Source organism: Canis lupus, chromosome 9 (assembly GCF_003254725.2).
Source record: "Canis lupus dingo isolate Sandy chromosome 9, ASM325472v2, whole genome shotgun sequence".
In the NCBI taxonomy this organism is placed as follows: Eukaryota; Metazoa; Chordata; class Mammalia; order Carnivora; family Canidae; genus Canis; species Canis lupus.
The window spans coordinates 60,803,159-61,369,875 of record NC_064251.1 but is presented as its reverse complement, the minus strand read 5'-3'; the positions used below and the strand labels follow the sequence as shown (position 1 = coordinate 61,369,875).

Genomic DNA, 566,717 nt, shown 5'->3' with positions numbered 1-566,717 from the left:
TCTGCCAATCCATGAGCATGGAATATTTTTCCATCTCTTTGTGTCTTCCTCAATTTCTTTCAGAAGTGTTCTATAGTTTTTAGGGTATAGATCCTTTACCTCTTTGGTGAGATTTATTCCTAGGTATCTTATGCTTTTGGGTGCAATTGTAAATGGGATTGACTCCTTAATTTCTCTTTCTTCAGTCTCATTGTTAGTGTATAGAAATGCCACTGACTTCTGGGCATTGAATTTGTATCCTGCCATGCTACCAAATTGCTGTATGAGTTCTAGCAATCTTGGGGGGGGAGGCTTTTGGGTTTTCTATGTAGAGTATCATGTCATCGGTGAAGAGGGAGAGTGTGACTTCTTCTTTGCCAATTTGAATGCCTTTAATACCTTTTGTTGTCTGATTGCTGAGGCTAGGACTTCCAGTACTGTGTTGAATAGCAGTGGTGAGAGTGGACATCCCTGTCTTGTTCCTGATCTTAGGGGAAAGGCTCCCAGTGCTTCCCCATTGAGAATGATATTTGCTGTGGGCTTTTCGTAGATGGCTTTTAAGATGTTGAGGAATGTTCCCTCTATCCCTACACTCTGAAGAGTTTTGATCAGGAATGGATGCTCTATTTTGTCAAATGCTTTCTCTGCATCTAATGAGAGGATCCTATGGTTCTTGGTTTTTCTCTTGGTGATATGATGAATCACATTGATTGTTTTACAAGTGTTGAACCAGCCTTGTGTCCCGGGAATAAAACCTACTTGGTCGTGGTGAATAATTTTCTTAATGTGCTGTTGGATCCTATTGGCTAGTATCTTGTTGAGAATTTTTGCATCCATGTTCATCAGGGATATTGGTCTATAATTCTCCTTTTTGGTGGGGTCTTTGTCTGGTTTTATAATTAAGGTGATGCTGGCCTCATAGAACGATTTTGGAAGTACTCCATCTCTTTCTATCTTTCCAAACAGCTTTAGTAGAATAGGTATGATTTCTTCTTTAAACGTTTGATAGAATTCCCCTGGGAAGCCATCTGGCTCTGGACTCTTGTGTCTTGGGAGGTTTTTGATGACTGCTTCAATTTCCTCCCTGGTTATTGGCGTGTTCAGGTTTTCTATTTCTTCCTGTTCCAGTTTTGGTAGTTTGTGGATTTCCAGAAATACGTCCATTTCTTCTAGATTGCCTAATTTATTGGCGTATAGGTGTTCATAATATGTTTTTTAAATCGTTTGTATTTCCTTGGTGTTGGTAGTGATCTCTCCTTTCTCATTCATGATTTTATTAATTTGAGTCTTCTCTCTCTTCTTTTTAATAAGGTTGGCTAATGGTTTATCTATCTTATTAATTCTTTCAAAGAACCAACTCCTGGTTCTGTTGATCTGTTCCACAGTTCTTCTGGTCTTGATTTCGTTGAGTTCTGCTCGAATTTTAATTAAATCTCTTCTGCTCGGCGTGGGGTCAATCTGCTGTTTTTTCTCTAGCTCCTTTATGTGTAAGATTAGCTTTTGTATTTGAGTTCTTTCCAGTTTTTGAATGGATGCTTGTATTGCGATGTATTTCCCCCTCAGGACGGCTTTTGCTGCATCCCAAAGAGTTTGAACGGTTGTATCTTCATTCTCATTAGTTTCCATGAATCTTTTTAATTCTTCCTTAATTTCCTGGTTGACCCTTTCATCTTTTAGCAGGATGGTCCTTAACCTCCACGTGTTTGAGGTCCTTCCAAACTTCTTGTTGTGATTTAGTTCTAATTTCAAGGCATTATGGTCTGAGAATATACATGGGATGATCCCAATCTTTTGGTATCAGTTCAGACCCGATTTGTGACCCAGTATGTGGTCTATTCTGGAGAAAGTTCCATGTGCACTTGAGAAGAATGTGTATTCAGTTGAGTTTGGATGCAAAGTTCTGTAGATATGTGTGAAATCCATCTGGTCCAGTGTATCATTTAAAGCTCTCATTTCTTTGGCGATGTTGTGCTTAGAAGACCTATCGAGTATAGAAAGAGCTAGATTGACGTCACCAAGTATAAGTGTATTATTATCTAAGTATTTCTTCACTTTGGTTATTAATTGGTTTAAATATTTGGCAGCTCCCACATTCGGGGCATATATATTGAGGATTGTTAAGTCCTCTTGTTGGATAGATCCTTTAAGTATGAGATAGTGTCCTCTTCATCTCTCACTACAGTCTTCGGGGTAAATTTTAGTTTATCTGATATAAGGATGGCTACCCCTGCTTTCTTTTGAGGACCATTCGAATGGCAAATGCTTCTGCAACCTTTTATTTTCAGGCTGTAAGTGTCCTTGTGTCTAAAATGAGTCTATTGTAGACAGCAAATAGATGGGTCCTACTTTTTTATCCAGTCTGAAACTCTGCGCCTTTTGATGGGGTCATTAAGCCCATTCTCGTTCAGAGTTACTGTCGAAAGATATGAGTTTAGTGTCATCATGATATCTATTCAGTCCTTATTTTTGTGGATTGTTGCACTGAACTTCTTCTTAAAGGGGAATTTTAAGAGTCCCCTTAAAATTTCTTGCAGAGCTGGTTTGGAGGTCACATATTCTTTCAGTTCCTGCCTTCTTGGAAGCTCTTTATCTCTCCTTCCATTTTGAATGAGAGCCTTGCTGGATAAAGTATTCTTGGTTGCATGTTCTTCTCATTTAGGTCCCTGAATATATCCTGCCAGCCCTTTCTGGCCTGCCAGGTCTCTGTGGAGAGGTCTGCTGTTACCCTAGTAGTCCTCCCCATAAAACTCAGGGATTTCTTGTCTCTTGCTGCTTTAAGGATCTTCTCTTTATCTTTGGAATTTGCTAGCTTCACTATTAGATGTCGAGGTGTTGAACGGTTTTTATTGATTTTAGGGGGGAATCTCTCTATTTCCTGGATCTGAATGCCTGTTTCCCTTCCCAGATTAGGAAAGTTTTCAGCTAGGATTTGTTCAAATACATATTCTGGCCTTCTGTCCCTTTCGGCGTCCTCGGGAACCCCAATTTAACGTAGGTTTTTCTTCCTCAGGCCGTCGTTTATTTCCCTTAATCTCTCTCCTGTCCTGGGTACACTCGCCCCGGCCTTAGCCCGGCTCCTCGGTGGTCCCCTCCCCCTTGGAGGCCTTTTGTTTCTTTATTTCTTTTCCCCCGTCTTCCTACCTTGATAGAAGCACGAACTCTTCTCACTGTAGTGTTCCAGCTGTTCTCTCTTTAAATCTCAGGCCGAATTCGTAGATTTTCAGCATAATTTGAAGGTTATCTAGGTAATTTGGTGGGGACAGGTTACTTGGGGACCCTGCTCTTCCGCCATCTTACCCCTCCCTCCTCCTCATACAACCTTGATTTCCTTTGTTCATAGAGATGGAGCAATACTCCTTACTTGTTGCTGATCTATCTTCCCCTAGCAACTCCATCTCTTTAGTTCTTCACAGGTGAGGATTTCTCCACTGGCACTCTGACCTCACCACCTGTAATGGTTAATTTTCTGTGTCAAGTTGGCTGGGCTACAGTACCTGGTTATTTAATCAAATTATAATTTAGATGTTGCCATGAAGCCATTTTGTACATGTGATTGACATTCAATCAGCTGACTTTAAATAAAAGAATATAATTTAAGTAAATAAAATATTTCACAAAGTAAAAATATGTAAGTAAAGTAGAATAGTGTTAAGCAAAGGAGATGACTCTTATTTAATCAGTCGAAGACCCAAGAATACAAGCAAAAACTGAGGTTTCCAGGAGAAAAGACTCTGCCTCAAGACTGCCTGAGTCTTCAGCTTGCTGGTCTGTCTGCCCAGTGATTTTGGACTTGCCAGATCCCACAATTGCATAAGCCAATTCTTTTTTTTTACTTTATTTTTAAAAATAGTTTCAAAGGTAGAAATTAGTGATTCATCAGTTGCATATAACATGCAATGCTCATTACATCAAGTGCCCTCCTTAATGCTCATTACCCAATTATCCTTTCCCCCACTCACCTCCTCTGCAGCAACCATCAGTTTCTTCCCTAGAGTTCAGCATCTCTTATGGTTTGTCTCCTCAATTTTCATCTTCTTTTATTTTTCCTTCCTTTCCCCTATGTTCATCTGTTTTGTTTCTTAAATTCTACATATGAGGGATCCCTGGGTGGCGCAGGGGTTTGGTGCCTGCCTTTGGCCCAGGGCGCGATCCTGGAGACCCGGGATCGAATCCCATGTCGGTCTCCCGGTGCATGGAGCCTGCTTTTCCCTCTGCCTGTGTTTCTGCCTCTCTCTTTCTCTCTCTGTGACTATCATAAATAAATAAACATTTAAAAAAAATTCTACATATGAGTGAAATCATCTGGTATTTGTCTTTCTTTGACTGACTTACTTAGCATAATACTCTAGTTCCACCCACATCATTGCAAATGATGATATTTCATTCTGAAATGAAATGATGGCTGAGGAATATTCCATTGTATATATACACCACATATTTTTTATCCTTTCATCTATCAATGGACATCTAAGCTCCTTCCATATTTTGGCTATTGTGGCTGCTATAAACATTGGAGGTGCCTTTGTCCCTTTGAATCACTCTATTTGTATCCTTTGGATAAATAACTAGTAGTGCAATTTCTGGGTCTAAAGGTATCTCTCTTTTTAACTTGTTGAAGAATGTCCATACTGTTTTCCAGAATGGCTGTACCAGCTTGCATTATCACCAACAGTGTAAGAGCATTCCCCTTTCCACATCATTGCCAACATCTGTAATTTTCTGACTTGTCCATTTTAGCCATTCTGATCAGTGTGAAGTAGTATCTTATTGTGGTTTTGATTTGCATTTCCCTGATGCTAACTGATATGGAGCATTTTTTCATGTCTAATTAGCCATTTGTATGTACTCTTTGGAAAAATGTCTGTTCATGTCTTCTGCCCATTTATTGACTGGATTGTTTTTTGGGAGTTGAGTTTGATAAGTTTTTTTTTAAGATCTTGGATACTAGGGATCCCTGGGTGGTGCAGGGGTTTAGCGCCTGCCTTTGGCCCAGGGCGCGATCCTGGAGACCTGGGATCGAATCCCACGTCGGGCTCCCGGTGCATGGAGCCTGCTTCTCCCTCTGCCTATGTCTCTGCCTCTCTCTCTCTCTCTCTCTCTATGTCTATCATAAATAAATAAATAAAATCTTTAAAAAAAAAAAAAGATCTTGGATACTAACCTTTTATCTGATATGTCATTTGCAAATGTCTTCTCCCATTCCATAGGTTGCCTTTTAGTTTTGTTGATTGTTTCCTTTGCTGTGCAGAATATTTGTACCTTGATGAAGCCCCAATAGTTCATTTTTTATTTTGTTTCCTTTGCCTTTGGAGACATGTCTAGCAAGAACTTCCTGTGGCCAAGGTTGAAGAGGCTATTGCCTGAGTGCTCCTCTAGGATTTTGATGGATTACTGTATTGCATTTAGGACTTTCATCCATTTTGAGTTTATCTCTGTGTGTGGTGTAGGAAAATGATCCAGATTCATTCTTCTGCATGTGGCTGTCCAATTTTCACAGCACCATTTATTGAAGAAATTGTCTTTGTTTTCCTTGCATATTCTTTCATGCTTTGTGGAAGATTAGTTGACCATAGAGTTGAGGGTCCATTTCTGGGTTCTCTATTCTGTTTCATGTGTCTATTTTTGTGCCAGTACTGTCTTGATGATTACAGCTTTGTTAATATAGCTTGAAGTCCAGCATTGTGATGGCTCTAGCTTTGGTTTTCTTTTTCAACAGTCATTTGGCTATTTGGGGTTCTGATTCTTTACAAATTTTAGGATTGTTTGTTCCAGCTCTGTGAAAAATGTTGATGGTACTTTCATAGGGATTGCATTGAATGTGTAGATTTCTCTGGGTACATAGGTATTGTAACAATATTAATTATTCCAATCCATGGGCATGGAATAGTTTTCCATTTCTTTGTGTCTTCCTCAATTTCTTTTATAAGCGTTCTGTATTTTTTTGAGTATAGATCCTTTACCTCTTTGTTTTTTTTTCTTTTTTAAAAAAGATTTTATTTATTTATTCATGAGATACACAGAGAGAGAGAGAGAGAGAGAGAGAGAGAGAGAGAGGGGTGGGGGCAGAGACACAGGCAGAGGGAGAAGCAGGCTCCATGAAGGAAGCTCGACGCGGGACTCGATCCCGGGTCTCCAGGATCAGGCCCTGGGCTGAAGGCAGCACTAAACCGCTGAGCCACCTGGGCTGCCCCCTTTACCTCTTTGGTTAAGTTTATTCCTAGATATCTTATGGTTTTGGGTGCAATTGTAAATGGGATTGACTCCTTAATTTCTCTTTCTTCAATCTCATTGTTAGTGTATAGAAATGCAACTGACTTCTGTGCATTGATTTTATATCCTGCCATTTTGCTGAATTCCAGTATCAGTTCTAACAATTTTTTTGCTACAGTCTTTGGGTTTTCTACAGAGTATCACATCATCTGTGAAGAGTGAAAGTTTGACCTCTTCTTTGCTAATTTGGATGCACTTTATTACTTTTTGTTGTCTGATTGCTGAGGCTAGGACTTCCAGTACTATGTTGAACAGCAATGGTGAGAGTGGACATCCCTGCTGTATTCCTGACCTTATGGGAGAAGCTCTCAGTTTTTCACCAGTGAGAATGATATTTGCTGTGGGCTTTTTGTATATGGCTTTTATGATATTGAGGTATGTTCCTTCTATCCCTACAGTGCAGAGAGTTTTTTCTTCAAGAAGAAATGTTTTTTTTTCTGCATCTATTGAGAGGATCATATGGTTCTTGCCCTGTCTTTTATTAATATGGTATATTATATCGATTGTTTTGTGGATGTTGAACCACCTTGAAGCTCAGGAATAAATTCCACTTGGCCGCGGCAAATAACAATTTGAACATACTGTTGGATCCTATTAGCTATTATCTTGGTGAGAATTTTGGCATCCATGTTCATCAGAGATATTGGTCTGTAATTCTCATTTTTGGTGGGATCTTTGGTTTTAGGATGAAGGTAATGCTGGCCTCATAGAATGAGTTTGGAAGTTATTCCTTCCATTTCTATTTTTTGAAACCGTTTCAGAAAAATAGGTATTAAATCTTCTTTACAAGAAGTTACTATGGCCGAGTTCAAAAAGGGTGTTGCCTGTGTTCTTCTCTAGGATTTTGATGGAATCTTGTCTCACATTTAGATCTTTCATCCATTTTGAGTTTATCTTTGTGTATGGTGAAAGAGAGTGGCCATAGTAACTTCTTGCAAGATACATCCACAAAGGCAAAAGAAACAAAAGCAAAAATGAACTATTGGGACTTCATCAAGATAAGAAGCTTTTGCACAGCAAAGGATACAGTCAACAAAACTCAAAGACAACCTACAGAATGGGAGAAGATATTTGCAAATGACATATCAGATAAAGGGCTAGTTTCCAAGATCTATAAAGAACTTATTAAACTCAACACCAAAGAAACAAACAATCCAATCATGAAATGGGCAAAAGACATGAACAGAAATCTCACAGAAGAAGACATAGACATGGCCAACATGCATATGAGAAAATGCTCTGCATCACTTGCCATCAGGGAAATACAAATCAAAACTACAATGAGATACCACCTCACACCAGTGAGAATGGGGAAAATTAACAAGGCAGGAAACAACAAATGTTGGAGAGGATGCGGAGAAAAGGGAACCCTCTTACACTGTTGGTGGGACTGTGAACTGGTGCAGCCACTCTGGAAAACTGTGTGGAGGTTCCTCAAACAGTTAAAAATAGACCTGCCCTACGACCCAGCAATTGCACTGTTGGGGATTTACCCCAAAGATACAAATGCAATGAAACGCCGGGACACCTGCACCCCGATGTTTCTAGCAGCAATGGCCACTATAGCCAAACTGTGGAAGGAGCCTCGGTGTCCAACGAAAGATGAATGGATAAAGAAGATGTGGTTTATGTATACAATGGAATATTACTCAGCTATTAGAAATGACAAATACCCACCATTTGCTTCAACGTGGATGGAACTGGAGGGTATTATGCTGAGTGAAGTAAGTCAGTCGGAGAAGGACAAACATTATATGGTCTCATTCATTTGGGGAATATAAATAATAGTGAAAGGGAAAATAAGGGAAGGGAGAAGAAATGTGTGGGAAATATCAGAAAGGGAGACAGAACGTAAAGACTGCTAACTCTGGGAAACGAACTAGGGGTGGTAGAAGGGGAGGAGGGCGGGGGGTGGGAGTGAATGGGTGACGGGCACTGGGTATTATTCTGTATGTTAGTAAATTGAACACCAATAAAAAAAATGAAAAAAAAAATAAATAAATAAAATAAACTTAAAAGAAAAAAAAATCTTCTTTAAATATTTAGTAGAATTCCCTTGGGAGGCCATCCAGCCAGAGACTCTTGTTTGTTGGAAGGTTTGATTATTTATTCAATTTTGCAGTGGTTATGGGCCTGTTCAGGCTTTCTATTTTTTCCTATTTCAGTTTTTGTAGTTTTTTTTGGGGGGGGGGCGTTGTAGTTTGTATGTTTCTAGGAATGCATCCATTTCTTCCAGATTGCCTAATTTGTTGGTTATAATTGCTCATAATATTCTCTTATAATTGTTTGTATTTCTTTGGTGTTGGCATAATCTCTCCTCTTCATTCATGATTCTATTAACTTGGGTCCTTTCTCTTTCCTTTTTGATAAGTCTGGCTAAGTGTTTATTAATCTTATTATTTCAAAGAACTGGCTCCGAGTTTCATTGATCTGTTCTATGTTTTTTTTATTTCTATATCATTGATTTCTGTTCTAATCTTTATTCTTTATCTTCTCTTGCTGGATTTAGGCTTTATTTATTGTTATTTTTCCAGCTTCTTTAGGTAAGGTTAGTTTGTGTATTTGAGACTTTTCTTGCTCCTTGAGAAAAGCCTATGTTGCTAAATACTTCCCTCTTAGGATCAACTTTGCTGCATCCCAAAGGTTCTGAACTATTGTGTTTTCATTTTCATTTGTTTCCATGAATTTCTAAAATTCCTTCTTTAATTTTCTGGTTGGCCCATTCATTCTTTAGTAAGATGCTATTTAACCTCCAAGTACTTGAGTTCCTTCCAAATATCCTCTTGTGATTGAGTTCAAATTTCAAAGCATTGTGGTCTGAAAGTATGCAGGGAATAATCCCAATGTTTTGATATTGGTGGAGACATGATTTGTGACCCAGTATGAGAGATGGGGGAGTCTCACTCACCACACTTCTGCCTCTTCCTGGGCCTCTGCTTGGAGAGCGGTTTCATGACCGCACAGCAATTCACAGTTTATGGCAACACAGAGCAGAAAGCCAGTGTCTAGACTCACTGTTTTGAGCCAGCTTCCCTGCTCTGATGCCTGGGAACTCTGCCACATTCAGGCACCCCTGTTCTTGTGACCCCGGGGATCCTGAGACCATGCCGTCCCACCTGGGATTCTACTCCACTTTGCCCCATGAGCACCTTTAAGCCAGGGACGTCCCCCACTGTAGCAAACTTCTAGAAGTTCTGATTTTGCACTTTGTTGTTTTTAATACTTTGCACTAGCCTCCTTAAGCCTGGCCTCTCCCCACTGCCCTATCCTCTGATATATCACACCAGATTCAAGGCTCCGCACCTCCTACCTTCCAAAAAGTGGTTGCTTTTCTATTTGTAGAATTGTAGCATTTGTTTTCTCAGATCTTTTATTCATTTCACAGGTGTTCAGAATGATTTGATAATTATTTAGCTGAATTCCAGGAATCAGAAGAACTTAAGGTCCCCTACTCTTCCACCATCTTAATTCCTCCTCCTTGCATCAGCCAATTCTTTGTTTGTTTTTGTATGGTAACAGTTGCAGACTGTATTTTAAATGAAGTGCTTGTGTTTAATTTCCTTTTTTGTATATTTTTTATTGGAGTTTGATTTGCCAACATAGTATAGCACTCAGTGCTCATCCTGTCAAGTGCTCCCCTCAATGCCCATCACCCAGTCACCCCATCCCCCCACCCACCTCCCCTTCTACTGTCCCTTGTTCCTTTCCCAGAGTTCGAAGTCTCTCATATTCTGTTACCATCTCTGATATTTCCCACTCATTTTTTCTCCTTTCCCCCTTTATTCCCTTTCACTATTTTTTATATTCTCCAAATGAATGAAACCATATAATGTTTGTCCTTCTCCAATTGACTTACTTCACTCAGCATAATACCCTCCAGTTGAAGCAAATGGTGGGTATTCATCGTTTCTAATGGCTGAGTAATATTCCATTGTATATATAGACCACAACTTCTTTATCCATTCATCTTTCAATGGACACTGAAGCTCCTTCCACAGTTTGGCTATTGTGGACATTGCTGCTAGAAACATCGGGGTGCGGGTGTCTCGGTTTTTCACTGCATCTGTATCTTTGGGGTAAATCTCCAGTAGTGCAATTGGCATCAACCAATTCTTAAAACCTCTCCTCTCTGTCTCTCTCTGTCATATATATATTTCTGTGGTGGCATATCTTACCATTAGTCTGACTTAGTGAGGAGAGAAGATGTATTATCAAAAGTACAAAATGAAAAGTAGTCTGTGTTCCTGTTTCCCACTAACAGTCTGCTTTTAATGATTACTCTCATAATTTAAAATTAAATGAAGCCTTGGGTTAGTGTGTTCACACTGGAACAGTTATTAAACCAAATGTTTCATTTGGCAAATTCATTAGGATATTAATCTCTTAGGCCTGGTCTTTAGGAAACTGGCTGGGTTTGGTGCATTAGCACACAGTATTTCATTTAATTCTCACAATAACCTCACAGGCTAGGTACTATTACCACTTACCATATATCTAAAGGAGAAGAACTTAAGTCCCTTTGTTAGGGCACTCAGTGGCAGAGCTGGTACTGATCTCAGGTCAGTCTGTGTCTTATGCCCTGGGATTAATCTTACCACTTGACTGCTTCTTGAACAAGCCTCAGGCACTGCACTGCAGAGTACCTCAAAGGAGTGGGGGGGCGGTCCTGCAAGTCTTGGGGGGGCAGTAGAACATTTGCTGTAATGGAAGCTAGGTCCGAGATGTGGGAGTCTGTAAGAGCCAGGCCTTACCCTGTCTTGGCCATTCTGTGAGGTATAGGAAGGCTGACCCTGTGCCATAACTATCTCAGAAGCCAAGGTGGCTATGGTGACTTCTGCTTTTCATGTCATCAATATCAACATCAAGGACACCTTCTCCTGGGACCTGTGGCTCAGATCTTTTAGTTCCTTCATAGGTTACATCTCATGAGGATGGCAGGAAATTGGGCAACTAGCCCACATGCACTCCTTGTCTCATCAGAAGCTCACACTGTCTTCCTGGGTATTAATCTTGTTGGTGAATGGGGATCCTCTTGCCCATTCTTCTGCCACTCAAAAACAGGGATGAAATATTCAAAAGGTCCCTGGGTCATGAGATCTTGTTCTATAGATATCAGGTCTCCTGAACAGAAAACGAAGGCTTAGGAAACAACCTTGACCAGAGTGTCTGAGCTCACCAAGGAGTGTCTCAGGTCAGAGAAAGATGGAGACTCAAATACCTGGCACTGGATGTGTATGTTTATGCAAGAATGTGTATGCCTGTGTGTGTTTTGTTTTGTTTGTATAACCCACTGTACTTAGTGGTTAACTGACTTGCATTCCAACTCTGCTCATGTAGGAAGGGCTTCAAGAGATTATGGAGGAAAAACTTGTTGGTAGTGTATATGAGTATGTGTGTGTATGCACATATGTTTAGGTTCATGTTTGTGTGTGGTATGTTTGCATGTCTGCATGTAAACCTGTATGTATGTAGTATGTACTTTTTGGGTGGGTTGTGCTTTGTCTGGATGACTGTGATGTTTATATATTATATTGTGTTTGATAATGTTCTATTTATCAGTTGTGTGTAAATTCATATAAAAGTAACACAAACCCTGACTGTTTTTTACCTAGAATGAGTATAGGTCATAAAAAGAATATGTCAGAAGTATATGATGGTGTATATGTGTGAGTGTGGCTGCATGTGTGTTTTTATGTATAAAACACTCATACTCTATTTTAACCTAGAATGGGTATAGAAGGAAGAGAATTACAGCCATGCTAAGGCTGTGCGTGTGTATGTACATGCATGAGTGTGTGTTTTGGATAAACAGCCTCATAGCTACATTCTCCTCTTATGTCTCATCTCCTTTTATTTCATTTTTTAAAAAGATTTTATTTATTTATTCATGAGAGACACAAAAAGAGAGAGAGAGAGAGAGAGAGAGGCAGAGACACAGGCAGAGGGAGAAGCAGGCTCCATTTAGGGAGCCCGACGTGAGACTCGATCCCCAGTCTCCAGGATCAGGCCCCGGGCTGCAGGTGGCACCAAACCGCTGCACCACTGGGTCTGCCCACATCTTTTATTTCAGACAGAGACAGGCAGCTCCTAGTAAAATCATCCTTAAGACATTTATCCATGTGTTTTGAAGACCCCACAGTCCTCCAAGTGTGCCTTTCTTCATTGGCCTTCCATAATGCTGTGTTTCTACTCTTCAGAACATGGTAGTGGTTAAATTCTTAGGTTCTGGTGTGATACACATTTGATTCAAATATCCTATTTTTGAGACTTCATTTTGGACCTTGGGCTCCATCTCTGTGAGGCTAAGAAGTCTGAGCTGTAAAATGTGTTGGGAGTATTCAGTACACTATGAGACCTGAAATAAGCATGTACTAAACAGGTGCTAGCATCATGATTATTCCCTAAATGCATGAGGTTTTAAACTCGCCAGTCATTTCTTGACTATTTAGAGCATTTTGTGCAAAGGCAGAGGAAACATCTAAAGAGCCAGCTGACGGCTTCCCTTCCTCCTTCCTGAGCATGTTGCCACTGTTTATTTCACATGGGGGCGGCTTGCATCAGGTTCTATTCTTCCCGATCCGATCGCTGAATGTGGAAATCCTACCAGACGCAAAGCTTTTAATTTCACTCCCATGCTTGAGTTCCAAAGAGAAGTCTTATCCAATAAATGTCACTGGGAAGCCGTGTATCAGCAAAAGGTTTAAGCCACTGCATTCCTTCTGGTCCCCCTGACTAAGATGAGCTCAGAGATGGCTAAGCTCATCTCTGCTCTTCGAAAAAGCTCTTCTATCAGATCCCTGTGCCTTAGAATGATGCTGTCTCCCTGGGTTCCATTCTAGAGCTTGTGTGTGGCCTCTAACTCTGATTTAACTCCCAGTGAATGAGTTGCCTGGCCTTAGGGTGAAGTCCTGTGCTTAATTAAGATCAGGGTCCATCAACTAGTACATACTCTGGAGTAGGTGAGTTCACACTTGTTTCCACAATAGTAACATGAAGGAATTTTAACTGTTGGAACGCCTGCTTTACAGGCACTCAATAAATGTTTACTAATTAATGTGAGTGCATGTGGAAGTCCTTTGCAAATTGGAAAGTGCGATATAAGTAGGAGGTCATACATTCTGATTTGCCCAGGAAAGTCTTGGTGTAGACCTGCTGTTCTGGTATAATTATTATGTAACTTCTCTTTTCACTCTTAAAGTGTCCTTGCTTGGATAATAAAATATAGGATCATCATATGTGTATGAGTATAGGTAGATAATCAAGCGGGTGGCTGGGGTAATTTTGAAGCCCCAAAACAATTCCAAACATGGCCCAGGATTTTCTGCCAAATGAGTAAAGGGAGGCAGAGACAGTAGAATGGTGAAGAGGAGGATCTCTAACCACAGTGACACAGAGAAAGTGCCCAAGGGGATCCAGATAGTAAACAGTTGAGGCTGGAATCCAATTCAAGATTTTTGGCTGCAGAGCCCTAGCTCTTGATCAGTACTCTATAATGTACTCAATAATTGTGAGCTCCAAGGAGGAAGAGGGTTGGATGTTTTATTTTATGTTCTATTCCCAGGGCCAGGAAAGCATCTTGAACATGGTTGAATAAGTGAAGAAATTTATGATGGTCTCCTTTGAAGGAAATTTTCTTTGCTGTTGGAAATCTGAAGCACTCTATGACCAGAAGGGGGCAGACAGAAGATTCAGACAGCAAAATGTGTGGTTTGTCTCAATTTTGAGTCTCCAGGGGAAAAAAGCATATGACTGTAATGTACACACAGTTAGGATAACCATCATATCTCAGTCCCTGATATTTCCTACTCCTTTTTTCCCAGCAGAGAATGAGGAGGGAGAACCAGAGCAGCGTGTTAGAGTTTCTCCTCCTGGGGCTCCCCATCCAGCCAGAGCAGCAGCGCATGTTCTTTGCCCTGTTCCTGGGCATGTACCTGACCACGGTGCTTGGAATCTGCTCACCATCCTACTCATCAGGCTGGACTCTCACCTCCACACCCCATGTACTTCTTCCTTAGCCACTTGGCCCTCTCTGATGTCTCTTTCTCATCTGTCACTGTCCCAACGATGCTGATGAACATGCAGACTCGGCACTTAACCGTCTCCTATGTGGGGTGCATTTCCCAGATGTATTTTTTCATACTTTTTGTTTGTCTTGACAATTTTCTTCTTGCAGCGACAGCATATGACAGGTATGTGGCCATCTGTCAGCCACTCCACTACACCACTGTCATGAAGGAGGAGCTGTGTATCTTACTGGTGGCTGGATCCTGGTTCTTCTCGTGTGCCCATGCCCTGTTGCATACTCTCCTTCTGTCATGCCTGTCCTTCTGTGCTGACAATACCATCCCTCATTTCTTTTGTGATCTCACTGCCCTCTTGAAGTTAGCCTGCTCAGATACTTCCCTCAATGAGCTAGTTATCTTCACTGAGAGGGGAGTGTTTGCCTTCCTGTCATTTTGTGCTATTTTGGCCTCCTATATCTATGTTGGGGCCACCATCCTGAGAGTCCCTCCATCAAGAGGATCTGCAAAGCCTTGTCTACCTGTGGCTCCCACCTCCTTGTGGTGTTGTACTATGGGACTCTTGCAATGATTTACTTCATTCCTTCATCAAACAGTTCCAAGGTCAAAGACATTATTGCTTCAGTTTTGTATACAGTGGTGATACCCATGTTAAACCCTTTTATGTATGGCCTGAGGAACAGGGACATGAAATAAGCTCTGAGGACACTTTACAGGAGGAAAATTTTTTCTTACCAAGTGAATTTTACTCATGTTCTTAATTTTCCTAGTGATGTTTCCAGAGACATCTTGAAAATTTGTAGCAGTAACTGTGGTAGATTGCAAAAATGGCCAAGTTACTTTGCAGCCCCTCCTTGCAAGTGTGGTTTGTTTCCCTATCCACTGAATCTGGGCAGGACTCAAGACTGACTAAAAGAGTCATTAAAAGAGTCAGTGAAAGTGGTGTGAGATTTCCAAGCCTAGGTAAACTCTGTTGCTGCTGCTCTGGGAACCTTCAGACCACCATGTGAACTAGTCCAAGCTAGGCTGTATGAAGATGGGGGCCACATGGGGGAGAACCAAGATGCTCCAGCTAACAATCAACCAGCTCCCAGGTGACCTGGTACATGATAGTAGAGGCATGAGTGGGCCCTTGTTGAGATCAACTGAACCAAACCCAGACAAGAAGCCTCATCCAGCTGAGCACATTCTCAGCCCAAATTGTCAGCCCATGGAATTGTCGTATAAAGAAGTGGTTGTTGTTTAAGCCACTGAGTTTTGGGATGGGTTGTTATGCAGCAGAAGCCAACTGATACAGTGGCTGCCCTTGTTTCTGGGGCCCTCCAAATTTTCCTTAATTTCAGTGGTCTCTTCCCATTTATTGGACCCCTGCTTGGATTGTAGTCCCTGTCTATTTTTCTAGAACCCACTGAAATAAAAACAGTCAGATTATGATCTCTGTAACATATTGCCTTAGCTTTAGGTATATCTCTTCTTGTCCTCATTATTCTGACATAATCCTTGATATGTAGCATTTACCAGCAACTCTCATTTTTGCAAAGTCACCATCTTAAGGTACTGCCTTATCTATCTGAAGAGATAAGAATGACTTGCCATTATATCAAAAATACATAAACTTCTTTTTTTGAGGGAAGAATACACATTATGTGTTTCTTCTTGAAGAAGAGAAACGATCTTAGACTAAGATTAGAGGTCTGAATAACATTGCATTTTGTCTAAGTTATACCTTCTTACCCCTTAAGTCAGTGATATTGAGTCAAAAAGGTAAGAATTCTCAAATGTGATCTGCTATTTGTCTTTAGTACAAAATTAACATCTGGACCATTACAGTCAAATTGGTGTGAAGCTTGTGGAGCATGGTTTTAGATAAGCAAAATAATTAAAATGGCTAAACAATACTGAGTAATACATAGAATTGTTGAATCACTATATTGTACACCTGAAACTAATATAACACTATTTTAACTATACCAGAATTAAAATAAAAATAGCAAAAATGAATAGAAGATGGCTAATATGAAATTTAATGATAATTCATAGTATGTATCAATTTCTATAAATGAGATAATGATAAAAATTTTAGTTTCTTTGTCCTTTGATCTATCATGTCCTATAATTATAAAAAGTATGTGTTACTCCAAGTGCTTAAAGTAATAAAGTTGAGAATGTTTGCATTTGTAATGTAGTTGCTAGTTATGTATTGTGTCTGGTTGTTTCCTAAAATCTAAACATTTTGCAAAGATTTTGGCTTTATTATCCTTAAGTCAGTTTTTGCCTGTGACAAAAACTCAGCAGAGGAGCACAGTGCATTAAATCTCATTTCCAAATTCTCTAAACCAATGTAGGCTGTTTTTTTTTTTTTTTTAACTAGAACTTCCTTTGTGAGGACAGCTTACTTACTTGGGCCTTCCTAATTCTAGGTTATGAAAATGAGTTATCTTTTACTTCACAAAAAGCATGACTTGATCTCTAGAAAAGGGTAAATATATATAAAAGTGATTGATTTTTGACACGTATTTATTATGTATTCAGTGTGCTTATGGAAATTTCTAGAAGTGGACAAATCAGACAAAAATATTTTCCTTTTGTAGAGCTTATACTCTAATGGGAAAGAGAATGAAAATAAGCTCAATATGCAAGTTTCATGGTTTTTAACTGCTATAAAATGTAGCATTGTGGGGAAATCAGGAATGCAAGGGATAGGCTGCAATTTTAAGGAGTGTGATGAGAACTGGTCTCACCCAGAAGGTGATATTTGAACAAAGAATTAAAGCAGCAGGGAATACAGCCACAGGGATATTTGCAGGAAAAACACCTCAGGGAGCAGGTATAGCAAGTGCAACATTTTGAGGTGTGAAAATGTCAGCTATGTTCCAGGATCTGGGAAAATTGGACAGCTACATGCAGAAGAATGAAACTAGACCATTCCCTTCCACCATACACAAAAATAAACTAAAAATGGATGAAGGTCCTAAATGTGAGACAGGAATCCATCAAAATCCTAGAGGAGAACACAGGCAGCAACTTCTTGCAAGACATGTCTCTAAAGGCAAGGGAAACAAAAGCGGAAGTGAAGATAAAAAGCTTCTGCACAGAAAAGGAAACAGTTAACAAAACTAAAAGGCAATCTATAGAATGGGAGAAGACATTTACAACTGACATACAAATAAAGGGCTAGTATCCAAGATCTATAAAGAATGTATCAAATTCAACACCCCAAAATCAAATAATCCCATCAAGAAATGGGCAGAAGACATGAACAGATATTTTTCCAAAGATATTTCTCCATACAAATGGCCATCAGACACATGAAAAATACTCCACATCACCTGGCATCAGGGACATGCAAATCAAAAGAAACCACAATGAGATACCACCCCGTACCTGTCAGAATGGCTAAAATTAACAAGACAGGAAACAACAAATGTTGGAGAGGATGTGGAGAAAGGGGAACCCTCTTGCACTGTTGGTGGGAATGCAAGCTGGTACAGCCACTCTAGAAAACAGTATGAAGGTTCCCCAAGAAGTTAAAAATAGAGCTACCCTATAACCCAGCAATTGCAGTACCAGGTATTTACCCCAAAGATACACATGTGGTGAAATGTTAGGACACCTGCACACCGGTGTTCATAGCATCAATGTCCACAATAGCCAAACTGTGGAAGAGCTGAGATGTCCTTCTACAGATGCATAGATAAATAAGATGTGATATATATATGAATGTTACTGTATATTATATATATTATATATGTATATATATACACACACACAGTGGAATATTACTCAGCCATCAGAAATGATAAATACCTATCATTTACATCAATGTGGATGGATCTGGAGGGTATTATGCTAAGTGAAATAAGTCAATTAGAGAAAGACAATTATATGGTTTAACTCTTATGCAGAATATAAGAAATAGTGCAGGGGACCATAGGTAAGGGAGGGAACACTGAATGGGAAAAAAATCAGAGAGGGACACAAACCATGAAAGACTCAACTCTGGGAAACAAACTGAGGGTTGCTGAAGAGGAGATGGGTGAGGAACAGGGTAACTAGGTAATGGGCATTAAGTAGGGCACGTGATCAGTTGAGCAGTAGATGTGATAGGCAACTGATGAATTATTAAAAACTACATCTGAAAATAATGATGTAGTATATGTTATATAATTGAATTTAAATTTTAAAAATGAATTCAGGGCAGCCCCAGTGGCTCAGCGGTTTGGCGCTGCCTTTGGCTTGGGGTGTGATCCTGGAGACCCGGATCGAGTCCCACGTCAGGCTCCCTGCATGGAGCCTGCTTCTCCCTCTGCCTGTCTCTCTACCTCTCTCTCTCTCTACCTCTCTCTCTCTCTGTCATGAATGAATAAATAAAATCTTTAAAAAAATGAATTCATCCCTGAAGGGGAGTGAGCATGCTGAAAAGCAGGAGGATATATATTTATGTATGTTTTATTTTTGAGGGGATAACTTCAAAGCTAACAGGGGCTAGGTACTTTAGGCTTTGTAATTTGATTTTTACTGTAAATTATTTGTGTAGCCCTTGGAAGCTTTCCAGAAGAAGAATAACATGATTCATCTTTTAAAAGGATCACTCTGGCTAGAGAAGGGGTCTGTGTGGAAGTCAGGGGTACCACCTAGGAGCTACCGCAACAGTACAGTTAAGAAATGATAAGCTGGATTGAACACCAATTAAAAATAAATTTATAAAAAAAGAGAAAGAAATGATAAGCTGGGATGGTAACAGAGAAAGTAGTAAAATTTTGATGAATACTGTATTTATTTGTAAGTTGGAACCAACTAGAGTTGCTGATGAATTGAGAGGAGGGTGAGAGAAAGGAATCAAAGCTTCCTTAAAATATGTGCAGGGGGGCAACCCGGGTGGCTTAGCAGTTTCGCGCCGCCTTCCGCCCAGGGTGTGATCCTGAAGTCCCGGGATTGAGTCCCACGTCAGGATCCCTGCGTGGAGCCTGCTTCTCCCTCTGCCTGTGCCTCTGCCCCGCCCCACCATTATAAATAAAAAATCTTTTTAAAATATTTTATTTATTTATTCATGAGAGAGAGAGAGAGAGAGGCAGAGGCAGGGGAGAAGCAGGCTCCATGTCAGGAGACCTATATGGGACTCGATCCTGGGACCCCAGGACAGTGCCCTGGTCCAGCTCCTTTATGTGTAAGGTTAGCTTTTGTATTTGAGTTCTTTCCAGTTTTTGGATGGATGCTTGTATTGCCATGTATTTCCCCCTCAAGACTGCCTTTGCTGTATCCCAAAGACTTTGAAAGGTTGTATCTTCATTCTCATTAGTTTCCATGATTCTTTTTAATTCTTACTTAATTTCCTGGTTGACCCTTTCATCTCTGAGCAGGATGGTCCTTAACCTCCACGTGTTTGAAGTCCTTCCAAACTTCTTGTTGTGATTTAGTTCTAATTTCAAGGCATTATGGTCTGAGAATACGCAGGGGACGATCCCAATCTTTTGTTATCGGTTCAGACCCGATTTGTGACCCAGTATGTGGTCTATTCTGGAGAAAGTTCCATGTGCACTTGAGAAGAATGTGTATTCAGTTGCGTTTGGCTGTAAAGTTCTGTAGATATCTGTGAAATCCATCTGGTCCAGTGTATCATTTAAAGCTCTTGTTTCTTTGGAGATGTTGTGTTTAGAAGACCTATTGAGGGTAGAAAGCACTAGATTGAAGTCAATAAGTATAAGAGTATTATTATGTATGTCTTAATTTTGGTTATTAATTGATATATTTGGCAGCTTCCACATTTGGGGCATATATATTGATGATTGTTAAGTCTTCTTCTTGGATAGATCCTTTAAGTATGATATAGTGTCCCTCTTCATCTCTCACTACAGTCTTTGGGGTAAGTTTTAGTTTATCTGATATAAGGATGGATACCCCTGCTTTCTTTTGAGGACCATTCGAATGGTAAATGGTTCTCCAACCTTTTAGTTTCAGGCTGTAGGTGTCCTTCTGTCGAAAATGAGTCTCTTGTAGACAACAAATATATGGGTCCTGCTGGTTTATCCAGTCTGATACCCTGCCCCTTTTGATGGGGTCATCAAGCCCATTCAGGTTCAGAGTTACTATTGAAAGATATGAGTTTAGTGTCATCATGATACCTATTCAGTCCCTGTTTTTGTGGATCGTTCCATTGGACTTCTTATTAAAGGGGAATTTTAAGAGTCCCCCTTACAATTTCTTGCAGAGCTGGTTTGGAGGTCACATATTCTTTCAGTTCCTGCCTGTCTTGGAAGCTCTTTATCTCTCCTTCCATTCTGAATGAGAGCCTTACTGGATAAAGTATTCTTGGTTGCATGTTCTCCTCATTTAGGACCCTGAATATATCCTTTCAGCCCTTTCTGGCCTGCCAGGTCTCTGTGGAGAGGTCTGCTGTTACCCTAATACTCCTCCCCATAAAAGTCAGGGATTTCTTGTCTCTTGCTGCTTTAAGGATCTTCTCTTTATCTTTGGAATTTGCAAGATTAACTATTAAATGTCAAGGTGTTGAACGGTTTTTATTGATTTTAGGGGGGGGGGTTCTCTCTATTTCCTGGATTTGAATGCCTGTTTCCCTTCCCAGATTAGGAAAGTTTTCAGCTATGATTTGTTCAAATACATATTCTGGCCCTCTGGCCCTTTTGGCGCCCTCGGGAACCCCAATTAAACGTAGGTTTTTCTTCCTCAGGCTGTCACTTATTTCCCTTAATCTATCCTTATGATATTTTAATTGTTTGTCTCTTTTTTCCTCAGTTTCCCTCTTTGCCATCAACTTGTCTTCTATGTCACTCACTCATTCTTCCACCTGGTTAACCCTCGTCGTTAGGACTTCTAGTTTGGATTGCATCTCATTCAATTGATTTTTAATTTCTGCCTGATTAGATCTAAATCCTGCAGTCATGAAGTCTCTTGAGTCCTTTATGCTTTTTTCTAGAGGCACCAGTAGCTGTATAATAGTGCTTCTGAATTGGCTTTCTGACATTGAATTGTAATCCAAATTTTGTAACTCTGTGGGAGAGAGGACTGTTTCTGATTCTTTCTTTTGAGATGAGGTTTTCCTTCTAGTCATTTTGCTCAGTGCAGAAGTTATATTGGGAAAAGGAGAAAAAGAAGAGAAAGAAGGAAAGAAAAAGAAAAAAGAGAAGAAAAAGAGGGAAAAAAGGAAAAGAAAAAAGGGGGGAAGCAAACAAATAAAAAAGCAAAACAAAACAACACACGGGGGAGTATCCTCTGATTCTGTATAGTGTAAGTCCCTTGACTTCCCCTGGAACTTTCCAGTGGTGCTTGGTCAATAATTTGTGTTTCTCCAGTCCATCTAGCTGGGGAAGGGGCCTGTTGTGCTGATTTTCAGGTGTTAGCACTTGGGGAGCTGCTCAGCCCCCTGCCTGGTGCAGGGCTCAGTGAGTGATGTTTAAGCTGCTTATCCTGTGAGGCCACTGTGAGGCTCAGTGGGGGTTGTTTACCCCGTGAGGCCCCAGGAGGAACAACCGCAGTGGCGGGGCCAGCTCTGCAGCCCTGGAGTCAGCTCCCGCAGTAACCACAGAGCTCTCTGTCTGCAGGGCCTGGAGGCTCCGGGGTGGGGCCGCTGCTCTGCTCAGCTCGGGGCTGGAGCCTCCTTGCTGTCCTGGGCCCTCCCGGCCTCTGCCTGTCCCGGGGGAGGCGGGATCCTGGGCTGTGTCCCGGCGCCCTGTGCTCCGGGGCCTGCGCTGTTGGATTCGCGCTCACGCCCCGCAGCCCCCTCCGCGGAGCTGCCGCCCGAGCCCCTCCGAGCTGCTCCTGGAACCGCGCAGCCCCCTCTGCACGGAGCCTCTTCCTCTGCCCGAGCCCCCCCCCCCGAGCTGTTCCCGCCCCGCAGCCCCCTCCGCGGAGCCGCCCCCGAGCCCCCCGAGCTGCTCCCGCCCCGCAGCCCCCTCCGCGGAGCCGCCCCCGAGCCCCCCCGAGCTGCTCCGGGTCCCCCGTGCGCGCTGCAGCCCTTAGGGAGCTCGGCGCGCTCTCCCGGGGCGCAGGTGTCTGTTAGTGTCCCCGGGAGCCCGAGGGCATCCCCACCCTCCTGGGTCCTGCTCCAGCTCCCTGCGAGCCCCTTTCCGCCCGGGAAGGTTGGTGCAGCTCCTGCCTCTCCGGGACGGGGCTCTCCTGTGCTGGGGACACTCGCCCCGGCCTCAGCCCGGCTCCTCGCGGGGCCCCTCCCCCTCGGAGGCCTTTGTTTCTTTACTTCTTTTTCCCCGTCTTCCTACCTTGATAGACGCGCGAACTCTTCTCACTGGAGCATTCCAGCTGGTCTCTCTTTCAATCTCAGGCTGAATTCGTAGATTTTCAGGATGATTTCAAGGTTATGTAGGTAATTTGGTGGGGACAGGTGACTTGGGGACCCTACTCTTCAGCCATCTTGCCCCGCCTCCAGAAAGATAAAAGTTCATGAATTTGTGACTCACAGTCTGTCTTTTGACCAACTTAATGAAGCCTTTGACCTGTTGCATGCAGGAAAGAGCATTCCAACTGTTGTAAAGCTTTAAATTCAACAGAGAAAACATGTCCATCCTTGTACTGAAGTCTTGTGGTCCAACTGGAACAGCCAGACAAGCAGGGAGATGCTCTTCTAAGTTCACAGTCTCTTAGACCTTTTCTACTACTACTTTTAGAGTAACCTTCTCTAGGGAATAATATTTTTTGTATAATTCATAAATCTCTAATCAAGGACAAGGCTAATACAGTCATAAATGTGTTTTCTGAACTCTCCTTCACATGAATAATTGCCAACCCATTAAGGAATATTCTAACATAATAAAAGTAATTTCTGCATAAAAAAAAGAACAGCAACACTAAGGAGAGCATGTGATGTGATGACCACTGGGTGTTATATGCAACTGATGAATTACTGAACTCTACATCTGAAACCAATGCTGTACTGTATGCCGACTAACTGAATTTAAATTTAAGAAGTATATATAAAAAAGAAAAAACAGTGACATAGTGAGATTCTCTTTCCAGATGTTTGCATTCTAGAGATGAAAATGTTTAAGTCAATCAAATTAATCTTTCATGGTATTTCAGACAAAAAATAAATGAACAATTTAATGTTTTAAATAACAGAATACAGAGTCTTTATATCCCTTTGATTTTGCCTCAGTCATGCCTAACCTAGGGCAAGGCAGATACTATACTAGGTGAGGATATATTCCTCAATTTCATTCCTTTGTTCCATGTATGGCAAATTAGTTCAACTTCCATGCCAACGTTCATCAATTGATAAGGACATCCTGTCTTGCTGTAGTGAAAAACTTATGCCAAACTCTGTGCTAAATACAGAAGGATGAATAAAGATTCATTACGGTGTCTGCTATGACTGCGGATGCAAGAAGTACTGGTACATATATAACAAGTAAATTTTCATAGTCATTATAAGCATCAAGACTTAAGCATCTAAATATGGAATTTTATTTCTATGGTTTCATTTCTTTTTTTCTATAGCTTCGTTTCTAATTTTTTTCATTTGTTTTTATTGAAGTTTGGTTTTCCAACATATAGTATAGCTTCATTTCTATAGTTCAATTTAGTTTTGGTTTTAAGCCTTCAGTATATCTCATTGTATCCCAGTTCTGACTTTTCTTAACCCAATGTGATATTTTCTCAGTGAATTTTTATTTATAATTGAGCCCCATTCATTCATTTTTCACCTCTCATGGATATCATTGCTCCTTCCAAGTCCCATTTCTAAACTCTCAATTTCCCCTCAAACAATAAGGTTTTTCTTCCTTGTTTTTTTTTATTAGTTTGAACTTTGATGCTATGTTGATTCAGTTGCTGATATATGGCTTTTTCATTTATTTGTCATCATGGTTGATGGCTAGGCCTTGCTTATGTGATTGATGACTGGCTCACATAACTTCCTATGCCTGCAAATATAATCCAATGGTGATACCAGCCTTGGCCAACATGAAAGGGTTCTTTCCACAGCCCTTGGATGTTAGTCTCTCCACCAACCTGCCTTCTGTTTCACTCACTCATCTATTTGAATGAGCCACTCTAGGCCCCTGAAAAATGTTTAAATAACCTCCAGGAAAATACTTACAACAATGTCCAGGACTCCGCTATATGCAAATAAAATACTACCATTTTCTATTGCTCTTTTTAGTTTTGAGAACAAAAGAAGCCCCAGTCCAGCCCCCATATTGGGATCAGGGCACCTGTCCAATCTACTGTCAGATTGACAGACTCAAAGAACCTTGCAGGAGACTCTCTAGAGTTATCCAAATGTGTTCCATTGCTTTGATGTCTCCTTCAACTCTTCCTTGGGATACATGTGGGTCCCAAGTGCTGATTCTTAAGAGTTAAGAATTTGGAGTTTAACACATTGGGGTTTTAGATGGAATTAGTTTCCCCATAATTTCATAAGTTGACATCCTAACCCCCTGATCTCAGAATGTGACTTCTTTGGGAATAGGGTTGAAACACAGACACACACAGATGCAAGACCTTGTGAAGATACAGATAGAAGACTGCAAGCCAAAAAGAACATCCTTAGGAGAAACCAAGCCTACCAATACCTTGGCTTCAGACCTCCAGTCTCCAGAATTGTGAGAAAATAAATTTCCATTGCTTAAGTCACCTAATATATGGCACTTTGTTATGACAAGCCCAGACAACTAATACAAGATCTTTGATAATTCTGCTATGGAGAACTGAAAAGTACTGGGATGTCAGTTAAGCATCCAATTCTTTCTTTCGACTCAGGTCATGATCTCATGGCTGCGGAATCAAGCCCTGTATCAGATTCCATGCTCATCATGGGGTATGTAAAGATTCTCTTCTTCTCCCTCTGCCCATCCCCCTGCTCACACACACTCTCTCTAAAAGAAATAAATAAATTATTTAAAAAAAACTGAAAAGCAAGTGGTACTTAATCCCCAAATTCTTTTTTTAATAAATTAATTTTTTATTGGTGCTCAATTTGCTAACATACAGAATAACACCCAGTGCTCATCCCGTCAAGTGCCCCCCTCAGTGCCCGTCACCCATTCACCCCTACCCCCCGCCCTCCTCCCCTCCCACCACCCCTAGTTCGTTTCCCAGGAATTAGGAGTCTTTATGTTCTGTCTCCCTTTCTGATATTTCCCACACATTTCTTCTCCCTTCCCTTATATTCCCTTTCACTATTATTTATATTCCCCAAATGAATGAGAACATACACTGTTTGTCCTTCTCCAATTGACTTACTTCACTCAGCATAATACCCTCCAGTTCCATCCACGTTGAAGCAAATGGAGGGTATTTGTCATTTCTAATGGCTGAGGAATATTCCATTGTGTACATAAACCACATCTTCTTTTTTTTTTTTTTTTTTTTTTTTTTTATTTTATTTTATTTTATTTTTTTTTTTTATTGGTGTTCAATTTACTAACATACAGAATAACACCCAGTGCCCGTCACCCATTCACTCCCACCCCCCGCCCTCCTCCCCTTCTACCACCCCTAGTTCGTTTCCCAGAGTTAGCAGTCTTTATGTTCTGTCTCCCTTTCTGATATTTCCCACACATTTCTTCTCCCTTCCCTTATTTTCCCTTTCACTATTATTTATATTCCCCAAATGAATGAGAACATATAATGTTTGTCCTTCTCCGACTGACTTACTTCACTCAGCATAATACCCTCCAGTTCCATCCACGTTGAAGCAAATGGTGGGTATTTGTCATTTCTAATAGCTGAGTAATATTCCATTGTATACATAAACCACATCTTCTTTATCCATTCATCTTTCGTTGGACACCGAGGCTCCTTCCACAGTTTGGCTATCGTGGCCATTGCTGCTAGAAACATCGGGGTGCAGGTGTCCCAGCGTTTCATTGCATTTGTATCTTTGGGGTAAATCCCCAACAGTGCAATTGCTGGGTCGTAGGGCAGGTATATTTTTAACTGTTTGAGGAACCTCCACACAGTTTTCCACAGTGGCTGCACCAGTTCACATTCCCACCAACAGTGTAAGAGGGTTCCCTTTTCTCCACATCCTCTCCAACATTTGTTGTTTCCTGCCTTGTTAATTTTTCCCATTCTCACTGGTGTGAGGTGGTATCTCATTGTGGTTTTGATTTGTATTTCCCTGATGGCAAGTGATGCAGAGCATTTTCTCATGTGCATGTTGGCCATGTCTATGTCTTCTTCTGTGAGATTTCTGTTCATGTCTTTTGCCCATTTCATGATTGGATTGTTTGTTTCTTTGGTGTTGAGTTTAATAAGTTCTTTATAGATCTTGGAAACTAGCCCTTTATCTGATATGTCATTTGCAAATATCTTCTCCCATTCTGTAGGTTGTCTTTGAGTTTTGTTGACTGTATCCTTTGCTGTGCAAAAGCTTCTTATCTTGATGAAGTCCCAATAGTTCATTTTTGCTTTTGTTTCTTTTGCCTTCGTGGATGTATCTTGCAAGAAGTTACTATGGCCGAGTTCAAAAAGGGTGTTGCCTGTGTTCTTCTCTAGGATTTTGATGGAATCTTGTCTCACATTTAGATCTTTCATCCATTTTGAGTTTATCTTTGTGTATGGTGAAAGAGAGTGGTCTAGTTTCATTCTTCTGCATGTGGATGTCCAATTTTCCCAGCACCATTTATTGAAGAGACTGTCTTTCTTCCAATGGATAGTCTTTCCTCCTTTATCGAATATTAGTTGCCCATAAAGTTCAGGGTCCACTTCTGGATTCTCTATTCTGTTCCACTGATCTATGTGTCTGTTTTTGTGCCAGTACCACACTGTCTTGATGACCACAGCTTTGTAGTACAACCTGAAATCTGGCATTGTGATGCCCCCAGATATGGTTTTCTTTTTTAAAATTCCCCTGGCTATTCGGGGTCTTTTCTGATTCCACACAAATCTTAAAATAATTTGTTCTAACTCTCTGAAGAAAGTCCATGGTATTTTGATAGGGATTGCATTAAACGTGTATATTGCCCTGGGTAACATTGACATTTTCACAATATTAATTCTGCCAATCCATGAGCATGGAATATTTTTCCATCTCTTTGTGTCTTCCTCAATTTCTTTCAGAAGTGTTCTATAGTTTTGAGGGTATAGATCCTTTACATCTTTGGTGAGGTTTATTCCTAGGTATCTTATGCTTTTGGGTGCAATTGTAAATGGGATTGACTCCTTAATTTCTCTTTCTTCAGTCTCATTGTTAGTGTATAGAAATGCCACTGACTTCTGGGCATTGATTTTGTATCCTGCCACGCTACCGAATTGCTGTATGAGTTCTAGCAATCTTGGGGTGGAGACTTTTGGGTTTTCTATGTAGAGTATCATGTCATCGGCGAAGAGGGAGAGTTTGACTTCTTCTTTGCCAATTTGAATGCCTTTAATGTCTTTTTGTTGTCTGATTGCTGAGGCTAGGACTTCCAGTACTATGTTGAATAGCAGTGGTGAGAGTGGACATCCCTGTCTTGTTCCTGATCTTAGGGGAAAGGCTCCCAGTGCTTCCCCATTGAGAATGATATTTGCTGTGGGCTTTTCATAGATGGCTTTTAAGATGTCGAGGAATGTTCCCTCTATCCCTACACTCTGAAGAGTTTTGATCAGGAATGGATGCTGTATTTTGTCAAATGCTTTCTCTGCATCCAATGAGAGGATCATATGGTTCTTGGTTTTTCTCTTGCTGATATGATGAATCACATTGATTGTTTTACGGGTGTTGAACCAGCCTTGTGTCCCAGGGATAAATCCTACTTGGTCAGGGTGAATAATTTTCTTAATGTACTGTTGGATCCTATTGGCCAGTATCTTGTTGAGAATTTTTGCATCCATGTTCATCAGGGATATTGGTCTGTAATTCTCCTTTTTGGCGGGGTCTTTGTCTGGCTTTGGAATTAAGGTGATGCTGGCTTCATAGAACGAATTTGGAAGTACTCCATCTCTTTCTATCTTTCCAAACAGCTTTAGGAGAATAGGTATGGTTTCTTCTTTAAACGTTTGATAAAATTCTCCTGGGAAGCCATCTGGCCCTGGACTCTTGTGTCTTGGGAGGTTTTTGATGACTGCTTCAATTTCCTCCCTGGTTATTGGCCTGTTCAGGTTTTCTATTTCTTCCTGTTCCAGTTTTGGTAGTTTGTGGCTTTCCAGGAATGCGTCCATTTCTTCTAGATTGCCTAATTTATTGGCGTATAGCTGTTCATAATAGGTTTTTAAAATCGTTTGTATTTCCTTGGTGTTGGTAGTGATCTCTCCTTTCTCATTCATGATTTTATTAATTTGAGTCTTCTCTCTCTTCTTTTTAATAAGGCTGGCTAATGGTTTATCTATCTTATTAATTCTTTCAAAGAACCAACTCCTGGTTCTGTTGATCTGTTCCACAGTTCTTCTGGTCTCAATTTCGTTGAGTTCTGCTCGAATCTTTATTAGCTCCCTTCTTCTCTTGGGTGTAGGATCTATTTGCTGTTTTTTCTCTAGCTCCTTTATGTGTAAGGTTAGCTTTTGTATTTGAGTTCTTTCCAGTTTTTGAATGGATGCTTGTATTGCGATGTATTTCCCCCTTAGGACTGCTTTTGCTGCATCCCAAAGATTTTGAACGGTTGTATCTTCATTCTCATTAGTTTCCATGAATCTTTTTAATTCTTCCTTAATTTCCTGGTTGACCCTTTTATCTTTTAGCAGGATGGTCCTTAACCTCCATGTAAACCACATCTTCTTTATCCATTCATCTTTCGATGGACACCGAGGCTCCTTTCACAGTTTGGCTATTGTGGACATTGCTGCTAGAAACATTGGGGTGCAGGTGTCCCGGCGTTTCATTGCATCTGTATCTTTGGGGTAAATCCCCAACAGTGCAATTGCTGGGTCATAGGGCAGGTCTATTTTTAACTCTTTGAGGAACCTCCACACAGTTTTCCAGAGTGGCTGCACCAGTTCACATTCCCACCAACAGTGTAAGAAGGTTCCCTTTTCTCTGCATCTTCTGCAACATTTGTTGTTTCCTGCCTTGTGAATGTTCCCCATTCTCACTGGTGTGAGGTGGTATCTCATTGTGGTTTTGATTTGTATTTCCCTGATGGCAAGTGATGCAGAGCATTTTCTCATGTGCATGTTGGCCATGTCTATGTCTTCCTCTGTGAGATTTCTGTTCATGTCTTTTGCCCATTTAAGGATTGGATTGTTTGTTTCTTTGCTGTTGAGTTTAATAAGTTCTTTATAGATCTTGGAAACTAGCCCTTTATCTGATATGTCATTTGCAAATATCTTCTCCCATTCTGTAGGCTGTCTTTTAGTTTTGTTGACTGTATCCTTTGCTGTGCAAAAGCTTCTTATCTTGATGAAGTCCCAATAGTTCATTTTTGCTTTTGTTTCTTTTGCCTTCGTGGATGTATCTTGCAAGAAGTTACTGTGGCCGAGTTCAATATAAAAAGAATTGACTAACTCTGCATCCCAAGTGCCTACCCAAACAGCATGGGGGAGAAATTGGAGATATCTATAACCCCGCCTTAACTTGTATGAAGATATCACCAAGAGCAGCCATAACTTTTCCCAGAATCCTTTCTTGGATCCTATTACAGAAGAATTCCAAACCAAATGATTTATGTTCTGACCAGAACATCAACACTTTTGTTCTCAATGTACATGTTTCTCTGACTACACAATGAGATAGGTGTACCTCCATAGAGTGTTTCTTTGACTAGGAATAGTGTTGGGATCAGTTGTGGCCATAGTTACATTGAGAATAACTTGATGTGCTGAGAGGCTCCAGGCTTAATTCCCAAACAACCATTCCATAAGGAGAATATAAACTTTTACCCCAGAACTTGATTAATTGGGTTGTTAGGAGCTACCCCCAGTGGTTAATTATCATCAAAGTAAAGGATCCTGGAGGTTCACTAGCAAGATCTCCCCAGAGCCTCATTAAGAAAACTGAGATTGAGCCTCATCCCTCTGAGGGAGCTTCTATCATGATAGTTGTTCAGAAACTTTTCTGATACAATATCATTAATGAGTTCTCCTGCTTTCCCTTGGGTTCCTCTCAAGGGGCCACATTCTTCTCTGATTCTAGAAAGGGAATTGAGAATGCCATAACTCTACGGCTTTGCCTCCTCCCATTTGAGTCCATTCCTGCAAGGGCAGCATTGGAGGGGACTACTGAGTAGCCAGTTTTAGAGGGAAACAATGTTTAACCAATTCTAGCCAGAATCTTTTCCCTTATATGCTTTGAAGAACATTATCCTTGAGACATATAAATCAACTCCCCTATTCCCTTTGGTCTCCTAGTTAAAAACATTTGCCAAGTGTCTACTTTATCTACAGCAGTGTTTCTCAGCCTCCTCTGTATGTGTAGCATCACCTGGGGCACTTCTAAAAAGATCCTCATGCCCAGGACCCCAGACCAATTAAATCAAAATCTCTAAGATGTAACCGAGGTATCAGTAGTTTTAAAGCTCCCAGGTGATTCCAGTGAACAGCCAAAGTTGTGTACCACTGATCTCTTTAGGGGACCCAGCTCGTTTGTGAAATTTTTTAGAGCCACTGTTGTGATTTTAAGATTTAACAAATTAATGACTTTCTTCCCCTGTCTCCTAGATATGTTTTTATATATCATAAAGTACTTATTTAAGGTTTTTATGTCAATATTTGAGGCTAAGAGAGGACATAAAGGAGACACTGTATTAAAAATATTTTAATCCTATTTTTCTCACTTTCCATGATTTCTTTCCATTTTTTTATTTTCTGAGGATACAGGTAATACATGAATACAGTCTAGTTATGAAATTCAAACAGAAGTTATCATGTACAAAGTGAAAATCCCTCCTGAGTTTCACCCAAAAATCTGTTACATAAAAAGATATCTTTATATATGCAAATATAAAGATTAAGAGCACTTTTAATAAGGGTGTTCTATGGGAGTGTTGAATCACTATGTCGTACACCCAAAACTAATATTACACTAACATTAACTAACTGAGGGGGGCACTTGATGGGATGAGCATTGGGTGTTATACTATATGTTGGCAAATCAAACTCCAAAAAATATATATATAAATATATATATACCTAAATAAGTAAATAAATAAATAAGATAAAAATAGAATAAAATCTTTAAATATATATATATATAAATAAAGGAATTTAAATTAAATATTTAAAAAATTAAAAATACTCTTTAAGTAGAAAAAATATATATATATATATTTTAAAGATCTTATTTATTAATTCATGAGAGATACACAGAGAGAGAGAGGCAGAGACACAGGCAGAGGGAGAAGCAGGCTCCATGCAGGGAGCCCGATGTGGGAATCGATCTTGGGTCTCCAGGATCATGCCCTGGGCTGAAGGCGGCACTAAACCACCGAGCCACCGGGGCTGCCCCTAAATAGAAAAATATATTAAGAGGACTAAAATCTGTTCCATTGATCTATGTGTCTGTTTTTGTGCCAGTACCACACTGTCTTGATGACCACAGCTTTGTAGTACAACCTGAAATCTGGCATTGTGATGCCCCCCAGTTATGGTTTTCTTTTTTAAAATTCCCCTGGCTATTCGGGGTCTTTTCTGATTCCACACAAGTCTTAAAATAATTTGTTCTAACTCTCTGAAGAAAGTCCATGGTATTTTGATAAGGATTGCATTAAACGTGTAAATTGCCTTCGGTAACATTGACATTTTCAATGACAATATTAATTCTGCCAATCCATGAGCATGGAATATTTTTCCATCTCTTTGTGTCTTCTTCAATTTCTTTCAGAAGTGTTCTATAGTTTTGAGGGTATAGATCCTTTACCTGTTTGGTTAGGTTTATTCCTAGGTATCTTATGCTTTTGGGTGCAATTGTAAATGAGATTGACTCCTTAATTTCTCTTTCTTCAGTCTCATTGTTAGTGTATAGTAGTATCCAAGATCTATAAAGAACTTATTAAGGTTAACACCCAAGAAACAAACAATCCAATCATAAAATGGGCAAAAGACATGAACAGAAATTTCACAGAGGAAGACATAGACATGGCCAACATACACATGAGAAAATGCTCCGCATCCCTGGCCATCAGGGAAATACAAATCAAACCACTATGAGATACCACCTCACACCAGTGAGGTGAACTGTGAAAATTAACAAGACAGGAAACAAATGTTGTAGAGGATGTGGAGAAAGGGGAACCCTCTTGCACTGTTGGTGGGAATATGAACTGGTGCAGCCACTCTGGAAAACTGTGTGGAGGTTCCTCAAAGAGTTAAAAATAGACCTGCCCTACGACCCAGCAACTGCACTGTTGGGGATTTACCCCAAAGATACAGATGCAGTGAAAAACCGAGACACCTGCACCCCAATGTTTATAGCAGCAATGTCCCCAGTAGCCAACTGCGGAAGGAGCCTCGGTGTCCATCGAAAGATGAACGGATAAAGAAGATGTGGAATATGTATACAATGGAATATTACTCAGCCATTAGAAACGACGAATACCCACCATTTGCTTTGACGTGGATGGAACTGGAGGGTACTATGCTGAATGAGGTAGGTCAATCAGAGAAAAACAAACATTATATGGTTTCATTCATTTGAGGAATATAAAAAATAGTGAAAGGGATTAAAGGGGAAAGGAGAGAAAATGAGTGGGAAATATCAGAGAAGGTGACAAAACATGAGATACTCCTAACTCTGGGAAATAAACAAGGGGTGGTGGAAGGGGAGGTGGGCAGGGGGTTGGGGTACTGGGTGATGGGCACTGAGGGGGGGCATCGGTGGGATGAGCACTGGGTGTTATGCTGTATGTTGGCAAATTGAACTCCAATAAAAAAATTTTTAATAAAAAAAGAGGATTAAAATCACACATAAATATATTACCTTTGAAACTTGATGTTTCATCTAACATGATATCTTCAGGATGGTTCCAAGTCACTACTATCTACAATATACTATTGTTTTTAACTTGTTCATATTATTTAATAATAGTTTATAACATGAAGCCACCATAATTTAACCTTTTCTTTATTCCTGAGCATTTTAACAGTTTCTATTTTCTCATATCTATTACACACAATACTTCTATGAACACTTTGTATACACACATTGTTCTTTGTTCAAATGTGTACACATACATTTTTCAAATGTCTTATATACATAAAAGTGGAATTTGAGAGATACTGACATGTTATTCTCCAAAATGGTTTTGTGCATTTCTGTGCCAATCTGTAGTACGTGAAGTACCTTTCTCCTCACGTGAAGCACGTAGTATCAGCATCTTCTTTGTTTGCTAATGCATTGGTCAAAACAAATAATACTTTACTATCCTTTATATGTTTATTGGTCCTTTCTATTTTTTCCACTGTGAATTGCCTGTTTATATCCTTTTGTCATTTTTCTATTGAGCTATTAGGCAGAATGGATTTATATACTGCAACAGTAAATTAATTCCCACAAACCCAATAGCTTCACACAACAAAGTTTATTTCTTGCTTACACAATACATCCATCAAGGTCATCAGGGCTTGGGACACCTGGGTGGCTCAGCGGTTTAAGCGTCTGCCTTTGGCTCAGGGCATGATCCCAGGGTCCTGGAATCGAGTCCCACATCGGGCTCCCTGCATGGAGCCTGCTTCTCCCTCTGCCTGTGTCTCTGCCTCTCTCTGTGTGTCTCTCATGAATAAATAAATAAAATCTTTTTAAAAAGAAAAAAATGGCCACCAGGGCTGTCCTATGAATAGTGATTCAAAGAAAACCACACTGATAGAGATCCACCATAGCTTATTAAAATCTATGGACTCCTTCGCAGATAAATACAGACTGGAGAATTTCATGTGGTCTTAATCCAGAAATAACACACATTACTTAAACTCTTATTTCTTTGGACAGAAGTTTTCATGTGTTCATATCAAACTACAAGGGTGGGAAATGTTAAGTTTTTGTATGGAATATTTATTTGGTAAACATCATTGTTCCTGTCACAATTGGAATATTTGTCATTTTCTTGTTGATTTTTTGAAATCCTTTCTATTACATGAATACTAATCTTGTCTGATACATATACACATCATTATTTTCTCCAAATCCTTTGACTCTCATTGAACTTTGTTCATGACATTGGCCACACACACACTTTCGCTTTTATATAGTCAAATCTGCCCATCTTTTCCTTTACAGCTTCAATTTATATCTTGCTGAGTAAGGGTTATTCCACCCACAAAATTATAAAAATATTCTCATGTATTTCCATGTTACAGTTTTAGAGATTTTTACCTTTTCAATCTTCAAATCCATCTGGAATTTATTTACATACCTGGCATAATGTCAAGATCTAAATTTATTCAATTTATCTTTTAATTAAATGTACATTTGTCCCACAATTTTCTTTCCTGCCACATCCATAAGGGCTAAGTGCCTTTTTATTTAGGCCTATTTCTGGATTCTACTCTGCTGCATCAGCGGGATTTTACATTCCTATGCCAACACTATGCTATTTTAACTAGCAAAGCTTTGTTGTATTTTTTTTTCTGACTGGGAAGACAAACCTACCATCATCGTTCTGCTTTGTTTTCGAAATTATATGGTTACTTTTGGACATTGTCTCTCATTAACAAGTTTTAGAGTAGACTTGATACATCCTATATACAGAACCCTTTTAAAATTTTGTGAGTCTATTGAACATATGTATTAATTTGGGGAAATTGGCATTTTTACAATATTACCTTCCCATCCAGAAATATGGATTATGTGATCAGTTGGTCACCCTCTACTACCTACTACTAATGGGTCTTTGCCATCAGTTTTCTTTGGGGAGAGATCATTCCTAGTGAGATTTTTTTATATCACAATACTGTAAATAGACTATCTCTTCACTGTTCTGGAGGAGGCCCTGAGCCAGGATATTATCATTTCAGAGCTTTAAATTGAGACAGCATGCATTTTATTACAAGTGTAAGTGACTGTCTTCGTCAGACATATCATCTCTGGGGAGATTATTGATATTAGTTCCTCATAGAGTTGCTAAGTCTGTCAACCCCACAGTCCCGTGGTGAGTCCAGAAATATGTTGTTAGGGACTTGAATTTGGGAAAATGAGAAGATGGAAAAGGGGACTTTCCTCTGGGAGAGACAAATGTGCCATAAGATGATGCTGCCAGGATAAGGCAAGAAAAGATCAGAAGGAGAGCCCCTTAAAAAAGAGTACACAGCCAGCAGCATCTAGGGACAGTGAGACTGGTGATCTACTTTTACAGTTTTCTCCATTGTTATCCTTTTGTGTTACCTTCAAGTCCTGGTAAATACAGCCTTGGGCATTGTGTGTTTTGAGAAATAATGGGAGAAGACCTAATCACATTTTGCAGTGAAACAAATCAGAGTGAACAGCAGCAGCAAAGATAAGCTCATAGGAGGACAAGCAGACATTCCCTCTTGAGCATGGGGGCATGGCTCAGAACAGCTAACTTTTCTTCTTTTTTTAGTGTTGTAATTTATACAGATCACTCTGGTAGCCAGATGGGGTTGTGATGGAAAGCTTCTATTTGTCCATTTACCCTTCTCTCCATCCTTCTCACCCTGCTCTGTGCTCCCTGAGACTGAGATCTGTATCAAAAGATTCCTTTTTCAAAAACTCCATAATAAGAAAATAAATAGCCCTAATAAAATAGTCCAAAGACTTTAAAGGTACCTCACCAAAGAAGATATACAGATAGAAAATAAGCATAGGAAACAATGCTCAGCATCACATGTCATCAGGGAAATGCAAAATAAAACCACAGTATGATACCACAACAGATCCGTTAGAATGGCCGGAATTCAAAACATTGACAACACCAAATGCTGACAAAAACGTGGAGTAACAAGAATTCTCATTCATTACTGGTGGAAGTTCAAAAGGTACAGACAATCTGGCAATTTCTTACAGAACTAAACATACTTTTACTATATCATCCAGCAATCACATTCCTTGGTATTAACCTAAAGGACTTGAAAACATATCCACACAAAACCCTACATATGAATGTTTATGGTATCTTTATTCATAATTACCAAACTTGGAAGCACCAAATACGTTGCTACTGTTCTTCAGTAGATGAGTAGATAAATAAATAGTGATATGCCCAAACAATGAAATGGTATTCAGTAAAAAAAAAAAAAAAAAAAAAAAAAAAAGTAAGCTATTAAGTCTGGAAAACACATGGAGAAAACTTAAATGCACATTACTAGATGAAAAAAGTCAATCTGAAAAAGCTACATACTATATGATTCCATTATATGGCATTCTGGAAAAGGTAAAACTGTGGAGACAGTAAAAAGATCAGTGGTTGCCAGGGCATAGGTGGGAGAGAGGAATGATCAGGTGGAACACAAAAGATGTTAGGGACATTAAAATTACTCTCTATGATACTATAGTGGTGTCAATAGACATTTGTCAAAACTCATAGAATGTACAACACCAAGAGTGAACCTTAATGTAAACTATGGATTTGAGTGATGATGATGTGTCAATGGAGTTCATCAATTATGACAACTGTAACATTCTTGTAGGGATGTGGATAATTGGGGAAGTTCAGTGTGTGTATGGGGCCTGCAGGCATGTGGGAACTCTGTACCACGTGGTCAATTTTGCTATAAATTTATAACTGCTCTAAAAAAATTAAGGCTATTAAGGGAAAAAATAGAAAAAAGAAAATATCTAAAGTTGAGATTGCTATGCATTTATAGATGAGGACAATGTGGTTTAGAGAAGCGAAACAATTTGCCCAAATTCCCCCATTTAATAATTAATGTAACTGGGATATCTGCCTTAAGAAACTGAAGTAATAAAATGTTTAAGAAAGGCAAACAAAAACCACACACACACACACACACACACACACATACAAAATGAGGCTCAAAGAAGTTAAATATTATAAAAACTCACACAGCATATAAACGGCAGAGCCAGCATCTGAATCTATTCCAAATGGCTCCAGAGCCTGTATTTTAATCCCTTCCTCGTAGCACTATTCCTGCGCCTAGATACAGTCACGCATGGAGACAGAACTTCAGAAGCCATCACCTCTCCTTCCAGGTAGGCACACATAAGCCCACCTACAGACATGCAAGGAGCACATGCATGAACAGAGAACATGTGTGTGTGCAAGAACACACATGTTCGTGTACATGCTTCACATATATGTGCACAAAATACCACCACCCCTGTTGCTGCATGGCCCTAATTCCCTTTCCAGGAATATGGGGCTACACCTCTAGAGCCCAGGTTCCCCAAGGCTCAGAGTTCAGTGAGGACAATGTTCTTCTCTCTTGGGAAGATCACAGGGACAAGGCCCTCAGGGCTCTAAGATTCACGGAAGACAGGCCCCTGGGTCTCCTCTTCCATCACCAACATCCACTGTACATAGAGAGAAGAGATTGCACTTTTCTGAAAGTAGATCGGCACTTGCCCTGCCCTGCTTCCTCACAGATTCAGAGCCTGATCTCAACTCCCTGGCAGGCCCTGACACTGGTCAGGACCCTGACTCTCCTCTGTCAAGCCCACAGGTAGGCAGGCTGAGGGGTCTTTGGGAACAGAGACTGGGGGTCAACCTCTTCATATGATCTTCCTCCCTTTTCCTCATCCTAGTTTCTCTCCGCCGTCTCAAAGACAGGAAACAAGTGAATGAGAAAGCTAGCATAATGCAGGGGATAAGCCACACGTTCTCAAGCTGGACTCCACCACCTTAGCTGTGTGGACTTATGCAAGTCACTTCAATTCCTTGTACCTCACTTTCATTATCTGTAAAATGGGGTGTTGTGAAGACTAATTGATTTAATGTATGTAAAATTCCTGTCTGGTACACATAAGCACTGTGTCATTACTAGCTATTATATTACGATGATGGAGAATATCCATGGGAAGTGGCTGGAATGAAGTGGGTGTCTCTGGTAGGAGACATCTGGATGAGGCACTGACAGCTCAACAAAGGGACACAAGCGACTGGGTTTCAGCACAAGTCCCACTTTAAGCACTTCTGGTCCATCAGAGGGATTCCAAACATATGTTGAGACAGAAGACAATAATTCACACAAATTAATCCAGGAGGCATATTTCCAATGTCCACTTGTTTTAGAATCTACAATTTAACAGCTGGGAATGGCTGGGCCAAGCTCCAATCTGATATAGGAGTGAATACTAGGCATAAAGCAGAGATTTTGGAGAGCTGAACAGAGAAGGACCATCCCTGGAAAAAGCCCTGAAAGACTCTATGTCCCTAAGCAGGACATATCTGTATATAAAGTTAAATATGGAAGGAATTCCTTACTCCATACCTATAATCTGGCTTCAGACAGGCAACCACACACACAAAAAAACAGACACACACCACAACAAACACAAATATAAAGGAGATATATTCCTTTACAGAAGATGGAATTGTTATTTATGCATTGCTCTGCAACTTACTTTTATCATTTAACAAAATATCATGGACAATAGTATAACCTTGATAATATAGCTTAGCAATGACTAGCTCTGCCATCAGACTGCCTGAATTAAAATCCCAGTTCTACCACTTACTAACTGTGGTATCTGGTAAATTACTTTGCTAAATTCTATTTTTTTAATTGCAAATAAGGATAATAATGGTGCCTATTTAGGATTTGGGGAAAATAAAATCATAAAAGATGTGAAAAGCATTTACCTCAGGGTGGAATATGCTAAGTACTAATAAATGTTGACTATCATTAGCCGTCTTATTTCTTTAAAGACTGGGTGCACCGAGTAATGAGAATGCACTATTAACTATTTTGATAATTTGTGGTTATTTAGGTTGTTTCCTCTGTTGGTTTTTTTGTTTGTTTGTTTGTTTCTTTGTTCTTTTTTTATCTGGTATTGTAAGTAATGCTACAAAAATTTGTGTATGTATCTTTGTGCTATGCATATATGAGTATTTTTAAAGGATAGATTTTTATGAGTGGAATTATTGGACAAAGAGATGTAGATTTTCGATTCTGATAGACACTACCAAAAAGCCTATGCAGATTATCCTCTCAATGCCAATGTATGTGAGGGTCTTTTTCCCTTTGAATATTGCCAAAAAAAATTATTGACAATGTGATGAGTGAAAATTGTGTTTCAGTCTAATTTACATTTTCTGATTACCAACTAGGTTGATATGTTTTCAACACATTTCTACAGATGTGTTGTAGATATTTTCTTGAGTCAATAGTTAATATTTTAGTTGTACTTATGATCTCTTTTGGTGTAAGTTTCACATTTTTGAGTACAGTGTTTTGGCATTCTTGCCTCTACATTTTTTTCCTCAATTGGAATGGCATCCACATCCTGAGACTATATAAATATGTCCTTTATTTTTGGCTGCTGCTTTATGACTTTGATTTTTTACTTCTAGTTTGTTCACTTATATGGGTTTTCTTTCTGTGTGGGTTAGATAGAAATATAGCCTTATTATTTCTTTTTTTTTTACTTTGAATTCATTTTGCCAACATATAGTACATCATTAGTTTCAGAAGTAGCTTTCAATAATTAATCGGTTGCATATAAAAACCAGTGTTCATCACATCATGTGCCTTATTTTTACAACACTTTAGCATGTCTATTGATTCAGATCTATATACATATATAAATATAGGCATACAGAATTCTTTATGTTGGTTCATTGATTGGTTTTTCTTTCTGTGTATCATTATCATATTCTTTTTCATTATTACATACTTTCATTTTTGGTTAGAAAAACTCTCTGTTGAGGTGCCTGAGTGGTTCAGTCATTTGAGCATCCAACTTTTTATTTCAGCTCAGGTCATGGTTTCAGAGTTCTGAGATTGAACCCTGCATCAGGCTTGGCACTGGGCATGGAGCCTGCTTAAGGTTCTTTCTCTCTTTCTCCCTCTGCCCTTCTCACACACGCACACACACACACAAACTCTCTCTCTTTCTCTCTCTCAGAAAAGAGAAGAAAAGAAAGTAAAAGAAAAGCTCTGTCATTATACTAATTTTTCAAAATTGTCTTTCCTGGGCCATTTATTTCTCTAAATGAATTTTATAATGACCTTCTCAGTTCTATTAAAAATGCTCTTGTGGGGATGCCTGGGTGGCTCAGCGGTTGAGCGTCTGCCTTCAGCTCAGGGCATGATCCTGGGTCCTGGGATCGAGTCCCACACCAGTCTCCCCTCTAGGAACCTACTTTTCCCTCTGCCTGTGTCTCTGCCTCTCTCTCTCTCTCTCTGTGTGTGTGTGTGTGTGTGTGTGTGTGTGTGTCTCATGAATAAATAAATAAGATCTTTTAAAAAAGATCCCTGAACTACAGGATCACATCCTGAGCCAAAAGCAGAGCTTAACCGCTGAGCCATCCAGGCATCCCAATAAATAAAATCTTTTAAAAAAATACTCTTGGGGAAAAAGATGCTCTTGGAGTCTTATTGTGGTGCACTAAATTTTATTAATTCTTGAAGAATTTTTTTCCAGCTGTATTGAGATATAATTCACATATAACATTGCGTAAGTTAAAAGTGTACATGATGATTTGATATTCTTACACATTGTGCGATGATTCCCACAATATGGTTACTTAATATCTCTCTCACTTCACATAATTACTATCTCTAGTTCTTTTACAAGAACATTTAAGAACTACGCTCTCAAAGTGAATGGTGGTTAGGAGGAGCTGGGAGAGTGAGGGAATCGGGGAGATGTTGTTTAAGGGTACAAACTCACAACCAGTAGATGAATAAATCCTGTAGATGTAGCACACAGCATAGCGATTATAGACAACAATAATGAATTATATATAAACTTCATAGTTTCTAAGAGAAATTGCTCTTCCCATCACAAAAAAAGAAATGATAATTATGTGGTGTGATAGGGGTGTTAGCCAATGCTATGCTGGTAATCATACTGCAATTTAAATGCATCAAATCAACACATTTCACGACTTAAGATTACACAGTGTTATATGTCAGTTATAGCTCAATGAAAGTAAATAATAAATATCTACTCTCCTAGCAAATATCAAGTATATACTACAATATTATTAACTTTTGTCAGCATGCTTTACATTAGATTTCCAGAACTTACTGACCTTACAACTGGAAATTTGTACCTTTTGTTTGACATGTCCCCATTTCTCCCATCTCACATTCTCTGGTAACCACAATCCTACTCTCTGTTTCTATGAATTTATCTTTTTTTAGACTCAGCAATAGAAAAGAAGGAAATCCTGCCAGTTGCAATAACATGGGTGGAACTTGTGGGCATCATGCTAAAAAGATGAAGACAGCTACTGTATAATATCACATGTGTAATCACAGAATTGGCATTTTAAAATATTGAATCTTCTTTTTGTAGAAATATAGTACCTCTATAGTATCTCCATTTATTTAGATATCCCTTTGTGTTCTGTTACACTTTCTTCAGACAGATCTTTCTCATTTCTTTTTACTTTTTTCTATCAGATTTATTCCCAAATATTTTTTAGACTTTTTTTTTTTGGAAGAAAAAACAATTTTTTAAAAAAGATTTTATTTATTCACTTGACAGAAAGAGAGGGAGCATGCAAGAGAGCACAGCAGGGGGAGGAGCAGAGAGAGAAGGAGCAGCAGACCCCCCCCCCCCACACACACACCCCAAGCAGGGACCCTCACAGGTAGGGCTATTCTGGGATTACGACCTGAGAGGACCAGACGCTTAACCAAAAGAGCCACCCAGGTACCTCTAGTTTATTATTTTTTTAAGATTATTTATTTATTTATTTGAGAGTGGGCTGGGAAGGGACAAAAAATCTGAAGCAGAATCTCTACTGAGCGCAGAGCCCAATGTGGAGCTCAATCCCATGACTAAGTGTGAACTCATGACTTGAACCATAACCAAGAGTCAGATGCTTAATCACCTGAGCCACCCAAGTACCACAAAACAATGATTTATTTTTTTAATGAAGTTACCAAGCTGCTGAATCTTAAGGCCTCAACAAATGTTGCACCTTAGTATTTTCATTGAACAATAAGACCTTCTATCTTGATTTCCTGGGAAATAGCAATTTTGTTTCTTTAGTTGTTTCCATATCCTGAACAGCCATGGCAAATGGTTTAACATGGTGGCTACTGCTTTGAGGGGATTTTAAGCAGATGAATTCTCTTTTCCCTCATAACAGCTGCTGGAATTCATCAAAAGTTCATCCATCCATCAAGACTTCTCTATCCTGGTGGGCCAGAATCCTGCTTTGGCTGCCAGGGCTTCAATCAGCTAAATATGCTATTCCTGAAATCTCATGGATATACTTTGTGTCATTTTTAAATATTTCCATAAGCAATGTTCTGAACAGATGATCTCCTCAGGTTTTACTTCTCTTGTTATGAAGTCTTTAACAAAGTCCAAAAAGTAGATTGCTATAAGTTTATTGTAGGTTTCAAGAAAATCATTTAACTGTTTGGTCTGATCAGATTCTGGTAATTGTGCTGCCATATGCTTTTGGTATGTTTATACCTTTTCTAATGCATGAATTTCCTTATTTTTTTTGGAAAATTAGTTCTCCAAACTTTGTTTGAATGTCTCCAATGAGGCCTGATTTCTTACTGGAGCATAGGCTCTCATATCCTATACCCATGAGAGGCTGGGAGGCTTCCTGACAATCCAAGTACAGACAGAGAGTCTGGGTCAGGATAAGTGCTACAGTGGCTAGATGGTTAGACTTTCTTGCCATGGCCAAAGGAAATTTTTTACTCCACTATATTTTTCTACTGCAGGGTAAATATTAATATTTGTATTAGGTATCTTATACCTAGCCACTTTGATACATCTTCATAGTTTAAACGCTCTCAGATGAGTACCTTGGATTTTCCTAGATAGCCAAACAAGTCAACTAAAAAATAATCGCAAGTGAAATATTATGCCTCTTTCATTATTTTTGCTTTTTCACCGGCTTTCACTACCATCTGAGTACTATAGCTTAATAGTGGTAACAGAGGCCGTCCTTGACGTGTCTTTGGCCTAATTGGTGGAATGGGATGCTTATATTCAAAGTTTTCTAGACAGGTATTATTTAAAAGTGTAGAATGAAGGCTCCACAGGTATTTAGTCAAAAATTTCATTTATATAAAGACATTCCATGGGCAAAGAAGAGAAAAAAACCTAAGGAGTTGCTGAAGATACAAATGAAAAAGAATCTCTAGAAAGAGAAATTGAGAAACTCAGACAAATTAGACTAGCAGAATTTCCTTTAAAAAAATTATGCTGAGTAAAATAAGTCAATCGGAAAAGGACAAACATTATATGGTCTCATTCATTTGGGGAATATAAATATTAGTGAAAGGGAATAAGGGGAAAGGAGAGAAAATGAGTGAACATATCAGTGAGGGTGACAAAACATGAGAGACACCTAACTCTGGGAAATGAACAAGGGGTAGTGGAAGGGGAAGTGGGCGGGGGGTTGGGGTGACTGGGTGATGGGCACTGAGGGGAGCACTTGGCGGGATGAGCACTGGGTGTTATGCTATATGCTGGCAAATTGAACTCCAATAAAAAATTTTTTTTAATTTACCTAAGGACACATGGAAAAATATTAGTGTCTCATGTAGAAAGCAACTTGGAATTTTCTTATTTTTGTCTTATTGGATTTTACTCCCTCTTTCTAGATTTTCTTGAAATAAATACTCTTTAAAATCAGAACAAATATTAATGAGCATTTTTATGACCTGGAAACTAGGGAAGAATCTGACTTGATGAAGTTGCCCTTCACATCTCTCCAACTGCTTCTCCACACCCCGTCCACAGAGGCACAGAGATGGAAACAAAGAACTATAGCAGCGAATCAGGCTTTGTCCTCCTGGGCATCTCTTCCAGTCCTCAGCTACAGAAACCACTCTTTGCCATCTTCCTCATCATGTACCTGGTCACTGTCGTGGGCAATGTACTCATCATCTTGGTTATCCAGTCTGACTCCCGGCTCCATACTCCTATGTACTTTTTCCTCAGCAACTTGTCCTTCACAGATATCTGCTTCACAACAGTGATTGTGCCCAACATGCTGGCAAACCTACTATCAGAGACCAAGGTTATCTCCTTTGTGGGTTGCCTGATCCAGATGTATTTCTTCATGGCCTTTGCAAACACTGACAGTTACCTTCTGGCCTCTATGGCCATAGATAGGCTGGTGGCCATCTGCAACCCCTTCCACTATGAAAGGGTCATGAACCCACGGCGTTGTCTCCTCATGCTGCTGGGCTCTTGCACCATCTCCCACCTGCACTCCCTGCTCCGAGTGCTACTCATGTCCCGCCTGTCCTTCTGTGCCTCTCATGTCATTAAGCACTTTTTTTGTGATACCCAACCTGTACTAAAGCTATCCTGCTCTGACACATCCTCCAACCAGATTGTGGTCATGACTGAGACCCTGGCCGTCATCACAACCCCCTTCCTGTGCATCCTCTTCTCCTACCTGCGAATCATCATCACTGTGCTCAGAATTCCCTCTGCAGCTGGGAAGTGGAAGGCCTTCTCTACCTGTGGCTCCCACCTCACTGTAGTGGCTTTGTTCTATGGGAGTGTCATCTATGTCTACTTTAGGCCCCTGTCCATGTACTCAGTGGTGAAGGACCGGGTAGCCACAGTTATGTACACAGTAGTGACACCCATGCTGAACCCCTTCATCTATAGCCTGAGGAACAAAGATATGAAGAGGGGTTTGATTAAATTAAGGGACAGAATTCACTCATAGAAAGAGCAAATAGAGAGTGCTTGGGTGGCTCAGTCAGTTAAATGCCTGCCTTCGACTCAAGTAATAATCCCAAGGTCCTGGGATCATGCCCTGCATTGGGCTCCCTGCTCTGAGGGGAGCCTGCTTTTCCCTCTTCCTCTGCCTGCCACTCCCCCTCCCTGCCTATGCGTTTTCTCTTGCTCTGTCAAAATAAATAAATAAAATATTTTTAAATAGAAAGAGAAAATAAATGGAACACTATCATTAGGAGGTGACCTAAGGGATGATCACATTATCTTTCCCATCTACCCATTTGTCACATGGCACCCAAAGAGATCATAAAAGATATTGTGGAAAGCAATAAGAGCCTTGACTGGAAGCTAGAACAGTTAGTTTCTATCAACAACATTGACCAATTACATGTGCAATCCCAGGCCAAGTACTGACTGAATCCACATTTCAGGGAAAACATTTCTGCCAGCTATATAAATAAAGTATCTTGAAGTGGAATAAAGCTAAGCCTCTTCTATGGGTTTGACTTTCTCTATTACTCAAGAAAGTACAAAGTCTTTCTAGTCTTTGAGAATAAGAATTCTCAAAGTTTTGAGAATAAGAAACACAGGAATTTGGTAGGAAATTGGGAAAGATTTCTTGGAATAATGACCTAAGATTGTCTTTAAGGATGGATTGATTTTGAAAGATAAAAGTTCAATAGGAAAGGGGCAGATCACTGCAAATAGTTTAAACCACACAAGGGGAAGAGACATAAACACTACAATGTGTTTGAGGGACAGTAGAAAGCCCTGTGAGGCTTGTTCAGTTTAAGAACAGAGAGAATAAGGCTAGAGAGATGAAAGAATCTACAAAGCAGATTTAGTGCCCACTCCAACACTAAGAAGTCCTCACAAAGAAATCTCAGCCCTTGACTACTTTTTTTTCCCTTCCCCCTTGCTTCTGCCTTTGGCCACATGGCCATGATCCTCACTGAAATGCCCTTTTTATCCTGGGGCAAAAAAGCAATGTGTGTCAGTCAGGATAAGCTAGGTTGTGCTGAGGAAACAAACAATGTCAAAATCCTTGGACCTTGATTATGAAAGATGTATTTCTTATTGACACTGCATGTTCACCACTGAAAAGCATGAGGGTGCTGCTCATCTTAAACAGGCACCAAAGCTGATGGAGTAGACACCATTTTAAACACTAATCATGACTCCATCAGAAGTTGAGGAAAACTTGAAGATTTTGCACTGGCGTCTAAATACTCTGGTCTAGATGTGATTCATGTCACTGTGGCCACCACTCATTTTCAACAACTAATCTCACAACCCATCCCAAACACAAGGATCCCAACAGGCACAATTCAACAGTGCATCTGTCTTTTTGTTTTTTTGTTTTTGTTTTTGTTTTTGTTTTTGTTTTTTTTATTGGAGTTCAATTTGCCAACATATAGCATAACACCCAGGGCTCATCCCATCTTTCAAATGGGGACCCAAAATGATTGAATAAATGGATTTAATGACTTCTACACAACACTAATAGCACACGAATACACAAGTGTGAATTTGTTGCTTAATCAATTGTAGCTGATTATCAATTTCAATAATACAAATAACACAAGACTCTATACTGTCTGTGGAGTCCTGCCTAATATATCCTCAAGTTTGAACAACCTTTAGCTTGTATTAATCATAAGTTTGCTGAAGACAGGAACTTAACTTGAATATCAGACTTTTGGCCTTAACGATATAACCAGAGGTGTATGGTTGCCTAATGGAACACAGAGATACGTAGGGCCCCACATTAAGACCCCTGCCATTACTGCTACTGTGAACTGTCTAGTGGTCAGGAAGCAACCAGCAATCCAGGAAACAAACTCAAGTTGCACTTGCCTTCATATTGTACAAGCATGCCTGGCTTTTACCACTATCTCTCACCAGTCACTCAACTTTTGGGATGCTGGCCTACAAGGTCTGTACTCTTTCTACTTCCTCTATTCCTGTGCCATAGTTTTACCCAAGTATATGCAACCACCTTAAAAAGTGAATAATGCCTGGCATATAGGGAATACACAAATTCATTAATTATACCTTCAGTAAATTCTAAACATAAGTCAGTCATTCGGTTCCAGGAAACAAAACATATTTTTTTCTGGGTCCCCTCTGCCTTCAGTCCCAGACTCCTTTTTCTCAACAAGACATAATCACTAAGAAATCAAGGTCTTTGGGGTGCCTGGGTGACTCAGTTGGTTAAGTGTCTGGCATTGTGGGATTGAGTTCACATCGAGCTCCCTCCTCAGTGTGGATCTGCTTGTCCCTCTCCCCCTGCCCCTCTCTTATGCTCCTGCTCTTTCTCTTTCTCCCAAATAAATAAAGTCTTTTTTTAAAAAAAGAAATTAAGATATTTTAGGTATAATCCTACAGGTATTCCATAAAATACATGACAAGTGACTGTGAGATAACATGTTGGCATAAGTTACCAATCTGGCCCCCAGGTTAGTACCCGCATTCTCAGTCACAGCCAGAGTGCTGCTTCTGTCAGAATAGGAAGCATTTTCCACAGGATCTCATGCTATCCTTCAAAAGGGTAGGGTGATGTTGGCAGGTAGTATTGAAAAATTTAATCAAAGCTTTGCTATCCAAAGGAGCCTCGATGAATGTGGAAATTTGCTAATAAATATTGGTAAGAATGAAATAAATCCCTTCTGAAAGTACATAGTATCAGAGCAAAGGTCTAAGGAGGCTTTCTGAACACCTTGCCAGGTCAGGTGAGATACTTCTATCTGGCCCTTGGGGGTAGACCTGGAAATCCCTTCACAGCTGCTCCTCCCACCTTATAGATAGATACCTGCAAGGCTGGTGAATGGTGAATACAATAGTGCAATAATACTAGAATCATGTTCTTTAATGAGGAAACTGTGAAAGGAAATATGCTGGGTCCTTCTACTGCAAGCTCATTACATATATGTAAATATTGGAAATTTCACTCTACTGAGTTAAGAACAATTATTTCTTTGGACAAGTTCTGCCTACTTATCATAATGAGTGACATAAATAAGGAGAGGTATCAATCATGAATACTGAAGAGGACCTAGATAAGAGTGGAGTATTTTTGACATTGAAGAGTCTGATAGAGAAGGTATTAGCTAAGAAGACAGAAAAGGAGTAGTCAGATAATCCAAGAGTAGAATTCTCAAGAGATGAGGATATGGATATATAAGCACACACACACAGAGCAGAATAATCTCCTCCCAGCCAAGCAATCTCCAGGAAATTTCCATCAGAACTTACACATGAAAGAAAGAAATGAGCTAGTTAGGATGAACTTGGTTTGCAATGTTAAATACAAACACTTGTCCAGAACCATTGCATTCCCTGAATAGAAAATGTGTTCTGAAGGTCATTGTTTCTGGATATAACAGGAATTTCAGACACATGCCATAAGGTAGTTCTTAGGGGCATACCCAGAAACTCAGATCATCTGAGCCAGAGTCCTACTGATCTGCATCATAGGTAACCCTAGGCTTGCTGCACAAGACATAAATAATCAGAGTTTAATGGAACTGAGGATGTTCAAAAGATGAAGGTGAAACAAGCCAGTTCCCCATTGGCATAAAGAATTTGAGGACCTGGTAAAACTACTTTGACCATCATCAGCTCTCAGATTCCTGCCAGAATACCTTAGGGTTTTTAGATCCCCTTATCCAATCCATCCACCACCAAGCCCTGCCCTAACCCAACAAACACCTGCCCCTTGTTAGGGAGGTGGGATAACTGTTACTTAAATCAGAGGCAGCCTAGCAGTCAGAAACCAGGTAAGGAACCATAAGAAGGGCTCCCACTCCAGCACCAACCTAACAGTCACTCTGGTAAGTCAGAGGACTACTCTGCCTCACTTTGAAGTTGAGGACAGTTACCCATACACAGGGCCACCCTGGAGCCGCTGTAAACTGAGAACCTGAGATCAGGTGGAGCTTGTGAACTGAAGCACTGTACACAACAGAAAAGACTGGATCAGGTGATGGAATAACATCTTTGCATCCACCCCCCCCCTTGTAACAATAAAATCATGTCTAGCTATTTTTAAATATATATCTTTCAGTATGTGAGTGAATAAATGAACAACGTTATATCCAGACAATGACATTTAGTACAAACAATAAATGAGCTTAAAGTCTGGAAAACACATGGAGAAAACTTAAATGGATATTACTTAATGAATGAAGTCAGTCTGAAAAGGCTCAATGCTATATGATTCCATTATATGAAATTCTGGAAAAGGTAAACCGTGGAGATAGTAAAACATCTCTGGTCACCAGGGCATAGGTGGAAGGGAGAAACGAATAGGCAAAACACCAAGGACTTTAAGGACTGGGAAACTATATATATATGAGAAACTATCATATTCTTTTTTTTCTTTTTTTTTATTGGAGTTCTATGTGTCAACATATAGCATAACACCCAGTGCTCATCCCGCCAAGTGCCCCCCCTCAGTGCCCATCACCCAGTCACCCCAACCCCCCACCCACTTCCCCTTCCACTACCCCCTGTTCACTTCCCAGAGTTAGTGTCTCTCATGTTTTGTCACCCTTACTGATATTTTCACTCATTTTCTCTCCTTTCCCTTTATTCCCTTTCACTATTTTTTATATTCCCCAAATGAATGAGAACATATAATGTTTGTCCTTCTCTGATTGACTTATTTCACTCAGCATAATACGCTCCAGGTCCATCCACGTCGAAGTAAATAGTGGGTATTTGTCGTTTCTAATGACTGAGTAATATTCCATTGTATACATAGACCACATCTTCTTTATCCATTCATCTTTTGATGGATACCGAGGCTCCTTCCACAGTTTGGCTATTGGGGACATTGCTGCTAGAAACATCGGGGTGCAGGTGTCTCGGTTTTTCACTGCATCTGTATCTTTGGGGTAAATCCCCAGCAGTGCAATTGCTGGGTCGTAGGGCAGGTCTATTTTTAACTCTTTGAGGAACCTCCACACAGTTTTCCAGAGTGGCTGCACCAGTTCACAGTCCCACCAACAGTGTATGAGGGTTCCCTTTTCTCCACATCCTCTCCAACATTTGTTGTTTCCTGCCTTGTTAATGTTCCCCATTCTCACTGGTGTGAGGTGGGATCTCATTGTGGTTTTGATTTGTATTTCCCTGATGGCAAGTGATGCAGAGCATTTTCTCATGTGCATGTTGGCCATGTCTACGTCTTCCTCTGTGAGATTTCTCTTCATGTCTTTTGCCCATTTCATGATTGGATTGTTTGTTTCTTTGCTGTTGAGTTTAAGAAGTTCTTTATAGATCTTGGAAACTAGCCCTTTATCTGATACGTCATTTGCAAGTATCTTCTCCCATTCTGTAGGTTGTCTTTGAGTTTTGTTGACTGTATCCTTTGCTGTGCAAAAGCTTCTTATCTTGATGAAGTCCCAATAGTTCATTTTTGCTTTTGTTTCTTTTGCCTTCGTGGATGTATCTTGCAAGAAGTTACTGTGGCCGAGTTCAAAAAGGGTGTTGCCTGTGTTCTCCTCTAGGATTTTGATGGAATCTTGTCTCACATTTAGATCTTTCATCCATTTTGAGTTTATCTTTGTGTATGGTGAAAGAGAGTGGTCCACTTTCATTCTTCTGCATGTGGATGTCCAATTTTCCCAGCACCATTTATTGAAGAGACTGTCTTTTTTCCAGTGGATAGTCTTTCTAAACTATGGATTTGAGTGATGATGATGTGTCAGTGGAGTTAATCAATTACGCCAACTGTAGCATTCTTGTAGGGGTATTGATAATTAGGGGATTTGGTGCATGTGTAGGGACTGCAAGTATGTAGGAACTCTATGTATGTAATAATTTTGCTGTGGTCCTGTACCTGCTCTGAATACCTTAAGTCCGCCAAAGGAAAAAAAATTTAAATATCAGGGAACAATCAACAAAACCCCCCAAAAAAGAATGATCCTTTTTAGGAAATGGGCAGAAAACACCATTTGCTTCGATGTAAATGGAACTGGAGGGTATCATGCTGCGTGAAATAGGTCAGTCGGAGAAGGACAATCATTATATGGTTTCACTCATGTGTGGAATATAAGACAGAGTGACGGGGATTATAAGGGAAAGGAAGGGAACCGAGTGGGAAAAATTAGAGAGGGAGACGAACCATGAGAGACTCCTAACTGGGAAACAAAGAAAGGATTGAGGAAGGGGAGGTGGGTGAGAGGATGGGGTAACTGGGTGATGGGCACTGAGGAGGGGACTTGATGGGAAGAGCACTGGGTGTTATACTATATGTTGGCACATTGAATTTAAATTAATCTCATAAGATTTTAATAAATCTTTTAAAAATTTTAAGATTATTTATTTATTTATTTATTCATGAGAGACACACCGAGAGAGGCAGAGACATAGGCAGAGGGAAAAGCAGGCTCCCCACGGGGATCCTGATGTGGGACTTGATCCCAGGACCCCAGGATCATGACCTGAGTCAAAGGCAGATGCTCAACCACTGAGCCACCCAGGCTTCCCCCCCAAATTTTTTTTAAATTTTAAAAAAATATAAAATAGGCAGAAGACATAAAGAGATGTTTCCAAAGATGAAATACAGATGGCCAACAGACACATGAAAAGATGCTTAACATCATTGATCTGGGAAATGCAAATCAAAATTACAATAAGATATCACCTCAAACATGTCAGAATGGTTATAAACAACAACACAAGAAACAACAGGTGTTGGTGATGATGTGGAGAATGGGAATCCTGTTGCACTATGGGTAGGAATGCAAACTGGTACAACCAGCATGGAGGTACCGCAAAAGGTTAATAATAGAGCTGCCCTATGATCCAGCTTTGTACTAGTAGGTATTTATCCAAAGAAAACTAATTCCAAGGGAAACATATACCCTGATTTCTATAGCAGCATTATCAGCAATAGCCAAAATATGAAAACACTCCAAGTAACTTCCACTGATGAATGGTATATATGTATATACCACCTCATATATATATATGATTTTATATATATAATTTTATTTTACATATATATAAAAGAGATTATATATATTATATATATAATGGATTACTACTCAGTCATCAAAGAGAATGAGATGTTTCCATTTACAACAACATGGATGGTGCTAGAGAGTGTTATGCTTAGGGAAGTAAGTCTGTCAGAGAATCACAAATACCATATGATTTCACTCACATGTGGAATTTAACAAACCAAACAATCGAGCAGAGGAAAAAGAGAGAGAGAGGCAAACCAAGAAACAGACACTTAACTATAGAGAACAAACTGATGGTTACTAGAGAAGAGGGATGGGATGGGTTAAATAGGTGATGAGATTAAGGAGTATGCCTGTGGTGATGAGCACCAGGGGCTGTATGGAAGTGTTGAATCACTGAAACTAATATTACACTATATGTTTATTACCAGAATTAAAATAGAATATTTTTTCTATTCTATTAGAATAGATTTTATTATCTAAACCTGTGCAACGATGCAAAAGCTCACACACCCTGGAGGAGGTAGAGCCAGTGTCTGAATCTATTCATTCTGGTTCCAGAGCCTGTATCTTAATTTAATCCCTTTCCCATAATACTACACCTGCGCCTAGATACAGTCATGCATGCAGACAGAACTTCAGAGATGTCAGAGGCCATCTTCCTTCCAGGTAGGCACACATAAGCCTATGCACAGACACGCACGGGAACACATACATGAACAGAGAGCATGCATGTGTGCATGAAAACACATGTTCATGTACATAGTTCACATACATGTGAATCGAACACCTGCACCCTTGTTGCTACATTGCCCTAATTACCTTCCCCAAATATAAGACTATACCTCTAGAGCCCAGGTTCCCCAAGGCTCAGAGCTCAGTGAGGACATCAGATGTTCTTCTCTCTTGGGAAGACCACAGGGCCAATGCCCCCAGGGCTCTGGCATTAATGGAGGACAGGTCTCTGGGTCTCCCCTTCCATCACCAATATCCACTGTATTTAGAAGAGACAGCACTGTTCTGGAACTAGATCTGCACTTGCCCTGCCCTGCTTCCTCACAGATTCAGAGTCTGACCTCAACTCCCTGGCAGGCCCTGAGACTGGTCAGGACCCGGACTCTTCTCTGTCAAGCCCACAGGTAGGCAGGCTGAGGGGTCTTTGGGAACAGAGACTGGGGGTCAACCTCTTCATATGATCTTCCTCCCTTTTCTTCATCCTAGCTTCTCTCCGCCATCCCAAAAGCCAATAGATTTCACCTCTCTCTTTCTCTTCGTTCATATGTCACATATTTCCGGAGAACACACTCTGTGCAAGGCACTGGTCCCTGTCTTTAAAGGCTACAGCCCACATCATACCAACCAAGAGACTCAGAGTTATCTCTCCAAGAAACCAGGCCAGCAGGAAAACAAGTGAATGAGAAAGCTAGCATAATGCAGAGGATAAGAGCACGCTCTCTCAAGCTGGACTCCACCATCCTCTAGCTGTGTGGACTTATGTAAGTCACTTGGATTCCTTGTGCCTCACTTTCCTCATCTGTGAAAAGGAGTATTATAAAAACTAAATGACTTAATATATGTCAACTTCTTAAAGCAGTGTCTAGCACATGTAAGCACGATGTCACTGCTAACTATTCCATTACCCTCACGGAGAATACCTACAGGAAGGGGCTGCAATGAAGTGGATATCTCTGGTAGGAGACATCTGGATGAGGCACTGACAGCTCAGCAGAAAGACTCAAGAGACTGTGTTTCAGCAAAAGTCCCACTTTCCCACTCTAAGCACTTCTGGTCCATCAGAGGGATCCCAAGTGTATGTTGAGACAGATAGAAGACAATAATTCACACAAATGAATTGAGGAGGCATATTTCCAATGTCCACTTGCCTTGAAATCTATAATTTACCAACTGGGAATGGCTGACTTAAGTTCTAATATCATATAGGAGTGAAAACTAGGCATAAAGAAGAGATTTCAGAGAATCAAAAAGAGAAGGACCACACCAGGAAAGGGATCCCCAAGCAGGATGTCATCCATTCAAAGAGCTCATATTTGTTTGCCCCTCTGTTGGAGTGGGAAGAGGGTAATCAGGGAGAAGCTGGGTTCTAAAAACCTGGCCCAGGGCAGTCTAAGTTCAGGTATTGATGCTACAAAGGGAGAGAAGGGCTATTTTCTCATAATCTGACAGAGCTGAGGTCCAAAATCCCCTGCAACCATTCCTCTCTGAGGGGGAAGAAGATAGCTGAGTATAAGGCTTTATGGAATGGGAGGCAGTAAGAAAGAAGGAAAGTAAAAGATCCCAATGCATGGGGGCAAAGAAGGGAGTATGAGGACTGAGTCAGCAGAAGGTGTAAGTCCCTGGGAAGTAAGAGGACTTCTGTTGTAGAGGACACGCCAGCTTCATTCTCAACCACATGTTTATGGTTTGGGGAACAGCCATGATACTGCATCCTTTAGCATAGATAAAACACAATTTGAAACCAAACCTACCTGGGTTTGAGTCTCCGCTATGCCACTTAGCAGCTATGTGGCTCTCTGATCTTCAGTCCCTTTTTTTTAAAAGGGGGAAAGCAATGCTTCCAACAACACAGGGGTAGTATGAGGATTCAATGGACAAGGGCTAAGCCTAGAACCTTCCCAAGAAACTGTAGCTGAATTTTTCTCCAGCTGTCTTTGCTCATTCACAGGAGCAGGTGGGTGAATGGATGATGGGCATCTCTCATCAGTGCATCACATGCCAAGCACTTTGACTTCCTGTTTAGGAAAAGCATGCTTTGCTCCAAGTTTGTAGTCCCCTGTTTGATGTGGTTTGCAGCTAGAAGTACCCTGCATCGGTGGTGAGGAAGCAAGGGAGAGAATGAGATGACAAATGCCCACAAAGTAGAGAATTCCAGTAGAAAAGTTAAGAAATATAGAAATAGTTTCTACTTCCCATCTAACAAGGGAGTAAATACCATTGAAGGTGGGATAGCATAATTTAAAAGTCTTAGGAAGACCCTAGTCCCTCCTGGTCCTTCCTACCACTAACTGAGGACCAGTGCTATCATTAAACTGTCATTTCTCTAGCAGTCATGCTCACTATCTGTAGAAAGCTTCACCAGACCCTTTCATTTAACTCTCTTTTTTCAGCCAGGAACATAAAATGTTTTATTACTGAGCATCATAACTTTCAGTTACATGGTGTCCATCATATCAAAATGTGTTTGCTAATATTACCTCACTTACATAACAGGAAGGTAGAGAAATAATGTCTGTAAATACAAACTTAAGAAGGTACAGAAGCCATTGACGTTATGATGATTGCACTTTTGACAGAAATTAAAAAGCCATCCATATTTACTCTTAAATTGACTGTGAATCAAACTCCCCATGCTGCCTCTTATTCATCACAAGAGCCCTGATAAAGCCTCATTCTACCACCCCTTAGCTGGGTCAGGCAAAACCAGCATTCATGGGATACAGAGGCTAAGCTTTTTTTTTTTTTTTGGAATATAAAGATGAATTTATCTGGCAACAAAGATTTAAAAGATTTAAAATTACATTATATACTGATGTCACAAAGGGTTTATTTTATTATTATTTTTATGTATATTTTTAATTGGAGTTCAATTTGCCAACATATAGCATAACACCCAGTGCTCATCCCATCAAGTGCCCCGCTCAGTGCCCATCACCCAGTCACGCCATCCCCACTCACCCACCTCCCCTTCCACTACCCTTTGTTCGTTTCCCAGAGTTAGGAGTCTCTCATGCTTTATCACCCTCTCTGATTTTTCCCACTCATTTTCTCCTCTTTCCCCTATAATCCCTTTCACTATTTTTTATATTCACTGTATGAAAGGAGGCACAGGCACCTCATTTCTGATTTCTACTAATCTTTTTTATTAATACCGCATTTTCACATCAAAATCTCAGGATAAGCAAGATGTGTAGTTATCTGGCACTGGATAGCATGAGGATCCCTAACTCCACTAACTCTGGGGGCAGAAAACAAGTATGGCAAGTAAGTGGAGCTGACTTTCATCCATGAGACTCACAGACATAAAACACGGACTGCTCAACCAACTACAGTCAAAATCACTGACTTCTTTTCAGGTCTGCTTTTGAAAGTTTTCAGGGACCACCAGATGGGCAGGGTTCTTTTTTTAAAGTTTTTTTTAAATTTTTTTATTTTTTTATAAATTTATTTTTTATTGGTGTTCAATTTGCCAACATATAGAATAACACCCAATGCTCATCCCAGGGTTCTTTATCATTAGCTCTGTAGGTAAGTCTGCAGAGATTCCAGGGTCTGTGGTGCTTCTGCTGCTGCTGCTTTTTTTTAAACAGCAATTTTGGGGTATGACTGATATAAAAAAAGCCCTGCACATTATTTTTTAACTTTATTTATTTATTTATTTATTTATTTATTTATTTATTTATTTATTCATGAGAGATACACAGAGAGAGAGGCAGAGACATAGGTAGAGAGAGAGGCAGGCTCCATGCAGGGAGCCCAATGCGGGACTCAATCCTGGGACTCCCTTGGGACGAAGGCAGGCACTCAACTACTGAGCTACCTAGGCTTCCCAATCCTGCACATTATTAATGCAATTTAATGTGGTGATGGTATCACAGCTATATGCATATTGTCAAGGGACATTTGAGTGTCCAGATGATAGGAGGAGGCAGGACGGAAGGTAGAACCAGCACATCTTATTGATGGCTCTAAGGAGATGAAATGACTTGCCCAAGGCATAAGGAAACATACAATGTTATCCTATTCAGCTCAGTGGGAAAGAGGTTAACCACTGCCCCCTGAGAAATTTCTCCTAGATCTGGCAAATTCCAGGTACAAGCCCAAAGAGGATGAAATGGCTCCTCACGACCAGGGAAAATGATGTCCCAGCAGTGAGGCTGAAAGACATGGCGAAGGAGCTGGAGAAACAGTCCAGAGACTCAAATGAATACATGGCCCAACAGTGGGATGAAGAGTATGGGTCTCAGATTGGGGGTATCTATTAAAATGTTCAATGTTCACAAACTCCAACTCAGCATTCCACATTGCAGGATGTATTCCATACCTTAGAAACTGTCTCATGAGTGCACCACACAACCATACACACAAATATCCATTATAACACCAACTGTGGGGGCAAAGAATTATGGCTACACTGACCCCATTATTGTATATAGTATTTGTTGAAATCTATGGGGGTTAAAAAGCAACTTTGAAATATGCACACAACTCTAGCCCTCTGAAAACTGGAATCATAAGGAACTTTCACCTTTTTAATTATATAATTAATATAAAAAATATATGTCTAAAAAATGTATGTCTAGTATTTTTAAATATGAACAATAAAATAAAAACTGAAATACAGAAGGGTCTTCCCACTGCATCTCTTCAGTATCACTTCAGAAGGAAGTCACATACAGGCAACACACAAACCACAATAAACACAACATATTAAGAAATAATTTTTCCTTTACAAAAATGGGATTGTTATATATATATTATTCTGCAACCTGATTTGTCACTTAAAATATCATGGGTAGTAGTGTAACCTTGATAAATATAGCTTAGCAATAAACAGCTTCTGCTCTACCATCAGACTGCCGAATTAAAATCCCAGCTCTATGGGACGCTGGGTGGCTCAGTTGGTTTAGCATTTGACTTGATCTTTTTTTTTTTTTATTGGAGTTCAATTTGCCAACATATAGCATAACACCCAGTGCTCATCCCATCAAGTGCCCCCCTCAGTACCCGTGACCCAGTCACCCCAATCCTCCGCCCACCTCCCTTTCCACCACCCCTTGTTCGTTTCCCAGAGTTGGGAGTCTCTCATGTTCTGTCTCCCTTTCTGATATTTCCCACTCATTTTCTCTCCTTTCCCCTTTATTCCCTTTCACTATTTTTTATATTCCCCCAAACGAATGAGACCATATAATGCTTGTCCTTCTCCGATTGACTTATTTCACTCAGCATAATACCCTCCAGTTCTATCCACATCAAAGCAAATGGTGGGTATTTGTCATTTCTAATGGCTGAGTAATATTTCATTGTATACCTGACTCTTGATTTCAGCTCAGGTCATGATTTCAGGGTCACGGAATTGAACCCCAAGTCAGGCTAGTGCTCAGCAGCTAGTCTGCTTGAAATTCTCTCTCTTTCCTTAGCGCCTCTCCCCCCACACTCACATGCAAACACTCTCTCTCAAATAAATAAATAAATAAATAAATAAATAAATAAATAAATAAATAATTTTTTAAAAAGGCCAGATCTACTACTTACTAACTGTGGGATCTGGTCAGTTACTTAACTTTGCTAAGTTCTATTTTTATCTGATAAATTAAGGATAATAATAGGGCCTATCTCAGGACTTGGTGAAAATAAAATGATGAAAGACATGCTAAGCACTTAGCTCAGTGTGTGATGAAATGGCATGCTAATAAATGTTGGCTGCATGAGCCATATTATTTCTTTATTGAGTAAAGAGAATGCACTATAAATCGCTTTAATAATTCACCTATTGTGGATACTTACGATGCTTCTCCAAGGAGTGGTTAGTTGGTTTGTTTATATTCTTTTGTTTGGCATTAAAGCAATGATAAAATGAAAAGGTGCACATAATTTTGTGTACACACATATGACTCTTTCTAAAGGACAGATTTCTGTGAGTGAAATCATTCAATAAATAAATGTATATTTGATTCTGAGAAAGAGTACCACAAAGCATATAGTGATTACTCTCTCATTATCAGTATAGGTGAGGATCTTTTTCCTCACATATTGGATATTGTAAAAAAAAAAAACAAACTGTATTAACAACGAACTAGGGGAGGGGAGGGGGGGGGTGAATGGGTGATGGGCACTGAGGGGGACACTTAATGGGATGAGCACTGGGTGTTATTCTGTATGTTGGCAAATTGAACACCAATAAAAAATAAATTTATTATTAAAAAAATAAAAATAATAAAAAATTATGAACCCCCCCAAAAAAAATCTGATGGGTAAAAATTGTATTTTATTCTAATGTATATACATTATACATACATACACATTACATATACATACATATACACACACATTACATATACACATACATATACATTATACATTATACATCTTGGTTACTGAAGAATGAACATTTTCCCTGTTGCTTTTGGTACAGGCATTGAAGATACTTTTTTGAGTCATCAGTGTAAATTTAGCTTTACATATTATCTCTTTTTGGTGTAATTTTCAGTTTTGAGTACAATATTTTGTCATTATGCTTCTGCATCTTTTCTCCTTGGAATGGCATCCCTATCCTGAGACCAGAAATACATACTGCTTTTTGGATAATAACTTATGGTTTGGATATTTTTACTTTTTAGTTTGTTCATTTATGTGGGATTTATTTCTATGTGTGTTAGATTGAAATCTAGCCTTAACTTTTCTAAAGTTAAGTTAAGTTAAAAATCAAATATCTTATTTAATAGTTCATCCAGAGCACTGGGTATTGTTCTGTATGTTGGTAAATTGAACACTAATAAAAAATTAATTTATAAAAAAAATAATAGTTCATCCATTTTTCATTGTTATGAAACAAATAGCATATACGAAGTTCCTCATAGTTCAAGATCTATATACATTTGTAAATACACGTATATGGGATTCTTTACATTGACCCTTTACTTGTTTTTTTCTGTGTGTACCATTATCTTATTGTTTTTCATTATTGTGTGCTTTGAGTTTTGGTTAGAAAACTTCTCAGTCATTATTCTAAGCTTTTCAAAATTATCTTGTTTCCCTGTAGCAATGTATGCCTCCAGATGAATTCTAGAATGATCTCAACTCCCATTAAAAATGCCCTTGGCACACTGAATGGTATTAATTGAGAAAATTGACTTCTTCAAGCTTTACCAAGATATAATGGATATGTAACATTGTGTAACTTTAAGGTGTACAAAATGATGACTTGATACACTTACATACTGTAAAATGATTGCCATACTACGGTTACCTAACACCTCCATCACCTCACAAAATGACCGTATCTTTTTGTGTGTGTTTCTTATACATCATATTGGTAAGGGACTTACATTGAAGGCTTTCTCTTCCAATATTTGAATGTTGAGAATGAGGACTTTGTAGTTTTTTAATCAGAAAAACTAATATATATTTTTAAAATTAACCACAGTAATGTAGGCCATTCATGGTAGTATTTCTATTTTGACTGGCATCCCTGAACCAAAAACATTAAACATCCAGATCATCTTAGCCAAACAAAAATGATTAAATAGACATGAAGCAGGTTTTGCTCTGAAGATTTAAGCAAGTCTCATTTGACTTCTGTGGATACCAAAGAGCACTAATGACATATGATGCTCACTTTTATCCTATCCCTATTACCACAGCTGCCACCTCTGCCCCTAAGAGTAGGACAGAATCCTTAGAATAGGATATCATTCATGGAGACCCCTTGTATGAAAGCATCCAGACTCAAGATGAGACCCAATAGCCTTTCCTCCTGAGACATGAAGGGGAAAAAAAGAGGATACAAAGTTGGTGAGGAAACAACCTAAGAATATTTAAAAGAGAATTGAGAAGAACTCATACACATTAGACTACCTAGAAGTTCCTCAAACACTTAGGATAGACCTTTACTTTCTTATTGAGAAAGCAGCTTGGAATTTTCTTCATTTATTCTATGTTGGATTTTGCTCTCCTTTCAGTAGTTTCTTTTTTTAGTAGTTTCTTTTTTATTATTATTTTTAAGATTTTATTTATTTATTCATGAGAAACACAGAGAGAGACAGAGACACAGGCAGAGGGAGAAGCAGGCTCCCTGCTGGAAGCCTGATGTGGGACCGGATCACAGGACCGCAGGGTCATGACCAGAGCCAAAGGCAGATGCTCAACCACTGAGCCACCCAGGTGCCCTCTTTTTTTTTTTTAATTTAAATTCAGTTATCCAACAAATAGTTGTTTCTTAAAGTAAATGTTCTTTAAAATTCTAGCAAAGCAGAGGGATTCTTTTCATAGGCTAGAGTTTGAAGAAGAATCTGACTTGATGAAGTTGCCCTTCACATCTCTCCAACTGCTTCTCCACACCCCGTCCACAGAGGCACAGACATGGAAACAAAGAACTATAGCAGCGAATCAGGCTTTGTCCTCCTGGGCATCTCTTCCAGTCCTCAGCTACAGAAACCACTCTTTGCCATCTTCCTCATCATGTACCTGGTCACTGTCGTGGGCAATGTACTCATCATCTTGGCTATCCAGTCTGACTCCCGACTCCATACTCCTATGTACTTTTTCCTCAGCAACTTGTCCTTCACAGATATCTGCTTCACAACAGTGATTGTGCCCAACATGCTGGCAAACCTACTATCAGAGACCAAGGTTATCTCCTTTGTGGGTTGCCTTATCCAGATGTAATTCTTCATGGCCTTTGCGAATACTGACAGTTACCTTCTGGCCTCTATGGCCATAGATAGGCTGGTGGCCATCTGCAACCCCTTCCACTATGAAAGGGTCGTGAACCCACGGCGTTGTCTCCTCATGCTGCTGGGCTCTTGCACCATCTCCCACCTGCACTCCCTGCTCCGAGTGCTACTCATGTCCCGCCTGTCCTTCTGTGCCTCTCATGTCATTAAGCACTTTTTTTGTGATACCCAACCTGTACTAAAGCTATCCTGCTCTGACACATCCTCCAACCAGATTGTGGTCATGACTGAGACCCTGGCCGTCATCACAACGCCCTTCCTGTGCATCCTCTTTTCCTACCTGCGAATCATCATCACTGTGCTCAGAATTCCCTCTGCAGCTGGGAAGTGGAAGGCCTTCTCTACCTGTGGCTCCCACCTCACTGTAGTGGCTTTGTTCTATGGGAGTGTCATCTATGTCTACTTTAGGCCCCTGTCCATGTACTCAGTGGTGAAGGACCGGGTAGCCACAGTTATGTACACAGTAGTGACACCCATGCTGAACCCTTTCATCTATAGCCTGAGGAACAAAGATATGAAGAGGGGTTTGATTAAATTAAGGGACAGAATTCACTCATAGAAAGAGCAAATAGGTGGAACACCTTAATTGGGAGGTGACCTAAAAAATGATCACATAGATTATCTTTCCCTCTTACCTATTTGTAACAGGGCACCCAAAGAGGCCATAGAAGATAGTATTTAAAAGCAATAAGAGCCTTGACCTAGAAGCTAGAACAGTTAGTTTCTCTTTTTTTACAGTGTAAAATGTTTTTATATAGCTATTTTATACAAAGTACTTTCAACCAAATATAAAAATAATTTTATAAATAAGTTATATTTCTATGATGAAGCTTAAAGAGGCTGGGGATGCTGTGAAAACAAATGACTTTTGGGGGTACATCAAATACTAAAATAAGCAATAAGCTCAAAGACAAAAGTATTAGCAACTTTCTCTCCTAACTTCTGTTTTATATAGCATAAAACATGAGTTGCTAAACATGAAGGAAACGGGGTATTGAGGATTTAAATACATTTAAATATATTTCAACTTCATTTGCTATGTTCCAACATGTTCTATGTACCCTATTTGGCTTTAGTTTGGTGACAGGGGTGATTTGAAGTGGTGAGATCTAGAAGAATTCCAATAGACCAGCTGTACCCAGGAAAAAGAATTACTAATGTTCCCAAGTAGCTGACTTAGGGGAGATTGGGGGAAAGGGTTCGGGTTTCTATCAATGACCTTGACCAATTACATGTGCAAACACAGGCCAAGTGCTGCCTGGAATCCACGTTTCAGAAAAACCATTTACCACCCATATAAATGAAGCTATCTTGAAGTTGAATAAAGCTATCTCCAAATACCTCTTTTATGAGTTTGACTTTCCCTAGTACTCAAGAAAGTCTTCTTGGTTTTGAGAATAAGAAGATACAGGAACTTGTAGGGAATTGGGAAAGACCTCTTGGAATAATGATCTAAGATTATCCTTAAGGATGGATTGATTTGGACAGACGAAATTTCAATACAGCAGGTAATGGGCAGAACATTGCAAATAATCTGAACCACATAAATAGGAAGAGGCATAAAGACTACAATGTGTTGAGGGATAGTGGAAAGCCCTGTGAGGCTTGTTCAGTTTGAGAACAGAGAGAATAAGACTGAAAAGACAGAAGAATCTTCAAAGCAGATTTACAAAGAGTCCTCACAGAGAAATCTCAACACTTGACTCCTTTTCTCTTCCCCCTTGCTTCTCCCCTTAGCCACATGGCCATGATCCTCACTGAAATTCCCTTTATATCCTGGAAAAAAGCAATGTGTCAGGATAAGCTAGGTTGTATGAGGAAACGATGTCAAAATCCTTGAACCTTGATACCAAAGATTTCATATTGACATTGCATGTTCACCACTGAAAAGCATGAGAGTGCTGCTTATTTTAAACACTTAGGACCAAAGCTGATAGAGCAGATACAATTGTAAATATTAATCATCACTCTCTCAGAAGCTGAGCAAAACTTGAAGATTTTGCACTGGCATCTAAATTCTTTGGTCTAGATGTCACTCACCACTTGTGACCACAACCCCTTGTCAACAAGTAATCTCCTAAATTCCCTAAAGTTCACACTAAAGGGAATACTAGATAACAAGAGACATGAGATATATGTTGTGCTGAAAGTGTTACAGATCTGTCCCCAAGGGGCACATGGATGGCTCAGTCGGTTAAGCATCTGCCTTCAGCTCAGGTCATGATCCCAAGATTCTGGTTTTTTTTTTGTGTGTGTGTGTGGTTTAGATTTTATTTCATCATCATAAACTGAACTCTGCAATCCAGCTAGACCTGGGGAAAGGAACCACGGAGCCCCCAGAACTGCAGTGAGAGTGCGGAGACTGGGCTATTCCAAGCAGGTGAGGGTGGAGGGGCGCTCTCCTGAGCTAAAGGAATGGTCTGGAAGTTCAGATAAAACAGGAGTTAGATTCATCAGATCTGTCCACAGTCAGCGATGGTGATCTTCTTGCTGGTCTTGCCATTCCTGGACCCGAAGCGCTCCATGGCTTCCACGATGTTCATGCCCTCCTTGACCTTGCCAAAGACCACATGCTTGCCGTCCAACACTCAGTCTTGGCGGTGCAGATGAAAAACTGGGAACTGTTTGTGTTGGGTCCAGCGTTGGCCATGGACAAGATGCCAGGCCCTGTGTGCTTCAGGATGAAGTTCTTGTCATCAAATTTCTCCCCGTAGATGGACTTGCTGCCAGTGCCATTGTGATGTGTGAAGTCCCCACCCTGGCACATAAATCCCGGGATAATCCTGTGAAAGCAGGAACCTTTGTAACCGAATCCCTTCTCTCCAGTACTCAGAGCCTTGATCCCAGAATCTTGGGATCAAGCCACATGTGGGGCTCTCTGCTCAGCAAGGGGCCTACTTCTCCTTCACCCCACCCCCTGCTTGTGCTCTCTCTCAAATAAATAAATATTAAAGAAAAAAATCTGTCCCCCAGTTGACTCCTAACTTTTTCAAGTCACAGCTAGAGTATTGTCTATCAAAAGAGGAGGCACTTTCTTTTTTTTTTTATTGGAGTTCAATTTGCCAACATATAGAATAACACCCACTGCTCATCCCATCAAGTGCCCCCCTCAGTGCCCATCACCCAGTCACCCCCACCCCCCGCCCACCACCCTTTCTACCACCACTTGTTTGTTTCCCAGAGTTAGGAGTCTCTCATGTTCTGTCTCCCTTTCTGATATTTCCCACTCATTTTTCAGGAGGCACTTTCCATAAGATATCCTACCACCCTTCAGAAGAAGTGAGCTGATGGGCAGATAATATCAAAGGACTTTAATCAAAGTTTTGCTCTCCAAACAAAAGATCCTAGGGTGAACTTGGAAATTTGCCAATAAATATTGGTAAGAATGAAATAAATCCCTTCTGAAAGTACGTATACTCAGAGCAAGGTCTAAGCAGCCCTTCTGCACATCCTGCCTAAATATGCTTCTCCATGGCCCTTGGGAGTGGCCCAGGAAACCTCTTGACAGCTCCTCCTCTCACCATATAGATAGATGTCTACAAGGCTAGTGAATACAATAGTGGAATAATAGTAGAAGCATGTTCTTTAATGAAGAAACTATGCAAGGAAATGTACTGGGTCCTTCTACTGCAACCTCATTACATATATGTAAATGCTGGAGATTTTGCTCAGTGTGAAACTAACAAAAATTTAGTTCTTTGAGCAAATTTTGCCTGTTAATCAGAGTGATATAAACTAGGAGGGGCATGAAATATGAATGCCAAGGAGGACCTAGGGAAGACTGCTGAGTATTTCTGACATTGAAAAGTCTGATAGAGAAGGTATTAGCAAAGAAGACAAAAAAAGAGTAGTCATATAATTCAAGAATATAAGAAGCTTCAAGAGGCTGTAATTGCTAACATAAAATATGAAGAGAGTTTAAGCAAAATAAGCCTGGAAGATTGTCCATTGACTTTAATGACATGAAGGTCATTAGTGACATTGTTAATGAAGCTGCAATGGAGGAATAGAAAGGAGACTGATGGGGATTAAGGACTCAGTTGTGGTTCTGTATACTTAGGATGAACAGTTTAAAAGGAAATAGGTAAAGTACCTCACTAGTAACATCAGAAAGAATAAGTTACTTATGAATAAACTCAACCAACAAGATGAAAGACTTAAATATTGGAAACAAAAACGTTTAATGAAACAAACTAAAGAAGGTCCCAAATAAATGGAAAAATCACCTGTTTATGGATTGGAAGACTAAGTATTGTTAAAATACCATTCTAACCAAAGTGATCTACAGATTCAATCCAATCCCTATTAAAGTCCTAAAGTTTCAGTGACATATACAGCAATAAATAAAGGAAATCTAAAATTCATATGAAAGTACAAAGAATCCCAAATAGCAAAACAGTCTTAGAATATAAAACAAAGTAGAATGCTTACATTTCATTTCAAAATATATTACAAAGCAACAATATCAAAATAGTATGGTCCTGGCGTAAAGACTAATGGAACAGAACAGAAAGCCAGATATAGACTCAAATCTATACAATCAACCAATTTTAAACAAAGGCATCAAAAATATACAATGAGGAAAGGACAGTCTCTTCAACAAGTGTTGTTACAAAAACTAGGTATCCACATGCAAAAGAATGAAATTGGACCCTTTTCTTATACTACTCACTCAAACCAACTTGAAATTGATTAAAGACTTAAATGTAGGTCCTGAAAACATAAAACTCTTAGAATAAAACTACAGGAAAAGCTCCTTGACATTGATGTTGGCAGTGATTTCTTGGATATGATACCAAAAGCACAGGCAACAAAAGCAAATCTGGACAAGTTGAAATATATCACACTAAAAAAATTCTACAAAGCAAACAAAACAATCAGAGCAGAAAAAGGCAACCTGTGGAATAGAAGAAAAGATTTTCAAAACATATCTGATAATCTATTAGATTAAGAGATTAACCCATTTTAAGATATATTGTAGGGAAATTGTATTTTTCTATAATTCGGTAGTAAAAAAAAAAACAAGTTATCAGACTTTAAAATGGGCTATGAATTTGAATAGCATTTCTCCAAAGAAGACATACAAATGGCCAACAAATATATGAAAAGATGCTCAAGATTTTTAGCCATTATGGAAGAAATTGAAGATGACACAAAAGGAAACACCTCCTACGTTTATGGGTCAGAATAAAAAATGTTGTTAAAATGCCCATACTACCCAAAGTGTTCTATAGATTCAATGCAGTCCTTGTCAAAATACCAAAAGCATTTTTCACAGAACTAGAACAAACATTACTAAAATTTGAATGGAACCACAAAAGTCCCCAAATAGCCAAAGCAACTTTGAAAAAGAAAAACAGAACTGAAGGTATCACAATCGCAGCTTTCAAGATGTTCTACAAAGCCATAGTAATAAAAACAGTATGGTACAAAAGAAAACCCAGTATGGTACTGACACAAAAGCAGACACATATCAATGGAACAGAATAGAGAGCCCAGAAAGAAACCCATGATTATATGGTCAATTTATCTACAACAAAGGAGGCAAGTATATACAATGGAGAAAAGATAATCTCTTTAACAAATGGTGTTGGGAAAACTGGACAGCAATATGCAAAGGAATGAAGCTGGATCACTTTCTTTCACCATATGCAAAAACAAACTCAAAATGGATTACAGACCTAAATGTAGACAGGAATCCATCAAAATCCTAGAAGAGAGCATAGGTAGTAATTTCCCTGACATTAGTTATAGCAACATTTTTCTAGGTTTGTCTCCTGAAGCAAGCAAAATAAAAGCAAAAATAAAATATTGGGATTACATCAAAATAAAAAGCTTCTGCACAGCAAAGGAAACAATCAACAAAACTAAAAGACAATCTACAAAATGGGAGAATATATTCGCAAATGACATATCTGTTATTATCTAAAATCTGTTCAGAACTTATAAAACTCAACACCCAAAAAACAAATAATCTAGTCAGGAAGTGGGCAGAAGACATGAATAGACATTTCTCTGAGGAAGATATCCATAGGCCAACAAACACATGAAAAGATGCTCAACATCACTGATAATCGGGAAAATGCAAATCAAAACCACAATGAAATATCACCTTACACCTGTAAGAATGGCTACAATCAACAGCACAAGAAACAACAAATTTTGGCAAGGATGTAGAGAAAAAGTAGCCCTCTTGCACTGTTGGTAGAAAGGCAAACTGGTGGGGATCCCTGGATGGTGCAGCAGTTTAGCACCTGCCTTCAGCCTGGGGAGTGATCCTGGAGTCCCAGGATCGAGTCCCACATCAGGCTCCCTGCATGGAGACTGCTTTTCTCTCTCTCTCTCTCTCTCTCTCTCTCTCTCTCTCTGCCTTCCATGAATAAATAAATAAAATCTTTTAAAAAATGCAAACTTGTGCAACCACTGTGGAAAACAGTATGGAAGTTCCTCAAAAATTTTAAAATAAAAGCACCATATGATCAAGTAATTCCACTACTGGGTATTTATCCAAAGGATGCAAAAACACTAATTTGAAAAGATATATGAACCTCCATGTTAACTGCAGCATTGTTTACAATAGCCAAATTATGGAAACAGCCCAAGTGTTTAACAATAAATAAATATACAAAGATGATGTGGAATGTGTGGATAGATGATAGATAGATAGATAGATAGATAGATAGATAGATAGATGATAGATAGATTCAGCCACAAAATCGAATGAAATCTTGCCAGTTGCAACAACATGGATGGATCTAGAGGATATAATGCTAAGTGAAATAAGTCAGCCAGAGAAGGACAAATTACCACATGATTTCCCTTATATGTGGAATTTAAGAAACAAAACAAACAAGGAAAAAAGAGACAAACAAAAAACCCCACAGATTCTTGGGGTTCCTATGTGGCTCAGTTGGTTAAGTGACCAACTACTTGGTTTCTGCTCAAGTCATGATTTCCCTCGATTGGAAGATGGAGCTCCATGTCTCACTCTGAGTTCAGCAGGGAATCTACTTCCACTCTGCCCTTGCCCCCATCTACACTCTTCCTCTCTGTGTCTTTCAAATAAATAAAATAAATCTTTTTAAAAGGCAGGGGACACCTGAGTAGCTCGTTCAGTTTGACATCAAACTCTTGGTTTTGTCTCAGGTCATGATCTCAGGATCATGGGATCCAGCCTCACATCCGACTCTGTGTTCAGCACAGAGTCTGCTGAAAATTCTCTCCCCCTGTTTACACTCTCTTCTGTCTCTCTAAAATAAATAAATAAAATCTTAAAAAAAAAAAACAGACTCTTAAATACAGAGAACAAACTGGTGGTTGCCAGAGGGGAGGTGAGTGGAGGGATGGGTGAAGTAGGTAAAAGGGATTAAGAGCACACTTATGATGGGCTGTGAGTCATATATAGAGGTGTTGAATCACTATATTGTACACCTGAAACTAATATAACACTGCATGGTTGTTGTACTGGAATTTTCTAAAAATTACATTAAAAAAAAAACAGCATCAGGGATAGGTAAACGGGACAGGGACAGGTCAATGAAAGCCACAATTAAACAATACCTCACACCTGTTAGGAAGGCCAAAAAAAAAGAAAAGAAAAGAAAATAACAAGCAATGGTGAGGATGTGGAGAAGGTGGACCCTGTGCACTATCGATAAGAATGTCAAATGCTTGGGGGACCAGAATGACTCAGTTGGTTAGGCAACTGACTCTTTTCTTTTTTTTTTTTTTAAGATTTATTTATTTATTTATTTATTTATTTATTTATTTATTTATTTATTTATGATAGAGAGACAGAGAGAGGCAGAGACACAGGCAGAGGGAGAAGCAGACTCCATGCAGGGAGCCTGATGTGGGACTCAATCCCGGGACTCCAGGATTGTGCCCTGGACCAAAGGCAGGCTCTAAACTGCTGAGCCACCCAGGGATCCCCCTGGCAACTGACTCTTGATTCCAGCCCAGGTTGTGACTTGGGGCCAAGAAATCAAGCCCTACATGGAGCTCAGCAGGGAGTCTGCTCCCCCTCTGCTCCTCCCTCCACTCATGCTCTAAAAAGTAAAGATATATATATATATACATATATAATAATAATAATATAATATATAATTAATTATATATCATATAATATATTAAAATATATAAATAATATATATAATATAAATATTATATATAATATTTATATTTTAAAATAGATATTTTAAAAATATTTTAAAATATTTTATATATTTTAAATAAAATATATTTAAAATATATAAAATATAGGTAAGATTATATATATATAAATATATATATATATAATCTTTATTTTTTTAAAGGAATGTAAAGTGGTGCAGCCACCATAGAAAACAGTATGAATATTTCTCAGGGAATACATTTCTCATTTGATTTTCTTTTCCATTGAGGCTAGAGTAGAGCTGAGAATGTAGATTAGTCAATATGTGCTGAGATAAAGTTAATTTTGCTCACATTTTCTTATGCTGAACAATGGATCATTGGTTTAAAAGAAAGAGATACAAAGCTTCACTTTCTCACCCCACTGGCTGCACTATCTACACTTAATGTCACTAAAACAAACGAAACTGGCATATTACCTAGTTCTCTGAATCATGAGAAAACTTTATTCCAAAGAAATTGGGCAAACCTATAAATAAATGAAAAAATGATGAAGCCATCTTTTCCTTGGCTTTATAAATGTTAATAACAGCCTCCTGTGGCATATGAAACAGTGTTTTCAAGCAGTATATTAGTGCCAGTTACGTTGTAACATCATTTTGAGTCTCAACTGTTCTGAGTTCATAGAAAAAGAAAGTGAATAGTTTAAACATGGGCATTAGGAGCACCCCATGAGCCAAAAATGGTGCTGTGTATATTTTATGACATAAAAAAAGTCAAAAATTGCTTTTGCCAGTGTTTCAAACTAGAAATTGAAAAGACACAAAAGCACCTTACAGGGTAACTAATCATATTGCAATGGCTGGAGAGGTATACATAGTAGCTGAGAGACAAATACATAGTAGCTGAGAGACAAATAAAGCCTGTTTCAGTTGATACTGCTGAATGCCAACAGGATGAAAAGTTAGTAAAATGAATAATGGCACTGCCATTTTCTGGTACAGCAACTCATTGAATTAAGGATTTGGCTAAAACATTAAGAATGAGTTAACACCTGGACTGCAGAACTGCACTTTAACCTTAAAAATGGATGAATCCAAGATGCTCCAGCATGGATGAGGCTCAAAGATAGGAGCCAGATATGAAAGGACAAACCTGTATGAGTCCAATTATATGGGGTACTTAGAATAGTGGAATTCATAGAGACAGAAAGGAGAACAGTGGTTTCCAAGTGACTAATTATTTGCAGATCTAAGAAAAACACTGCTATGGCAGCCTGAGTTTCCTTGGTCTCTACTGAGAGATCTCTACTTCTCTCCCAGACATGGTGTTTAATGAGTTCCCTAGGGTTGGTGTCTGGGGAGGCTGTCTACCTCCTTGTGGTGAGGTCAGGTACAGGACAGATAGTTCAAAGCACACATCCTATCCCTTAATATCTGATGGAACCTGAAGCAGAAAGGTGGTGGATAGTTGGGGATGAAAGAAAGGCTCCATTTGGAGGAGGTGGTGGTGGTGCTAGAAGTAATCTCAACATGAGTGCTGCTGGTAACCGAAATAGAGAAATTTTACAAAAAGAAAAGTCAGCCAAATCTGAGGGCAAACACGAAGGTGTCTATAGAGAACTAGTTGATGAGAAGACTCTGAAACACATAACAGAAATGGGCTTCAGTAAAGAAGCATCCAGGCAAGCTCTAATGGATAATGGCAACAACTTAGAAGCAGCACTGAATGTACTTCTTAACAGCAATAAACACAAACCTGTTACAGGACCACCTCTGAGAGGTAAAGGAAAAGGCAGGGGGAGAATAAGATCTGAAGAAGAGGAGGTGGGGATTTACCCCAAAGATACAAATGCAATGAAACGCCGGGACACCTGCACCCCGATGTTTCTAGCAGCAATGGCTACGATAGCCAAACTGTGGAAGGAGCCTTGGTGTCCAACGAAAGATGAATGGATAAAGAAGATGTGGTTTATGTATACAATGGAATATTACTCAGCTATTAGAAATGACAAATACCCACCATTTGCTTCAACGTGGATGGAACTGGAGGGTATTATGCTGAGTGAAGTAAGTCAGTCGGAGAAGGACAAACATTATATGTTCTCATTCATTTGGGGAATATAAATAATAGTGAAAGGGAATAGAAGGGAAGGGAGAGGAAATGTGTGGGAAATATCAGAAAGGGAGACAGAACGTAAAGACTGCTAACTCTGGGAAACGAACTAAGGGTGGTAGAAGGGGAGAAGGGCGGGGGGTGGGAGTGAATGGGTGACGGGCACTGGGGTTTATTCTGTATGTTAGTAAATTGAACACCAATAAAAAATAAATTTAAAAAAAATGAAGAAGAGGAGGAACTGGGAAATGCAAGGCCATCAGCACCAAGCACATTATTTGATTTCTTGGAGTCTAAAATGGGGACATTGAGTGTGGCAGAACCTAAATCACAGCCACAGCAGCTTCATCAGGGACAACACAGATTGTCAAATACTGAGCAAAATGGAGTAAAAGATAACAATCAACCAAGACATCTTCCTCGAAATGATACCAGACAGCCAAGAAATGAGAAACCTCCTCGTTTTCAGAGACACCCAAAATTCAAAGTCAGTTTTAGAAGGCAGTGGATTACCTAGAAACAGAGGTTCCAAAAGACCCAGTACTTCTTCAGGGTCTGAAGCATGGGCTGAAGAGAGAATCAAGTGTGATAGACCCTACTCTAGATACGACAGAACTAAAGAGCCTTCATACCCTTTCAGTTCTCAGCACGACGGTGCTTTTAAAAAAAAGGGATAACTCTACGCAAAGCAGATCAGGCAAAGGTCCATCCTATGCAGAGGCAAAGGAAAATCCACTTGCTCAAGAATCCACTGATTATAATAACCAGAAACGTGGGAAAAGAGAAAACCAAACAGCAAATCCTGATCATTTTTATGACAGGAAACCACAAACAAGTAACGAAACTTTCAGTGGTGTAAAAATTGAAAAACATTTTAATGTAAATACCGATTTCCAGAATCCTGTCCGAACTAATAGTTTCCTTGGTGTTCCAAATGGAGAGACAGACATGCCACTGAGGGGCAGGCGAGTGGGACCGATTAAGCCGGCAGGACCCATCACAGCTACACCTTACGATGATAAAGTATTTTACAACAGTGGGCCCAAAAGAAGATCTGGGCCCATTAAACCAGAAAAAGTACTAGAATCATCTATTCCTATGGAGTATGCAAAATTGTGGAAACCTGGAGATGAATGTTTTGCACTTTATTGGGAAGACAACAAGTTTTACCGAGCAGAAGTTGAAGCTCTCCATTCTTCAGGTATGACAGCAGTTGTTAAATTCATTGACTATGGAAACTATGAAGAGGTGCTACTAAGCAACATCAGGCCCATTCAGACAGAGGCATGGGAAGAAGAAGGCACCTATGACCAAACGCTTGAGTTCCGTAGAGGAGGTGATGGCCAGCCAAGAAGATCCACTCGGCCCACCCAGCAGTTTTACCAACCTCCCCGGGCCCGGAACTAATATGAGAAGAGTCTTTGTGAAGAAAGGAGCCATTGACTGGTCAAAACCTGTTTATAGACTTCCCACTTTCCCTCCGGAATAAGGTGCAGCCGTGATGAATATTACTATTGGAGAATCAAAAAGCAGATTTTAGAGGGGAGAAAAATCCAGCTAACGCAAGGAATGGGGAAAAAAATACTAAGTTAAGTAAAGCAAGTACCTTTTACCAGTGAAAGAGAATTTTTTCTTCTGCCATCAATAAAACCAATGTGCTGTTATATAAAAAAAAGGAAAGAAAAAAAGAAAGAAGGAAAGAAAGAAAGAAAGAAAGAAAGAAAGAAAAGAAAAGAAAAGAAAGAAGAAAGAAAGAAAAAGAAAGAAAGAAAGAAAGAAAGAAAGAAAGAAAGAAAGAAAGAAAGAAAGAAAGACTCATGATTCCAGTGCCTGGGACTACAATGAGGGGTCACCTCTCTAAAGGAAACAGAAAAGTGGCCACCTCAGTTGCTGATAATCTTATCTCTAGACTGAAACAACAACTGCACATGCCCCACATACCCAACATTGCAGGTCTTGACACCTCTCACCAGAAGGTGGGTTTTTTTTTTCCTTTTCATGGCCTGATATGAACATTCTTTCTATATTCCAAGGACATCAAGACTGAGGAAAAGGTACTTGGATCCTCCAAAGGCCGCTTGAAGTCATCATCCCTTACCTGAGTAAGTAACTGGTATCCCCAACCATACCCAGCCTAGATGTTTCTAACCTAGAGTGTCAGCAACTTACACATACATTCATTTTTACAGAGAAGGAAAATGAGTTGCCCAATTACATGCAACATGTTAATGTCATAGGTAAGACTGCAAGCCAGGTCATGTGACTCTTACCACTGCCTCCATGATTTCTTTTTGTCTCAGACTCCTCCACGTGCCTCTGTTTTCCTTCTCCATTAGAAGAAGAAGAAGAAGAAGAAGAAGAAGAAGAAGAAGAAGAAGAAGAAGAAGAAGAAGAAGAAGAAGAAGGAGGAGGAGGAGGATTTGCTATGAATGTGTGAGATTCCAAGCAAAGAGATCAATGCTTTCAAAGAAATGGTGTGGCTGCATGGATGCTGAGGGGTAAAACTCCAGCCTCTGTTATCCCAGCCTGGCTTCACAGTGTCCCCAGAGCCAGTCCTGCTCTAAAGACAACCCACATCAGTGGCCTTACTCCAACTTCAGAGCAGCATGGGACACAGGATGCAGGAATGGCTGAAAGAAGAGAAGCGTAAGGGAGGAAAATTCTGAAGAACTGGGCATTCACACCATCTCTGCTGTGAACTCACAGTGCAGTATTAAATGGCCAATTTCCATGTGGTATCTATACACAATGAAATATTACTTAACCACAAAAATGAATGAGCTCTTGCCATTTGGGACATGGATGGACCTATAGGGTATTATAGTAAGTGAAATACATCAGAAAGAGAAAGACAAAAAAAAAAGACAAAAAAAAATAAAAAAGAAAAGAAAGAGAAAGACAGATACTATGTGATTTCACTTACATGTGGAATCCAAAGCAAAACAAACAAGCAGAGAAATAAAGAGAACAAATGAGGGGATCCCTGGGTGGTGTAGCGGTTTGGCGCCTGCCTTTGGCCCAGGGCGCGATCCTGGAGACCCGGGATCGAATCCCACGTCGGGCTCCCGGTGCATGGAGCCTGCTTCTCTCTCTGCCTGTGTCTCTGCCTCTCTCTCTCTCTCTGTGACTATCGTAAATAAATAAATAAAAATTAAAAAAAAAAGAGAACAAATGATTACCAGAGGGGAGAGGAGTAGGGGGAAGAGCAAAATGGGTGAAAGGGAGTGGGAGATAAAGGTTTCCATTATGGAATGAATAAGTCAGGAGAATGAAAGGTACAGCATAGGGATCATAGTCAATGGTATTGTAGTGACAATGTAACTGGTGACATATGGCACCTATACTGTGAGCATAGCACCCACCAGTGTATAGAGTTTGTGAATCACTATGTTCTGTGCTTGAAACTATTGTAACATTGTGTGTCAACTATACTTCAATATAATAAATACATAAATGACCAACTTCCTTCTTTGTGCTTTATTTGGCCCTGGGAAAATTGATCATGTAGCTTAGAATTTCAGTTTTAATATTTTTATCTTCAAAATTATCTTTTTTAAATCTGCAAAGCACATGAAAGCAGAATCTTTATGGCTGAATATTATTCCATGGTGTATATATATCACTTTTTCTTTATTCATCTATAGATGAATACTTGGTTGTTTCCATATCCTGACTGCTGTAAATAATGTTGCAATAAACATAGGTGCACATATCTTTTCAAATTGGTGTTTTGTTTTCTTTGGGTATATACCCAGCAGTACATTACTGTATCATATGGTAATTCTATTATTAATTTTTTGTTTATAGGGAGATATGAGAAACTTACTTGAAATATGTTCATTATCTTGACCTTGATGAGGGTTTCAAAGCCATATACATACTAATGGTCAAAACATGCCTACCTATATAATCTCAATGTGAACAGTTTATTGAATGTCAAATACAAAACTGTTAGAAAACCACAGTAAAACTGGAGGGTATTATGCTGAGTGAAGTAAGTCAATCGCAGAAGGACAATATGGTTTCACTCATATGGGAATAAAAGAAATAGTGAAAGGGACTATAGAGGAAAGGAGGGGAACTGAGTGGGGGGAAAAATTAGAGAGGGAGACAAACCATGAGAGACTCCTAACTCTGGGAAATGAACAAAGGGTTGTGGAAGGGGAGGTAGGTGGGGAGATGGAGTAACTGGGTGATGGGCACTGAGGATGGCACTTGATGGGATGAACACTGGGTGTTATACTGTATGTTGGCAAATTGAATTTAAATTTTAAGAATGTAAAAAATAAAAGAAAGCAGAATTTTTCTGGGTTAAGAGGAAGATCCTGAGACTTCAGAGTCCCCATTCACACTCTGACTCGCTGGTGACATGTCTGTCACATGGGAGTATCAGTCATGGGCTGGAGGAAGAGGGTGACTAGAGATGGGAAGAACTTGAGGCTGTGTCCTGGGGGGCAGGCTAGAGGAGGCTAGAGATAGTTGATATGGAAAAGTGAAGATCAGGAAGACATGGTCACTCTCTTCAAACGTCTATAGGGTGACTTGGTATCTGTCCACCTCTGTGTCCCCAGGACCTACCATGACTGCTGGCACTCAGAGAGTACTTACTGAATGCTTAACAAATCAATAATTCCATAAGTAAAAGAAAAGCAAAATTGTGATCACTTGTTATAACTGAAATCAGTTAAGAAAGGATATTGGGAGTGTGAGGTTTAGAATTCTTGACTTGGTTTTAATACCAAAAATGTAACTATAGCTCATTATAACTCTAAGGTAAAAATTGGAAGGCAGTGAGTTCACTGTACTAGGTGTATTCAAGCTGGATGACCACCATCAGGGCAACTGGAAATTCCCTCTCCTGGCTGGTGGTTTGGAAGGGATGATCTCTGAGTTTTCTTCTGGCTCTGAGATTATTTAGATTGCTGTATATTTCTTTTGGCACTTATTGAATATTGGTTATGTGCCAGTTTCCTAAGGCTTACATACAGAAATCCATTAAATAGTGTTAAAGAACAGCTGGAATAATTAATTACTGCTGGAAATAATTACAGCTGGAATTTATCAGGAGTTTATTCTGTCCGGAGAACACAGGCAACACCCTTTTTGAACTCGGCCACAGTAACTTCTTGCAAGATACATCTACGAAGGCAAAAGAAACAAAAGCAAAAATGAACTATTGGGACTTCATCAAGATAAGAAGCTTTTGCACAGCAAAGGATACAGTCAACAAAACTCAAAGACAACCTACAGAATGGGAGAAGATACTTGCAAATGATGTATCAGATAAAGGACTAGTTTCCAGGATCTAAACTCAACAGCAAAGAAACAAACAATCCAATCATGAAATGGGCAAAAGACATGAACAGAAATCTCACAGACGAAGACATAGACATGGCCAACACGCACATCAGAAAATGCTCCACATCACTTGCCATCAGGAAAATACAAATCAAAACCACAATGAGATACCACTTCACACCAGTGAGAATGGGGCAAATTAACAAGACAGGAAACCACAAATGTTGGAGAGGATGTGGAGAAAGGGGAACCCTCTTACACTGTTGGTGGGAATCTGAACTGGTGCAGCCACTCTGGAAAACTGTGTGGAGGTTCCTCAAAGAGTTAAAAATAGACCTGCCCTACGACCCAGCAATTGCACTGCTGGGGATTTACCCCAAAGATTCAGATGCAATGAAACGCCGGGACACCTGCACCCCGATGTTTCTAGCAGCAATGTCCACAATAGCCAAACTGTGGAAGGAGCCTCGGTGTCCATCGAAAGATGAATGGATAAAGAAGATGTGGTCTATGTCTAAAATGGAATATTCCTCAGCCATGAGAAACGACAAATACCCACCATTTGCTTTGACGTGGATGGAACTGGAGGGTATTATGCTGAGTGAAGTAAGTCAATCGGAGAAGGACAAACAGTGTATGTTCTCATTCATTTGGGGAATATAAATAATAGTGAAAGGGAATAGAAGGGAAGGGGGAAGAAATGTGTGGGAAATATCAGAAAGGGAGGCAGAACATGGAAGACTCCTAACTCTGGGAAACGAACTAGGGGTGGTGGAAGGGGAGGAGGGCGGGGGCTGGGGGTGACTGGGTGATGGGCACTGAGGGGGGCACTTGACGGGATGAGCACTGGGTGTTATTCTGTATGTTGGTAAACTGAACACCAATAAAAAATAAATTTATTATAAAAAAAGGAGTTTAATCTGTCCCACTTAAATTACTGATTTATATGCATATTATGAGAATCCTCATAACTGTCTAGAGGCAGATCCTATTACATAATTCTTGTTTTCAGGATGCCCAGGTGGCTCGGCTGTTGAGCGTCTGCCTTTGGCTCAGGGTGTGATCCTAGGGGCCTGAGATTGATTTCGGTATCAGGCTCCCCACGGGGAGCCTGCTTCTCCCTCTGCCTATGTCTCTGCCTCTCTGTGTCTCTCATGAATAAATAAAATCTTTAAAAATAAAAATAATAATTCTTGTTTTCTAAATCAGAAAACTAAGGTAGCAGCTTGCCCAAATCACTCTGCCAAAATCTAGTATGGTTAGGACTTGAACCCAGGACTGTCTGATCTCAGAGCCCTCAATCCTAGGCTAGACTCAGTAGAGTTTGCAGTTGAACCCAACCCAGTCACCCCCCACATGACCCTGAGATTGAGAGGGCCTGTAATACTCTCCTCAATCCCCTCTCTGCTGTCATTATTTTGCTTCCTTTTAAAAAAGTTTTTATTTTATTGTGGTAAAAACACTTAATATGAGATCTACCCTCAACAAATATTTAAGTGAACAATATTATTACTGACTATAAAACCCATGTTGTATAACAGATATCTAGAGCTTATTCATCTTGCTTACCTGAAACTTGATGCTCTTTGATTAGTAACTCCCCACTGCCCCCAGCTGCCTCTGGAAACCACCATTCCACTTTCTGATTCTATGTATTTGACTATTTTAGATATATCATATAAGTGGAATCATGAAGTATTTGTTTTTCTGTGGCTGCCTTAATTTGCTTAGCATAATGTCCTTAAAATTCATCCACATTGTCACATCTGGCAGAATTTCCTCCCATTTTAAGGTTGACTAGCATGTAATTGTAGATCTATAATACATTCCACTCATCTGTCAGTAGACAGTTATTTCCACACCTTGACCACTATGAATAATGCTGTAATGAACATAAAAGTGCTAATATCTCTTCAAAATAGTTATTTCATTTTCTTTGGATATGTACTCAGAAGTGGTCCATATGGTAATCTTATTTTTTATTTCTTGAACAACCTCCACACAGGTTTTCCATAAAGGCTGTACTAATTCACATTCCCACCAACAGCGCAGAAGGATTCCTTTCCTCTACATCCTTGTCAACATTCGTTGTTTTTGTTTCTTTGATAACAGTCATGATAACAGATGTGAGATGATCCTCAATTCTGGTTCTGGTTTCCCTGATGGTGAATGATGTCGGACATCTTTTCACATACTTGTTGGCCATTTGTATGCCTTCTTTGGAGGAACACCTATTCAAGTCCTTAATCCATTTTTAACTGGGTTATTAGATTTCTTACTACTGTGCTATAGGAATTCAATCATTTGCTTTGTAGTTGGAAACCTCTTGGGCAAGGCCCTTGACACTACATGACACACACAACTACCTCATCATCGTGCCCCCTTGCCTCTTGCTGTCCTCATTTCTCCCACTGTCTCAGCATGGAATGAGCCTGCCTGGAACCAAGGATGCACAGATATAATCATAGGAATGAGGGTGCTATAACAAACCAGCCTCTTGTCCACATCAAAAGACTTGAGTAAGTCCAAAATATTGGCTGAAGAAAAGTCATCTGGCTTTGCTGAGCTATTTGAAACTGTAAGCAAAATAAGTCAATCAGAGAAAGACAAATACCAGATGACTTCAATCATATGTAGAATTTAAGAAAAAAAAAACAGGATTATAGGGGAAGGGAGGAAAAATAAAATAAGATGAAATCAGAGAGGGAGACAAACCATAAGAGACTCTTAACTATAGGAAACAAACTGAGGGCTGTTGGATGGGAGGTGGGTGGGGAATGGGATAACTGGGTGATGGGCATTAAGGAGGGCATGTGATGTAATGAGCACCAGGTGTTGTATGCAACTGATGAATCACTGAATTCTACCTCTGAAACTAAGAATACACTATATGTTAATTAATTTAATTTAAGTAACATTTTTTAAAAAAGAATATTAACTTAAAAAAACACACTCTTAGTGACCTGGTTATGGGAAGACTGTCAGCATTGGACCCCTTAACTTACCCATCACTACTGCAGAAAAGACCCTATAAATCAGGAAACCCACTGGAATCTTTGTTCCTTCCCCTTCTCTGACCAGGAAATTCTAATACTACCTGTTCTACACCTTGCTCTCATTTCAGTGATCACCTCAACCATTCCACACACACACATACACACTTACTTCTTCACTTTATTTTGTCTTAACCAACTAAACCAGGTTCTATATATCAAATATGTGGATTATTATTTTCCATCTTCATATGTTACTTTATGGTATATGTTATCTATACCATTACCACTTACATAGCACCTGCTCATTTACAAACCACTCTTCAGATATGTTCCTTCATTTGATGCCCACAATATTCTGATGGAAATGGTGTTGTACTTCTCTCTCATTTTTCCATGACAAAAATAAACAAGGCACAAAGATTTTCCAAGGGAAACAACTGGTTTCCCTACACCAGGGACTAAAACCAAGCCTGTACTATTTCCACTGATTCTCCTGATCCAAAGAATCTAATTCTGGCCACTAATGCAACATACTCCTGCCATTCAAGATGCTGTCAAAGTTATCCATTCTGAGTTTATTCTGCTTGCAAATATATAACAGATAGAGAAGTAATAATTATAAAATAATGGCCAAGAACAAGACCCTAAGGCTAAACTGCTTAGGTTGGAAATATAACCACTTACTAATACTGTGATCTTGAGCAAACTATTGAGCAATCTCTAATAAATCTACTATTCAGTTTTCTCATCTATACACTGCCAGAGTTCTTAAAGAGATTAAATCATCATACAGAGCCCAACACATGTAAATATTCTTGATGTGTTCAACATTTGCATTTGGCACCTGCTACAAGGATATGGTGGTGAGCTGAGGATACAATGTTTAACAGCCAGACAGGTCCCTGCTCACACTGAAGTGATATCCTGGACCTCCCCATGTCCATGGTGTATCATTGTCCCCTTCCCAGTAGAAGAAATCACTTTGGTTCAAAGTTCCAAGAACTTGGGAGAAAAAGAGATGCTTCAGAAGCCCATGTTTCTGTATCTTAGAAAAATGCCTAAGATGCAGACAGAATGGGCCCTTTCCAACATTGCAAATGATTTTAATATCAGAAAAAAATATCATTGGTACTTAGTGTCCTTGAGGGTAGACTTCCTCTCACTTATCTTCCCTTACCTGTTTCTCCCTTTACCAGGAGTCACTGACAGACATCTGCAAATCTCTCCCTGAGTTCTGCTCTGGAACTAATCCTGACCCTAGGCAAGGTGGACATTAGGAGCCCAAGGCCAGGAATGTACTGACTCAGGATCAAGTCATTCTGACCAATAGCCAGGGTTTGATCCTGGGCATGAGGGAAGGTAATTGATTTCTGATGGAAAAGCAGGGAAAAGTGGAAAAAGCTCAAAAGAAGGACAAGACATAATAGAATCAGAGACTTCCAGCAGGAAAAACAACCTTGGTGCTCCCCCGTCTACAGTGTCTAGCAAAATAAAAGTGCCAGTCGCTCAGCCCATAGTGAAGAAAGAGAAGCAGCAAAAGTCCTCCAGGTTTAACACCAGCAATAACAGAGAGCTTCAAAAACTGCCGTCTCTAAAAGGTCCCAGCACACGGGCCCTCAAGACTTACCGAGCGTGGCCTTCATTGACTGTCCCTGCTGCAACTCTGGGCCAGACATCACATGCGAAGAGCCCAGAATTCATCCTAAGACTGCTTGTGTCCAGAAAGAACCACTCTTTTCCGAGACACTGAGAAAATAAGTAGAGAATATAAAATCAAAGCTGAAAAAAATACGTACGCGTTCTCACTATATCCTTCTCACAGCTCTACTCTGTTCTGCCAGTAAACATATTAAGAGTTCTGGAATCTTCCTTTGGCAATCTCATATATGTTTTTGCTATGGCTGTAAAGGTGTTTTCCTTTTGCCCCACTCCTTCCCATGCCTTTTCTCTGGGATCCTATTTTGGGCCTGGGGTGCAGGCACCTGGGGCTGGTCTTAGGAGGGTGCTAGGCTGAAGACTGCCTTGTACTCCCTGGACACCCTCACATGGTTTTTCTGTGTTATTTCATAAGACTCTTTGAAATCCAATAAAGCATGTAGGAGATTTTTAAAAATATTTTTTTCATCACCATGTGGATTTATTACAAGGGTCTGAGAGGAGGGCTGAGGGCACCACCGGGGCCAGGGCTCCGGTCCTCACACACCCGAGCCTGGCGACTGCAGCTGCTCACACAGTGTCCCTTTTCCAGAGAGTGGAGCATGGGGCACCGTCCTGAAGTCAGGGGCTCACTCTGCCAAGTTCCAACAGCAAGCTGTGGGTTTGCTCATAAGCACCAAGAAAGATGAAACCTCCCAGACTGATGGCTGCTGTTCGAGGGAAGACACGTGCAAATAATCCTGACAGCCCCTGAGTCCACCAGACCCCGTGCAGAGCAGATCCCGTGCAGTGTCCCATTGCAGCTGAGTTTCTGCCCTTGTAACTGCTGAGTAGAGCCACAACTCCTCCCAAACTAGGATCTTGCTTTGTTCCTTCTGGATCTTGTTTCTCTGCATCTATTTCATGGGTAAGAATCCAGTTCCTGAAGCCCGGAACTTTGCTATCTAGTCCTCTCAGTATTATCTGCACCTTTCATATAATTCTCATGATCAGACAAGCACCTATGACTCTACTCCACTCTAACCTATTGTCATGATATGCACCTGTTAATCCCATTATGATTTAATGCTACCTACCTGAACGAAGTAAAAAGTTTAAACCAGACAGAAGCCATCCCACTGCCAGAAAGTGATTTGCCCCATATCATATAGTTTCACCTTCTGGGTGGATGGTAGCCTTTCCAGTTTTATGACACTCCTGATATGTTATTCCAACCCAAAACCCATTCTGCAACCTTCCCCTAAAGAGGTTGGAGCTAAGAATATCACCTCTAGGATTTATATCTGTCTTTTCTTCCAGGAGAAGTTAAGATCTACTGATATCCATTTTTAGGTAGCCAAACAGGGAGAAATCCTGGCCAAAACAAAATCGTCTGAGGAATTAATTTCATAATTTCTGCCTTCACAGATGAAGGAAATGAAAGTTCAGGAGATGACTTTGTGCACAAAAAAATCAGTGACAGAGGCAGAATGGAAAGCCAGAAAGCTGTGACACCAAAATGCATACTCCTCTCAATTGTACCAACCATTCATAGGAAGTTATAACAACTGGAGACTCCAAGTCAGGACACATGCCTAACATTCCTTTATATTTTCTGCTGGCAGGATAATAATGTCAAGAGTCATGTGACTGAATTCCTCTTTCTGGGACTGACCAGTGACCCCAAACAGCAGGGGTGGCTCTTTGCCAGCTTCCTAGCCATGTATCTGGTCAATGTGGCTGGCAACTCAGTCATCATTGCAGCCATCCAGAGGGATGCCTGCCTCCACACCCCCATGTACTTCTTGTTTTCCAGTCTGGCCCTGGTGGACATCTGCTTTACAAATGTCATTGTGCCAAGGATGCTGGCAAACACCTAAGGACACCTCCAGCCTGAAAATGAAAGGCTGGAGAACCATTTACCATTCAAATGGCCCTCAAAAGAAAGCTGGGATAGCAATCCTCATATCAGGCAAATTAAAGTTTATCCTAAAGACTATAGTAAGAGATGAAGAGGGACACTATATCATATTTAAAGGATCTATCCAACAAGAGGACCTAATAACCATGAATATATTAACCCCCTGTTTGTGGGAACTGCCAAGTATGTCAATCAATTAATAACCAAAGTTAAGACATACTTAGATAATAATACACTAATACTAGGAGATTTCAACATGGTGCTTTCTGTAAATGACAGATCTTCTAAGCACAAATTTCCAATGAAACAAGAGCTTTAAATGATACACTGGACCAGATGGATTTCACAGATATTTACAGAACTTTAATCCAAACACAACTGAATACACATTCTTCTCAAGTACACATGGAACTCTCTCCAGAATAGACCACATACTGGGTCACAAATCAGTATCAACTGATACCCAAAGATGGGGATTGTCCCATGCATATTTTCAGACCATAAGGCTTTGAAACTTGAACTCAATCACAAGAAGAAATTTGGAAGAAACAGAAACACGTGGAGGTTAAAGACCATCCTGCTCAAAGATGAAAGGTCAATCAGGAAATTAGAGAAGAATCAAAAAGATTCATGGAAACTAATGAAAATGAAGATACAACTGTTCAAATTCTTTGAGATACAGCAAAAGTAGTCCTAAGAGGGAAATACATCGCAATACAAGCATCCCTCAAAAATTGGAAAAAAATCAAATACACAAGTTAAACTTGCACCTAAAGGAACTGGAGAAAGAACAGCAAATAAAACCTACACCAAGCAGAAGAAGAGAGTTAATAAAGACTTGAACAGAACTCAATGAAATAGAGACCAGAAGAACTGTGGAACAGATCAACAAAACCAGGAGTTGGTTGTTTGAAAGAATTAATAAGATAGATAAACCATTAGCCAGCCTTATTAAACACAAAAGAGAAAAGATTCTAATTAATAAAATCATGAATGAAAAAGGGGATATCACCACCAATACCAAGGAAATACAAACGGTTTTTAAAATTATTGTGAGCAGCTATATGCCAATAAATTAGGCAATCTAGAAGAATTGGACGCATTTCTGGAAAACCACAAACTACCGAAAAAAGAACAGGAAGAAATAGAAAACCTGAATAGGCCAATAACCAGGGAGGAAATTGAAGCAGTCATCAAAAACCTCCCAACACAAAAGCTAACCTTACACATAAAGGAGCTAGAGAAAAAAACAGCAAATAGATCCTACACACAGCAGAAGAAGAGAGTTAATAAAGATTCAAGCAAAACTCAACAAAATCGAGACCAGAAGAACTGTGGAACAAATCAACAAAACCAGGAGTTGGTTCTTTGAAAGAATTAATAAGATACATAAACCATAAGCCAACCTTATAAAAGAAGAGAGAGAAGACTCAAATTAATAAAATCATGAATGAGAAAGGAGAGATCACTACCAACACCAAGGAAATACAAATGATTTTAAAAACATATTATGAACACCTATACGCCAATAAATTAGGCAATCTAGAAGAAATGGACGTATTTCTGGAAAGCCACAAACTACCAAAACTGGAACAGGAAGAAATAGAAAACCTGAACAGGCCAATAACCAGGGAGGACATTGAAGCAGTCATCAAAAACTTCCCAAGACACAAAAGTCCAGGGCCAGATGGCTTCCCAGGGGAATTCTATCAAACGTTTAAAGAAGAAACCACACCTATTCTACTAAAGCTGTTTGGAAAGATAGAAAGAGATGGAGTACTTCCAAACTCGTTCTATGAGGCCAGCATCACCTTAATTCCAAAACCAGACAAAGACCCCACCAAAAAGGAGAATTACAGACCAATATCCCTGATGAACATGGATGCAAAAATTCTCAACAAGATACTAGCCAATAGGATCCAACAGTACATTAAGAAAATTATTCACCATGACCAAGTAGGATTTATCCCCGGGACACAAGGCAGGTTCAACACTCGTAAAACAATCAATGTGATTCATCATATCAGCAAGAGAAAAACCAAGAACCATATGATCCTCTCATTAGATGCAGAGAAAGCATTTCACAAAATACAGCATCCATTGGTGATCAAAACTCTTCAGAGTGTAGGGATAGAGGGAACATTCCTCAACATCTTAAAAGCCATCTATGAAAAGCCCACAGCAAATATTATTCTCAGTGGAGAAGCACTGGGAGCCTTTCCCCTAAGATCAGGAACAAGACAGGGATGTCCACTCTCACCACTGCTATTCAACATAGTACTGGAAGTCCTAGCCTCAGCAATCAGCCAACAAAAAGACATTAAAGGCATTCAAATTGGCAAAGAAGAAGTCAAACTCTCCCTTTTCGCCGATGACATGATACTCTACATAGAAAACCCAAAAGCCTCCACCCCAAGATTGCTAGAACTCACACAGCAATTTGGCAGTGTGGCAGGATACAAAATCAATGCCCAGAAGTCATTGGCATTTCTATACACTAACAATGAGACTGAAGAAAGAGAAATTAAGGAGTCAATCCCCTTTACAATTGTACCCAAAAGCATAAGATACCTAGGAATAAACCTAACCAAACAGGTAAAGGATCTATACCCTAAAAACTATAGAACACTTCTGAAAGAAATTGAGGAAGACACAAAGAGATGGAAAAATATTCCATGCTCATGGATTGGCAGAATTAATATTGTGAAAATGTCAATGTGACTCAGGGCAATTTACACATTTATTGCAATCCCTATCAAAATACCATGGACTAAAAAAAAAAAAAAAATACCATGGACTTTCTTCAGAGGGTTGGAACAAATCATCTTAAGATTTGTGTGGATTCGGGGATCCCTGGGTGGCACAGCGGTTTGGCGCCTGCCTTTGGCCCAGGGCGTGATCCTGGAGACTCGGGATCGAGTCCCACATCGGGCTCCCGGTGCATGGAGCCTGCTTCTCCCTCTGCCTGTGTCTCTGCCTCTCTCTCTCTCTCTCTCTCTCTCTCTCTCTCTCTCTCTGTGTGACTATCATGAATAAATAAATTAAAAAAAAAAGATTTGTGTGGATTCGGAAAAGACCCCAAATAGCCAGGGGACTATTAAAAACGAAAACCATAGCTGGGGGCATCACAATGCCAGATTTCAGGTTGTACTACAAAGCTGTGGTCATCAAGACAGTGTGGTTCTGGCACAAAAACAGACACATAGATCAATGGAACAGAATAGAGAACCCAGAAGTGGACCCTGAACTTTATGGTCAACTAATATTCGATAAAGGAGGAAAGACTATCCACTGGAAGAAAGAACAGTCTCTTCAATAAATGGTGCTGGGAAAATGGGACATCCACATGCAGAAGAATGAAACTAGACCACTCTCTTTCACCATACACAAAGATAAACTCCAAATGGATGAAAGATCTAAATGTGAGACAAGATTCCATCAAAATCCTAGAGGAGAACACAGGCAACACCCTTTTTGAACTCGGCCACGGTAGCTTCTTGCAAGATACATCCACGAAGGCACGAAGGCAAAGAAACAAAAGCAAAAATGAACTATTGAAAATGAACTGGTGCAGCCACTCTGGAAAACTGTGTGGAGGTTCCTCAAAGAGTTAAAAATAGACCTGCCCCATGACCCAGCAATTGCACTGCTGGGGATTTACCCCAAAGATTCAGATGCAATGAAATGCCGGGACACCTGCACCCCGATGTTTCTAGCAGCAATGTCCACAATAGCCAAACTGTGGAAGGAGCCTCGGTGTCCATCGAAAGATGATGGATAAAGAAGATGTGGTCTATGTCTACAATGGAATATTCCTCAGCCATTAGAAACGACAAATACCCACCATTTGCTTCAACGTGGATGGAACTGGAGGGTATTATGCTGAGTGAAGTGAGTCAATCAGAGAAGGACAAACATTATATGGTCTTATTCATTTGGGGAATATAAATAATAGTGAAAGGAATAGAAGGGAAGGGAGAAGAAATGTGTGGGAAATATCAGAAAGGGAGACAGAACATAAAGACTCCTAACTCTGGGAAACGAACTAGGGGTGGTGGAAGGGGAGGAGGGCGGGGGGTGGGGGTGACTGGGTGACAGGCACTGAGGGGGGCACTTGACGGGATGAGCACTGGGTGTTATTCTGTACGTTGGCAAATTGAACACCAATAAAAAATAAATTTATTAATTAAAAAATAATAAATAAATAAAATTATTTTTTGGTAGCATAGCAATAAGAACTTATTCTGGTTTAGAATTACTTTTTAAACTCCTCACAAAAATTTTAAAAAGAAATAATGTGCCTGGTATATTATTTCGTAGTTTAACTAATAGTTTTGAAAGTACACTATGAGCCAGGCCCTGAGCTAGATGTTTAGGGGATGCATCAGTGAACTGAAAAGAAGACATGGCCCTACATTCAATGAGCCATTTCACCAATGGAGAAAGAGTTTAGGATTACCAGAAAAGGAGGAAAAGTAGATAAATTTGTAGAACATCTGAAGATGGCCTAGCACCTTGGAGGAAAAAATGAGAGGGAGCCATCAAAGACTTCCTAGGTATAATCTCCAATAACAAATTCGATGAAGTGTGGAATATAGACCAAGATAAACCTGAATTTAAACTTAGCTTGCAGGCACTTCCTAGTTATGGGACTTTGGGAAGTTATTTCGAACGATGGAGCCTCATTTTCCTCACCTGCAAAAACTAGAATACTGCACTTGAAGAGCTACATATTAAAAAAAGAAGACATGTAAAATGTCACACAGGCATTTGGTGACATTTATTAAAATTTATTATTATTAATGAATATATTTTAAAGTTTATTTAAGTCTCCAGGGAACCCACTCTGCCATACAGGTACTAAAATCTAGGTGACAAATCCAAAAATCAGAGAGGCTGAGTTTTCTCCAAATCACAACTACTCACTGGCTTACTAGAACCCAAGCATCTTATCTTCACTCTTAGAATCCTTTTCATGGCACCACACATATCACTTCCCAGCACCCCAGGGATGGCCCCAGGTCCAAGTCTTCTCTATTTACCGACCTCAATCTCCTTCAGAATCACAATGACAACAAGCCACTAATTATCTGAGATTCAAAGAAACTTACCACCCTGGAATGCAGAGATTCCTCAGTCTCTACTGTTTTCCCCAAGGCTTCCTTCTTAATGAGCTCCCCAGAGGCAGTGGATGGAAAGACATCTCCTTGGGATGACTACCATGAAGGGCAATCATCTCCTTCCAGGTATTCACCCTTCCTAATCATTATTGAGTAAATTGGCAGAGACTAGTGATGGTAACTGGGGAGGGGAGAAAGCCTTGCGTTCCAGATGCCTGAGGCTACAATGAAAGATCAGTTCTCTAAAGGAAGAGATGTCTGAGATGACAATTACACACACAACATTCAGGGTATAGTGAGTCCTGTCAGCTTTCACACCAAGCCAGGATCTTTTCCTTCCTCGTTTGATATGAAAGCTCTATCTCCCCAGCCTGCATGTCTCTATTAATCACCAAGACCAGTGAGGCTGAGGAGAAGATGCCTGGACTCTTGAATGGCTACCCTGGAGGTCACCAGCCCTTTTCTGAGTAAGTAGCTATCTTCCACCCCATTGCTATGCCCAAGTTCTACAAATTCTGAAGCATTAGAAACTTAGAAATCATGTTGTATGACATCCTACATCTTTTTATAAGAACAAAATCTGAGGCTCAGCGATAGCTGAAACCACAAATCAAGTCCTATACCTAAGCTTCCAGTGCCATGGTCTCCACATTCCTCTGTTTCTCCTTCTCCATTTATATAACACAGGAAGGATTTCTTTCTGGTGGGTAAGACCCTAAAGAAAGAAGTTCTGCCCTTGGAGTGAAACAGATGCAGCCTGCCCTGATGCTGTCAGGGAAACCCAGCCTGGCCCATTGTTGTACCCAAAGCCAGGCCTGCTGAGGAAGGCTCAAGATTCTATGGCTTCACTCTGACCTCTGAACATCTTCAGAACAGCATGGGACATGAGCTGACCCATGGAGAATGGTAAGGGGAGACCATTGTATTGGGTAAATCACTTGCTCTCTGGGCATCAAGTTTTCCCTATATAAAATGAGTATGTTGTTTTCAACTACAGTTGCAGTAATTCAGTCATAAAACAGGCTGATAGCAGAATTGCTCTGATGAGAGAAAGAGACCCAGAATACCTCCCATTGAGCCTTCCCCTCAGCTTCCCGACCCCTCTTGGGGCGGCCCCTGAGTCTCCAGGGAAGCAGTTTGGAAACTTACAAAATGAATAAATTCTAAGATCACTTCCATCTTCAACAACCCAGAATTTTACAAATGTCCTCCAGGGAGTTATATTATAAGAGGAAATAGCTTGACCACCACACAGAGAGCTTTAGCCATGCCAGCCAAAAACTTTAAAAGGTGACTGTAGATGATAGAATGACTTAATATCAAGTCCTATTGGCTAAAGACTGGAAAGAACTGGGGGAATTTCACCCAGAGAAGAAACCTGGGGACATGGTCATCATTTTCGAACATCAGAAGTGCTATTCTCAGGTGGTGCAAGATTTGTGAAAATTGTCAAGTGACAATTGGTGAAAAATTTGTCAAGTGAATTATAAATCAATCCATTGGTGAAAATTTGTCAAGTGAATTATAAATCAATCCATTAATCCATAAAAGAAAAAGCATACCTAAAATCATTAACAAAGAGAAAAGTCAACTAACAGGATGCTGGTACTGCCAGGCTTAGTAGAATGCCTGGACCCTGCATTTCAATCCAAGATGTATGGACTTATCCAACTTTGATTGCAAAGGGATAAGAGGCACAATTTGGAAGACAGCACTTACTGGCAGTTATAGCGAGATGACCTGGCATCTGTGTTCCTGATGGGTTCACACTCTGATAAGTAGAAAGGAAGAGAAATCCCTGAGTTTTTTTTAAATACTTGATATTCTTTTACTTATTCATAGACTTCAGAAGCAAAGGGTTGGGTTAACTGCATATCCCAGTTCATGGCATATTGCCAACACTGGGTCCTCTTTTTCTTTTATTTGCTTCCTCACTCAGTCATGAACATTTATACCCACTCCCCACTGCTGCCCATCTCCATTCTAATATGCTTAGTGTTCAAACTTGTGTACAGATATCCTTGTTATTTCACTGCATTTCTAAATTATTCTTGAGGTGTACAATGCGATATATTGATACATGTATACGTCATGAAATGATGACCGTTTCTATTGCATTTTTAATTTATATAAAATATCTCGTTATTGATCTCATTTGTTTTCTTTTCACTCAGATTATGTTTTTAAAATCTATATTTCTGGCTATGAGTAATTCTAATAAGTTGTTTCTAGACAGTAGCTCTGTACCCATGGTGTGCTCCTATCACATTTACCAGCCTAATGATGGACATCCAGGTTGCTGCAAATTCCCGTCACTGCAATTGACGCTGCAGACACATGCTCATCCATAAGCCTTTATTTGCCTATGTACCAATCTCTCTGGGAAATCCGTCTAACAGCAGGATTGTAGGGTCATAGGATATTCATTGACTAAATTATGCCAGTTTGTTCTTTGAGTATTGTTTGACAAGTTTATTGTTTTACATTCCAACCAGCAGTGCCCAGGGATCCCTCCATTGTCACATCCCTTTGGAAGAGTTGTCTTTATTCTCCTTTCTAATGTTTGCCAGGCTAACAAATGTAAAATGAAATCTTATTTTTTATTTTATAATTTCTCTGATAACCAACAGATTTGAGCATTCCTTTTTTTTTTTTTAAGATTTTATTTCTTGGGATCCCTGGGTGGCGCAGCGGTTTGGTAAGATTTTATTTCTTCATGAAAGACACACATACAGAGAGGCAGAGACAGAGGCAGAGGGAGAAGTAGGCTCCACGCAGGGAGCCTGAGGTGGGACTTGATCCTGGGACTCCAGTATCACACCCTGAGCCAAAGGCAGATGCTCAGCCACCGAGCCTCCCAGGCAACCCTTGAGCATTTCTTCATAGGCTTAATAGCCTTTTGTCTTCCTTGCTCATTTTTCTATTGGGATTCATATTTTTCTCTTTCTGATGTAAAAATGATCATTGCGTATCCCACCTATTACTACCTCACCTGTTATATATTGCAAATATCACCTCTCAGATTTTCATATGTCTAATAGCTTTATTCATAATTATGCTATAATCGATTTATTTTGCCTTTTTAAGGTTAAGTGTCCTATTTAAGTTCTTTCCCTGCTAGCTCATAGATATTCCCCTACAGTTTTTTCTATTAACTTTATAGATTCATGTGTTACCACAGATAAGACTATATCCATCAGAGTTCACCTTTATACATGATACTAGATAGCAATTTTTTTTATAATCTTCAAGATAATGAGCCAATTTTTCCAATACTTCCAAACACTCTATCCTTTCTTCCACTGGTCTTCGGTACCACCATTTTCCTGCATTAAGTTATTATATAAATGTAGGTCTTTCTCTGAGCTGCCTAGTTCTTCCCATTGGTCTTTTATCTGTTCTTGCATGAAACCACACTGTTTTTTTATTATTATGAATGTTTGTTATTCTTAATCTCTTCAAAGAAAATACCCTCTTTTCACTCTATTTTCAAGTCTGACTTAGCTATTTCCAGATCTTTAATGTAATATGTAAATTTGAGACTAAATTTATCTATGACTTCAAAAAATTCAACAGATATTTTTATTGAGATTGAAATAAATTTACTGATCAATGTGGGAAATAACATCTTTATATTATTATTCATTCCACCCAAGAAGATGGATTTCTCTGCATTCATTCTAATCATCTATATCCCTGTATTGGACTTTGCACCCACATGGTAACTTTGTGTATTCTTAGATAAATTAATTCCTAGAGCCTTAGAGTTTGTGTTTCAACAGTGAATAACATCTATTTATTACTACATATTCTGATTGGTTACATCTAGTCTATTCTATTGGTTATTTATATTCCATTCCAGGAAAGGTACCATTGATTTTTTAAGTTGATCATGTATCCAGCTACTCTGCTGAACTCACTTATTGGTTCTAATAGCTTGTCAATTGATTCTATTCCTTTTACCAAGATGATCCTACTTCCTTAAATAATAGAAGTTTATCTTTTTTCCTTCCATTCCTTCACCACCTTTTTCTTTTCTTATAGTGTTAGGCAGAATTTCCAATACTATGTTTAATATTTGTGGTGATAACGAATGTCCTAATCTTGCTTCTCACACTAAAAGGAATGCATCTAAGATTTATCCATTTAATGTAGGGTTTGGGTATAGATAGCTTTTACCAAATTTAGAATGTACCCTGTTCCTAGTTTTCTAACAGATATCATGGTAGACAGATGTTGAACTTTGCAAAATGATTGCTCTGTTTCAATGAAGATCATCATGTAATATTATTCTCCTTTCTTTTTTTTAATTTTTTTTATTTATTTATTTATGAGAGAGAGAGAGAGAGAGAGAGAGGCAGAGGGAGAAGCAGGCTCCATGCACCGGGAGCCTGATGTGGGATTCGATCCCAGGTCTCCAGGATCGCGCCCTGGGCCAAAGGCAGGCGCCAAAGCGCTGCGCCACCCAGGGATCCCTATTCTCCTTTCTTTTATAAAGTGGAGAAGGATATTGATGGAGTTTTGTGAAATCTGCATTACTGGGACAAATCCCACTTGTTCATGATGTAATATTTTTAGTGCTATATTGGCTTCATTTAACTATTGCTTTATTTAAGATTTTACATCTATGTACATAAACAAAATGGACTCATAATTTTCTTTTCTTCTCTTATTTTTATTCTGGCTATGGACTCAATGTTACACTAATCTTGTAAAATGGATGGAAGGTCATCCCTTTCCCTCTGTTTACTAGTTTCTGGAACTACTTGCATAAAATAGAATTACCTATTTTTTGAAAGTTTGGTAGAATTTAACTTAAAGCCATTTGAGCCAGAGATTTTTTGAAAGGAAAGGTTTCTGACTACCATTTATAATTTTTAATAATTGATTGGTCTACTCAAATAATTCTTGTACATTTAGTGTGTTTCTAGAAGAATGTATCCATTTCATTTAAATTTTTTATAAAATTTTCAGTTTCATAAGACTTATTTTATCTCTAATGCCTGAAATAATTTCTCCTTTCTTGATGATTTTTTTATGCGTTCTTTTTTTTTTTTTTTTGTATGATTAGTCTTGCCAAGGGGTCTATTTCATTGATATCTCTCTTTAGGATTTTTATTTATTTATTCATGACAGACACACAGAGAGAGGCAGAGACATAGAGGAAGAAGCAGGCTCCCTGCAGGAGGCCCGATGAGGGACTTGATCCCTGGACCCAGGATCACGCTCTGAGCCAAAGGTAGACGCTCAACCACTGAGCCACACAGGCATCCCTCATTGATGTTTCATAGGACTTCTCTGTTAGTTTCCTAGGGCTGCTATAACAAATTATCACAAACTTGGTGGCTTTAAACAACAGAAATTTATTCCTTCACAGTTCTGAAAACCAGAAGTCTAAAACCTTAAAAAGATTATCCTGAATTATCCCAATGAGCCCAGTGCAATCATGGGGCTCTTAAATGTGGAAGAAGGAGGCAAAAGAGAACAGAGGTGTGGCAACATAAGAAGGACTCACCTATTATTGCTGGCATTGAAGACAGAGGGAGGGAGCCACTCACCAAGGAATGTGCAGTTTCTAGAATCTGGAAAAGGCAAGGAACTGGATTATTCTGTGGAGTCTCCAGAATGAAACACAGCCTTGTCAACATCTTGATTTTTCAGCCTTCTGACTACAGAACTGTGAAATAAAATTTTGCGTGGTTTTAAGCTACTAAGTTAATGGTAATTTGTTATAGCAACCATAGAAAAGTAATACACACTCCAAAAAGAATTATCCTAAAGAACAGAAAATCCTCTCTTCCCAAGAAAAGCCAATTTGTCCTAGGTCTGCACCCTGTCACTCTATTGTCCCCTCCAACTTAGCACTTATACTCCTCCCAGTGGCCACTCCAGTCCCCTCCCCCAAATAGACTACCCTGGCTTACCAACCCCCTTACCCTCTGCCTGGCTTCCTCTAGATTATACCTACTATTCTTTAGCCATACACAATTAGGTACAGTATACTAATATCATTAGTAGTATAAGCAACATTTACATAGAATATTGTAGATCTCAAACACTCTGCAGACATGTTGTCTTATTTGAACTTAACAATAAACTTCAGGAGATGACATTTTGTTTTCCCCATTTCCAAGGAGAAATAGCCAATATCTGAACCAGAATTAATTTCCAAATCATGAATTTTTTCCATCAACTCTCCTAATTTTAGGATTCGAGTCTTTCAGTTTCAGTTTTACATAAAACCCACAGTCTTACAAGGGGTGTTCAGGGATGACATTTCTGGTTCAATCTGTTGGCCCATATTTATTACACAACTACTATGAGTCAGGTGGAAAACACTGGGGGGCAAAACAGACTTGGACCCTGTCCTTGGTAGCACTTCCAACATGGACCTATCCAGATGCTGTCCATGCTTAGTGGCCTCTTGCCTAGTCGAAGAATCCAGGTCAGGCTGTCTGAATACCAAGTATCTCAGAGAAGGAAACACTTCAGAAAACAATGCTGCAATATGCATGCACTTGTTCAGATGTTAAAAGAGAAACAAAAAGTCCTGAGTCTTCCGAAGCAGGGCCACCAATTTCATTCAAGATCACTAAGCATTTAAAACATATCATTAGGGCAGCCCGGGTGGCTCAGCAGTTTGGCGCTACCTTCGGTCCAGGGCGTGATCCAGAGACCCGGGATTGGGTCCCACGTGGGGCTCCCTGCGAGGAGCCTGCTTCTCCCACTGCCTGTGTCTCTGCCTCTCTCTCTCTCTCTCTGTCTCTCTCATGAGTAAATAAATAAAAATCTTTTTTTAAAAAAAGAAAAAGATAAGTTCAAAATGGATGAAAGATCTAAATGTGAGACAAGATTCCATCAAAATCCTAGAGGAGAACACAGAACACTTTTTGAACTTGGTCACAGTAACTTCTTGCAAGATACATCCACGAAGGCAAAAGAAACAAAAGCAAAAATGAACTATTGGGACTTCATCAAGATAAGAAGCTTTTGCACAGCAAAGGATACAGTCAACAAAATTCAAAGACAACTTACAGAATGGGAGAAGATATTTGCAAATGACGTATCAGATAAAGGGCTAGTTTCCAAGATCTATAAAGAATTTATTAAACTCAACAGCAAAGAAACAAACAATCCAATCATGAAATGGGCAAAAGACATGAACAGAAATCTCACAGAGGAAGACATAGACATGGCCAACAAGTACATGAGAAAATGCTCCGCATCACTTGCCATCAGGGAAATACAAATCAAAACCACAATGAGATACCACCTCACACCAGTGAGAATGGGGAACATTAACAAGGCAGGAAACCACAAATGTTGGAGAGGATGCGGAGAAAAGGGAACCTCTTGCACTGTTGGTGGGAATGTGAACTGGTGCAGCCACTCTGGAAAACTGTGTGGAGGTTCCTCAAAGAGTTAAAAATAGACCTGCCCTACGACCCAGCAATTGCACTGCTGGGGATTTACCCCAAAGATACAGATGCAATGAAGAGCCAGGACACCTGCACCCCGATGTTCATAGCAGCAATGTCCACAATAGCCAAACTGTGGAAGGAGCCTCGGTGTCCATCGAAAGATGAATGGATAAAGAAGATGTGGTTTATGTATACAATGGAATATTCCTCAGCCATTAGAAATGACAAATACCCACCATTTGCTTCAACATGGATGGAACTGGAAGGTATTATGCTGAGTGAAGTAAGTCAATCGGAGAAGGACCAACGTTATATGGTCTCATTCATTTGGGGAATATAAAAAATAGTGAAAGGGAATAAAGGGGAAAGGAGAAAAAAAAAGTGGGAAATATCAGAAAGGGAGACAGAACATGAGAGACTCCTAACTCTGGGAAACGAACTAGGGGCGGTGTAAGGGGAGGTGGGCGGGGGGTGGGGGTGACTGGGTGATGGGCACTGAGGTAGGCACTTGACGGGATGAGCACTGGGTGTTATTCTATATGTTGGCAAATTGAACACCAATAAAAAATTTTAAAAATATCAGAAAGATGATGATTCACAAAGGAGTACAGGATGTGGACTTCTCCAATTTCAAAGTGCATCCCTAACTCTACCCCTCCTTTACCTAGGATTATTCTTTCCACTTCTTCAAGCCTCTCTTTTCTGCTGTTTTCTCTGAAGCCAAACCTATCCTCAGGCAGGGGGACATATGGAGTGTATGTCCTGTGACTCAGCATCTCATTATCAACCGCGGTGGTTGCTGGCTGATTCTAATTCTATGTCCAAATGGTTTCTCATCTTTCCCACTTCAAGTGAGTCCCTACTTTGGTATATAGATGACTAGTGCCTCAGTTTCTGCCAGGCTGGAGCCTTGGCTTGTTATCCTTGGCTTTTGCCTTTTGGGTGAACTAAGAACCCTTTCCTGAACCTCAGCACAGTGTGTTTTGCGAGAATACTGCATCTTACCACAGTTCCATTGCCCACATTACCACCCCTTAGATTCTTCTTGCCTATAAGAGCACTTATCATTTAGTTCCTCTGTGTCTTCCTTGATGCTACCCACCTCCCTTAACTACCAAGCTCAATGTTAGGTAACTAACACTTCCTCTATTAGATACAGTTCTCTAACTTCTCACTCACCCTTGACAGTTCCACACCTTGTCAAGGTGGAATTTGACATGTTCCAACCACTCCTAGTCTGACATTCTCACCCATAATTAAATTCTCAAATACATTCCAAAAATACTTTTTTTTCCAAGAAATGTGGAATCCAAGAATACAATCTCTATAGCATTTATGTGACCTTTATAGGGAGAACTTAGGTTACCCTACCTTCCTTACACAGAGGGAGCAAAAGGTGAGAAATCCCAACCAGTGGCACCAGGTGGAAGCAGCTAGAGATTAGCAGGCTAATCAGAAACTGGGGCCAAGAGCACCTGGGTGGCTCAGTTAGTTAAGTATCCGACTCTTGATTTTGGCTCAGGTCATAATCTCAGGGTTGTGAAATCGAGCCCTGTGTCTCTCTCTCCCTCTCCTTCTCCCTCTGCTCTCACCTTCTTCCTCTCCCTCTCAAAACAAAACAAAAGAACAAAAAAACACCAAAAAACCTGAGGTCAGACAGAGCAAAAAGATACATCTTAGATACAACTTAGAAAATGAAGCAAAATGATTACCTTATGAACATTTTTTCAAAGATCTTTATCACATATCATCAGAATAGCTAATATGGGTGTAACAAGTTTTATCTTTTGAATAAAAAAACAAGATATGAAGTACCGTTGGCAGCCCAGGTGGCTCAGTGGCTTAGCACCGCCTTTGCCTCACAGCGTGATCCTGGGGACCCAGAATCAAGTCCCACATCAGGCTCCCTGCATCAAGCCTGCTTCTCTCTCTGCCTGTATCTGTGCGCCTCTGTGTGTGTGTGTGTGTGTGTGTGTCTCATGAATAAATAAAATCTTTTTTAAAAAAGATATGAAGTACTTTGTTGAAGTTCACAAAATTAGTCAAATGCAAAGTTGGAATTAAAATCAAGGTAGCCAATACCAATTCTATGAAGTTATATCATAAAATATATGGTGAGCCACGTGATGACTCCCCTTCTGCTGGGCACAAGCTGGAATGAATTATAAGATATTTCTTCTACCAGGTTGAAGATTTCAAGTCAGGACACACATCTAACATTCCTTCATATTTTTACTTACAGGAAATCAATGCTGAGGGAAAACCAGAGCCATATGCCTGAATTCCTCCTTCTGGGACTGACCAGTGACCCCAAACAGCAGGGGTGGCTCTTTGCCAGCTTCCTAGCCACGTATCTGGTCAATGTGGCTGGTAACTCAGTCATCATTGCAGCCATCCAGAGGGATGCCCGCCTCCACACCCCCATGTACTTCTTGCTTTCCAGTCTGTCCCTGGTGGACATCTGCTTTACAAGTGCCATTGTGCCAAGGATGCTGGCAAACATGCTGAGCAAAAGCAAGAAGGTCCCCTTTGCCCAATGCCTCACACAGATGTGTTTCTTTGTGGCCTTTGGGATCACTGACAGCTTCCTCCTGGCTGTCATGGCTGTTGACCGCTACACGGCCATCTGCAACCCGCTGCTTTACAGCATGACCATGAGCCCCAGGCGCTATCTCCTGCTGGTGATGGTGTCCTGGGTGCTGTCCCATCTCCACTCACTCACCCACATGATTCTCATGGCCCGCCTCTCCTTCTGTGGGCCCAATGTCATCCATCACTTCTTCTGTGATGTCCAGCCACTGCTGACACTCTCCTGCTCGGACACCTCTATCAATGAGCTTTTGGCTTTCACAGAAGGCTCCTTTGTGATCATGAGTCCCTTCGCCTTGATCACTGTCTCTTATATTTTTATCACCCATGCTGTTCTGAGGGTCCGTTCTGAGAGAGGCAGGTACAAGGTCTTCTCCACCTGTCGGTCCTACCTCATAGTTGTGGCACTATTCTATGGGACCATAATATTTGTGTACATTCACCCCTCATCCACCTACTCAGTGACAAAGGACCATGTGGTCACTGTCATCTATACAGTAGTTACCCCCATGCTGAACCCTTTTATCTATAGTCTTAGGAACAAGGACATGAAGCAGGCCTTGAAAAAGCTCCTCAGAAGGGTAGAATAGCAAATTTCATATATGGTTATTCTTAACATTCATTCATTCATTCAAAAGAACCCATGGAATACCTGCTCTGTGCCAAGAACTATACTCACTTATGAAAATATTACAAAGATGTATCAACCATAGCTCTGTCTTCAAAATTAAATACAGTCCAATAAATGGAGATGAGACAATTGCAATAGAAGGTTATTTTACCTTTTGATAAAAATAAATATAATGAGACACAGACATTGATGTCTTACTGTATCAGACACATACTTTCCTTCTTTTTCTTTTGCAGTCTCTGGTTCATGTGTGTCACAGACATGATCAGGGTTGTATAATAAGTACGCTGACAAAAAAGCAAGAAAAACTCCGATAGTAATGTTTTTTAATCTATTGGGAAATGGGTCAGCTCATACAAAGCCTCAGCAAGTCAATGTTCTCATCATATGGGTTATTCATCTTATGCACAAACTCCTTGGGTCTGGCTAGTGGATTTTCTCGTTACCTTTAGAACAGCTCATAACATCTCCAAAGCAGTTCTCCTATTTGTCAGAGAAGGCAGCTTCACTGGCATAGCAATAAGATCCTGAGATTCTGAGTGAAAACTTAAGTTACAACTTGGTCTCACAAACTGTGTGACCATAATCAAGCCACTAAGTCTCCCGAATTCTCATTTTCCTTATCTACATAATGCATTTAATGAATAACCTCACCACATGTTGTGGGTGTCAAAGGAAAAATTCTGAATTCAGTGACTTTGAATCATTTACTTAACCCGTCTGAGCTTCCTAGTTCTGAAATTATACTGCTTGGACTGGAAGCCCAAGTCCACCATTACCAACCCCATGATCTTGGGCAAGTACATTAACCTCTCTGTGCCTTGGTTTTCATATGAAAAGTGGATTGTTATGGAAATTAACAAGTGATATAACAAGTGTCCTAAGACATATAGTATTTATGTTTTAAGTATTTGTAAGTGTCTTGCATATAGCAGGCCCCAGATAAATTTCAGGCACTATATCAAAATTACATGAAAATGTGTCTATAGACCCTTCCCAGATAACATTCAAAGATTTGTAATGAGGTGGGAAATAGTCTTATTATCATACATCCTTGAAGTGAGTTCACTACAAGTATCTCCTGAAATTATTTCAGTGTCTCCAAATGTTTCACTATAAATGATTCTGTCTTTAGCACCTTCTCACTACATTGTCAACTTTCATAGGAATTCCAGTTGGTACAGAGAAGGCTTCCCCAATATCCATAATAACAAAATGCTCCCCAGCCTCTTTATCTATCCCTCCTCTTTATATCCCACCTTCATTTCCAATAACATTCAAAGAATTTCACTCTCAAACAGAATCTTCATGAGGAATGCTGTTCAGCATTTCAAACTTCTAAAACACAATCTAAAGCTGTGGGATGTGAAGAAGACAAGTGAAGAAAAATTGGAGGGGATATACAACTTTACCCAAGAGAAAGTAAGGGGATTGGATATAAAAGAGGGAGGAGGGAGAAATGAAGGCACCTTCCTGGAAAGAAAAAGACAAGAAATGGAAGATGATTAAATGAATCTTTAAAGAGTTTAAGCTGGGATCCCTGGGTGGCGCAGCGGTTTGGCGCCTGCCTTTGGCCCAGGGCGCGATCCTGGAGACCCGGGATCGAATCCCACGTCGGGCTCCCGGTGCATGGAGCCTGCTTCTCCCTCTGCCTGTGTCTCTGCCTCTATCTCTCTCTCTGTGACTATCATAAATAAATAAAAAAAAATAAAATAAAATAAAAAATAAAGAGTATAAGCTTCCAGCTATAAGATGAATAAGTTCTGGGATCTAATGTACAGCATAGTGATGACAGTGAACAATACTTATTATTGTTCTTATATAATAAGTATATATAATATATATTATATAATATAATATATATTACAATACAATAGTATTACATACTTATTATTATTATTATACACTTGCAATTTGCTGGGAGAGTAAATAATCTTAAGAATTCTCACCACAGGGATCCCTGGGTGGCGCAGCTGTTTGGCGCCTGCCTTTGGCCCAGGGCACAATCCTGGAGACCCGGGATCGAATCCCACGTCGGGCTCCCGGTGCATGGAGCCTGCTTCTCCCTCTGCCTGTGTCTCTGCGCCTCTCTCTCTCTGTGACTATCATAAATAAATAAAAATTAAAAAAAAAAGAATTCTCACCACAAAACAAAAACAGTAATTCTGTGAGGTGATGGATGTGATGGATGTGTTTACTGTGGTCATCACTCCACAAAGTATATGCATATCAAATCATCATGGAACACCTGGGTGGCTCAGTGGTTGAGCATCTGCCTTTGGCTCAGGTCACAATCCCAAGGTTCTGGGATCGACTACCGCATCAGGCTCCCTGTGGAGAGCCTGCTTCTCCCTCTGCCTATGTCTCTGCCTCTTTCTCTGTGTCTCTCATGAATAAATAAATAAAATATTTTTTAAAAATCATCATAGGGACGCCTTGGTGGCTCAGCGATTGGGGGTCTGCCTTCAATTCAGGGTGTGATCCTGGAGTCCTGGGATCAAGTGCCACATCGGGCTCCCCGCATGGAGCCTGCTTCTCCCTCTGCCTATGTCTCTGTCTCTCTCTCTCTCTCTCTCTCTCTGTCTCTCTCTGTGTATCTCTCATGGATAAATAAATAAAATCTTTTTAAAAATAAAAATCATCATAAATATGTACAATCTTATATGTCTAAAATTAGAAAGATTGTGAATTCCAAAATGAAAAGCCCAACAGTGTGAACCTTTCTTATGCATCAGTGAAAAAGAATGACCTGTAGCTACAAGTATCAATACGAATGAATGTCAAAAACAAAATTGAACATGGATAGACCTTGAGGGTATTATGCTAAGTGAAATAAGCCAGACAGAGAAAGACAAATACCATATGATTTCACTTACATGTGGAATCTAAAAAACAAACCAAATGAATAAACAAACAAAAAAGCAGAATCAGACTATAAATACAGAGAACAAACTGATGGTTGCCAGAAGAGAGGAGGGTAGGGATCAGGCAAAATGGGGGAAGGGGAGTGGGAAGTACAGGCTCGAAAAAAATCACAGGAATAAAAGGCACAGCATAGGGAATGTAGTAAAAGTATTGTAATAGTGTTGTATGGTGAGAGACGGTAGCTGCACTTGTGGTGAGCACAGCATGACATATAGAGTTGTTGAATCACTACACTGCACACTTGAAACTAACGTAACACTGTGTGTCAACTATACTCAAATTTTTAAACATTTTTCTTTAATTTCAACTCAATTAACATTAGTGTATTAATAGTTTCAGAGATAGAATTCAGTGATGCATCAGTTATGTATGACACCCAATGCTCACTACATCAAGTGCCCTCCTTAATGCCCATCACCCAATTACCCCATTCCCCACCCACCACCCCTCCAGCAACCCTCAGGTTGTTCCCTAGAGTTGACAGTCTCTTATGGTTTATCTCCCTCTCTGAATTTTTTAAAGGCTTTATTAATTTATATGAGAGAGAGTGTGTGTGTGAGAGAGCACAATCAGTGAAGAGGGAGGAGCAGGCTGCCCATTGACAGGGAGCCCAATGTGGGGCTCAATTCGAGGACCCCTGGGATCATGACATGAGCTGAAGGCAGTTGCTTAACCAACTGAGACACCCAGGCACCCCTCCCTCTCTGATTTAATCTTATTTTATTTTTCCTGCCCTTCCCTTATGTTCTCTGTTTTGTTTCTTAAATTCCACATGCATGAAATTATATGGTATTTATCTTTCTCTAACTGATTTATTTCCCTTAGCATAATACCCTCTATTTCCATCCACATCATTTCCAATGGCAAGAGTCTTTCTGATGGCTGAATAATATTCCATTATATATATATATATATATATATATATATATATATATATATATATACATACACACAACCTCTTCTTTATCCATTCATCTGTTGATGGACATCTTGGCTCCTTCCATAATTTGGCTATTGTAGACATTGCTGCTATAAACATTGGGGTGCAGGTACCCCTTCAGATCACTATGTTTGTATTTTTTGGATAAATACCTAGAAGTGCAATTGCTGGGTCATAGGGTAGTTCCATTTTTAATTTTTGGAGGAATTTACATACTGTTTACAGAGTGGCTGCACAAGCTTGCATTCCAACCAACAGTGTAAGAGGGTTACCCTTTTCCACATCCTTGCCAACACTTGTTGTTTCCTGTCTAGTTAATTTTAGCCTTTCTGGCCAGTGTGAGGTGGTATCTCATTATGTTTTTTATTTGTATTTCCCAATATATGTGATGTGGAGACGTTTTTCATGTGTCTAATTAGCCATTTGTATGTCTTCTTTGGAGAAATGTCTGTTCATGTCTTCTGCTCATTTCTTGACTGGATTTCTTTTTGTTTTATGGATGTTGAGTTTGATAAATTCTTTATAGATTTTGGATACTATCCCTTTATTGATAAGATAATTGCAAATATATTCTCCCATTCTGTATGTTGCCTTTTAGTTTTGTCGACTGTTTCCTTTGCTGTGCAAAAGCTTTTTATCTTGATGAAGTCTCAATGGTTCATTTTTGCTTTTGTTTCCTTTGCCTTTGGAGATGTGTCTAGCAAGAAGTTGCTGTGACCGAGGTCAAAGACACTGCTGTCTGTGTTCTCCTCTAGGATTTTGATGGATTCCTGTCTCACATTTAGGTTTCTCATCCATTTTGAATTTATTTTTGTGCATGGTGTAAGAAAGTGGTCCGTTTTCATTCTTATGCATGAGGCTCTCTAGTTTTTCTAACATGATTTGTCGATGAAACTGTCTTTTTTTTCCATTGAATATTCTTTCCTCCTTCATTGAAGATTAGTTGACCATAGAAAAATTTTTAAAATTAATAACACAAAATTGAGTGACAGAAACTAAATGATTCCATTTATGTAAAAGACAAAAATAGACAAATATAAAAATACATGATTCACACAGACACAGTTAGTACAACTGTAAGAAAACTGTCCTATGTGTTTTTATACACTGTTTTTTTAATATATGATGGATTTCACAATTTAAGAAATTTAAAGTAATCTTGCGTGCAGAAGCCTCTATTACTTCAGCAGATATTTATAGATGACCCATGTCTCTACCTTCAGGAGTCACAGGGAACAAGTCTGTTCACTTTTTCTATGTACAGAGAAATAGGAATTTGAAGACAATGATTGTGTAGCCCACCCTACCTGAAACCTATCTAATTCATTTGTTATTATGATTTTCTGAGAAATTATGGTTTTCCTTAAGAGGATTAGAATCTGATTAGAGTGTGTAGACTCCATGGCAGGTTGGGGCAGGGGGAGATGGAGCTTTCCCCTACCTGTGCCCAAAGCAAGGGTACCAGGTGCAGTGCTCTGGAGAGTCACAGACCTGGTCAGTCTGAGACAAAGGTGCTCCTGGCACTGCTGGGACTCACAAAGCCAGGGTCCAGAAGGGCCAGCTGGGAGATTGGACATTTGCCCCATCTTGTCTCTAATTAGGAGATTGGGGATTAGGTCCCAGAGGATACTCCATGTGAAAAGCCCACAGCTCCTCCTGGTTCCTGTTCCTAAAGACAGGTTGCTCTAGCCCCAACTCTTTAGTCCATGCTGCTGTTACAGGGGAGAAAGAAAACTGAGGTTATAGTGAGTCCTCTTTTTTTAAAGATTTATTTGCTTTAGAGGTGGTTGAGAGGGACACAGGGAGAGAGAGAGTCCCAAGCAGACTCTGCACTGAGCTCAGAGCCTGACACAGGTCTCAATCCCATGACCCCAAGATCACAACCTGAGCCAACACCAAGAGTCAGATGTTTAACTGACTGTGTCACACAGGTGCCCTGTAGCAAGTCCTCTTGAGGAGAAGAAGGGAATTCAACCCAGAAAGACAAGACAGACCCAATACCTAGTGATGGTGACAAAATCTGAGGATGGTCAGAATTTCCAGGTAAGACCTCAGGGGGTAGAGATGTGCTTTGTTCACACACACACACACACACACACACACACACATCTTTCCCCATCCTCCTCCTCTATTGCTTCCTCCTTTCCTGTCCCTTCCTCACTCTCACCCCAATACAACCTGACTCTCTTAGCTACCACAAGGAGAGCCTCGACTTGACAACCATGAATACCTGAGAGTCTAGCCTGAAATCAGTGCAGATCAGAGGTCCTCAAGCCTCTAGCAGTGGCCAAAACATTTTAGCTGTACTATAACAGCACTCAGGACCCCTGAACTATGCATGGACAATTCACTCTCAGCCCACTGGATCACAAGTGACTTCCAGAATCAGTCTATACCACCACCTAAAGAGCAAAGCAATCTCCACAACCATTAATAGGTCAACATGCCCTATCTCTCTCTTTTTTTTTTAAGTACAAGCAGAAGTATTTGCAATAAGATTTATTTCAGCTCATTTTCCAATGGAGGTTCTTAGAAGGTACACAATTTAACCAAGAGGGTATACCTGGGACTCAACCCTGCACCTGCACATGTCACATGTCCGAGTGAAAGCTCTGTCATGGTATTACTAGGTCAGAGCCATTACCACCCAAGAGCATAATGGTAATATTGGTGACAACAGAACTTACAACTCTATATATGAAACTTTACAGTTTTCAAAGCTCAACTTCCCACAGACAGGGACCAAGAAAAAGTCCAATTTGCTCAGGACCAACAGTCTTCCTGGAAGTAAGATGTTCAGTTTTGAAAGCAGAGAAGTCTTGGGCAACCTTGGAAAACGAGTTGGTCGCTCTAGTAGGCACCCTCCTTTTGTTGTTTCTCTCTGTCAAGAGAAAACAATAATATTAGGAAAAACTACTATTTGATGTGCATTTGATATAAGCCAATCACTGTTCTAGTTCTGTACAATCCTTATCTGATTTAATCCTCAACAACCTTCTGGTTTTGGCATTATTATCATCTTTAAGCAGATGCAGAAACTGAGGCCAGAAAAACTGAGCAGACAAGTTCAACATCACAGCCCACAGGAAGCTGAGGTCCAATGAAGGTTTCTCAGACCCAGAGGGAAAATACTTTATCATCACATCAAAGAGCAAGACTTTAGCAAAGGCTGGCACTGCCATCCTTCCATACCATCCAAATGCATGAGATAAAATCTCTGATTTTGGATTTTACATTATAGGTCCTGAAAAACTTTAAGTGATTCTGGTATTTTATTTATTTTTAAAGAATTTATTTATTTGCTCATGAGAGACACAGAGAGATAGCAGCAGAGAGAGAGGCAAAGGGAGAAGCAGGCTCCATAAAGGGAGCCTGATGGGGGACTCGATCCCAGGACCCCAGAATCATGCCCTGAGCCAAAGGCAAATGCTCAATCATTGAGCCACCTAGGCATCCCGATTCTGATATTTTAATGCATTCAACAGTCCTATATAGTAGGGGTTTTTTTCTCACATTATTACTTTATACTTTATTATTTAAAAAAAAATATGTTGTTTAGTTTCCCTGATTTTCCCAGGATCCAAAACAAGATGTTTTGGTTGACATCTTTTAGATTCTTTTTATTTATTTATTTTTTATTGGAGTTCAATTTGCCAACATATAGCATAAGACCCAGTGCTCATCCCATCAAGTGCCCACCTCAGTGCCCGTCACCCAGTCACCCCCATCCCCCACCCACTTCTCTTTCTACCACCTCTTGTTCGTTTCCCAGAGTTAGGAGTCTCTCATGTTCTGTCACCCTCTCTGGTATTTCCCACTCATTTTCTCTCCTTTCCTCTTTAATCCCTTTCACTATTTTTTATATTCTTTTTTTATAATAAATTTATTTTTTATTGGTGTTCAATTTGCCAACATACAGAATAACCCCCAGTGCTCAACCCGTCAAGTGCCCCCCTCAGTGCCCATCACCCAGTCACCCCCACCCCCCGCCCTCCTCCCCTTCCACCACCCCTAGTTCGTTTCCCAGAGTTAGGAGTCTTTATGTTCTGTCTCCCTTTCTGATATTTCCCACACTTTTCTTCCCCCTTCCCTTATATTCCCTTTCACTATTATTTACATTCCCCAAATGAATGAGAACATACAATGTTTGTCCTTCTCCAATTGACTTACTTCACTCAACATAATACCCTCCAGTTCCATCCATGTTGAAGCAAATGGTGGGTATTTGTCGTTTCTAATGGCTGAGTAATATTCCATTGTATACATAGACCACATCTTCTTTATCCACTCATCTTTCGATGGACACCGAGGCTCCTTCCACAGTTTGGCTATTATGGACATCGCTGCTATAAACATTGGGGTGCATGTGTCCCAGCGTTTCATTGCATCTGTATCTTTGGGGTAAATCCCCAGCAGTGCAACAAAACCAGGAGTTGGTTCTTTGAAAGAATTAATAAGATAGATAAACCATTAGCCAGCCTTATTAAAAAGAAGAGAAAGAAGACTCAAATTAATAAAATCATGAATGAGAAAGGAGAGATCACTACCAACACCAAGGATACAAACGATTTTAAAAACATATTGTGAACAGCTATACGCCAATAAATTAGGCAATCTAGAAGAAATGGATGCATTTCTGGAAAACCACAAACTACCAAAACTGGAACTGGAAGAAATAGAAAACCTGATCAGGCCAATAACCGGGGAGGAAATTGAAGCAGTCATCAAAAACCTCACAAGACACAAGAGTCCAGGGCCAGATGGCCTCCCTGGGGAATTCTATCAAACGTTTAAAGAAGAAACCATACCTATTCTACTAAAGCTGTTTGGAAAGATAGAAAGAGATGGAGTACTTCCAAACTCGTTCTATGAGGCCAGCATCACCTTAATTACAAAACCAGACAAAGACCCCACCAAAAAGGAGAATTATAGACCAATATCCCTGATGAACATGGATGCAAAAATTCTCAACAAGATACTAGCCATTAGGATACAACAATACATTAAGAAGATTATTCACCATGACCAAGTAGGATTTATCCCCGGGATGCAAAGCTGGTTCAACACTTGTAAAGTAATCATTGTGATTGATTGTATCAACAAGAGAAAAAACAAGAACCATATGATCCTCTCATTAGATGCAGAGAAAGCATTTGAAAAAATACAGCATCCACTCCTGATCAAAACCCTTCAGAGTGTAGGGATAGAGGGAACATTCCTCAGCATCTTATTAGCCATCTATGAAAAGCCCACAGCAAATATCATTCTCAATGGGGAAGCACTGGGAGCCTTTCCCCTAAGATCAGGAACAATACAGGGATGTCCACTCTCACCACTGCTATTCAACATAGTACTGGAAGTCCTAGCCTCAGCAATCAGACAACAAAAAGACATTAAAGGCATTCAAATTGGCAAAGAAGAAGTCAAACTCTCCCTCTTCGCCGATGACATGATACTCTACATAAAAAACCCAAAAGACTCCACCCCAAGATTGCTGTCTTGTTAATTTTCACCATTCCCACTGGTGTAAGGTGGTATCTCATTGTGGTTTTGATTTGTATTTCCCTGATGGCAAGTGATTCAGAGCATTTTCTCATGTGCTTGTTGGCCATGTCTATGTCTTCCTCTGTGAAATTTCTGTTGATGTCTTTTGCCCATTTCATGATTGTATTGTTTGCTTCTTTGCTGTTGAGTTTCATAAGTTCTTTATAGATCTTGGATACTAGCCCTTTATCTGATATGTCATTTGCAAATATCTTCTCCCATTATGTAGGTTGTCTTTTAGGGGTTTTTTAAATTATTATTTTATTGGAGTTCAATTTGTTAACATATACCATAGCACCCAGTGCTCATCCCATCAAGTGCCTCCACAGTGCCTGTCACCCAGTTACCCCCTCCCCCACCCACCTCCCCTTCCACTACCCCTTGTTCATTTCCCAGAGTTAGGTGTCTCTCATGTTTTGTCACCCTCGCTGATATTTTCACTCATTTTCTCTCCTTTCCCTTTTTTTCCCTTTCACTAATTTTTATATTCCCCAAATGAATGAGACCATATAATGTTTGTCCTTCTCCGATTGACTTATTTCACTCAGCATAATACCCTCCAGGTCCCTCCAAGTCGAAGCAAATAGTAGGTATTTGGGGTGGTCACCCCTATGCAGAGCCACCAGTTGACAGAAAGAGCAGGTCAGCTGCGGTGGGGGAGAGAGACAGGATCTCTGTCTCCTGGGTCACAAACTGGCCTTGCCTACTTGGAGGACAGAAGTGACCATGGAGGGAAATAGGCCACTCCGACTGGCAGATGGCAGTGTTAATACTCAAGGGAACTTACACTCAGGGCATGGCTTGTCTTGGGCGCCACAAGAGGGGTAGATAGCCACACTCACCTGCCAGAATCGTAGAAATTTGTATATAGAGAGGCCTCCTAGGGGTTCGGTCACTTTGCCATCCAGAGTGTCTCAGCACCTTGCTCTCTCAAGGCTGTGACCTTGAAAATGGTTCCCACTGTGGGAGCAGTGGGCAGAGCTATGTGCAGTGGGCAGGGTCAACCAGAGGTCCTCTCGGTGACCTCCTTCACCACGACAGCCCTGGGCCCCATCTTACCATCTACAGGTAAGATTCCACAATGTGCCCTGAGCAGTCTGCAAGCGGGTGAGCTAGCATGGAAGTGGCTCGTTTGGTGGCTATCCGGCTGCATCAGATACCATAGCAACAGTACAGGCACATACAAAAGAAAATACAGATGAAGGTAATGATTGCTGAAAAAGTAACATATTTTTCCACTAAGAACCCCATGATCCAAACCACTGATTTATTAAGTCTCCTAGGCTTGGGCTCAGTTCACTTATGTCTTCCTGTGATTTAATAAAGATGATACATAAGGATCTTGTAAATAGTGTTGCATGGTGACAGAGGGTGGCTACACTTGTGAGCATTGCATAACATGATTGTATCACTATAATGTACCCCTGAAACTAATGTAACATTGTGTGTCAACTATACCCAAATTTTAAAAAAAAAAGAAAAAAAGGGGAAAAAAGAGGATACATTAGCAGATTTATCAGATATAAACACACAACATACTGTTTACATAATGGCACAGTAAGACAGTAATAATGCAAGACAGTAGTAATGTCCAAATCCATCCTATTTTGCAGGACAGCTTTTCTCATTAAAGACATTTCAGTGTTCAGGAAAGGCAGGCTTTACCAACTGTCATTGAAGGCTGTTTACCAACTATCATTAAAGCTTATAAATTTAGTAAGGGCTTTTACGTGTGTTATAGTGTCCTCCAGGCAAAATGATCATACCAGTAAGGGGAAAAAATGCAGGTCCATCTGGCCTTGAGGAGAGGGAAATTGACAATTTTTGTTACCAAGGGGTGGGTTCTCCCCTGCGCCCAGGGAAAACCTGGGATGCATTGACCCAACAACCATCCAGGTGGAAACCATGACCAAAATTTTTGCCATACAAGCAGTGGGTCCCCTTTGGGGCTACCCAATAAATATCTGGCCAGGGCATGCAGTCTGTACCAATATAGCTGCTACACTTTAGTGTGACAGAATGACTACATAGTTCCAGTGATATCCATCCCGTACCCCTGGTGTGACTGGGTTGGTTCTGCTCTGAGTGGCTTTTCTGTTCTGTGCCTGAGTGTTCTGTGTCTAACCTGGAATAGGCTACGTGAACACATACCAAATCTGAGTGCACTCACCCTTGTCTCTGCAGGTGGTATTTTTAGAACCCTCTCAGTCACCAATTTGACGGGCTGCCTGTATAGTTTGACTGACAGAAAAAGAATATCCATGCCCAGTGTTATTGATGGAATGTGCCAAGGCCCAGGTTTCTGGATCAGCATTGATAATATCAGATGTATTAGGAGTACTAGTCCTAGCTTGTTCTTCCTTTATGTGCTGATTGAGCACCTTCCAATCCCCTCCCTGGAGTGCTGATGCGTACCACGGCAATCCTGATGAGCCAGAGACAGGCAGCTGCCCACATACCCAACAGTTGGATTAATGCTTTTTCAGGGCATACAAGGGAGCCCACTGTAGAAAGGCACTTCTATCAAGTGCCCATCCTGTGACTAGACACTGCAGGAGCAGCAGAAATCTAAAGTAAAAAAGATCTGTAGTAGGAATATGTATGAGGTTTTCCCCTTTACAAGGATTATACTTGTGGCCTGATCCTTAGATGTCCTCAACGTGGCTGCAGCTTTAAGAATTCTACCTGGTTGTCCATACCATACATGTTGCCTCGGAAAGGTAGCATTGTTCCTAAGGATGGCAGCCTGGCTTGCATAGTGACAGGGGAAAGGTAGGGTTAGATCGGACAGGGTCCATACAAGGCATACTTAGAACACTCACTTGGATGGAGGGGGATAATGTATATTTTCACCAAGCCTCACCACTTGGGATCTTGGCCCCAGACTTGTTTGGCCATTGTCTTGGTTTGTGTTGTTTAGAACACACAGGACATGCTGTCAGTGCACTGCCCAAGTCACTGTACTTCATAAACAATCTGACATCCTGGACAATATGCCATCCTACCCAAGCACTATAGTATGGTGGCTGCTCTTTCTATGCACCCAATCTGCTGTATCTACTGAAGGGCCACTTGCTATGGGCATCAGCTAGGGCATCAGCTTCTTGATTGCCAAAGGGGATCAGTGTCTTGTGAGCTGGGACATGGGAGACAGTGAGTACTGCCTCGGGCTTTTGCTGGTGAACCCAAATGGCTTTCCACGTGTCCTGACCACACACAGGTCATGATCATCCATCCTTTGGCTTCCCATTGTCCAAACCATAGAATTAATCCCTTTAGAACAATCCAACTGTTAGTGCAAAGGGTTAATGCCCAGGGCTTATGGGTGATCACCAGCCAAACTGCTCTGAGTTCAGCCCACTGGCTGTTATAGAGCATTCCTGTTTCCATCCGGATGGTTGTCAATGTTGAGCTGAATAGTGACTGCAGTCCATGTGGGCCGGTTGCTCTGTCTAGATCCACCTGTATAGCAGGTATTGGTGGAAATTTCACCTACTGTCTCTGTAGGCTGCAGGCACCACCACAGGAATAGTGACAGGGCATTTGCAGGATCTACATCTTCTATAGGGCCTAGTGGCACCTGCATTTCTAGAAACAGTAAGCCAACAAACAGGGTGCTCCTCTGGTACAAATAGGCATGCCACTTAGTCAGCCTAAGAGTTTGAGCCATGGTAGAGGTGAGTCAATGGAACATACTTCCAATCCCTTGATAGGAAGGGAAGTTCTCACCACAATATACTCTTCTTTCATGAGCAACTCTGCCTAGAGGAGAATGTGCACACTCCTAGGAGCTATTGCTCTATGGGAGGTCATCGAGCTGAGACCAAAATCCTAGGAGCACTCTCCTGTTGTCAGCCACATACCTTCCTTGTGCCCAACCCATACCTTCCAGAGTCATAGACACATCTACATCAAATGGCACCCTGTGGGGCACCTGGGTGGCTCAGGTTGAGCATCTGCCTTTGGCTCAGGTCATGATCCTGGGGTCCTAGGATCGAGTCCCCCATCGGGCTCCTCGCAGGGAAACTGCTTCTCCCTCTGCCTATGTCTCTACCTCTCTCTGTGTGTCTCTCATGAATTAATAAATAAAATCTTTTAATAAAAACAAAACAAAACAAAACATATGGCACCCTTGCTGGGGAAATGCCTAGAGCTTTGATTAGCTTCACTTGAATTTTGCCTTCCCATGTCCCTTCCCACATGCCCTGCCTTCACCAGATCACCACCCTTTTGAACCTGGACTGTGACCAGGCTCCTGACTAGTTTCCCCCAACCCTTCCTGCTCACATCAATCAGAGTGATCTTTTGAAAATGTAAATCTCACCATGTCTCTGCCCTCCCTTCAACCTCTCAGGAGCAACTCATCACTTTGGGGATAAAATACATAAATACGTATTTAGCATGGCCTGAAATGCTCTGTTGTTTGGCCTCTACTTAATTCTCTGGGCTTGTCACACCTCACTCCCCATTATTCTCTGAGCTCCAGCCCCACGTGCTTCACTTCTTCAGATGTCCCATTTACTTTCCCGCCTCCAGGCCTTGTACATGATACTACTCCCATTTGAAACACTCTCCCCTGCATTTTTATTTAGTTAATTTCTCCCTGTAAGCCCCATGGAAAAAAAAAGAACCATGGCTACTGAGCTTATCATTAAGATCTTAAGCCCAGAAAATAGTAGAGCACAATAAATTTTAGCTCTGTGAACTAATAGACATTCTGCTAACAAGAATGACAGGTTAGCTGTAAGACACACCATAGAAATAGGGTGATTCCAGGCTGCAGCTTCCCACCCCATAACCATCAATCCACACAGGGCTGGGCCACTCAGCCCTAACTTCAGGCTCAGCCCATTCCAATCTCTTGGGGAGAGGTTCTCAACCCTAGAAGGACATTCCAAGTGGTTTTCAATCCTGAGAGCTTTTAAAAATCACCTGTGCCTGGGCCCACTGTAAGAACATTTATCTAATTTCCTGAGTGCTGACTCTATGGCTGGCGCTAGCCTCTGGTTACTTCCAGTCTGCTGCTTCATCAAACACAATCACATTTCTTTATCAGTCTTAGAATCATGCTCTTGCATATGCATCTCTAAGATGCACAAAGGGCATCAGTGTCTCTGCGACAGATGCTGGAAGGCTTCTTGCAGAAGGTGATATTGAGCTCATTCTGCAACAAGAAGAGATTTTCAGGTAGACAAGGAAGAGGTTGAACATTTCAGGCAAGAGGAACAATGTGAAGTGTTAGGAGAACCACAAAAAGAATTTGTGTATTGTCCACAATAGCCAATAATAAAATATTGAGCCCTAAGAATAATGGGGAAAGCAAGCCAAGGGAATCCCTCTCCCCAAGTAGCATGATTGTCTTCATCACACAGAACCTGGGACCCACTTAACCAAACTTTTCCATCCTCCCCAGGTACCAAAGAATGAGTCATCCCTGGCATTCCCCTGCCACCAGCTATCATGGAGTGCCCAAAGGAGATGGAGAGGGAGTCTCCATGGAGTCTAGTACAGCAGAGAGGGAAGGATTCAGGACAAAAACAGAGAGAGGCCATTCTCCCAGGGCCCAAGAAGAGTATAAGTCCTCCTGTTCCTATGTTGGAGTGGGGACATCCCTGCTACCTGCCCCTACCATTCTCACCCCAAGGGCTGAATTGAAGGTGCTCTGCCAGAAGATCTCCCCACCCACCTCCACCTTCTAGGTATATCCTAACAACCCAGTAACTACACACCATCATAGGGAGAGTATCTGGACTAAGACATATCAAATGCCTGTGTCAAAGAGGAATGGGCTAGGAACTCAAGCTTGCTTGGAACTAGTCAAGCCACATATTGAGAAATGCCAAGAGGCCAACCTCACCAAACTTAAATGCGTTTATGAGTATACTAGGGCCTGGAGAGAGAGGATGGGTCAAAACAGTCAAAACAGCCAACAAAACTGAGTGAAGTAAGTCAATCGGAGAAGGACAAACAGTGTATGTTCTTATTCATTTGGGGAATATAAATAATAGTGAAAGGGAATATAAGGGAAGGGAGAAGAAATGTGTGGGAAATATCAGAAAGGGAGACAGAACATAAAGACTCCTAACTCTGGGAAACGAACTAGGGGTGACGGAAGGGGAGGAGGGCAGGGGGTGGGGGTGACTGGGTGACGGGCACTGAGGGGGACACTTGACAGGATGAGTACTGGGTGTTATTCTGTATGTTGGTAAATTGAACACCAATAAAAAATTAATTTATTAAAAAAAAACAGCCAACAGAGAGCAAGGAGCTAGCAGGAAAAGAATCCTCCAGAAAGTTAGAATTTTAAGATGTCAGAGCTGAAAATGCTCTCCAATATGACCTAGGGTCTTACTACTTAAAGCATGGTGCCCAAACCAGCAGCATCAGCAGCATCTGGGGGTTTGCTAGAAATGAACGCAGAATCTCAGCCCCAGTTTGCATTCCCACCGATAGTGCAAGAGGGTCCCCCCTTCTCCACATCTTCTCCAACATTTGTTGTTTTCTGTCTTGTTAATTTTCACCATTCTAACTGGTACAAGGTGGTATCTCACAATGTCCACAATAGCCAAACTGTGGAAGGAGCCATGATGTCCTTCAACTCACTAATTAATGGATAAAGAAGATATGGTCTATATATACAATGGAATATTACTCAGCCATCAGAAAGGACAAATACCCACCATTTGCTGCGATGTGGATGGAACTGGAAAATATTATGCTGAGTGAAGTAAGTCAATCGGAGAAGGACAATCATCATATGGTTTCACTCCTATGGGGAATATAAGAAATAGTGAAAGGGACTAGAAGGGAAAGGAGGGGAACTGAGTGGGAAAAATCAGAGAGGGAGACAAACCATAAGAGACTCCTAACTCTCAGAAATGAACAAAGTGTTGTGGAAGAGGAGGTGGGTGGAGCATTGGGGTAACTGGGTGATGGGCACTGAGGAGGGCACTTGATGGGATGAGCATTGGGTGTTATACTATATGTTGGCAAATTGAACTTCAATAAAAACAAATTTAAAAAGAAGAATCTCAGCCCCTTCCCAGTCTTTCTGAGGCAGAATCTGCATTTAACAAGATATCTGGTTGATTCCTATGCGCACTCAAGATTAAGAAACTCTGCTGCCCAGGAGTCCCAAATCATGTAGCATACCACAATTACCTGGAAATTTCTTTCAAGTACCTATTTCTGAGGCCTGCTCTAGATCAACTGAATCAGAATTTCTAGACACCATGCACAGCCATATATTTTTACACAAAGCTTCACCAGTAATTCTAATGACGGAAGTCCATAGCGTACACTGAAAACCACTGATCTAGCCCATCTGCTCAATCTAAAGATCACAGAACAGAAACAAGACAGTGGCAACCATCAGGCTTGGGTGAGCCATTAAGCGATCTAGTTAGAGTCTCTGCCTAGAGACAAAGAAATTGCCTTTGGACCCTGACGTGAGTTTAAGCCCCAACTTTATTCCTTCATGGCTATGCATCTTGGAACAACTCCCCATTCTTTGGAACTCAATTTTCTGACCTTCAAGGAAAGATATGCTAGAATATTCTCATGGGAGAGAAATTAATGGAGAATTAACTGTGTTTTGTGCATGTGTACACATGTGCACACACACTACTCCATAATTGAAGTTTGGGGATCCTTGCACTGAAAAATTTCAAGGCAATTTAAAAGCTGTGAAGTGTCACTGTCCCCATTTACAGATGGAGAAATGGAAAGGCACTTGAAGCAGCTCTGCTCCTCACATTGTGAAGGTGAGTAGTGCTTGTTTTCCAGACAGGACACTGAAACACACAAGGGGTTGACTAATGGGTTCTGAATGCAGAACTTCAGCCATCCAGTTGATTAGTTCACAGAGAACAAGTAGTTTCTCTATCCCTAGAGGCTTTCCTGAACTCCACCAGTGACCCCACTAAGGAGGAGGGGAAGATCCTTAAAATTCTGTATCCCCAAGGATAGAGGGAAGAATTAGGCAGAGTCCCAAATGCTTGATTAGGTGAGAGAGACAAACACTTAGGTAATTATAAAACGATGGAGGAGGTCTATAGTACAGAGTCTAGTGACTGGGGCTCCAACATGAGAGGTTGGACAGTTGGGTGTTGAGATGAAGCTTCCTAGGAAAAAGTGACCCTGAATCATAATAGAAAAGAAAGGTTAGTTCTGGATGTGTGTATGGGGCAAAAGTGATACAACTTCCTGAAGTGCCCTGAGGTTCTTTAGCTGGGATCCCATCTTTGGTCAGAGCACCCGGCAGAATGGGTCATATACATATACATAAAAATCATTTTGTGCTTTTTCATCAATTTGTATATTTTTCTGAAAATCATGCTTTCATCTCAATATGTTTTTGAGATTTCTCAACATTAATATATATATAAGTTGAACCCATACCTGTTTAACTCCCATGAGCCTACTGATAAACATTTAGGCTTGGCTGATGTTTGGCCATTACAAACAGTCCAGGAGTGAATGTACTCTTGTGCATGTCTCCTTGTATACACATGTGAGAGTTTTCAAAAGTAAACACCAAGAAGCAGAATTACTAGGTGTTATGGACTGATTGTGTCCTCCCCAGTTCATATGTTGAAGCCCTACCCCTCAGTGTGATGTAATTTGGAAGCGGAGCCTTTGGACAATAATCAGATTTTGAAGAGGTCGTGAGGGTGGGGTCCTCATGATGGCATTTGTGCCCTTATAAGAAAAGATCAAACAGCTTGCTATCTATCTCTGCCATTTGAGGATACAGCAAGGAAGCAACCATCAGCAAGTCAAAAAGAGGGCTCTCACCAGTAGCCAACCATGCTGGCATCCTCATCTCAGATTTCCTAGCCTCCAGAACCACCAGAAATAAACGTCTGTTATTAAAGTCACACAGTCTATGGTGCTTTGTTAGAGCAGTCTACAGCAGGCTAAGACACACGGGTATGCACAGTTTTGGGTCTTTAACTAACAGATTCCTTTCAAATGTCCCAATTTACATTTCCATCAGCACAACCTCACCAGCATGTGACACCATGAAATTTTTTCATCCAAGCTATGCTTTGTAGGAAGACCTTCATCATCCTCACCAGGCACCAGTAGATGCCAAACACCTAAACTTCCCTCTAAGGAAGAGGAAAGAGCATTTACTCAGCTCCAGGCCCTATGCTGCACACCTAAACCCTCATAGAACCCTCCAACAGAAACAGTCTGATTCTTAAAATACAAGGAGAAAACAGGTTGAGAGAAGGGAAGTAACTTGCCCAAATTTACACACCAGAAAGTAGTGGAACCCGAACTCAAAACCAAGTCTGCATGCTGCTTATGTTCATATTCTTTTCACTGTTTTATACATTCTATTTATTGAATTATTACTTATACACTGGAAGTAAATGAATTGCAGGGCAATTCTCAGTGTGTAGTAGTATTCAATAAATGTTGGTTGAATGAATATTGAATCAAGGAGCTCCAAGCCCCCTCATGCAACAGGATGATGATGTGTCCATGATAGATATAAGCCCCATTGCAGCAGGGTACAAGCAAGTTTTATTTACTTTGGGTGCATTAATTAAGCCTTTATATTAGAGATAAATTTTGCCAAATACAAAAAGAGGAAATGGGTTCTAGGCAGAAGGAGCAAGTGCAAAGGCACAGGAATGTGAAATAATGTTACATTTTCTGGAAATTACACTGTTTGGTTGCCTGTAAGTTTGCTTTCTTCCAGTAGTGAGTGAGGCAAGGCATTAGCTCAATTCAGCTCATTGATCCTACCAGGCCCTATGTGAGACAGATGCTTTACATGCATTATCTTATTTAATCCTTGTACCATTTTTGCTCATTACACAGATGAGAAAATTGAGGCTCAGAGAGGTGGAGAATGTGGCCCTAGAATACATCCAAATATTCTGTTGTCCACTCATTGTTATCACCCCAAGATACTAGACCACTTCTGCGCTCTCTTCACCCAGGTCTTATTCCAATGGAAAGAGTTTCTCCCAGAACCTCAAGATTCATTACTAGTTACCTTTTGGGTCAGAAGACTCTCCATTTCATTGTCTCTTTTCCTCCTTGGGAAACTGGAGAGCAGAATGCATCTAGAGTCATGGAGTGTTCCATCATTGGCCAGATGCTATCATCTTGCTCATCATTCAGTCATTTAGCAAAAATTTGTTGAGCACCTACTATGTGCCAGGCAATGTTCTCAGTACTGTGGATACAAAACTGAGTAAGATAGACAAGATTCCTGCCCTCAGTAAGTTTAAGTTGCAGCAACTCCTTAGAGATAGAAAGGAAGGTTTGGAGAGGTTATGTGGCTTGTCCAGGGACATAGAGCAATCTTGTTACACAAGTAAGATGGAAGCCCAAGTCTTCCTGCCTCCCAGTGCTTTCTCCTCCATGATGAGCATAACCTATTTCTTATACCTGGCTTTCAGTGCCTCTCCTTAGTCTCTGTCCAGCAGGATGACTACAGAGAACTTCACCTGGACCAGGGTTACTCCTACTGAATTCATCCTCCTGGGCATCACGGATCGCTGGGACCTACGAGTGACCCTCTTCCTGATTTTCCTGCCAGTCTACCTGGTCAGCCTGCTGGGAAATGTGGGCATGGTGCTGCTGATCCGTATGGATGCCCGGCTCCAAACACCTATGTACTTTTTCCTGGCCAACCTCTCCCTGCTGGATGCCTGCTATTCCTCAGCCATCGGCCCCAAGATGCTAGTGGACTTGCTGCTGCCCCACGCCACTATTCCTTACATAGCCTGTGCCCTCCAGATGTTTGTGTTTGCAGGGCTGGCTGATGCTGAGTGTTGCCTGTTGGCAGCCATGGCCTATGACCGCTATGTGGCCATCAGAAACCCTCTCCTCTACACAACAGCCATGTCTCGGTGTGTATGCCTGGCCTTGCTGGGAGCATCAGGTCTGAGTGGGGCAGTGAGTGCCTTTGTCCACACAACCCTCACCTTCCGCCTGAACTTCTGCCAGTCTCGGGAGGTCAACAGCTTCTTCTGTGATATCCCTCCACTGCTGGCCATCTCTTGCAATGACACCAGTCTCAATGAGCTCCTCCTCTTCACTGTCTGTGGCTTCATCCAGACAGCCACTGTGTTGGTCATTGCCGTGTCATATGGTTTCATTGCTGGGGCTGTGATTCGCATGCATTCGGCAGAAGGCCGTCAGCGAGCAGCCTCTACCTGTGGCTCTCACCTCACAGCTGTGGCCATGCTGTACGGGACACTTACTTTCATGTACCTGCGTCCCAGCTCCAGCTATGCCCTGGATACCGACAAGATGGCATCTGTGTTCTACACTCTTGTCATCCCAGCTCTCAACCCGCTCATCTACAGCCTCCGCAACAAGGAGGTCAAGGAGGCAGTCAGAAAGACTTGGAGCCGATTCTGCTGCCCTGGTCCAGAGCACTAATAAGAGGTCCAAGGAGCTTGGTTGGAATTATGACAAGATAAGAGGTCGTTTTCTGGCCCCTGTCACTGTGGGTAAAGATAGATGAACCTCTGGCTTGGGTGTCTCTTGTCATTGTTGAAGAGACTGTAAAGGGGGAGAAGCTTACAGGAGAGAGGCAAGAATCTCTATAGGGGGTTACTCTAGACCTAGAGCCAGAACCAAGATCAGGTTAATGTGGCTGTTGACCTGCCTTAGGTTCCTCAGTGTTCAAAACTTGAGTCCCTAGATGTTACCAGGTGCAATGTATATATCACTTATAGTTCTAGAAGACTGATTCCCAGAAATACCAGGTAAGAAACATGTTGGCTCCCAGTGTTCCTGGATTCTTGCCCTTGTAAGGTTCTTTACAATCAGTGAGTTGGCTCCTGCTCTCTTGACCCCAAGAGAGCATCTTCAGAATGTACTTATGCCACAGAATGGGACTGAATCTGATAAAGCAAATACCCCTTCCTATTAGCCAGTATATTCCATCTCTCAGGGAAATGGCTGAATAACATGGGAAGATACAAAATTCATTCCTAAAATTCCAACAGTTAGGTTAGAATCTGGCCCCAGCTACATTAGTTCAGGCATATGATGACGTTAGGAAAGGGTCAGAATTATGGGAGTGGTTAGAATAGAGTTTGGATTAAGGTTCTGGTTATGCTTAAGACTACAGTTAGGGTAAGGATAGAGCCAGGGTTAGGTTGGAATTAAAAGCAATCAGATAAATTTAGGATTGAATTGAAGTCACATACATTATAGGATGTGAGTTGATTTTAATTAATAGTAGGTTTGGGACAAATTTAAGAGTCAGAGTTTGGATAAACTTGAGCTCTTATTAGAGATAATTGAGGGTACAGGACTTTTAGGGTTTGGGGTACAGGACTAATTTAAGACTGGAGTTCAGGTTTCACTTTTATTGCTAGATTACATTTGGGTTAGAGTGTAGTCCATATCAGAAATCTGTTAGATAAGTTAAATTGATGTGTTGGATAAGGTTTGTGATAAGTTTAGGTCACAGTCAGAAGTTATTATCGCAGTTAATCTAGGTTCAGAACCAGGTGAGAGTGGGACATAAGAAAGTGTTTTAACTATCAAATTGACATGTCTTGGGTCTTAATTTAAGATTTGTTTTGGGTTATAGATAATGATTCATGTATCCTCATTAGAAATGACAAATACCCACCATTTGCTTTGATGTGGATGGAACTGGAGGGTATTATGCTGAGTGAAGTGAGTCAGTCGGAGAAGGACAAACATTATATGTTCTCATTCACTTGGGGAATATAAAAAATAGTGAAAGGGAATAAAGGGGAAAGGAGAAAAAATGAGTGGGAAATATCAGAAAGGGAGACAGAACATGAGAGATTCCTAACTCTGGGAAACGAACTAGGGGTGGTGGAAGGGGAGGTGCGGGGGGTGGTGACTGGGTGTCAGGCACTGAGGTGGGCACTTGATGGGATAAGCACTGGGTGTTATTCTATATGTTGGCAAATTGAACACCAATAAAAAATAAATTTATAAAAAATATGTTAAAAAAAAGAAAAATAAGAAAAATAAAAATTCAAAATCTTAAATACAAAAAAAAAAAAGATTCATGTATCCTAAAGCTTAGGGGTACCAGATGGTTATTGATGCATTTAAATTTCATTCAGAGTTATGAGCATACTCATATTAGCATATGGTCCAGTATGGTAGACTGCTTTGTGTTTAGATTACAACATCTAGAGGGAGAATTGGGATTAGATGAGGGAATACCATAACCCTGACCTCTTGGGTAACCAGAGTGCTCTCAGCCTGGGGCAACTCTGAACGCTTCTGACCCAATACTTTTGGAATTTTCATCTACCCAGAGCTCACAATATTGATAGATTTTCTTTGTCTCCTTGACTCTGTCACACCTGGGCAGGGTTAAGGCACTGCATTCTGCCTGAGAAGCCCTTCCATGCAGAGGAGCAGGAGAGGAATGGACCCCAAGAGTTATAGCAGGAGCTATAACTGGAGCTCCTGGCTTATCCCCCCTCCAGTTCCCTTGATTTGACTGTGACGAGACCAGAGGCGAAGAGGTATGGGGCTCAAACTCTAAATTAAAACTCCTTCTCCCATCACAGAGTTTTATAATCCTTTCCCACTTCTCACTTCCTATCACTGTAACAATTCACATGCCATAACAATGGTTGGAGGCATTATCAGAAAAGTTGGCAACCTCCAGATCGAGAATATGAACTTTGCCCTCAGTTCAATAATGTTTATATTTAAAAACACCCCCGACCCCCAAGTGGTCTTTTCTCCTCTATGTAGGTTCTTGGGCTCTCATGACATGTACAGGCTCCCACCACGATCAGGGAAGTTTCTGGAGGCATCTGGCCCCTTCTTCAGTCTTAGCCCTACAAGACATCCATGGATAGCATCAGTGGAGCAGCCACATGGGATAACTACATAAATCCTACATATTAACATGAGGTTGCAGGCTACTATGCTGGGTCTGTCTGGTTGATAAACAAACAAAAGAGAAGAGGAAGGATCAGAAGGCAGTAACAGCCCAGTCTTGAGGAAAAGGGAAAAGAAACAGATCCTCGACCCCAAAGTGAAATGTCCAGTAAGCTCCCCAATTCTGATCCAGTATTTCCCTTTTAAACCTCCTTCATGGGACACCTGGGTGGTTCAGAGGTTGAGCATCTGCCTTTGGCTCAGGGTGTGATCCCACCGTTCTGGGATCGAGTCCCACATCGGGCTCCCTGCATGGAGCCTGCTTCTCCCTCTGCCTACATCTCTGCCTCTCTCTGTCTCTCAAATAAATAAATAAATAAATAAATAAATAAATAAATAAATAATCTTTTTTTAAAAATAAAAAAATAAATTTCCTTCAATACCATTTACCAAGATAATCAATCAGGACAGGAGCAGGCTTGAGGTGGGGGAAATTGAGGGTCTGATTTAGGGCACTTACTACACAAAGTGAGGTGGGCTTTACAGACCCAATCCCCAACTGAAAACATCCATGCACGAAGAAACACTCTCATAGGCACAATCCCTCTTTCCACAGATACAGATGCAGCTATGCACTCAGACAGGCACTCAAGCTCATGACACATTTGGCTGCACAGAGACACAAATACGCTCTCCACATCCAGGCATCCAATCCTACACACTCATACACGCAGCCACACAGCCATACAGATTGCCAATGATTAGGGGCACACTCTCACCCACACTCCTCCACTTCCTATGATAAGCCACCAACAACAGCTGAGGGGACAGGAGGGTTGGCCTCAGAAGCTCCTGCTGTAAACCCTGAGCTCCCCTACCCCCAACCCCGGTCACTCTGCTTGGGGTTACGGAGGAGTTAACCAGACCCTTCATTCTGGCCTTCACATGACAGGGGCTGAGAGGCAGCTCCTTCGCTATGCATGAGCTCCTGAATGGCCCTCAAGCTGGAGGCGGCACCCACCACCCCTTCTCCCATCAAATTGGGCCCTAGAGAAGAGGAATAATGAGCCCCAGAGTTGAGCTGCCTCCTGCCCCAGGGATAAGGCCCAGGGGAAGGGGCAGTGTGGCCTCTGGAGGGGAGCTAACGTGTTCCCCAAACCCCATAGGTTGTGGCCAATAACTCCGTCCTCAGATGCTCCAGTGACAAAACACACCTGGTCCCTGCTGCTGTTCCCTCCTGTGGTGCAGAGGCCAGAGGGTACACTTGAGCCAAAGGGCCAGGCTGGAGAGTGTGCAGATTCTTCCCACGTATGACTGTGAGCATGAGACACATGTATAAGTGTGAGAGTGCCTGCTGTCGCTGTGAGGCTATGGTCATGCTTTATCGTCACTGTGCAATGGTGTCATTGGGGGGTGGGGCAGCATGCATCTGGACACGACGCTCCAGGGTGATACATCTCTGCAGTGACCCATCATAAGCCGATGTGGTGAGCCATTGTGAGCCTATGTGGTGACCCATCATGAGCCTACATGAGCGGCACCATGTACATGAAAGTGCGAGGCTGTGCGTGATGAGAATGTGATCAGTGAAGGGGTCAGGTGTGACTAACATGTGCACGAACACCCATTGTTAGGGTGATTCCACAGAGTACGTGGTCGGAGAAAGCACAAATGTGCATGGCGGGTCCCAGTAGCTCTACAAGGTGCTATGAGTGTCTCGTGTGTGAATGACCATCACTTTCTGGCCTCAGTGCTATTTCATGATTGTATTTGACCGTTTGTTTATGTGTATGATGATCTGAGTCCATGAGTCTTGTGGTTTCATTTGTCCACTTACATGTGATAGATGTGCTGTGTCCACATTTCTTTTTTTTTAAGATTTTTTATTTATGAGACTGTGCACACGCGCACGCGCGCGAGACAGAGAGAGAGAGAGGCACAGACACAGGCAGAGGGAGAGGCAGGCTCCATGCAAGGAGACTGACATGGGACTCGATTCCCGGTCCCCAGGATCAGGCCCTGGACTGAAGACGGCGCTAAACCGCTGAGCCACCCGGGCTATCCAGGTCCAGGTTTTATTTTATTTTTTTTTTAATAAATTAATTTCTTATTGGTGTTCAATTTACCAACATACAGAATAACACCCAGTGCTCATCCCGTCAAGTGCCCCCATCAGTGCCCGTCACCCATTCACCCCCACCACCCCCTCCTCCCCTTCCATCACCCCTAGTTCGTTTCCCAGAGTTAGGAGTCTTTATGTTCTGTCTCCCTTCCTGATATTTCCCACACATTTCTTCTCCCTTCCCTTCTATTCCCTTTCACTATTATTTATATTCCCCAAATGAATGAGAACATACACTGTTTGTCCTTCTCCGATTGACTTATTTCACTCAGCATAATACCCTCCAGTTCCATCCACGTTGAAGCAAATGGTGGGTATTTGTCGTTTCTAATGCCTGAGGAATATTCCATTGTATACATAGACCACATCTTCTTTATCCACTCATCTTTCGATGGACACCGAGGCTCCTTCCACAGTTTGGCTATTGGGGACATTCCTGCTAGAAACATCGGGGTGCAGGTGTCCCGGCGTTTCATTGCATCTGTATCTTTGGGGTAAATCCCCAGCAGTGCAATTGCTGGGTCGTAGGGCAGGTCTATTTTTAACTCTTTAGGGAACCTCCACACAGTTTTCCAGAGTGGCTGCACCAGTTCACATTCCCACCAACAGTGCAAAAGGGTTCCCTTTTCTCTACATCCTCTCCAACATTTGTGGTTTCCTGCCTTGTTAATTTTCCCCATTCTCACTGGTGTGAGGTGGGATCTCATCGTGTTTTGATTTCTATTTCCCTGATGGCCAGTGATGCGGAGCATTTTCTCATGTGCATGTTGGCCATGTCTATGTCTTCCTCTGTGAGATTTCTGTGCATGTCTTTTGCCCATTTCATAATTAGATTGTTTGTTTCTTTGGTGTTGAGTTTAATAAGTTCTTTATAGATCTTGGAAACTAGCCCTTTATCTGATACGTCAGTTGCAAATATCTTCTCCCATTCTGTAGGTTTTCTTTGAGTTTTGTTGACTGTATCCTTTGCTGTGCAGAAGCTTCTTATCTTGATGAAGTCCCAATAGTTCATTTTTGCTTTTGTTTCTTTTGCCTTCGTGCCTTCGTGGATGTATCTTGCAAGAAGTTACCGTGGCCGAGTTCAAAAAGGGTGTTGCCTGTGTTCTCCTCTAGGATTTTGATGGAATCTTGTCTCACATTTAGATCTTTCATCCATTTTGAGTTTATCTTTGTGTATGGTGCAAGAGAGAGGTCTAGTTTCATTCTTCTGCATGTGGATGTCCAATTTTCCCAGCACCATTTATTGAAGAGACTGTCTTTCTTCCAATGGATAGTCTTTCCTCCTTTATCGAATATTAGTTGACCATAAAGTTCAGGGTCCACTTCTGGGTTCTCTATTCTGTTCCATTGATCTATGTGTCTGTTTTTGTGCCAGTAGCACACTGTCTTGGTGACCACAGCTTTGTAGTACAACCTGAAATCTGGCATTGTGATGCCCCCAGATATGGTTTTCTTTTTTAAAATTCTCCTGGCTATTCGGGGTCTTTTCTGATTCCACACAAATTTTAAAATAATTTGTTCTAACTCTATGAAGAAAATCCATGGTATTTTGATAGGGATTGCATTAAACGTGTAAATTGCCCTGGGTAACATTGACATTTTCACAATATTAATTCTGCCAATCCATGAGCATGGAATATTTTTCCATCTCTTTGTGTCTTCCTCAATTTCTTTCAGAAGTGTTCTATAGTTTTTAGGGTATAGATCCTTTACCTCTTTGGTTAGGTTTATTCCTAGGTATCTTATGGTTTTGGGTGCAATTGTAAATGGGATTGACTCCTTAATTTCTCTCTTTCTTCAGTCTCATTGTTAGTGTATAGAAATGCCACTGATTTCTAGGCATTGATTTTGTATCCTGCAATGCTACCAAATTGCTATATGAGTTCTAGCAATCTTGGGGTGGAGACTTTTGGGTTTTCTATGTAGAGTATCATGTCATTGGCGAAGAGGGAGAGTTTGACTTCTTCTTTGCCAATTTGAATGCCTTTAATGTATTTTTGTTGTCTGATTGCTGAGGCTAGGACTTCCAGTACTATGTTGAATAGCAGTGGTGAGAGTGGACATCCCTGTCTTGTTCCTGATGTTAGGGGAAAGGCTCCCAGTGCTTCCCCATTGAGAATGATATTTGCTGTGGGCTTTTCGTAGATGGCTTTTAAGATGTTGAGGAATGTTCCCTCTATCCCTACACTCTAAAGAGTTTTGATCACCAATGGATGCTGTATTTTCTCAAATGCTTTCTCTGCATCTAATGAGAGGATCCTATGGTTCTTGGTTTTTCTCTTGCTGATATGATGGATCACATTGATTGTTTTACAAGTGTTGAACCTGCCTTGTGTCCCGGGGATAAATCCTACTTGGTCATGGTGAATAATTTTCTTAATGTGTTGTTGGATCCTATTGGCTAGTATCTTGTTGAGAATTTTTGCATCCATGTTCATCAGGGATATTGGTCTGTAATTCCCCTTTTTGGTGGGGTCTTTGTTTGGTTTTGTAATTAAGGTGATGTTGGCCTCATAGAACGAATTTGGAAGTACTCCATCTCTTTCTATCTTTCCAAAAAGCTTTAGGAGAATAGGTATGGTTTCTTCTTTAAACGTTTTATTTATTTATTTATTTATTTATTTATTTATTTATTTATTTATTTATTATTTATGATAGTCACAGAGAGAGAGAGAGAGAGAGAGAGAGGCAGAGACATAGGCAGAGGGAGAAGCAGGCTCCATGCACCGGGAGCCCGATGTGGGATTCGATCCTGGATCTCCAGGATCGCGCCCTGGGCCAAACGCAGGCGCTAAACCTGCTGCGCCACCCAGGGTTCCCTCTTCTTTAAACGTTTTATAGAATTCCCTTGGGAAGCCATCTGGCCCTGGACTCTTGTGTCTTGGGAGGTTTTAGATGACTGCTTCAATTTCCTCCCTGGTTATTGGCCTGTTCAGGTTTTCTATTTCTTCCTGTTCCAGTTTTGGTAGTTTGTGGCTTTCCAGGAATGCGTCCATTTCTTCTAGATTGCCTAACTTATTGGCGTATAGCTGTTCATAATATGTTTTTAAAATCGTTTGTATTTCCTTGGTGTTGGTAGTGATCTCTCCTTTCTCATTCATGATTTTATTAATTTGAGTCTTCTCTCTCTTCTTTTTAATAAGGCTGGCTAATGGTTTATCTATCTTATTAATTCCTTCAAAGAACCAACTCCTGGTTCTGTTGATCTGTTCCACAGTTCTTCTGGTCTCGATTTTGTTGAGTTCTGCTCAAATTTAATTAACTCTCGTCTTCTGCTGGGTGTAGGGTCCATCTGCTGTTTTTTCTCTAGCTCCTTTATGTGTAAGATTAGCTTTTGTATTTGAGTTCTCTCCAGTTTTTGAATGGATGCTTGTATTTCCCCCTTAGGACTGCTTTTGCTGCATCCCAAAGATTTTGAACGGTTGTGTCTACATTCTCATTAGTTTCCATGAATCTTTTTAATTCTTCCTTAATTTCCTGTTGACCCTTTCATCTTTTAGCAGAATGGTCCTTAACCTCCACGTGTTTGAGGTCCTTCCAAACTTCTTGTTGTGATTTAGTTCTAATTTCAAGGCATTATGGTCTGAGAATATGCAGGGGATGATCCCAATCTTTTGATATTGGTTCAGACCCAATTTGTGACCCAGTATGTGGTCTATTCTGGAGAAAGTTCCATGTGCACTTGAGAATAATGTGTATTGAGTTGCATTTGGATGTAAAGTTCTGTAGATATCTGTGAAATCCATCTGGTCCAGTGTATCATTTAAAGCTCTCGTTTCTTTGGAGGTGTTGTGCTTAGAAGACCTATCGAGTATAGAAAGAGCTAGATTGAAGTCACCAAGTATAAGTGTATTATTATCTAAGTATTTCTTCACTTTGGTTATTAATTGGTTTAAATATTTGGCAGCTCCCACATTTGGGGCATATATATTGAGGATTGCTAAGTCCTCTTGTTGGATAGATCCTTTAAGTATGAGATAGTGTCCCTCTTCATCTCTTACTACAGTCTTCGGGGTAAATTTTAGTTTATCTGATAAAGGATGGCTACCCCTGCTTTCCTTTGAGGACCATTCGAATGGCAAATGGTTCTCCAACCTTTTATTTTCAGGCTGTAGGTGTCCTTCTGTCTAAGATGAGTCTCTTGTAGACAGCAAATAGTTGGGTCCTGCTTTTTTATCCAGTCTGAAACCATGCGCCTTTTGATGGGGTCATTAAGCCCGTTCATGTTCAGAGTTACTATCGAAAGGTATGAGTTTAGTGTCATCATGATATCTATTCAGTCCTTGTTTTTGTGGACTGTTCCACTGAACATCTTTTTTTTTTATTTTTTTATTTTTTTTAATTTATTTTTTATTGGTGTTCAATTTACTAACATACAGAATAACACCCAGTGCCCGTCACCCATTCACTCCCACCCCCCGCCCTCCTCCCCTTCTACCGCCCCTAGTTCGTTTCCCAGAGTTAGCAGTCTTTACGTTCTGTCTCCCTTTCTGATATTTCCCACACATTTCTTCTCCCTTCCCTTATTTTCCCTTTCACTATTATTTATATTCCCCAAATGAATGAGAACATATAATGTTTGTCCTTCTCCGACTGACTTACTTCACTCAGCATAATACCCTCCAGTTCCATCCACGTTGAAGCAAATGGTGGGTATTTGTCATTTCTAATAGCTGAGTAATATTCCATTGTATACATAAACCACATCTTCTTTATCCATTCATCTTTCGTTGGACACCGAGGCTCCTTCCACAGTTTGGCTATCGTGGCCATTGCTGCTAGAAACATCGGGGTGCAGGTGTCCCGGCGTTTCATTGCATTTGTATCTTTGGGGTAAATCCCCAACAGTGCAATTGCTGGGTCGTAGGGCAGGTCTATTTTTAACTCTTTGAGGAACCTCCACACAGTTTTCCAGAGTGGCTGCACCAGTTCACATTCCCACCAACAGTGCAAGAGGGTTCCCTTTTCTCCGCATCCTCTCCAACATTTGTTGTTTCCTGCCTTGTTAATTTTCCCCATTCTCACTGGTGTGAGGTAGTATCTCATTGTAGTTTTGATTTGTATTTCCCTGATGGCAAGTGATGCAGAGCATTTTCTCATATGCATGTTGGCCATGTCTACGTCTTCCTCTGTGAGATTTCTGTTCATGTCTTTTGCCCATTTCATGATTGGATTGTTTGTTTCTTTGGTGTTGAGTTTCATAAGTTCTTTATAGATCTTGGAAACTAGCCCTTTATCTGATATGTCATTTGCAAATATCTTCTCCCATTCTGTAGGTTGTCTTTGAGTTTTGTTGACTGTATCCTTTGCTGTGCAAAAGCTTCTTATCTTGATGAAGTCCCAATAGTTCATTTTTGCTTTTGTTTCTTTTGCCTTCGTGGATGTATCTTGCAAGAAGTTACTATGGCCGAGTTCAAAAAGGGTGTTGCCTGTGTTCTTCTCTAGGATTTTGATGGAATCTTGTCTCACATTTAGATCTTTCATCCATTTTGAGTTTATCTTTGTTCTATTTTCTCCTGTTCTTACTTTGCTGAAATAAATGCTTAGCCACCAGAGCTCTTCCCTGCTGTAGTGATCTTCTCTCTGTTTTCTTCCACACCTTCTTCCCACTCCTGTCTCCATCCTGGACGATATCTTTGTTCTGTTGCTGCTTAAAATCACAGTGTCAAAGTTGGAAGCGGCCTGGAAGGTCACCTAGTTCAGCTCCCTTATCTTACAGATGGGGAACCTGAGGCCAGAAGAGAAGAAGGTTCAGGGCAATAACATGATCTGCCCACAGTCACACACATGTATAATACCAGGGCTGTCTGATTCTAAACCCACAATTTTCCCCATTTCCAGGAAGCCTTGAGAAATGTAGTTGCTTTCCGCCTTTTTCCTTAGACACTGGGGAGGTGACCAAGCAGTAGAAAGGAACCCCTGTGGTTCTAGGTAAAGAACCAGCCCAGCCATGGATGCTGCCAATGAGTCCTCAGAGGGAGCCCCGTTCATCCTATTGGGATTGACAACAAGTCCTGGACAGCAGCAGCCTCTCTTTGTGCTATTCTTGGCCCTGTATGTGGCAGGTATCCTGGGTAATGGACTCATTGTGGCTGCCATCCAGGCCAGCCCAGCCCTTCATGCACCCATGTACTTCCTGCTGGCCCATCTGTCCTTTGCCGACCTCTGCTTTACCTCTGTCACTGTGCCCAAAATGTTGGCCAACTTGTTGGCCCACGACCGCTCCATCTCCCTGGCGGGCTGCCTGACCCAGATGTACTTCTTCTTTGCCCTGGGTGTAACTGACAGCTGTCTCCTGGCCGCCATGGCCTATGACCGCTATGTGGCCATCCGGCACCCCCTCCACTATGCCACAAGAATGTCCCGGGCTATGTGCACAGTCCTGGTGGGGACTGCATGGCTGGTGTCCCACCTCCACTCCCTCCTGCATATCCTGTTTATGGCCCGCCTGTCCTTCTGTGCCTCCCACCAAGTGCCGCACTTCTTCTGTGATCACCAGCCTATTCTTAGGCTCTCTTGCTCTGACATCCGCCACATCCAGCTGCTCATCTTCACTGAGGGCGCCGCAGTGGTGGTCACTCCCTTCCTGCTAATTCTTGCCTCCTATGGGGCCATCGCAGCTGCAGTGCTCCGGCTGCCCTCAGCCTCTGGGAGGCTCCGCGCTGTGTCCACTTGTGGCTCCCACCTGGCAGTGGTGGGCCTCTTCTATGGGACAGTCATTGCGGTCTACTTCCAGCCCACATCCCGGTATGAGGCAGAGCGGGGCCGTGTGGCCACTGTCATGTACACTGTAGTCACCCCTATGCTAAACCCTGTTATCTACAGCTTCCGGAACCGCGACATGCAGGGGGCGCTCCGATCACTTTTCACTGGAAGAAGGATCTCCTCTAGTGACTCCTAAGCCTTGGACCCCACCGAGGACAAACTACATCGCCCACAGGGACAATTCATGGATGTGAATCATCTGCTCTGTGCTTTTTCCAAAATCATCATGATAGTTATCACTCTCCAGGCACCTGTTATGAAGTAGAACCTTGCCTGATTTCATGTTATTCTCACAAAAACCAGGGAAGTGGATATTACAATCCAGTTTCATAGATGAGGAAACTGGATTCAAAGACGAGAAAAGACTTTTCCAAGCTTCCATAATTTTTAGGTGGCAAAACTTGGCCCTTTCTGCCACATCATTTCTTCTGCCAACATTCAATCCCAGGCATGCTACCATTTTTGATGTCCTAAAGCTACAAAGGACGGTGCATATCCTCTGGTCTTGCTTTGGGGAGATTGGCACCTTGTTTTCCATCACATCATCATATATTTCTAAATAATTGACTTCTTAATTGTCTGGAACACGAATAAAAGTTCACAAACCCATGTGTCAAGGGGTTGACCTCTCCCAGTGAACCCCGTCTGGTATGTAGGAAGCACTCTGGACATCTGAGATGAATAAATGACCGTATTTTTATGCTAATAAGCTGCTCATATTTTGAAATCTTTGTTCTTATACTTGTTTACTATGCCACCGGCTGGGCTACACCAGGAATGCTATAGAAGGAGCATGCCATGGACACGCATTATAATTAATGAAATCAAGCAACACAGAGAAGAAGGGATGGGCTACAGGCATTAGGGACAGATAAAAACAGATGGAAGTCTTTATCATGTGCCAATAATGCTTCATTTGCTTTTACCTGTGCAAAGCATGGGTATTCTTTTTAAGATTTTATTTATTTAAGAGAGAGCGAGCACAAGCCATGGGGAGAGATGGAGGGAGAAGGAGAAGCAGACTCCCCACTGAGCAGGGAGCCCAACACATGATCCCAGGACCCTGGGATCATGACCTGAGCTGAAGGCAGACACTCAACCAATTGAGCCACCCAGGTGCCCCAAAGCATGGGTATTCTTATGGCCACTTTGTGAATGAGGACTCTGAGGCTCCAAGATGGCAGCTAGTCAGTAGCAGAACCAGAACAAGCCCTTCCGCTACTGAGAGTTGCTCAGGTATATATATATATATATATATTTAAGATTTTACTTATTTATTCATGAGAGACAGAGAGAGGCAGAGACATAGGCAGAGGGAGAAGCAGGCTCCCTGCAGGAGCCTGATGTGGGACTCAATCCCAGAACCCCAGGACCATGACCTGAGCTGAAGGCAGATGGTCAACGGCTGACCCATCCAGGTGTCCCGCTCAGATGTATTTTAGCTGGTCCCCACAGAATCCAGACCCCAGGTCTGGCGGCCTCGGTGGAAGAACTTGGAAGAAGAAATCCCAGACTGGAGCAGGTACACTGGCTCAAGTGAGGACATATCTGGGGCCTGAAAGGCTTCATGGTATGCTCAATTTTTTTCCCAAATAGGTTTATTTTTTTATGCCTATGTCTCTCCAACATATCCACATCCCCTCCCCAACACCCCCCATCCTCTCCTTTGGTGCTCTTCCCCTTCCAGGCAGGAGGAGGAAGGCTGTAGCAGTCCTGGCTTACAGCCTGGGCCTTTCCAGCCCCTACTCACAAGCCTGCCACCACCTGGTGCTGGACGTGCTACACTATGCTGTTTAGATCGAAAAGGGAGCTTAAAGATCTTTATCAGTTTTAGCAAAATGAAACAAAACAAAAAAATTTTTTTTAAAAAAAACACTCTTTTTTTCTAATGAAATCTTACTCAGAAGCATCATATAGAAAACTCAAAGGGGAGGGACGCCTAGGTGGCTCAGCCACTGAGCACCTGCCTTTGGCCCAGGGCATGACCCTGGAGTCCTGGGATGGAGTCCCACATCGGGCTCCCTTCAGGGAGCCTGCTTCTCCCTCTGCCTACATCTCTGCCTCTCTCTCTATGTCTCTCATGAATAAATAAATGAAGTCTTTTAAAAAAAACTGAAGGGAAAAAAAGCAGCACAGCAGAGCTGAGGTAAGAGTCAAAGTGTCACCTTCTCCACCTCCTTGATGCCTCTCTTTCACCTCCTTGAGGGGCCCTCAATCTAATCCAATCCCTGCATTTGATAAACTGGGGGAATGAGGCCCTGAGCGGTCAAGAAACCTGCCCAGGTTCACATACACTTAGCGGCCACCTTCAGCCTCCCTGCTCAGCCTGCCAAACCCCATAGCCCAGCCCTGCAATGACACTGAGGTCGCTCTTTCCTGATCCCCCTTCCTCTGCCACTCCCCAGATTATCTTCCCATGCTGCGATGCCAGGTCTTTGCTACTCCATTGATAGCCTGTACTTTGCTTCACAGCCCACTTCCTCCCTCTGCCTTCTCTAAAGTTGCACAGACATACTGGTCATGATGCTCATCAACCATTCCACACCTGCCCCATCAGTCCCATCCTAGGGAATAGGGTGTGTCGTGAGGTGTGTCTGAGTTCTCTCGGTGTCTCTAGGAACCTGACACAGAGAATATGTATGTGATATGCTGTTGCTTTGTCTGTCTTCTGATCTTCCAAGCAATGTTTCTGTATAAGGGGAGAGGGGCACAGTGGGGTTTGGGAAATTACCAATACTCCCTTCTTCTGGGCCACTGGCCATGCCCTGGTCATCCTGTCAGGCATCATCTCAAAGGGCTGGCCACACCCTGGATGGGTGTTCTACTTCCAGACCCCCAGAAGGATAGGCAAGAGAAGAGAATGGTGGGCATGTAAATAGCCTCAGTCACCAGGCATGTGGGTCCCAGGGCCCCATTCCCAGCCTACTCCTCCTAGATCTGGCTTTTTACTTTACTTCAGGTAGACCCAGCAGCTGACATTGACCTGAAGACAAGAAGATAAATACTTCCCCGATCTCCAGAAAGACTGCAAAGGAGTTTTTAAATCCATCAAAGAATATTTCCCTGGACCTTTCCCCCCATGAAATATAAAGAGACCAATTTTAAACACCTCAAGCAAAATAAGCACATGCAAATGATATTATTTTGTGTTCCTAGGCTGTTCCCTTAGAAGTTTACGCTTATTCCAGTGAGGCTGCTGCAGCTCAAGAGGGTTTGCAGTCCCTCTTCTGAGAGTCTTTATGCAACACGATGGAAGCCTGCTTCTTCCCCACCATATTCCTGAGTTCGTCCTGAAATGACTTCTGGTCATTTCGAAAGCAGTCTAGCCCACCCTCCCACCATCAATATTTTCAACTTTTCAGTTTATTCAAAATAACATGGAGCACTATGACCCACCTCACCCAAAAATAAATAAATAAATAAATAATTGCCTTTCAAAACAATGTGAGTCTCCCTCTACACCCTTATTTCTAATGTAATCTTCACACATTATAAAGTAACTCAGCACTCGTTTCAAAGGTACAGCAATTGGAGAGATCTCAGGAGTGAAAGAGGCTCTGATCAGAAATGGTACATTGACTACTCCTTTTATGGGTACAAAGGAAATTTCTATAAGCTTATATAACCATTCATGCAAAGGCTGCCACAGCGAAAATGCAACCAGAACACACAAAAAATAAAAACACAAGACTCTTTCTCAATGCAGATTTGGCTGCTTTAAGATACTTGGGATAGATCAATATTCCAAGAAACTGATAGAGCTGGCAGCTTAGTTCAGATGACTCCCTAACACACCTTATTCATATCTCTTTCTGTTTGCTTCCTCCACTCCCTGTACTTTTACGTGCTTCTTTTGTTTTCTCTTTTCTGTCCCTGGTTCTTACTTTCTCCCTTGTTTACTATCTTCTCTCTTTCTCACTATTACTTGCTGGGTGCCAGGACCATGCACACAGTTCTTACACTCACATACATTATGGCAGTACAGATTATGATCCAAGCCAGAAGATAGAAAAGTGCTAAAGCAGCATCATAGAGGGAGCAATGACTTGAGATCAGGAGTAAAGGGAGAAAAGTTGACGGAAATCATGGAGGAATCTGGCTAATTACATCAATGGCCCCAGTTCACCCATCCCTGAACCCAGGCCCTTGACCACATAATTTTGCCCTCCATGACTCTGGGGTCAACCACACAACTTGCTTTGTCAATAGAACATCAGGAGGCAAGACACAGGTATGAAAAGTAGCTGTGATATTGACTTTGTTCTCTTGTGATTCTTTCATTTTTATGAGGACAGGCTCAGTTAGCCCACAGGCCACCAAAGGAGGATAAAAGACACATGGAGCAGAGTTGCTCCAGTCAAGGTGACCCAGGTAAGACAAGCATAGAGCAGAACCTCCCCCTAAACTGTAGATGCAAGAGCAGCACAGCCAAGATCAACCAGGATCCAGCTGTCCCAGAGACACAGGTGTGAAAATAAATGATGCAGGGACACCTGGGTGCCTCAGTGGTTGAGCGTCTACCTTTAGCTCAGGGCATGATCCCGGGTTCAGGGATCAATCAAGTCTCATAGCCGGCTCCCCATGAGGAGCCTCCTTCTCCCTCTGTTTAGGTCTCTGTCTCTCTCTGTGTTTCTCTCATGAATAAATAAATAAAAATCTTTAAAAAAGAAAAGAAATGATGCATGTTTTAAGCAACTGAGTTTTTGGGGTGATGTGTTACATAGTAATCGCAAGCTGATGAAGCTCCCAGAGCTATTTCTGATAGCTGCCTTCTTCTCCAGCACAGCATGCCCCAGTCCCTTCAATGTCTCAAGGATTCATCTACCAAGGCATACTTGCTTTCTCTGTTTGCTTTTGGGAACTGATACTCTTGTCCTGAGCATGAATCTACTGAGGATTCTTTGAGAGTATAAGTTATGCTTTTCTACTGGGCTAGGAGTGCCTGGAAGTAGGAGTCATGGCTCTCCCTTTCAGTTCTCATAATCACTTTCTCTTTGCAGAAAGTCAGGTTCATCTCTTGGCCGCTTTCTTTGGAGACTTCATACTCATTCCGACACTCAAAATACAAACCACACTAGAACGCAGCGGGAAGGGAAACTGGAATTGACAAAGTCTGGAAAAATAAGATGAGCAAAATTAGCCAAGTAACCCTCTGTTTGGCAAGTATGCAGACACCTCCCCACACCCACACTCACACCCAGACACCATCTCTACCCCTTCCTCTCTCCAAGGATCACACAACAATTGACATTTGGTCAAACTATGACCAAGACCATCACCACACACCCCATGAAATCTAGTAACCCCAGACCTCAAAAACCACAGTGACAAGGTAGGAAGCTACCTAATGATATGCCAGATTTGGTGCAGTGGCTTTGCATTCATCCTACCACTTAATCCTAATAAAAATACCGTGCAGCACACATCATTACCAGAAAAGGAAATTGCAGCTCAGGGAGATAACTTGCCCACGGCTCCAAGCTACACAGTGGTAGAATCAGTATTTGAATGAAGAGCTTGCTCTGGGATGAAATGAAGAACAATAAAAGCCCTCCCCTCACCTTGTTCTTACTCCAAATCTATTTGCCATGCATCAGAATCACCCAGCATATATATGTAAAATGAATATTCTACCCTCCCCCCCAGACATCCTGCATTGGCAGGTCAGGAATGAGGGCTGGGACTGCATTTTTAATAAGCACCTTAGGTGATTTTGATGCAGATGGTCTCCAAGGCACACTCACAGAATCTTTGTCCTAAATCCTATAAAACTTGAGATTGCCAAAAGGGAGAATGCATCCTTGCCTTTAGAAAAGCTGTACTTGAAAGGGAGACAGAACATAGAGACTCCTAACTCTGGGAAACGAACTAGGGGTGGTAGAAGGGGAGGAGGGCGGGGGGGTGGGGGGAAATGGGTGACGGGCACTGAGGGGGGCACTTGAGGGGATGAGCACTGGGTGTTATTCTGTATGTTGGCAAATTGAACACCAATAAAAAATAAATTTATTATTAAAAATAAATAAATAGGGGATCCCTGGGTGGTGCAGCAGTTTAGCGCCTGCCTTTGGCCCAGGGCACGATCCTGGAGACCCAGGATCGAATCCCACGTCAGGCTCCCGGTGCATGGAGCCTGCTTCTCCCTCTGCCTATATCTCTGCCTCTCTCTCTCTCTCTCTCTCTCTGACTATCATAAATAAATAAAAATAAAAAAAAAAGATTTTAAAAATAAATAAATAAATAAATTTTGGTCATTTAAAAAAAAAAAGAAAGAAAGAAAAAGAAAAGCTGTGCTTAGCCACTCTGGAAAACAGTATGGAGGTTTCTCAAGAAGTTAAAAATAGGAAGACATAAAGAGATGGGAAAATATTCCAAGCTCATGGGTTGGAAGAATTAAGAATTAATATTGTGAAAATGTCAATGCTACCCAGGGCAATTTACACATGTTATGCAATCCCTATCAAAATACCATGGACTTTCTTCAGAGAGTTGGAACAAATCATCCTAAGATTTGTGTGGAATCAGAAAAGACCCCGAATAGCCAGGGGAATATTGAAAAAGAAAACCAGAGCCGGGGGCATCACAATGCCAGATTTCAGGTTGTACTACAAAGCTGTGGTCACCAAGACAGTGTGGTCCTGGCACAAAAACAGACACATAGATCAATGGAACAGAATAGAGAACCCAGAAGTGGACCCTCAGCTCTGTGGTCAACTAATATTCAACAAAGCAGGAAAGACTATCCACTGGAAAAAGGACAGTCTCTTCAATAAATGGTGCTGGGAAACTTGGACAGCCACGTGCAGGAGAATGAAACTAGACCACTCTCTTTCACCAGACACAAAGATAAACTCAAAATGGATGAAAGATCTAAATGTGACACAAGAATCCATCAAAACATGAGAGACTCCTAACTCTGGGAAATGAACAAAGGGTGGTGGAAAGGGAGGTGTGCGGGTGGTGGGGGTGACTGGGTGACGGGCACTGAGGGGGGCACTTGATGGGATGAGCACTGGGTGTTATGCTAAATGTTGGCAAATTGAACTCCAAAAAAAAAAAAAAATCCTAGAGGAGAACACAGGCAACAGCCTTTTTAAACTTGGCCACAGCAACTTCTTGCAAGATACATCTAGGAAGGCAAGGGAGACAAAAGCAAAAATGAATTACTGGCACTTGACGGGATGAGCACTGGGTGTTATTCTGTATGTTGGTTAATTTTACACCAATAAAAAATAAATTTATTATTAAAAAATTAATTACTGGGACTTCATCATGATAAAAAGTTTCTGCACAGCAAAAGAAACAGTGAATAAAACTAAAAGACAACCTACAGAATGGGAGAAGATATTTGCAAATGACGTATCAGATAAAGGGCTAGTTTCCAAGATCTATAAAGAACTTATGAAACTGGGGATCCCTGGGTGGCTCAGCGGTTTAGCGCCTGCCTTTGGCCCAGGGCATGATCCTGGAGTCCCGAGATGGAGTCCCATGTCGGGGTTCTGCATGAAGCCTGCTTCTCCCTCTTCCTGTGTCTCTGCTTTTTTCTCTCTCTCTGTGTCTCTCATGAATAAATAAAATATTTTTAAAAAAACTTATGAAACTCAACAGCAAAGAAACAAACAATCCAATCATGAAATGGACAAAAGACATGAAGAGAAATCTCACAGAGGAAGACAGAGACATGGCCAACAAGCACATGAGAAAATGCTCCGCGTCACTTGCCATCAGGGAAATACAAATCAAAACCACAATGAGATACCACCTCACACCAGTGAGAATGGGGCACATTAACAAGGCAGGAAACCACAAAAGTTGGAGAGGATGCAGAGAAAAGGGAACCCTCTTGCACTGTTGGTGGGAATGTGAACTGGTGCAGCCACTCTGGAAAACTGTGTGGAGGTTCCTCAAAGAGTTAAAAATAGATCCAGCTGCCCTACGACCCAGCAATTGCACTGCTGGGGATTTACCCCAAAGATACAGATGCAATGAAGAGCCAAGACACCTGCACCCCGATGTTTCTAGCAGCAATGTCCACAATAGCCAAACTGTGGAAGGAGCCTCGGTGTCCATCGAAAGATGATGGATAAAGAAGATGTGGTCTATACATACAATGGAATATTACTCAGCTATTAGAAAGGAAGAATACCCACCATTTACAGACATGTAAATGGTTGACGTGGATGGAACTGGAGGGTATTATGCATTATTCTGAGTGAAATAAGTCAACCGGAGAAAGACAATTATTCTATACTTTCACTCATACGGGGAATATAAGAAATAGGGAAAGGGACCATAAAGGAAGGTGGGGTGGGAAACTGAGTGGGGAAAAATTAGAAGGAAGACAAACCATGAGAGACTCCTAACTCTGGGAAACAAACACAGGGTTGCAGATGGGGAGGAGAGTTGGGGGATGGGGTAACTGGGTGACAGGCACTAAGGAGGGCACGTGATGGGATGAGCACTGGGTGTTATAGGTTGGCAAATTGAATTTTAAAAAACTTTTAAATTAAAAAAAAAGAAAGGCTGTAGTTAGTGAGAAGTGTTCAGAGGTAACACGAAGGCTATAGGAAATACACAACCCTGGACGAGACGGACAATAAGGTCTACCATGAACTCCAGAGGGCAGAGGATTCTGGGATTATTTACCAACTCTCCTTAGAAATAAGTTTGAGGTATCCTATTCCCCTCTCCTCTCTTAAATGTATGGAAATTACTAGGAATCAGTGTCTTAGCTAGCTCAGTCCATAACACCAACCACGGGAAAATCACCCCTCCTCTCTTCCCAGCAGCTTTTTTGGGTGGACATCGTCATAGCCTGTGCGTAGGTAAGGCTGCGAGCAGTACTGACTTCTGAACTTTGAGTTCCTGGGATGAAGTCTTGACATCATTCTTCACTGGCTGGTTGACCTCAGGCAAACTGTTTAACTATAAATGAGGATAATAATATCTCTCTGGGGTTGTTATGAGAATTATCCAAGAAAATACATATAAAGTGCTTAGAATTAGGGGTGCCTGGCTGGCTCAGTCAGTGTAGCATGTGACTGTGGATCATGAGTTCAAGCCCCATGTTGGCAGTAGAGTTTACTTAAAAAAAAATGAAATTAAAATAAAAAAAATAAAAAATAAAGTGCTTAGACCTGGCACCTAGTAAGTCTCAATCTATGTTTGTCACGTGCACCATCACAGGTTAGGAACAACAAAAAAAAATCATTGGGGATAAATGATAGGATTACAATTTGAACACAAATCCTGTGCTCTGAACTAGGGAGCTTGGGACTCTCCATTTGGGACTTGTGGGTGCCCCTGCCTTCCTCTTCTCTTCTTGGGCCAGTTTATCTCTAAGCTTTGACCATAATTTGAAGTTCAAGAGTACACACATTGTATTTATCAAATAATATTTTGTTTGCTCTGTTACTCATTAACAAAGGGTGTGCAGGTACTATTTTCTGGTTCTCTTTTCTAAAAGCAAGGTCTCTAAAATGACTAGTACATGCCGGTAGGTATCACCTTCAGCCCCTAAACCCAAAGTTTGTGGGCTGGGTTTAGCAGCAGTAAAACTATTCTTTCCCTCTCCTCTGCTGCCGCCATGTGGCCAAACTCCAAGTTACAACTGGCATTTCCTCTTCTGCAGCGCTGAGGGTTTAATTTCAATTTGTAATCTGGTTCTCAGGGAACACAGGTAGTACACCTCTAACCAAAAAATATGCAGCATTTCTGGAAAAGCGATATAACAGTCCTCTACCCTCCTATGAATCCCAGCCTATGTCAGCCTTGAGAATTTTCCCCCACTTAAGCAGCCAACATGCACTTCCATCAACTTCGATCAGAAACCAGAAATGATAAGACACAGTCCCTGACTCCAAATACTTCATAGTAAAAAAAAAACAAAAACAAAAAAAACAAAAACAAAAACAAAACAAAACAAAACAAAACAAAACAAACAAACAAACAAAAAAAATATATATATATATATACTTCATAGTATTTTGTGTCAACAAATCCTTACAATTCAACGCGGGCAGCCACACATGCTGAAGATGGGGCCACGCTACAGGAAAGAGAGACAAGGTCATTCAAGCCACCAGGACTTCCACGTCTCACACTTAAGGAAATCCTTAAATTTTTCATTAAACTAAAAACAGAATAATAGCACGAAAACAACAGTAGATAACTTACTAAGACATTTCTATGTGCTAACCAAAGTGCTAAGAACGGTACTGGTATTAATTCATGGGCCTGTCATGCAAACTACTGTTATCACACTAGACGGGTGGGAAAACCAAAGCCATGGCCAATTTTTGCTGAAGTTAGGCATCAAGTCCTCAAGATTTTTCAAGATTTATTTTAGGAAAAAAGTGTGTGAATTGGAGGAGGGGTAGAGAGAAAGGGAGAGAATCGCCAGATAACTCCTCACTGAGTGAGAAGCCCTACATGGGTCTCAACCCTGAGATCATGACCTGAGCCGAAATCACGAGTTGGACACTTAACTGACTGAGCCATCAGGTGCCCCCCTCAAAATTTTTTTTCTTTTTTTTAAGATTTTATTTATTTATTCATGAGAGACACAGAAAAAGGCAGAGACACAGGCAGAGCCCCATGTGGGACTCAATCCCAGGACCCCAGGATCACGCCCTGAGCCAAAGGCAGACGCTCAACCACTGAGCCACCCAGGTGCCCCTCCTCTCAAAACTTTATTAACCAATTTTGCCATAACCCATTGAAGCACATGCAGTGGTATGACTGCTCCTTCCTGAAGACACAGGAAAGACTTACCAAGGTTCTACAACAAACAGAGATATAGCAAGTGTAGCAAAATGCTAGCAGTAAAATGTTATTGGTAAAACTAAGTGAAGGAAAAAAATATAAATAAATAAAAAATAAAATAAAATAAAACTAAGTGAAGGGCATATAGGTATTAACTATAATACTCTTTTGATTTTCCTGTAGTTTTTAAAGTTTTCAAAATAAAAGGTGATTTTTAAAAATGCATTAATTCATAAAAGTTGAGAGCCCAACAGGTCTTAAAGGAGCATATAATTTACCTCTTATTTTACAAATGGTGAACTAAGGCCTGGGGAGAGGAAGAAGTTTGTCTAAGGGAACACAGAGGTGCTAAGAGAGCTAGAGCTCACGTCCACGGTTCCCTGGATCACTGCCACCTGCAGTGGACATGGACTGGCAGTATGGTTCTGGGGGGACACACCAGACAGACTTTGGGGGTGAAGGACTCTGTGGAGTCCTGGCAGGAAGGGGAGGACCCCTCAGCAGGGGCTCCTGGTAAGTCCCAGCCACAGCCCAGATGGGTGGAGGTTCTGATGAGAAACACAGGCTGGACCAGGGAACCGGGCTCCACCAAGCTTAACTCCTTTTTCTCTTTAAATTCTCTCCCCAGGGGCACCAGGGTGGCTCAGTGGGTGAGCATCTGCCTCTGGCTCATGGCATGATCCTTGGATCTGGGGATCGAGTCCCACATCAGGCTCCCTGCGTGGAGCCTGCTTCTCCCTCTGCCTGTGTCTCTGCCTGTGTGTGTGTGTGTGTGTGTGTGTCTCATGAATAAATAAATATATTTTTAAAAAATTCTCTAATTTTCTTCCTCCAAACTATTCTCTCCATGTTCTCTTTTTTGTTTTTAAGATTCATGCACCTTGAGAGAGCTCATTTGAGAGAGCAGTAGTGAGAGGCAGAGGGAGAGAGAGAATCCCCAAGCAGACTCCCCACTGAGCACACAGCTGAAAGCTGGGCTTAAACTCACGACCGTGACATCATGACCTGAACCGAAATCAAGAGTCGGATGCTTAACCAACTGAGCCACCCAGGTGCCCCTACTTTTTCTTTTTAAAACTGATCTGTTTTGTTGTCACTTGATCATTTGCTTTCTCCACCCAGAACTGACATGACATTGTGGAAATGATGCAAATTTTGGAACTACATAGACCAGATTTTAAACCCTGCCCTGCCCACAAGCTGGTGTAGTCCCTTACACCCTACTAAATCTTGGTTTCTTCATGTCTGAAGAAATAAATAGTAACTACTATTTATTTCCTACCTTGAAAGGCTACTGGTATTCAGTGGACCAAAGCATTATTTTTTTTTAAAGATTTATTTATTTATTCATGATAGAGAGAGGCAGAGACACAAGCAGAGGGAGAAGCAGGCTCCATGCAGGGAGCCCGATGCAGGACCCAATCCCAGGTCTCCAGGGTCACACCCTGGGCCAAAGGCAGCGCCAAACCGCTGGGCCACCGGGGCTGCCCTATTTTGGGTTTTTTAAGATTTTTATTTACTTATTCATGAGAGACAGAGGCAGAGACATAAGCAGAGGGAAGGGAGAAGCAGGCTCCCTGCAGGAAGCCTGCTAAAGGACTTGATCCCAGGATCCTGGGATCACAACCTGAGCCAAAGGCAGATGCTCAACCACTGAGCCCCCCAGGCATCCCTGTGTTCTAAATATTTTATATGAAGTGACTTATACTCCTCATCCCCATTTCACAGATGAGGACAGCAAGGCAGAGGGGTTCAGCATCTTGCCCACAAAGCTAGTAAATGTGAGCCTGTTATTCCTGGAGGGACTGTGATTATACCACAGGCAGGGAGGAAAATAGTCTGTGCCTTCAGGGACTCCCGTTCTGGAGGAAAGGGAAATCTGGAATACTACAGGGACATGGTTTGGGAGAGACAAGTAGCAGTTTCTTTCCTCAGTCCCATGGCTAAAAAAGAGAATCATAAAGAGGAAGAGAAGAGCTCTGAGCGTTTGGTTTTAACTTCTTCCCTCCCTGACTCAAATAAGGAAGCGCTTCTGTCATCACCACTGTCACTCACCTGAATCCAGAGATCAGTGAGTCCCACACTTGAGCAGCCTCAGAGCCACCTGGGGGGCTTATAGTGTACTGGGCCACTCCCAGAATTCCTGAGATGGTTGGTCCAGGGTGATGCCTGAGAATCTGCATTTCAAACAAGTTGCCCAGTGAAGCTGATGCCTGTGCTGTGGGACCACAGTTTCAGAATCACCAGCACAGAAGAGGTGAAGCAGCTGTTGTTTCCGTTGCAGAGGTGAAACAGCTTCAAGAGGCCTAGGGACCTGAGCACTGGGTGTTATACTGTACGTTGGCAAACTGAAATTTAAAAAGAAAAAAAAAAAATCCTAGGTACATCCCTAGGAGCTACACCAATGAGTGACAGGCTTCAAATTTGGATCTTTTTTTTTTTTTCTGTATATTTTTTTATTGGAGTTCGATTTGCCAACATATAGTATAACACCCAGGGCTCATCTTTCTTGTCCATGCTGTTTCCACTATACCTGAGTAAGAGATTGAATGCTCAAGGATTTCCCCCATTCCATATGTTCCTTTTATTCTAGAGTCTCTGTTCTTGAAAGGTAAAGTTAAGGTTCTGCAACTGACTATTTCCATTTACAACAGGAACAGATGCTTTCTAAAAACTATTTTGTGGGACACCTAGATAGATCAGTCAGGTGACTGGCTCTTGGTTTCAGCTTGGGTTGTGATCTTGGTGTCCTATCAGGCCCCAATTTGGGCTCCACGGTCTGTGAGGAATCTGCTTGGGATTCTCTCTCCCTATGACCCTTACTTACCCTGCTTGGGCAGTCTCTCTCTCTCAAATAAATAAACCAATATTAAAAAAAAAAAAAAAAGACCTATTTTGCAAATATTCTTTTCTATCTACCCAAGAATTCTTCTTCTAGAAATCTATACTAAAGAACAATCCAAAATACAGCCCAAAATGCAAAGATGTTAAATATTTTAAAGAAAAACTGGAATCTAAATACCCAATATTGGGGTGCCTGGGTAGCTTAGTCAGTTAAGCATCCAATTCTTGGTTTCAGTTCAAGTCATGATCTCAGGGTCATTGGATCAGACCCACATTGGGCTCTGTGCTGGGCATGGAGCCTTCTTAAGATTCTCTCTCAAAAAAAAAAAAAAAAAAAGATTCTCTCTCTCTCTCTCTCTCTCTCTCCCCACTTCTCCCACCACTCACACATGTGTGCTCTCTTTCAAAAAAACAATAAATAAATAAATACCCAATATTAAGGAACTGGTTAAATAAATCATGGTATATCCACGTGATGGGGTATTTGAAGCCATTAAAAATTATTTATTTAGAATTTTTATAACATGTCAAAGTATTTATATTAAATAAAATAGAAATCCAGTAAGCTCTCAATGTTATTAAAAATACTGAAAAAAAGAGGGAAATAAGAACATTGACAACAGTTGTCTGCTTCTTCTACACTTTCTACAGTGAGCGTCTGAAAGCAGAAAAATCATGCACTTTCTTCCTACTGATGAAGAAGTGAAGCAGGTGTTGTTCCCGTTGCAGAGGTGAGGAAATAGCTTCAAGACAGATATTTTTGAGACCCTTCTACATTAGTCCACTCCTGAATAACCAGGAAAAGCAAAACTGAATTTTAAAGTTAATCTTTTAATTCCACATTACATTTTCCCTGACCTTAGAATGTACACCATTTTAAGTAAAAAAAAAAAAAAAAAAGCTAAAAATATCAAATGACAATCATTATTATAAATATGAATACAAATTGAAAAGACTAGAAAAAAACAAATAGAAAAGACAAGGATATCTGTAAAAATGATAATGCGGATAATTTTTGGTTGGTGGAATTACAGGACTTTATTTATTTATTATTTTAATTATAGGACTTTTATTTTTTTTTTTTTTTTTTTTTTTTTAATTTTTATTTATTTATGATAGTCACACAGAGAGAGAGAGAGAGAGAGAGAGAGAGAGGCAGAGACATAGGCAGAAGGAGAAGCAGGCTCCATGCACCGGGAGCCCGACGTGGGATTCGATCCCGGGTCTCCAGGATCGCGCCCTGGGCCAAAGGCAGGCGCCAAACCGCTGCGCCACCCAGGGATCCCTAATTATAGGACTTTTAAAATCTCTTTTTAGCTTAACAATTTGTGTTACATTTTCTACAATGGACATCTATTACTTTTGTAGTAAAAAGTCATTGTTTTTTTTTTTAAGACATAACCACCAAGTAACTCAGCATTATCTACATGGTGGACTGTCGATGGCCATTTTTACAGTGTTGCAGATTATTTAATAACATGAAAAAAAAGTTTGATCTATAATAGCTGACCATACTATAAAACAGTATGTTCAGAATGATCCCATTGTTTTGTTTACAAACAACCAAAATGTCTACGTCTACAAAGAAAATACGATGGAGGGAAATATGCCAAAATATTAATAGTGTTTTCTTCTGGGCAACATTAGATATTATTCTTTCTTCTTTTCACTTCTGTTGTTTGGCAAATGTTCCTCTGTTAAATATTACTTTTCTAATATGCAAAAAGAGAGAGAGACAGAGAGAGAGGGAGGGAGAGATTGAGAGGAAGATTTTTAAAAAGCTACATGAAAACAAAAAGTCACATTGTTAAATAAAAGACAGACAGACAAAAAATGAGCAGGAGTATCTTATTGAGAAACCCTCCTTTAAAAAAGGCTTCCCAACTTCAAATCAGCTCTGATTCTTAAATCAAGCTGGCCTTCCAGCATCAGGAGGGCAGGCAGCATCAATCTTTCCTCCTCTTCAAGACTTAATAATGCTTGAGCAGGGCACTGGCTCCAGCATCAAGCTGCCCTCTTGATGGGACAAACATACATTGTCTGGAACCTTTAAACAAGACCCTGGTGGAGAACGGTCTCAGGTAAAAATTTAAAAATTTAGTCCTGCCTTCCAGGACTATGGATCTGATTACAAGTAAATACAATTTATAATCTTGATGAAGGAGACACACTATTTATGTTGCAAATAACACACTAACTACAGAATTATACTCCCAGGCCTGGCAGAGAGCTCTGAGGTCTGAAGACAATTTCCAGGACACTGTCTTTAGGATGTTATGTAAATATTGACTAGAAACAATAACAGAGATGTCATGCTAGAGAATCTTAAGTAAACAGTTCAAAAGCCCGGCTTCCTGTTTATACAATTTTAAGTCACTTTACTGCTAGCCACAAGGTGATGCAACATTCCCATTTAATCTAAGAATTTCTTGCCTTTACATATAATAAAAGGGACTACAAAGAACAGCTGAAAAACCACATGACACAGGAAGGAACAGAAATAAATACCCAGACATGTGTCTTCCAGCCCAAACAATGAGAAATCTATGCAATTAGACTGGCAGTTCAATCTATTTCCAAATCGCTATCCTCACTGTGACAGGTGGCAGAGTTACGCACGGACGTCAGCACCAAGACTTCCTTTTCTGGGAGCAATCCAAATTCCTGTAGAAAAGCTTCAAGGTCCACAGCGAAGAAATCTTCCCCCAGCTGGTCAGTGACACGAACAAAATTGCCAATCAATTCACCACCTTTGTAGATCAGCAGGGCAGGAAGGGCATTCCTGGTGAAGCGACTGCTGGCCCCAATAACTGAGCTCTTGACTCGGCAAAATTTGACAGCTGGGTACTCGGCAGCAAGGCAAATCATGCAGCCATTCATGGCTTCGGTCCCCGGAATGCCATCCTCATAAATATGGACCATGATGAGGGTGCTTTTCTGTTCTTTATCAATCATGTCCAAAAACCCTTCTCCACTAGGGATCTCAAAAACCTTCTTGAACTGGGGCCCCTTATGAAGCTGCTGCCGCATCTCTTCCATTCTCTGCTTCCTATACTTTTGGAGAAACTCTTCGTCATCTTGGTCCTCATTCATCACGGCAAACTCCTTCAGAGTCATCTGCAGGATGACCAGCAAGTGAGCAGAAAAAAACACAAACCCGCCTCTGTGATGAATATGTAAGTGAGGTGTCATGCTAAGTGCTCTGTATGTATTAAAGCTCATGGAAATCTTACGATACCCCATCAGGAGGGAACTTCTATTTCCCCCATTTTACAAATGAGATTCGAAGACTTGAGGTTATTTGCATCACTTCACGTAGGTACAAGTCCAGAATTCAAACTAGATTTTCTAAAAACCCAGTCTTCTAACTACTGCATTATAATGCCCTTCTATCCAAAAAGGCAGTTAACATCACTTCATGAGTTTGTTTCTTATAGTCATTGGATTAATTCTTTTATCCACTGTTTCATTTTTGGTAAAAAAAAAAAAAAAAGACAATAGGATATTAAGGAATTTCAAAAACAATACAATTCTTGCTCTGCACCCCCACACATACACAAAAAAACAATTACATAAACTGAAACTGTATTTTGCTTTTTATTACCAGTCAGATGCTGAAATCATTTTGCTTTTTTTTTTTTTTTTTGAAATATGTATTTATTCAGAGAGAGTGAGAGAGAGGCAGAGACACAGGCAGAGGGAGAAGCAGGCTCCATGCAGGGAGCCCGACGTGGGACCCGACCCCGGGTCTCCAGGATCACACCCTGGGCTGAAGGCAGCACTAAACCGCTGCGCCACCGGGGCTGCCCATTTTTGCTTTTTTAACAGCAGTTGTGGGTGTACCAGTTAGGCTGCACTGCTTTTGCCACTTGGCATTATTGCATCTAAATATTTCCTCATGTTTCTAAATATTTTTTTTAGGATTACACAGTTTGCCCTATTTTGCTTCACTTCCCTGTTTCTGGCATTGAGCTGGTTTCCAGCACTATTCTACGGCACACAATCTAACAGGACAGGGACAGCTTCTCTCAACTGCCCTGTGTGCTCATGTGATGTGTTGCTTCATCTGCTCTAATCTCAGTATAAGGAGGCCCTGTGAGCAGTGGGCACACTGCCCTGCAGCCAGTTTATGTTACAAAAGTATCTTCCGGGCAGCCCGGGTGGCTCCGCGGTTTAGCGCCGCCTTCAGCCCAGGTTGTGATCCTGGAGACATGGGATCAAGTCCCACATCAGGCTCCCTGCATGGAGCCTGCTTCTCCCTCTGCCTGTCTCTGCCTTTCTCTCTCTCTCTCTCTCTCTCTTTCTCTCTCTCTCTCTCTTCTCCCTCTGCCTGTCTCTGCCTCTCTCTCTCTGTCTCTCATGAATAAATAAATAAAATCTTAAAAAAAAAAAAAAAAAGTATCTTCCTTCTCCTGACCTGGTGCAGCAAGACACTATGGCTGGAACAAAGCTTCCCTCTGCCTTGTACGGCACAGATTAGAGGGTGGAGGCCGGGGGACAACAGTAGATCAGGATGGACATTTCTGCATCACAGATGGCCAGCACCATCCTTCCCTGGAGCTCCCAACTCTCCAGTCTATCTCAGCCTACAAGAGTGGCTCTTTCTGACCCATTATGGTCAGAAAGTCTAATGCCCTCAAATCCTCCTCTTGCTCCAGACAAATGGCTGCTCACCTAATCCTCTTATCTGCTGCCTGATCCTGGCTTGTATATCCAGCTAAGAGCCGCTTTGGGCCATAACCAAATGATCTCAGGCACTCCTAGAAATTCATTCATGTTCAGAGGGCAGAATAGATGGTGGGTGGGGGGAATAGATGATCCTTTTGATACAGGGAAAATAAGAGAGTCGGGTCCTAATTCCAAACATCTTTCAGAGAGTTCATTTGCTTCTACTGTGTTGCCTTGTACACTAATTCTCATGAATAGGCTTCAGGTGAAACAGAGCAGCACCACGGAAAGAGCAAAAAAAAATCTGGGTGAGAATCCTGCTTCCTGTCAGCATTTACTAGTTGCATGTCTTGAGCCAAGTCCCCTCTCATCTCAAAGCATCAATTTCATCATCAGTAAAACAGGGATAATGCCACCAACCTCAGAAGACTATTTTTGACCCAAAGTAAGGTTTCAATAAAGGACAGAAAACTCACATTTACTGAGCGCTTTCAAAGGGCCAGGACCTGCACTAGGCTTTGTACTCAGAGAGCACTGTCAAGTAGAGATATTGACCTCACCAAACCTGTGACAAACTGAACTCACGACGAAAGACACATCCCCAGTGACCAGTGGCAGCCTGAGGTTCAAACCCCAGTGTGTCTGAGTTATGACACAACTCTACCGCTCCCCACCCCATGGCCCCACATGGCACAGCTTCTTGGAGGCCAAATCAAACACCTTGCACCTCTTGAATCTCTGACCCCCATTCCAGCAGCCAGGAGCACTTGTAAGAAAATCCCGGGGGCTGCCAATTACCTTCCCGCTGATCTTCTCCTGGAGGTCCTTCTGCCTGTGTTGGTCCTCCTCTTCATCCAGATGGGACCTGCATGTCATTGACAGCTTCTTGACCAGCCTTTCCATTTCCTGACACTGCTCCTCCCTTTGCTCTGTCTCCAACTGTTTGAAGCGGCGCCAGTCATTTATCACCCCTTTTGGACCTGAGATAGGGGTGAATGTGAAGGAGGTGACCAAGAAGAGTGGGTAAAGAAGCATGGACCAGCTCATATCCGCCTAGAGCTTGCTGCATCGACTGCACGGTGATGCTCACACAAAGGAGCGTGGTCTCCACACAGTGACGTCCACTGTGGCATGGCTTGCCATAATTAAATGGACAAGCTAGGGCCCAGCATCAGGAAGTGCACTAAATAAATTATGATTCATCTACTCAAAGGAAAATAAGAGAACTTGTGGAAAGAATGAAGTAACTATAGGTTTCTTGCCATGAAAGATGTTCAAAGGTAGGGAGGTTTGCTCCTCCCTCATGGGAGCGGGTGGGGGGGGGGGTCCAAAAAAAAAAAAGGATGTTCAAATATCTTAGGTCAAAAAAAGAAAAAAGAGCAAAATACAGAACAATATCATGGTAGGATCATCCCATTTTTAGAAAAGGAAATGCATGTGAGTATATAAATACTGACAGATATTTATTTATGCACATGTACCTTTGTACATTCGTAGAAAAAGGACTAGAAGGACATGCGAACAGTTAACAGAGACTGCCTCTAGGTAGTGGGATCTAAGGGGACTAGTGAGATGGAACTTACACTTTTTTCTTTCTACATTAATACATTTTGTATTATCTGGATTTTTATAACAAGATTGTGGCAGGTTGCTCTGTTATTCGAGTTACCCCCAAGCCTCTCTGCCTCCATGCTATACATCCTTGCCCACTGCCATGTGATTTGTAGGACCTTTCATGGGATGAGTGTAGCATCCCCAGCCCATTGATATTGGATTTGGCCATGTGACTTGCTTTGACCAATGGATTCTGAGCAAAAGATTTATGAGCCATTACATGTTTCCTTGCTGCTATACTTGGTCATGAAAAGGCAAGTCCCAGTCAGGGGCTGCTCCTTCAATCCTGTTGTTAGAATGACAGGCTATATGATGCAGAAGCAGGGCCTGCAGCATGTAACACATCTGAGAAACACATCTTTACTGTCACAAGCCACTGAGGTTTGGAGGTGACTTGTTACCACAGAAAAAAATATAAAAATCTATATGAAGAAAACTTTAAAATTCTACTTAAAAACACAAAGAAAGATCTGCGTTAGTGGAAAAGCAATACCATATTCCTGACCAGGAAGACCCAACTTCACAAGGGTGCCAATTATCACTAAATTAATCTATATAATCTATATATTTAATGCATTCCCATGTGTGCACACTCCTAAATTTGTTTTGGAAAAGTAAGAAAGTAAAAGTTGAAGGGCACCTGGCTAGCTCAGTCAGTAGAGCATGTGACTCTTGATATTAGGGTTGTTGAGTTCTAGCCCCCATGCTAGGCATAGAGCCTATTAAAAAAAAAAAAAAAAGTTGGGAAAATGACATCATAGAAGAATACTGAGGGGGATCCAGCCCCATCAGATACTGAAACCTGTAACACAATAATTAAAAACAGTGTGATAGGGCAGCCCCGGTGGCGCAGCGGTTTAGCACCACCTGCAGCCCAGGGTGTGATCCTGGAGACCTGGATCGAGTCCCACGTCAGGCTCCTTGCATGGAGCCTGCTTCTCCCTCTGCCTGTGTCTCTGCCTCTCTCTCTCTCTCTCTCTCTCTCTGTGTTTCTCATGAATAAATTAAAAAATCTTTAAAAAATAAAAAAATTTAAAAAATAAAAACAGTGTGATATAGCACTGTAAAAAAAGACAAATCAATGCAAGAGACTACAAAGTGCACCTAAAAACACAAACATAGACAGCAATTCAGTACATAATAAAACTGATATTTCAAAGCAACAGAAAAAAGATAGTTTACTAAATGGTGTTGAAACCACTGGGTGGCAATATGGAGAAGACAAAAGTGAAGCCCTACGGGACGCCTGGGTGACTCAACTGTTGAACATCTGCCTTTGGCTCGGGGCATGATCCTGGAGTCCCACTTGAGATGTGGGATCAAGTCCCATATCAGGCTTCCTGCATGTAGCCTGCTTCTCCCTCTGCCTATGTCTCTGCCTCTCTGTGTGTGTCTCTCATGAATAAATAAATAAATAAAATATTTAAAACAAAACAAAACAAAACATTTATACTTTGAAGCCTCTGCGTTTATTTTTATTTTTTTTAAAGATTTATTTATTTATTTATTCATGATAGAGATATATATAGAGAGAGAGAGGCAGAGACACAGGAGGAGGGAGAAGCAGGCTCCATGCCGGGAGCCCAACACGGTACTCGATCCAGGGTCTCCAGGATTGCGCCCTTGGCCAAAGGCAGGTGCCAAACCCTGAGCCACCCAGGGACCCCGAAGTCTCTGGGTTTAAAAAAAAAAAATGTGAAGCCCTACCACATACCTTGCACCAAAATGAATTCCAGATGAATCAATATTTAAATGTATAAAAAAAAGAAAAAGAAATCATAATCATACTAAGAAAAAGCATGGGAGAATCTTTTTATAATCCTAGAGTGAAGAATGACCTTTTCAGTAAGAAACAAAAATAAGAAACTATAAAATAATGCTTTCAGGTACATAAAATAAAAATCTTCTGCCAGGAAAAGATAAAATCTAAAGACAACATAATTGGTAAAAACAGATGCATCTCCTTATTTATAAAGGTCCCTTAAAAAAAAAAAAAAGGCCACCAAATTTTAAAAATGAAGAAAGGGTATGAAAATCTCTCTTAGAGAGGCTCAACATCCCTCTTGAAAAGATAGAAACTAAAACTACAATCAGTTACCTTTTGTCATCCCTCAGGACAGCAGAGATCACAAATTCTGAGAACACAGTTAGGAGGGCAAGTGTATGGGGCAAGTGTATGGGGAAAACCATACTGCTGGCTACATATAAAACAGTGCCACCTCAATTGCCACAATTTGGAAATATTAAAATGTAAAAGTATAAATATGCCATTTCAAGGAGTTTATACTATCAATATATGCATACCTATGACTTATGTGATATCAAACAACATTAATTCGAGAAGCTAATTCCAAAGCAATTCTGTCTACGTGCACTCTGTGCGTGTTCATAGTCTGTGTATGCTGTGTATACACATCTGCACTGTGCACTGAAATGGCTGATGCACACACAGGAAAATGATGACACGAGGCTAACTCTGGAAGTGAGAGTGGAATTAAAGAGAAGTGATCGGAGACTTCTGATACATATTTCATGTACATCTGTTAAACCTGATCCCAGAGCCCAGGGGTTTCCAGTACCTGTGTTGACTGAGATGCCTTCGCCTGCCAACTCAGCATCTGCTGGCATCGAAGTGCCAGCCAGCGCACCCCTGCCCCCATCCTTGTCTTCATGGTCGCTGTCCTCATCCTCACTGCTGCTGTAATAGTATTGCAGCTTCTCCCCCAGCAACTTATCATCCAGGGTCGTCATGGTGCCTGAGAGAGGCAACATATCAGGCTCTTTGTTGGTGTGAATCAGACAGATATGAATTGGAAGACTGAGGGCTCACTTATGCTGAGCTTCCACTATTTACAAGACCCTAAAAGTGATTTTTTTTCATAAGCAGGATCTCAGCAAATCCGTATCGTAACCTGAGTGGCAGGGTTAATCATGCTCTTTTTGTGGAAGGTAAAACTGAAGCTCAGATAAGGGAAGTTTTTTTGCCAAGCTTTACAGCAAATGGTGGAGCTGGGATCAGACCCCAGAGTACCAGACTCTGAGAGACTGGAGGTGTGAGTCACCGTCTCCCCTGTCCTGGTGTGCTGGCTTGGAGGAATCTGCTTACTGACTGGAGGTTTTACCTACACATACTTTTAGGTTTTCCTATCAACTAAGACTGCGGGGTAATTAAAAATTGGGTATTATCTTCAGGAAAAAGTCCAAAAAGCAGCATCAAGAATATGATGCTGAATCACTAAGTCAATCACTCACCTGTCTCTTGCCTCCAACTTCCTGCAGAGCACACTGTGGTGGACCCATGAGCTGTGGGAGTCACTACCAACTTTGGTTAAAAGGGCCCATGACAAGATTTTACTAATTCCCAAGAATTTAAGGGACAGTGGTTGGGGCCAAGATTCCGCATCAGCAGAAGCCAACGGCACTTGGGGAAAAGGCCAGCCTGCCCTTCCAGCAAGGGGGGGACAACTCTAGTCCCGCCTCTTAGCATCGCAATACTATGCTTCCTTCATTAAACACTTATCACCAGGCCTCTAAACTCCTTACTACTGGCTCTCTCATGGGGCGAGGGCCTCTCGAAAGCAGGGACCTCCGAGGTCCACCACCATCCGGCCGCCGCACTATTCACTAAGCACATGCGGGGAGAAGGCTGGGTCGGTGCGGGAGAAGCAGGGTTGATGGAAAGAACATGCAGGTACAGGGGAGTTGTGGGGGACCGCGGGAGGCCAGAACAAGCTTAGAGAGGCATGAAGGGGCCCAGACGGTGCAGGTCAGGGAGGCAGAGCAGGGGCGTGCTCGATGAGGGCGGGGCCTCCGGGGAGGAAGCGGCTAGGGCGGACCGGTGGAGAGCCTCGGGGAGGAGGGGGCGGGGGAGAGGGCGGGGCCTGCGGGGAGGGCGGGGCCTGCGGGGAGGGCGGGGCCTCCAAGGGGAGGAGTCGGAGGGGCGGGAGAAGCGGAAGGGCTCGCGAAGGAGGCGGGGGGGGGGGCGGCGGAGAGGGCGGGGCCTACGGGGAGGGCGGGGCCTATGGGGAGGGCGGGGCCTGCGGAGAGGGCGGGGCCTCCAAGGGGAGGAGTCGGAGGGGCGGGAGAAGCGGAAGGGCTCGCGAAGGAGGCGGGGGGGGGGGCGGTGGAGAGGGCGGGGCCGGCAGAGAGGGCGGGGCCTCCAGGGGGCGGAGTCGGAGGAGCGGGAGAAGCGGAAGGGCTCGCGAAGGAGGCGGGGTCGTGGAGGGGCGGAGAGGGCGGGGCCTACGGGGAGGGCGGGGGCCTACGGGAGGGCGGGGCCTCCAAGGGGAGGAGTCGGAGGGGCGGGAGAAGCGGAAGGGCGGGTCGTGGAGGTGCGGAGAGGGCGGGGCCTGCGGAGAGGGCGGGGCCTCCAAGGGGAGGAGTCGGAGGGGCGGGAGAAGCGGAAGGGCGGGGTCGTGGAGGTGCGGAGAGGGCGGGGCCTGCGGAGAGGGCGGGGCCTCCAAGGGGAGGAGTCGGAGGGGCGGGAGAAGCGGAAGGGCTCGCGAAGGAGGCGGGGGGGGGGCGGCGGAGAGGGCGGGGCCGGCAGAGAGGGCGGGGCCTCCAGGGGGCGGAGTCGGAGGAGCGGGAGAAGCGGAAGGGCTCGCGAAGGAGGCGGGGTCGTGGAGGGGCGGAGAGGGCGGGGCCGCGGAAGGGCGGCGGAGGGGCGCGCCGAACCTTGGGGGGAACCTGATGGAGGCGGGGCCAGCGGAGGCAACGGGGCGGGGTGATCGCGGCCGCCGTGGGGGTCAAGGGGGCGCGCAGACATCGCCTCCCAGCCGTATTCCACCACCTCCGCCCGTAGCCCATGCCCGCCGCTTCTTCCCGACGGACCTCAGGGCAGTTACCCGGCCTAGCGCAGTCCGGATCCTTCGGGCTGGCGGCTCCAGGGACTTCGGAAGGAAGGGAGCACACTCCGGTGGACGAAGAGAAGTGAGTGTATCGGCGCCTCGAGCGCTAAGAAAAGCCGCCGCGGTCCCGACTGTGCGGGCCAATGAGGCTGCGCCCCTGCGGCCGGGCGGACGCACGCTGCCCAATTAGGGCGAGCCTCTTCCGGCGGCTGAGGGAGACGCTACGGGTCCTACTTTGGGACAAACCACCTCGAGGACAGTAGTACGCTTCAGTCGGCTTTGTGTCCATTTAAAGGAAAAGCGACGCCGCACGTGTTTCGTTGTCAATAGTAAGAGAAGTTTGTTTAGTGATCTTTGAAGCTTCTGGAACCATTCCACGTGTGTTTTTTATTCGATCTGAATCACATCGCGGCTCTTAGGATAGACTCAGAGACGTTAAATATTTTGCCCCCAAACACACAGACCTTGCATTAAAAAAAAAAAAAAAAAGAAAAAAAGGCACGTTCATGACAACATTGTGAATTTCTGAATTGGATCCTGAAACAGAAAAAGATATGGACGGGACAACTGACAAAATGAAGTCTATTAGCAAAACTTGTGTATCAGCAGTTCTGATCATTGCACTATGGTCATGTGTAAGACGTTAACTGGGCAACTCTGGGTGAAGAATGTAGGGGAACTCTAAGCTACTTATGCAACTTTTTTTTTTTTAAGATTTTATTTATTTATTCATGAGAGACACAGATAGAGAGAGAGAGAGGCAGAGGGAGAAGCAGGCTCCATGCAGGGAGCCCAATATGGGATTCGATCCCAGGACTCCAGGATCACGCCCTGGGCCAAAGGCAGGCGCCAAACCGCTGAGCCAAACAGGGATCCCCAACTTTGCAACTTAAAAAAAAAAAAATGGTTTCTATTGGGACTTCATCAAGATAAGAAGCTTTTGCACAGCAAAGGATACAGTCAACAAAACTCAAAGACAACCTACACGGGCAGCCCCGGTGGCGCAGCGGTTTAGAGCCGCCTACAGCCCAGGGCATGATCCTGGAGGCCTGGGATCAAGTCCCACGTCAGGCTCCCTGCATAGAGCCTGCTTCTCCCTCTGCCTGTGTCTCTGCCTCTCTCTCTCTCTCTCTCTCTCTCTCTGTATCTCTATGAATAAATAAATAAAATCTTAAAAAAAAAAAAAAGACAACCTACAGAATGGGAGAAGATATTTGCAAATGACGTATCAGATAAAGGGCTAGTTTCCAAGATCTATAAAGAACTTATTAAACTCAACACCAAAGAAACAAACAATCCAATTATGGGCAAAAGACATGAACAGAAATCTCACAGAGGAAGACATAGACATGGCCAACATGCACATGAGAAAATGCTCCGCATCACTGGCCATCAGGGAAATACAAATCCAAAGCACAATGAGATCCCACGTCACACCAATGAGAATGGGGAACATTAACAAGGCAGGAAACCACAAATGTTGGAGAGGATGCGGAGAAAGGGGAACCCTCCTGCACTGTTGGTGGGAATGTGACCTGGTGCAGCCACTCTGGAAAACTGTGTGGAGGTTCCTCAAAGAGTTAAAAATAGATCCAGCTGCCCTATGACCCAGCAATTGCACTGTTGGGGATTTACCCCAAAGATTCAGATGCAATGAAACGCCGGGACACCTGCACCCCGATGTTTCTAGCAGCAATGGCCACGATAGCCAAACTGTGGAAGGAGCCTCGGTGTCCATCGAAAGATGAATGGATAAAGAAGATGTGGTCTATGTATACAATGGAATATTCCTCAGCCATTAGAAACGACAAATACCCACCATTTGCTTCGACGTGGATGGAACTGGAGGGTATTATGCTGAGTGAAGTAAGTCAATCGGAAAAGGACAAACATATGGTCTCATTCATTTGGGGAATATAAAAAATAGTGAAAGGGAATAAAGGGGAAAGGAGAAAAAAATGAGTGGGAAATATCAGAAAGGGAGACAGAACATGAGAGACTCCTAACTCTGGGAAACGAACAAGGGGTGGTGGAAAGGGAGGTGGGGATGACTGGGTGACGGGCACTGGGTGTTATGCTATATGTTGGCAAATTGATCTCCAATAAAAAAAATGATTTCAGATTCTGAGTCCTTATTAAGGTGTCAAATACAGACATAAAGTGATTCATAGAAAGCTTTGTCCAAATTGAATCATTAAAAATATCCTAAAACAATACCCTCTAAAATGGGGCTCCTAATTTAAAGGAGAGATTCTCAGCTTGTGGTTCTTCAACCACCTAAAATTGTCTGCAAATTGGTATATGTGCCCATCTTCCTAAGAAGCTGTTTGTTCAGGCTATCAAGAGTGAGAGCTCCCTTCCCCAAATTTAAGAACAGTTCATCCATGGAGATCCTATGGTGACTGTATGCATTTTTGTTTGCAGAGTGAATAGTCGTACCTTAATCAGATTTCTGAAAAGCCAGCCAACTGGCGGATGGATGCCTGTGATCCGCTTTAAATGACAAGCTAGCACCCAGCAATAGAGCCTCTGCATGAGTCTCCGTAAATATCTGTTAAATGAATGCTTTGCTTTTAATTTTGTTTTTCTGACATCTCCCTGAGGCAGGGATCTTCTTCATCCCTGGTGGTACTTTGTCCTTCAAAATTCACTTTAGGAGCACCTGGGTGGCTCAGTAAAGCATCTGCCTTCCGCTCAGGTCATGATCTGGGAGTCCTGGGATCCAGCCCCTTGTTGAGCTCCCTGCTCAGCAGGGAGCATGCTTCTCCCTCTGCAGCTCTCCCTGCTTCTGCTCTCTCACTCTCACTTTCTCTCTCTCAAATAAATAAATAAATACAATTTATTTATTTACTTTTTTAAATTTTCACTTTACATCGAAGGCTGTAATCCTCGGTGCTGCTCAAAGATCCTTGTTTCCCTGAGCAGGTTACCTTCATTTGCTAAGAGGAACAATTCACATCTCTTTTCTCAAATCTTCAATGCTCTCCCCTCTCCTTGGCTCAGTTTTGACCTTGGTTCTTATTTTGCCTGAAAAACAGAAGCAGTTTGGGAGCTGAAGACTCCTCAAAACAAACAAACAAAGCAAAACAAGTAAAAGCAATCAAAAGAGACTTGCACTTGTGTCCCTCAAAATATACCAACTCCTGCATCTGTATCAATTAAGAATCACTGATGCACTGGATCCTGCTCCTCCAGCCTGGTAAAGGACTCTGCCTGCAATGTCGTCCTCTCTCTCTCTCCTGCATATTCAAGCTTGCTTTCTACAGCGTGCTAATATGCTCAACTCATCTCCCTGAAGCAGGGAGGGGCAGAAGGGACAACTACAGGTAATATTAACTACAAATTTTTTTTTCTCATCTCCAAAAAAAAAATCCTCTCAAATATCATTTTCCACCGTTCAGATTGTTAAAAATCAGAAAGTTTGGTAACAGTAAGGCTGTGGGGAACGCATAGCTGGTGAGATGTAAATTGATACAACTCTTATAAATGAGAAATATTAGTCAATAATGCAAAAATACATACTGTTAGCTCAACAATTCCACAGCTGGAAGTTCATCCTATTGATACACTTGCATGAACATAGTATTTAGTTTAAAAAAAAAAAAAAAAAAAGCAAGATGGAGAACATTATGTATTAGTTTCTTACCTTTTGCATAAAAAATATAAATAATGTTATTTGCTTATATTTGCATAAAGACAAGCACTGAAGGATTTGTAAGAAATAGAATGGTTATCTTTGAGGGATAGAGGTGAGTTCGGAGTGGGAAGGAGGCTTTTTATATATAACTTTATATGTATGTATTCTAGAGTTTAAGAATAATTTGGGCGGGCACCTGGGTGGCTCAGTTGTTTAATTGCCCAACTGATTATGGCTCGGGTCATAATCTCAGGGTCCTGGGATCAGCCCCGTGTCTGGCTCTGTGCTAGGCATGGAGCCTGCTTGGGAGTCTCTTTCCCTCTCTCTGCCACCCCACCACTCTGCTCACACTCGCTCTCTCTCAAAAAAAAAAAAAGATTTTTTTTTTGTGGTTAATACTACCTGAAATTGTCCCTTCTGGTAGTTTTTTTTTTTAAAGATTTTATTTATTTATTTATTTATTTATTTATTTATTTATTTATGAGAGACAGAGAGAGAGAAAGAGGCAGAGACACAGGCAGAGGGAGAAGCAGGTTCCATGCAGGGAGCCCGACATGGGACTTGAATCCAGGTCTCCAGGATCAGGCCCTGGGCTGAAGGCGGCACTAAACTGCTGAGACACCCTAGGCTGCCCCTCTTCTGGTACAGTTTAGGCTGATTTTCATTGCTGTCTCTCTTAATATATTTACTCTCCTGATATGATGGAGAGGTCTATCTAGTGGTATCCTTGTTGGGAATATAGTTTGCATCTGTCAGGAGTATGACTGTATATATGAGTTAGTTACCTAACAATACTCAACAGGACTGCTCAACTTAGAATTTGGGGATGGTGTGGATAATGACATTTCTGCCTAATGGAAGTACCATATGTTATTTATAGTTCTTAAAGTATTTTACTTGTGAGGTTTTTGTTTCTTTATTCATAGAGCATACTGAAAAGTATTTCTTAGCTGGAAAACCGAAATCCATAAGTGGTTTTGTGACTATTAAAGCATTTGCCTTCTATCAAGGAAAATCTTGGTCCAACCAAAAGATTTACAAACTGTTATTAAACATATTTGAAGTTTTGAAGTAATTGAATGAAATTCATGTAAAAATGCATAAATACGGGCCGCCCAGGTGGCTCAGCAGTTTAGCAGCACCTTCAGTCCAGTCCCATGTCAGGCTCCCTGCATCGAGCCTGCTTCTCCCTCTGCCTGTGTCTCTGCCTCTCTCTCTCTCTGTCTCTGTGACTATCAAAAAAAAAAAAAAAAAGCATAAATGCCCTTGAGGCATATATTTCTAGGCTTGGAGTTTTTCCAGATTATGATAGACATAAAACAGGATTTGGTCTTCCACTGAGTTTCCACCAATATTTTTGTAAATTTAGAACAAATTTGTCCTTGTCATTTTTTTTTTTTTTTAAGATTTATTTACTTTAGAGGGAGGGAGAGAGAGTGCGAGCAAGTGCAAGGGTGGGGAGAGGAAGGAGAGGGAGAGAGAAACTTAAGGAGATTCCATGCTGATTTCAGAGTCCGAGGCCGACTCAGGGGCAAGCTCAATCTCAGGACCTTGGGATCAAAACTCATTTTTTCTTTCTGAAGATTTTATTTATTTATTCATGAGAGAGAGAGAGAGAGAGAGAGGGAGAGGCAGAGACACAGGCAGAGGGAGAAGCAGGTTCCGTCCAGGGAGCCCGATGTGGGACTCGAATCCAGGTCTCCAGGATCAGGCCCTGGGCTGAAGGCACCAGTAAACCGCTGAGTGCCCGAGATCACAACTCACATCACAACCTGAGCGGAAACCAGGAGTTGGATGCTTAATTGACTCTGCCACCCAGGCACCCCACTCAGATGTTAGTTAGTTAGTTAGTTAGTTAGTTAGTTAGTTAGTTAGTTAGTTAGTGAGGATGCATGGAGGGAGGAATAGAGGGGGAGGGACAAGCAAACTCCCTGCAGAGTGTGGAGCCCTAGGCAGGGGTCCAGGCAGGGCTCCAGGCAGAGCTCATTCCCTAGATCCTGAGATCATGACCTGATCAAAGTCAGACACTTAAATAACAGCCATCCAGGAAACCCTGAATTTTTTCTTATTGAAGTATTAAAGGTCTAGAGACAGTTTGGGGTGACATGAAGCAGTATGAAGACTGGAACAGCCAGTCTTTTTCTTTCCTTTCTTTCTTTTCTCTCTCCTCCCTGCCTCCGTTCCTTCTTTCCCTCTTTTTTAGGGGTATGGAGCCAGTTTGTGGCAATTGAATGTCTTTCTTATTTAGAAATTAAACAGCTTTTTCTTCTTGTATTAAATATAAAATCAGGAACGCCTGGGTAGCTCAGTGGTTGAGCATCTGCCTTCGGCTCAGGGCATGATCCTGGGATCCAGGATCGAGTCCCACATCAAGCTCCCTGCATGGAGCCTGCTTCTCCCTCTGCCTGTGTCTCTGCTTCTCTCTATGTGTGTGTCTCTCATGAATGAATAAATAAAATTAAAATAAATAAAATTTTAAAAAATATATATAAGTTTTAAAAGTGTTATCCTTGTTGGCAAATTGAATTTAAATTAAAAAATGTAATGTAAAAAAATAAAAATAAAAGTGTTCTCTTTGGTGAGGGATTGAATTTTGTTAACTGAACTTTTCTTTAGATGTTGGATTGTCTTTAAGGAGCAGTTAAATTTCTTTTGAAAGTTTTGATTAAGGCATTGGAGAAATTCAGGAAACCTCTTTGCTTTTGTGGCTTTAGTTGTATTTTTCTTTAAATAGCTTGCACACTTAAAATGTAAGGAACAAGATTTCCTCTTTTTTAGAAGTATTTGAGTTTCTCTTATTTTGTATAGATTTTTAATTTCTAGAAGCCAATCAGAATGGAGCTCCGTTAATTTTTGAGATCTTATAACAGAATTTTTCTTCTGTTAATATGGTGGATGACTCTGATTGATTTTCATATGCTAAACAAACTTTACATTCCTGAGATAAACCCAATTTGGATATGATGTATTGTACTTTGTGTAGGTATGCAACCTTGGTTGGTCTAGCAATATTTTTCCCATGGCCTTCTGAACATGAAAATTGGTAGCCTCAAGACCTTCTACCTGCGTTGTCACACAAAGGCTTCCTGTCTGCACTGGTGCCATGTACCCACACAGATTCCTGTGTAGCTCACCTGTGGTCCAGAGACATACTTTCTGCTGGCCAGCAACCAGTTTCAGCCTGGGCACATCAGCAAACTTCTCTGCTGTGCAGTAGGCTGAACTTCACCTTCTGTAGTGAGGTCTGCACCACAGTCTTGGGAAGGGGAGCTCTTTCCAAGTATGTCCTTCCTCAAGTAGGACATACCAGATGGAATTTCTCTAAGCCGTAGGATATGGAATTCCATAGCCCTATGGAATTTCCTTTTTTCTTACAGTCATTAATTTATTAGATTGTAAGAATTCTTTGTATGAAACTTCCCCCTGTGCAGTTTCTGTCTCCTGACTGGAGATAAAAAGGTCCCTAAGTCAAGTCTACACTCAGGGGAAGGGGTTTACACAGAAGATGAATAACAGGTGATGGGAGGGGTGGCTTTGGGAGCTATATCAGTTCCTGACTGTGGTCTGGACCAAATGACTTGCTTCTAAGTAATAATGACAAAAGAGATGGGATCTGTTTCCAAGATCACAGGTTATAAAAGATTGTGACTTCTTTACAGCTACTCTCCACTAGCTCTCTACCTGCTCCCCATCCTCCCCCTCACACCCCCTACCCCCGTCTCAGACTCTTCTTGTTTGCTGCTTGGATGAGCCAAACCACCATATTGATTTTGAGGGGCTCAAGTGGCAATGAACTGAGGGTAGCCTTCAACGAGAAACTGAGGCCCTCATTCCAACAGCTCGAGAGGTACTGAATCCTGCCAGCAATCCAGGGAATAGGCTGGGGAGCAGACACTTCCCCAGGTGAGCAGGCACCATTCAACCCCTGTGAGACCTGAGGCACATGACCCCACCAAAGTCACACGCAGATTCCGGACTCACAGATACCACAGGATGATGGGTGTTGTGACATTAAGCCACTGGGTCCTTGGGGTAATTTGTTTTGTGACAATAGATAACTAATACAAGACTTAGTACAGTTTTCCTTTTGATTTTTTCTTTAAAGATTTTATTTATTTACTCATGAGAGACACACACACAGAGGCAGAGACATAGGCAGAGGGAGAAGCAGGCTCCCTGTGGGGAGCCTGATGTGGGACTCAGGATCATGACCTGAGCTGAAGGCAGATGCTTTAACCACTGAGTCACCCAGGTGCCCCTCCTTTTGATTTTGTATCTCTTTTGGTAAATCGTTCTTTGAAGGAATTTGTCCATTTTTAAGACTCCTTAAGTCCAATTTATCCATTCCTTTCAGGGGTAGCCCAACACCACCAGTGTATTTGCTCAATAAATACGAGAACAAAAAATGTTACGTCCACACAAAAATATGTGTTCATAAATGTTCAAAGCAGCTTTATTTGTAATAGTCAAAGATTTGAAGCAACCCACATGTTTTTCAACAGGTGAATGCTTAAACAAAATGGTATATTTACAGCTCAGCAGTAAAAAGGAGCAAAGTATTAGTACATGTGACAATTTGGATGGATCTCAAGGGAATTAGGCTGAGTGTAAAAAGCCAGTCTCAAAAGGTTACATCCTGTACAATTTCATTTATATAATATGCTCAAAATGACAAAGTTATAGCAATAGAGACTAGATCAGTTGTTGCCAGGGGTTAGGGATGAATGAGGATAAGGGAGGGGAATGGATATGAATGTAAAGGTAGCATGAAGGGTCACTGAGGTGAGCAAACATTGTTACTTTTTTTTTTTTTTCCAGTTCTGTTATCCTGGGAGTAGTGGTAGTTCCACAAATCACATGTGATAAAGAGCTACACATACACACGCAAATGAGTGCATGTGAAGCAGATGACATCTGAACAAGGTGTGTGGATTGTCACCAATGTCACTTCCCTGGTTTTGCTATTTTGCTATAGTTACAAAAGATGCTATCCGTGGGGAAACTGTGTGAAGGGTGCATTGGTCCTCTAGTATTTTTGCAACTTCCTGTGAATCAATTATTACTTCAGAATATAAAGTTGAACTCATCCAGTCTCTTGGGTTAAAATATCTATTTTAAGTAGGAACCCCCACTCCTACCCCACCATGACTTTCCATCCAGGTTTCACATAGGTTGACTTTTGAGTAAAGACCTTAAGAAAAAGGGACTAGTTCATCATGAAGCTACCTGGTAAGGCTGGGGGGAGCCTTTATCTTTTAGAGAATAACAAGCATAAAAGCCCTATGCTGGAAGCATGCCTGGCATGGTGAACACCTAAGTGGCCAGTGCAGCTGGAGCCTAGTGAGCAAAAGAAACCAGGGGCTTTGGCTTTCATTTTGATGATTTCACTCTGACACATTTGAAAGGTTTTGAGTACAGGAGTGAAATGATCAGACTTCACAGTTTAAAGGGATCACTGCTGAAGAGGGAGACAAGGGCCGAAGCCAGGAGAACAGAAGGCTATTCAGGCTAATTCAGGTGAAAGATGATTGTGGCTCAGACCTAGGTGGTGAGAAGTGGTCAAATTCTGAATATATTTTGAAGGTAGAGCTGACAGGATTTGCTGCTGGACTAAGTGTGAGGGACAGTGATCCAGGGGGAAGTAACTGAAATGGGTGGCAGGGCTGGGAGGGGACAGGGAGGGAACAACTGGAGGTGTAGTTTGGAGAGCTGAGGAATCCCAGAAACTCCGTCTTTGACATGTTAAGTTTGAGATGGGATCCAGACCACCCTATCTAAAACTGCCCACAGTCCTGAGACTTACCACTCCCACCTTGCAAAATCTCATCAGCTGGTTATATTCTAGTCATTCCGCTTGTAGTCCTCCTCATGATCTAAATTCACCTTCTGTGTCTTGTCTATCCCTTCAACTCTGTTTCACAAAGGAAGGGACTATTTCACACCTATATCCTTCAGGCCTGGTACATAGTAGATTGTCATAAAGATATTTGTTGCAAGGTGCCGGTGCCTGGGTGGCTCAGTGGGTTGTCTTTCAGTTCAGGTCATGACCCCAGGGTCCTGGGATCAAGCCCAGCCTCAGGCTCGCTGCCCAGCGGGGATCCGGTTTCTCCCTCTCTGCCTGCTGTTTCTACCTACTTGTACATGTGCATTCTCACTCTGTCAAATAAAATCTTAAAAAAAAAAAAAAAAAAAAAGCAGGTATTTGTTGAATGTTGTCTCTGTGAACCAAATGGGCCTGAACATTTGGCAATGGGTGTTTTTTTATACCTTGGCTAAGATAGGTCCCAAATCTATCTTAATTCATTATAGCATTACAGCAGTGATTCCCAAACTTCTTTTGCACTGGACGCATTCAGGTGGGGAGCTTTAAAAGTAGGGATACCTTGTCCCATCCCCAGAGATTGTGATTTAAAGGGTCTGAGGTGTGTTCTGGACTTTGGGATTTTTCAAAGATCCCTAGGTCATTGCAGTGTGCATGTAGGTTTGAACTACTGCACTGTGGGGTTTTTCCATTAAGGTTTTTACTGCAAGTCTTTGTTAAAGTGCATGCTAATTACTCCGACAGGTACAATAAAGGAGAGAAAATTTTCCTAGACTTTCATTTAAATTTCCTCTCCTTCACTTGGACCCACTATCTTCTTCTCTTCTTCTTCATGATCTGAATTGTCACTCCAGGCTTACACAAGATTACATGTCTCACAAATACGGCTCTGTTCTCAGCAGTGAGGTCTGGGACTCTAAGCCAAACCTAATCCACTGTAACGTGTAGATGTCTAGTGTCTTCTCTCTACAACAAATCCCATCAGTTGCTCTCTGCTGCTTCTCAGAGTCACCCCTCTTCCCTCCTGGTTGGCCATGCTCTGAACACTTCTTACCTAGATTGCTGACCTGGCTTCCCTAGTCTGTCTCCAGATTCACCTCACACTACCAACCCCAGATTGTTCAGATCATCTAACTTCCAAGACTCCCTAACGGTCTTTTTATTATGGTATTCAATGCCCTTCATAGAGATCCCTACCTACCTCATCTAGCCATGTGAATTCAGGCAAATTCGCTTGGTTTTCTCCTCTATAAAATGGTGACAGTGATGGTCCTAGACTTTAATATAACTATAGCATTTAGAACTGTGTCTGGAGGGCAGCCCGGGTGGCGCAGCGGTTTAGCGCCGCCTTCAGTCCAGGGCGTGTGATCCTGGAGACCCGAGATCGAGTCCCACGTCAGGCTCCCTGCATGGAGCCTGCTTCTCCCTCTGCCTGTGTCTCTGCTGCTCTATCTGTGTCTCTCATGAGTGAATAAATAAAATCTTAAAAAAAAAAAAAAAAAAGAACTGTGTCTGGAACATGTTAGTTAAGCTATTCCTCAAACATATTTTCCACTGTAACACAACCCCCATCATCAATCCCTACCCTTTGGGAGGTAGAACAGACTTGGGTTCTGAATTCTGACTCCACTAACTTCCTAGGAGGTCTTGAGCAAGTTACTTATCATCTCAGGTACAAAACAGGAGTCATAAGATCTACAATGAAGGACGTTAAGATAGAGTGGGTTGTCGTGAAGGTAGACTAGGTGTGCGGGGTGTTTTCTCCCCTCTCTGTACCTGGTGACATATTATTCAGCCTACAAAGTCTAGCATAGGATAATTTCTCACAGAAACCTCTCCCCCCGCTCACCACCACTACCATCTGCCCCATAGTTTCCCTTCTGAAATTTCCATACACCCTACATTAGAACATAGCTCAATAAGCTGCTTGTTCAGATTTGTCTTTCCCATTTTCCACACCATGAGCTTCTGGAGGAAGAGTTCGTGTTTTATTGACCTTTAACCTTAATGACCAGTACAGACTGGGGCCTAAAATATATCAGCTGACTAAATGAGTAAAACTACTCAAGGCCCAGTGGCAATGGTGTTTCCATCCACTCAGGCCATTATCTGTTCATATTGAGGTTCCACAGAAGTGTCTTTGTACTTCTATGACACATTAGTTATTTATGAACTCCCCTAGATTGTGAACTGCTAGTATTATCTATGCCCTCATCTCCCATATAGAAAGTAATTTGTTTGTATCTGAATGATTGAATTGACTGATTGGATTACAAAATATTTCAACCTCCCTGGGTCTATTCATTCTTTCAGATTCTTCCCAGGCATGTAGGCATGAGGCAGGGGATTATATTTATTTATTTTAAAGATCTTTAATTTTAAGGGTGCCTGGGTGGCTCAGTTGGTTAAGTATCTGACTCTTGGTTTTGACTCAGGTTGATCTCATGGGTTGTCACAGATCAAGCCTCTCATGGGACTCCACGCTCAGTGAAGGAGACTGCTGGAGAGTCTCTCCCTCCCCCTCCCCCTGCCGACTCATGTGCTCCTTCTCATATAATAAATCTAAAAAAAAGGGGGGGGGGTGGGGAGGGGTCCCTGGGTGGCTCAGTAGTTTGGTGCCTGCCTCCTGGGTCCTAGGATAGAGTCCCACATCAGGCTCCCTGCATGGAGCCTGCTTCTCCCTCTCCCTGTGTCTCTGCCTCTCTCTCTCTTTCTCTCATGAATAGATAAAATCTTAAAAAAAAAAAAAAAAAGATTCTTAGTACAATCTACCCCCCATATGGGGCTTGAACTCACAACCAAGATCAAGAGTCCCATGCTCTACCAACGAAGCCAGCCAGATGCCCTGAAGCAGGTGATTAAATCGCAAGGAGTATCCTGGTAGCTTAATAGAGCCAAAAAAGTATACCAAGGATATCAATATAACTAAAATGCACCATGAACTTAATATTGACACTAAAACAACTTTTAAGGTGGACAAATAATTTTATTTTGTGCATGCAAATACATGTCAAGTACTGCAAACTTTTTCCATCAATTTTCTCTCAAACACTGAAAATCATGATGCTCTATTCTGTGAACAGCCAAAGCTAATATCTCTTCACTTCAGTGCTACAGCAAAAACACACAGAATTCACTCTTTGCTATTCACTATCATCACAACCCTCATTGTTCCATCTCTGCCCTCCCCCCATATACAGGCCTTATAAATCCTAGCCTTCCCCCATTTAACCCTATTCCTATAGCACAAAGGGAAACATTACAATTTGGAAATTCAAATTGAAATAAATGGAATAGAATTTATTCCCATATATATTCCCCATTTCATTGTACAGAATTATTTTAAATTATAGTTTTAAATAGAAGCTGAGTATATGCCTTAAAAATGAGCATTAAATCCATCTTAGAGATGGTGCCTGCTTTTTACATGATGGGTGTACACCATCTTTAATTTCATTTACATTTCAATCGAACAATAGATTTGCAAAGAAAATGTCTAATACAGACGTAAAAATATTCACACTAGAGCTTCACAATCGGTTGTACAATTGACAAACAGGCCTCTTTTCCCAAACTTTCCAGCTAAGCAAATTTATAAAATGTAATCAATGCAACAAGAAAAACATCTCTCTTTCACTTCCAGGGAAAAGAATATGCAATAAACAGTATTAAATGCAGACAGCAGTTGCTGCAAGCTAACCACGATACTCCCAAGTGGCTGTACAGTGGATATGTGCAGTACAAATAAAAGCCACATGTGTTGTATCACAACTACAGTATAATTGTTTGCCCAGCTAAGAGAATGCATGCACTTCCATGCCTTGGGTTATAAAGTGAGGCCTAATTCTCGACAGATAGATGGAATATATGCAAATGACCTTGGCTTTTGGCAGTACTAAGTGCAGCCAGTGTCTATGTTCCACTGGTTTGAGGATATTTTTAAATTTTTATTTAAAAAAAGAAAAAAAATGCCAGTTTTGGAATTGGGGGAATAACTGCTCTTGGAGTAGAAATAAGACTCCACTCAAATGTGGGGTGTTCTGATCAGTGGCCTTGACTCCCTGTATTCCCTTGCCAGCAAAGGGATACAAAGAAACTGCTAGTATAAAGGAGTAACTAGCAAATGTTTTCAATTTATCCAGAAAATGGGATACTCCTGGAGCATGTTCATTTGTGTTCTGCTTGCAGAAGGGGTTCTTGTGAAGGAGTTACAGTAAGTGATCCCATGGACACTCTTCATCACTAAAACACAAGAAAAGTTCTTCCAGGAAACTAATACATAGTTGCAATGCAACCTTTCCCTTTAACTACTCAGTTACCAATACTGGTGACAGTCTGCTCAGAAGACTACATGAAGAAGGTAGGGAAGAAATATTCAGATTCAAAGTTGATATCACATACTGAATCTGATCATTACAATTCCACCCCTATCAATGAGACAACATGGGCTTTAACATCAAAAATGCAAGAGTTAGCTAGATGGGTTTTAAAACAATGTTTTCAAATGTTTAAATGATCCCATTTTAAATTCCTAGAGTATGCTGTGCATCCTATAATTTTCTCAAGGCAGCATATAAAATTGGGATGTGCTTTATATACTTAGAATCAACTCGAAATTTGAGTGAAAATGACTAGATCCATATAAATGGTATATTTCAGTTCTCGTACAGAAGGGGAGGTTTCTCTTACTATTGTCTTGTGAGAGTAAATTACTAGGAAAAAAAAAATCAGTGCCACCGACCCAGTGAAGCACTACCTTCTCTTGAAAACTATGATGCACCAACTTCATGCATGACACTGGCTTACCAGACGCTACTGAAAGGAAGTCATGGCAGGAAAGGCAAGGGAATCTGCTCTGCTCAGGTAAGGTGGAATACATACGTCACTTTCTCAGGTTTTAGAAAATGTACTGACGCTAACAAAGGAAAACTACTGAGGCTCTATTCACAGAATCTGAACAAGGCATACAGCCTTCAGAGTGGGATTTAGAAATGGAAAAACAAAACCACAAAAAGTAAAACAAACACCCTACCATTTTCCCACTTTCCAGACATTAGACGACTTTTTCATAATTACACCACAGGCACCATATGCAGTTTAATTACCAACATCACACCTTTCCTCTCCTATTGTCTTTTGTACTGATTTCAAACATACATACATCACAACATGTTGGTAAAAGGGTCAAATGATGGGGAATGTACCCAATTTTAAAAAGTCACATCCTCGATCTGATTTATAATTTTTTTCCTCCATGACATCAGGGAGTTAACTTTCTGAAGAAGGATCAGAAAAACTGCTCTTTCTTCTGAAGTGGCAGAGAACCAATGTCTTTCCTTCACATGAAACCCACCAAGAGAAACAGAAGATGGTCACTACACATAAAGGATGCAATACAGAAAAATCCCAACACAAAAACAATTCCTATGTTGTTAGTGAGAACAAGAGTAAGTTTTTAAGAACAGGGAGTTATTGTTTTATGGGATCACCTGCTGCAAGACAAGCATTATTTTAATATAAATGTTCTGAGACATACCAGTAAGGTTGGCAGGTATATACATACACTGATGCAAATGTAATTTCACTGGACAAGTAGGCAAACACCTAAGCAGTTTATCCCAAACCCCTCCAGCAGAGCACAACCAAGTTTCAAAATTTCAGTTTTAAAATTAAAAAGATAAGGTTAAATACACAAGATCAATTTATGTAGTATATATTCACCCTCAGAACGTGCTGAAGATGTTTTGCGTAGTTCTGTTGCACAGAGGGTTCTTTCCCTGAGGGCACATAAGGAGCTCTCAAACTGTTAATAGGTCTCTATTTTGTAACAAAATAGTAATTTTAAAATCTTAAAAAAAAATACATTACCTTCAACATGGAAGATCTCACTATTTAAATATCCATGAAATAGACATACTAGTTTGCATACCCTTTTTTGGAAATACAAACAGTAAATAAAGTACATTGGAAGCATTTTAAATGTAATAAGCACATATTTATAGAAGGGTTCTGATATAAATTATATAACAATCATGTTCCTGTAATATCCTAGGCTAATTTATAATGTCAGAAATAAGTTAATGTAACATGGTTTAAAACTCTTGTTCCTATTCATTTCAGGTTACAGAATGAAATAAATAAAATGTCTTTGTAGGGATAGGGAGCACTGGCCATGGCATAAAGGTACAGTACTAACCCAAGGAAACAAAGTCAAAGCTACTGTGCTGTTATGCTACAAACATCTTCATACATTTGAATATTAAATAAATGTGTAAGATCTTCCATACTGACACCAGAATATCAAAACTACCCCCTTTGTTTCTCAGGTATATTTACAACTTATCAGTCACCTTATGAGCATGTTCATTAAGACAGGTATCAAACACCAGTATTTACTCATTCTGATCAAGAAATTTCAGGGAAATGTCAACCCTCCCACCCCTGGAAATGTGCACAAAACTTTTTATCAAAATCTTATCTGATACAATGCTGTGGTTTTGTAAAACAACTAAATAGCTCAGACGACCAATAACATGATCCTGTTTAAGCATCTTGCTAGCAGGAAAAGCCCTTACATACAGTACACCTGGTGAAAGATCAGCTTGGCTTAAAATATTCCAGTACAATTTTCAGAGTAAACAACTTCACAGAAGTTAATTAAAAAAATAATAATAAAAGTCAAACTAATCTCAAAGAAACCGAGGGAAAACAAAGAGACAAACTATAGGTAAGATCACCAGGAAGGAATGCCCGGCTTTTGTTTCCAAATGTTGACTGAAATTTAGGTTTCAGTAAAATACCTCCCACAAATCTGGGGCATGGATGGTTGAACATACTGCATACTTCCAGATGCCAGGTCCACTTTTCAGTCACATTTAGCAGGGCAGAAATTATTCGTGTTTTTAAGTATGAATAAAGGTTAGCCAATGTCCTATTATTACATGGTTCATAGTCTTATCAACCTAACAGTCAGAAAACAAGGAAAATTAAACCCCAACGTGAAGTAACAACAAACAATATTTAACCAAGATATTGCAATGAACATCCAAATTAATTAGTTAAAAAAAAAGAAAACACAACCCAGCAATACCATCTTGTTAGTCAGTGCAAACACTACATACAGGGTTTTCTCAAGAAAGCTGAAAGCACCTGATTCTTTTGCCAAGTCATCAGATTCAATAACGTACAGGCTTAAATCTGCATTTTAAAAAACTGCCATTACATTAGTGCATAATTTATCAAAATTTTAAAAACGATTCTGCATAACTTAGGAGAATTTAATATCTAGTACATCAGCTGAAAGACTTAGGCACTTGGTTATATATTTAATTACTTACTTCAACAAGTAGCCTGTGTATAAATATTAACAAAGCAGAAACTATTCTTGAAAAATGGAAAACTAAAAAAATTTCAATGCTACAGATAAAAGCACTGCACCACACTCCTACATATAATGCAGTAAAGAAAGCTAGTATATAACCCTGTAAAATTCTATGGTAAGAACGTCTAACTCCACTCTTCAAGGTAAAAAAAAAAAAAAAAAAAAAAAGAGAAAGAAAGAAAAAGGAAAAAAAAAGAAAAAAAGGGAAAAGAAAGAAAAAATTTTAAAAATCCATGCAAAGTTCCATGAAAAAGATAAATAAAGCAGCTGGAATGAGATGGAAATTTCTCTCAGCAAAACATAAAAATAGAAATAAATAAGTTAATTAAAGTCTACTTTCACTAGATGTATCATTGTAGGATCCTGCTAGTTTAATAACTGAGTTGTTAATTTTCTATAGAAGCCATTTAAAATAGGAAATGGCTCAGTTACTGCACCGGATTGCTACAAACTCATAAAAAGCTGCTTGAAGCTTAAGTTAAATGTCCAAATTCCAATCACCTCTGGAAAGTGAACGTGTTACCCTAGTAAAGTAAATTTTCTTTTTTTTTCATAATGCTAATGCAAGAGGGCTTGAAGTATCAAAGAGTCCACAGGAAATGGATGCCCCCAGTAATATCTTTTTTAAAAAAAATATACATTATATAATATATATTATATATATAAAAAGCTAGTGTAAATGCTTCCATGGTATGGTCACAAATTTGAAGGATGAACCTCCTTTCAGCTGTTAACCATCTTCCCATTTGCAACAGGTTTTAAAAAGTCGTTTTTATCTTCAGACATAACATGAGTTTTCAGAATGAGGTTGCCAACACTGACGGATGTGGTGATGGGGAGACAACTTGCATTGCCAATGGACACTGGGAGTGGCTGGCTAAAGCAAGAAGTTACCGGCAGAATTGTTTTTTGCTCCTCCCTGGGAGAAAATAAATGACGTTGAAAACAAATTAGCTTTAAGTGAAAACTTTAAAGAATAACCATATACGCTTAATTAATACAAGTCGTAACAAACCTGAAGAGCCCCTCACAAAGACATGTCTTTATCACTAAAAAGTATCAGCGTTCACTAAAAAAAAGTCCCATTTTCCAAAAATATTAAAAAAATTAAAATATTGATTAAGGCCAACAAACTATCAACTTCAAGCGTAACCCATATTTTTGACAGTAATTATATAAAATGGCAATATTAAATCCAAGAATACCTTAATATGATTTTTAAAAAGGGAAACCCTACATCTCGTCTTAATTCTCCATTGTGCCATCTAGAAGTCAGCCTACCAGACTGAGGAAGTATAACTTGATGCTGGAGCATGAGGACAAACTTTTATCCCAACAAAAAGCAAGTTTCAGGCAACTTAAATGGGCTACTCTGTTCGTTCAAATTTCCCTCTTCTCTCCTACAAATCCAGACTGACCTAATTATTGTCCTATTACACAGGGTCTTCCCCTCACAGAATAAAGCCAAAAACGCACTGGACACTGCATCTATTTCTCTTTAAATATTCACAGCCTATGTCCACTGGTTAAGAATTATCTGTCTAACACTCACAGAATCACATGGTCTTCACCTAAACTCTGTCTCTTCTGCTCCAGCGGCTCCTTTTGGTGCTGCTGGACTGGGTGCCCATTTTCCACTGCTGTTCCATTCAGCAACTGATCATTTTGAGAACTGATACCAAGCTGTATGTCCAGGATCTCCTACGAAAATAAAATGTTGATCTTTCACTATGAAAGTATTTTATACTTTAATTTCCAACGGAAGAAAGCCTCCTAAATATCTAATTGTGGTACTTACTTCAATTTGTTCCCCTTGTCCATCAGGTTCATCAGTATCAAGTGCCGAAAGCTCTAACTCAATATCCCTATCAGGCTTAGTATCGCTTGCATCTTCTGTGTAATCACTCTGTAATTAAGAAAAATGCTAATTTATACCTGTGGAAGCTGGGGCTTCCCATTTAGATGAAACTGGGAAGCCCAAAGATTGAAATAATTATATAAGAAATCTGGTACTACAATGTTATTTCTATCCTGAGGTAGGTTGGTTGGTTGGTTGGTTGGTTGATTTATTTATTCATTCATTCATTCATGACAGACACAGAGAAAGAGAGAGAGGCAGAGACACGGGCAGAGGGATAAGCAGGCTCCACGCAGGGAGCCCAATGCAGGACTCGATCCCGGGTCTCCAGGACCATACCCCAGGCCAAAGGCGAGGCCAAACTGCTGGGCCATCGGGGCTGCCCTCTATCCTGAGTTTTAAAAGCAATCATCCACTAGAAAAAGGCACACTTACATGCACTAAGTAGTGGCATAAACCAACATAATCGCAAACATCAAATGCATTAAGCATGAAGCTGGGAGGTTGTTTCTTTACCTCTCCATTTCTCAGTTCAATTTCTTTGCTTAGAAGATTTAAGGAAAGGTGACGGCCTTCATCCAGGGAATTCCACTTCTGCTGCATGGCCAGAGCATTGGCCTCCCTTTGAAGAAGCAATGAGTTACTCTTGGCCTATAGGAAAAACAAAACAAAACAAAACAAAACGAAAGTTAGCTTCCAACCACAGCTTCAACTGTCATTTTATTTTTTAAGCTTTCAAAGCTGAGCAACAGTCTACCTGCTGAAGTTCAATGCTCAAGAGGTCTCCAGTACTGGAATGCTTTCGATGACCAGATATATCGGTAACAATGAATCTGTCCCTTTAAAGAGAAACAGGTTTACAGTTATAAAAGTGAAATCGATGAAGTAACTGAAGCATTAATGGCCACACACCATACATGTTTTCTGTAATGGATCAACCCTGTAAATTTCAGTCATCATTCCAAAGGTAATTTTTTTTTCCAGAAATCTGTTATATAGCTAAAATCATCAAAACATACTTCACAAATAACAGGGGGGTAGGATCTATACTCTGAGGATACATACAAGTCTGAGAATAGAGAATCCAAGAGAATTAAGAGTAACATTACCGTTCAATATAGTGTGCTGATGATGTGGCCTCGTTACCATATGCACTCCACCTTGAATCAACAGCATTGACATAAGGAACATAATCTACAGACATGCAGAAAAAATAATGATCAGAAAAGTGAAAAATCAGTATATAAATGTGAACATATACTTTTAAGAAAAGATCCCTATCTTTATCCAATCAGCCATGCTCTCCTAGCTAAGCCATTTAATTCGGAGCTTCCTGTGGTTGTTAAATGGAGGTAAATATTCTGTACCTCACAAAATGAGGATTAAAAAGCACAGTGTTAAGGATGCCTGGGTGGCTCAGCAGTTGAGGGTCTGCATTTGGCTCAGGGCATGATCCCAGGGTCTTGGGATTAAGTTCCGCATCGGGCTCCCCATGGGGAGCCTGCTTATCCCTCTGCCGATATCTCTGCCCCTGTGCGTCTCTTGTGAATCAATAAATAAAATCTTAAAAAAAAAAATAAAACAAAAAGCAGACAGTGGTAGGACATATCAGATGAGGTATTAGTAAGCAGAATTACCTGATACACTGATAGGCTTAGTGGCACTTCCTTGGGAAGCAGTGGCCTGGACAGGATCCGTGGTATGGTAACCTGTACGTGAAGATCTGGAAATTGCACCCCATTTTGAGATGATAGGTCCATCACTAAATGGAATTATTGGGTCTTCTTCTTTTGTCCTTCTCTGAGTTTCAAATAAATGCACTCTTCTCTTAACATCTCCACTGTCCAGATCCTGCATAAACCAAAGAAAATCAATAAAGGGATTGTCAGCTATTACCTCAGCTAGTAATATACAGATAGATGCTTTCAAAAGACATGTAATTAAGTTTTCTGATAAATTTAACTCTATCTATAGGTCTCAACGGTAATCCAACACCTAAACCAACATCTATTTTAAACTACTGAACTATGCTCAAATAATTTAAATTTTTTTATTGGAGTTCAATTTGCCAACATATAGCCTAACACCCAGTGCTAATCCTGCCAAGTGCCCCCTCAGTGCCCATCACCCAGTCACCCCAACCCCCTGCCCACTTCCCCTTCCACTACCCCTTGTTCATTTCCCAGAGTTAGGTGTCTCTCATGTTTTGTCACCCTCACTGATATGTTCACTCATTTTCTCTCCTTTCCCTTTATTCCCTTTCACTAATTTTTATATTCCCCAAATGAATGAGACCATATGTTTGTCCTTTTCCGATTGACTTATTTCACTCTATGCTTAAATAATTTAAACATCAAATGCAATTTATTTCAAACTTAAATATAACTCTGCTGCTTTACAGAGGACTTATATAGCAACAGTGTGAAAAGAAAGCATTGAATCACTCTAAAACTTGAGTCAATATGCATGATATCCCCCTGCCCCCCTAAATCATACCATTAATACAGCATTTGAATTAGCAATTACATCTCTGGGCTCTGAATCGATGGCATTTATACAGGAGCCTATGGTGCCACAAGACCAGGGAGAATAATGAGAAAGATGATCTTCTTCAAATTTTGTACCACTCACACTCTCAGAGAACTGATAAAAACAAAACAAAAAAATAGCAAAGCCAATTAGTACAAATCTTAAACTTACAAATTTGTAACTAATACAAAGTAACAACTATAGAATATACAGGACTTCATAGAGAACAACTAAATCTTCAGTAATTAATAAAAATAATCATCATAAGTATTTTTTGGGTTTATTACATTACTATTTGGGTTTACATTATTAATAGAAAATTTTTTATTTATTTTAATTTTAATTTTTTTTTTATGATAGTCACACACACACACAGAGAGAGAGAGGCAGAGACACAGGCAGAGGGAGAAGCAGGCTCCATGCACTGGGAGCCCAATATGGGATTCGATCCCGGGTCTCCAGGATCCCGCTCTGGGCCAAAGGCAGGCACTAAACCACTGCGCCACCCAGGGATCCCTAGAAAATAGAATGATTTCTTTTTGTCCTTTCAAGTACTCATAAGAAACCTGATACTATCAAAACCAATCAATAAATACTTACAGCATGCCTCTAACATCTCTAACATGAATGAGGTACTCCAAAAAAAAAAACAAAAAAACAAAAAAACACCACATACACACACCACAGTCGGTACTGAGGTTTATAATTCTCCTGAAAAAATACCAACATGTAAATATGGGAGTATAACTGATAAACCATGTAGAATTAAAAAAAAAAAAACTCAAAAGCAGCTCTCTTGAACTAGAAGAAAAAAATTGGACAAATTTTAAAGGGACTGTGAAAATTATTACTGGATCAGAATATTAAAGTTTAATAATCATTAAATCTAGTTTAATGATTGTACAGATATAGAAAGCCAAGGTCAAAAAGATTAAATTACTTAACCAAAGTCATATTACTAGCAAATGGCAGAACTGAGTGTCAGGAAAAAAAAAATTTTTTTTTAAAGTAATCTCTATACCAATGTGGGGCTTGAACTCATAACTCCAAGATCAAGAGTTGTATGCTCTATGCACTGAGCCAACCAGGCTCCCCAGGGAAATACTAATTTCTTAAAGCACAGAATGAAAAAAAAATAGTAAATGCATCTTTGTATCAAGCAAGTGGCAACTCTATTACTCTGTTGTTAAGATATTTAGCTGCTTTGAAGAAGTCTAAGTTAAAAAAAAAATTTTTTTTTCTTTTAAATTTAGTTGAGAGAATGAGTAGGGGGAAGGACAAAGGGAGAAGCTGACTCCTCACTGAGCAGGGAGCCCAACGAGAGGCTTGACCCCAGGACCCTGACATCATGACCTGAGCCAAAAGCCACCGTTTAACCAACCAAGCCACCCAGGAGCCCTAAAGAAGTCTAAGTTTGATGAGAAATTTGGATTTAGTTAAAAAATTCAATGGTTTATTGAAATATTTATGGATGAAAAAATATGATGTCTAGGATTACTTCAAATTAATCCAGAGGCAAGAGAGGGTACAAATGAAACAAGACTAAGTAGATAATTGGGGATGAGGGGACAGGGGGTTTATTATACTACCGGGTCTACTTTTGTATGTGTTTTAAATTTTTCATTACAAGATTTTAAAAAGTTTTTTTTTTTTCCTATTAGAGCCTGTAGGAATAGAAAATAAACCAAGCTAGAGGTATTTAAAAAATAATAATGTTTTGTTCAACATATAAAAATACTGAAAAAGGGCACCCTGAAATGATCCTGGTACAAAAACTTGTTTTGTAACAAGAACAACCATTAACAGTGATGTAAAACTGCACAAATAAAACAGTAGGCATTTCTGCACCACTTGTAAAAAGTAGGGAAGAGATGCCTCTGCTAGACCAAGATTCAAATCTCAGCTACTTACAGGCTGAATTTACTTCTTGGGCAAATTACTTAATTTCTCTGAGTAGGATTCCTAAAAAAAATACAGACCTAATACCTGCCCCCTAAGATTTTTGTGAGAATTAAATAAAATAACATTATGTAAATACTTAGTACAGTGCCTGGCACAAGTAGGTGCTCAATAAATGGTAGATATAAATCTGATTAATTAAAATCAAAAAAACAATGAGAACTACACTGCTGGAAAGATTTTCAATTCTTGGTGGGAAAAAGACTGACTTCATGGTCTTCAGAGTCTTACAATGCCTAACTGTAGTGCTCATTACATGCTCAGTGTTCAAAGAACAAAGCAGACTCGACTGTATACCAAATCACTGCAAAACAGCCCACATAGCTAAGCCTGGTTTGAAGGAGTATTCTGAGGTCAGGTGTCTGACCTGTCCTTGCAACATCAAGTGATTAAGACCTTTCTTACATCAGTGCGAAAGTCTACACTGAATAGAGGAGAAGGTGGTGTTGGCGACTGTGTTGCCACAGGAAGAGTTGAAGAGACAAGAGGTGTTTTCTGAGTGTGGTACTGTGCCCACTGCTCTGGCTTTCTTCTTATCTGCTCCTCGCAACTGGTCTTCAAATGACCACAAGGTTCCTAAGGGGGGATAAAAGAAACAATCTTAATCATCTAGGGAGCAGTAAATAAATTTAACTATGCTCTGTGGAAATAATGTAAACAGTTCATTATTGTGGGGGCAAAAAAAAAAAAAAAAAAACAGTAAAGAAGTCACCTTAGCCTGTTCTCCACGCATTTAAATGGAAGGGTTAATATTTCATCCAGCGATGTTAAAAGTAGTATCTGAGCACTCAGTTTTCTGGTTTAGGGAAGTCATTTCTATATACATGGAATACTGAAAATAGGCCCTGTCTTTGTATTTTGGAGATTTCTTTTTACTTTCCCATCAGTTTCCTATCCAAGCATTAACATTTATTGAGCATTAATATGTATCAGGTCCAGTTCTAAAGGCTTTGTTTTTCTAATTTAATCCTCACAACAGCCTTATGAGGTAGGTACTACTATTACTGCCACTAAACATGAAAAACCTGACACAGAGAAGTCAAGTAACTTCTGTAAGTCACACAATTCATAAGTGGAGGAGCCAGAAACCTATACCTGGGTGGTATGACAAGTTTGACGGCAGGCTCTTACCCACTATACTACCGTAGCACTCTCCTATTTCCACCATTACTTACCCTTGGTAAAGGCACACTTGTCCTTGGCTCACTTGGTGGCTGACAAGCCACTGAATAATACCCATCTAATGAGTTATATCTTTCCCGCAAAGACGTCTGATAAACAGACGAGTGCATCACATCCATTGGAGGTAAAGAATTGCTTCTAATAATGTCATCTCGTTGGTACATAGGTGGGCGCCAGATGCGCCTGCTGTCGTACACAGGAGCATACATTCCAGAAGGTACTGGAGGAACTGGTCCATACGGCTGCGGAGGAGGAGGTTGGTAAGGAGAAGAATTCATTCGATCTCGAGGGGAAAATGTACTGTAATGATCAGCATATGGCATAGAAGCAGGTGGGAGGGAGGACTCTGGAACATTATTGGACCTCACAAAGCGAGGAACACAGGGAGCCACACCAGCTGGTACCGTTGGAGGTGGTGGGTAGTATCCTTGAAAATTAGAAAGAGGAATATTTAATGTAATCTCAGCAAAATCCAACATCTTATAAAAGTTTAAGTCTAAAGTAGCCTTTAATGTGGGAAAAGAAAGTAAGCTTTGAACTTTAATCACTCTTGCTTTAGAAAGAAATTACTTTCAGAATCCTACTCTATGAAAATCATTAAAGTTCACTATTTTGTTAAACTGTTTCTCAAAAACACAAGACAGAACTATTAACAGATGGCTGGCAAATTTCCTTCTAGGGCATCTATTGCCACAGGTTTTGGATTAAGTAATTAGCTACATTACCAACTCATAACTTTTGAGGAGCAGAGGTTAAAGACCTTTCAGAATCTATATTAGTTGTACATTGTCTTGCCAAAATTATACAGAAGCATATATAAACCAAATATTCTGCAAATTATTTCAAGGGATAGACAAAATTCCCTGAAGTTCATCCATGGACCCCATATTTCATGCGTAAGAAGGAGAATCTTAAAACTACTGGCATGTAGAATCGATTTTTAGGGCAGAAAGAAAGCTTAGTCCAAAGGATTAATTTTTTTTTCTTCTTTTTTCTTTCTATTTTTTTTAGTAGGCTCCATATCCAGCATGGAGCCCAATGCAGGACTTGAACTCATGACCCTGAGATCCAGACCTGAGCTGAGATCGAAAGCTGGACACTTAACCGACTGAGCCACCCAGGTGCCCCCAATTAATTTAATGTAGCGGGGCACCTGGGTGGCTCGGTTAGTTAAGTGTCTTCTTCGGCTCAGGTCATAATCCGAAAGTCCTAGGATGGAGCCCCACTCTGGGTTCCCTGCTCAGTGCTGAGTCTGCTTCTCCCATTCTCTCTCTCATTTCTCTCTCTCTCAAAATAAAGAAATAAAATCTTTTAAAAAAATTTCTTAATGTAGATACTCTAGATAAGGGATTCACTTATCTAAGGATAAGAAATGTTATATTACAGTTTCTTTTTTTTCTTAGAATTGTCTAAAATTACTTACCTGTCTGTGGGTACTGTGGAACTTCAAAGGGTATCTGAGTCCTTGGATCTTGAAAATACTGAATATTTTCAGAATGCTGAGGATATACTGGTACTCTAGTTATAAATGGGCTGGATTTTGGAGGCACAGAATTCAGCTCTGTTCCAACATTAGAAGGCCCAGCTGAGGTAGCCACTACATTACTTACAGGAGTCTTGGGTGGAGAGCCAATTTTACTGGAGAGATAATTTATCAAGAACAAAGAATAAATCACTGTCTGTAACTGTTTTCTTCCTCAGTAGGAATTTTTCATAAAATTATACAGTGAAACCACTAATAGGAGAAACTTCCATAGTGACAAATAAGGCAATGAATTTCACTGCCAACTTTCCACTGCTAAGTCACAGAATCATAGTAACAGATCTCATATTCTAGTGAAGGCAAAAAGAAATGCAAACAAATCCCAGGTACCAATGTAACCCTCCAATCCCCTTTTACTCATTCTTTAAACAAAGATTTTTTTCCTAGAGAAAAATTTTTTTTTCCTAGAGAAAATTTTTAAAAAGATTATTGTTCAAGAAGTTCTCAACAGAAATATATAGCTAACCCTTGAACAATGCCAGTTTGAACTGTACAGATTCACTTATATGCAGATTTTTTCAATGAATACAGTACTATAAATGTATTTTATGCTTTCTTTTTAAAAAATACTTTTTAGTTATTTTTTTAAAGTAAACCCTCAATGTGAGGCTCAAACTCATGACCCTGAGATCAAGACTTGCATGTTTTCCCAACTGAGCCAGCCCCTCCTTATGTTATCTTAATGACATTTTCTTTTCTCTAACTTTATGGCAAGAATACAGTAATATAGTACATATAATCTACAAAATCTGTGTTGACAATATGGTATTGGTAAGGCTTCTGGTCAACAGTAGGCTATTAATAGTTATTTTTTTGGGGAGTCAAAACTTACACTCAGACTTCAGACTGCACAGGGGTTGGATGCCCTCAACCCCTGTGTTTTCAAGGGCCAACTGTAGTCCACCAGAATTCTTTGGGACAAAGAAGATGAACATGTAAAAGAAGGGTTGTTCTATTAAGAGATACATGGACTGAAATGTAAACTCCTTGAAGAAAGGCCATTTTTGTCCTTTGGGGGTGAGGGGCAAAGGAAGAAGAGAGATAATCTTAAGCAGGCTCCAAACCCAGCCAAGAGAATGTATGAGGCTCAATCTCACAATCCTGAGATTGAGACCGGAGTCAAAAATAAGAAGTTAGATGCCTAAACAGCTGAGCCAGCCAGGTACCATTTTTTGTCCATTTTGTTAACTGCTGTCTCTCCAGAGTTTTGGTAACTGTTGTATTTAGAATTCCTGGCACACAGTAGTCACTCAGTAAATATCTGTTGAATAAATGAAATAGTTTCTGCCACACAGTAGATAATTAATAACTAATGGCAAAATGCCAATTATAGTTACTTATTAAATTGGTGTAAAATACACAATCTTTATTATTTTTTTTAAACAAAGGATTTTCTTTGTGGAGTCATCAAGCAATCAGTGTTAGAGGATCTCATCATGGCTTTCTTATGTCCTATTAAGAAGTACAACATTAGCAGACCTTAGATATATGGTGGCTACAGAAAATAAACAAGTTAATGATGCGGAACTCAGTATGTTGCATCCCAAGTAGATTAGAGAGTTTTTCTCAAACTAGAGAAGCCCTTTTAAAGCTAGAATATAAATAAGGAGTATGGGTTGCTTTTAAGCCTAGCACAGCAGATTAGTCTAGCAGATGTTTACTCCTATGTGTAAAATGGAAATAACTAAAGAACTGTGGGTAACAATAGTAGATACAAATTCACTGACTTACAGTTTAAAGATATTTTAGGACTATGCTTATTCTTTACAGTTAAATAAAGGCATCAAGAAAAATGATTAGGATTTCCTTATAACAGTAATGTACTCTTACTGAGCAATTACCGAGCACATTCCAGGCACTATAAATCGTGCTTTATATAGGTTATCTGGTCTTTCCATATCAAAATGTTATATACTATAAAATTTGGATAAGTACTTTGAGAAAAGGCAAATTTTTAGACTTGTCAGCAAAAAGGTATCAAAATCCATGAGAAGATTCACAGCCTCATTAGATCATGCAAGCTATCTGTAAAAATCAGATGTAAGGAAAATGCTAGCCACTAGTCAAATTCCAGTCACAGAGCTAGATTCCTACCCCTGTAGCCTACAGGATTTTCAGGATTCTAGGCTCTCCCGCAGCATGCCCCTCCTGTCTATGTGATTTTGCCTGTGCTGCTTACTGTACTGAGGAGTCCTTCCTATCCATATTTTTGGAACTAGCTCAGGTGTTCCTGAGCTCACCTTATCTCTAAGAAGCCTCCTGCAATAACTCCCTGCAGAATGTATTCTTCTTCTGTGTTCTAATAATACCTGGAACACAACTCCATTACAGTACCTCTCAGAATACAGTATATGGTATCTCTTTATGTCTGCCTCCCAAACCATACTGTAAGATCCTCAGAAGCAGGGAGTAGTATTATCTAGTTCATTTTTGTTACATTTCCACCAATTGGCTGGTAGAAGATCCATAATTTTTGAATAAATGATTTATTTAGATTATTTTTTTAAGTTTTTCATTTTAAAAAACTGAGATATAAAAACCAAAACAAAACAAAACAAAACAAAAACCTGAGATATAAATATACCTACTGAAGGTGTACAATTCAGTGATTTCTGGTATATTTCCAGGGCTATACAACAACTATCATCACTATCTAATCCTGAGACCGGGCAGCCCTGGTGGCTCAGTGGTTTAGCGCCGCCTTCGGCCTGGAGTGTGATCCTGGAGGCCAAGGATCGAGTCCCAAGTTGGGCTCCCTGCATGGAGCCTGCTTCTCCCTCTGCCTATGTCTATGCCCCACCCTCCATCTCATGAATAAATAAATATAAAATCTTTAAAAAAGAAAAAAATCCTTAGACATCTTCATCGGCCCTGAGAGAAATCTCTATAGCATTCACTCCCCAGCCTCCAGCAACCACTCACCAACTTTCCATCTCTATGGATTTGCCTATTCTGGACACAGACATAAATGACATTCTATCTTATATGGGCTTTTGTATCTAGCTTGTTTCACTTAACATAGTTTTTAAGGTTCATCATATTGTAGTATATACTAGTACTTCACTCCTTTTTTAAGACTGAATACATTCCATTGTATGGTCATAAAACAGTTCCACATTATTTTGCCAAAACCCTTCAAAAGCTCATTTTCTAAACGTATATATAACACAAGGTCTCCATAATCTGGTGCCAACCTATCTGTCTAATCTTATTTTAACCAGTCCCTAACAGAACTGTAAATTCTAATAGGTTGGTTTCTTTAATATTCCATATAATTAGCTATATTACATATTTTGTTACATATAATTTTCCAGAAGGCAGACTGACAGATTATTTAGGGGCAACAAAATCTGAACACGTTAAAACTCAGATTATAAGACCCTAAAACAAAACCAAAGCATGAGATTTTAGAGGTGGAAGTAACCCTTCTGATTGTCAGAAAGTTGTAAAAGTTTTTCTTAAAGTACCAAACCCCTTTCTTATGCTGAAACCCAACAATATTGGTAATAACAACAACAACAGGTATTTACTGAGTGCTATCTGACAGGCACTGTTCAAAACACACTGCACTTACAATTCACAAATCCGCACAACCAACATATGTAGTAGTTGCTATCATTGTACCAATTTTATGGATGAGTACACTGAGGAAGACAGATTAACTGGCCTAAGATCAAACAGCTAGAAAACAGTGAATCTGAATTTGAACCCAAAGAGTTCAACTCCCAAGAGTCCTCTCTTAACTACCACATATCATTAGAGTACAAAGAGGAATTGTTCAGACTGAAGCAGAGGCTGGAGGCTCAGCATCTCACCTTGCTTAGATTTCTATTTAGTTTCTTTCTGGCACTTCTATGGACTCAATCCTAAAGTTCCAAGAAGTAAGTGTGCGGGGGGGAAAAAAAAACAAGAAACAATTCTGGTACACCTCTTCAGTTTATAGTTAGGGAAAATAAAACCCACAGCTGAAGTGACTTTCTAAGATCATAGAGCTATATTTAACTGCACAGCCAGGACTACAACTCAAATTTTTTGGTATTTAAGGCTTTTTCTACTATGTGAAGCATTCTGCATAAAAATTCTGACTAACTCTTCTTCCTTAGGATAAATAAAAATATTCAGGCATTTTTAAAAAACTCACAATAACAATTTTTACGTAATACTTACTTTTCAGTGACAGACTCTGCAGAAGGCCCAGTAGCATTCTGACCATTAGTGCCAACCTTCCCCACTTTCTTCACAGTCTCCAGAGCTCTTAACGTACTGTCAGTACTACGTGGGATTAGCTGGGAAACATTGTTTTCTGCATTTGAAATTCCGTTTGTACTTGGAACAATTTTCCCCGTTGTTTCAGTACTTCCTATGACAGAAATGACATTTCCGGCTGTGGTTGTGACAGTGTTGTTTACACCAACTTTATTTAGAAGAGGAAATGTTCTTACAGTTGCATTGATCTTTTTGTTCCTTAATCGATACCTGTTTCAAAAACAATCAACATATCGGTGAATACTTCACTAAATTTACCCTGAAGGGGGAAAAAAAGACAATGGGAAAAGATTTAAATAAGTGGAAACAGCCATGAAGAAAAGTTTCTTCAGCTAAATATCAATTACAGTCTATATTAAAACCTGCTGTGACAGGTGCCACATGAAAATAAATATGCCAGGGCTATCTGGGTGGCTCAGTCAGTTAAGCATCTGCCTTCAGTTCAGGTCATGATCACAGGGTCCTAGGATGGAGCCCCTCTCAGGCTCCCTGCTTAGCAGGGAGTCTGCTTCTCCCTCTCCTTTTGCCCCTCTCTCACACTCACGCTCTTTCTCTCTCTCAAATAAATAAAATTTGTATATAAAAATAAAATATATATGGCATACACAGACACACACGTAGGCATGTAATTAATATAGCAAGCAAAATACACATGTACTCAAAGACGCCTTTTGCGGGAATGGGAAGAGATCCTTTTGAAAGTTTTATATAACTGGAATATAAAGTACACTTTATAAAAATGAAAACAACCATACCAAATTTATTTAGCAATGCAGAATGAAAAGATATGCAAGAGCTGACAAAATTCTATTATCAAATTGTTAGAGCATTATATAAATTTTAAAAATTATGAAATCAAAACTCATTCTTAAACAGTATACCAAAATATAGAAATTTAGTATTACCATTTTTCAGATTAGTTTATGCCTAAAGTAAAAACTATTTGGATTAAAGACTTTTCTGATATTAATTTAAGGATTTTATTTATAGTGGTCAGATATAACACTAATATATACGGCAATTTGATCTTGGGAGTCCATTTAAGAAAATCTGTTTCCATTTGTACAATTCAAAAACTTCAGTATAATGTGGTTCTGATCAATGTTTCCTCTAATACTTTCAAGTACTGATCAACTGTTACATGAATAGACAATTCTACACATTTGAAGTCATAATTACATTTGCCTAAATTAATCTGCTATTGTTATACACAAACATATGATAAATATAAATAGCAGTGATGAGCAATGCCTTCACAACAGCGTCCCTTTTCATCCCTCAGTATCTATAAACAGCCTCATTATACAATGCTGTACTTCTCCCCCCCCCCACACACACACACACACGACAGAGGCATGTGGAGGTCAGTAAAAGACAGGTGTCCCCAGAGTAGACTGGCTGAGGATGCAGTGACAATAGGTTATGGCCAGTCTCCATATGTCATCTCAGAGATTCTGGGGAGCCACTGATGAGGAGTAGGGTACCAGCAAACCACTATATTAGAAAGGCAGTTTGGTGGCATGAAGGAGCCTTCTCTTTCCTCAACACACTCTCTGAAACCTATTTATTCTTCACCTCAAAGGTTCCTGCACAAAACACTCTGTTGCTCCTTGCTTTCCATCCTCAAAGGACAAATTTCAGCTATCCTTAAGATTACTCTGGCAGGCAAAAAACAAAGTTTCAATTGTGCATACCTTTAAGGAGAAGTGTTCTAAGAAGTAAAACCTTAAATAAGGGAAGTAAAACAAGTGACAAAGTGGGATACATATTGGACTCCTAGCAACTAGGCAGCTAAAGACTCGGACTTACGGATCTGGACCTCAAGCTTAAAAAAGCCAATTACTTCCTATTTTAAAATCATCTTTGAGCTCCCACAAGTGCTCACTCTCTGTCTTATGCAGCTTTGAATCCCCTTCAGCTCCCTTGGCTCACTCCCCCTGTTGAACTCACCTGGTAAAAACCATCAGATTCTTCACTTATTCTCTCATTCTGTGCCTGCTACCAGGCAGCTGAACGTTGGTAGAGAAAAACCATGCCATCATGCTCTCTAGACTCCCTTCAAAATTATGATCAATTATTTAAAATGGGCCAACCAATAATAATTCTCTACTAAGTTCACTTTCCCATCTTGAACATCCTTTCCGCCTCCACAGCTCCTCCACCACTGATAATACTGCCTCCCACTTCACAGAGAAAACAGATGAAATCAGAGGAGAATTACTTCTCTCACCACCAATTTTAGGAACCTTCCTGCATCTGTAACTACATGCTCCTCCAAAAAATAGGATGAAGAGTTCCTGCTCCTAACTCAGGCTAATCTTGCCACTTGGGTTCTACCAAGGGCCTCATCTCTCCACTTGAGCCACAGGTCCTAAGCCCATCATCTGCCTTTGCAAAGACTTCACTCCTGCAATGATCTGTTGTTCTAGTGCACCATTGTTTCATTTGGGTGTCTCCTTATATGTCATATCCTCTGAGATGTCTTCCCAGACAACTTATCTAAAATATCTCCCCTTCCCCAATTGTTCTCTTTCCCCATACCTTGTGTTATTTTTCTTCGATAGCATGGATCTGTATCAGATATTATGCTTTCTATTTATTTGCTTTATGTTAATCTTTTCTGCTACAATGTAAGCCCCACAAGAGCAAGGATTTTTGCCTTTTTTACTCACTCTCTATGTTCAGCACATCATACAGTGCCTGGTACATAGATTAGATATCCAATAAATATTTGCTGCATGAATGCAGAATAAGCCTCTAACTTCATATGGCCAAGAGAATTACTGATTTTTCCACCCCAAAAGCATTTTCCATCTCAGTAAAAGACATTACTTGGTTATGCAGGTCCCAAACCTTGGGAGTCATTCCTGATTCTTCTATTTTTTTTTTTTTTTGGATTTTTAAAATTTATATATGAGAGAGAGAGAGAGAGAGACAGGCAGAGGGAGAAGCAGACTCCGTGCCAGGAGCCTGATGCCAGACTCGGTGTGGGGACTCCAGGATCACGCCCTGGGCCAAAGGCAGGCGCTAAACCGCTGAGCAATCCAGGAATCCCCCTTCTTTTTTTTTTAAAGTGCATATTTAATCTATCAGCTCTATCAGCCTCAATTCTGAAATATATCCCAAATCTGACCACTTTTCATCATTTCCACTACTATAGTCCTAGGACACCAAGGTATCAATCTTGTGCCTGAACCACTGTAGTAGTTTAACTAGTCTCCAGCCATGCAGACACTAGTTACATTCCTAAGACAAAATTAAACTCTCATTGTTGCAGGTTGGCTGGCTGGCTCAGTTGGTAGAGTATGCAACTCTTGATCTGCTCAGGGTCCTGAGTTCAAGCCCCATGTTGGGCGTAGAGCTTACTTATAAAATATATAGGACAGCCCCGGTGGCACAGCGGTTTAGCGCCGCCTGCAGCCCGGGGTGTGATCCTGGAGACCGGGGATCGAGTCCCACATCAGGCTCCCTGCATGGAGCCTGCTTCTCCCTCTGCCTCTCTCTCTCTCTATGAATAAATAAATACAATCTTTAAAAAATAAATAAATAAAAATAAAATATATAAAAGAGAAAAAAAAATCTCGTTGTATTTGAATAAAACCCACAGTGGCTTCCACATTACTCACCGTGGTCCATAAGGCCAGTATGATCTGGTCCTTGCCTACCTCTCCAATCTTATCTTTTGTCATTCTCATTCTCCATCTTCCAGACACAGTGGTCTTGTTTCTAGTTCCCAAGCATGCCACACTTGCTTCCACCTCAGACTTTCTTAAAGTATTTTATCAGTAACTGAAATTGTTTTACATGTTTACAGTTCCTCTTCCTCTACTAGAAGCACCTCAAATAGTATCTAGCACCTAACAATCATTTTTATAAATATTTGTTGAGCTGGTTGATCCCAGGGTTTTGATACTCTCCAGAATGCAACTCTTGGAAACAGGATTCTAATATTCTACATTCTAAGATATATTCATATAAATATTTATTTTTAGGAGAGACTGATGAGCATTTACATTTAGTTTGGTTAGAGAGATGCATAGTAGAGCAAGCAGGCCGGAGTAAAATTAATTTAAGTAAAACAAATGTTTGCTGAGCTCCCGGTGTATTATTTGAAATAAGACAAAGGTTCTACCCTCAAAAACTCAGAGATGGGTAACAATGTGTATTTTTTAGCTAATAGGATAGTGACATCTTCCACTTCTTTAATCCTTTGTATCATCTTAATTTTTTCTTCTTTTTTCAAACAGCAACGGAGAATGTGAAGCTGGCTGGAAATATGAATTGTAGATTATATGCTCTTTCAACATAAATATACTGAATTTACATATCAGATACTTGCTAAGTGCAAAAAATATCAAGATGAGTTACCCATAGGATAAATGAAGTCCAGTGAAAATACGCACATGCAAATAAATAATTGCAACATGACAAGAGAACTGTGTGTTATAAAGTTACCAAGTATAAAAGCACAACACCAGCACAGTGAGGGAAGCAACTAACACTGCCTGGGACATTAGGGAAGTGCTTAGAAGTAAGTTAACATCTGTGTAGGACTAGGAACAGGAGCTCTCCAAATAGAGAAGAAAAAAGCATATGATATAGAGAAACAACATGTGCAAGGGAAAGAATGAAAGAATTTATGTAGTAAATGGTGATTAACTAGGTGTACCTTAAAAAAAAAAAAAAAAAAAGACTGCAAAAGCCTTTCCAGTAAGGCTGGAAACCTAGATTAGGACCAGATCCTATGATACACTGAGGAACCAATTTAGAATGTAAAGCAGAGGGGATCCCTGGGTGGCTCAGCGGTTTAGCGCCTGCCTTTGGTCCAGGGCGCGATCCTGGAGACCCGGGATCGAATCTCACGTCGGGCTCCCGGTGCATGGAGCCTGCTTCTCCCTCTGTCTATGTCTCTGCCTCTCTCTCTCTCTCTCTCTGTGACTATCATAAATAAAAATTAAAAAAAAAAAAAAAGAATGTAAAGCAGAAGATGGATATGATTAGATGTTTACTGGCAAAAGAAAATCTTGGTAACAATGAAATAGGCTGAACATAAGATGCCAGATAAAAGTACTACTACATTGATAAATTAGACAAACACATGTGAAACACTAAAAATAGTACCAGACATAAAAAGTGACCAATTAATTTGGCTATAATTATTATTTTTATATTACTATTATAATCTCAGATAAGACACAATAAAATTCTGAAGTAGGTACTAGAGATGAAGAGTAGAAAGGCAGCTTGAAGACAGAAGAGGTGAAATGGGCTGTCAGCTGAGGCACCAGTTATGGGTGGAATGGCAATGAAATCAGTTTCTCCTCTGACTTTATCCTTCCTAAGCAAGGTCCCCTAAAAAGTTCACTTTAGCTAAGAAACTCTATTTTAGCTAGGGGGCAAGCTCAATAGATCTCCTAGAGTCTCAAAAATCACCCTGATGTAAACCCCTGTATACAGAGCTGCTTAAGACTGGGTGCAAAGAGCATCTTTTTGTTGGGAGGACTCCTGCAGCCTCTCTAGGCTCTTCCAACTGGGGGAAAAACAGAGAAGAGAAGCAAGTTTCTAGTCTTTTTTTTTTTTAACCTCACACACACTTATCCTCTATCTCATTGTGGCTGATGCAGAGCTCAGGGCCCAGTGTTAACAACTGAGGAGAGAAGACCATAATCAACAAGAAAGATACAGTCCATTGAGCTTACACTGCAATAAGGCAGCCAGTCAGGAAGGCAGAGGTCAGCAAGCTACCTCTTGTGGGCCAAAGTTGTTATAAGTATACAGCTATGCCTGTTTTATGCACTCTGGTAGCTTTTCTGCTACAATGGCAGAATTGAGTGCTTGTGACAGAGTTCACCATATGTTCCACCAAACTGAAAATATTTACTACCTGGACCTTTACATAAAAGTTTGCCAACCACTAAAATCTACCATAGGTTAATCATAATTTTGATAAGCATGACAAAGAGGAACCTGGTTTAGTATGTAATATTAGGAGGACCCCCCTGAAAAAGTAAAGGATAAGCTAGAAAAAAAGAAAATGCTCTCGAAGGCAAGTCCCAAGGTACAGCATGATGTAGAAGCTCTAAGATGGGAAGGAGCATGGTGTGTTCCAGGCACTGACAGAAGGTAAGCGTGGCCTGAGTATAGAATACAATTTGGGAGCACTGTGAGATGAGATCAGAAAGGTAGGCACGTAGATGGTGCAGGGCCCACAACCTAGATTTTATAACTTATCCACAGGGTAATGAGAAATTGTTTTGCATGATCTGCAATGAGCCTAATGTATAAAGTTCTCCCTGTTTTGTGGGGAATAATGGGTTTGTTGCAGAGCAACAATAGCTGTAAGACTAGTTAGGGGACAATGGCAGATTGGGAAAAGGGGATGAGAGCTTGGACTGTAAAACTAGAAAGAAAAATTGAGAAACAAACATACAGGCAGGAAGCTGAAATGATGTGGTGACTAAGACAAGCAGGTGAAAGAAAGATGACAGGTGATTCCTTTAACATGGCATGTATAACTCGCTGGACAGGGTACACTGGGGGAGAGCAGAACGAAAGGAAGGAGTAGAAAACTAGCTCAACTTGAGTTTAAAGTGTCTAAAAACAAAAGGGAGATGTTCATTAAGAGTTGATACACAACCCAGTTATACACTAGAAAGGCTGGAATCAGTTTTTGGGCAAGATCTCAATGATGAATGTTTTGGTTAAAAAAACAAGAGTGGCACTTGAGTGGCTCGGTCCATTAAGTGTCTGCCTTCGGGTCAGACCATGATCTCAGGGTCCTGGGATCTGGCCTGAATTGGGCTCCCTCCCCTTCTCCTTTTGCCCCTCTCCCCTACTTGTGTGCTTTCTCTCAAATAAATAAAATCTTAAAAAAATAAAAATAAAAATAAAAAAAGGAAACTTAGACAATACGTAATATAGTTAGTTTATATCCATTTATTTCTGTGTGTGAGGTAAATGGACAGTGCAAGAGGGATTACCCAGAGGACAAGAGAAAAGAAGATGCAGAGAAAAGAATGTTAAAAAGACCAAAAGTCATTAAAAAAAAAAAACTTTATCTGCTATACTTTTTTACCTGGGACTTTGCTGTTATCTTCAATTGAACCTGAGCAAATAAGATTGCATGGAAGGGTGTTTTTGTTCTGCCCAAGTGCTTAGCAAAAACATGGATTCCAGCTATATAATGGTCTAAAATATGACCTCTGAATAAGATTCTAAGTCAATTATTATGTTAATCTTGCTTTGAGAAGTGAGAAGGTACAGTTTAAAAGAAAAGATTATCTTGCAATCTAAAGAATTCTACAATGTGAACTTCATCACCACAAACTTTAAGACTACAGAGGACACTTCATAATGATACCAAATTAAACCCATATGAAAAAGAATTCTCATAACTTACTTTTCAAGCTCTTCCTGAGAATGGGCAAAAGTACAGTTTGTTCCTCGGGGACATCCTCCTTGTTGACGCAGGTCTCGGCACATGCTAGTCTTGTATTTGCTGTTAGGCTGAGGCTATGAGAAAGAAAATTGGTGTGTGGAAAAGTGAAGACTCTTGAGATTTCAGAATTTTATGATTTACCCTTTAGTTCTTTTTCACATTAGAGAAGTAATTCTTGTGCTGAAGCAACTGCCATTCCACCATTTCCCGTTAGGCATTACCCACGGTAACTCTGAACTGCTGTTTCAAATATTTCTTCTGAGGATTATCTGAAACTGGTTTAAATGTTGTTTATTTATTTGTCAGGCAACACAATGCCCACAAAACTAAAAGATTTTCTCATCAATTCACTGCTGTCTTAAAATTATGATACCAAAACAAATGATTTAAAAAGCATTTAAAAAGCCATAAGCTTTGTCCACTTAAACTTTCCCAGGAGAGAAAGAATACAATTTCCCCTGAAAGAAAATTTATAAAACCAACTTATTTGTCAGCTTGAGGGTACAACTCTCTTCTTAGGCTTGGAGCTGTTTAAGTTCACATAACAATGAGGCAAAATATAAAAACCTCCTGTAACTGGCATAACTGCATCAAAATTTAAGATGTCATTGTTATTTTTGTGACCTTAACAAAGATGAAACATTTATCTGTCAATGTTTGAATATCATAATGTTTTCTAACAGAATAAAGGCAGAAGAGCAGAAAGATCACTTTCAGAGTAAATCTGATCCCAGTTCTATCACTTATTGCCACCAGGACCTTAGATTTGTTATTTAACCTCTTTAAACTTCAGTTTGGAAAAAGCAATTACCTTGCAGGTGGCGGGGAGGATTAGAAATTATCTAAATAAAACACTGAACATAGGAACTTGGCTCACAGTGACATAATAAATGGGAATCATTATTAGAATAAAAGATTACACCTTAGACAACGCTTTCTGAAGTACATTGCAAATATTTTAAAAATTCAAACTCCACACATTTACAAACAGATATTCATTTGTATGAGAGCAATGGAGAAAAAGCTGACAATTTCCCTACATGAGAAAAGAATTAGACAAAATGTCTGGAAGGAATCACTGATCTATATTTGGTCAAAAACATGTGCAGTGAACTCTATATTCAAAATACTCTCCCAATGGTTACTGTGCTATGAATTATTTATCAGGCATACTAAAACTTGAGTTTCTCCCAAAAGAACAGATAATAGAAAACTAAAAGAGCAGAGTCATGTAAGAAGTCCATTAACCAAAAAAGCTTGTTCAAGTTGTTCAGGATGAACCTCTGTCAGAGGTAACAGTGGTCAGAAGTGAACATGCTTACCTGAGGTGTCTCATGGCCTTTTCTACTATAATTTTGTATGAAGTCCACAAGGCCATGAACCACTGTTTTAACAGCTACCATTGCATTTTCTAGCTGCTCCCAAGTTGGTGAAACAGCATCTAATAAAATAAGCCATCAAGGAGATGGGGGAAGAATTTGTTAGCAGTAATTCTCTTGTGTTATCTACCTCAAAGGTAGAAAAACTATAAGCAACAGAGTATTTTTCCACATACCTGGATTAGGGTCTATGTTTGCAAGAAGTTCTAAATGAGGCCTCAGTCTATTTAAGTTAGCTGGGTCACCTGTTCGTTGCAAAACAATTGTCAATTCCTGGACACTCTTTGCAAATGATTCTGGAGACTGCAGCTAACAAACAGAAAACAGAATGGCTTTTACTCTGGTTCTTATGACACATCTATATTCAGATGCTTCATTTAGCCAACATTCTAAACCGGTTTCCAAGTGTCTTCAGATTCCATAATAGGACTATCAATGATGAATACAATTTTCACCTCAGAATCTGCCCTATGAAATTCATCATCAGACACTTAGAAAATTTACTTATAAGCTGTATTAGCTCTCTGGGGTCAGAACCCAGACAGATTCTGTAAGCCAGACTGCTTTTATGCTACTATCCTACATTTGCTTCCCTGTTGCCTCCATTAGTTTATTTTGAAGATTAAAAAAATAATAAAGGGATGCCTGGGAGGCTCAATGGTTGAGCTTCTGCCTTCTGCTTAGGGTGTGATCCCAGGATCCTGGGATCGAGTACCATATTGGGTTCCCTGCAGGGAGCCTGCTATTCCCTCTGCCTGTGTCTCTGCCTCTCTCTCTGGGTCTCTCATGAATGAGTAAATAAAATCTTAAAAAAATAAAAAATAATAAAAAGAAATAAAGATAAAATAATACAGCGTCTGATATTTAAAAACATAGGAATCTCCAACTAATTGTCTCTTTAGTCCCTTCTGAAGATTGCAATGCTCTTCAATGTAACAGCAATGATATAAAACAAGCATCACTAATTTCACAAACCTTATCAATGATAGACTGCATGTGTGATTTATGTGCCAAGTCACCATACAGAAGTGAGGACCACTGCTCAGGTGAAATGCGGAGTCCTGCTTCCATTGCAATATGAACAATTTGGGCATCATGTTCTCTGCGTAATGCTTCGTAACTCCTAAATTCCTCCTTTAGCTGCATCAAGGAAGAGTCTTCATCCCTTTTGGTAACCTAAAAGATAGAAAGGAGAAAAAAAAAATCAAAATTGGTCTGCTCTCTCCCCTCCTTCAATCAATTCTTTTGTGGGGAGCATAGAGGTGTCAGATACTAGACAAAAAAGGTGCAAGGAAAAGAAAGGTCTTTTCACAAATTTTTTGGAACAAGGCAGAACTTACATAACCCAGTACATAGTTTTGCCTTCCTTCAGTGAGCTCAGCAACTGATAAGAAGACGCTTGTAAACAGAAAATTATAGTATGTGTGCTATTATAATGCTCCACAGCAACATAAAGGAAAGGCAGTTAAATCTGACTGGTGGGAGAAAGGGGTTACAGAGAAGGCTTCCCCCACTTGAAAGCTGCATAAACTAAGTCTTGAAGAATAAATAGTTTTCATGTAAGAAAGAAAATCCTAACAAGAGTAGTAAGTAGCAAAACAGAAAAATGAAAGAGCAGGGATCCCTGGGTGGCGCAGCGGTTTAGCGCCTGCCTTTGGCCCAGGGCGCGACCTTGGAGACCCGGGATCGAATCCCATGTCGGGCTCCCGGTGCATGGAGCCTGCCTCTCCCTCTGCCTGTGTCTCTGCCTCTCTCTCTCTCTCTCTCTCTGTGTGACTATCATAAATAAATAAAAAAAAAAAAATTAAAAAGAAAAATGAAAGAGCACAGCATATAGAATTAAAGGCTGAGATACAGGCTAGAAAAAAAAAATCACAGAGAGCCTTACAAACTATGGTGAGAAATTTGTATTATCCTGAAAGGCATGGGAAGCTAATAAGGACTTTTAAGCAGAGGAATGACAAATCAGTCCAGCCAACAGGTAGACATAGATATTAGCACTATCATGTGATAATTAAGAAATTTTCTATTACCATAAAAACGATCATTAGGATATTTATACAGCAGATACCTGACTTAAGTTATTTAAAAAATATAAATTCAAAAGTTTACAGAGCTTCACATATCCTACTGAAACTGTCTTATTTGCCAACATGCAGGTAGATGACTAGAAAATTTCCAAAATAGATGGTACATATTTATCTAAAACTTGTACACTGACATTTGAAACTTGGCTAGGATTCAGAATACCCAGGACTAGCACAAACTCTGAAACTCAGACTGAACAAATCATTCAAACTGTTCAAAATCATGATTTCTTCATTAGTAAAATGAAAATATCTCCAGACCACCTCACTGGTTGTTTCTACTGCTATTGTTGGCACATGAGACAACAATAGTATGACCCGCCCAGAACATGAAGATGGGAAAATCAAGTTACCAACTGAGAATTAATAGTATCAGTTCACAATTCTCTTTGGGAATAGGTAATTACATTATAGAAAAGTGTGGGACACCCGAAATTCTAATCAACACAAGTTTAGGTATAATTTAAGAGACAGCAGAGTATATAACTTAGAAATCACAAAAATCTTTTTTTTTTTTTTTAAAGATTTTATTTATTTATTTATGAGAGACCCAGAGAGAGCGGCAGAGACACAGGCAGAAAGAGAAGCAGTTCCATGCAAGGAACACAATGTAGGATTTGATCTCGACACTCCAGTATCATGCCCTGGGTGGAAGGGAGGCGCTCAACAGCTGAGCCACCCAGGCGTCCCTAGAAGTCACAAAAATCTATATTCTATGCTAACCTATTTAAAGAAACACCAAGAAAACAAAAAAGTTAGCAACCTAAAATATAGAAGAAACCCAAGAACCAGATGACAGTAGCACTGATTCAAATACCAAGTAGGCTACAGGGTGCCTTGTAGGCAGCATAAGCATCTATTCACCTGAGTGGTAAAGACAAGACACAGGTAGCTAACAGAGCCTGGTCATATTAAAGTTCTCACTACCACACATCAAAATCATCCACGAAGCATTAGAAACTACAATTTCAGGTAATCACAATTCCTGGCTTTGAAGACCACACAATTTAAAAAGTATATATGAATGCTCAAGTCCTATATCAGATACACCAAATCAGAATATCTGGGGATGGGACCCAGGAATGTATACTTTTAAAAACCCCACAGATAAATAATTCTGATGCAGATCATTAGTTGGGAATCACTGCATCAAACGTTAGAATCATTAACTCCCCTTGTGCTGATTCCATGCTAAACAAGCAAAGGTCTGATACTCTTCTGCAGGAAAATATCTACAATATGATGATTTAAGTCATGTAAGAGTTGCACTTCTCATTACAAATTAATAAAATTGATCATCGATTGTGTGTGACCTTGGTAAGGGTGCATCCGTTCCTGAAGAACTGTATGCACCCACAAAGTTCACATCTCTGAGCCTATAAAATCAAGGCAAGACCTTTGATAACAATGATTTTATCAGAGTAAACGATACCCAAGAGAGGTCTTTTGGCAGTTAAGTCAGCATGATATCCTTTTATTAATCTAAACACTGCTTTAGGGATCCCTGGGTGGCGCAGCGGTTCAGCGCCTGCCTTTGGCCCAAGGCACGATCCTGGAGACCCGGGATCAAGTCCCACGTCGGGCTCCTGGTGCATGGAGCCTACTTCTCCCTCTGCCTGTGTCTCTGCCTCTCTGTCTCTCTCTCTGTGTGACTATCATAAATAAATAAAAATTAAAAATAAATAAATAAATAAATAAATAAACACTGCTTTAATGTTTTAAGCTAGAGGCCAGTAAGGATGAAATGAGAGCATAAAATTGAAATCTTTTTCTATACTGTTATTCAAAGGTCAGATAGTAGTAACTGTAGATGTATGATCATAAACCACAAAGCAGTATGATGCCTATAAGAAAAAATACACATTAAGTCAGGAATACACAGTGTGAGAACCTAGTCTGTCACTTCAGGATGATAAATGATCTCTGTAATTTGGCTGCTTAGCCAAAAACATAATGTTTGAGGAATCAGGGATTCATTTCTATTGTTGCCCTAAGGGTACAAAATCAAGCACTATAACTATCAGGGAGATAGTGTCCAAGCCTCATTAGTGGAGATAAATGAGTTCATTTGAACAGATTTCCATCAGCAATTACCTGTTATTTCAAACTATGCAGTCTGCCGAAAAAATTTTTTTCTGTCTGTACTATTTTCACTCTTGGGCTTATATATAAAACCAGCAAAATAGCTTAAATAAGCTTTGGCTTTCAAATTTTGATGTTTTATAGAAGCCAAAGGACCTTTACAGTTCCAAGTCTTTGGGCCTTTCTCAAGATCCAGCTAGCAACCCCTACTTTTTTTTTTTTTTAAGTAGCAACCCCTACTCTTGAAATATGAAGAAACTTAAGGATATGGCCTACTTTCCACCTCCTTCAGTACCTATAATCACCCACAATTCTAAAAGACAATGAAACTACATTTCTAAATATCTTGGGGTTTTTCTGTCTTCTCCACCAAAACAAAACGCACACACAAAAATCACACTACCTAAATGCAGAGTGGGGCAAGTACCTCAACTTTTCACTCTTGTTCTGAGGCAACATTATAAGCCATCTTCAGATTAAAGGTTGTAATCTAATCACAACACGGAATAAGATAAAAATAACAGGAAGTTGAAACATTTACCAACTTTAAATACTTTTACCCTTTTAAGATGGTAAATTCATTTGAATTAGGCTGCTTTAGTCTACATTCATTATCCCAAGAATCAAGTTTACCAAATTATTTCCTTATGCTCCGTTTTGTGTTATGCACATCTTCACATGTTTATTCCCAAGAGGTAGCATCACAGATGCAAACAATGCAGAAGGAAAACAAAGTTTCCTTTCAACTCTTGAAAGCATTCTGTATTCCTGGAGCCTCTAGACCAGGTAACACTGATTCTAGAAAGCCTCTGTCTCACATACAAGCAACTAACATCTAGATGGTTGCTTGCTACTTACCTTAAAACATGAAGCTCGATACAGTAGTTGCACAACATGACCAATACTTGTTTTTGATGCCTGAGGAAATCTTGGTTCTAGTCTTTGCACAACAAAAAGTACCAGTACTTTCCTTGAGAGAGCAGAACCATCTTCTAATGCTAGCAACACCAGCTTTAAGGCCTCTTCTTGCATAGCTAGAAGTAAGGAACATGAATTCACAATTAATGAGAAACCTTGCAGATCATGTCTGCCAAACTTCTTTGGGTTTTAGTTCATGGCGGTCCATCATCCAGTCTATTTCATTAGCACAAAAAGAAGACCTCACAAATACAAAAATACAGTTTACTTAAAAATCAAACAAAATATAATTTCTATTAAATAACCATTTAGAACACAAGTCAACAGAATTTAAAATGTATCTTCTGAAGGTATTTAACGATCAACTAAATAATGTTAATGTTACAGTGCGAAGAAAAAAATCCTCATTTACAAAATACATGAAATTACTCTAACATATTGAATAACATATAAGGGACATATAGTAGTCTCATGATAAATGATCATTTTTCTTTAATGCGTGAGACTATTAGACAATTTGCCTGACAGAACAATTTTGCACATAATTTTAAAGTGATATTAGCCTCTGGGAGCAACACCTAAAGAAGGTATTAATTTATGTTGTTTTCCGGCCAGGGGTGTATATAGTATAATCTGAATCTAATCATGAGGGAATATCAGGCAAACCCAAATTAAGGAATTGTTTATAAAATAACTGCCTGTATTCTTCAAGAATACCAATATCATACAGAAAGGCTGAAGAATGGTTCCAGTCTCTTTAAGAAGATGAAAAGAGATGACAAACAGAATAAGTGATCTTGGCCTGAATTATATTCTGAAAGAAAATAAATTGCATTAAAGACATTTCTGGGGTAATTGACAAAAACAAAATACAAATTAGATTTTAGTATGGTATAGAAGTTAAATTTTTTTGAGTCTGATGAATAAACTGTTGTTACATAAAATGGTATCCTTGTTTTAAGGAAACATTGGAAGTATAAAGGGATACAAGGGCACTAAAATATGCAACATGTTCTCAAATGGTTCAGGAAAAAGAGCAAATAATATGACAAATATAACAAATTATTAAAAACTAACAAATGTAGATAAAAAGTACACAAGAATTCTCTGCATTATTCTTGCAAAGTTAAAATTTTAAAGTGCACTGGTTCTCAATTAAAATGGGAACTTCAGAGCTGAGAGGTCATCTATAATCTGGATTACAAATCAAATCCTTTTTTAAATGAGGTATTGAGGTCAAGGTTCACAACTAGTTAGCAGCAAAACTGTACTTGCACCAATGACTTTTTAAAAAAATTGAGGTAAACTTTATATAAAATTAACCATTTTAAAGTATACAATTCACATGAACAACCATAAGATCTATCTAGGAAACCTACAGCATAATGGTTTATGTCACTCCCCAATAGCCTCTACCCACTGCCTTTGGCAATCACTAGCCTGCAGTCTGAATCTATGAATTTACCTTTGTGGATGCTTCAAATACATGGAATCACAGAATGTGTGACCTTTTTACTGGCGTCTTTCACTTAACATAATATTGAAGTTTACCTACATGTATCATTTCCAATCCTTTTTAAATTTTTATGCTGACTTTACATAGAAATGAAAATATTTTATGTATTTTGAATTCTTTTCTGTGGCTGAATAATATTCTATTTATGGACAAAGCACATCTGGTTATCCACTCATCAGCTGATGGACATGAGGACTGCTTCCACTTTTGGACCACTGTGACAAATATTGCTGTGAAATTGGTGTACAAGTTTTAGTTTGAATCTGTTCTCAGTTCTTTGGGGTAGACAGACGAGTGGGACTGCTGGGTCATATGGTAACTCTAACTCTCTGAGGAACCACCAAATCATTTTCCACAGAGGCTGCACCGTTCTACTTCCCAAGTTTCACACATATCCTCACCAACAATCTTTTTCCATTTTTTTACATTATGGCAAACCTAGCTGGTATGAAGTGGTATCTCATTGTGATTTTGATTTGCATTTCTTTAATGACTACTGATGCTAAGCATCTTTTCATGTGCTTTTTGGCCATCTGTGTACCTTTTTTGGAGAGATGTCTACTCACCCTCTTTGCTCATTTTTTTTTTACATTGTGTTGTCTTTTCGCTGTTGAACAGTAGAACAAAAGATATTTGATACTCAGTCTAGTGCTTCTTAGGTCAGGTAAATAAATATGAGGAAATATCCAAAGACAACATTCTTAAATTATATATAAATGTGGATTTTTAAAAATATTTTTCAATTTAACTTTGTATTATGGAAAATTTTCAACATACAAAAGTAGAGATAACATGATCCCATAAGATAGCTGTTGCCAGTTCTACCCACTTTTCTAGTTTGCTTTGTTTTGAAGTTTGAGTGTTTTGAAGGTAATCCCAGACAACATAGCATTTCACCCTTAAATAATTCATTATTTATTTCTAACATGTAAAGACTTCAAAAACATTTTTATAACTTTATCACATTTTTAGAAAGTAATATATATCCCTATTATCATATAATATTCAATCCGAAGTTGAATTTTTTCCCACTGTCTCAAAAATTTCTTCTTATAGTTGGCTTGAGTAAGTATTCAAATAAAGTCCATACATTGCTTTTGGTTAATATGCCTTTAGGCTTAAAATACACACACACACACACACACACACACACACACACACAAGCTTCCCACTACCTTCCACCCTCTCATTAAAGAGAAAATTCAGTTTTTCTCTGAATTTTTTTAAGAAACAATCATTTTTCTTTTTTTCTTTTTCTTTTTTTTTTAAATTTTTTATTTATGATAGGCACACAGTGAGAGAGAGAGAGGCATAGACACAGGCAGGGGGAGAAGCAGGCTCCATGCACTGGGAGCCTGATGTGGGATTCGATCCCGGGTCTCCAGGATCGCGCCCTGGGCCAAAGGCAGGCGCCAAACCGCTGCGCCACCCAGGGATCCCAAAACAATCATTTTTCTAAACACTTCCCCACATTCTTGGTTTGGCTTATTTTATGCTTGTAGTATTCCTAAGTATGTTCATTTATCTTCTTTATTTCATGTAAACTACAGGCTTGATTAGATTCAGAATGAGCTTTTGTTTTTTGAGATTTTCTTTTTCTGCCAAGCATACTTGTTATTCCATATATTAAAAGTGGAGATAATTAAGGCCTAGTTGTCTCACTTTTAGTAATGTTAAGATTGATATTAGGTTCAGGTCTCACCCATCTATAGTAAATTTTCCCAGCAACCTCACATCTAATGGTTTTAACAGCTACTAACAATTCTTGTGTAGACCCATTAATTGACTTGAGATTGTAAATGTGTGATTTTTCTAATTTTGACACATTTTTTTCTAAATTTATTAGCTGGAATTTTGCTAAAAGAGGTACCTACATTCAACGTCCTGAGAAACTGTCCTTAAAAACAGTTTGTAAAGGAAGGACAGAAAAAATATGCTTGACTTTTATTCTACTCTTTCATAATTTCTAGAATAATGTGTTGGCATTATTAAGCAACTGCCAAAGAAAACCATTTAATTTTTCTTGTACCGTCATTACAAAATCTTGGATTTTCATATATTTTATCTTTCAATCCATTAATCATTATTCATTTTGATTTTCAAACCGTGGCACTCACGTCCAGCGGGAGACCCTTCAAATTTACTTATTTTGATGTGATGCCAATGATCTTTGATAGCTTTTGTGCTTTCTACCCCAAGAATTCCCAGGCTCAACTTGTACTTCCCCACCCTAGAATTGGAATATGGCATTTATCCAAAGAGCCCGGTTTCTTTTTAATGGGCAATGGTATTTATTAAGGGTCATAATCTGAGTGTTATGGCTACTCACTGCTTCTAAGCCCAGTGGGCAGACCTAGAGAATAGGCATTTTTAGAGGAAGAAAAGTAAATGAGCCTGTACTTACAGTGACAATTCAAATTTAAGATCAAAGGGTTTTTATATAAATTCTTTGACTTCATACTTGTATCTTTTTTTTTTTTTTTGTAATGCTGAAAATCTTAGTTCCTGATGACATTAACACCATAGCTACTTAAATTTCAAATAGGTCATAAATAATTATTAAAAAATAAATCATACAACTGTAAAAAATACCAAGCATGGACAGCCTGGGTGGCTTAACAGTTTAGCGCTGCCTTCAGCCCGGGGTGTGATCCTGGGTACGCGGGATTGAGTCCCATGTCGGGTTCCCTGCATGGAGCCTGCTTCTCCCTCTGCCTGTGTCTGTGCCTCTCTCTCTCTGTCTCTCATGAATAAATAAATAAAATCTTAAAAAAAAAATACAAGCATGAATTCCTCTGTAACTTAGTATAGGAAACGTTTTGTTTTTTTTTTTTTTTTTACTCCAAATCCAGAAGTAGTAACTGAAAAGACTGATATTTGACTATATTTTTTAATTGCATCACGGAAAACATCAACAGCCCTGAAAACAAATATTGTCAACCTTTTGAATTCTGTCAATCTGATATGTGAGAAATGGTTAATATAATTTTCATGTATATTTCTCTTGTTAGAGAAACACTGAGTATATTTTAGATGTTTGAGGGCCTTTTACATTACTTTTTCTTGTGCATTTTCTGTTTACGTCTTTTGCCAATCTTCAGTTGGGTGGTTGGTGTCTTTTTCTGAGTTTTTAGAAGTACCTTACGTATTAGTTTTATTAGTCCTTTGTGATATAATAAAAACATTTTCTAAGTTTGTCATTTATTTTTACTTTGATGTTTAAGTAGCTATGGTGTATGAGAAATAGATCTAATTTTGTCTTTTTCCACATGTCTATTCAGTTGTCTCAATGCACTTGTTTAAAAAGTTTCCTTTACACACAGTCACACACAAAATTCTACCTGACTGTAGCTCTAAATCAGAAAGGTAAAACAATAAAGCTTCTAAAAGGTAACAGAAAAGTGTACTTCATTCATAACCTTGGTATAGGTAAAGATTTTTTAAGTGGAATGTAGGTGGAAATAACTATGAAGGCATTATCCCTGGTGATTTGTATGTTTGTGTGTATAATTTGTCTTCCAAGTTTTAAAGACAATTAAAATTTTTTCATTAAAAAACTTTATTTTTCCTTTACTTACTACCTGTATAATAATATCAGGCCTCTCTAACTCGATTTTTTAAATTATAAAATTGGATCTGTGTCACTTCTTTCAAAAGCTGCTAAAGATTAAATGAGAAATTTATTCTAAAATGCTACAGTACTGTCACATAGATTATGATTACGAAAACTGGTTTAATTATGTCTATATTTATATGTATAAATAAAGACGGGTTAAGTCTCAGGATTCTCAACTAACTCTAGAAATTGGCATCCTCTAACCCTGATAGCCAGTAAGAGAAAAGACGGTGATCTATCCTACCTGGTCCTAGAAACTGGCATCCTCGAGCCCTGACAGCAGCCCACAGGTTGGCAGACAATTGCTGGGGATTCTGGTGCTGTAATATTAGTTCTGTTACAGTTCTTTCTCCAAGTGAACGGGCTGCTCGCATGGCTCTTACACGACCTTCTTCCTCCACCAGTTGACAGTTTACAAGCGTCACCAGTTTCCTTTGCATTGGACGGCTCAGTGCACTCTGATTCAAACTAGCTACACCTTTAAGAGGAAGGAAACAAAGTTTTTCAATTAAATAAAACAAGTCAATTTTCATTATCCATACTTAACTACGAAGCCATAATTTGTAATGAGTCCTCTGTAAGGTACTTTCACTGTTTTAACAAGAGTATTACTATTCTGTGGTAACAGGAGTCTAATTTTTAGTTACTTCAAATTTTATCTAGGTATCCTGTTTTCTGGGTTGCATGTGTCCCTCAAGAGACTATTCTGGGGGCAGCCCCGGTGGCGCAGCGGTTTAGCGCTGCCTGCAGCCTGGGGTGTGATCCTGGAGACCCGGGATCGAGTCCCACGTCGCACTTCCTGCGTGGAGCCTGCTTCTCCCTCTGCCTGTGTCTCTGCCTCTCTGTGTGTGTCTCTCATGAGTAAATAAATAAATCTTAAATAAAAAAAAAAAAAAAAAGGCTATTCTGGGTTTATTTAGCCTGTTTTCCATCCAGTTAATGAAAAGTTTAATAACAGCTCTAATTTTATTACATACATGACGTTTGGAATAGAATTTAATGGCAAACTCTAAGATCACAATCCATTTTCCTAACTCAAGGATATGCTCCAGCAATTCTTTCCTCTCTCTGACATCATTACTTCTTCCCTTTCTATTTGACTACTTCCATCAGCAAGACAAAAAAAGAAAGCATGCTGTTATTTCATCCATCTTCAAAATAAATCTTTTTATTCATTGCTTTTCACCTACCAGTTCTGCCCCATTTCTTTCTTCTCTTTTGTAGCAAATCTCTAGTATTGTCTATATTCACTATCTCCAAATTCCTTTTTTTTAAAATAAATTTATTTTTTACTGGTGTTCAATTTACCAACATACAGAATAACACCCAGTGCTCATCCCGTCAAGTGCCCCCCTCAGTGCCCGTCACCCATTTACCCCCACCCTCCTCCCCTTCCACCACCCCTAGTTTGTTTCCCAGAGTTAGGAGTCTTTATGTTCTGTCTCCCTTTCTGATATTTCCCACACATTTCTTCTCCCTTCCCTTCTATTCCCTTTCACTATTATTTATATTCCCCAAATGAATGAGACCATACAATGTTTGTCCTTCTCCGACTGACTTACTTCACTCAGCATAATACCCTCCAGTTCCATCCACGTTGAAGCAAATGGTGGGTATCTGTCGTTTCTAATGGCTGTATCTCCAAATTCCTTGCATCACAATCTTTAAAACCTATTCCAATCAATCTGTTGCTCCTATCACTTTATCAAAACTGCCTGTCACGACAATTACCTCTACTTTGCTAAGTCAACGGTCAATTCGCAGTCCTTCCCTTACCTGACCTTTCAACAGCCCTCAACATACAACCACTCCTAATTCCTTTAAACACTTTCTTTACTTAGCTTCCAGAATACTCCATCTCTCGCTTTTCTTCTTTCCTTTTATTTCAGGTCTTTTTTTTTTATCTGATTTCATCTTTTCTTCCTGACTTCTTAATGTTAAAATGCCTCAGAACTCAGTTTTTGTTTTATCTACATTCACTGTGTGCATGATCTTAGCCAATCTTATTAGTTGCTGTAAATTATATTCATATGTTAATGACGCCCAAACATACAGTTTCTATACCTCATTCCTTAACATATATCCACTGGTTACTCAATAGCATCCAAATGAAGATCTGACATCTCCAACATAACATGATGAAAACTGAACTCCTGATCTTCCCATCTAAACTTGATCTACCTACAGTATTCCTTATCTAGGTTGATGGCAATCTCTTTCTATGTGGTCAGACCCCAAAACCCAGGAATCCTCTTTGATTCTGCTTTTTCTCACAGCCCACACGCAATAATTTAGGAGATGCCCTGGACTCTACTTTCAAAGTATTTCCAGGCCATTCACTTCTCACTACCTCCACTGCTACTATGTTGGCCCATTAGCCTATTAACCAATACCCTGCTCCTATCCTTTCCCTTCTACACTGAATTCTCAACAGAAAAGCTTGAGAGATCCTTTAAACATTAGTCAGATTGTGTCACTCCTCTGCTTAAAACCCTAGAGTGACTCCCCAATTTCACTTGGAGTAAAAGTTCGAATCTTTAAAATGGCTTGCAAGTCTGCACATTATCTGGTCTTACCACTTCCTTTCATCTATATCCTACTGGTCTCCCCTTCACTCCCACTGCTCCAGGCACACTCTCCTATTATTGTTCTTTGAAGATACTAGGCATGCACTAGGGACTTTGCTATTGCCTTTCGAGAACAGTCTTCTTCTTTTTTTCTTTTTTCTTTAAGATTTATTTATTTATTTGAGAGAGAGAGAGAGCACAAGAGGGAGGGACAAAGAGAGAGAGACAGAGAATCCCAAGTGGATTCCATGCTGAGCATAGAGTCTGACTCGGGGCTTGATCTCAGGACCCAGAGATCACAACCTGAGCCGACAACAGTCAGATGCTTAACTGATTGTACCATCTACGTGCTCCATCCTTATTGCCCCTCTGGAACAGTCTTTTCCCAGGAACCTACATGGTTAACTACCTCACCTCTTTCATTTCAAGTTTAGAAGCTACCTTCTTAATGAAGCCTACATTAACCACCTTCTATAAAATTGCAATCTGCCCTTGTCCTCTCACCCTGACCTTTCTAATCCCTTTAACTGTATTATTTTACATCCATAACAATTATCAATTATACTATATAATTTTTATTATGTTTATCGTTTATTATACTTTCTCTCTTTTCTGAAACATAAGTTCTCTGAGGGCAAGCATTTTACTCATGTATGCCAAGAACCAAAATACGGCCTGGCACTTAGTACATGCTTGTCAGTATTTGCTCAATGAATGAATGAATGAATGAATGAATGGAGGTGGATAGGCTAAGTTTCTCAAGGAAATCACTGTGTCCTAAATATTCAATAGTGCAAAGCATAGAGCAGGTATAAAATAATACTTGATTGATTCATCTAAGATGTGTGGGTCACCAGGTATGCAGTGATAATCAAATAGAATTCTGTAAAAAAAATAAATAAATAAAAATAAAAATAGAATTCTGTTTCTGTCAAACACTTAAAAGTAATTTATTGTACTTATATGCCTATCTCCCCTGATAGACTGTGGGCTCTGTGAGGGAGGGTTAGGCAGGGACCCTAACCATGATAAATGCTCAATAAAATTGAATGATTGAATATATGAAATTCTTAGCAGGACTTATTAAAATTGATATTCTGCTACAGCAGTATTATTTTAATGAATACAAATACTGTAGAAATCTCAATATGTAGTATCTGATGAATTCTTAAAATAGTAACAATATTAGTTATTTTCAGAAGAAAATATAATGCTCTCCAACAAAACGTTTTCCAAAAGTTGTCCAAACTCATTTTTTAAGAGTCAAAATTATTTGATAGAGTATTAAGTCTTTCAAAGGAAATGTTACCAAATCCTGCTCACCAGTAAAAACACTTTTTATGAACCTACCTTTACCTCCACTTAGTGGTTTCAAGTAGAGTGCCAAATCCTCAACACATTTCTTTGCAACCTCATAGTGTTTGTTCTCACCTAGATTACTTAACTTTATTGACTGATGATCTGGTACCTAAAAAAAAAAAAGAAAAATTGAGGAAATACATTCATCCAGCTCATGGAACTATTACTTACATATTTGATAATAATCTTGGTGAGTATAAAATTATAATACAGAGACAATACATCAAAGTACTTTAAATAAAATTAAAACCGAACACCTAGCCAAACTGCTTTCCAAGAACCAAGTTTATCATACTTAATAGCAGGGGCTCAATGTAGTAATAAATGGAAAAAGCAGCAGGTAGTTAATAATATTCTATAATGTTAATGTCTTAAGATTGATAACTATGCTACAATTTTGACAGATGTTAACATTAAGGGAAGCTACAGAAAATTATACAGGTTCTCTGTGCACTACTTTTTACAAGTTAAAGTATTTTAAAATAAACAGGAAAAAAAGTACTTAGCACCTTCTCACTATGTAATTCATTTACTGTATTTATCGATAACGGTTTGTCTCCTTTTGGTAGAACAAGACAGTATTTTTTATTTAAGTAGGCTCCATGCTGGGCTTCCAATGTGGGCCTTGAACTCACAACTATGAGATTAGGACCTGCGCTGAGATCAAAAGTCCTATGCTCAACTGACTGAGCGACCCAGGTACCCCAAGATGTACTAGTATTAATGAAAGGTCAACATTTGGGCATAAACTATAGCTCTGCCACTTCTATGAGTGACCTTGAGTAAATCATTTAACTGCTCCAGCTCATGGTTTTCCTCCCTGAAAAATGGAGACGAAAATCCCTATTTCATATTGCCATTATGAGAATTCAATTTAATTCAACAAATATTTGTATTTATGGAGTGCTTAACATGTTCCAAACACAGTTTTGGGTATTGGGCATCTATCAGTGCACAAAACAGGCACAACTGCTTGCCCCTTGTAGAGCTTACAATCTCGTGAAGAGAGAATGGAGCTAATATATTAAAAAACATAATAAATAAATAGGTAGTATGATAGACACAGCAAGGATGGGGGCGGTATTGGGAAAGTCGAGAGTAGTTAACAGTTTTAGCAGGGGGTCATCAGGACAGGCTACCTTGGGAATCATGACATTTGAATAAAGACTTGAGAGAGGAGAGGTAATAAACATTCTACACAGAGATAAGAGTCGCAACAAAATCCCTCAGGTGAGAACATGTATGGCATATTTAACAACTGGCTATGAAGCAATATAGCTTAAGCAGAAAGTCTGCAGGTGGGGTTTTAAAGGTAATAGAAGGGACGCCTGGGTGGCTCTGCAGTTGAGCGTCTGCCTTCTGCTCAGGTCATGATCCTGGGGTCCTGGGATCCGGTCCCGCATCGGGCTCCATGGATGGAGCCTGCTTCTCCCTTTGCCTGTGTCTCTGCCTCTCTCTCTCTGTGTGTCTCTCATGAATAAATAAAATATTAAAAATAAATAAATAAAGGTAATAGAAATCTCACTGTATGGGCCTGCAGGCTATTAAGGACCAATTGAGAGGACATTTATAAACCACAAAACATAATACCTGGCCTATATAGCAGATGCTAAATAAACGGCAGATAGCTAGTATTATTAGAGTCTACCATATTTTATTGTATCTAAGATGCCACTGTCTGTAAAAGGCACTGTTATTTTATGTGCCATTAAGAAAAACTCCTGCCAATTATGACATACTATTGATTATAGATGCACCTTGATTTCAGAGTGTCTAACTGGATTATGAGCATTGAAAATAAATTTTTTTTTTTTAAGATTTTATTTATTCATGACAGAGAGGGAGAGAGAGGCAGAGACACAGGCAGAGGGAGAAGCAAGCGCCATGCAGGGAACCTGACGCAGGACTCGATCCAGGGTCTCCAGGATCCGGCCCCGGGGTGAAGGCCGCACTGAACCGCTGAGCCACCGGGGTTGCTCAGAAATGTGTTTTAAAAGAAAAACTTGGGGCAGCCCCAGTGGCACAGCGGTTTAGTGCCGCCTGCAGCCAAGGGTATGATCCTGGAGACCCGGGATCGAGTCCCACATCGGGCTCCCCACATGGAGCCTGCTTCTCCCTCTGCCTGTCTGTGTCTCTGCCTCTCTCTCTCTCTATGAATAAATAAATAAATAAATAAATATTTTTAAAAAAATAAATAAAAAACTTGAAATAACAAGATACTAAAAGAATGTAATATTTTTAATTTGTTGAATTTTCTAAGAAATGATTAATCAGAAAAGTCCTTGTTTTCTTACTTTAATATATAGGACATGATGTACAGAATTTCATCTTCTTTCTCACTTGTAAAATGTGGATAATAACTATCTAAAGAGCTACAGTAAGAATTAGTACTAATAGATCTTGAATACTATCATACCTAACATAAAGCAAACTCTCATTGAATGGAAATTATTCTAAGTATAGAGTTTTGGCCTGATCCAGTAAAATGATTATAAACAAGAAATATTAATTTTATAACACGTGAACATAAAAAAACGGTGTAGGGGATCCCTGGGTGGAGCAGTGGTTTGGTGCCTGCCTTTGGCCCAAGGCGCGATCCTGGAGACCCGGGATCGAGTCCCACATCGGGCTCCCAGTGCATGGAGCCTGCTTCTCCCTCTGCCTGTGTCTCTGCCTCTCTCTCTCTCTCTCTCTCTGTGGCTATCATAAATAGATTAAAAAAATTAAAAAAAAAAAACGGTGTAGAATTTATTATTGATACTCTGGAAATTGGTTTTCTATATATATGCCCCTAAATAGACCTTATGTTCTTTTTTTTTTTTTTTTTAAAGATTTTATTTATTTATTCACGAGAGACACAGAGAGAGAGAGAGGCAGAGACACAGGCAGAGGGAGAAGCAGGCTCCATGCAGGGAGCCCGACATGGGACTTGATCTCGGGTCTCCAGGATCACACCCCGGGCTGCAGGCGGCGCCAAACCACTGCGCCACCGGGGCTGCTCTAGACTTTATGTTCTTATTTGTAATATTATCCTAAAAGTCAAGTGAAGTTAAAAACCTGCATTTGGTCCTAGCTGGTTGATATCTAGCCAAAGCTTAGATTATATTTCTTTTCATATCACCTAATGAATAAATGCTTATACATGCTTATTTTAAAATGCTCCTTATCCACCAAGTCACTTATATATGTTGACCAGTGCACTGAACACAAAGAAATACATAACTATAATGGGATTTATGGTTTTGCATAAGGATTTATAACATTATCTAGAGAAAATCTTTTGCAGAATACAATCATGGTATCAGGGACACTGACTATTTTTGATGTTTCAAGTATCACTAGACACATTTGTACCCCTTAATAAACAAAGTTCCATAATTATTAAATATACCAAATTAGTACAATCTTGAAAGCTTACCTGGGCTCCCACTAACTGGAGGAGTGCAAAGTTGACAGGAAGGACATCAATGTCTGTGTTGATGGCAGTCTGGTCAAAAGGACAAGCTTTTCGGTGAAGTTTATTCAAGCAGGTCTTGCAAACAGTGTGTGAACAACCTAAACTGATGGGTTTGTGCACATTCTCATCAAATTCATTATAGCAGATTGGACAGGACAGAAATTCTGTCCATTGAGCTGCCTGCACAGGCATTGTAGAAGCTGGATGCTCGGGTTAGCAGTCTAGCAGATCATTATTTTGCTGTGTAGTGTTTTGTAAGCTGGAAACGGACAAAAGTAAGAATTAACCACATATTCATCATTCACCTTTTAAGAGTTAACTGCTTAAGTCAACCATCACAGTTTCAAAATCTAAAACACCCTGAATAATTTCATATGCTTTGGATGTCCTTTTCTTTAAATCTATTTGCTGAATTTGTTAAATTTCTAAAATTTTCTCCAGAAACAACATCTGCATAGTGTCCTTTTTTAAAAAAATATTTTATTTTATTTATTTATTCATGAGCGACAGAGAGAGAGACAGAGGGAGAGAGGCAGAGACACAGGCCTAGGGAGAAGCAGGCTCCATGCAAGGGAGCCTGATGTGGGACTTGATCCCCCGTCTCCAGGATCACTCCCTGGGCTGAAGGTGGCGCTAAACCGCTGCGCCACCCGGGCTGCCCCATAGTGTCCTTTTCAACTAAACATATTTATATTGGTTGGTCAAATAATAGCTACCAAAGCTTTTATATATTTTTCTTGATGACCACATCAAATATGTAGATTAACTTTCCATGTTTCATTTTTAGGAATAGAAATTACTTTGGATTCTGAGTTTTTGGATAGCTACCACCCTTAAACACATTAAGAAATGGCCTAAGAGTTATTGGACTTTGAAAACTATTAATCCAAAGAATATCATAGTGAGTAAAGCATGAAGAAACAGCCACTTGAATGACCAAGTTAGTCAAGGATATGTTCAGCTTGGCAGCTTCACAGAAGAGGAAATCTCTGGTGAAGATCTGACTAAATGGCTAACAAAGGTACTGAAAACCAAAGTATGTGAGATGATGGTAGAGCAGTTTGTCCAAAAATGGAAAAAAAAAATGCTAACCTTAAAATACAGAAATACGGTGCCAAAATTAAAAAAAAATTGTCTTACAAATCACATATATCTTAGTGAGATAGATATATAGATACACAACCCAAAACTGTCAGGTCCAATGAGCAAGATATAGAAGAATAAAGCAATATTCTCATCTAATAATTCTAAGCAGGAAAAAAAGCAAAATATAAATTTTTATCTTTATATATGATTAAAAGGCATATGAGAAAAATGATAGAATTCTTTTTCCTAGGATTAAAATGTTCATTCTATGATTTTTAATAAAATAAAAATTTTAGTGCCAAAACTGTTCTGTACACTAATTTAAAATCTTGATACCTAACTTTAACACTCTACATTTCACAAATTTTTCATATCTTCCCTTTCAAAGCTTACATAAGTCTGACAAAGGCTCTCTGGTGAACAGAAATCTAGGTATTTAGGGCAATTAAACAGCCAATATTTTATTTCATAAGAATGTTTACCAACCCAAATATCTTAATTCTACAGAAATAAGATGTTTAAAACTATAGTCAGATTAAGACAGAAAAGTATATAACTGATTCTCCAATATCTCTACATCCAAATGAAGAATTATGTTAGCCTTTATTTTGCTTTTATGTTCACAAAAACTAAGGTTTCAAAAAATGTCTTGGTAAATGAATCACAGGGCTTGTTATATAAAAAACACCCTGTACAAATTTCTCCTCAGCTATAATGTAAAGTATCTAATATCTTTCTTTAAGTATTTAATATCTTTATTTTTAAACTAGCCAAAACTTGCAAATTATACTTATTTTATACCTTTTACCTGTACATTGCCACATCTATTAATGCCATCAATCTTTTAAACCTGGTTAGTCTGCTTTCAACTTTAGAGATAAACACTAAACAGGTGATCATTTCTTGAAACTATTTCACATTTAAAAATTTTCAGTTTTCTAGGCTGTAGAATAATACAAAGTAAAGGCCTTTGAGGAAGAAGGCAGCATTTTATCTTAAATCTACTGAGAGTCCTAATTTAGTTAATAACCGGAACCAAAAAAGTATTTATCAAAACAAGGCACTGCATCTATTTTTTCATAATGGCCACCTGTTTGGAAATGCTAATTTTGTGGGTTAGGGTATCACAGCCACCAGGTAAGAGGAAACTAGTTGCAAATACTCTTTCCTTATTTCTTTTTCCAAGATCACCCTCAAATGCTTTGCATTAGTAAATGAGTTGGGAGTGGGGGAAACTGTTTAAGTTTGAACTAAACATAAAAATGCTATCTTTCCTATTTTCTTTCACCTGTTTTCTTTTTTTCCTTCTTCTAAAGATTTTATTTAGGTATTTATGAGAGACACAGAGAGGCAGAGACATATGCAGAGGGAGAAGCAGGCTCCCCACGGGGAGCCCGATGTAGGACTCGATCCCAGGACCCCGGGATCATGACCCAAGCCAAAGGCAGACGCTCAACCACTAAGCCACCCAGGTGCCCCTCATCTGTTAGTTTTCAAGTATTTCAAACTACTCCAGAATATACTTGACAGTTTTTTTATGCAGGGAGCCCGACGTGGGACTCGATCCCGGGTCTCCAAGATCAGGCCCTGGGCTGAAGGTGGCGCTAAACCGCTGAGCCACCTGGGCTGCCCAGAATATACTTGACAGTTTAATGTTATAATATCCCACATGTGTTTTTAGGTTTGCAAACATCAGATACTGTAATATAATTAATATCGAGAAGTTTGATTTCTAATAGAAACTGAATCAATACCTTTTAAAAAAAGAAAAATTCTGCCAAAATTCGTAATTCTGCCAAATTCTCCTGTTATGTGTCAGAGTCTAATTTTCTGACAAGAAACGTATATACTAAATTTTCCTTATTTAATAAGACATAAGGAAAAATTTGATTTTTTAAATTTTTTTTTCAGTACCATTATCAATAAATTCTAGATTCCTCAGTTAAGACAAAATAAAATTTCATCTAAGACACAGAAGCAGCTTACATAGTCCACCGAAATGTTTAGTTCGTGATGGCAAAAGTGACTTTCATTTCTTCCTTTTTTAAAAATTTCTTCCTTTAAAAAAAAACAAAACCAAAAACTTTCATTTCTTTAAAAAAAGCATTTTGTAAATATTTACGCAGGAAGTATTTTTATAACCAAAAATGATAAATAACCTATTATCTTTATAATTTAACAAGCATCTAAATGAGCCATCACAAGCTAAGAATATATACTGATGTGTAAAACTTCTAGATTTACACTAATAATTCCATAATGACTTACTTGACGCTATGGAAGCCTAAATTGCTAATAACACTTATAGTTAATTAAGTATCCAACCTGAAGATACTCCCCAAAGCATCTCAAACTGAGATAAAGTGGATTAAAAAGCCAAAACTTGGGGCACCTGGGTGGCTCAGTGGTTGAGCATCTGCCTTTGGCTCAGGTCGTGATCCCGGGATCCTGGATCCTGGGAATCTGTCCTGCGCATCCGGCTCCTCCTCACAGGGAGCCTGCTTCTCTCTCTGTGTCTCTCATGAATAAATAAAATCTTAAAATAAATAAATAAATAAATAAAAATAAAAAGCCAAAACTCAAACAAAAAGCCCACAACTCTAAGTACATAAAAGACTATTTAAGAAATACATTCCAATTAAATTACTTGTATTACCTAAGTAACTTTCAGTTACTAGTTAGTAAAATTGAAGGAGGATAACAAGATAAAGCAAAGAAGAAACTCTATATTAGATGTGGGACTTTAAATACTTTTTTCCTCAAGTAATTTTTCAAGCTCCAACACATTCCCTTGTTATGAATACTAACTTGTAAAATAGGAAGAGTAATTAATAGACATCTCTCATATGATGCAAATTACACACTGTTTTATTAAGAGCAAACTGTACACCAGCTAAGCAGTTCCATTTTTTGTTATTAGTCCACCATGACATCACACAGCCAATTCTGGACTACATCACCTGATTTTAAAGTGCCAGAATAAAGTCTATGCTCCTTTCACTATAATCAAAGTGTATAATGTATAACTTCAAAAAAATCGAGTATTTTACAACTCTCTTCAGAAAAATGTAAACATTAAGGCTCAAGTCTATTAATTAAGGCATTGTTTTCATTTTAGTTCATCCATGTGAAGAATTTAAGCTACTGAAATGAAAAGTACTGAAAAGTACTTCTCAATTCAGAAACCTTACAAATAATTAGCTTTGGACTTCAAAAATGACAGTTAAAACATCAGTAAAATTGAGACCTTAACCTATAAAAGCAAGCAAACAAAACCAATGGAAATAATCTGCAAACTCTAATACTCAGCATTCAAACATACTAAAGGGATTGAAGGAAAAGAAACTGAGGTACAATTTTAAAGACTATTACAAGTGATTTTAGTATAAGTTAGGAAAGATATAGGACTTAAAGTCTTTTTCTTAAATCCACTCTGAGGCTGAACTCAGTTTTTAAATCAGTGTAAGATTTAACTTCCTGTGTCTTCTAGTATAACACTAATGGGATAATTTTCTATTTTAATTAGCATATCCAATAAAATTTTGCTTTAGTTATGACAAGACACGAACAATACTTATTGTTGAGACAGAACTTAAATGACTCACTTCTGCCTATCAAATAATGGCCACTGGATAATCAAAGTCCCTAGCCTTTTGATTATTCTGATTGCAAGATGATATACTGTCAGGAAATTTTTGGCTTTCATGTGTGTACTTTTATTCAGTGCTGTTTTAAACAGTGCTGTCTAATAGAAACACAATGTAAACCACAAGTAATTTAAAGTTTTCTAGTAGTAATATTAAAGAAGGAAAAGACAGATGAAATTAATTTTACCATAATTTAACCTAATTTACCCAAAATATCACTTCAACACGTTATCAATATAAAAAAATTATTATGATAGCTTAAATTCTTTTTTTTTTTTTGTACTACATCTCTGAAACCTGGTGTGTATTTTATTTTACATTTATACCACATCTCAATTCACACTAGCCACATTTCAAGTGCTCAATTGCCACATATGGCTATTGGCTTGTATTGAACAGTGCAACTCCAAAGTACTTAACATTACAAAGTAATAGCCAAAACTAATTTTTTTTTTTTTAAGAATTTGAGGTGAAAGTCACAAATACAGTTAAGAACTTTTCATAAAACTAGAAAACTTGAAAAACATAAAGATGTAACTCAAAACTTACTAGACTGGATGCAAAACATTACTTTTAATTTTCAGCTAGCTTTATTTTACCACATGCTTCCTTTTTCCATAACTAGAAAGTGAAACTTCAATGCAGTCCAACCAAAACAATAAGTGCTTATCATAATAAGGCCTTGTTATAAGTTTATTTAGCATTCTAAGGTACTGCATACAACACTGAAGTTCTATTTCTGAACACACACTTTTGCGTTAAAGAATACATTCCCCCCCAAAAAGAATTTTTGTTAGCTTTTTCAGACTGGAAGATATAGGAAATTACAAAAGCAGAGAGTGAATTAATGGTAACGTATGAACAAAGGATATAAGTCGTATATCAGGTCAATACAACGGTAATAACAGATCAGGAGTAACTCAAAGGATCCACTAATGAACATGATTGGAATGAAAATCTTCAAAGAATAGGAGGCAATTTGAATTCTAACATCTGCTTTTCCTGAACATGTTTGGAATATATGCCCAACATTTTGTCCTTCTAGCAATTTTCCAAGCTCTAAAATTTGGAAAACGCCAATCTCCAAATCAACAAAAAACAGCAACATTAAAAATTTGACAGCATCTAACGGCCTCTATTCCTTCAAAAATTAAATGTGGAAGTAAACACAAGAAAGGGACGTCGTACCAGTGGTGTAGCATCTTAGATAACTAAAAGGTTAATAATGACACAATCCATGAACTTGTCTTAACGTCTGAACAAGCCTTAACTAAATTTGTGTATTTGACTAAAAAAGACGGCACAGGCTAACCAAGACATTTGTTTCTTTGCTTTTGGATGAAATTCTAGCAGACTAGTGAGTAATGTGTGCATTCTCAGGTTAATCAAAAGTTCCTATTGGAACTTAGGATTCGGCTAACGCAAAAACGGAAAAAGGATTACTCAAGCACTTTATTTGGAATAAAAAGTCATTTTAATCACAGCAGTTTGGGCCAATTAAAAGGAATCAAAATAAAAAAAAAAAAAAAGAAGGGGCCCCGGTGAGGAGAGAGCAGGAATGGGAAGGAAGGTCCTAGGTGGTCATTTAAAAATAAAACAGGCTGGGGAATCACGAGATTAGATCTACTTTATGTCAGTGATGACTTGTGGACTATTTTGGTGTCAAGGTTCTATCTACCGGTATCTTCAACTCCTCCGTGATTAGAGTGGACGTGACAGCTCCTCTCCGGTTCTCCCTTCCTGAAAGCTAAGGGCAGAGAAAAAAGTAGAGCTGCTTCTAAGAAACAAAGATGCTTTCCACCGTTCCTCTAAGATGGTGGAAGAGTCTCCTCAAGAGGCTTCCCCAAGAAGGAAGGATGAAAGGGGGGGAAGAAGAAAGCCATCGCAGAATTCGCTGGCCGCGTTTCAGGCCGCCGCTCCGTCCCAGCCACTGGGCGACCGACCACTCTGCTCGGGCCGCCTCCGTCCCGGGAGGTTGAGCCCTCCCAGGGCATTGTTCGGCCGCGCTCCCTATTTACCACTCGGGTCGCCTCCACCATCCCTGCGCAGCGAGCTCGGGAAGCCCCAGCACCGAGAGCCCAACAGCTCGCAGCGGGCCGGCGTGGTTTCGGGAGCTCCTCCAAACCCCTCTCGCCAAGCTGGGGTAGAGAAGGGAGAGGGAACGTGGCCTTCGCTGGGGTGGGCTCCTGGGGGTCAGAGGCTTCCCCTGGGCGGGCGTCGAAGGGAGGTGGCCATTTGCGCCGGGCGCTCCGTGTTGATAAAGCCCTACCCGAGAGGGGCCTCCGCAGGCCCCGGGCTGCGGGCTCGTCCGAGTGTCAGGTGCGGCCCTCAGTGCCCAACCCTCGGGCCACCGGCAACAGCACACAGGCCCCGGGCTGAGCCCGGCCTCCCGCCCGACCGCCGGGGGCTTGGGGACCCGAGCTAGGGCCCGAGCCGCATCGTGCCCGCCCCCGCCCTACCTGTGGGGGCCCGGGCGGGGTCGCTAAGGGCCGCTCCCGGGAGCCCCGCGACGGCGCGGCTCGGCGACGGAGGCGCCTCGTCTCGCCGGGGCAGAGCTCGGCGGCGGTTTCACGACCTCAAACTCCATCGGGAGCTATAGGGACAGCCCCGTTGGCGGCGGCGGAGGCCGCGACGGGGCCTCCTCCTCCTCCTCCTCCCTCCGCCTCCGCCTCCTCCTCCTCCTCCTCCTCTCCACGGAGGCGGTCCTGGAGGGAGCCCGACCTAGCTCTCGCGAGAAGATATTCCTCGTTTCACGCGAGATCACGCAGGACTGGGCGTTAGGGAGGTGGGAAGAAAGAGTCGTAGCCCCCGCCGCCTGGACTGCGCATCAGCTTCCCTCTGGTCGAGCCTAACCACCCGCGTCACGTGACTGGGGAGCCCCGGAGCACTCTGGGAGGTGCTGTTAGGAGGCCTGAGCAAGCCGAAGGGGCTGATGGGAAACTCCCTGCACCTTCATCAGCGCCTTGAGCCAGCCTCCTAGACACCGGTGAGGGGGGTCTGAATCCCCTCGGGAAAAAGTGGTCTCCATTGGGCATAATCTGATACATCTGTATTACATCCTACGGACTCTCCCGTAATCAGATACTGACCTGTTCCCTCAATCCCTTCACGTACTTGCCAAGCAATTTCTATCTTTTTTTTTTTTTTTTTTTTTTTTTAAATAAAGAAGCATTTGCTCGTCAGGCACTAGCACATAATCTCTATTGAAAACTGAACTCGGGCAGCCCCGATGACCCAGCGGTTTGGCGCCGCCTTCGGCCCGGGGTATGATCCTGGGGACCCCGGTATCGAGTCCCGCGTCGGGCTCCCTGCGTGGAGCCTGCTTCTCCCTCCGCCTCTCTCTCCCTGTGCCTGTCAGGAGTAAATAAATGAGTAAAATCTTTAAAAGAAAAATTGAACTCCTCAGAAGCTGGCAGGGATCAAAATTCAATTAGTATCAGTAAATATTTGTTGAAGGATTTTTCACAGCAAACTGTAAGGCAGAAATTATGTTTTTATATATGACGAGACAGACTGGTAATAGAAATAAGGGAATCAGCACTTATGAACTACTTACCATGTGCGAGGGCCTCTGTTAGGTGACAAAAATTTCATTTTTTCCATTTATTTTAGTTTTATAGTTCACTCCTCAAAATAATCCTAAAAGGCCAATATTACTGACTCTGTTACTGAGAAACTGAAAAACACAGATTAAGAGAATAGCCATGAGTTGTAATTAAACTCAAGGCACTTTCCAATGTGACGCCAGATGCCCAACAAAGGCCTGTATGAAAGTAAATCGACTATGCATTAAAAGACATATGAACAAGTAGTTTATAAGCTGTAATGACCTATATATATATACATATATGTATGTTTCATTGCACTGGGAAGTGTGTATGACAGTCTAAGACTTTTCAAAGGTGGCCTGACCATGACAGTTAAAATTATAATCCCAATTTCCATTCCCTGACATTCTCTATGCCTGCTTTATTTTCTCCAACTTTGTTTCCAAAATCTGATATACGCTAATTTTACGTTACTGTTTTTCTCCCCCCTCCCCCAATAGAATACAAGTTTCATGACAGCAGGGATTGCTGTCTGCATATCTAATTTCCAGTACTACTGTACATATACTGTATATATATTGGAAAGACTCAGTATATATTTGTTGAATGAATGAACAGCCAGAAGAAATAGTTTCCTTCTTTAAAATTCACGGATGTAGACAAAACACAAAAGTTCTCCATTCTCATCTCCAGTTTATTTTTTCTTATGTAAACATATAGAACATTACATCCATGGAAAAACAGCAAGGATTGTTTTATACCAAAGCAACAACTACCTTTCCAAGATTCTTTATACATAAATGCAGTAAACGAAGAGGCTGAACTCAAACATGTTGCATTTCCCCCCATCATATCAGAAACACAAACAACTAAAAGTGAATGTTTTAAATGAATAAATTCAACACTTCACTTTGCCATACCTGCATTTTTAAAAAGATTCCATTTTCTTGGAATTGTTTATACACATCATGCAAACAGACACTGTCCTAGTCCTAGGAATGTTCTGAGATCACTCTGTGCTACTGGGCAGGAATAAATAAGAATAAATAACAACCATCACTTTCACAAAAAAAACCGTTCCCCCCAAGCAAATATCTCAAAGTGCTTACAAAAAAAGGTCACAAGAATCTTACAAGGCACACATAAAACTTAAACATAGTTCAACCATAATTTCTTTTAAACATCAAGGATAGTAGATACCAATTCCTAAAAAACCAGTTTATTACTATTCTTTTACCCTTCCCTCCCATCTCCATCCCTCCTCCACAAAATTTCATCCTAGGAAGCAGAAATAAGAAACGTACTTCAATCACAAACTATTTCTGAAAGGGAAATGTTTTTATACCTACCAGTGGCCAATGAGAGGTCAAATGGGGAAAAAAATTAAACGCTGCAGTATCATCTTCTCCAGTGGAAGAAAAGCATTATTTACTTTAGAAGAATTCTGTCTCCAAAGTAGTACTCAAAGAGCAACATTCATAAAGACACAAAACTCTCCTTTCTTGCTTTCCCCTCTTCTCTGTTCTTAGAAACTCAGGAAGATTTAAGTATAAAATCATTGAATTTTGGACCTAGAAATTATCTTACAAATTGCCAAGTTCAAAGTTATTGTTTTACATATAAATTTAAGAAAAATTGATAGAGAGGTGACCTATCCAATGTCATTAACAAGTGACATGGGGTGGAGGAGGGAGTTAGGAAGTTGGTTTTCTTATCAAAGACAAGAGATGAATTCTTTAGTCTCTCCCAGAGTTAAAATTTTATGGAGAATATATTTTTCACAAAAGTATCACAAAAAGCATATTTGACATTTATAACTATCAACATGTGACCAATCACAAAATTCTTACAAATGGTACAAAGTATATTACAGTCTAAAACGTGGAAGGGCTTTAGAACCTAAATATAGCAGAAATTCTACACAAAGCTGAGGTGAGTAGAGAAGGAATACAACATCTTGAAAGTAAGATGCATCCAGTCAGGCTTCTTTAACTAAAAGTAGTTCCTGCATTTTAGAGAATATGATTTGCCCTGCAATAGATTCTAACCTTTACTTTGACAACAAGTTTTGTGTTATTTGTACATAGGGATAGTAGAGAGCAATGGCTCATAACACAATCAGAAATAGCACTTTCACTAAAATAACCATACAGTCGTAGTTTTGCTTTTGGCACATTTCTGGAAATAGACTAAAACTCTAGGGATGGTTAGGATTTTTGTCAACATGTGGTAAATGAAAAAAGTTATTAACAATCGAAAACACTAATAACTCACCATATTTAAACTGTTCATCTAGTGACAGCAAGATAACATATATTGTCAATTCAAATAAAAAAGGGAATGACTATTGATACACACAACATGGATGAATCCAGTGGCATTTTGTGTGGTGAAAAAATAATCTCACAAGGGAACAAACTACAAAATGAATACTGTGTCATTCCAGAAAAGGCAAAATTATAGCCATAGCAACTGTTGCCAGGATTTAAAGAAAGGTGGAGGAGTGGACTACAAAGCAGCATCATAAGGGGGTTTTTAGGGATGATGGAATGTTCTATTATCCTGATTGCAATGGTGGTTGAACAAATCTACATGTGTTAAAATTCATGGAAATGTAGACCAAAAACAAAGGTCAGTTCTACTACATGTTAACTAAAAAATAAAATACATTTGAAAAAGGAAACAGTAGAGTATCTTTGGTAAAGTTGGGATTTCTAAGAGAAATTTTTCAGAGCTTCATGTCAATGGCATAATTTCACTGGTCATAAAATTATTAAATACAACTTCATTAAATAAAATCAAGAAACTTGGGCCTGATTAATCATTTCTAAACTATGTATACTAACAAATCATGGAAACATTATTTTAAGGAATATTAGCCCACATACAAGGAAATTCTACTACTCCCAAGTGAACTTGAGGTGTGTTCCCTTACAGTTTAAAACAAGTACCTTCGTGCTTAGATTTAGAATCCAACTGCAATTTGCCTTAAAAAAAGAAAAAATTCACTAGTCCTACAAAGAACTAATAATGGATTACGGCATGTTCTTAAGTCTATTTTTGCTGTTATCCTAATTCCTTAAGACTATTATATGGTTATGACTTTACATGTACCTCATTTATCTAGAGTCAAAATCAGAATCTAGAAATATTGTGGGATCCTCTGTCACTAGAACCAAGAATATTTAAGAGAGGAACATTATTTCTCTAGATGTACCACCGAGACTTACACATACTGTATGAGATAAGGCAGCATCCCATTAGCTTTATCATGTCTCCCACACATTGGAACTGATAGTAGAAGTTCAGAAAGAATAACATGTGTAGGCCGACCAAAATGAAGACCAAAAGATGGGGTGTGTGTGTGTGTGTGGGGGGGGGGAGATGCAATATAACAGATGCTGCATTTCTGTAGTAAAACTTGCCTAACAGAATGATATAAGGCTTACATTGCAAGGTGTGGTTCTAATTACAGTAGATTTTGCCTTTTGAGATCATGCCTGGGTAGCTTTTCACTACTGCTTCTGCCATGGACAGAGGTTAAGTGCTTTTTGAGGGCTGATTTGTGCTTGAAATCCATGTCACAACAATGGCATTTGTATGGGCGATCTCCACTGTGTATGTTCAAGTGGTCCTGAAGCGTGCTCTTAGCAGTAAATGTTTTCAAGCACACGGTACACTGAAAGGGCCGTATGCCCATGTGCCCTCGAATATGCCGGTTGAGATTTTTCTTCTGTGTAAATGTTTTCCCACACTGTAAGCACAGGAAAAGCTTATGCATCTTGAGGTGGCGCAGATAGTTTTCAACATGAAGAAATCCTCGAGGACACCTGGGACACTGGTGCCTCAGTGAATAAGCATCATCCAGGTTCTGCATCTCATTCACTGTCCCATGACTTCCTTCAGTATTCTCACCAAATAAGCTCTGATCTTGATTTCCAGGAACTTCTGCCACTCTGCTCTCAACAGTAGAATTGATCAGGGAGTGCTGTGTTTCGGAGAAATACATGCTTGCTTTTGAAGAGGTACAAGGCTGTGAAAACTGCCCATTTTCTACACCAGCGGTACTGATAGACTCCACATGGAGGATACAAATTTCATTATCTTTAAAACCAATATCTACTGAAGACAGCTCTGGTGACTTCATCTCCTTTCTCTCCGATGTCAACTCTACTGTAGACTGCAAGACATTGCTTTCTTCTTCTTTTACGTGAAAATCGATATTTATAGGACTATCTTCTGAAATTTCGATGATCTCACAGTCTTTATCCGAATTTTCTTCTTCATTCTTAACATCTGGATCAGAGGATTGACACAGGTCGGTATGCTGATTGTTATTTTTCATAGAAAGATCAATTTCCAGATACTTCGACAAAGCTTCTGTGCACTTTTCCACAATGTGAACCATCTGCAGGTAACTAGCAGCAGTCAAATATTTCAAAAGCTCTTTCCTTTTAACTTCAAGTGCTCCAGTATAGCAAGAGAGCAACAGTTTTCTACCAACTTCTGCACTCTGCAAGATGGTGATTCTGACATGTTTTGACTGTGTGAGTAAAAACTGATCTCGCATGAAAGTGGAGCAAGCAGCTAAAATCACCTTGTGCCCCTGGAACTCGGTGTCATTAATATAAATGGACACATCACAAAATAAATTCTGCTGTCTCAAGAGATTCATTTTCTGCAAGACTACATCTCCTTGCTGTTCAAACTGGAAGTGCAGAACATCGGATTCAGCAGCCATGGTCACAATCTAAGCAAAATAAAACACAAACGTTGATGTAAAGGTAGAGAATGCTTTCCTACACTTTGATGGTAAAAACAAACAAAAAAATTCCCAAATCCAAGTTGGGCAAAAGAAGGCTCTAATTCTAATCTAGGTGCAAAGAGTAAACTCCTATGCCACCATCTCAAAACCAAGAAAATGAAAACGCATTTCTCTATGATCTCACGGCACTTACTACACTGAGTTGTACTTGACAGTTTCTGTTTCTCTCCTTGTCTAAGCTTGATCTGTTCTGTGGTCCAAGACACTGCTAATGACCACTACTAAGAGGACTTAACAGAGTTTCCCACACTACAAACTTTAACATCATCTCCAAACTTCCTATTCCCCGTCACTAATGCAGGTCCCTCTTCTTTGCCCTTGGGACCACCGCAAGGTCTTCCAACAGGTCTCCCTGACACCACATCCTCCCATATTCCAAACTTCCCTCCCGAGTGCCACCAGAACGAACATATTCTAAAACTTCATTTTCTTAAAAAACAAAACAAAAAAAATTCTCTCTTCTACTTTAAATCCTCCTCTATCTCCAGGACAGCCTAGCCTTCTTAGCAAATACAAGACCCCCTCATTATTTGAGGTACTAACCATCTTTAAGGTCTTATCTTTCCTCTCTTCTCTTTTTCATCTAAGCTCCTTAAATATTGATATTTTCACCACTGCCCAGACAAGATCAGAATACACTTTGGCACGTTACATTCCAACTTCCAGTTCCTCTTTTCCAGCTAGTGATCTGGCTCCTTTAAGACCCAAATCAATGAATCCTGCTGAGACTCCTCCTGTCTCCCCAACGGAGTCCGTAGCTCCCAGAGCATCGTAAAAGGGTGCTTGGGTCATCTGAGTTCCTGCAGCGAGCCCAGGGGCCAGCACAGAGCAGGTGCAGCGGAGGAAGCATCTGTTGAACCGATCCCGACCCCAGGTGGCCCGAAGATGCCGTAGTTCGCCACAGACAGGTGCTCCCGAGCTAAGGCTGGCAGGACCGCGCGCCTTCTTGGCCGGGTGGTTGCAGCACCAGCCTAGCCCTTCCCGTTCGCGCCTAGCGTCTCTCCTCTCCTCCTCCTCCTCCTCCTCGCCCACGGCGCTCACTCACCGATTCAGGGAGCCGGAGCCCAGCTTTGCGCGGCAGCTGCGGCCCAGGCCGGAAGGTGGACTTGGCCTGGGAGGAAACACATCCGGTGTCAGCGGCGGCGCGGCGCGCCAGGGTGGGCTGGGCGTCCCGGAAGGACATCCCGAGAGCGTGCCCCGCGCTCCCCGCCCCCCACTCCCGGAGCGGCGCAGCGGCGCGGCGGCGCCCGAATCCCGCGAAATCCAGCTCTCGGCACGCGAGCCGCGCCCCTTCGTGAGTTCTGTCCAGCGTCCGAGGCGCGACGGGCTGTGAGGCCGGAGCCCGGCGCGCCTGTCGGAACGCCCGGCAGCGGGGCCGCTGGGAGGCCCGCGGGTGTTTGGGGCCGGGCTCTCGTCCCGCCGCGCCACCTACCACTTAAAGCGGCGGAGGGGAGGGGACTGCCAGCTGCTGACCACCGGGGTCTGGCGCCGGCCTCTGGGTCTCACTCCCCTCCTCGGCCGCGTCGCCGTCCCTCAAGCCCCTCCCCGCAGCTGCCAGTTCTGGGCAAACCCAGGCCTTCCAGCCGAACGAGCCCTTGGGGCCGCCTCTTCCCACTTACCCTTCAGAATCTCGCTCATAAGTCACATCATCCCTGAAGCCATCCTGATTGCCCTTGAATTAGTTGGCTCACAGTTGGGAACCTGTGAGCCCTTTGGCTGCCTTCATTATTGCAATTATCATACCTGTATTGAAATCTGTGGCCCACCCGGGCAGAGGTATTTAGGACAGTAATTTATGATCTTTCCACTCCTGAACTCTAGCAATGAGAAGGCATCAAGTACTTACTAAATGAAGGAATGTCTGAGCCAGTTCTTAAAAGCGGTAGCTCTACCCCCTCAGTTAACAGGTTCTCCTGGAAGTGGTTGATCCTACGAACCATTTCAAGTTAACCAGATCTGTTACAGAAGCCAGGCTGAGCATGCTTAATATGTGTCTTAGACAACAGGAGTGAAGAAAGCATTCCTTATTCAGATTCAGGCAATATAAATTAGAGAAGTAGGAGGGAGAGAGAAAAGAAACCACTGACACCAGAGATATAATTTTCACACTTTTATTAAGGAAACTTCCCCGTAATAAGTGAAGAGGTAGTTCATAGTATGTCTAACATACAACAGATTTAGAACAGCTATTCGCCAGCTGAAATAAAATATTCTGGTTTGTTTAGGACAATATTTTAGAAGTGGTGACACTGGTCACCCTCCGTTTATAGAAGATCTTCTAATAAAGTAAAACAAAACCACATCTGATTTACCTCAGAGCCACTTCGGTTAGGAGTTTGTCTTTAAAATTAAATAATAAATAAATAACGGTGACAAGGTAATTTAAAAAACAAACTATGGTAAAGAGAGTCCTTTTTAGTTATCCTGGGGATCCATAAAATATAAATGCAGAATGACTAAAGTTTTAAAAAATCTTCCTCCTCTGTAAGAATATGACTAATTTTGAAAGTCATCTTCCCTTATAAAATGTATTTGATACCAGTTATTTTGACCACTTTGCAACACAATCTAAGAAACATATGTAAACAAGGGGAAAAAAGTCAAGTCCCACCAAAACTAAGAAAATGTCTCACAGAAACAGAACACCTCTCCAGCCAAGAAATGGAGGAGACTGTAAATCACTTCAGTGGTTTGCAGTTGCAAATGGTGAGAACTAGAAGTTTACTGATGAAAAACCATCAAGATACTGATTTTAAGTGAAAGGAGGCAGGGCATTTTCTTTATTATTCCTAGTTTAAATCACCTTCTCTAAGACCACATAAGACTGTATGAAACCATATGAGACCATAAGCTCTGTGAGGGCAGGAACTGCAGGAATCTTACCTTCATATCCTCAGTATCTAGCATAATGCCTGGTAATGAAGGTGCCCAATGTTTCTCAACTGATTGAATGAACCCAGAGATAGTCTCCAACCAAAGAGACCAATCTTATTTGAACCCATGCCTTACAGTCTTGAAACAAGTAACAAAAACAGGACATGAATGTAAGCAAAGGAAGCACTCCAACTTGAAATTTCCCTTTGATGAAATGATGTTCAGAGAAACATTGGTTAATGTTTACTAACATTAATGTTTACTAATGTATACTAACATCTGTTGCATAGATTGGTACTCTTTGGCTGGATCATATAAAAATCAGAATGCTAGGTAGCATCATTAGAACATAAAAATGAGTGACTTTAGGCATAAGATACCTATTAGTCTTATCACTCAGTTTTATTCTCATTTAAGTGTTTTAACAAAAGGTAGAAATTATACCCCAAATCAGGTTCACATGTAAATGCATCAAATTATAACAACTTTAAGAATTCCCTGTGACTACTCAAGTTAAACTTCAGTTTTGGTTTACCTGTACATGCATTCTTGTAGCTCAAAGATAAAAACAGAAAAAATCCTGATGGAAAATAAACACTGCTTCCAGACAACATCAGTTTCACATTTGGATCCTTCTCACATTGTTCTTACTTGTCCTTTCCCTCCCTGACCAGTCACTTCCTTGAGAAGAATGGTATATTCATTCCAACCAAAAAATAATTAATAAAAATACATCCTTCCTGCAATGTTTTGTTTGCAAAATCTGGGCTCTTTCAAAAAGCCAACAGTGTTCCCAAAAGTGAAGCACAAACTGGGAGCTTTTTGCTTGATCATGTAACTAAATCTTTTTAAGCCAAGAGATAGTGAGAAATAAGGAGACATTAGCTCATTCTTAGTCACTTCTCTACTATGGCCAACTTTGGCCAGGCCACCTCTTTGAGCTTTGGATACCCCAATACCCCAACTTAAAAAAAAAAGAGGTGAAGTATATGATCTCTTAAGATTCTCTAAGGACTCTAGGACTATTACCTAAATCTAACTCATGAGTTAAAAGCTACTAAGACTCAAAATTTTATTTCTGAACTATAATATGTGCTTTAGGAAAAACAAGTGTGTTTTCCCATATTGGAAGATTAATTTTGTATTCGTGATCTATTAAACATGGCAAGATGGGACTGTGTACCTTTACAGGAATATCTGAATGCAAAAACTTCATTGCTCTGCTGGGATCCACTTTTTTCATCCATTTTAGAAACTAGTGTAGTAGTTGTAAGAGATGGGAATTCAGAGATTATATTGCACCAGACAAAACTCTGAAGGCCAAATTCACCTTTCTGATGGCTAACCTCTTAAACAAAGTCCAGAGAGGGACTCCTAAATAGCCCCTTTTTAGAGAGACCATTATACTTTGGCACATTTTAACTGTGCCTGGAGCAATCTTGACTTCAAATACATCCACAAATAAGTTACACATTAATTATAAGCATTTGGCTTCTTTTTGGGAAGACTTGCTACGTAAGTGCTATTGAACAATTGTACTTCTGTTCTTTGTTAATTAGGCTCCTCATGCTGATCCCTATTTGTCTGTAGGTGTTGCCGAAAAGACTGTACTCTTGTCTCTGTGAACAACTCAGTGACACGAAGTTGGGCCATAATACTGTTGAAGACAGTCCATAACAACCCCAAATACTTCATAGCCAGCTTCAAGACAAGTACAAATGGTAGGAGGCAGATTCATTATCAGTAGGCAATCAACAATAGGCAACTGGAAGCTCTATCACATATACAGGCCAAGAGCACTGTCACCTTATATCTCAGCCTATTTTTTGCCAAAAAACAAAACAAAACAAAACAAAAAACCACCAAAAAAAAAAAACAAAAAACAAAAAAAAACCCCACTATTCGCTTCTCTTAAAATAGCATCTATCAGTGGACTGTAGGTGATGTTATTAACTTACTGGTACCTTCAGAATGTGCCCAGTGAAAAGCCTAAAATAGTGTTAGTCTAAGACAAAAGTCAATGTTAGGTAGACAAATGGAATACTCCTTGGAAAAGGAAAACAGACATCACAGGATAAATAATTCAAAACACAGAATGGGAGAGGGCAAAAGGAAGGCAAGACCACTACAAGTGGTATGTTGCCTGGTCTATTAGTGCTTTGACTCACCCCTACGACCCACACAGAGGCTTTGGAGAAATCACACTAGCAAAATCGCTCCTAAAAAGACTTGAGAGTATTGCCACGTTTTCAATCCATTCTAAGTTGTGAGCATAAAGCCCCTACTCAATTCACACAAGTACTATCATTTCTTAAGTTCAAGACCGCTTGGGCCAGTTTACCTGCATCCAGGACCTGTGTTGCATCAGGCTGTGGCTGACACCCTTTAGAGTCTGTGACTGTTGTACATGCAAAAGAATCAAAATCCACTGTGAGGTCTTGCACATTTCTTTCATTGGCATTATCAAAGCTGTTTTTGCCATGCAGCTGTTTAAGATGTTTCCTCAAAACTGGCTTATGTGCAAAAACCATGTCACAATAGTTACACTTATGGGGCTTATCTCCACTGTGAAGGTTAAGATGATCCTGTAAGGAACACTTCTGAGAAAAGGTTTTCCCACAGATCTTACACTGGAAAGGTTTAATGCCGGCATGTACACGCATGTGTCGATGAAGGTTGCCTTTCTGAGTAAAAGTCTTGCCGCAGAGTAGACACATAAAGAGTTTGTGCATTTTTAAATGGTTGGCGTAGTTCTCCAGGTGACGAAACACCCTGGTACACTTTGGGCACTGGTGATGCCACTGTAGGCCTTTGTCTACACCTCGAATATTAGGCCCAAAGACATCTTTTGAGGCCATGATGATATTATCACTGCCTGTGTAAGAGAGGGCATAATTGTGGAGATGGTTTTGTTCTATTTCACTTACTCTGTTTTCCACAGTTGAATTTATCAGGGAATGCTGGGGCTCTGATGAATGTAAAGCAGTGGGTTCAGAAGAAATAAACTGATTCTGATCTTTTTTACTTCTAACCTCGGATACATCCCCAATAGACTCTACCTTAACAATCTGAATATCACTGTCCTCCATATCCATACTGTCTTCAGATGGATGAATACAAGGTGAATCCTGCTTTGGGGAGCCTCTGGCATCTCCCTGCTGTTCTTTTGACTGGGGAGAAGCACTCTGCGGTTCACATCCCTCTTTACTATCCATTGGTTGTTTTGGCTTTATAAACTTCCACAAGGCCTGCGTGCACCGTTCTACAATGTGGCTCATCTGAAGAAAACTTGCAGCAGTCAAGTAATTGACCAGTTCCATCTCTGGGAATTCCAGAACACCACTATAACAGGATAAGAGCAATTGTCTCCCCACTTCGGAACTCTGCAATATGGAGATTTTCACCTCTCTGGAATCATTCAGTAAAAACTGGTCTCTTAGGAAGGGGGAACCTGCAGCAAACACAATTTTATGCCCTTGTACCTCAATATCATCTATGAGAACTGTAACATCACAAAATTTATTCTCTTCTCTTAATTTGTTCATTTTTTGTAACATTGAATCTCCATAATTTTCAAACTTGAAGTGAAGGAGATCTGATCTTTCAGACATTTTGGCAGACCTAAAGAACAGAAATGTAAAAAGGATGAATTTAAGAAAATTCAAACAATTAAGAAACCTGGATTTTTCCTTGCAAAAACAAATTTGTGTTGTCCTAACTCTTTGTATATAGCCAAATGAACTTTTCTTTGAAAGAGGAAGCTAGTGTAACAGCTTTCAAAGGCTGTTAAAAATTATTCCTTACCAACATCAAGTGTCAACTGCACCTAAAGAGTGGACTTGTATCAGCGCCAGTAGTTTGGCATCCATTCAACTTTCTAAGATACTTAATACAGGAATAGTACTTGAGTTACTCCAAGAGCATTTTTTTTTTTTTTTTGGCTTCTCAAATGAGAATTCTATCAGGTCTCAAAAACAAAGTAAAAACATCCCAACAAGTAATAATAAAGTAACTATTTTCTTTTGCATGATAGGTGAACCTGCTTCTTCAAAGACAAAATGTTCTCCTTTGCTTTCTACCTTAAAGAACTCCATTGACTGTGCTTGCCCCATTCCTGAGTAAACCCCCTTCTATTTAAGCTGATGTGCATTTATTCATACAAGCATTTCTGCAATCAACCAAAAGTCACAGACTAAAAGAGACAACGTTAAGACAGTGTTAAAGGCACAGGTCTTTATCCTGTGCATTTTGGACAAACCTAAAATCTCAAGTAACATTTCTTGGTATAGAAAGTAAATAAAATATTTGATATAGGAAAACCAGAGGAGCCACTTGATGGCAATCTGAGTAGGAATAAAGTCAATCAAATTAATACCTTATAGATTCTGTTCTTTCTTCTTTATTCCTCTTTATCTATCCATCACTAATCAACTGCACTACTAGAACAGAATCATAAATGTTTCTTGGGTTCCAGCTTCTATTCCTTGTAATACAACTTCTACACCACATGTCAACTTTAAACCAAATAATAATAATTAAGGTAAACACTGGCATAACCCATTCAACCATGGAGAAAGTGTTTGCCAAACTCTTTGCCTATCTGTTCCTTTATATAGAATTCCTTTGGAGAAAGTCCCTATGTTCTGATTTTTTTTTAAGATTTTATTTATTTATTCATGAGACACACACACACACACACAGAGAGAGAGAGAGAGAGAGAGAGAGAGAGAGAGAGGCAGAGACACAGGCAGAGGGAGAAGCAGGCTCCATGCAGGGAGCCTGATGTGGGACTTGATCTCTGGTCTCCAGGATCACACCCTGGGCTGAAGGCGGCGCTAAACCACTGAGCCACCCAGGCTGCTCCCTATATTCTGATTCTATACTATCTAAATGATTTTCTGAAAATTCGGATTCCCATGTTTCTCTCTAAAGAGAAGGATGAATTAAGTATGACAACATGATAATTCCAGTCCACCAGTCATTGTAAAAATAATAAATTGACACTTAGTTTATATACTAGTTTTCTGTAAGATCAGTAGGTATAACAGCTTCTACTCTTGAAAAACAGCTCTATATTCTCAATGCATCAGTAAATTCACCTTGAATTTTGTGAATTCATCAACTCCAGACTTGAGAATCACATGAGACAATCAGGGATAATTGGCCACATATAGAGCCTGAAGCCCGATGTTTATAATCTTATCTTCAATAACAGTGACTTACCAAAGGCTCATAGGACACTAGCTCTTGAAACAGAGTCCAGGTCTTACTCATACTACGTAGTAGCTGGTGCATGACAGTACTCTACTGACTCCAGGCCTTAGCATAATTTTTTTTTAAGATATTATTTATTTATTTGAGAGAGAGTAAGAGTGAGAGATCACAGAGGGAGAGGGAGAAGCAGATTTGCTGTGGAGCAGAGAGTCTGATGTGGGGCTCAATCCCAGGACCCTGAGATTATGACTAGAGCCAAAATGCATACCTCAATAAACTGAGCCACCCAGGCACCCCAGCACAGTTATGTCTTTAGTCTAGAACACTACTCCTGGCTAATTCTGACTTTTTCCCTTCCTTCCTCCCTGCCTTCCTTTCTAAGTAATTTCTACACCCAACATGGGGCTCAAATTCATGACCCCAAGAGCAAGAGTGGGATGCTTTACCAACTGAGCCAGCCAGGTACCCCATCATTTCTTTATTTCCTGAGACACCTCTTAGACTAGAACCGTTGTCTCTACTGGACCCATAGTATAGCACTTCTATCATAACACTCAAAATACTTTATAAAGTACTTGTTCCTTCCCCTCCAAACTGCAAACTTCATGGCACTACAGGGAAACATCTCCATCCCACTCAATGAGGCTAATGCTGAGAACCTGCATCTTCTACGGCAAAACTCTTTCCTTTTGCTTCAAATTCTACTTACTGCAGCCACATTACTGGTCAGACCCTCTTTTACTCAAACTGGTGTGCATTCCCATCACCCAGTATTGTACTAAACACATGGTAGGTACTCAGATTTGACAGTGGAAGGAAGGAAGAACTGTGGTTAGGAAGATCAGCTCAGAGCCTGTAAAAGCATTACAGGTCTGAGGCCATGAGAGCCTAGAAAGGAACGAAAATGGGAATAAGGAGAAAGGAAAAGGGACGCCTGGGTGGCTCAGCAGTGGAGCGCGTCTGCCTTTTTGGCTCAGGGCGTGATCCTGGAGTATGGGAATCAAGTCCCACATCCAGCTCCCTGCATAGAACCTGCTTCTCCCTATGCCTATGTCTCTGCCTCTCTCTGTGTCTTTCATGAATAAATAAATAAAATCTTTAGGAAAAAAAGGAGTAAAGAAAACTAATAAAAGATATTTTGAAGAACTTGATAACTGACTAGATACAGAGAATGAAAACAAAACAAAACAAAAGGAATGTGTAAAGGTTCCAAACTTAAGAATTCAGCTTGAATGAAACGGTCATTGGAAGAGAGATGAAATGTAGGAGGGAGAACTGGCATGGCACAGGTTTATTAACAAAAATAGATCTACATAAATTATAAGCTTTTCTTTTGTATGGCATTCTGAATGTACAAGTAACGAATAATCATAATAAAGATGAAAAAGGAAGAAGGATGTAGAGAAGCAAATGCAGCATCAGAGAAAAGATGGTGAATATCAAATTAAAAGGAAAAAATCTAGGATTTATAAGGAACATATTAATAAAGAAAGTAGCAAAATTGTATTATCACTGGTTAGTTTTAGCAATTACAGTAGCCTCATATATTAGTTCTGGAAACAGTGAATGCCCCAATTTTTAACCAGAAGTTATAAAAATGACTGTTGTTTCAAGTGGCCAAACAAAAGGGACATTCTTTTTTAGACTTTAGCTTGTCCTCAGTCTATCCCGAGGTTAGTATTTTCCTATGCACACCCAAAAAAAGATCATTAATTCCCTCCATCTATAAGATGATAATACTCAGAGTGCTTTAGACATTATCCTCAGGGATAATTGTTCCTTGAAACTCCAAGAAGAGGAGCTGGGATACTTCCTATCAGTCTCAAGAAACCTAACAGTGGGAGCAGCCCAACAGGTAAGGTACCCCAGGAAAGTGCTTAGTTTGATTTCTTTGATATAGTCCAAGAATGTGAGGAAGGAAAATTTGTTCTATTTACTTTAAAAAGTTTTGCCTGTCATGTGTCAGTGTACTCTATTGGGTGCCTTTGATAAACTCATATTTCTGGGCTACATAAGTTTATTCCTTCAATCAATTCCTCTCACTAGTTTCTCTTTTCAATGCAATGTTGGTTATTTGAGGACAAGGACCAACTGTTGCTTTATACACAGTGCATTCAACAAAACCCAGCAGAATAATTAACTCCTTAACGTTCCCTAAGAAATTATTATTATGCTACGGTAAAGAGGCCCTTCATTATCACCATACCCGCTTTTTAAAAAAATTGTACTTATTTATTTGACAGAGAGAGAGACGGCGAGCATAGGCAGAGGAGAGGGAGAAGTAGGCTCTCCGCTGAGCAGGGAGCCCAACTCGGGGCCCAATCCCATGACCCTGGATCATGATGATCAGAGCCAAAGGCAGACACTTAAGTAACCGAGCCACCCAGGTACCCCAATCATATCCTCTTTTGAGTGTCCTGGGGGAAAATTCCTTTCTAGGGTTTGTTACTAAAATAGGTTTAACAATGCAAAACCAAATTTTAAGCAATTTTTTTTTACTTTTAAAAAGTGTTAAAATTAAAAGGAATAATTGTATTTCTTATAAACTGGTTTAACAAGAGAAAGGATAGCTAGCTTATCTTTACTGAAGCCTTGTTATGTCCAAGGTATAGTGCTAAATGCTTTACCTAAATTGACCCACCTAATCCTCAAAATCCCTAAGAGGTAGGTATTATCATCATTCCCATTTTGTATATGGGGAAACTTAATCTTGGGAGGATATAAGTAGCTTGGTCAACTTATGAGAGGTAAAAAGTATTAAGTGTTAGAGCTGGAACTTGGGCCCAAGCTATGTGATGCCAAAGTTCACGTACTAAACAAGAGTAGCTGAAGTTTTATCTTATGAGTAATGTTAACTGTGTAACTGTTCAGACTTCCCTCCTCATATCCATTCAGCTGTACATTTAATGATGTCATACTTTTATGTATTCAGTTGTGCTTCAATACAAAGTTTATGTTTAAAAACAAAAATTAGGATGTAAAGCCAAATTTGTGTCAAGTCTACAGGACTTTAATAGTAAGCTATTTATGTACTAGTTGTATTTTTTTAAAGATTTATTTATTTATTTTTATTTATGATAGACACACAGAGAGAGAGAGAGAGAGAGGCAGAGACACAGGAGGAGGGAGAAGCAGGCTCCATGCCGGGAGCCCGACGCGGGACTCAATCCCGGGACTCCAGGATCACGCCCTGGGCCAAAGGCAGGCGCCAAACCGCTAAGCCACCCAGGGATCCCCTGTACTAGTTGTATTCTTGATTGCATTTTATTCCTTTATCTTTGTTTTACACTCATTTCTCACCTATTTTTAACTTCATCTTTTGTATTTATATTTGTATACTAAATCTGAATGCCATTTGCAAATAACAGTAGTTAACTTCTAAGTACAGTAGTAGTTATAAGTTTCATAAAAATCACTCACATACTTCTAGACTATGGTAGAACTTCGAGTAGTTCAAAGAAAGTAAAGAACTTATCAGGTAGAATAGAGACTTGGTCACCACATTCTGTTGATTCTTTCCTCAGAATGACTTCTAAATTCTTTCTTTATTCTATCATTGCCATGGTTTAGGCCCTTATCCTCTATCACCTAGGTGACTGCAATTAAATTTGCATACCACTGAGTTTTTATTAGCAAGCCTTTGTTTTTTTTTAAGATTTTATTTATTAATTTGAGAGAAAGAGTGAGTGAGCCAGAGAGAAAGAATGCGCAGGAGAAGGGGAAGAAGGAGAAGTAGACTCACCACTGAGCAGGAAGCCCGATGTGGGATTCCATCCCAGGACCCTGGGATCATATCCTGAGCCAAAAGCAGACATTTCACCAACTAAGTCACCCAGGCACCTCTATTAGAAAGATTTGAATGACCTATTTCTTAAATATCAATGTAATAGGAATACTCTCACTTAAAATCACTTTCTCTTTGCTATATTTATACAGTTCTTCCATAATTCTCTCCATAACAAATGTGCCAACTGATCTGAAAATTTCCCCTTGTTCAAACAGGAGTAACCAAAAAGGACCAGTGGATATTCTAAGTTGGACAATGTTTACTGCTGTGCTACAGACAGTGAGAAAATACCCAAATTTCTTATTTCAAATACTTCTAATTACATAAAAGTAAAATTTTTCTAATCCATATAATAAACTCCCAAGCTATATGTCTATTTTCACATCTACCTCATAAACGTACCCTTATCTTTCAGCTTAGCACTCATAACTACCTAGAAATCTTTGTTTCTAATTAACACTGTATTCCATTTTTTAAAAAGGTTGCATTACATTACAATCTTTCTCCCTATCAACCTCAATCTTTTTCTTCATTTGGGTAACTTTCATGACACTACATTCTCCAACTTAACAATCTTTTGTTTTGTTTTTACTTTTCACTATAAGAAACATATATAGAAATATATCCTTCCTGGAAAGTTTTTGAACATTATAGATACTATAAAAGTCCCCCTTCCCAACCATTTTCCACTTACTACTGAGTTTAAATTTGCTCCTTTTTTACTCTCCTTTCCCCCATTTGAAAAATAATACTTCTATATGCCCAGGCCCAGAATATATGACCATGTTTCTTACACATAAATTAAATATATCATGTGGCAACTTTCTTTTTTCATTCATTAGTTTTGACAGCTCTGTGTGTTGACTATAGATCTAGTTCATTCTTTTTTTTATTTTTATCTTTTTAAATAATTTTTATTATTGATTCATGAGAGACACAGAGACATAGGCAGAGGGAGAAGTAGGCTCCCCACAGGGATCCCAATGTTGGGACTTGATCCCCGGACCCTTGGATCACACCCTGAACCAAAGGCAGGTGCTCAATCGCTGAGCCACACAGGTATCCCTCTAGTTCACTCTTTTTAAACTGTTGTACAGAAATGGGCAAGTTGCTTAACTACTGGCCTCCACTGTCCACCACTCTTTTGCTTGTTTCCTCTTCAAGGGTCCAATAAACTGTGTAAAGGTAAGTATATCCTTCAAAGCTTAGTCTTCTGATTTCTTGCTGTTTTTTTTTTTTCAAGACTCAATAAGTTAAGGAATATTACAGGGGATGATCATGGGTCTGGTCTTATGATGTCTGGCCAGAGAATCTTACATGATGGAAAGGGAAAGATTCATTAGCTAGCTGGATATGGGACTGAAGGTGAAGAGGAGAGAAGATGTGGTTATAGATAGTAAGTGAAAAATGAAACATGGCATAAATTGACCTATTTGTGAAAGAAACTGACTTAAAATGATACTGATTCAAGAGGATCTAAGACAGGAAGAGAGAAATAAAAAACAAATATGTAATAAAAAAAATAAATCCATTACTTACCTTCTCAATTAGGGTCTCCTTCCAAGCCTCTCCATTTTTTATCAATGAACCTATCTTTGCTTAAAATTTTCCCTCTCCTTTCACTCCATATTCAGTCATTGCTTAGTGCAGTGTATAAAACTGTGGATTCTGGAGCCGTATTTCCAAGGATGAAAACCCTCACTAGCTGTGTGATCCTGGGCTAGTTACTTAACTACTTCTGTGCTTCATTGTTCCCATCTGTCAAATAGTAATATTATTTCATAGGGTTGTTATGGGAAATTAAAAATTAAGTTAATGTCTTAAAGAAGTTAGAACAGTGTCCTGGAATGAGTTTGATAAGCATTTGCTAGGTGAGTAAACCAATAAAGCCTGTCAACTTTCTTTGTGAAATACTTCACCAGTGGCCTTTTCTCATTCTCATTTAATACCAAACCACTTGAGGTCTCCATTATTTCATAAATCATCACCTCATCACACTACTAAAATTGCTTTTTAAAAAGGTCTCTAATTATCTCTTTTTAAAAAAAGTAATCTCTATGCCCAACACGGAGCTCAAACTCATGACCCCAAGATCAAGAGCTGCCTGCTCTACTGACTGAGCCTAGCTAGGTGCCCCACTAATGATTTCTTACTTCAGAAATGCAATCTCCCACCCCCCCTCCCTAAATGCTCTACATGAATTGTCCCAGTGGACTTCCTCAAAATTCCCTTCTCTCGATTCTGAGTCTTCTTGGTTGCTGGAACTCTGTACTATTATACATTATCTCCTATCTCTTTTTTTGCTATCCCACCAATTCCTCTCTCTGCTTCATAAATGTAACCATTCCCCCCAAATATTCCCATCTTTCTTACTACTTCCTTCCTGATGCCAAATATTACAGTACTTCTATGCCAATGACTCAAACTCTTACCTCTAGCTACAACACTGGGGGCTGAGCTGCAGATCTGCATTTCCAACTCTATACTGGACAGTTTTATGTGGCTACTCCATTATACCTTTAATTCATCATATACAAAAACTAAATTTGTAACCTACGAGTTTATGGTTTTATTGCATCAACATTTTCCAAACGCCAAAGGCCTAAAACCTAGGAATCAGCTTTGTCACCTCTTTCTCCCTCAACATTCAGTTTATTCTGGTGTTTTCACACCATTCACTCCAGCATACTTTCCTTCTTTCCAGTAACGCTGTCATTTTCTCCATTTCAGGACTTCATTAACTTTCACTAGGCTAATTCCATTACTTCTTCATAAGAATTCCCAATAAGAGTACCCAGGCATTAGCTGAAGAGTCCATAACCAGCTTATAGACATTTGTTTTCTATAGGCTGACTTATAGAACAACAAGGCTTTCTACAGTGCAAATCTGATTGTATAAGTCTCCGGTTTAAAACTACCCATCTCCTTTAGGGGGTTAAATCTCTCACTATCTGGGTCTCAGCCCACCTTCCCAGCCTCTTATCTCATCCTATGCACAAGAGCCGCCCCGTATTTCCTCCTCTTCACACACAAGTCACGCTGTCAATCGTTCACAGCCTTGCCAACTGTTCCGTCCGTCTGAAAAACTCTTCTCCACTTTATCCTCTCCAAGAAGTGTGATTCAGACAATCACTTTCTTCCTTCAGGCTTCCTAGCAACTGCCCGTTAGGTAGTTCACACATAGAGGACTGACATATATCGCAGGGGCATTATTTGTTTGTATCTGGCTCCCAAACTTGACCCTGGAAAATTGGAAAGGTACCTTCCGAAGAAGCCCCAGTGCCTGGCGTAGCGCCAGTAACAGAAAAGGTGCTACCTGGGGGAAAACCCCGGCAAAAGGGCAACCTAGGTCAGCACGCACAGCGAGTCGAGCAGGCGGGCACTAAGGCCTTCCCGGGGCCTCAGCTCCAGCACTTCCTACAACCTGCTCGAGGCCGGCGTCCAAACCAACCGCTGGGCCCTGGGCTGGGGTCCCGGGAGAAGGTAGGTCCCTGGGGTAGAGTTAGGATCCCCACATCAGACGCCGGGAAGGGAAAGGGGCGGGGCCCAGCGTCGGCCCGGCCACGGGTTCCTTAAATACCCCGGGCCCAGGCCAGCTCCTCGCCCCCGTCCCAGAGCAGGTCCCAGCCAATCCAGGGCCCCAAGGGGGCTCCCTCTTGAGAGACCCCGTACCCATGCCCGGCGCTCCGGCCGCCTCCGCACTTACAGACCCGAGGGAAGGCCACCGTCAGGATCCGGCACCGCCAGGAGCTCCGGCCCCTCGGGGCTCCGGGAAGGGGGAGGGGCAGGGAACCCGAGCCAAAGGGGGACCCAACGGAACCGGAAGGGCAGCCCTCGCCAGACGAAACAACTTCCAGGTCCCTTGGTCCTCTCCACCAATCAGAAGGCTCGGAGGGCTACGGGGCCCGGGGAGGGACTTTGCGCGCGGAGAGCAGGGTGCGGCGTAACCGAGGGTCTTGCTGCGTGCGCCTCGCGGGCGACCCGGAGGTCTGGGGGCTCTCTCGTGTCCCGGGTTCAGGCCCTGCGCTCTTCACCCCTTCTCAGCGGCTCCTCTGAAGCTGAGCCTCCGCCTCCTGCGGCCCTCCTGGGTTTGAAGGGCGCCGCCGCACTGAATCCTTGGTAAGCCCCCCCCCCGCCTTGGGGAGGCGGACTCGCCGCGCTGGGACCCTGGAAGCACAAGGCGGTTTAGGCACCTCGCTTTTGGATGTTGGCGTTTCCCAGAGATCCGGGATTCCCGTGGCCTCCGTTGCCGAGGGCGCGCTGACCGTTCACAAGTCGCTCTCGCAGGCCGAGACTGGCTCCGAGCGCCAGGGCCAACGGCAGGAAAAACCTAATTGTCCGAATCTTAGGGTGCCGTTATCTCAAGGCCATGTGCAGACCTGCGCCCTGCGGCCTGTATGGGTCCTTGTGTTGGGAAACGGCGTCGTCCACGCAGTCCTGCGGACCAGGAAACTTGATCATCAGTCTAGTCCTTTTCCTTCTGCTTGTCAATCCAGTCGCTTGCTGGGCTCTCTTTTTGTTTCTTGGCAGCGTTGGCGGGTGGGGGTTGTTATTATAGTAAAACATGGTATCTATCATTTTAATCTTTTCTAAGTGTAAAGTTCGGTAGCATTAAGTACATTCACAGTGTTGTCCAACGGTCAGCACAGTTGTATCCGACTTCATTCTTCTGTACGTGGATATCGTTTTTCCAGCACCGGTTCTTGACAAGACTGTCCTTTACCAACCTTTGAATGGTCTTGTCATCCTTTTTTTTTTTTTTTGTCTTGTCATCTTTGACCGTATATGAGACGGCTTATTTCTGGGCTCTCTATCCTATTACATTTGAGGAAGTATGAGTCCTCCAACTTGATGCTTTTTCCTTTTCTTTTTCTTTTCTTTTTTTTTTTTTTAAGATTTTATTCATGAGAGAGAGAGAGAGAGAGGCAGACTCACAGGCAGAGGGAGAAGCAGGCTCCATGCAGGGAGCCCCACGTGGGACTTGATCCCAGACTCCAGGATCACGCCCTGGGCTGAAGGCGGCGCTAAACCGCTGGGCCACCCGGGCTGCCCAATTTTACTTTTTTCAAAGGTTTTACTTATTTATTCATGAGAGACACACACACAGAGAGAGAGAGGGGGGCAGAGTCGCAGGCAGAGGGAGAAGCAGGCTCCATGCAGGGAGCCCCACGTGGGACTCGATCTTGGGTCCCCAGGATCACGCCCTGGACCGAAGGTGGTGCTAAACCGCTGAGCCACCTAGGGCTGCCCCAACTTGATGCTTTTTCAAGATTCTTTTGGCCCTTTGAAACTCCAGATAAATTTGAGGATGACCTTTTACATTTCTGAGAAATAGGTTGTAATTTTGATATAGTGTTGAATCTGTAGATCACTTTGGGTGGCATTGCTATTTTAACAAGTTTAAGTCTTGCTACCCGTGAATACACAATGACTTTCCATATACTTAGGTGTTCATTAATTTCAGCAATGTTTTCAAGCTTTCAGGGTATTTAATTCTTTTTGATAATATTGTGAACAGAAGTTACTTTCTTCATTACCTTTTTTATGTTGTTCATTGATGGTATGTAGAAACAGCTGATTTTTCTGTGTTGGTATTATACTCAGTAACATCACTGCATTTGTTTTTGTTTTTGTTTTTCTTTTTTTTTTTTTTTTTTTTTTTTCTTTAGTAGCTTTCTTTAGGGTTCTTTGAGGTTTTCCATATATAGTCATGTTGTCTGAATAGAGATAGTTTTACCTTTTCCTCTCCACAATTTGCCTTTTATTTCTCTTTCTTGTCTAATAGTTGTGGTTAGAACTTCCAGTTAAACGTTTAATAACAGCAGTAAAAGGAGGCATCTTTGACTTGATCCTGATCTTAGAGAGGTTGCTAAAGTATTCAGTATAGTGTGAGATGTGAGTTTTTCACAAATATCTTTATCATGTTGAGGAATTTCCCCCACTAACTCGTTTTCTGAGAGATTTTATTATGAAAAGCATTATAGTCTGTCAAATGTCTTTTCTGCATCCATTGAGATAATCATGTGCTTTTTTCCCCTTTGTTTTATTAATGTCGTATATTACATTGATTGATTTTTATGTTGAACCACCTTGCATTCCTGCAATAAATCCCACTTGGACGTAGCAAATAATCCTTTTAATATGTTGTTGGATATGATTGTCTTACATGTTAAGGATTTTAGCATCGATATTCATAGGAGATATCTGTCTATAATGTGCCTACGTATTTATCTGGCTTTGGTATCGGGATAATGAAGGCCTCATAGAATGAGTTAGGAAGTATTTTCTCTTTAATTTTTTTTTTTTTTTTGGAAGGATTTCAGGGGGATTGGTGTTATTCATGAAATGTTTGGTGCATTTCACTGGTGGTCATCTGGGAAAGGACTATTTGTGAAAGGTATTTTTTTGTGTGTGAAGATTTTATTTATTTATTCGAGAGAGAGGCAGAGACACAGGCAGAGGGAAAAGCAGGCTCCCATTGTGGGACTCCATCTAAGGACCCCAGGATCATGCCCTGAGCCGAAGGCAGACGCTCAACCACTGAGCCACCCAGGTTCCCCTTGTGAAAGGTTTTTGACTCATTTAATCTCTTTCCTTGTTATCTGTGTTGAAATTTTTCTATTTCTTCTTGAATCAGTTTAGATAATTTGTGTTTCAAGGAACTTGTTTCTTTTCCAGGTTGTATAATTTGTTGGTATACAGTTGTTCATAGCATTCTTTTATAATCTTTTTATCTCTAGAAAGTCAGAAATAATATCCTCACTTTGTTTCTGATTTTAGTTATTTGCATAAATATTTGTTGATTTTGTTCTTTTCAAGGAAACAGCTTTTGGTTTCATTGATTTTTTTCTTTTTTTCTGTTTTGTAGTTTATTTTCACTCTAATCTGAGTGAAATTTCTAGTTTTTGAGTGTAATTTTGAGTGTAATTTCTAGTTTTTGTTTTGTGAGGTAATAAGGTTAGGTGAGGTAATAAGGTTTTGTTTTGTGAGGTATAAAGTTAGGGTATTATTTTGAGATCTTCTTAATGTAGCTGTTTTCAACTCTAAATTTCCCTCTGATCAGTGCCCTCATTGCATCCTATCAGTGTGGTCTTTTGTATCATTTTCATTCATTTCTAAATATATTCTAATTTCCCTTTTGATTTTTTCTTTGACCCTTTGGTAGTTTAAGTGCATGTTGCATAATTTACACGCGTTTGTGAATTTTCCAGTTTTCCTTCTGTTACGATTTCTAACTTTATTCCATTGTGGTTGGAATAGATACTTTGCATGATACCTCTCTTTTAAAATTTATTGAGACTTGTTTTGTGGCCCAATTATATGGCCTGTCCTGGAGAATGTCCCATGTGAATGTAAAAAGAATGTGTATTCATTCTTCTGTTGTTGGATGTACTGTTCTATACATATCTGTTAGGTTTAGTTGGTTTATCATGATGTTCAGGTCCTCTGTTTCCTAACGTATCTTCTATCTGGTTGTTCTATTCATTATTGAAAATGAAGTATTGAAGTTTTCCAACTTTTATTGTAGAACTGTTTATTCTACCCTTTAATTCTGGTCATTTTTGCATCTGTATTTTGAAGGTCTCTTACCACATATGTTAAGGATTATAATTTTTATATAATCTTGCTTTATTGAACTTTTTATTAATAGTGTCCTTTTTTTTTTTGTCTCTTGTAACTTCTTGTTTGGATTTATGGTCTATTTTGTATGATGTTAGTATAACCACCCCAGCCCTCTTTTGGTTATAATTTGCATGGTGGAGTAAGTTCTAGGCCCAACATGGGGCTCAAACTAATGACCCTCAGATCAAAAGTTGAATGCTCTACTGACTAAAGCCAGCCAGAAGCCCCTGGAATATCTTTATAATAAAAATTCTTTCACTTTTAACCTATTTATTTCTTTGACTCTAAAGTGAGTATTTTCTAAACCATAGATGGTTTGATTTTTTTTTTTTTTTTAAGATTCTATCCATTTATTCATGAGAGACACACAGAGAGAGAGAGAGAGAGAGAGAGGCAAAGACACAGGCAGAGGGAGAAGCAGGCCCCATGCAGGAAGCCCGACGTGGGACTTGATCCCAGGTCTCCAGGATCACACCCTGGGCTGAAGGCAGCTCTAAACCCCTGAGCCATAGGATCCCTGGGTGGCGCAGTGGTTTGGCGCCTGCCTTTGGCCCAGGGTGCGATCCTGGAGACCCGGGATCGAATCCCACGTCGGGCTCCCGTGCATGGAGCCTGCTTCTCCCTCTGCCTGTGTCTCTGCCTCTCTCTCTCTCTCTATCATAAATAAATAAAAATTAAAAAAATAAATAAATAAACCCCTGAGCCACCTGGGCTGCCCAATCTTTTTTATTTAATCCATGCTTATCTTTGGTTGAAGAGTTTACACCATTAAATTTAAAGTGATTACTGCTAAGGATGGATTTCTTTCTGCCATTTTGCTATTTGTTTTCTATAGGGCTTTGTGCCTTTAATTTCTTTTATTACTGACCGTTTTTGTGTTTATTTGATTTTTTTGTAGTGAAAAGTTTTAATTCACCTCTTATTTTCTTTTGTGTATATGCTATAGATATTTTCTTAGTGGTTGTCATGGGAATTACATTTAACACCAATAAGTTATAACAATCTAAATTAATTGGGACTCCTGAGTGGCTCATGGGTTGAGTGTCTCCCTTTGGCTGAGGGTGTGATTCCAATGTCCTGGGATCGAGTCCTGCATTGGGCTCCCCTCAAGGAGCCTGCTTCTCCCTCTGCCTGTATCTCTGACTCTCTCTGTGCATCTCTCATGAATAAATAAGTAAAAAATCTTTAAAAAAGAATGTAATTGAATTGATACCAACTTTAATACAATAGCTCTTTTTTATAGCCCCGCCCCTTCTTCTATTATTGATGTTACAGATTATATCTTTATACAGTATGCCCAATAACATAGATTAATATTTTAATGCACTTGTTTCTTAAATCATATAGGAAATAAAAAGTGGAGTTACAAACTGTAATTATAATACTTAAGTTTTATAATTCCCCACCCATTTATCTTTACCAGAGATCTTTATTTCTTCATATAGCTTCAAATTACTGTTGAGTATCCTTTCATTTCAACCTGAAGGATCGCCTATAGTACTTCTGATGGGCAGGTTCAGTGGTAAACTCCCTTACATTTTTTTTTTTAATCAAAGATTATCTTAATTTCCCCTCATTTTTGAAGGACAGTGTTGCCGGATATAGAATTGTCAAGTTTTTTTTTTTTTCTTTCACCACATTGAATATAAATATAGATTTATTGCTTTCTGGCCTCTGAAGTTTAAGATGAGAAATTGGCTGATATTCACTTGATCTTAGCCAAAAGACCAAGAAGTGATGAATTGGCTGATATTCTTTATTGAGGATCTGTTGTGTGTTGTATGTGGTTCTCTGCTTTCAAGAGTCTCTCTTTTCTCTGGCTTTCCATAGTTTGAGTCTTCTCTCTCGCTCTCTCTTTTTTTTTTAGACTTGTTCATTTGCCTTAGTAAATGAGAACATGCTCACACAAGGGAAGGAAGAGGCGGAAAGAGAATCTCAAGTAGATTATATGCTGAGTGTGGAGCCCTACTTGAGGCTCAGTCTCACGATCCTGAGATCATGGTCTGAGCAGAAATCAAGTCAGACACTTAACTGACTGAGCCACCCAGGTGCCTCTGATTATTATTCTTTCTCCCCTTTCTTCTTCTGGACTCCCAGTGGTATATTGTTTTTCTTGATAGTGTCTCACAGCTCCCTCAGACTCTATTCACTATTCACGTTTCTTTTTTTCTTTTCTTTCTGTTCTCAGATGGAGTAGGAAGCACAAGGAATCCATCTCTCTACCTAGACAACAGTTGCACTGGCAGAAACTGTCTGAAGTAACTATTTTGGAACTCTGAAGTCTATTTGAATTCTTGCATCTTCCAAGAGAATGTTTGATTGGTAAATTGAGGTTAGTTTCAGTCAATGTCAGCCTTGAGCATGATAACACTCCCAGTTTCCTACCCCTTAGCCCTGTGGCAGGCAGCCATGCTCACATTCCTGGTGTAGCTTGCAGGACCTGTGGTGGGAAGTAAGAACCTTGTTCACCAAATACCAGAGTTCTGTGTTTTGATTGCTGATTGCTCCTTTTGAGTTCTGAGAGTCAAGCACAGAGTGGCTACCAGTGTTTCAACCCCCATAGGCTGAGCTGGCTTCTATGAAGTTTGGAGGAACAGCTCCTGTTTTGTTTGTTTTCTCTTCTACCCTATTTGGGAGCCAGACATTTAAGGATTAGGACATTCAGAAGCAACCACTTACATGGGGAAAATTAGAAAGCTACCATGTATAACCAGGAAAAGATGCAGGCTCAGAAAAGAACTGAGAAGACCTTACTTAAGCTTTCACCTTAGGCTGATCCTGATCTCTGGCACAAAAACATCCTTCAACAATTAACAAAAAAAACCAAGTAATGCCTGGGAAAGGGGTAAAATCTGATCTCCACAGTTAGAAGATTCAAATGTCCATTTTTCAGCAAAAAATAAAAGCCATACATGTAGGAAAGTATAGCCTGTTCAAAGGAATGAAATAAATCAACAGAAACCATTCCTGAGAAAAATCAGACATCTGACTTATTAGACAAAGATGTTAAACCAACTGTCTTGAAGTTGCCACTGAGCTAAAAGAAAACGTGAATGAAGTTAGAAAAATGTGGGGGGAAAAATGGAAATAGCATTAAAGATAGAGAAATTATGAAAGGAACCAAAATGAAATTCTGAAGTTAAAAAGTACAATAGCAGAAATGAAAAATTTACTAGAGGAGTTCAAAATCAGGTTTGAGCAGGCAGAAGAATCAGCCAGCTTGAAGATACCTCTTTTAAAACATCTCTTGAACTCCATTCTCTCCCCTGCCATCCCCTTTCTTCTGCTTCAGTTCAAATATTTCTGATCTTAGGCAGCCTCCAAACTGTTCCATTTACCCCCTGTTCTGCCTTTTCTACTCCTTACCAGAATGATCTTTTAGAAAATCCAAATCGAATAAAAGCTCTGCTTTTGTAATCCTGTGCTTTCATAAAGCCATTTTTTTGCTTTACTCAGGACCCTGTTCCTAGTTTCTATACAAAGATCTGCTCTTATGATTGTGCGTGTGTGTCTGAAACAATTTCAGCATAAGAGTTATGTGATTGTAATCTTGCACTGTCCTTAAAAACCTCTGAGGGCACCCATGTATTTATAGATTGAATTCCCTTTTTTTTATTTTTTGCATTCACAGATTTTCCCATTCTGGCTCCAACTTATCACATTAATCTCTTGAGCCTTGAGATAGAACTTCCAGTTTCGAGGAAATACCAGGTCTAGATGAATATTCAAATCCAGAAAGTGGGAAATTTTGCACTTTAAGTGGCCTGATTTCTTCAGTAAGCCAGTATTTTAATATTTATCTTAAGTGCTAGAGTAAAAAATACTTAACGGGATAGAACAACCAGAGGCAGTGTGTGACCCTAGGTTAGATACTGATTTAGGAAAACTAGCTTAAAAGTTTCAATCAGCAATATTTAATTGTAGTAGATAATAGATGAAAGGAAAACTTATTGAAATATTACTGATTTGGGAAAGCCAATTATAAAAATATTTTTAGGTTGTTAGAAAAGTTGGACGTGATCTAGGAATTAGATGAAACTTTATTGAAATAATAAGGTAGATATTGTTAATTGAATAAAGCACATTGCTAAACCATGTGATCTCATTTTGAAAAACTATGTTAGCACACAAAGGATATGCGTTACGGTATTAATGTTGGTGGTGGTAATGTGATGTTTTATTTTTTGTAGCTTGTGTCTGCTTTCTATTCTCCATGGCATACTGTACTGAATCTGTAATAAAATTGTGTTTAAACAATTTATGTTAAGATTTACATATATATTCGGGGTATACTTGCGAAATCAAAGAATACATGAATGTATAGTCACCAAAATATTAAAAGTGCGTCAGGATTTGAGGATTTCCTAATACTGCATCTATTATTTGATCCTACTACTCTAAAATGGGTGTGTATTATTATATAACTGTTTAAGGAGAAAAGGAACAAAGCTATTTTCCTGCAGGAGTGCAGCCAAGTCTATTGTAGTAATAGACAACTCACATAGAGGACTGCAGCAGAGCACGACATTTTTGTGTATTCTCTGGTTGATTGGATACATTATCCACAGGAAAACATTACATGACTCATTCACCAGGAAAGGAGCATAGGCTCTTTGAATAAAGAAAGGGGAAGAATAAGGAATAGGCTGTAGAATTATTTTATAAATTACTACGACTTGCACCTTTAGTAGCCGTTGTTTCTGTTACCGACTACTTTGTAAATTCATTCAGGACTTTAAATTTCATTTAGTTGCTTTTGCTCTATATATCACTTTTGGACGATTCTTTTCATTGAAGAGTTCATTTTTAAGTAATCTCTATACACAATGTGGGGCTTGAACTCAAAACCGCGAGATCACGAGTCGCCTACTCTAGGGCTGAGGCAGTCCCCCGTCCCCCCCCCCCGCCTTGAAGGACTCTAAGGTAAAGGCCCAGCCCCATCTTTGTTCCGACACTGAAACAAGCTGGTTTGTTTCTGATCTGCCTGTGTCTCAGGTACCACAAGGCAACTCTGTCGCAGCCAGTGGCCTTTGGACTTGAGGCAGAAGTTCTGACTTTCAGACTGAATTGTTACTTAGCTTGGATTCCTTTATAAAATGAAGAAAAAATGGTTAGTATTCTCCCAGGTTGTGGTGAGGCCGAATGAGGTAGCGGTGAAAGGGCCTGTCACACTCCCTGGCACGCTGCAGGCCCCACGGGAGGCCGGCGCCTGGAGGACCGCCGCGAAGGGCCGCGTCTGAAGCAGCACTAGACGGGGCAGGAGAGCCGGGCTCCCGCGCCGCAGCGCCGGCGTCTTTGGCGTCCGTCCTCCCCTTCAGGCGCGCCCGGCGCTGCCACGCCTGGGTCCGCGGCCGTCCTGCTGCTGGGCCCCGAGGCGGTCGGAGCCGCGGCCGCTCCGCGCGCAGACACGGGGCGCGCGCTCGGCGCAGGCGCAGACCCCCGCGGCGGGGCCGGGGCCCGCGGAGCCTGGAGGGGAGGAAGTAGGCCCTCGCCGCCTGCGGTTGGGCCAATGCGGCGGCTCGCCTGCGCCGCCGCCCTATGAAGCGGGCGGGAGGCGGGGCGGAGGGCGGAAGGAGCTGCTCTCACGTGAGTAGGGGGCGGGGAGGGCGGGGGAGGGCGGCTGGGGAGGCCCGGGCGGCGGAGCCTGCGGGACTGCGAACGGCGGGCGGCGGAGGAGGAGACGGCGGGTCGGGTAGGGCCGCGTTTCCCCTGCTCCTCCTCCCACCCTCCCACCCACCAGGCCCCGGGGGTCCTGCGACAGCCCTGCGGGGAGCCGGGCTCTGTTCTAGCCCCACGGGGCTGGGCCGGCCGCGCTGCGCTCACCCGCCTCGGCGAGCGGGGCTCTGAGGGGAGCCGCGATTGGGGGGAGGGGGAGCCGCGGCGGAGGGGCGAGGGCGCATGCGCAGGCCGGACCGCTCGCGCAGCCCCTGCCCAAACCGGTTCCCCCGGACTGGGTGGGTGTTTGTCGGCCGAGCCCTGCGCCAGGCGGCCCTTCGCACCCCGGGCACGGCCGGACTGTCTCTTGCCTCCGTGTTCGGGGCCAGGTCCTGTTTGGGACTCTGGCTGGTCTCTCCGCCTCAGTTTCCTCCCGGTGCCAGCCGGGCCCGTGGGGTGCCTTCACCTGGCTGGGGCCTCCGCTCAGGCCAGCTTCCTGGGCTGCGCCAAATTGGAAAGACTTGCTTTCGTTCAGTGTCGGCCTGACCGCTCCTGCTGATCTTTGTCTCATTTTCCCCACCTGCAGTTAAAGGGTCTCAGTCTCCCCGAGTCCTTTAAGTATGTGCTCCCAGTGCCTCACTGCCGGGTCTTGTTCTCAGCAGCCCCCCGGGGTCCAGGTGCTGAGCCCGAGGATACCCGCAGACTTCCAGGAGTTCGCTGTCCACTGCCTAGTGGTACCTCGGTCCTCACCCCTCCGACGACTGTTAGCATCTGCACCCGCTTTCACAGGCCTCTGCACATTTAAGTTTTCTCGGGAATTCCTGTATCGAGGAAGCAAATGTCCTAGGAGACCGTGTTAAGTAATCATGGCACTTGTGCTCCTTTAGTTCAAAATCATGTTCCAACCTGAATTTGAGATCTTTTTGGCTTTTGTGACTTTTATTAGTGAGGGGAAAAAAAAAAAAAACCTGTCAGGGACAGGATTTCTCCATTCATTTGACTTTGTCATCCACATAAATACCTGCGCTCAAATACTTGTGACCGGGATAGTGTAGGGTGAGTTATGTTTCCAGCTGCTTTGTTTATTTAAAAAGAGGATGAATCGCTCAGCGTTTGCCACATTAAACCGATGTTTGAAAAGCTGTTGAAAAACTTAGAAGCCAAGGAAGCACCCATTCAACTTTTTTTTTTTTTCTTTTTTTTTTTAAACGAAGGACCTGTTGTGTAGGGGGTGTTATTTTAATGCATGTTGAAGGTTTTTGGTAGCGTTTACTTATAAAAACGGAGAATGAATTCGGGAGAGAGTTATGTTCTTCCTTTATAAGACCTCAGATTGCATTAATAAGATTTGCATCCATGAGTAATTTGTATTTATTAGTAACCTTTGAAATTCACGTGTAACTTAAATACAAATTAAGTAAAAAAAAAAATCAAATTCCTAATTAAAAGTGAACTGTGTTGTACACTTCATTGTTAGTTTTATAACTCAGTTTACAGTTAGTTGACTTATGTCACTGGTGTTAAGGTACATGACTTTGGATAGTTAAACTACCAAACTCTGCATTCTGGTCTTATTGGCATAGTGTTTTATTAACAGTTTACTTGTGCTTATTTTTTCTTTAAGATTTTATTTATTCATGAGGGATAGAGAGAGAGAGAGGCAGAGGGAGAAGCAGGCTCCATGCAGAAAGCCTGATGTGGGACTCCATCCGGGGGCCACCCAGGTTTCCCTACCCGTGCCTAATTTGGGTTAAGTGGTAATTTAGTGTGGGACAGTGTAAAAGTGAAGACCCGTTTCCTACTTTTACATTGCATACTGAGAGAAGTGTATTGTACACATTATCTACACTAAGAGACGTGAGTTTCTCCAAATGTATCTCAGCTTTACAGCCCAGATTCTTTAAAGAAGTCATTTTTTTTTTATTGAGTATATTTCCAGATATTTACAGTCCACATTCTTTTGAAGAACTAATTGTCTGCTATTGACATGTTTCCAGCTAATGTGTGGCTTCGTTGAAGGTCTCATTACATTAATTGTTTTAACAAGTGATCTTTGAGTACAGGCTTCAGAAAATAGTTTCAATCAGTGCTACTGGGGCGCCTGGATGGCTCAGTTGAGCTCTGCTTTTAGCTCAGGGCCTGATCCTGGAGTTCAGGGACTGGGTCCCACATCGGGCTCCCTGAGCGGGGCCTGCTTCTTTGCCTATGTCTCTGACTGTGTGTGTGTGTGTGTGTGTGTGTGTATCCCATGAATAAATGGATAAAATCTTTAAAAAAAATAATCAGTACTACTGTTGAGTGTCTTTGTAGGCAGTGGTGTGCTGAGGTTCTGACATAGGCTACCCATAATTGTAGTTTTCAGTATAATCAGGTATGATTAGATATCTCAAGCATGTGGAATAAGTTAACTCTTAAATAATCTGTCATGGAGATAGAACTCAAATATTGAAGAAGGGCTGATGTAGCCAACATGCATAAAGGGTTTGGCATGAACTTTGGATGCTTTATATGCAACTACCTTGTTTTATTGGTTTTCCATACATAGTTAGATCCCAAAGAAAAAATTTAAGTCCTAGGACTCAGTCGGTGGGTATCAACTTAATAGCTGTTTCTTTTTTGCGTAAATTGGTTACCTGGTCCATCCCTCATTTCCCACTTCTGTGCTGTTTCTGAAAGATGTTGATTCTTTGGAAAACTTTTAAGTCAGAACAATACTGGATAGACATTTAAATGTAAAACCACTCTTGTTGACGCTAACAGCCTTGTTTCTCTTCCTATGCAAAAACTGAACAGATACAGTTATAGACTTTACCCTGGAAATTTCCCTCTTTCCAAAGCAACCAGAATCATGACAACCATACTCTTTCTAGCATGGTAGAGTTTTGTCAGGCCTAACTTTTCCCCAAAATTCCTTTTTTTTGTGAATCACTAAATAGTAAAAATAAAGCCCTTATTTTTAAGTTCATTCTTGACATTAAATAGTATACACAGCCATGGTTCTAAAGCAGAAGGTGTTTTCTTCTTAATTGTATGGCTGTGCTGCCAGACGTGGAGGTCCACGTCTCTCAGAGTTCATGTGTGCTTGTTACATATCTCCAATTGAGATTGCATCAGTTTTTTATGTTATAAATTACTACTCCTTGGGATCCATCAATCTTTGTGGGAATAAATTTTTTCTCCATACTAAAATCTGCTATTTCTTTAGGTACCTTAGGAAATTTGTGCTTGTGATAACTTTATTCAAATGTCATTAACTATATAAAGCTTAACAATAATTTGACTGTCTTAAAAATTTACTTTGTATATGTAATATCCAAGTAACTGTAACTTATATATAACATATGTTCCCTTATTTATACATTTCGGTAATTACAGCCAACAACCAGTAGTTATAATCTTGTTTTCCTTTTTTTGAAGATGGCCCTTGTATCAGAAAAAGGAATTGATACACAGAATCTTTGTGAACATATTTTAAGTATCATCAAGAGTATTAAGAGACACCATGGGAGGCTAAATTGGGGATTAAATGTTGGACATTTGTAAAATACTACTGGAAAGAGCCATGAGTTAATCACTTTAATATTTTTGTGGTAGAAGTAATAAACTCTTTTATACCCTTGAAGTATGCTGCTGATAAACGGATTCTGGCAATATAAGAATAAGAACATGTCATGTAAATCTCTTTTGCTGTGACACATGATTTTCTATGAATAGACCTCTGATATATCTGCAGAAGAGAAATAGTTATATCCTTACTGTAGTTACCTGTTGAATTCTTTGTGAATTGAAGAAAAATCTGAAATCTAATCTCAAAAGCTAATATTTCTATACAAAAATTATTCCCTAACAGGAACAAATTTTATTTTTAATTATTTTTTGCTTTTAGTTATGCAAAACAATCTTTTCAGGTAGGTTTAAAAGCATCTTTGGAACTTAATATTTGTGAATTTTTAAATCTTCTCACACAGTGCCTATTCCAATGCTGTGAATGAAGCTGCTCCGTAAATCTCTGTTGTTTGCCCATCCCCTATTCAACACACTTGTCCTATGTCCTGCCATGCCTTATATTAGAAGGTTTAGAAAACATGGGTGGATCTGCCAAACATTTGTGATTATGCTATGCACATTTCCTTGAAAATTGGAAAGAGGTTATAGGAAGGAGGGGTGCCTGGGTGGCTCAGTCGGTTGGGCATCTGCCTCCCGCTTGTGATCTCGGGGTCCTGGGATGGAGTCCCGTGTCATACTCCCTGCTCAGCAGGGAGTCTGGTTCTCCCTCTGCCCCACCTTGCTTCACTGCTCGTGTTCTGTCAAATAAATAAAATCTTAAAAAAAAAAAAAAAAAAAAAAAAAAAACTTGTATTGGCCAATGAATGGATAAACAAAATTAGTGTATATATTCCATAGACTACTATTTGGCCTTAAAGAGAAAGGAAATTTGGACACATGCTATAACATAGTACCAAATGAAATAAGCCAGCCGCAAAAGAATATTGTATGATTCTGCTACTTTTATAGGTACAAAAAGGAGTCAAATTCATAGAGAAAGAATAGTGTGTTGGTTGCCTGGAGGAATGGGAGTTAGTGTTTAATGGATACAGACTTAATTGGGGAAGATAAAAGGGTTCTAGAGCTGGGTGGTGGTGGTAATTGCACAATAGTGTGAATGTACGTAATGCCACAAAACTTACATTTATAAATGACTAAAATGGTAAAACGGTAATATATTTAACCACAATTTTAAAAAATTAAAATTTTGGGACGCCTGGGTGGCTCAGCGGTGGAACGTTTGCCTTTGGCCAGGATCAGGGCATGATCCTGGAGTCCCAGGATTGAGTCCTACATCGGGTTCTCTGCATGGAGCCTGCTTTTCTCTCTGCCTATGTCTCGGCCTCTCTTTCTGTGTCTCTCATGAATAAATAATATATTTTTTAAAAATTTCTCTATTCCTATAATTATCTTTTTAAATCTGGAATTGAAAGAAAAGGATCGCTTTATAGTTGAAAGAAGTAAATTGTCACAGACATTGCAGGTTAAAATTTGCCTGATGATAACTTCTGGATAAGCTGGTTTTTCTTGCTTTTATGTACTGCAGGCCCAAGATGATTGTTTAGTTTTCTTTTGTTTTTAGTTTTTTAAGCTAAGCTGAAATTATTCAGAAGGCTTAAATTAATATGGTTCTCTTAGCTCACTAGAATAATTCAAAGAAACAGCCCCCAAATTCAGAGTTAGACTTCAACAAAGACACATCTATTGTTTAGCAATTAGTAGTGGTGGAAAGGAATTTAATTTTATAAAGAAGGGATGATTTTCCATTGAGTTTTGTTAGATTTGTCCCACCCTTCCCAGAGCTAGGCTGTGAGAAATTCATGTGAAAACCAATGCAGGAAAACAAACATCTGAGCCAAGGACAGAAGAAAAAAGCTGAGATTAATACAGTGTTATTAAAAAAATAACTTTTTTGTACGCTATTTAATTTTAAAGGGCTACAAACCCAGAGGACTTGGCCTGTTAGAACATCTTTGAGACTTGATTCTTTTCCCTTTCTGTTTTGACTTTTTCTGAATAGAGTGTAATCTTCTTAGATCTGTGTTTTAGACAGATACAACTGGTAGCTACATAGTGAATGGATTAGAATAGGGAGAGAATGGAGATAAGGGCACCAAGGAGAAGAGATGCGTTTCAGAAAAAGACAGAGGCACCTAGATACCTGGATTTGGATCAAGATCCAATTTTATCTGTAAAGTTAAGCAGGTTATTGAACCAGTCTAAGCCTCAGTTTGTCATACAAAGTCAGTATCTAAGTTTGTGTGAACATTAAAAATAATGCATATAAGCTTTTTAATACCGTGTAGGCAATATAATTGGTAGCAGGAACTAGTAAGTATTGTCTCTTTGTATTTAGCAAGATGATTTAAGTATCCTCCTTAAGATTTCCTAAAGCTGTAATCATTTGCTCACTAGTTGAGCAACAAAAATGATGGATATTGGGAAGGAAGGGATTAAGAGAGTGTTTTGGTCCAAAGGAAATCTAAGGTATATTTTCTGGCTCAGTATTAACTGGTTTTGAGGTTGACAGGAACTTGGGACACCTGGGGGCTCAGCAGTTGAGCGTCTGCCTTTAGCTCGGCATGGGGTCTGGGATCGAGTTCTGTGTTGGGCTTCCTGCAGGGAGCCTGCTTCTCCCTCTGCCTGTGTCTCTGCCTCTCTCTGTCTCTCATGAATAAATAAATAAATCTTAAAAAAAAAAAAAAGATTGACAGGAACTTGATGAAGAATCAGCGAGGCACACTCAAGGGTAGTTCTGGGTCTCTTCATTCTAGTTATCACCTATATCCCCAAGTCACATGCATGTGGTATAGCATACTTGTCATCCTCACATTACTTAGACCCTACTAGTTAAACGTGGATTAAAGAGTATTATTCAACCAAATTTATTTAGTGCTGCCAGTAAATGATGTAAAGATATGAATAGGGGATCCCTGGATGGCTCAGCGGTTTAGCGCCTGCCTTTGGCCCAGGGCGTGATCCTGGAGTCCTGGATTGAGTCCTGCGTCGGGCTCCTGGCCTGGAGCCTGCTTCTCTCTCTGCCTGTGTCTCTGCCTCTCTCTCTGTGTGTCTCTCATGAATAAATAAAGTCTTTTTAAAAAAAGATATGAATAAAATCTGAGATCCCTTTACACAAATAGTTCACAGGGACTGTGTGTGTTCATTGTATTCCCAGCATTGACCATAGTGGTTTGTACTTAGTAATTGTTTCTGGAATGAATGATCAACCAATATAGCGGAGTAGAACAGAGGTATAATATTATTTTACTGTGTGATAAATGCTATAATTTTGTGATAGAATTAAAAAGCAAACAAAAGCCTTAGGAGCCCAAGAGAGAAATAATGAATATTGTAAAAGGGAAAGGGGGAGGTTGGATAGTTGATTGTACCTTAAGATTGCTGGTGAGGGAGAAGGACTACCCGGGGAAATGAAGACATTCCTCGATTAGCAAACAACATAAGCAAAGGCTCAAAAGCATAGAAGTGTATGACATATTTGGTGCATTTCTGGTATGGTTTGATAGAAGATAAGAGTAGAATGATAGATTGTCTCCATATTTGAAGACTAATGGTATAGAGATTTGGATTTTACTCTGTTTTCAGGCAGGAGCAGTCAAAGGTTTTGAGGAAAGGGTGAGGTATATGATCAGATCTAAATTTTAGATATTAGCTATGGGACTTTGATAATCAATGACTAGAGAGATTCTAGAAAAGGAGTCATACGTTTTAGCTAGACTTATGATGGATGGTAAAGAAAGAGTAAGATTGGAGTATGTTTTGGAGCTAAAATCCAGTAGTCTTCCAGGGGAGAATGAGAAAAGGAATCAAGGACTTTTTTGACATCCCTGTCTTCGATCAGTGGATGTTAACCAACAGTAGGGAGCATACAAGGAAGAATATGCTTATGTGATGAACAGAGGTTTATTTTCGACACATGGAATTGATTTTGAGATGCCCGTGAACATACATAGCAGAATTGTCCTATATAGTCTCACAACATCCTTTGTGTACTTCTGTTACACCAACCACTATATTATAATTACCCGTTTATTTTTCCATTTTCTGTACCACTTTAAGCCTATCCTAGGTAAAGACTACCTATTATTCCTCACTGTAACATTACACATATTGCTTGGCACATGTCAGACAGTACTAAATAGAAAGGAAAACGGGCACCTGGGTAGCTCAGTCAGTTGAACGTCCGACTCTTGATTTCAACTCAGGTCATGATCTGAGGGTTGTGAGATCAAGGCCTGCTGTCAGTCTCTTTGCTGGGTGTGAAGCCTGCTTAAGAGTCTTCCCTTTCTTAAAAAAAAAAAAGAAAAGAAAAGAAAAGAAAACATAACACAGTGGAAAGAGAGAGTTTAAGAGTATTAACAGCATACCAAAAAAAAAAAAAAAAAGTTATACCCATATGAGCTAATAAGAGCCAGAGAAAAGTGGAAAAAGAGGCATGGAGTAGAATTTAGAGAATGGACAGAAGAAAAGGAACCTATGACAGCTGAGAAATGGTAGCCAAAGGTAGAAAATGGAAACAAAAAAGTTTCAGAATAAGGAAATGGCCAATATTTTCATTTCAGCGGTAGAAGATGAGAAATGAAAAGAATTCTTTGGGTTTTGAAAGTTTGTATTGTCATTGACTGATTCCCTCCCCCCCCCCCTTTTTTTTAAGATTTTATTTATTCATGAGAAACAGAGAAGCAGCCTCCCTGTGAGGAGCCTGATGTGGGAGTGGATCCCAAGACCCCCAGGATCACAACCTGATGCAAAGGCAGACACTCAACCCTGAACCACCAAGGTGCCCTTTTTTTCTTTCCTTTTTAAAATGATACTCAGGGAGGGTAAACAAAATACTCAGGGCCACAGATGAGTGGGTTTTGTTTTAAGATTTTATTTAAGAGCAAGAAGAACGGAGGGAGAAGCAGATTCCTTGCTGATCATGAAGCCCAAAAAAGGGCTTGATCCCAGGACTCTGAGCCAAAGGCAGACACTTAACTGACTGAGCCACCCAAGTGCCCCCATAGATGAGGTTTTAATTAAGTTTTTAAACAGATGGTTCAGTGAGGGTTGGTGAGAGATAGAGGAGCCAGATTTTTGAGAGGCACTGCTCTTTGGAGTGTTCTATTGAAAGTGGTAGAGGTGAAGGCAGTTAATACTACTACTTCAGGAAGAAAGAGTTTCAGGGATCCCTGGGTGGCGCAGCGGTTTGGCGCCTGCCTTTGGCCCAGGGCGCGACCCTGGAGACCCGGGATCGAATCCCACATCAGGCTCCCGGTGCATGGAGCCTGCTTCTCCCTCTGCCTATGTCTCTGCCTCTCTCTCTCTCTCTCTCTCTCTCTCTCTCTCTGTGACTATCATAAATAAATAAAAAATTAAAAAAAAAAAAAAAGGAAGAAAGAGTTTCAAAAAAACCAAGGAAATACAGATGAATTAGAGCCCTGGAATAGTGGCTGGGAACTAGCACATTTTGTCTCAAGCATGTCAAGTTCAATTACAAGTATCACTCACACCTCTTTTACCAAGTTAGGTAGGTCACTTATTAGGAGGTGATTTTTGCCTCTACTAATTGCACATTAGCAAATTCATGCCACTGCAAGTTCATTGTTTATGTTATTCCTCTGAATGTTAGTATCTAGAAACAACACAATGTCTGATAGTACGTCATCCAAAAAAAGAGTTCAAGTATTTTAAAAGTAAATACTAATTATCCAGGAGCCCACTGCTATTGAGGAACTATCAAAAGAGCCTTTATCATGGCAGTTCTTTCCATTTTACTCATTAGCTGGGTCTTTAGTGTTAAAGAAAGAGGAGATTGAGAATGAAAATGAATCTTCTTTTGGTAAGACCTGAGGTGCATTATTTGCCATGATCTTTGCAGAAGTACAAAGTATAAATTTAAGTATATTTTTAAGTATAAATTTGTCACTTAGGGCACAGAACAGTAAATTCAAACAAAAAGTTTGTAAAGAGTTTTGGTATTATGAGACTAATTTTCTTTTTTTTTTCTTTTTAATTTTTAAAAAGATTTATTTGAGAGAGAGCACAAGCACGAGGTGGGGGAGGGGTAGAGGGAGAGAGAATCCCAAGCTGACTCGATGCTGAGCAAGCCGGGCTCCAGGCTTGATCCCACAACCCCGAGATAATGACCTGAGCTGAGTCAGATGCTCACCTGACTGAGCCACCCAGGTGCCCCTTTAAAAATTTTTTTTAATTAAGTAAATAGTCTCTGTTGATGAGTACATGGGGCTCAAACTCTCCATCCTGAGATCAAGTCACATGTCTACTAATAACCCAGTCAGGCTCCCCCATGAAACTAATCTTCAATCTAGGGATCGTTTGTGTGTCAATAAGAATAAAAATAATGAAAGAAGTTGTAAGAAATATAACGATTGAACTTTTGGTGTTTGATGCATGAGGCTGCACATGTAAACTTACCTATCATTTTAAATGACTTATTGACTTATTAAAGGAGATAGAGAAGGAGGCATCCTTGAACTTGACTTGCCAACCTGGCCATGTTGAGACAGAGAGCATGAAAAAGGTGGGAGGGGCAGTGGGAGAAGCAGACTGCCCACTGAGCAGGGAGCCCCACACAGGGCTTGATCTCAGGACCCTGAGATCATGACCTGAGCTAAAGGCAGATGCTTAACTGACAGAGCCACCCAGGTGCCTGATACTTGTTAATTCTTTTAAAATTGGAAGTTAGCTTGAAAAGCTATAATAATTAGGTGTTTATAATGTTTTATATATATTATTAAATTATATATATATAAATATATATATTAGTAATTTTTATAATAGTTCTTTGAGGTAGATAGTACATCATTTTCACTTATGGAGTGAGGCTCATTGTGACAGAGCTCACACTATTAAGTGGTACAACCAGTATCCCAACTTGGGTTTTTCCTAACTCTAAATCATTTGTTTTACTGTCACAAATATGACTTCTGTTCTTACTGTCCATTTAGTAAAAGATGATCTTACCTTTTCATTGGGTAGCTCTTGCTCTTTTCCATCTTTATTTGCCATTTATCCTAATTTTTTTAGCAAGTATTGGAGCATCTACTATGTGCTAGGAATTGTTCCAGGTGCTAAGGATTTAAAAGTTAATGAAACAGGCAAAAATCTTTGCCCTGGAGGAACTTAGGTTCTAGCTTAAATAATATATAAAAACCAATGATTAAAATGTAAAGTGTGTTAAATATGGTGGGTATTATGGGGAGAGATGTTTAGGATGTTTAGGGAAAGAAGGTTATTCTCTATTGTCCATAATGTTTAGATTTAGAATTGCAGTCTGAAAGATGAATTATTACAGTAGGAGGCTTCTTGTGATAAATGATATAAATAGGGATTAAAAGCAAAACAGTTACTCCTTGTGGTTTCAAGAGAGAGGTTGTGAACACAATTTTGCCAGGAATACCACATGTTCTGGGACTCCTGTATTGTGGAGGCCAGAGGAGAGGAATCTTGTATAACTTTTCCTGTGGTACTTCATGTTTTGATAAATATCATTCCCACTAAGTGATTCCGTTTTTTACAGATGCCAAAACAAATAGGAAAGTATTTTAAGTTTTTTTTTTTTAATTTTTTTAAATTTTTATTTATTTATCATAGTCACAGAGAGAGAGAGGCAGAGACACAGGCAGAGGGAGAAGCAGGCTCCATGCACTGGGAGCCCGATGTGGGATTCGATCCCGGGTCTCCAGAATCGCGCCCTGGGCCAAAGGCGGGCGCCAAACCGCTGCGCCACCCAGGGATCCCCAGGAAAGTATTTTAAAAAGTGTATTTTCCTTTTACCTCCTCAAAGGAAATAGGTTGAACTTTCAGTTCCATAGTGTTTAAATACCAAAGTATAATATTTTTTAGAGTCTAGAGTATTACAGATTGTAGTCAGTGTCTCAGATCATAGCTTTAGAGAACTTTCCAATGCACTCTGCTATCTTATTAATCACGGATTAAAAGAATGGAAATCGGGTACCTGGGTGGCTCAGTTGGTTAAGCATCTGCCTTTGGCTCACTCAGGTCATGATCTCAGGGTTCTGAGGTCAAGCCCTGCATCATGCTCCCAGATAGGCAGAGTCTGCTTCTCCCTTTCTCTCTATCCCTCCCCCCGTGCATGTTTGCGTTTGTGCTCTCTCTCAAATCTTTTTTTAAAAAAGACTGAAAATTGAATTAAGCATGAAAAACTTTGCCTAAAGTACTAGTTCAACAAAACCTCGCCTAAAGTACTAGTACATTCTACAAAAAATAAAGATTCTTTTACCCAATAGTGAGTGTTTTGGGACAAAGCCCAAATTTGTGGCATTGGAAAGGTGTCATAATCTGACTGAAAGAGCATAGCTTCTGTATTCATAGATGATTGGGTTCAATTTTTGCCTTTGCTTCTAACCAGTTACATTACAGCCATTACTCTGAACAAGTTAGACCATCTGTCTAGGTCTCAGTTTCCTTATCTGTAATAATGTGAAGATTAAATTAAGAGTGTTAAATATGATGGATATTATGTCACTGCCATTAGTCACTGCCAAATTACAATATATCATAATAGGTACTATACAAAATGTAAAATGCTATAGGAGCAGAAATAAGGCAAGCTGTTTATTTGGTTCTCGGATGAGGATGGGCAAGGAAAAGGAGAGTTAGATCATGAATGACGAGTTACAGTTGATGAAGTACAAAAGCAAGGAAACCAATTTAGGAAGAGGATCCAATGAGGGCAAATACATGGGCATATTAAAGTATGTATTTTTAGTGAGGATGTTCTCCCTTCTGATGTATTCCTCTTTTTTTTATTGAAGTATAATTGACATACAATATTCTAGTTTCAGGTGAATATTTAACTCTCCATATCTAAGTCCCTCTCCCAACATGTTCCCATAGTTTTCTTTTACCCTAAATCAGTATCTATTAACCTGTTCAATGTGCCTTTGTTCTCTGCTGCAGTATATACTCCTTTGGGGCAAGAATCTAATTTCTCTTGTTTACCATGTATTCTTTATACACTAGACACATGGTGAGTATTCATTGAATGGATGAAGCAAACCTACCTTAACATTTTTTTTTCAGAAAGTACATTTTGAAATGTCTTTGAATGACACACTATACATTTTAATTTAGTCCTATGAAATATAAAGCTGTGATAGCCATTTAAGCAAGAGAATTAGTTTAAATAGAAAGCAACAAGTAGTAGTAAGTGTTCCATCCTTAGTTATGCCTAAATGACCTTCTCTTGGGGTTCCATTTTTGTATCTGTTCAACAGTATTATTTCTGAGTTTCTTTTGAACTGTATTATCCAGGGATTGTGTTTATCTAGATAGGAGCCTTTGAAGGGAAAATAGTGCTTGGTACATGGTGTATGCTTAATTAATACATGTTCAGTTAAAAGCCCCAAGCATAAACTAGGACTTGTTAATTGGAGAGATTAAACAGACTCCCAGCACCTTTACCTCTTTGAGGCATAGAGCTAGAGCTACTTTTGTTTATTGGGTAAAGCTTTCCAAGTTTGTTGTATTGTTTGTTCCGTTACTGTTTTGGCAACCAAATAGGAATACTGTCATAAAGTATTCAAAACCAGGTTTTTCAATGGTAGATGAGTTTAAGTTTTATTCCAGGAGTCAATAAATATTTGAGTGGCTTTTCATAAGTGATGTATTTTTTACTTCTTGCTGGGAATGTTTGGTATGAAATTTACTGGTAATGTTCATGTTGAGTTGAACTTTTAAGAAACCATGGGATGGGAAAATTGAGTTTTTAATGGATTTCTGATTTCTTGCTATGTAAGGTATTTCCCAGCTCTAGAATTTCTGCTTGCTCTGCCTTGAATTTATTTATTTTTTTTTAATTTTTAAAAATTAAAAAAAAATTTTTAAATTTATTTCTTTTGAATGTGAATATGAAATTTTAATTTCTTAAAACATCTTGTTAATATTTTAAATTTAAGTATCAATAATATTAGAAAAACCTTATTGTTTTATGTGCTTCCAACTTCATTTATGTGTACAGCTTTACAAATTAAAGGGTAGAAAACAGAAGTTTAGTATTTCCTAGTTTTTGGAGTCCAAGAATAGAGTTGTAACATATGCCAAACAAATCACTGTAGGTAGGCAGTTATTCTCAAGGGAATATGTTTTATTTTATTTTTTAAATCTGAAATGTCTTGGCCCTGAAAGGTGTCAAATTCCTTTATTATCTGGAATAAAAAGCCTAAATTGTGAGTAGTGAAAGACTTAGGAAAATATTTTGAAAGTTTTTTATTTTTTTTATTTTTTTTTATTTATGATAGTCACAGAGAGAGAGAGAGAGAGGCAGAGACACAGGCAGAGGGAGAAGCAGGCTCCATGCACCGGGAGCCCGATGTGGGACTCGATCCTGGGTCTCCAGGATCGCGCCCTGGGCCAAAGGCAGGCGCCAAACCGCTGCGCCACCCAGGGATCCCCTTTTGAAAGTATTTTTAAAAGTTTTTTCATATGTATTTTGTAAGAATTAGAGCATAACTAAATATCTGGCAGACATTCTATATGAGTATCTTTATGTTTTTTGTTTTTCAGGCATTTTAAAAATATTTAATCATTCATGAGTTGAGCTTCATTCTTGAGTCATGGATGACAAGGCTTCTGTTGGAAAAATCAGTGTCTCCTCAGACTCAGTATCTACTCTTAATAGTGAAGATTTTGTCTTGGTTTCCAGGCAAGGAGATGAGACACCATCTACAAATAATGGAAGTGATGACGAGAAAACAGGACTCAAGGTAAAACTCCATAACCTAAGATTCTTTTACTTAGCCTTGTTAAGGTCATTGCAAAACTTGGCCAATAATAGGAAGGGAAACTGAAAAAAATGGAAATAATATCCTAACTTTTTTTAATGCTAAAGACTTATTTACAATCAGTAATTGTGACAAATTAATATCTGGTTAAGGATTTTCAATTTGATTAGCTTCTGAATTTTCTAATACCCAAGTTGTCAAAACTAGTGGTCATAGTATAATATAAATATCTATCATTTTAGTATTGTTATTATTTTCCCATTAAATTAGCGGTGATTATTTCTTTTTTTTTTGCGTTGATTATTTCTTTTGGTCTGGTATATGTAGTGTAAAGGCAAGGGCAGATCAGCAGTGCTATTTATAAAAATAAGTTTTAGGATTATTGAAACTGAATATTAAATACTTGGATATTGGCCACTTCTGTTTGTTTATATTTTCTAAGCCAAATAAACAACTGTAATTTTTTCCCCATACTCTGTTAATCATTTTGTTTATGGATGTAAATAAAAACATTATCTGTTAATGCCATTTAAAATGTAAACAGCTTTAAAAATATTTGATTCTTCTTTATATTTATTCATTCAGCAAATATTTATTAAGTATTGACTGTGTGCCAAGTACTAAATACTGAGGATACAGTGGTGAATAAGATCACAAAGCCCCCTGCCCTTTAGAGTTGTTATTCTAATGGGAGAAACAGACTTAAAGTACATAAGAAGATGACTAAGTAAATTTAGGTGCTGTGAAGAAAATCAAAGTGGGATACATGGATAAAGAATGAAGGGCAGGTACTATTTTAGAGAAAGTCTTAAAGTGACATTTGAGCAGAGACCTGAATGAAATGGGAAAGAAGGCCATGGAGAAATATAGGAAAAGAGTTTTTTAAAGGGAATGGAAGATAGACCCCGAGGAGGACCACCTTTGTTAGGACAGAGATTAGAGCAGAGTGAATAAAGTAAATAAAAAGTGGTGGAGAATGATATCTAGTGATTGGCACAGGCTGGATCATGTAGAACTTTGTAGGGCTTAGGAGAAATTTGGACTTTGTTATAAATTGGAGGGAATTTTTGGAGAATTTTCAATAGGGACATGATCTGATTTACATTTTAAAAAGCTCATGAGAGATTTCCAGCATGGCAGAGTAAGGAGCTCTGTGAACCTACTCCTTAGCAAAATTGGACAATTAAAAAAAAAACAACAACCATTGACAGTCTTTGGAAATGTTCTAAAGATTATACAGCAAGTGAGGAAACATTTATTCAATGAAATTTACTAAAATTTAGTAAAGAATCTGTTGTATTTGAACCAAGACCCTTTGGTTTCCTCACCTATCCCAGCTGAGCTAGATGTAACTCCGTGTTAGTGCAAGAAGATGGGATTTCTCTTTCCCCCAGCTCCTAGTTGGAGGGCTATATTCCAGGGACTAATAGGGCAATTGCATTTCTCATCCTGCCTCCAGCTACATTTTGCTAACCCAGTATGACTTAGATGGAGGCTCCCTTTTCTTGTGTAGCCTTTGTTCTTGGGTTAGAGGCTCTACTTTGGACACAGTGCTCTGAGAATATGGAGTCCATTTGCCTCAGCCTCTAAAGTAGGGGTTTCATACCACTACAGACAAACCAAGAAGGCCTGAAACTACTATATCACCTCCTACAACCACCAAGTACTCAGTTTTCTTTTCTTTTCTTTTCCTTTTTTTTTTTTTTTTTAAAGATTTTATTTATTCATGAGAGAGAGAGAGAGAGAGAGAGAGAGAGAGAGGCAGAGACACAGGCAGAGGGAGAAGCAGGCTCTACGCAGGGAGCCCAATGGGGACTCGATCCCGGGACTCCAGGATCATGCCCTGGGCCAAAGGCAGGTGCCAAACTGCTGAGCCATCCAGGGATCTCCAAGTACTCAGTTTCTAAAGATGAGATGTCACTCAAAGGAAAGTATTGTTATTGCCCACCTCCCAACTTCACAGCTATGGCACAGAGATTTTCCCTTTGGTGAGAAGGGGCTCCTAAAATAGCTCCTAATCTCTTCCCAGAGAAATGGACTTTATTTACAGCAGAGTGTAGAGAAGTTCAAGCCTAAGGTTACTCTCAAAAACAGTAGAGCTTGTGGTGAAACGTAATTAAGAGGACATTGGTAGATTGATTAGACATATAAACTTAAGTATAGGCTTACTAGGAGGAGACTGACTCTTGGTGTCAGAACAAATCTCAAACATGGACCTCTGAAACTCTCAAAGTAATATCAATTTGGTTAGTTTATTCTGTGGAGTAGTTTATACCCAAGTGCACTGTTGAAAACTGTAGAGCTATTGTTGGCCATAATTAGTGGAGTTTAAGAACTAGCTGTGGTCAGAGAAAGAGACCAGCCACTTTGCCAAAATTGCTCTCATCTCAGGATGACTGTAGGCTAGGCAGGTTGAATGCTTAACACTATGGGAATTAGGGGAATAGACTTTACAAAAGTAAACTATCTAACTACTAAATAAGCAAACAAACATAAAAAATGACAAGTCCCAGACTAGTACTGTGAATTGGTACAATATATTTTCTAAAATATATATTTTTAATATATCTATTATATATAAAATAATTTCCCCTACTGATCATCCCAGCTGGCCTATGGGTACCTCTAAGCTTTGTGTAGCTCACCCAGACACACCCGCACCCAGTGACTGGCTTCCTGTGCATACCCCTGCAGGCAAGAATGGTCAGAATGAGCCTTTACCGATGGCTAGTGAGCATGCATAAATAAAAACTGGATTCTGTCAGATTGGGAAACCACATGCTCGAGCAGTCATCACTGCTTTAGGGAAAGCAAATGCAATGGAAATCATCAACAGCAGACTAGATCAAACAGAAGAAATTATTATGAAGTATAGAAGACAGGTTATTTAACATTACCTAGTCTGGAAACAAAAAAATGGAAAAGAGTGAAGAAAACCTACATAAACTATGGTATACTATAAAAATAATCTATGCATTTATTGGTGTCCCAGAGGAAGAAGAGTGGGGGAAATGGGTAAAAAGGTTATTTAGAGACCTAATGAATGAGGATTTCCCAAATTTGGAGAGAGATATGGACATCCCAGTATATAAAGCTTGTAGGTTTCCCTAAGATTTCAATCCAAAGCAGTTCTTTCTAGGACATTATAATAAAACTGTCTAAAATAAAAGACAGTTTTCAAGGCAGCAAGAAAAAAAAAAGTCACACATTACAAGGGAATCCCCATAAGTCTATTAGCAGATTTCTCAGCTGAAACCTTGTAGGCCAGAAGAGAGTGGGATGATATTTTTAAAGTGCTGAAAGAAAAAAAACCAAACAATACTTTATTCAGCAAAATTGTCCTTCAGAAATGAAGGAGAAAGATACTCCCAAATCAAACTAAGGGAGTTAATCATCACTAAACCTTACTAAAATTGCTGAGAGATGTTCTTCAATCTGAAATGAAAGAATACAAACTAGTGAAATGAAAAACATGAAGATGTAAAACACATTGAAGGTAAGTATATAGTCAAAAATCATAATACTCTAATACTGTAATATGATGGTGTATTGATTAATCCTAGTATAAAGGTTAAAACACAAAGATATTTATAACTTTAATTAATATACAATATAAAGAGTTAAATTTTTACATCAAAACCCTAAAATGTTGGAGGTGAGGGTGGTGTGTTTGTATATGATTTACGTTTGTTACAAACGTAAAATACACTATTCTATTGGTAAGATATTTTATGTAAGCCTCGTGGTAAACACAAAGCAAAACCTACAATAGATAACATGAAAGATACAAACAAGGGAATCAAAGTATACCATTTTGGAAAATTTCATTTCATGAAGAAAGATAGCAAGAAAGGAGCAAGGGAACTATAAAATGAGAAAACAATTAACGTAGCATTGTAAGTTCTTACCTATCAGTAATTACTTTAAATGCAAATGAATTGCATTCTCCAAATAACATAGTCTGAATGGATAAAAAAATATGACTGCCACTATATTCAGCCTTAAGGACACATATAGACTCAATGTGAAGAGATGGAAAAGCTATCCCATCAAACAGAAACCAAAAGTGAGCAGGGGTAGCTAAATTTGTACTAGACAAAATAGACTTTTAGTTAAAAATAGTAAGAAGAGACAAAGGGTGTAATCTAATGAAAAATGGGTCAGTTCATCAAGAAGATATAAATTGTAATTACAATTGTAAATACATATGTATTGAGCATCAGAGTACCTGAATATATTAAGCAAAAGAAACCAATCTGAAGGAGGGAGAAATAGACAATACAATAATGATAGGGAATTTTAGTATTCCATTTTAAACAATGGCTAGATCATTCAGACATAAAATTATTAAGGAAACATTTGACTTGAACTAAACCTTACCAAATGGACTTAGCAAGCATGTGTAGAACATTCTATACAATAGAAACATAATACTTATTCTTCTTAAGCACACACAGAACATTCTCCAGGATGGATCATATATTAGGTTACAAAACAAATCTTAGCAAATTAAAGATGGAAATTATGCCAAATGTCTTTTTTCTAACCATAGTGGTATGAAATTAGAAATTCATAACAGGAAGAAAATTTGAAAATCACAGATATTTGGAAATTAAACAACATACCCCTGAACAACCAATGGATCAAAGTAGAAAACAAAAGGAAAATAAATATTTTGAAACAACCAAAAACAATGTACTTCATGTTCCACAATACATATGTGGACTGTAAGCCAAACTAAGAGTAAAATGGTGGCTACCAGAGGCAGGAGGTGACGGTGGGAGAGATGAGGAGATCTCGATCAAAGAATACAAATTTCCAATTACGCAAGTATTAGGTTTTGGGGATCTAATGTACAGCATTGGGACTATGGTTAACAATACTACATTATATAATTAATATCTTAAATGTTCTCACCACAAACACATGGTAATCATGTGAGTTTGATAGATGTATTAACCTTATTGTGGTCGTCATTTCACAATATATACACATATCAAATCACGTTGTATGCCTTAAACTTACACCGTGTTTTACTAAGTCTCAATAAAGTTGGGAAAATATGTAAAAAATGAAAGATCCCTCCACATATTTTTCATAACAAATAAAATGTGTTTTAAAAATGAACTTTTACCACAATCCTGAAGAAATAGCGATATAATTAAGCTGAGTGGAAGAAGACAGATGCCCCCTACCCCAAGCTCATACTGCATATTGTTTATATATAATTCTAGAAGATACAAAACCTATAGTCACAGCAGTTCACTGGTTACCTTGGGGTATGATGATGGAATGGGAAGAAGACTAGGAATACAAAAGAACATGAGTTGTTTTGGGCATTATGGATATGTCCACTGCCTTGATTATAGTGCATACATATGTCAAAATTCACCAAAGGGCACATTTAAATGATGTGCATTTGAATGTACATGCGGGGATCCCTGGGTGGCGCAGCGGTTTGGCGCCTGCCTTTGGCCCAGGGCGCGATCCTGGAGACCCGGGATGGAATCCCACATCAGGCTCCCGGTGCATGGAGCCTGCTTCTCCCTCTGCCTATGTCTCTGCCTCTCTCTCTCTGTGTGTGACTATCATAAATAAATAAAAATTAAAAAAAATTTTAAAAAATGTACATGCATTTGCTTTGGCAGTACAAATGTTATAATTGGAATGATACAGAGATTAGCATGGCTCTTGTGCAAGGATGACATATAATGTACATCATAAGTATACCATAACAAATATGTTTTTGTAGAAGTATTTTTATTATTTTAATTTTCTTATTAAGTAGGCTCCACACCTAATGTGGGGCTTGAATTCACCACCCTAAGATCAAGAATCACATGCTCTACTGACCGAGCCAGCCAGATACTCCTAAAAGAAGGAATTAATAAACTTGAAGATCAGTAAAACTATCCAAAGAACAGAAAGAAAAAGCAATGAACAAAGCCTCAGAGAAAGATGTGATTATATTAAGTGTGATAACATACTTGTATTTCAGAAGGGGAGGAAAGAAGTGAGCAGAAAAAAATATTTGAAGAAATAATGTCTGAAAATCCCACATTTATTGAAAAACAATACACATCTAAGAAGCTCACCACACTCCAAGATAAACTCAGATCCACAAAAAGGCGTATTTTAGTAACATGTTGAAAACCAAAGACAAAGGGTAAATCTTGAAAGTAACAAAAACAAAATGATTCATTTCCTACAGGGGGACCTCAGTAAGATTTATAGCTAACTTCTCAGCAGGAAGAGTGGAAGCTAGAAGCCAGTGAAATAACATATTCAAAGTGCTCAAAGAAAAAACTGTCAGTCAAGAATCCTAGCAAAACTATTAGTTGACATTGAAGATGAAATAAAGACATTTTGAGACGTTCTGAGGTTCTGATAGCAGAATTTATTGCTATCAGAAATAATGTCTGAAAGTTCTGCTATCAGAACCACCTTACAAGAAATAATAAAAGTTCTTCCGGCCAAAAGCAAGTGACCCCAAACAATAATATTAATCCATAGCACCAGTAAGGGCAATTGTGTAATAATAAAGGCAGTATGAATACATTTTTCTTTCTCTTTTGTATTATATATACACTATGTGTTGATTGTATCTTTAATATATAGAAATATGTTCTATTTGCTAATCATAGAAAAAGGCAGGAGCAGAGCTGTATTACAGCTTAGTAAATGATTTAATATGGTAATTCAAAACTACATGAGCAAATGAGAACCAAAATTAATAAATTAATGTAACAAAAGCTATAAATATGTGTTTGTTCTCACAGAATTATGTAAAGTAACAATTACAAAAACATTAATTTGTAATATTTATAGATACAATATAATACAGGGGAATACTGCTATATTGGAATAATTTTTGTATCTTACTAGGATTAAGTATAAAACTGATTCTAATAAATAAATATGCATGGCAAGTTCTACAGCAACTACTAAGGTGTATGTATTTGTGTGTGTATCATTAAAGAAATGTCAATGCTGTATTAGAAAATAGTCACTAAAACAATAAAGGAATGAATAAAGGATGATGAAAAAACGAATGGAAAATACATAAAATAAGTGCATAAAAATAAAAAGCAAAATGACATCCCTAAATTGAACTATATCAATAACAAAATGAATAGATTAAGCAACATAATAAAAAGAAAACTGTCAGTTGATTAAAAAATATATATGATCCAGCAGTATGCTTGCTCTCAGCAGAAGACACACATTAAGTTTAGATACAAACATTTAAAATAAAAAGATGGGAAAGGAGGGGCACCTGGGTGGCTCAGTGGTTGAGCATTTGCCTTGGCTCAGGTCCTGATCCTGTGGTCCTGGGATCAAGTTCCACATCAGGCTCTGTAGGGAGCCTGCTTCTCCCTCTGCCTGTGTCTCTGCCTCTCTCTGTCTCATGAATAAGTGGATAAAATCTTAACAACAACAACAAAAAAGGATGTATCATGCAGACAATATGGGATGCAACTTAAATGTATATAGGAAATATTCCACCATGATATAGGAAAGAAGGAAAATCTCAATAACCTAATCTTTCACCTTAAGACATTAGAAAAAGAAGGGGAAACTAAATGTAAAATAAGCCAAAGTAAGGGGGGAAAAAAGATTAGAGCAGAAATCCGTGAAACCGAGTAGAAAAATATTAGGGAAAAATCAGTAAAACAAGAACCTGGTTCTTTGAAAAGATCAACAAAATTGGCACTACGTTAGATTGGCCAAGAAAAGAGAATGATTACTAGAATTAGAATTGAAAGGAGGGACAATACTGGTGAACTTAACAGTAAATTAAGGATTATGAAGAGCTATTATGAAGAGTAATGTGCCCAAAAATTAGCTCATTGAAATGAATACATTTTCAGAAAAATACTAATGAGATTTAGTGTGAATAGACCCATAACAAGAGATTGAATTAGTAATAAAAAATAAATTAAAAACCCACAGGGACACCTGGGTAGCTCAGTGAGTATCTGCCTTTGGCTCAGGTTGTGATCCCGGGTTCCTGGGATTGAGTCCCCCCATCATGCTCACTGCAAGAAACCTGCTTCTCCCTCTGCCATTCTCTGTGTGTGTCTCATGAATAAATAAATCTTTTTTTTTTTTTTTAAGTACCCATAAAGAAAGCTCAGGTCTAGATGGCTTTGTTCCTGAATTCTACCAGATACTTACATCAGAATACCAGTTGCTTACAAATTTTCCAAAAAAATAGAAAAGGAGAGAAGAGAATACTTCCTTAATTTGAGGATAATAAGCTGCCAATGCCAAAATTAGACATCACAAGAAAACTACAGATCTCTTGCATGTGGACATGAAAATCTTCAACAAAATAACAACATAATTCAGTAGATTACATACCACGATCAAGTGGGATTTATCCCAAGAACATAAGTTTGGTTTAACAGGGATCCCTGGGTGGCGCAGCGGTTTGGCGCCTGCCTTTGGCCCAGGGCGTGATCCTGGAGACCTGGGATCGAATCCCACGTTGGGCTCCTGGTGCATGGAGCCTGCTTCTCCCTCTGCCTATGTCTCTGCCTCTCTCTCTCTGTGACTATCATAAATTTAAAAAATAAATAAAAAATAAGTTTGGTTTAACAATTGAAATTCTATGAATGTAATATATCAGTGGAACTAAAAACCACCTGACCATTTTCAGTAGGCACAAGAAAAATGATGAAACTCCGTACCTTTTTTTGAAAATGTAGAAAACAAATCAACTATGAATGGAACTTCAACCTGATTAACAGCATCTATGATATAAAACAGCTAAAAAAATCATTCTTGCTGGTGAAAAGAGTAGATTCTTTCCCCCTAAGTTCAGACTCAAGACCTGGATGTCTGCACTTAACAGCCTCTGTTCAACATTGTTACAACCATGGCAGTTAGCCATGCAAAAATATAAAAGTTACCAGATTTACCAGATTGGAGAGAAGGAAGTAAAAATACTATGTTTGCAGTTGACATGATCTTATTATGGGGAAAACTCTAAGAAATGTTTAAAAAAAATTAAAGCTAATAAATTCAGCAGTTACAAGATCAAGCTACCAAAATTTCAATTTTGTTTCTATACACTCACAATGAACAATCTTCAAATAACAAAAAATAATTTATGATAGCATGAAAAAATGAAATAGGGGTACCTGGGTGGCTCAGTTGGCTAGGTGTCCAACTCTTGATCTCAGCTCCTGTTTTGATCTTCGGGTCATGGATTCAAGCCCTGCGTTGGGCTCCATACTGAGCATGGGGCCTACTTAAAAACGAAGAAGAAATGAAATAGTGTTTAAAACAAAAGTGCAAATTTTATACTATGAAGTCTGCAAAATGGTGAAAGAGATCTAAATAGGTGGAAAGTCATCCAGTGTTCATACATCAGAAGACATTGCTAAAATGGCATTACTCCTCAACTGATCTACACATTTAGTGCAGTCTTCATCAGAATCCTAAGTAACCTATTTGTAGATGTTTGCATGCATGTCAATTGTAAGATTCATTTTTGATGCAAGAGACCCTGAATAGGCTAAAATAATCTTGAAAATGAAGAAGAGAGTTGGAAGACCAAACTTCGTAATTTCAAAACTTACTGTAAAGCAGTGGTAATCAAGATTGTGGTATTGACATAAAGATAGGCATAGAGATCACTGGAACACATTTGAGAATTGAGAATTAGAACCATGTTTCTATGGTCAGTTGATTTAGACAAGTTTACTAATCCCATTCAATTGGGAATGTGTTTTTATTTTTATTTTTTTCAACAAACTGTCCTGGGACAACTGAATAGCCACATTTGAAAGAATGAAGGTGTATACCCTTACCTCACACCATATACAAAAATTAGCTTAGAATGAATTAGAAACTTCATTGTAAGAGCTGGAAGTGTAAAGCTCTTAGAAGTAGCAGGGATAAATTTTCATGACTTCCGATTTGGCAGTGAATTCTTTGACATCACACCAGAAGTATAAGTGACAAAGGAAAAAAGACAACCCACAGAATAAAAGCTAAACAGCCTAAATGTTTATCAACTACTAAATGGATAAATGTAGTATACAATGGGATATTATTATTTGATCATAAAAAGGAATGAAGTACTGATACATGCCACAACATAGATGAACCTTGAAGACATGTTAAATAACAAGGAAGTCACAAAAGTCCACAAATTATATGGTTCCATTAATATGAAACATCTAGAATAGTCAAATCTTTAGAGCCAGAGGATTGATGAGTTGTTGCTTTAGGTCTGAAGTTACTAGGGAGAAAGGAGAGTTGATAACTAACAGGATATTGTAGTGTTTGGGTTTGTTTTTTGTTTTTTGTTTTGTTTTGTTTTGAGGTAATGAAAATATTTTAAGTTGACTTGGTGTTAGTTGCATGTATCAGTGAATATACCCAATCATAGAGTGTACACTTTGCGTGAGTTGTGTATGAATTATTTCTGGCCTACTTCATGGAGAATGGACAATAAAGAGACCAGATAGTTAGTAAGAAGAGCAGATAGAAGGCTGTTTTAGTCATTAAAGGGAGAGATAATGTTGGCTTAGACTAGAAGGCGAATGTGCTCTGATTCAGGATATATTTTCAAGGTAGAACTGATAGGGTAGGCAAATTAGATATGGGATTTGAGGCAAAGAAAGAGATAAATAATGATTCCTAGGTTTTTGGCCTGAGCTGTTAGGTAGGTGGTAGTGCCATTTACTAAAATGTGTTAGAGGGATTAGAAGTTGAACATACTAAATTTGAGATGACTATTACATGTCCATTTCTTGATGTCAAGTAGTTGATTGTGTGAGATTGATCCTCCGGAGCAACTGGCTGGCATCAACAGTGTAGATGGTTTTTAAAGCTATGAGATTAGTTGAGATCACCCACAGAGTGAGCGTAGAAACTGAAGAGTTGAGTGAAGAGCTGATTCTTGGAGTACTTCAACATTGAGAGATGGAGATGAAGAGAAACCAGCAGAGAAGACTGAGAAGATATAACTAGTGAGATACAAAGAAAACTAGGAGATTGGAATGCCTTGGATGAGAGATGAAGAAAGTGTTTCAAGAGAGTGGGAATAACCAAGTGTGTTAGATTTTGCTGAGAGGTTGCTTTAGATGGTGACTGAAAAATGATAGAATGGAGGCCTGGGTGATTCTTAAGCATGGTTTGGTGGTTTGTTTTGTTTTTTTGTTTTCAAGAGATAAATGAGATTTAGCATTCATGTGGGTTGGGTAGTAAATAGTAGGTGAGGAAAAGTGATAGTGTAACAACTAAAGTTTTAAGGATTTTTGCTAAAAAGGAGGAACAGACAAACGGCATGGTAGCTAAAGAGGAATAAAATTCCTGTGAGGGATTTTATGCACTGATAGGAATTACTCAGAAAAGAGGGGGCATTACTAGTACCAGAGAAGAGCAAAGTCTTTGACTAGATTAGGGAGAGGGGTTTTCTACCTACTACCACCTACTTAACAGTTCAGGCCAAAACCTAGGAATCATTAATATTTATCTCTTTCTTTGCCTCAAATCCCATATCTAATTTGCCCACCCTATCAGTATCATGGTATCTAAGGAAATCTGATTTCCAATACCCCTCTCTGTAAAACCCAAAGCCTTATCTCTTACCCAATGTAGCTTTCAAAACCCAAGACCACTGGTCCTAAAGAACAGCAAATTCCTCCAGTATAGCTCCAGTGTTGGCTTTTACGTAGAGTTCTGGCTATTATAATTCCTTAGATAGCACCACATCCTCACTGGAAGGATAGACTTGGAAAAAGAACTTGCTTACAGTCCACAGGAAGAAGGAAATTTAGCCTCAGTCGTCTTGTCTTGGACACAGGTTTGGAGGGGAATCTTGTTGAGAATTTTTACCCATAGGCTTGCCTTCAGGTATTTAGGGTTTGAATTTATACTACCTGAATATTCCAGGTGTAGGGCACCTGACAGAATCAATTGCAGAACAACTCTGGAGGGACATACTTGCCACCCAGCCTGCATGGTATTCCCAGATTACCCTGATACTGAATATCAGACGATCCAAAATTTACAAAGAGCAAAGAGTAGGCAAACCCCAGCAGGATCAGATCTGCCCAAACACTGCAGCATTTGAATTATTAGCTGTAACTTTAAGATAAATGATTTAAATGATTAAAGATTTAAAGAAAATTTGAAAATATTAGACATGAACAAAATTATCAAAAAAATTTAAAGATCAAGCAAGCTTAGTGAAAATGAGAGCTGGTGAAGTTAAAGGTGCAACTGATGTGTTAAGTAATAGATTAGAAATGGTTGAACAGAAAGTCAAATAATACCTGCAAAATGAATCTACAGAAGTTACTCAGAAGATAGACTAGAATGGGATAAGAATTCATTGAGATAAGAGCTAAATATTTTCTGGAAGTAATAAGGCATAAATCCTCAGCTTCAAGGAACAGAGTGTGAGTCCCAATCAGTGAAACTGCCGAATATCACAAAGAGAAGCTCTTAAGAGGCTGAATGAATAGAGATGGTTCTTGTCTTTAAGATGCTTATAGCTTAGAGTAGGTGATAGTTGTTGAAATCCTTGTTGCAGTGGTTTGTATTGATCTTTGCTTTGTAACAAACTACCTCAGAAGTGAGTGGCTTAAAACAATTTATTATTTCTCATGATCTTAGGCATTGAGTGGGTAGTTGCGCTGGTCTTGTTTTGGTTCATGTGACTTCATTGATCTGGTACATTGATTGGTGGCTAGGCTTCATTAGGACGGCTGAATCTTTTCATGTGGTCTTTCATCTTAGACTTCTTTACAGCAGCATAGTGGTCTGAGGGCGGATGTGGAAGCCATAACGCATCTTTTAGGGTTAAGGCTTAGAAATTATGTGATACCACTGCTGCCACATTTTATTGGTCAAAGCAAGTCACGGGGCCAGTCCAGAGTCATGGGTTTAGGGAAAAAGACTATACCTCTCAGAGGAGGAGCTGTAGAGATATTGTGGCTATATTTAATTTTCAACATTAGTAGTTAGATAAATGCTTATAGAAGAGATTAATAAAGGGTGCTATAGAACTGAGAGGGTGAAAACCTATCTCAACTTGGGGGAGGTATCTGAGAAGCCTTCTTGGAGAAGATAATGCTCTGGTTAAGCCCTTTAAAGAAAGGGTGATGGTGTTATAAAAAACACAGGTATTTTTCTTCATAAAAATTTTGACAACAACAAAATCAGAGAACTTTTCATAAATTCAGAACATGTGTTTTCTCTACCTGACTCCTCTGGTGTAGGAATCTTACACTCTTTGCTCTTAAACAAAGATACTCTATAGATACTGGTTGGAAGTACATTGATGACCCAGTACTTCTTTGGTGGAAAGTTCAGTTACAGAATTTTTTTAAAGTTTTTAATCTTTTTCTTCTTGAAAAATTCAGTGGACATTATTTTAGTTGGAAGGAAGTTACCAAACTGTATTAAAATAGCTGGTATAGAAGTCACTCCTCAGAATTGCTTAAACTAAACTTCTAACTCAGTTTCCAATATTACTTGTTTTTAGTAACAGATGATCTTGTCCTCAAATGCAGATCTTTTATTTAGCAAACAAAGTAACTGAACCATGAACACATAGTTTAAGTAAGGGAATCAAGGTGGTGGTGGTGAGACAAACAAGTAACCATGTCATCATGATAAATTAATCAAGTGCTGGGATATAGATATGAACAGAATTATATGAGAACCTGATTGTTGCCTAGAAAAGCAAAGAGTAGGTAACAATTTAGCAAAACCATAAAGAATGATTAAGAATTACTCAAAGAAGTCAGTCTGTAATGTGTAGAAAGATCAAGAGGATCGAACAGGGTCTAGAGTTAGGAGCACTCCATACAGTAGAATTGAATGTGCTTGCTTTTCTTTTTCTCCCAAATATTTTTTGTTTTCTGTTATTATAAAAATAATGTGTGCTTGATACAGAAGATTCAGGCAATAAAAAAGTAAGTAAAACCCAGTCATAATTCTGTTATTGTACAATACAGTTATAGTTTGGCTCTGTCTTCAGTTGACTTTTTAGGATGAATTCACAAGGTACTGTTCCTTCTTCTTTTAAAATTAGTATTAATAATTCCTAATTGTAATTTGTTTCTCTGGTCCTTCCTTCATCCAGTAAGATAAAGAGATAGAACATCTGCAGTTTATAAATGAGGCACAAAGTAATTTAGTGATTTATCAAAGATCACAGAACAAGTATATGAGTGGATTTGAGGTTAGTAACGATACATTTGGATACAGGATCCAAATGGGACTTCTGGTTATTTTGTGCCTTGCTTTCTGTTAAAACTCAGCTTTATGTAGATTTATATTTGTATGTATTTATACATGTTTATATTAAAACTGAGCTATATATATATATATATATATATATATATATATGTTTCGAAATGCCTTAGCTTTTACATTGAAGCTGTAAAATTACTCTGAACCACTGTCATTTTTATTTTCATTACGGTCTGACACAAATAGTAGGAACTGTAAATCATCAGGAATTTATCTATAATTTTCTGATTATCTATGGATTTTTCAAGCACACACTATCATTTCCTAAGCGTGCTTTCTTGAAGACAAAATCTACTGGAAAAAGATCCTAAACCACCTAAAGTAGCTTTGGATAACTGTCAAATCAAGTGGGGCCTAGTTGGTATTGTTGCAGTGACAGGAAACAGGTGCTATAAAGTTAGGAATGGAATTTTAACATCAGGAAATGACTCCTGGCTGTTGCCTTTGAAACATTTTGTCCCTTGTTTCTATAAATGCAGTTTTGGTCTCAAGGAAATAGACCTGTAGCCAGTTCTACCATAGAAGTTATTACTTTTATTTAATATATTTAGAAAAGACAGATATTATTCCAGTAATGGGTCTTTCACATAAATAGTAGATGTATTCTTAGTTTTCCCTGGAAATGGAAAGTGGAACAACTACTTTTTTTTTTTTTTTTTAAGTTATTTGCTTTTTCAAACCTCAACCCCAGCAGGTGGATCAGAATTTATTTAGAAATAGTTAAAAGTAGCGGACACCTGGCTGGCTCAGTTGGTGTAGCATGTGACTTGACCTCAAGGTTGTAAGATCAAGCCCCCACATTGTAGGGGTTGGGTGTAGAAATTACTTAAAATCTTCTTTTTAAAAAAAGAGATAGCTGAAAATGGGGTGGGTAGGGAGATACTAATTGGATGCTTAATTAATTGGCAGGTACTGTGATGTGGGAAATGAGATAATTCCTATAAAATCATACAGTGCCTGAATTATAAACAATAAATGTCCAATAATCATTGTTGTTATATCATTGAATCCTCATGACCTGACAGTCCTGGGAGATATTAACACCTTTATTTTATTTTATTTTATTTTATTTTATTTTATTTTATTTTATTTTATTTTATTTTAATTTTTTAAAGATTTTATTTATTCATGAGAGAGACACAGAGAGAGGCAGAGACACAGGCAGAGGGAGAAGCAGGTTCCTCATAGGGAGCCTGATGCGGGACTCGAACCCAGTACCCCAGGATCATGCCCGGAGCCTAAGGCAGATGCTCAACCACTGAGCCACCCAGGTGCCCCAACACCTTAATTTTAGAGATGAGGCAGCTGTGACTTTCAGAGGTTAATTTACCCAGAACCAGCAGAGTTAGTGTCAGAGCTGTGCCCCAAACTCCACTGTGTTATAGTGGAGGGACTACTACTGAGTACACCTTCACTTTGTACAGCTAACCCTAGGGGGTTGCTGTTCACATGGTCGGCATGTGAGTGGTACCCCCTGGAGTTGTGCCACAAGCCAGCTCTTGACCCCAATTTTGACTACCACCCTGCTTTATAAGCAAAGTTATGAATAAGTCATTCACCATGCAGTTTCTGTCATTGCAAATATGTATGTCCATGTTTACAATAGCTGCTAAATTGGTACTTTATTGTTTTTTTCTGTCATTTCAGGACTGTTTCTTCAAGTACTTTCCCTTTCTTCTCTTAGTCTAGTTTACATGGAGATGAACACAAATCTAAATATGATCCTTGTTGTATTATCCGTACATATCTGCTTTGCTTTTTTTATTTTTATATTTCTGCTAAATTAAGTTAGAAGTCTTTTTGTTGGACTACAAAATAAAATTGTTTTGCAGCATTCTAATTGGTCTTGCCCAGTATTTTTATTGTAAATGTTAAATCTTTAAGGACTTTTCAGAAAAATAGGAAATGATATGTTTTTGTGTTAAGTAAACAAAGCTAAAATAAAGCATTCAGATTTCATTTTTTATAACTAAACCCATCTGTAGAACATCCAATATCAAAATACTACTTTAACTTATATTCTTTGCATTTATAAAATTCAAATCAATAAACATGTATTGCAGGTATATTGTGCAGAAAATGTATCTAGACCTTTGGGAATAATATAAAGAAAACTTAAGCAATCTCTGCCATTTAATAATGCCCAGTCTGGTTCAAGGTCTGGTTCTCTAAAACATCTATGCCCATATGACGGTAGCACTCCCTGAGGAAGGAGTAATTAAATCACATACAGCAGGGTTAAGATCTCCTAGAGGAGGTAACAGAATTTAAGCTTGGTCTTAACAGAAAGGAGAAGGAGAGGATTACTTTCTAGGGAAGGGACAAGTCTATACAAAGTCTAGATGCTTGGAAGTTGATGATATGTCCTGGGGAAGTTGAGTAGTTTGATGTGACTGGTAAGAGATGGAAACATAAATTGGACAGAGTTGTGAAAAACTCGTATAGTTACAAATTTGGGCTTTATCTTAAAAGGGAATTGAGGAAACATGAGAGGGTTTAAAAGTAAAGCAGTGCTTGATCAGAACTAAGATTCCCAATTGTAACTTAAAGTTGGCGTGTGAAAGAGAAGTCACAGGGAAAAGAAGGCAGGGGAAATGCATGTCTTTCTAGTAGGCTAATGTAAAATGAAATACACCATCCTGTGGTATTACCTATGCAGAGAGAGGAAGGAAAAAAATGCACAATTGAGCAAGGATCAGTAGGATTTATGAGTAATGTGGGAATGAGAGGAGTGAAGGATCCTGGCTGGCTTATTCAGTACAGCATGCAACTATTGGCCTTGAGTTCAAGTCTCGCTTTGGAATACAAGGAGGATCAGACAGTGAGTTAAGTTTGATACACCAAGTCTGGAGTATCCGGCTGAAGATTTCTCTCCAGTAGACAGTTGAGGAAGGCTTTGTAGATATATATTAGGGATTGTTTGTGTATCTTGGCAGTAGATGAGGTAGGCATAGGAGAGTGTAAAATGAGATTATTGTCAAAAACAGACCCCTGGATGAATACCTTTTGTGGTGCAGATATTAAAAATGAACAGTGTGTTATCAAATTGCATCTTTTGTAGAAACCATGGGTTTTTTTTTTTATATATTTTTTAGAGCCGTTAGGTTCACAGCAAAATTTAGAGGAAGGTGCAGAGATTTTTCATCCTGCTCCCACATATGCAAAGCCTTTGCCCCGATCAATATCCCGTTTCTATTTTAAGGTTATTAAGATGAAATTTATATACAGTAACATGTAGCCCTTTTAGATGTACAGTCCTATAAGCTTTAGTGAATGCAAACCTTTTTTTTTTTTAAAAGATGTTATTTATTTGAGAGAGTATGTGCATGAGTGGAAGGAGGGGGAGAGGGAGAAGCAGACTCCCCACTGAGCAGGGAGCCCCACATGGGCCTCCACCCCAGGACCCTGAGACCATGACCCAAGCCGAAGGTACATACTTTTACCAACTGAGCCACCCGGACACCCCTGAATGCAAACTCTTATATAATAACTGCCATCACCACAATTAGGATGCAGAGTATTTGTGTCACTACAAAAAGTTACTTTGTGTTTCTTTTTAGTCAATTCTCTTAATCTCCTTCCCATCCCCTGGCAACCAGTGATCTGATTTCTGCCCCTGTAGTTTGCCTTTCCCATAAGGCCATACAATTGGAACTTTATAGAATGGTGTAGCCTTTTGTGTGGCATATTTTACTTGGAATAATCCATGTTATTGTATTAATAATTCGTTCCTTTTTATTGCTGAGTAGTATTCCATTGTACAGATAGTTGGTGGTTTGTTTATCCACTAAGCAGTTAACAGTTATATTCAGTTTTTGGTGATTATGAATACGGCTATAAACACAAACAAGACATATGTTTTAATTTTTCTTGGGTAAATACCTAGGACTGAGTCATATGGCAAGTGTGTATTTAACTATGAAATTTACAAAAAAAACCAGCTACAGCGACTTTGCCATTTTGCATTCCTGCCAGCAGTATATGAGAGTTTTTCAGTTATTACACATCTTTGCCAGTCCTTGTTAGCATTGTTTTGATTTTAATTTTAGCCAATCTTATAGGTACTGAAAGCATCCTCTGGTGGTTTCAATTTCTCTAATGGCTAATTGAGTTTCTCTCATGTGCTTATTAGTTATTATCTGAATACTTTCTTTGTCTAAATGCCCTTATTTATTTATAAAAGATTTTATTTACTTATTCATGAGAGACACAGAGAGAGAGAGAGAGGCAGAGACACAGGCAGAGGGAGAAGCAGGCTCCATGCAGGGAGCCTGATGTGGGACTTAATCCCAGGACTCCAGGATCACGCCCTGGGCCAAAGGCAGGTGCTAAACCGCTGAGCCACCCAGGGCTTCCCAAAATGCCCATTTTTAAAATTGGGTTCCTTGTTTCCTTATTGAGTTATAGGATATTCCGGATATAAATCCCTCATCAGATACATATTCTCCAAGTCTGGCTTGTGTTTTCATTCTCTTAATGATGTCTTTTGAGAAGAAGTTCCTAGTTTTGCTAAAGCACATTTTATCATTTTTAAAAAATATTTATTTCAGAGAAAGAGTGAGAGCGTGGATGTTTTGGGGGCCAAGGGAGAGGAAGAGAGAGTCTCAAGCAGACTTCTCGCTGAATGCAAAGCCCGAAGCAGGGGTTCAGTCTCATGATCCTGAGATCATGACTTAACCCAGAACCAGGAGTCATATGCTTAACTAACTGTGCTACCCAGACATGCCTATCATTTTTATTTTCTTTTATACTAGTTTTTATGTCAAAAGAAATTTTGTGTCCCAGGATTTTCATAGATTTTCTCCCTTGTTTTCTTTTGTTAGTTTTATAGCTTTATGATTTACGTTTAGACCTGTGATCCATGTTGTGTTAATTTTTGTATGTGAGTGAAGTATTGGCTGAGATTCATGTTTTTGCATAGGTATGAATGTCAAGTTAATTGTTCCAGCCCTGTTTTATTCCCTTTCACCGTTAAATTATCTTGCCAACTTTATTGAAACCAGTAGGCTGTATATGTGTCAATCTGTTTCTGGATTCTGTTTTGTTCCATTGATCTGTATATCTACCCTTTTACTAACATTGCAGTATCTTGATTTATTTTAGAGATGATTGCGTTATCTCTTAAGAATGTTGGGCAGCCCGGGTGGCTCAGCATTTTAGCGCTGCCTTCAGCTCAGGGCTGATATTAAAGATCAAATCAGTATTTTGTAACATGTAAAATAAAATGTTTTCTCTTTGATTGTTTGCTCTTTTACTGTTAGTCTCTCCAGTTATTGCTAATTACATAAATGTGGAATCTAATACCTTTTCTCCATCTGTGTTCAGAAAGCTGTACCTATCCTACTCACGTTCTTTCTCTTTCCTCTTGGAAAACAGTTTAGGTTCAGTTAGACTATCTTTTGTTTACTGCAGGTGATGCAGTAATTGCTCTCCAGTTCTGAAAGAATGAGAGGTTAATTGGAACCAAGCTGTGGTTTATTTTTCAGATGGCTTTAAAAAACTTGTGAAAGGGGATCCCTGGGTGGCACAGCGGTTTGGCGCCTGCCTTTGGCCCAGGGCGCGATCCTGGAGACCCGGGATCGAATCCCACGTCGGGCTCCCAGTGCATGGAGCCTGCTTCTCTCTCTGCCTGTGTCTCTGCCTCTCTCTCTCTCTCTCTCTCTGTGTGACTATCATAAATAAATAAAAAAAAAAAATTAAAAAAAAAACTTGTGAAAGTAGAACTTCTGGAAAAAAGAAATTTGATTACATTTGTGGATGTGTAGGATCAGGCATAATAGAGAATTGAAATTACTTGACCCACTTGGTAGTTCCACTAATGGTAACTGTAAACATAAAATGAAAGTTCAGGGAAATAGACATTGTCACTGAAGTCACGAGGCTGTACACCTGTTTCGCTCTACTTTCCCAGGTAAGAGTAGTTGACATGTTAGATTTGTTTGGGAAAATGTCAGCAAAAAAAGACTTAAGACTGTTTCTCAAATATAATTTACAACCAAAGGAACTTGACACAGAGCCATAAAAAATGTTTGAACTGGGTTCTTTGGTAGTCCAGAGGTATATCTGTTATTATTGGAATTTTGCTTCTAACTTATATGTTTCTTTGACCAGGAAGACCTCATTCTCTTTAACAATCTCGTAGTCCCACCCATTTTCACTTTCTGTCAGATTTTAGGCTTCAGAAAGCTGCCTCAGTCAGCCCCCTTTCTTGATCAGGACTTTTCCTAAATTCTTTTGTGAATTTTTTTAGTGCTTCTTGAATAAGCATTTTAGTGATAATACTGGGTTTTGTCACTTGTGGTTTTCCTTAGCATTAAGCAGTCTCCACTTGATTTGCCCTTGTTTACTTCCTTGTTGACAATTAATAATAAACCATATGACTCTAGAAAAATACTTGACATACTGAAATGGAGTGCTTCTGCTCCTCAGGACATTTTATACATACCAGCTTTATTCAGGTGCCCAGAACTTTCAGAAACTGTTCATATCAAAGGAATCTCCCTTAGAATTACAAGAGACTGACTTAGAGTAGGAATGATGAAATCCATGTGAAAATTTATTACCTAATAAATCTGTTTCTATGATAACGTTTGCAAGCAAACACATTTTCCTTTTTTCCTAAAGATTAGAGAAGCCCCTAAAGATATTCTTTCTTTCTTTCTTTCTTTCTTTCTTTCTTTCTTTCTTTCTTTCTTTCTTTCTTTCTTTCTTTCTTTCTTTCTTTCTTTCTTTCTTTCTTTCTTTTCTTATAGGCACACAGTGAGAGAGAGAGAGGCAGAGACACAGGCAGAGAGAGAAGCAGGCTCCATGCACCGGGAGCCCGACGTGGGATTCGATCCCGGGTCTCCAGGATCGCGCCCTGGGCCAAAGGCAGGCGCTAAACCTCTGCGCCACCCAGGGATCCCTAAAGATATTCTTCTTAACAGATTATTTCTCACCAGACATGTAAAATTCCAGATATTTTAATTGTTAATTGAGGACACTGTAGAAAACTTTCAATAACACTGACATTGTCACATACATTTCTGGGCACTAGTCTCAAATTCACTATATACTTTTTCATGAAAAACTGTATGATTTAGAGCAGCTACAACTCTTATTTATTGCTGATCTTGATTTATTCTGTTTTTTAAAAAACATTCAGCAGATATCTTTGTGTCAAAAGAAGCGTTATTTTCTCTAGCATACGCATCCATTTGAATTAGTACCGGCCTCTCTTCCTCACTTTGCTGATTACATGTATTTGTGACCCTTAGATTATAGGGAATGGAAGTGAACAGCAGCTGCAAAAAGAGCTAGCAGATGTGCTAATGGATCCTCCAATGGACGACCAGCCAGCGGACAAAGAACTTGTGGAAAGGTCACAACTGGATGGTGAAGGAGACGGACCTCTTTCTAACCAGCTCTCAGCTTCATCCACCATTAACCCTGTGCCATTAGTAGGGCTCCAAAAACCAGAGATGAGCTTGCCAGTGAAACCTGGACAAGGAGGTTAGGACTGCTGCATTGCTTGCTTAACTGAAGGTTATTGTTTTTAATATGTGAGTGCCCACACTGTATTAGATTTGATTCAGAGCAAATAAAAACCATTATCTGTGTTTTCTAGAAACTTCAGATTCTAGATTTAGGGGAATGTGAGAAGGGTAGATATACGTACCATTTTGATTTCCCTTTAAATGTATGTCATTTATATCAAAGAAAGATAACAGCAGTTTAATGACATTGAAGAAGTCTCATTTCAGAATGTTTCAGGATTTTTCCAAGAAAGAAGGAATTTGAATACAGTGTTGGAGATGTGGAGGAATAATGTTTGAGGAAGAGATATTTGCTCCAGGCTTGTATAGATAGCTCTTTGGGAGTAGTTGCCAGGTTGTAAAAGGGAGCCAAAAGGCACCATAGAGGAGGAATAGAGGAATTATAAAGGCTCATTGGGAAAGTAGAGTGTTAAAACTGTAGAGCTTTATCGGGAAAGAGGAAGGGGTATTGGGAGAACATAAAGTGGCTAAGATGGTGAATGAGAGAAATAAAGCAATGCAGATCAGAAAGAAAACAGATAGGATTTTTCAGAGTGATAAAATACTGAATGTATTTTTGACCTTAATGTAAATTATAAAGTCAAAACAAATTAGAAGAGGCAGAAATGTAAATCATTTCTAACCTCAGGTCACATTTTAGATTTGGGATTGACAGTAAAGCAATCTCTAAATATTGTGGTGTTGGTGACAATTTTAATGTGAAATTTCAGGCTTTAACGGGCATTTTTTTGTGGGGCAATAGCATAGTATCTCATTGGTATTTAATTGTAGAACCTAAATGTAACTTGTAGGTTTTTACTTGGTATTCATGTCAACAAAATACTGAAATGAAAGTAACCCTCCATTACCATTTCTTCAGATTCTGAAGGGTCAAGTCCTTTCACACCAGCCGCTGATGAGGACAGTGTAGTTTTCAGCAAACTAACTTATTTAGGCTGTGCCTCAGTAAATGCTCCCAGGAGTGAAGTGGAAGCCTTAAGGATGATGTCCATCTTAAGAAGCCAGTGTCAGATTTCACTAGATGTAACCCTTTCAGTGCCGAATGTATCTGAAGGAACCGTGAGGTAAGAGTAGCTTCTTGAAATGTTTGTAGCAATGGATCAGATTTCTGACCTATAGATTTAGAAAGAAGCAGTGTTTAATTCACCTGGCACTTAATAAATTGAAAGGATTGTGACTTTTATGAAAATTAGTCTCTCATTTGAACAGTTTTTTATATTCTTCCCTATCCCAGTTGTGTGTAGTACATTAAAATTTAAGTGTTTTGGGATAATGGAAATAACCTTGACCTGAAAATATGCCTAACAAAATAATTTATATTTTCGCTGTTCTACCAGTACAAATACTAGCTGGACACATTAGTTCAATGTGAAGTTTCATACTGAATCTAACTGAACATATTAGAGTCAACAACAATATTAACATCAGAATCAACGTTTTTTAAGAGATTATTTTAGAGCATGCACGTGTATGTGCACATGATTGGGGCAGGGATAGAAAGGAAGAGAGAATCCACAAGCAGACTCCCCACTGAGCATGGAGCCTGATGCAAGGCTTGATCCCCAAGATCTTGAAATTATACCTGAACCACAACCAAGAGTTGATCGCTCAACCCACTGAGTCACCCAAGCACCCCCAGAATCAACATTTTCAACAGTGGAGTTAAACAGATCATCTTGTAACATGCTTTCTTCATTTAGTTTTATATCATGAATCTCTTTCCATATCAATAAATACACTTAAAAATTTTAATTTGTGATAGTAAGATGATGTATTATTTAGAAATACCCAGTCTTTGGGGCATCTGACTGGCTTAATTGGTGGAGCACGGGACTCTTGATCTTGAGGTTGTGGGTTTGAGCCCCATGTTTGGTATAAAGATTACTTAAAAAAAAAAAAAAACTTAAATAACCAGTCTTATATATTGGACATTTTAGTTTTAGTGGGGTTTTTTTAAGGAGAAAACTACTAATAGCTAATATTAAGCGTTTATTATATAGGTATGTAAGTGCATTACCTATAATTTCCGTATAAAGAGGTATGTTAAATTTTTGTTGTTATAAAATTTCTTTAGGATAAATTCCTAGAAGTAGACTTTTGAGTCAGAGGTTTCCCCATTTTCATTGCTTTTGATACAATGCCAAGTAGCTCTCTAGAAATAGCAATCCATTTTGTACTTTATCAGTAGTGTATGAGAGGGAATCTGTTTTTATACTCCCAGAAGCATTTTGGATTTTCATGGTAGTAGTGTTGTACCTATATGTGGATAGTAGTAAGTTACTTTTTTAATATTCCATTATTCTACATGCGTAATTCTTTTTTTGAAGTTTTAAAGAACCATTTCACAAAGACTCACAAATCCTAATTTTAATTATATTTATTAATGTGAAACTTTTTTTTAAAAAGATTTATTTATTTTAGAGACAGCATGAGCAAAGGGAGGGGTAGAGGAAGGAGAGAGGGAAAGAGAAGCAGACTCCATGCTGAGCTCAATCTCATGACTCTTGAGATCAGACCTGAGACAAAAATCAAGAGTCCGGCACTTAACCGACTGAGCCACCCAGGCACCCCTGTTAATGTGAAATGTTTCATAAAATTTACTTAGCACTCATTCTGTGTGCTTCTTAGTAGTTATTGCCCAGCTGAAGTTATATTTTGTTCTGATACATTTTAATTCTATAAATATGCAAAAACCAGTTTCTCTTGCTCATGTTTTCAGAGTTTTTATAAAAGTACCTTTGAATGTGGATGAGGTTCCCTTCCTGTGTATTTCCATTATGCACAGGAACCCCTGGGCTTTCCTCATCAATGGCCCTGCCCATTCAGTGTTGAAATTGTAGTTTAATTTCATTCCTGTGTCTTCAGTGTCCAGAACAGAGCCTGCAATGTTGTAGTTAACACGTAAGTATTTATTGAACCATTACATTTTTGAGTGACTGACACACCTTTGATTTTCAGTGAATGACATCCTTTTGATTTTAGTAATCATCTTTTTTTAGGTGTTAACATTTTATACACTCTTATCTGCCATGAATTAGAAGAATATGTTTCACTCTGAGAAAGCACATATTATTTTTTAATTATTTTTAAATAATAAAGCAGATTATGTCATTTTTTAGGAGGTAATAAAAAGCAGAGCTTTAATGATTTATTTTAGTAGTCTAATTTTACCCATTGATCTAGTATTTATTTATTTATTTATTTATTTATTTATTTATTTATTTATTTATAGATTTTATATATTTATTCATGAGAGACACAGAGAGAGAGGGGAGGGGGGCAGAGACACAGGCAGAGGGAGAAGCAGGCTCCGTGCAGGAAGCCTGTCATGGGACTTGATCCCGGGTCTCCAGGATCACACCCTGGGCTGAAGGCAGCGCTAAACTGCTGAGCCACCCGGGCTGCCCGATCTAGTCGTTATTTAGGTACAGATTATATAGGAAACATACTTACTGTGTTTTTCTATTGTCTCTGTGAAGAGTAAGTATATTTTGGGACCATGGGAGTATGAAATTAATAACTTCAGAAATCCACATGTTACTTATTTATTAAGATTTAAGATTAATATGATTAGCATACCAAAAATAGTTCCTATGATCTTGCTAGAAAGAGGAGTCTCAAATCATAATATAGATGTACTGAAAAGAGTCCATAATCCCTTTAAGCTCTTTATATCTTTTTTCCTGAACAGACTCTTAGATCCTCAGACAAACACTGAAATAGCAAACTACCCTATCTACAAAATCCTGTTTTGTGTCAGAGGGCATGATGGAACTCCTGAGAGTGACTGTTTCGCTTTCACTGAAAGTCATTACAATGCAGAGCTCTTCAGAATACACGTCTTCCGGTGTGAAATACAAGAAGCTGTAAGTCCCTATCAGAAAGAAAATTGTCTGCAAATGAGACTTCATCTGTACCCTCATTATGTTGAAGTTATTTGCAGTATTTATTAGGGTCATTTAATAAGCCAACTAAAATTCTCCTAATGTTTTATTCATTCCAGCCTGATGGGCTGAAGTACAAAGAAACTAAAAGTTTGGGTAGCCAGAATCTTGTTGCTAAGAGTGTCAGAGACCAAGACTGCTTCTTGATAGGCATCTTGGTTTTAGCAGTGACAAATTTCTAAACTGTTCTTTTTCTTTTTTTTTTAAGATTTTATTTATTTATTCATGAGAGACACAGAGAGAGAGAGGTAGAGACACAGGCAGAGGGCGAAGTGGGCTCTATGCAGGAAGCCTGATGTGGGACTCGATCCCGGGACTCCAGGATCACGCCCTGGGCCAAGGCAGGCGCCAAACCACTGAGCCACCCAGGGATCCCTAAACTGTTGTTTTTAAAACTAATCTTGTAGGATTTTTTTTTTTACTATAATAAATATATTCAAATTGTTTCTAACAATTTAGGAAATTATTTTTCAATTGCATTTCTTGTGTTTATAACCATTTCTTTTTAAAACCCCTTCTCTGGCTATTTTTAGTGTTGCTTGCTTTCTAGGCCTAACAAATTAGATAATTTACCAAAAGAAACTAGTGGGGGAAAGATGAATTACCCCCCCACACACACACACATACACACACATGCACAAAGTAGGGGTAACCTTCAGCCTTCATAAAAGTATTTTATTTTTTCTAATAACACCCATTTTCTAATGTCTATTGTAGGTAAGCCGGATACTTTACAGTTTTGCCACTGCCTTCCGCCGTTCTGCCAAGCAGACCCCACTTTCAGCAAGTGCTGCACCCCAAACTCCTGACAGTGACATCTTTACCTTCTCTGTGTCTTTAGAAATAAAAGAAGATGATGGTAAAGGTTATTTTAGGTAGGGTATTTTATTCTGTTCTTTATGATGATGATGTTTTTTAAGTTTGTATTAGCATACTATATCACCTGTGGTTCAAGGGAAACTCTGGGTCAGATATATAACTTTCATGTATAAAATGATTGGTTTTATAGAGTTTTTTTTTATATATTGTAAGAGTTAAAGAAAAGGAAATAGGCATATTTGCAGAGGAAAGTTTTTTATTTAAATTTTTTGTTTATTTAAAATTTTTTAAATTTTAATTTCAGTATAATTAACATGGAGCATTACATTAGTTTCAGGTATACAATACAGAGATTCAAAAATCCTATACATCTCAGTGCTCATCACAATAAATGTTTTCTTAATCCCCATCATCTCTTTCACCCATCTCACCCATCTACCTCCCCCCTCATAATCATCAGTTTGTTCTGTATAGTTAAAAGTCTGATTTTTGGGTTGTCTCTTTTTCTCTTTGTTTCTTGGTTTTGTTTCTTAAATTCCATGTGTAGGTGAAATCATGCGGTATTTGTCTTTCTCTAATTATGGAAGCAGCCCAAGTGTCCATCAATAGATGAATAAAAAGGATATGGTGTGTGTGTGTGTATATATCATGGAATATTAGCCATAAAAAAGAATGAAATCTTGCCATTTGCAGCAACATTGATGAATCTAGAGGATATAATACTCAGTGAATAAGTCAGTCAGAAAAAGGCTTATTTCTGTTTCATTTTTTAATGGCTTGGTATGCATTTGTGTGTACACGCACACATATATACATATATTACCCTTCATACCTTTATTCATCTGCTGGTGAACAGTTGGGCTGCTTTCCTTATTGGGCTATTGTAAATAATGCTGCAATAGACATAGAGATGCATGCATGTATCTTTTGGAATTAATGTTTCCATATTCTTTGGGCAAATACCCAGAAGTGGAGTTACTGGATCATAAGGTAGATCTATTTTTAATTTTTTAGGACCCTCCATACTGTTTTCCACAGTGGCTGCACCAGTTTGCATTCCCCCCAATAGTACACGAGGGTTCCTTTTTTTTCTCCACATCCTCACCAGCTCTTGTTATTTCTTGCTTTTTGATATTAGCCTTTCTGACAGGTATGAGGTGCTATCTCATTGTGGTTTTGAGTTGCATTTCCCTGATGATGAGTGATGTTGAACATCTTTTCATGGTGTCTGTTGGCCATCTCTGTGTCGTCTTTGGAGAAATGTCTTTTCATGTCTTCCATCCATTTTTAAATTGGATCATTTTTGGGGGGGGGATACTAGTTAGAGAAGTTCTTTAATGTTTTGATAACTAACTCTTTATTGGATATAGCATTTGCAGATACCTTCTCCAGTTCAGAAGGTCATGTTTTAGTTTTGTTGATTATTTCCTTTGCTGTTCAGAAGCCTTTTTTTAAATTAATTAATTTTTAAATGTAATCGCAGTAGTTTATTTTTGCTTTTGTTTCCCTTGCCTTAGGGGGCATATCTAGAAAGATGTTACTATGCCCAGTGTCAGAGATATTGCTGCCTGTGCTCTCTTCTAAGACTTTTTTGGTTTAGGCCTCACATTTAGATCTTTAATTCATTTTGAATTTATTTTTGTGAATGGTATAAGAAAAGTGGTCCAGTTTCATTGTCTTGAATGTGACTGTCCAGTTTTCCCAGCACCATTTGTTGAAGAGACTTTCTCCCATTGTATACTCATTACTCTTTGTTCAAGATTAATTGACCATATAATTGTGGGTTTATTTCTGGGCTCTTTATTTTGTTCCATTGATCTATGTGTCTGTTTTTGTGCCAGTAGCATGCTGTTTTGCTTATAAACAGCTTTGTCGTATATCTTGAAATTTGGGATTATTGATACCTTCACTTTTGTTCTTTTTCAGGATTGCTTTGGCTATTGAGTCTTTTGTGATGTCATACAAATTTTAGGATTATTCTAGTTCTGTGAAAAATGCTGCTGGTATTTTGATAGAGATTGCATTAAATCTGTAGATTGCTTTAGGTAGTATGGACATGTTAACATTTTTTCTCCCAATCCATGAGCATGGTATGTTTTTCCATTTATTTATGTTGTCTTCAGAGTATAGGTCTTTCATTGCTTTGGTTATTAAGTTTATTCCTAGGTATTTTACTGTTTTTGCTGCCATTGTAAATGGGACTGTTTTCTTAATTTCTCTTTTCCAGAGGCAAGATTTGAAGACTTTTAAAGCAATTAAAATTATTTCGTGTGGGAAACTATATCACATTACCATTTTCTTTTAGACTCAGAATAACTGGCCCATTGCTTATATGAAGTATGACAGAAGCCAAGCCCACTGGATTTGTTGCTGCTTGTTTCTCTAGGCTTCTTTGGTCTTGTTGTTGGCTGGTTAATTTGTTTTAATAATCTAAAGATCTTAAGGCTTCTGACATCAAGTTTTACCATTAAAGTTTTATCTGAACACAGTGGATGAGGAGAAGGAGGTCTGTGTTCGAAGTCTTAACTTTGCATATAGGGTCAGAAATAACTGGTTTGGGACTTTAAGTAAAATGATACTTGAGTAGTGGAAAGAACCCTAGAATAGATATAAAAACTTGGGTTTAGTTTAATTATTGCTACTATTAACACTGATCTTTTCCAACTTTCTTTATATCTCCTGATGGTAGTTTCCTTACTTATAAAATGAGTTAGCTAGACTTTAAAGTCCTTTCTAAATTTAAAATACTATGGTTACAAGATGATTGATTTTTTTTTCTTCCCCTATATTCCATATCACACATCGGGTTCTTGGATTGTAAATGACAGTAACATATTAAAGTTTCTTTTCTTCATGACTACCTCATAAAATGAGTAAAATAAACTGACATTGAAATACGAATGATTTCTACTATTTGCTTTTAAATTAGAAAGCATGGTAACTGGTTCATTTGTTTGAACAACTGGTAACTTAGTCTCTCTGCAAAGACTTTTGGTATTATCATGCCATCTGGTGGCTAATTTTATGTACAGCGTAGCTTCAACTTTTGTTTGTGCAGTTAAGTATGAGATGCAATGGTCTGTGCCCTCTCATCAGCTATATTTTTGTTCTCACAGCAACTTTGAGATGTGCTGCTTCCCACAGTATGCATGCCTATCTTGAGAAGTCGAAATTATAATCTATAAGCTTTGTAATATTACTTTCTAAGAAACAAGTTTCTTTAAACAGCATTTTTTCCCTTTAGTAATGAAATTTATATAGATCTATTTATAATTTCAATTACAAATAGGAATGATGTCTAAAATCTCTCTCAAATGCTAGAACTAGTTCTCTTCTGAATTTAGTCATGTTCAAGGAAGAATGATCATAATCACAAGCCTCCTACCCTGTTCTGTTCACCCTCATACCAAGGAGATGCTATACAAAATATCCCTGGATGGTCATTTTCCTCTTTACATTTGTCAGGGTTTTGTTCTTTTCTTGCTATATGGTTTTATTGAAGTTGTAGTTTATACTAGAAAATAATGTTGTGTAGCCTTATTATAGTGATGAACTTGTTGAAAAGTAAGCCTTTCTTTATCAGCTTTGAACTGGCCAGATGCAGTTGTTTTTATCCAGTGATTCCATAATATTTCTAGGAATTTATCTGCAGAAACAATAATTGAAGTACCCAAAGAATTATCAAGATGGATGTTCCCCTTAATGCTGTTAATAATAGCAAAATTAAGAAGTAGAAATTAAATGTTCACCAGGATATAATTATTAAATATGATGCATTTCACAATATATATAAATGTCAAAACATTATGTTATACACCTCAAATTAATATAATGTTATATATTTATATCTATTATATCTATTCTATTTCATTAAAACATAATACAGTAATATACCCATATGACTTAGCAGCTATCCAAAAAATATAGATATATGTAAATAACCATAGCACAAGATAGATTGTGGTTTTACTCTAACATAAATACAAAGTACTTTGACAAGTAATAATGTTCTTCTTTTCATCCTTGAAAAAGTATAATTCTTACATTATTAATATCAGAAACCTACTTTCAGTTTAACCCTTAGGAAGATGGAGCATTTTCATTTAAAACATTCAAAGCATTCTTTTGTCTTATTTATTCTACCACATAGCCCTATTAGATATGCTAGATATTTCATATTTTCCTTGTTTTATAGTTAGAGAAGCCCAGGAAAGTTAAGCCTGGACCTTAGTATTGTAATTTATATAGTAGGAAGTCCACATAAAATTATTTGGATGGATTTATTCAATGATATATGACAAAACTAGAGATATAATCTAAATTCTCTGATAGCAGGAAGGGAACTTCCACTGCTTATACCGTCTACTCTGCCCCCCTGTTAACGTGGCTTTTCCTTGCACTTCAGCATTAGGACAAGAGAGACAACTTTATATCTGTTGTTTTAAATACTGCTAAGAGGTGGGCTTATATTTATTTCTATGTCAGCATCCAGAGAACATAAAGACTAGTGTATCTGTTACCAGCTGAAAATTGAGACCAGTCTATCTCCTTATAGATGAAAATTCTGTCAGCCACAAATATTGAACAGTTTGGTATGCAGAAGTTTTTCTTTGCATGTGTTTGTCATTTCCAGATTCTTTTGCTAAGAGTCTTTGACTTTCATTCCTTTTTTGAAATATTTTTTTAAGATTTTAAGTAATCTCTACATCCAGCATGGGGTTTGAACTTACAACCCCAAGATCAAGAGTCACATGCTCCACTGACAGAGCCAGCCAGGCCACCCTGATTCTTTGATTTTCTCATCTCATTTTCATAAAGTATTGTTTGTTTGTTTGTTTTTTAAGATTTTTTATTTATTCATGAGAGACACAGAGAGAGGCAGAGAGAAAGAGAGAGAGGGGCAGAGATACAGGCAGAGGGAGAAGCAGGCTCCATGCAGGGAGCCCGACTTGGGATTCGATCCCAGGACTCCAGAATCACACTTTGGGCTGAAGGCAGGCTCCAAACCACTGAGCCACCCACGCGTCCCTCGAGTGTTTTTGAATTGGTTGCTATATAAGAGCAGATGGTCTTCAAACTAATTTTATTTTTTCAGAGCCACTCTTTAGTAGGTACTCAGAATTCTCATATAGACTTTTATAGTATCTTTTAATGGTTCTGCTGCCATTATTTTAAAGTTGTACAGTACTAAGACATAATTCGTATTTGCATGTTGGCTGATTGCCATTGGCAGATGTTTGCCTTTGAGAACAAAGAAGCCAGAGAAAGTGGTATGTGGGAGAGTAGGGGATTATTTAGGTAAACTCTAATTTTAATATTTTCAACTTTATTCTTAAGGTAATGTTTAACTATATCATTAGTATTATTTTTATAGTTCTTGCACAGGTTAACAATAAGGTTGTCACTGCTTAACGGAAGCATTAGGCAACAGCTTACTGTTGGCCATATTTTTCTTATCTATATTATTTTTTGAAGGTACCTTGTTTTGAAATTCAAAGTATCTATGATTATTTTTTCTTTATTACATATTTAAACAAATAAGACAATAATTATTTGTAAAAAAAACAAAACAGTGACTAGATTGAAAGGAAAGAAAACTAGTGTTTGAGTGCCTATGTGCTAGATGTCATGCTAGGTGCTTTACAGATTTCTAACTTAATTTCACAACAGAAGATTAAAAAATTAAAGCCACATTTTTAGGGAGCATATGAGATTTTTTTTTCTAGTTCTTGTAATTTGTTTATTGGATTAACCTACAGTAATGATAGTATTTTCACATCAAGAGATAGATGATTTTTAATTTTTTTTTTAAGATTTTGTTTATTCATTAGAGATACAGAGAGAGGCAGAGACATAGGCAGAGGGAGAAGCCTCCCACAGGGAATCTAATGCAAGACTCGATCGCAGGACCTTGGACCATGACCTAAGCCAAAGGCAGACACTCAACTACTGAGCCACCAGGCATACCTGATTTTTAAATTTCTATTCTGATTTGAAAACCAGGCACAGAAAAGAATCCTAGATTCTAAAGAAGTTGTTCCAGTATATGTCACAGTAAAATACTTTGCAAAATTAATGAAACATGTTGTTCTACAGTGCAGTTCCTAAAGAGAAGGACAGACAATGCTTTAAACTTCGCCAAGGAACTGATAAGAAGATTGTCATCTATGTGCAACAGACAACTAATAAAGAACTGGCCATTGAAAGGTAAATATTTTTGTAAACTCAGCTTAAATATAAATTCTAGTGGAGTAGCCATACACAGTATTCAAAAATACATTTGCAAAAATTTTGTTCTTTTGGTTTTTAAGGTGAATTCTTTTGTTTTTTATTTTTATTTTTATTTTTTAAAGATTTATTTATTTATTCATGAGAGACACACAGAGAGAGAGAGGCAGAGACATAGGCAGAGGGAGAAGCAGGCTCCATGCAGGAAGCCTGATGTGGGACTCGATCCTGGGACTCCAGGATCACTCCCTGAACTGAAGGCAGATGGTCAACCGCTGAGCCACCCAGGCATCCCATCTTTTGGGTTTTGTTTTTTTTTTTTTTTTCATCTTTTGGTTTTTAAAGTGAATATTTCATTCACTTAATTTGGGCAGTGCTAATTAAGTGATCATTTTAATGTATCCTTTATCCATCAATAAGAATTTTAAATGACCTAGTTTAAATGTCTTTTTAATGTTATCTTTCTTCCAAATTTATGCATCTTCCTCCTTTGCAGGTGTTTTGGTCTTCTTCTTAGCCCAGGAAAAGATGTACGAAATAGTGACATGCACTTGTTAGATTTGGTAAGGATTGCTTTTGTTTTTAAGGTTATACACTATTTCCTTGATAAATGTATCATTCTGTATTACCTAAATATGATGCTAAAGCACTTTTATGAAGGTGTTCTTATGAGCTATGATAGTAGTAGACAAAGAATTTCATTATTTCTGACTTGATGTTTCCTAGTCTGACTTTAGACCTGTTTAGTCTCAGCCTCAGTTTTTATACTGTGTAACAGTGAATAATCCCTGTTTAGAATTTAAAGTTGAAGTAGGAAGCAAAGAGAAAGTTTGTGAAAGAAGCATTTACATACTATTATCATGAGTTTTATAAAAGTAGGTGGTATTAGTATTGTAGCTATTATGTGAAAATCTTTATTCCCAAAACTAAAATTTATGTGATAATTATGTACTTGACAGAAGAATTCAACCAAGATTCAGGTGGTAAATTTCTCTGATATTTGCTCTGATTTATTAGCATTTATTAGCATTTATTATAAATTAGCATTTATTTTATTACTTTTCAGGAGCAGTTGCATAAATAATTGGCACATCTTTAATTTTCACTGCAGTCAGTCTCATTCATATATATTTCTACTTTTTTGAAAAATACCTGACCGTCTTTCATATTCTTATATTTTTGTGACTCCTATATTTTTAAACGTGTCAAAATGGTAGTTAGCTGTTGTTCACTTATCTTGGCATTAATGCTTTTTACTCTTTTCTTTAGGAATCTATGGGCAAAAGTTCAGATGGAAAGTCCTATGTTATCACTGGGAGCTGGAATCCAAAATCTCTACCTTTTCAAGTTGTAAATGAAGAAACTCCTAAAGGTGATGCAGATTGCTGACATCGTGAACAGACATTTTAATCCCAAAAAGATCACTAACCTTAGAACCACTTATTTGACAAATATCAGTGTTTTTTTTAATTGTCATAAAACCAAAGAATTTATATAGGTCTTAGAATTTATTGTTAAATTTGATGTATAAACAAAGTATCATTTTCCCCCACATAATTTTCCCTCCCTTTCTCTTAATTTTTTACTTCCCTGCTTCTTTGTCTATGCATGTACTTATTTATGTACAGAATTCTAAATTTTATTTATTTTTGTGGAGAGATAATATATATATACATATGGTTAAAAATTAAAAGAATATACAGGGGAAAGTAAAAGTCTCCCACAGTCCTCAGGGCCCCAGCCCAAGAGGACCACTGTGACCAGTTTCTTACGTAGCTTTTCAGATACTCTGTGCAGAAACCACCTTTTTCAAGGTATTTTCTACTCTTCCTGAATGTCGTTTAGTAGCTGCATAATGTTCTATCCTGAAAATGTAACAGTATTTGCTTAACCAATGCTTCCTATTTATTTTTCTTCCCATTCATTTTTTTCTTGTTACTATAGCACTGTAGATAAATGTATAAGTTAACCAAGATTTTAGAAGTTGAGAACTTCCAGTGTGGGTGAGAGTGGCATGAAGAGGCTGTAGCCTCTTCATGGCAGTTTTATAAAAACAATCTGACAGAACATTTCATAAACTTTATATAGTGCTGTCAGTAATTCCAAAGAGTCTGCCCAAGCAAAGAATTCTCAATACAGAAAAAGAGTTTTCAAAACAGCAATTTATCTGATTATTTTAGATTTTGATTTAATTGATGGATTACCTTAAGGTATCTTGAAAATTTGTGACAAAAGTAATTAATTTTATATTAATTGTATGAGCAAAATATTTCCATTTTTTTTATTTGCTTCTCCCTTCTCTCTCTCTCTCTCTCTAGATAAAGTGCTGTTTATGACCACAGCTGTTGATTTGGTAATAACAGAAGTACAGGAGCCTGTTCGATTTCTCATAGAGACAAAAGTCCGCGTTTGCTCACCTAATGAAAGATTATTCTGGCCCTTTAGCAAACGTAGTACTACTGAAAATTTCTTTTTGAAACTAAAACAGGTACTATGCTTTTCTATAAATATGGGAGGGAGGTAGATAAGAAAGGAGAAACTTTTTGAGGCTGATTTATCATTGAGCTAAGCTATCACTTAGATCTTTAAACAGTTGTGTATTTAAACATATTAAGAGGAAAATTGTCTTATTTTTGCCTACCTGTTTATCATTTTTCTTACTCTTCAGAACCAGGTGTCTGATCTTACTTGCCTTCAAACTGAAGAACTTATTTTAACAATTTTTTTATGTCGCTTTACTAAAGTCCTAACTTTTAGACTCCTTTATCTGAACATGTTTTTATTTCACTCTCATTCCAGTGGGTTATTTCACTGGCTGTTGGATTCTGGGTTGATTTTTTTTTTCTTTTAGCACTTTAAAGGTGTCCACTCACCGTCTCCTGGCTCTCATTGTTTTTGATGTGAAGTCAGCATGCATTTATTTGTATTGTCTCTGTATGGAATGAGTCATTTTCTCCTGGCTGCTTCTAAGATTATATTTTATCTTTGATTTTCAGACATTGAAATATGATGTGCCTGGGCATTTATTTTTTCTTATTTGTCTTCCTTGGGATTTGCTGAGCTTCTTGAAATTAATTAATTAATTAATCAATCTATCTAAGTGACCTATCAATCATCTATCACAGAGAGAAAGAGCACTGCACAAGCAGAGGGAGTGGAAGAGGGAGAAGCAGACTCTCCACTGAGCAGGGAGCCTCATGGGTGGGGCCTCAATCCCAAGACTTTGGGATCATGACCCAAGCTGAAGGCAGATGCTTAACTGACTGAACTACCCAGGCACCCTTGAGCTTCTTGAAATTTTAAGTTTATGTTCTGTTTTGTTTTTTACCAATTTTGAGGAAAATCTGGTTATTTGTTACAACCTTCTTTCCGGCCCCATCTCTCTTTTCTCTCTTGTAGGATTCCAGTTACATATATTTTAGTCCTTTTGATACTACCTTACAGATCTCTAAGGCTCTGTTTTTTGTGTTTTCTTTTAAATTTATTTTATTTTTTTCCTGGTTTTTCTTCAGGTAGTATACCATTTTAACTCTTTGACTTGTCTTAAAGTTGGTTTGCCCCTTTTATCCAGTTTGCTGTTGAGCCCATTCAATGAATTTATTTATTTATTTGAGATTTATTTATTTGAGCGGGGGGGGGTGGTGGTGGTGGTGAGAGAACGTGTGCATGCACACAGAGGGAGAGGGAGAAGCAGAGTCCGTACTGAGCAGAGGGCTCAGTCCCAGGACCTGAGCGAAGGCAGATGCTTAACAGACTGAGCCACCCAGGTGCCCCAAACTTTTTTTTTTTTTAATTTCAGATCTTTTGCTTTTTATTTCTGGAATGTCTATTTAGTTCTTTTGTTTTCTTAAGAGATTTTCTCTTTGTTCTTTCAAGTATATTTTCTCTTATATCTTTGGGCATAATTATAATATTGCTACTTTAAAAATCCTTAACTGCTAATTCTAATGTCTGGTGAGTCACATTTTCCTGTTTCTTTGTCTAGTAATTTTAGATTATATGTTGGACATTTTTATAATAGATTATTATGGTCTGTTATGGTCCCTTCTGAGTATCAATTTAAAAAAAAATAATTCTGTCAGTTAATATGGTGAAAATCAAATTCCATACTCTATTTTACCTGTAGTGGGCGGCAGATAAAATCTGTTTCCTTCTTTTAGCTTTTCTTGACCTCATATGCCCCACTACCCCCCCCCCCTTTTTTTCTTGCTTTCCTTTGTATCAAAACATCTTGAAAAATAATCAAATCCATACTGACCTAAATTGCTAAATCTAGTGGTCAGTCTGAGTCTTCATCATCCTTGGCCAGTGAGCTATATACAGTATGGATGATCACTCCCCAACTCCTTACCCCTCTCTTACTTAGCCTTTAGGACATCTCAGATGTACCTCACCCTCCTCACCCCTAAAATGCTCTCCTTACCTGTCTTAACTGTCTCAGTTCATGGACACCTTTTCCTAATTATTGCTAAGGTTAAACATTTTTCTTTCATTTTTCACACCCCATATCCAGTCTGTCAAGAAATTCTGTTTACTTTCAAACCCTATCTAGACTTAGATACACTAACCTCATCTGAATTGTCACCTTTACCTGAGCTACTGTAATAATCTCTTCACATCTGTTTTTTTTTTTTTTTTGCCCTCTCTTTCTCTTTCTTTCTCTCTCTCTCTCTCTTTTAAAGAGTTTATTTATTTATTCATGAGAGACACACAGAGAGAGACACAGAGACACAGGCAGAGGGAGAAGCAGGCTCCATGCAGGGAGCCCGACATGGGACTCAATCCCAGGTCTCCAGGATCAGGCCTTGGGCCGAAGGCAGTGCCAAACTGCTGAGCCACCCAGGCTGCCCTCTCTCTCTCTCTCTCTTTTGTAAGATTTTTACTTTTTAGAGTACAAGCTGGAGAGAGGGAAAGCAGAAAGCAGCTACTTAATCGACTGAGCCACACAGGTGCCCCTCCTCTTCATATATTCTCAACACAGCAGCCTAAGATCAAGTCAGATCACTTTACTGCTCACAACCCTTTAAACCAACTCTACTCTATAAAAGCCAGAGTCCTTTCATTGGTTTCTGATGTTTATGTGGTTACTGCCTATTATATCTTTTTTTTTTAAAGTTTATTTGTTTATTTATTAATGAGAGACAGAGAGAGAGAGAAAGAAACAGAGAGAAGCAGGCTCCATGCAGGGAGCCCGACGTGGGACTTGATTTCTGGTCTCTGGGATCACACACCAGGCCAAAGGTGGCGCTAACCCACTAAGCCACCCGGGCTGCCCTGCCTATTATTATCATTAACTAATTTCTCTCTACTGCTTTTTTTCCTTACTGCTTCTGCTCTAACGATGCTCTTGGGGCTTTTGCTATTAACTGTTTTTTCTGCCTTGAATGCTCTTCCCATTTCCCGTTTGCTATTATTCACCTCCTTCAAGTCCTCATCTTCTTTAAGTTTGTGCTCAGATGTCAATCTGAGCCTGACTGCCACATTTAACACTGCAGTTTGTCTACTCTTGCAGTGATGCTGCCAATCACCCCCACCCCTGCCCCGGTATATATTTTTTGAATTTTTTACAAAGCTTTTAACTTCCAGTATACCACATAATGTACTTAATTTTATCTTGCTTATTATGTTTTCCCTGTTAGAAACCTCTACTAACTCAGTATTCCAGATGTGCCTTGTTCACTGATTTATCCTAAGCATCTAAAACATAGTAGTTCTCTGGACACCTGGGTGGCTCAGCAGTTGAGCGTCTGCCTTTGGTTCAGGATGTGATCCCAGTCTGGGGATTGAGTCCCGCATCAGGCTCCCTGCATGGAGCCTGCTTCTCCCTCTGCCTGTGTCTCTACCTCTCTCTTTGTGTCTCTCATGAATAAATAAATAAAATTAAGGAAAAAAGAGTTGACTTTGGAATCAGAGTGTATCAGATTTTACCACTGACTAGCAAGTACCATCAACTCTTTGAGCCTGTTTACTCATCTGTAAAATGGCAGTGATTGAAGATTCCTCATAGTGTTATTGTGACATTAAGTAAGAAACTGTATAACATACTTGGCATATGATATGTTATTCATTTTAACGGTTATTGAGAGGGACTGTGGAACCTTAGTGGGACAGAGGAGGAGTAAAAGGTATTATGTCCATGGGGCACCCGGGTGGCTCAGTCATTTGGGCATTCAGTTCTTGATCTCAGGTCTTGATCTTGGGGTCCTGAATTCATTCCCCGTGTTGGGCTCCACACTAGGTGTGGAGCCTACTTAAAAAAAAAAAAAAAAAACAACTAAGGCATGAAATAGGACAAGATTGACTATCATTGGATCAGCCCCAGAAGAACAACACTTCAGAAAGAAAAATCAGTTTACAGGTATCATTTTAAAAGTTTAGGGAGGGGGATCCCTGGATGGCTCAGCGGTTTAGCTCCTGCCTGCAGCCTGGGGTGTGATCCTGGAGACCCGGGATCAAGTCCCACGTCGGGCTTCCTGCGTGGAGCCTGCTTCTCCCTCTGCCTGTGTCTCTGCCTGTTTTTCTCTCTGTGTGTCTCTCATGAATAAATAAATAAAATATTAAACAAAAAAAAGTTTAGGGAGTATGGATGATTCTTAAGTTGTCTAGAGTAAGAGATGATAAATAGAAATTAATGCTATAATCATTTTAGTACAAATTTGTATGTCAGAAAACATTCTCTTTAATTAGAGTTCTGTCTCTTTAATCTTAGTGAACATAAATAAGATTCCTCTGATACTGCTTTTCCCTTGAGGTCTTATACAACCTTGTATTCATAGACTGCATGAGTTTATAGGAATATTACTTAAGTGGTTTGGTCTACAAGAATGTATCTAAGTAAGCTAATGACTTGACAGGGTAAAGGAGCCAGAAACACATATACCTGAGACCTGGCCTGACAGACTACCCTAGACTCTTTTAAGTTTAAAAGCTAAACAGGCTGAGTTGTCAGTATTTTCTTTGTAAAAAGCAGAAGTTTATATGTGGAAGCTAGGAGGAGGGCAAAGGAATTCCTCAGAATAATCTTTCATTTTTCTCCTTATTTGGATAAGTCTTATTTTTTTGGGGGGGAGGAGTTTTGTGAGGGGTAGAGAATGAGAAAGAAGAGACAGAGTGAAGAATTTGAGCAACTTGTTGCTGTCTCAGTGCACTTAGAGCACTGTTAATCTCTTTTCTTGTAACATAATAAACTAAGTTCATTCCCTTCTATAGTTCCTGGCATTAAAAAGTAATAGCTACAGTGGTTAAGAGCCTACTGTGGCCACCAGTGTACTAGCTACTTTGCTTTTTCTGTCTTATATAATTTTTTATAGTGACTAGTAAGGATAGAATTTTCATTTTATAGATCCAAAGATGTAAAATAGATATTATGGAATGTTGTGTGAACAAGATATGCACCTGAGCCTTCTAAGAGTTCTCAGTCAGGATTGAGGAAACATCCTCTCTTTGTCTTTCTGTAAGAGGATTTTTTTTTTAAAGATTTTATTTATTTATGAGAGACACAGAGACAGAAACAGAGACACAGGCAGAGAGAGAAGCAGGCTCCATGCAGGGAACCTGATGCGGGACTTGATCTTGGGTCTCCAGGATCACACCCTGGGCTGAAGGCGGCGCTAAACCGCTGAGCCACCAGGGCTGCCCTGTAAGAGGACTTTTAGGATTTATTTAAGTTAAGGAGAATTTAAAATTGTAACCCTTTTTGCAGTTCTCATTAGACTGAAAAAGGAAACAATGCTGTGAACCAAGTTCGTTAAATATACAGCATACAGTTTCTGTTTATTGCTGTCAGTATGGAAGAATAATTACGGAAATTTTTTTAATACATGTTGAAAATTTGATTCTTTCTCCTATCACTAAAATTATCTGATGACTCAGTAGCAACTCTTTAGCCTGGAAGCCTTCCCAACTGTGCGGATTATTACATTACAATGGCATCATATTAGAGAAGAAACTTAAAATTAGTGGAGAAAGGGTTACCTGGGTGGCTTAGTGGTTAAAACATCTGATTTTTGGTCTCAGCTCAGATCTTGATCTCAGAACCATAAGTTTAAGCCTCACATTGGGTTCTGCACTGGGCATGTAGCCTACTTTAAAAAAAAATTAACAGATGAATAATGATCATTTTCTTGGTTTTAAATATTTAAATATCATTTACTAAAAGAGGAAGAAACTGATCTGAAGACGAGGTTTTCCAACAGTAACATAAAATGAATTTAAGTCTGGCTAAGCATTCTTAAAACTATAGAATTATATAATTTTATTGCCAAAGACCATAGGTGTCTTAAAATCTTTGATGAAATTTTTTTATAGATGAAGCTGATGTGTGTAAAACTAAGTATGCGACCAACATCATATAGACAAGTTATTAGTATGACCATACTAGACCTGAACCTCTTCTCTTTGGGGTGTGTTTTTATGTGTGCGTGCACGTACATGTGTGTACACAGGCATGCACACATGTGCTATACTACTCTATCTCTCAAGGTAAAAAATATGGAAATGTTTTCTGTATTGGAGACCTTCATCTGCTAAATCAGGAGGCACATGATATCATCATATTCCGCTGTTCCTGGAAGGTGTGATCACTAGGTTAAGGTGGTGATCACTGGATTTCTCCTTTGTAAAAGTAGTTTCTCTTTGCATTTAACAAATAATATTTGGGGTGGTTCTTTGGCAACTTCCAAATACCCTCAACAACTTTCTAATGGTTTTAGCATCCTTTAGCATTGATGATCCTTCCCTGAATTATTTGAGTTCATTCACATATTTTCTTTCTTTCTTTTATTTTTTTTAAGATTTTATTTTATTTTATTTTATTTTTTTAAAGAGGATGAAGCTCTATTGGATTCCAAAGAAGACACTATTTTATTTTTATTTTTATTTATTTATGATAGTCAGAGAGAGAGAGAGAGAGAGGCAGAGACATAGGCAGAGGGAGAAGCAGGCTCCATGCACCGGGAGCCCGACGTGGGATTTGATCCCAGGTCTCCAGGATCGCGCCCTGGGCCAAAGGCAGGTGCCAAACCGCTGCGCCACCCAGGGATCTCCAAGATTTTATTTATTTATTCATGAGAGACACAGAGAAAGAGGCAGAGACATAGGCAGAGAGAGAAACAGGCTCCTTGCAAGTAGCCTGATGTGGGACTTGATCCCAGGACCCCAGGATCACAACCTGAGCCAAAGGCTCAACCACTAACCCACCCAGGTCCCCCCACATATTTTCAATAGTAAGGTCACGTTACAGAGCTTTCTTCTTTTCTTTTACATTTATATGTTTCTAATATTCACTAACTTAAAGACAGTAATTGTAATGTATTTATTTGCTTTATCCTACTTTATCAAATAATTAAAAAATAACAGTATTGCAGGAAACACCCTTAATACGAATTTTATTTTATTGATCCTAGCAAATCTATAACAAAATCTTTATAAAATAGTAAATGTTAAGAAAAGGCACTATTATATTTGTTTTTGAAATACAGATTTTAATTACGTAAAATTTCAGTGAGAACAAACATACATTAATACAATTACTGATAGGGTAATTAAGCATTCATTAATAAACTTGCACCATTTCTAAAATATAGATGATGCCACACTGCAATTTGTGTACAGCTTACAATGTACAAGCTTCTTTCAATTTGAAATAAGACCATATTTTAATGTCAGTATATAAAAGTCAGTATGTAAACATCTAAATGAAAAGGTTCCAGAATATTTAGTATATTCTGAACTTTGTATAGATGCTTAAATTTTGGGAGAAACATTTACTTATGTAACTGTAATACCTAGGTATAACATAAAAACAGATGTATATAATATGAAATTATTTAAATCTGTACAGTTTCAAATTCCCATTTGTTGATATTTCAAAAAAGTCAGTATTGTAATTAATAAACTACTGAGTGGAGTTTATGCAGCTTTTTTTCCTCTTTGAACATGTTCTAATATATAAAATGAGTACTGTGTTCAAAAGTTAACTGGAAAAAATGTTTTTTCATATATTTATGTTACCATTTGACACATAGGTTCATTTGTTTCCATATTTTCAACTCGGGGCCTTTGGGTCTTTTTTTCTTTTTGTTTATTTTTTGAATATTTAAAATATGTATAATGGTATAAAAGTCAAGATTATGTAAAAATGTACTCAGAAGTCTTAACTTTCATTCATGTTTCTCCACCCATAGGTAACCATTATTAGTGGTTTCTGGTTTCCCAAAAAGAAAAACAACAACAACAAAAACAAAAAAACAATGTTTCTTTTTTTGAAAATAGGAAAATACTCCTATATTTTTTTAATTCTCTTTTAAAATACAAGCTAGCCTATGTACTGTCTGGTACTTTGCTTTTTTAACTTCCTGTAGATCATTTTTTTTTTAAGATTTTTATTTATTTATCCATGAGAGGCCCACACAGAGAGAGAGAGAGGCAGAGGGAGAAGCAGGCTCCATGCAGGGAGACCGACGTGGGACTTGATCCCGGGACTCCAGGACCACATCCCAGGCCGAAGGCGGCACTAAACTGCTGAGCCACCGGGGCTGCCCTGTAGATCATTTTTTCACATCAGTTCATAGAGATCTTTCTCATTCTTAATGGCTACATAGTACTTTCTATTTGGATGAGTCACGATTTATGATTTTTTAATTGTCTTCTGTTGATGTATTTTTGAATTTTTTTCAGTCATTTGCTGTTGAAATAATTTTGCAATATAGAACCTTGTGTGTACATTGTTTTAATTTAATGAAAGTGCATCTTAGAGTAAATTTTTATTAGTAGACTCCTCGATACATGAGGTAATTTTGCATATATAATTTTGTTATATTTGCCAAATTTTCTCTCAGTGTAATCGTAGAGGATATGAGAGTACCTGTTTCTACACAAACTTGTCAAGAGTATGTTGTCAAACTTAAGGATCTGATGGTAGTCTTAATTTATCCTTTGATGAATGAAAAAAATTTTTTTTTCATATGTTTAAGGGTAATTTTACTTTCCTTTTCTGTGAACTGTTCTCTTCATATTTTTGGCTTTTTGGTTTTGACCTTTTTCCTTTTAGATTTTAGAAGCTCTTTCTGTATTTAAGAGACTAACCCTTTGAGATATAAATTGTAAATATTTCTCCAGGTTTGTCCCTTGTCATGTTTTTTCATCAAGTTTTTCCCTTTAAAGCTTCTGGATTTTGAGTCAGAAATGCTTTCCTTACACCCAGTAATAAAGAAATTTACACATTTTCTTTTATTACATGGTTTCGTTTTTCTGCTTTTAAATTGCTGATTCATTAGTGTTATATTCTAGCATATGGTATATGGTATGGGTCTGATTTAATCTTTTTCCAAATGGCTTTGTACTTGTCCCAAAACCATTCTTTGAATAGTCTAACTTTTCCCTGTGATTTGAGATGTCACTTAAATATCACATTTTCTTGTGTCTTTGGACTTCATTCAGCTTTTTATATTCTCTTTCATGGGTTTTTAGGTTACTCATGCACCAATATCAAATTTAATTATGTAGACTTTATAATATGATTTGATACCTGATACAGCTACCTTCCCTCTCCAGTTCTTTTTGTGGATTTTGCTGTATATTTTTATTTTTCATGTAAACTTTAGATTCAACTTCTGTAGCTATAGAAAAAAATTGGCTGTTATTTTACTAAGGAGAATTGACATCTTTATGATGGTTAGTCATAAACATGGGAGCCTGATGTGGGACTTGATACCAGGTCCCCAGGATCACAACCTGAACCAAAGGCAGACATTCAACCACTGAGCCACCGAGGTGCCCCTCAAGAGTGCTTTTTCTCAAGTTTTTTATTACAGGAAATTCAGACATACACAGAAATAAAAATAATGGTATAATCAACCCCCATGTACTATTTCCTAGATTCAACAATGTATATTATTTTTTAAAAGATTTTATTTATTTGAGAAGGAGAGAGAGCATGAATAGAGAGGAGAAGTAGAGGGAGAAGTAGGCTCCCTGCCGAGCAGGGAGCCTAACATGGAGCTTGATCCCAGGACCCTGAGATTGGGACCCGAGCTGATGGCAGATGCCCAACCAACTGAACCACGCAGGTGCCCCTCAATGTATATCTTTAATAGCTGGAGTTCTTGACTTCTAAGCACAGTTCAGTTCATGGCTCTGTGTTTATCTGACTTCAAAAGGCAGTGTTGATCTGGTCATTCTGATTCACAGAAGAGTTTCTAGGTAAACTGCAGTGTTTATGAGTGACATTTATATAGTCTCTGAGAAATTCTTTTTTTTAAGTAGAGAGCTATTGTTCTTCGAACTCTTTTAGATGGTTATTGTTTCAGATAGTAATTTGTAACAAATGAATAAAAGAAAATCTTACTCCCTGTCAAAGTATTATATTTAAAATTAAAAATTGGGGTACCTGGGTGGCTCAGTGGTTGAGTGTCTGCTTTTGGCTCAGGGTGTGATCCCAGGGTCCTGGGATCGAGTCCTGCATCAGGCTCCTCACAGAGCACCTCTCTCTTACTGCTTCTCCCTCTGCCTGTGTTTCTGTCTCTCTCTGTGTCTCTCATGAATAAATCTTTTTTTTAAAAGATTTATTTATTTAATCACGAGAGACACAAACTGAGAGAGAGAGTCAGAGACATAGGCAGAGGGAGAAGCAGGCCCCTTGCAGGGAGCCCGATTCAGGACTTGATCCCAGATCCTGGCATCACAATGGAGCCGAAGGCAGGTGCCCAACTGCTGAGCCACCCAGGCGTCCCATGAATAAATAAATCTTTAAAGTAAATAAAAATAACTAAAAGTTAGGGGATCCCTGGGTGGCTCAGCGGTTTAGCACCTGCCTTTGGCCCAGGGTGCGATGCTGGAGTCCCGGGATCGAGTCCCACGTCGGGCTCCCAGCATGGAGCCTGCTTCTCCCTCTGCCTGTGTCTCTGCCTCTCTCTCTCTCTCTCTCTCTCTCTCTCTATGTCTATCATAAATAAATAAATAAATCTTTTAAAAAAATAACTAAAAGTTATAATCACAGTTATAAATTTAGAATGAACAAATGTCATAGATTTTAATTCAATTCATTAAGTAATGAGGGAGCCAGTAAGACAGTAAAACTGACTCTACGTATTTGAGGAGCTTGAGTTTATGTAGTCCTTCTTTAAAAACAACAACAACAACAACAACAACAACAATGGGCAGCCCGGGTGGCTCAGCAGTTTAGCGCCACCTTAGGCCCAGGGCGTGATCCTGGAGACCCAGGATCAAGTACCGCGCCAGGCTCCCTGCATGGACCCTGCTTCTCCCTCTGCCTGTGTCTCTGCCTCTCTCTCTCTCTCTCTCTCTCTCTCTCTCTCTCTGTATATTCTCGTGAATAAATAAAATCTTTAAAAAAAAAACATTAGAATAAGATTGCTAGATCAGAAATAAAACTGGCTAATGTTTTATAGATAACTTTGGGTTATCTTTTCTACCAGACAGAAATCATTTGCCTATTCTACTGGACACCAATCTATGGGTTAATACATAACTTCATAGGGTCTGGGTCTATAATTAATAGTAAGTCAGTCAAAATCGTTTATTCATCTAGAAAATTAATCCTTAGGTGGACATGTTAAAGTTGGCAAACTAGAGTATGTGGGTCAAATCTGGCCTGGTCTTTGTTCTTTAGAATATAGCTATACTCACTTAGGTAGTGTCTGTGGGTGTTTTTGCACCATCATGACAGAATTTAGTAGTTGTGACAGACTAGTGGCCCACGGAGCCTAAAATACTTATTATGGGCCCTTTACAGAAAGGTTTACTGACTCCTATATTAAGCAGTGTCTCAGGATGATATTGAAAGGACATTGCTACTAACTTGGTGTTCTAGGATTGGGATGATTTTTTTTTTAACCTGCATGAACACTCAGATGATAAAATATGCTCTGCCTGATATTTCTGTACCTAGTGAACCTTTTAATCCTCCTCTTTCTGTATTTTTACTTTACACTTGTACATATTTCTTCTCATTGATGTAGCTACCTTTCTAGTTGTCTTTGTATCTTTTCCTACAGTTCTGCCTTTTTTCTAGCTTTGTGTTTCACTTTTTCCTCCCCTCCTTCTCCTTAAACTGGCTATAATGTGTAATATTAATTAAATTTAGTACTGGAAAATTTTATACTCTCAGTCCTTAATTTTTAATTTAGATTAGTTCAAACTACTATATGTTTGCCTCAAAATACAAACCAGTTTGAGATACAGAATATTTGTGAATTTCATTAATCTCTTTTCTGCCACCCCCACCCCCCCAGTTGTGGCTTTCAGTTGAAGAAAAGTTCTCTACACTGCTTTAATTAAGCTAAAGGAGTGGGAAGAAGCATGGAAATAAAAGGACTCTCCTAGTCCGAAACTTTGTGTTAGAATATTTTAAAACCTTTTTTCAGAGCTCCTGGGTGGCTCATTCAGTTAAGTGACTTAATCTCGATTTCAGCTCAGGTTATATGATCTCAGTGTTGTGGGATCGAGCTCTTTGTTGGGCTCAGCACTGGGCATGGAGCCTGCCTAAGATTCTCCTTCTCTTTCTACCTCTCCACATTCTCTCCCCCTCTCTAAAAATAAAACTAAAAAACAAAAACAAATATTTTTTCATGGATAGTTTCTTGTAGGAAACCTAGGAAGCCTTAAAATAATTAGGAAGCTATAGACAGTTAGCACTAAGTATTGGTAGCTGCTATCATGTATGATAATATAGCCTGAAGACAATAAAACTACAGAATTAGAGTCCTGCTAACCTGTTTTCCTATGGGATTTTATTTTATTTTTTTAACATATTTTTTTAAAGATTCCATTTATTGATGAGAGACACACACACACACACACAGAGAGGCAGAGACACAGGCAGAGGGAGAAGCAGGCTCCACGCTGGGAGCCCCATGTGGGACTTGATCCCAGGTCTTCAGGATCAAGCACTGGGCCGAAGGCAGGGGCCAAACCGCTGAGCCACTCAGGGATCCCCTCCTATGGGTTTTTAAATCTAAATGTATATTTTTCTATTTAGAAAAGGTTATTTTTAGTGTAGACTTTCAAAGTAAGACCTTTTTATTCTCATATCCTGTATGAACTCAGAAGTGTCATGTCTATTAAAAAATAATTGTACCACTTAGTAAATAATATTTTTTCATCTTCAAGATAAAGCAGAAGGAGAGAAAGAACAATACTGACACTTTATATGAAGTTGTGTGCTTGGAAAGTGAATCAGAGAGAGAGAGGAGGAAAACTACTGCCACTCCCTCAATTCGCCTGCCACAGTCTGGGTCTCAGAGTTCAATGATACCTTCTCCTCCAGAAGATGATGAAGAGGAAGGTAAATTGTAGGGAGAGATTGATTTCTATTATGGGGTGGTACACCATGCACATCATTATAATTTTATCAGGGAATTGATAATTTGACATATCATTTGGAAATCTTCAATAAATAGTTATGAGCATGTACTGTATGCAAAGGACCAGGGGAGATTCAGAAATGATGAGCACAGGGCCTTCTGTAAGATAATTGTAGTCAAGTTGGAAAAAATGAGATTTATAAGTAGTGCTTTTTTAAAGATCAGGCTATGCTAGCTTAGTGTATTAGCACATTTTTAGAGCAAAATTGACATAGCTTTCACCTAAATAAATGTTCCCATTTCAACTGATTCTTTTTTCAGGGACAATTTCACTTGCCAAAATGTGGCTTCCTCACATGACGCAAAATATGTGTATTTAAATATACAAATTTGTTTATATAATATTGGATTTTCACACTTATAAACATTAGGAATCAACAAGTTTTTTCTCCCCCCCCCCCCTTTTTTAAGGTTATATCCGCTAATTAACCTGTCAATCTCTGTTAAAAGCTATTATGTAGAAGTGGAAGGAAGGTAGGAGCACAGGAAAAGCAAAAGTTTGGGAGGCATTTACTAACCTATAATTTTGTATGAGGACTTTTAATTTTTATAAAGAGGAAAACAGTTGATTATGATAGAAGGTCATATGAAGCACATGTCTATGTGGAGTTCACAGAAAGTGTTCTGGAAATTCATAGAGGAGAATCCATTTGTCATTGTCGGGAGGGGTGGTGGGGCATCAGGAAGAGTAGTTTTTGAGGTATGACTTTTAAAGTGCAAAGAGAATTCAGCAGGGATAAATGGGTGGGCTTGGGCACTTCTGGCTAAGAAATTGCATTAACAAAGGCCTAGAGGTGGCAAGAATGACTGAGTTAAAAGAAATACTCATGACTATATGTGCTTTTTTTCAAGTTAGAGCAGGCCCTGACTTTCCAATTCCCATTGTTCCTGTAATTTTCATTTTTCCAATGACTAATATTAATGGCCACTTGTTGAAGCTTAATATGTGGTGGGCCCGTACTTTTTTTCAAAAGTAAAGTAATACTTTGTTTATATAATCCTCACAAACATTCTGAAAAAACAAGATTTAATATTATCCTTATTTTGCACATAAGGAAATGAAATCTCAGAAAAGTGAATTTGCCCAAGGTCACACAGCTAGAAATTGGCAAGGAGAATCTTTATCCAGTTCTGAGAGTTAGTGGTCTGAGCTCTATTCTGTAATTGTCTTGGTGTATTTAGTTCACATAAAGCATTTTGAAGTGCAAAGAAAGCATATGCATTTTGGGAGAAGTTAGAGATAAAATTTAAAATCTTCCGTCAAAGCCAATTTAAGCCACGTGTTAAAGTTGGGAAAAGTGGACACTGTTTGAGATTGTCTCCTCTGTAACATGTAGTCTTGAGACTTGCAGTTTACCTTCTAAGTCAACACTGCTAAAGATGGAAGAGCAACTAATAGAGAACTTTTCTCTTTTAAACTCAGTAGTAAAAAAATAATCCCACCATAAACTGAAAAACATACTATTTTTATGAAACCAGAGAATGGTCAAATGCTGAATCTGAATGCTGCAGATTTTAAAGAACATCTGCCAGTTACAAAGAAATTTGGACCCAATTGAGGCATAACATCAGGACTGACATCTAGTTCTAATCTATAGCAGGCATACATTTTTCAGTGGAGTTCAGAGGGCCTCTAGTAATAGTTGTTAACCAGGAGAGATAAGGACCAAAAGCAGACCATGGGAGAGTTAGGGAACACAAGAACACAAATTCTGTAAAGGACGAAAGTGGGTTTTTTTTGCCCACATTGGTTCTTTAGTGTATAACACAATTCCTGGTATTGTGATGCTCAGGAAATACTGGTGTGATGGGTTACCCCACCCTGCAATCCATCCCCATAGTGAAGGGCTAACGACAAGAACATGGGGCTGAAGAAAGCTGTGCAGCCATCCATCTTTTAATTCTCTAACCTAGTATAGACTCATCCTATTGTCATGTGTTTACTCCCTAGAAAGAGGTAGTTATAGTCCTCTAGAGAGGTTCCTTATACATAGGACATTTGTGTTCCCAGGGCAGGAAGCCAGCAAGTATATAGGGGAGGTGTTCAAAAACAATATTCTGAAACTGAGGCTGCCTGCTCCCTTCTAACCCACCCTTGCCTTAGGTACATGGAGTTCTAAATACATATTTCAAATTACTACTGTCAAGATATGTTGAAGGCATCCAAAACAGTGAAAGAAAATTTGATAAGACAGGTCTTCCTGATCTCTTTAAAGGAATTGTCATCTCTAGTACATTTTTTATAGCTGTTGTTCCCCCAAAGAGTTGTTGTATTGATATTTGAATGAGTAGAGAATTACTTGAGGCATCAGTAATTCAAATCAGCATTTGCCAATTTTGGCAAAATAGTGAATTTGGGAAAGTTTATCTTCTTGCCGTTGAGCCTTTCTCTTTTCTTTATTTATCCTATCTCCCATTTGTTCTCAAAGAGGTCTCACTTATATTCGGTCTGTGTCTTCCCTATCTCACCATCAAAACTGATACTAATGTCAAAGGTATTATAATGTAAAGAAGTAATAAGTATAATGGATTTCTGAGTTATCGCTAGTAGAGATGCAAATTCATGCTGTAATCATTAAAAGCACTAAGATTCAAACTTTGTTTAGGCAGATTAAGCCAAAAAACTTAGAAACAGAATTGGTGAGAACACTTGGAAATAAGTACTATTGTTCCCTAGTAGTGGAAATAAATTGTAGAACTGTTCTGGAAGGCAATTTGTCAGTAAGTTTCACAATCCTTAAAAGTATGCACTTTTTTTATCCCAGGAAGTCCACTTCTGGGCATATACCCAATGAAAACAAGAGTTACGTTCATCGTGATACTATTTGTAACAGAAAATTGAAAACTCCCCAAATGTCCAGCAAAAGAGGATTGACTATGTAAATATCTTAGCCCATGTTTCCTCTTTCATTGCACTTTTAAATTCCTCTCACAGGCCTTTATCAGTGTCACTTTTTTCACTGTCTTCATATCTTACAATCTTTAAATTCTTATTTGAATTTACTTTTCTTAATTATTAGAGTTAAATTTGAAATGACCTATTTTGGTCTTTTTTAATCTTTTTATGCTTTGTGTTTTAAATTAATGTATGCCACTGTAGAAAATTTAAAGTCCTAAAAACATAAAGGAGGAGGGAAAGAAATCATAGCTCCATCACTCAGAGACTATATTTGTTAAGACATTAATGTCTTAGCATAATTTATTCTAGTCTATTTTGATCATAAGATTTATTAGCTCCTGATATTTTTTTGTGTGGCATTTTGCCAGACTTAATGTAAACAGGTGTCATATGTATTTACATTTTAAACATGTATCATGTATCATAAGTTATTCAGCCTCCTTTTGCTGCTCTTCTATTGTTGGACACTTAAGTGGTTTGTAATTTTTTTTTTTAACTCTTGTAAACCAGACTGCTATATATTTTCATGGATAAAGCTGTTTGCTTTTGAAAAGGAAAAAGAAGATACCATATTTTGAGTCCTATCATTTTATAATAAAAATCTTTCTACTGCAGTTGACATAATGTGGACTCTATGGAAAGTGAAAGACAGAGATTACAGCAACATTCTACCTAGGACCATATTTATTTTCTTTGTATTTATATCTGTCTGCTAAAAGAGAGAACTAGAAATTATGACTTAATGCTCCCAGTAAAATCTTTCAAATTTGACTATTATGTTTTCATCCATTCTTCTGGCTAGCATAGCCACTTCTGTTATCCTTTTTTGTGTTTTTTGTTTATTAAAGATAATGATGAACCTCTCTTGAGTGGATTTGGTGATGTATCCAAAGAATGTGCAGGAAAAATTCTTGAAACATGGGGAGAACTGCTGTCAAAATGGTAAGTTAGAAGAGTTCTCCTTTTCATCTCTAATTCTCATTTTATGGGTAGGGTATCTTGCCCTAATTACAATATTCAATTTTGGAACCTATTATAAAAAGCAAAATATGAGGTTTGTGTTCTAGAATTTTTCTGTTCTTAGAGGTTTATAAAGATAAGTAGTAAATATCTGAAATCACCTTTCAGAATTTCAGAAACCTAATAAATTCTCGTTGCTGCAGAAAGTATTAATTCAAACATGGAACATATGGAGAGAATAAATTGGGGAAGAGCTCCTTTTTATTGATGCAGTTAGGAACTACTGACTGATTAAGATATATGCAACAAGACAGTACACAATAATCAGGGAAGTTTGGTGGATGCTCACACAATGCATAGAGCCACTGTAGAGACATCAGGTGGGATTTTTTCCTTATCTGTGTTATGTACCAAAGTGATGGAGCAGAGTGTTAGGAACATGCTAGTATATTGACTACTCTAGTAGTATAGTAGTAGCTAGTAGTATATGGACTACTCTAACAATTACTTTTCCTACTGATACTTGTAAAACTCAGGAAAGTTCTTCTTGAGAGAAATTCTCAGCTCAAGAGATAGCTTGACAACAATGTTAAGCACTAACCTATAGACTATCTAGAAAGGATATACTACCTTCAGGTATTTACTAATGAAACCAGAGAGACTCTGGTAAGTCAGGTTGGTGAGACATTTATGTAGTTTCCTTTTTCCTTTCTCTAGGATGCTAGTATATGCTGGAGCAGGGGGTGAGGTGGAGCTTGAAGTGATCTGAGCACTTCTCTATTTCTGACTTTCTGATTGTTAGGGTTATATAAGTTGCCCATGGGCTTGTTACTTTGGGGTCTGATTTTTCTCAGAAAATTTAACTGTTGAAGCCTTTCATTCTATTGTTAGAAAACTGTTTCAGCATTTAAAAATCTTTCATGTCCTTAAGGGATAGAACTACAAACGGGCATGCATCTGCTTCTAGCATTCTCACAGTGCTTTACACTTTGGTGAAACGTGCTCCACATTGGGAAATGTCAAATGTGTACAGGAGGAGAATGCAAACCAAAGCATGGTTTGTCTTTACACAAGTGGTTTTAATAAATGAACTCTGCAAAAGCTCCCCCCACCCTGATACAGTTCTCATTTATTTTTGATATTCCCTTAGCAGTCAGGAGACAAACCTGCTGATGCTCTCATCACAATTATATTTTCAGTTCAGTGAATTTGGATGTTTAGACTGCTGCTGGGAGGCATTTCATCTGTATAAAAAGGCTTCTGCTCTAAAATAGAAATGTAATTGAATCTTGACATGATTACATAATAGTATATTTAAAATCATTTAGATAAAGCATTTCGACTGTAGATTTTATTAGATGAACTCACCACCATTTTATACAATTGCTTGGAATTTGTTTTGTTACCAAATTTTATTCACTTATTCATTCAATTTATTCTATTCTATTCTATTCTATTCCTTTACTTATTGATATTATGTTTGTCTCTCACTTCCTCAAATACATTGATGGAGTTTATATGTTTCTTTAGGGTGTTTAAAACTATTTTTTGCTAGTTTGAGTCATGTCTTCAGAAATAATAATAGTTTGTTTCTCTTCTTTAATTCATTTCATCTTTTTTCCCCATCATTATTATATGTGTTCTGTAGGTAGGAGACGTTGCAATATCATGGAATTTTAGAGCCTAGTAGACCTACTTCTCCTACTTCTAAGCTCTATGGTCTTGGGCAAGTCACTTAACTCTTCTTAGCTATTTCTTCATTTACAAAATACACAGGTCTCTAAAATTACCATTCAAGATTACTGTGAATTAAAAATAATGTTTTTTTACTAATACAGTAAGAATTAATGAATTTACTATGCTAGGCATTGTGCTAAGCTGTTTATAACAGCCTTATGAACTAGTATCCATTTATAAAGATGAGGAAACGGTCTCAGAACACCTAACTCTGGGAAATGAACAAGGGGTAGTGGAAGGGGAGGTGAGTGGGGGGTTGGGGTGACTGAATGATGGGCAATGAGGGGGGGCACTTGGCGGGATGAGCACTGGGTGTTATGCTATATGTTGGCAAATTGAACTCCAATAAAAAATTTAAAAAAAAAAAAGGAAACGGTCTCAGAGATTTAGTCAGCAATTCTAGTTAGTAAATGACAGACCTAGAATTTTTAACACAGTCAAGTCTAAGCCTAAAGTTGGTTTATTTAATTCCACATTAGATTTTAGTGGCAGTATTAGTAATAATACCTTTGAGCTCTAATTCTTCAAGTTCATTTTTATGTGACTCTTAGTGGATTAGAGAACTAATGTTGGTATAAAATCGTATGTTGAGGGTGGATAAAGTTAATACGATCAATGACATAAAATTATTTTCAGAATATATTAATTTATATTTTTAATATAAAGTTAAGCTAGGATTAGCAGATAAACCTAGGATTGGGTTTTTTATTTGTTAAAGGGCCAGGTCTTAATACTTAGCCATAAATATATAGAGATCATAAATATTAGACTTTGTGTCCCAGTAGTCTCTGTCACAACTACCAACTCTGCTGTTGTAGTGGAAAGGCAGTCATAGACAATACATAAATGATTTTAAAAGGCTGTGTTTCAATAAAAGTTGATTTACAGAAGCAGGCCGTGGGCCAGATTTGGCCCACAGACCACAGTGCACCAGTCTTTACATTTAAAGGCTTTTTGTTCTTTCTGCTCCTAACCCTTCAACTTTGATATAATTTTTTTCCAAGTAAAGATAAAACTATCTTTGAATTTTTAATAGCTACCACATTAGAGTACTAGCATCACAGAATTAACCATTTTTAATGGTACTGTGCATTATTCTTCAGAATTCTGGGGACATTTTGAGAAAGGTCTGAGTCCTTTTTGTATTTTGAGAGTAGTCATTTTGTATCAGTAACTTCTGTTTAAATCTTATATTCACAGAAGCCTTTCCAGGTCAGGATCATGCTTTATTGACTCAGTAATGGTGGCTTTCAAAACACAAAGCAGCCAGGATATCCAACAGAGCAGAGCGTTCATTGATCCTAGAGTTGAGGACTATCTGAGTCCTTTAATTGCCTTCCCTGATCTTCTTTCTCTTTCTGTAAAACTGGAGATACTACCTACCTCAGATGGTTGTGAAGATCAAATATGATTATATGCAAAGCACTTTATAAATTGGTACCAACATTTCAAGATAAGTTTTTTGCCCCCATTTTATAGATTAGATAAATGAAGCTCAGAGATTTAATAATTTGTTTTGATGTTATAATGCTATAGTAGAAACTTTCTTACCCATCATAGTCATTCATAAATGTTCCCTGAATCAAGGTATCCTAAAAACCACTCAAAACTTTATTTTTATATTTATTTTAAATATTTATTTTAACTTAGAATGTATAAATACACATTTCACTTGTGAATTTTGATGCAGGGCCAAGCCCTTATCTTTGACTATGTGTGTGCTAATTGGAATTTTGCTTTGTTTTTCTTACATAAGACACAACCATGAAGATATAGTTTCTAGTTTTGATTTTTATTTAAAAAGTTAGAGCAGGGACGCTTGGGTGGCTCAGTGGTTGAGCATCTGCCTATGGCTCAGAGCGTGATCCCTGAGTCCTGGGATCAAGTTCCATGTCAGTCTTCCTGCATGAAGCCTGCTTCTCCCTCTGCCTATGTCTCTGCCTCTCTCTGTGTGTCTCTCATGAATAAATAAATATTTTTTTTAAAAATTAGAGCAATAATTTAAAGATATTTATGAAACAGTTGGACTGCACAATTCTTACCTCCACCCAATCATTTAGTTATCTTGGCCACATCTAATTCAACAGCTTTATTTTTTTTTCTTTATTAGTATGTTACCTTTATTAGGTACATATAATTTAGTCTAGTTTTCATAAAAAGTAACACTGTTTAGGAGTGCCTGGCTGGCTCAGTCAGTGGAGCATGCGACTCTTGATCTCAGGGTTGTCAGTTTGAGCCCCACGTTGGGTGTAGAGATTACTTAAAAATAACATCTTTTTAAAAAATAACAACACTCTTTAGAGAATCTTTCTTTAATCCACTTACAGATTATGGCTTTATTTTTAGGCATCTCAATTTAAGTGTGAGACCGAAGCAGTTGTCATCCTTAGTAAGAAGTGGTGTTCCTGAAGCTCTGCGAGGAGAAGTCTGGCAGCTACTAGCAGGTTGTCACAACAATGATCACCTAGTAGAAAAATACCGAATCCTCATTACAAAGGTAAGGGGCTGATAATTCAGCTTTAGCATTAATCATTTTAGAAATTTGTTAAGAAAATATCACTGTGGCTATTTGATTTCAAGGAACTTTTTATAATTCCTTTATCTAATATAAGAATAGAACCTTTATATACTCTTCCAGCCCAGAGTTGTTTCTAGTGTTGGCATAGAAGAGAAGAAAGGTTTTCTTCCTTGATTGGCTTCACCTCAGAGACAAAGGATGGCCTCTATTTATTGTGTATCTAATCTGTTTTGAATGTGATTGTATTTGTGGTCAGATCATTTATGCTATACAGTATGAAAAGCTTTCTTTTGTTTATTTTAATTGTTTTCACACTTTACAGAAATGTGTTCTTTGTAGGTAAGGTCTGGTTCTACTTTCTACAATTGGAAAAACATGATTTTATTCTCTTTAGGTGTATTCCCTTTGAGTTCATTCCTCTGAAATGAAGATTCTTATTTTTTATAGTATCTCCTCCCTCCTCAAGTTCATGCATTCCTCAAGGTTTTGCAAGCAAAGCAACAGAAGTATTCTTTGTACAGCATACAAGAATTGAAAGTAATTTTCTTCAAGATTAGATGATGCTTTGTGCCTTTGTGCCCATCTCATTGGTTTTAAGTTTTTGTTTTCTCGCATTCTTAAATTATTTATCTTTGGAAAGCAGTTTCTCCAGTCCCAGACCTAGGTTCTGAATGAATTGCTCAGAACCCTTAATAAATAAAACTTAAGCATATCTCAGTGTGAGAAAAGGTAGGTTTCTATTAAACCTTTTATTTCTATTTCTATTTCTATTTCTATTTCTATTTCTATTTCTATTAAAACCTTAGATGAATAGTATCTCCATAAAACTGTTACTTTAAAAAACCCTTATAGGGGAAGAATAGCATTTGAACATGAAATTTGACCTTTTCTCATCAGAAAATAGCTTAACTTGATCAAAATATTGGTGTTCTTCTCATCATTTTATTTGTAGACAGATTTTTTTTTCTTTCAAGAATATTCTGATTCCCTCTGTCAAGTTGCTATAATTATTCAAACAGCATTTATTGAGTGTCCATTACAACCACAGTGCAAGAGCTCAGAGGTGAAACACAAAGCAATGATTTGTCATTACAATAGACAAAAGTCATATGGTGGTCTGAAATCACAGTGAGAACAAAGGAATGATTAATTCAGCCTGGGAGAACAGGAGAGTCTTTATCAGTAATGTAACATTTAAGACCAGTTCCAGAAAAGAGCTCCCCAGCCCTGGAAGGATGGAAGAGCATTGTACTTGTAGTATGAATGGAGACATAGCTATAGGTCTAGCTAGCAAAGGTACACCTACTTGGGTGTAACTTTTTTTCTACTGCTGACAGATTATATTTTGGATACATGATTCTCAGTTGTAGCTCTGTCTTTCCAGTTCTTCTTATGCAGTCCTCTGAAACATTTGGTTGAAAATTATTTCTTAAATGGTTTTGGTGTAGTTTTTCAAGACAAATAAATTAAAGATATGAAGTATCCTGGTTTTCTGGTTCCATGAAAATGGTGTTTAACCTGGTAGTTATATGATGTGTAAAAGATCGTTTTAGTAACAAAATCTAGTATATTTGATTAATGTTTTATATATGCTGGTGTCATGTGGTTTTTATTTCACATTAAACTTTAATATGGGGGATCCCTGGGTGGCGCAGCGGTTTGGCGCCTGCCTTTGGCCCAGGGTGGGATCCTGGAGACCGAGGATCGAGTCGCACGTCGGGCTCCCTGCATGGAGCCTGCTTCTCTCTCTGCCTGTCTCTCTCTCTCTCTCTCTCTATGTTTATCATGAATAAATAAATAAATAAAATCTTAAAAAAAATAAACTTTATTATGCAGCTGGCTTAAAAAGATTTCTCAGGGATGTGTAATTGTTTAAATTGCTGGTAGATGATCAGAAAATACAAATTATTTAACCATCATAATATTGGTGAATGCTTTTTGTTTTACACTGCAGCGTTATTTAATATAAGTTGGATTTTCTTTTCAGCCTTCCTGGAAATAATAGTTATTATTGTATAGGAATGGTACTTGGCATTTTAAATTTTGTTCTGAAATTTTTTTTAAGGGAAAAACTACTTTAAAATTCTTTTAATTTATTTTCACAGCAAGGTATAATTTACATAGGCTAAAATACACAATTTTGAAGCATACAACTCTCATATTTTACATATAATACACTGCTGTGACTACTACTAAGAGGAAGAATATATCCAACACCCCAAAAAGTTATTTCTGTCTCATTCTAGTCATAACCACCCCTTCTCCACCCTTTAATAACCGTTATTCTAACTCTTCCCTTCCTATCATTGGTTTTGATTTTTCCTGAACTACATTTAAATGCAATCATATAGTCATGCAGCATATACTTGTTTATATGTGACTTCTTTTGCTCATCTATTTTGGGAGTGTATCAGGAGCTCGTATTCATTTTTTTGTTTTCATGTTTTTTAATTGCTGAGAGTATTCCATTGTATGAATAAACCTTACTTGAAAAAATCTATTTAGCTGTTATAGATGTTTGGTTTTGCTTTGTTCTTTTCCAATTTTAGCTGTTATGAGCAAACCTGCTATGAGCATTCTAGTACTTAGCAAATATTATGCTCTGAGTTTGTCTCCATCAAAATTCATGTGGTGAAATTTAATTTCCAAAGAGATAGTATTAGGAGGTGGAGCCTTGGGATCCCTGGGTGGCGCAGCGGTTTGGCGCCTGCCTTTGGCCCAGGGCGCGATCCTGGAGACCCGGGATCGAATCCCACATCAGGCTCCCGGTGCATGGAGCCTGCTTCTCCCTCTGCCTATGTCTCTGCCTCTCTCTCTCTCTCTGTGACTATCATAAATAAATAAAAATTAAAAAAAAAAAAAAAAAAGAGGTGGAGCCTTTGGGAGGTGATTAGGTCATAAGGACAGAGCTCTCATTATAGCAATTAGCACCCTTATAAAAGATGGTCCAAGAAGATCCCTCATCACTTTCCATTATTTGAGGACACAATAAGAAGTCAATAATCTGGGATCCCTGGGTGGCGCAGTGGTTTAGCGCCTGTCTTTGGCCCGGGGCGCGATCCTGGAGATCTGGGATCGAATCCCACATCAGGCTCCCGGTGCATGGAGCCTGCTTCTCCCTCTGCCTATGTCTCTGCCTCTCTCTCTCTCTCTGTGTGACTATCATAATAAATTAAAAAAAAAATTAAAAAAAAAAAAGAAGTCAATAATCTGCAGTGAAGGAGAGAGTCTTCATCAGATCCCAACCATGTTAATATCCTGATTTTGGATTTCTAGCCTCCAGAACTGTGAGCATTAAATTTCTGCTGTTTTTAAGCCGTTTTAAGTCTGTGGTATTTTGTTATAGCAGTCCAAATAGACTAAAACAGCAGGATATTAGTATACATATATATAGACAATAATATTTACCTATGTATCTGTATTACTAGCTTCTAGAAGTTTTTAATTCTTGACATGGGCTCTTTGTCAGATACATTGTTTATGTTCTGAAATTTCACATGTGATATTACTTTAGAGGTTTTTTATTTTATTTTATTTTTTAAGATTTTATTTATTTATTCATGAGAGACACACACACACACAGAGAGAGAGGCAGAAATACAGGCAGAGGGAGAAGCAGGCTCCATGCAGGGAGCCTGATGGGGGACTTGATCCCAGGACCCTGGGATCACAACCTGGGCCGAAGGCAGATGCTCAACCACTGAGCTACCCAGGCGTCCCTAGAGGGTTTTTTTTTTTTTTTTTTAGCTTAGCTTCTTCAAAGACTCAATTTAAGGCAGGAAGCAGTGCCTTGATTAATAATGTGAATTCCCCCTAAAAATTAACTTACACACAAAACTACTGAATGTCCTCATCATCATCTTGCTTTAATTCTCAAGCTTGTCTTATAAGGGGATATATGTAGGATTTTTTCCATGTATAAATGACCTTTTAGTAATAGAAAATACCTAAGTATATATTTCTTTAAGGGTTTTTCTTTTTAAAGAATTATTTATTTATTTGAGAGAGAGAGAACATGCAGAGGGAGGAGAGGTAAAGGGGAGAGGGAGAATCTCCAGCAGACACTCTGCTGAACAAGGAGTCTGGCATGGGGCTCCATCCTAGAACTCTGAGATCATGACCTGAGTCAAAATCAAGAGTTGGATGCTTAACCAACGGAGCCACCCAGGTGCCCTGTTTATTTCTAAAAGTAGTAGAATTCAGAGGTACTTCCCCCCCCCTTTTTTTTTTGTTTGTTTCTTTTGAGGGTTTTTTTTTTGTTATTTTCATCTCAAGAAGAGAAAAAAATATAATAGTAATAGGTGCCCCTATTGAACATGTGTCACATGCAGAATTGAGCACTTTAAAGCCATTATGTCATTAACCTAAGACAATCCCATGAAGTGGTAATTACTATTTCCGTTTTAGAAAGGAAGAAACAGGTTCAGTGAAGCTTAGTAATTTGCTTAGAATAATTTAGCAGGTAAATATATGAGGGAAGCAGAACTTGAACTCAGGAACAATTCCAGAGCTGGTTCTTTTGTATTATTCTACTTGTCTATCCTTGAACTTAAATAAAAATTTCTTTATGCAGCCATGTATGTACTAATAAGGAATTTCATGTGGACACATAAACATACTTGTTTTTATGTGTAGATTTTTAATCAGTTACTCTTCTATTGGTAGGCATTTAATTTGTTTCCAGATTTAACCTCTTTATTTTTTTTTAAAGATTTTATTTATTTGTTCATGAGAGACACACAGAGAGGGAGACAGAGACACAGGCAGAGGGAGAAGCAGGCTCCATGAAGGGAGCCTGACTTGGGACTTGATCCTGGGTCTCCAGGATCATGCCCTGGGCTGAAGGCGGCGCTAACCCGCTGAGCCACCCAGGCTGCCCTTAACCTCTTTATTTATTTTTTAAAATTTTTATTTATTTATGATAGTCACACAGAGAGAGAGAGAGAGAGGCAGAGACACAGGCAGAGACACAGGCAGAGGGAGAAGCAGGCTCCATGCACTGGGAGCCTGACGTGAGATTCGATCCCGGGTCTCCAGGATCACGCCCTGGGCCAAAGGCAGGCGCTAAACCGCTGCGCCACCCAGGGATCCCCTGCCCTTAACCTCTTTAAATAGTGTTTTACTAAAACATCGTTATATGTGTTCTAAATCTTTTACTTTTATGGAGTAGTCTCAGTAGTATGATTGCTGGATCAAAGGGTAACATGTTTTTTAAGCCGATTAATTTTTATATTTAATTTTCTTATATCAAGTTTGGTTCTCTGAAAGGCTGTTATAATTCATAATTCACCAACAGTGTAGCAAAATACCTGTAGCCCCATATCCCAAATAGTATTAGTTATCAGTAACTGTATTTAACTTTTTGTTCTCAGTCGATATAAGTGATACCAGCATATCTTTGGTTTGTAGTTCTCTACCAGTAATTTTGAGGGATTTGCTCTTCTGTGAGTTAACCTCTTCATCTTTATTAAACGTAAAATCTCAAAGCCAAGAAAAAAATTTAAATAAAAATTATTTACCAAAAAGAGAACTCTCTATATTATGTACATTAATCCTTTAATTCCTTATTGACTTTATTGATAGTGTCATGCCATACAAAATGTTTTCAGTTTTTATGTAGAAAATTGTCTTAAGGTCTCTCCTACCTTTAAGTTTTATAAGTGCAGTTTGTAATATTTTCTTGCAAGATTTTTATTGTATTTGTTATATATTTATATCTTTAATCCATCTGGAATTTATTTTTGTACGTGGCAGCCCAATTTTACTTTTTCCCAAATAGATAACCAGTTGTGCTAGTCCTGTTTTCCTACTGAATAGAACTATCATCTTTGTTAGATCTTAAATTCATTCATATACTGAGATTGAGTTCTAGATTTTTCTGTTTATTGATCTATTTGTGTATGACTTTTCCAATACTGTTTTGGTTAAAGAGGCTTCAAGTTATGTTCTGACACCTGGTAAAGAAAATCCTTTTTTCACTATTTCTTATTTTTCTTGTCTATTCTTGCCTATTTAATCTTCCTTATAAACCTGAAAATCATTTTCTTCGATCTCACCATCACCTCCCTATTATAAAGTTCCATAAGTATTCTGATTTGAATTTTGTTTTATTTACATATTTATTTAGGCTATAAATTACGTTGTTATAGTATCTTTACATCTAAGAGTATGATATGTCTTGTTATTTGTTCAGATCTCATTTTATATCTGTTAAAGACTTCAGAGGGCAGCCCAGTGGCTCAGCGGTTTAACACCGCCTTCAGCCCAGGGCCTGATCCTGGAGGCTCAGAATCTGGTCCCACGTCGGGCTCCCTGCATGGAGCCTACTTCTCCCTCTGCCTGTTTCTCTGCCTCTCTCTCTCTCTCTCTCTCTCTCTCTCTCGGTTTCTCTCATGAGTAAATAAATAAAATCTTAAAAAAACTTATTAAAAAAAAAGACTTCAGAGTTACCTTCATTTATGTCTTATATGTCTTTTTTGGTTAAGTTTATTCCTAAGAATTATCCTAGAGTGTTCTTGCTATTGCAAATGGGGTATTTTTTCCCAATTTTTATTTCAGGATGCTAATTGCTACAAAAGAAAATAGACATTGGGGTTGTTGTGTTTTGTTTTTAATTCTCTATCCATCTGCTTCTTGATATTTTGATTAGTTCTCCTAATTTTATACTAGCACCTTTTGAAATTTTCAGGTATGTAATTATATCAGCACCAAAAACAGTTGTAATTCTTTTTTTCATAGTTTATGCAGACTATTAAATTTTCTTTGTTTTGTTTATATGTTAGAAACATTAAGATGATGTTAAGTGATAATGGTGATAACTAGCATCCTTATTGAGTTTCTGATTTTAATTAAGGTGGCTTTAGTTTTTTTAATCTTTTGGAAGGCGTGCTATTCATTTTTGTTTTTTTGTAAGTAATTTTTGTTACATGTAAGTGATTTTCTTCCATTCCTGGCTTTGAGATTTTATTAGGAATTTTTACTAAATTTTATCAAGTTTTTTTTTAGCCCCTAATGTGATTTTTACAAATTTGGAGTAGATACATAATCTATCCACATTATGAAAGACTACTTGATATTGAACTTGGCTTTATGGAATACATTTTTACAGACCAAAGACTCCTAAATTCTTTTTCTATTCTTTTTAGCCTTTGACCAAAGGCTAGTCAAAGTCTCTAGATAGAACTTCTCAGATACATTGGGGAGGATCCCTAGTAAATAAGCCACAGGGACTCCCATGGCCTGTCTTACCCCAGTTGTAAGACGTACAGCTCTTTGGGTCTGGTGAATCAAATAAATTGCATTTGACAATGAATAGAAAAAGAGACGCTTTCTGATCTCCAGTCTCCAGAATCAGCCTCTGGTCCTTCCTTTTGGTTATTTTTCATCTTTTATGTCAGCGACGCGCTCTGGTTTGTTTGCTTGCTTGCTTAGTAGCAAAGATTTATGTCAGAGTTGCTTCCTTAATGGATCTTTTTAATAAAAAAATAATGAAATAACAACATATTCTGATGATTCTCATTCTTGTCATCCAGTCAGCCTTGTGTTTTCTGAAACCTGTTTGCCTTTGTTTCTGTAGTGGTTTTATTGATAAACTTCAGTGATAGAATCTTTTTGTCATGAATTTCAAGTTTTTATCCAAAATCTTAACTAATGACAAGTCATATAACCAATACTTACATTTTTAATTGTTCATCCAAGGAAAGTCCTGGAGGCCCAGTTATAGTTTACCAGTGTGGAAAAATAATTTAAATATCTAATTATAATTTCATTATTATGCAGATTGTTTTGGTTTTAATGAGAAATATCTAGTAGATTTGATAATAGTCAAAGATTCATTCAATAACACATAATCATAGAACCTGCCTGTGGATACCAAACCAAAACGGAGTCAATTTAGCAGAAAGAGCACTGGACATAGAGTTAGAAAGCATGAGTACAAGTCTCAGCTTTGCCACTAGCTTACTGAACTTAAATGACTTCTGCACTTGTGGCCGTACATTTCCTCTTCTCTGAAATGAGGTTGGTAAGTAAATGGTTGATCTTCCTTTAAGCTTAAACATAATCGACAATTAGATATGTAACGTGTTTGAGTCCTAACCCCCAAAATAGCCTGTGAATCTACTGTGTCACAACTGAATACTCTTGCTATCTAATTGTATAGGAAAATAGATTTTGAGTACATTTTTAAGAACTATATCGTGTGCTTCTATATAGCAGTTGCTGTAGTCAGTCTGCTACAGATTGAATGTTTCACCCTAAAATTCATATGTTGATATCAACCCCTATAATGTGATGGTATTTGAAGGTGGGCCTTTGGGAGGTTACTAGGTCGAAAGAGAGCAACCCTCATGAATGTGACTAATATCTTTATTAAAAAGACCACAAAAAAAATAAATAAATAAATAAAAAATAAAAAGACCACAGATTGCTCCCTTGCCTCTTCTACCGTATGAGGACATAGCAATAGATGGCCATGGGTCCTCATGAGACAACAAATCTGCCAACACCTTGATTTTATACTTCCTAACCTCTAGAACTGCATAAAATGTCTGTCCTTTATAAGTCATTCAGTCTGGTATTTTTGTTATAACAGCCTGAATGGACTAAGACAAGTTTTCTTCAAATTGTTATTTGTGAAAATAATATCAACTCTCCATATCCCATCTCTGTAATGTCATGCCCCCTCTATTGAGTTTCTGTAAGTCCTATATGTCAAAGGAGTTCTAAAGGTTTCCTGAATTACAAGACTGGAAATATAATACGCTTGATCATATTAAAAAATCTGATATTTGAACATTTTTGATCTGCAGATAGGCAACTTCATATGCAGCAACCTAATAATTAAATAGGGAATTAAACAGTTTCTATATTAGGGTTTTACTTGAAACATCTTCCCGTCTAAAAGCAGAAGTGGCTGTTTGTCTTATTAGGAATTTGTTATTTAGTTAGCAATAAATACCTTTGAAAGCCTGCTTTAATGTCAGCCTTGTGCTAGGTTTCATGGATATGCCCATGAATAAAATGTACCTGCTCCCTAGTTTGAGAAAAACTATAGTCTAATGAGGGAAATAAACAATTAACCATTTATAATAAAATTATATAAGACTTACAGAAGAGAAAATACATATTGCCATGTGGCATGTAACAAGAACGTCTCATCTAAGGATTCAAAATCGTCTCTTGTTCAGAAATTATTTAGGAAAAAAAAAGAAATTATTTAGGGAAGGGATTTTTGGGATGGGATAGGGTGCTGCATTGCATGTGTGATATTACAAGTCAGTGGGAAAAACATGTGCTCATGAGTGAAAGAGAGCTTGACAATTTCATAGAATGTGAAAGGAAATAAGGCCAGAAAAGATAGGTAAGGGCTGAATCTTCGAAAGCTTAAATAAGGCATATTTGAGATTTTTGGCAATAGAAAGTCATTGAAACATTTTAAGCAAACAGATCATATATTCAGGTTTAGAAGGCACTTTGCAAAGTGGATTAAAGTATATATCTAAAGGCAAATTGTCTTGATTCAGACCCTTTTTCCTACTGTATTTAAGCCATTGACATTGGGCAATTTAACATTAGACTTTTGTTTCCTTATCTGTAAAATGAGATGATAATGGTAACTTATTTGTAGAGTTGTTAGACTGAATGTAGATAATGCATGAAAACACTAGGTAGAATTTTAACACATAGTAAATATAAATTATTGCTTATTGATTGTTATTGTTTTTTTTGTTTAAGATTTATTCATGAGAGACACAGAGAGAGGCAGAAACATATGCAGAGGGAGAAGCAGGCTCCCTCCGGGGAGCCTGATGCGGGACTTGATCCCAGTACCCCGGGATCACGCCCTGAGCCCAAGGCAGACACTCACCCAACTGAACTTATCCAAGCACCCTTAGTGTTATTATTTGTATTATCTTATTAGTTTTATTTTATTTTTTTTAAAGAAAGCTATTGAAAGTAGTTTATTTATTTATTTTTTATTTATTTATGATAGTCACACAGAGAGAGAGAGAGGCAGAGACCTAGGCAGAGGGAGAAGCAAGCTCCATGCACCAGGAGCCCGACGTGGGATTCGATCCCGGGTCTCCAGGATCGCGCCCTGGGCCAAAGGCAGGCGCCAAACCGCTGCGCCACCCAGGGATCCCTATCTTATTAGTTTTAGAATGGTCATTCCAGTTACTTGAGGTTGAATGGAGTAAGATTAATTGAACTAAAACCTGTTAGTAACTTAGACAAGAGATGGTTGTGACTTGGATGGGAGTAGTGCAGAACAGATAGAGAAAGATACTATTTGAGAAATAGTATCAGAAATAGTTGGCACTTGGTGACTGAGTGAATGTGGGATATGAGGAAAGAGTAAAAGACGAGTCAAAAGACCTCAGGTTGGTTGTGGAATGACATTGATACAAATACATCCCTGTCAGCTGCACTAAAAATCTTATGTTAATTAAATAAATCTACACTTAAAAGCTTATTTTTACTGAATAATAAGTGGATAATGCCCAAAAGTGAATCTTAGAAATTTGAAGGACAGAGAATGATTCTTTCTTCTCTTTAATAATTAAGCCACTGAATAGGTGGAGAGAATAAATATAATTTGAACAGTCATTTCCCTTTTTTGTTTCATGTTTCCTCTTTTTGTATTTCCTTTTTAGTTCTGTTACTTTGTTGTTTTCATTTTTTCATATTAAGTTGAGCCATATAGAAGTTGCCAATTTTGTAGATCAGAAAATATTTAACCAGAAGTGAAATGGTTAAATATTGACCATTTTACATGGTTCATTATATTCTCATTCTGTAAGAATTTTTAACCAGGGTTCTGAAGGCCCATTTTGAGTTAGATTGAGCATCAAAGCCTGTCTGAAAGAATGTTGCTGTTATGGCATAAAAACAGGTAAAACTGAGCCCCATAAAGTAGGTGATGTAAACCTGGCATCATTCATTCAGTGTGGCTCTGGGAGGACATCTTGTAGCCAGAGTGTTTTTCAGCTTTACCAAAAGAGACATGTTATATATTATTTTGGCTGTTTTTTTAAACCTGATTATAAAAATGGTACTGTTGACCCTTGACCAACATGCAGATTAGGGGCGATGACCCCACACACATTTGAAAATCCATATACAACTTTTGACTCCCCCAGAAATTCACTATTAATAGCTTCCTGCTGCTGGAGGCCTTACCAATAACATAAACAGTTAATTAGCATTGTATTTTATTATATTAAATACTGTATTCTTAAAGTAAGGTAGAGAAAAAAATCATAATAGAAAATACATTTATGGTACTGTACTATTTGTCAAAAAAAATCCACTTATAAGTGGACCCATGTAGTTTAAACCGATATTATTTAAGGGTCATCTATACAAAGAAATTGGGAAATTCAGAAAATACAGAAAAATGTTTAAAAAAATTGTAATCCGGGATCCCTGGGTGGCGCAGCAGTTTAGCGCCTGCCTTTGGCCCAGGGCGCGATCCCGGAGATCTGGGATCGAGTCCCGCGTCGGGCTCCTGGTGCATGGAGCCTGCTTCTCCCTCTGCCTGTGTCTCTGCCTCTCTCTCTCTCTCTCTCTGTGTGCCTATCATGAATAAAAAAAAAAAAAAATTAAAAAAAAAATTGTAATCCCATCCACTAAAAAGCGTCAATTTCCAGTGTGTTTCCTTCCAATGATATATACACAGAAATACTGTTTTTTACCAAAAAACACAAATACACCCTGAGATTGCATTATTTTAAAAAGGAAACGTGTAATGGATGGATCTAGCAAGTATTATGCTAAGCAAAATAAGTCAGAGATAGACAGATACCATACGATTTCACTCATGTAAAATTTAAGAAACAAGTGAGGAAAGGATTAGGATGGGGGTGCAAATCAGGAAACATACTTTTTACTATAGAGAACAAACTGATGGTCACCAGAGGTGGGAAAGGGGAGGCAGGGATAGGTTAAATAGGTGATGAACACCGAATGTTATATGGAAAGGTGAGTCACTATGCTGTACGACTAAAACTAATTTTACACTGTAAACTAACTGGAATTTAAATGAAAATTTTAAAGAAATAAAGGAAGTATATAGAGATTTTTTTAAAAGATGTATTTATTTATTTATTTTAGAGTGCAGAGGGGGAGGAACAGAGAGAAAAGAAGAGAGTCCCAAACCAACTCCACACTGAGCAGGGAGCCCAACCTGGGGCTTGATCTCATGACCCAAGATCATGACCTGAGCTGAAACCAAGAGTCAGTGACTTAACTGACTGAGCCACCCAGTTGCCACTGTATAGATTTTTTTTTTTGAAGACATAAATTTATTGCCATCTTACATCCTTAATAATTTGTTTCTTCTGAGGAAAATGCTTTTCTTTAATTTGAAACAAAACACTTAACTCTTGAATAATTTGATAAAGTGTGGCTTTTAAGATTTTTGTTGTTTTTGAGTTTTCTATATGAATATTTTAATTATAGCTCTGAGTGATTTTACTAAAATAGAAATGAAGTTGAAAGAATTATTATTATACTAGTGATAGTAATGTAACAGCTTGTATTTTTATTACATTTTGAATTCTTTCAAGTTGTTAACCAATGTAATGTCTTTTTTTTATATATATTTTTAAATTTTTATTTATTTATGATAGAGAGAGAGAGAGAGAGGCAGAGACACAGGCAGAGGGAGAAGCAGGCTCCATGCACCTGGAGCCCGATGTGGGATTCGATCCCGGGTCTCCAGGATCGCGCCCTGGGCCAAAGGCAGGCGCCAAACCGCTGCGCCACCCAGGGATCCCCTGTAATGTCTTTTTAAATCATAATAGGTGAGACACCGATATAGGAGAATAAGTCACATGACAAAATTCATGAGTAGTTAGAAAAGCTTGTACTACTGACTTTGGTGAGTGCTTTTTCTACTAATTAAACTATAAGAATCAATCCTTTTTTCATCCAGTATTAAGCACTCAAACAATGAGAATTCAAAAACAAATTTTATGGTAAATGTATACAATAGTGAGTAACCTGATTTGTCTGCGGGGGGGGGGAGGGGGGCAAAGTGCGTGTGTGGGGGCGGTGTGGAGTAGTGAGATCAGGGGTACCTGGGTGGCTTAGTTGGTTAAGCATCTGCCTTCGACTTAGGTCATGATCCCAGAGTCCTATGTTTGTCTCCCTGCTCCATGGGAAGTCTGCTTCTCCCTCTGCCACACTGTCCCCACTAGTGTGCTCTCTGTTTCTCTGTCAAATAAATAAAATCCTAAAAAAAAATTATATATATATGTATAATTTTTATGTATATAAAATATATATATATCAGATTGGAAAGGCACTAGGGAGCCATTGACTTTCTTGAACTATGTATATCATAGTAAAGCATATACTATTAGATGTTTAAGCAGAAATGAGCAGATCAGAAAAATGAACAAGACTGGAAGCCCAGACAATATTTAATGGTGGCCTACAGTATTAAGAACTAAATTGAGAGCTACTGTGGAAAGAGATCCCCAGGAATCTGGTAAGTAAGAAAGAATAGTACCTTGAGGGGAAGAGAGTGGTCAGTCAAGATGATTCCTAAGCTTCGATACCTGAATGCCTGGAAAAAATAAAAGAGTGTTGCAAAAGGATGAAAGAAGCCGATTTGTTGAGAAAAATATGTTTAATTTTGGACATATTGTGGGTAAAGTCACCCAGGTAGAAGATGTATAGACTAGCAGGCAAATTATAAATGAGAGAGAATGCTTAGGAGTTAGGGCTGGAAACGTAGGCAGAGAAATTATTAGTGTAGAGGGAATAATTGATGCTGTATCATCATTTGTTCTTTCTAGATACTTTTACTGCCTTACATATGTTTAGCTTCCATGTATTTGAGGAATGTCTGACAGCAAAGATCCAAATAACTGGTGTGTCTCAAAATTAGGCAGTCACAAAAAGGCACTTTAGAAATAAGAGGACCCCATCCTCAAGCAGTGCAGCATGGTTGGCAGAAAAACACAGACCACCTAGGGAAGGGTATTTTAGTTCTAGGAGAAGAAAGGGAATAAAGTTATATACCCACTATGTGCAAAGTATTGGTAAAGCCTTTTTTGTGTATACACTGTTTCCTTTATTTTGTAATAACTCTGTGAAATAGGGAGTATGATCCTCATTTTACGGATGATGAAACTGAGGGTGAGAGGCTTAGGAATATAAGAGCAAGGATTTGAAACAGATGGGTGTTTAGTACCATGGGTTTCTTAATATTTTAATTTGCCACTCTTTGCCATGTTTTCTAGTAAAACCTGTCAAATATAGCTATCAAGCTTATGCTCAGTAGGTTTTTTTAGTTTTTTGCCTTCATGTAATAAGCACAGTGCTTGAGATCTTAAAATATAATTAATTGATTTCTGATTATGGGGGGCCATTTGCTTGTGATGAGAAAGCATGTGTGTGAAACAAATAAAAAATGAAAATTGGATCATATAACATGTATCTCTGCCCAGGTGTGCCATCTTTCCTGAATGCTTAGAAATGCCAACATTTGTTTATTTCTTTTACCCTACTGGGTATGTGGAACTTTATTTAGAAGAATGAATTGAGAGTCCATAGACACCTGGAGGAAAAAGTATGAAAAATGCATATTTCTAATTAGCTGTAAATTGTCATTTATGATATTGCCACAATATAATCCCAACACAATATAATATATAATATATCCCACAATATAATCCCAACTTGCATTGTTTCAAGGCACAAGATTGCGTATTCTAAGATACATAAGCTAATTTGTACCATGCAACTTCTTGCGGTTTTAAAGCCTAAATGGAAATGGGTATATTTACTTGTCCACTTTTTGCATGTATTTTTGTGTACTGCTTCTCAGTAAACTAGAAGCAAGAAATGGCGTCTTAAAGCTATAGGGTAACATGGACTACAGGAACAGTGAGCTTGTGTTCTGTTTCCTCAGTATTCAGAATGGGTGAGCGTTTCTTTATTTTTTTTTCTCTTGAAAAACTGATATTTAAGTTTGCTTGTTATTTTTGTCATCTTTCTTAAAATTAGCTAGTATCCAGTGAATCATGAGAGAAAATTCATACTGAACACTTAGCCTTCTAGCTAGAACTTCTTGTGCCACTGAATTAGGATCCCTCAGTTGCCATGCACTGTTAACACAATTTCATTCTTCAGCATTGCTTTTGTTCCCGAGGAAAATGCTATAAGAAAATAGGAATTTCCTCTCACCATTACCCTTGTGGCAGTGTGTTTCAATCTAATTCCTGGCTGGCATTCTGTCCGGGTTACAGCCCCTTCTCCTCACTAGCAGTCTAAATTCTGCTCATCTACTGAAAGGGGGATTCCAGACAGACGAGGAAACAGTTTTCAAACACTACACTGCAGGCATATTAAATTATTGCGTGCCCCCCCCCCCCCCCACGTTGAGAAATCAGGGACCACTTCTCTGGTGACGAATTCTAATGAGCTGCTAATGATGCCAGAGGGTGTGTGCACACAGGCGGTTTCTTTCCCCTCCCCCTTCTTCCTTTTCCCAAGCCCCCTCTTCTCCCCGGTTCCCCTCCTCCTACTTATCCCCTCCCTCTGTGTCTCAGTTCTGCAGTAAACCAGGGCTGAGGCACATTCCTGCACTGCAAGGCTTTCGTTAAGGAGATTTTGTGGCTTTTGTGTGGATTGCAGCATGCAGAATACAGGTAACACTCTGAAATCGAGCTAGACAGATAAATTTTGTTGGAATGTTTTCAAAGAGGCAAGATATTACATTGGAATCAATGAAGAAAATAAATTATCATAAGTAATTTTATTAGTGGTAGTTACAGTAAAATATTTTCAGAAATGCTATAAGCAGATTCCTTTTCTTTCCCCAGAAGGCTCAAATGAAAGGAAATGGGGTTAAATCAATCTGACTTGCGATTGATTTTGTTTTATGTTGATCATGAAAGCTTGCTGTTGCTCCTCTGTAGAGTAAGGACCAGTTATGTGGGTGCTACTGAGAGTAGCCATGAATAGTTGTACTAGGTGGGGTGGGATGGAGTGGGAGGGTTGATACCAGCCTGAGTTAGCCAGGTTCTTTGATTCGGGCATTGGATGCAAAATGTAAAATGCTCTCTCCTTTTCTTCTATCAGCTGTTTAGAGGAGACTCATTACAACTCCTGCTGAAGCTCCTAATCTTCCTCCCTTCTCTTCTGCCCCTACCCCCTACCCTCAGTGGCCTGAAGACATTGTACCCAGAGTTTGCCTTACTCCCCTGGTGCTATGTGTGTGGTAAACCTGGTACTATGGCCACATCTGGGACTGGCCAGACAACTGCTGCTGGTTCTCCCTATTCCAAGAAGGATTTAAAGGGGAAGTACACTGCAGGCAATGCACCAGAGCAGCATCAGGAGCTTGGGGACTAAGGCTCCTCTGGCAGCATTATTACAGATACACAGAGCTGACCGCAATGACAGCAGCTGCTCCTTTGAACTGTTGGCAGCAGCCAAGCGGCAGCATGAAGTGAGAGATCACTCCTGAGCTCAAGATGAACTCTACCTTGGATGGTAATCAGAGCAGCCACCCTTTTTGCCTCTTGACGTTTGGCTATTTGGAAACTGTCGATTTTTGCCTTTTGGAAGTATTGATTATTGTCTTTCTTACTGTATTGATTATTTCTGGCAACATTATTGTGATTTTTGTATTTCACTGTGCACCTTTGTTGAACCACCATACTACAAGTTACTTTATTCAGACTATGGCATATGCTGACCTCTTGGTTGGAGTCAGCTGCCTAGTCCCTTCTTTATCACTCCTCCACTACCCTCTTCCAGTTAAGGAGTCTTTGACTTGCCAGGTATTCGGTTTTGTAGTATCAGTTCTGAAGAGTGTCTCCATGGCCTCTCTGGCCTGTATCAGCATTGATAGATATATTGCCATCACCAAACCTTTAACCTATAATACCCTGGTTACACCTTGGAGACTCCGCCTGTGTATTTTCCTGATTTGGCTATATTCCACCCTGGTCTTCCTGCCTTCCTTTTTCCACTGGGGCAAACCTGGATATCATGGAGATGTGTTTCAATGGTGTGCAGAGTCCTGGCACACTGACCCCTACTTCACCCTGTTCATCGTAGTGATGTTGTATGCCCCAGCAGCCCTCATTGTGTGCTTCACCTATTTCAACATCTTCCGCATTTGCCAACAGCACACAAAGGAGATCAGCGAAAGGCAAGCCCGCTTCAGCAGCCAGAGTGGGGAGACTGGGGAGACTGGGGAGGTGCAGTCCTGTCCCGATAAGCGCTATGCCATGGTCCTATTCCGAATTACTAGTGTATTTTACATCCTCTGGTTGCCATACATCATCTACTTCTTGTTGGAGAGCTCCACTGGCCACAGCAACCGCTTTGTATCCTTCTTGACCACCTGGCTTGCTATTAGTAACAGTTTCTGCAACTGTGTCATTTATAGTCTCTCCAACAGTGTCTTCCAAAGGGGACTAAAGCGCCTCTCAGGGGCCATGTGTACTTCTTGTGCAAGTCAGACCATAGCTAAAGACCCTTATACAGTTAGGGGTAAAGACCCCCTTAATGGATGCCATATCTGAAGTGGCTCAGACACTGGGTCAGTGTCTGTGTGTGTGTGTGTGTGTGTGTGTGTATTTATCTCTGTATTCCTAGCTCACTAGGAAATCTGGGACAAAATAATTGAACTCTAAGCAATAGCAAACAAATGATCCATCAAAATTACCTTGTAAGTTTGCAGAAATTATTTTCTGAAAAGTGCTTTTGCATCAGGAGAATCAGAACCATGAAGATAAATTGCTCTTGGTTCCAATTTTTGTAATGTCATGGAAATGACTACATTTTTAAGATTTAAAATGAATAAAGCCATATATAACACCTCCCTTGAGCTGGCATGACTGAACCTGGGTGAGAAAAGCATCAGCATTTATAAAAAGTCATTTTCTTGTTGCTTTTCTGGATTCTTTCCAACTGTTGTTTGGGCTGCATATGCAATTGAATTCTTTTAATGGGGAATATTAAAAGCCAGTGATGAATTGGCAGGATTTAAAATTTTTCTTTATATATGCCAAAGTAGAACTACACTGCAAGTTTCAGCACTGTCATTTAGAAAGTCAAAGGATTTATGTCTTATTCTCTTGAGAGAATTCTCAATGCAGTGAATAATGAACACCGAAACACTAATTTTAAAATTTTGCAGTGCACCATGAATGAAATGAAAATTCAGTTAAATCATACAACTTATGAAAAATTGAGCAGCTTTCTGTGCCATACTTCATGGAGAGCTAAAGAAATGTGTTGCATAGAATGTGATTGTGTTGTAGTATTTTTTGCCCATGCCTTTGTGTATGTGTGTATTGAAAATATTTGAATTTAGATTTCTCTTTATAGCAAAATAAGCTGAAACGCAAATGATAGGTTAATGGCTGCCATTTTTATAATAGTGAATCTTTAGTCTTCCCTTTTTTTTTTTTTTTTAATCCAGAGACTTGTAAAATATCAGAATATCTGGGAGAAAGGTGTCCTAAGCAACAGAGTCAGAAAATATACTGAATATTTAGCTAGTTCATTTATAAAATAGAAGGGGATTGAGATGTTCTCCTTGTGGTTAAATGGAATCAACAAAGTAGCATCTAATTCTTTTTTAAGTTTTTTTTTTTTGTTTTTTTTTTTTTGTTAATCTTACAGAATGCCCATGTGAATGAGAGATAGAGAAATTCTGATTAAGTCTCCTTTATTGCTGTCCTCTTTCTGGAAAAAAAAATCCTTTGGTATAATGATTCTTTACTCAGTCTTTCCTTCCTTTTTGCTAGTACTTTGGCTTTAAAAAAAAATCTATAGGGTTCTATTACTGTTACTCTGTAGAATTATCGAGAGTGCTGTGTATTTGTATGTACTGGTGATGTTTTGTTCTTCAAGTGATTATCTTTAGAACAAGAAGTTTATTTTTCTAAAAGGAGAGAAGGATTTCCCAGCAGCTCCAGGCATGAGAATATCTCTGCTTTTCTACTGGTTTTAATGTTTTGGAAGTCTTCAGGGGACTTATGTGATCTCTGCCTTTAGCTAGATGTTATAATCTGAATACAACAATGGTATTCAGTGAGATGGAAGAAACCCAAGGGAAATGGGTTAAAGTGGAATTTTGAATCCAAGAAAGGATATGGATATTTATAAAACAGGCAGATGGGCTTTGGTTTTTTTGTCATGATATTAGAAAACCAATCTAGTGCCCCCTTTTAAAATAAAGGGCTGCATTCTTTGGATTTTACTCTTTAGGTATCAGTTTGACTTTTAACCTCAAATGTGTGTTCAACTTAGACTTTTTAATTTTGAGTGAATAAGTATTATATTTAAATTTCAGATTCTGAATTCTTCCCAAAAGCTTGCTTGCTCTTTATATTTACTATTAGAAAACTTGATTACAAGCTGTTTCAATATTACTGTTTCAATATTTAGAACTCATACTGAGGGATCCCTGGGTGGCGCAGCGGTTTGGCGCCTGCCTTTGGCCCAGGGCGCGATCCTGGAGACCCGGGATCGAATCCCACATCGGGCTCCCGGTGCATGGAGCCTGCTTCTCCCTCTGCCTGTGTCTCTGCCTCTCTCTCTTTCTCTCTGTGTGACTATCATAAATAAATAAAAATTAAAAAAAAAAAAATTTTAGAACTCATACTGAAATTGCAAGTTATATTAACAATAGCTTAAAACTTGCCATTTGAATTGGAAAACCTTTCCTCTTGGATTCTGAAAAATGGTTTTGTGCATTTCTCCTTTATTTACATGGCACAAGTCTAAAAAAACAAAATTCCCTTTTTCTTCATACATGTTGGAGAATACAACCTTTCAGATATGCAGTTTGCTTGTAAGGTTTTAGTTTAGTAAAGATGGGAATCTTAAAGATTAATTTTTATAGAAAAGTGATGTTAAATCAGTGGATTTTTACTTTTGGAGGTGCTAAGCCCTTTTAATTTTTTCCTGCAATGGAGTTGTATCTTGTGAGAAAAGAGAAAACTCTTTGGGAAGATTTTATGGAAAAGAGAAAATACTTGTTTGACTTTCTGAAAGTGGCTGATTAAGCTGATGTTTTAATAACTCAAAAGACAATTCTTTTATAATAAGAGCTTTTTGTTAACAGATATTTACATTTTTTGTTCTAGTACCAAGTTTAGATGTCATTAGAAATGTATTTTTCACATTAGAATCTCTGTCAGTATCTCAGCCTAAAACTAAAGTAGAAACTACGTAGATAAAGTAATTTTAAAGAAAAATTCCCCCACTCCTGCAGCTGATTCTTGCTTAATATCAGATGTCTTTCCAGTTTATCTTGTCTTCATTGGACTGTATAAAGACTGCATTTTCTTCAGTTATCAGTTCTTTCCTCACATTCATTATCTTTACTGTTTTTTTTTTATTTTTATTTTCTTGTGTGTTTGCATGTTGGGGGAAGAGAGCATGAGCCTGGATGTAATCATTCAATCTTTGGTGCCTAGGGGCATTTTCCTGTGATACATTTGAATAGTCTGTGTTTAAGTAATCTTTTCATCCTGGCATATTTAGTGCAACATTTGATGATGACGTTTGGTTTAAATACCAATCTGGCTAGTTCAGAATGAAAAAAAAAAAGTATATTTTTAGATTCAATTACGTTGAGCTTTGGCAAGACAGTGCATTTAACTATATATGGTATATGACTGTATCAGAGGAAGCATAAGCTTTTGGTGATTGTATTGAAATTATTTCATAGTAAATGTTCAAATAAGACAATACTAATTGTTATATTTGTAAATTAGTTGTGTGTTTTTACACAATGATTTCAGAGATGTGTTTTTTTCCTCTCAGAACAGAAAAGCAGTTACAAAAGGACAAGTGGTCTACTTTAATGAAAGAACTATCTTACACCAGAAAAGATATTTAAATTATTCATGGACTTGTTGACTCCCAGATTCCATTTTGGAAAATGTTTTCTTTAAGCTCTTTGCTGGAAAAATTTCTTTTTGAGCCTTTTTTAAGGGCTTTTCCTTTTTACTTGAATAATGGTCTCCGTATTTTGGGATTGGGAAAACTTGAATTTTTGAACTATAAATGCATTGTCTACTCTTTGAACTTGAAAATGAAGCAACAGGGTTACAAGTTTCTTCAGCCTTTTGGGTTTGATTGAAAAATCTGTACAGTGACTTCATAGGAAATATCTTAATTTCACTATTTTTTTGTATCATAGAAGACTTGTGAAATAAATTATTGGCAAACCAGAATTTATTGTTAGGTGAGCAGATTATGAGAAGATTAAGGATGGGAGAATCGTGGCATTTATGATTTTTTAAAAGTCTTAACAAATCGTTTTTCTGTATTTTTGTATAATTTTTCCATTTCAAGTTGAAGGAAACCTAATTATTTTATATTAAATGTACATATTGCTAACATATTTTACAGACCCTGGCATTATTCTAGACATTTCTTATAACTGTGAATGAGTCATCTGGGCTTTTCTTCAAAATTTAGATGCTGAGGGTACCATGATATGATTAAAATGAACTTTGGAACTAAGATTTTAAAAATCTAGGTTTCTGTTAAAAGTTAACTAGTTTTGTAAGGGCAAGTCACTTCTCTAAGCACTTAATTTCTTCTATAAAAGGAGATAACCCTCTCTTCCCTCATAGGGTTACTTTGACAATTGAATTAGATATGGATGTAAAAGTATTTTGTAATTTGTGAAGTAAGTGCTTTGCAATAAAAACAAGTACTATTGTTTGTATCTACCATGGTTTTACATCTAAGGAAGTCCCACATAATGATATGGTGTCCCCCCACATTAAGGTCTTAGAAGCTCAGTGCTGGGTTAGCAGTTCTATGCTAGTTAGCAATCCCAAATTTAGGAAGAGAGGCATGATAAATCCTCATCTTTATAAAATGACAGTAACATTAAATTCATCATAAAAATATTTTCCTTTACTTGTCTATAAAATCTCTAAAGGCGGGAACAGTAGTGTGCCTCTTCATGTCTTTATCCCTAAAATCTAACATGGGACCTGGCTCAGAGCAGGAGTTCTGGTCAACTTTACAGAATTAGTGAATGATTCTAATTATTGCAGCCACTATTATTACGTCTAGTCATTATAGAGCAGTGATGTTCAAAAGGAGAGCCAGAGCCTTTAAGCAGTCTTCCTCTTTGTTCAAGACTATTCTTGATTCTAAATGATAAAAGATATCTTTGTAGTACCAAGAGATAGTGTGGGAATGTGTATGATCTGTATGCCAGGTAACTTTACTCCTGGAAACTCCTAGCCTGGGCCAAAGGAACTTCAGACAGTGCTGTCAAATTACCAATTTCTCCTGGCATGGATAAGGAATATGTATTTAGATCACCTCACCTTTTTGGCTCTGAATCCAGATAAGATAGGCCATAACAATCAGTTACAAGGAAAGAGGAGAGGTATAGGCTAGTTTGGTAAAAGGAGCTGTTCCAACTCTGTGGTTTTACTTTGTCTTTCAGTCTTCCTTTCTTTTTTTTTTTTTTTGAGATTTTGTTTCTTTATTCATGAGAGACACAGAAAGGCAGAAACATAGGCAGAGGGAGAAGCAGGCTCTCTGCAGGGACTCCGATGTGGGACTCGATCCCAGGAATCCGGGATCACAACCTGAGCCAAAGACAGACTACTCAACCACTGAACCATCCAGGTGCCCCTCTTCCTTTCTTTTCTTAACACGGGGATATACTTGAAATGATACTGCTTGTAGGGTGTGGAAAATTCTATAATGCAATAACAATGGCTTTAGGGAAAGTTTAAGAAACAGTCAGGAAGCCCTTTTGTGCAGCAAGCTCTGCTATATGCCAGTTATTATAGCTAACTGGCAGGGTTATAAAGAAGGAGCATATGATTCCTTGTAGAAAAGTCTACATATTAAATCATCCATCTCTTTGTCCTTCTCTGCTCCCAGAGTGCTCAGTCAGCCCCAGATTTTCTTTTTTTTTTTTTTAGCCCCAGATTTTCTAAGCAGGAAATAAGACTAGTCCAATCTGGGGACTGCTATCTGAGGGTTCCTAAACTAGTCCCATTACCTGCCCAAATCACCTTATGTTATGTCTGTCGGTCAACAAATCCCACCTGTGTGTACAGAACTTCCAGTTAGCTTGTTTACTCCTCTTCTACTATTAACAGCCAAAGATCACTGATCTTTTGAGAAAGTTGCCTCACATAATATACACAGAGCCAAAAACAAAAATCCGAGGAAATAGAAACAATGCAAGTCACAAAAAATTTAAAAGTAAATCCAGTATATTTTCCAAAATACATTTTAAAAAAAGCTTTTGCATCCATTAAAGGAGAATAAGATGCCATTAAAAAATAAACAGAAAAGGAATAAGAAAGAATTCTTGAGATTTAAAGTATAATCAAATATTTTTTAAATCAGGAAAGTTAGAAGATTAAATTGAAGTAGGTAGGCCAGATAGTGAAACAAAAGATGATAAAGTAGATAGAAACAAGACAGAGACTTCATAAAGGAGGCCCAGTATCTGGCTAACATGATTTTCAAAAACAGAATAGAAGGGGAAAAATGAGGAAATTCTCAGAGAACTATCAGAAGAAAAATTTCCAGAACTGAAGGATATGAGTTTCTGTAATGAAAAGGACCAGGTTGGTATAATAAGAAAGACTTTATGATGGTGAATCACAAAATTTCAGGACACTGGGGGTGAAGAAAAATCTTAAAAGCTTCTTGGTCTGGAATAGGGATGGGAGAGTGGGAACATGTAAGTGCAGAGATGTGAATAGCACTGGACTTTCTGCCACATTGAAGCAAGGAGATAACAGGGAATGACTTCAAATTTTTGATAAGTGATTTTTTAACCTAGAATTTTATGCCCAGCCAAACTTTGATTCAAGTGAGAGTAAAATAAACCCGTTGTGAGATATGCAGGGTCTCAAAAATATTTACTTGCCTTTACATCCTTTCTCAGTGAGTTACTGAAGGATATACTTCCCAGAACGATGGTTAAAATTTAAAAAGTGGAAGAGAACCCAGGAAGCAGGGACTCCCAACACAGGACAGAGGGGAAAAGAATTCCCATGGTGATGGAGAAGGAAAGCCCTAGGATGTTAGCTGTGCAGCAGACCAACTAGTCCAAATTGGAGAACAAAGGAGGGTGCTGGGAAGTACGTCTTTAGGAAAAAACCACTGAGAGGAATTTACATTTTTTTAAAATTATATTAGAGAGAGGTGTGTGGAGAAAGAATCCTCAGCAGGGTACATACCCAGTGTGTAGCCCAATGAGGGCCTTGATCTCATGACCCTGAGATCATAACCTGAGCTGAAATCAAGAGTTGGATGCTTAGCCGTCTGAGCCACCTAGGCACCCCAGGGATTTAGAATTCTGTCAAATTTATAGGGAAAGAATTGGTAATAGATATACATAAAATAATGAAGGGAGAAATGGAGCAATTAGTTATGAAGCCAAAATGAAAAATTAAAGAATAAAGGAAGTCTAGTCATGATACACTCTGTGATTTAGTTATGAGCAATATTAACTAAAAATTGTAGCAAAATCACATTGAAAGAAGAAGGGAGGTATGTGGGGGAGGTTGGGCAAGTACAGTATCTCTCATACTAGAAAATTTGAAAAAAACCAACAGAAAATAGCAATTTAAATATTTTATTTAAAAATAGGAAGAGGGGCAGCCCAGTGGCTCAGCGGTTTAGCACCGCCTTCAGTCCAGGGTGTGATCCCGGAGACCAGGGACAGAGTCCCACGTCAGGCTCCCTGCATGGAGCCTGCTTCTCCCTCTGCCTGTGTCTCTGCCTCTCTCTCTCTCTCTCTCTCTCTCTCTCTCTGTCTCTATGAATAAATAAATAAAATCTTTTAAAAAAATAAATAAAAAATAAAAATAGGAAGAGAAAAGAAAAGAGAGCAGGGTGGGAGAAGTAAGGGGTCTGCAGCCTGCTATTTTTCTTTGTAAACTTTGTGCTATGACCTTTCCAACTACTACTCCTATTCCAACTATATAATAATAGGTGTATTATTTTTTTATAAAAAGCATAAACCACATTTAGGAAAAGGCAAATAGATTTCAGCAGAAGCAGAGGGAAATCAGAAAGCATAGGTTTAGAATACATTACTAAAGTAGAGAATGAGAAATGTAATCACACTCTGTTATCTCTGGTCCTGTACAGAGCAACTTCCTATTCTTCATCTCTCTCTCATCATCCTAGGAAGACAGGCAAAAGGGATATTATTCCTCTTTTATAATTGTGGAAGCCTGATTTGGGGACTGCAAAACCTTTCTGATTCCAATTTACTACATTACTATGCCGCATGGGTATTAGTTTGGGTCTTTTTAGGTTTTTTAATTTTGTTTTTTTACTAAGGGAAGACAGCAGACTGGAAAGCATCCTCTTTGACATCCTGGAAAGGAAATCATGAAAACAAACAAACGTGTGTGTATGTGAGATGATAGATAGATAGATAGATATAGATATACAATATCTATAGTACAAGACCTGGCAATATGAAATCGTAAGTGGAATGTGAAGTACCATGTGGTATTTCATAGATAAGGAGATATGTGTTAGGTGAATTTTCTTAGAAGGCAGTATATGAGATGGGTTAGGCTCTGGGAAAAGTAGGATCTCTATAGTGTTATCTCTGCCCACCATTTGAATGAGATTGCTATTAAGTATCCAGCTGGGCAGAGTTTGAGGAACCCAAAGTCTCTTTAGATAAAAGACTCTAATAAAATGACTTACAATTATTAAAGCAACATATGACATGAGAGTGCCCTTTGCAAAGTAAAAAGCACATCTTTATGTTAAATTGCCATGATTGTAATAATCACTTAATGAAAGGTTTATTGGTTTGTTACAAAAAGATTATATTGGGTTTGAACAAAATACAAAAGTAAGTCTTTTCAAAGTAAAACTTTAAACTCTGTGCTATCAGCTTTTAATAAATACTTGTTGAATTAGTAAGATAATATTTTGGGGAGAAGGCAGAAGGTATAGCATTAAATGGCATGATTTATTTCTGGATTTTCTTCCAGAAAGACTGGGGAAACCCACCCCTACTGCCAAAGCCATTTATTTATAGCTAGACCAAAAAAAAAAAAAAAAAGGGGAGGGGGCGTTTATGGGTCTCTGTCTTCATTGGCCCATGGGGAGCAGAATCCGACTCAAAAGGCTTTTTCACTTTTAAAAGTTTTTTCTTCATGACATGATATTTGTAGTAATTGAAACCCTTCCAACTTAGATTATGTTAGCCTTGTGAACTAATATCATGGTACTGAGAATGTGTGTTATAGCCTACAGAGCACTGAAAATGAAGTCAAAACAAAATTTAGATACTAGTTCTGGCAATTTATTAGGTAATCTTAATCTTTCTGAATTTAAGAAGGATACTCATGTTTGAGTAATAAAGATGCCAACATTAAAGGAGTTGGTTTAAGATCAGATTCATGGCAATGCCTGGGTGGCTCAGCAGTTGATTGTCTGCCTTTGGCTCAGGGCATGATTCTGGAGTCCCAAGATTGAATCCCACATCAGGCTTCCTGCAGGGAGCCAGCTTCTCCCTCTGCCTGTGTGTCTATCTCCCTCCCTGTGTCTCTCATGAATAAATAAATAAAGTCTTAAAAAAAAAGATTAGATGCATATTACTTTAATGTAAAGCTTTTTATGTTATTACTGTGATTAACTTTATCAAATCATGATATTTGAAATGATTTATCAAATCATTCTTTACTTGGATCACTTTTTTCCTAAGATAAAGAGGAAAGTAGTGAAAAGAGCATGGAGTTTGAAATCTCTAACCCTTTATTCTCTACTCTGCAAAGTGGACTTATGCCCCTTTGTTAGAATTATTGTGAAAATCAGATCCTGTCACATTTTAAGTATATAGAATTGTGGATAGTGGCATTATAGAAACTCTTAGTAAAAGATTGCTGCTATTTCTTTGTCACACAGAAGTCAGAATCTCCCAGTAACCTCCAGGGCCTGCTGCAAATTGTCATATACTCAGAGGAAAGGCTCAGAGTGAATGTAGAGTGGCTTGGAGTAGCCCATTCTTCTTGCAGGGATCATAAACCCCTCTAGTACTGCTATAATGATTTGCTCCATCAATATACTGATGTTTTATGTATTTTGTTCTGTTTTTAGCATATGTGCTGCAGGAGGATTACTCCTATACAATTCTTAGACCTCAGGGTACATATATATTCATCAAGGAACGAGTCATTGAGGCTTAGAGCAAGAGCTTTAATAGGTTAGAGGTAGAAAGGAAATTTGGGACTGCAGTGGTAAAGACGTATCCCTTTACCTGAAATTAAAAAATGAGTTGTATTAAGAAAAAAAAAAATCATGGCAAGGGGTGTTTTGAGCTTCAAAGCCCTGAATAAAGAGGGATCGTTTATATACTTGAGAAATAGAGCATGTAATAGGTAGTGATTAAAAGTATGTTCTTGAGGGACACCTGGGTGGCTCAGTGATAAAGTAAAAATCTTAAAAAAAAAAAAAAAAAAAAAAAGTATGTGCTTGAGAGGCAAGCAGACTTGAGTTTGAATTCTAGCCCTGCCACTTATTAGCTGTGACCTACGGCAAAATATGTAATCCCTCTCAGTCATCTAACTAATAGCACTATTTCGTGCGAGTATTAGGATTAAATGAGCTAATGCATGTGAAGCTCTTGGCCCATAGTGAGCATTCAGTACACCATAACAGGTGCTGTTGTCATCCTTGTGTGAATAGGGCAGCATGAATGAACCAGAGGTTTCAAATTGAGATGTAATACAGAATAAGGTCAGAAAGATAAATTGGGACTACCTGGTCTAGAATAAATGACTAAGGGATTTGATTTTAATTAGGAATTGGAGATGAACTTAAGATTTTTGAGTAGAAAATATAGAAAACATAATATAGAATCCTAAAGTGACAGGGCTAGAAGACCCCTTAGAGGTCAAATCTAGACTCTTCCTTTCACACATGATGGGGAAAGGGAAACTACCCCAAGTGGTGAGTTAATTAGTTGCAGAAGTGGGACTCAAATCCAGCCAGGTCTTGTACCTCCCGTAGACTTAGTCGTACCACCAAAATAAGTCCAAAAGGTTGTTCAACATTCTTTAAGTGCTTAGAAAATGGGAATTGCTAGCAGGTTTGGGAAAAACTGAAACAAGTATTCAGGTTTTAGTATGTATTAAACAAAAAATTCTTTCCTTTGGTACTTTCAACCAAACCAGTTAAGATTTGAGAAATCTTAGTTAGAAAGTTCTGTTATCACTGACAGCCACCTCAGAAATGTTTTTTAGGGGAAGTGAAAATACATGACATGGGTGGTTCTAGAAAGCCTTTATGGCTATTTATAGTATTTGTACTGCTGGTGAGATTGGAAGGTGAAGTTTTTGCTTGAATAAAATTGAAGGTCACTGCTTTAAATGTTTTAAAAACATTTTAAAAATTTAATTCCAGGAGGGCTCTTACTACCTATGTAGAAAGACATCACTACAAAGGTACTTATAGATTTTGGTTGGTATTATACCTATGTGCTTATAAGTTTAAAATTTTTAGATTAAAAGAAAAAGATCTAGTTACAGCTTTATACACTACAGATGTAATAAGATAGCTTTTAAATATTTATTTGTTTCTTGATAATTGTTTCTTAAGATTAGTTCTTTAGTGAAAATATTAAAATCACTGACATTTTTCTTGTATATCAGGCCTCAACGAAATGTTTTTGCCTGAAAACTATATAAAAATATAGAGCTAAAATAGATGTTGAAACTTAGAACATAGAACCTGTGATTATGTATATGAAAGCAGACCTCTTTCAGAATTCTAAAAGCAGTTGAACAGTTCACAGATAGAGATGTTTGTGATTAATATCTTTCAAACACAGATTTTCATTGTGTTAACTTTCATAAGAGCTATGAACTCTCTAGAGTTGTAATTTTAATATATCTAGCCATTTTGTAGTTGCTGTATATTTTTGCTACTCAATAGATACACTTAATTCACTACCTTACAACTTGTTATTTTCAGAAAAAACTAAAGTAAAACTGAGTATTTGTGGGCACCTGGTAGCTCAGTGGTTGAGCATCTGCCTTTGGCTCAGATCATGATCTTAGGGTCCTGGGATTGAGTTCTGCAGCGGGCTCCCCGCAGGGAACCTGCTTCTTCCTCTGCCTATATCTCTGCCTCTCTCTGTGTGTTTCTCTCATGAACAAATAAATAAAATCTTAAAAAAAAAAAAAAATGCTACTTGTTAAGCATTATGAAATACAAATATTTTCTTAGAAATCATAATTTTATTATTTGGTCATATAAAAATATAGCTTAAGGACGTATTTTGGTCATATGTGAGTGTGGTATAAGTAGGTGATTGTGAGATTTTGTTCCTAGCATATAATGCTTTATAAAATCTTAAAGCAAATAATGTAAGTCAAACAATATTAAGCTGTACTAAGAAGGCATTTGATATGTGGTCTTACTCAGTAACATAAATAATATAATTGAAATAAGTTTTTGGAAATCATCACAGTTAACAGAAACATGTGTTTGGAATATGACTTTGTATATAATGATTTTGTGACTTTGAATTTAGCTGACTCATAGTTTAACTCCCCTACCAATTTTTTAATCAAAATGACACTTTCTGTGCTCACTTTTGTTTCCTGCCTCTTGGGCCTCTCCTTGATGGATTACTATGAAGAAGCAGCATAGTAACAGCAAGAAAAGGTTGACAATGCAGTTAGCATTTATCCCTTATCTATACATGATTTGGGATCATTTTGCCAAACACTGAATAATTTTCCTGTGGGAAACTTGAGCCCTAAAAGGAAATGAACACAGCTAAAAGACGACGTGTCACATGGGACTTACGGTTATTCTTAGAATGGCACTATAATGCCGTATTTGGATTGAAACAATGTGATAGTGGTACATGATTTTATTAAAAAGCTATCTTTTCTGAGGAAATCCTCTAATTTTTCTGTCACATTGTGTGCCATGGAGTTAACGAAAGAACTAGAGAACTGTTCAGCTGACAGGGACTAGAGTATGTATTAAAGTTAGAGGTGCTTGCTTGTCTGGCAGACGTGACTGGAGCCTGCTTTCCAAGTCTTCTCTGTATAATATTCTCTGGCCGTTCATTCCATAGTACACAGTTGTCTTGTTTTTATGTATGGTTAGAGTAAGTTGTTTTCTTTATTGGAAGGGAGAAAGAGAGTAAAGAAGATTAGTAGCATTGGGTGTTGGTATAGTTTTTTATGGTCTTGAAATGGAAGAGCACTTTCCTAAACGAGACAAAAACTAGAAAACCAAGTGGGTTTTGCTCTGAGAAATGAATTTTTTAAAGATGATTAACAAAGGTATTTCATACTAATCTCTACAGTATTTGGGTTAGCATTATTCATAAGTAAAAAACAAAAAAAGTTGCATCATTTATATAATGTATCAGTTTTTCTGCTACCTGATTTATCTTCTTTATAATTTCATTTGGTTGAGATAAATTATGATGTTGGTAATATACAGTGGATTTCTGAATTGTGTACTGTCTAAAATTGGAGATACCTCACAGGGCACTAAGTCTCAAACAGAAAAATCTGTCAAATACACATTTTATCCCTTGGCCTCTCTCCCAAAGTTGGAAATTTGCCAACATAATAAATCTCAAGTCTGATGGGAAAGAGCCACCACTGATATACAGGCCTTACAATTAAGATACATGTTGGAGGGATACCTGGCCTGGGTGGCTCAGTGGTTTAGTGCCTGCCTTCAGCCCAGGGTGTGATCCTGGAGTCTTGGGATTGAGTCCAGCATCGGGCTCCCTGCATGGAGCCTGCTTCGCCCTCTGCCTGTGTCTCTGCCTCTCTCTGTGTGTCTCTCATGAATAAATAAATAAAATCTCAAAAAAAAAAAAATACATGTTGGATTCCACCTAGCATTTAGGGAAAATGCCTTTTCTTTGAATAACTTCTAGAAGGGCCACCTGTCGCAGTTTTCTTCACTTTGTTTTTATGTTTAAGAGCATTATATATTTCTCTGTCTACATGTTGTTAGGGCCTTAGTTACTTCTGTTTTAAACACTGAACAGCCTTTATCCAAGGAAGCACTTTTATTTGATTAAAAAGGAAAAGCATATTTTCAAAGTCTGTGTCATGTCGGTTTTAGTTATAAGAGCTAGAAGACAAAAGGTTTTTTATCATATGTTAAGAACTAAATACCACTTGCTACTTACTGATAAAGGAATTTGTTCACTTTTACAGTATGTTTATCTGGGTTAAGAATGTAAGCTAAAAAGCCAAAACACTTGGGTTCCAAGCCCAGGTCCTCCCCTTTCTAGCCAGATGATTTAACTTCTTTCCCCATTTGTCAAATCAGGAAAAGAGTAGAATCCATGTCAGAGGGTTAAGATAGATAGCTCTGTCTCTATGATCTGTTTATAAGGCAGTTAAAACAATGGCAGCAGATCTGCCTTAGCTCTTGTTATTGTTGGTTAATTATTTTTAAGTCTGTAAAAGCAAATGTGTTATGATAGGAAATGAGTGACCTTAAATCTTAAGTGTGTCATATATCCCCTTGAGAATTCATTTATCCAGCAAATACTTGCTGAATGTGTACCATTTGTCAGACACTCTTCTAGGAGTTGTAGATGGCATGTGAACAAAACAGAAATCTCTGCACTTGAAGCTTCACATTCTAGTGAGTCTTAAAATTCCTGAACATTCTTCGTAGAAAAATACACACAAAGCATTGCACTCAGTGTCAGAAAATTTATAGTAACCTGTAGGTCTGTTTATTAAATCTCCAAATACATCTCAAAAGTCCCCAAATTTCAGAAGTCTCTAAGAATATAATGCATACCTTCTTTTTATTTTGTTGGAATTCCTGTATGAGGCGTTCCTGCAGGGGTACAGTATTTGATTTTAAAGACAAAGCTATTGTTTAAGAGACAAAATAATTGTTACTGTTTTCCTTAATCACCTTTTTTTGGCGCTATTAAATTAGAAATGCTTAGATTTAACTTGATCAACTGAAATATAATTTCCAGATTTTTGTAGGACTATCGATCTTGTCTAAACACAGGAACATCTGTTTTCATAGGCATAAAAGTCTTATTCTTTATCTTTTTCACTTAAGCACTTCTGTTTCCAAAACATATGAAATTAAATTACAAATGATAAGAATTATATGTAACTAAGAATGATTTTACCTCAAGGATGTTTTCAGTACATTCCTTCCGTTTCTATTTTCTTCTTTTGGGTTTTTATCCTAGGGGATTTTAAAAATTAAGTCTTTAAAATAATTTCCTACAAGCTATAGCTGACTTTTTAAGAGCAAAATGTGACCCCCAAAAAAATTTTTTTTTTATTTCTGTGCAACATATTGTAAAGCTAGAATGTGGTGTAAATCTCATTTGAATGAGATTTTTGTGGTTTCTGTTTTATTCTGTTTTCTTAAGTGTTATGTGATGGCTTTTAACAAATCATTTATTACCATTACAGAGTAGTCCTAAGATCTGTCTATAAATTTTTCTTTTAGGCAAAAAGCTACTCTGGAAATAATAATCTTCCCTATGTTGATTATTTCTCATGGCAGCCTTCCACTGCATTTTCTTTGTTTGGGTACTTTCTTTTTCTTCCTGCCATTCTTAGCTTTCTATTTTTCAACTTGAGCTTACAAAGGGTGTGTATTCAAAGGGTTTCCGCCAGTTCCCAGTACCTTGTTAATCCTGAGAAGTTACCCAGTGGGACAATTCTCACAGTAAGGTATAAAAATAGTCTTCCAGAAAAATTATAGAATGTGGTACTATGATTTGAACTAATGGATGACTTTCAAAACTTTTGATGGAGAAAAGAAAATAGCACATAAGTATTATCATTTCCTTAGATTTTTCTCTGCAGAAATTATTTTAGAAGAACCTTAAAAGTTAAGTGACAAAGCGTTACCATTGCTTTATATCATATACACTAAAAGGAAATAAGAGTTGGGGCCAAGAGAGAAATCATATTTAAATCTGTCACATGAACAGAGCCTACCTACTTCTGATTGCTCTTGAGCTTATGCCCACAGCATTCATTTCACCAGTTTTATTCTACATATTCTATTCAGCATTTTATTGAGTACAGATCATTACTGGTATGTGAACCTGGACCAAGCCCAAATTTCCATATTGTATAAGAAGATAATGGCATTTAAAAAAATTTATATTTAAGAGTGGTTTTAGATTTACAGAAATATTGTGAAAATAGTACAGGGTGTTCCCTTCTACTTTCATTCTTTCCCCTATTATTAACATCTTACATTAGTAACCAATATTGATGTGTTAATATTAACCAGAATCTGTACTTTTAGTTTTGCTTAGTTTTTACGTAATGTTCTTTTTTTGTAGCAGATCCCATCCAGGATACTGTATTACAACATTTTCATGTCTCCTTTAGACTCCTCTAGACTGTTACAGTGTTTTAGACTTTACTTGCTTTTTGATGACTTTGATGGTTTTAGGGAGTACTGGCGAGGTATTTTATAGAATGCTCCTTGGCTGGAATTTATCCGTTTTTCTCATGAGATTATGAGTTTTGGAGAGAAAGAACGTATAGGTAGAACACTATTTTCATCATCTCTTATCAAGGGTAAGGACTATCAACATGACTCAACACTGTTGATGTTGACCTTGATCATCTGGCTGAGGCCATATTTGTCACATTTATTCACTGTTAAGTCACTGTTTCTTCCCCTTTCCTTACTGTGTTCTTTCGAAGCAAGTCAGTCTGCACTGCCCACACCAGGAATGGGCTGTCCCCCAAGAGGGCAGTATGTCTGCACAAGTTACTGGGAATTTTTCTGCATAGTGTATTTGTCTCATTCTCCCTCCCTCATTTATTTATTCAGTCATTTGTATAAGTATAGGCCCATGGATATTTGTTTTATACTTAGGTTATAATTCAGTAGTAGTTCATTTATTTTGTTCAAATTGTTCCAGCTTTGGCCATTGGGAACTCTTTGACTTGGCTCCTTTTTCCCATTGGCATTCTCCTGTTGTTCTAGATTTGTTTTCTCCATGGTCAGAATACAGGAGAAGCAGTTCATCACTTTTTGGCACCTCTGGATAGTCCAGGTTCATCTTCATCTATATTTCCTGCTCCAGTCTTAGAAACAGCTATTTCTCTAAGGAGTCCTGATTCCATTTACTGGTAACTGGTATTAGAAACCAAAATCCTGGGCACCTGGTTTGGCTCAGTCAGTTGGGTGTGTGCCTTTGGCTGAACCAAAAAGATCCCAGGGTCCTGGGATCAAGCCCCACACTGGTTTGGGGTGGTGGGGGGAGGGGGTTCCCTGCTCAGCAGGAAGCCTGGTGCTCCCTCTGCCTGCTGCTCCACCTGTGCTCTCTCTCTCTCTCTCTCTCTCTCTCTGTCTCATTCTCTGTCAAACATACAGAAAATCTTTAAAAAAGATACCAAGATCCTGGCGCTAGGTATGCTCGCTACAACTGGATTTTATTGTTTCTAGGTCCTCTCATCAACTGACAGAGCAAGGAAATACATGTGCAGTAGTGCCTTTTGATCAGTCAGCATGTGGGTTCAGCAAACAATACATTGGTATTAGTATAGGATGTACTCAGTAAACTTTATATGTAGTTCTTTGCAACTTTAGATAGTTATTAGTGACACATAGACTAGAAGGAGGATAAGTCGAGTACATAAAGGATTATTCCAGAACAGCAGGGTAATTGCTGTACAGGTGATACTCATGTGGTATATACACTGATTGGTACATTTTTCTTTTTTTTTTTTTTTTTTTGTTTTTTGGTACATTTTTCTGTAAGACAAAATGGCAGTAGAATTCACTATCCAAACGACAAAGGTTATAAGCTGGATCTTGAGGGGAATGAAGTAATTGTGGAAACTCTTTTCCTTAGGAATCATGGCTCTACTTTACAGCCTTGTTTATAGCAAAAGAAGTAGAGCAGCATGAATATTTCAAAGTCAGAAATTCAGCATAGTAAATTATATGATATGGCCCACATCGGGCTCCCGGAACAGAGCCTGCTTCTCCCTATGCCTCGTCTCTGCCTCTATCTCTCTCTCTCTCTCTCTCTCTCTCTCTCTGTGTGTGTCTCATGAATAAATAAATAAAATCTTTTAAAAAATAAATAAATAAGATGCAGTAAAGTGGGTCATCTTGGTGGCTCAGTCAATAGAGTGTCCAACTCTTGATTTTAGCTCAGGTCATGAGATCAAACTGCACATTGAGCTCAGGGCTAGGTGTGTGGAGCCTGCTTAAGATTCTCCCTCTCTCTCTTCCTCTGCCCCTCCCCACCTCCTATCCCGCCTTATCCACATATTTGCAATAAAAAAATAATAAAATGCAGTAAAGTGTATCATTAATCTCAGCGTACATTTGGACAACAGTGAGTAGTCCCATTTTTTTATTTTTTAAGATTTATTTATTTATTCATGATAGACAGAGAGACAGAGAGAGAGAGAGAGAGAGGCAGAGACACACAGGAGGAGGGAGAAGCAGGCTCCATGCTGGGAGCCCAACGCAGGACTCGATCCCAGAATTCCAGGATTGTGTCCTGGGCCAAAGGCAGGCGCTAAACCTCTGAGCCACCCAGGGATTCCCCCCCGCCCCTTTTAAGATTTATTTATTTATTTATTCATGATAGACACAGAGAGAGTAGTCCCATTTAGCAGGAGTATAAGAAGGGGTGATGAAAGAGATTCGATGTTAGTATAAGGTGCTAATTCTCAGTATGAATAAATTTTAAAAGTGCTGAAATTTTAAGAGTACAATTTTTAACGAAATTATTTCAGGTAATGTATGTGTGTATTCCATCATGATTATACCAGAATTTATCTTTTTTTTCTGTTGATGGACATTTGGGGTTTCTAGTTTGGGGCTATTACAAATAAGGTTATTATGAACATTCTTACACTTTTTTTCCCCTCTTGATTGTATGTTTTGGGTTCTCCTGTGTGGTAGTAAGGAGAATTGCGAAGTCTGGGTAGCTGTGTGTTTAACTTTACAAGAAACTGCTGTGTAATTTACCAAAGTGGTTGTATCTTTTTACACCTCCATTAGCAACAGTTGAGAGTTCCACTTGTTTCCTATCCTTAACTACATTTGGTATTGTCTTTTTATTTTGACCAGTCTAGTATGTTTCACTGCCTATATTTATGATTTCTGAGCTGTATATATGTTTTCTGAGCTTGCTGGCTGAAATATAAGGAACAATATACCACTATACTTACAGGATTTAATTTAAACTTTTACTACATTGGGGATACAGAAAAATTTACAGACTTTTGGAGAACTGACTTGTGTAAAGTGCAGCAAATGTTTTTAAAATTATTACATGAGAAAGCGCCTATGTTCAAAGGGATACACATTTCAAGTTATTGCAGCTTATTTGTGACAGAATTTCTGCTTGTAAAACGTATATGAAATTGATCAACAGAGTCATGTCAGTATATTTAAAATCATTACAAATCTCTGTTCGCATTGCTCATGAAAAATTATTGTGGTGTGTATTTAGAGCAGGACTTGGCAAACTATGGCATAGGGGCCAAATACAACATGCTTCTTGATTTTATAAATAAAGTTTTATTAGAATACAGAAATGCTTGGTTATGTTCATATTGTCTGTGGCTACTTTTATTCTACAAAGGGAGAATTGAGTAATTACACTAAATGACCCATGGAGTCAAAACTATTTGCTGATCTTACCAGAAAAAGTTAGCAAGATGTTAATAGTGCATAATCATATGGCATTTTAATTTTCTTCTGGAGATTAAAGCTGGTTTTCATGGAATAAAGTGGTGAAAACAAAGCAGTTGATGAAAAAAACCCCACTTCTGTCATAACTTTGATCATTTTCAGGACACATTATCAACTGACAGTTTTGCCATTCCCTGTTCTTCTAAGGTTTACATCTCCCCATGATTGTCTTTTAAGTACCTTTGTAACAACTTATTCTCTGTGAAATTATTTTCCTAGTTGTGGTATGGTTGAGAGGATGTATTTGGTTGACTTCATCACTTTGGCCATGAATGGTGTTATGCAAAATATGTTGCATCAGCAAGTTTCTTGTACCAGCTCCACTTATGCTTAACTCCTTAGAAATACAAGCACACTATTGTATAACCTTTAGTGTTATAAGTACTGGGGTTGGATGTTTTGCAGCTCTTTGCTGTGTTCTCTTAGGAAGAAATTATCCATAATGTTGCTGTGATTTATTTTCAGGATCTTTTCAAAGTCAGTGATGTCACTATTCTGATACAAACTTACTAAATTTGTCATTCTGATACAAATTTCCTAAATTCGTTAGAATTTCTTTCTTTCTTTTTTTTTTTTTAAGATTTTATTTATTTATTCGAGAGAGAGGCAGAGACACAGGAAGAGGGAGAAGCAGGCTCCACGCAGGGAGCCCGATGTGGGACTCGATCCAGGGACTCCAGGATCACATCCTGGGCCGAAGGCAGGCACTAAACCACTGCGCCACCCAAGGATCCCATCGTTGGAATTTCTTGATCATTTTTGTACAGCCTGACTTCTGGCAGGTCAAATGGATTTAAGCCCAGGTTTTTCCAGCATATTTCCTAAGACTAGATATTTTAAGTAAGTGATTGGCATAGACTTCCCCAATTTATTACTCATATTAAAGGCTTTGATTTTCAGCATGTGAATTTTCAAATTTACTTTTTCTCAAGGGCATTTTACCTGTTAATTCTCTAATGATTCCCATGATCAGTGAGTGAGAGATGGCAGAGTAATGAGGACTGACCAATTATAGAATATTTTTAGTTCTGTGTTATATTCCTATCATACGTGCATTTGCATTTCCAAACCATATATCTCTAATTACTGTCAGGTTATCTTCATCACCAGTCTGATATGACTGATGTAACTGGCATAGTGTATTTTTAAGTTCTCCATAGCTCTCTCAATCCTTAATTTATTTAACCTTTGTGCTTGTGTTAAAGCCACAATTTGTCATTCTTAAAAATGTTTCAGAACTTCCATTATTGTTTCATAGAATGTATGGAGAAAATTCATCTAACATTTTCTTAAAAAGAATTCCCTTTGGGCAGCCCAGGTGGCTCAGTGATTTAGCGCTGCCTTCAGTCCAGGGCGTGATCCTGGAGACCCGGGATGGAGTTCCACATCAGGCTCCCTGCGTGGAGCCTGCTTCTCCCTCTGCCTGTGTCTCTGCCCCCCTCTCTCTCTCTCTCTCTCTCTTTTTCTCTGTGTCTCTTGTGAATAAATAAATAAAATCTTTAAAAAAAATTCTCTTTAGAGGTGGAGGTACAATTCAAGAATAAAATTAACAGGTTTTTCAGATTAATTTTTTGTAACTATTCCACATATAGGTCAGTAGCATGTCTGTTTATCATTTCTGGAAAACTTTGTTAGTGTGAAATTCATCTTAGGTGTCGTTTTAATGTTTTCAGTCTTCCTTCTTTTTTTCTTTCAAGTTCCAAAATCTTTCAGAAACTGCATTAATGCTACTTTGGGTAATCTCTCTTCAATACTTTAAAATTATAATTATGAGTTTCCAAATCATCATTTGATTAAATAACACCTTTCAGAGTATTCCAGGTAATAGCCCTTCTTAACCACTGCACAAGAAGTCATTCTCTTTTAGCAAACATTTTGGGTGGCTATTTCCCTATGGTTTTAATCTTTTCATTTGCTTATTTGCAATTTATGTTTTATGAAGTGTCTTTTTTGTTTGTTTGTTTTATGAAGTGTCTGCTCAAGTTTTTGTCCATTTCATTATGTTGCCTTTTTTGAGTTCTAGATATATTCTAGATATAGTTTCTAGATATAATTCACATATATGTACTGCTCGCCTATTTCTTTTTTAAATGGCATGCTGTTTTATTTTTAATTACTTTTATTAATTTTAAAATAATAAAATATTAAATATATTTATCAAAATAATATTAATCTTTATTTGAAATAAGTAAATTAATTTTAAATTATGTTTATTTTAATCTCACTATTGTTAACATACAGTGTTACATTAGTTTCAGGTATACAATATAGTGATTCAGCAGTTCTGTACATTGCACAGTGCTCATCATGATCATTGTATTCTTTAATCTCTACCATCTGTCTCACCCATTCTTTCTCTTACCCCCCCCCCAACCATCAGTTTGTTCTCTATAGTTAAGAGTCTAGTTTGTTTCTCTTTGTGTTTTTCCTTTGCTTGTTTGTTTTGTTTCTTAAATTTCACAAATGAGTGAAATCATATGGTGTTTGTCTTTCTCTGACTTATTTCTCTTAACATTTTACTCTAGCTCCATCTATGTTGTTGCAAATGGCGAGCTTTCATTCTATTTTATGGCTGATAAATATTCTGTTTGTGTGTATACTATATATACATATATAATATATATGCATATATATGTAATATATCTTCTTGATCCATTCATCTATCAGTGGATATTTGGGCTGTTGCCATAATTTGACTATCATAAATAATGCTACAATAAACATAAGGGTGCATCTATCCCTTTGAATTAATGTTTTTGTATTTGGGGTGTAAATACCCAGTAGTGCGATTCCTGGATGATAAGACAGTTTTATTTTTAACTTTCTGAGGAACCGCCATACTGTTTTCCACAGTGGCTGCACCAGTTTGCATTCCCACCTACAGTACCACAAGGGTTTTCCTGCATTCTCCCCAGCAGTTGTTGTGTCTTGTATTCTTTATTTTAGCCATTCTGACAGGTGTGAGTTGTTACATAACATTGTAGTTCTGTGGGGTTTTCTGTTTTTGTTTTTTAAGTAATTTATACATCCATTGTGGGGCTTGAACTCACAACCCCAAGATCAGGCGGTACACACTCCTCTGACTGAGCCAGCCAAGTGCTACTCTCATTGTAATTTTGATTTGCATTTCCCTGATAATGAGTGATGTTGAGCACATTTCATGTGTCTGTTGGCCATCTGTATGTCTTCTTTGAAGAAAGGTCTGTTCACGTTTTTGCCCATGTTTTAATTGGGTTATTTGGTTTTAGGGTGCTGAGTTGTATCAATTCTTTATATATTTTGGATACTAACCCTTTTTTGGATATGTCATTTGCAAATATCTTCTCCCATTCCATGGGTTGCCTTTTAGTTTTGTTGACTGTTTCCTTTACTCTGCAGAAGGTTTTTATTTGGATGTGGTCCCAGTAGTTTGTTTTTACTTTTATTACCCTTGCCTCAGGAGACAGATCTTGAAAAATGTTGCTATGGCTGATTTCAGAGAAATTGCTGCCTGTGCTCCCTTCTAGGATTTTTGTGGTTTTATATCTCACATTTAGGTCCTTGATCCATTTTGAGAGTTTTTTTGTGTGTGTATGGTGTAAGAAAGTTATCCAATTTCACTCTTTTGCATGTAGCTGTTCAGTTTTCCCAGCACCATTTTTCCCATTGCATATTCTTTCCTCCTTTGTCAAAGATTAACTATATGGCTGTGAGGTTTATTTCTGGATTTTCCATTCTGTTCCAGTGATCTGTATGTCTGTATTTGTGCCAGTACCATACTATTTTGTTTATAGCTTTGTGATATAACTTGAAGTCTGGAATTGTGATACCTTCAGTTTTGTTTTCCATTTTCAGGATTGCCTTGGCTATTCGGAATCTTTTGTGGTTCCATACAAATTTGAGTATTGTTTATTCTAGTTCTGTGAAAAATATTATTAGTGTTTTGACAGGGATTGCATTAAATCTGTAGATTACTTTGGGTAGTATAGACATTTTAACGATTTGTTCTTTCAGCCCATGAGCATGGGATGTCTTTCCATTTCTTTGTGTCATCCTCAATTTCTTTCATGAGTGTTTTATAGTATTCGGAGTACTGGTCTTTCACCTCCTTGGTTAATTTATTCTTAGGTATGTTTTTATTTTTGGTGCATTGTAAATGGGACTGTTTTCTTAATTTCTCTCTCTTGTTTTTAAAGATTTTATTTATTCATGAGAGACACAGAAAGAGAGCGGCAGAGACACAGGCAGAGGGAGAAGCAGGCTCCATGCAGGGATCCCGACCTGGGACTCGATCCCAGGTCTCCAGGATCATACCCTGGGCTGAAGGCGGTGCTACACTGCTGAGCCACCCAGGCTGCCCTTAATTTTTCTTTATGCTGCTTCATAATTAGTGTTTAGAAATATAACACATTTCTGTACATTGATTTTGTATTCTGCAACTTTACTGAATTAATTTATTCTAATAGTTTTTTGATGGAGTCTTTAGGGTTTTTCTGTATATAGTATCATGTCATCTCTAAATAAGAAAGTATTCTTTACCAATTTGGATACTAATGGCATATTTTATAAGAAAACTTTAAGTTCAGTTTTTTTTTTTTTCTCTTGATGCTAGCAGTAAGATAAATTTTTATCATGCTGCAGTTTCAGAATTGAAGCTGGGACTGTTTATAGTCCTTTGTTGCTTGTTTGAGCTATTCATGAAATAGCAGTAAAGATTTCTTAATTCCCTACACCTGGGGTTGTCTCTGCATTGCTATTTCACATTCTATGTGCTTGCTACAGAATTCATATACCCTTGTCTGGAAAAAAAAAATCCTTAATCCACAAATATATAGCCTAGGTTTCTTTCTTTTTTTTTTTTTTAATCGGAGTTCAATTTGCCAACATATAGCATAACACCCAGTGCTCATCCCGCCAAGTGCCCCTCTCAGTGTCCATCACCCAGTCACTCCAACCCTCTGCCCACCTCCCTTTCCACTACCCCTTGTTCATTTCCTAGAGTTAGGTGTCTCTCATGTTTGTCACCCTCACTGATATTTGCACTCATTTTCTCTCCTTTCCCCTTTATTCCCTTTCACTAATTTTTATATTCCCCAAATGATTGAGACCATATGTTTGTCCTTCTCCAGTTGACTTATTTCACTCAGCATAATGCCCTCCAGTTCCATCCACATCGAAGCAAATGGTGGGTATGTGTTATTTCTAATGGCTGAGTAATATTCCATTGTATACATAGACCACATCTTCTTTATCCATTCATCTTTCGATGGACACCGAGGCTCCTTCCACAGTTTGGCTATTGTGGACATTGCTGTATAGCCTAGGTTTCTGATATAGACCCTCTTTCCTTATCATTTATCTTAATTGTAGGATGATTTACGTAGCATTTTGAGCTAAAAGACTCAAAGTCTTCACTGTTCTATTTTTCATGACTATTACTATCTCTTGACTTCATTTTACACAGTTGGGAAGTTACTAATAAATCAATCATAACAGCATTCTTGGTTTTTTTCAGATGTTTAGTTGAAACATCTTTGAAATTATCCAATTAATAAGGTTCTTTCGTGATTTAGTTTGGTGCCTCATTCACATGGATCTTGAATTAAACATTAGCGTCTGGGATCCCTGGGTGGCGCAGTGGTTTAGCGCCTGCCTTTGGCCCGGGGCGCGATCTTGGAGACCCGGGATCGAATCCCACGTCGGGCTCCCGGTGCATGGAGCCTGCTTCTTCCTCTGCCTGTGTCTCTGCCTCTCTCTCTCTCTCTGTGACTATCATAAATAAATTTAAAAATAAATAAATAAATAAACATTAGCGTCAGAGATCTTGGTTCAGGTAGGGCTGTTGACCACATGAGAGTTGCCATTGCTTAGTCCTGAAGAAGTGTTTGGACTTTTTTAGATATATTTATCAAGCATTGACTGATAAATGCCCTGCATTATGCTAGGCTCTGTGGAAGTTATAAAACCAAATCACAAGTTCTATCCTGTGAATAGTTTTATAGGGAAGTTAAGATAAAAATAAAAATATATATTCTAGATATCTTATGTATGTGTGTATTCTACATATCACTAATGAATGTGTACATCTGTGTATTCAAAGGATAGCCCCAGCTCTCAGCAGTGCTGGAGATTGCTTCCTTTCACTTTTATCAAGTCTTTTCTATATACATGTCAGAAACTGGTAGAAGCTCTTTATATATGCATTTAATGTAACCTTTACTACGACTTTATAAGGTAGGTAATATTAATCACAGAAAATGCAAAACTTATATAAAGTTGTTCAGCGGGGCAGCCCGGGTGGCTCAGCGGTTTAGTGCTGCCTTCAGCCTGGGAGTCCCATGTCGGACTCCCGGCATGGAGCCTGTTTCTCACTCTGCCTGTGTCTCTGTCTCTCTCTCTCTTTCTCTCTCTCTCTCTCTCTCTCTGTGTCTCATGAATAAATACATAAAATATTTAAAAAAAATAAAGTTGTTCAGCTTAAGAGACTGAGCCAACTTTCAAATCCAGATATATATGCCTCTGAGCTGTGCCCTGGGTCTTAAGACCTTGAGGTAAATATGGATTTACTCATTTTCATCCCTTAGCTGTATATACCTAAAGTAGGACTGGGAACTCTTATTAATTTAAAGGGCTTAAGTCATCTTGGGTCTTTCTTTCATTTGTATTTTTCCATTTTAAAATAATCTGTATACAGTTGTAATTTATATACAAGAAAATACACATTTTTTTTAAGATTTTATGTATTTATTCATGAGAGACACAGAGAAAGAGGCAGAGACATAGGCAGAGGGACTCGATCCCAGGACCCCAGGATCATGACCTGAGCCAAAGGCAACCACTGAGCCACTCAGGTGCCCCAAATACACAAATTTTAAGTGAAAGATTCAAAACAGTTTAACTACCATCATAGATATGATGGGTAATATTTCCATATTCAAACTTCAAAAAGTTCTCTCATCTCTCTTAAGAATCAGGGTTCTCCTTTTAACTCCAGGCTCTTCTAAACACTAATCTACTTTCTATAACTTATAATTTTGCCTTTTTTAGAATCTCATATACATAAAATTAATGGAAATTAATCTTTGTGTCTGGCTTCTCCAGTCACTTAGAAAATGCTTTTGAGATCCATTCATATTGTATATATCAATGTTTTTTTTCTTTTTTATTTCTGAGTAGTAATATTCCATTATATGGATTATACCACAATTTATTTATCCATTTACCCATTAGAGCACATTTGTATTGTTTCCAGTCTGAGCTAGTATGAATAAAGCTTCTGTGACTATTCAAGTTCAAGTCTTTGCATATATTCATATTTTCATTTCTCTTGGATAAATACCTAGGACTGGAGTCACTGAATTATATGGTAAGTGTATGTTTAACTTTATAAGAAACTTCCAAACCATTTCTAAAATGTTTGTACCATTTTGTATTCTCACCAGCAATTTCTGGGAGTTCCAGTTGTTTCACACCCTTGGCCAATATTTACTACTTTGGTTCTTTTTTGTTTTAACAGTAGGTGGTTGGGGATCCCTGGGTGGCTCAGCGGTTTGGCACCTGCCTTTGGCCTAGGGCGCGATCCTGGAGTCCCGGGATCAAGTCCCACGTCGGGCTCCCTGCATGGAGCCTGCTTCTCCCTCTGCCTGTGTCTCTGCCTCTCTCTCTCTCTATGTCTATAATGAATAAATAAATAAAATCTTTAAAAAAAAAAAAAAAGTAGGTGGTTAGTAGAATCTCATTGTGGTTTCAGTTTATATTTTTCTAATGTCTGATGACGTTGAATTTTTTTCATGTGCTTATTTACCATCTGTATGTCTTATGTTGTAAAGTATCTCTTCAATCTTTCTTTTTTTTTTTTTTTAAGATTTTATTTATTCATGAAAGACACAGAGAGAGAGGCAGAGACAGAGGTAGAGAGAGAAGCCTCAAGAGGCTTCCTCAAGAGGAGCCTGATATGGAACTTGATCCTGGGACCCTGGGATCATGCCCTGAACCGAAGGCAGATGCTCAACCCCTGAGCCACCCAGGCGTCCCTCTCTTCAATCTTTTACTACCATTCCCCCCTTTTAAAATCAGTTGTTTACCTCCTTATCTGTTTTCAGAGTTATATATTCTGAATACAACACCATTATCAGATAGATCTTATAGGTATTTTGCCCTGGTCAGGGTTTACATTTTCATATTTTTAACAGTGGTATTTTGAATACGATAATTTTAAAGTTTTGATGAAGTCCAGTTTACCCTTTTTGTTTTGTGATTCCTGACTCATAGGAACCCCTGTAGATAGCTCTGCAGATCTCTTTCTGTTCACGGTTTCTTCTCCAGTACTCTGACCTACTAACTCTGGCTACCTTGCCCTTTCCCTCTTCTGTTCTTTCCTCCCCACCTCAGTTCTGTTTCAGTTGCCTCTCCATGTGCTGTATACAGCCTGGAAGCTGCCACCAGACAATAACTACTGTAGTCTTAGGTCTTACCTTGGATCTTGTCCTGTTAGCAGGGAGCACCATTGTTTTGAGTTACCTTAACTTTAAATTAATAACATATTAAAAACTAGTAGTATGCCAGTAAAGCTCTTTGGGAAGCAGTTTGCAGTATCTCTGAAAGTTCAAATAGTTTACTTATTTAAAAAGAGCACAGGCTTTAAAGTTAGTTCACAGGGAGTTTAGGGGCTCATAGTGTACAAACTTGTAACTAGTAGTAAAGAAACTATAGAGATGTGATGCACAGTATAATGAGTATATTATGTAATATAATAAATATGGCTACAATAGCAGTTCTGTTACAGTATATAAATGTATCAGTAACACTGTATGCCTTAAATTTATACAACATTATGTGTCAAGTTTATTCAATAAAAATTCAGAAATTTAAAGTTAGTTCACATCCCACAATTGTAAAATACTTATGGCCCTGGGAACATGATTACCCAAAAGACTGGAGAAATTACTGAACAACGGAAGAATATCACTTTGATTTTTTTCATCTTGAAACAGGAGTATTGGGCTCTTAGATGGTGTGCTGAATATGATGTAGTCTCACCAAAGACCATCAAGTCCATTGTTTTATGAAGACAATGCATTGTTAAAATAGAAGGTCATGTTTCTGTGCTCCAGTTCTTTAGCATGTGATCAAATGAAATTTAACAAGGGGAATTTATTACAAATACCTGGTTGCTTGCTTTGTTGTATAAAGGATTGCTGTGGTGTTACTGATATTTGTTTAGTTTTCTCCATTAGCAAAAGGAAGGGATATTTTCCTGTAGCCTATTTGAATCCCTTGACATTTGGTGGTCTAGTTTCATATTGAGTAGATTGCTGAGTGCATTTTTATGCCATTTGTGCTTAGGATAAACTCCAATTAAGGGACTTCTCTTTTCCTTTTGAGAACCTGGCACATGGGCATCATGCCAAAGGATCATTTAAAGCAGCAATTTTTATACCTGATTTTTGCTAATGGGAGCACTTTACCTCCTTTTGAGATTAGTTTGAATATTTTCCTATGGGAAATCCATTTTGATTACCACATTTTCCCTCTTGCAATAGAAAGGTCACCAGCTGCACTTCTTGCAACAGAGATGGAATATACATGAGGTATATAGAGTAAGCAGGTTCCTTTTCTTCCATGTTTTTTTCCCTTAATATTTGATTTTGCTTTTGCTCGAACAGTTGGCCCCTGAAGATGAAATAACTCTTGGCATGCACATGTGTATGTATGTCCCTGCAGCATTTTTAAAGCCTGTAAATGAGAAGACCTTGCTGTATAAACTTACACAGATACGTACATGATTAATTACTAAATCCTTTTCCTAATGTTTCCACAGGAGTCTCCCCAGGACAGTGCTATCACTCGGGATATTAACCGGACATTCCCAGCTCATGACTACTTTAAGGACACAGGAGGAGATGGACAAGATTCCTTATATAAAATATGCAAGGTATTTCACATCAAAAAAAATTTGTTTTGAATGGTTATTCTGGTGCTTTTGAAATTACACAAAAGGTAACTACAAAGTGTAATTTGTATTTGATAATTAAGAAAGCAAAAAAGGAGGCACCTGGGTGGTTCAGGCCGTTGAACGTCTGAGCATTGGGCTCCCTGCTCAGCACAGAGTCTGCATCTCTCTTTCCTTTTGACTTTACTCCCTGCTCATGCTGTCTCTCTCCCTCTCTTTTAATAAATAAAAAAATCTTTAAAAAGCTAAAAGTGAAAAAGGAGAGAGTAGACTCTGTAAAATTGTGATTGTACCTTTAATTTTATGCTCATAATAAACAGGAAATCAACTAGACATAAAATGGTAAGGTTTCTTTTACTTTTTTAATCAGGACTTTCAGATGACAGTCCCCTGGCTCTACATTTACTATTTTTTTTAGGGAGTGGGGGCAGAGAGAAAGACTCTTCAGGAGACTTCACGCCCAGCACAGAGGCCAACTGAACTGTGAAGTTCTCAAGGGCAGAAGTCACTTCTATATGTTAATATATGTGGTGCTTAGCATATAGTAGGTGCTCATTAAATGTTGATGAATTAATGAAATGCCTTTTAGTCCCCATATTTCATTACAACTGCCATGAATTTTTTTTTAAAGATTTATTTATTTATTTATGAATGACAGACAGAGAGAGAAAGAGGCAGAGACACAGGCAGAGGGAGAAGCAGGCTCCATGCCGGGAGCCCGACGTGGGACCCGATCTCGGGACCCCAGGATCGCACCCTGGGCCAAAGGCAGGCGGTAAACTGCTGAGCCACCCAGAGATCCCCCATGAATTTTATACCTAAACATGTCCAAGTGTGTCATGTACTTTCACATCTGTATGTATTCCTTCAAGTTTTTCCATGAGCCTGAAAAATAAGCTACCCTCCATTTTCTACCTATAGAAATTCAATACATTTCATTCTGATACATAATTAAGTCCTGTGCTGAGTAATTTACATGAATGAGCTGAGAATAATACATCATGTCTATGATATAAATACTATGATTATTCTCATCTTACAAATAAGTAAAGTAATGAGCCTAAGATCCAGACCTAGACATTAGCATTTGTGGAATTTCAGCCCAGCTCTAACTCTGAAGCTTCTATTCTTTCTTGAACAATCAACTGTTAATTGATAACTTCACAAACATTGTCAGACTGCTTTCCACAGAGCTCTATTGACAGATGCCTTATTGTATTAAATAGATAATTTCTAAAGCCCTCTGCATATCTTGTCTTTGAAAAAGTATATGTGTTTTCTGTGTATAGCCCTCTTATTAGATAAGCTTCAATGAAATGGGGGATTTAAATGAGATTATGTTAAATTCTACCCTCATTTATGAAAACAGGATTATTTTACATATTTATATATTTATATTTTTAAAAGCTGTAGTTTCACCAAAAGCTAATGACAGACCTCTTTGCATATATTAACTTAATTGTGATCTAATAAGCATTAGCATCACATTTTGCTAAATGATCTTTATTGTGAACACACTTATTCTGAATTGTTTTCTCCTGGGATGAAGAAGCATGGCACAAAAAATAAGTGGAAAATAAAGGGAATTTCATCAGAAATAAACTTGTCAGACAGGGAATAGCATAGCATCTTGAATATGTAGAATTTCCCTTTCCACCGCAGCTTACATGAGAACTGGAAATAGTACTCATAAAAACAAGACTCTGGAAAACAACTAAAGTACCAAAAAAAGTAAACCACAAGGAATGTTAGATGTCAATATTCTGTTAAAGATGATGTTGAGAAGAGATGGGTAATAATCCTCTGCCTCCAAGAAAAATACAAAATAAGAATCCAAAGGAACCCTACAAATGGTTTCAGAGTAATCCCTCTTATCAGAAAAGTTATTACTGGCATTGTAGAAAGAATTGTGTTTTGGTGTCTTTGCCAAGAGATTTTTTCCCAGAAAGAAAAATGAATAATGTTAACAGTGTTTAGTGAGAGCCTGCTGTAGGACTGTCTAGGTTGAAGGTTTGAGGTCGTGGCTAGGTCGGATAGGGCATCATCCTGGCCCCTAAGAAGCTCACAGTGCAGTAGAGAAGATGGACATTTAAAATATCAGAAAGGGAGACAGAACATAAAGACTCCTAACTCTGGGAAATGAACTAGGGGTGGTGGAAGGGGAGGAGGGTGGGGGGTGGGGGTGAATGGGTGACGGGCACTGAGAGGGGCACTTGACGGGATGAGCACTGGGTGTTATTCTGTATGTTGGTAAATTGAACACCAATAAAAAATAATTGTATTAAAAATATATATATATATATCATCTACCAAAAGGCCTTCCCAGACCACCTCATATAAAGCAAGTGTCATTCTGTTTATTCATCTAATAGCACACATTATCAACAATTATTTACTTTATTGTATCTTTCCTTTCTTAAAATTGCAAACTTTATGAGAGTATTTTGCCAAATTAATTCTCTGATGTACCCACAACACCTGGCACAATGTCTATATATGGCAGGTAGAGTAACAAATATTTGCTAAATAAATTAATTGTCAAAGTTGAAAAAAAATGCAACATGGTGCATGCTGTAAATACTATCCTTGTGTAGCAAGTACCATCAGTACAGAGAAGAGAGGGAATCCTGGGGGAATGAAGTGTTTAGATAGAGCTTGAAGGAAAAGGGGAAAACATGAGCCAAGACAGTTACAGCAACCTTTTTTTTTTTTTTTAAGATTTTATTTATTTATTCATAGAGATACACGGGGTGGGGGTGGGGGGGAGAGAGAGAGGCAGAGGGAGAAGCAGGCCCCATGCAGGGAGCCCGATGTGGGACTCGATCCTGGGTCTCCAGGATCACACCCCAGGCTGCAGGCGGCACTAAACCGCTGCGCCACTGGGGCTGCCCAGCAACCGTTTTTTAATGCCAAAGTGGTTCTCGCTTACTTTTTTTACTCTTGGGCTACAGGAAGTAGCATGGTGGCAGTTCTGTTTATTAAAGAAAAAATTGAAAAGAGGCGCCTGGGTGGCTCAGTTGGTTAAGTGTCTGCTTAGGTCATGATCCCGGTGTCTTGAGATCAGTCTCCCTCCTCAATGGGAAAGTCTACTTTTCCATTTCCAACTCCCCCTCCCCCACCCTGCTCATGCTCTCTCTCTCTCTTTCTCTCTAATTCTCTCTCAAATAAAATCTTAAAAATTTATTTTAAAGGGCAGCCCGCCCGGGTGGCTCAGCGGTTTAGCGCCACCTTCTGGAGGGCCTGATCCTGGAGACCTGGGATCAAGTCCCACATCAGCCTCCCTGCATGGAGCCTGCTTCTCCCTCTGCCTGTGTCTCTGCCTCTCTCTCTCTCTCTCTGTCTCTCATGAATAAATAAATAAAATCTTTAAAAAAAATTCTTTCAAAAAAGGAAAAATTGCAGAGAGATATTTGTATCATTCATTGAACATCAAAATACCATAGTGGAGTTGAATATCTTCCAGGTTCCTATGTTCAAGGTCCTATAGGACAACTATGGCCCATGAGTAAACTATATTCATTTATACCTCCTGTGTTTTTCTTTTTCCAGGCATATTCTGTGTATGATGAAGAGATTGGCTATTGCCAGGGCCAGTCATTTCTTGCTGCTGTTCTGCTTCTCCATGTGAGTATTAGGTGTCTGTTACAACTTTCACATGACCTGCCTCAGTTTATACTAGCCTTAGTCTTGAGCATGATTTTATATTGGATTTGACCAGACTCTAGTGCATGAGTTTCGACTCCTCTATCTGGAAACCTTTTCCTTAATTTAATATCATCATGGAAGAGAAACATAGTTAGAATAAATGACAATGTTAAACACTAGTACAAGAGTAGACCTCATTATTATTGCTAAAATGATTGGATAGTCTTGGTTGAACCCTTAGGAACATTTTATAAAGTAGCCACCATCATTAGTATTTTCTTGGGGATCTGTGTATTAGAGGTGGGAAGGAAGAGAAGTTGGCTTTGTTTACAAGTGCCATTCTATTCATTTATTTATTCAGCAAAGACCTTTACCATCCAGCTTATTGATACTCTTTCAAATCCACAGCAGAACTGAGAAATCGTTAAAGTGGAATACCCATAAACTCTTCCTCTGTTTTACCAATTAATACTGTACCATACTCTTTGCTCTGTCTGCATCTCTCACTTTTCCTCTTATTTTTACACATTTTATTTTTTACTGAAAAAACAGTTTTTGAAATTAGTTTTGGAAAATCAGTAGCAAACATCAGAACACTTCATTCCTAAATACTTGAGCATGTATCTCCTAAGGATATAACCATAATACAGCAATCATATCCAAGAAATTCCACACCAATTCAGTAATGCCTTATACAGAATCCACATTTGATTTTCCCCAATTGTTTACTCAGTAAAGTCCTTTGTAGCCTTTTTTTTTTCCTAACCAAGCTCAGTGAAGATTCAAGCAATGTATTTGGTGTCATTTCTCTTTATTTTTTTTTTTCTATCTAAACTCCCCCAGCCTTTGCCTTTGTTGTGCTTTACACCATTGAGAGTTTTGAAAAATTCAAGCAAATTGTCTTATAAAATATTCCACATTCTTGATTTGTCTGATCATTTCCTCAGGATTAAAATTAAAATGTTTGGCAAAAACACCACACAGGTGATGTTAGCAGAGAGTTTGTGGGCACCTCCATCTTTAGCACAGTAGGTTCTTTGTGGATATAGAGCTAGCAGAGCTGACTAGCTGTAGGCAGAAAGTCACACAAGTATGTCATTATTATCTCAGTGGCGACATGAAGACATAGTAAAAAGTTTGATGCAAGATTATAGCAAAGGAACTTTATTTATATCACAGGCTTCTCTGGGGAGGTAGCCTTTAAGGTGAATACTGAAGAATGAGAAGGGATATCCATTCTCTTTTGTACATCTGTATCATTTAACTTTTTTAAGCTAACATTATTATGAAAATCAGAAAACTGTTTTAAAAGCCAGAGTGGGGAGTACAGCACTCCCAGCAAAGGTAATAGTACAACCTATAGAAGCCTATGGAATGGGGAAAATTTGGCCTATGGAAGAAGCTGGAAGCAGGGCTGTGTGACTGGAGCATTGTCTGTGGATGGGGGGTGGGTGGAGGTGGGGGGTGGGAAGGGAGCTGGAGAGGCTGCTCAAGGAGTTTAGATTTTGTTTCTCTAAGTACCGGGAACCTTTTGAAGAGTTGTAAGCCATTTTGTTATCAGTTGTAATACAAGTAAAACCAAAACCACTTTGTATCTTCTTACTGTGAGAACCTAGCTTATTGATATTAGTATGCCTGTAAAAATATTATATGATATTAATTAAAAGGTCATGGTTTTTTCCTCAGCTTTATTGAGGTATAATTAACAAAAATTGTGTGTGCGCATATAGATGGTGTATGATTTGATGAATTGATCTGCTGTATGTTGTGAAATGATTACCACAGTCAAGCTAATAGCCATCAAGAGGTCAAGTTTTAAAATTATGTTGTTTTAGTAAGACTTTATATCTCAGAGGCTCTCAGGCTTGTGTGGTTTGTCTTTGTTCTCAACTTCAGTCCAAGAACATTTGTCCCCATTTAGGTATCACAACTCCTTTTAAAATAGGTTTCCCAAACAAATCTAGTGTCTTGGGTTTGAACTCTGTTGCTCCTTGTGTTAAGATAAATGCTTGTTTCAAACGAAAAGCATATATGCTACCTGATATCAGAAATGTCAGGGGTGCCTGGGTGGCTCAGTTGGTTAAGCTCAGGCTATGATCCAGGGTCCTGGGATCAAGCCCTACATCAGGCTCCCTGCTCAGTGGGGACTCTGCTTCTCCTTCCCCCCGCTCATGCATCTCTCTCTCTCTCTTTCTCTCTCTCTCTCAATCTCAAGCTCTACCTCAAATAAAGTCTTAAGAAAAAAAAAAAAAAAGAAAAAAGAAAAAAAGAAATGCCACTCTGGGGCAGACCCAAATGTCCCTAGCATATGGAAGAAATTATGAAACTGCCTTCTGTGGTAGAGACCTCTGAAATCTGGTCCTTTGCTCCAGTGCCCTTACCTGCCCAAAATAATTAGCTGTGCTTATCTCATTTATTACTTAATCTGATTTATTCTTTATTCTCAGTGATTTCTGTGCTCAGCCCACCTCCATCCCCTTGTTCCACAGAAGCCCGCCCACCTTCTTGACATTTTGAAGGCTTGCTACAGTCACACCAAGCCTTAAATAACATTTCCAGTACTTTTTTTCTATTTTGAAAATTAGACATTTTGCCAAGGTCTCAGGGATATATTTTTCCACAAAGCTATGAAAGATCTAGGTATTATTATAAATGGGTAACATCTGTAAATAGAAGTAAAGTGGGATATTTTAAGTATCACCATAAATATTACATAGTACTCTGAACTATAAACCTTAGAATATTTAAGGTTCTGCTGTAACTGGCTGTGTTTGTAACAACGAGGAAGAAAAACATTTTTACTAGAAAAAGTAGCAGCTAAGGGGGTAAAATTATTTAATAAAGATGTCAGGATTTGAGAAAGATGAAACCTATACTCATATATCAGTCTGTTGCTACTCAGCTCAGATCTGGTCCTGCAAAGCCTATTCTTGGTTCCCTCAGGCGTACTCAGGCTTTCTTGTTCTTGTATCCCCACTGATTTTTCTACCTAATTTGTATGGTAAATATGAATTCTGCCTAACTCATAATTATTGTATACTGGCTGTATGGGAAACTTCTTGAGGATAGGAACAGTATCTGACACAGAATAGATATCATTAATGTCTCTCGGTTCAGTCAATGAATGTCATAAAACACAACTACCTCAATTACTACATATTGCTAAATTTCCTATTTAGATAGGAGTAGAAGGATGAATTTAACATACTGAGAAAACTTCTGTATATATTTTGTAATGCCCGCCTCATTCTCTATCTGTTACAGATGCCCGAAGAACAGGCATTCAGTGTTCTGGTCAAGATCATGTTTGACTATGGTCTCAGGGAACTTTTCAAGCAAAACTTTGAAGATTTACATTGCAAATTTTACCAGTTGGAGCGCCTCATGCAGGTAAAAAGAGAAACCAGCCTTGCACTTGCCACTAAGAGTGCAACTCTAGGAAGAACCAGGTTGATGAACCTGGTGCCAAGGAGCAGTGGTGATTGCCTTAGCCATCCAGGGTTAAGGACTGGTTTGATGTTTTTCATTTCTCACTCTGTGGTGACGATTCCAAGATTAATAAGGTGTGAACCCAGTGGGTGTGAGCTAGTTTTTCAATCTCATAAACGCCCAAAAGATCAGATGACTTTGTAGGGGCCTTTAACCCAGCAAACTAAGTCAAGAAATGTCTGCCAAGGCTCTAAAGCTGACTGGTTTGGAATACCATAATAAAAGTGAAACAAACAAAAAAAGTGAAACAAACTTTCCCAAACATTTCATAATTTGGAAAGAAAAACTATCATTCCAAACATTTGTCACCATCGGGGGGATTCCTCTTTAGAGGTAATTTGTGGACTGGAAAAGGGAGCCAAATGTCAGTTTGATACTTGATAACAAGTATTCTTAGTACATTAGAGGTTTTTAGGAAAACACAAATATGTGACTTTTTTGGCCTATTCCTGGCAGATTTATGAGCCTCCCAAGTGGGAGTTGAACAGCATGTATGTGCCCTAAACTAATTAGCTTGCTATTTCAGGAATACATCCCTGACCTGTACAACCATTTCCTGGATATAAGCCTTGAAGCACACATGTATGCCTCCCAGTGGTTTCTTACACTTTTCACTGCAAAATTTCCTCTCTACATGGTGTTCCATATCATTGACCTGCTTTTATGTGAGGTATGTATCAGAGGCCACAGGACTTTGGCTTTTATTTGCAGTATCCTCCTGTGTCACCTCCATTAAAATAGAATTTATTCTTAGTTAATTTGATTTTTGTGCTCAAAAATCCAGATTTAAGTAACTCTTCTTGGGCTAAAGCTAAGGCTAATGATCACATTTTGTTGAAGGTGCTCTCTGCTAACAAACAAAAAACCCACTATTACACGTTTATATTACTATTAATCTAGATTTGGCTGCATTTATTGGAGAAACCCAAAATAACATTGACTAAGTAACGTAGAGGTTAATATCTCTCTCATATGAAAGAAGCCAGAAGGTTGGCAGTAACCTGCCTTCCCCTAGAGGGTCGGGAACAGGGGAGAGTGTGTCTCTTCTTTAAAGGAGACTTCCTGGAGGTTCCACCCAAATTTTCATTTATCTTTTATTGGCCAGAACTTAGGCACCTGACCACATCTAGCCACAAAGGAGAGATTATTTTATTTTATTTTTTTAAAGATTTTATTTATTTATTCATGAGAAACAGAGAGAGAGAGAGAGGGAGAGGGAAGAGACAGGCAGAGGGAGAAGCAGGTTCCATGTAGGGAGCCCCCTATGTGGGACTCAGTCCTAGGACTCCAGGATCATGCCCTGAGCCCAAGGCAGGCGCTAAACCACTGAGCTACCCAGGTGTCCCAAGGAGAGTTTTTTTTTTAAAGCTGAGTAAGAATTGGGAAAAATCGGAGGGTATGTTACTATAACAAAAAAAGATATTAGAGTACATAACAGTCTTTGCCACGGCACAGTTTTGGGGTATATGTGTTTAAGAAAAAAAATAATTTCAAAAATAATAAATGTTTATTGTAGAAACTGGAAAACACGAGCAAAAAGATTTTAAAATACTTCTAATCTCACTCTAGAGAGTAACTCAGCATTTTAATATATATTCTTTCAGCCTTTTTTTGTGTTTATGTACATACATTATTTTTGTACAGAATAGCTTTCTTCATATGGAGTATTATGTAATAATGTATATTGAGGTTTTGTAAATATATATTTTAAAATAGAATTCTGCTATTATGTTATTTGATAACCTCTTTTCGTTTCATACGCTTGAACACTTATAGACACACATCTGTACTATCCTTCTTTTTGTTTAATTATGCTGTTTCCAAAATCCATTAAAGCATTTGTACCTTCTACCCAGCTTGAAACATTGTAAGAAACACTGTTACCAAATACATGTTACGAAATACACTATTACTCTTCCCTGCTGTCAGGTATCTCATTCTTGCAATATACCATAGTTTATGTAACCAATTCCTAGTCTCCAACCTGTAAATTTTATAGTTTCTCAGTATTATAAACATTTTTTTTAAGTAGTTACTATGGGCCTAGTGGCATGCTAAGTGATTTAAATGAACTTGTCAACTAATGAGCTCAGAAAACTCGTGGGAGAGTATTAGTTCTAGAAACCAAGGTCCAAGAACTTAATTTAGTAGGTCTTTGTGCCTCCCCTTTGTGCCTCCCCTTTCCTTTGCCCGCAGCACCTCCGGAAGGGTTAGCTGGAGAAAGTGGATTGGAGGGAGCCCTGATCAAGTTCTTTCTGGGATAGAGGGCTCTTAGACTGCTGTATGTGGAGTGGATGTAGCACATGATGAGGGGAAAGGCCATCTGCAATTATTTTCTGAAAGATCACAATGTTATGGTTCTGAAGCTTGGGTTGGGAAGCATAGAATACTTTGGAAAAGTGTTCTTTCTTGTTAAATGTGAGAATAGCTAAAAAAGTTCAGAGGAATGGGACATTGGGTCTATTTTAAGTTGTTTTTCAGTAGCAGGCCTGTATTAATTATTATTTTCCTAAGATGTTTTCAAGATATTCCATTTCTTTACTTAGTTATTTTTTATACTTTCTTAAAAATTGTGGGGCATTTTGGGGACAGCTGACTAGTCCATATCTAAACACTGAAAATATTCTTTTTGTGTTTTCTCTTTTAGGGAATAAGTGTTATATTTAATGTCGCCCTTGGATTATTAAAGGTACACATTTATTTGTAAATCGAGTGACAGCCCCTGTCCAGCACTCAGAGTATCTTAGTCTTGATCTCATACTAAGCAGCCACCACTTGGTAGCCCTGGCCCTGGTAATGGCTCAGGCAGTGGCTAAGCAGTACCTCCTGCGTATTGTAAAGGTGCTGGTGTTATAAAATGCTTCTTGTGGATCTTCATGGTAAAGAACTCTTTCTATACATGGTTGTGTTTTCTTTTTTCAAGACTTCTAAGGATGACTTGCTGTTGACAGACTTTGAAGGTGCCTTGAAATTCTTCAGGGTTCAGCTTCCTAAGAGATACCGCTCAGAAGAAAATGCGAAAAAATTAATGGAATTAGCTTGCAGCATGAAGGTAGAATGATATTTGCATTAATTTAGATTCTTTTGTTTAGTTCATGTCTCACCATTCCTGATCAAACTATGAACATTTATAATACATTTTAATAATGATGATGATGATTTTTGTATCATATAATTTATTTTCCCACTATTTTCTTACATATTATATATCCTGTGCATTAGATCTCATTGCCTCCCCCAGCCTTTGGACTCTGGGGAAGGGATTCTGCTCATTTCAAAGACCCAGCAAAACACAAAGAAGCTTCTAGAGTCATATAGCAAAGTAGTGGCAGGACTCTGGTTTTATGATCTGTGTTGTCTTTTAACTTTCAATATTTGTGGTCATGGTCAGAAATTCCCTAACATGAAACTAATAACTAATGAAGGAAACTCATTTTTATCACTTTCAGTGGCATTTATGGTGTGTTTAATTATATAAGGTCAAAAAATGTAACATCTCCTTGTATTCATGTTGTAAGATGAGCAGGAAAAACTTCATTATCTACCAGCCAGAACACAGACTTGAAAGATCTGAATTCAAAATTACTTTACCTATTTAAGGTACAGTTTCCTCACATGTAAAATAATAGTGGACTTCTGGTTCTGGTTAGATGTCATACTTAGCTAACTCAGGCTGCCCTCTTGAAACACTTGGAGGTAGGAAATGCCTGTATGAACTTGAAATAAAAAAGAGAGGGGATCTCTCTTTTTGGGTGGCTCAACAGTTTAGTGCCTGCCTTTGGCCCAGGGCATGATGCTTGAGTTCCTGGATCACGTCCCACATCGGGCTCCCTGCATGGAGCCTTCTTCTCCCTCTGCCTGTGTCTCTGCCTCTCCCTCTCTCTTTCTGTCTCTCTCATGAATAAATAAATAAAATCTTAAATAAATAAATAAGTAAATAAATAAATAAATAAGTAAGTAAGTAAGAGAAATCCCAGGTACCTGAATCACAGTAGTTCAGCTAGTGTGCGGGAAGTGGTAAAGCAGCATCCCAGGGGAATATGGAACCCTTGGTGTAGGTACTCATGAACACATAGAATCTAATTTTGGGCCTTTGGGAGGCAGTGAAACCCAGAATCACTACATAAAGTTAGGACCTTGGAATACTGCCCTCTTTGTGGAAGGCGGGAAGTACTAAAACCACCTACCTATTAAACCTGAGAAACAATAAAATTTCCTAATACAAATTGAATCAAGGATTTGAAAAAGAAATAGAGCCTCTAGTTAGTGAAATAATTATTAAAGTTCAACTTAAAACGTTACATACCTCACAAGCACTGTAAATAACATTTAATGATATTTTCCCATGTGCCAGGTACTGTGGTTAAGTACTTTCATGTGTGAGGATTAACTACACTGTGTACAGTGTTTACCATGATGCCTGGTAATTAGTAAGGGTTCAAGAAATGATGGCTCTTATTCTGGTCATTCCCTCTCTGGTTTTTCAAGCAGATATCAAATGAACACTTGTCAGAAACATTTCACAGATGGTGGGTTTGTGCAGAGAGCAAAGAACAGGTGAGCTCGGAGGTTCTCTTGAGTCACCACCTCAGTCTAGTTCATAGAACAGGAAGCCTCTTAGTTGCTGATGATTTCTTCCCTTCCAAAACCTTTCTCAGTGTCCCATCTTAAGTTCCTGGAACCTGGTTGCTCAGGCCAAAACCTTTGCTTACTATTGATGCCTTTTCTCTTTCACACCGTATCTTGGTCCTCCATCCCAGCCCTGTTTTCACAGTATACCCTGAATCTGATTGCTTTTGCCCCTTCTCACTAACTCAGTAATGTAACCATCACTGTCACTTGTCTTCTGGAATGTTGCAGTAGACTCCTTACTTCCTGTTTCCATAGTGGTTTTTTTTTTTTTCTTTGCTTTGCTTTTCTTTGTTTTTCTTTGATTTATTCACTTGGGAGAGAGAGCAGGGGAAAGACAGAGAGAAAAGGAGATAAGCAGACTCCAAGGACATTGAGTTTGATCCCTGATGTCATGACCTAAGCTGAAACCAGGAGTCGGATGCTCAACGGACTGAGCCACCCAGACACCCCAGTGGGTTTTTTTGATCCCATCTCTCTCACTTAAAACTGATGGCTTCTTAGAATAAAACTCAAAGAGTTTTTACCCTGACCTGCAAGGTGCTATACTATGTGACCTTAGACCATGTCTCTGATTTCACCTCCTCCTACTTTTCCCAACTTCCACTTCAGACAACTTGGCCTGTTTTCAAACTTGCTGAGCATGTTCACTCTGCAGGCCTCTGCACTGGTCTCTCCACCCATCATGTTCTTCTCATGTCCATGTGGCATCACCATCAACTCATTGAATGTTAAGCTCAGATATCATGCCATCAGAGAGACCTTTTCTGATTATTTTGTCTAACAGCTCCCTCAGTGCTTTATACCTTGATCTCTACCCTGTTTTATTTTCCTCATATCACTTATTGCTATTTAATATTATTTTAAATGCTTATTATTGTATGCATGCCCTCTCCCCAACTAATCCTGCAGCAGAGGGGACTCAATCTCATTTACTGCTAGATCCCCAGCATAAGAACAGGATTCAACATATAAAAAATAGTTGAATGAGTGAATAAATGAATATGCTGCTGAGTTTCTACCAAGTGTTCTCTCACGAAGAAGAGTTAGAGAGTTAACATGGCTTTGGGCAAGGCTTAAAATATCTTCCAGCCAATGGTTTTACCTTTTGGGTTTTCAGTAGCTTGAAACACTTTAATAATATATGGATCCTTTATTTCCATAGTTCAGATCGGAGGTGTCCAATGTCCTTTTTTTTTTTTTTTTTTTGCCTGTGCCTTCAAGGAGTTAAGGTAGACAAGACTACGTAGCACACATATTTTGTGCTTAGATACATAATTCATACTGGCCCTGGAGAACTCTGCATGGCTGGGGTACACTTTGGATGATTCCCCCTACTTGCACATGGTTTTGCATGAGAAAGATAGTAATTTTTCTTAAAATTGATTCACAGTGTGGAAAGCCTATGTATTGACCAGGACATGAGAATGAAATTGTTCTGCTAAAAGGTGAAATATAGTGTAGTTAGTGATGGTTACTTGCACTCTGGTAGGTGTATTAATTCCAAAAACTATTAAGAGAAATATAGGCAATGAGCCAATTATTGGTAGAGAACCTCAGTCACAGTGATAATTTACCAGCTCAAAAATAAGGAAAATCATCATTAGGCTCAATCATGAGCCCAGTGTTACGTGGACCGTAGGAGGTGGGAGTGTATTACTCCATCAGCAGGAAAGTACAGTCATCTCTGGGTTTGGAGCTCCCTCTAGACATGGAAAAGGGGATTCCTTCTTTGTGAATGGTTTGGAAACTAGCTTTTTAACTTCCTGGTGTAGAATTTAGAAAGGAAACATTGGATTTGTAACTCTTTGAAATCCCATTCCATTATTTTTTAATTTCTTAAAAATTGTGGCATGGTTTTCTCAGTTATACTTCCTGACTAGGGTGGGAATTAGGAATACTTGGCCTCAAATGCCAGTTGAGGAAATAGTTACTTACTTTTATGGTTGTGTTTTAACAGTTTTGATGTTGTAATTTCCAGTATTTGTATAGTTTTTATGGATATCTCATTTCTTCCCCACAGTACCCTGTGAGGTATGCAGGGCAAGTCAAGTGTGGCAGCTGAGGCTTATTGAATTCAAGTGGCTTCCCCAACTGGATCTAGCTGGGTAGTGGCTGGAGCTCTAGTGGAATTCAGGCCTTTGACTCCATATTCCCAAGGCTTTTCATGCCATTGCATGGCCTCTTCTCATTGCAGAATTGCATCAGGAATTAAGTTTGGTGTAGCAATATTTGAAACGGCCACCAGATGGGTGTGTTGCTCAGAAAGGTCTGTTTTTCTCTTTGCCTGAGTGTCTTCTTTTTCTCTATAAATCTTTTCGGTGTCAGTCTTTACTTGCCTCTGTCTTCATTTCTCTATTCTCAGCCCTTTTATTTATCCCCTTCTCGCTCTTGTTCCTTACTTTATTATGGAACTGAAATATTTTATTTATTTTTGAAAGAGTCTTAGATCCTCTGCTTTTCTTTTTTTTTTTTTTTAAGATTTCATTTATTGGGTAGCCTGGGTGGCTCAGCAGTTTAGCACTGCCTTCCCCGTGATCCTGGAGTCTCAGGATGGAGTCCCATGTTGGGCTCCCTGCATGGAGCCTACTTATCCCTCTGCCTGTGTCTCTGCCTCTCTTTCTCTCTCTGTGTGTGTCTCTCATGAATACATAAATAAAATCTTTAAAAATATATATATATTTCATTTATTTTTTCATGAGAGACACAGAGAGAGGCAGAGACATAGGCAGAGGGAAAAGCAGGCTCTGTGCAGAGACCCCGGTGCGGGACTTGATCCCTGGACCCCAGGATCACACCCCAAGCCAAAGGCAAATGCTTAACCGCTGAGCCACCCAGGCATCCCAGATCCTCTGCTCTTAAACTCAAACTTAACAACGTATATCAGAACTCATTGAGTTGCTCCCCCTTTATGGGTCACTGTCTTGAAATAGAAAGATTGTTTCCACTTCCGATAGAAGATCTAAAAGGAATTTCACTTTTTTGAAGATTGTATCTCTACACCCAACGTGAGCCTCAAACCCACAACCCCACAATCAAAAGTCCCATGCTCCACCAACTGAGCCAGCTAGGCGCCCCAGGAATTTCACTTTAGATAGATTGTTCCAGGGGATCATGAATGGTCCTAGGAGCTCCACAACCCTTTCATACTCCTAACTGGGCCATGCATCATGTTTAGAGGGAGAAAATGGGAAAAAATTCATAGGTCTTAAATTTTTTGATTCAAGAAATAAGAGAGCAGCTGGTTTTTTATGTCTACACAGAGATGTTTGAGAATAAGTCACATACATGGGACACCTGGGTGGCTCAGTGGTTGAGCATATCTGCCTTCAGCTCAGGGCATGATCCTGGAGTTCCCAGATCAAGTTCCGCATCCAGTTCCCCTCAGGGAGCCTTCTGCCTTCTGCCTATGTCACTGCCTCTCTCTGTGTCTCCCATGAATAAATAAAATCTTAAAAAAAAGAAAGTCCTATATGTAAGGTTAGTTCAGAAGAAGTAGGAGCCATAATAGAGACGGCCAGTGGGTTTCTTAGATTAAACCTGAATGAAAATTTGACCCTTTCACTCTGGAATCCTACCTAAAGTGAAATGGATCTTCTGAACTACTGATTGCTTCACTGGAATTTATTTCAAACTTAAAATGAATGTGCAAGACTTCAGACTACCTGTAGAAAAAGATATTACAGAAACCAAATGGCAGTGTCTCCAAATTAATGTAATACTAACCATTTACTATTTGGAGAGACAGAAAACTCTGGCATTTGGGAATACTTTGCCCTTGGGGAATATTCTTATTCAACAGCTAAAAGCAATATTAGTTGAAGCTTCATTCTCTGCTCAGATCATTTGTTACATTAGTGTGTGTTAGGATTTTAGGCTCTGTGATTGCAGTGGCTTCATCAGTGTTGTTTCATAAGGTGTTCACAGTATCTTGCATAATGTCTGCAACATAGTGACTTAATCCTTACGGTGATAAGGTGAGGTCATTTTACAGATGCTGAAGCTTAGAGAATTGAAGAAGACTCCCAAAAGGTATAAAGTTAGTAAGTGATGGAGCCAGGGTTGGATCCCAGGAATTTCAGACTCTAAAGTCAATACTTACCATCAGTGTGCCATTCTGTAAATGAGGGATTAAATGGATGGGCCAGGGACCACTTGTATTTTTGGTGATGTTCATCTTGTAATGGTGGGTAAGCTCAGTCTCTGCCAGTTTAGCTTACTTGTAGCTAAGTTTAGTCCTTAAGACTAGACCAGGCTATAGTTTTACTTCTGTGCTTGTTTTCTACCTTTTAGATTGAATTTCATGAGGAAACTTCTAAGTGAGAGTTCTTTTACTCTCTTTTACAAAATTTAGAGTTTTAAATTTTGCTGCTTGTCACAAGGGTAGCAGTGCCCTCTACCTTCTTATTTTATTTTAATAAGCTGGTCTCTTTTGGTTCTTATCTGTGTTTGGGTTCTCTGCTACTAATTTGCTGAGTGCAAAAATACTCGGATAGTAGAACTGGAATGCCTAATTCTATTTAGTGATCTTTGAGGGAGTTTGAGCCTGAACTATTTGAAAAAATTAAATAAAGGGGCTCAGAAACTAAATAGAATGTTGATTTGTTTCAAGTGGTTACAAGTACAGGCCTTGGAGTCTCATGGGCCTTGGCTCTCATCCTGGCTCTGCTGTATGATCCAAGATAGCTTAACATGGCAGGGTTGTAGAGAGAAAAGTCAGATGATGCTTTTGAAGTAGCTGATGCAAATGTGAGGGCAATCTGGCTGCAACATCTGTCACCCCATTGATCCCCAGGGTTGATTCGGCTGATCTGGCTGGTTAGGTGGGTGTCCTCTTCCTCCCTCACCACTCCGTGTGCGTCCCTCCCGAAGCTGCGCGCTCAGTCAAAGAGGACAATCATCCCCGATAGAGGAGGACCATTCTTTGGTCAAGGGTATACAAGTAGCTGCGCTCCCCTGCTAGAACCTCCAGACAGGCTCTCAAGGTCCATTTGTAGGAGAACGTAGGGTAGTCAAGCTTCTAAGACTCCAGACACATCCAAATGAGGCACTGCACGTGGTAGTCTGCCTTTCTTAAATAAATAAATAAATAATAAATAAATAAATAAATAAATAAATAAATAAATAAATAAATAAAAATATATGTGTGTGTGTGTATATGTGTGTATATATATATACATATATACATAAAGTAGCTGATGACCACCATCATCATCACCCATGCTCATTTGGCCTGCCCTATTATGACCTCCTCTACCCAGACATCTACTTTCCTTAAGTCTGTTCATAGGAATAAACGTTTGTAGGTTTTCTTATGTGCCAAGTACTGCACTCAGTTTTGAACATGCTACCGAGGTGGATGAGAAACAAGAATCACCCCAGATTTGTGTTTTTGTGCTGCTGTTGCCACCGAACAGACCAGGTTCTTGGCTTTAGACATGTCACTTTTCCTATCTCAGTCTTTTTTTTTTTTCCTATCTCAGTCTTTTTTTTTTTTTTTTCCTCCTATCTCAGTCTTGATTCCCCATCAGTAAAATGAGCATCTCAGACAGTTGTTTTGGGAACTAAATAAAATAGAAGGTGTCCGAGATACCTTGTTATCTTAAAAGTCCTATGTAAATCTCAGTTTTTTAAGTCAATAACTAAAGGAAAAATGGGCTTGTGTCAGATTTCTTTATTTAGCAGTGAGGACTTTGGGGTCAAGATCTCTTCAACCTTGGGGCAGCCCCGGTGGCACAGCTGTTTAGCACTGCCTGCCTGCAGCCCAGGGAGTGATCCTGGAGACTCTGGATGGAGTCCCATGTCGGGCTCCCTGCATGGAGCCTGCTTCTCCCTCTGCCTGTGTCTCTGCCTCTCTCTCTCTCTCTCTCTCTCTCTCTCTCTCTCTGTGTGTGTGTGTCTCTATGAATAAATAGATAAAATCTTAAAAAAAAAAAAATCTCTTCAACCTCTTCATACCCACCCAGTCACCTATGCAACATACTTCACCCCTCCCATGGAGAGCTGCTAATAACATTCAACATCCCACTTTCCCTGGGCTTCCTATGACTCCAGCCCAGTGGGATTCCAATCCTTGCAGCAGTTTCTTAAGCCAAACTTGGAAATCAGCTCCCATTTCCTAGCCACAGCCTATTTCCCGCTCTTCTGTGTTAAATGAACTTGTTTAAATGTCTCACTGCTTGCCCCATGTTTTCAGAGGGTAACTCTGTCTCTGATTCAGGACAAAAATATAGATAGTAATAATAACACATAATAGCCACCCCCTTTATTAAAAAGACCTCATGTTCTGGGCACTCTTCTGAGCTCTTGATATGTTTTATATCATGCGATCCTCTTAACGGTAGTCTTCATAAGAACTGTTGAAATTTTCTCAGATGAGGAACTTAAGGCTAAGGTGAGGCAGCTCACCTTCGGTGATGGAGTGAGTCAGTGGCAGAACAAGGTCTCAAGCCTGGGTCTGTCCACTTAGAAAACCCAAGCTCTCCATTGCAGACTGTCCCACTTCCCTCCTACCCAGATTAGTGGCCACTCTCACTTTCTCTACCAGATCAGGTACCAGCTCTCCTGGGGCTGACGGCACATGTTTTAAAAGAGAGCATTATCCAATTTCTGTAACAGGTAAATGATGAGTGACCCAAGAAAGAGGTATTTGGTATTAAATATATACTTCTACCAAAATATCGAACTGGCGTGGTCCAAGTCTCTACCTTCTCTCTGATTCAGGGTTTCTTAACTTGGGACTGTGGGTGGCCTTGGAGAGCTCATGAGTCCTCCAAAATGGTAGGCAGAATGCTTTATTGCTGGTGTAGGGTTGGGGCAGAGTTGGCTTCTGTGCCCTTTTGTTTTTTTTTTAAGATTTTATTTATGTATGTATATATGCATGTATGTATATATGTATGTATTTATATATGAATGACAGACTGAGTGCACGAGCTGGGCGGGGAGGGCGGGAAGCAGAGGCAGAGGAAGAAACAGACTCCCCACTGAAGCAGGAAGCCTGATGCAGGGCTCAATCCCAGGACCTGAGCCAAAGGCGGACATTTAACTGAGCCACCCAGGTGCCCTGGCTTCTATGCTCTTTTGTATGGACAGTGTTGTTTATGGGAACCATGGCTTTCATGGGGACTTTCAAAGTAGTACTGTCTCTTAACAGTGTTAAACAATGTACTGATTACAGTGGGACATAAAATTCAGTTTACCTAAGTTACATGGTCTTATCCCAGGAAATTATATTAGAGTTTTCTCCCCAATCCTGAAGCATAATAAAAGAGAACAAATTTCAAAATTAAGCTTCTTTGAGGGCAAAAATACCTGTGTTTGTGAAGCTATGGCTTTCACAGCCTTCTGATTGGAGTCCACTATTAGTGGGTATGATTCAGAGCTCTGAGGCTGATTTCAAAGCTTCCTTGCTTCTTGAATTCAGTTAAAATGTTATTGGTATAAGTAAAAGATAAAATGAACCTTAGACTTTTGAGAATGGGGATATGTCTATTCATTGAGTATTTTCATGCTTGCTATCTACAAGACATTAGGAATTTTATAGTATATAAGACTCCCTACCTTTGTGGAACTTGCATATTGTGTTCTATATACATCTTTATCACTAATACTTCTCAAGGAACACTGCATATGGCAGTGCTCAACTGTTGGATAAATAAATGTTCTGCTGCATCCTTATTAGGTTAAAAGGAAGGCCATTGGCTTTGATTTGTTCAGCATCTAATTATTGAGACCCAGTTATGTCCCAGGCATTGAGCTAGGTCCTGGAGATACGGAGTAAGCAAAACAGATGTGGCCTGTATCCCAGTGGGAAGACAGACAATCAAGTAAGCACATAAATAAATAATTGTAAACCTGGACAGGTGCCATGAAGGAATTGACTTGATGTTATGAGAATAGATAACAAAGACCTGGCCCAATAGGGGGAAGAAGGTGCCAGGGAAGGGTGCACAAAAGTGCCATTAGAGCTCAGATCTGAAAGTGAATAGGAGTGAACCAAGTGTGAGGTTGTCCAGGCAGGGCACCAGGCTCACACTTTATGTTCACTGTGATGCCATTTTTGTTCAGAAGAAAGGTTGATGCAAAGAAAAGGGGGTCTTTTCTCATTAATTTAGCAGGCTTTATGGGCACTCTCTTTGTGTGTGGGCAGGGGCCGACGATGAGTGAGAGAGTTCTGACCCAGGGAAGGCACTGTTAATGGGACAAACTGAGAGGTGCTGGTGTCTCCGGGGTGTGACCTTATAAGGAGGTAGGAATTGAGGCTTTTGCGGCTGGTACCTGTTGATTCCCCATGTGGGTATAAGGCATCTGCCTTTTCATGGGGTCCATGCCTCAGAGGCAGCCTGAGCTAGTTGGCTCTGGTTTACAGCCGCTCGTGCTCCAAAAGTCAGGATCAGCTGTTGAACCCATTATAAGCAATGTTGGTTTTATTTATCTTTTGTTTGTGGTGGCGTTGGGGTGGGGAGAAGGTGGTGAAGAAATGGGGAGACTAGCAACAAGTGAGGATGAGAAATGAGAAAACGAGCCAGAGCTGGTGGAGTCAGAACTCTGGACCAGTGAGGAAGATAGTGGAGCTTTGTTTGTGTCCAGTCCTAATGGGTGACCCTTGAGGACTCAGAAGCACAGGTGGGGACCACCATCTAGAGAAATGAGCAAGAAGAGCTCTTGGAGAAGTCCAGAGTAATTATAAGAATTATTTTTAAACAGCATTTATTTATTTCCTTGAGAGAGGGAGAGAGAATATGAGTGGGGGAGGGACAGAGGAAGAGGAAGAGGGAGAAGCAGACTCCTCACTGAGCAGGAAACCTGATGCAGGACTCAATCCCAGGACTCCATGATCACAACCTGAACCAAAGGCAGACGCTTTAACCAACTGAGCTATCCAGGTGCCCCTATTTTGTTTACTTACTTATAAAAATAAATCATGCTCAAGGCAGAAAACTTGGAAAAGATGGGAAAATGCATAAAGAAATGCCTGTATCCTATCATGAAAATGTCAGAACCAAATGAGATAGCATGTGTTAAAGGGTCTGGCATCTCACAGGTACTCAGTACAGTAATGCTGTTACAGTGCTGAGGCAGAGTCAACTTTACCTCAGAGAATAAAGCAGGGATAAGGCTAATTACAAAATAATTTCTTCTACATTTCTTTATCCCTAATGAAATATAGAAGAAATTATTTTGTAAGTAGCCTTTTATAATGCATGTTTATGGGGAAAAAATGTTAGCTCTTCATAACCCTAGTATAAGATTGAGAAGTTGAAGAATCCAAAAGATTTGTGAGAATGTTTTGTAGGATTTGGTGTAAACACTTCTTTTTTAAAAAATGCAGTGATTAGGGGGTCCTCCTAACTGCTGTAATCTCTTGTCAGTCTCCCAGACGGAGCACAGAGAACCCTGGGAGGGAGTGTTTGCTGCCCACAGTTCTCATTTATCGTCTGTTCTTCTACTATTGATCTGTTAGAATTGTTTATAAATTTACCGATCACACCAGTGTTTTATTTAGGTGCTTTCTTTGTGACTCACTTATGTATGCAAACATTTACCTCAGCATTGGCCTTAAACCACAGAAGATCTGGCTTTCAAGATGACACTCTCCAGCCTGTGGCCTCACCCCAAGTGTTTAACGGGCATCTTTCTAAAGACAGCGGCCAGGCCTAGTGTTGTGTTCCTGGCTGCCTGCCCACAGCAGCAGCCAGACTCCAGGAATAAGCTGTGATTGAGGCAGACCCATAAATATCTGACAAGGGCAATGACCAGAGAGTCCATGGGAGGAAATAGGCAGCTCGAGTAAGATGGAAAGGGAATCATGGAACAGAAGACTGGAGATGATGCACACTTGGGGCTCTCCCATCCCCTTACGAGGTCTCTGTTTCTTTGCCTAGAAAATAAGGAAGTTAGACTAGCCCAGCTCTGAGATTCCTAATTACCTGGAACTGGGAGCTGAAAGTCAGATTTGTGAGCCAACAGTTCTGTGCTGATTATATTAAAGCCTTGGAAAGGAATGAATGTTAGCTTCATAATCAATCATTGTGTTGCACATACTGATTTTTAGCACTTCTCTATTTCTTATATTTCAAAGTATTTTTTTTAAGATTTTATTTATTTATTCATGAGAGACACAGAGAGAGGCGGAGACATAGGCAGAGGAAGAAGCAGGCTCCCTGTGGGGAGCCTGATGCTTGACTGAATTGCCCAGAACCCTGGGGTCATGACCTGAGCAAATGCAGATGTTCAACTACTGAGCCACTAGGCTAAAGTACTTAAAAGTGTAATTTTAAAAATACCAAAGGGAATGGATTAGTGGTTTAGAGGAAGTAATCAAACAAAAGAGTAAGAGTTGCATCTTGAAGGGATGTGCTTGGTAATGTTTATATTGAAGAAAAAAAGAGGCTAGCCTATAAGATGATGGACAAGGGGGCAGGGGTGCTGTTTAGGTAGAAGGAGCACCAAGAGAACAGAGAGAGAACATTTCCTGGTGGGAAGAGAGTCATTTGGTCATGTTAAAGAGTGAAAGGCAGGAATTTTGAAGTCTAGTTGGGGAGAGTTAGGACCCACTGGATGGAGTGAAAAAGAAACCTTCAAGAGAGTGCTTTCTATAGAGCAGTCAGAGTAAAAGCTTAGAGAGATTAAAGAAAGGCAGTGAAGCACTGGAAGTAAAATGTATACACCTGTGGTTTATCGTGGCTGCTAAGAAGCAGCTTGTGATCAAGAGGACAGTAGTTTGGGGCAGAAGAGCAGCTAAGTAGAGTGGTCAGTAGAATGGTGTTGTTTTTGTTTTTGTTTTAATTCATGAGAGACAGCGACAGAGAGAGAGAGAGAGACAGAGGCAGAGACCCAGGCAGAGGGAGAAGCAGGCTCCATGCGGGGAGCCCGACGTGGGACTCCCATCTTGGGTCTCCAGGATCACGCCCTGGGCCGAACGCGGCGCTAAACCACAGAGCCACCTGAGCTGCCCTAGAATGGTGTTTTTAAGGGCAAAAAGAACTGTGTCTATTTGACAGAAGGAGCTGGTAGAAAGGGAAGGTGGTGGGTAGTAGGAGAGTGAGGTGAATATAGCTTGGACTTTGCATGGATTTTAGCTATCTGGGCTTGAATCCCGGATCTACCAGTCCCGAGTGACCTTGCTCAAGTTACATAACCTCCTTATACCTCCATTAACTTGCCTATAAAATAAGGATGATAATACCATGTCTTGTCGAGGTGTCCTGCGTCACAGATTGAAAGCACCCTGCAGCAGTGCCTGTGTGTGTGAAACAAGATGGTGGAGGAGGAGGGTGAGATTAGGAACAACGGGACTCAAAACTCAGGTCAGAGGGGCCACGTCACTTCATAGTGACTGAAGATGACCAGATCAGCACAGGTCCTGAGATACCTACCACTTTCTGATACTTCTTAATTTGTGCTCTGCTTCATCCTTCAGATTAGTCAGAAGAAGTTGAAAAAATATGAAAAAGAATATCACACCATGAGGGAACAGCAGGCCCAACAAGAAGACCCTATCGAGCGATTTGAGGTTCGTTTGCTTATAGCCCTGGGTTGAAGTGAATAGCTTTCAGCCTTTCACTTCCTGTACTCCTATCTGTAACTAGCTTTAATGAGTTCTTTTTAAAATTCAGCTCCACTATTTCTAGGTTCAGGTTTCAGTTCAGATTTGCGAATGAGAAGGTAAGATCTGTTGTGCTTTAAACCAGCTGCCTAGGTTGTCACAGTTCAGTGGCCTTTTGTCACAGTTAATCATTAAGTAGCAGCTTGACAAGGTCACTGGAACCAGTTAAGTATTTCTCATGGGAGATAGGAGGAAAGTGTTGCTTGCTAGCATGTAGGACCAGCCACTCCTCCCATAATTTCCATAGGACTCAGAAATGGGTTTTGGGGGTTAGCCCTGAGAAATTGTCATCTCCATCGGAGTTTTATGTGTCTGTAACTTTTTTTTTCTATGCTTCAGCGGGAGAACCGGCGTTTACAAGAAGCTAACATGAGGTTGGAACAGGAAAATGATGACTTAGCCCATGAGCTGGTGACCAGCAAGATTGCACTGCGGAAGGACCTGGATAACGTGAGTCTGACATGGCCAAAGGGGGATGGATTATATTGAAACTCTCAGCTTCTCCCTTTATCAGGGGCACACCTTGAACTGTAGTGTGTGTTGTCCTAGTATGTCACCTACAAAGTGTCCCTTTTGCAAAAGCACTTGCTCATGTCACTCTTGCTTCCCTCCTTTCCTTCATGGTTTTCAGTTAAGCCTTCCTTCCCACATTGTTCCTGTTACACAGGCCTTTCCTGAACTCCTTTCCCACTGTTGTTTGATGACAGGCCTTTTGGCTAACTCTTAGGCTCCCACAATTGACAGTAGCATTTAATCATTATCCTTTACTTCCCTAAGAAGAAATTTTGCTATCCTACATATTAAGTGCCTTTTGAATAAGCTTTGCTAACTGTAATAAAGCTCAATGCCTTAGCAGCTTGTGATTTCGCTAGTAATTTCAGTTGGCAGATGTTCTTTCTTTGCTTCTCCTAATCTTAAAAAGTTCAAGATGATGGCTTTCCTGGCAGGGTATTTGTCCATTTTCTATACTACACGGTTCCCTTTGAAAAAGTGTGGTCTTTCATTCATCATTTAGGTCAGAAGTTGGCAAACTTTTTCTGTGAAGGGATGGTTAGTAAATATTTTAGGCTTTGTGGGCCATATGGTTACTGTTGCAACATCAAACTGCCATTGACACAGAAGTAACTATAGACAATAAATAAAGGAATGAGCATGGCTATGTTCCAATAAAACTTTATTTGCAAGAATAGGTAGCAGGCTGGATTTGGCACATGGACTATAGCTTGCCAACATCTGACTCATATTTTGCTGTCAGGCTCCTAAGATCATCGTTCTGCTCATTAGTTTCCTAAGGTTCTAGAGAGAGACTCAAGCTGTTGAGGGTTTACAGGGGACTTAAATGATATGTTAAACCCCATAAGATCTATGAACTTCACAAGGGTCCTTGACATCTAACAATTGTGTAGGAAAATACTGTATTCTGTATTTCTTTGACGGTCTTTGCTTTCATTAGATTCTCAAAGTGGTTCACACATCAGATGAAGCAAGAACACAATAGTGGTATCTACTGGTTTTTATTTTCTTAGAAAGGTGCTTTTGTTTTTTGTTTTAAAAGAGAAAGAGAGGGCACCCTGGGTGGCTCAGCGGTTTAAGCGCTGCTTTCAGCCCAGGGCCTGATCCTGGAAACCCAGGATCAAGTCCCACGTTAGGCTCCCTGCATGGAGCCTGCGTCTCCCTCTGCCTGTGTCTCTGCCTCTCTCTCTGTGTGTGTCTCTCATGAATAAATAAATAAATAATCTTTTTAAAAAAAGAGAGAGAGTACATGGGGAGAGGCAGAGGGAGAGGGAAGGAGCACCAGACCTGCCCTAGCCAGGTGCCCCTAATAGACCTGTATTCTAATACCAGTTACTCTGCTTTCAAGTAGAGCAAAAAAGGGGGAAGGTGGAATAATAGCTGTGTCCCAGGATAAGGAAGAATGCTATGACTTGGTGAATGTGAGAAGCACCACCAAGTACAGCCAGCCACAGGAACCATTAGTTCCCCTTGTCCGCTCTGCACAGCTGCGTGTAACTGAGAAGGCTGCTTTTTCCAGTTTTTGCAGGGAGGCAGTTTCAAGGTCATTCTTCCTCAGTAACCGGAACCTGGAGCTCTCACTGCTTTGTGGTTTGCCACAGTCTGGCCATCAGGTTTGAGTCTCCTCCTTCTGGTGCTGATTCCTGGCGTGCCCTCTCTTCTTTTGGAGGAATGCTTTGGGCATCGTCCCTTCCCCGATCAGTCCTTTCTGCCTAGCGTGTGGGGAAATGGCTGGCGCTACTGAAGCAACGTCATGGCTCACACCTAATGTGGCTCTGTAGCAGCTGGAGATCGTGCAGAAAGGAGGTGAAAAAGACAAAGAAAAGAAAATGGGTCCTGGATAGGAGCCTTGTGTTCTGTAAAAGGAATTTTATGAAGAAGCAGCTTGAGCTAAGATCCCAGGTGGATGTTTGGTTTGAGCTGCTGCGTTGTCACCTGCCAGGCTCAGTGGTCACATCAATGTCCCTGTTCAGGGTGGTCACAGACTTCTCCTGGTCTTGAAGTCTGCTCCTAAATGGTGTAAACCTTTTTTCAAGTTATCCTGACACAGTAAAGAGCTTGGTTCTTGAACATTTCTGATGCCAGGAGTGAGAAATCGTAAAAATAACGTGAATCCCCATTTCCTGATGATCTATGTGACAGGCACCGTGATAAGCACTTTACCTCTAGTATCGCTTACCCTTGCCTCAGCCTTGTGAGGAGAGTTACATGAGCCCTACTGATGGATGAGGAGTTTTGTAACAATCATGAAACTTGAGATTCAGAGAGATGGAGGTACCTTGGAGGAAGTAGAGCCAGGAATCTAACCCGAGCCCACCTGATTGGAATGCCCCAGGCTTTCCACACTGTCTCCAAAATAAATATGGAACAAGAAGCTATGATCTGATGTCAAAAATACATCAAAAACATAGTGACATATATAATAAGCAAATGTTTCCTGAGCACTTACCGAGTTCTAGGCATTGCTGTAAGTGCTTTTTCCTCAAAACAACTCCTGTTGTGTCAAGTGTACAGTATGACCCCATTGTACTGATGAGGAAACTGAGGCATAGTGTGACATTTCAGATAGAAACCCAGATGGCCTGACGCCAGAGCTCACACTTCTAACATGGCTCAAAGGCAGGGGTCCCTTGTTGCCCTTGGGGCTTAGGAACTTCAGACTGAGGTCCCTTCTTCCAGCTGCCTACACTGCTTAAAAGACAGACCTTCACTGCACTGGACCTGGAGTCCCTTTCTAAGTCTGTCGTCTCTTGTTTCTTGAGAATCATCACTAGAAATCAGCTAGATGCTGAAGTGAATTCAGAACACTCTGAATTTTCAGTTGATGTTTTATGTCACTTTTGTTACAGGAGAGATTCCTAGTTAGCCACAGAGTCCCTGGGCGAGCCCAGGCATGCTGTCTCCTCTGTGAAACAGGAGTCATACACAGACTTAACATTGTGCGAGGTCCCTGGCACAGGCCCGGCAAGACCATACCTGAGTCCCCTCTGGCACACGGTCTACACGGAGTGTAATCAAAGCGAGGGGGAAACACTCAGGAGCTCACCTGCTGAGATTCACAGTCTGGCAGCACTGCACACTAGATCTGTGACCTTGAGCAGCTTGCAAACCTTTCCTGAATGAATGACTTTGGCTTCTTTATCAAAAATTGGTTGTTGGATGGTTTCCTCAATTCCATACCTGCTCCATTGTGTACCCTTACGCTAACACCGTGGTCTTAATTACTGTGGCTTTACAATCTGAAAATAGGTCATGGGACTTTGTTGTTGTTCTTAAAAAAATAGTTTGACTATTCTGTCATTTTAATTTCTACATAAATACTAGAATCCGTTTGTCAACTTCTAGAAATAAAAAAAAGCCTTCTGGGGTTTTGAGTGTGGAGTTGCAGTGAACCTGTAAATCAGCTTGGGGAGAATTATCATCTGAACAATAATTGAACTTTCCAACCCATGCATAGGTTATAATTTTCATTTATTTGAGTCTTTTTCGATTTCAGCATTGTTTTTTAGTTTTCAGTTAAGACTTTGTACATTTTTTAGTTTATTGTAAAGGATATTGTTTTTGTAATTGCATTTTCCAATTGCTTATTGCTAGTCTCTAGGAATAAAATTGATTACATGACCTTCTATCCTATAAGCTTGCTGAATTCACTTAAAATTCTAGTAGCTTTTTTGTTTTTACTATTTAGGGTTTTCCACGTAAACAGTCATCTCTCAATAAAGACAGTTTACTTCAGATGTTCTTTTGAACATGTCTTTTTCTTTTCCTTGCTTTCCTGTGCTGACCAGGATCGTCAGAACAGTGTTGAATGGTGAGAGTGGGCATCATTGCCTTGTTCCAGGCATCCTCTGTAGGGTTTTCATGGATCAGGTTGAGGAGGTTCTCCCTTCTTCTTTTGTGCTGAGTTCTTGTGATGGGTGTTGAATTTTGTCAGATGCCCTTTCTGTATCTGTTGAGATGATCATTTGCTGCTTCTTTTAATTCCGTGAATATGGTGATGTGATTTGAGTTTTCAGTGTACCTCCCATCCCTAGGAAACTTGGGATTTCCTTTTTTTTCCTTAAGATTTTTATTTGTATGAAAATTTTTGTGTTCATGAGGAATATTTGGAGTTTCCATAATGTTTTGTCTTGTTTTGGTATTATGACTGAATACCTAAAATGAACTGAGAGGTGTTCCCTTCTGTTTTCTTAAGGACTTTGTATAGAATTATTTCTTGATTTTTTTTTTTAATATTTTATTTATTTATTCATGAAAGAGAGAGAGCAAGAGGCAGAGACACAGGCAGAGACACAGGCAGAGGGAGAAGCAGGCTCCATGCAGGGAGCCCGATGTGGGACTTGATCCTGGGTCTCCAGGGTCAGGCCCTGGGCCAAAGGCAGGTGCTAAATCACTGAGCCACCCAGGGATCCCCTATTCCTTGATTAAATCTTTGATTCCCTAGTGATGTCATGTGAGCCTGGAATTTTCTTAGGAAATTATGTAATTATAAATTCAGTTTTTTTCCATTTGTGGAACTATTCACATTTTCTAATTTTTTTTTAAAGATTTTATTTATTTATTCATGAGAGACACAGAGAGAGAGGCAGGGACACAGGCAGAGGGAGTAGCAGGCTCCATGCAGGGAGCCCAACGTGGGACTCAATCCTGGGACTCTAGGATCACGCCCTGAGCCGAAGGCAGCCGCTCAACCACTGAGCCACCCAGCTGCCTAAATGTTCTAATTCTTATGTCTGTTTTTATAATTGTGTATTTCAGGTAACTTAATCATTTTAATTGTCAAAGGTACTGGCATAAAGTCATTGATACTTCCTTATTCTTTTAATGTTTATAGGATCTGTTGAGATTTCTTTCATTCCTGATTTGAGTAATTTATGTCTTTTCTCCTTTTCCCTTAATCTACCTAGGAATTTATCAGGTAGTGTTGCTTTCTTCAAAACCCACTTTTTGGTTTGATTTCTTTTTTTTTTTTGAAGATTTTATTTATTTATTCATGAGAGAGACATTGAGAGAGAGGCAGAGAGAGAAGCAGGCTCCCTGTAGGGAGCCCAATGTGAGACTCGATCCTGGGACCTGGGATCACCCCTTGAGCTGAAGACAGACACACAACCGCTGAGCCACCCAGGCCTCCCTGATTTTTTCTTTCTCTGTTTTATTTCACTGATTTCTGCTTTTGTTATTTTTTTCTTTTTTGGTTTAATTTGCTCCTTTTCCTAGCTTTGTGTTTTCTTTTTTTTTTTTTTTTTTTTTTTCTTTTTTTGTGGTTTATTTATCTCAGGGAGGAAGAGAGTAAGCTCCCATGCAGGGGGAGGAGCAAAAGGAGAGAGAGAATCTCAAGCAGGTTCCCTGTCTAGTGCAGAGCCCTACTCAAGGGTCAATCTTCATGACCCCAAGATCATGACCAGAGCTGGAATCAAGAGTTGGATGCTGGGATCCCTGGGTGGCGCAGCGGTTTGGCGCCTGCCTTTGGCCCAGGGCACGATCCTGGAGACTTGGGATCGAATCCCACGTCAGGCTCCCGGTGCATGGAGCCTGCTTCTCCCTCTGCCTGTGTCTCTGCCTCTCTCTCTCTCTCTCTGTGACTATCATAAATAAATAAAATTAAAAAAAAAAAAAAAAAGAGTTGGATGCTTAACCAGTTGAGTCACCCAGGTGCCCCTGGTTGTCTTCTACCTAATCTTAACAAGAAAGCTTGATAATTAATTCTGGACCATGTTTTTCTAAAGTAAGCATTTAAAGTTGTAAATCTCCCTGAAGCACTGTTTCATCTGCATCCCACACATTCTGATAGGTTTTTATTTTCATTCAGTTTTTACTATTTTTTTCTTTGACCTGTGAATCGATTAGTAGTATGTTGTTTTTCAACTATTAGGAATTTTTGCCAAAATTTTTTTTCTTTTTTAAGATTATGTTGCTTTCTTTATTTGAGAGAGAGAGAGAGAGAACAAGTGGAGGGGAGGAGCAGAGACGGACCAGCCTACCAGGGAGCAGGACACGGGTTCATTCCCAGACCCAGGGATCACAACCGAGCCAAAGGCAGATGCTTAACCTGCTGAGCCACCCAGGTGCCCCTCCCAGAAATTTTTCTGTTGTTAATTTCTAATTTAATTCAGTTGTGATCAGACTAGGTATCCTTTCTGATTTTAATCCTTTTAAAATATGCTTATTTTAGGACCCACCTTATAGCCTCTGGGTGCGTGTCCCACATGTCCATTTGCAAGTGGAAAATGTGTGTTCTGTTGCTATGGGTGAAGTGTTCTATAAATGTCAGTTTGGTCAAGTTGCCTGAGTGTTATTGAAATCTTCCATAAACTTACTGGTTTTCCCTCTACTTGTTCTGTTACTTACTGAAAGAACAGCGAGGAAGTCTCTAACTGCATTTATTTCACCTTTCAATTGTTTTTGTTTACTGTGATTTGAACTTATTCCTGCGTTTCAGATTCTTACACCTTCTCAGTGGAGCAAGACTTTTATTGTGATGAAATGTTTTTCTCTGTCCCTAGTAAATACTCTGCTCTGAAATCTACCTTGATATTAATATAGTCACTCCAGCTTTCATGGTATTGCGTGGTATACCTCCTTTTTTATCCTTTGACCTTTAACATATATGTGTCTTTTTATTTAATGTTTTTTTTTTAATTTATTTATTTATGATTGTCACAGAGAGAGAGAGAGAGGCAGAGACACAGGCAGAGGGAGAAGCAGGCTCCATGCACCGGGAGCCCGACGTGGGATTCGATCCCGGGTCTCCAGGATCGCGCCCTGGGCCAAAGGCAGGCGCCAAACCGCTGCGCCACCCAGGGATCCCTGTCTTTTTATTTAAAACCAGTTTTTTATCCAGCATATAGTTAGGTTTTACTTATTTTATTCAGTCTGATAATCTCCTTTTAATTGGAATGTTTAGATGAGTTACATTTAACGTGATTATTTATATGGTAGAATTAAGTCTACCACCTTGCTCTTTGCTATTTGTTGCATTTGCTTTTTATTTTTTTTCTTTCTCCTGAAGTAATTTATACCAATATGAGGCTTGAACTTACAACGCTTAGATCAAGAGTTGCACACTCTTCTGACTGAGCCAGGCAGGCAACCCTCTGCCTTCTTTGGTTTCTTTTTTTTTTTTTTTTTTTTTTTGCCTTCTTTGGTTTCATTTGGCATTTTCATGTTTTCAGTTTATCTCCTCTGTTGCCATATTAGCTATTTTTCCAGAGCTCTCTTATCTCCAGGTCTCTTACCCCAGCTTCCAACCACCTCAGCATCCCTGGCTCCTTAACCCTGCCTCCTTGACCTTTTGTGAAATGATTGTTTTGGAACCCTTCACCATCCTTGGTCCAGAATGTGCCTCTAGGTAGAAACCCAGGGTGTACTGGGACTCCTCTCATTTGTTTTCTTTCTCTCAGGAGCCACAGCTCTGCAAGTATTGTTTTCAGTCTGAAAACAGTAGTTGCATACATTTTGTTCAGTCTTTTGTTTACAGTGGGAGGGTAAATCTGCTCCTTGTTAGTCCTTCATGACCAGGAGTGGAAGTCTGAATTTGTGTTTATTTCCAGATGCTCCCTCTTCATACGCTCATGCAGAGAGAGTGCAGGGAGCGTGGTGCCCTGAGGAGACACTGGTTAGGCCACTCTAGTAGCTTCTGTGCACCTCCCTCTCACACAGCGTTGAGAGTCAGCTCTTGGAGACATGGCAGAAACACTTGGCTTAATGTCACACCACCTGGTTGCAGATTATAGCTCTGCTATGTGCGTTGTGCAAAGTTGAGGGACTCCCTTGCCCGCCTGCCTTTTTTATAATTGGGGAGCCAGGGTGTGCGGGGAAGACTTGACTTCAAAGACCTCGTTCATAAGCTGGCTGTTCACACTTCTCAGAATCGCTACCATGATAGTGATGCTGAGTAACTGAGAGAATATACTTGTGTGCCCCAGCTCCAGAGTACACTTAGAAGATGGTAATGGAGTCCAGAGGAGAGAGAAGAGAGGTAATAGGTTACTTCACAGATGGAAATAAAACCAGTTGTAACAGGACTTAGTTTTCCTTACTAGTTACTTCCTCTGTTGTTTGGTTCTCATTTCCTTACTTTTTTTTTTTTTTTTTAAGATTTTATTTATTTATTCATAGAGACACACACACACAGAGAGAGGCAGAGACACAGGAGGCAGAGGGAGAAGCAGGCTCCATGCAGGGAGCCTGACGTGGGACTCGATCCAGGGTCTCCAGGATCACACCCTGGGCTGCAGGCGGCACCAAACTGCTGCGCCACTGGGGCTGCCCACTCATTTCCTTTCATTGCTTCTTGGATTTGAGCCACAGAAGGAGATGACAGACCGCGGCCCAGACAGGACAGACCTTAACTCTAGGACCCCACTTAACTGCACACATGTGCAGCTTGCCCATAATTAAGGGCCTTTTGAGGTTGCCTTGTCAAGCCATTCTCAGTTCTCCATGTAAGGCCTCTGCCCTGCAGCTCCTGTTCCTCCCAAAGAAGATACTTCAGAGCAAGTGTGGTAGAAAGTGCAGGGGCGCTGCGACACCTCTGCAGTTCGGTGACGTCAGAAACACTTTAATTTCAGGGAATCCACCTCCATTCATTGTTAAGAAGGGAGTTGTATATTAGTTGCCGGTAAAGACCCTCTATATCTAATGCTCTGCAACTAGGAGCTTCTGCTCCATTCTGTGGCTGCCCTCTGATATGCTCATCTTTGAATATCCTTGGATGCCCAGTATCAGGGACTCCTGCATCAGGCACAAGTGTATCATTTTCACTTAGACCCACAGATCTACCTGCCAGACCTTTGTGTGTTTTTAAGAAGAACCAGGGTGGAAGGGGCCATTTCAGATCATGGGTAGGTGAATGCTAGGAAAAAGGCAGCCTTCCTTTTATCAAGTGATGATGAGAATGAAATGTAGACCTTGTTTGAGGAAGCAGAGGAAATACTAGGAGTCTGGAGGAAGAAAATCAGGGTTTTTGTTTGTTTTTTTGTTTTTTTAAGATTTTACTTATTTATTCATGAGAGACATAGAGAGAGGGCCAGAGGCATAGGCAGAGGGAGAAGCAGACTCCCCGGTGGGGAGCCCAATGCGAGACTCCATCCCAGGATCCTGGGATCACGACCTGAGCCAAAGGCAGATGCTCAACCACGGAGCCACCCAGGTGTCCTGAAAACCAGGATCTTTTTTATTCCTATTAGTGATAATGACTGCTATCTTTTATTGAGTGTTTTCCATCTGCTAGGTGCTGCGCTGCATCCTTCTGTGCCTGATCCCTCAGATAACAAACCCAAAGCTCAGATAGATTCTCAGTGACTTGCCCAAGTGGCACATGATCAGAGAACAATGGGAGTGGAGCCGGGCTGTCTGATGCCAAAGGCTGAGCTGCCAACCACTCTCCTGCACAAAGTCTATACAGGAGACTGGGCCAGGGATTTCTGCATGAGTCTAGTCTGTGTATGACCTCTAGCATATCTTTCACCTCTCTGGATCAGTTTCCCTGTCACATTAAAATGGGATTGTCCTGAATCATTCAAATCCCACCCGGTTCTCAATTCTGGTTCTTTGACAGCTTCTCTTACACATTCCAGGCAGAAGAGAAGGCAGATGCACTCAATAAGGAGCTGCTTATGACCAAACAAAAGTTGATTGATGCTGAAGAAGAGAAAAGACGGCTAGAAGACGAGTCGGCTCAGGTAAGCAGAGCTCTGCCCCTCCCACGTGCCTCTGAGTCTTGTAAGTGCCTAAGAGTCACAAGTCCAGCTGGTGGCTTCCTTTTGGCACTGGGGAACCACTGACAGCTGGCTTCGGTTTCTTTCCGAAGGCTTTTTTTAATTTACCACGTAAAGCATAATGGTTCTTAATAATTGGAGCATAGGTGGAGACAGTGGTGCACAGTCCATCCTTCCTTAGGGCAAGAGAAAGCCTGTGTGTCAGCAACTAAATGTGATAAAGAGAAGAGTTAGCATTTCTGCAGAAGGAAAGCAGACATCTTGTAATATCTGGCTATTCCCCTCCCTGTCCGCTGGCATCTCCCCCATGGAGCAGACTCTGGAAGGCCTGTCCTGAGCCAGCTTTTCACAATCACTGGGGGCACAGACCTGCGGCTGTAGAAAGCACTCTGAATGCTGTGCCCCTGGGGGAAGCCGCCCTCCCCTCCACACTTCGCCAAAGTGGTCACATGCTCTAGTCTCTATCAGGACTGCCCGAGGCGAGAGGTGACGAGACAGTGACGCAGCAGTCCTCTGATGAGCTTCAGTCCAGGTTCACAGGCAGGGAGGAACCTAGCAAAAGGCCCACGCGCTCCAAAATGGGGTTTGATCTTTTTGGAAGTTTTGACTGTTCCCTTCCCTCTCTTGGTATCAGATCCAGGTAGGTGAAATACAACCCTTTTAGTCCGGTACTTTCTGGAAAGCCCAGAACTCAGCAGCGAGTGCCAGAGCTGTATATTTTTCTTAGAACATTCACTCTTCCCTTTTTTTAATGTATGCAGTTAAAAGAAATGTGTCGTCGGGAACTCGACAAAGCAGAATCTGAGATTAAAAAAAACAGTTCTATCATTGGTGACTACAAGCAGGTGAGTGTGAACACCCTGTCAGTGGGCTGTGTACTCCGGAGGCCCTGCTTATCTGGATGCATGTGTCCCCTCCACATCTGAGTGCTTCCTGGCCCTGCGTCTCAGTGCTTCACTGATTCTCAGTGGTGACACGAGAAATGCTCACTGTCTCAGAGAACTGTCATGAGGACTCCCTAAGATCATGCCTGTAGAGAGCCTGGCATAGTGCCCAGCATGTAAATAGGCATTTAATGAAAGCCACGCGTGTTATTAAAGCCTCGTGTTCCCCTGTGGTCACATGATGTAGAACCACTTCTCTCCCTGGTGGGTTGTTTTCAGAACATAACTGCATTGGTCATATTCTTTCCCATACTCGGATCTCATGCTGGCTCGTGAGTGTGGCAAGTGTCTGTAAACTCTCGGCCATTGAGTGTGGCACTGACGGGTTCCTCAAGTCCTAGGCCACCGGATGGCCTCTGCCCATCCCTCAGACCCCTCCTCACCCTGCGCAGCTGCAGCCTATGCCGCCCGGTCCAGCTTCTACCGCCAAATTCATCCCAAGGCCAGATTCTGCACGTGATAGCATCGCTCAAGAGACTGTCATGTTATGTTTGTTTCTATAGATTTGTTCTCAATTGAGTGAAAGATTGGAGAAGCAGCAGACAGCTAATAAAGTGGAAATTGAGAAGATTTGGGTAAGTTTTCCTTTACCAAAGAGATTCTGTTCTGTACGACCTGGTTCATTGTGCTTTGCTTGGCACAACAGATTGGACAGGGGGTAGTTTATTGTGATCTCAAGACTGAGAGAAGCTGGCAGATACCTGATCAGAGGCCTGTCGTGGCCTGGCTCAGAAACTGACAGCCGCTGGTGTGCCCGTCTCCTCTGGAAGGGGGTGTGGATGAGACCCAGAGAGCTCTGGATTTAGATCTCGAAACACAATTGCCCTTTCCCATCCCCTGGATGACATGACTGTAAAAAGAGTGACCCGAGATTTGCAAATGTCAGTACAGCCGGTGATGCCTGCAGTGCCGTGCTGGGCTGATCGAGCCCTGCCAGCAGCAGATTTTGCTTGAGGTGGGAGATGCAGTGGTCAGGACCCCGTGGTCTCATTTTTCAGTCCCCACGTTCTGTAAGAGGAGGACGCTCCCCCTCTGAGCTCACTTCCTTCTGCTATAATGGATCCAAATCCAATAAAGACTTGAATTCTTTAAATTCTAGTTTTTAATTTTTAGTTTTTTGCCAATTTAGGGGCTTTTATAACTCAGTGCCTTTTTTTTTTTTTTAAGGATTTTATTTATTTGAGAGAACAAGAGAGCATGCACACAGGCAGAAGGGAGGGGTAGAGGGAGAAGCAGGCTCCCTGCTCAGATCCCAGGACCCTGAGATCATGACCTGAGCCAAAGGCAGACACCTCCCCGGCTGAGTCACCCGGGCGCCCGGGGATTGCTTTCTTTAAGCTGTACCTGGATTAGAGCACTCACCAAATGTTTCCAAGATGCATAACTTACTGAAAGATGCTTTGCTAACATATTTACAACTCAGTGGACAGAAAGGTGGGAGAGTTCTATGCTCATGGCCTTGTCCACACACCTCACCATTTACCTGGGGCAAGATGGCATCCAGCCTCTATCCTAAGTAGTGTGTTAACTTAGCAGTGTTGGTTTTTTTAATGTAATTTATCATCTGTTTCTAAAACCAGCAGTGCTCATTGCAAACGATTTGGAAAATAAGAGTAAGAAAACAAACCCTTATATTAACCACAGATAATATCACCATTATTAATACATCGGTGTATGTTCTTTTAGTGCTTATTCTGTGTTTATTGCAACTTACAAAATGTTATTCATTCTGAAAAATGCATTTTTTTCACATTTACATCTCTGAAATTGGGAGGTATTTTATGACTGATGGCCTTCTAAATGGTTTAATCAGGAGCACCTGGGTGGCTCCGTTTGTCAGGTGTCTGACTCTTGATTTTGGCCCAGGTCATGATCTCAGGATGGTAAGATCTACCCCTGTGTCACGCTCCTCCCTGGGAGTAGATCCTGCTTGGGATTCTCTCTCTCCTTCTTTCCCTCCCTTGCTTGCTCGCTCTCTCTCAAAATCAAATAAATACGTAAATAAAGTGGTTTAATTGGCGGGATACTTTCTTAGAGGAACATGGAATCAGGTTTCTCCCAGTCAGGGGCATATTATTTTGATGAGACATGGTATATATTTGTAACTATATCTTACAGACATTTCTGTGTCCTGATTGACCCAGCATTTAACTGTTTGTACCATGTCATGAAAAATTCCTCACTTTGTTGAGCTTCCTTGTATAAATACAGCAGTGTCTATTAATTTTTTATAGTAGTTGAGTAGTTTATCCCATTATTTTTCTCTTTCTGATTCTGCAGTGAAAAATCTTTGCACATAAATCTTTAGTCCTTGCATCTTCATTGTTTAACCAAGGTTCCTGAAAGTGAGAATGTTTTTATTGCTCTTAGTGCAGGATACTACATGGCTTTTCTGCTAGGGTATCTGCCAGTTTACAAAGAGAACAGAGTTTTTCAGAGGCTGTAGTGCTCAACCCAGAAGCTACCTCTTGGCTCCCCAAAAGGAGATGCCCACAGCTTCCTGCAGGGCTCGCTTCTCTTCCTTGACCCTTCACATCTGACATTCAATTTCAGCAAAAAGTGGATGACTGTGAACGCTGCCGGGAGTTTTTCAATAAAGAAGGTCGCATAAAGGGTATGAGCTCAGCTAAGGAAGTTTTAGATGAGGACACAGATGAAGAGAAGGAGACGCTCAAGAACCAGCTGAGAGAGATGGAACTGGAGCTGGCACAGACCAAGCTACAGTTGGTGGAAGCGGAGTGTAAGATTCAGGTAACAGCCCCGGGCTAGACACCCCAGAAATGAGCTTTTCTTCCCTTTGAAACTCTGACCGTAATCCTTCTGGGAAGAAGCCCGTTACTTGTTATTTACCAATGGATGTGTAATTAGTATTTGGCTTGTCAGAAGAATTGGACTTTCTCATAATGGTCCATCAAGCTTGGAATCTCTTTGGTGGAGCAGAGACATGCTTTGAAATCACCGCTGCAGCATCAGCACCTGGGACCTTGGGTTAGTACATGACCTCACATTTCAGGCCCCATCTGATAGTTTGCTTTGAAGACTAAGATAAAGTACAGAAAGGGCTCAGCACAGTGTCTGAGGACTTCTCAAATGCCAGCTCTTTGCCCCAGCTCCCATTACTTACCTAGCTTTGTGACTTGGGATATGTTACCTGATTGATCTGAGCCTCTGTTCCTGATGAAGAAATGGGGCTTACCTGGGAAACCTTTACCCTGCGTGGCCAGTTCCCTGAGCACCAATACAGGGCACTTGGTGGGCCCCAAGCACGGTTTGTGGAAGGGACCAAGTTCAGGTCTGGAGCTTAGGGCCTGGTCTCCCACGTCGCACACATTCACTGGGCATCTGCTCTTTGCCAGGCCCTGTTCTAGGTGCTGGGGTTGCAAAGCTAAGGCATGGCTTGTGCGACTGTCCAGGACAATCAGGAAAAGCCACCACCAAGGCAGCAGTATGTGAGCTGTGGTCAGAGAATGAACAAGGGTTGCAGCTGCACAAGAGAAAGAAAGTGAGCATTTCTGGTGGAGGGAGCGGTCGCTTAGCACCAGAGGGAGGAGAGGGCCTGGCCAGGAAGGAGTGTCAGGAAGGTAGGGGTGGAGGTGGGCTCTGAGCTGGCAGCAGAGCCTCCGGGTCCAGTCGTGAAACACTTCAAATGCTTTGCCTGAGAGTCTAGACTTCAAAGGTCTTTGCTGGAAATTAATGACGTGGTCTTTACTGGAGCGCTAGCCCTGTCTGCCCAGCGTGTAGTAGGTGGACAAGAGTGCGAGGTGCTCAGTCAGGAGGTTGTTTTAATAAACTGACTAGGCAAGAAATGAAGAGAACTTAACTAGGAAAGATCTCAGAACTCTAGGGATTCCAGATCCTTCTATGCCACTTGGAGACTGGGGGAATGTCCAGAGGCCTCTCAAGAGAAAAATAGGCTGAATTCTTGTCTTGGCTCAGCTCTGGGGAGGCAGCGTCATTGACACCACAGCCTGGCATGCTCATGTACATTGTTCCTTTTGCAGGACCTGGAGCATCATTTAGGCCTTGCCCTAAATGAGGTACAGGCCGCCAAGAAGACGTGGTTTAACCGAACACTGAGCTCCATAAAGACAGCAACGGGGGTTCAAGGGAAAGAGACTTGCTGAGCAAAGTGGCTGCCTCCAGACATCTTCAGAAAACACGACACCTTTTGTTGCCTTCTTTGGCCAGATGTGTGATTCTGTGATATGTCCCAGGACCAGAATGTACCTAAGTCAGATCCATAGAAGCATGTTGGTAGGTCATTGGACCAGAGCTCATGAAGCAGGCAGCCTCGGGGGTAAGGCTCTCCTAACTACTGATGCTAACAGACCTGCTGGCTGAGTGACGGCTCTGGACATGCTCTGGGAAACCATCCTCAGGGTGAGCTCCCAGCCTCCTCCTGGTGTGGGTCACCACCTCACCCAGCCCAAGGGCTGAGTTGACATTGTCAGAGTTTGGGGATCCTTCAGGCTTTTGGTTTTTTTCTAAACCTTTAATCTTTTTTTTTTTTTTTAATATACATATTATATGTATTGGTGGGAGGGTGGGCAAGGGATCAGTAACTCAAATAATTCTTATCTACTTCAGTGCCAGCATAGGGTCCTCCAGGTACACGTGGAGAAGCACTTTGTTTTAAATAGGGGTTTCCTGGTTGTAGTTGCAGCCACCTAGTTTTGTTAAACCACACGATGCACAGGTTTTGGGTTTGGCATTATTCACATTTCTGATCAATTCTATGCAACTCTCGTAGTTCCTGTTGTTCTTTAGTGTCAGCTGCCAAAACTTCACGGGGCTGGGCTGGGGACTTGACCAACGTGAGACAGGATTAATCATAACGTGGACAAATCTTATTTTGCTTCATGTGTCGCGCGCGCGCGTGTGTGTGTGTGTGTGTGTGTAAATAAATATCTTCTCCCTGTGCAACTAACTGACAGTGTTTAAATCCCAGACTAAGACTGATCTGCACAAGCTAATTCTTTGGATATCTGGGCACTTGATTTCACTCCGGGTTTGTCAAGCTCCCTTCCTCCCTGCCCTCACAAGAGCCGGGAGACGCTCCTTCACTAAAATGTTCCTAGTGTTTTTGCACAACAGGTCATACAAGTGAGAAAGACACTGCACTGTGTGTGTGTGTGTTCTTGTAAATGCCTGTGCAAGATGTATGTGCCGAGGCCCGTCCTGCTGGCTTGCAGGTCCCTCCCCTGCTCCCTCCCAGGCTGCCTGGGCCCTGGGCCCTCCCCAGAGTGTGGCTGGGTGTGGACCTCGCTGTTCAGGTGGGCTTGCAGGTTCTCACTTCAAAACTATGGAATGGAGGTTTTAGCACCTTTAAGTAAATAAATAAATAACCTAGCCTTTTAATTTATATAGCGGTATGCTGACAGGCTGGCGCCGAAGCTCTCGTCGCCTCCGCACGCAGGGTGCAGGTAGCTGTTCTAAGAGGCACTGGTCTGTGTGTAAAGATACTTGGCTTGTTTTGTATCTCTTTTCCTGGTGGCTGTCCTAGCGCTTGCTGAAGTCATCTGTGGTAAGGGAGGTGACAAGAGGCAACCCCTCCCCCACACACCCTCCACCGCTTTGTGTCTTTCTTGTTCAGTTACCGAAACAGCTGTAAGCCCATCTACAACTAGGTGCGTGGACATTGTGCTAGGGTAGTTCCAGTGTGTCAACTTTATGAATTGAAATATAAACCAGTAAAATTGTATTACTATTCCTTTTGTTGGTTTTATTTTAACAGCATATTCATTAAATATTTTGGTACAAAGAGCATCACTTTGTAGAAACCGGTGTCATCATTATGTGCACCTGCCCCCCTCCCCCACTCCCCCACAGAGAAGATTCCCCTCTGTGCTGTCAGGCAGGTGTGGGCACCAGGCACCTCCCTACTCCTGCACTCACATGTACCAAGCAGCTCCAGCGTGCCAGCTTCCCCTCCCACGAGGCTGACGCCTGCATCTCTGTGGCTAACACTGCTTACCCTCTTCAAAATAAAGTGTTGTGGTTATGGAGTGAGGCGCTATTTGTGAAGTGGCGGGTTAGAGAAGGCCTGAGGAGTTACGAGTATAGTAAGACCTTGAAAGATGAAAGCATCTTGCCCGGGCAGAGACAGGAGGTGGAATTCCGAGCCTCAAATGTGAATATGCAGGAGAAGTGCCTGGGGTCCACTTCTGCTCTGTTCAAACTTCAGGAAGAGAGGTCGGCAGGGACACATCTCATAGAAAGCTCCCTTATGGGGCAGGGGTCCTCTCCTGCACAGAGGATGCACAGGCCACCTAGCCATCTCTGTTTACCACCTCGCCCCTTCTCTGCAGCAGGAAGAGGAGCAGCCTCCCCAGCCCTGCGGTTTCCTCCCCTCCATGACCCCTCTGCCTCTGGCCGCCTCTGGCCTTAGATGGAAACGGGCTGAGACGCAGGCTGCGAAGAAGGGAAGGTGGTGAGTGGAGCCCCTGCCCAGTCTCTGTCCACTGCACTGAAGCTGGGCAAGTGCCTAGAGGGGCCTGGGCCTTGGCAGGTGCCCCGCAGAGCCCAGGACAGCAGCTCCAGGGCACATTTGGGATCCCTTTGCCATTCACAGACTGGAGAATCTACTTCTGGCCAGCGGGGGCAGGAATCCAGAAAGGCCAGCTTGCTCTAGGCTTTTCTGATCCCAAGGGTCCTGGTGTTGGGAAGTGTAGGGACTCTGCAGAAATCCTCATGTCGCAGCTGTGCCCACCCCAGAGAAAGAAGTCCATCTGCCAGTCAGCCCAGGAAACAGGAGGCCTCAGGTGATTCCAATGGGCCCTGCTCTCAGCGAGGTCCGCTCGTGCTGTGAAGACCCAGACTGAGAAACCTACTGAAACAGGTGTATGGGCTCCTGTGGGGACAGGGAGGGCTGTGTATTTGCAAGGGAGATGAAGCAGTGTGAAGCGTCTTCACCGTGACCAAGGGGTTTGCCGGGTAGAGAGGCGGCAAGATGTTTAGCCGGAAGAAGCAGTGGGTAGTTAGCACTGGATAAGGTTGAGGCCACCCAGGCCAAGCAGTTTGAAGGTCAAGGGAACGACTACAGGGTTTTAGGCCAACTTGCTTTTAAAAAGTTGGGTAAGTGCCCTGGCAGTCCTTAGGAAGAAAAGTTGCAAGAAAGATTTAGTCTAAAGAGATGAAAAAATAGGCCAGACTGGAGACAGTTCCTGGAGAGTCATCAAAACTTGGAGGGAGGGGAGGACACACAGGGAGAGAAACGGAGCTCCTGGTGTGTGGACTCGAGACAGTCAAGGAAAACATGGCTGGGATGTACCCAGGAGCCACAGATGCTCAGGACTTGTGCCGGCAGCTCTACCATAGTGTTTCAGAGCGTCACCACTACTGACCGTCCTTTGTTGTGAGGCGCTGTCCTGCGCCTACAGCTGGTTAGCAACATCCCTCACCACGTCCCACCGGTTGGCACTAGAAAGGTCTTCACATCCCCGGGTAGAACCGTCACCCCGTGTGGTGAAGCCCCGCTCTGGCAGGTTAGCTGAAGTGAGAAGAGTGGCTGAGACCGCACAGAATGGACAGACCGCCGGGGCCAGCCGGCTGCAGGCCTAGAAGTGCCATTTGAGGAGAAACGGCCACGGAGGAAGGCTGGGCCATCTGGAGGGAAAGGAGCAAGCTCTGCATCAGAGCGAGGGCAGGACCAGAAAGGGCTCACTGGATTTGGTGAAGGGGAAGCTGCTGGTGCCCAGAGCGGGAGCAGACTCAGAGGTGGGTGGGGATACTGCCGAGGGCTGTGCAGGGGGCTAGAGCATGAGGCTTTGTGCTGGAAAACTCAGATCCTGGTTCTGATAGTGGCCGCATTTCTTCCCAGACGGTGCGTGCTCAGGGCTGCTGGAAAGGTCAGTGAAAATACACAACAGGCTGGATGGACTAAGCAGGGACCACTGAACCCCAGAGCCTTGGTGGTAATTCCCAGCGGGGAGGAGACACCTTCCTCAGTCTTGCAGGACTGCTGCCACCCCGTCTGTTCTGAATTTCCAGTGTCCGTGGCAGGAGTGAAGAAAAGAAAATCCCCAGGAGCTAAAAATAAGCTGAGAACACCACTCCCAGCTCTGACTGACCCAACTGTTGTGAAAATCTGGTTCCATGCAGCATGGAGTAAGCAGGTGACACAGGTCCCTTGTGACCTGAAGAATTCTATCCTCCTCAGTCTGGTGGACATTCAGTGTTAGAGTGCTTCCCCTGCTCAGATGGGCTTGAGTCTGACCGTGGGCCCCCTCCTGACCCTTCTGGGGAGAGGGGGTCAAAAAAGATGAAGCAGGAGCAGGGATTAGGACCACAGCAGATGGAAAGCTCAGCCTTTCCCCATCTTACAGGTGAAGAGATAGGACACACAGGTTCGCGGCACAGGCCCTAGGTCTCTAACAAACACCACAGCCAGCAGGGCAGCTGTGGGTGCGTGACTTCCTAGCACTTCACTGCAGAAGGCACACATGCACACTGGTGCAGGGGGGCAAATCCAGGCTGCCAGGCTGTGACCTTGGACCCAGCACTCATCTCTCAGGTGTCCTCCTCTGTGTCCTAGGAGCTGCTGGGTGCTGTAAGCTCTTGGTCGTCTTCGTGCATACTGTTCCCTCCAGCTGTCAGATCAGGATATTCTTAGATTTGTAAGTAAAGGTGGAAGGTGGAAGGTGGAAGGTGGAAGGCTGGCTGTGCTCGCAAGATCCTGCCCTACCAGGAGCTGCCGCCACCTCCCCCTCTTCCAGGGCCCCCAGCACGAACAGTGTGCCCACCCCCCCTTTCACCTCAACAGGCTGTCCCCTGTGCTCATGATGGGCAGGGGGGCAGGGGAGCAGTGGTGGGCCCAGGCCAGCGTGCAGGGACCCCCAGTGTCTCCGTCCACCCTGTGGTGGCACTTACCTGGTGGGCAGCAGCAGGCCCGAGGCAGATCCACTGCAGGACCCTCCCGAAGGGGGAAGAGCTTCAGTTTTGGCTACAAATTGTTGTTACCATCTAGAAGTTCTATACATTTCCCGGTGAGCCTTAGTGTCCCGATGTGTCATTTGTGGGGACTGCCAGCCCTGGGGAAAGGGTGTGAGCAGAAGACTAAGGTGTGTGAAAAGCCCCCAGTGAATTCTAAGCTTTAGAATTCAGCCCTCACTCAACACCCATGACTCACCACTTGCTAGGTCACGGTGCCAGGCTCAGATTTCAGGTTCAGTAAACTTTTTGCTCCGTTAGCAGAGAAGAAACAAAGAGTTGTTAGGGACAGTAAACAGGCCTTGGCCCCTCATGCCTTTGTGTGATAGGAAGAACCTGCTGCGTGATCTGAACCAGAGTCATAGGGACCAGGAAAACGGTCCTGCACTTGACCATTTCACAAAGTGACAGTCTTCACTTAGTCCACTGCTGTTTAAGACAGAAGCTTTTATTTTTATTCATCCAAATGGGGAGAATGCAACATGTCAGGGCATTACAGACAAACTGCAGCAGCCAGACAAGAGGATCAGTCTATGGCAAAGTCCAACATAGTCAGTGCGGAAGAGCCGCAGTGTGGGTGGTGGAGTGGAAGAGAGTCCCTTTGGATGAAGGCCAGGCATCTCTGGGCGAGGCACTGGTGACTGTCCACACACGCAGGCCGCTGCTTCAACCACGCCGAAGGTTTCACGTTCAGAGTCCTACATGGGATCATTGCCCCAGAGGGGAAGGACAAGCCGTGGTGGTTGCGTTTGCCAAGGTTTTCGACATAATACACAACATAAAGTTATTGCCAAGGACTTTGCACTGCAAATTATACTATTTACACTTGTGTATTCAGAAAGAACAGTAAATAGATACAGATAGGAATTTTAAATTGATCTCTAAAAGCTACCTAGGTCATCACCAGACCAGAGTGAGACCAAGCTACAGCCAGAAGTCCAATGTCACATGTGTAACCGTGCAGTAGGGATAGGTTTTCTCCCCACAACTATACTCACTCGGCTCCTCTGCACCTCTGGAATTCCCCACCCTGGGGCTGAGGCTGAGCAGGGCCACTTACTTACTCCTTTAGGAGGGAAGCTCCTTCTCCAAAAGCCGTGGGCTCCGGTTCTAAGCTAGCTGCCTGGGGCAGGAAATGCATCCTGTAGGCCCCTCTCTGAGGGAGCTACACTGCATGGGATGCAAACCAGGGAGCATTGCCTCACTGCCCTCACCCTAGTTAGGGCTACCTCAAGGGGCTGTCCTCTCCCGAAGGTGTGGCTGGGCCCCCAGCAGCCATTCAGGCCAGCAAGCAGGCTGCTCCCTGGGTGAACGGCCTGAGCTGAGAAACACCTAGGGGAAATCCACAAGGTGAGCCTGCTGAGAGCCAGAGGAGATGAAGTCTGCCCCACGCAGGTCACCAGACAACAAGGGAGACAAACGCGGAAGACTCCCACCTCAAGCAAGTGTTCACTTTGCTTCCTCAAGCCCCTGGGAAGGAAGGGCATCGGGAGTTGGGAGCCCACACGTGAGCCAGAGACACCTGGGATTCCTGGAAGGTGCCGGAAGTAAGGCGCTCACAGGCCTTGAGGCTGCCTGTAATTAGCCTCCCTGGCTGAGTCTCTAGATATAGGCCTTCCTCTCCAAGAAAGGTAGCAAGAAACAGCAGGCCCCACACTGAGAAACCACTACAGTCAGTGAGCGAGAGAATTGGGAGATGTTGGCGTCCCCTCGACAAAGAAGGGGTGCGCTATGACCCTGCCAGCCCACGAGACACCATGCCGCTCAGGGAGGGGAGCATCTAATGGCAGCACTCCTGACCCGACAGGATAGACAGGGCAGATGAAGTATCTGGGCAGTCAGGCCAGTCCCAGCTTGGCGGGTGGCCTCATGACCTCAGGCAGGCTGACACTGTGACCCGTATCAAGGAGGGAGCCTGTCTGGAGCACTGTGTCTTGCCAGTGACCCACCAAACCAAAACTAAGCAGTGCTCAGACTGGAGAAGTCGGGGGCGGGGGGAAGGCTGGACACTTAAAATGCAACCTAACAAATCACACATGGACAAGGGTCTTCTGAGCTACCTGAAACTCCTCTGTCCCTCCCTTCATCTCTGTTAGCAACAAACGTAACTTTTCAGAACAGAAATACTTCCGTTAGAGTAAAAAAAAAAAAAAAAAAAAAAAAAAAGAACCTTCTGACCATCTGTGTCCCTAAGTAGGAGTTGTGTGCTAGGAGAGGCAAGTGCCTGGGCCCCACCGCTGACAGCCTCCCTCTGAGGCCCAAGCCACAGGGCAGGATGGAGCTGCTTGAGGCACAGCCACCCCAGGTACCATCATGCCAGCCGCCCCACCTTTGTCCTTTCCTTTCCCTGAGCCACAGACCCCTCCGGCAAACACCAGGAGTGCTCCTCAGAAACATGGCGCACCGACTGTCAGAGCACGAAAGCCCCCTCAGCCCTGGCACCAAATTCCAAGAGGCACGCCCTCCCTCCACAGAAGGCAAGCCCAAGGCTGGCATCCAACAGGCCCTGGAGGCACAGCTCCCCGAGGGCTCCCGTAACCCTTGCTGGAGTCCAGCAATGACCAGACACGGCTCCCTCAGCAGGCAGCACAGTCCCCAGGTTTTCAGTGATTTCTGGGTACCACATCCTAGCACCTTCCAAAGTCAACCTCCCGCACAAGGCCAGGCCCACCTGCCCAGGGCAGCACCCAACCCTCACCTGCTGACTGGGTCTCCAGGGGACCAGGGTGCTGGCAGTCCACATGCCTCCCCATACGTGCAAGGCTGCCAGCTGGCACCACACCTCCCAGCTGCGGGGCTACAGGCACGTGCCTCGCCTCCCACCCTGTGCCTGTTGCAGGGCTTCCATGCAGCAGTCAGGCCAGATGGTCTTTCTGCAGTCCCCAAGGGCCCTTTCCCGGTAGCTCCTGTCACTGCACGTCAAGCGCACAGCCCCCTCCTCACCAGAGGAGAACATGGGCAGCTCCCAGTCCTGGGCCCTGGCATGTCACCAATGCTCAACATACAGTGGCTCCCTTCACCTGCCTAGAAACCCCAGGGTGGGGGTGGGAGGCAGGTGTGGAAAGTAGAAAGCACTATATATATTCATAACTGTTTTCATCGCCCCAACTACATTGAGCACCTTGGGGCAGGCACCACGAGTGACTCACCTCAATCTCCCCTGCACCCGACAGAAGGCCTGGCCTCCGGCGGTCTGTGATGCACCTGAGCAGTGCTGGCTTTAGCCTGTTACACACAGGCTAAAGTCGCGTGTGGCAGTCGTGTGTGGGCTTCTTGAGAGTCCCACCCATCATCTGTGCTTCTCTGAAGTCCTGTTCTGTGCACTGGTTACATGCAGACAGGAAGTGAAGCGCTCCTGCCCTGAACTCAATTCTGAAGGAAGGGGGAGCTCATTTTTACCCTCACACAAGGCCAAAATCTAACTCTGGTTTGAGACCGAATATTTAAATGATCTTTAGGACAGACAGCAAGGGAAAAAGCCTGAAAGTCAAAAAAGTGTGCTCCCTGGCCCCCAAAGCCAATGGCCAGAAAAACCAACAAGTCTGGGCCTCTCCCTCCACTTGATTACCAACTCCAACCTAATTCTTGCCTTAAAAGTCTAGACAAAACCCAAGATACCATTTGTAATCACAGGTCTGGCCTTCCACAACCAGAGTGATGTTGCTAAAATGCATCTGTGCTCAGTTTACTGTCTGAACGCAACATCTCACTGGCTCCGCAGCACCCAGAGAATGAGGTCCATGCTCTAGCCTGGCCCTCGGCCCTTCCCAGGCCGGGCCCAACATGCTCACATGACTGTACTGTTGTTGGTGTTCACACACCCTCCTCCAGAGCAGCTTCCTTCCTAAGGCCCTCCTGATTGACACCTGAGCCTCTTCTCTCCTCGGGGCCCCATCACCTTGGACTTCCCCAAGTCCTGTTCTGCTCTGTATTTTGCTCTCACCTGTCAATGCATCCTGCCCCCTCCCAACACACACACACACACACACACACACACACACACACACAAAACCTGTGGTCCTTATGGGCCAGGACTGCCCTTTCCTCCTCAGCACTCACACAGGACAGATGCTCTCAGGAGGCCCTTGTGGGAAGGTAGATGAGCCAAGCAGCAGGTGGAAGAAGTTTCCAGTCATGAATAAACCAAGGGGTGAGGAGTCTCTACAGTCTAAGACAGGTTGGCAAAACAGGGCTCATTACCTACTGTGGGGTTACTGTTTTTTTAAAGTTTGTTGGACCAGGCCACATTTGCTTATGCACTGTTGTCTCTGGCTGCTCTTATGCTACCACAACTGAGCTGAGTAGCCATGAGAGTGAATGGTCCACAGAGCCTGGAAGATTTCCTGTTTGGCCCTTTCCAGAAAGTCTGTCAATACCAGGGCTAAGGCAGTGCTCCCATATATTTCCACATTATGACGCACACAGGTGGGATGTCTGGGATCCCAGCTGGTATAAAAAGACAAGGCTGCTTGTAGTTGGAGATATTTGACCCTGGGTTCCTAGCCACCCCAAAGGCTGAGGGATGGGTGTCTCAGGGCCCCTGTAACCTTTCACAGCTCTGACCTAAAGGTTCAGAACCACAGATGCCTCCTTAGCCTTAGTCCCCAACAGAGCTAGAGGTAAGAGGGGTGCAGAAACTCACCTGGACTCCTCTTGCTTCCTCCTGCCACTTGTTCAGTATGAAACAGGTGGCAGGCCTGAGCTAGACACAGAAATCTTACATGGTGTTTCTGCCCTCTTTCAAGTACTCTGTAAAGCCAGTCTGCAACTTCCCACAGCTAAACACCATGTTTTATAGATGCTGACTCCAGTGAGCTCCAGACCTGGCCCAGGTAAAGAAATCAAAACACTTCTTTAAAAGAAAAAAAAAAAAAAAAATAGAAGAAGAAGAAGAAGTCCACTGTACGAATTAACACCCAGTACCCGTCACTCCCCTTGACTGGCAAACCCAGCAGAGCAGACCTGTGAAAACTGGGGAAGGGAAGATGCTGACCCAGGAGCCTGCAAACCTCTCTCCACTGTCAAAGAGATACTTCCCAAAGAGCACAAGAGGGCTCATAACCCCATGCCGAGGAGGACTTGGGCCACCAAACCCCCATTTCCCAGCCTCTCCATCATTCCTTCCTGCCCAGCCTCCCTCACCTTCCCCATCTTGGCCCCAAGTGCCACTGTCCTCTCAGTTGACCTCCTGAACGGAGGCCTGGGAGACAGACGTGCTTGGGCGGGTCCCCGGCTACCCTTAATGAGTGTGTGGTTCCCTGGCCCCCTACTGGGTGCCATCAGGTCCACCCTCCCGCTCAGTCCAGGTGAGGAGCTTGGCCTATGAAGAGACACACCATTCTTGCATCTGTAGCAGCCTCTGCCTCCTGCCTCACGTCCTTCCCCATCCAGCTATCTAAATCAACCCTCTAGGATTCTCTCACCATTTTGGAAGAGGATAATCACTGAAGGGCACAATACCCAGGGTTTTCCCCCAAACGACTCCAAATTACACATCCCATTTGCCACTTCACCCTTCTGACCATCCCAGTTCCTATCAGCAAGTAACTTTGTGCTGCTCCACAAGGCTGTGCCCCTGCTGTGCACACCCTGTGCCGCCGCCCCCCACCTTCTTGGAAGCTCTCCTCACGACCCTCCCAGCAGACTCCCATCCAGCCCCTGGATCAGTCTCAAGGGAAGCCTTTGCCACTCCTGTCAGAGCCGCTCAGGTTCTCAGCCTCCTCACAGGCCTAGGTCCTGCACTGAGTGTGGGGCCTGCCAGAGTTAAAGACAACTGATCTGTTCAAGCCCCTGAGCACCTCCTCCCTCTTCCTGTGCATCCTATCTTGGTTGGCAGTTTTACCTTCTACTCAGTTGTCTAAGCTGAAAATCTGATATTTTCTCCAGCTGTTCCTTCCACACAGAGCCTGGTAAATATCAGTAGGTGACAGTGAAGGTTTCTCAATGAATCCATATTCCCAAGAGGGTAGAAACGGTCTTGGTAGTGTCTGCAAACACATCAGTGTTCTGACCAAATGTGATACCCCATGGCAGAAACTCCTCTGCACTATGCACAAACATTTGGCTTGCTTAAACACTCCTGGTACCAAGGGCCTCCTTTCTCATCACAGCAAATCTCCCAGGGGCAGCCCTGTCATCATGGGAGGCACACATTAGCCCAAATTGCCCAACTGGCTTCCTATAACTACCTTTACCCTTCTGGAGCCACACACAAGTAAATGTAACCCTTTAAAATAGCTAATGGGTAGGTCCATGATCTTCCCAGGTCTCTCCTTCACTAGCCTCAATGAATCTCATTTTGAGGGGCTTTCAGCTTCCCAGAGTTCCCCAGGTGCCACCTTCCAGAGGTTTCTCACCTCCTAAATGTCCACAATACTTCCTTTACTATAGCCTCTAAAGACATGAGGGGGGTTAGAACATTGAGCAACTTCTGAGACCACCTCCATAATGGAAGGGTCCAATAAGATCCCAGCATCAGAGCACTCAGGGCAATGTGCCATTGTGAGGGCGACCCCTTTGGTTGGAGCGCACAATGACAGGCCTAGGCAGGGACAGACAACAGAGGGCAGCCAAAACATGGATGAAGCCAAATATAAAAAGTATACTTCTAACAGCACACCACACCCCCACCAACCCTTGGGGAGGTCTCTCCAACAGCAATCACTGGTTTGCACTTGATTACAGAGTTCTGTTACAGTCCAAAGAGATGGTGTGGAAATACCCAGCTGTGCAGGTGGCAAGAGCAGCAATGTAACAGGCTGCCCCGGCCCCAGGCTAACCAGTCCATCCTCCCCCCACCCCACCCCCACCCCCACCCTCCCCCGCCCAGGGGTGAGCTCACCAAAGGTTTTCCAAAAGAGCCAGACAAAGACTAATAAACCTGACATCTGGATTTTTTCCCACATGGTGGGTGGGGGTGGGGGAGGGAAGGGGATCCTTGGTTTTTGCTTATTTTGTTTCAAACCACCCAGAAGTGTGGAGGAAAGGTACGCGGAATGCATCCCAGAGCAGAGGGGTGACCAGGCAGGCGGACGCGGGCTGCACACAGGGCTATCAGGACGCTATCAGGACAGGTGGCACAGCCACTGGCTGTTTAATTTGGGCCAAATCACTGTGGCTAAGCCTCCATTTCCTTAGCTGTAAAAGGAGATCATTTCTAGGTCTAATTCAAATCTCATCCCTAAGAAAGGACTTCTGTTAACTCCAAAAACAGTGGAAGATATGCTATTTCTTCTGTGTGGTTATGAACTCACTTATTAGGAGCTACAATGTTTTACCACAAACAAGCTTGGTGATTTGGAGGGGTGATTTGGATGAGGTCACCATCCTCATCTGCACAGTGGGAATAAGAGCTGCGTGCTGCAACTTTACCAAACTGTAGGGGCGGGGCGGGGACAGACAGCTGCCAGCTAGTGTCGCTCTCCTCACATGCAAGTCACTGGCCTGGAACTCATGCGGCCGAGTTAAAACAGTGCCTTCCTCCTACTCTACTCCAGCATCTCGGCAGCTGGCGCAGAGACAACGGCCAATTGCCAAGGGCCCTGAGGGACGGCTGTCCTTCCCTGGATGGGATTCTGCTTCCATCCCCAAGCAGAGACCCAGGGGGCAGTTCGTCAGCAAAGGAGCTGCTGACCTGGTTTGCAGGGAGACTCTGACAAGTCAGCAGGGTGGCTCACAGGCAGTAATTCAGAGACCTCAAAGCCACCCCAGCAGGGCTCTCCAAGCACAGCCCAACCTAGAGGGCTGCCTGCTTCCTCTAGGCTGGCAGCCTGTCCTGAAGCCCAGTCCAGGGAGAGTCCTGATGACTGGAACAGGCCACTGCAATGTGCCACTGCCCCCGCTCTGCTTAGCACCGGGACATCCTCCGCACACTTCAAACCTGGGCTGCCATCCCTCCAGGTCCCTCTTCCTTCTACCCCGTGAGTCAAAACCTCGCCAGGCTTTAGAGTCTGGCTCAAATCTTCTAAGGCATCCCCATCACCAATCTCAGGCCAGACAGAGCCTAGCCTCAGAAAGCATCAGCTAAATGGAAGCACAGACCTCAAATTCTCGAACAAGCTTGAAATACAAGAACTTCCTTTGTTCACACAGCCACACCTTAGTCTTCTAGCCTATCTTCCCAGTTTGTTAAACAATCTTATCCAATTGGTCTAACAGAAAATAGCCCTATTTTTAAGAGGCCAGGATATTTGGTCAAGACCAACCTCAAGTCAGAGAACCTGGCTTCCACAGGACACCCGTGAACCCAGACCCAGGGAGGGGAGGCCCAGCTGGGCCCAGCCCACTGCCTGTGCACATCCTTCCTGCCATGTGGCACTCCTCACCTTCGTCCAGATGGCACCCACAGGTGCATGCTATGGTGGAAAGAGGCTTTGGAATCGAACAGAGTGGGGCTTCGTTCCTAACTCTAGCGCTTAACTCTGAGCCTCAGTCTCTTATCTTTAAAAGAAGACCATCACCACCGAGAAGGTTGGAGAAGAATGCCTGAGTACCTGGCCCACACAAGAGAGCAATTTGAGCATTTCTTCCTTTTCTCTTTTTTCTTCTGTTCCTCCTCCTTCAATCTACTGCCCACAGCCCAAAATAGCTTAAACCTACAGCTACTATTGAATTCATTACCTGAAACATTCAGCTGACATGTAAATGCAGAGACCATTCATCCCAACCTTACAGAAGATCAAGGCAGGCAAATCTAGAAGTCTGAGAGACAGGCCCTGAGGCAGTGCAGCCAGAAGCACTGAGGAGGAGGCAGGAAGAGGGGAGACATGCTAATCAGTCTCCCCTGAGCTGTCGGGGCAGATAGCAGCAATCTTCACAAGACCACACCCCACCCCCCCCCCCAGCAGAGGCAGCACAGTTTGCAGAAATGGCAAAGTTCTGCAAAGAAGAACCAAGACTCAGCTTAGAAGGACGAAGGAATTCAGATATTAAAATGGGCTGGTCAAGGGCAAGGGGCAGGCAAGGGGGGGAGGGGCAAAAAGAGAAAAGGCCTCCTTCAAGCCTGACTCTGTGAGACGCCCATCCCACCACCAATCACAGCTGTGGGATGGGGTAACTGCTGTCAGAACTTTATACAAACAGCTCTTTGCTTTGGGGCTACAGCAAGAGAGTAGGTCTTTGGAGTTTCCCCTGGAGGCAGGGCTGTCCCTCCTCTCACTTTCCCATTGCAAACAATAAAGATTCCTGGGACCGTTAAAAGAGGGGGAAAAACAAGCCTCTTGACTATAATGCAAATCTATCTTATTTGCCTTTAAAGGTAATGCTCAATCCCTGTCTAGAGTTTTTATAAATTTAGAGCATCACAGAACTCAATCTATAACCCCCACCTAGCGGACCACCTGCCAGGACAGGGATACACTCGCCCACTCTTCCTCAGCACAGAAAGGAACAGGAAGCTGTATATTCAACCAAGGGACCCGGTCTCACCAAAAGGAAAAAAAAAAAAAAACTTTCCTTTTGCTGAAAAGAAAAAGAACTGGATGGGCAGGCCGAGGTGTTTTTTCTAAGATTAACACACAGAGGAGGCCTCATGTGGTGATGAGTGCTGATTTGTTCCAAAGTTTTGAAGGAAACTGGAAGACAGAAGCTGCAGGAATGCTATGCAGAGAAGCATCCGAGTCAGTGGCCTTCAATGCATGCTACCCAGGCTCCTCTTTCTGTGGTTTATAATAACTCGCTTTCTACTGCCAAATACTGGTGGTGAGCTCTGGATGTTGGATTCCAGGGCTAGCTGTAATCACTCACCTCTTTTTTATTAATGCACTGGTAGGAAAGTTGGAATCAGCAGCGTGATATTCTAAGCTCAGCCCTTTTGAAGTTCTAAGCACATTTAAATCCCAAAGCAAGTATTTACGAATCCCTGGCAGCAGACTGGCCAATGATTTCACCCCCACAGCAGAAACACAAGCTTTTTCAGCCAGTAGAGGCCTGTCACCACCTCTCCACACTACCTCTCTCACCAAGTGTTTTGCTTTGGGCTTCCTGTTTAGACCCCAGTTGCTAGGAGTCCTCTCGCAAAGTATGGGAGCACCCCAAACCTGTAAGTACCACTGACCCAATGCAGCTTCCCCTGAGCAGACCATGCACTCGCTTCTTGGCTACCTGGCAGCAGTCTTGCTGCCTCCTTCACACACCTTCTGTCACTTCAGCCAACTGTGGTAGGAGCTGTCAACATTTACTGAGTACTTACTGTGCACCAGGCACTCAAAAAAGCACTTTAAGTATATTAACTCATCTAATTCCCAAGCCCCAGGGGAATTTGCTGGAGGGAGAGAAATACTTTGGCCCAGATTCCCACATGGTTTCCATTCCCTATTTCTAGCTGTGCTGTAAAGCTTACATAACCTAATCTGTACTGTGGAGCTATTTTTTTTTTTTTAAATCTCCAAAGATCACTGCTTCAAGTATCAATGGAAGCTGTTAGCTCCTACCTAAAATGATAATGTGGGAAAGGATATCTATTCTTACAACTAACTCAAGTTGAATTCCTGACTTAAAACAGTCTTTCTGGAAGAGGGAATGAAGTAGGGAAGAGACTCATTCTTACATAACTACTAGCTTGTGCTCTATTAGTTACTGCAAGAGAGAAATATCAATACTGAAACTTATCTCTCCAGTAGGTACTTTCTTAACTGTGGTTGTCATTCATTTACCACCTATCTCCCTTCCAGGTCTCGGAGTGACACTGAGAAACTGATGGTCACTACATGGCATCAGATCATTGTAGTTTGCAAGGCAAATACAGCAGAACCTTTCTGGCTCTGAGGACTTTACAGAGACCCCACCCTCACTCCCCAGGATGCACTGGCCAGTGCTGAGTGGGTGGTGGTACAGGAGGCCCATTCACAGAGCAGGTTGTTTTCTGCTTTAGGAACTCTCAATTGCTAGAAATCTAACTGCTGGGGGCAGGGGTGGGGTGCACCTGCAAATCTTAGTTCATTCTCCTAACTCACAACTGAAGATTTGCCTCCACTGCAGTTATTAAAGAAATCTAATAAACAGGTAAGTTATAATTAAGGATTGATTATAAGGATAAAATCCCTCTTACTTGTCATTGAAAACATGTGGCCAGTGTTTTTTTTTTTTTTTTTTTTTTTTTTTCGTGGCCAGTGTTTAAAGCAACCACTCTGGTCTTCATTATACTATAAAAACTGCTTATAAAGGAGTGGAATATTTGTTCTTCATTTCATTCCACTCACTTACTTGGAGAGAGGTCCATGAACATAAACCAGAGTTAGTTTCAGGCTCTCAAAACTGCCAGGGAAATACTTAAAATGAGAGAATTTCCAAATGATGGCTATTTTATTATCAGAGGGCCTATATTATTGTCTATAAATAAACTACTAACCAAGTTAATTATCTTTTGACATTGCTAATGCATCATTTGTCTCTTAAGCTATGATATTTATAATCAGCCCAATTCCACCAACAATTAGACTCTCAGACTTGAAATGTTTTCACTGGGCAGAGCCTCTGTTTCACTAGTACCCAGAGAAGGACCTGGCACATAATGGGCACTTGGTTGCTCGATGAGGACTGGAATGTGCGTAGTACTAGTCAGCTAGACCTCATACAACCTTTTTATAGATGCCAAAGCCACCTTCACCGTACATACAGATTCTGTATGGGAAAAAACGTTGTTCCAGCAACCTTCAAAATTAGCAATAAAAAGAAAACTGCTTCTTAGAGACATATAAAACATAAAATTCATTTTAATCTCTATATATCATATACGGCCTCAGCACAGAACATCTAACACATATGAAATGTATTGATGGAACACACTAAATCAAGCAAACCCTTACTAAAATATTTGGCCTAACCCTCACATCTTTTAAATGAATTCCATGATGGTTGGGTAAGATGGGAAATAATCATCTAGCTACCTAACCTGGAAAAGACAGATGAATTACCTTAGGTCTATTTGGTCTCTGCAGACTGGGTATTTACCATTCTGAGTCTTGCCAAAGTTGGTTCTGCAAATAGCTTAATTACATATTTTTCCATAGTTACCTTAATATTTTGGGGTTTTTTTCATTTTCTATTGCTTTTTCTTTTTATGGCTTCTTGCTGCTGTTGTATTAGGGCATACAACACAGATCAGAAATTTTCATTTCTCAGAGAAGTTTCTCCCCTTGAGAAATTGGCACTTTGATCCTCTGCTTGTGTAACAGCTACATATATAAATGGATCCTACCAGCACTGTTACCAATCTTGCTGCTTATGAAATTCTAGCACTTTGGCCAAAAGAATGCCCTGACGTTAAAGTCTTCTCAGGTGAACTCTTCCCACCACCAAATTCTTTTATTCAAACAGGTCCGTGTGTGTAATTCACATATATGTAATATCATAAGTTTCTACATACATATACACATTTAACTTGTAAAAGTGAAATGTCTCTCTTGAATAAAAAGTAATTACAAGGGTATTAAAACAAATACTGAAAATTACTATTTTACATTTAGATCATAAAAATTTTAAAGGTAATATGATGACATAAGACCTAAGAGAGATCAAATACATCCTGTATGATTGTCATAAATGCACGTTGTGTTTATTGACTTTTAGTTAGTTTTCTCTTTAATCAGAAAATAAAAGAGCTTACCTTTGTTTACTGAGACCACAGCTTACAGTCACTAGATCTCAGCCTATTTTATACAAGTGATATGGCTACGAAGGTCCGAGGAGAACGAGAATAAAGTGAGATAAACGTGCTGAAAACTGCTTAAAAGTATTAACCTGAAATACACAGAGGGTCCAACACCAGTTTTAAAAATACATTAACGAGGTATTCCCAGCTCTTCAATTAATAACGGTGACTGACTGATTCATAATTTTCACACATTCACCCAAATTTTAAAAAAAGAAGGAAAGGCTAATAGCAGAAAAATCTATCAGTGGTTTGTTCCCAGGTTAACGATTTCAGAGAGACTACAAATGACTTGGGACTCCTTGCTGCACGCACCATGCACTGCATCTAGTCAGCATGAGGTATGTTGGGAATCTGTTGGACCAATTACCTTGCACAAGAGAGGGGGTGCTCCTGCAACCGGAAGGGACCCAAGCTGCAGGCCACATCCCTGATTGGGCACCAACCCCCATGCAAAGAATATGGCTTCAAGGAGGACCCCTATCTCTGAGAAATTATAATAGCGCTAACTGACGCAGTCAGGAATGCAACTACCCAATTTATGTGCTACAAAAGTTTAAAAACTGTCAGGAGATAGCACAGCTCACATACTGAAGTTCTACACTGGTCTGTAAACTCCCTGACAAGAGACTACGCTAGGAGGGGTTAAGTACAGATATTGCTAGGTTTCCAAAGGAAAAGTTTTAAAACAGACACCGTGGCTTTGAATAAAGTATTGCTCTTCTTTAAAATGCTCAGTCATTGCTTTCCAAAAGAAGGTGTCAGAGTGGTGTATCTGATAGCTGGAAAGCCTCAGGGGGTCACAATGCTCTTAAGACCAAAACAGAAATTGCCATTTCAAGCCAGACAACCTGATGGTTCTAGAAGTCAGAGAAGAAATCTTGAGGGCCCAAGTGAATAATAAGTGGCGCGACGCTCAGAGGCTGGCAATAGGGGCTGTCAATGAAAAAACCGCCTACAGTGGAGAAAAGAGCAGAGAAGCAACACTTGGTGTTAATGTCACAGAATTTGGTGAAGCCAAGAGCTTCATTTATATTTCTCTGCTCTTTCAGCTGTAAGTGGAATTTTCATTACAAAATGAAGGGGTGGGAAGGGCAGAAGGGGGGAGGGGGACACTTAATTCATTACAAAATTTAAACAGTTGAACTTGCATGGTTACCACTTCTAACAAAGGACTTGACAGCTCAATTATTTTAAGTAAAGCAGAGAAATGTAAAAGTTTGCAGCAACTGGGCAGGTTTACAACATGGTTAGTAACTTCCAACAAACAACAAAATTAAAAAAAAAAAAAAAGACTTGGTAGAAACCATTTGAAATGACTGCCATCATGTTGGAAAACAGCACAGCTCCCTTTTCACCATCATAGAGGGGTTAAATTATGAAGCTGAGTCAGCTACTTCAAAGAATTTTCTAAAGAGAAATCTCCAGGGAGATTCCAACTTGGAATGCAAATTTGACAATCAATTTCAAATAACAATCTGGCTGCAGCTGCCAATTAATAGTATTCCAAACACAGAGAGGACTATTGTAAATATTGAATTAATAAAAACTGGACATTACCAGCCATGCTTTTTCTTCTCAGTGATGGCTCTGTTTCATCCATAGGTCAGCAAAATGAATCAATGAAACATGACAACTCCCAGCTGCAATGGGCCCTCTGGTTTATGTCTAGCCACTAATGCACAGGATGAGAATGGTAAGTTCACAGCTATTTCTAGCAAGTGATGAGGTTTTATTAAAGTATCACCCACCACTAATAAAGACTAAAGGTCAAGGAGCAGAAGCAACAAGCCACTGTATAATAAATCCACATCTGAGAAATGACACTAACATTTGTTTTAAGTTGCCTATCTCATTCTCATTTAGTGGTCCCAAAGAAATATGGTACATAAATTTGCCTTATTTTGTGAAGCCCATTCTCACTGATGGGCACTATTTGGCTCTGAGAAACAGAATTTAAGAGGAAAGAAAGAAGCTAATTTGTACTAAAAACAAACATTTTTAAGACACAGAAACTTATAAATATCGACACGGGACCACACTGGTGCCTTCATGGGGGTGAATACCTTAATGAAACCATTACCTTCTAGTAATATCAGAGGCTCTCCAAACAAGGCGAGAATGCAGGGGAAGGCTCAGGTCTGCACCCTTTACAGGACAGCACAACGTTACCGACTGATCGTTTTTCACCAGCTTAATCAGATAAATTTTAAGAAAAACTTAAAAATAAATGCTGACCCATGGCTGAAACCTGTCACTTTTCACAGCAGCACTCAACAAGAACTGGGACAATTGAAGAGCAAGTATTTATGGGGACCCTGTTGCTGCTTTAGATTCTGATGTAATTGAAGAGGAAAAGAGACCTTTCAATGAATCCCAGAAAAATCGCTAATCTTCTATCTGCATGAAAAAAGCCAGGGAAGTGAACACAGTATCTTACAGAGTGAAGAAGGCCACAAGAACAAGAGAGGGTGATTGATTGATTAATTTATTCTCTTTTAAAACTTGGAAATTAGGAAACTAAATTAATCACATTCCTCCTTGCCCATCTCTGGGTAGTGCCATCATTTTAATAAGCAATGCTCCAATAACAGAACATACCTTTATCATGGGAATGCCCTTGTCCAGCTGTACAAAGGGCTTACAAAGTAAATAGACTGGCTTGAACTAACAATTGCCTTTTGCTTTGTTTTAGCAGTTTCCTTACAAATCAATGGGTTTCTAGGGCTAACTGATTAGTTTTCAATCCTTATAATTTGATACCAAAACATATCAAAAATAATAAGCTAAAACAATATTCAAACCCATATTTTATTGGCTTTAATTACACACTTCAATATTTACAAAGTTAAAGTTTAAAAGAAAAGTCTCTATTGTATTAAAAAAAATAACTACAGCCCAAATTCAAGTGCCCTGGGGCAAATACATATCAATCAGAGCTAAGAATCAGTGACTGCATCAGGAACCAGGCAGTACTCTGTGTTACAACAAAGCAGTTTATTTGTGATCAGTGTTTGAGACTCTATACATCCTTCACAAATTTTACATAATCTGATACTCCTCTTAAAACTTAAACTTTGAACTGCTAGACTTATTTCCCTAGAACAGAAGGGCTGGTATAAGTTATTTTCCGGAAATGAGGTACCGTTTCACAGAACTAGTTTCTTTTTTGTTGGTTTTCAAGTTTTAGAGAACTAAATTTGCATTTGTTAAAATCAAAAAGTAGGAAAGATGTTCTTTACAAATAATTTTGATCAAGTATGTGTTCAAAGAAAGCAGGATAAAAAGGCTTTTTCTCTAACATTCTGTATTGTACTGTATTTGTTGTTCAATAGGAATTAGCTTCTGTCATTTGCTAAAAGAATGAGTAGTGGGGAACAGGATATGTTGGGAATTTCATAACGGGCAACAGAACCATTCTCTTGGGTAAACCTACAGAGAAAAGAAACGGAGAGGACTCCAAATAAGTTTAATAATCCAATAAAAATTTCAGGTAAAAAAATATCTTACAGAAATCATTGATCATTAACCTTTTCCAGATTAGTCAGTCAACATGAACCATTTTGGAGGAGACCCACAAACCTCTCACAGATCTCCTATTTTGAAATTGCTAACATTTTGATAGTATTTTTAAATTAAGATGGCTGTATCACAGGATGAATGATATTCAGAAAGCAATTTCATTTGTGTGAGTGGCCATGAATTCTAAAGATCAAAAGCAATGCTACTGATTAATATTCTAAAGGGACTCTAGGAATCCATAATCATTCTCAATTTGGCACATTGTGTATTATAAGAAAAACAGGGATGACTGTCAAGACCCAAAGCACAGCTCTCTGTGCAGGTCTCAGCTCCTCAGAAAGAAGCTCCAACTGGAGCTGTGACCAGGTATTTGTCTTCTTAATGGCTACTACTGGTATTGGCATGGCAAATCTGGAAAGATTAACTACTTTCTTAATTTTGTAATGAACGAGTTCTTGTGGCCTCACAAACTTCTGCATACTCAAGCATGATTTGAAATCTGCTCTATCTCTATTCTAGTATTTAACCTATGGAGAAATCACAAAGCAGCAACAGCAGGTATTCAAGAGCACCAGATGATCAGAGGGAAATTACCCCACATGCAACAGCTTTACAAAGGCCAAAAGACATATTTACCTTACAGCCAAAATAAAGCATTGTTTTAGTAGGTTGGCATCACAGTAACATTTAAAAACCAAATCTTTTATGTGAAAAATGGGGGCATCAAATTTCACCAGCTTTGGAAGTCAGTTATATGGCACATGGAAGAGAAGAGCCTTCTGAATGAGGGCTCAGAGGCCGCAAGGTGAAAGTATAATGTTAGAGGAAAGGGAGGAACAAGAGAGAAAAATTAAAGATTGAGGAAAAACATGAATGCAGCTTAAAACCTAAAGAGAAAACTGAGCTCTAGTAAACCTATACTAAAGAACGTGAGACTTAACTATGTCTGAAAGAAAGACACAGAATTAACAATCTGCCCTAGAAGGCAGATGCTTTGGCGCTCACACAAGACATACTACAATGGGACTAGTGAGTCAAAATGTACTTGTATCAACTGCCCAGACCTAATTCACAGGAGAGATGAGGTGGTCAGGATATCCAGAAGTTGACTGCATGGTAAAGGCAAATGGCCAAAACAAAAGGAGCTAGAGAATTTGAATTTATAAGAAATTCTCAGTGAAAACAGTTTTTCGAATGCATTCTCAGTTCCTAAGTACCCCACATCTGAGAATCTGGGAAATCTGGGGAAGCCCTGAGCAAACCTGACCATTCCAGAGGAGACATTCAGGTCAAGGATGAAACCCCAGACGTGGCACTTTGCCATAGAGAAGACTCACCCCAAATGTTTGACCCTTGCAGTTTCTCCACATCTTTCCAGTCTATCTTAATGGGGAAAGTGGTAAAACAGTTCACTTTCTACTTATTTTTTACAGTTATGAAATCAAATGAAGCTTCCATTTAGCAGTGTCTTAAGGACCCATCATTTTCATCTGAACAAAAATGGAAAAGCTGATGCATGAAGAGAGAAAGCATAATGAAGGGTCCTGAGGCTCGTGTGGAGGACTAATGCCACAAGTACTAGGATATTCAAAGTCCTTCCCCGCTATGCACATGCACGCCCAGCCCAGGGTCACACCAATACACACTCACACATGCACACACATGCTCTTTTCTTCTCCAATGGCAAATATCCTGCAGATGGCTGACCTATAACATGTAGCGCCTGAGTTAGGGAAAATGTCTAAAAGGGCATATCACTGACTCCAAACCTACTGCCTCCATTGCCACATAAACCTCATTCAAAAGTTATCCAAAGGGCCACTGAGGTTCATTTCTGCAGATGCTTTTATTTTTTATTTTTGGAGGGAGAGGAGACACTCCTAGGATTTTATAACATGTACCACAGACTTTGTGCAGTAAGCACTTTAGTAACACTGCTGGTGACACCCCATCGCCACGCTAGGGCCCATTTATGTCACCTCTAAGGCAAAATTTATGGAAAAAGATGATGGCTACAAATTTGAAGTGAACATTTCCTAACCCTAACTCAAGTCACCTAGACAGTTTCAAGCCAGAAACTTCAATGCAGCCATGTAACCGGCAAGCAGCTGAGCTGGAAACCGGATATGGCCCTTCAGTAGCCTTTGAATGGAGTATAAGTTGGCTGTAAGAAGAACTACTTAAAATATTTAATTTCAGTATGTTCAGAAACAGGCAATTAGAACAAGCAGTCCTTCAATCAGGCAAAGCAGAGAGAAGAGCAACTCCAACCAAACCAAGAACCACAAGGTTGTGGCGTTTTCAAAGGGAATTTAAGTTGGGTCACTAGAATGAATAGGTCTGAGATCCTCCATTTCATTTAAAGAAACCCTGGATACAAACTGTGCTTTAGACTGCTGTGACAGCATTGCTAAGAGGAGAAATCAGAAAGATGGTGTACATACCATAGGCAGGGGCAGCTGTGCTGTAACCATACGGTGCTCCATAGCCTAGTGCAAAGAAGAAAGCAGATCAGTCCAGAACAAAAGGCGACTAATCAGTATTCACAAGTACTGCCTGACCCAGCACCTCGGGCCCTGAAGACTTCTTCCAGATATTTGCATGAATGAGAACCATTCTCCGAATACCCCAAACCATTCCTGCTTAGCATGGAAGCTTTTTCCCACAACCTATAAGGTTCTCCTGACCTACCAGAATATCCTGTCTTTCTCCTTGCACTTATGACACTGTATTATAACTATCAGCTCCTTGTCTGTGTCTCCCATAGAGTGACAGACACCAAGTCTTAGACACTTTTGTATCACCTCAACTTGGCAGGAGGTCTGGCCAAGTAGTAACATAGTAACAACCCACTATAATTTGTTGAACAAATCTGTCTCCTCTGGCTCAGCAGTTTAGGGCCGCCTTCAGCCCAGGGAGTGATCCTGGGGACCGGACATTGAGTCTCACGTCGGGCTCCCTGCATGCAGCCTGCTTCTCCCTCTGCCTATGTCTCTGTCTGTCTCTCTATGTCTCTCATGAATAAATAAAATCTTAAAAAAAAAAAAAAATCTGTCTCCTCTCTCTAAACTCTGAATCACCCAAGTTACCAATTTCTTTAAAGCTAGAAAACAGAACTTTCCAGGTCTCTTCAGAAAGCAGTGACAGGGCAGGCTGAAGCCTCAAGTGCTTCTGAAATGGGTGTGTGAACTGGGCTGTGGGCTCGTGGACAGGGTTCATGTTGCCTGGTATCTGAATTCCTGGCCCCAGCACAGGGTCTCTCAGTAAATGTTGGCAAAACTGACATTAGCCTCTGGTACCTGTGAAGAAGGCTCATATTGTCAATAAAAACAAGTCTAAAGAACAGAGAAGTTTTTAAGTCAATTTGTTCTGGCACTGGTTTCTTTTTTTTTCCTAATTTTTAAAAATTTTAAAAATATTTTATTTAAATTCAATTTGCCAACATATAGTATAATTCATCTCATCACTAGCACTAGTTTCTTATATGTCCTTAAACATTTAACTTCTGAGTTGCCTTTTCATGCCTGCAAAATGAGAAACCTTCCAAGTTACTTTATAGTGTTGTAGGGATTAGAAATACTGTGGTACGGAAGCCACAATCTTGAATCTCTCAATAAAATAACTCCAAAAAATATAAATACTAAATTGCTTGGGTAAATTTTTAGGGAAATTGGTTTCTAAAATAGAACAAAATCTACATGGACCCTTCACACTACCTGAAACAAATCAAGCCTTTTTAATATTATAAGCCCTTCTTCTATAATCATTCTGCTGCTTGCCATGATTTTTTTTCTACTTCTCTAGCTGCCCAACTGCAATGCATCCTGTAGATCAGAACCAAGCATCACCTCCTCTGTGAAGTCTCCTGGGTTTGCTGCTCACTCCTTTGTGCCCCCTCCCCACCCCATGTTACAGATTGCATCATATTGCACAGTGTTTACAGAAGCAATGGTCTGTTCCTACCCCATATGACCCCAAGCATTCACTGGGGCAGGCGCTAGTCAGTCATCTTTGAATGCCCAGATTCAAATCTCTTACTTGAAATAGAACACTCAAGTGTATGCTGAATAAGTAAACTGCTTTTAGGGACGAAATGAAACATTTCCCGAGAAATGTAAATTTTCACTTTTTAGTCTATATTTATGTCACATAAAACTGGGGACAGTACAACGTAGCCTTAGTCTTTAGTACTCCCTAAATCCTACATTTCAAAAGGATATAATGCAGCTGAAAGCAGCAGCAGGAACAGTAGTAGAGGCCAAAAGAGAAATTAATACTTTAAAAAGTTTGCGCATAGGGCAGCCCAGGTGGCTCAGCAGTTTAGCACCGCCTTCAGCCCAGGGCCTGATCCTGGAGACCCAGATCAAGTCCCACGTCAGGGGTCCCTGCATGGAGCCTGCTTCTCCCTCTGCCTGTGTCTCTGCCTCTCTCTCTCTCTCTCATGAGTAAATAAATAAAATCTTTAAAAAAATAAAATAAAGTTTGCACATCAAATCTATTCGAGGAAAAGGGAGCTAGCTGGATGACTAAGGCCACAGTTTTAAGCGTTTCACCAAAATCTCCTTAAAGAGACACAAAACTACAACTACTAAACTCACCACTGATCAGGCTGTGGGGTTTCAACCCCGACTTCACTTTCACTAGCAAGGTGACTTTGTGCCTGTTATTTAACTGCTCTGAGCCTCACAGTTTTACAGTAATTGAGTTGGCAGGGAATGTAATTAAATAATGTATGTAAAAATACTACAGTCCCTGCTGCACAGAATACACTGCAAATGGCATATAACCTATTCATAATCTAATTGACCTAATCTGAATCTTCTCTGAGCTATAAGAGAACTTCATTTTTAAAAGCTTCATTTTAAAAGCCTTTCACAGAGGTCAATGTGATGACATAAGAGAAAAGCTACTATAGAGCCAACGAGCCTGGCAACCAGCAGACACACATGATGCCTTTCACAATGACTGCCACTAGATGATAGGTGCCTAAGTGTCCATGACCAAGCAACTGCAGATGCTCCCAGACAGATGAAGCCCCCACCGAACATGTAATCAAAGGCAAGAAAGTTCATCTCAGTAACTTGTCTATCATTTTTTAATAAAAGCTGATTCCTTTAAATAATGATTGAATGAGGCAAAAGAATATTAAATATCAGTAGAAACAGTGAGGTGCACAGAAGAGTGTCTTTTTTTTTTAATAAGTTTTTTTTAAAAGATTTTTTATTTATTTATTCATGACAGACACACACACAGAGAGAGAAGCAGAGACACAGACAGAGGGAGAAGCAGGCTCCATGCAGGGAGCCTAATGTGGGACTCAATCCCCAGTCTCTAGGATCACCCCTGGGCTGGAGGTGGCGCTAAATCACTGGGCCACCGGGGCTGCCCACAGAAGAGTGTCTTAATTTGAGACCTATGAACAGAATCAAACAGCAATGAACCTTTTCCTCTCCCCTCTCCCTCCTTCCCATCTCATCCTTAAGCATTCTCCATCTCCTTAAAAACAACACAGTTACTGACCCAGTTCCTCTCACTAAAAATGTTGGGAGAAATCCTTGAAACCTCCCTCTTTTTCATTCTCCACATTAAATCCATTAATTGTGCTTCTGCAGTACATCTTCAGTGTGGTTGCTTCTTGCTGCCCATCTGCTTCCCTGCACCCACTGGAGATACCTGCACTGTCTCTGGCCTGAACTACAAGTTTACCAGAACCTTCTAACTTGTCTTTTCACAGCTACTTCTGTCCCTACAATCTATTCTTCACACTATAGATGATGATCTTTACAAAAAAAGTCTGATGTTGTCACTTCTCTCCTTAGAACCCTTCACGACTTCCCACTGCATTTAGCATTCTAAAGCCAAAATCCAAACCTTGGCCTCCAGAACTGGGACTGAGCGTCTAGCTCTAGCTCAAATCACTCCCTGTCCCTGTTGTGTCTCTCCCTACAATCCCCCACCCAAAACACACAGTGCTCTCCATACTACAGACATCTGGCCTCCTTCTAATCCTTACCAGCCAAGTTCCCTGGCCCAGCAGCACAGGGTCTCTGCACATCCTGTTCCCTCTGTGTGCAACACTCTTCCACCCTAGTCTTCTCCAAGTTAAGACCTTCTCATTCTACAAAGCTCAGGTCAACTGTCACTTCTTTGGGGGAGGCCTTCAGGCCCCAAAGCCTAGATCGTTTCTCTGTTACATCCTCTCATAGAACACACCCTTGTCCTTCCTTCATCACACTTTCTCAGTTGAAAATTGTGACTATCTCATCAGCATGTCTCACCTTTAGATCATATGCTGCACGACAGTAAAATACTAAAGTAGGCACATGACATTTGAATGAGCGAATATATTCATTATATGACACATCTCTGAGCCATGCCCCTACTGGGATCAACTCCTACAAATAAATTCCAAAACCACATCATCCACAGAACTTCCCCAGTAGCCTATTCTAACTCCTTCTTTAAAAAAAAAAAAAAGAAAGAAAGAAAGAAAGAAAAAGAAAGAAAGATGGGATGACTGGGTGGCTCAGTGGTTGAATATCTGCCTTCGGCTCAGGGTATGATCCCAGAATCCGGGATCGAGTCCCGCATTGGGCTCCCTGTGAGGAGCCTGCTTCTCCCTCTGCCTATGTCTCTGCCTCTCTCTGTGTGTCTCATGAATAAGTAATAAAATCTTAAAAAAAAAAAAGAAAAGAAAAGAGAAAGAACGAACGAAAGAAAGAAAGAAAGAAAGAAAGAAAGAAAGAAAGAAAGAAAGAAAAGACACAATCTAAGTGAACTTCTTAGCAATGTTACATACAAAATAATGACAGAGTAAGATCCAATCCTTGTGAGTTTCACCCCTATCAACAATTGCAAGCAGTTTACTTATTAAGTGAGAAGTTCCATACATTCAATACGGCAGACGACATGACTTGAATGAGTAGCTGACATCTACTGCCGAGATGATATAAGTATTAAAACAGAAGGCAGAAGGAGGGCATCTCTTCCCATCTCCTTCAAGCCATATTGGTGAAATGCAAAGAACATAAACTCTGGAACTGCAAACACCTACATTCAAATCCCTGCTCTGCTGTTCTCAATGTGTCTCAGACTGAGCTAGCTGTCTCCTCCCATTAAACCTTAGTTCCCTTCCCTGGAAAATGGAAACAATTTCTACTTGAGGAAACACTGTGAAGATTAAAAAACAATGACGTGAAATCATTTACGCAAAAGTGTCTGCTGTATAGCCAGCTCTGGATAAATAAGTTTCTCCTTTTTTTCTCGTTTTGTACTTCTGTAGACCGTTGCTGGATCCCAAACGCTAAGTTAAAGAAATGTTATTAGAACTAGGCTTCACCCTGACAAGGGAGTTCCTTGCCAGCAGTTTCCCTCTCTTCTACCCAGCCAGCCACTGTCCCCCCTGACACATCCTGCTTGCACAGCTGTACTCCTCAACCTGTGTAGTATCTGTTAGCTTCCTCATTGCCAAAATACATCCCCGAAACCAAGGGCAATATTCCTCATCTGTCATCTCCCTCCAGGGAGCCTCTAGGCACTCAGCAGGTTCCAAGAGAAAACAATGACATTCGGTAGATTCTCCTCTTTTGACTTTCCATGCACACCCATCTCATACCCGTGCTAGGTTTTCTGGGCCTGTGTATCACCCTGGAAAATAAACGAGATGCTGTTCTTCAAAGTCTGGCCCGGAAGAGGCAGCTGTACCATACATACCTGGAGCTATGTAACCAGGAGCAGCTGTAGCCCCAACGAAAGCTCCCCTCGTCAGAGTTCCTCTTCCTCTGCCCCGAACAGCCTGGACTGCTGCAGACACAGCTGTATTCACAACACCCTTTGCCTGTTAAAAATAACACATTTTCATTACTGAGAGAAATAAGAACTAACATCCCATCATCTCTCTAATGCACAACCTCTATGAGAAACCTAAGCCTGTAGATAAGTCAGTGAGTCAGTCTATGACCTTGAACCTTCAATTTATCATCTGTTAAGGAAAAATGACACCTACCTTACAGAGCTGTTCTGGAAAGTATGCTGGCACATAAAAGTATGCAAATAACTTCTTCTTTTCACTTGTGGGTTACTCAGAAAGAGTTCATCTTTTACACATGAATTTCAGTAGTCATGTTTTGTCCATTACATTTCAGGCCTGACTAAAGTACTTCTAGACATTTGATACCTAGGTTCGAAATCCACTGAATTCTCTGCCCACAGACAAAAACTACCACAAAAACAAACAAACCACCAAGGATTAGCTGTGAACCAGAGGGGAATTAAAAAAAAAACAAAAACAAAAACAAAACTATGAAGGAAGACCAAAAATGAGAACTCCAGGAAGGTCATGTGACTTCTCTGACTTCTTCATCTTCTGCTGTATGTGTACGTATATACGTGCATGGACCAATCATTAAATAAATACCACTTCTAAGTCCCCTCTGGCTCTAAAAGGCCATGGGACTCTATTAAAATCACAAATCTCTGTGTCTATTGGAGTCTCTCACTAATTGTGCAGTCAGGATAACAACAGCCACTTTGCTTTACTTCAGACAAGAGCAACTGAGAAAACGGCAAACTCTGAGAAGTCAGCTAAGTAAGGATAAGCAAAATAGAGGGCTGCTAAATATCCCTTTCTAAAACTGAAATTTTAAGAAAATCAAGAATATCTAGTTTTAAATGAAACATTATACTTATCTTTTTAATATAAAGACACAACCAAAACTCAAACTGAAAACTATCAGAATTCCCTACTATATCCAAGGTGTAGGGCCTCAAAGATCACTGTGGAATAAAGTCAACAAGAGCTCAAACAGCTTAAACATTCACAGCACACACACATTTATCTCACACTGAAAAGCCATCATCTTTTATTCCTCACGGGAGCGCCTCTACCACTAGCATAACAGGGGAGAGGACAGTTTCAAGGTCGAATGTATCATGCACAGGGAACAGCCATTTTTCTATTTGGCTGAAAAAAAAAATGTAACCCACACATCCAAAATAGACTGCCTCCTGGCTGTCAAACACATTGAACACATGATTTTTAGAGCTTCTAGTATGGAAAATTTCTAAAAATGGGTGAACCTCATGCAGACATTTTTTTTTTTTTTAACACGGTTCAGTCCAAGTAGTCAGGAAGTAACAATCTGGCAGCAACAGAGTGACTCCACAAAAATCAAGCTCATATCCACGAGAAGCAAACTTAACTACCCAATAAGTATCTGCACTCACTTTTTAAACACTAAAATTAACTGACCCAATACACGATGTAACTCGTGGTAAAAACACACCAAAAGAAACAAGGTAACAGTTATCTTTCTACTAATTTAGCACATTTCCTGGAAGGTTTTAGGGAAATAAAACCACTTCTCATGTGTATCAATGCAATTTAAATGCTTTATTTGTATTTCATCTCAGTAAAAGTTAGTTCTCCTTGGTTATGTTTTGAATCTTAGAATTTAAGCAATGTTTATTATAATAAGTACAAGACAGGACAAACTTCTATGATGGGCTCTAATATGCAACAGAATGCCCACGGTCTTTGGAATGAGAACTTAGCTGAAAGAGACCCTATCATTAGTTGGCTGTGGTAGTAGAGGCAGTGTCTGTAATTCTTTGGGCCTCGATCCCTCATCTATAAAATAAGATCAACACTACCCTCTGCCGGTGGACTCCGCCTATGTAAAAGAAACTAAAACTGTTTCATTCAGAATCCTGAATAATCTAAGCTTCTTTCTAGGAGTCTAAACATTTTCAATTGACTTGTCTCTATCACATAATCTATTCAGACATTATCACACCAGCACTCTCCACCAGGGAGAGAGTGCGTCTGATATTCAATAACGTATCTCTTTTGCCCTCACAATCATGCACATAGAATATGACTACAAAATATTTTTGAATGAATAAATCAATGGACAGAAGAATCTGTTACCCAATAGCATGTAATTAGGATGCAGTCTTTTCTAAACACCTTGTTATAATCCTGGGCCTTCAGCAGGACTGATTCACCCACTGTCAGGAATGAACAGAAGTGATATAGGGTCAAGTTCTACTGTGCCACCCTCAAAGGAAAATACAAAATAAATAATGCAAAAGGACAAAACTGGAAAGGAAATGGAAGTGCACCTGCAGACTGCTGAAAGTAAGCCCCTATATTCTTGGCAGCTTCCCTCAACAAATGCTAACATCTCATTAAAGTCCAGATCCCTCAACATTCTGCCTCACTGAGAGGGCCTGAAACCCCCAAACAATGCTAACAGCCTCTTTTTAATCTATCATCTGCCTACGACCAAGAACAGGGAATATTACAGTATTCACGATTTAACCCAAAGAAAAGGATGCCAAATGCAAGAAAAAGAAACAACTTCAGGAAAAGCTAAAGTGGGACCAAGACAGAAAAAGAAATTTAATTTTGGTAATATTTTTCAGAAGTATTGCAAAGGTTCAACACTTAACTCATACCTGAGGGATAATCTTCTTTTTCTTATTATTTGCTGCATTGGGTCCAGAAAACAGCTTCTCCAGGGCAGCTAAAGCTGCACTTGCCTTTGCCACTTTCTTATTTGGACCTGCACCTCTGAATTTCTGTCCATCTACTTCTACCTAAAATCAAGAACAACACTCTGCAATTATCCCATGTGATTCCTCTATGTAGTTTTAATTTAAATATATCACAACACAGAACACACCAAAAGTCAAATAGTGCCACACGAATTCACTCTAAAACTATTTTTACATATAATCTCAGGATAGCCTCTATCTTTGAGGGGAAAAGTAAAGTTGGCTTGAATCTAGGTACACACCTCCATTACAAAGCGTTTGTCATGGCTTCCACCAGTCTCCGAGATGAGTTCATACTTAAGACCTCTTCTTTTTTCATTGAGCTCCATTACGGGATTTTTGCCACTTGCTGTGAGGATAGGGCCCTGAGTTCTTACCTAAAAGGAGGTTCAATCAAGTAAGATTTTAGAGTATTAAATTTCTTATTAATACAATTATACTATGCTTCTGTTGAAAAGAGGCTCAAAAATTACACTTTAAAGCATTTAGGGGCCAGGATGTGTGATCACCTCTACATATGAATGGCAAAATATCTTTAAAGGTATGGAAACTCTACAAGCAATAAACATGGCAGTCAGTCATCTAGCCAGCTTGCCTCTAAAGTAGGGTTGTCTCAACAGTATTCAAGAGCAATGTGGCCCTGCCATTACATGGCACTCTAGGGTCTGCTCTGTGTATTCATCATCTGAGAATAATACTTTAAATGACTAACAAAGTGGACAGAACAGCTGAGATTCACATAACCTGTGACTGTTCACTGTTTTTCATCTTTAGAGTTAGGAAGAAATAAATCTCAATTTGGGAGATGGGAAGAAAATGTTCCTACACAGCTCTCAATTCGCTCTTAAAGAGACTTAAGGGCACCTAAGGTAAAACCAGTAGGATACAGACTATGTATGGATTCTGAAATTTAAAAATAAGAATAAAAGCAGTCACTCCCTGCTCTAAGGAGCTAGAGTATAGTGGGAGGGACAGACATAATCACTGTAAGACAGTATATGTTATGGAACCACAGAAGAAGTAATCATTTTCTAGAGCAATCAGGATAGTTTTCCTGGAAGTGACATGCAAACCTAACCTTAAAGAGGCAAGCACTAGACCATGATAAGGTGGGAACAAAGAAGAAGGGCATTCTAGACAGAAGAAATAGCCATGGAAAGACCCAAGAGAAGCAAAGAACATGTGTTCAGAAAATGAAAAGAAGCACAGTTTGGCTATATAAGGGAGTGGAATATCTCCTTTATATATCTCATAATTCCTATATATCTCATAGGAAGATAAGCTCTGACTAGAAAAGCCCTTGATGGCGCCAATTCATAAAGGATTTTGCTGCATGCCATGCAAATAAGCTTTGACTTTATCATGAACTATGGGGAGCCAGAGAGACTTTATTCTAGAAAGTTTATGATTAGATTTGTGTTGTAGAAAAATCATTCCAAGAATAGAAGAACTGATTTGAGGAAAGATTAAGACTAGAGTAAGGAAAATAAGTAATTCATGCGGGAATGTGAAGGTTCAAATGTAAGAGAGACTGCAGCACCAAAAAGAAAACAAATCACAAAATATGTACCTATAATTTCAAGAATGGAAAGACCCAAAGATTGAGCACTTTTTGAGGTTAAAGATCATGTCTATAATTCTATCACAGTAATTGCTCAAGAAACACTGAACAAGGAAAAGAATGCCCCGGGGATGCCTGGGTGGTTTGGTGGGTTAAGTGTCTGCCTTCAGCTCAGGTCATGGTTCCAGGGTCCTGGGCCTGAGCCCCACACCAGTCTCCCTGCTCAGCAAGGAGCCTGCTTCTCCCTCTCCCTCTGCCCCTCCCCCAGTTCCTGCTCGCTGCTCTCTCCACCCCCTCCCCATCAATAATAAAATCCTGGAAGAAGAAGAAGAAAGAAGAAAGAAGAAGAAGAAGAAGAAATAATAATGAATGCCTCAATCAATCATTCCCAATGGACAGCACGATTCTCTTAATAAAACTACTCTATACTGATTTGAGAAGTGGCTAATGCAAAAAAAAGAGAGAAGTGGCTAATGCTGTAGAAAGAAATGAAACACTGGACAACTTTTCAAGACAAGCTTAACAAACATGCCTGGGTATTCTTCAATAAAAAAGAAAAAAAAGAAAAAAAAGAAAAAAAAAACCTCACTTCTTGAAGAGGTTTTGTAATCTACATTTTTTAAATTTCAAAGCAAGTTTCCTGTTTCCATCTTTTACAAGTAATGAGTAATTTGTGAAACTAGGTCTATGGTAATCACTCTCTGCTTTCCAAATCTGAAATCACTTTCATGAGTCAAGAGATACAAATATTTGCATTTTAATATTTTAATTTCAAATGAAGAATAAGGAGGGCTTTCTTTCTGCCAGCCCCCCTGCCATTACTACATTCTATAGAAACAAGGCACAGATGTGTGCCTACCAGAAGCTCTGTACACACATGTACACACAGCTATTAATGAGCCCACACTAATCACCTGTGAATGACTGGTCCTCTCAAAAGCCAGGTGCCAGGGCTCCTCCACAGTATCACATAAAAAGTCAGGCGAGGCTTTCACAGGCCTCAGCCTCCATCTGACCCTCCATATTGGCCCACCTGACACTTCTCAACATGTATTTTCACAATTCCAGGTCATTATACCTCCTATTCTTCTGATCCAGAATGCTTTCTTCCCACCTCTTCTCCACATAGCAAAAATCTTACTCATTACTTAAAACCTCACTCACATTTTACTCCCTTTGATTTTATAGATGTCTAAGTTTCCTAATCACTTCCTCTTTTGAGTTTTACATTATTATATTCACTTTGCCATCGTGGTACTTATCACATTACATTATAATTAGTTATGAACATGTCTTTTGTGCTTCTAGCGTGAGAACATCTTGAAGCTCTGAACACAATTTCTGCAGCATCTGCTAGTAAGCAGCCACTACAAAAGGTTCATAGACTGAAAAAATTATAGTCCAGTCTTCGATAAATACTCATTTCTACAAATGAAAAATATTTTTTCCTTATGCAGAATGCAGTAAATAAGGGCTCCATGAACTCCCCAAAATACTGTATATACTCAGTACTAAGATTTCTGTCCCATTCTATTATCTGTGGCAATAAGCCCATATGTCAGGACTTACTCAGAATCTGAGGAACACAATAGATCAGGTTATGCCTTCCTCAAGGCTAGATAACTCCATGATGACCCACTGCCTCCCACAGCTCAGCACAAACTTCAAATAATCCTATATTCCTCGCTAGATCTTCTGGTTTTTCACTCTTCAGTTATAATCCTATATTCCTCGCTAGATCTTCTGGTTTTTCACTCTTCAGTTATTGTTGATATTGTTGATATATTTTAACTGTGAAATACTGGAAGGAACTTCCATGGCCAACAAAAGGAAAATGCTAGTTAAATTAGGAGACATTCATGTGTTGTGCATTACACAGTTATGTTAACAGATATTTTTACAGTTAAGTGAAAAAAAACAAGATGTAAAACTGCATGAAAATATGACTACTCTCACAAAAATACTCCCAGAAAAAAAGGGTGGATGGAAATAAACCAAAATATTAATAATGGCAGCCTCTGGAATACACACATTTGTATATGCTTTTGATTTTCTTATTTACACTTTCCCACATCTCTCAAATTTTCTACAATCTACATATACTCCTTTTTTTCTAAGGAGAAAAAAATATAAATATACCTCTAAGGTACTGGAGGTTTCAGTTGTAGAATTTCCAGTATTATTGCTTGAGTTTGAAGACACTGTTTCATTTTTGCCTTCATTATCTGATTTTTCATCGGAACTCATACATTCAATATCTGCATCAAAGCCTGTTGGGTATCCCATTGCTTGTAACACCTGTACAAATTAGTTTTATTCAAACATCAGAGACCACAGAGAATAGATGAAATAATGAGAACAAATTTCAAATCCACAACATTTGAATCCATGAAACACTTTGCAGGAAGAACAAGGTGATGCTAAATCTATGAATCTTTTGTTAAACTAAGTTTACCTACTAGAGTTTTACCATGGAGAATGGGACAAACATCCTCAGAATAATTAGGTTTAAATAAAGGATGACAGAAATGCAAACCTGAGGCTGCTTCTGGTTCATTTAATTTGGAGGCCAGAGGCAGAAAAACAACATAGCCACATTCAACCAAGGAGGTGAGGGGAAAAGTAAAATAGCATAATGAAAAAAGTACAATGGACTACAAAGCAAAAGACCTGGGGTCTAATCCTGTCTTTCTCCTCTGGTCCTCAATTTTCCAAACTGCAAAACAAGAAGACTGATTAGTTGACCTCTAAATTCTATGACTCCATCCATTAGGGGAAATTAGCACAGAAAGGGAATCAAGAAGTCTTCATATTAGAATTAATTTGCCTGTTAATTACATAATATCTGAAGCTTTCTACTATTGACCTCTTTGCTTCCAACTTAAACTATAATCAATACTTGAAAGAAAGGATTCAGGCTCAAGATTTATTTTCTATACCAAGTGAACCAGGAACAGTATCAGGTTTGTATTTCTGTCCCCGCCCCTCAAGGACAAGTTATGGCTTTCTCCAATGTCCATTCTTCTTATATTACCATTCAATACCTAGCACTTATCTTTTTTAAAATAAAGTTTTCTTAACAGTGTGTGTCTATCTGCAGGTGTGCAATGCCCATGAGCACACACACATACAAGCATGGCTTTAATATCTCCTGCCACTTTAATATCTCCTGCCAGGTTATACTGCTTTTGAGATGTTTACAAGAAAATATGTGCACTATCATTTTTATAAGCCTCTTTCAAACAGGCTGATACTGCACTATCAGTTACTAATTTAAAGATTTATGTCAAAATATATGGAGATACGTTCCTAAACCTATCTAAACATCTCTGTATTTGTTTCAGCTCTTAACTGTTTTATTTTTTTAAGATTTATTTATTTGTTTGTTTGTTTATGATAGACACACACACACACAGAGAGAGAGAGAGAGAGAGAGAGAGAGGCAGAGACACAGGCAGAGGGAGAAGCAGGCTCCATGCCAGGAGCCCAACGTGGGACTTGATCCCGTGACTCCAGGATCGTGCCCTGGGCCAAAGGCAGGCGCTAAACCTCTTAGCCACCCAGGGATCCCCCTTGACTAATGTTTTAAGTTGCTGAAGTGTATGTCATATTTCTTTACAATCCCAACTATACCTAATAGGTGTCTCAAAAAAAAGTTAACGATAGCCCCACAAATGAGACACCAGGCAGCCGAAACTTTCTTTCTACACAATGGCATCTTCTATAATGGGTTCTGCCAATATAAATAAAATAATACATCTGTTAAAAATGGACATAAATAGAACTCTGTACCAAGAGCATTTGAAATTTATTCACCCAATTCATATGGAGACTTTGGCATTCTGCTGAACATTTCAAATCATAAATTAATTCTTTGTAATCACTGGAAGAAAGCTAAGAACCTCTTTTCAATATCTTAACTTTTAGAAGTTCTCAGGTAGTACTATAAGACTAAGTATGTTAACATCATTTGGTTTATCCTCTTGAATATTTTAAAACACTTTCTCCACTGTATAAGTCTTGTAAATATGGTCTCCCTGAACAATCTCACTCTGAGAGAACAGTCATCAATCTGGAATGAATACTAGCCAATACAAACTGCAAGTCAAAAGTCAAGAGTCACAAATAAATTTGATTTGTTTATTCCAATAAAAATGAAAGACATGCAGCTTTTCCCAATTTCATACAAACAATTAAAATAATCTGTGAATTATTTAATACCATTTCTGTGCTTTTCTCACATATCATATTCATCTGTTATTAATTTTTTTCTTCCTTTTTTCATCTGTTATTATAGCAACATCTTTAACTACATTATAGTTTATTTAACTGATGGATAACCTCAAGGAACTTAGTGTATTTGCAATACAGCTCAACTAAAAAAAAAAAAAAGTAGTGAGTTCTCAGACCTCTAAAAGCAAAGTTTGCTTGGAATCAATATTAAAGCCAAAAAACTGATATACTAAAAAAAAAAGTGAGTTTCAAGTGTCTGGCAAACAAATCAAATCTAATGAATACATCAATTGGGCTGAAAAATCACAATTACAATTACAACGACAAACTATAACCTAATGCTGCACCAGGTTCACTTAGTATAGAGAATAAATCTTGGGACTGAATCCTTTCTTTCCATTTTTATTGAATATGGCTGATTATGTTCTTTGTGAGGGACCATCAGAAAAAAAGGGCTGAAACAGGAAAGAAAAAATTGGCAACTGATCTCCATCATGTCAGGTACCCACTGCTGGCTCCCCTCCCCAGTTCCTTGGGGGAGGAACTGCTTTTTCATATTTTGTTTAGATTTGATTCTCTGGTATGATTTATTGTAACAAATACAGACCCCTACCAAGCTGAGTAAGGAATAGAAGAATTTTTATCCAGTGGGACCTATTTTCAAAAACATATGTTAAATATAAAACACTCCCAAACCCACGTATAAAACTTATAAAAAACCCACTTATACGGAACTTGAAAACTCTCGTATATAGATGGCAATATATACATGCTTAACATATAATAGGAAGCTCAACACATATTTAGTGAATTAATGCATTATTCAAATGTGCCCTCTTCTTGATCTAGAAATTCCATTTCTAGAATATATCCTTGTTTCTTTTTTTAATATAAGCTCTACAGGGGAATCCCTGGGTGGCTCAGCAGTTGGGTGCCTGCCTTTGGCCCAGGGTGTGATCCTGGAGTCCTGGGATCAAGTCCTGCATCGGGCTCCCTGTGTGGAGCCTGCTTCTCCCTCTGCCTGTCTCTGCCCCTCCCTCTCTGTCTCTCTGTCTCATGAATAAATAAATAAAATCTTAAAAATAAAAATAATATAAGCACTACAACTAACATGGAGCTTGAACTCATGATCTCTAGGATCCAAGAGTCACATGCTCTACTGACAGAGCCAGCCAACTGCCCAGAGAATATATCTTAAGGGATAATGAGACTAGTTCAAAAAAATGTAAAGCAATCAACTGGAAGCATCTAAATCTAAAAGGATTAGTTATGTTATTATAGATAATAAAAAATATTAGGCCATCATTAAAAAGGAGAACTTTGTGATAACTATTTTAAAAACTCATATTCTTAGATGAACAAAAAAAAATACTTATTTTAAATATATTTTTTGTATACCTATTATGTAGGTCCCACTATTCCTTATCCTAAAACACATGGGGCCAGACTATTTTGAGAATTCATAGTTTTTCAGTTTAGAAAACTAATATAAAATATTTACTATATATTTTCCAAATCCCTAGGTGAGTTCAGGTGCACCCCATGTTTGTGCACAAAACACATAAAATATTCACACTAAATGGAATAATAAAGACTAAGAGTAGTTCGACATCAATTCAAGTCAGGTCTTCCCATCAAGTGAGTCTGCATCAAACTTTGGAAATACTTTTCATTTTCAGTGCTTTCTGGATTTTGGAATTGTAGGTTAAAAAACAAGGCTTGGAAAAATACATACCAAAATGTTAGTAGTAGTTGTGAGAACAAATAGTATTTAAATCCTGTCATATTACAAAATCTGCACTGTTCTTACTCCCAAATTTTACTTAATTCCAAGTTGCTATGAGACCACTAGCTTACATTAAAGGCAATTATAACAAATAGCTCACAAACTGTCACTGCATCACCCATGATGTTAAAGGATGTCACTGCTATCCTTTTTTATGAAGACCCACTAAAGAAGAATACCCACTGATCTCTAAACCAAAACAACTATGACTCTTATAATCAACTGTCTGTTCTTATGTCACAAACAGTAAAGGGATATTTCACAAGCTTTTTGAGTTAGATGCTAGAGAACTGAGATCTAAGTTTGTGACTCATTCTCAGAATTTATTTATTTTTTTTTATTTTATTTATTTATTCATGAGACACACACACACACACACACACACACACAGAGGCACAGACACAGACAGGCAGAGAGAGAAGCAGGCTCCATTCCATGCAGGGAGCCCGACGTGGGACTCGATCCCGGGTCTCCAGGACCACACCCGGGACTGAAGGTGGCGCTAATCCACTGAGCCACCCGGGCTGCCCTCTGCTTCATTTTAAACTCATACTATTTCATCATACTTGAAGTACCCCTTTTTATAAACAAGACACAACATAAATATTGCTTTATATTTTTACAGCTTAGTTACTGTTTTCCTACATCGTGCTTATAATTTATTCATGTGTATATTTGTCTCCAATCTTTTTCCATGCTAGAATGCAGGCTCCAGGAGGCCAAGGGTTTTGTTTTGTTCACTGCTGTATCCTTAGAATCTAGGATAATGTTCACATCTATATTAATAATACTTGCAAAATGGAATTATCATGAAAAGAGACCAATTCTGTCTTATGCCATACTGTTACATAACTTCTTAAATGAAAATTGATCTTTAGTCTACATGATCTTTGACATTTTCACATTTGTCTACGAGAGGGCAAATATACTCATGGAAAAATTCCAGGATTTAGGGACTTTCTACAAACCTACATGCATGATTGGTTGGTTCAATCCTGGATCTTATTCCCTACAAAAATATTCTGGAATACACAAAAGGCACCATATGCCCGAAGATAATAATTAAATTTATTTATGATTGGAAAAATCTGCAAACAGCAAAATATTCAATGGTAGTAAAATATTTAAACAAATAATAGTACAACCATATCATGTTAATCATACAGCCATTAAAAATTACTTGTGAAGATTTTAATAACATGAGAAAACACTGATAACATAGTAAATGAAAGAAATCATAAGATAAATTAAATACACACTGTGAGCTCAACCTAAACAAACATATTGTAAGTATATTATATAAATATATATGAATATATGAATATCATATTTATATATTACATGTAATATAAATACTAACATAAAATATCATTAATATAAATATTAATGATCTGCCCCATTTTTGTCTTTACTTTTCTCTGCATTTTCCAAATTTTGTATAATCAACACCAATAATTTTAAAACCAAAAAAGAAAAATTTTGTAACCCAGAGGTGACAAAAGTCTTTGTGTCATTGTCCTTAAAATCTTTAAAAATTCTATTAATTTATTTGAGAAAAATAAGCACCTTATTTATAACATAAAATAACAAAGCCCTGCTAAACAAAAGCAAAACTGTACCTTCACTGCTACATGAAGTTTTGCTGTTTTCTTGGATGGCCCTGAGGCTTCATATGTTGTACCGTCCACATCTACAGACATTGTGAAGACTGGGGCATGGACAGGGCCGGACTGAGACAAGAGCTTATACTGAAGCCCAGGCCTGATCTGATTTAGCCTCATTAGTGCATTCATAAGGTCTATTGCTTTACTATCCAGAACTGTTTAAAACAAAAACAAAACAAAAAATGAGATCAGAAATTAAATCATTTTGCTTTTAATCTATGCATCTATAGATTCTGAAAGACCACTATTAATTCACCAGGTTTTAAAAAGCAAGAATTTGAAAACATATATATACAATTTCACTTCATCAGTGATTCTAAAATTACTTAAATTATACTAACATCACTATATAAGTGACATGAATTATTATAACATCAATTTAGTTTGTCAATACTAATATATCTTAAGCAATGAAGCTTGAAAACGAAAGTTATCCAATCATCAATTTCTCATATAAGATATATTTTTAAAACTCCAATTCAATCAAATTCTTCACTTGGTAATTTTTATTTTCCTGTCTGAAACTACAAATCTTTTCTAGCTCATATCTCTAAGAATAAAGATTTTTATATACTTTTCCTTAAGTTTCGTTTCATCTTCTTATTGGGATCTTTATCATCCCCTAATCCATCTTCAAATGGCCTCTTCAGAGCTGAAGACCCAGCACCTAAAAAAATTATTAGAGATTCATTATCAGTAAAAACAATGAATCTACTTACTCAACCAAATGTATCTAGTATGTTCAGGAAGGAAAATCTTAGGAATCACAAAGACCACAGTACTCTCACTGATCAATTAAATTACTACATATATATACATATATATATACATATATACACACATATATATACACACATATATACACACACACACACACACACACACACACATATATAATATCCCTTTAATTCAACCCCAGGTGAGGGGCTGAATTAAAAATATGGTAGAGATTAAGGAGTACACTTGTCACAAGCACCAGATAATGTATGGAATTGTTGAATCACTGTATTTTACACCTAAAATGAATATATATATATATATATATATATCCCTATATATACACACAATAGTATACTATCCCTTTATATATTTATTTTCCTATTTATTCAGATGTATTAATAAACATTCACACAAATATCTTTATATTTTTTACACCTATAAATATACATGAACATAAAAAAGTCTAGAAAGATATATATCAAAATTATAAAGGTAACTATCTCTAGTGGAAGAGTTTTTGATTTTTGTCTTTTCAGATATGTCTATAATTTAACATTTATTATTTCTATAAATTTTTTAAGCCCATGCACTAAAATCTTATGCTTTTGGAACTCTATTTCTCACACTACAAACCATTCTTTTGTCTGCCTATTCAAACCCTACTCAAGATTTTATTTACATAATCAAAATTATGTAGTACTGCCATAAAAACAGACACACAGATCAATGGAACAGAATAGAAAACCCAGAAATAAACCTACAACTATATGGTCAATTAATCTTCAACAAAGCAGGAAAGAATATACAGTGAGCAAAAGGATAGTATCTTCAACAAATGGTGTTGGGAAAACTGGACAGCCACATGCAAAAGAAAAAAACCGGACCACTTTCTTATACCATACACAAAGATAAATTCAAGACAGATTAAAGACCTAAATATGAGACCTTAAACCATAAAAATCCTAGAAGAGAACACAGGAATAACCTCTTTGACATTGGCCATAGTAACTTTTTCCTAGATAGGTCTCCTGAGGTAAGGGAAACAAAAACAAAGATAAACTACTGTGACTACATTAAAATAAAAAGCTTCTGCACAGCAAAGGAAACAGTCAACAAAACTAAAAGGCAACCTATGGAATGAGAGAAGATATTTGCAAATGACATATCTGATAAAGGGTTAGGATCCAAAATATATAAAGAACCAACACAATTCAACACCCAAAAAACAGATAATCCAATTAAAAAATGGGCAAGGATGCCTGGCTGGCTCAGTTGATGGAGTATGCAACTTAATCTCAGGGTTGTGAGTTCAAGCCCCATGTTGGGTGTAGAGATTACCTTAAAAAAAAAAAAAGGACAGAAGACATTTCTCCAAAGAAGACATATAGATGGCCAACAGATATATGAAAAGATGCTCAACATCACTCATTATTAGAGAAATGCAAATCAAAACTACAACAGATATCACCACACACCTGTCAGAATGGCTAAAATCAAAAACAAAAGAAACAAGTGTTGGCAAAGATGTGGGGAAAAAAGGAACCCTCTCCACCGCTGGTGGGAATGCAAACTGGTGCAGCAACTATAGAAGATAAGTGTAGAGGGTCCTCAGAAAGTTTTAAATATAGAACTACCCTATGATTCAGCAATCATGCTACTGGGCTACCCAAAGAATACAAAAACACTAATTCAAAGGTATCCACACACACTGATGTCTATAGAAGCATATTTCAAACAGCCAAGATATGGAAGTAGTCCAAGTATCCATCAATACCTGAATGGATAAAGATGTGGTGTGTATGTGTATGTGAATATACAGAGGTATATTTCATTCTTTTATATTATATATATATACATACACACACACACACACATATATATATACATATACACACACATACATATAATAATGGAATATCATTCAGTCATAAAAAAGAATTAAATCTTGTCATCTGCAATGACATGAGTGAAGCTAGAAAGTATAATGCTAAGCAAAATAATTAAAGACAAATACCATATGATTTCACTCATGTAGAGTTTAAGAAACAAAACAAATGAGCAAAGGGAAAAGAAGAGAGAGAGAGAGAGATCAAGAAACAGACTCTTAAAATTACAGTGAACAAACTGATGGTTACCAGAAGGGAGGGAGATGAGGTGAGGGGTTGCATTAAATATATGATGGGGGGATCCCTGGGTGGCGCAGCGGTTTAGCGCCTGCCTTTGGCCCAGGGCGTGATCCTGGAGACCCGGGATTGAATCCCACGTCAGGCTCCCGGTGCAATGGAGCCTGCTTCTCCCTCTGCCTATGTCTCTGCCTCTCTCTCTCTCTCTCTATGACTCATAAAAAAAAAAAAAAAAAAGTTAAATATTAACGAGTGCACTTGTCACAAGCACCAGATAATGGAATTGCTGAATCACTATATTTTACACCTAAAATGAATATAACACTGTAAATTAACTAATGGGAATTAAAATAAAAAAAATAAAATAAAAACTTAAAAAAGATTTTATTTACAGTTCATCTTCTCCCTAAAGTTTTCTTCACCTTTCCTCTCATCTCAACTTTCTAAAATAATTTCTATGGTATCAGACTCAAAGTGTCATATATAGTCTAATGCCATTGCCTATTCATATATAGAGATCTTGTATTTTCACTAAACTCAATGAACATCAAAGATACTTCCTCCTTGTATCTTATAAACTATCTAACATAAATCTTATACACAGTATAATGGATATGGAACAAAAACTGATCAATCAATTTCTTGAATAAAGCAACTAACTAATGACATTTTCAGGCATAAGGGAAGAACATGGCTATCCAAGTTAAAAATAATCAGGGAAAAGCTTATCAGTATGTGTAAGGACTTTAAAAAGAACTTTATGTCTTCAACTCAAAAGTTCATTGTTGGGTTTTTCCAAAAGGAAAGCTATCTCAAGAGATTCATTCCATAGGATTTCCAGATACTTCTAGTGAAACACTGTAATATTACTGAAATTAACTATGTATTTTCTGGTCAACAAGATTTACTGTGCCTTGCAATAAACATTGACTTCAGCATTTGCTTGAGTCAATACTTACCACTCAGGTCAATCAATCTTGATGTTCTTTTTCAACAAAAACAGTATTTGTTTATATCTGCTTAGTATTGTATTTCACTTGCATTACTTATGTAACTGTGAGTGTGCCAGTTTCCCAGAATGGAGTTCTTACAAGATAAAAGTTAAAAGGAATCATGCCTATTTAATCGCTCTCCAACTCATTAAGTTACATTAAAAACTGTTTCCTGATTGCTTGGAAATCACAAGCTAGTTTATATATACAGGTCTATTCTCTAAATCCTGCAGTTACATAAACAGAGTTCCAGGGATTAAGCTTCATTCTACTATTCCAGCCCCAGGGTTGTAAAATCTGGTGTTAATCATAATAGTAATATGAGAGGGAAAAAAATAGGCCTCCTTTACAAAAAGCAAGTCATTTTCAATTTCTACAATATCTAGAAATGAGAAATATCATTTGAGAGGCAACAATTTTGAAAAATAATACATGGGTATTTACCATATGCTTACCTTAACTGTAAATGTCTTCACTTAAATATATTAATTTATTTAAACCTCACAAGCACCTATAAAGCCTGTACTTTTATCATAATTTCATTCTTACATTCATTCAGCAATAAATATTAACTGGGCATTTTCTGTTCTTTTTAAGAGAGACAGAGAGAGTGGGGAGGGAGAGGCAGAAGGAGGCAGGGGAGAGAGAGAATCTTAAGCAGGCTCCATTCCCAGTGTGGAGCTGACGTGGGGCTAGATCTTATGACCCTGAGACCATGACCTGAGCCAAGATCAAGAAGCAGACATTCAACCAACTGAGACCCCCAGGTACCCCTAATTGAGTATTTCCTATGTGCAGGACAATTTTAGGTGCTAGACATATAATGGGACAAAACAATGTCTCCAAGAGTTTACACATTGTGGTGGAAACTAATTACATGTTGTGTGATGGTCAGCAAAATGGAGAAAAATAAAAGGCTTGTGGAGGTGGAGGCGTTGCTATTTTTTTTTATTTTTATTTTTTCAGATTTTATCTACTTATTCATGAGAGGCACAGAGACAGAGGCAGAGATACAGGCAGAGGGAGAAGCAGGCTCCCTGCAAGAAGCCTGATGAGGGACTCCATCTCAGAACCCAGGGATCACACCTTGAGCTGAAGGCAGACTCTCAACCACTGAGCCACCCAGGTGTCCCAGGTTGCTATTTTATGTGTGGTATTCATCAGCCTGGTCAAGAGATATCACAGATAAGGTTACCCTTAGATGAAGGCCTGATGAAAATAACAGAATGAGCCATTCAGCAATATGGGGGGGGGGGGGGGGGGGAAGAGTCCCAGGCAGAGAAAACAGCAAGTACAAAGGTCTTAAGAAAAATCATAAACCCCTGAGCAGTTGGAGTAGCCTAAACAAGAAGAGAATGATTACAGAAGATGAGGAGGGAGTGTAGTTGTCAACCCTTGCTATCACTTAGAGGAACTTTTACAAAATACTGAAGTTCCGCTACGCAGTATGAGAAACTAAGTAAATTCAAAAAGCCTTCCTGAGAAGAATTAGAAAAGCTAAATAAAATGTAGAAAAAACATCTATTCCTGGACATTAAAGAACTGTGGAGTCAAGATCTGAGACATAATGGAAACCCTGCACTAGAGGCACATTTCCCCTAGATACATCTTCCAAGTCCAGGAGAAGCCACTAAGAACTGAACACAGTAACTTTTAGCAGCACTCAGGGGTCAAAACCTGAGATGCACCAAGCAAAGAAGGCCTGCTGAATCCGCCACACTGCGAGTTGGACCTCTGCAATGTCATACACTAGAAGTAAATAAAGTAGTAACAGTCTGAATCTCCTATGGATTCAAGCTCAGTGTCAAACCACCTTAATCCTTGATTGCATTCAAAAGATCCAGGATCAAAAAAAAAAAAAAGATCCAGGATCGCCAATTCCACAAGCCATCGCCCAGTAACGTAAATCCTCCAAGATATCATTACTCTAGGGTTTTTTTTTTTTAATTTTTATTTATTTATGATAGTCACAGAGAGAGAGAGAGGCGCAGAGACACAGGCAGAGGGAGAAGCAGGCTCCATGCACCGGGAGCCCGATGTGGGATTCGATCCCGGGTCTCCAGGATCGCACCCTGGGCCAAAGGCAGGCGCCAAACTGCTGCGCCACCCAGGGATCCCACTCTAGGGTTTTAAATTCTCTACAACTGTTCACTTAATGTCTCCAGCACTCATAATAACTAAGTAGGTGAGAAGACATGATATTGTGATCAAAAATCAAGAAGGAGCAGACAACGGAAGAGACCCAAAAGGGACCCAGATGACTGAGCTTTCAAAAACACATTTGATTAAAAAGAATGATTAGGGGACGCCTGGGTGGCTCAGTGGTTTAGCGCCTGCCTTTGGCCCAGGGCGTGATCCTGGAGTCCGGGTATTGAGTCCCACACTGGGCTCCCCACAGGGAGCTTGCTTCTCCCTTTGCCTATGTCCACCTCTCTGTGTGTCTCTCTCATGAATAAATACATAAAATCTTAAAAAAAAAAAAAAAAAGAATGATTAGAATGCTCAAAGAGAGACAGATACAGACAACAGGAATTTATGCAAAAAATCTGAAACTATAGGGGTGCCTGAGTGGCTCAGTCGGTTGAGCATCTGCCTTCAGCTCAGGTCGTGATCCCAAGGTCGTGGGATCGAGTCCCATGTGGGGCTCCCTGCTTAGCAAAGGAGTCTGCTTCTCCCTCTCCTCTCCACTCATGCTCGCTCTCTCTCTCTCTCTCTCTCAAATAAATAAATAAAATTCTTTATTTAAAAAAATCTGAAACTTTATAGAAATGAAAAATACAGTATAAATTTAAAACTGACAGACCTGCAAGCAGAGACAATCCACTATAGAAAGGAAATGACATACAAGTTAACCAAAAACTATAGTACAGGTATATAAGATTTAAACAACAAAATAAACAAATGTGACCTGACATATAAAGAACATTCTGACTACCAACTGTAGAATATACATACCTTTTTCAGAGTATGAATCATTTACAAAAACCACGTACAGGGCCAAAAAGTAAGTCTCAAGAAATATCGAAGGACAGAAATCATACAAAACATGTTCTTAGATCTCAGAATAAGAACTCAAAAATAAAGAGATAAATCGGAAATCCTCATTTGTCTGGAAATGAAGCAATGACATCTAAATGGCTTATATGTCAAAGAGCTGATAACAAGGGAAAATAATAGTTTTAACTGAGAATGAAAATACTCATGTCAAAAGAGCGTAGGGGCACCTGGGTTAGGCATCTGCCTTCCACTCAGGTCATGATCGAACTTTGTGTTGGCTCAGTAGTTAGTCTGCTTCTCCCTCTCCCTCTGTTATCTCTTGTTCTCACTCTCTCTCAAGTAAATAAATAAATCTTAAAAAAAAAAAAAAAAAAAGATGTAATGTGAGGCACCCCAGTGGCTCAGTCGGTTAAGTATCTCTTTTTTTTTTTTGTAAAGATTTTATTTATTTATTCATAGAGATGCAGAGAGAGAGAGAGAGAGGCAGAGACACAGGTAGAGGGAGAAGCAGGCTCCATGCAGAGAGCCTGATGTGGGACTCGATCCTGGGTCTCCAGGATCACGCCCTGGGCTGCAGGCAGCGCTAAACCGCTGCGCCACTGGGGCTGCCCTCTAACTCTTGATTTCAGCTCAGATCGTGATCTCAGGGTCTTGAGACCAAGCCCCATCTCTAGCTCTGCACTCAATGGGGAATCTGCTCGAGATTCTCTCTGTCCCTCTCCTTCTGCCCGCACTCACCACACTTGCCCATGCTCTGAAATAAATCTTAAAAAAAAAAAGAAAAGAAAAACAACAAAAAAAAAAAGAAAACAAAAAAAGTGTATGAGGCACTTCGAAGACTCAGTCCCTTGAGCATCTGCCTTCAGCTTGGGTCATGATCTCATGATCAAGCCCCTCATCCAGCTCCCTGCTCCACAAGGAGTCTGCTTGTCCCTCTCTCCCTCTGCCCCTCCCCTCCACTTGTGCTCTCACTCGAGTTCTCTCTCTCAAATAAATTTTTTTTTAATTTTTATTTTATTTATGATAGTCACACAGAGAGAGAGAGGCAGAGACACAGGCAGAGGGAGAAGCAGGCTCCATGCACTGGGAGCCCGATGTGGGATTCGATCCCGGGTCTCCAGGATGGCGCCCTGGGCCAAAAGCAGGCGCCAAACCACTGCACCACCCAGGGATCCCCAATAAATTCTTAAAAAAAAAAAGAGGGGATCCCTGGGTGGCTCAGTGGTTGAGCGTCTGCCTTTGGCCCATGGCGTGATCCCGAAGACCTGGGATCGAGTCCCGCGTCAGGCTCCCTGCATGGAGCCTGCTTCTCCCTCTGCCTGTGTCTCTTCCTCTCTGTGTCTCTCATGAATAAATGAATAAAATCTTTAAAAAAAAAAGGGGGGGGGGTGTAATGCACGCAAATCTGGGCTTAAAATGGAAAATTTACAGTCTAAGTAGTATATATGATAAAATAAGAGACCAAAAGAGATAAATAATTTCAGCTACCTCAAAAAGTTAAAAACAAAAAATAACAGCAAATTAAACTCAAAGAAGGTTGTGAGGAAAAATAAAGGAGCACAGATCAGTGAAACAGAACGTCTATTTCACTATATTATCAGAATACAATCAACAAACTCATATTGATTTTTTTAAAAGATTTATTTATTCTAGAGAGCGTATGCAGGTGCGAGCAGAGGGAGAGGCAGAGGGAGAGAATTTCAAGCAGACTCTCCTACTGAGTGCAGAGCCTGACTTAGCTCAATCTCACAACCTTGAGCTCATGACCTGAGCCAAAACCAAGAGTCAGATGCTCAACCCACTGAGCCACCCAGGTGCCCCCAAAGTTGACTCTTTTGAAAAGATTCATTAAACTGACAAACCTTTAATGGGAGAGATCAGGGAGAAAAAAGGAGGTATAAAATGTATACAAGAGGTGTCCACTAAAGGGACACCTGGATGGCTCAGTTGGTTAAACATCTGCCTTTGGCTCAGGTCATGATCCTGGGGTCCTAGGAGCCAGCCCTAAGTTGGGCTCCCTGCTCAGTGGGTAGCCTGCTTCTCCCTCTCCACTCCATTCTTGCTCTCTCTCACTATCTCTCTCTTTCTCAAATAAATAACAATAAAAAATCTTTAAGAGCACATCACTAAAAATACTGCAAACAACAGAAAAATAAGATCTTTAAACTACTTTATTTTTAAATTTGGACAAAATGGACAAAGTCCCAGAAAAACACAATTTACTAAAACTTTGATAAGAAGATAACAGCCCTTTCCCTATTAAGGAAATTAGATCTGTAATTTAAAACCTTCCCACAAAGAAAACCACATGCCCAAAAGGCTTTGCTGATAAATTCTCCCAAACATTTAAGGAAGAAATAACATCAATCTTACACAAACTCTTCCAAGGAACAGAAAAAGAAGGGACAGTTCCCAGCTCACTTGGTAAGGCCAGCATAACCTTAGAGCCAAAACTTAACAAAACATTAGAATAAAGGAAAACTGCCAACCAAGACAAAAAACAAAAATTTGTGTTTCTGTTAACTGTTCACAAAAACCTACACAAGATTGTTTGTAGCAGCTTTATTTATAATAGCCTGAAACTGAAAGCAAACAAAATGTCCTACAATAGGTGCATGGTTAAATCAACTCTGGCTCACTCATGCCATAGAATACTACCCAAAAGTCAAAAGGAAAGAACTGGGGATACACAAAAACCTGGGTAGATCAAAGGGAATTATGCTAGGAAGGGTGGGCGGGGGCGGAGGGGGGGAGCTCTCAAAAGATCACATACTGTATAATTCCATTCATATAAAATCACTGATATGTAGAAAAATGCATGGTATCCAGGGCTGGGGGGGGAGGGGGGAGATGGTTGAGGGGAGAGAAGTGAGTGTGGCTGCAAAGGGGCAACAGGAGAGAGACCTTGGTGGCAGTAAAATAGTTCTGTATCTTGATTTTGACACTAGTTACACAAATCTACACATGTAATAAAAATGGCATAAAATGTATCAATGTCAATTTCTTGGTTTTGAAAGCATACTACAGTTACATAAGATGTAACTTGAGAGAAACTGGGTGAAGGGTACATGCAATATCTCTGTACTATTTCTGTAACTTCCTGTAAAGCTGTAATTATTTCCAGATAAAAAGAAGAAAGAAAGGAAGAAAGAACTGCAGCTTTATTGAAAACAGACAACAGGGGCAAGCAAGGGCAAAGGTAGGAAGACCAGAAAGAAAAGACAACTGCAATAATCCGGGTAAGAGATGATGACAGTGTAGGTCAGGATAATAATAGTGAAGAAGTTAAAGAAATAGCTGAATTCTGCACATATTTTGAAAGTAAAAAACACAGGATTTATTGATGATCTGGATCAGAGTGAAAGAAAGACAGGATTCAAGGGTGAAGGTGTCTGACCTGAGCACAGAGATAGAGTTTTCAATGACTGGGTCAAAGATAACTATGGAAAGAGCATATCAGAGGCAGGGTAAGAACAGGAAATTGGATATAAGACATCTTAAGTTTGAGGTGTCTCTTAGACATGCAGAGGCACTGAGGAGGCAGTCAGAGGCTGGTAGCTAGGGGCTGGTAGTAATATACAGATGTGTGTGTGTATATATACACTTCATATATTCAATACATATATATTTATAACAATATATACAAATTTCATGACAAGGGACTCCATGAAGGTGTAAATAAAGAGAAATAGTCTGAGGACTGCACCCTGGGACACTCAAATATTCAGAAATCAGGAAGATGGGGAAAAGCCAACAACGCTGAGGAGAGGCCTGTGTGGCTAGAAACACCAAGAGAAAGTAATGACCTAGAAGTCAAATGAGAAGTAGTATTTCATGTCAGAAAAAGTGTGTGACAATGACAAATGCTGCGGAGGATATAGGGCATCAGGAATTTCCATACACTGCTGGTATGTAAACTGATATATATAACCATTTACTAAATTGTATGCCAGTCTGCAGTAGCTCCTGGATATATACCCAAGGAGGCACATAATAAAATGCTCACAGCAATATTGCTGGTGGATGCCAAAAAATGAAAAGACTCCAAATGTCCTGCAAAAGTAGACGGACAAGTTGTAGTACATTCATAATGGATACTACATAGCTACCAAAATGAACAAATATTAGCTATACACAGCAACATGAATGTACCCCAATCTTTCTGGACAAAAAGAAGCCAATAACAAAAGATTAAATTGTTTGACTCTCTTTCTGTAAAATTCTGGGCAATAAACAGGAAAGCATACACAGGTGGGAAAGCTATAAAGAAAATCAAGGAAATGGTTATCAAAAAGTCAGGAATGATTAGTAAGGTCATGGGGAGAGAGGTGATACGGAGAGATAAATAGATGCTTTCTGAGAAGCTAACAGTACTTCTTTTTTTAAAAAGAAAAAAAGTATCCTATTTATTTATTCATGAGAGACACAGAGAGAGAGGCAGAGACACAGGCAGAGGGAGAAGTAGGTTCCATGCAGGGAGGCAGACATGGGACTCGATCCCGGGACCCTGGGGTCATGGCCTGGGCTGAAGGCAGACGCTCAACCGCTGAGCCACCCAGGCTGCCTGCTAACAGTACTTCTTAACCAGGGTGGTGATTGCATGTAATTTTTTAATCATTATTTTCTAAATGATACGTGTTATTCTTTTCTGTATACATACTATATCATAAAATAAATTTGGGAGAAAAAAATGTTCATCTGCGTCAAATGTGGCTAAAAAGTTGGCTAAAATGAGGACTGAAAACTAACTGCTTAGTGAGTGTAGTAACACGAAGGTCACAACAGAGACTTTGACAAAGTGGTGAGGAAAAAACCTGATTAGAGTAAGTTTTTTAAGGGATGCCTGGGTGGCTCAGTGATTGTCTGCCTTAGGCTCCGGGCGTGATCGCAGGGTCCCACACTGGACTCTCTATGGGGAGCCTGCTTCTCCCTCTGCCTGTGTCTCTGCTTCTCTCTCTCTCTGTCTCTCATGAATAAATAATTTAAAAAAAAAAAAGATTAAGCTTTTTAAAAAGTAAAGAAAAGGAGAAAGAATAAACCACTCTTTCCAAAAGTACTATTTATAAGCAGAAAATGGGACTCTGTTGGAGGTAACTGCAGAATCGGAGTGGAATTTGGTTTCATCTTTCATTTTTTTTTAAAGAGTTTATTTATTTGAGAGAGAAAGTATGTGTGTGTGTGGGGGGGGGGGGGGGAGTAAGAAGAGGGGAGGCAGAGAGAGAGGAAGTAGGCTCCCTGCTCAGCAGGGGCTTGATCCCAGGGCCTAAGATCATGACCTCAACCCAAGGCAGACACTTAACCAGAATGAGCCAAGGCCCTGGTTTCTTCTTTCAAATGGGAGACACTACAGCAGGTTTTTATGCTGATGAAAATAATCCAGTACAAAGTGAGGAGTTGATGCTAGTTAGAAAAGAAAGAATTGCTGGAATAATGTCTACTTGTAGGCAAGGAGGATGGGATAAAGTAAACAAACAGAAAGACTGGTCTTATGAGCCTGGATAGTCTATCCACAGTCAAGGAAATACATAGGTCCTTCGAGCAAACAAAATCATCAGATGAGAGTAAGTGTTGGAAGACGAAGTATGAAATGAGAAGAGAACAGTTATCTAAGAAAACTATAGAGAACTCTAGAACTTACAGAAGAAGGATTGCCAGACAAAACAAATGGTCTACCTAATGATATTTATACCTGAGATCTAAAGGGAAAAGTCAAGATGACTGTATTTTTCCTCCAACAATGTTCAACAGCCTGGTCTAGGCACAGAGTCGGATTTCCCCAGAGTTAGACTTGTGCCAGGAAGATAGGATCAAGGAAGTGAAGGCATGTACTAGGAAGTGATCATAATGACAGACTGTGGAATATAAGCAGAGGAGGGACAGAAGAGAGAACATGAAGGACTATGAAAAGGTATCAGAATAAGTGGTGAGGCACTCTCTCCAGAGAACTGGAGTAGGGGGACTAGTTGATGACAAGAGGCAGTTAGAAGTGGGATTCTTGAAAATAAGATGATGGAAAGAATATAGTTACTGAAGACAGGTCTAGAGTATGTCCACAGAATGGGTAACTGAGGTAGGAATTAAGGGGAAGGGGAAGTCAGGAAATTAATAAGTCAAAATTCTGGGGAAAATTGTCTGAGTGCATAGTAAAATCGCCAAGAATTGGAAGAATAAAGTTTAAATGCCAATGTTAAGAAGCTACGTGCTAAAAACATGAAGATATGAGAAAGAAGGCCATATGGGTCTGGAGGCAACGGCCATGGTCCCCTCCTCCTATTGCTAAGGCACAGATGGGTAAGTGACTTGTCCAGCTCATGCAGTCAGTAACTGATAGTGCTTGAATGGAAACACTGACAGTGTGGTTCTATTTTATTTTTTTTTAAAGATTTTATTTATTCAAAAAAAAAAAAAAAAAAGATTTTATTTATTCATTTATGATAGACATAGAGAGCGGCAGAGACGCAGGCAGAGGGAGAAGCAGGCTCCATGCCAGGAGCCCGATGTGGGACTCAATCCTGGGACTCCAGGATTGTGCCCTGGGCCAAAGGAAAGCGCCAAACCACTGAGCCACCCAGGGATCCCGTGTGGTTCTATTTTAAGCTATAAATTGACAGAACAACAGTTTCCAAACTTTTGAGAAAGATGTTTAAAGTTAAAAAAAAAAAAAAAAAAAAAACCCTAAACCACATAACAGTAGATATACTTTTACTATCTAGTGAAAGAAAAAACCAAACCAAAGGAGCTTCTATGAATTTAGTTATTCAAGCAAAATTTTCCATACTAATCACAAGAATATAAGTATTTGAAAATTTTATTCAATTCACAGACAGTGCCCTAATGTCACATGACTATGTGAATCCCCTTCAAAAAATCTTTGCCCTCTCCCCGCAAAACCTCTGCTGCTGGGCAGCCCCAATGGCCCAGTGGTTTGGCACTGGCTTCAGCCTGGGATATGATCCTGGAGACCCAGTATTGAGTCCCACTGTCAGGCTCCCTGCATGGAGCCTGCTTCTCCCTCTGCCTGTGTCTCTGCCTCTCTCTCTCTCTGTCATGAATAAATAAAATCTTTAAAAAACAAAAAACTCTGCTGCTTTGTGAGCACCCTCTGGAAGAAGGTGGCTTTCATTCCACAAACATTTACTGAGCTTCGGTTTTTAAGTTATAGTAGAATCTGGAGAATTCCTGATCCCTGAGAAGTTTACAGCATTAGGCAGTGATTCTCAAATTTTTAATCTCAGAACCACTTTAGCCTCTTAAAAAAATTACTGAACACTCAAAGAGCTTTGTTTTGTGGGTAATATTTACCAATATTTAACATACTAGAAATTAAAACAATTTTAATATAAGATTACACAAAAATCATTGTGTAATGATTGTGTAATCAGGCAGCAGACTGAACATAAACCTCACAATGCAGCTAGGAAAGTGTTGCAGCTACAATTGTGTGGTATTTTTTTTTTTATTGTCTTGTCCTAAATTTGTACATCCTGTATAAAATATGAATGTTCCCCAAATAAACTATGATTGTTTCCAGTATAATATATGAATGTTTCTGAGAAGAAACTCTAAATAGTTAAGAAGTTAACCTGTTGAAGATACCAAATAATGGTGTAACTGGACAACCTTAAAATTAGCATAGAGAACAATCCTTTGTTATTTTTTAGTGATCCACCAAGAATGAGAGGACATTATATAGTCAGATAATAATATTCTTGTCTACTTTACTCTTTCTGTATGGTTACGAATTTTTTTTTAACTTCAATAAAAACATGCATCTTAAATGGGAAAAAAGCCAGAATGATGCTATCACATGTCACATGCAGCCTCAGGAGAACTGTACACTCATGAGACAAAGAATGGAAAACACACACACACACACATACACACACACTCAAAACCCTTAGTATTATTATGAAACAGTTTTGGTTTTGTGGATTCCCTGAAAAGTATTTTAACCCAATGGAATTCTATTGTTTAAATAAATAGATTGTGCCATCACACTACTTTTGTCATATAAAAATTATTAGAATAATATCCATTGTGGGAGATGGCCTGAGTCCCAGGTGAAGAATAACTAGTGCTACTTTCTTGCATAACAGGAGATGGGGGTGGAGGGGGCACCAAGGGCTGGGAGAAGACCTGTATTGTGCACAATGAGTTAAGTGATTCATGTCTAAGTAATCCAGACACTGAGTTGAGCATTTTAATCTGACATCAGCCAATAAAGTAGGGGTAATATCCATAGAGAGAGAAATGAACCCCTAAAGCTAGTAGTAAGTAGTGGAGCTCTGACTAGAACCAACCAAGGTCATACTGACCCCAGAGCCTGTGCTCTGTCTATTGAAACTGTGAGTTCAGACAGACTAGGTCAAATGGAATAGTCCTAAATTTTCCAGTATACTTTTCTCCTCCTCTGGATCTTTCCCTTTTTTAGTTATATAACACCTCCAAGCAGGACAAAGACTAACTTGGTCAGTGACTGTGATAACATCTCCTCTCAGCTTATGGCTCATCTTTTTCACTTCAACTAGAGGTTCTCAAAGGGTCCCTAAATCTGTGCAGTACAATGGATAGACTGGAATCTGGCCAACTTAACTAAGTGAGCTTGTCACTACTAAGAATAAATGATATTAAGCTGATGTTACTGATGGGACATAAGAAAGTCAGGAAGAAAAGCAACACATGACTTGGATTAACAATAAAGTTCCCTCTGCTCTAATAAGAGACGCAGTGCATGACCATTTCCACCATTGCCCAGATCCACCCCCAATAAAATACTCACCTTCTTTATCAGTAACTGACCAGGAATATTTCTGAAAAGGCTTACTAGATGGAAGGGGGTCCATCTCCAGCACTTTATAAATCTGGCCAAAGGCTGAGAGTCTGAGTGCATGCTAAAGAACAAAAGATTATATTTATTCATAAATTTCAATGGCCATTAATAAAGCCTTCAGTACATGTAACTAAAAAGACACTCATTAAATGCTATCCTTATGATGGCAAAAGTCCCTAATAACATGCAAGAAAAAAGTGTTTACATAGAATAATTCAGAAAATAAAGTTATGATCTCCCTCTAATAGATCACTGTTGACAGGCCCCATCTTCTACCTGTGCGCTGTGGGTAATATCCTCCTTTTGCTGGATGGTCATATAGCTCAGAGCATCTGTTGGGTCTCGCTCACAAGGATCATGTAAACCAGGACCCCCTTTGGTAAAGGCAAAAGAAAAACACAAGCCACTTAGAACTGAGTTTAAAATTCCATGAACTAACACAAAAGAGAGAAAAGAATGTAGAGAATAAGAAATAAAAAAGCTGAAGAACTAGGTTAAAAGTATGCTCAATTAAATGGAATAAAAAGGACACTCTCATTTTCAATATGTTAACACTTAAATGTCCTTATTATACTGGAAGTCACTTACATATTTAAGGACAAAATTGGGTCTTACTCTAAGAATTTAGAAACAGTAGGATGAACCATCCCAGATCTTTAAAGGGATTACATATGTAAAATAAGACTAAATTTAATTTTTCCAAATTAAACACCAGACTGCAAACATAATGAACTTCATACATTTTAACCAAACACCTACATTTTCAAATTCAGGACTCTTGGTAAAGCAAATTCATAGCAGACACAGTATCTTATTAGTACCTTTTATGTTAGTACATATAAAACATAAATTACAGTTATTGAAAGAGAGTTTTATAGCACTTTCCCAACATTCAAACATTCTAGTTGCTAACATTCCAAGCAAAACACCTACGCATCATTTTCCTGTGCAGAGGATAAATTTAGCACATATTTAGAAAAGTAAACTAAAATGAAATGTTTCTGATTCTTCTGCCTCCAGAGTTTGAAACCCTTACCAGGAAGTAGTATTCCAGATGCCAAACACTCCATTACTCGTCTCAAGGCCTCCCCAGCGCCCAAAGGTCTATTACAAGTACCTATAGACTTTTCACATATAAGCTCTAGTGGCTAGAAGATATTAAATTACAAATTAGTACATGCACCAAGTGTTAAAAGGATTCCAGTTAAATGTGAGCTGACATTTCTATCTACAATGGAGGCCGAAAAGGTGAAAGTCAATTTAATATTTTGGGCCCAATTAACTTTTCCTGCATGATTATCAACTTTTACCCCAGAGTTTTAAATCAATCATTTTTGAGGTAACATATTCAGAAGACATTGTGTTACAAAAACTTGATTTTCAGTTACCCTGAAAGAATCACTTCACCAAGTTGATTTAACAAAGATTTAACAAGCTTTCGTATAAGTTAGTAATAGCTAAGAACTAATCAATGTTCAGACCCAGCCCATCTGTTTCCTACTTAACCTAGAAAGCACTCAAACCACCTACAACTTCATTTCGGACAGTCTGCCCCAAGTACCACAATTAGAATAAATAAAGGACCAAGTCTCCATAGTTAAGAAATTAAAAACTCATATATACTATATATAAAAGTAATACATGTTAGATTAATCTAAAATGAGCTTTTATTAAAGCTTTATTTTATTACGTTCTTTGCTGTGGTCTTGATTGGGCCAAGCATAATAATTTCCAAATGAAATAAATTTTGCAATACATATTATAAACAATATCCATAATTGTGGTTAAGTGTACTGTTTGTCTGACTTTACTTACTAAACAAACTTATTTAAGTGTGTACACCCAAAGAGAAGGAAAAAGAAGACAGGGGAGCCATATACAGGCATATCAGGTAATTTTTATTTTAAATGGAAGTAGCACTGAAAGAGAAATGTGCCAGTCAGGGAGGCTTTCATCAGCAGTAGATGAACTACCAGTACAAAGTGCAAGAAGATAGTCACTTCTAACAGGTATAGAACCTTTTTGTCAGAAAAATATCTCAGGCTCTGTAATATGAATATAATGAGGTAGAAGAGACAGGTTACATGTGTAAAAAAAGCATATAAAAAGATGTATAATTTTTTTCTAGAGAATAGATAATGCACACCTAACTCAGAATGTAGCCATTTTACAGTAACATGTAATTTCTACAGGATTTCCTCTGACTACAGCTACAGAATTTGCTTTTAACCATAAGTACTTACCCATCCTTTTAATGGTGCCCATGTAGGAACTCTGTTGCACAAATCACGTAGAATGCGGAGGACAATTACACATGATTTTAATCCGTTTGCCCTTGCCTAAAACAAACAAAATGATTCCAATATCCCTGTTGAAATCCAGTCTTCATTTTAAGCACATGGATCATGGATAGATTCTTTAAAGTGAATACTAATTAGCCACTCATTCATCAGTTGTCAAGCAAACTAAAAAATTAAGTTATTAAAAGCAGTAAAACTATAGTTTAGAAAGGCAGATTTTTAATGTAAAGGAAGCATATTACTAAAATAGCTTATAGCCTCATGGCAATCCCATTCTGGGCAACCATTTATCTTTCAGCTTTGCTCATCCCTGTCTTTATTTTATAAGCCATCATTTAAAATTCAGAGTACTATGCCAAAGGAGATTATATGATAATTAAATATCATTAACTGTGTAGAGCTATACTCTACATCTTACCTAAATTAACTCATTTACTCCTACAATAACCCTATGAGGTAGAAAGCACCCCCATTTTATACATTATGTGCACAGAAACCATTAAATGGCAGGTATTCCAAATGAAACCTGCACAAGGCTACAATAACAATAAAATAATAACAAAGAGCCAACCTGAAACCATTTGGCATGTCGAAGAGACGCCAAGGCATTCAGGCATTTCTGCCTGTCCAATAAGTCCGGAGGATCTTTCATCGCAACCTTTTCTAATAGGAAAATGGGATAAAGAAAGACAGATACAATTTGACCAAGGGGTTCCTGTCAAATCAACCAAACAATAAAAATAAAAAGAAGAGCAGCATCTGAGTGAACTAATAAGACTCCCAGAAGATCTCACAATTGGCTTTGTTTTGTTGCTTTCTTCTTAAATTACATGCATGATGATTATTTAGGTAAGCAGTCATCAGAGCCATTCTGTGCATAAATACAACAGGAGCACAAAAGCATTCATTTAGTAAACAAACATGTGACCATTGCTACATATGATCTGGGATCTTAGTAAGCATGTGTCTAACACTACAGGGCACAAAACAGGTACACAGCACTTTTGCCTTTGTCGGGACAGGGGCACAGACGGCACAAATCTGGGACCAGGAGCAACAATGACTTTCCTTTACAGAGGAACTATTGATCAGCTCCTGAGGGAAACTGGGGATCTCTTATAAAATCAAGTTGAAATTTACTGAGAATACACTAAGTATCATAATTTTTTTTGAACTAGATAAATCCATTCAACAAGATAACCCTTAATAGAAACTTTGTTCCACTGATGAGAACTCTCCAAGCATTACCTTGAATTCTCTCATTATTGCTTTTCTAGAAAATTATTAAAACTACAAAAATGAAGTACATTGGAACATTTTAAGTTTGATCTACCTCTTAAAAAAAAAAAAAGGCAGCAAAGAATACTATCTAATTAGAGTTATCTAACTTGCCTTAACATTTTAAAGTTGGATTAGATGGCCCAGAGCAACAAAGGTAAGAATTCAAACATGTGATCAATGATAAATATCCGTATCTGATAAATATCCATATCATATCCATATCTGATGTCACAGGATACTAAATCCAAGTTTGGATTCCCAAATGTTTATCTCCTCTCAACTACTAGAAAGGAGGCTTTTGAGCAATATTTAGTGCAATATTTGTAATGCATACAACATACAAATGTTTCCTAAGAAATCATTCTTCATCTAACCCGATGAAGTCAGATTCACCATTCTCTTTTAAACACTCTTAGATACAGGAGAGTCCACCCAACACTTCTTCCTAGTATAATCCTAACAGTCTCAGAAGGTAATATGTTTGTGTGGGCCAAGTGATACATTGTAAATATTTTAAAATGGGAAACAAACTGATACTTTTTGGATTCGTCAGTTATCATAAGATTCTATTAAGGCAACTGTACTGTATATTCTAATTGACAGAATGCCATTTAACTAAAACCAAAGGCATAAGGCCCAAGAGAAAACAAATCTATGAAAGAACAAACTGTGGCCCTCTCTAGGCTGCAATGCTCTAAAGGCTGAAGTGCTACACACTTATTTTCTGACCAGCTGAGCTCTACAGCAGATACTTGCATTGTTTCACATTAACCTCTGCCAACAAATTCACAACCCAGGATCTCGTACACTGTCCCTTTTTACTCATAAAATGGGAAGCCTCAAAAAAAAAAAAAAAAAAAACCTATTCATGTAATTTATAAACATAGATATACTATGAATATACAGCCATATCCTATGAGTATTTACTTCACAAATGATCTAGTTCTTGGATTTGCTTAATTCTGTCTCTAACAACATAAAACATACCATTAACTCATTTTAATGTTTTCATATCAAAATGCTGAACTATGGTCAGTACAAACATCTGTGTAAAGCTCAGGCACCATATAAAACAAACTACTATAAATGAATGATCAGAACCTCTTAAAAGCTTAGACATGACAAAGGTTGACTGACTGCTAAGTAATGTAATCTCAAGAAAAAGTACCGAACATACTTATTTTTCAAGACTTTAATTTTCAAGTTAAAAATAAGGCAAGCTAAGTTTTAGTCAATCATCTTAGTAGGAGTGTTGGGAAAGGGGACAATGGAAGACAGGGCTGAGTCAGAGGAAGTTTGCATAGGAAAAGACAAGGCAAACCAAAGCTCTTTTTGACCTTTCTGGTACTTTCATCCAGTGGTCACAGCTTGTAAATAACATCTTATGTTCATTACAACACAGATATTTTTAAAGGGGGATAACAACAAAAATATTTACATAAATTCTTTCATCCTCAAGATCATATTATAATCACAAACTCTTATTTAAAAAGGTAATAGACATCATCTTGCTACAGACTGTCAATATTTGGAGGCAGCAGGTTCTGCTAAAAAGAGATGAAAGGCACAGGCAGTGAACAGAAGGCTTGCACCGGACTCCCTTTACATCACCACCAGAATGGCCATGTTTCTTCAAGCTCTCATAGTCAAAAAGTCCAAAGACCCAGAATGTTTCAATATTCATGAGGTGGGAAACAGCAGAGGAAATGTAATAATTCATCTCATTTTATCCTCTTCAAAGTTTCCTATCTTAAAACAGTATAAATTCATATGGCACTGCAGTGCTACTTATAAGCCCTGCTTGCCTATTTGCTTTATATAAAAATAATAGTTTTATATTTTTTCATTCATTAAGAAAAATAACTTTTGTGGCAAGCACAGAATTGCTGGTGGAAAAACAATGCCACTTCTTGTAGCAAAACCTCAAGCTTAGCATTTCTGTGTGAACTTTAACATAGGTGTTTCAATTTTGTGGAGAAGCAAAACTTTTCTGGTAAAAAGACATTTGGAGTCTTTAAATTAGAAACAATGGAACGGTGAGCCATTTCATTTTCCTACAGTGACCAATAAAACAGATGAGAAACAGCAGAGGGAATGGGCTTGGGGAATGACAAAAATGCCAAAAGCAAAGAAAAACAGCTTTTAAAAATTTATTGCCCAGTAACCTGGCATCAGGGCATGAAGGCACATAAAGCAACGATGGAAGCACTGGAAGACAAGTCTACTATGCCTAACTTTGCTTATTTGGTTAGAGGTTAGATCACTGACCAGAAACGCAACATACTGCAGGAAATGTTGGTAAGTTTCTCTCAATGCTTTTACATGCATGCTAGCTCTCTGGCTCTTAACAAAACACTAGGCTGGTGATAGGGTAGGCAAAAGCCAGAACATGACTGTGTTAAATGAAAGTTATTTGTGAGGAACCTGGACTCTTCAAAGGTAAAATAATTGAGCTGGGTTATCATAAAGGCCTCTTCGACAATCTGGATGTCACTGAGCTACTGAATTCATGCTGACAGAATTTTCTAGTTAGCCTGAAGATATCGTGGCAAACCCTTCTCAATTCCTTCAAGATTTCTGAACAGCAGATACTAGGCACCAAGCCATTGTCCACGCAAAACAGCATGCCACAATAATGTGGACAGGTAAATGTAGCAATAAGGTAGAACAGAGACATAACTAGTTATGACTTTTCTTCAATGCTTCAGTAGGCAACCAGCCAGCCAGCCACTGAAAAGATAATGGTTAAAGATTTGTACTGAATAGTGTGGGTCTAGCAGCTGGGGAAGGCAGGAAAATAAAGCCTACTGTCTTGTTATAATCCCAGTTGTGATTTCTGGACTGTGAGAACCTAATGCCTTCCACTTAGCAGGACTCGTTGCTAGTGAACTGCCAAGATGCATGAGAAGTTCATGCTGGTACCAACATGTGAAAAGGGACTTTTGGGCAGCTTCTCTGTGACCCTTTAAAAACCTACCCTGATACTGAGGACAGAGGTTCATCTTACTCTAAGCCACAGAGTCGCTAAAGATTCCCTATCTCCCTGGTTTCAAATTGCATTGTAAATATAATAAACAGGTAACTTACCACCCTCCCAGTAAATATGCTTCTTAAAATCATAAGCACCAACAGAAGCTGAGACCATGTGAGGCTGAGAATAACTAAATCAGCTCAGAGGCTCCTACATTCACCATAGAGAGTAATGGGAGCAGAAAGCACACTGGACACTTCGTGTCGGAGGAGTTGGGTAAAACCAGAGACTTTCCTTATTTATCAAACAGGGCAATTATCTACCTCCTAGGGCTGTTGTGAAGGTTAAATCTTATATGAGAAAATGCTTCTAACACAGTAAGTTATAAAATACTCTCACACAGCTAAATCTTCAATATATGTTGCTTGAATATCAAGATGCCCACTGTTAATGCTTCTTACATACCAGACAATATGCTGGCTACAAAAATTAATTTTTAACAGATTTTTTTTTTGCCTACAATGTATTTAGGTACCATTCCAGGCACTAGGGATAAAGGACATGGGTAGAGGAAAACATACCTACCTTTGATGAATCATAAGCTCACAAATCAGCTCATTATTAGCACAGCAGCAAATACAGTATTTGGGTTTCAATACTACACTTCAGTGGATGTTTAAGAGTTTACCTGTGCTTAGGTTCAGTTCCTCAGACCTATCGAGTACACATTATTCTCACTGAGACCTGAAGGCCGTCTGAGTATGTGAGTTTGCACTGGGAGTCTTTTTAGTAAGCTGAGTAAGTATAACTACCACTATATTGAGCAAATACTTTGTGCTAGGTATCGTACAGTTCACATTATATAAATTCTCTCATTTGACCTCAAACAACTTTTTTTTTTTTAAGATTTTATTTATTTATTCATGAGAGACACACAGAGAGGCAGGGACACAGGCAGAGAGAGAAGCAGGCTCCTCACAGGGAGCCCAACGCGGGACTTGATCCCCGGACAGGGATCACGCCCTGCGCCAAAGGCAGATGCTCAACAGCTGAGCCACCCAGGCATCCCAACCTCAAACAACTTTCTACAGTGTTTCCTATCCACAGTTTAAAATGAAGAACCCTGTCCAAGATCAAAAATCAAGAGTATCTACTGGAGTTAAGAATTGAACACCGGACTGCCAGGCCCTTGATACTCCTTCTCCTGTGCCAAAGCAGGAAGCATATAGTGATGGTGAATGGTTATTCTAGTGAGCCTTCGAGTAAAGAGTCAGAGTACAGCAAGGAAACTGACAGCATAGAAGGGATCTTACCTGTGAAACTGTTAACAGTACCAAAGAGACTGACTAGATACTCTGGCCACTGAAAATGTAAACAGCAATCTGAATGAATAGTTAGACCCACTTCTGCAGAGACAACCCTGAGGAGCTAAGTGTGTGTGATGTTCTCATCTGCCCCAGTCCTCCAGATCTCCCTGCTTGCAATCACACTTTTGTCCCTTTTTTAGATTTTACCCAAATATGCAGCAAGCAAAGAGAGGAAAGAGAAAGATGTGAGTATGTATGTACTGTGAATAGCTGGTGGGGAGGAGAGCTATTGAGATCTATAGGAAAATGTCTCCTCAAACAGAGTTACAATGCATATTTTTTTGAGTATTAAAAAGAAAAGGACTGGAGATTTTGAAAAGGAGGGTATCTCTCAGTCTTAGAAATTCCTAGAACCCAAATGAAATCCTGTCCTTCCCCTCATGCAGCTGAAAAGAACTGCATCAAGGTGGGAAGAGTTGTTCGGTGAGAGGAACTAAGTCCTCCAGAATCATACAGCCCAGGTCTCAAATGCTAAGTCATGCTGGATTGTCAAAGTTGCTCAGAAATATGCAAAACTGCAGTGCAGATAAAAAAGCATTTTGAAAAAAGTTAGATAAAATGCACAAATTATAAGAGATAACAGCGAGTCAACAGGCCTGAGATGTTAAGGAGGACATGTGCAAAGCAAATCTTTCTGCCATTCAAAAGAAAAGGAAGTAATGTGTGTTTTTACATATTAGATCCAGGCAAATTCTTTCACCTTACTGATTCCACACAATAACGTTAACATCAGCTGATGAGATTCAGCTCATAAAAAGGTCTTGGGATCCTTTAGTTACCCAATATCTAGAACAGAAACTATGACTCTCTTACTTTACTGCAAATTCAATTCTACCACAACTAGTCTTTTAGTAAGGGTGCAGTCCACTAAGAATTTGTTTCCAGCTTCTGTGAACAGACATTAAAGTTATAGATGCAACAGACTAAGTTTAAGGGTCTCACAGAAAACTATGCCATAATACATAAGTGTACAAAAACCATGGGAAAAAAGAAGCCTGAGGTTCTCTTAATATTTTCAAAGAAATAACAGAAGAGATGCCTACAGCTACAAGCAGATGTGGAATTAATCTAGTCTTCGGTGACTTCAGTCTTTTTCTTATCTCTCTATACTCAAATAATTGTTAATAATACCTATAATTACAACTATTCTTAGAAATGGTTGGCTTTAAGAGGGTCAAGTAGAACACAGTTTACCAGAATTAACAGAATTATCTTGACACTTCACAAATCACTTTATAGTTCTAGAGTTAATGGTGAACTGTACTGCTGTTAAATTAAGCTACTCAGGATTGGTTTTTCAGAAGTATAAGGGATACTATATATAGAAAAAAAGTAATGGCATAAACCCAATTACAGATTGGATACACTTTAATTATATTTATTTATTTATTTTTAAAGATTTTTTAAAATTTATTTATTCATAGAGATACACAGAGAGAGACAGAGAGAGAGAGAGAGAGAGACTGAGAGGGAGGTGGGGGCAGAGACACAGAGGGAGAAGCAGGCTCCATGCAGGGAGCCTCATGTGGGACTCGATCCCAGGTCTCCAGGATCACGCCCTGGGCTGAAGGCGGCGCTAAACTGCTGAGCCACCCAGGCTGCCCAATACACTTTAATTTTAAAATCTGACTCATAATGTGTCTACTTCATACCTGTTGGGTATGGTACAGCTGATTTTTAGTTACCCCAAAAAACTTTTTTTAAAAGGAGTATATATCACTTTTGCTTTAAGAAATCCTATGAGACTTATCTGCCAAAACTCTAAATTTCTAAATTCTAAGATCACTATGTGTCTTTTACTTTATCATTTTACTTTATCATCAACTTGACATAAATTAAGAAACTGACCAATATTTCTTACTGCTCTGGTATTTCAGGTAGCAGAAAAGGCAATGGGACTTGCTAAATGTCTAGTGATAAAAAACGGGGAGTCCCCACTGGCCCAGATAAGCCACACTGCCTCTGAACTGTCATGACAGAGAAGGGCCAGTTGGTCAAAGGTCTAACACAGGACAAATACCACATGGCAAGTGTTTCAAAGGATAGGACTGAGAGGCAGAAACAAACTAACTGGACAGGATAAGAATGTCAGATAAAGAAGTCCAGCTCCATCATTCCTTCTCAAAGCTGAATACAGATTTCTTACTCTACTTTTATGAGGATGACACTGCCATACAAGGCTTTTTAACTTCAGAAGAAAGTTAGTTTAAAGCATAATTCCCACATATACCATATACAAATGTTAACAGGATCACAAAACTCCTAGAAAGAAATTTACTAAAGATTAATTTTTAGAAAACAATCCCCCAATTTATATTTCTTACATTATAAAACATATTTACACATGGACATAAATCTTACAAGGTTATAATACTTACTAAATTCAAGAGCAATGTGCAAATGAGTAATCTGAAGTAGTAAGCGAGTAAATTTGAAAACAATATTGTTCTGGAACACATTTAATCCTCAAGTCAGACCTAATAGCCAAACTACATAGAATAGGTTGGCTGATACCAGTAACAATGTAATAGCAGACAAAGTAAAACAGAATATCATAATAGTATAAAAATTAGAGTTGAGACCAACATAATAATCAATAGGTTTCTGAATTAATATATATTTCAAATGTATACACTTTTGCAAAATATAGCAATTACATAGAAATACAACTTTTTAAAAAACTATGAGTGGCATCAAACAAAAGTTATTTCTTAAATTCGTTAAGCACACTTAACATAGCATTCAAGAGAAGTCTTATGTAAGCAAACAAAACAAATATATATACATGTGTACCTCCATCCTTCTTCTCCAATTCGTCCCTAATTAGAGGGGAAGTAAGTATCACCTTCAAAGTTAGCGTGGGCTCTTTTGTATTCCGAATTATAATAGAAGCTTCATCTACACATTGTTCCACTTGGTATTTCTCTTCTGTGAGTTTCTGAAAGTCATCAAGATTTCAAAAACACCCAATTAACTAGATACAAATCTCAAAAAAATGAATGACTGCCCCTTAGTTTTCAATATTAGTAATACTGGGCTGAAAGAGTAGTCTTTAACTAGTTCTTTAGTTTAAGAATAACATTTCTCTCTCCTCCCAACTTACCAGCAAATCTTCTTTCTCCACATCTCAAAAAGCAACTATGTCAACCATTTATACAATTACTAGACAATCTTTAAAACCTTTCTTTCTAATATTTGAAAAATACCAACAGCGTCATTATGTGATAATGGGTAAAGTGTTGCTCTTAAAATTCTCAGAACTACTGTAAAATAATAAATTGCTGAGAATGCTCTCTAAATCAAATCCCTTTTTGAAAGGAGAACCATCTCAAAAGGAATTCCTACTTATTAAGGACTTACAAAAACATAAGATTAATCATTTTTATATAAGATTATGTAGCTGTTAAAGAGAATCAAGTAAGGATTCTTGATTGAGAAGAATGAAAAAGGATCTCTGTTTAAAAAACAAACAAACAGCAGAGACAAGTAACCTTTCCCAAAAGACAAGCAGGTCTTAGAGATCACTCCAGAAAACCTATTGTTATGGAAAAAGTCACCTGGGAACCACAGGGAAACATACAGTACTTCTTTTAGCATATAATTACACACATATATTAAGGGCCTTCCACAAAACAATCACCAATTAGAATCACATATTAAGTTATATTTAATATATTATTATACATTATACATATAATTTAATAAGTTACACAGGGTCTTTCTTGGTAGTGAAATTCCTATTACCTCACACAAATAGCTGGCTGGAAACACTACCAGGTCTTTGCTTATCAGTGTGCATTAAAAGATCTCAAAGCCATTTTCATAAAAATAGCATTTTATCATAAACATTTATATCAAAAAATATAGCTAATAGAAAATTCATTACCCTAATTTTCAATAAAGAAAACTAAGGAAGGGAAAGGCCACACAGTCACTGGAAAAACCAGAACTAGAATATAGAGAAAAAACAGAAACCTGTTTACATTGACACTAATAACATTAAAGACATCCAACAGAGAATTAGTCAAACTAAATTTTCAACTATCCATGCAGATCACATGGTATAAGTTTTGGGCTAACCAAACATGATTTCTGGTTTTGTTCACCCTTTTCCCTTGCTCAAAGAAGTTCTAAACACTAGAAAAAAGAATGTAGAGAAAAGGTATGGTACAACCACAATTAATTAAGGTACTTAGATTACTAGAAGTTTTGCTAGGGAAAGTGCTAAGGAAAAAGATTTTTAATTTACAAGAAAATAAGATCATACATCAGAAATTGGTTTTCCATACAAACACCAAGAAAATAACAGGGAGACAGGGAATAAAGGTAGAAATCATGCTTAAAAATAATTCCATGAAATATTAAGAGCAACAGTAAGTATATGTATGTGGGCATATATGTGTACATGTATACAACTGAATATGAGATGGGAATACAATTATGTACCCATTTCACTTGGATGCCTTTACCCGAATACCTATAGTAAGTAATGGAACTGTCACAATAAAGCAGCTGGTTTCAGGGTTCGATAACTCTATTGGCTATGATAAAGTGAAATACACTTTTCTCCTAATGTCTACCACTGTTCTTAAGAGTTCAAGCCTGTTTTACGTTCTCTAAGAAGCCCTTCAAAAACTAAAAGATATGTGTCTTTTTTTGGTCTTCTCTTACCTAAACAGCCCCAGTCTCTTCAAATTTAAAATGGTTTACATGGATTGTACTTTCTTCTAGGTCCTTGCCTTGAACACTTACTTGCTAGCTCAATAAGAACATTTTACAACTGTGGTGCCCAGAAATAAAGGTCCTCGCCAAAGAGACAAAAAATACAGGGTTTACACAGTTGTGATCTGCACAGAGAAAGCTCTAATAATGCAGACTGAAATCTGGCCCAATCTCCCATATCAATACTAGAGAAATGTGACGATTTTCAGAGTAAGAATTTTGGATTATTATATCCCTGGTTCTCAACCCCTTTTCCACCCTGACACACAGTTGAGGAATAGGACCATTCTCATAAGAAACAGAACTCACTATAGGGAGCAGAAATGGGAGTGAGATGTTTGAAAAGCCTCCATGGATTATTACTTTATCCTAAATTTAAGAGTAACAGTGTTCACTGTAATAAAAGCAGGAATACAGATTACATTTTAAAACAACATAAAAAATGGAAATGAGGAATTTTATTAATATTCTAATAACAAAAAATATAGTTAGCCAGAAATCCCCGTTATTCAGTACACTATTTCTTAAAAGTTCTAATGGGGATCCTCGGTGGCTCAGTTGGTGAACCATCTGACTCTTGATTTCGGCTTTGGTCATGGTATCAGGGTTGTGGCATCAAGCCCCATATCGTGCCCCACGACGGGCTCCATACTGGGCATAGAGACTGCTTAAGATTCTCTCCCTCCCTCTGCCCCCCAACCCCCAACACTTCTCTTAAAAAAAAAAGCTCTATTATTGTATTCCATGTTGCTCACCCTTCTCCCTCCCCAAATCATAACAAAAGAACTTAAAATAATTTTTTAGAAGAAATCAATTTAACCCTATGAAAGATCAAAAACATTTCTTTATAAGAATTGAAAATGGAAAAACCAATAAATGTTCAGTCACTTAGAAAACCATATCTTAAGTCTAAGGCAAAATGAAAAAATAGTGCTCCAAAAATTAATACAGGGAAACGTATCAACAAGTAACACAAATTTGATTGTCAAGAATGGTAGATTAAAAAAAATCAGGAAGATGGTTCTGAAGATCAACTGGTAAATGTGAAAGAAAAGTATCCAGTAACAAAGCTAATAAAAACAAATTTAGAATTCATATTACTTGGGGGGCGGAGGACCTTTTTAGAAGAAATACAAATAAAAGAAACCAACTAAACAAAAGAGAGCATTCAATTCAAAGGACTTTGTGGGACCTTAAGGGCTGATATCTATTTATGTGATATGAATATAAGGACTAACAGATATAAAGTCATCAAAAAGCTACAATCTGATTACACCACAGACAACACATCTGAAACTGAAAGATGATCACAGCTTTCCAATTAGTGATGCAGCTTGCCCTTGGAGCAGACTGGCAGAGCAGGTCCTATGGTGGCCACAGCTCCAGACCAATCCACCATCTTCAGCCCTGAGGAGCCTTCCGCCTTCACAGCATTCTCCAAAATGCATGCCAACATCAAAATTTTCTAAAAGCATCCAATTGGAAAAGGTTTGGAACTAGGAATTAATAGAGACTTTCCATTAACAGCATGAAAGAGTGACTGCTGAATTAAGGAAGCTTTCATTTTTAAGTTATAACATATGAAAGTCTCTAATTGTCTAGGGTCCTTTTGATCTTTTCTGCATTATATCAACCCTTCCTAGAGAATTATAAAACTGAGAGACCTAGTCTGAACAACATGAAGCCTCTCAGCAAAATATACCTGAAGACTGTACCTTAAGAGCATCTTAATCTAGTAAATATATGCTGAACACTAATCAGAAGTTTGCTTTAAATGTGATGGATGAGTCACTGACCCCGAGTAGCAGTATTCCCTTTGTCTGCACCTACCCTTTACTGTTACCAATTTCTTATTATTAATTTCATCAAGGTCACTACCTATCTTCACCTTTTTACAAATTCTCCTAGAGGTGCAATTAAACTGTACTCACCTGAATCTGAATAGGAAGATTATCTTTGACTGTATTTAACAGGGTCTCTGTGGGTTTGTCTTTGCACATTAAAACCAGCTCCAAGTCCATATCATCTTTAATCAGCAAGCCTTTTGCAACCAGGCCAATCCTCATTACACCACACAATGTCCGACCACCTTGATCCCTAAAAATAAAAGTCTAAATGATTACTTTTACAACCTATTTCCCAACTATAGCTTAATCATTGCTTGGCTTCCTGTATAGCCACATGAACTGATAAGGAGCATATAAATCCAGACATCAAAAATTAAGTCTCAGATTTAAGACTAATAAAAGTATCTATCTTCCCCACAGAATCAATAGGGAGCATATTTCACACTGGAGATCTTTTAATTCTTTATTACATCTAGAGTGCTTATTAGGAAAGTCTATATGTACTATATCCTCTTAAACATTTTTTGAAATATTTTTAAACTTCTCCCTTTTATCTTATTATTAGTAACTAAGGAATTCGTGAGAAACCTGAATACCAAAGTATACGGAAAGAGAGCATCAAGGGTAGAAATCTAAAAGACCTGAACTCTACTCACTGGTGTCTGTTGGCTCAGTACGCGTAACAACAAAACAGCTATCAGCTACATGAGCCTTAGCTCATCCCTTCTAACTGTATCATTCCAGGAATCCACAAAAGTTTACGGGGAAAGCAGAACAATGTGATAAAACTAAAGAGCAGAGGAAAGAAGGAAAAGACCAAAGATAATCTGCCAGCATATGCATTCCAAATACAGTTGAGGCTAAAAGAACATTCAAAGAACATCAAGTCATGAATGGTGCATAAAAATATTAACATCTACTCTTGATTAACACTACAAATTTCTTATCGGTTCATTTCCCTCAACACAAGTGAAAATGTAACTGATCTTAGCAGTCACTCCACAACTAAGCAAGTGTCTGAATACAGAAAGTATACTAAAGGAGATCCAATATCTCCACCTCCAGAGGCTCACACTGTAGTAAAGTACAAAAAGCAACCTGCTTAAAAAGGGAAGAGAAAGTAACAGCTGAGAACTGTAGGCCACAAACTCTCATTTAAACCTCACAACAAGCTTGCATTTAAAAGTCAAGGAATGTGAATCTCAGAAAAGCTAATTAATCGTTCAAGTTCACAGAGAGAATAAAACACAAAGCCTAGATTCAAACTGAAGTTGCTATGATCACAGTGCTCTGGTTCTTTACATTATTATGGTGGCTTCCCAAATTCAGGAAAAGGGAGAGGTCAAAATTAGAGAGGTCAAGCAAGGCAACATCAGAGTCTGACTTCAGCAGTCTTGATATGGTTAAAAGAAAAAAAGGTCATTCTAGCTGGGGCAAAGAATCAGCAAGGTGGAGAACGAACTAGATAGAGAAAGGATTAGGGAGAGAAATATTGTGGCAGTAGAAACAAGACAGGAAGTTATAAATAATCCAGCCACTGGTTAAGTGCTGGCACACCTTAGAGATTCAATAAACATTAAATCAATGAAAAACTAGAAGGGTGGTACAAGTATAGACAGAAAGAAAAAAGGGTTTTGAAGCAAGTGACCCAAACAGAAAATTATTTGATATTAAGAAGAGAACCCATCGCCTTGGATTCCTCCTTCTATATCCCTGTCCTCTCATTTCATTCTCCCAAATCTAATAATAGTTGATAAATTCTCCCTCCACGATCAACCTCAAACAAATGCCTTCAAACTAGTTTCTGTTCAGGCTCTTATTATTACCTCTCACCTAGACTACCTCAAAAACCATTTCTCCACTGGCTTTAATGACTAACTTCTGTCATCTCCAATCCATACTGTACACCACCATTACCAGAATAATCTTCCAAAAGCACTGCATGGACAGCATTTTGCCTATTACTTTCCTGCTATCCCACTGAATACTCAGGCACTCAGCATACTGGGAGGCAATTGAGAAGACAACATGGCTTCGTAGTTCAAATTCTGGCTCTGCCACTCACTACTGTGACACTAGGTAAACTACGAATTACCGGGCTCTTTTGAGCTTACTTTCTCATTTGTAAAAAAGAAAAATTACCTTTCTTACAGAATGGTTCTAAGAATATTATGTAATTTAATGTAAGTAATGAACTTAGCCCAGATCCTAGCATACATTTAATAGCTCACAAATCCCTAAACAATAACTATTAATCCCTAAATGGTCCCTATGCTTTCTCAAACCTAAAACTTTGATGACATTTATTTTCTTTCACTTTCAACTGTCTGCCAAAAGCCTACCCATCCTCTGAGCCTACTGCACATGCTACTTCCTTCATAAAGTTTTTTCTGATCCCCAGAACCGGCATATAACCTCTCCCTGCTCTATACTTTCACATTTATTCACAGGAAAGAGGCAAAGATGCTAAGAAAATTGGGTCTGGAGTCCAACAGATGAATATGAATCCTGGTCCACCACACATACTAACTCAGTGACCTCAAGCAAGTTAAAGTTTGTTAATGTTTCTGAGTCACTCTTTTCATATGCCAATTTGAAGCAGTAGAAATTTCACAGGTAAAGTGGGGGCAGAGGAGGGGAATAATAACCAAAGACTAAAAGGCTTGTTGTAGGATAATGTGAAAAATACTCTGCTACAGTAACTTGCATTCAATAAATGGTAGCTATTATTAACTAGCCATTATTACTTGTTTATTAAATTCTATGTCATAATTAGGATATACTTATGAGATGACAGCATGATTGAGCAGAGAAAAGAACTCCTACTTCAGTCCTAAATTTGAATAATGAATTTGTATATGGGAGGTATTATAAAGCTCACATAAACACCCAAAACATAGGGAATTACTTAAAATTAAGAACAGAGCCCTAATATTCCTAATATTACAAATAGTGGGAACTTTTTGACTTTTGAGTCAGTCTGTAAAAAGGTAAAATAACACACAGGTAAAAGCTGCCTAACAGTGCCTGGCTATTAACAGAAGGTGCTTAATAAACAGAAGCTAGGGGCAGCCCCAGTGGCTCAGCGGTTTAGCGCCGCCTACAGCCCAGGGCCTGATCCTGGAGACCTGGGATCGAATTCCATGTCGGGCTCCCTGCGTGGAGCCTGCTTCTCCATCTGCCTGTGTCTCTGCCTCTCTCTCTCCTCCCTGTGTATTCTCATGAATAAATAAATAAAATCTTTAAAATAAATAAATAAATCAACAAACAAACAAACAGAAGCTAGCCCAGCCCCAGCCTGGTGCTCTCTGTAGAACTGAGCATACATCAGGAGCTCGATCCATGTCTTTTACTGGGAAACAGCTCTGTTCTTAGAAGATGTGCCTGCTTCTGTTTTATACAAAATAAGGACCTAAACATTCTGCACTCCTTGAGTTCCAACACATGTGAAGAATCAAGACAAGCGCTCAATCTGGGACTGTTCACAAAGACAGTCCAGAGAACCCGTACACACAGAGCTACATTCACAAGTCCAAATGAAAGTGTGGAGCACGTTAAGGTTTAAAAACCTTTGAAATACAGTGACTTGATCCAGTTAAGCAAATGTCTGCTGAAGACTTTTCAAAAGTCTTTTAAAAACAAACAGAAGAAGTATTAAAAAGGCCTGAATTCCAGCGATAAATGAAACTCCCCTTAAAAAAGGTAAATTTTATGTTATACATATTTTTATCAAAAATTTTTTAAAAGTTTTTGAAAGGGCATAAACACATTCCAAAGTACAATGTAAATATGGAGTGCAGGACTATTTAACTTGCACAGGGTTTGGGATATACAGCGCTAGGCTACTGAATACTACTACCAATTAACATAAACCTCAAAATTTGGCAGTATCTATTTTAAAGCCATCATACGCAAGAAAAACTGAATTACTGCCAAGAACCTTCAAGCTGACAAGGTAATATACACAGTGTAGATATTATCTATAAATAGTTAACAAAATCAAAGAATTAGGTTCTTCAGCTGAAAACTGATACCAGTTATCTTGCATCTGAAGATGAAAAGGTTACACTATCTTTCATGAAGAAAATCAATTTATCAATACTTCCCCATTATTATCTATTTATCACATTTAGAATCGAAAGTTGGAGAAAAAAATCCTATAACCTCTATCTTTAATTTATAAGTTGCAGCCAAAGAAATGCTCTTAATCCTACAAATACAGTAAAATCAAATGAGCTGCTTTTTCAAAGTAAGTCATACTTATCCCAATTTTAGTAACATTGCTCAAAACAGTAAGCTTAGTATGACATACAGTTTCATGATCTGACTCCAGTTATCATATAGCTTCATCTCACTCATCTCTTATTATTGTTACATCACTGAGAATACTCTGCTATAATTGCTGAAGGGTCTGACTCCTGTTAATCTTTCATTCATTCCACAAATATCCAATGAGCATTTACTAAATGCCAGACACTGTGCTGAATCCTGGGAATCAACAAGGTGGATGTGGTCAAAATACATTTAGAACACATTTTCCTATATTCTTTCTTCTCCACCAGGATTTTTTAAATGCCTTAAAAAAAATAACATTTTATGATTTCCCCAGAGACCTACTATTTATTTCTGAATTTAGGAGGTGAACCAACACATGAAAAAGGTGACATTTCATAATCTCCAAAACATTACAATTCTAAAGGGCTTGGTGCATTCTTAAAAGGCATCCTGAACAAATCCATCTTCTTTTCCTGGTCTAATCATTACTTCTTTCTTGCTTTCCTTTCAAATGTAACTTGGAAAAATTCCACAAACATTTACTTCCTTGTTTATACTCATATAAATGAGAAAACCTAAAGAATATCATATACCAAATAAAACCTAGTGGGATAGGACTCTGAGCTTTTTCTGAGCACTGCAGTAAAGCATCACAAAGGTCAGGCCACACTCACTTGGAATAGGCATCTACAGCCTCATCCTTCTTCACTTCTATCTCACCCTCTGTTTTTGTGCCTTTATTTGTTTCATCCAGCCAATCTGAGACATGTTTAAGGGCACATTCAACAGTAGACACCATATTCTGAACAGCTTCAAGTTCCTCTGGAGATGGATAGATTGTTGAATGTTTCACCATAACATGGCGATCATCATTGGCAAAAGATCTAATAGATCTCTGTCAGAAGAAAGAAAACAATAAAAGTAATGCTACCTGAAAAGTATGATATATAAATATATTTAAGTCAATTCATAGCATTAATTGTCAAGCCATCATGAAATGGTTAATGTTGAGAAAATTAAAAAATTGTAAAAAATTGTATAGGAATGAAAGTAAAACCTCATTCTACTGAACTCCAAACCAGAAAATTAGAAATCTTTCATTCATGTTTGGTAAGATTCATCCAAGTCACCCTCAGTATCATGTACATGCTACCTTTTAGCTGAATCGAGTTAGAGACTTCAAAAATGATCATCTGTATTACATATCGTCTGTGAGAAAAACATACTTCCTAGCTTTAACAAAGTCTCTAGGAATGCATGATGGTGACTCATGATACCCAACCACTCCTTTCCAAACTGCTGAAGACTTGCACCTTGAAAAATTGAAATGTCATAATACAGTAATAATGTAAAATACAAAGGTATGTGTTAACACTATAGAAATTCTAAACTGTGGATCAAGACGCCTGAGTGTCTCAGCAGTTGAGCATCTTCCTTCGGCTCAGGGCATGATCCGGGGGTCCTAGGATTGAGTCCCACATCAGCTCCTTGAAGGGAGCCTGCTTCTCCCTCCACTATGTCTCTACCGCTCTCTATATCTCTCATGAATAAATAAATAAAATCTAAAAAAAAAAAAAAAAAAAAACAACTATGGATCACATTAGAATTCTATTTACTATTTGGTATTCAAACCTTTAGTGCAAGGCCTTAATTTTTAAAATAGATTAGCAGGAGGCATTTCAAACTCCAAAATGGGGAAAATACATACTACAAAAGAATAAACTTCCCAAAGTAATTTACAAATGTATTACATTGTCAATCAAAATCCCCTCAAGATAGTTTTACTTAATACTCAACAAAAATCATTTTAAACCTCATTTGGAGGAAAAAAACAAATCAATGAAAGTACCAAGAAATATTCTACAAAGATGGATGAATGGTACCATTAAACCAAAACAAAATATCAAAACTTTAAAAAGCAATAATTAAAATGACACGCTGGCCCAGAAATCAGTGGAGATTAAAGTCTAGAAATAGAATGAATTTCATGAAAATTTAATAGAGTAGACCCTTCACCCTCATGACACACTTCCAAAAACTTTTGAATATCTCCAAATTTACAAATACCATGAGGACACTTATACCAGTACACTGCAAAATGAACAGGGATAACTTGGTGAGTTTCCATGAGGCCCAAAGTATTCCCTTTAAAAGCTGGCTATAGTGTCTTTACTTACATGAACTTATGTGCTAGATGGTAAATATTTTGTTCTAAAGTCTACCACAAACTAAAATAGTCTCAATTCCTTATCAGTCCTGTCTCTTTTGTTGTTTTTGTTTGAACATTGGTGTTTAAAAATCATACTAACTTGGTACTGTACTACTGTCCCCTATAAAATGAAACAAACTATAACTAAAAAGGTAAGTGGTTTTTTGAAACCATCAATTATTATGGAATAAAAGGACTGAAGTCAATCACAAAGCTTTCCTTTTTTCTAGATAAAAGCCATTTCTGTCTAGATTTCTTCCTTGCTCACAGTCCAAAACCAGTTTTCTAACTGGAGTCTTTTGCCACAAAGAAACAAACTCTTTAAATCACTTCTTGAGATTTACTCACATATCTCAAAATAAGCAACAAGAAAACAAAATTTGAGAAAACAAATTGGAGATGCCAGGCTGTTCTAGAGATTAATTATCAAATTATTTGACTTGGGACGCCTGGGTGGGCTCAGTGGTTGAGCGTCTGCTTTTGGCTCAGGGCATGATCCCGGATCCCGGGATCAAGTCCCGCATCAGACTCTATGGAGAGCCTGCTTCTCCCTCTGCCTGTGTCTCTGACTCTCTCTGCGTTTCTCATGGATAAATAAATAAATCTTTTTTAAAAAATTTTTTGTCTTGCTCTTTACAGAAGAAGAAATTAACTAATTTTTTAGTTCTGAATGGTAAAGGAAACATGTTAACTTGGGATATTCTCTTTTAGTTTTATGGTGAATTACTAAGTTACTTAGCTAAATTACTTGGTCCTGCACACTGGCTTCATCTAACAAAATTATACACTGCTATATACCACAAACCTTTGGTGTTTCTCTCACATATAAAGATTGCCAATGTTAAATCCAAAAATGTTAAATCCAAGACCCTACTGTTTGTGACACAACAAGCATCATGAAACAATGATGAAAGGAAGAATAAGCAGTATTACCAAAAAAAGAAGAAAAACTTGGGGAGTCTAAATGGATTTGTTTCAAGATATAAAAAACTAAATAGGAAAGAACTATGTAGAAACAGATAGTTATCATTCAAATCTAAGATCTAAGCAGTAAAGCAATAGTGGAAATTGGAAAACACCTACCAACTGAATTATGTAAACACAAAATTATGTAAACACCAGAAAGTCTAAACTAAATTTAAAATAAATAAACTAGGAAAGGAGTTTTTATCGACTATGACAGTATTAAAAAGCATTTAAATTTTAAGAAAATCAAGACTATTTATAATAAATATAAGCTGAAGAGGCACCTAATTCATATTTAAGGAAAACACAAGACACGGTATACTTTCTTACACCTCACCTAAAACTAAATGACAGAAAATCCCAAGTTAATTAACATTTTTTTCCCACCCTCTAGAACTAAAATATTTGGAGAATTTCTTCTCTAAAGAGCAAGTCAACTAAGTTATAATCCATAGAACAAATTTTTTTAAAAAAATCAACTAACACTTAAAGAAATACCATCAGACTTGCTAAACAACATATTTCAAACATACTGATGATTAATATTTTTGTGCCTTTTCTCCCACTTATAACATCTTTTTTTAAGCCTTTTCTCACTTATACTTAGGGGAAAAATTCACACAACATCCTCCAGAGCCAAAATACTAGAAGAAAAAAAATCAACATATTTTTACCAATGCAAACACTAGGCACCATAGATTATGATCTCATCTAATATCTCATCCAATTTGAGTATGAACTTTCCACAAAAAAAAAAAAGCAAGATTTCCCTGAGGTTAGGTTCAGTGCTCCCAATACACTCAACATTTGACCCTATTATTTTGAAAACATGGAAAAAAGGTAACTTTTTGAGTTTAATACTCAAATATTTCATAAATTCTTATACCATTCATATCACTCATTAAAGGATTGGTTCAAGATTTCTCATTTCCATTGGAAAAAATTGAACTTCAGGTAGAAGACTAGAGAAAAATTACATAATTTCAAGGTCACCTAAAGCCATCCTTATTATCAGTTTGCTAATGCCAGTATTATCAGAAAATTTACTTATGAGCCTTTCCTCCTTTGTATTTAATAATATATGGCCTCAAGGCTCATGGGGCTCCCTCTTGTGGTTTAAAGGGCTCATAATAAATCTGAACTCATTGGCTTTGCTTAAATAGTAGAGTGCCATCTTCATCTGATGCACTAGAGCCAAAAATTAACACCATTGTTTTTCACTTGCCCTCACTATTAACATTTCCAATTTTAACTACTGGAATTTTACAATGAAATTATGGAAATATAGATAATACCTACCATGGTTTTCTATAGTGTTTTAGCTTCTTTTTCCAATCCCTTCCCCACTTTCTTGTCGTCTTCACTAGACACTGTTTTATGTGACAGTACCTCCTCATAAGCCTGAGTCCTCTGACAACTCAGAGTCAATATGGCAAAGATGTTTGAAGACTTATTCTCTGGAATACACCTGCAAGAGAAAAAAACAACTTTTCAGAAATGCTTATTTACAGTTAGTTTTATATCCAAAATTTGGAGCCCATATGTTATTGACCAAAAGGAAATACTCGTTATAAAGTGACCTCATTTCAAACAAAAAGCTAGCATATCTGCATATCTTTTGAGGGCTTGGGGCCAAGAGACTAAGTAAATGGCCAAATAAGTAAGCCTCCTGGTAAGCCACAATGTGGCAACTGGCTGACTTGTACTCAATGAGATAAAGAGACACAGATTCAGTAAAGTAGTACTACCTGAAAAAGTAATACTACTACTGATGGCAACACACTGCAATTAATGATGAGCTTTTCAATTAGAAACTAGCATTAGCCAGACCTATCCAAAAAAGTAGTTAATATACCAGAAAATACACCACCATCATTGTTTGAAACCATGAAGCTTTTCCATTTGATACCGCCAGTACACACTGGCACAATGTTTCTTCTTTAATAATCATTTTTAGGCCTAAAATTCAGAATGCTTTTCTGCTCTGTTCCCCTAACTCTTGAGAGACTCTGCCTCCTGACTTCAACCTATATGTGCTGTTCTGACAAACTCCTGAATATTCACTAGAACCTGACTTCATTACCCGTGGATGACTCTCACAAAATCCCACTGTGTATTTCTGCCTAGAGGCCGAATCACTATTCTATTACCCCTTTGCTCCATCTTTATGAGATTTTATTCCATATAGAGTAAAAGTAAACTCTTCTAAGCACTGATGAAATCCTTACAAGATTATAAGCCAAGATGTTAAAGAAAAACAAAAAACTAGAAAGCAACCATCGAACATGCTTAGCTACATGGATATCACCACAAAATATATAAACTCACCAAAAATAGCTTCCTCTTCATCTCAATTATCTTTCCTTTAAATTTCATTTAAACAAGGAAACCCCCTCTGCTTTTGTCTGTAACAGTTTCCTAATACTATCAGCTGCTCTCTTAAAGAAAAAAATCCTTGGGGTGCTTGGTGGCACAGCTGGTTAAGCATCTGACTCTTGGTTTCCATCAAGGTCATGATCTCAGGGTCCTGAGAGCAAGCCCCATATCACGCTCTATGCTCAGCACAGAGTCTACATAAAACTCTCTCTCCCTCTACCTCTGTCCCTCCTCCCTCCTGGCTCACCTGCTCTCGTGCTCTCTCTCTCTCTTTCTTCTCTCTCTCTCTCTCTAATAAACAAATCTAAAACAAAAAAAAAATTATCAGTTTTGAGGTTTTGAAACCAGTAAAGTTACATTTAACACTTCCCAATTACTACACATGAAAAAACAAACACACAAATGATACTGTGACCCACACGCAAAACTATTCATATCTATCCTGTAACCAACTTCCCTGACTCTACAAAATCCACCTGAAATAAGCTACTGAAACTTCACTTAAAAAAAAAAAAAAAAGTCATGTAACTGAACCAATCAACTGGACTTAACTTATCATACCTATCACACGAAGGTAGGGAGGGAACATACACATGCTGCCAATTCAGAGGGTCTTTTCATACAACAAAGTTAAGAAACAATCTAAAACAAGATCTGATGGCAAGACACATCTCAGAGATCCTGTGTAAAGACTACATAAAGAAGTCTTCGGCATTTCCCATTCCCAACCCTACTTCATCAATCTAGCAGATTCAACCATTCAGCATTTAAGCTATGAATCCAGCAGCCAAAAAAGATTGCTATGTGTTCAGCTGAGAACTGACAGCAAAGTTCAAATCCTTTATTCTGTAAAAAGATAAAGTCAAAAATTCTACCATATTAAGAAAGTAGACTGAAAGCAGGGAAGAATGCTAAGAAAAAGCTAATGTAGTGGAGAAATTATGAATCACCAATAACAAGATACAGCATTCTTCAATCATTTAGCACAGAGAGAAACCACCCTACACATACATCAAGCAGCTCTGGGAACTTTTTAGGGTATTACAGTATAGTGCAATAATCCACGACAAAAGCAGTATGTATCTCAAAATTATATTGTTGGTGCTATAAAAGCAACTCAGAAATCGTCTGGCCCAACTCTACCCAGTTTATCTACCTGCTACAAATGAACTACTAAAGAGATATTAAAGTCATACAACTAATCAGGGACACAGGCCTCCTGATCCAGAACCTAAATCACAGCCCAATGCTTTTTCCTTTCTGTATCAACCTGATTGAGGAAAAAAAAAAGTAAATTATATTTGGTAGACTATAAGGTAATAGGGAGAAACTCCACACATTTTTAAAGAGTTTCTCTTAAAAAAAAAAAAAAAAAAAAAACTTAACAGTGGATAAAATTCTGGCCTTGAAATAAAAAAATTTCAACTTTGCCATTAATAGCTATGTGAGTTTAGAAAGTTATGACTCAGAAAATCAGTTTCTTTGGGTTTCAGTTTCTTTTATCTATGAAATGAGGAAATATTCCACTACTAATTAATAGGTAACATTTATGTAACTCATAATATTCTGTAGCAGGCACTATTCTAAGAGCTTTTCATACACTGACTTATTTAATTCTCACAACAATTTCAATTACTATCTCCATTCACACATAAGGAAACTAGAGCATAAAGAGGTAATATAACCTAATTAAAAACACAAGGCAAAAGTACAGTACAGTAAAGCCAAGATTCAAACCTAGACAACCTCTTTCAATGATATTTTTGCTCTCAAGGCACTTACACTTACATTAAGGGATAAACTTTAGCAATTTCAAAAAATATGTCTATGTGAATTACAAAGGCTGTACAGTACACAGGCTTTAGAGCCAAACAGGCCTAGATTCAAGAACCAGCCTTGCCACTTCACAAAGCTCTGAGTCAGAGCTTTTTTACCTGTGCAATGGGGTAAATAGATTCAAACTAAATGAAAAATACCTAAAAGTATCTGCCAAATAGTATACACTCAATAAATGGCTTCAGAAGGGGAATAAAATCCTCAAATATCAAACAAAATGTGTTGTTTATATATCAGATATGTGTAACTTTAAAACCAGAGTCTAGAAAAATATGAGGTGTGCTCTACTTTTTAATAAATGAGAGTAGCTTTATGCAGCAGGTAGAATGTATATGTATAGGCATGTGTGTGAACATGCATCACTTTTTTTAAATCAAATACTGCTTTTTCAATTAATGGTTTCTTTTAAGAGTTTTTTGTTTATAGAAAAACTGAGTGGAAAGTAGAGAAAATCCCATATACCTCTTCTCCCTGCCATACACAGTTTCTCCTACTATTCACATCTTACATTAGTGTGGTACCATTGTTACAACTGATGAACAACCAATGTTTATATGATATTATTTTTTTAAAGATTTTATTTATTTATTTATTTATTTATTTATTTATTTATTTATTTATTTATTTATTTATTTGAGAGAGAACATGACTGGGCACGGGGGGAAGGAGAGGGAGAGGCAGACTCCTGCTGAGGAGGGAGCCCAACATGAGGCTTCATCCCAGGACCCTGGGATCATGACCTAAGCCAAAAACAGACACTTAACTGACTGAGCTACACAGGAGCCCCATTTATACAGTATTCTTAACTAAAGTCCACAGTTTACATTAGGGTTCTCTCTGTGTTGTACATTCTATAACTTGTGACAAATGTATAATGACATGCATCCACCATTACAGAATCATGCAGGGCAGTTTTACTGCCCTAAAAATCCCAAGCTCCACCTAGTCAACCCTCCCTCTTCCAAATGTCATATAGTTAAAATCATATGGTATATAGTCTTTTCAGATCGGCCTTTTTCATTTAGCAATATGCATTTATGATTCCTCCATTGACAATTCTTTTTATTGCTGAACAGTATTCTGGATGCACCACAGTTCATTTACTTACTTTAAGACATCTTGGTTGCTTCCAAGTTTTAGTAATTTGTGTGCTTATAAACATTTGTGTGCAGGTTTTTGTGTGGATATAGGTTTTCAACCCATTTGGGTATATACCAAGGAGCATGATAATGGAACCATGGTAAGACAATTTTTAATTTAGCCTTATAAGAAACTTCCAGGGGTGCCTGGGTGGCTCAGTCAGTTGAGCATCTGCCTTCAGCTCAGGTCATGGTCTAGGCGTCCTGGGATCAGGCACTGCACCAGACTCCCTGCTCAGCAGAGTTGGCTTCTCCTCTCCCTCCTCCCATTCATCCCCACTCGCGCACTTGCTCTCTCAAATAAATAAAATCCTTTAAAAAAGAAAAGAAACAAAAAAAAAAAAAAAAAAAAAAAAAGAAAAGAAACTTCTAGACTCTCCATGCAGCATGGCTGTACCATTTCACACTGCCATCAGCAATAAATGAGAGCCCCTGTTGTTCCACATCCTCATCAGTATTTAGCGGTGTCAAAGTTTTGGACTTGAGCCATTCTAATAGATGTAGAGCGGGATCTCATTGTTGCCTAATTTGGAATTCCCTGATGACATATAATGTTGAGTATCTTTTCATATGCTTGTTTGCCATCTATACATCCTCTTTGGTGATTTTTGAGCACCTATAATATGCCAGCCACTATTCTAGGCATTAGGATGCATCAGTGAAGATGAAAGACAAAAATCTCCACCTTTGTCATTTAAAAGCAGAGAGGGAAAAATAACAAAGCCATAAATGCAAAAATAAATTAGATAGTATGTTAGAAGGTGTGAAGTGGTAGGGAAAAGAAAGAAGAGGGGCCATGAAAGTACACTAAGGCAGCATCCAGAGAAGAAGACAACTTTACAGAGATGGTCAGCCTTTACTGAGAAGGTGACACCCAAGCAAAGAACTTGAATGGCTAGAGAAGGATGAGTAAAGGGAGAAAAGGGCAGCGAGGACAGAGGGGTGACAGTGAGGGACCAGATCACTAAGGACAGAGGTTGGTAAATTTTTTCTTTAAAGGACTAAATATTAAATAGCTTAGGCTTTTTGAGCCATTAGGTCTTTACTATTTAACTCTGCCTTTATAGTACAAATGTAGCCATAGACAAGATGTGAACAACAAATGTAGCCATAGACAAGATGTGAACAAATGGGAGTGGCTGTGTTCCAATAAATCTACTTACGGGAATAGAAATCTTGATTTCATATAATGTTCACGTCACAAAATCCCCTTTTTTTAACCATTTTAAAATGTAAAAACCAAAAAAAAATAAAATAAAATAAAAATAAAAATAAAATAAAATGTAAAAACCATTCTTAGCCTGCAGGTCATATAAAAAAAGGCAGTGGGCCAAATTTAGTCCACGAACCATAGTCTGTCAGCTTCTAATACAGGGGGTCCTTCTAGTCATTTTAAAGACTGTGGCTTTCACTAAAAGTAAGATAGGGAACCCTTACAGGGTTCTGAGCAGAGTAATAATACCAGATTCATGTTTTTAAAATGTCACTATGACTGCCATGTTGAAATACTTAATAGAGAAGGCAAAAATGAAGAAAGGAGACCACGGGGAGGTTTAGTATATATATCCTGAAAGGAAAGATGACAGGACTTCCTAACAAAATGGACATGTGAGTGTGAGTAAACTGGAAACATTGGTATTAACTTCATTGGCCTGAGCAGATGAGTTAGGAAAGATGAAAGGAGAGCTGGTTTGGGGATTAAGATTAGGAATTCAGCTTTGTACATGCTGAATTCCAGATACTGGAATTAGATATATTAAGTGGGCAACTGGATATGAAACTATAGTTACTTTAGAAGAGAGGTCCAGTATAAAGGTAGCATATAAAGCCACAAGATCACCGAGGGAGTAGGTATACCAGTGAATGGGATAAAGCAGAAGAGGCACAACTACAGTCAGAGAAGTGGTGGCCTAAGAAGTAGGAGGAAAATAAGACTATGTTGTTCTGAAGGCAAAGTATAGAAAACTTATAAATAAGGCAAGCACCTTGAATTAAAAACAAGGAAAAAAAAACAAAAACAAAAAACAAGAAAAGGGATATACCATGAGAATGGAAATCCTGAGTTTTGCTCCTTGCTTTACTACAAAGGATGTTTCTAAATCAAAGATACCTATATTACAAAATCTAGTACACTACAGTGTCTTGTTTTACCATTTACCGGAACCTACCCTCTCCTACGTTATTTTCTCCCTACCCCAGCCCTTCTTTGGAGGAAACTAAACCCTGAGAACATCAAGTTCCCCCTTTAAAACCTCCCATGATTAATTATTACCTAAGCAACCAGCATTCCATTCATCCACTCTGTGTGGCACCAAGGTCCTCCATAAAACATTACTGTAATTCTTCCCCTGTCTTCTCTCACCACTGCGGTACCAGCCAAAATGAGAATAAAGACTCTTCCCCAGAACATCCTGCAATGTGCTACTGCCTAACTTTATATTCAACCTTTCCCTTACCTGGACTGCAACCTCTACTCAACGATGATCTGTCATTATTCTACTCAACTGTCCATCTCAAATCTACCTCTCCATGAAGCTTTACCTCGTACTTGAGATCAATATCATTTCTTCCTTCTTTGAGCCATCCAGCATTTTTTCAACCTCCTAATACCTGGCTTCAGTTATTTTTATTGTAAGTTTCTTAATGAAATAATTTATCTCCACAGCAACTCATACAATGACCTACGCTCAGGAGAGGCTCAATAAAAATCTGAATTCAACCCTAGATTTAGCTTTCCTTAGAGAGCACCTAACTACAGAATCTATCTGAAAGGTCACCATCTCTTCCCATATATTTCCATGGCAGTCATCATTACACTGATTTACAAGAATTTCTGACTCTTCCTCCATAAACACAAACTCTATTATATCATTTCATGAGTTATTTGACTAATTTCGCCCATCTTGGATTAATCCCTCAAATCCTCTCCCTTTCCTTCAGGACTTTACTACTTAGCTCACCGAAACACATTCAATTCCTACTCCTGGCATATTTCTTAGCAATTTCAGTAACCACAGAGATGGTGCTTCTAAAACTCTGCGCTCTCCATTCCTTATATTCCTTTCCTCCAATATTCTCATCTTCCTTCCTACTTTAGACAATACCCACTCCCTACCAAGGTTCCTAATGCCCTAAGTCTACCACCTTTCACAATCCCTCACCCTTTCCACACCCTCACTTACTTCTATCTTTATCTGACTGAAAGTACAAAATCCATCATTTGTCACTGATTCACACAACAACTCCTTTTGTTATTTATCCCCTCCTGACAAAACTCCAACTCTGCTTAAATCCAACCCTCCTGGCTATGCCTCACCAATAACCCTGGGCAGCTGGATATGACTTGGCAGGGGGGGTGGGGATAAGCACACAATTGTGCTTATTGGTTTTTTTTCTAAATTCATGATCTATCCCTCAAAAGGCCCAATAATCAATAGTTCTCAAACAGTACTGCAACCCTGAGGGATTTGAAAATGTGAGGCAGAGCTGGCAGAGTTTCTTGGTTGTCATAATGACTAGGTAAGTAATCCTAGCATTTGGTATCCCAGGATGCCAAACATCCTTCAATGTCCACATAGCCCCACTAGGAAAAAAAAATTTTTTTCAGAAGCACCTGGGTGGCTCAGTTGGTTAAGCAATCTCACTTCAGGGCAGCCCGGGTGGCTCAGCAGTTTAGCACCACCTTCAGCCCAGGGAGTGATCCTGGAGACCCGAGATGGAGTCCCACGTCAGGCTCCCTGCATGGAGCCTGCTTCTCCCTCTGCCTGTATCTCTGCCTCTCTGCCTCTCTCTCTCATGAATAAATAAATGAAAATACACTTTAAAAAAATAAAGCAATCTGACTTCAGCTCAGGTCATAATCTCACGGTCTTTGGATCAGCCCCAGTTGGGCTCCCTGCTGAGGGAGGGGTCTGCTCGTCCCTTTCCCTCTGCCCCCTGTGCACTCACATGTGTGCTCTCTCTCAAATAAATGAAGTCTTACCAAAGAAAAAAAAAAAAAGAAGAAGAAGAAGAAAGAAAGTTCACTTTCTTAACGATTATTTCACATCTTTTTTCAAACACCTATACGTCCCTCCCATATCCTCACAATTGACTGCTCATCCTGCTTTCTATTTCATTCAAAATAACACTGCTGCATCTTTTCCCATATATTCTTCCTCCTTATTACTATGAATGAATTGTTCCTATTCCTATTTAGTAGAGAGCTCTCAATGAATTGTTCCTATTCCTATTTAGTGGAGAGCCCTCAACTCAAACCCTACTAAATCCCATCTCCCTTTGCCTACTCAAGAATATGGCTCCAGTAATCATGCCCTTGGTTCTCTCTTGCATAACTTCCTTGACCTCTAGTTCCCTCTTTTAGAGCATAATTGAGTTTATACTTTTGGTTTCCATTTTCTCTCCTCTCATTTCTGTAATTCACCCCAATGCTCTACTAAAACAGCTCTTGGCAAGATCCCTAAGATTCCAATGGTGTTTAAATACTGTGAACAATTCTCAGTCCTCACCTTAGCTGATGTCTCTCAGCAACAAGTAACACAGCTAACTCCCTACTTAAAACATTTTACTTCCCTTGGCTTCCATCCAATATTATAACTATACTCCTAGTTCTCCTCCTACTTCATAAATTACTCCACTGGCTCCTTTCTTTTTATCTCCAGAGCCTCTAAATGTTTGGAATGCCTCAGAACTCAGCCCTCAAACTGAATCCCTTCACCACCGTACATGTACTCACTTGGCAATCTCACTCAGGCTTGAGACTTTAAATACCTCAAGGACCACCAAATTTATTTCACCATGAGTTCCAGATTCACAGTCAAATATACAATCAATAGATCTACCTGGATGTCTAATAAACATCTTAAATGTGCCCTAGACCAATTCCTGATCTGTCCCCCAAAAAACAAAAACAAACTTTGTTCCTTCCAGTGTTCCCTCACTCACAAAAAGGCAACTACACCCCTTTCCTCCAATAGCTTATGCCAAAAAGTCATCTGTGACAGTTATCTTCCCATCACACCCCACATCTAATCCATCACCAAATCTTTCACCTTTACCCTGTTCTCTTTACCTAGAACAACAGCATCCAGAGCATTCCCTTTAAAATTTAAATTACATGTCATTCTTTTTGAGTTTTTATTTAAATTCTAGTTAACATAATGCAATATTAGTTTCAAGAGTAGAATTTAGTGATTCATCATTTACATATAACACTCAGTGTTCATCACAAGTACCCTCCTTTATGTCCATCCCCCATTTAGTCCATCCCTCACCTACCTCCCCTCCAGCAACCCTCAGTTTTTTCTCTATAGTTAGGAATTTCTTATGGTTTGCCTCCCACTCTTTTTTTTTCCCTTCCCCTATGTTTATCTGTTTTGTTTCTTAGATTCCACATAGGAATGAAATCATGTGGTATGTCTCTCTGACTTATTTTGCTTAGCATAATACACTCTAGCTCCATCCACATCATTGCAAATGGCAAGGTTTCATTCTTTTTGATGGCTGAGTAATATTCCAGTGTCTGTGCATGTATACACATATTTTTTTCTTGGGGGGGAGGATTTTATTTATTTGAGAGAGAGAGAGAATGCACAAGCTAAGGGAGGGGCAAAGGGAGAGGAAGCAGCAGACTTCTCTTTGTGCCAGGAGCTAGATGTGCAGCTCGATCCCAGGACCCTCAATCATGAACTGAACTGAACTGAAGGTAGATGCATAACCAACTGGGCCATCCAGGCGCCCCTATACTACATCTTCTTTGACCATTCATCAGTTGATGGACATTTGAGATCTTTCCATAATTTGGATGTTGATAGGTCATGTCATTCTTTGCTCAAAATCTTCCAATGGTTTTCGGTCTGAGTAAACACTTCATATATAATGGCCTATAAATCAATAAATAATCTGATTCCTCTTAACTTCTTGGCCTCATTCCCCACTGCTTTCCTCTTCACTGATTATGTCCCGTCCACACTAGTACCCTTGCTATTTCTCAAACAATTCACAGCTTCCCCTCCTCAGAGCCTTTACATTTGCTATTTATTACCACAGATATGCATATACATCCTTCTCTTATGTTTTAGGTGTTTTCTCAAATGTCCTTATCATGAGCCTATCCTTGATCATCCTATAGAAAATAGCATCCCCTCTTCCAGCCCCTCTTTGAGCTGTTTATATCTCTCCATAGGATTTACCACTGACATGATATCTTTGCCTATTCTTTGTTTTGCACACCTAAAACAATGCTTGGCACAAAGGAGAAATTCAAATGAATTTCTCAAAATATTTTCTCATACAGCATTACATTCAATGTTCACAATACTGAAAAGCAGTAAAAAAATGTAATAAATGGTATATCTTATAATCTTTTAAAATATGAAAGCACAAATATACAAAATGCTAAATGACTTGTCTATGATCACACATCAGCAGAGCTATCCCTAGAACTGGGGTTGGGTCTCTGCATCTTTTCCAACTCACATCACTGTTCCCATGAGTAAATCAAGGACTAAGTGTGTATGTAATTTGGCACAGTGATCTTTAAAAGCTCAACCTGAAATCTAGTCCTTTATATCACAATCAAACATAAAGTAGCACCTGAACATGCCTCAATAGCTGTTTATTTTCTTTTCACTAAAAGGCTGTGATAGAGGGCATCAGATTACCTTTGAAATCTGCAGATCTTGTGACAAGTCTAATCAAAAGGAAAGAGGAGTAATGAATGTGCCAAGAAATAGTTAAAGTATTCAAGTATTCTCTGTCCTCCTGTGCTCACTGCAGCACACTTAACACTGAAGAGTAAACCAGTACCTTGGTATAAACAAGCTTCAAAGGGTGTCTTGGTTCTCAAAAGACTTTTTGTTGCCATTCTACAGAACAGAGCATAGCAAAGAAACCGTATCTGGAGAGGATGGACATGATTATTTTTCGTAATTAGTGAAGTTTGCAAAACAACCTCAGAAACTGCAATCTAGTTATAAACAAGCAGTAATGTTAAAAATCACCAATTTTAAAACAAGTAGAAGTTACTTTTCACCTTGACAAAATAAACAATTGGTTTTGACTCAAAAAATACATAAATTCACTAAGTATTATATCAATACAGAAAAATTTTCCATATATAACAGTACTAAAAATTAAGAGACAGATTAGATCCTTCAGTAATATAATAATTTAATTTCCAGACTCTTGCCAACACTCATTCTCCTCTTTCTGGCATCCTCTGCCACAGTTGGAAACTGTGTATCTAGGTCAGAAAAGACAAGTTGCTTTTCAGAACAGCTCAATATCTTTGGCACAAGTGTTGATATAACTCAATCCTTTCACAAACTCCTTTTAAAATACATTATGATGTAAATCACAAGATTAGTACTGTACAGACAGTACATGCAGGCTAATATTTAAGAAAAGGCACTGGAAAAAACATATGCTAGATTTACAAAACTGATATAGGTCATGAGTTTGAGCTCCACCTTGGGGATACAGATTACTAAAAAAGAAGTAAGTAAACTTAAAAAAGAAAAAACCTGATAGAGGCAATGGACTAAAGAAAAATATAAGGTAGCCAATACAATGTAATTAGTATAAGAGCAATGGGTTTAGGGTCAGAAGATCTGCCTTCCTATGCTCTGCTACTAATGAAATGGTCAATTTCAAACAAATCTCAACCTGAGTCTGATTTTTTTTTATTTATAAAGTAAAAGGATTAGACTACACGTAGATTAGTTTTCAGGTACAGTCTGTTTAAACATGATTCTGTAATAAACCAGAAATCTAAAAATACATTTTATATGAGACATATTAAATTTAATCCTTAAAAAGTATAGGTTTTTAAATGTAATCATATTTGAAATATTATATATAAAACTAAAAACTAAATAGTTGGGGAAATTTAAATATGGAATAATTTGATAACATTATAGAATTACCTTTAAAGGGTGATAATCGTATTGCATGGGTTTCTCTTCGTGGGGTGTTCATATCTAATTTGAGAGATACATACTATTTACAGATGAAATTACATGAAAACTTGGAATTTTTCTTTAGAATACTGTAGTTGAGGGCAGTCCCAGTGGCTAGCAGTTTAGCGCCACCTTCAGCCAAGGGCGTGCTCCTGGAGACCCGGGATCAAGTCCCACATATCAGGCTCCCTGTGTGGAGCCTGCTTCTCCCTCTGCCTGTTTCTCTGCCTACCCACCCCTCGTATGTGTGTGTGTGTGTGTGTGTGTGTGTGTGTGTGTGTGTGTGTGTCATGAATAAATAAATAAATAAATAAATAAATAAAATGTTTAAAAAAAAACTGTAGTTGAGAGGTTGCAGGATAATGAAATAAGACTGGACTTATGTTGCTAATTATTACAAACTGATGCCCATGGTTCATGGGCACTCTCTCTACTTGTATATGTTCAAGTATCTCCATAAGAGGAGGGGGTTTTTTTGTTTTTTTTTAAGATTTTTTAAATTTTTTATTCATGAGAGACACAGAGAGAGAGGCAGAGACACAGACAGAGGGAGAAGGAGGCTCCTCACAGGAAGCCCAAAGCAGGACTTGATCCCGGGACCCGGGGATCACAACCAGAGACAAAGGCACACATGCTTAACCACTGAGCCACCCAGGTACCCCCATATGAAGGTTTTTAAATAGGAGCAAATTTACCAAGAATCTGAACAGCCAATTTTCTTTTTTTTTTTTTTTTTTTATGATAGTCACAGAGAGAGAGAGAGGCAGAGACACAGGCAGAGGGAGAAGCAGGCTCCATGCACCGGGAGCCCGACGTGGGATTCGATCCCGGGTCTCCAGGATCGCGCCCTGGGCCAAAGGCAGGCGCCAAACCACTGCGCCACCCAGAGATCCCTGAACAGCCAATTTTCAATTTAGCTGTAGTAAAATGAGACTTTCATGTCATATTTTCTTCCAGCACAACATGTCTGTTTTAGAGAATCCATTATATTAAATCTGCACAAAACCAAAACTATAAAACCATCTTGGGAAGCAATTTAGTAATAACTGAAAGTCAAAGGTGCAGATACCCTACAGCAACAATACTATTTCTGGTTATGTTATAGAGAGAAATTCCAACACAAACACAGTAAGACAGGTTAAAATCAGTGTTCACTGCAGCACTTTTTACTCAAAAAACCCTGGAAACCTAAATGTCCATCAACAAGAGAATGATGATATAAACTGTGTAGTTAATTAATTACAGTGACATTTCATCATTTCTAAATCCACAACAATATTGGGTGGAAAAGCTAGTTTCAGAATAATATATACAAAGTGATTCCTTTTATAAAGCTAGAAAATGCATAAAATGTTATATACAATTTATGGATGAATTATTTTTAGTGTAAAAACCATTCAAGGTAAAGACAAAAAAATTCAGGAGTGGTTATCACTGGGAAAAGAAGAATAGAACAGCATCAAGGAGAGATACACAATAAAGCAAATTTGGCAAAATCCTAGTTTGTCAAAACGTTGTGTGTGGTAAGTATACATTATTTATTATATTCTATTTTGTCCGTATGCCCGAAACATTTTAGAATTTCAAAATATTTTAAAAATTATGCCCTCATGTATAAAATATTCAGAAACAAAAAGGAACCTTGGTCCTCTTGAGTAGAAAGTTATTTTAGCTCTTAGCATTTGAAAATTACCAAATCTTTCAATTTAAAATACTGATGTTGGATAGAAGATACAAGAAAGTTCCCCCATCAAAGAAGACTAAAAAGTTGTGTCTGTGTGTGTGCGCACCTGTATTTAAGTGGAATGAGACATATTCCTGCATATATATCCAGGGGAATAACCAAACACTTTTAAAGTATTAGAGAGTATAGGCTAAAGCCACTGTCACTGTTTGAAAGTACCAAAACCATACAAGAGGAATAATGTTTCAGAAACATTCTAATTCTAAATAAAGATCAAGTAGTACTTTTGTTAGGGCAACTATGGAAAGTCTAAGATGTTTCCCAAGTCTCTATAACCCTAGCAGAACTCAATTACCAAGTTCTGTCTCCACTAAAGATTTATCAGGATTTAAAAAAAAAAAAAAAGATTTATCAGGATTTGATTATAGGCTTTGTTATGCGAAGGTTCAGAGTAGGGTTTTACTCTTGAGCAGAAGTCGGAAAATCTTTTCTCACAGGGACAATGTAGTGAATACTGTAGGCTTCCCAGGCCTACAGTCTCAGTGGCAATACTGAACTTTGTCACTGTAGGATGAAAATAAACGGGTGTGGTTGTGTTTTAGTAAAACTTTATTGACATAGTTTGCCAATCCTTGCTTTACCTCAGTTCTTTCTAGTGTTTCACTCACATGCCCAAGGCGTCAAGCAGGTCTCTCTCTCTCAATTCTGCCTGGCCCAGAGTGCCAATATCTCACAATTGTACACCCTCTAGAATCTCTGTTCCATTCCCAACTCTAGGGCAGCCACTCTGATAAACCTCCTGGCCTTCTCCCCCAGGAACAGTCCAACTCTTCACCAAGAATTCATAAGGAACATACACAGAAACATTTAGGAACCCCTCCAATAGAGCTTCCTCTTTTCCAGTGTTCCTCCCTAAAGATTCTAGCCATTCTAACTGCCCCAAATTCTGACTCAACAGTTAGTCCACCATGCTCTGCCTGGATTCCAGCTCAAGAAATTGTTCTTAGGCAGAGAGCAGGGGCAATCATGGGACCCATTTCATGAATTTCAAGATCACAGGCCTATTGTCTAAAGCCTCAAATATTTTGTCCAGTTTCATATTTTTTTTGATGGCAGAAAGGCTAGTCCAGAACCAGAAGCTGTAGTCAATAAACATTCTAGTTTCTACTGTATATCAAAACCTCTCCTGAGGCATAGCTAAATCTGAAGCAATGGCATAATCCAAAGGACATCAGGGTGAGAATAACTAGCCATTTATTTATTCATTTATCCATCTATCCATCCAACAAATACTACCAGGAGCATGCTGACTTTATGTCTTTTTTTTTAAGAGTTTATTTATTCATGAGAGACACAGAGAGAGAGAGAGAGAGAGGCAGAGACACATGCAGACACAGAAGCAGGCTCCATGCAGGGAGCCCGACGTGGGACTCGATCCCGGGTCTCCAGGATCACACTCTGGGCTGCAGGGGCGCTAAACCGCTGTGCCACCGGGGCTTGCCCTGACTTTATGTCTTTAAACCTCAGTATTAGCACAGCCTACATAGGACTATAACTTGCCCTGCCAATCACCCAGGTTTTAGGTAAGGATTAAAGGTGAGGAAATGCATAAACAGGCACTTGATAAAGCCCTACACAAATACACGTTATTTTTGTGATGACTAACAATAGATACTTATTGTATACTTATTAATAAAGCACAAGAAGTTCTCTGGGTACACTTTCCCAACAACAGAAACATGTAAAAGGATGGCTTTGAAAGAGCAGGGTATATGTGTATGCACATGCATGCGTACACATGCTCCAGAGGGGAGGAGATTTTAGAATTCAAATCTGCCCGAGAACAAAGTACAAAATATACGGAAGTGACAGGAAATATGAGTACCTGCCGTACAAATGCTTGTGGCAAGCCAAATGAACAGGAGAATAACATTTAAGTGAAGTCCTTTTTAGAAATTTAAAACCAGGGGATCCCTGGGTGGCTCAGCGGTTTAGCGCGTGCCTTTGGCCCAGGGTGTGATCCTGGAGTCCCGGGAACGAGTCCCACGTAGGGCTCCCTGCATGGAGCCTGCTTCTCCCTCTGCCTGTGTCTCTGCCTCTCTCTTTCTGTGTGTGTGACTCTATGAATAAATAAATAAAATCTTTAAAAAAAAAAGAAATTTAAAAACAAAGTATAGAAAAATAATTTCTGAAAATTTTTTATTGCAGTTGCTTTAATACAAATTTACTTAAGCTTTATTCTATTTTAAAATACAAAAACAAAAATAATATAAATAATAATAACAAAAATAATATATTCCTGTAACATCCTTTTAATGTTTGTCTAAATGGATTAGGAAAATCATAATCATTTTTTTACCAATAGTCATCATAAAAAAAATTTCTGAAACATATAGTGAGGTCCAGGAAAGGGTAAATCATTCAAGGAACATATAGGCTGGTAAAAGGTTAGGGAAAAACCATGATAGCAGACCAGGTCACTGAATTTAAAGCACAAACATGAATCCAGCTTTTAACAAGGGTTTATTTTCTTTGGGGTGCTGGGGATGAGCAAGAAGTATCATTTACATTTTAAGCTACATTCTGCCTTCTCTGTTGTTCTACCACTGCACTCTCAGGCCTTTAAATAAATGTCATCTGTAATGTTAACAGATATTAGCATATAAAATAAGAAAATTCTTTAAAGACACAGAAATGTTGACTATAAAATAAATTATATTCATGTATATTAAAATCAAGAGCTTTTGGTCCTCAAAAACACCCTAAAGAAAGTCAAAAGTCACAAACTGAAAAGACTTTTGGAATATATATATCCAACAAAGGTATCAAAACTACATTAAGATGACTTAAAATCCAAAAGGAAAGCACAAATAATCCAGGTTAAAAAAAAAAAAAAAAAAAAACCCACCAGAGGTCACAAACAAGCATTTCAGAGTAAAACACACACACACACACACACACACACACACAACCAATAAAGTATAAAGGAGTATACCATTTATACCCATTCAAGCTGCAAAATTTAAGTCTGACAATTCCAAGTGTTAGAAAGGATATGTGCATAGGGTCTTTAGAGATTAATAGTGGGAAAAAATGTCTAGCATAATTTCCACAAATTGAACAATCCCATACTCTATTACTCAGGGATCTTACTCTGAGGTAAGAGAAACTTACCAGTACAAGACATGTATTAAAATGATCATAGCAAAAAAATAAAATAAAAATAAAATGATCATAGCAAAGTTGTTCACATTAGCAAAAATCTATAAAACATGGAAAATGCCCATTTGCAGGAGAATGAATAAACCATGTTACATTGATATAATGGATTATTACTCAGCAAAGTGAAGGAATTACAGTTACATGCAACATCATGGGTAAATCTTGGCAATACAATACTAAATAAAACTACAAAGTCCCAAATGATTACATATATAACATCTTTTTTGTAAAATTAAAGCCAAAATAAAAAGATACACTTTCTAAGAATCCTAAAGATATGATGAAGCTACACAAAACCAGAAAAGTAGAGAATGAAGAACACAGAAGTTCTAAAGGGAGGCAAGAGGTATGAGGGTGGAAGAACCTAAATAGTCAGATATAGATTATTAAGGATGTATCCTTTTATTCTGGATGGTTCACAGGGGTTTCTTAATTCCTTAAAAAGAAAATAAGAAGAACCTGGATGGCTCAGTCAGTCAAGTGTCCAACTCTTGATTTTTGTTCCTGTCGTGATCTCAGGGTCCTGGAATGAAGCCCCAAATCAGGCTCTATGCTCAGTGGGGAATCAGATTCTTCCCCTCTGCCCTTGCCCCTACCCTTCACACATGCCCACACGAGCAGCCCCCCCAAATGAATAAATCTTTAAACATAAATAAAACAAAAACAAGGCTATATGTGAGCATGCCCTAAATGAGGACTATCGCTAACCCATTATCCAATTCCATCTACATTATATCCAACTTTTTAAAAAGCTTCCAAGCCTCTGTTAACTAAAGCCTATGTTGACTAGGCTGACTTTTGGTCTTCTTTTTTTTTTTTTTTTTTTTTAAAGATTTATTTATTTATGATAGACATAGAGAGGCAGGCAGAGACACAGGCAGAGGGAGAAGCAGGTTCCATGCAGGGAGCCCGACGTGGGACTCGATCCCGGGACTCCAGGATTGTGCCCTGGGCCAAAGGCAGGCGCCAAACTGCTGAGCCACCCAGGGATCCCCCGACTTTTGGTCTTCTTGACTGGAGTATAACTTTATTAAAGTCAAATCAACTGTAAACAGCTGTTATACCATTTTTCCTAATGTAGATAACTCTAAAAATATGAATTGCTGACATGGTATCCTAAGTTATTATGTCTAAGTCACATACTATGATTGGACTCCTGGCATACTCAATACAACACTATTCATGAAACTGCAATTTAATAAGTACTCATAGTTTGCTACATACTGGAAAGGGAACAAAAACTTCCATCTCCATAGAAAATATCCCTGTATTTTATAAGATAACTTGTTTCTTGCTTAACTCTTAAAATATAGATGCCAACTCAAAAGTCTTGTAACTCATAAATGACACTTCCAAGTCAACCTCGGTATTTTTTCACAACCTCTGTTCAGAAAAAGAACAAGTAAAATGCAAAAACTCTTCCTTAATGTAGATTTTTCTCAGCTATTAGAAAACTTAAAATCAGGGTTTTTGTAACAACTCAACCACTTAGTAAGTGTACATATTTAACATTCAAGAAAAAATAAGACTATAAAAACAATTTGTACTCAATCTGCACATTTTGTAATTTCCAATTAATATGGTGTTTCTAGAACCATATATTCACTTACCTCAGAGAGGTTCATGAGGAAAACAGTATATAACCAATAAACACATATTAAAAATGACCTTCCTATGTAAAAGAAGTCCCCTTGTCTGAATTTACCATGGGAAATAAACTTCAAACTTCTAAAATAAGGTATTTATTAGCAGGAAAGCTTTAAATTGTTTAATTATCTGGGTAATACTAAACCAAAAAAGAGAGAGAGAAAGACAAAGGGGAAAGACCAAGCAACACAAGTAATGACGTGAAAAATAAATTGTTATTTTGTGAAGTGTTATTATTCACTTGTCAAACACTCCCAGATCTCCTAGGTTTTCCCAAGATAGAAGTCTTCACATCACTATCAATGATCTTACCTTCAAACAAGTGGGATAAAAACATTAGAGGCAATATTGAAATAGGAATTATTTCCTACCTGCATTATCATCAGGCAGGTAAGACACCAATTTGCGAATAAACTCTCATCTTAATACACATCACCCTACAATATACAAAGCAATTCTTACAAAGCATTACACAAAGTAAATTCAGCATCACAGACAATCCTGTGTGATTCAAAGTCTCATCATCTGACAGATGGAAAAACAGGATCATAAATTAAAGAACTCTTACAAGATCACTCAACTACCAAATGGCAGCAATTAAATGCAAACTCAGGTCTACTGACAGACTTTTTATTCACAAAAAATAAAGGAAAAAAAATGTAATGTAAATCAGGACACCAGGGGCTATATAATGTTGAAACAGCCACTAACAGCCACAAAGACCTTTCCCCTGGCTCTGTGGATTCTTGTTTCCCGAAAAATAAAGACTTCCCACCCTATGTGCTTCACAAGGCTACTGTGAGGATCATGGAGTAACAGCTGGCCAAGTATTCCAGAAAGTAGTGTTATATAAAAAGGGAAGATGACCTTTCCAACCTAAACAATGACAGTGAGTCCTCAACTCAAGGAACAGCAACACAATACCATGAGCTTGTGACTGGTGTATGTGTGTGTGTGTGTGTGTGTGTGTGTGTGTGTGAGTTTTCTTTTCTTCAGTCTGCAACAAACTCTGCAGTCAAGAAGAATCTGGGCTAAATCTCAATTATTCAGTGTATGATTCATAAATGGAAAAACACAACCAGTAGGTTATTTATCAAAACTTGATAGTTCATCAATACAGGAGAACAGAATAAATTCTCTCTGGCCTAAAAAGGCCTCCCCAATCTCTATCAGTAATAATGATGATGCCACAGTAATAATAGCACTGTTTGCTGTATGCCAAGCACTTGGGTAAGCATTTTACATGCATTACTTCATTTAATCCTCAAAAACCCTCTGTGGGAGATGTGATTATACCAAGTTTACAGAGGAAACAATAGTCTAGAAGAGTGAGTAACTTACCTGAGATCAAGCAGCTAGTCAATGGCAAAGTCAGGATTCAAACCAGATAACCTATCTACAGAACTAGAAGCTCCTCATGACTCATTCTGCTATAAAGCGTCTGCCAAAAATGCCCACTCATCTCTCAAAGGCTACCTCTCTAGGAAGCCTTCCTTCACTCCAACCCTAGTCTAAATCCAATTCAATTCTCCCTTCAAAGCACCATTTCATTTCTTCTGTGGTATAACCTATCTTAAACAGTTATGAAAGAACATAAAATTAACAATATTATGAATTTTTACATACATATATGCATACACACAAACACACATATATACACATATTCGTGTGGAGAAGAACACCTGAGTCTTGGGTTCCTCATTCCTGAAGAACCATCTACATCAACAAGACCCATTTTGAAACTAAACAAGAATGTCTTTAGACATTCTTAACAGAGACATTATCCTCCCAGTATCATAGGGTGCGTGACAGAACCAAGACATGAATTCATGTTTATTTATATATTAATCTTATTTATGCTTATGATTTATGTACTAAATCAGCTGCTTGATTGCAAAGCCCAGTGTTCCTAATACTATGTACACATTTAGCCTCTCAGATCTTTATTTTTTTTTAAGATTTTATTTATTTATTTATTTATGAGAGGCACAGAGAGAGGCAGAGATACAGGCAGAGGGAGAAGTCCCCCTGATGCGGGACTCGATTCCAAGACCCCATGATCATGACCTGAGCCAAAGGCAGACACTCAACCACTAAGCCACCCAAGTGCCCCTCAGATCTTAATTATTATTATTATTATTTTTATTCTTAAGGACGGACCTGGGGTAGGGACCAGAACCATGCCAATCCCATTTGCTATTGAGTCAACAAATACTCATTGAAACAAAATTATAGAAACTAAATAAACACATTGTTGCTAATGTTTAAAACTCCAGCTTCCAGGGATGGCTGGGTGGCTCAGCGGTTGAGTGCCTGCCTTCAGCTCAGGGTGTGATCCCGCAGTCTGGGGATCAAGTCCTACATCAGGCTCCCTGCATGGAGCCTGCTTCTCCCTCTGCCTATAGGCAACCAACAATAACAACTCCAGCTTCCAAGTGAGATTCTAGACTCTAGTTTTTCCAGAGGACAAAGTTAGGCCTACTCCCTCTCTATCCCCAGTAACAATGAGAAAAAGAAAAGACTTCTAAAATCTGACTTCCCACTTCCACTGGAAATTACACTCAAGCATGCTTATTCAGTAACCTATTCTCAGAAATAAGATGCTCAACTCTTGGAATAAAAATTTCAAAATACTACCCTTAAAAAAAAAAAAGCACCATGCATTTAGTTCCTCTAGACTTAGAATACGTTCATTGAAAGGCAATTTCTCTAGCAAAATCATTCCAATAAGTTAAGTAAGTTAAGTTAAACCTCACTTAAAATTACAATTAGCTGCTTGTCGGGTATTGTCAGTAAAGGCATCCGGTTTTTTTTTTTTTTTAAGATTTTTTATTTATTCATTTATGATAGAGAGAGAGAGAGAGAGAGAGAGAGAGAGAGAGGCAGAGGGAGAAGCAGGCTCCATGCCGGGAGCCCGACGTGGGACTCGATCCTGGGACTCCAAGATCACGTCTTGGGCCAAAGGCAGGCGCCAAACCGCTGAGCCACCCAGGGATCCCCAAGGCATTTGGTTTTATGCTGAACTATTTAACCTTAAAAGAAACACGTAAGTGGTGTCCATTCTTAAATAATTTCCCATTCTCCTTTGTGGCAATATTTGAAGATACTGGCATTTTAATATTATAAATCCACACTGCTTCTCTGACATGTTTGCTTTTCTACTTCTTAAAAGATTAATGAGCCCTCACTTAAATGCATTCCTAGTCCATTGGTCCTGATGCTTCAATGACTTTATACAATTTCCCTTGGAAAAAAATGTTAACAGAGAAGTGGTTTTTTTATTCTTCATACCTATGGCGGAAGCTTATTAGTTAGTATCCTCAGGTTACCTGCCATATTCTGAAGAGACAATGTTAAAGAGAATCCAGAGATAATATTTCTAAGTTCAGCTACCAACACAATTCCTACACCTTTCCTATGGCATATTTAGAGTTTCCTCCTATGATACACTGTTTCATCACAGATTTAACTAACACTACCTCCTTCTCTCTAACTACAGATACCTTTTTTTTTTTAAGATTTATTTATTTGAGAGTGAGAGTGAGAGAGAGCGATCATGGGCGGGGAGGAGGGGGCAAGGAGTAGAAGGAGAGGGAGAGAGAAATTTTAGCAGAGTCTGCACTGAGTGTGGAGTTCAACACAGGGCTCATCTCACAATCCTGAGATCAGGATTGGAGCTAAAACCAAGAGTCAGAGGCTTAACTGCGCCACCTAGGCGCCCCCTGACTACAGATTTTTAACATGGAATATTTTCTTCACTCTTATTTTTATTGATAAAATGAATTAACTGTGGAAATTAGGAATGATACGTAATATGTAATCACAAAAATGATGGAATGGGGAAATGACCTAAGTGAATCACATAGCTTATCCATACATTAATACAACTTCAAAGGTTTTACAATTCCCTATACCTGGGTACAGAGGTATGAAAAGATAATTTGGTTAGTAATATTTACCCAAACACATTCTATTGATAACCAAAATTCTGATTAACCATGTACCAGGCACTGGTTACTAATATGCTCATCTCATTTAGTAATGACAATAATAAAATTATGCCAAATACTTAAATTATGCTTACTCTGTTCCAACCATTGTTCTAAGTACACTGCCTATAATAACTTATTTAATCCTCAGAACAACTATGACATAAGTACTCTAATGATTTCAAATTCACAAATGGTGAAACTGAGGCTTTGAAAAGTTAGTTAAACTTACAGTATTACTGAGGAAATGATACAGCCATAATTCAAATTTAGGTTGAAATACGGAGTCAGGACAAGCTCTTACCCTCCAAGTAATTCTTTTGATTTCATTTTATCACCCCATCTCAAACAACTCATCAAGACTCCCTGCCACCAAGGGACACCTGAGTGGCTGAGTGGTTGAGCATCTGCCTACGGCTCAGGACGTGATCCCAGAGTCCCAGGATCGAGTCCCACATTGAGCTCCCCGCACGGAGCCTGCCTCTCCTCTGCCTATGTCTCTGCCTCTCTGTCTCTCATCAATAAATAAAATCTTAAAAAAAAAGAAAAAAAGAGACTGCCTGCCCCCTAAAAGACAGAGGATGGGAATTTATGTCACTCCATGAGACATCACATCACATACAATCTTACCCCCAACAACATTTATAATCTCAGCTAGAACCAAATCAACTGTGATGAAATCCCCTAAATCCATCACTTAGCCCTCTGTGCCTTTCCTCATGTCATTTGCCCCTGCCTAAAACAGTCTCTACAATCTCTACCCTCAGTTAATCTGCCTGGGGTTCAGACAACATTCCACCTCCTTCCTAGGACACTTCCCGCCAATTATGAAATTCCCTTTGCATAAGCTCTTTTCAGTAATTACTGCAAGCTATCACCATTTTAGCTTTTAGCCATATACTGCCTCAATACAACTTGAATGTTTTTGGCATTCTTTTCTCTAAACTATAAGACTAAGGGTCATAATTATGGTGGCTCAGTGGTTGAGTGCCTGCCTTCGGCCCAGGTCATGATCCTGGGGTCCTGGGATCAAGTCTCGCACTGGGCTTCCTGCAGGGAGCCTGCTTCTCCCTCTGCCTGTGTCTCTGTCTCTCTCATGAATAAATAAATAAAAATCTTAAAAAAAAAAAAAAAGATGAATATATACTTTTCTTTAGTGAGAGGCAGTAAGGCAAAGTGGGGAAAGTACAGATGTTGATATCCAACAAACCTGGATTTTAATCTACCATTTGCTAAATGTTTGACTGGCAAGTTGTCCTGAATTTCTATTCACATCTGCACAAACAAAAATAAAACTTACATCCCTCAAGGTTGTTATAAAATGTGAGAGAAAAAAGACAAATTACTTCAAATGAGAGGCAGACTGACAGCTCTCAATATTTACAATGGAGCAATGGTTATCTTCAACGTGCTTAAAGAAAGTAACTTGCAATACAGAATTCTATATCCAGGGAATATCCTTCAGGAATAAATGCACTTTCAGGGGTAGGAGGGGGAAGAAAGAAAAGAGAGAGGCTTTGCCAGCAGCAGACCTGTACTAAAATTATAAAGGCTGTTCTTCCAGCAGAAAGAAAATTATCATAGATAAAAGATCAGAGTTCAGGGGCAAGCGTCTGCCTTTGGCTGAGGTCATGACCCCAGGAACCTTGGATGGAGCCCCCATACAGGGCTCTCTGCTCAGCAGGATGTCTGCTTCTCCCTCTCCCTCTGCCCCTCCCCTCCATTTGTGCTCTCTCTCTCTCTCTCTCAAAAAAATAAAATCTAGGGATCCCTGGGTGGCGCAGCGGTTTGGTGCCTGCCTTTGGCCCAGGGCGTGATCCTGGAGACCCGGGATCGAATTCCACGTCGGGCTCCCGGTGCATGGAGCCTGCTTCTCCCTCTGCCTATGTCTCTGCCTCTCTCTCTCTCTCTCTGTGTGTGTGTGACTATCATAAATAAAAATTTTAAAAATAAAATAAAATAAAATAGAATAAAATCTAAAAAAAAAAAAAGGTCAGAGTTCAGACAGGAGAAAAGCAAAGAAAATAATAGTTAACCCCTGAACAACACAAGGGGTTAGGGGTGCTGACCCCTCCATACAGTAGAAAATCTGCATATAACTTTTGACTCCACCAAAACTTTTAACTACTAATAGCCTACCGTTGCTCTGAAAACTCCACCAATAACATAAACAACACATATTTTGTATGTTATAGGTATTATATACTGTACTTACAATAATGTAGACTAGAGAAAATATTAAGAAAATCATAAGGAAGAGAAAATACATTTACATATTATACTATATAGACAAAAATCCACATACAAGATCAAACCTGTGTTGTTCAAGGGTCAACTGCACAGAGATAAAGGCAAATTAATATTAACAGTTCAAGTGTTACAAAAAAAACAATACTGACTTATGGGGTTTAAATATATAGAGTACACAACTATAACAATGTAGAAGTTGAGATGAGGATAAAGGAAGTCAAAGTGTTCTAAGAGATAGAAAGTAATGATATCAAGTAAAAACAGACTCTAATAAGTCAAAGATGCATGATGAATTTTCTTAAAAAAATTTATATATATATATATATATATATATATATCTCAAAAGGACTAAGAAAGACTTTATAGCTTCCAAAGTAATCTAAGGGAAAAAGTTTATTAAAAAAATACCCCAGTCTCCTTACCTTTATTTTTTGTGTCAGTATCTTTTTTAGGAGTCCAGGGCAACTGTCTTATGGAATGCCCCACATTATTATTTCTCTGATTATTTCCTCATTTCTGGCAATAATACAACCAGAGGTAATGTTGCATAGCTCTTACTGCATCAAGTCAGGGAGTACTTGATATCAGCTTGGTGATCCTAATTTTAATCACTTAAGGTGATTACATGTTAAAGGTTAAGGTGGTAAATGCCAGATCTCCATGTTATAAAATTATTTTCCCTTTTTTTTCTTTAAGATTTTATTTATTTATTCATGATAGACAGAGAGAGAGGCAGAAGCAGGCTCCATGCAGGGAACCTGACGTGGGACTCGATCCCAGGTCTCCAGGATCACACCCTTGGCTGAAGGCAGCGCTAAACCGCTGAGCCACCTGGGCTGCCTGCATTTTCCCTTTTGTAAGAAGTAATTTGTGATGTGATACTTTAATATTGAATGAATATCCTTTTTCCTAACAACTTAGCAGTTTTAGCATCCTGAACCAAATTATTATACTGGGGTATACAAAAAGGTGATTTTCTAATTATATCATTCCTTTTACATTTATATTCTGGTGATCTTATGCAAAGAACTCAACCTTTCTCTCCACATCCCTTACCTTTTCCCCTCCCACACTAATTATGAATCAAAGGAATATTCTCAAAACCCAATGTCAATTGCCATCATGCATAATCAAGTTGTCTCAATTTGGCCAATGGTATACTTTATAAGTGAGTTCCTGTGTCCCTTGGACATGAACTCCTAGTCCTTTGAGAGCTCCCTTGCCTTTTTTTTTTTTCTTTTTAAGATTTATTTATTTAAGAGAGCTTGGGGGGAGGAGCAGAGAAAGAGAATCTTCAAGCAGACTCCTAGGGGAGTCTGATGCTGGACTTGATCTCATGGCCCAGGAGATCATGATTTGAGCCGAAACCAGGAGTCAAATGCTTAACCAACTAAATCACCCAGGCACCCCAGGTTCCTTTGTTTTTGACACAAGATGTCCCAGGCTCAGCTAGCACTTTTCTTGTCCCACACCTGGAACCAGTTCCAATGAACATTTCTCCAAGATTCTTTTTAGTGGGAAATGGTACTGAAAATTAAATTATCTGGGCACTAGGTATGCTCTTCTCTGTTGAATGTCATTGCTGCTAGACCCTTTCAGTAGACAGAGCAAGTAAATATAATTTATTTTTTAAACATAAGTTCATATTGATATTTCCAACTCATATTTAACATTACAAGGTGGTTTTATTTTCTTCCGCTAACAATCTGACTCTGAAAAAACATTATATTGAGGCACCTGGATGGCTCAGTGGTTGGCTAACAATCTGACTCTGAAAAAACATTATATTGAGGCACCTGGATGGCTCAGTGGTTGGGCATCTCCCTTTGGCTCAGGTCATGGTCCTAGGATCGAGTCCTGCATCAGGCTCCCTTTGGGGAGCCTGCTTCTCCCTCTGCCTATGTCTCTGCCTCTCATTCATAAATAAATAAAATTTAAAAATAAAAAACATTTATGTGCTTTGTAATTAACAAAAATTACAAAACAAAGTTTGACATCTATTTGTGGTACAAGCCCTCAGAGGCAAGAAGCTTCATGACGCTTTATAAATATTTTATTTTTGATTTCTGACAGAAACAAAACAAAGGTGCTAGAGTAGAACATCAACAAAGCAGAAGAGAAGGTAGGCAAGCCACTCTGGAAATACTATAGTTGACTAGTCAAAATTCCACATGGATTGGCACTGGGAGAAGCTGAACTTCCTTTCTTTCATAAATTATACTCGGCAACATACATTTTAAAGTTCTGAATCTTGGACTGCCACAGAATAAAATGTCAAAAAAAAAAAAAGAAAAATAATCTACTCACATTTTTATATTAGTTCTAATCTTGACAAGACTGACGTTGAACTCCATTTATGAAGAAACTAAGAAGAAATAAAGCAGACCAAATAGACACTGGCCCATGCCTTGTCTAATCTGTGTCCAATCATGGGCCCAAATATTTTTTTAACTAAGACCTGGGCACAACTTTAAACAAAAATGCAATTCTTCATTCATAGAACAAAATAGCATTCATCAACTCTCTCCCATTTCTGAAGCTAAAAAGGACTATTACCTACAGAATCCAACCATATTCCATCTGACTTAATTCAACCCTATCACCGTTTCTAAGATACCAATCACTTCTAATTCAGTCAGATAACAAAGTTCTGTCTCCAAAAAGAATGCCAAGATTATCCCAGCCTAGACAGTCTTTATTTTTTTCATGTAACTTTCACTGAGCATTTATTTACTATATATACATCCTATATTCTGTACTTAATAATAAGAGGACAGAGATTTTTTTTTTAATGAAATCTCCTATCAAAGAGTTAATAATATAATAGACACATGGAACAGATTAGGTAGAATCAAGCAAATTTTATCCTGGGGTACAAAGTCTTACTGAAAGAACAAAGATGTCATAAAAGATGAAACCAACCAGAACTCTCATGTATTACTGACAGAAGTATAAAGTGGAAAATTACTTTAGAAAACTTTTTTGGGGGACGCCTGGGTGGCTCAGTGGTTAAGCGTCTGCCTTTGGTTCAGGATGTGATCCTGGAATCCCAGGATCGAGTCCCACATCGGGCTCCCTTCAGGGAGCCTGCTTCTCCCTCTGCCTGTGTTTCTGCCTCTCTCTCTGTGTCTCTCTCTGTGTGTCTCTCATGAATAAATAACTTAATAAAATCTTTAAAAAAAAAAGAAAATAAAATTTTTTTGGCATTCTCTCCTAAAGCTAAACATACACAGAATCCATGACCCACTAATTCCCCTCCATGTTACATACCCTCCGATATGTGATATATAAGTAAACCAGAAGACATGCAAGCACATACATAACAGCACTTACTTGTATTAGTCAAAACTGGAAATAACCCATACTTCCATCAATAGTTACATTCATACAACAGAGTATGAAATCAACTCTTGTCACACACAAAAACATGGATGAAGCTCACAAGAGCTTTAGTGTTGAAAGAAATCATACACATCAAACATAAAACAGCTTTGCAAACATAACATACATTGACTATATATTAGTAAGAGGCATAACTAGTCAATGTCAAAATAGCTGTTACCTAGTAGAAGAGAAAGTGAGGAGATCCTATGAGGGGGTATGAGAAAGGCATCTCTGATATTAGTAATATTCTATTTCTTCTTCCGGGTTCTGGTTAAAAGGATGAACTCACTTCATGAAAATCTACCAAACTGTATAAACTTAGGATTTATGTACTTGTTTCATTGTACTTCAGTGAAATTTATTTTAAAAAGATAGGTGAAAAAGTAGATAGGTAAGTAAATAAAGCACTTAGATCCCACTAAGTAAAAAGCACCTAGTAAGTTCTAGACACTGCATGGAAATTATTTTATCTAATTACAATCACCTCTAGAGGTAGATACTTGCAGTACATATAGGTCATTTACTTTTAGTAGCCCTACATCTGAACCCCCTTTTCTACAGGGGGGAGGTTCCTTCTTCTTTTTTTTTTTTTTTTTTAAGATTTTATTCATTTATTCCTGAGAGACACAGAGAGAGGGAGAAGGGAGCCTGACACGGGACTCGATCCCAGGATCCCAGGACCCCAGGATCATGCCCTGGGCCGAAGGCAGGCGCTAAACCACTGAGCCACCCAGAGATCCCTTATGGGATCCACCTTATGAAGCAGAGCCCAACTCCAGGAAGTGATTTAAAAGTAATGACTCAAAGAGCGAGGTCTTCAGAGAATCGATTCTGGCACTGAAGCTTTATCAGGTTTCCAGAGACAGCAGTTCTACTTACAGTGGCTGAGGCACCTGATGGTTTTGGCAGTTCAAATTCTAGTGCCAGTTAAGCTATCTGACTCTTGATTTTGGCTCAGGTCACAGTCAGGGTCATGAGATCAAGCCCCACATCAGGCTCCATGCTAGGCATGGAGCCTGCTTAAGATTCTTTCTCTCCCCCTGCTCGCTCTCAGTGCATGCCCCCTCTCAAAAAAACTTCTTGAGTCTTTAAAAAAAAATGACTTTTTAAAAAAGACTCAAGAGTGGCCACAAATCTTGCTTAGGATCATATATACAGTAAGAAGCAAATTCAAACTCTGTCTTAATTCATATGCCCATGCCTTGAAGGATTGGTGATTTTGTGAAAGGCAACGAGAAGAGTAGGAAAGAAAATAGATTCCAAGCTGGTCTTTTCTCCCCAAAACTTTTGCTTATCAAAATAGTACAAGATCTGCCTCGGATCCTACCTCCCCCATAGAGCCATCCATTTATTTGCTCATTCCACAAATATTTGTTGAATGGCTAATAAGCACCATCACTGTACTAAACACTTAGGATACACCAGTAAACAAAACAAAATCCCTGCCCTCGTGGAGTTTCAGCCTTGCAGTGGGTTTGGGAGGGAGAGCAATACATCACAGACATCATAAATAAGTCAATAATGCAGCCAATCAATGATAAAGTCAAGTGTTATGTAAAAATAAGAGAGCACACAGTAAGAGGAACCAAATGTGGAAAGAGCAAGTTGCAGAATTAAAAATCAGAGTAAGCTTAATTCGCAAGTTTAGAGTAGATTTTAAAGATGTGAAAACAAATTCAAGCAGAAGCAACAGCAAATGCAAAGGTCCTGAGTCTAAAGCATGCCTGACTTGTTTGGAAAATAGCAAGGTGGGGCACCTGAGTGGCTCAGTCAGTTAGGTGTCTGACTGTTCATTGGGGCTCAGGTGGTGATCTCATGAGTCATGGGATTGAGCCCAGAGTGGGACTCTGCACTCAGTGGGGAGTCTGCTTGAAGATTTCTCCCTCTGCCTGTCCCCCAATTCACACACACACACACACACACACGCATGTCCACTCACACTCTCTCAAATAAATAAATAAATCTTTAAAAAAAAAAAAAAAGGTAAGGAATCCAATAGAGTAAACCAGGCAGCATAGCAGTAGAAGAGGTCAGAAAAGTAACATAGTCATATGAAGCAGGGCCTTATTTGGCTATTACTGAATGAAATGGAAAGCCAATGCAGGGTTTGAGCAGAAAAGGAGTAGGATATGACATATCCCTCAAGGGTTATTCCAGTTATTGTACTTAGCTATATTGCTAGAGGCAAAGGTACCTTACTTAGCAGAGGATCTGACTAGGAATTCTTTGCAAAGATACAGGTGAAAGATGATGACAGACCAAGATGATGGCAATCACCAAGTAGAGGTGGTGAAAAGTAATACGACTGTATACTTTGAAGGTTAAAACCACCAAGACTTCCTAGAAGACTGAATATGAAATGTGAGAAAGAAGTGAAAGTTAACGCCAGGTTTTTGGCCTGAACAACTGGGGGATAGAATTTTCTTCATTAGAGATGGGGAGGCTTATGTATGGAGCACATTACAAAAAGAAGAAAAGGGGTTTGGTTTTAGACATTTTCCACTGAAGATGTCTATTAGATATCCTGGTGAGGCTGTCAAGTAGGCAGTTGGATATATGCCTCTGAAGTACAAAAAAAAAGAGATCTCAGAGATACCAACTTGGGAGCCGGCATATGAATAGTATTAAAAAGATCTCCAATGAGGACTCCAATTTGAAAGAGGAGAAAGGAAGAACCAACAAAGGAAACTGACAAGAAGATCAATAAAATGGGGGGGGGGGGTACTGGAAGCCAAAAGTAAAAAAATGAGTAATCAAATATGTCAAATGCTGTTTATAGGTCAAACACAATAAGAACTGAGAATTGACTTTGGATTTAGGTTCTTTGATATTACTAATGACCTGTCAAGGGTAGTTTTAACTGAGAAGCCGGAAAAAAGCCTAATTAAAGTTAGCTTATGAAAGAATGAAATGGGAGAAACTGGAATTCACATACACTGCTGATGGTAATATAAAATGCAGTGCTTTCAGAACAGTTTAACAGTTCCTCAAAGTATTAAACATAAGGTTACCAATATGACCAAGCAATTCAACTCTGAGGTATGCACCCAAGAGGACTAAAAACATACTTTCACACAAGAATCTGAATATTAAATTCATAGTACTGTATTTCACAACAGCCATTAAGTGGAAACAAACCAAATGTGTATCAACTTACGGATAAACAAAATGTAGTACACATTCATACAATGGAGTATGATTCAGCCATGAAAAGGAATGAAGAAGCATAATGTCACAACACAGATGAGCCTTGAAAACATTACTAAGAAGCCAGGCACAAATGGTCACACAGTGTTTGATTCCATTTATATTAAATATCCAGAATAGATAGGTCCATAGAGAAAGGAGTACATTAATAGTTGCCAAACACTGGAGGCAAAGAAGAAACAGAGAGAGACTACTAAGAATGATGATGAAAATGTTCTGGAATTAAACAATGGTGATGGACATCCAACTTTGTGAATATACTAAGAACCACTAAATTATAAACTCAAAATGATGAATTTTATGGTGTGTGAATTCTATCTCAATAAGAAAAAAAAAAAAACACAAGAGAGAATAGGAAGAAATTCAAAACAGTTGAAGAGAGACAACTCTTTCTAGAAGTTTTGCTACAAAGGAGAGCAAATAAATGAGACAATACCTGGCACTGAAAGTGGGATTAAGAGAAAATATTTTTAAAGTGGGAAAAACAACATGTTTATATATTACAAATGATCTAATAGAAATCAAAATAGTGATGCGGGAAAACTGGAGGTGGGGGAATTCTTAGAGCAGTATCTTTAAGTAATTGAGAGGGGATACTATCTAGTAGACAAGTAAAGGGACTATCTGATAGATAGTTCATCTACAGTAATAGCAATGAGAGCAGAATGCATAAATACAGCGTGTTTCAGTTTTCTTAGTGACGGAGAAAGCAAGGTCATCTTGCTTCAATGGGAGAGGTGCTACAAGATTAAAGAGAAAGTGGATGGTGTAAAAGAGCCATCTAGGAGAGTGACAAAATGAATGAACTAAGGAGATACGACTGCCTGGCAGCATTAAGGACCCACTCAAGAACCAAGGTCATGATTTTAAAAATAAGATTGGTTGGCACATGGGTGGGAGTGTGGGAGTACGTATGTGTGCAGTGCCTATTATCCATTACGTTCAGATGCACAGGTGCACATACTGAATAGAAGAGTCATTTTAACCAGGGTTTTAAGTTTTGCAGAGTGATAAAACAAGACAAGCATGAGAGTTGAGGATATATGAAGAGAAGTTTGCAGGACTACCGAATTTAAGCTGGCTGAGAAAAGGAGTGTAAACATCAAGAAGATAAAAGACAAGGAAAAATGGTAGAATCAATGGATCTGAGGTCCCTGATCTGACTGATGTCCATGGAAAACAAGATCACTAGAGGAGATCAAGGAACCTGAGGCCAGAGTGTTAGAAGAATCATCTATATGTAAGTTATCCCATCCCTAAATGCTCAAGCCCAATAAATCATTCCAGTTTCTGGATTCTTACAGTTACCAAATAATTTTGTATTCAACTGTCATTTACATGCCTTCCTCTTCAACTCAAACAGTAGCATGCCTAGAGCAAGTCCCATGCATTTTTATCTATTTTATCTATCTGTTTTAGTAACTTACATAAATTTCCTAATATACTTCTGGGCATATTCCAGGTGCTGTTAATACATACTGATGGATACAGGACCCTGCTGAATTATAAAGCCATGCAGTGAGGGAAAGAAAGATCAGTGAGCGACTGTCCTTTCCATATCACAAATATCAGAGACAATCTCTCACCATTTACAGCTGTCTGCCTTTCAGACTACATTATATACACGATTCATTTACCAATCATTGTCCTTCATATTTACTATTCAAAGAAACTGCAGCTGATGCAATTTTCTATGTTTGGCTGAAAAGACTATACACTATTAGTAATTGAAATTAGAGAAGACACAGCCATTTCGTCAAAGGTAAGCTTCTGTTTTAAAACTTTTAAATAAAATAGCTGTATCTTCCACATATTTTTAAGAACGCATGTGCAAAGGGGCACTTGGGTGGCTCAGTGGTTGAGCATCTGCCTTCGTCTCAGGGTATGATCCCGGGATCCTGGATCAGGCTCCCCACAGGAAGCCTGTTTCTCTGTCTGCCGATGTCTCTGCCTCTTTCTGTGTATCTCTCATGAATAAAAAAATCTTAAAATAAAATAAAAAAAAAAAACACATGTACATCACTGTTTTAACAAAAAGCATACTTTTTAAATCTCTGGTATTAATGCGGGGAAAGCACAAGGCATATGAATTATGTCCCCAAAAAAGAATAAACCTATACTGAATTCTCAATCAATTACAAAATCCTCTTTGCACAACATTCCCTCTGTCACAGAATGTAGGGAATAAGTGATCTTCCCGTAATCCAGTGTTTCTCATCTCTGTACATTAGAAGCACAGGAAGCCAGATGTTGTGCCCTCATACCCCCAGAAACCGATTTAATTTGCCTGGGGTGGGACCTAGGTCATCAGTACTTCTTTAAACTCTCCAGATTTAGGGATCCCTGGGTGGCTCAGAGGTTTAGTGCCTGCCTTTGGCCTGGGGCATGATCCTGGAGACCCGGGATCGGTTCCCACATCGGGCTCCCTGCATGGAGCCTGCTTCTCCCTCTGCCTGTCTCTCTGCCTCTCTTTCACTCTGTGTCTCTCATGAATAAATAAATAAAATCTTTAAAAAAAAATAAAAAATAAACTCTCCAGATTTTAATAGACAGGCTTGAGAACTACAGACCTAATCTAATCTACTCTTTTCATCTGTATCAGCAGTCCATATTTTTGTACTTCACATTCCATATCCACTTGCCTTCTAAACACTTCCCCTGGGATGGTCACATGGACATCCCAAATGCAAACTGAAATCTTAAAGTCAGCATCTTTTTTCCCCAAATGTATTTTCTCCCGTTTTGTTGTTGTTGTTATTGCTCACCATTTTAGATTGTGAAATATCACTTAAATACAGAAAAATGCATAAAACATATAAGTACAATTTAAAGTGCCCTTGCAATTATCAGTCATAACAAAAATTATACCACCAACAGCACTTCAGTCTCCTATCTATCTTAGATGGCATTCCAATTCATCTAGTCACCCAGGTCAAAAGATCAGGGGGCACCATCTTAAGAATTATCCTTCTCCCCCTACATCTAATAAATCCCAAGTACTGAAGATTTTACTGCCTAAAAAACTCCCTTTAAAAAAAAAAAAAAGAAAGATTTGATTTATTGAGAGAGAGAGAGAGAGAAAATGTGTGAGTGGGCAAGAGGGGAGCACAGAGAGAGAGCAAATCTTAAGCAGACTCCCCATTGAGCACAGCCAGCTGCTGGGCTCAATCTCACAACCCTGAAATCATGATCTGAACCAAAATCAAGAGTTGGACACTTAGCTGACTGAGCCACCCAGATGCCCCAATATTTCCCCTCTTCTTTTTCACTGCTTCTTTTTTTTTTTTTTTTTTTTTTTTTTTTTTTTTTTTTTTTTTTAGATTTTATGTATTCATCAGAACAGAGAGAGTGGGGGTGGAGGGATACAGGCAGAGGGAGAAGCAGGCTCCATGCAGGGAGCCTGACGTGGGATTCGATCCTGGGTCTCCAGGATCATGCCCTGGGCTGAAGGCGGTGCTAAACCGCTGAGCCACCTGGGCTGCCCTCACTGCCACTTTCTAAGCCCAGGTTCTCAAGAGGATGAATCTGGCTCATTTTCCCAATGAAATGATCTCATAAGGAAACAAATCTGATTGTCACCTACTCTTTCTGGCTTCCCTTATCTTAGCAAGGTAAGGTTTCTCCATGAACTGGGCCTGATCTCTCTAGCCGCTAACAAACCTGCTTATACCACATGAGTGGTATAATTTTGGTAATTATAATTGCCAAAACACACTACGCCATTTGTTATCTTTCTACTGCTGCTCTTCAGTAGGGCATATCATTCCTTCCCACCACTATACTTGATTATCTTTCAAAACCCAACTCAGCCACAATTTCTCCAGAAAGCTGTCCCTGACCTCGACACCATCTCTAAATAGTGGTTCATTCGCCCATTGTGCTGTTTCTGACCCTGTTCTTGTCTATAGATTTATCACATTTGTAGTTAGAAGCATTTTTCAGTGTGAGTGTCCTCACTTACAATAGCTCCCTACTTGCTCTGGGAAGGTTTCTCCTCTTTCCCCTACACTTCACCATCCACAAAGGGAGGATTCCAATAAGAGATGAACACTTCAAAATCCTGCCCTCAGCCAAAGCCAAAGCAGGACTGAGCCAATCAGATTCTACCTTCCAGGAATTTGGAATTGAAATTAAAATAGAAAATTGGGGACAGCCCCAGTGGCGTAGCAGTTTAGCACCACCTGCAGCCTGGGGCGTGATCCTGGAGACCCAGGATAGAGTCCCACATCGGGCTCCCTGCATCATGGAGCCTGCTTCTCCCTCTGCCTGTGTTTCTGCCTCTCTCTCTCTGTGTGTGTGTCTCTCATGAATAAATAAATAAAATCTTTAAAAAAAATAGAAAATTGGTGTCCCTGTGTGGCTGAGAACAGTTAGTTTTCAAAGAAATGCTGTGGGGGCAACCATATTCTACCATATGTACTAAAAAGAAGAGAAAGCAGATCCTCAAATAGAAAAGAATAAAAGGATGGGCAAAACGATATAGAAGTAAAGTTTAGAAGACAGTCATGTGGGTCAGCCAGGCCTTATTTTCAGTCCCTCCAAAAGCTCCTCTGAATTCTTGCTCTTGGCTTCTGAAAGCAAGACCAGTATCTTTAAATTCAGTACACTACTGAGTTTACTTTTTATACAGCTTTCCCCTAGTTATCCTATTAGCACCATGAAAGCAAAAGCTGTGTCCCCTTCATCGATTTCCCAGACTAGCAGGGACCCTAAAAAATGTTAGGTGCTCAATAATGAACAACAATCACAGTACACTTAAGAGTTATATACTTTTACATATGTAAATTTTTAACATCAAAAAAAGTGAAGGCGGTGCTAAACTACTGAATGCTTGCGAATTATATGTATCTCCAAGGGTTTAGTGGTAAACTGTAAGGATGCCTGCAACTCATTTTAAAATTCAACAAAAATAAGACAGGACTTGGGGCACCAGTCTGGCTGGATGGGTAGAGCATGCAACTCTTGATCTTGGGGTTGTAGATGCAAGTCCTACGTTGGATGTAGAGATTATTTAAAAATAAAATCTCAAGGGGCACCTGGGTGGCTCAATCGGTTAATCGGACTCTTGGTTGTGGCTCAGGTCATGATCTCCTTGGTCATGGGATCCAGCCCCCAGTTTGACACTCAGCAGGGAGTCTGCTTGAAGATGCTCTCTGCCCCTCCCCACACTTGCATGCACTCACCCATGTTCTCCTTCCCTCCCTCTCTCAAATAAGTAAATATATATTTTTTTATTTTTTTAAGATTTTATTTATTTATTTGAGAGAGAGAGGGAGAGAAAGCATAAGTAGGGTGGGGGCATTGGTAGAGGAAAAGGGAGAAGCAGACTACTTGCTGAGCACAGAGCCCAACACCACAGGGCTTGATCCCAGAACCCTGAGATCATGACCTGAGCCAAAGCCAAACACTTGACTGATTTAGCTGTCCAAGAACCCCAATCAATAAATCTTAAAAAAATAAAAATTAAAAATTAAAACTTAAAAAAAATAAGATGGACTAATAGATGGGTAATGAAATAAACAGATATGTGATAAAGCTAATAAAAGAAAATGTTAATTGTTGAGGTTGAGCTAACTGTAGAATATATAGGTGTTCACTGTACAATTCTTTCAACCTTTTTGCATGTTTAAACTTTTTAAACAAAATGCTCATAGAAAAATGTGCACTACCTTATGTGGCAAAGCTCCATACATATACTCATGTTAACTGATTTTATTGCCTTTTGCCTAAAAATGGAAATTTAAAGGACTTTACTAGGTACAAGAGGTACCTAGGTGATTTCCTTTCACTGACTAGAAGGTTTTCAAAGTGTTTTGTCTGTCTTTCCAGTTTACATGCTTCTTTTACAGGGACAGCAAGCAGTGAGGCATAATTAAAATATATAATCAACCTGTTCACTGTACCACAGTGGACTCCTAAAATGTATAGCAAAATACTTCCATGCTTTCTTTAAAACAAATTTTAGAAGACTTATTAAAGTTAGGATAACTCAAATCAATGTTTTCTATTATCAAGACTATTTATCAAGACAAAGAAAAAGAACTGAGGGATCCCTGGGTGGCGCAGCAGTTTGGCGCCTGCCTTTGGCCCAGGGCGCGATCCTGGAGACCCGGGATCGAATCCCACGTCGGGCTCCCAGTGCATGGAGCCTGCTTCTCCCTCTGCCTGTGTCTCTGCCTCTCTCTCTCTCTCTCTCTCTCTATCATAAATTTAAAAAAAAAAAGAAAAGAAAAGAAAAAGAAAAAGAACTGACAACTTTATATTAACTCTCTCTTGACCAAAACAAAACAAAACAAAAAAAAAAAAAACACATTAGAATGAGGAGATAATCAGAATCAGACTGCTAAACTGGTCAAAAAGACTAACAATACACGATCTTTACTTCTCAAAGAGAAAACTAAGACCCAAAGAGGTGAGGCACCTTGCCCACAGTCACCAAACAACTTTTTAGAAAGGCTCAGACTCAATCAAACCCTGGACTCTAAGTCCAGTGCTTGTTCCCAGCCTCCTTTGTAGTTTTAGACCCATTCCTTTCTTACAAGAGTAACATCACATGAAATCCTTCCTCTCAGCTTAAATATTTTATATTTGTCCAACTGGTTTAATCTTTTTTGGACTAGGCATTTAGGTTACAAATATAGGTGAAGATTATAACCAGGATTCAAATAACATACCTTATAATTGACTGTACCTGAACTGCATTAAAACGTCCTGAAAGTCCTGTCCCGTTTTAGGCAAATAAAGAGGCCCCAAAAGAATTCTAGCAGTACATGTGCCTACATTCCTTGTCTGTGGTAGAGGGCCAAAAGTTTACATGTACTTTTCCAAAAAGTGCATAACTCAAAGCTATAAAAGCTGGAGGATAAACTTTTTTTAAAAATTCAGTCTATTTTTTAGACTTTTTATTCAGAGTACATATGTTAAGATAAAGGATTATAGAGGATCTCTATAAGTGTGTTTTTATTACAAAAGCATTCAAAGAATGCTAGGCTTATTATATGAGGACTTCAATTAGGCTTCAGTGAATTTATGATGCAACCACTTTATTTCTACTGATATCCTGTCACACAACTAAAAATCTAAGGAAAGAATGGATCATTTAAGGTAAACCTCAGCAAGATACACTATCATCCGAGTAGGTATAGGTCACCAAGCAAATGCAAACAGAATGGTATTTGTCTGATCTTTGTTCCCATTATGGCAAAATTAAAGCTGTAAGGAATGCCAAAATGGTAGTTTGTGATACAGGAAATAAATTTAGATTATGCTACTTTCATCTATTAAAATTCATCTGGGGGATTCCTGAGTGGCTCAGCGGTTTGGCACTTGCCTTTGGCTCAGGGCGTGGTCCTGGAATCCCGGGATGGAGTCCCACATCCAGCTCCCTGCATGGAGCCTGCTTCTCCCTCTGCCTGTGTCTCTGCCTCTCTCTCTCTCTGGGTCTTTCATGAATAAATAAGTAAAATCTTTTAAAAAATAAATATAATATAATATAATATAATATAATATAATATAATATAATATAATATAAAATAAAATAAAATAAAATAAAATAAAATAAAAAATAAAATAAAATAAAATAAAATAAAATAAAATAAAATAAATAAAATTCATCTGTACGAAAGTCACCTCCTCTGAGATAATTTAGGAATAAAGAGCTTAACAAGACACAGTTCCAAGAAAAATAAGTCAACTAGAATGAGCTTGCTGCCTTTGTTATATTAAAATGGGAATGTGGGGATCCCTGGCTGGCGCAGCGGTTTAGCGCCTGCCTTTGGCCCAGGGCGTGATCCTGGAAACCCGGGATCGAATCCCACATCGGGCTCCCGGTGCATGGAGCCTGCTTCTCCTTCTGCCTGTGTCTCTGCCTCTCTCTCTCTCTCTCTGTGACTATCATAAATAAATTTTTAAAAAAAATTTTTTTTTTTTTTAATTTTAAATGGGAATGTGGGCAGCCCCGTGGCGCAGCGGTTTGGCGCCGCCTGCAGCCTGGGGTGTGATTCTGGGGACCCGGGATCAAGTCCCATGTCGGGCTCCCCGCGTGGAGCCTGCTTCTCCCTCTGCCTGTGTCTCTGCCTCTTTCTGTGTCTATGAATAAATAAATAAAATCTTAAAAAAAAAATATTAAAAAATAAAATGGGAATGTATAGATGTCTCTTACTATTACTGAGTAATAACTCATACGTACAGATACATTAACATTCTGCCATAGTCCACGGCTTCCAATCCCTAAATCAAATTATCACAAACCCTGCCAGTGAAATGTACTTCACCAAGACTACTTCAACACTGATGAAATACTCAAAATACTAAAGAATGGCACCTAACCTCCCAGGATCAGCAAGGAGAAAGGACATCACATTTCCAAATCCCTCTACAACTAGACAACACAATGAGACTAAAAGCCCTTAGCAATAAAAGTGAGCAGAAATTGTATTTGCACCTTTCACCTCACTTGCTGAAGACAAAATCTCTTGCCCTATACTTCTAAGAACCACCTTGGAAGCCATGCACTGAAGATGGTAGAATCCCCACCAGCCCTAATGCCTGAGGTCCCTAAATGCTATACTATGTGCAGATGTGGACACCTGCTCTGGACAATTACGCACTGTATTTTGAGGGTTTAGGCAATGTATTTCAGGGCTCTAAATCAGCAACCAGGGTTACTTAATTAATACAATGACTAACCTCTCACACAAGGTGATGGGTGCAATTATAAAATCCCTAACAGGAACTTATTAACAAGCTTACAATACCCTCAAACAAAGTAACACATAAAAGATAAAATTAAATTCCCAATATGACAGTTTCCCAGAAAGACATTATCTGAGAAGACTATAAAGCATAGTGGATAAGAAAATAGGCCCTTGGGGCAGCCCAGGTGGCTCAGCAGTTTAGTGCAGCCTTTGGCCCAAGGGCGTGATTCTGGAGACCTGGGATCGGGTCTCTCTTTCTGTGTCTCTCATGAATAAATAAATAAATAAATGAAAGAAGAAAGAAAGAAAGAAAGAAAAGAAAGAAAGAAAGAAAGAAAGAAAGAAAGAAAGAAAGAAAGAAAGAAAGAAAGAGAAAGAAAGAGAGAAAGAAAGAAAGAAAGAAAGAAAGAAGAAAGAAAGAAAGAAAGAAAGAAAGAAGAGAAGAGAAGAGAAGAGAAAGAAAAGAAAAGAAAAGAAAAGAAAAGAAAAGAAAAGAAAAGAAAAGAGAAAATAGGCCCTGAAATCAGTCTGCCTGGGTTCAAATCTCTGCTCTACCACTCCTAAATGTATAACCTTGGGATAGAAAATAAACCTGTCTCACACGTACAGTGCAAATAAAAAGCAATACTCACCTCATTGTGGTAATTAAATAAAAAATATTTTTTTAAAGATTTTATTTATTTATTCATATAGACACACACACAGAGAGAGAGAGAGGCAGAGACACAGGCAGAGGGAGAAGCAGGCTCCATGCAAGAAGCCTGACGTGGGACTCGATCCTGGGTCTCCAGGATCACGCGCCGGGCTGAAGGCGGCACTAAACCACTGAGCCCAAGAAAAATATTCTGCTGCCCAAGAAAAATATTCTATAAGCAATTTTAAATCTGCTTGGCAGAGTGCATGGCATAAGTGCACTAAGTAAAGGTCAGCTTTTATTATTAAAATTATAAAATTCATCAAGCTACTGCACAATTTCATTGAGCTGATCATGTATCAATAAGAAAAGCTATCAGAAAGCTATCAAAAATTCTCTGTAGTCAGTTGGTGGCTACATTCAAAAACAAAAAGCATTCAAATAGATATGCAATTAAACCTATATTCCCTTAAAGGCAAATTAAGAGCATCTAACTTCCAGTAACAAGAAAGACAGCTGCATAAAAGAAGCATGACCTAGGGTCTGGCTATTTACAAACCATTACAGTGACCGAGAGAGAACAGTGCATTGTATTAAGTCAACCCAATTTCAGCACAGGCTGTACAGGGACTCTGATGGCACTGTTTTCCAAAACAAAAAGAGTCATCCTAGCATCCCACATATGTATGTGAATTTATAAATAATTTAGATCCAAATAATCTAAAGACATGGAGAAATTACCCAACGAAAGTTCAGAAATTTGCCCTGCCTAACAATAAATCTTACAGCATAAAAGAGAGGGCTTTGTTATTTATACACATAAAAAAGAAACCCCCTGACAGACATTAGACCTAGGTATATCATAAAAGCAATTCTATATTTAAAAAAAAGACATTCCAAAAATAAACACTACCCTACAATGCCATTTGGAGAGTAGGCACAATTTCAATAAATTATACAAGGAGAAAGGTAAATTTCATTATAACATTACAGAAGTTCCAGAATGAGACTCTTTTAAGTGTTACTAATGATTTCCTCAGTAGCGTCAGTAACATTTTATGCTTTGCTACCCCTAAAAATAAACTGTACATAAAACAAAACAAAAGCTCTCTTAGTATTAAATGCATATCCTGCCCTCCTTATCCAAATCTTACTTTTTTTTTTTTTCTGGGCCACATTTTGTCTCATTGCCACAATGAGCTCAATGAAGTACTTAGCCCACCCTCTTTATCTGTATGTGTACCACAAATTTAGTCACCACGTCAGAGACTTTCAGTCTCTGCCTTGCATTCACCTGAGTATGACTTATCACCAAGAGCAAAACTCCTGAAGGGCAGAGACTGTCATCTCCTTTTGCTATGCTGCTATTCTTATAGCCAGAGCAAAGTAATAATAATGATTATCACCTACAATTTACTGAATGCCTCACACTGAGCTAGGCACACTGAGCTAGGCATACATAAATAATTTTTAAAGGAAACTTACAGAATACATGATAAACACAAATTACTAAATGAGACATTTGAATTTATGAAGCATGTTAATAAAATGTGTGTCTGCAATAAATAAATCGCAGCCATCCAACATGAGAATGAGCACCGCCATTACAGTTGGAAGCAACGCTAATCTTCATCTTCACAGCAGCCCTATGAGGCAACTGGGTATACCACCAGGGGATACGGGTTCAAAGGGACTCAATCAAGTTTACAGGGCTATTAAGTGACAGAGGCAACATTCAAACCAGGTCTTCTGAGTAAAAAGCTCATTGCCTTTCTACCACACCTTATTCCACTACCTGGATTTGCTATTTTCCACTGCCTACTTAAGCCCTAGTTATTCTTCAAGCCCCAACTCCTCCAAGAAATCCTCTTCAGCTGTACCATCCCTTACCCATTAGTATTCTTTTTTCCTCTCTTTCCATCAAAGTTCACTGAAACCAAGGTCTATATTTCACACTTCTTTTGTTGTCTCCCCCAATTTTAGCATTATGCTAGACCCAAATGCTCACTCAATCACCTACTATGTATATGCTTTCTTGATAAAGACATTCCCTTCTTCCATATAAAAATTCTAAGTATTATCTACTCACCACACCAACAAAATCTAGGGATATTGCATTTTCTTTAATGTTATCAAGTTAACACATTCAAGGGGGCAAACTAAAAAGAGCCAGGCTCCAAAGGCTAAATCTTCGTACTCCTTGCTTGCTCTGCCTCCACTTCTTCCAGACCAAAAAAATGTTCCAGGGCTCCAAGGCTCTGTCCTAGGCCCCCTCATCTTTCATCATACTCTCTTTTGGACCATCCCAATTCCATAACTCTAAATAATGCCTATATACAGATCACCATACTATACCTATAATCCTGGCCTCTACCAACTGATGACTGACATCACTGAAAACAAAGTGATCAAAACAGGACTATGAAAAATTCTCCCCAAAACCTACTCTTCTCCCAAGTCTCACTTATCTCACTGAACACCACTAACCTTCCAAACAAACAAATATATACATATCCTGCCATACAGGCTGTCAACATATCCTATCACCTGTATCTCTAAAATACATCCTGAAGCCCTTCCCAGGATCATCTTTCAACTAAACTAAAATAACCTCCTAATTCATCTTTATATTTTATTCTGCCCCTATATACAATCCTTTCTACATACAACTGAGTTATTTAAAACATCAAATCTTTTCACTCCCCTATTTAGAATCTTCCAATGTCTTGTCATCATTCTCAGAATAAAAATCATACTCCTCACCTTGACTTAAAAGTACCAGCTGATCTGGCCCCTGCCTACCTCACGTAATTCATCTGTATCCGTACCTCTCCCTCTCTCTCTCTTCCCCCACCCCTCCTCTTCTCTCTCCCTCTTGCTCATTATACTCCAATCTCTCTTTTTAGTTCCTCCCACATACCAATTGTGTCCCTGCACTGCACTAGCTGTTCCCTCTGACTGGAATAGTCTTCTCTCTTTTCTTCCTAAGGCTGACTCTTTCTTAACAGTCCGATGTTAACCATAGATGACATCTCTTAAGAGGCTTTCCCTGATCATCTAGTCAAGCAGCCACTCTATCACTCTACTTTAATATCAATTCATTTTAATTCTCCACATAGCATTGAACTGATATATACCTTGATTATTTGCTTACCATTTCCCAACAAGAACATAAAGTCAATGGGAGTAGGGGCTTTGTGTCATTTACCACTGTGTTCCAATGCCTAGAACACTACCTAGTCTGCACTAGATATTCATAGAATGCTGAATGAATATAATTGTGAATAAATGAACTGCTTCCACTGCTTCTATTAATGGTGTTTTTACAGCACCAAAGGGGGAAGGGGGCTTAAAAAGTTAACACTTTGTTAATTATAAACAAATCTCTGTCCAATTTAAGCAGTTTGAGTACTTTCTCTATAGAACTACTTTTCTCTAACCTCATTCCAATCTATTAAAATCCATGGTAAAGGGCACCTGGGTGGCTCACTGGTTGAGCGTCTGCCTTCAGCTCAGGTCGTAGTCCTGAGGTCGTGGTCCTCTTTCTCTGCGTCTCTCATGAATAAATAAATAAAATCTTTAAAAAAAAAAAATCCATGGTAAAAATAACCATTAGTAAAGCTGTCAATTTTCTTCAAACTGATCCACAGATTTAATGAAATTTCTATCAAGGTTATTTTTAGACAGAAACTTACTCTAAAAATTGGAATATTCTAAAATATGGAAAGGCACAAGACCTAGAATTGTTAAAACAATTCTGAAAAAGAATAAAAGGGGGAGAGTTATTCCACCCAATTTATTTTTTTTTTAAGATTTTATTTATTTATTCATGAGACACACACACACAGAGAGAGGGAGAGAGAGAGGGAGAGAGGCAGAGACACAGGCAAAGGGAGAAGCAGGGATCCCTGGGTGGCGCAGCGGTTTGGCGCCTGCCTTTGGCCCAGGGCGCGATCCTGGAGACCCGGGATCGAATCCCACGTCGGGCTCCTGGTGCATGGAGCCTGCTTCTCCCTCTGCCTGTGTCTCTGCCTCTCTCTCTCTCTGTGACTATCATGAATAAATAAATAAAATCTTTAAAAAAAAAAAAAAAAAAAGGGAGAAGCAGGCTACATGCAGGGAGCCTGACATGGGACTCGATCCGGGGTCTCCAGGATCACACCCTAGGCTGAAGGTAGCGCTAAACCACTGAGCCACCCGGGCTGCCCATTCCACCCAATTTAAAAGCTTATTATAAGCTACAGTAATCAAGACTGTATGGTATTGGCAGGATAGATACATAGACCAACGGAACAGAGTAGAAAACCCAGAAAGAGATCTACACAAACATGCCCAATTGAGTTTTGACAAAGATGCAAAAGCAATTCAATGGAGGAAGGGGAGCCTTTACGACAAATGACACTGGAGGAATTGGACATCCAAAGGCCAAAAAAAATAAAAAGAAAAAAGAAAAGAAAGAACTTTTGTCTTAACCTCATATCTGGGATCCCTGGGTGGCTCAGCAATTTGGCGCCTGCCTTTGGCCCTGGGCGCAATCCTGGAGCCCCGGGATCGAGTCCCACGTCGGGCTCCCGGCATGGACCCTGCTTCTCCCTCCTCCTGTGTCTCTGCCTCTCTCTATCATAAATAAATAAATCTTAAAAAATAAATAAATATATAAACCTCACCAAAAAAAAAAAAATAATCTTTTTTTCAAAATGGATCATAGACTTAAATTGTAAAAACTATAAAAACTTTTCAAAAAAAAAAATCATTGGAGAAAATCTTCAGGACATAAAGCTAGGTCAAAAGTTCTTGGAGTTGACAAGAAAAGCAACATCCGTAAAAGAAAAACATGATCAACTGGGCCTCATTAAAATTAAAAACTTTTGACCTATGAAATGGCGCAGTGGTTTGGCGCCTGCCTTTGGCCCAGGGCGCGATCCTGGAGACCCGGGATCGAATCCCACGTCGGGCTCCCGGTGCATGGAGCCTGCTTCTCCCTCTGCCTGTGTCTCTGCCTCTCTCTCTCTGTGACTATCATAAATAAATAAAAATTAAAAAAAAAAATCCAGTTAAGAAGATAAAGGACAAGCTAGGGGTGCCTGGGTGGCTCAGGCACCTAAGTGTCTGACTCTTGATTCAACTCAGGTCATGATCTCTAGGGTGTTCGATCAAGCCCTATGTCAGGCTTCATGCTCAGAAGGGAGTCTGCTTAAGATTCACTCTCTCGGGATCCCTGGGTGGCTGAGCAGTTTTAGCACCTGCCTTCAGCCCAGGGTGTGATCCTTGAGACCTGGGATCAAGTCCCACACTGGGCTCCCTGCATGGGGCCTGCTTCTCCCTCTGCCTCTGCCTCTGCCTCTCTCTCTCTCTCTGTGTCTCTCATGAATAAATAAAATCTTAAAAAAAAAAAAAAAAAGGAGAGGGAGAGAGATTAAGGAGGGGCAAAGGGAGATGGAAAAGCAGGCTCCCCACTGAGCAGAGAGCCCAATGCAGCACTTGATCCCAGGATCCTAAGATCATGACCTGAGCAAAAGCAGACAATCAACTGAGCCAGGCACTCCTAAAATAAGTAAATCTTTAAAAGAAGGAGAAGAGGGAAAAGGATAAGCTAGAACTAGGAGAAAATATCTGCAAACCAAATATCCAATAAGACTTCTCTCTAGAATATAAAAAGAATTCTCAAAAATCAACAGTAAAAAAAATAAGCAATCCAATTGGAAAATGGGCAAAAGACATGAACAAACATTTGACTGAAAAGGACATACAGATGACAAGCACATGAAAAGATACTCAATATCAATGGCTATCAGAGAAATACAAATTAGAACCACAATGACATATCACTACACATTTATCTAAATGACTAAAATAAAAAATAATTCATTGATGGAATGCAAAATAGTACGGCTACTTTAAGAAAACCATCTGGCAGTTTCTTACAAAGCTAAGCGTAATCTTACCATACAATCCAAGAATCACAGTCCTAGGTATTTACCCAAATGAGCTGAAGACTTATGTCCACACAAATCTTTATCACAGCTTTATTCATAATTTCTCAAAACTGGAAGCAAACAAGGTGCCTTTCATAAGTGAATAAACTGCAATATACCATCCACACAGTGGGATATTATTCAGCAATTTTTAAAATGAGCCATCAAAAGAAAAAAAAAAAAAGGACGCCTGGGTGGCTCAGCGGTGGAGTGTCTGATGGAGCGTCTGCCTTCAGCTCAGGACGTGATCCCAGTCCCGCATCGGGCTCCCTGCATGGGGCCTGCTTCTCCCTCTGCCTATGTCTCTGCCTCTCTCTCTCTGTGTTTCTCATGAATGGATAAATAAAATCTTAAGGAAAAAAAAGGAGCCACTAAACCACCAAAAGACATGGAGGAATTTTAAATGTAGATTCCTAATTAAAAGAAGCCAACCTGAAAAGGCTACATATGTGTAATATCAAAAAGGTTGGGGGCAAGGAGCCTGGGTGGCTCAGTCCATTAAGCGTCAGCCTTCCGCTCAGGTCATGAGCCCAGGGTGCTGGGACCAGCCCTCATCAGGCTAGGGTCCCTGCTTAGCAGGGAGCCTGCTTCCCCCTCTCCTCCCCATTCAATGCTCTCTTTAGCTATCTCTCAAATAAGTAAATAAAATCTTAAGCAAAAAAATAATTCCAATTATATGACATTCAGGAAAAGATAAAACTATAGATAGGAAAAGATTAGTGGTTGCCAGAGGCTGGGGTGGGATGAATAGGTAGAGTACAGGAGATTTTTTAGGGCAATGAAACTATTCTGTATAATACCATAACAGTGGATACATACACACTTGTCAAAACCCACAGAATGTACAACACAAAGAATAAACCCTAAAGTAAGCTATTTGGACTTAAGCAAATAATAATGTACCAATAATGATCCATCAATTTTAACAAATTTACCATACTAACACAAGATGTTAATAAAAAGGGAAGGCAGTAAAAGAAAGTCTTTACAGGAACTCTATTCAATTTTCTATAAATCTAAAACTGCTCTAAATAGTATAGGCTATTAATTTTTATTTAAAAATGGTGATATCAAATGTTGGTGAACTTGTGGAGAAACTGAACCACTCATACATTGCTGGTGTGGGGGTGTAAAATGCTATAGCGTCTTTGAAAAGGTACAGCAGTGACTTAGAAAACTAAAAGGCATTTACCACTCAACCCAGTAATTGCACTCTTGGGCATTAATCCCAGAGAAATGAAGATTTATGACCACACAAAAGCCTGTATGCTAATGTTCACATCAGCTTTATTGGTAATAGTGAAACACTGAAAACAATCCAAATATCCTTCAACAGATGAAGATTAAGCAAACTGTGACATACCTACCTATCGTGGAATACTATTCAGCTAGAAGAAGGAAAAAACTATTGATACATGCAACAACTTGGATATTGATACATGCAACAACTTGGATATCTCAATGGAATTATGCTAAGTGGAAAAAGCCTATGTTAAAAAGTTTACTTACTATGATTCCATTTATAACATTCTTGAAATGACAAAATTATAGAGAAATTATTATTGGATATTTCTTACAACAGCAAGTGATCCTATAATTATCTCAAGATAAGAAGTTTTTAAGCTCCAAAGATAAAGATATAATTGCTTTTCAAAGTCAAATATTTCCCCTTGGGTGGGCTGACAAATTTTGCAAAGCAGTGGATTCCAGCTTCAAATAAACTAAGAATCACCTCTAAAAATCCTCATGCTTCGGAAGTATCCTAAATCAACTCAACTAGAGACCCTCAAGGTGAAACCCAGGCATCTATATTTTTTAGGCTCTAAAGTGATTACGATGTCCAATCAAGATTGAGAATCAGTATCCTCCAGAGCAAAAGCCTTTATAAAAGCAACCTTTTATTAGCATACCAAGATTAAGAAGTGTTAAGGATTTGACCATTAAAAATTTGCTAAAATCTTAGCTACTAAAATCATTTCACTGAAAAATGGAAACTTTAACCCAAATCTCACCCACCTTCCAGAAATAAAAGACTCAAAATATTAGCTCAAGAAAGACAACTGTTCACCACAGTGTATTTCTAAATAATGTCCCTACTTGGCAACGGGGTTTAAATCAGCAATTGAATACTAGGTTCATTTTTATCTGTGAAATTTCTATAAATATAAAAACAGAACGAATTAATCTGGTTTTCTAAAATCTTTCAAACAAAAAGTTTACCATATTCCATTTAGGATTTAACCTAAAATCAAAAGGAAGGATATAAAATATTAGGATATAAAGGATATAAAATAATCTCATGACTTTCACAAATTTACCTACACACAAACCATGAGAGAACAAGGTACGGAACATACAGCATTTCAAATGAAGTGCTCTTTAGTCCACCTTCATGTGAAAAAGCTACAGTGGCAGCATCACAAAAACTGGTTTAAAATGAAATGTCATGCAGAAACACTAAACACACGAACAAACCCACATACCACATAATTCAACATATCCGGGCTGCAATGGCTACAGAATGCAATAGCATGGATACTGCAAGGATTTGGCAGACTGATGTGAAGAGATTCGTGTTTCCTTTGCTTTTAATCATGTTGGTTACCTTATCAAAGTAGTTTTCAGTTTTAGGTTTGTTGGGAGGTTTATTTGGAGGGAGAAAGGTAATTATACTATATAAATTATTAATTTACAACATTCTCAGCCCAAAAAAAGTTAAGTAAGAAAACAAGAACACTGTAACATAACAGAATTCGACAGTTTTAAGTTGCTTAAAACATTAAAGTGACAAGGACATTTTAAAATATGTGTAATCTTTTTACAAGTTCAGAAGAACCACAAATTATGGAGTTACAAACCACCAGCTATTCAAAAGAAAATTGTAGCTTATAAAATACTGGCTGACTGCCAGTACTAATGAATTTTTTTTCCTTATACAAGCTTTGTAAGCCACAATACTCTTTCAAAAGTGACTATAACCATATTATTCAAAGAGTAATGTATCAGACAGTAAAGGTAAGTCAATTCTTGGCCTAAAACAAGCTGTAAAAGCCCACAAACTGTTCTTCACCAATATAGTAAAATGTCACCTTGAAAAAAAGAGATCTTGAAAATTTTAATTCATTTCTATTTTACCATGATTTCATCAAGCAATTAAATTAAATGGCTAGGGATGCCTGGGTGGCTCAGTGGTTGAGCACCTGCCTTCGGCTCAGGGCATGATCCCGGGGTTTCGGGATCGGGTCCCACATTAGGCTCCCTGCATGGAGCCTGCTTCTTCCTCTGCCTAAGTCTCTGTCTCTCTGTGTATCTCTCATGAATAAATAAATGAAATCTAAAAAAAGAAGACAGAAAAGACAAGACAAGACTAAATCATTTTAAAACACACACACAAAAACAAAACAAAACAAAACTCTGGAATCCAAACACCAACCAATACAGGTAAAAAAGGGAGAATAACTCCCCTCACCCCCCCCCCCCACACACACACACAAAAAACCCTGTCCTTTGAAAAATAGCTAATTCCTTACTACATTCCAAAAATATTTTCAACTATTGCCCAAATAGAAAGATAAAAACACCTTGGAGACAGATGAGGGTTCAAATCCCAGCTATATAACTTAACTAAGAATCTTGAGCAACTAGCCATTGCTAGCCTCACTTTTCCCATTGTAAAATGGAAACACCATTACTAGCCTCATAGTGAAACTGTTGCACAGATCTAAAGAGGCAATGCATGTAAAGCACTTAGCACACTGCCTAAAACACAATAATAAAGCACTCCACACATGGAGAGGCCAGGTAGTTGATTTACTGCCATTCAACAAATGGATGTCAGAAATGGACTGAGAAGTTAGACATCTTATCAAACTGGTATATTAGAGATAACTCCAAGTTGAATAATAACAATGGCAACAATAATAGCTACCATGAGTGCCTTCTAATACTAGGCACTTTATAAATTTTTTAAAAATCTGTATAACTTTCCAACATTCCAATAAGGGAACAACCAAGCACAAGGTATACACAGGTACTTTAGGGGGCATTAAAATATTTCTACAAAGTCTTGGGTAGAAGTATTTATACTCTGTGCATTCATATGTATTTTTCCTTAAGAAAGGCTTCTGAACATTTTTATTCTATTCTGAGCATATTATATACATATACATATTATATACATATTCTAATATATGTGCAAGTAACATATTACACATATGTACGTGTTCTTGGCAGATTTTACTTAATCTTGTTTTCTCATCTACCAAATAGTGATAACATTTTGATAGATGTTTGATAGATCTATCCATAAACATAGTGAATTAGTCTTTTAAAAAAGGCAAATAAGAACCTTTATAAAAAATACTGGAAACCATACAATCCTGCAAAAACAGGACAAAATCGTAGGAATAAAAATATAAACTGCAACTTAATTTTGCAAGCCTAGCTTAATTATTCTATATGAATTTTCCAGTCTAGCCTAACTGATGTAATGAGTATCTGAACAAGGACTGCAGTTTTCTTCCATAAAGACAATGGCCTCGGGAGGCCTGGGTGGCTCAGCAGTTAAGAGTCTGCCTTGGACCCAGGGCGTGATCCTGGAGTCCCCGGATCGAGTCCCACATCAGGCTCCCGCATGGAGCCTGCTTCTCCCTCTGCCTGTGTCTCTGCCTCTCTGTGTGTCTCTCATGAATAAATAAATAAAATCTTTAAAAAAAAAAAAAAAAAAAGGACAATGGCCTCTTCTTTCACCTATATAAAACTCCTTCTACCCAGCACTTTATGTCACACTTGTTACCAGAGAACACTGTAATAGTTTTCTTTTCATGAAATTAGTCTTACCTCTTGAGCTAGACATAAACTACTAAAAAAGAATCCTTTTTCATAATGCATATCTTTGGTAGTACCTCAACATAATGTCTTGTCTATAAAAAGCATTTAAATATTCAATAACCAATTCACTGCATTTCAAAATTAGGCTACCTGTTATTTCAAAGAATAAGATGATTTCTAAGACTAGGGCTTGTAAAATAATCCATTCCATTATAATTTCCAGATTATCCATTATTATAGCTGCAGTCTACAAACCTGATCACTACCTTTAATTAATCTAACTTCATAGTTGTCTAACTGTAGTCCAAGCACCTCAGGGCCCTTTTGGGGGGTGTACAAAGCCAAAAACATTTTCAAAGCAGTAGTAAGGTATAATGTGCCTTTTTAAAAAAACTCTCTCTCAGGCAGCCCGGGTGGCTCAGCAGTTTAGCACTGCCTTCAGCCCAGGGTGTGATCCTGGAGTCCCAGGATGGAGTCCCAGGATGGAGTCCCGCATCGGGCTCCCTGCATGGAGCCTACTTCTCCCTCTGCCTGTGTCTTTGCCCGTCTCTCTCTCTCTCTCTCTCTCTCTTTTTCTGTGTGTGTGTGTGTGTCTCTCAATGAATAAATAAAATTTTAAAGAAAAAAATTCTCCTCTTACAAATATAACTTTCCAGAGACTACATAGTGTGTGGAGATATATAATGTAATGTGTCATATCTGGAAGCTCAACATAATTCAGTGAACCAACATTTTCCAAATGACCAATGTATGATATTATGAAATCATGTATGGATAAAAGATCCATTCAAAATGTAACAGACTGGAGCTGCCCAGGTGGCTCAGTGGTTCGCCTTCAGCCCAGGACGTGATCCTGGAGACCCGGGATTGAGTCCTACATCGGGGTCCCTGCGTGGAGCCTGCTTGTGTCTCTGCCTCTCTCTGTGTCTCTCATGAATAGATATATAAAATTTTTTTAAAAATGTAACAGACTATTAGATTTTAATGTAACAGATTATCAAAAGTTCATTGAGGGATGCCTGGGTGGCTCAGCAGTTGAGCATCTGCCTAGGGCTCAGGTGGTGATCCTGGGGTCCTGGGGTGAGGTCCCCACATCGGGCTCCCCACAAGGAGTCTACTTCTCCCTCTGCCTATGTCTCTGCCTCTCTCTCATGAATAAATAAATTCTTTAATAAAAGAAAAAAGAAAAGTTCATTGAGCTGGTTTCATATTCCTTCAAGAAACTTCCATTTGTCAAGTTTTAGTATAGTATCAAAGAATATCCACAATTATCTGAAAAGGCTATTAAAATACTCCTCCCCTTCTCCAATTTCAAATCTTGTGAAACCTAATTTTCTTCTTTATATACTTCAATCAGAACATAACACAGCAGGCTAAATGAAGCAAGCAGCTATCAAAACCAGCTGTCTTTATTATGCTACACATTAATGAGTTTGCAAAAATGTAAAGCAATGCCACTCATCTCACCAAATTTTGTTTTTGAAAAGTTATTTTCATTAAAAATATATCATTTCTAAGAAATGGGGGGAAATGGATATATATTGGTCAATGGGTATAAAGTTGTACTTACATAGGATGAGGAAGTCTAGAGATCTAACGTAAAGCATGATAGCTATAGTTAATAATACTGTGTTAGATACTGGAAACTAGCTGAGTAGATTTTAGGTGCTCTCCCCACCACTACCACCACTACCACCACCACACACACAGGTGTGAGAGATGGAGACTTTAATTAGGTTGACTGTTGTAACCAATCACTAGGTATATGTATATTAAAAACATCATGCTGGGACACCTGGGTGGCTCAGCAGTTGAGCATCTGTCTGCCTTTGGCTCAGGACGTGATCCCAGAGTTCCCAGATTGAGTCCCACATCAGGCTGCTGCATGTAGCCTGCTTCTCCTCCCTCTGCCTATGTCTCTGCCTCTCTCTGGGAGTCTCATGAATAAATAAATAAAATATTTTTTTAAAAAATCATGTTGCACATCCAAAATATATACAATTTTTATTTTTTTAAGTAGGTCACCAAACAACACCTGCAGTATGAAAGAGAGGGAGAATTTATAAATGCATAAAAATAGTTATGAAAGGGGACGCCTGGGTGGCTCAGCAGTTGAGTGCCTGCCTTCAGCTCAGGGTGTGATCCTGGAGTCCAGGGATCAGTCCCACATAAGCCTCCCTGCATGGAACCTGCTTCTCCCTCTGCGTGTCTCTCATGAATTAATAAAATCTTTAAAAAAAAATAGTTATAAAAGAATAACATGCTAAATTCTTGACTGCAGGGTTTGGAATATATATTTGACAGGAATGAAATAAGTGCATTTTTACTTTGATTCTATATTAATTCACATGTACTACACTTTTGTAATTTGAAACAAAAAATTAGAAACCTAAAATCTCAAGATATATGTTTAATTCATATTTTTATATATTTATATTAACATACAATAGTTACTATTTTTTTTTAAAGATTTTATTTATTTGTTCATGATAGACATAGAAAGAGAGAGAGACGGACAGAGACACAGGCGGAAGGAGAAGCAGGCTCCATGCCGGGAGCCTGACATGGGACTCAATCCCGGGGCTCCAGGTCACGCCCTGGGCCTAAGGCAGGCACTAAACTGCTGAGCTACCCAGGGATCCCCACAATAGTTACTATTTTTTAATGAATATGTAAATTTTATCTGATATAATTTCTAATAATCCACATATCAGCAGATACAACATATAAACAAGGGATCTTGGATCCCTCATTTGAAGAGTGTAAAGTACTACTGAGTTTAAAACTACTGAATAAGGCTGACCTAACTAAATGTACACTGATTTAGGGCATCCCCGGTGGCGCAGCGGTTTAGCGCAGCCTGCAGCCCAGGGCATGATCCTGGGGACCCTGGATCGAGTCCCATGTCAGGCTCTCTGCATGGAGCCTGCTTCGCCCTCTGCCTGTGTCTCTGCCTCTCTCTGTGTGTGTCTCTATGAATAAACAAATAAAATCTTAAAAAAAAAAATGTACACTGATTTAGGTGTTCCTCACACTAAGTCCATTTCACTTGAGAAATGCAAAAATTCCCCTGAAAGGAACCATGTCAACACTGTACAACTTGGAGCAGGATATACTAAGCTCTTGATGAATGTTTTGCACTCATTTTGCAGTAAGCAGTCCTCCTACAATGAACAACTACTTAGATTTTCAGTGAAAGGATTTGGCAAATACATCAACCGTTCTCATTGATTCCCATTTCATAAAGAATAATCACTTAGCCATATGACCTGCTTTAAGTAATCAAGAAAAACAGTACAACATTACAGACAGCATTTATTGAGCCCGTAACATATGCCAGACACTATACTTAAACTATCTCATAATCTTCACAACCTTGCAAACATATAACAGAGCAGCAGAGAGATTCAGATGTACTTGTCAAAGGTCACACAGTTAATAAATGGTGGAATCAGGACTCAGAACCAGGACTGTGTAACTCCAAAGTCCAGTGCTCTCTCCACTCTACAGGTTACCTTCATAACCCTAGACTGAAAATTAGATCTGTTGCTTATTCTATGTCCCTGAGCAAGTCACAACTTCTCTCAGCCAATTTTCTCATCTACAAGAGAGGGTTAGTCTAGCTGATCTCCAAAGTTCCCTCCAAGGCTAATATTCTTGGATTATGATTCAGCACAACTTCAACCCTACAGTTTTAGAGTAAAAAGGTTCTCTGTATGCTTTTCTGAACAGAGTAAGAGAAGCAATACAAGTAATGGGGAAGTAATGAGTAAAATTTATAGACTAGGATATAGCTCTTCATGCTTTAATACTAATCGTTATCATAAAATATAAACACTAAGCGGGCATTGTGCACTTTCATTCTAGGCATCCAGAACTTCTTTCTTTGACAAAAACTTGGGCATTCTGCCAGCAGACATCTATCTCTGAAGGTGGTAAGAACCTGTAGCATGCAACACAGGAACACCTAACTGAAGGATCGCTATGGGAAGCAAATGCCTCATCATTAACCTCTACAGGAAGCACCATCTATTCTTTGAGGTAAATTATACATTAATCAATGGAGGTATTTGCCAAGCATTTCTGAGAATAAGAGTGCAAGCTACAGGAAATCGTGAAAAATGACACATGGCACTTTAACACAAACAAAAAATCCAAAAAGAAATGTATTGATTGCAGGGCAGTGTATATTAGGAGATGAGGTTCTACTGTATTTGTATACATTGATATTTGTCTAGGCTACCAAAATTTAAGACTTCTTCCTGCAACAGCTACAAACTGAACACCGTTTTAAAATTTTTAAATAAAGTTTTTAAAAGCTTGAAACCCATTTATGGAAGTACCTACTATTTAGATATAAGCAAAAGTCACAAGGTCACCATCAAAAATCTATACTTCTTTGGATAACTATCACTACACTTAAACTCTGACATTTTATTTTTTTTTTTTTTAAGATTTTATTTATTTATTCATGGGAGACACAGAGAGAGAGAGAGAGAGGCAGAGACACAGGCAGAGGGAGAAGCAGGCTCCATGCAGGGAGCCTGATGTGGGACTCGATCCCGAGTCTCCAGGATCATGCCCTGGGCCAAAGGCAAGCACTAAACCGCTGAGCCGCCCAGGGATCCCCAAACTCTGACATTTTAGATGGCTGCTGTTGCTTACAGCTTACATTCCTGATATGCTCACGAATAACCAAAAAAAAAAAAAAAAAAAAAAAAAAAAACTCTTTTGTCTAAGTAGCCAGGAAGCTATCTTCTTTTGTGTTACTATCCCTTTTACCCTAAACCTAACATAGTGAAGCAAATTACTCCAGGAGAAGTCATGTCATTCAAAACAGAGCAGAAAAATGACAACGAGGGGTACCTGACTGGCTCAGTTAGTGAAGCATGTGACTCTTAACCTGGGGTTATGGGTTCCAGCTCCATGTTGGGTACAGAGATTTACTTAGAAAATAAAATCTTAAAAATATCAAAGCAAAAAGAAAAATGACAAGGTTTATAAGGTGACTTACTTTAAGAAGAATGATTGAAAACTGGTCTATTAAAGCTCTTTCAAACTTTAAAAAAAGCTAAAAGGAGGGGTTTTCTTAATTGGTGCAAAAATATAATTACAAAATCCTTCAACACATACAATTGGAGTTATTCTTCATTGAAAATGAACTTTTTTTCAAAGTATCTTAAAATGGGAAATCAATCGAGTTCCAATACCATTAAGACCAATCATTGACTACTCAGCAATTCAACTTATGATTTTAAAGTCGAATCAGAAATTCATTAAAAATAATGAGTAGGGAAAGAAAGAATTTCTAAAAACAAAATTTCAGAAGTTACAATGTCTTCTAATTGCGTATAATATCCATTAAAAAGTTCCAAAGGTTATTTCATATTTTGCTTTTCCCATATGGAATACAAATCACAGTGGTCAGGAAAAAGTGGCTACTGCTGCAACCAGCAAACTCAATCCCCTTACTGTACTGTCCTAAAACAGTACTGAATCCCCAATAGAAGATGATCCCATTTGTTGCTTTTTGCCTGTCTACTCCCAAATTTAGTGAAAAGAATACCCAACTTTTGGAACCAAACAGATATGGATTTGAATCCCAGGTCCACAATTTACCAATTAAGTGATTCTGGATTTACTTGACAAGCCTCAGTTTTCTTATCTGAACTAGAGCAACCATTTTTAAAAGGCTAGTGTAAAGATTAAACAGAATGTACATAATGCATACCTACTATTAGTATTGTTAATCCTTATGCATCTGACACTTTCTTTTTAAATGTTGCCATTGTTTGTTAGTGTAATACATCCACTACTAATTAACGTAACAAAGATTCATTTTATTTCTCACTGGAAAACCAAAGACAGGTAGCTAAGAACTAGGAGAGACCACTAATACAAACTTGCTACTGTCAGCCTTGTCATAGCAAAGATTTTTATTTGTTTAAATATTTTTATTTTAATCATTTAAAATATTTCCAGACTGCTTAATGGGTCAGGGATTTCACTCTGGAGTGATGGAAATGTTTTAGAACTAGATACAGTGGTGGTTGCTAAACAATGTAAATGTACTAAATGCCACTGAATTGTTCAATTCATTTAAAATGGTTAATTAAAAAAAAATAATTTTCAGAAGAGGAAAAATATCGTAATTATTCCTACTGAACATCAAACTAAGTATATTCAAGGTTTTCTGGTCCACATTTCTAAAGCAGCCTGACACAGTTGAAGGTGCCCAAGCCTGAAAGTCCCCCAATTATGCAACCTTCACCCTAACTATGCCACTAGTTGGGTTTTGAAAAAGTCCCTAAACCACTCAGGATATATCCTGAACTCTTCATCTGTCAAAGAGCAAAGCAGGACTAAAAGAACCTCAAAGGTTTCTCAAAAGATTAAGATGCTATACTTCGTATTCTTGGCAAACCAATTACATGAAATAAAATTGCCTAAATTAAAAAAAAAAAAAAGTTTAACTACAATATATGCTAAATCTGAAAAAGTAAAAGCCACCACACCCCCCACTGAGCTGAAAATGCATTACCTTATATAGGACAATCTTATTGTTTCAGGATAACTGGGTCCTACTGACTCCTATTTACTGGAAAACAAAAACAGATCCTATAATGACAGTGCCAAAATCATACTCACTGACATTATAATCTAAGCACAAAGGAAAAGACTTAATTCAGAGACGACTAATGTGGTAAACTCAAGGTCACCATTATAAACCAAGTTGTTGAACTACAAGTTTTTAACTAATAAACTCAAGGATGCCTTTTTACCCAACTATTAAAAATGCATTAAGTATAAAAATATATAATACATCACTAGACAGCCAAAAAATAAAAATTGTATACAATAATCAACATTATTTTGCAAATATTTTTTTTCCAAAAATGACCTTCAGATTAAAAACTCCTCCTGCTACAAGACTCTGAAAAGGTTATAAATCTAAAGGAATCTTAATCTGTTCTTGATATGCCTGGAAGAGAAGCTAAATCCTCTGATATCTTCTGGTATTTTGTTAAGTGTAGGTTGTTGATGTTTTGGCAACTAACACCTTAACTACCATTAATTAGGGTAGAAGGCTTGTCTTCCTCCAATGTACTTCTAAATCCTAAGGGGAAGGGGGGAGGGGGGGAGTTTGATATGATCATGCAAACCTGTTAACTCAACAGTATCTCAACAAAGTGATCCAGGTGTCTAGTCGGGAACTCTCATCTGTTTTCTCTCTTTTTTTTAATATTTTATTTATTTATTTGAGAGACAGCAGAGCAAGAGAGGGTGCACAAGTAGGAGGTGGGGGGGGGGGGCAAAGGAGAGTGAGAAGCAGGTACCCCACTGAGCAGGGAGTTCAATGTGGGGCTTGATCCCAGGACCCCAGAATCATGATGCGTGCCAAAGTCAGACGCTTAACCAACTATGCTACCCAGATGCCTCTCATTTGTTGTTTTCAAAAGGGTGGGACAGAGTTTAGATATCTATAGATCATGAATCAGTAAAGGAAAGCTCAAAAGATGACATCCAAGTTGTAACAAGCTGCTGAGAATACATGAAGTGCTTTACAACCTAGAGCAATTTTATCTAACAAATTTAGTGAAACAAGTGGAGCCATTTACAAATCAAAAGAAAACTCTGGATGCCTCCAAATCAATTATCTAGATTCAGACCTCAGGAACAGATTAGCAATCAAGTCTTCTCTTTCTGGCAGTTAATACCAAACTGAAAGCATAAAACCACAGATGCACACCCTTTCTAAACATTCCTAATTATCTTTTTATCAAAACAATCATCACCTGAAATGTCACCATCACACGTGCAAACTCAATACGAAAACTAAACTAGCCTCCTAATCCCACTTCTGTTGGATTTCCTGCCTCTCTTCAGGGCACCCTAGTCTGCCCAATTAACCGGGCTTGTAACCTGTAGACCTGTCACTCAGCCCTCGCATTCAGTTACCAAGTTTCACCAGTTTCTTTTTTTTTTTTAAAGAATTAATTAATTAATTATGAGAGACACAAAGAGGCAGAGACACAGGCGGAGGGAGAAGCAGGCTCCGTGCAGGGAGCCGGACGTGGGACTCGATCCCAGGACCCCAGGATCATGCCCTGGGCTGAAGGCGTCACTAAACCGCTGAGCCACCCGGGCTGCCCGTTTCACCAGTTTCAAGGCATCCCTTCTATATCTGTTTCCACCACTTTTATCAATTTTTTTCTTCTAGTACAACAGCATCTTAATCAGTGTATGCATTTCAGCCTCTCTTTTCAGGTAGTTATCAAATTCACAAATACAGCCCTAATAATACCATCCCTCCACTCTTGCTCAAAAACCTTTCACTAAAGCCTCACTGTCAATAAAGTCTGAGTTCCTCATCCTTGCATTCAAGCCCTTCCTTCAGTGGCTCCAACATTCCTCTCCAAATTTACACTCCTTCCATTCCTTTGATATTCTCTCACCTTTAACTACTGAACCACTTATTCTATCTCAGAGAAATCTTGAACATTCTTATTTTGCTAATGTAATCTCCTCCATATGCAATTCTCTTCCCTATTTTCTCCTTATCTAACCCTACTTGTTTTCCGTGGCTCAGTACAGATGTACATATCACATCCTCTCTGAAGTCCCTCCCTTATTCCTCCCCTCCCTTAGCAAGAAATAATTTCTTGCTCTTCTGAATTCCTGGACCATCTTACCTAAGTTAAAAAATACACACAGACACACATATATATGTACATATACCCACACCATCATCTATCCTAACAGACTGTAAATTCATAAAGGTCAGGGGCTATATGTACTTTATTCTTGTATCCCAACCCCCCATCCAACTAGCACAGTGCATTATAATACTCAAAATCATGATGAATAATAAAACCAACACTAGTCTTATAAAAGGATAGTCATTAAGAAGAAAAATACATCATAAAAACTTAAAGGTGCATACTATTCCATAGGAAAAACTGAAATTCCAACTGAAACACTAGCACTATAGCATGTTCACCAAGTAACAGACTACAAGTTATAAAAGAATAATTCATTCAACAAATACTCAAGGACCTACTTAGTGCCAGGCATTGTTTTAGGTGCTTAAAATCTACAGAATACAAAACGAGCAACAATCCTTGCCTTTATGGAGCTTACTTATACTCTAGTTGAGGTAAAAAGGCAATAAACAAAATAAGCAAAATAGAAGTTAAATGGTTTAAGTGGTAATGAGTGGTGATGAGAAAAAGGGGAAATGGAAGGCTGGGGAGGGCCAGATAAAGGGGCTGCCATTTTAATGGGGTGGTAAGGGAAAGCCTCACCAGAAAGAGCAGATATGCAAAAAGACCTGACAAAGATGAAGCCAATCACATATTTGAGCAACAGCACTCTAAGGAGGGCAAACAGCAAGTGCAAAGGACCTGAGACACATTAAAGAAACAGCAAGAAGGCCACTGTGGTCAGAGAGGAAAGAAAAAGGTATATAATCACATAAGACCTTGACAGATAGGACTAAGCATTTTATTCTAAGACAGGGAATCACCAGAGGGTTCTGACCAGAAAGAGACAAAATCTGACTTACCTTTTTAAAAGGATCATTCTTGCTATGATTGAGAACAGAATATAAAGGGGCAAGAGCAAAAAAGGGCTACTGCAATAATTCAAAAGAACTGATGTGGGGGGATCCCTGGGTGGCTCAGCGGTTTGGCGCCTGCCTTTGGCCCAGGGCACGATCCTGGAGTCCCGGGATCGAGTTCCAAGTCGGGCTCCCGGCATGGAGCCTGCTTCTCCCTCCTCCTGTGTCTCTGCCTCTCTCTCTCTCTATCATAAATGAATAAATAAATCTTAAAATAAAAAAAAAAAAAAGAACTGATGTAAACTTAAATCAGTGGAGGTGATGAAAAGCGGCAGAGTCTGGATACAGTTTGAAGGTAGAACTGCCAAGATTTCCCAATGGGTCAGATGCGCTATGTGAAAGACAGTCAAGATAACTCTATGTTTTGTTTGGCCTGAGCAACTAGAAAGATGGAGAAAGTTGTTATTTACTAAAACATGGGAGAAGGGCAAAAAAAAGAGGGGGCAGGGTAAAAATCAAGAGTTTGGTTTGGGACAAGTTTGAGATGCCAATAAAATATATAACTGGAGGGACGCCTGGGTGGCTCAGCGGTTGAGCGTCTGCCTTTGGCCCAGGGCATGATCCTGGAATCCCAGGATCGAGTCCCACCCATATCGGGCACCCTGCATGGAGTCTGCTTCTCCCCCTCTCCCTCTCTCTCTCTGTGTCTCTCATGAATAAATAAATAAAATCTTAAAAAAAAAGTAAGTGGAAAAAATAAATAAATAAATAAATAAATAAATAAATAAATAAATAAATAAATAGTAAGTAAGTGGAGGTGTCAATATAGGCAGTAGGACATACAAGTCTGGAATTTCAGAGATAAGAATTTGAGAATCATCAGCATATATACGGTATTAAAGCTATGAGATGGGATGAGATTGCCAGGGAAGGAGAATAAAGAATACAGATCCCATGGGGTGGTCCAATATTAAGAGGTAGTAGTTATGAGGAAGAACCAACAAAGCAGCTGAGGACATAGGAAGAAAACCAGCAGAGTATGGTATCCCAAAAAACCAGAGCAGAAAGTGTTTCAAGGAAAGAGACATTCACTGCACCAAATGCTGCTAAATGGGTCAACTAAGAATTAAACTTGGTGGTTTCAACAAGAGCAGTTTCAGTAATCAGGTTGAAAGTCTCATTATTGTAGGGTCAGGAGAGAACAGGAGAACTGAAGATGGGTAGAAACAACTTTTTCAAGAAGTTGAGAAATTGAGTTGCACCTATAAGAAACAGCATAGTCAAAAAGAGTTGTTTTTAAAAAATAGATGGAATAACAGCATGTGTATACTGACTAGAATGAGCCACTAGACAGAATAACGAGTTGCAAGAGGGGGAGAACAGACATGGTTTCAACTGCTATAGAATTTCACTAAAAGAGTCAAATAGCTCAATGAAGAGAAATTTCACTAGCTTAGTGGGCAGTCATTCCAGAGTATACTGTTAGTTTTTTGTGACACTAAAGAAAGAAGGAAGGCAGCCCATAATCCTGATTCACATGCCATAGGAGGCTCAGAAGAGAGGCTGGGCCATTTACTGAAAACACTCACGTTAAGCCTTTTATATGTTATTTCATTTAAGCTCATATAACTTCATGAGGTATTATCTTTATGTTATAGATAAGGAACCAGAAGCTCAGAGACAGCAAGTAATTTGATTAACCCACAAAGCTGGTGAGTAGTAAAGCTACTTTTCAAATCCAGTTCCTCCTGAGCATTAGATAAGGAATTATAGTTAATTTAGACAGTTAAAAGTTTTGTGGTTACGTTTTTAGGATCCTGTTAGAAATACATGCTGAAATATTTAATGAGATAAGTATATGATATCTAAGATTTGCTGTAAATATTCCAACAAAAACAACAGAAAGTAATTTTGAGTATGGATAGATAAAATAAAAGGAGCAAAATGCTGATAATTGTCGACGCTAGTTGACGGATTCACTGTACTGTTCTCTTTCATGTGCATTTGAAAATGTCTTGATTAAAAAAAAAAAAAAAAAAAACCAGTCCTTCTGAGTCAAATTGTTCTCATTACTTTAAAGCATGCCCTTAATTTCTCCTCAACCTCCCTTCAAAAAAAAGTTATGTGCTTCAGAGCTTACAGTTTTCTTCTTTAATCCTCAAAATAACTCTATAATTTAGGGGTCTTATTCTAATTTTATACATGAGGAGAGAGACCTACAACTAGTAAATAACAGGATCGGACCTCGAAGCCAAGTCTTCTGGTGTCAACAACAATCTCCTGCCCAATATGACAGTCAAGGTTGCACACACGATCGTGGAATAATCTCTAGGAATAATCTAAAAGGAGAATCCACCCAATTGCTAGCCCTTTTCTTCAGATTCATTACTACCGCATAATTATTGGGCTCCAAATTCCCTAGGAAGGCCACGCATTACTCCAGGCAATCCTTTCACTCAAAGGCTTGACTGAAAAAAGCAGGTTTCAAATTTGCCCAGCCATCAACCTTCCTGGCCAAATTTGAGGACCAACAGGTATTTGATATGGAACCTCTGAAAGGGTGTTCTGAAAGTCCGCCTATCTCTGCTCTAGAGTCAACTCTGTGCCTCCACTTCTCTTAAATGTAACACTCTCCTGTTCACCTACATTATTAAACAGCTTCCATAGAGACCAAAGTCCAGGTATGCAAACCATATACTCTAAAAATAAAGAACACTACCAAACAATAATACTGACCAAAAGTCAATTTTGAAGATTTTATTTTTTTTAAGATTTTATTTATTTATTCATGAGACACACACACACACACACACACACACACAGAGAGAGAGAGAGAGAGAGAGAGAGGCAGAGGGAGAAGCAGGCTCCCCACAGGGAGCCTGAAGCGGGACTCGATCCCTCAACCCCAGCATCAGGCACCGGGCCGGAGGCGGCGCTAAACCGCTGAGCAACCCAGGCTGCCCATAAGATTTTATTTTTTTATTTTATTTGCCCATCTCTATACCCAACATGAGGTCAGGTGCCCCTCAAAAGCCAATTTTGTATAATGCCATATTTACCACAAAGCTGGTGTATCAAAGAGAATCACAGTTAATACATATATTTGAGATACCATCTTTTTTTAAAGATTTATTTATTTATTTATTTATTTATGATAGACATGGAGAGAGAGACAGAGAGAGAGAGAGGGAGGCAGAGACACAGGCGGAGGGAGAAGCAGGCTCCATGCCGGGAGCCAACGCGGGACTCGATCGCGGGACTCCAGGATCGCGCCCCAGGCCAAAGGCAGGCGCTAAACCACTGAGCCACCCAGGGATCCCCGAAATACCATCTTTTTTAAAAGCATCATCAATATGTTTGATATCTGTTCTTCCAAACTAACCATGACATTAAAAGCTTATTTACAGCTTACTTCTAAAACAGCTATACATACCAAAAGTTCTAAATGTTAGTCTCTCCAGCTGTTAACCTACATTACCAAAATTGTAACACCCTCCCCCTCTAGTTCACTAGTTTTGCTAACTAAAACCAAATGGTCCAGAATTAAGAGCTACCCTGTACCCTGTACTTCATTAAGTTAAAATGTAGGTCTAAGTTGTACAAAAGCCTGTGATTAGATGCAATGTTTGAGGAGTTTTAGATTTACTTGGAATTATAAACATCATTAAGAATAAACTGGGGCGGGCAGCCCTTGTGGCCCAGTGGTTTGGCACCGCCTTCAGCCCGGGGTGTGATCCTAGAGACCCAAGATCGAGTCCCGCGTCAGGCTCCCTGCATAGAGCCTGCTTCTCCCCCTCTCTCTCTGTCTGTCATGAATGAATAAATAAAATCTTGAAGAAAAAAAAAAAAAAGAGAATAAACTGGGGCACCTGAGTGCCCAGAGGTTGAGCATCTACCTTCAGCTCAGGTCATGATCCTGGGGCCCTGGGATTGTATTCCGCATTGGGCTCTCCATGCGGAGCCTACTTCTCCCCTCTGCCTGTGTCTCTGCCTTTCTGTGTCTCTCATGAATAAATAAATAAATAAAAATCTTAAAAACAAAAAGAGAGAATTAACTTGCCCCTATCTTTACTAGAAACAAACCACCTCTCTACCGGATCACTACCTAGCTGTTTTAAAACATATTGATTTTCAGTTATGCCTGAACATAGGTAACCAAAGTTATAGACTCCATTTTCACATTAAGGGCCAATGTATCTAAGGAAGGATCTATTCTTTACTCAGAACAGTATTATAGAGCCCTACTAAGAAATCTTAGGTCTGGCACAAAACAGGCCTTTGAGCCTAAAGTCAATGCATGTTGGGTGAATTAAACTGGTAGAACAGGTAAGCACGATTAAAAAAAAAAAATCTAGACAGTCTTTTAGGATAATTACTATTTGCTTTATGTCAACAGTATTAATATGATTAAATTCATACTTGCTTTATGTCAATAGTATTAATATGGTTAAATTCAATTTAGAAACAAAATGCTGATCTGCATCTGCCCAATAGGATACTGTGAAAAGTCCTGGTACCTGGAAAACTGCAAAGAAAAGGAAATTCTGCAGGTGCAGTAAGAAACTTACATCTTATGCATGACCCAGAAACACCTCAGAATTTATTACACAACCTGCCGCAAAATTCTCACTCTTCAAATGGAAATGAACCATAAAGTCACACAATGCAAGGCTGTGATTTTATTATACACATTTTATTATACACATAATCACATAATCAACTATACCCTTTCGAGATGTGCTAAAGTTAACTCAAGAAAGCAAATGTTCAACATAGTGTTTTATCAGAAGAGAATTTTAATATCAAATAACTAAGATATTGTAATATCAAATAACTAAGGCACTCATTCATTCAGCAACACACATATATCAAATTCTTTTGTGAGGCAGACACCATACTTCTCAAAAATGATGTACGTCAAGGACCCTTAAAACAAGAAATACATCAAATTAGGGATGAAAGTGACAAATCAGGCAGCTCTTTCTGCTCATGGGTCCTATCCCAGTGCTTTAATAAAACCACCTTTTTGAATCAAAAAAAAAAAAAAAAAAAGAAAAGAAAAGAAAAGAAAAGAAAATTATAAATCAGGTCCTATGGGTTACCTCACTATTCAATGCAAGATCTAAAAGTTACAGACTTGCAGATCTTTCAGGCTTAAATCATTTAAATATTTATATCACCCTTAATCTGGCCTCATCACTTTATTCTTTTCTGATTTAACTGACATATAAATTTAATTTATGGGACGCCTGCCTTTGGCTCAGGGCATGATCCCGGAATTCCGGGATCAAGTCCCACATCAGGCTTCCTGCATAGAGCCTGCTTCTCCCTCTGCCTATGTCTCTGCCTCTCTCTCTGTGGTCTCTCATGAATAAATAAATAAAATTTTTTTTTTAATTTAACTTACATTTCTCCATGAAGTTTTCTAAAATTAGACTGGATTATGAAGCCTCTCATAATTACCTATCAGAAACAGTTTTTTTATTGCTGAACAAAATTTTTAAAACAACCAATTTTCCAATAAAGGATGTATGCAAAATAAATGAAGACAGAGAATGGAGGTGCAAATATCTTATATAAGAGAGTAAACTATTAAGAACAGATCAGCAGGGCTCCTGGCTGGCTCAGTTGGTGGAGCAAGTGGCTCTTGATCTCAGGGTTGGTTGTTCGAGCCCCATGTCGGCTGTGGAGATTACTTAAAAATCAAATCTTTGGGCAGCCCCGGTGGCGGTGGCGCAGCGGTTTAGCACCGCCCGCAGCTCAGGGTGTGATCCTGGAGACCTGGGATCGAGGCCCATGTCAGGCTCCCTGCATGAAGCCTGCTTCTCCCTCTGCCTGTGTCTCTGCCTCTCCCTCTGTGTGTCTCTCATGAATAAATAAATAAAATCTTTAAAAAAAAAAAAAAACACTTTAAAGGGCTGCCTGGGGGATCCCCGGGTGGCTCAGCAGTTTAGCACCTGCCTTCAGCCCAGGGCGTGATCCTGGAGACCCGGGATCGAGTCCCACATAGGGCTCCCTGCGTGGAGCCTGCTTCTCCCTCTGCCTGTGTGTCTCTGCCTCTCTCTCTCTCTGTGTCTCTCATGAATAAATAAATAAAATCTTTAAAAATAATAATAATAAATAAATAAAGGGCTGCCTGAGTGGCTCAGTCAGTTGGGTGTCTGACTCTTGATTTCATCTCAAGTCATGATCTCAACCCCTTTGCGCTTCACACTCAGGAGTCTGAGATTCTCTCTCCCTCTGCCCGCCCTCTGCTCTAAAATAAATAAATCTTTTAAATAAAAAAAATCTAAAAGAAAAAAAAAGTCAGCTAGCACAGAAATATTATCAGGGCTGGGTATTACTAAGCTCAAGCAAATGAATGTCTAAAAAGAAACTTACTACTTACATTTTTGCAATGTCAATCATAACCAGCATCTTGAGGTTTTTTACAACTAATAAACGTCTTTAAACCATTTAAATATCATTCCTCCTCAAATAAAGCATAACCTGTCAACAGGATTGAAAACGTCAAAAGAATGGGTATTTGAGAACTAAAACTTAAAGAAGGAAAAAGTATTCAATAAATCTAAAGGAGGGGGTTTAATGCCGCTAGAAGAGGGATAGCTCTATTTTTCTGTTCAAGTCACTGAAAATTACTTGATTTTCTACAAAATATGTGGGAAAATGTATTTATTACTCCTGATTCAGAAAATGAATTAGAAAGAAAGAAAGAAAGAAAGAAGGAAAGAAAGAAAGAAAGAAAGAAAGAAAGAGAGAGAGAGAGAAAATTCACTGAGTGAAATGCCCCATCTCTGGAAATTCAAGCTTAGAAGCAATCTCAGGCTATAGCCACAATGCAGAATGTCTCTCAATCTTCTGCTCATACTCAAGAATTCAAATCCGCACCAACACTCAACTGCAGAAATGAGCCAGAAAAGATGAGACAGGAGAGCAAAGAATGAACAAACTTCAATTTGCAGACATCTCTGACATTCACAGAAGTTTCATCTCTATCCAAGTTTTGCACTATTAACCCACCTAATGCCACATTTTGAAGTACCAACTCTTATTTGACCAAGACAAAAAGAAAAAAAAGGAGCTAAGGAAATAACATCTATTCCCCATATTTACATAGTTCTAATCTTCCTGAAAGACTTAAAACTTTTTTTATATAAATCATCTCAATTCTCATGGGAGGTAGACAGAGTCAGGTTTCTGGAGAAGAAACCAGCACAAAGGGATTAAGTATCTTGTCCAGCAGGTCACCAGTGAAAATAAAACCGGACCCAATTATTTAGCCTACAAAGTCTAAATAAAACCTGCTTTCCTTGGTTCATAAACTTAGGACAATATTTCCAAGTGCCTACAAAGTATCCAAACCATAGAACTTCACGGAACAATACATCTATCAGAACACTGCCAGAATTGAGTATTCTGAGCAAGAAAATACTGCTTGCCCCAAATCAATAAAAAGAACTAACACAAAGGACTTGAAAAATACAAGGAGAAAACAATAGCCATATTGGAGAAAATTTTCAAAGGTCACTCTATTCATCTTATATCCTACTGCTCAAATTCTCTGCCAGGGAGCCAAAAGGGTCAAACATGCTCCTTATAATTGTATTCTACACACATATCACTCCTCAAAATACTGCAAAGAATTTCAATGAAAGGCATATTATGGTTTAAAAACTTTCCCTCCAAAAAACATAATCTTCTTATAGCAATACCTTCAGAACACTATTTTGTTGCCTTCATGGTGCACTTTAAATTTGGATTTTAAAAATGATTAGCTCCCAGTTTATTTTTCAAATAGTTATATTTACACACTCAGATTACTTAAAATGTGTTGTTCTGCTAAGCCCTCATTATGTTTAGGCAAGATTCCCACTTCCACTCAAACTTATTATTTGAACTTAAAATGGACGCATTAAGATACTTCCTAAATTGACAGAAGGAGAAAACTAATCAACCCAGAAAGCTTCCCAAGGTATCAAAGCAGACCTTTATTTTATTTTATTTTTTTTTTTTTTTTTTTTTTTTTAGACCTTTATTTTAAATCATACCAGGTACTACATTACCCACTACATGAAGCCCACAAAGAGATAAAGTTATTTCTGCAACATGATGAAATTATTTTTTGCAAAATCTGACAAGACTGAATTTTCAACTGTCAAAAGGGAAATCATTTTCCAAGACTCTAGAAAACCCTGCTTACTAAGGCAGTCTCAAAGCAGTTTCCTTAATCCTCCCAAATCCCAAAGAATCTAACACAAGCCACAGAACACTGAAAGAGACCTGCACTGAAATATCTGTGCTCAAACCCCTAAAGGTTATTTCTATGTGTCTGGCAAGCTGACTGGCTGTATGTCCACACAACCCCAAAAGTCTTTCTTTCCTCAATAAAGCTAACCACTACACTCCCTGACTCAAATCAAAACACCAGAAAATCCAAAAGCCTCCAACTAAATTTTACGTGAACCATTTGGGAGAAAAAGCCGACAACCCAGGATCAGTTATTTATTTGCACCTTGAAAGAAAGTTAAAGAATTGCAGGGAACTCCTGCTACTTTCAGGACCTAGATACACATTACCTCTGTCTGCCTCTAGCATAGGACTCAGATATTACATCACTCAGAGCCTGAAAACTGCCCCATTACCCAGAAAGCACCAGGGTAGCTGAGACACTGCACCAAGGTATCCCTTCCTCCCGGATCCACAGCCTTCAAATGCTACGGACACTGGGCCCTGCTCTCGTGCAGTGTCTTCACAAAGGCATCTGCCCTGCACCTGCTGCAATCCTATTTCTATTCACTTGGGGTGCACTCCACACAACCCTGTATGGCTCTTCTATCTGCACACTTGTCAGCACAAGGCACTAGGACAAATCCCACCACATATATGTCCTCCAAACTTGGGAGTGTGTACCACTCGGCTCTCCCTTATCCCTTCCCCAGTCACACGGTTCTGGAACTAAAATTGGGCTTCTTATCTCTTGGATCCTACAGGCATGAACTTTCAGATATGTACGGGGCTTAGTGTCCTCCATTTTTCATTAATATCCCTCCAGGATGCACACGTACACCACGTACACTCTTCAGTTCTTCTACATCCAGAATGTAATCCCCTCCCTTTTGTTTTGGCTTCTGATTTTCCAACTTCTGCGTTCTGTCGTTTTTTTTTTTTGTTTTGTTTTGTTTTTTTTATATTTCCAGTGACCTAAAATTTTTGAATCCCTTAATCTCTCAGGACTCAAAGTTTCCCAATCTCTCCCCGCTCTTTAGCACCCTGCTCCTTCCATTCTTTTAAGCAACCTGTTTTCCTAACTCTCCCCAACCCGAATAGTCATTTCCTGCCCCTAAACCTGGGCGACCCGCTTCCCCTACCACCACCCCAATCCAATATCCCTTTCTAGTCACGGACACATCCACACACCTCCCTACCTTGCCCCTCTTTTACCCCATTATACACTATGCATTCTCCTCTACATCTTCTAGGCAAAAGCATCCTGTCTTCCCCCCATTCTTCCCTCTCTTCCCTGCCTATCCCCTTCTCTCCACCAGACAAAACGTAGCACCCTCAAGCTGAGCTGTGCTTCCCTCCCTCTGCCTACTGTATTCCAGGCCTGCAGCCCTCCCCTTCCAATCCATGCCCTGCTACCTCCCTCCACTGACTTCCCTCCAGACGTGTACCACCACCACCCCCCGTCTTGTCCCCAGCTTCCCTCCACACTGTCTGCCCCCAAAACGTTTCTTCTCCCGTCTGTTTCCATACCTCAGCTGCCGCTCCAAGAACGCTCCCTCACCCCCTCACCCGGGGCCCTCTACTTCACACACGCTCCGCTCCACCTGCCCCCTGCAGGGTCCAACCCAGTTTCCTGTTGCTGCTCCCGCACCCACACCTATACCTCCCCCGAGAACCCTCTCCGTCTCACTCATCTCTGTCAGCCGCTGAATACCGCGCACACGTCCCGTGCATCGCCCCCACCCCCCTGCTCCACCGCCCTCACTTCCCTCAAACTCTGGCCCGGCTCCAGTCACCTTCCTCCTCCTGCCCCGCGCGGCTCTCCCCTGAGCACCACTCACCAGAGACGCCGGCCTTCTCCCTCAGCAGGTCCTCCCTCCGCACGTCCCACGGGTCCAGCCTCAACACTGTCCTGCGTCCTCCTCGCCGTCCCCGCACGCCTCCTGGCCGGGCACCGTCCTCACGTCCCTCCGAGGCCTCTGAGCCTCGGGGCCTCTGGGCCTCCCCTCACCCCTCACACACGCCTCGCGCCTGCAGACCTCCACGCCCCTCCCGCCCCTCCGGGCACCCCTGCGCCCCCGCAGCCCCTCCCCGCACCACCCTCCCCTACCTGCACACCTTTCTCCACGCCTCCCCTCCTGCCGCCCGGCTCCCGGCCCTCACACGCAGCCCCGGCCGGGACATCCGCCCCTCCCGCCCCTCCCGCCCCTCCCCCGGGCCCCCACACCCTCCCCGCACTCCCACCACGCTCGCCCCTCCCTCCCCGGGCCCCCCTCGCACCCCCGCCCCCCGGCCGCCCTGCGCCGCCCCCGCGCTCGCCCCCGCGCTCGCCCCGGCCCGGGTGGGCCTCGCGCCCCGCTGGGCCGGATCCCTCCACCGCTCATTCTTCCCCAGGTCTGCCCACACCCTCCGCCGGCCCTGCCCCCATTGTCCTCCAACACCTGCCCAAGCCCCTCGCCGACACCCCCACCGGGGCCCCCGCGCCGCGCCCCCCGCCCGCGCCCTCCCCTCACTCGGGGCCGGGACCCGCGAGCCCCCGAGGGTGAGGACGCGAGGACGCCCGCCCGCCCGCCCGCCGCCCTGGCCCTGACCCGAAGCGGCCGCGGCAGCGCAGCGGCGGCCACCATGCCGGAGCCACGGCGCCCAGGACTGCTCCCCGCTCTCCGCCCGGGCCGCCGCCGCCGCCGCCGCCGCTGCTAAGGACGCACAACAAACAATGCGGGGCCCGGGCCGGCTCCGCCAACCGCCTCGGCCGCCTCGGCCGCCTCAGCCGCCTCAGCCGCCTCAACCGCCACCTTAACCGCCGCCCGCCCGGGACGGCCCGCCGCGCAGGCGCCTACCCGAACCGCCGCGCTCTGCCTGCGCCCGGTCCCCGCGCCCGCTCCCGCTCCGCCGCCGCCGCCACCTCGTCCGCCCGCGTCCCCGGCTCCTCAGCCCAGCGGCGGCGGCTGCGGCGGCTGCTGCCCTGGTGGCGCTCGCGGCTCCGCTCTCCGCTTCGGCGGCGGCGGCGGCGGCGGCGGCGGCGGCGGCGGCGAGCACGTGACGCCGCCCGGCGCGCCCATTGGCCGACGCCGGGGGGCGGGCCCCGCGGCTGCTGGGGAACGGAAAGCCCGCCCCCTCGCTCGCCGCGCGCCCCCTCCACGCGCCCTCCGCCGTACCTGAGAGCGCCCGCCCGCGCCGGCCCGCCCGCCCGCGCCGGCCCGCCCGCCCGCCCGCCCGCCCGCGCCGTGCCGCACCGCCGCCTGCGCCGACTGCGCACCTGGGAGCGCGCAGGAGCCACCCGCCGCTGGAGGCCGCGTGCACCTGCGAGCGGACGCTTACGTAAGCCGCGTCCTCTGCCTCTCTCCCGGCGCCGGGCCCTCGCTGGCCGGCTGCAGCACCTGAGCCCCGCTGCGCCAGCCGCGTAAGTGCTGCGGAGCGGGGAGGCCCGCGAGATGCACGGAAACTTCGTAACTTCCGAATCTGGGAGCGGCCCCCGGATGCCGCGGCGAGCCGGCCTCCCCGGGCCCGCGCCCCTGTGGCCGGTGCCTCCCACCCCCAGCAGCCAAGCAGCAGAATAGGGCTGCGCAACGTCCCCCCCGCCCCCACCCCCACCCCCACCCCCGCCCCCACCCCAGATGGAGGACCGTGAAGCCCGCGCGGGCTTTGACTTGGTGAGAGATGTTCTCCCCGCCTCCGCCCCTGCCACACTTGCCTGCTGTGTGACCTTGACCAAATTAGAGAACCATTCTGGCCGTCAGTGCTACGGCAGGGGAACTAGGATAATAATTTCGATTTAAGGGCTGTTGGAGAGATGGAAAATGACAATAGGTGTGAATTCTTCCAGCACAGAGCAGGCGCCGAACAGAAGTTGCAGCTTAGTCAGCGACCACCTCTGCTTTTCCCACCCAGTGGACCTCTAACCGGGACTGAGTTTGAGGCTAGGACCTGCCTGACCTTATAGGCGGGTCAGACTTTGTTTGGACAGCGCTAGGGAGAAAATAATGTTTTGCTTTTTATTTTACAGGGTTACTCCTGGCGCTTCTTTGGTGCAGCATTCTGCCAGCCCAAAACTGAGCCCTTCGCTGAGTACCTGGTGCATGTCAGGTGCTATGCTGGGTGTCAGGATGCACAAGCGAATGAGACAAGGTCCTTGCCCTAAAGGAATTCCTCGTCTGGTCTGGGGTGGGAAAAACCTGACCACCCCAGCAACGGGATTTGGAGAGCTGGGGGTCCAGGAGGGATCTCCCATAACAGCCCCTTCCGGGTCCCTTTCCGTCTTTGTGACGTGCCAGATCCAAATATTTTAACGGCTCTGCTTCATTTGGGAGAGAAAGTATGAATACTTTAACTCAAAAAGTTTTGGTGATCTGGCCTTAACGTTTCAGGGAGCATGCTCTTCCCTTTGCCCCTCCTTAGGCCGCCTTGACCCTCCAGCCACACTGAACTTTAAAACTATAGTTGCCAGAGTATGTAACACTTCTGAGCCACTGGAGCAAGGGGCTAGGTCCCAAAACCCCTTCTACAGCCTGTCCCCATCTCCAATCACCCTCACCTTTCTTTACCCTCCTGAAAGACTCCTTGGGGTTCTTGGAACAGGTTCTCTCAAGAGCTTTCTGGCTGCTTTAGACACACTGTCTAAATCACTGTGCTTTGCACATGGCTCATTAAACCATGTATTCTTATAGCACTAGATTGTAATCGTCACCTCCCTGGACTGTAATCATCTTGAGGACCTGAGTGGGTTAGGGAGGACTGCACAGGCACATGCAGTGTGGTCATTAAAGCTGTTTCCAAGAAGGACATGAATCTGCTTGGAGGAGAAGAGATGCTGCAGTATAAAGGTCTGGGTTCTGTGCACACTAGCTATGTGACCTTGGAAAATCAGTCTCTCTAGGTCTTAGTTACCTCATCTGTCAAGTGAGACCATGATATTGCATACCTCTTAGGATCATTATAAGGGTTCAATATTCATTATATGACTCAGTCGGTTAAGCATCTGCCTTCAGCTCAGGTCATGAGGTAAATTTACATATCCTAAAATTCATACATTGCAAGAGCACATATCAAGGATTTTTAGTAATGTTACCTAGTGATGCAACATAAGTATGTCAGTTTTAGAACATTTATGGATTCCCCATAAAGTCCCTCGGACCCGTTTACTATTAATCCCATTCCCACTCCCAGCCACAGGCAAACCCCTAATCTACTCTGTCTCTTTTTTTTTAAAAAAAGATTTTATTTATTTATTCATGAGAGACACAGAGAGAGAGAGGCAGAGACACGGAGGAGAAGCAGGCTCCACGCAGGGAGCCCAATGCAGGACTCGATCTGGGGACCCCGGGATCATGACCTGAGCTGAAGGCCGACGCTCAACTGCTGAGCCACCCAGGCATCCCAACTGTTGCTTTTTCTGAATATATTAGATACATTTTTTTAATCAAATAGATGTTTTAGAAAAGTGTTTAATCTCTTAATCCCACCCAGTGATAGTAATCATATTTATATTAATTATATATATTAATATATATTCCAAATTTGCCCTATGCATATAAATATATAAATTTTACAAAGTGAGATTATAGTATACCTTCAGTTTTTATTTTTTTTCACTTAAAAATATAAATACACCTCTTTTTATTTTTTTTATTTTTTTTAATACACCTCTTTTTATATCACTGAATACGCTCTTGCATAACGTATCTTAAGAATCATTTAATTAAACCAAGCCCCTATATCACCTAAGTTCAAATACTAGCACTTGTCATTTCATCTATTCAGTGTACAAAGATTTCCTGAGAACCTAGTACGTGCTAGTCCCTAGAGATAGAAAGGCAAGAAAACAGCTACTCTGCCCTACCCCTGTAGCCCCAGAGGTCAATGTACATTACTCAAATAACATTGAATGGCCCACAGAGAAGGGAACAGCCAACAAAGGGGGATAGATAGGGTTCTTAAGGGCTCTGTGAAGAACCATCTTTGGAACATCACTTGGCACAGCACTCTGCCATTATTATAAAAGGTGCTTGGTAAAGGAAGGTGAATTGGCAACCTGTGAGAGCAGTGTGCAGTGCTTCCCGGTTCCTGGTCCCCTACCACCCTTAGCTCTTTGGACCCTCACATTTCCCAGCTGAAGAGAAGAAAACAGAGGAAATTGAGGCCCAGGTAAGGAAGTGAATTGCCCAGAGTTACCAAGCCAGGAAAGGGCATAGCTGAAATTGAACTCTGGTCTGACTCCTAGCCCAGTGCTCTTGGTCCTAAACGATACTGTCCTCTATAGAGGGAGCTCATCTTTGAAGAACCACATTGAGATAGAGAAAGGAAACACACAACACTACTCTCTGATACAATACATACTAACCACATTTAAATAAATTAAAATTAGGGCAGCCCTGGTGGCTCAGCAGTTTAGCACCTGCCTTTGGCCCAGGGCATGATCCTGGAGACCTGGGATCAAGTCCCATGTCAGGCTCCGTGCATGGAGCCTGCTTCTCCCTCTGCCTGTGTCTCTGCCTCTCCTTCTCTCTCTCTCTCTGTGTCTCTCATGAATAAATAAATAAAATCATTAATAAACAAATATTAAGCAGGGACACCTGACTCAGTAGAGCATGCCACTCAATCTCAGAGTCATGAGTTTGAGCCCCACATTGTGAGAAGAGGAATACTTAAATGATTTAATTTAAAATTTTGTTCCTCGGGACACCTGGGTGGCTCAGTGGTTGAGCATCTGCCTTTGGCCCAGGGTGTGATCTTGGAGTCCCAGGATCGAGTCCCACATAGGGCTCCCTCCATGGAGCCTGCTTCTCTCTCTGCCTATGTCTCTGCCTCTCTCTGTGTCTCTCATGAATAAATAAACAAACTCTTCAAAAAAAATTAAAAACAAATTTATTTAAAAAAAAATTGTGTTCCTCAGTTTCATTAGGCATGTTTTAGGTGCTCCATAGCTATATGTGGCTAGTGGCTACCATATTGAATAGCACTGATATAAAACATTTTTGGGGTGTCTGGCTGACTCAGTAGAGCATATGACTTTTTTTAAAGATTTTATTTATTTGCAAGAGAGAGCACAAGCATGAGCAGGGGGGTGGGGGTGGAGTGGTGTAGGCAAAAGAAAAGGAACATGCTGAGCACAGAGCTGGAAGATGATGTGGAACTCAATCCCAGGACCCCGAGATTGTGACCTGAGCCAAAGTCAGATGCTCAACTGACCGAGCCACCCAGCCCCCCCAAGCATGTGTCTCTTGATCTCAGTGTTGTAAGTTGAGCCCCACGTAAAGTGGAGAGATTACTTAAGATTAAAATCTTTAGGGACACCTGGGTGGCTCAGGTTATTAAAAAATAAAATCTTTAAAAAATTTTTTAAATTAAATTGAAAATATAAACAAAACATTTCTGTGATCACAGAGAGTCCTATTGGTTAGCACTGATCTAGAGAAATAATGACAATAATATAGTAATAGCAATAGTAATAATATCTTACTTACATATTATTTTCCAAAGCACTTGCCCTGGGAATGGAAAGGTCAGTCCTGTCTCCCTATCCTTCATTTCCGTACCTATCTCCCTACCATAGGCCAGCTCTACAGAAAGATGCTGGTGACAGAATGGTGGCTAGTCACGCTCTGTGTGAGGGGTAGAAACCAGGGGTTGTGACATCCTTCAAATTCTTGCCACTGTGTTTTTCAATCTACCCACATATCTCCAGCCATTCCCTCCTTCCCTCCTTTTACAAAAACCAGCCCTCTCAAAAACCAGTCCTTTTCCTGGGCCTGGATCCCCTGAGGAAGTTTACTCTTTAATCTACTCCTCTGTTAGGTCAAGTCCCTCCTTCCTTACTGGATTCTTTAGATTCTATTGCCCAACTAATCTTTTCCATTCTAAGGGAGGAAGAAAGGGAGGGAAGGAGGAAACAAGATTCCCAGGTGATCACATGGACCTTACAATTGAGAAGCATTGACCCAAAATCAATAGCCACAGATACCAATTGAAGACTGGAATGCCACAGCAAAAAACACTGTTGCTGACCTGATTTTCACAAATGGTGAATAACTCTTGGTGTAGAGTCTTGACACAACAAGATATAATCTCCATTCACTTTGCATAGTGTTTGCCTCCCTGGAATATCAAAATCACACTAGAATATACTTTGTCTCTATGTGAAAAATGGAGTTAGTTAGGCTCAGATCATTGCTCAGATCATTCCCCTATGTAAATGTCCAGTGTGACATTCAAAGATCCTGTGATACTGTCTGTGCAATGCAAGACATCTGGCATTCCTGGCTTCCCCCCAGTAAATGTCATTATGACTACCCAAACTCTACCACAATTATCTAAAAGGCCCATGTAAGAATTATGGCTCTAGACTCTCATTTAACAGTCTATTCAGAGTCTTTCTTTGGATGTGTCACATGCTACGAGACTGTCCTTAACTGCCAGCTCTTTCTCCTAAACCTCAAACCCATTGCCCTGACTGTCCCCCATTTCAGTTCCTTTATCAAGGCTATGGTAGCTACTGATATTGAATGATCAGTAAGCTGAAGGTTTCACATAGGCACACTGTTTAATTTGTTCTACTTGTATGCCTTAGAATCATGCCAGGCATATAGTAGTCACTTAATATCTACTGAATGAATACCCAGCAAATTTTCCCATTCCCCTTCCTCAGGAAACAAATCCCAAAGAAGACAAGGCAGGGATTCCTGGTCAGGGTGTCCCTGCTTCTTACAGGATTTCTTCTAAGATCCCTATTTTCATTGGCCAAAGATGCACAATAGCCCAGAGCTACTGCTGCAACTCTTCCACCAAAGCTGTCTCACAGCAAGTGAGATGGAGACAGCCTCCCTGAAGGTCTGGGGGTGAGCTCAAATTCATCAGCCTCATGAACAAAATTTCTTTGAAGTCTCACGTTTTATCTTTAAAATTCATGCAAACTTTACCTTCTATTCCCATGTTTGTTTTAACATGAAAATAATGTTTTGATTACTTCCCTTTAGGAGAAAAATTCAAAGCCTATTTTTCAAACTTCTCAAGTAGAAATTCACACTCCAGGAAGATGCTCCTGATCCATACTGTGGCGCTGAGTATTTCCTGGCACACCACCACCTAGCCCTGGTGGTAATTATACTAACAGCCAACATTTATTAAGCACTTAATATGTATTATGTCTCTAATCCTTGCAACAATCCTTTGAAGTAGGTACAATTTCCATCTTCATTTATCATTGGAAAGACTAAAACTCCAAGAAGGTAAGTCACTTGGTACTACGTCACAGAACCAATACTTTGGAGACCTGGGATTCAACTGGGTGCTCTCAATTACTTTTTTCTTTTTTAAGATTTTATTTATTTACTCATAGACACAGAGAGAGAGAGAGGCAGAGACACAGGCATAGGGAGAAGCAAGCTCCATGCCGGGAGCCCGATGTGGGACTCGATAACGGGTCTCCAGAATCACACCCCAGGCTGCAGGCGGCGCCAAACCGCTGCGCCACTGGGGCTGCCCTTTTGTTTTTTGTTTTTTTTTTGGGTGCTCTCAGTTACTATCCTGTCCACCACAGTTTCAAAAGTAAGCTCCTAGGCTTTTCGAGCAAAAGCTTTGAGACAGCAGAAAAGCCCTAAGAAATGACCTAATCCCAGAATTTTGCAAAGCCAAGGAAAGTACAGAGGTGTCTGGTCCTCTTGGTAGACACATTTCAGCAGTCACAAGTTATAAGAGAAGTTTCTAAATGTGTGTCTTGGTTTCAATTACAATCTACAAATAATAAGACGTATATTCTGGATCACTGGGACAGCCGCCTTGTAATTGATTCCTGGCACGCCAATTTTATTGCTGTAAAAGTGATTGCCTAAAGTGACAAGTTTAATGTTAAATGCAGATATCTTAGATAAGGGGTCAGATTTTCAAGCCAGCAAGAAACTCCCCTTTAAAATGGTGATCCTCAGTGAGGTGTAATTTTGGTCACTACACACATACACACATTTAGCAAGGTATGGAGATGTTTTTAGTCGTAACAACTGACATCTAGTAAGTAGGGACCAGGGATGCTGCCAAACATCCTTCAATATGCAGGATCATCCCCCCAGTACCAAAGGATCGTCAGCTCAAAACGTCAATAGTGCTAGGGTGGAGAAAGCTTTAAAAGGGTTTCCATAGGGGTGAAAGTGAACAGAGTGAAAGGGAAGAGATTGGAAGTGAAACTTCTCTGAATGAGCTTTGTTAGATACCTTTGACTTTGAAATCTTCTAAATGATTCATGTAAATATTTAAATCATTAAATCACATAAATTTTTAAATAATTCCTAAAATAAAAAACAAGCCAAAATATGAACATAACTTTATATCAGGTTGATAATATGACCACAAAGGAAAAAAGAATAACTCTAAATGCCCTTAAAACAAAGTATTTTTGACTATCATTAATGAGATATATTCTAAGGATAAAGGGGAAAAAACAACAAAGAAATCCTAAACTCTTGGGCAGCCCGGGTGGCTCAGTGGCTTAGTGCTACCTTCAGCCCAGGGCCTGATCTTGGAGACCCAGGATGGAGTCCCACATTGGGCTCCCTGCATGGAGCCTGCTTCTCTCTGTGCCTTCTCTCCCCTCCCCCCCCCTCATGAATAAACAAAATCTTAAAAAAAAAAATCCTAAACTCTCAATAGTCTTACTGTAGTAATGATATTAGTATTGCTACTTTGAAATATGTTTGCCATGGGTTAAAGCATATTAGTAATGACATCAGTGCTGTTAAGATCCAAAATTTTTAGGACAAAAGTGATACAAATGTAATATCAAAGAAGTTAAGTAAAAAAACGTATAATCTTAAATTTCAATGGAAAATCTCAGCATTGGGAAGCCTGAGTGGCTCAGTGGTTGAGTGTCT

The 566,717-nt window shown here is 39.5% G+C and overlaps 14 protein-coding genes, 1 long non-coding RNA gene, 2 other non-coding genes and 2 pseudogenes across 46 annotated transcripts; 11 read left to right on the top strand and 8 right to left on the bottom strand.

The window, feature by feature from the left end:
• The first annotated feature begins 14,075 nt into the window (after nt 1-14,075).
• Nucleotides 14,076-15,179, top strand: LOC112677119 (olfactory receptor 1J4-like; annotated as a pseudogene).
• Nucleotides 15,180-42,366: 27,187 nt separating this feature from the next.
• LOC112677120 (mitochondrial import inner membrane translocase subunit Tim9-like) lies at nt 42,367-42,645 on the bottom strand. The gene is given in 1 exon segment (XM_035720939.1): nt 42,367-42,645. A coding segment is annotated over 1 exon segment (279 nt).
• Nucleotides 42,646-43,868: 1,223 nt separating this feature from the next.
• LOC112677084 (olfactory receptor 1L4) lies at nt 43,869-44,896 on the top strand. Its single transcript, XM_025474961.1, has one exon. The coding sequence runs from the start codon at nt 43,964-43,966 to the stop codon at nt 44,894-44,896; it is 933 nt and encodes a 310-aa protein (XP_025330746.1). The 5' UTR covers nt 43,869-43,963.
• Nucleotides 44,897-60,882: 15,986 nt separating this feature from the next.
• LOC112677085 (olfactory receptor 1L4-like) lies at nt 60,883-61,907 on the top strand. The gene is given in 1 exon segment (XM_049113775.1): nt 60,883-61,907. A coding segment is annotated over 1 exon segment (933 nt). The 5' UTR covers nt 60,883-60,974.
• Nucleotides 61,908-63,605: 1,698 nt separating this feature from the next.
• On the bottom strand, nt 63,606-64,181 carry LOC112677086 (peptidyl-prolyl cis-trans isomerase A-like; annotated as a pseudogene).
• Nucleotides 64,182-70,899: 6,718 nt separating this feature from the next.
• Nucleotides 70,900-73,156, top strand: LOC112677121 (tudor domain-containing protein 3-like). Its single transcript, XM_035720938.2, is given in 4 exon segments — nt 70,900-71,286; nt 71,814-72,040; nt 72,042-72,237; nt 72,239-73,156. Coding segments are annotated over 4 exon segments (1,554 nt in total). The 3' UTR covers nt 72,983-73,156.
• Nucleotides 73,157-98,215: 25,059 nt separating this feature from the next.
• Nucleotides 98,216-99,145, top strand: LOC112677087 (olfactory receptor 1L6-like). The gene has a single exon (XM_025474964.3). It carries the CDS (start codon nt 98,216-98,218, stop codon nt 99,143-99,145), a length of 930 nt encoding a protein of 309 aa, XP_025330749.3.
• A 19,899-nt stretch (nt 99,146-119,044) lies between these two features.
• LOC112677122 (olfactory receptor 5C1) lies at nt 119,045-120,004 on the top strand. The gene has a single exon (XM_025474985.1). It carries the CDS (start codon nt 119,045-119,047, stop codon nt 120,002-120,004), a length of 960 nt encoding a protein of 319 aa, XP_025330770.1.
• Nucleotides 120,005-130,527: 10,523 nt separating this feature from the next.
• On the top strand, nt 130,528-131,478 carry LOC112677088 (olfactory receptor 1K1). Its single transcript, XM_025474965.1, has one exon. The coding sequence runs from the start codon at nt 130,528-130,530 to the stop codon at nt 131,476-131,478; it is 951 nt and encodes a 316-aa protein (XP_025330750.1).
• Nucleotides 131,479-145,423: 13,945 nt separating this feature from the next.
• Nucleotides 145,424-156,568, bottom strand: PDCL (phosducin like). 3 transcript variants are annotated; one of them, XM_025475047.3, is made up of 4 exons: nt 156,060-156,568; nt 153,809-153,985; nt 150,414-150,595; nt 145,424-148,064 (listed from the first exon to the last, which is right to left on the bottom strand). In XM_025475047.3, the coding sequence occupies exons 2-4, from the start codon at nt 153,978-153,980 to the stop codon at nt 147,513-147,515; spliced, it is 906 nt and encodes a 301-aa protein (XP_025330832.3). In that variant the 5' UTR covers nt 153,981-153,985; nt 156,060-156,568; the 3' UTR covers nt 145,424-147,512. The 3 variants fall into 3 exon arrangements, with proteins under 3 accessions (XP_025330832.3, XP_048970434.1, XP_025330834.3); XM_049114477.1 differs by lacking the exon at nt 156,060-156,568 and adding an exon at nt 155,904-156,033; XM_025475049.3 differs by lacking the exon at nt 156,060-156,568 and adding an exon at nt 154,482-155,059.
• Nucleotides 156,569-158,927: 2,359 nt separating this feature from the next.
• RC3H2 (ring finger and CCCH-type domains 2) lies at nt 158,928-220,246 on the bottom strand. Of its 5 annotated transcripts, none has more exons than XM_025475043.3 (21): nt 219,864-220,244; nt 212,633-212,930; nt 209,206-209,323; nt 205,533-205,766; nt 200,097-200,272; nt 196,045-196,245; nt 195,246-195,378; nt 195,013-195,131; nt 193,652-193,764; nt 186,154-186,462; nt 181,867-182,081; nt 180,437-180,870; nt 179,667-179,837; nt 177,270-177,416; nt 176,411-176,624; nt 175,883-175,967; nt 175,531-175,612; nt 175,290-175,424; nt 174,714-174,821; nt 174,487-174,616; nt 158,928-159,103 (listed from the first exon to the last, which is right to left on the bottom strand). In XM_025475043.3, the coding sequence occupies exons 2-21, from the start codon at nt 212,861-212,863 to the stop codon at nt 159,030-159,032; spliced, it is 3,429 nt and encodes a 1,142-aa protein (XP_025330828.1). In that variant the 5' UTR covers nt 212,864-212,930; nt 219,864-220,244; the 3' UTR covers nt 158,928-159,029. The 5 variants fall into 5 exon arrangements, with proteins under 5 accessions (XP_025330828.1, XP_025330829.1, XP_025330827.1 ...); XM_025475044.3 differs by having other exon boundaries at nt 174,468-174,616; nt 219,864-220,243; XM_025475042.3 differs by lacking the exon at nt 158,928-159,103 and adding an exon at nt 168,500-173,834 and having other exon boundaries at nt 174,468-174,616.
• On the bottom strand, nt 195,465-195,575 carry LOC112677759 (small nucleolar RNA SNORD90). The gene has a single exon (XR_003147191.1). It is a non-coding gene; the product is annotated as a small nucleolar RNA SNORD90 (small nucleolar RNA).
• A 1,379-nt stretch (nt 220,247-221,625) lies between the features above and the next one.
• Nucleotides 221,626-241,451, bottom strand: ZBTB6 (zinc finger and BTB domain containing 6). Of its 3 annotated transcripts, none has more exons than XM_025475065.3 (2): nt 241,359-241,451; nt 221,626-225,702 (listed from the first exon to the last, which is right to left on the bottom strand). In XM_025475065.3, exon 2 carries the CDS (start codon nt 225,691-225,693, stop codon nt 224,422-224,424), a length of 1,272 nt encoding a protein of 423 aa, XP_025330850.1. In that variant the 5' UTR covers nt 225,694-225,702; nt 241,359-241,451; the 3' UTR covers nt 221,626-224,421. The 3 variants fall into 3 exon arrangements, with proteins under 3 accessions (XP_025330850.1, XP_025330848.1, XP_025330849.1); XM_025475063.3 differs by lacking the exon at nt 241,359-241,451 and adding an exon at nt 226,823-226,970; XM_025475064.3 differs by lacking the exon at nt 241,359-241,451 and adding an exon at nt 226,321-226,710.
• ZBTB26 (zinc finger and BTB domain containing 26) lies at nt 227,875-241,483 on the bottom strand. 3 transcript variants are annotated; one of them, XM_025475067.3, is made up of 2 exons: nt 241,363-241,483; nt 227,875-232,272 (listed from the first exon to the last, which is right to left on the bottom strand). In XM_025475067.3, the coding sequence occupies exon 2, from the start codon at nt 232,260-232,262 to the stop codon at nt 230,937-230,939; it is 1,326 nt and encodes a 441-aa protein (XP_025330852.1). In that variant the 5' UTR covers nt 232,263-232,272; nt 241,363-241,483; the 3' UTR covers nt 227,875-230,936. The 3 variants fall into 3 exon arrangements, with proteins under 3 accessions (XP_025330852.1, XP_025330851.1, XP_025330854.1); XM_025475066.3 differs by having other exon boundaries at nt 241,359-241,479; XM_025475069.3 differs by having other exon boundaries at nt 241,325-241,446.
• Nucleotides 230,242-239,195, top strand: LOC125755787 (uncharacterized). The gene is made up of 3 exons (XR_007413110.1): nt 230,242-230,372; nt 236,109-236,252; nt 236,947-239,195. It is a non-coding gene; the product is annotated as an uncharacterized LOC125755787 (long non-coding RNA).
• Nucleotides 241,484-241,558: 75 nt separating the features above from the next.
• Nucleotides 241,559-408,512, top strand: RABGAP1 (RAB GTPase activating protein 1). Of its 12 annotated transcripts, XR_004818771.2 has the most exons (30): nt 241,562-241,771; nt 247,464-247,607; nt 259,149-259,274; nt 265,025-265,224; nt 286,779-287,013; nt 287,917-288,121; nt 290,749-290,923; nt 291,719-291,876; nt 297,917-298,027; nt 298,545-298,611; nt 299,318-299,420; nt 300,367-300,536; nt 313,178-313,352; nt 317,179-317,272; nt 321,374-321,524; nt 368,068-368,181; nt 371,749-371,823; nt 375,109-375,234; nt 375,860-376,003; nt 377,981-378,022; nt 378,257-378,385; nt 391,385-391,477; nt 391,910-392,020; nt 401,662-401,766; nt 402,564-402,647; nt 403,250-403,321; nt 405,300-405,497; nt 405,630-405,734; nt 406,103-406,248; nt 406,748-406,921. XR_004818771.2 is itself a non-coding variant. In XM_025475051.3 (28 exons), exons 4-28 carry the CDS (start codon nt 265,075-265,077, stop codon nt 406,868-406,870), a joined length of 3,210 nt encoding a protein of 1,069 aa, XP_025330836.1. In that variant the 5' UTR covers nt 241,563-241,771; nt 247,464-247,607; nt 259,149-259,274; nt 265,025-265,074; the 3' UTR covers nt 406,871-408,512. The 12 variants fall into 12 exon arrangements, 9 of the variants coding, with proteins under 9 accessions (XP_025330839.1, XP_025330836.1, XP_048970427.1 ...); XR_004818773.2 differs by lacking the exon at nt 405,630-405,734; XR_004818772.2 differs by lacking the exon at nt 406,103-406,248.
• Nucleotides 270,875-270,979, top strand: LOC112677737 (U6 spliceosomal RNA). Its single transcript, XR_003147171.1, has one exon. It is a non-coding gene; the product is annotated as a U6 spliceosomal RNA (small nuclear RNA).
• On the top strand, nt 337,075-343,263 carry GPR21 (G protein-coupled receptor 21). Its single transcript, XM_025475070.3, has 2 exons — nt 337,075-337,207; nt 337,641-343,263. Exon 2 carries the CDS (start codon nt 338,036-338,038, stop codon nt 339,092-339,094), a length of 1,059 nt encoding a protein of 352 aa, XP_025330855.1. The 5' UTR covers nt 337,075-337,207; nt 337,641-338,035; the 3' UTR covers nt 339,095-343,263.
• A 3,589-nt stretch (nt 408,513-412,101) lies between the features above and the next one.
• Nucleotides 412,102-558,882, bottom strand: LOC112677168 (spermatid perinuclear RNA binding protein). Of its 9 annotated transcripts, XR_007413109.1 has the most exons (22): nt 558,699-558,881; nt 487,870-487,926; nt 486,546-486,714; nt 482,746-482,966; nt 477,881-478,046; nt 474,021-474,165; nt 466,180-466,271; nt 465,552-465,647; nt 464,345-464,456; nt 463,585-463,682; nt 463,258-463,369; nt 448,221-448,313; nt 447,602-447,801; nt 442,103-442,261; nt 438,645-438,779; nt 438,304-438,444; nt 435,559-435,682; nt 430,290-430,334; nt 424,279-424,412; nt 417,517-417,661; nt 416,317-416,497; nt 412,102-412,372 (listed from the first exon to the last, which is right to left on the bottom strand). XR_007413109.1 is itself a non-coding variant. In XM_025475060.3 (19 exons), exons 3-19 carry the CDS (start codon nt 486,546-486,548, stop codon nt 412,365-412,367), a joined length of 1,950 nt encoding a protein of 649 aa, XP_025330845.1. In that variant the 5' UTR covers nt 486,549-486,714; nt 487,870-487,926; nt 558,699-558,881; the 3' UTR covers nt 412,102-412,364. The 9 variants fall into 9 exon arrangements, 6 of the variants coding, with proteins under 6 accessions (XP_025330845.1, XP_048970429.1, XP_048970431.1 ...); XR_007413108.1 differs by lacking the exon at nt 417,517-417,661; XR_007413107.1 differs by lacking the exons at nt 416,317-416,497; nt 417,517-417,661.
• Between the last annotated feature and the right edge of the window lie 7,835 nt (nt 558,883-566,717).

Coding starts and splice junctions, on each gene's coding strand:
- GPR21 (XM_025475070.3), top strand. CDS start 338,036: ATGAACTCTACCTTGGATGGTAATCAGAGCAGCCACCCTTTTTGCCTC.
- LOC112677122 (XM_025474985.1), top strand. CDS start 119,045: ATGACTACAGAGAACTTCACCTGGACCAGGGTTACTCCTACTGAATTC.
- ZBTB6 (XM_025475063.3), bottom strand. CDS start 226,960: ATGTCCTTCCGGGACGCCCAGCCCACCCTGGCGCGCCGCGCCGCCGCT. Junction 225,703..226,822: donor GGCTCCGGCTCCCTGAATCG/GTGAGTGAGCGC, acceptor TATTTTGCTTAG/ATTGTGACCATGGCTGCTGA.
- RABGAP1 (XM_025475054.3), top strand. CDS start 265,075: ATGGATGACAAGGCTTCTGTTGGAAAAATCAGTGTCTCCTCAGACTCA. Junction 290,924..291,718: donor GGTGTGAAATACAAGAAGCT/GTAAGTCCCTAT, acceptor TGTCTATTGTAG/GTAAGCCGGATACTTTACAG. Junction 299,421..300,366: donor AAATGAAGAAACTCCTAAAG/GTGATGCAGATT, acceptor CTCTCTCTCTAG/ATAAAGTGCTGTTTATGACC.
- RC3H2 (XM_025475042.3), bottom strand. CDS start 212,863: ATGCCTGTGCAGGCAGCTCAATGGACAGAATTTCTGTCCTGTCCAATC. Junction 180,871..181,866: donor TCCACAGTACCCACAGACAG/GTAAGTAATTTT, acceptor CTAATTTTCAAG/GATACTACCCACCACCTCCA. Junction 174,617..174,713: donor GACAAGGGGAACAAATTGAA/GTAAGTACCACA, acceptor TTATTTTCGTAG/GAGATCCTGGACATACAGCT.
- LOC112677088 (XM_025474965.1), top strand. CDS start 130,528: ATGGATGCTGCCAATGAGTCCTCAGAGGGAGCCCCGTTCATCCTATTG.
- LOC112677087 (XM_025474964.3), top strand. CDS start 98,216: ATGCTGAGGGAAAACCAGAGCCATATGCCTGAATTCCTCCTTCTGGGA.
- LOC112677168 (XM_049114472.1), bottom strand. Junction 463,683..464,344: donor ATCTGGAATACTACTTCCTG/GTAAGGGTTTCA, acceptor CCTTTACCAAAG/GGGGTCCTGGTTTACATGAT. Junction 448,314..463,257: donor GTCAGTTACTGATAAAGAAG/GTGAGTATTTTA, acceptor TAATTTTTTTAG/GTGCTGGGTCTTCAGCTCTG.
- ZBTB26 (XM_025475067.3), bottom strand. CDS start 232,262: ATGTCTGAAAGATCAGATCTCCTTCACTTCAAGTTTGAAAATTATGGA.
- LOC112677084 (XM_025474961.1), top strand. CDS start 43,964: ATGGAAACAAAGAACTATAGCAGCGAATCAGGCTTTGTCCTCCTGGGC.
- PDCL (XM_049114477.1), bottom strand. CDS start 155,994: ATGTCTGCGCGCCCCCTTGACCCCCACGGCGGCCGCGATCACCCCGCC. Junction 153,986..155,903: donor TCCATCAGGTTCCCCCCAAG/GTTCGGCGCGCC, acceptor TGCCTCTCTCAG/GCACCATGACGACCCTGGAT. Junction 148,065..150,413: donor AGGAGAAGATCAGCGGGAAG/GTAATTGGCAGC, acceptor GTCATCCTGCAG/ATGACTCTGAAGGAGTTTGC.